This window comes from Leucopleurus acutus, assembly GCF_964270905.1.
Source record: "Leucopleurus acutus genome assembly, chromosome: 7".
NCBI lineage: Eukaryota > Metazoa > Chordata > Mammalia > Artiodactyla > Delphinidae > Leucopleurus > Leucopleurus acutus.
In genome coordinates, this window is record NC_139150.1 from 105847219 (window position 1) to 106339548 (window position 492330).

The window sequence follows — 492330 nt, forward strand, 5'->3', positions numbered from 1 at the left end:
AGAAATTTTCTATGCAAGGTTTATTTCTCAGATAAACAGTAGGACTTTGTAGTTTTCTTTCCACTAAGTGAAAAAGAACTGTGTTTTTAAACTGTAGGAGAATTTAATAAATCAGCAAGGGTATTTTAGCTAATAGAATATAAAATCAACAGAAGAATCTGATTAGTCTATTGAAGGCTCTTTTGAAATTCTATCAAAATAATCTTTATTCAGAGAAATACAGGAGCAGGATTAGCGACGGAGTAAAAGCGGAGATGGGCATTTTTCCCGGTAATTGTGCTGTTTTTATTACTTTTGTAAATATTACTTTTACTGGCTGTGTTTTTATAACTTATCCATATGCATGATGGAAAATTTTTACTTTGTAGCCATGTTTTCCCATGTAGTAGTATTGATTCCTAGAGAACTTCATGTTCAGATATGTTCTGTGGAAGCATGTAATAGAATAAGCATCACACATTATAAGGTTTTTTGTGGTAACCATAATTACAAAATGGCAAAATGTTTCCTCTGTATTCGTTGTTGTATTTTTCTACAGTGAGATGTGATCTTGCCAAAGCCACCAGATCTTGGTATCCAGGCCCCTCCTGTCAGTGGGTTGATTGTCTGCACTTGCATTGCCCAGTAGCCAATAGCCTACAGCTTTTGCCCCACACCCTTATTTTCAGATTCTGGATCATTCTTGTTTATAGCTGAAATACATATAACCTAAGTCCAAAGAGGTGATTAATTTGGGGTATTTGAAAATCACTGTAGCTAAATGGAGCATGATTAGTCCTGCTGTGAAGTATCCTTTAATCTTAAAAATATCAACTCAAAAATGTTTGACATTTTGTCTTATAAAATTTAAATAATTTATAATAAAAACTGTGAAGTTTATTAGGCATGAAATTGATCGGAAGGGAAAGAAAAATTCTGGAAAATGCTGGATGTGTTTTATAGAAAAGTATATTTAAACAAGGGATCCTCAACCCTGACTACAGATAAGAATCACTTGGGGAGCCTCTGATACCGGACACCTTCCTCTCATTCAGATGACAACTGGTAGTTTTTAAAAAGCTTTCCAGGTGATTCTAATCTGAAACCTGGCTGCAAGGTGTTTTAAACTAACTTGCCTCTGATGATGATGTGATGGCATCATGTTGTATCACGTGAAAATCTAGCTGGATTCAGTGTTATGCTTTTATATCATTACCTGGTATACAACGGGAATTCTGGATCCCACTTCTAAGGATTCTTACTCATTAAGTCAAAGGTGATGGTAGGCCTTTAAAATCTGGTTGTAAAAAGAAATACCACAGGTGATTCTTATGCAAGTATCCAAGAATCACACTTCAAAAAATATTCTAGACTCTAAAGAGGCCTGGCTTTGCCATATGCTAATTTTTTACCTTTAACAGGTCAATTTCTCTGAGCCTCAGTTCCCTTGTTTATAAATGAAGACAGAAGATAAATACCTACCTCACAAAATTGTCAAATAGGTATCAGATGAAAACTCATATGAAAGCTCTTTGAAAATTTTAAAGTGTTATGAACTGTAAGGGATTAAGATTATTGAGGATTTAAGAGATTTGTTTGAGGGCTACCATAGTACATTCCTTGACATGTGTTTAATTCATGTGTACTTTTTCCTCTCCTTCTTTAAAACAAAAAGCACCAAGAAATTAGGTGTTGACAGAAGCTTTTATCAGGCACAGAAGTCAGTTTTCTGATAATAATAATTTGTGTATCATGTTTTTTCTTTCAAAGTATGTATTTCTTAATATTTATTATTAATTCTTCTTAAGATATAGTTGAATATTTGGCTCAAATGCTTTACTTTTTCCTCCATCTTCATCGTCTTTTCCCTTGAAACTGGAGTTAATACTCAAAACAAGTAGAGTCTGAATTCCCTCACGTCTGACAGTTAGTAACCCTTTACTCTGAAAGCCAAACTTATAACAACTCATTTATAAATAAATCAGTAATTCTTGAGGCTTTTGTCTGAGGATTTCCCCTGAGAACAGCATGAGAGACCAAAACAAACATTCAGACAAAAAAAATAAGTTACTATAGAAGGTACCAGTTTCAGCTCAAAGATGTTGTCATCCATCGCCATCTGCATTATATTATCAATTGCCAAAATGTTAATTGGGGGCTCCCCTGGTGGCGCAGTGGTTGAGAGTCCGCCTGCTGATGCAGGGGATGCGGGTTCGTGCCCCAGTCCGGGAAGGTCCCACATGCCGCGGAGCGGCTAGGCCCGTGAGCCATGGCCACTGAGCCTGCGCGTCCAGAGCCTGTGTTCCGCAACAGGAGAGGCCACAGCAGTGAGAGGCCCGCGTACCGCAAAAAAAAAAAAAAAAAAAAAAAAAGTTAATTGGTTTTTTTGTGGGCCAAGTATAGACAGTTAAGTGAACATCATTATGAAAATCTTAACTTTGTGCTTCTTGATTTTTATATATTCATTTGTATCTTCTCTACTAAACTGTTGATGTATTTGTAAAGGATATATTGGCCTCTCGGTTACTTTCAGTATCTTAGTTTTGCTCCACAAAATTTACTTAATATTGTTAATGCATTGTTTTAAATAACCGTATTTAGTTTGGGTTGTGTTATTTATCAAACTAGCGCTCCAAATTAAGATTTTTTTTCTTTAAAGAAACAGTTGAAGAACTATAACAAAACAACAATTTCAAGTCTCAACTAGCTTAATCCAACATAAGCAAGTCCTGACAGCTTTCCTACCATATGTTTAATTTGTGTTGTGATTGGCATATGATAATGTTTAGTATTTTATTTGTTCAGTTGACAACTGAGAAAATAATAGTTCTCTCTAAAATGTTAATATATAACTGAAAGGTTTTCGAGGAGTACTCTGATTTCAGCAATATTGTATTGAATTTTTTCAGTGATTAAAGCAAACAATTCAAGACAATATTAAGCTCGAAACAGTAGTTTCAAAGAACAACTGATTAGTAACTCAACAACTAGCAGAGGGCATAGTACATAGTAGGTTTTCAATAAATATTTAAATGAATGAATAACTCATGTTATGCAACTCACTTTTACTCTTGCAGTGAAGTCTCACTTCAAAGAAATTTGAAGAGTCTAAATTTAAACTTAAGTGAAATGAAGTCTCTGCTTTACCAGAATAATCTGCGGCAGTTAGTAATATGTGAATTGCACCAAATAAAGTGTATTTCTCCTAGAGTAACAGTCCATATTGCTATTTTAATTAAAGAAATATGTATACAAACTTGTACCAACACTTTATATTAATTTTAAAAGGTGATGAGCTATTCTTAGAGGTATTTAGGTTCTTGTTGGTTTTATGTGAAGTTAGATCTTTGTGTAGTGGTTGGGTAAATGAATATTCAAGTAAACCTTGATTAATGATGATTTTCTAAAAGCTGTTTCTTAGAGCAGATTTATGAAAATTCTGAGAATCTCTTCAAATTAGAAAAATTTACTACATTTTAACCTACCTCATTAGTTTCTTTGTGATAATAGCGGGCAGTAACTGAAGTTGTAACTGTATTGGTTTAGGCTATATCCCCATGAAATAAAAGGAACTACTTAAAGTTTTTTGATAAAGTAGTGGATCATTGGCTTGAGCTTAGAAAGCATTAATATACCAAAATTTCACTATGATGATATTTATATTGCTTTTGACATGCCAAAGGTATATTTACATATTATCATACTTGGAATCAAAAGACCCATAATTATGATGTAAACTAGACAGCTCATTTAATTTCTCTTGGTCTCAGTTTCTTTGATGTAAAATAAGGATAAGGTAATTTGGGGCCCCGAAACCTACCTCACTGGACATTGTGAGGATCAAATGAGATAACAGGAATTACAGTGCTCTTTAACCTGTAAGTTCCTCTACTGATAGTATTTGTTTTTGTTAGAATTTTGGGGTTACAGAAAGCAAGGATAATGGTCTTCAGTGGTATTTAGCAGTAACAACAGAATAGGCAATTAGACCAGTATTCATTTGGTATAACCTTTAAGTCAGCAATCCAATTAATCCTTTAAAAATGAGGTTCTTTTTCAAGAGTGGCTATGCCCTTAGATTGTATTGGTTCTTTATTATATGTTATACCAGAATATGTTTTCAAATTGTATATGGCTGAATTTGTAGGTCACTTTCATCAGAAATTTGGGGATCTCCGTTATGTTTTCTTTGATACAGAATGATATAACTACATTAGCTTGGTTTCAATGAAATTTATAAGAAAAATATAAAGAGAAGTATAAGCCTTATTTTTCTTTCTTTGAGGACTTTCATGTGCCCAGTTCTTTCCAATTAAGAACAATTTTTAAAATGTGATTACTGTAACTGGTTGGTTTTCATCGTAGCAAAACTTTACATTTTAAGTGATAATATTATCTTGTTTGTATATTTGCATATATAATTTTTAAACCTGCATAAAGTAAGGATTTCTCCATTCTTTTCCACACATAAGCACGCAAAAGAGCATTTTTATAGAACCTAGGTTTACAAAGGAACTCATGATTCTTTTAAACTTCTTTTATGCCTTTTTTACAACTGATTAAAATAAGAAAAAATGTTTACATTTAATTCAGCTATGTTTCTTGGTAGCTGTATGATTTTATACATTATTCTTATATCATTTTAATCTATTTTATATGAAAAAAGTATGTTGACATCTCTTAATATTTTAGTTCTCTTCCCTTCTTTTTTGTTCCAATTATATGAGTTTTGAGAAAGGAGTAGGAAGACTAAGCAACCTTTACCTTCCATCTGACTATAATTAGTCTCCTGGGTTTTTTTCTAATGTAAATTCTATATTTCTTTAACAGCCAAATTGATATCGGGTTATAATTTTCTCTCAGGATCCAAAGTATTCTGAGAAAGAAAATGTTAAGGTCTATCCAGAACCAGCCATCATTGCAGACATTCCAATTTGGTTGATTTATAAAGATTTAATATAATAAGTTAATAAGCATCTTTCTTATTCTGTGATCTCTAATTAGAAAGTAAAAATTTTGTTGCCATAAAGATAAAAGAAGGTAAATTTTCACCTATATTTTAGTCAAATCCCATACCAGTACAACATTATTCCTATAAGTGAGAGTCATTCAGTCTATTTAAATGTATTGAAGGTTGGTTTCCTTCAGAGTACTTTTTTTTTAATAATCACTTTTCTCAGAAAATCTATTATGTCCTTTCTTGGACATTTTCATTGGTATGATAGCATTGTTCATAATTTTTTTCTCATTTTATTGGCCACTGTCACCACTTTTCCCTGATCAAGAGAAACAAGTTTTTTACCTTGTAGTAATTCGGGTTTTGAAAATTCAGTGTTCCCTTATTTTGGTAATTACCATTCGCTAGTAACATTAGTATTTATAAGACAGTGCTATTTTTCAAGCTTGTTATTTTATCGTATTTCCTGAAGTAGGGTGAACTGCAACATTATTATTGTTGTTGTTGTTGTTGTTGTTGTTATTGCCCTGGGGTTTTTGTGATATAAGTCAGCTTGTTTGTATTGCTAACTTGCAAGTATTTCTTTACCTGTGTTGACATGCTTACTGACATAAAAGAAAAAACTTTAGAGCTTAATAATTTCCTTTTTCTAAATTGGCAGATTTTTTTAATGCTTAGTAAAAATGCATTATGTTATTTTTAAATACCACAAAACTTTGTGTGAGAAGACCTGATCTCTAGTCTTGCCTCTGTTTTCAATGAGCTGTGTAACTTTGGAATTTTACCTCTTGGGACCTCAGTTTTCTCATCTGTAAATGAAAGGAACAAGAGGATTAGATCAGGTAGTGTCTCAAATTCCACCTGTTTCTGATTTGGTTATCCCTTGACTATTTTTTAATCATTAGGCTTACTTTTATTCTTGTTATTCTTCCCATGAACTATATTTACTAGATCAGCCTGTACTGTTAATGCAAGTTATACTCAAATTAATAGGATTCAGATACGTTGCTAATTTTGTTTCCCATTCATGATTTTAAGTTATTTTATTTTATTTTATGTTTTTCGGCCACACTGCACGGCTTGTAGGATCTTAGTTCCTCGATCAGGGATTGAACCTGGGCCATGGCAGTGAAAGCACCAAGTCTTAACCACTGGACCGCCAGGAAATTCCTGATTTTAAGTGATTTTAAAGGAGGAAAATTATATTACAGATAATAAAAGTAAAAGAAAGGTTACAAATAATTGACATGACCTTTTTTTCTCCCAAGGGAAAAGTCTCCTAAAGAGCCAGCATAAGCACCTTAAAATCGACATACAGAAAAAAATAACATGTAAAATTCTGTGATCTTTGTTCTCTTAAATATGAATGTAGCTATTTAGGCTAAACTTTTAACCAAATGTATTCAAGGTAAAATTAGTAAACAAAGCAGTGATAGCACTGGCCCATATAGCTAATTAAAAAAGCTATTAGGTTTTACTGACATTAAAATGAGTATAAAATGTAAAAGGAATTTAAGAGGAATGGATTGAAATTTTTCTGTTCAATAATTATTCTTAAGCTGTATTCTTAGATTCATTGCATAAATATAGTTGCAAGATTGCCATGGGCAAGTGAATGTCCTGCTTTAAAATATTGTTAGAGATAAATGTGGTGTGTTATTTTTTATTTTTTTCTGGCTCTGAAGAAGATGTTTCTCTAAAGCCTCCTTCTGTAATAAAATGTGGAAATTCCATTAGTTCCATCTCTCAGCAGAGTTCTCTTGTAGATTTAATTACGTTCTCTGAGAACCAGGCCAAGGAGGTTCCTGTTACTTTTAAAGATCATTGTCTTTCTTCTAATTGTCTTCATTAGCTCATATCAATCTCTTGAACCCTTGGTCTATAGATTTATAGTCTAGGTATTGGGTTTGGTGTCTGATGGGTAGAGAAGAATAATGGAAAGTTGATATAGGAAGGTGTACTGGTTTCTGGTGTGATTTCTTTGGCTGTACTTGATTCCTTGTCTTTCACTGGATCAGACAACTCTCCTGACTTCCAGAAATTAAATTAGATGCCCAGCTTCTCTCATTCAGACATGCCTGTATTACAATGTTATTTTAACTGCCTGTTAAAAACAACCACTTTATTTTCAGTTCTCTGTCTCTTCATGTTTTGATATTACATTTGTTAAGCTTGAGTCTGAGGTCTAAACATTTCATTGAGTATTTTCTGGGTTTTGATAATGGGATATTCTATAAGATAAAACAGATAATCCTAGGGTGATTTAATTTATATTTATCCATCCACTATTCTTCTATTTTTCTACCTACTTATCCCCTCCCCCAGTTTTGAAAAGGAAGTTTATGTCTTCCTTTTCTCCCTCCCTTAGTCCTGCCTCAGATAATTTTTCTTTGAACTACTCTTGTTGGCAGGAAGATTTAATATGAAATAATTCTATATTTCTGAGACAAGATCAACACAGTAGTGCTTTACACTGAGCTGAGGTGTTTGTGTACTTGAAAATATTATGTTTTTTTATATGTGAACTTGAAATTATTTTTTTAATCATGAAAAGGACTCTAATTTGAAAATATTAGTCTGGAAATTCTTGTCATCAGGTGCTATTTTTACCTTAGCTTGTGAATTATCATAGTAAATCTGAGTTCTTTATCATTCATCTTTTTTTATTCATCTTTTTAAAAAGTTAATTTCTCTAAAATTATCCCATTTCACAGATCTTTAATACCAACTTCAAACAACTTTTCTGCTTTTATTTTCAGAAATGCCAAATTCTGTTTACAAGAGTTTTATTTTTTCATTGCAGTTTAAACGTATTGTATATGTGAAGGAGTGATGCAGTTTAGAAATTTACTTTGGCATGATAAAGACAGCAACACCACAGTCCCTTACTCCCAGTCCCAAAAAGAAAAGTTCATTTGACATGCAAAAGCTATTAAATTGTCTTATTTTTATTTGAAAGAGCTATGGAAACTTTCTTCTAATTTAAACTTTTTAAATTAGGAAAATACCAACTTTGCTATATTTTAATCTGTTAATGAATTGGGGATATTATTTATGTGAGTATATACGTCTACAATTTATTATAGTTAATAGTTATTTCGCTTTCTGTAATATACGATACCTGAAGCTCACATTTATTTAATGTGAGCTTTTTTTTTTGAGACTTTTTTTTGCTTTGTCTTATTTTCTTAATGTTGTACAGTATTGTATAGGTTAGGTTATCACAGTCATCTCAGCAGAAAACTCTTCCATAGATGGACTGTTCTTTCTGAGAATCAGCCCAAGGAGATTCATATCATGTGGTCATAGTTGGATAATATTATTCTGAGCTATGTGAAGTTGCTGGTTTTGTTGACCAAATGTTAACAATTTCATAATATATATTCAACAAACAACCAAACAAAGATCCTTTAGAACAGATGTAAAGACTTCCCATTTCAACTCTTTTAATCAACCTGCCAGGCTTTATGAAAGAGACTCAAACTACAGATAACCGTAGGTCTATCAAGAAAATTCTGCTTTGTTTTGCTTTTAAATTGCCCAGTTTTCAAAGGTGTTTAATCAAAATGACTTCGGTGGGCTTCCCTGGTGGCGCGGTGGTTGAGAGTCCGCCTGACGATGCAGGGGACACAGGTTCGTGCCCCGGTCCGGGAAGATCCCACATGCCGCGGAGCGGCTGGGCCCGTGAGCCATGGCCGCTGAGCCTGCGCGTCCGGAGCCTGTGCTCCGCAACGGGAGAGGCCACAACAGTGAGAGGCCCACGTACCGCAAAATAACAAAAAAAAAAAAAACCCAAAAAACAATGACTTCGGTAATTGAAGCAAATATCTTTCGGGAATACGTAAGTTACATACGCCTTTCATTAAATCTGTGTGTAGTTTTTAAGCTTTCATTATTGAAACATTGTCATACATCTAAATATCATTTAGAGGCAAAATAACTCCCCTCCCCACCCAATATCTAATATGGACTCAAATTTTGCCAGCTACAGAATTGTGTCTTCTTGATAGGCGTTCTAAAATAATGAATACTGTTATGTTATGTAGTCAACAAATTTGCCTTAAAGTGCCATTTAAAGATTTTCTTTATGCATATGTTTCAGGTTGTAAGAATTAAAATATGAGTATAAAAAAGCATATAAAATTAAGAAGCTCCTACACAGGAAATCCCCAATTTTAAATAGAGCTATGTTCTAAAAGGTTGCAGATTGCGTTGTTCCAAAGTCATACTACATCTCCTCATATAAATAATATTTTTGTAAGTAATAAGGGTAACAGATAGCCAACAAGAGCTGACCTAGTGCACTCCAGTATTAATCTAGGGGTCTTGGTTTGGAATAAAGTGTTAGTGACTATAGCCCTTTCACCTTTCACTAACAACAAATACATTGTTGTTAGCACAGATTACTATCAGTTAGTAGAATATTAAGCTTTAAAAGTGGAAATAATTTAGTGTTGGTGGAACTATTTTGAGACAAGGGATATCATTTAAATGACCTAACTTGGGAATCTGCTCCTCTTGCCCTGAACCCATGTGATGACTAAAAGTGCTGTATATTTTCAGTGACCTTGAAGAAAGGAGCTAGTCATTTCTTTTTTATGCGTCATATGAAGTCGGGGCCTTACTGATCTCACGTTTTTCAGTTCAAAGGCTTTGTCTAGAACATCCTAGATATCCTTCACCCACGCTCTTCTAAGGCTGTGTTTCAGGCTCTGTCTGCCCTTCCTTCAGGTAGGCCTGCGTTCCAGCTCTGCTCCTTGATATTAAATTTACAGATGGACACTGTCCATTCTTGTTTTTAAAAAGTCTTGCCTCATTTTACTGTTATCAACAATGACCACCACCTTCTCTTTTTTTCAAGAGATACAAAGGTAGAAAGGATATTTTTTTCATTATTTTCAAAAACTATTATTCTTAAACAGGTGGCACTTAGCAATTTTGTTTTCAAACTCTAATCTGAATTAAGTTGATGAGGTGATTCTAAAATTGATTCTAAAATTTTAATCTTGCTTTATCATATAAACATCTAGTTAGAAACTTTATGCTCATAAAGACTTGTATTTTGTGGCATTAGTTCTTCATGTTTCTTTTTTATGTATTTAAAATCGTTCATTCATTTCCAGATGAGTGGAGAAGTTACTGTTGAGCTCTGTATAGGACAAGTGTGCTTGATTAGAGCATGAAATGTACTTTCACATTAGCTGGGTGTGCTTTGCACTCTGCTCTTGTAGATTTATTTTGTTTACAGTAGACTGATGTCAGTTTTTGTAAATGTTTTTACTTAGCACTTTAACTGTGAGTGTATAAACTGATTTTAAATGTAGTGGTTGTATATTTTGGTTATAAATTGGAAATTTGTAATAAAATTAAATGATTTGTTCTGTATTTTGTCATTAGTACCTGACTGAGTATAGTTTTCTACCTCATCTTCTAGACTCTATTTAACATATTACACTGCTATTTTTATTTTTTTTATTATATCACCAAATTTACTTAAGAAAAATAGATTTGAACACTATTTTTCCTCCAGTTGACACCTTTGAGAGATGTTGCTGTTCAGTGTGGCACACAATAAGGAAACATTTTGATGACGGGGCATTATATTGAAATACCCTCGCATACCTCCACCTCCATGTATAAAAATACTCCTTTGGAATTAATGCTGCTGTCGCCTCTTGAATTTAGATTCAATTGTCAGTAAACCTAAATTAAATGTAGCCACAGTCTTTAAAATGATCGCATAAAAAAGAGAAGTAGTTAAAGCTCTCAGAAACGTGATACGTTACAATTATAGATATGTGTAATCAGGCTCTACGAAATGTAATACTATTTTAAACATTACATTTAAACTAAATAGCAGTTGCATTTTGCCATCAAAATTAATAATGGTGCTTCACATCCAAAGTAGGTGTGGAGGTTTGATTATTTCTCATTTGAGAACAACGTAAATGCCTTCTTGCCTCTACTTTTCCATCTCATGGATTCTCAGGGGTTCAGAGGTCATGTGGTAGCCCCCTTCTCACTTATGGAACCAGCTTTGAAAAGGCTCCAAATTAAAAATAATCCTTGGCAGCTTTGTTCCAGTCCTAGTACAGAAGAGTCAGGTTATCTCACCAAATTTTTCAGTCCTCTGATAAAATCTGCAGATGCTTCTTAATTTGCCTCTTTGCTAAGAAAGATGAGAGAGGAAAATTCTCATCCATCACAACTATAGGTAACAGTGAACTATGGAAAGCACTAAAGTTTAAAGCAACGTATCATCATTTGGTCTCACTGCCGATGTTTAAATGAGGTCAGTAAATCTTTCACACTAGCAAATTATAAGTTGAAATTTTTCCTAAAAGATTGAAGGTAGCCACAATTCTCCCAGGCACAGATAGAATGGCTTTTCCTTCCTGCAAATTGGGGGAGAAGAGATAATTACTTTATTATCCTACAGTGGGAACAGCCATACTTGATTCTGTGCATTCCCTGGCCTAGTATCCACGCATTTGGGGGTACAGTTAGCTCTGAAAAGTTCTACACAGAGTAGGTAGATCAGTGAAGGTATTACATAGTAGTGACCTTCTAAGCCTGGATATGAAACAGCTTCATTATATAGGCATTTCAAAATACCTATGCAGCAAGAGGAAAATAGACTTTTCAACCAAGTATCAGTTGAAAGAGATCTGAATGCACTGACTCAATTATTGCCTAGTGTTCCAGAAAGGTGCCTGCCACCAACGTGCTGGAAGGCACCAAAATTTAGTGTGAATGTAAATAAGGAGCTCAACATACGGGGATAGGGAAAGCAATACTGAAACACAATTTGCTGGTCTCTACTCCTTTATGGCTAAATATTAATTGAGCAAGGAATTAAGACCAGAAAAGAAGTGAACCTCAAGTACTGCTCCTTTCAGTTTCCATTTTGAAAAGCTCAAGTTTTATAAGTGTTATTGATGATTTCCAGAAATGTGATTTATTTTTTAAGAATTCTGTATTTACAGGTGCTTGGTTCTTCATGAATGCAGTGTTCTATTTACAGTCCAAATCATTTACAGCCATTACATAGTTGTTGGGTATTTTAAAATAAATGGTTATCTATTTCTTAACTGCCTCTCGAATTAGAAACTGTAATTACATGAGTCTCAACGGCTGGCTCTTTATGTTTTATTAATTATTTTTGTTGGTCTCCATCACAGATGGAATTTTTCACTGGTAATTCCTCCTAAATCCATTCATATGGAATTCAGAGCAGTGAAAATAAATTTCACACCGTAGAGTAGGGAATGATAACGGTAAAAAGGAACAGGAGGAATCTGGGGACAGCCAGCAGGACCAGTTCAGTTCTCAACTGGTGTTGGGTTTTGCAAAGGTTGGCTCATTATAACCTGTACAACATAGGCCTTTACGATCTTCATGTCTTCCAGCTTCATTTTTGTCAGTGAGAGATCTGCCAGAAAAGAACTAGCGCTGACTGCCCAGTTCCACTCCTTCTGCTTGCATGTAGCCACCTCTTCATGTGGTACAGTGTGTCTGTGCCGTGGACCACAGGGTTGAGTCCTTGCTCGTGGAATGGCGCAGACGGAGCTGAGATTCATACCCAGAATTGGGTGCTGGCTCAGGAATATCCAGAGTCTCTATGTTGCTCTTTACCTCTATCATGTTGATTGGTGGTGCCACGCAATAGACCGGAAGCTGATGCCGATTCCCCAGGTCATCATAGCCCTCTGTAAGCGCACCATGTGGTAACGTTATGTTCGCACCATCAGTGATTGCCTGTGCCAGGTCATGATCGTTGCTTTCAAAAGCATGTGCTGCAGCCTTCAAGGCATCCCAAATCTCTTTACAGCCTTCAAAAGCTGATGCAGTATCTCAAAATTCATCTCTCTTGCTGAGCAGTTGTCCATCTGTCATGGGATAATCGCTTTTCCATTTGGGTTTCTCCTTTTTCAAAGGCTGCTCACCACCTAAAGCAACTCAGTCCCAGGGCCGCCCGCCCGGCAGGCCTGGCCCCCCTGCCGCCCTCGCCTCTGGCTCGGCCCCGCCAGACCAGGGCTGGCCCATCCCGGGCGGGTCGCAACTCCCGCTTCACCCCCTCGCAGCCCAGCACACCGGTGTCCAGGCGAGTCCAGCCCCGTTGCAGCCTGTCCGCCAGGCCCCATCGGTCCCCGCCCCTAAGCTGCTGTTTTTAAATTAGGTGTCATATTTTATGTTCTTCTAATTACTAATTTTTTCATTCATAATAACAGGATCCACACTAATCTAGAATATAGAAATATATAAACACACCATTCTGTATTATAGCTCTTTCACACTTGTTGATATAGATGAGTCCCATCTCTGTTCATTATTATATCTCAATATATACCGCCACTAGGCACATAATAGGGGAAAAAATGAATACATTAAAGTATCAATTTCCCAATAGAAAATCCTACCCACATAAGCAAATCAGTTGATTTTTTTTTTTTTTCACACACAGGACAGCAGATCAGGATTTAAACTGCTATTAGAGGTTTTTTTGCCTAGATTGTACAGTGTTTAGTTGGAGGGGACCTTAGAAATCATAAGGTCCAACTTCCAACCCAGTACAAAAATCCTTCAGAACCATCTTTTATAAGCCTCGGCTTGAATGAAGCTTACTACTCTGTAAGGCCTTCCATGTCATTTTGAAGTCTGCCAACAACCAAAATGATCAAGGAAATTAACGCTCCCCAAAAGTCTTCCTAAAGGAACTGCTGACATCTTCATTTTAGCCCTGTGAGATCCATGTCAGACTTACAGAAGCTAATAAGTTTGTATTGCTTAAGCCCCTAAATTTAGGGTAATTTGTTAGAGCAGCAATAGAAGACTAATATATTCAGCCTCACACTTGCACATCTGCAAAGTGTAAGCAATGAACAAGTGAGTAATGGAAAATGGCCCAAGGAGTCCATTAGGGACCAGAAACGTTTCAGGGAGTTGGCCAGTTGCCATGGAACAGACTGCTGAGGTGGCTGGGATAGGTTGGAGGTACTGAGATTATTTCATAAGAGCAATCAGTCCCTGGTGGCCTTCTTCCAATTTTATTCTTCATTTTTTTTCACCATTATTTTCCAGTTTTCTTTTTATTCCCATTTTTCCTTTTATCCTCTCTTCCAGCCTACTTTCCTCCTCCTCTTTTAAACACTGCTCTTCATTTTTCTCTGCTAATCAAGCATATGTTTTTATCAGCCCCACACCCCCACCAGCGTACCCACCCATTTGTCAGAAGGAGATAAGGAGCAGAACATGAGAGGAGCCTTGGGAGAATGTCGAGATTTTCAAGTGTGCCAAGAATTAAAAAGGTAAGGAACATAGCTTTACCACCTGGTCTCTGGGTACTCCAGAGCACCACATGCATTCACAAAAGAGGGTTATATACAAATCTATTTATTTAAAAAAAGAAATCAACACAAAACTGAGCAGGTGGGTTTCCCTGGTGGCTTAGTGGTTGAGAGTCCGCCTGCCGATGCAGGGGACACGGGTTCGTGCCCCGGTCCGGGAAGATCCCACATGCCGCGGAGCGGCTGGGCCCGTGAGCCATGGCCGCTGAGCCTGCGCGTCCGGAGCCTGTGCTCCGCAACAGGAGAGGCCACAACAGTGAGAGGCCCGCGTACCGAAAAAAAAAAAAAAAAAGCAGGCACTCTAAAGTATTTTGAAAATAACAAAAAGTTTTTGCTAAGGTACTGATTAGTCACTATCTTCTATTTTGCTGCCGAAAAATTATGTTGAGCCCTTTTCACTATCTCTGAGCGCAAAACTAAAGGCCCTAAGGGGCTAATGGAAGGTCTTCATCAACTTCAAATAATATTACGTGAGCTACTGAACAATAATAAATACAATAGAAGCATTTAAACGCTTCACATGAAGTGAGTCAATGAAGCATATACAGTTTTATTTTAAAAAATTTTTGGCACCGGATTTTATAGAAAAGTGTTTGCTGAATATGGGGACTAGATCCATGACTAATATCTATATGCAAGCTTCCGGTTTCCCACAAGTCCTGGTGGCTGCAAGGGCAGACGAAGCGACATTGTTCTCTGGCAACAGATTGGGCTTTGGTTGAGCCAGTTTAAGGGAACAGTTGGTAAGAATCCTGAGGACGGGGTAATACCTGTGCCCTTAGCCATCAATATAGTAGATTTCAAATGAACCCTTACCACAAAGCAAGGAGAGATTCCCTTAATGATAAGCATTTCTAAAAATTCCAAAGATTATGTGGGCCATGTGGCTGCCAGAAATTGGTTTGTTTCTGGAGCCATTGCTGCAGCACTAAAATTGGTCAGCAAATTCAGAGGAGAACAAACTACACCTTTAATCCAGAAGTCCTTTTCTTCCTCTCTTTTGTCCTATCCATTGGTAGGAGTTCTTTGGCAGAGACATGGCATATTTAACTATAAACTTGTTTTAGCTGTCACAGTTTTAGTTGTTTTTCCAGAGCCGAGGGTTATATTCATATTGTTTTTCTTGTCTGTTGATGAAAGTAATTTTAGAAAATGATCTTTCAAGTCTCTGTGACCATTCACTAGCATGAATTCATTCATTCATTTATTCAGTAAACACTCATTTGTCTACCTACTCCTTACCAGGTAGTGAGTAAGACCCTAGGAATACAAAGAAGGAAATGTCATGATTTATACTCGTGTAAAGTTCACGTGCTAGTAAGGAGATAAGCTTTTCAACACATGAGGACCGTAATACTGATGTGTTCAAAATGTTATTTGAGCACAGATGTGGAAGAAGTTACTTCTGCCAAGAAGACTGGGCGTTCAGAGAACTTTCATAGAGTATGAAAGATCCAATCGATAGGAATTTATTAATCACCTATTAATTGCTGAGGTTATGGCAGGGAACAAAACAGGCAGTTCTGTTTTAGTTCTCTAATCAAAATTTTGAATCTAAAGGGAGGAGGCAGACAATAATAAGTAAAGACGTTAACAGATTAATTTCAGATAGTAATAAGTGTTACAAGACTAAGACTGTCCTGGAGGGAGAGGCTTAAAGGTCTTGGTAAAGAATATGGATTTTGTCCAAAGTGCAAAAGAGTGCCATTGAAGCATTTTAATTAAGTGATTAACACGACCTAATTTTCCTTTTTAAAAAATTATTCTGGTAGCTCTATGAAGATGGATTATGAAAATCAAGAATGCACACAGGGAAACCAATAAAAAAGCAATTGCATGAGTACAGGTTAGAGATAATAATGACTAGCACTCAGATGGTAGTTGTAGAGATGGACAGAAAAAGGAAGATTCAGGATGTCTTAAACATTGGATGTGATAGTTGAGGAAAAGGGGACGATGAAAGATAACTCTTGGTTCTTTGGCTATAGCAGTGAGGTGGAGTAGGGGCCACTTCCTAAGGTGGAGAAAACTGGAGGAAGAATAGATGCTGACGGGAAAAAATCAAGAGCTCTGTTTTGGACAGGTTAGGTTTAAAGTGACTATTAGTTATCCAAGTGAAGATGCCAAGTAAACAGTTGGATATAAGTCTAGAGCTCAGGTTGAGATTTTGGCCTGAGATAGAAATGTGAGCATCATCAAGATATAGGTAGGATTTAAAGCCATCACTTTATATGAGATCACCTTGGAGAAGACTGGATAGAGAGGAGAAGTTGTGTAGAAGACAAAAGGTCAGGAAAGGAGACTGAGAAGGAGAAGCCGGTGAGATAAATATCCAGGGAACCTGTTAGAGAAGCCAGGAGAGAAGTGTTTTATAAAGGAGATGATGACTGAGGAAGATCATTTGACTTGACAACGTGGAGGTTATTGAAAAGAACAACTTAAATAGAGTGGGAGGGGGGCCAGCATGGAGTGGATTGGAGAGAAAATGGGGAACTTACATTTCCAGCAGCTGGAAGATTCGGTACTTTCAATGACCCTCCCAATGTAAGCAGTTAAAATGCTGGATTATATATAAAAATCACCTTTGTGTTTGTATTGCTGAACTGCCATGATCTTACCAACAAAAGTCAAGAACAAAGTGAAAGCAAGAAGCATTGGCGATAAAGCAGCACCAATACCAGCTTCTGCTCTAAGAGTTTTTTTGCTGAGCCCTGGAGACAGCACCATATTTGGGGGATAAGAGATTAACCCTAAGGTCAACATCAGTTGGAGAATGTAATAGATCTCTGCATAAAGCTGGGACTTCAGTGGGTTATACCTTCAATGTAAAGGAGAAGGAAGAAAAGAAAGTCACCCAGAACAGGACATCAAAGAAATTTGAATTCAAATTTAGCATTGGTTGGCAGGAGTGTGGTGGAATTTCCCCCTGAGAATGTGTAAAGGCCCTCATGCACATTTTTTGGTCCAAATGTACACTGTGTGTGATCTGAACCTTAAGCCAAGAATATAACTCAAAGGGTTCTGGATTGCTTGCTACTTCAGGCAGTTGTCAGAAGCAAATGAAGAGGAAAGCAATTTTAATTTAGGTGCCAAGGAATTTCCACAGAGAAATTTCCAAGGGAAAGGAGCAGGTCATAGTCAAAACTAGCAAAACATACAAAAAAGAACAAGACATCACAAGTGACAGCCTATTCTCCAAAGGATTAAGATGTTAGAGTCAACACACAATATAAAATAACAATTTAACATGTTTAAAGAAATTAAAGAAGGTATTGGGTATATAACACAATACTATGAAAACTAGGCAGATTTGAAAAAAGAGACCTAGTTGAATTTCCAGATATGGATGATTTAATCATCAAAATTAGAAACAACAGATTAAGCACAACTGATGAAAGACTACTGAACTGAAATATATGTGGTGATGTTTTTTAACTTTATTTTTTATTTTTAAAATTATTATTTTTAGCCGCGCCGTGTGGCATGCGGGATCTTAGTTCCCTGCCCAGGGATGGAACCCGTGCCCCCTGCATTGGAAGCACAGAGTCTTAACCACTGGACCGCTAGGGAAGCCCTGTGGTGATTTTTAAATGTCCAGAATTCTTTGATATTCTTCCTTTCAAGAGGTGGAGTTTAATTCTCCTTTCCTTAAGTATAGATCGGACTTAGTGATATGCTTCTAACAAATTGAATAAAGCAGAAGTGGAGGTGTCTGATTTGGGGACTGGGTCATAAAAGACACTGTGCCTTCCTGCTGCTGCTTTCCCTCTCTTAGATCCCTGGCTTGGGGAAGCCAGCTGGTCTGTCAGGAGAACACTCAGGCAGCCTGCTGAGAGGCCCCTGTGGGGAGGAACAGAGGCCTCCTGAATGAGCTGTCTCGGACGCAGCTTGCCAGCCCTAGTCCTGCCCTCGTTTTTTCTTTTTTTAACATCTTTATTGGAGTATAATTGCTTTACGATGGTGTGTTAGTTTCTGCTTTATAACAAAGTGAATCAGTTATATGTATACATATGTTCCCATATCTCTTCCCTCTTGCGTCTCCCTTCCACCCTCCTTATCCCACCCCTCTAGGTGGTCACAAAGCACCGAGCTGATCTCCCTGTGCTCTGCAGCTGCTTCCCACTAGCTATCTATTTTACGTTTGGTAGTGTATATATGTCCATGCCACTCTCTCACTTTGTCACAGCTTACCTTTCCCCCTCCCCATATCCTCAAGTCCATGCTCTAGTAGGTCTGTGTCTTTATTCCTGTCTTACCCCTAGGTACTTCATGACCTTTTTTTTTTTTTTTCTTAAATTCCATATATATGTGTTAGCATACGGTATTTGTTTTTCTCTTTCTGACTTACTTCACTCTGTATGACAGACTCTAGGTCTATCCACCTCATTACAAATAGCTCAGTTTCGTTTCTTTTTATGGCTGAGTAATATTCCATTGTGTATATGTGCCACATCTTCTTTATCCATTCATCTGTCCGTGGGCCCTTAGGTTGCTTCCGTGTCCTGGCTATTGTAAATAGAGCTGCAATGAACATTTTGGTGCATGACTCTTTTTGAATTATGGTTTTCTCAGGGTATATGCCCAGTAGTGTTGGTGGGAATGTAAATTGATACAGCCACTATGGAGAACAGTATGGAGGTTCCTTAAAAAACTACAAATAGAACTGCTCTCATTTGATTACAGCCCCAGGGGCAGTTTGACTGCTACCTTGTGAGAGACCCTGAGTGAAAACCACCCAACTAAGTCACTCCTGGATTCCTGACCCCCAGAAACTGTGTGAAGTAATAAATGTTTGTTGCTTTAAGCTGCTAGGTTTTGGGCTAATTTGTCATGCAGCAATAAATAATACAAGATTAATTTGAAGAAATTACCCTAAAGGCAGCACAGAGGAAGAAAGAGATAGAAAATATGAAATGAGATTAATCAACATTCCAGAAAGAATAATGGGAACAAAGAAATATTTGAAGTGTTAATTGCTAGGAAATTTCTAGAATTGTTGAAAGACAATAATCACTAGGTCCATGGAGCCCAGCGAATCCTAAAATGAATACTTTTTTTTTTCTTTTTTAACAGCACTTATACATCTCATAGGAAAACTGATGAATACCAAAGGGGAAAAAAGTCTTAAAGCAGCCGGAGAGGGGAAAGATCAATTTCAAAGGACTGGCGATTACACTGAAAGCTGATTTCTCTATAGCAATAATGGAAGTCAGAAGCCAGGAATATATCTTAATTTACTGAGAGCAAAATAACTGTAAACCAAGAATTATCAACCAGCAAAACTATCTCTCAAGAATGAGGTTAAAGTAGAAGCTTCTGGGTTGGTGAACACATAGAGATTTGGGGAGAGTTGATCTTGGGTGGTCTCAGCCTGCGGCAGCTTGAAGCAAAATTCCCCTGCCAGAGACTGAAGTCAGGCCGTGGCAGTGAGAGCTCTGAATCCTAGCAGACCACGAGGGCCAGTAGCCAGTGACAAGGCCCTGGCCTGTCGTCTTTTTAGAAATGAAATTCCACAAAGAGACGGAAAGTAGTGAAACAAGTGTTATTAGGAGGAAAAAGAGTATGTGTGAACAGACTCACGTGGGCGGGCTCAGAGAGAGAGTCGCGCCCTCGTGATAGCTTGAATCACTTATATGGGGCATTTTTTCCGGGTTTCCTCTGGCCAATCATCTTGCTTTGCCTGGCTCTGAGCCCACATTTGGTACATCTCAGGGTCCTCCCATGTGTGCACGTGCATCTCTGAGCCAAGATGGATTCTAGTGCAGAGGCCTATGGGTAGGTTGACATCACCTACTATGGGGTGGCGCCCCCGCCCTTTTTGACCCCCAAGTAACCTTTCTGCGCATGTGTAGTCAGGAGGTTCTCCTTGACCTCGAGAATGAGAAATACGTGGTCTCTTGATCTCTTATCTGGGCAGGGCTCAGCTCCTCCTCGCTCTTATTGTCTTCATCTTGGAGTATCTGTCCACAAGGGACAGGCTCCAACTGCTCAGTCTGGGGCCCATCTATCTCCTGCTTCAGAGTGGCGTGCTTGGAGGAGCATGGAAACTCTGCACTGTCTCCCCATACTTTGCCCTGTGCATCTCTTCCATCTGGCTGCTCCTGAGTTATATCTTTTATTAAAAGCCAGGAATCTAGGGCTTCCCTGGTGGCGCAGTGGTTGAGAGTCCGCCTGCCGATACAGGGGACACAGGTTCGTGCCCCGGTCTGGGAAGATCCCATATGCCGCGGAGCGGCTGGGCCCGTGAGCCATGGCGATTGAGCCTGCGCGTCCCGAGCCTGTGCTCCGCAGCGGGAGAGGCCACAACAGTGAGAGGCCTGCGTACCGCAAAAAAAAAAAAAAAAAAAAAAAAAGCCAGGAATCTAGAGGCTACATATGAAGATGGGGGGCATCAAATAATGGAAGGAGACACTTGATTTGCATTTCTCTGATGATTAGTGATGTTGAGTATCTTTTCATGTACCTGTTGGCCATTTGAATATCTTCTTTGGAAATATGTCAGTTCAGATCCCAGACCAACCAGCACTATAGGATGTGCTCTGCCGCTGCCCAGGTTCTCTGGCCAGGTTTCCCGGATGGGCAGGAACTGAGGCTGTGTATTTGCTTTCCTGCTGAAGTGAGGCGGTAGAATGAGCTGGTGGGGGCCCTTGACTGGAGACTCAAATCAGGCAGAACTGCCAAACAACGGTATTCCCTGGCCAGACAGGACCACAAGCAGAGCCACTGGCTGGGATCTCTGCACCGGCGCACGGCAAGTAGTAATGCGGTCTGTGGAGGTCTGAGCGCTGGCTGCTGCTAGCCTGGCGCTCTGTCTCCAATGGTGGAGCCCAGCCGGTTCCCCAAGTGATCTCTTTGAGGGGAGACCTGAATGCGCCTCCCTGGAAGTGCGTTCCGCGATACTGGGAAAGCTGGGTGTCCACTTTGGGTTCTCTTTTTCCCACTGGAGCAAACTGTAGGCGAGGGGCCCTCTTCAGGAAGTGCTGTGCCGCCCTGGGGGAGGGGCAACGTGGTCAGAGAATAGCCACTCCTCTTGACTTCTAATGTGGTCCTTCTCAGTCTCTGTGGTCCAGGGGGGTGCTTCAGCGTCACCTCTACTTTCTGGGATTTTTCTCAGTGGTGTCTTGTCTATGGACGGATACTAATTGATCTTCTTGTGAGGGAGACTGAAGTGGATTGAGGCATGTCTCCATCTTTTTTTTTTTTTTTTTTTTTTGCGGTACGCGGGCCTCTCGCTGTTGCGGCCTCTCCCGTTGCGGAGCACAGGCTCCGGATGCGCAGGCTCAGCGGCCATGGCTCACGGGCCCAGCTGCTCCGCGGCATGTGGGATCTTCCCGGACCGGGGCACGAACCCGTGTCCTCTGCATCGGCAGGCGGACTCTCAACCACTGCGCCACCAGGGAAGCCCCATGTCTCCATCTTGATGATGTTATTTTGGGGAGGATGCTGCCACAGGCCCAGCTGGGGCACAGGTGGCAAGCTCTTGCTGGCCCAGAAAGCTAGGTTGGAGATGGCAGGATCTGCTAGTATTGGAGGGTCTAGTGTGGAGGCGGGGGTGGCGATGGCTGTGGCTCACTGAGGGGACGAGGACACTGGGGACGGTAGTTCTGGGGAGTACTCATTGGTGCGAGCCCTCCTGGAGCCCGCCATTTTCTCACCAAGACCTGGCCCTACCCAACAGCCTGTAGCCCCTCAGAGATTTAGAGACAGTAGGTCTGAGGTAGGGCCCAGGAATCTGAATCTAGAAGCACATATGATTCCGATGCCTGTGGCCTGAGGACCACACTTTGAAAAACACTCCCCCGCATCATGGCTTTTTTTTTTTTTTTTTTTGCGATACGCGGGCCTCTCACTGCTGCGGCCTCTCCCGTTGCGGAGCACAGGCTCCGGACGCGCAGGCTCAGCAGCCATGGCTCACGGGCCCAGCCGCCCCGTGGCATGTGGGATCTTCCTGGACCGGGGCACGAACCCGTGTCCCCTGCATGAGCAGGCGGACTCTCAACCACTGCGCCACCAGGGAAGCCCCATCATGGATTCTTGAATCCCTTAGGCAACAAGTAAATCCTCTTTATCACCGAAGGACAAATAAGCAGGGGATGGTGAGTTCTGAATACTTCCTGAGATTTTCCCCTTCCCTTTGTCCCCGAATTCCTCTCTCTGTGCCGTGACGTGGGTATGTGTGAAGTAGGCAGACACCTGCCAGCCAGCCTAGTGGGCGCAGTACAGCTCCCGGGGGTGACAGGGCACTTCTGAGTCAGCTGTCCTAACGAGCTTGCTTGTTGACTGACTGGAAGGGAGGAGCTCATTATTCACGTTTGGCCCAGAGCCTCCTCTTGTAGGATTGCAAATGAATGGAGGCCATATGGCTCCCACCACGTTCACCCCCATGGAAAAAAGTGGAACGATCATCAAAGCAACACTTTAGTTCACCCTTCTCATTGAAAAGGGTCAGATTAGCTGGAAGGAAGCTCATGAGGCTGTTTGGCACAGACTTTTCACACTTGATCTATTCCTTTCTTCTTCCATCCATTACCCCTGCCCAGCCCACCTTGATCCCTTGAATAGGGACATTGTCTGCTCCAAGTCATCCAAAACAAAGCCTCTGTTCTTTTGAGCAATTCCTGCCTCCAGCCCCCCTAGATACTTCGGAAATATAACCCCTAAGAAAACAACATGAGCTTAAGAATATCATGTCAGTATCCCTCTTCCTGTAAAAGGGCTGGCCTAATCCAGAAACTTCATTTCTTATATTATCCCTGCTTCAAACCCCCTACAGTACCTTTTTCTTAGAGCTCTTTATCTCTTGGTAGAACTCTAGAATAAAAACCCTAGAGCCAAAAACATCTATTTGGAGTTAAAAATTAAGTTGGAAGACAAGGTGGAATTTGTGGCTTTCTGGGTCAGCCCCAGCCAACACTCCAAGGAAAGGGAAGAGGCCTGGGGCAAAGGTCAGCTTTAGACACTTCAGGTTGATGGTTTCAACACAGACAGCCACCTTCTTTAACCATGAGCCCACTCTATACAGAAGTGCAAAGGGAGGCTCCTCCCCCACCCCAGAAAAGGGAGGTTCCCTTCATTCCTGCCCCCATTTCTGTAGCCCACGGGTGCTGGAAGGGAGGGAAGCCTCAGCTCATCTTTCTGCAGGCTTTGCTCCTGCTGCCCATCCATGGCATCCAGGACTCCTACTGGCCCCTGGACAGCTTCTGAGCTGACCTTGTATTGAGTCAAAAATGCCTGTTACACCTATGTGAGTCCCTTCATTGGGTCTTGAGAGGTGAATAATTTGCTAAGATGACACTGCTCAGGAGGGTGGATCCCTTTTGATGTTACTCTAGAATGACTCCTATCAATAAGTTTGGGGGTTTTTTCTCTTATATTTTTTATTTTTATTATATTTTTAATTTATTTTTTACATCTTTATTGGAGTATAATTGCTTTACAATGGTGTGTTAGTTTCTGCTTTATAACAAAGTGAATCAGTTATACATATACATATGTTCCCATATCTCTTCCCTCTTGCATCTCCCTCCCTCCCACCCTCCCTATCCCACCTCTCCAGGCGGTCACAGCACCGAGCTGATCTCCCTGTGCTATGCGGCTGCTTCCCACCAGTTATCTATTTTACGTTTGGTAGTGTATATATGTCCATGCCTCTCTCTCACTTTGTCCCAGCTTACCCTTCCCCCTCCCCATATCCTCAAGTCCATTCTCTAGTAGGTCTGTGTCTTTATTCCTGTCTTACCCCTAGGTTCTTCATGACCATTTTTTTCCCCTTAAATTCCATATATATGTGCTAGCATATGGTATTTGTCTTTCTCTTTCTGACTTACTTCACTCTGTATGACACACTCTAGGTCCATCCACCTCATTACAAATAGCTCAATTTCGTTTCTTTTTATGGCTGAGTAATATTCCATTGTGTATATGTGCCACGACCACGGTGCTCCCTTTTAACGTGGGGCATAAGTTTAGATGAGAGAGAAGATAGGATGGGGAGGAGAATGCTCATCTTCCTTTCTTTCCTTGAGGCTCTTTCTACCCATGTCTCCATCTTTCTGCCTTGCTGGATCTTTCTCTTTGCTTTTGCTACTCTGTGGCCCTGTTTAAACCAGGAGTTGGTTTTTTTTTTTTTGGCTGCACCACTCGGCTTGCGAGATCTTAATTCCCCGACCAGGGATTGCACCCGGCCACGGCAGTGAAAGCCCAGAATCCTAACCACTAGTTCACCAGGGAACTTCCTTAAACCAGGAGTTCTTAACCTATGGTTCATAGATCCCTTGAATATACAAGAATAAGTCTATTGTATGGGAAAAGGCCCATAGTTTTTCATATTGTCAAAGTGGACTGTAATGAGAAGAAACTTAAGAATGATTATTCTAGACTTTTTCTCCCTTTTCCTTTCTCTGACCCTCTTGCTGCCCCCTTAGAATTCTGACTATTGTACTGTTAACACCCTTCCTCCCTGGCCAGTGTTTCTCCTGTCCCTTCTCTCATGCCTTCTCTCTTTCTCCATCTATCTTTGGTTTATTGCCCCATGCCATCTTTTTTTTTTTCTGAAAATTGGCCATAATATAAAAGTGAATACTAATAATTGTCACATATTGAACAGTGTTCAGTAAATAAAGGTTTAGTTTCCCTAGTTATTTTCCTAATTTTAAAAGCCACTGAGTTGGATCTTTCATATTTTTCTCTAAGAAACATTCAGGAGGGGTAGTTGTTGGCTACTTTTTTTTTTTAAGTTCTTAAAAAAAATGTTTTTATTTACTTTTGGCTGCGTTGGGTCTTCGCTGCTGCGCGCGGGCTCTCTCTAGTTGCGGCGAGAGGGGGCTACTCTTCACTGCAGCGCGCCGGCTTCTCATTGCGGTGGCTTCTCTTGTTGCGGAGCACGGGCTCTAGGCGCGCCGGCTTCAGTAGCTGTGGCTTGAGGGCTTTGTTGCTCCGAGGCACGTGGGATCCTCCCGGAGCAGGGATTGAACCCGTGTCCCCTGCATTGGCAGGCGGACTCCCAACCACTGTGTCACCAGGGAAGACCCTGTTGGCTACTTTTTTGCTCAACTGTGACAATTAATTTTACCCCTTATGAACCTTCAGCTGTGAATGAGAACGTAGCTTCCTGCCCTGGGTATAATCAGATGTCGGGAGCACAATCGCTCCCCCTATTGTCACATTTTTACATTGCATGCTGCGGTAGGTGAGGAAGGTGCGTCAAAAGGCAAGAAACCTAATAGAATTTGAATGAATGAACAAGATTGGTTTTCAGCAGCTTGCTGGTCTGTCTGAACAGGTGGCTACAGAGAGAAAGAGGCAGAGGAAGCAGGGAAGGGTCAGACTCTGTGTCATCTGAGCAATACGAGACTCTCCTCAACCATTGGATAGAGCAGATCTTTGATCTTCAGTAGTACAGACTGCAATCCCACCTTTAATCGTGAGCCCACACTATACAGAAGTGCAAAGGGAGGTTCCTCCCTCCCCAGAAAAGGGAGGTTCCCTTCATTCCTGCTCCCATTTCTGTAGCCCACGGGTGCTGGAAGGGAGGGAATTCTTAGCTCGTCTTTCTGCAGTCTTTGCTGCCCCTGGACAGCTTTGAGCTGACCTTGTATTGATTCCAAAATGTCCGTTTTCACCTCTACGAGTCCCTTCCTCGTACCTTCAGAGATGAATGATTTGCTGAGGAAACACTGCTCAGGAGGGTGGCTCCCTTTTGATGCTGGTCTCTAGGGAAGCATTTTCCCTACTTCACCTTTAGCAATTGGCAACATGCTACCTTGACATTCAGAGACAGAGTGACAGCCCAGGTAGGGCACCTCTCATTTGTCTGTCTGAGGCCCATCTTTATGGGTAGATAGGTTTTCCCTGCATTAACACATGTTTTCTCCTCCAATTCTCTGCCCCAAACACTCTCCCCGTTCCTCCACCCTAAGTCACATCCACCGTCCTTGGGTTTCTCTGAACCTTCCCGTCTCCCCTACATCGCTCCCAGCCTCTCTATCCCACAGACGCTCTTCACCCCTCACACGTTTCATCCAGCCTCCGTCCCAACCCTCCGCTCCTCTCCCCAGATTGGAGGTCCTAAGTCTACTGACCGCAGTCCGCCCTTCTCTTCTCCCAGCCTCTCCCTCCCACCTTCCCTCAGCCTGGCTCTAACGTCTCTCCTCTTGGGTTCTTTCTGGGGTATGAAACTGCTCCTGAAAACTTGGGATTTGGGATCTTTGGTCTAAAAATCCTGGCATAACCCTGCCCTTAAGATCCAAGTCACTGGGACTTCCCTGGTGGTGCAGTGGTTGAGAATCTGCCTGCTAATGCAGGGGACACAGGTTCGAGCCCTGGTCCCGGAAGATCCCACATGCCGCGGAGCAACTAAGCCCGTGCACCACAACTACTGAGCCTGCGCTCTAGAGCCCGCAAGCTACAGCTACTGAGCCCATGTGCCACAACTACTGAAGCCTGTGCGCCTAGAGCCTACTAGAGCCTACTAGAGCTACTGAGCCCATGTGCCACAACAACAGAAGCCACCGCACTGAGAAACCCGTGCACCGCAACGAAGACCCAACGCAGCCAAAAATAAATAAAATTTTAAAAAAAGATCCAAGTCGCATTGGTTTGAACGCCTACTGCAAAGCTAGGGGGAGTCCAGACGTTTGCCTGCATTTCTGTGATTTCCTGACTCTGAGCCCTGCCTCCACCATTCGTGTAGCTTATGGGTCTCATCCTCACCCCATAAGCGCTGTCTGTGTTCTGCACTATATCTACCCAGAAATGACATTGAGCCTCACCTCCAATCCCACCTAAAACTGACGTACAGGAGGCATCTGTGTGAGGAACAGACTTAACTGAATGTTCAGGAGTAGGGAGTGGTCACAATGCTCTAAGGCAAACAGCTTCAAAATGGCCATCGGAAATTTCTGGGTTTGAGAGAGGATGGGTGGTTGCCAGGGGTGGGGGGAAGATGGGTGAAGGTGGCCGAAGGGCGCAAACTTCCGGTTATACGATGAATAATGTCAGCATGGTGACTGTACTTAACGATAGTGTATTTGAAAGTTGCTAAGAGTAGATCTTAAAAGTTCTCACCACATACACACAAAAAGGTAACTCTGTGAGGTGAGGATGTGCTAACTAACCTTATTGTGGTGATCATTTCACAGTATACACATGTCACGTCATCATGGCAGACACCTTAAACTTCACGTTATATATCAATTATATCTCAGTAAAGCTGGAAAGAAAAAAAATCTGTTGTTAAAGTCCCTTAGACAGGTTGCCTGCCAGTGACTCTTGGTCATTTTTTCCCCTCATTGTTCTGGTCTCACGACATCTTCATAGATCTTTTCACTTCCCTTTCTTCTCTCTCTCCCTCACATGCTTTTTCCCAGTTACCGGTGGGAACTACACATTTATTCTTCTCTATTTGACAGAGTAGTTCAGCATCCTAGCCCACTGTTTTTCAATCTATGTCAAAACCCATTCATGGTAATAGAATCAATACAGAGGGTCACCACCAGGCTTTCTTAGAAATTAAATAGAATAGAAAATATGAATGTGTGCACGGTAAGAATAAGTACTGTTTTGTGAAATGTTTCAATCATAATATAAATAATAAGGGTTGTGATTTTTTAAAAAAAGAAAAGAAAAGAAAGTCTGTAAAACTTTCTGGCTCTAATAGGTAAACTTAGCCCTGGGCCCCCCTTTGCGTGACCAAAACCATCAAAGAGCTCAGCAGAATCAAAGGACCTGTCTTTGAACATAACACACTGTTCCTGAAGGCTGTTTGTAAGATGATTTTATTTTATTTATTTATTTTAATTTAATTTAATTTTTTAAATTTTACCGCAGTATAGTTGATTTACAATGTTGTGTTAATTTCTGTTGTACAGCGAAGTGACTCAGTTATATGTACATATACATATATATATTCTTTTTCATATTCTTTTCCATTATGGCTTATCACAGCATATTCCCTATGCTCTACAATAGCACCTTGTTGTTTATCCGTCCTATATATAATAGTTTGCATGTAAGATGATTTTAAAATACACCCTACACAGGACTCACATTTTCCGACGTAGTGACTGCTCAGCCGGTTTCTGAATATGATTGTCATAATGCAGAACACTTTGGTTGCTATTTTAGCAACTGATTTGATGCTGCTGTTTGACTTAGGAACTCCGTGACATAATTGTTTCATTCAGTAGTGTCCAAATGTAAAATTGTTGTTTGCTGTTTGTTTTGTTCCTATGTCATGTACAAAATTGACATCCATCCGGGGATGGGAGATGGACGGCATCCACGGGAGTCTCAGGGACCGAGGGTGGATATGTTTCTGAAGGTGAAAAACAATGATGGCATTAGAGGCCAAATCAAAACGCTCCTACATCAAAGCTGCACCAAACTCTCACAAACCTAATAACATATGCAGTTACCGAGAGGCGGGGAGGCGTGAACCAAATCGGCCCTGCCCGTAGGGGGCGGTTTATCTTGATTGCAGGCCAAGTAGGAGGAGGAAATGAACTTACTAACTCACCATTTTTTGTTTTTTGGCTGCGTTGGGTCTTCGTTGCTGTTGCTGCCCGCGGGCTTTCTCTAGTTGCGACGAGCGGGGGCTACTCTTGGTTGCGGTGCGTGGGCTTCTCATTGCGGTGGCTTCTCTTGTTGCAGAGCACAGGCTCTAGGCGCATGGGCTTCAGTAGTTGTGGTACACGGGCTCAGTAGTTGTGGCCCACAGGCTCAGTTGCTCCACAGCATGTGGGATCTTCCCGGACCAGGGCTCGAACCCGTGTCCCCTGCATTGGCAGGCGGATTTTCTTAACCACTGCGCCACCAGGGAAGTCCTCACCTTTTTTTAAGGGCTGTGGGGTGAGGTAGAGTGGGATGGGAGTGGAAAGGAACCAACATTTACTGAGCACCTACTATATGCCACCTACTGCCGCACATTTAACCCTCAAAAAAGCCCTGGGTGGTAGGTATTATCACCCCTAATTTTCAAGATTCAGGACCTGAGAATCAGGTTAAATGGCATGCGTTTTCCATGTTCCTACCGTGGATTTTCTAAAGGGTCCCTCAATAACTCCTTGCAGAGCTGAGCCAAAGGTGGGTCCAGTTATAGTTGCCCAGACGTCCATCTCTAAAGAGTGCCCATACCTTGCTGGAAATGTAGTGAGGTGGAGAATGCTTTATTTCCAGCACTTTCTCTTGGGGAGAGTAGAGTAAGAAGCTTTAAAAAATAGTCGATGGGCTTCTGGGGATGGGGTGGAGTTATAACCCCTGGCTCCTAGTTGGCCTTCTGGAGCGTGGAGGAGGCTTTGACTAACTCAGGGTTCTGGTTTGCCGAGGTGGTGTGCAAGGTGAGAGAGAGCTGAGTGCCTTGGGACCGTGGGGGGAAGGGCGGAGCGGCTGCCCCCAGAGGGCGCTCTTCCCTCCTACCCGGCACCGCAAAGTGTCCACACCCACCGTGCAGCTCTTGTCCCCCTTCCCAATACTGAGCAGGCAGCTAAAGACGACTGCGGGTTGAAAGGCGAGGCTAATGGTTGGTCCAGCCCTGGCTCCATCTGTGTCTTCCCTGCCTGGCCTCCACCCACATCCGTTTCATTTCTCCAGTCTTCTACTTTCTCCCCACTCTCCACCGTCCATGCACACCCCCTCCCACTCTTTTCTCTGAGGATCATAAGGTAGCAATGAAGCAAATCTCCCCTAACTGCTTTTCCACCGCGAGGCGCTTTGTCAATTATCGTGTCTATAAACTGAGGTCATGTAGAAATTCTATGTGACTTCCACTTTGAGTAAATATTTTCGGTCCTTAATAACAATGTTGCTGGAAATTGTTTTCCTCAGGGGAAAACAGCAAGCCCCTCGTACTACAATTCCAACAGGCTTTGTTTTTTAACTTTTAGAGTAACAGCTACTTTATTTTTATCTATTTATTTATTTATTTTTGGCTGCGTTGGGTCTTTGCTGCGTGGGCTTTCTTTAGTTGCGGCGAGCAGGGGCTACTCTTGTTGCGGAGCACGGGCTGTAGGCGTGCGGGCTTCAGTAGTTGTGGCGTGTGCGCTCAGTAGTTGTGACTTGCAGGCTCTAGGGCGCAGGCTCAGTAGTTGAGCTGCACGGGCTTAGTTGCTCCGCGGCATGTGGGATCTTCCTGGACCAAGGCTTGAACCCATGTCCCCTGCATTGGCAGGGGGATGCTCAACCACTGCGCCACCAGGGAATTCCATGAAAACTACTTTAAAAAGCAGATTTCTATGTGATCATGTACACGTGTGTCTAAGTTAACAGGAAAGATGTTTCATAAAACAAAATCTAGGCTTTTCCAAATTCCTTTTTAAAATGAAATAATCCGTAATGCTGTAGAAAATTGTTAGATCTTCTAAAAAAAAAAGAAAAGTGTTAGATCTTTCTCCCACATTATAGAGGAAAGACATTAGTGGGAAGATTGGGAAGAGAGAGGGAATCACACAGAGGGATGGGGTAGAAAAAGAAGTAGGGGGCTTCCTTGGTGGCACAGTGGTTAAGAATCCGCCTGCCAAGGCAGGGGACACGGGTTCGAACCCTGATCCGGGAAGATCCCACATGCTGCAGAACAACTAAACCCGTGTGCCACAACTACTAAGCTTGAGTGCCACAACTACTGAAGCCGGCGTGCCTAGAGCCCGTGCTGCACAACAAGAGAATCCACTGCAATGAGAAGCCCACGTACCACAACTAACACCAGCCCCTGCTCATTGCAACTAGAGAAAACCGCACGCAGCAACGAAGACCCAATACAGCCAAAAATAAATAATAAATAAAATTTTTTTAAAAAAAGAAAAAGAAGTAGGAAGATAAAGAAGACATAGTGGGAGGAGGGCACGGAGAATGATGTGATGAAAAGGATGAAATAGGTGATGAAGAGGAAAGGGAAAGAAGAGAGGTGCGATGGGTCCTGTACCACGTGTCCAGAGTGAATTAAACGGGCAGAAATTAAAGCCCGGGTGTTAGCACTTTGAGTTTTCCTTGACTATGAGGTGGAGCGTGAGGGTAAAATTCTGGGAAAAGAGTCATAGAGAAACTGCTAATTCCACCATCTTTCTCGGGGCATATGCTCATCTTCTATATCCACAGCTGAGGAGACTGCAGAAGGAAGGTCCAGATCTGTTCCCCTCACAAGGTGTGTATGCTTCCATCTGCCAGGCTGTCTGCTTGCTTTGCACATCTCTCTCACATCATATGCCAACAGCACCCGTCGTATGCCATCCTGGCACAAACACAAGAGGATGCAGCTAAATTAAAATGTGGGGGAGAGGGGTAGAGCACAGCTTGTTTTCTGTTCTGAAATTTGTGGTAATTCATGGGTTACTTTATTGTTTTTTTTATTTTAATATATTTTCTTACTTTTTAAGTGAGGTATAACTTATATAGAGTAAATTGCATTAATCAGGACAACTTTTTACATGTATTGGGTTGGCCAAAAAGTTTGTTTGGGTTTTTCCATATCTTACAGATAAACCCGAACAATCTTTTTGGCTGACCCAGTATGCTAGGATTAGGTAAGCACAAACCAGATTAAGATATAGGATGTTTCTGGACTCCAGTAGGATCCCCTATGCCCCCTCCTAGTCAGCATACCCCCAAAGGTAAGCACTTTTCCCATCTCTATCACTGTACATTAGCTTTGTTTGTTTGATGTGTACATATGGAGAGACAGATGATAGATAGATAGATAGATAATGGACAATAGATAGATATTTGTGTGTTTGGCTTCTTTCATCATCGTCTTTGAGATTTATCCATGTATGGTGTTGTATATAGCAATAATTCATTCTTTTTCTTTGCTGTGAGTCATTCCAGTGTGTGAATATATCACAGTTTATCCATTTTGCTGTTGATGGGCATTTAGCTATTTCTAACTTTTTTTTTTTTTTTGCGGTACGCGGGCCTCTCACTGTTGTGGCCTCTCCCGCTGCGGAGCAACAGGCTCCGGACGCGCAGGCTCAGCGGCCATGGCTCACGGGCCCAGCCGCTCCGCGGCATGTGGGATCTTCCCGGACCGGGGCACGAACCCGTGTCCCCTGCATCGGCAGGCGGACTCTCAACCACTGCGCCACCAGGGAAGCCCCTTTTTCTAACTTTTGAAGAAAGCTGCTGTGAACATCCTTGTATATGTCTTTGGTGGCCATAGATACTCATGTCCCTGCTGTAAACCCAGGGGTGGGATTACTGAGTCGGAAGGATAACATATCCTTTAGCAAAGCATCTAGCTTTAACAGGTACCGAACGTTGGTTACTTTAACCAAAGTGCTTGAAAAGAGAAGAATCCTCCGTGGAGATTTGTATCTGTGGTTTTCAGAAGACCCAGTAAGTCGCCAGAGAGTGAGAAGTAGCGAGGGATGTAAGGAGTAAACTGACAGGAGATTGTAAAAGAAAAGAAACAGAGAAGGGAAGAAAAGAGAGGGAGGAGACGGGGCTCCAGCTCAAGGAATGAACTTGGCCATGGGATGTCGAGGTCAAGACGAGTAAGGGTGGCAGAGAGAACACTGTAGCTGTTTTGGGGTGGCTCTTCAGCATTGAATATTCTTTTGCTGATCACAAAAGAGAAACAAATGGAGAGGACAAAGCTTTTAAAACAGATTAAAATCGTTCAGAATGATGTCATTTGCCTGTAAAGACGAGTGAATTCATTTTCCTGAAGACAAAATCAAAAATAAATACCCCTGGAGTCCCATTGTGTGGCTGTCCGCTGGGTGTGATGGGAGCCTTGGTCACGTAGATCAAATTTGACATCCGTGACAGTCACAGACCATGAATTGTCCGTGTCTTATTTACTGAAAAATGTGTTTCTGAAAACAGTTTAACTCCATTATTTTAGAGATTGCATCGTAGAACAACTTTAGAAGCACATACGCAAGTAAAATCAGACATTTTCTTCATTAACCTAAAATTTTCACCTATTAACTCTGTTAACTCACTCCTGTCTTAGCAGTTAATCTTCACCCGTCGGGATGACTCGGCATCACATGTCGCATATATTGGGGGTGACTGTTTGGGGAGGTCTCTTCCTCTTTTCTGGGTCACTCGAGCAAAGCACAGCAAAGCTTGGGTTTGTGCTGGGAGGTGAGAAGGTAGCTGTGAATATATGTAAATGCTGTCGGAAGCTTAAAATCCACCCCCGCCCCTCCCCCACCCCCCCTCACTCTTCGGAGCCATAAATTGGTTTAGCCACCTGGGTAGGAGTCACACTGCCCTCTCTTATTTCCTTTGTTCATTTCACTCATTTATCGAACACTGCCTCTGTATAAGTAACTGTGATCCTTGCTAAGAGGAGATTTAAAAAATGAATGACATAATTCTTTCAGGGAACTTATAATCTTCTAGGGTAACTCTAGGTGTAAAAAGTAATTATAAGATAAAATAAAATAAGTAATCTAATGGATTTATGTGCAAAATGGTAATGGAATCTGGGAAAGCCTTGGCTCACCTCAACTGCAGGAGGTCGCGGAGTTTCTGAGAAGTGGTAGCACTGTAGCTGTGCCGTAAAGATGAAGAAGTAGGATTTCAGGAGGTGGGGGATGGGAAGGAGCCAGAGGAAAGGCAAAAGGTATGAAAGTGCATGGCATGAGGTGAAAATAAGGAAATTTCACATTCGTTTTAAGAAACTGGTTCTTCTTAACAACACCTGAGCCCTGGCTTAAGATAACCTCTCCCTTCCAAAACGCCTCCCATGAAAGAGGCCGTAGGACTTACATAGCAGAGCATTTGTAACAAAATTCATCTGTCTGAAAACAAACATTTGGGCTGGTCTCATTACAGAAACACATAGAACTCTATTTCCAGAGGTCTCCTGGTGGAGAGGCCCTTAGATGTCCAGACAGTTGGGATCCTCTAGAAAAGGGTTCAGAGTTTTGTGCTGAACTTGCCCACGCTCTTCTCATTTCCATTAACCTGGTGGGCTTCTGAACATCACCAGATTTCTGTGAGACAGTCTTGGGATTCAGTTAAAATGAACACTCCCCCCAAGATAAGGCTCTTTAGTTCACTTTTGGTGGTTTGGAGTTCTTTCCTTTTTCTATTCGAACAATAAGTATTTGTTGCGTGCCTTCCCTGTGTCAGAACAGGAAACACCGTGGATTGAAAGATTCCTGCTATCTCACAGAGTGAGACAGACAGTAACTAAAGAAATAAACAAGAAAACCATCAGCAAGTGATATGAGCTGCGCAGAGAAATAAAATAGGCTGCCAGAATGGTGAGTGAATGGGTGGCTTCTGGCACAGATCGTCTGAGGTGGTGACATCATGCTGATTTCTAGAGGAGACCACCAGGCAAAGGTATGAGGGAAACACATTCCAGGCAGAGGCACGGCTGGTGCAAAGGCCTTAGCACAGGACCAAGCTTGGCACATTTGAGGAACAGAGACAAGGCCAACTTGTCCTGAGCCCAGTGACTGAACAGAGAGAGCAGGCATGAGATGAGTTAGAAAGGCAGTAGGGGGCGGGGGTAGGTCATTGAGGATTTTGTGACTTAGAAGAAGGAATTTGGAATTTTTTTCCAAGTGCAGTGGGAAATCGTTGGAAAGCTTTAAGCTTTGGGATAATTTGATCTGGTCTATATTTTTAGAAGGTCACTCTGGTGGGTTTATGAAGAGGGGGCAAGTCTGGAATCAGGGAGATCGGTTGGGTGGATATTGCAATGCTAAAACAAAAACTGATGGTGGCCCGGACTTGATGGCGGTGGAGTCAGAGCAGAAGAAACGGAGAGAAGAGAATGGATTCGGGTGCATTGTGAACGAAGGTTCTACGGCGCTGAGGAAGATGAAAGAAAGAGACGCAGGAACATCCCTAGATTTCTGGCTTAAGCAACTGAGTGGATTGTGTTGCCTTTTTCTGAGACAGGGATGGTTGGCAGAGGAGCTGGTTTGAATGTGGGAGGGTAGAATCAGGAGTTCTCTTCTGAGCAAGCTCATTCTAACGCCTGTGAAACCATTCAAGTGTTCGTCTAGAGTTCTGGGCAGAGGTCAGGGCTGAAAATGTAGACCTGGGGAGCCATGAGGCTATAGGAAGAATCCCCTAGTGCTCTTTGTTAAGTTGCTATTGCGTTTGTCTTCCTGTGCATTCTCAGAAGAACATTCTCTTCTCTTTCCACATCCCTAGAGCCTCACTCTCCCAAGACCATGCAGCCTCCTTTTCTTGGCCTATTGGCTTTTTCTCTTTGTATGTATGAGGACCTGGGCTGACCAAAGTCCTTACTGACCCCGATCATTTTTCCATTTAGAATAGGACCACCTTTCCATCTATTCCCATCACCCTCTACGGATGATCATACAGTCAAACAGACACACACACACACACACACACACACACACACACTTCTGGTTCTTGCAGCAAATACAGATGTAAATACAGATTAAGAAACGCTCATTGAATTGGGCAGTTGGGAAGGCTTCCAAAATATCAGATAATACCAATTTTTAATGACCTCTTTTTTTTTTGCGCTACGCAGGCCTCTCACTGTTGTGGCCTCTCCCGTTGCGGAGCACAGGCTCCGGACGCACAGGCTCAGCGGCCATGGCTCACGGGCCCAGCTGCTCCGCGGCATGTGGGATCTTCCCAGACCGGGGCACGAACCCGTGTCCCCTGCATAGGCAGGCGGACTCTCAACCACTGCACCACCAGGGAAGCCCTTTAATGACCTTTGCCCTATTTCTCAGATGGAAAAATTGAACTGCAGGTGGATCTAGGTTTTCATGTATAGCTTATCAGGGGCAGAGGCAGAAGCTAAGCCCCATTCAGTATCTCATTTGCTGGAGAGCAGAGCTACAGAGCCAGTGGAACACACCCAGGGATCCCTTTCATCCCCATCTCGACCTGATACCTGCAAATACTCTACCTGTTGCTGTCACTTGGACCAGAGGAAAGAGGAATGAACTGTGATTCCAGAGCCCAGGCATTGAGTTCTGGCTCTGACCCTGGGAACCAAAAGAAAGAAAAATAATTATTGAGGACTTTTATGTGGCAAAAACTAGGCCAGTGCTCTGCAGGTTTCTATCTTAATATTCACACCAATCCTGTGAAATGATTCCTGTTATGCCCATTTTACAGTTGAAGAAACAGGGGCTCAGATGGGTGCAATGACTTCGCATTTGGGAATCACACCCAGATCTGTTGGAGGCTATTGTCCTATATTGCTTCTCCTTGTCATGTGTCCAAGGGCCAGACTTCTAACCTTTCTTGACTGGGGTTTCTTCATTTATTAAATGGGACATTAAAATTTTAATTTATATGGTCTCATCCAGCTGTAATATTCTGGATTTTAAATGCATTTCAGTGTTTACTTTTTCAGTTTTCTCAGCAAGAGTTTTGAATCATACCATAACTGAAATGCTTTAGCCAGAGTATGATTTCCACCCTTTCATTGCAAGAGAGGGTAATTGACCTCGCCTTTGGAGGGATTTGTTACCCTGACACCCAGGAGTGAAAGGCCACTTAGACACAGAAAGGATACTGACATAGCTTCTTTGTTGCCCTTGTTTACAGCTCTTGGTTTCTTCTTTTCTTTCTTTATGTCTGGAAAATACTTCTCATTTTCTAAATCCTTGTGCTTTGAAGACTAAGATTGCCAGAGAAATGTCAAAGGAGACACGGGGTTAAATACAGAATTGATTCTGTTCGCTCCTAGCTGCAGAAGCCCCAGACACACTGTCACCCCAGACCTTGTCATCATTGTGAGAGCAGAGGCTTGGCATTCTGGGATCATCACTTCCTTTGCCAGCAGCAAAGGGCAAAGGGCTCTTCCTTAATTGCTGTTTGACTGTCTAGGTCCAGAGGAGCATTCTGATGGGAGAAAGAAAAGGCATCACCAGTCTGGCAGCATGATGTTTTGGTCAAAACCTATCTTCATTGCAAAAGTTATCTTGGCATTTTAATCTCATCCCTTTTGATGGTTGTCCACTTATGACATGTTTTAAAATTCTAGCAAGGCGAGTGTTCTTGACGATAATTTATTCATTTAAAAATTGTTATTATCTTATTAATTTTGTATAAAAGCTATTATCATGAATCGGTGTTGAATTTTGTCAAGTACTTTTGCTGCATCTATTGATATGATTATATGATTTTTCTTTTCTAGCCTGATATGCTGGGTTCCATTCATTGATTTTTTTTTTAAAGATTTAATTGTATTTATTTTTGGCTGCGTTGGGTCTTTGTTGCTGCACGCGAGCTTTTTCTAGTTGCAGCGAGTGGGGGCTACTCTTCGTTGTGGGGTGCAGGCTTCTCATTGCGGTGGCTTCTCTTGTTGTGGAGCACGGGCTCTAGGCACGTGGGCTTCAGTAGTTGTGCCTCGCGGGCTCTAGAGCACAGGTTCAGTAGTTGTGGTGCACGGGCTTAATTGCTCTGAGGCGGGTGGAATCATCCCGGAACAGGGATTGAACCCGTGTCCCCTGCATTGGCAGGCGGATTCTTATCCACTGTGCCACCAGGGAAGTCCCTCATTAATTGATTTTTAAATGTTGAACTAGTCTTGCATACCCAGGATAAATTCCACCTGGTCATGGTATAAAATTCTTTTTATATAATGTTGGATTCAATTTGCTTATAATTTGTTAAGGGTCTTTGCACCTATGTTCATGAGAGATATTAGTTTGTAGTTTTCTTTTCTTGTAATGTCTTTGTCTGGTTTTGCTATTAAGATAATGCTGTCATCATAGAATGAGTTAAGAAATGTTCCTTGTGCCTCTATTTTCTGGAAGAGATGGTAGGGAATCGATATAATTTCTTCCTTAAATGTTTGTTAAAAGTCATCGGTGAAACCATCTGGACCTGGTGCTTTCAGTTTTAGAAGTTTATTATCAATCCACTCTTTTTAATAGAGAAAAGCCTATTCAGATTATATATTTCTCTTTGTGTGAGTTTTGGTAGAAGAGAGTTTGGAAAAATCCCTGCATCTTCAAGGAATTGACCCATTTCATCTAAGTTATCAAATTTGTAGGCATAGATTTGTTCATAATTTTACTTTATTATCCTTTTAATGTCCATGGGATCTGTTATGAAAGCCTCTCTTTCATTTCTGATGTTAGTCATTTGTATTTTCTCTCTTTTCCTCTTGATTAGCTTGGCCAGAGGTTTATCCATTTTATTGATCTTTTCAAAGAATCAGCTTTTGGTTTTGCTGATTTTCTCTATTGATTTCTTGTTTTCGATTTCATTAGTTTCTATTCTAATGGCTGTTATTTCTTTTCTTCTGCTTACTTTGGATTTAATTTGATCTTCTTTATGAGTTTCCTATAGTATAAGCTTAGATTACTGGTTTTAGATGTTTCTTCTTTTGTAATAAATGTATTCAATGCTATAAATTTCCCTTTAGGCACTGCTTTCACTGTATCTGACAAATCTTGATAGTTGTACTTTCATTTAGTTTACATTTTTAAAAACTTCTCTTGAGGCTTCTTTGACCATGTGTTATTTTGAAGTGTGTTGTTTAAACTCCAAATATTTTAGAATTTTTTGATGATCTTTTTGTTATTGATTTCTAGTTTAATTCCACTGTGGTTTGAGGGCATACTTTGTATGTAGTTTTGTTTTTTTTTTTAATTTGTTGCGGTGTGACATGGAAGCAACCTAAGTGTCCATCAACAGATGAATGGATAAAGAAGATGTGGTATATATATACACAATGGAATATTACTCAGCCATAAAAAAGAATAAAATAATGCCATTTGCAACAATATGGATGGACCTAGAGATTATCATACTAAGTGAAGTAAATCAGAGAGAGAAAGACAAATATAATATGATACTGCTTATATATGGACTCTAAAAATATGATATAAATTAACTTATTTACAAAACAGAAATAGACTCACAGACATGGAAAACAAACTTATGGTACCAAAGGGGAAAAGAGGAGGAGGGATAAATTAGGAGTTTGGAATGAACATATACAAACTACTGTATATAAAATAGATAACCAACAAGACCTACTGTATAGCACAGGGAACTATACTCAATACCTTGTAATAACCTATAATGGAAAAAGAATCTAAAAAAGAATATATATATATATGTATATATATGTGTATATGTATAGAACCGAATCACTTTGTTGTGTACCTGAAACTAACACAACATTGTAAATCAACTATATTTCAATTTTAAAAAAAGGATAAAAATTTGTTAAGGTGTGTTTATGGCCCAGAATGTGGTCTGTCTTGGTGAATGTTCCATGTGCACTTGAGAAGAATGGGTATTCTGTTGTTAAGTGAATTGACAGTAGATGTCAATTATATCCAGTTGATCGGTGGTGTTGAGTTCAATTATATCCTTACTGATTTTCTGCCTTCTGGATCTGTCCATTTCTGATAGAGGGCTGTTGAAGTGTCCAACTATAATAGTGGACTTGTCTATTTCTCCTTGCAGTTCTATCAGTTTTTGCCTCATGTATTTTGATGCTCTGTTGTTAGGTGCATACATGTTAGGTATTATTATGTCTTCTTGAAGAATTGACCCCTTTATCACTAGATAATGCCCTTCTTTATCCCTGGGAATTTTCCTTGCTCTGAAGCCCACTTTGTCTGAAAGTAATAAAGGTACTCTAGTGTTCTTTTTTTTTTTTTTTTTTTTTGCGGTACGCGGGCCTCTCACTGTTGTGGCCTCTCCCGTTGCGGAGCACAGGCTCTGGACGTGCAGGCTCAGTGGCCATGGCTCATGGGCTCAGCCGCTCTGCGGCATGTGGGATCTTCCCAGAGCGGGGCACAAACCCATGTCCCCTGCATCAGCAGGCAGACTCTCAACCACTGTGCCACCAGGGAAGCCCTCTAGTGTTCTTTTGATTGGTGTTAGTGTGGTATATCTTCATTTCTTGGATTAAAAAAAAATTATATCCAATCTATCACTGATGAAATTATTACTTTGAAAAATGTGACTGCTCTTGCAAAAGGCAGTATAGTAGGCTATTTTCAGTCATGCATACCTTAATATGAATTAGTATATAAGATCCTTTCAATAAACAGGTCAAGATAATTTTATGTGGAAGGAAATGGGGAAGCTGTAAGAGATGAAGAGTCAGTAATGGAGACAGCGAGATGGAAGCCCCACAGAGAGAGACAGTCAGATGTAAAAGGCAAATCTTGTGCTCCTTAAGATTTTTGCACAAGGCTGATATTGCTTGAATGCTTAGGAGCTTTCCTTTCTAAGTGAATTCATTAGCAGTTGTGTACTGAGTGTGGACTTGGATATAGAGAAGGAGCTAGGAACACACGAAGGCTCTCAGGAGCACCCTGGTGACCGCAGTACCTAATGGCTCTGCACAGGCTGTCTTAGAACTTGCTGTGGTTTTTGTCTCCAGGCTTAGGAAATGGAAGGGAAACAAAATTGATTTACAGGGCTTATTCCGCAAGGTTCTTTTTGCTTCCTTCTTTTAGCCACGTCCTCTTTTATCATCTCAAGCCCTTTTCACTCAGACTATATCAGGGTAGCCTAGTGTTCCCGGTTATGCTCAACTCCAGGAAGCAGGATGTTCTTTCAAAGCCCACTTCCTGTCAGAGTGTCTCAGTCTTGAGAGGATCTGTCCAGGTAGGACCGGCCTTTCAGCCAAGCTGAGTATGTGATGTGTGTGATGGTGTGATTTGAGGAGTGCCTGCAGCGTTGTTACATCCGAAAAATTTCTTTCCCACTCATGCCTAAAATTCTACCCTTAGTGATTCATACCAGTTATCAACACCTGGTGCCTGGAAGGGAAAGACACAAAAAGAAGATGCTGGCTGTTTACTTCCTCATTTTTCCTGGCAGTGGCCCATGTTTAGGGTCATAAAGTGACTTTCTTTTTTTTAAATTTTTATTGGAGTATAGTTGATTTACAATGTTGTGTTAGTTTCTGCTGTACAGCAAAGTGAATCAGTTATACATACACATATATCAACTCCTTTTTTAAGATGCTTTCCCCATATAGGTCATTAGAGAGCATTGAGTAGAGTTCCCTGTGCTATACAGTAGGTCCTTATTAATTATCTATTTTATTTTATTTTTTTAACATCTTTATTGGAGTATAATTGCTTTACAATGTTGTGTTAGTTTCCACTGTATAACAAAGTGAATCAGCTATATGTATACATATATCCCCATATCCCCTCCCTCTTGCGTCTCCCTCCCACCTTCCCTATCCCACTCCTCTAGGTGATCACAAAACACTGAGCTGATCTCCCTGTGCTATGTGGCTGCTTCCCACTAGCTATCTATTTTACATTTGGTAGTGTATATATGTCCATGCCACTCTCTCACTTCGTCCCAGCTTCCCCTTCCCCCTCCCCGTGTCCTCAAGTCCATTCTCTACGTTTGCGTCTTTACTCTTGTCCTGCCCCTAGGTTCATCAGAACCTTTTTTTTTTCTTTTTTAGATTCCATATATATGTGTAAGCATACAGTATTTGTTTTTCTCTTTCTGACTTACTTCACTCTGAGTGCACTTCCTCCTGCTGTGTTTGGTCTCCTCACCCCGATCCCTATCCCCGCTGCCTTGGAGGCTGTGTGTGGTCCCCGATTCTCACTGGGCCTCCCCACTGCCCGTGGCTCCCTGCTAGCACGGCTGCCCAGCTGGAGGCTCTGCTCCACACCCATAAGAGCTGCCCTTCTCTCTACTCCTCACTGGGGTGCCCCCAGAAACGGCTCCCTGGCCGCCACCTGGCTTTGAGACTCTGAAGCCAATTACCAGGGCTTGGTGGCATGCTGGCATTCCAACTCTGTGTTCAGAGACCTTATGTTGGTAGCTTGAAATCAGCCACGGTGGAAGTATTTATGATGCTGAAAACTCAGCCTGTCTGGGCCACAGCCAAATCGAATCTCGGAGTTTTTGGTGACGTAGAAAAGAATAACTTTATTGCTTTGCCAGGCAGACAGGGACACAGCAGGCTTGTGCCCTGAAAAACTGTGTGTCCAAACCCGGGAGGATTTGGTGAGGAGTTTTATAGCTATAGTTCAGGGGCAGGGCTGCTGATAAGGATTAGGCGGGGCCTGCATGCCTTTAATCTGGCCTCAGGTGGTCTCCTGATGAGCTTTTTGTTCTCAAGCTTTTGTTTTTGTGACCTTCTCTCTGGAATGAAGAATGCTTCGAGTAGTAAACATCTTCCATTTGCTGGGGGTTTTAGTTCTGCAGAAGAGCTCAAAGATATTGTTATGTGTGTCCCTTGAGGCAGAATCAGGACCCTGCCCGAGGCTGCACTATTGTTTCTCGACTGATCCTCCCTTGTCTCTGCATCCCCTCCCTTCCCTGATTAGCAACTGTTTGAACCTGCCCTTTGGAACTCAGGGAAGGTCATGGAGGCTGAATGAAGCCTATTCCCTACAAACAAGAAATGGGGGACACAGAAAGGCTTCCATGCCCAGGAGCCCCACAGGGTTCTGCTCAGTTTTATTTACACCACAGAAATCTGCAAACACCACGAATCAGAGCTTTTCTTTCTGGAGAGCCAGTTATTTTTATCAGTATACCTCTAATTGGGCTTCTGGTTCTTTCAGAAGAATTAACAAACAAACAAACGAATCTGGAAGTATTAGGCAGGACTTCCTTCTCTCAAGAGATCTTCTGGGTCCCCATCACCTCAGAAGGCAGGGCTCAGGGATGATTTAAAGCTTCTCTTCCCACCCATGTGGTGAGGTTACTTGGGAGAGGCTGGCTCGGCTCAGGAAGACTGGATTCCACCTTCGCAGGGCACCCTCCCCAAGCTGAGGCTCTTATTGGCTTCTTGAACTAAAGCTGAGTTCTTCACAGGAGGGTGTCTGTGTGTGCTCTCCAATGACAGGATCCTGCTTCCTATAATTCTCCACCCGTGGCCTCTCTGCCTTGTTCTCCAGGCTCAAATGTAAGAGATGCAGCCCTTCTTCTGGGCACTTGGACACACCCTTCTCCAAGCCCTTCCTGCAGGAGGCCAGACACATCAGATCTATATCTGTGAAGCTAGAGGCTACCTTATTCCATTAACATCTCTGGTTCCACTGGAAAGGCCTGAAATGTGTTAGAGGACAGAAAGAAGAATGTTGTCATCAGTTTGGTTTTACTCTAAATTGTCATGGTTTTGATACATTTGAGACTGCATACATTATTACTATTATTTTTGTCACTGGGTGAGTGCCCTTTTCGTAAGATTATACTTTGAATCTCAAGCTCTTGCTCCGTTATGGGCTGAATTGTGTCCCATAACCCCAAATTCATAGATTGAAGTCCTAGTTCCCAGCACCTCAGAATGGGACCTCCTGGATCTCAGACTTTGAGCCTCCAGAACTGTGAGACAATACATTTCTGTGGCTTAAACCACCCAGTCTGTGGTAGTCTGTAGCTCAAGGAAACTAATACACTCCCCAGTAAATTTACTTTTCTTTTGTGCCCCATCAGGGTTTGCAGATAAGCAAAACTCTTTAATGTCTTATCTTTGTTAAAACCTCAGAATTTTTTCTTTATCATGTAGAATGAGGGGAAACTGAAATATTGCAAAGCCATCCAAAATTAGAACTAGTACCTACAAGTTAGAAACGTTTAAAAAGTTATTTAATAAAAATAAGACAACCTTAAGACATATAAAACTATTTACATTGTTCCTGTTAGACCTGCGCGGTCTCCTAGGAGTTTCGACTCGCCCAGGAAACAACAAGAATCGGAAGCCGATGCAAAACGCAAGAGGTTTATTGAAGGCCGGTGCACCGGGGTTCCTTGGTCCTCACGTAGGAGGTCGAAGAAGGAACCCTTTGGGGCGCGAATATGTCAGTTTTATAGGTTCCCACTTCCCCGTATGTAAATTATAGATTTGGTTGTGTTCTCCTGCTGATTGGTCCCGGCTTAGGCTCGGACCAGAGAGGGAACTTGTCCCCAGCTGCCTGATTGGTCTTTGACAGACACCTTTTTTACATTTTGTTATCTCCCTCCTTCTCGGAAGGGGGCCGGACATCCTGGAAATTCACCCATTGTCTAAGAAGCCCCTATTGTCTGGAGAATTCTTAATCATTAGCTGGAACAATGTCCCTCGAGTCCCACATTCCCCCCTTTTTCTTGTGACTATTGATTCCAATCATGGAATCTCAACCTTCTGTTCGTAAACTTTGGTACTGTTGTCTTAACATTAGAACTTGTACAGTACTGATACGTTCTCTAATAAATGCTATCAAGTGATTTAGAACACATGGTCCAAAAGTTAAAATCAACAATAAAACAATAAGAGGTCCCAACAGAGTAGAGATTAAGGTGGTAAACCAGGGGGACTTATCAAACCATGATTGAAACCATCCTTTTTCGTTTTCTCTCTCCCTTTGCCTTTTATCTAAGCGTTCCCTTAGTTTATCCATGGTTTTGGTAATGGTTCCTGAATGATCAATATAAAAGCAACATTCTTCTTTTAGAGCGGCGCATAATCCCCCTTCTTTAAGAAACAGCAAATCTAGGCCTCTTCTATTCTGCAACACCATTTCTGAAAGTGAGGTGAGTGATTCCTTTAGTTGAGTTATGGAACTTTCTAATGCTCGAAGGTCGATGTCTACAGCCTGTCTTAAACTTGCATAATACTGGGGTTGTTGTATGAGGGCTGTGGTTCCTGTTCCTATCCCGGCAGATATTCCTAGTCCTAGAAGGACAGCCAATGTGAGGGTTACAGGTTCTCTTTTGTTTTTTGTACATATTCATCTAAAAAGGATGAGTCTGAATGGTAGATAAGTCTAGGGACTAATTGCACTAACACACAAAAGTCAGCTGAAGTATTAAGAACCTCTAAAGAGACACAAGGGGTGAGCCCCGTGTTACATGCCCACCATCCATCTTGAGGAGGTACAAGATATCCCGAGCCTGAAGGGAGGCTAAAATCATGACAAAGGTGTCTATGGGACTGGGGAGGTGTTCCTATACAAGTACCATTTCCAAAAACCGAGGACAGGGTTAATTTACTGTTCCCTTCTTGCTTCCATCGACATTGGTCTGAGGAGGTAGAATTAGTATAGTTGGAGCTATATCCTATAGCATCATAATAAGGGGGAGGGGCAGCATAGCAAAGCCAACATGATTTTGTAGCCTCTGGGTTTGTAGCATTGAGAACCGTAAAGGCTGCCTGCACCAAAGAAAGCATCCTATCCTGAGGAGTCCCAGGCTTAACTGTGGGTTCTTTGGATCCAGAGGTTTCATTAGTCTCATTCTTTGTTGACGTAGCTGAAGGGGCCGGGGGAAGCAAAGGGGGGCCAAGTACGGGATTTGGGCCTATTGATATAGGAGCAGGAGTTTCAATCTTTAGCTTAAGGGTCATTAATATTCCTAAATCATATCCCCTCATGTAAAATCTAACGCCCCAAGAATGACCATTTATCCATTTTTTTATCTCTTTTTCCGGGATTACTAAAGGAAATTTTAAGGGGATGACACCATCCTGAACATTTACTCCGGTGTCCGGTATCCTCATTATGAGAATAATTAGCCGTTACAGTAATAAAATCCCAAGTTGAGGTGGGTTTCCAATTAGTATCCCCGGTAGTTTCACATCCCCAGCTTTTGCAATAAAAGTTTTCAGTTCCACCACATTTATAATTCAGAGATCGAGGGCGGTGGAACCCGGGGCATACGTAGAAAGTGAGGATACCAAGCATCATTCTTTTGCCTGCATTTTTGCAACCCGGCCCAAACCAATCAGTTTCCGAAACTTTGGAAGGGGCAGTGTTCATATCATGAGAATCTTCTGTACCCCAATAAGGTGCTCCTATTGCCAATTTACAAACATCAGGAAAAAGATCTGGCCACCAGGTCCAGGGGGGTGCAGTATGACTAATGGACCAGGTTACATCTCCAGTCTGAGAAATTACCTGCCAAGTTAAACGTTGGGGGAGGTGAGGGCTAAAATCACTTACAGTCAGTAAAGGTAGTAAAACCAAAATTATAAGTCTTAGGTTCGTAGAAGCTTGAATTTGAGCGGGTTGTCAGTCCTTTGGGCCCGCCATCCTGATGATGCCGCCGCTGGTGCAGCTTTCACATGTGAAGCATGGATCCAGGCAGCGATGCCGTCCACTTTTATGGCCGTTGGGGTGGTGAGGAGGACGGTGTATGGTCCTTTCCATCGAGGTTCCAACGTCTGGGTTCGATGCCGACGGACGTATACGGAGTCTCCGACTTGGAAAGGATGAGTTTCTCCCGGTGTTCCCGGTTGGTAGGCCTCGGCGAGTTGGGACCATATTTCTTTCTGGACCAATTGGAGTCCCAGTAGCCTAGCATATAAGTCAGTGTTATTTTGACAATCAGGTTTTATTTCTTTTCCTAAAGTGAGGAGGGGAGGCGGGGCACCATATAATATTTCAAAAGGAGTAAGATGGTATCGGGAAGGTGTATTTCTAACCCGGAACAGGGCCAAAGGAAGGAGCACCGTCCAATCGGTACCGCCAGTCTCCAAGGACAATTTAGTTAGGGTCTCTTTTAGAGTCCTATTCATTCTTTCTACCTGACCTGAACTTTGGGGTCTATAGGCACAATGTAATTTCCAATCAGTCCCCAAATATCTGGCCACATCCTGACTTACCTGGGCGACGAAGGCTGGACCATTATCAGACCCTATTACCTTTGGTGCTCCAAATCGAGGAAAAATTTCTTCTAAAATCTTCTTGGCTACTACAGCAGCTGTTTCTTTCTTTGTTGGGAAAGCCTCTATCCATCCTGAAAAAGTGTCTACAAAAACTAAAAGGTATTTATTACCGTACCTTCCAGGACGCACTTCGGTAAAGTCCACCTCCCAGTAAGTTCCTGGGCGGTCCCCCCTGAGTCTCTTTCCAGTTTCAAGTTTCCCTTTGTGAGTATTTACCTGTTGACATGGGACGCATTCCTGCACAATTTGTCCAGCTAATTTTGTCATTCCAGGGGTTTCATACCCGGCTTTTTGTAACAAGGCTACCATCTTTTTAGTCCCCAAATGTGTCCATCTGTGCATCTGTTGTAACACGGATTCTGCTTGCTGAGGGGACAAAGTTCCTTTTGTTGTGGCCGGGATGATTTCTTCATCGCGGCCTGGTTTTTCAGGAACTTTATCTGACAGTCCTAGAATGACTTCTCCCGATGCTATTTCTCGGGCCACTTGGTCAGCCATATTATTTCCCCTAATTATTGGGGTATTTCCTTTTTGATGTCCAGGGCAGTGGATGATACTGACTTTAGTAGGAAGCATGAGTGCAGTCAACAAAGCCATGATTTCGTCTTTGTTTTTAATTTCTTTGCCACCTGAAGTTAGTAGCCCTCTCTGTTGGTAAATGGCACCGTGGATATGAGCGGTAGCAAACGTATATCTACTGTCTGTGTAGATGTTTACTTTTTTATTCTCTGCCATCTCTAATGCCCTCGTCAGGGCAATTAATTCAGCTCGTTGGGCTGAGGTCCCTTGTGGTAGCGCCGCTGCCCATATGACTTGTTTTCCGTCTACCACGGCTGCCCCAGTTCGACGCTTACCTTCCTCCAGGAAACTGCTCCCATCCGTGAACCAGGTGAAATCAGCATCAGGGAGGGGCAGGTCCATCAGATCTGGCCTACTGCCATGTGCTGCGGCCAGTACTTCCTGACAATCATGTATGATGGTGGAGCCTTCCAAGTCAGGATCAGGTAGCAAGGTGGCTGGATTGAGTCCTGTGGCTGGAGCAAACTTGATGCGATCTGAGTTTAGCAACAGGGTTTGGTAATGGGTCATCCTGGCATTAGTTAGCCACCTATCCAGTGGTTGACGGACTACATTTTCCAGGGCATGAGGAGCTGTTATCGTTAGATTTTGTCCTAAAGTTAGTTTGTCAGCATCTTTGACTAGAACGGCCACTGCAGCGATTATCTTTAAACAGGTGGGCCATCCTGATGCCACAGGGTCCAATTTTTTTGACAAATAAGCAACTGGGCGATTCCAGGGACCCAATTTCTGAGTCAATACTCCTTTTGCAATGCCCTTATTTTCGGCCACATATAAATGAAAAGGTTTGGTTACATCTGGCAGTCCTAGGGCTGGAGCTGAAAGTAAAGCTCGTTTGATTTGGTCAAAAGCCCGTTGTTCCTTATCGCCCCAAACGAAAGGAGTGCTGTTTTTGGTTAGGGGGTACAATGGGGCCGCCAGCTCAGCAAACCCTGGAATCCATAGTCTACAGAATCTGGACGTCCCCAAAAATTCTCTAACCTGCCTGGCGCTTTTGGGAGCCGGAATTTGGGCCACCGTATCCTTTCTGCTCTCCGTGAGCCATCTTTGTCCCCCTTTTAATAGATACCCCAGGTAACTGACCTGTTGTTAGCATATTTGTGCTTTCTTGGCTGAGGCTCTATATTCCAGGGTTCCAAGTTCCGTTAACAGTTTTTCAGTACCCTTGATACAATCTTCTTGGGTCTCAGCAGCTAATAAAATATCATCAACGTATTGGAGTAATGTTACCTGGGGATTTGATTCTCTATATAATGCCAAATCCTGATGGAGGGCTTCATCAAAGATGGTCGGGGAGTTCTTAAATCCCTGAGGTAGCCGTGTCCATGTCAGCTGACCAGACATTCCCGATGTTGGATCTTTCCATTCGAAGGCAAAGTAGGGTTGGCTCAGGGGAGAGAGTCTTAAACAGAAAAAAGCATCTTTAAGGTCCAAAACAGTATACCACGTATATTGAGGTGGAAGAGTACTCAGGAGGTTGTAAGGGTTTGGAACTGTGGGGTGGAGGTCTGCCACCCGTTTGTTTACCTCTCGTAGATCCTGCACCGGCCGATAATCATTTGTTCCTGGTTTCTTTACTGGCAGGACAGGGGTGTTCCATGCTGATTGACATCTTATTAAGATGCCCAAGTCTAGTAGCCTCTGTATATGGGGACGGATACCGTCTTTGGCTTCTCTACTCATGGGGTATTGACGGACCGTTATTGGGGTGGTAGTTGCCTTGAGTTCCACTAGCACCGGGGGCCGATTTTTGGCCATCCCCATACCGGCAGTTTCTGCCCAGGCTTGAGGGAACCGAGTTACCCAATCTGTAACATTAACTCGTGAGGATGAAGGCTGCTCGTATAATTTATATTCATCTTCTAATTTCATAGTCAATATTTGAAGTAACCTTCCTTTATTATCAGTTATGGTGGGACCTTCTGGCTGAAAGTGGATTTGAGCCCCTACTTTGGAGAGTAAATCTCTTCCCAGCAAAGGATAGGGGCATTCCGGAATAATAAAAAATGAATGGGTTACTCATCCAATCCCAAGATCTACTGTCCTTCGTGTGGTCCATGAATATTGTTTATTCCCAGTGGCTCCTTGTACCCATGACCTTTTAGCTGAGATAGGGCCTTTTGAGTGGAGAAGGACGGAGTGCTGGGCTCCGGTATCCACCAAAAATTGAACAGGTTCCCCCTCCACTTTAAGAGTTACCCGGGGCTCGGGGAGAGGGTTCGAGCCCTGACTTTCCTAGTCTTCTTCTTCCAATGTTAAGATTTTGTTTCTGGTTGGCCTTCCTCCACTCTTTTTCTTAGGGCATTCTCTCGCCCAATGTCCTTTTTCTTTACAGTAGGCACATTGGTCCTTGTCTAATGGCCACCTTCTGTCTGCCGTTCGCCCTTCCTGCCCATTTCTATCCCCTATATTTCTTCCTCCAACCACAGTGGCCAGTATCTTACTTAAATTCCTCTCCTGTCTCTTATCCCGTCTTATTTCACGGGCTGCCTGCTCTTTCTGCTTTCTTTCTTCCTTCTCTTCCTGTTTCTCTTTTGTTATACACTTTATCTGCCTCTTTTACTAACTCCTGAAGCGAAAATCCCTGCAAGCCATCTAGCCTCTGTAATTTCTTCTTAATATCAGGGGCCGCTTGATCTATGAAAGCCATTGCTATAGTAGCCCTATGTTCCTCCGAAGTTGGATCATAAGGGGTAAAGCGTCTAAAGGCTTCCATTAAACGTTCCAGGAACACAGTTGGAGATTCCTGGGGCCCCTGAGTGACTTCCCTTACCTTAGCCAAATTAGTGGGCCGTCTGGCCGCTCCATGGAGACCCGCCACCAGAGCCTGGCGATACATTTTCAGGCGCTCCCTACCTTCCGGGGCATTGAAATCCCAGTTTGGCCTGACGAGTGGGAAACCAGCATCAATCTCGTTAGGCAGCTGGGTAGGTTGCCCATTGGCGCCTAATACATTTTTTTTCTGGCTTCTAAAAGAACCCGTTGCCTCTCCTCAGTCGTTAGGAGAGTCTGAAGCAGCTGCTGACAATCATCCCATGAGAAAACAAGAGATTCTATTAAAGCGGTAAGGGCCTGTGGATTTTCGGAAAAAAGTTGGGTTATGCATTTTCCAATTATAAAGATCTGCAGAGGAAAAGGGCCAATATTGGAGAGGTCTATTCCCTTGGCCGTCGGGGGGGCCATATTCTCTAAGAGGTAGGGCAGTGGAGTCCGGGGAGATAGCCCTCCGGCTCCTAGTGCCCGCTGAGGGACCCCTTTCTTCTTCCATCATGGATGGTTCCCTTGGTGCCGAGGGCAGTGGAGCTGGGGGTCCTCTAGGTGGTAGGGGATTTGGGGCCGGAGGATAAGGGGGTGGGGAATCCAAAAGAAGCAAATCTGACTGCGGATCAGGATAAATCGCCTTCGGTGGATCCGGGGCGTCGGGTAGCTTCTCCGTGTTGGGGTTTTTCTTTAAGGCTAATATCTCCGACGCTGCTGATGTGTGCGCGGACGTACCTGTTGAGGAAACAAAGGGCCGGACCCACGGAGGTGGGGAGAGAATTAAATCTTCCCAGACCAAGACATATGGTACTTGGTCTGGATGTCCGTGGGGATCTATATTAAATATCTTAGACTTCAGCAGCTTAATCTTGTCTAATAAAAAGGGTCCTTCGGGGGGCCATCCTATCTGAAATGTTGGCCATTCAGAGGCACACAAAGTCTGCCACTTTCCTTTCTTTACCTCTACCGAAAAATTATGGGCTCTGGCCCGAACTTCGGTCCAATGGCTTAGGGTAAGGGAAAGAAGAGTCGTCATAGTTTGTCCCATTGTCGTCCGTCAGAGAAGAAGAATAGACCACAATACAGAAACAGTTAAAAACTCCACGAAACACATATACGCATGGGCCACCGCGAGCTCGCTTCAAAACCGAAACTTCTTCAGATGGCAGTTATCACCAAGGGAACTGCCGAAACCGAGTGAAGGGGAGACAGAGTTTGCCTCTCCTTCCAGATGAGCCACCAGGGCGTCCCCTAGGGCTCATGGACACCGGCTATTAGCACGTCTGCCTAGCCAGAGGTCCGATACAGATTCCATAATAAGCCGATTCTTACGGCTTTCCTCCGATAATGGCCCACAAAGAACAAGGGACAAACAGACAATCAAGCTCGAGCTTACCTGGTACCTCCAACTCCCGATGTTCTTGTGGTCCGGGGCGAGTGGAATCCCGGACGAGCCCCCAAATGTTAGACCTGCGCGGTCTCCTAGGAGTTTCGACTCGCCCAGGAAACAACAAGAGTCGGAAGCCGATGCAAAACGCAAGAGGTTTATTGAAGGCCGGTGCACCGAGGTTCCTTGGTCCTCACGTAGGAGGTCGAAGAAGGAACCCTTTTGGGCGCGAATATGTCAGTTTTATAGGTTCCCACTTCCCCGTATGTAAATTATAGATTTGGTTGTGTTCTCCTGCTGATTGGTCCCGGCTTAGGCTCGGACCAGAGAGGGAACTTGTCCCCAGCTGCCTGATTGGTCTTTGACAGACACCTTTTTTACATTTTGTTATCTCCCTCCTTCTCGGAAGGGGGCCGGACATCCTGGAAATTCACCCATTGTCTAAGAAGCCCCTATTGTCTGGAGAGTTCTTAATCATTAGCTGGAACAATGTCCCTCGAGTCCCACATTCCAAAGTTTCTATTTACATTTGTCAACTCATATTTTCACACAGAATCATTGGCCATGTGCTTTCCTGGGTTCTGTTTTTAACATTATTTGATAGAAATATTTCTACTTAGTGATGATGTTCATATTCTTATTTAAACAGCGACATTTTATCTTTGTGCCTTTCACGTATTTTAGTTGTTTGTTACTCTAATTTTTCACTGTGAATATTTTTGTGTGATTTATTTTTACTCCACTTGAACTATTTCCTTGAGGAAGAGAAAGTCCTGAATTACACACTTTCATAGTTTCTGTTCCATATTATTTTTATTCTCTAGACAGATTGAGCCGATCTGTGGTTTCACCAGAACTAAAAACTAAGTGTTCAGGTTTTCCCATAATCTTGATGTCATTTAGTTTTATGATTTTAAAATTACTTTTCCTAGCTTAAAAAGCTTTTCCGAGACTGAAAGTTTCTTGGTTTTTTTACTTATGTCACTACCTGGGAGAGGGGGGCCCAGGCACTCTGAAAAGCAAAGTTTGAGATGTGAACAACAGGTAACCCACGCTAGCTCGCAGCTGTCCCAGAAGTGCCCGGCCCCGCCTCTCCCTCGGCGGGTCCCCGCAGACTCACCCAGCCTGCCCGGGGCTGCTTTTTGGACGCGCCCGCCAGGGGTCAGCGCAGCCTCAGCAGCGGGCTCCGGCGTCCCACAATGCACCGGGCGCTCGGGTCCGGAGGTTACCGAGCTGCGGCTAAGGCAGCCGAGCCCCGAGGGTTTGCGGGCGTCCGAGGGGCGGGGCGTCATGGGGGCGGGGCGTCCGAGGGGCGGGGCCAGGGCTGCAGCTCCGGCAGCCTTCAGTCGCAGCTGCGCCCCTCCTGCGGCCAGCCGCCCGGGATCAGGTTGTGTCTTCCCCGGCCTCGGAGACCTGTCCACCTGGCGCTGTAGCAAGGTAGGGGGTGCTCTCCCGGACCATCCCTTTTGGGGGGTGTGAAGTATTTTTTTTCCTAGTTGTGCCTACAGGAGAAGTCTTAACGTTGCTAATATTTAGAGATGGAGCTACCAGTTTCGCTCGGAGGAATCTATTTCAAAAGTCTTCTGTTTCCGTCCCATCCTCCCTGTCCCCTCCCGCCCCCCCCCCCGACTCTGCTGGGCTTTGGGAAACCTGATTTGGGGAGTCTGTGCCAGGGTAATTTCAAGCTCTTGGTTCATCCCTCCTGTCTTGTGTAGGGATGCAAAAACTCCGGGGTGGGGTTAGAATGCGTGAGAACTTGTGTGGGTGTGGGCTGCGTGTCTTCAGAATGTGTGCCTTTGGAAAACTCCTAAAAAGTTAGATGTCCATAGGGGTCTAATTCTCGGGGTGGGTGTGGGTCCTGAGTCCCCGCTGTTTCAGGTACTCAGTGAGTGGCGTCTCTCACATGCCCGCCTCCGCCACCCTAGAGCCATCAGGAGGTTGCTGTCCTGTGATCTAAGCCAGTGGGTGTCCTCAAGTTCTACACCCCAGAACTACTCTCCAGGACAGTGCTTCCCAACAGTCCCTGAGCGCCACACCCCAGAGCGCCTCAACCCAGCTGACCCTAGTTTGGGGATCCCACAGTTCGAGCTTTTCAAAAAATAAAGTTAGGCAGATAGAAGGCACTGGAATATGCGGGCACCTGGGATAGCTTAAGCTTGTTGGGGTCTGTCCTCCTCAGCCTGTTTTCTGGGTCACACTGCATGGCTCCATCCATTTGGTCTCACTTCCTGTTACCCCAGAGCTCCCCTTGGTAAAAATGCCAATCTGAAATAATCCTCATCTGAAACTTGCGATTCTAAAGTGAATCCACCTTTGCCCACTTGTAAAGGCTCAGAAAAGCACTTTAGTCCTCTGATCCCTAGCTCTGATGTAAAATAAGTTTTAGTTTTAAAGGTTTATTTTTCTTTAAAACCCTCGCCCAATAAATATCAGTTGATTGCTTTTACTTGTGAAATCCAAGCAGTTTTATTTGTTGTTTAGTACTAAAGATTATGACTAGGAAGACCATCTAAACGATATAGTCTTCAGGTGAACATGATCCTAATTAACAAATTAGCTGATAGTGCAAGAGGCAGAAGATGGGAAATCAGGGAAGCTTGGTTCTAAAACATTTCTGCCTCTGAGAAGTCTGGACGACTAAATTGCCTTTATTTTTCCTTCAAAATGTAAAATGCTGTGAGCACAGGTTCCTTTTTTGCTAGACACGCCTCTTGATTTGAGATAACAATCAGAAACAAGAAAATTCTTTCAAACAGTTATCATCTCACCTATGCCCAAGGAAAGAAGGTAAGTCTAGGAGTTGTTAGGATTCTAAATCTTTGTTAAGCAGAAATTCTTAATGATCCTTAAGCCCATCTCTGGGTACTTTCCCCCAGGAGTGTCTGTTCTTCATCAAATATGAAATTATGAATTTCTCATTATGTATAATACTTTGTATTTGGAAAATATTTGTATTTTCTACATCTAACGTTAATATTCATTTAAAAGCATTGTGTATTTGTGCATAAAATGATACAATCTTTAAAAGATTAAAAGCAAGAAAAAAAATTTTCTTAGCTAGTATTCATCAGTGATTCCCACCGTAAGGTCCTCAGTTAGTGGCAATAAACCCCAAAGATAAAACCACAATCTAGAAAGTCATTAATAATCACCAGCACGCATAAGAACTAGAGGGCACTGTTTGAAGCTTAAAAGGAGCCATTTAAGGACATGTTAAAAGATAACCTTGAACAGGGCTTCCCTGGTGGCACAGTGGTTGGGAATCCGCCTGCCAATGCAGGGGACATGGGTTCGAGCCCTGGTCCAGGAAGATCCCACATGCCACAGGGCAGCTAGGCCCACGTGCCACAACTACTGAGCCCATGTGCCACAACTACTGAAGCCTGCACGCCTAGAGCCGGTGCTCGGCTACGAGAGAGGCTACCACAATGAGAAGCCTATGCGCCGCAACGAAGAGAGTGGCCCCCGCTCGCAACTAGGGAAAGCCCATGCACAGCAGGGAAGACCCAACGCAGCCAAAAAAAAAAAAAAAGATAACCTTGCACAGTAGATTGCAAGCATCATTTAAGGCTTCAGCTTCAAGAGATTCATATGGAAAGACACTGACACCCATACAATGAAACTTAAATACCAATTCATGGGCTCACTAAAAATAAGCAGATCAGATGATTCCCACATCAACTGTAAATACTGTATATGCACTTTAGGTTAATTTAAATAATTGTCCCATTGCTTTTACGACCTTCCAATGCCTTGATTACTTCAAAACTGGAACAGCTGGCACTGTTCTTGCTTCTGAAGGAGGTAAATTAAGAAATTGACCTCCAGCCACAGACTGGAGTTCACAGGATTTAGCACAAACAAGCAACTCATGAGGAACTCAGTTCTTGGGCAGATATTTATCAAGCACCTACTAAGTGCAAGACTGGACTCATTACTTTAGCCCACTCGTGAAAAATAGCTTCAGGGATGATCTCTTATCAGGGGTCGTGTCATCAGGGCCATGCTCGTAGAGTTCAGGCTATTTCTCAGATGCCAAGGAAGCAAAAGTATCTCTCAGAAGAACCATGAAGACCCGAGGAGCTCAATTTAAAAACATCCCACTTATTTTAGAGGGAGAAGGGGATAGAGAAAATACCTTGAAATATTTCCCTTTTGGCTCCCATCCTTTGTGGTGCCAGTTTTTCAAAAAAACTCTTCATTATATAATGATACTAATTATTCTAATACTAGTTATGTAATATGAGACTTTAGAAACAGTTATCCTGATGAACTCAGGAGTTAACCTCGTGAACTTTTCCAACTTTCCAATAATGAAAGCACCACCCTGTTATTCATATATATGTATTTGTTCAGTAAACATCCTAGCACTGTGCTGAGGCCGGAAATGCAAAGATGTATCGTCTAACCCTTGACGTTAAGAAGCTGATCGCGTTGGGGAAATCAACCCACAGATGGTTGTAATGAAGCGTGTGCTTGGGACGGCGATAGATAATTGCTCCTGGTGCCGTGGGCCTCGAGTCTAGTCTGGTGGAGTCAGGAAAGGCCCGTAAATGTCGGAAATTAGTAATTCTAGGACGACTCACTTTTAGCCAACACTGGGGGAAGAGTGCTCCAGGTGGAGGGGACAAGCATTAAGAAGATCATGGGGGTAGAGTGGCAAGATCTGAGAAGTAGACTGAACACAGGAAGGCCTGGTGAGGGTGAGGGGAGCGACTGAAAGCCTTATCAGGAGGGACAGGATCCTGTCTGCTTTAGGAAGCTCACTCTGAAGCTGGAGTGGAGGATAGACTTAAGAGGCCAGGAGGCAGGAAGAACTGCTAGGAGACCATAGCAGAGATTAGGAAGGAAATGAGGAGGGCTTAGCATTTGTAGAAAGCATGACCCTTTCCAGCTGTCTCATCCGTTACGTGGTTTGGTTTTCATAACCACCCTTTGCAGTCAGTAGGGTGATATTCACAGCTTCATTTTCTAAGTGCTTACCTGGTGCTTTGTGTACATGATCCCTGACCTTTATAAAAACCCTGAAAATTAAGTATTATCGACCTACTTTACAGAAGTGGATCCTGAGGCAGGGTCAGGCTCAGACCCAGGTCCTGTGTCTAAAGCAGGACTTATTCTAAACAGCAGGTGGATCCTGCTTCTCTAGAGAATGAGGCAAGACAACCCTTCTGGGCAAATCTACACCCGGGAAACATCTCTCAGGAGTCAGCATGACAATATGACTGCAGTGGCCAGCTCTTTAAGCAGTTCTGTCTCTGCATTTAAAAGTCCCATGGAACAAAACAGTGTGGCAGTTCCTCAAACTAGCAAACAGAGAATTACTGCCTGAGCCTGCAATTCCACTTCTGGGTGTACACCCAAAAAAAGTGAACGCCGGGACTCAGATACTTGCACACTTGTGTTCATGGCATTATTCACAGTAGTCAAAAGGTGGAAACAACACAGGTGTCCACTGATAGAAGAATGGATAAACAAAATGTGGTCTGTACATACAGTGAAGTATTATTCAGCCTTAAAAGGAAGGAAATTCTGACACATGCTACAACATGGATGAACTTTGAGGACATAATGCTCAGTGCAATAGGCCAGTCACAAAAGGGCAGATGCTTTATGATTCCACTTATGGTCAGATTCACAGAGATGGAAAGTAGGATGGTGGTTGCCAGGACAGGTGGGGAGGGGGATGGGAAGTTGCTGTTTAATGGGTAGAGAGTTTCAGTTTGGAAAGACGAAAAGAGTTCTGGAGATGGACGGCGGTGATGGTTGCACAACAATGTGAATGTATTTAATGACTCTGAACTATACATTTTAAAAAGGCTAAAACGGTAAATTTTATGTGTATTTTTCCAAAAATAAAAGAGCAAGTGACTTACCCAGGGTCACTGAGCAAGTTCAGGCGGAAGGAGAATTCAAAGCAAAAACATGGCCTCTGCCAGACCGCCACACCTGGTAGTGACAAGGAAGCCCTCTGGGCGGAAGGAGGTGTGCTCTGGCTTGCTTTTTAAGCAGAAAGAGAAACCAAGTTTTCCAGTGTTATCAGCCTTGCTGCAGCAAATTCATAGGATCCCAATCACTGAAGAAACGTGGTATTTGGTTGCTGGCTTTGTCTAGGTAATCAAGGTGGGAAACTGGTGATAAGTTGGATTTTGTTCATTCATTCATTCATTTGTTCATTCATTCATTACCAAATATTTGAGGGCCTGTGTTGTACCAAATATCCTCTCCAGTTTCCAACTTTTCTGTCTAGTTACAGCCATCTGCCAGCTTTATTCTAGATGCTCTGCCAGTTTCCCTTGGACATAAAGTCCTAAGTTATATAAACCTTCCTTGATTCCTGGAAAGATCAATAGGGGGAACGGGTAGGGTTGAAGGGAGGTGATATGAGGTAAAGTGGGAGGTGCCAAATGCCTAGGAGAGTTGGGATTCCAATGAAGAAGCTGCTAAGCGCTACAGGAGTCCCATGAGGTGTGTCCAGGGGCTGCAGGTGCAGAAATATTGAGTGCAGCTCATGTACCTCACCCCTGGCATAGACCAAGTGTGGGCACTGCCTGGCGTCTTTTTTTTTAAAATTGAAGTATAGTTGATTTACAATGTTGTGCTAATTTCTGCTGTACAGCAAAGTGACTCAGTTATACACATGTGTACATTCTTTTTTCATATTCTTTTCCATTATGGTTTATCCCAGGAGATTGGACATAGTTCCCTGTGCTATACAGTAGGACCTTGTTGTTTATCCATTCTAAATGTAATAGTTTGCATCTACTAACCCCAAACTCCCAACCCATCCCTCTCCTGCCCCCCCTCCCCACTGGCAACCACAAGTCTGATCTCTATGTCTGTGAGTGTGTTTCTGTTTCATAGATAGGTTCATTTGTGCCATATTTTAGATTCCACATATAAGTGATATCATATGGTATTTGTCTTTCTCTTTCTGGCTTCACTTAGTGTGATGATCTCTGGGTCCATCCATGTTGCTGCAAATGGCATTATTTCATTCTTTTTTATGGCTGAGTAGTATTCCACGGTATATATGTACCACATCTTCTTTATCCATTCATCTGTCTATGGACATTTAGATTGTTTCCATGTCTTGGCTATTGTGAATAGTACTGCTGTGAACTTTGGGGTCCATGTATCTTTTTTTTAATTAAAAAAAATAAATTTATTTAATTTGTTTATTTTTGGCTGCATTGGGTCTTTGTTACTGCTTGCAGGCTTTCTCTAGTTGTGGCGAGCGGGGGCTACTCTTTGTTGCGGTGCGCGGGCTTCTCATTGTGGTGGCTTCTCTTGTTGTGGAGCACAGGCTCTAGGCGCACAGGCTTCAATAGTGTGGCACCTGGGCTCAGTAGTTGTGGCTTGCGGGCTCTAGAGCGCAGGTTCAGTAGTTGTGGTGCATGGGCTTAGTTGCTCCATGGCATGGGGGATCCTTCTGGACTAGGGATTGAACCCATGTCCCGTGCATTAGCAGGTGGACTCTCAACCACTGCGCCACCAGGGAAGCCCGTCTTCTAAGAATTTTATGGTGTCATGTCTTAAGTTTAAGTCTTTAAGCCATTTTAGTTTATTTTTTTGTATGGTGTGAGGGTGTGTTCTAACATCATTGATTTACATGCAGCTGTCAAACTTTCCCAGCACCACTTGCTGAAAAGACTGTCTTTTTCCCATTTTATATTCTTGCCTTCTTTGTCGAAGATTAATTGACTGTAGGTGTGTGGGTTTATTTCTGGGCTCTCTATTCTGTTCCATTGATCCATGTGTCTGTTTTTGTACTAACACCACACTTTTGATTACTGTCACTTGTCTGAAGTCTGGGAGAGCTATGCCTCCTGCTTTGTTTTTTTCCCTCAGGATAGCTTTGGCAATTCTGGGTCTTTTATGGTTCCATATAAGTTTTTGGATTATTTGTTCTAATTCTGTGAAAAACGTCATGGGTAATTTGATAGGGGTCACATTGAATCTGTAGATTGCTTTGGGTAGTATTGCCATTTTACCAATATTCTTCCAACCCAAGAACATGGTATTTCTTTCCATTTCTCAGAATCCTCTTTAATTTCCTTTATTAATGTTTTATAGTTCTCAGCATATATGTCTTTAACCTCCTTGGTCAGGTTTATTCCTAGGTATTTTTTTTTTGGTGTGATTTTAAAAGGTATTGTTTTTTTACATTCCCTTTTTGATATTTCGTTGTTAGTGTAAAGAAACGCAACCGATTTCTGAATGTTAACCTCGTATCCTGCTACTTTGCTGAATTCATTTATTAGATCTGGTAGTTTTTGTATGGAGTCTTTAGGGTCTTCTTTATATAGTATGGTACTGCCTGGAGTCTTAACGCCTGCATGGAGGATCAGGGTGATAGCCACAGCAGAAACCCCAAAAGGCAGACAAAAAGAGCAATACATGGAGACAAGCAGTGGTACAAAAAAAGAGAGTGATGTGGAAGACAGTGCAATCTGGAAAAAGCCCAACTTTTATGGAACGACTTCCCCATCTGTGCCTCTAAGGATAAAGCCTGGTTGGCTGTTCACAACTATGTGCATAAATGTGAATAGAGTCTTTTTTTTTTTTTTTTGCGCAGGCTCAGCGGCCATGGCTCACGGGCCCAGCCGCTCCGCGGCATGTGGGATCTTCCCGGACCGGGGCACGAACCCGTGTCCCCTGCATCGGCAGGCGGACTCCCAACCACTGCGCCACCAGGGAAGCCCCGTGAATAGAGTCTTTTAAAAAAATCCACAATATTTGGACCTGTCTGCTTCTAGGAGATATGAAGTATAGGATACGAGGTAAAGCATAACTTTAAAAATAAGGCACTGGGGTAGTTTAGTAAAACAAGCACTAGATTTGAAATGACGTGAGGAGGAAGGGCACATCGGGAGAAGCAGGGTGCTTGGTGTATAAGAGACGCACAGTCTATTCTAGCTATTTTCAAAATATAAAACAAAAATGGTCATAGCAGTGAAGTGGAAGTAGGTCCTACTAGGCATCTGAGATGAGACATTTTGGCGTGGGATTTGGTTTTAAGTTTCTTGGAAGCCATGGTATAAAAGGAAACAGGTTGGGTTACATCATTTTCTTACTCTGGCAAGATAAAGTATACAAATTCAGCTCTAGAGGAGACAGTTTTTTTCCTGGAACTAAACGCAGGGGAGGATTTACCACACGGGCTCTGTTGAATACAGTTTTGAAGCTGTGGACAGCATCTTCGGTAACGTTTTATAGGTCAGCTCTGAAGACATCATGCAGATGAGTGGGTTTTACTTTTGGTGGAAACCATCTGGAGGCAAAACTGAACGTGTGAAGTATTTTTTGTTAGAATGTTGTAGCGGGGCTTCCCTGGTGGCGCAGTGGTTCAGAATCCGCCTGCCAACGCAGGGGACACAGGTCTGAGCAGTGGTCCGAGAAGATCCCACATGCCACGGAGCAACTAAGCCCGTGCACCACAACTACTGAGCCTGCACACCTAGAGCCCATGCTCTGCAACAAGAGAAGCCACCGCAATAAGCCTGAGCACCGCAACGAAGAGTAGCCCCCGCTCGCCACAACTAGAGAAAGCCCGCACACAACAACTAAGAACCAAAGCAGCCAACAACAAATAAATAAAATAAATTTATTTAAAAAAAAAAAGATTGCTGTAGTGGTGGGATTCCGGACAGTCACTTTCAGGAAGTTACCTAAGGATGAGTCATTAGAAGAACCTGGAGAAGTGGGCTAAATTGGACACCTGAGTAGGAAAACCTCTAACCCTCAGTTGAGCTCGGTCATTTGCATTGTTCTCATGGGGTAGAGGATCCCTTGGCAGGAAACCAGAGCTAAGTGGTCCAACAGGCGTTTAAGCTTTGAAGCAAGAATTGAATAAGGCCTGTGCTGATCTTGACACCCCATCGGCCTCACGTTTGCACCAGGGACAAAGCAAGTGGTAAGCTGTTCAGTGCCAACATGGATGGGTAGAGGAGAGAAAGAGGGCTTGGGCTGAGCCATCTGTGTACAAGTTCTCATCTGGAGCTAGAACTTTGTGAAGCAGCTAAGAGATCTGGGACCTGTGAGCCGTTCATTTTTTATGCTTTTTACTCTTTGCTTTTTGTTTTGTATTTGTTTGCTCTTCCTTTTGTGCTTTAGCGAAAATTTGCTTTCAACAATTCTAATCTTATCTAGGCTAAGCCAAGGAAAAAAGTGATTGGTTCACACCTGAGCCAGGATAAAGGTCAAACTTCTTAACTGCTCTTGAGCGAGGCAGTGTCTGGTCTGGTCCCTTCTCACTTGCTTAGACTCATCTTCCGACCTCTCCCTACACCCTGTGCTCTACTTGTGCTATGCAACCTACAGCCCCCCCAGAAGTAAGCCTGTTCCATGTCTCAAGAGTTTTTTTTTTTTTTTTAATTTTAATTTATTTATTTTTGGCTGCATTGGGTCTTTGTCACTGCACGCGAGCTTTCTCTTGTTGCAGTGAGCGGGGGCTGCTCTTTGCTGCGGTGCGCAGGCTTCTCATTGTGGAGTCTTCTCTTGTGGCAGAGCACGGGCTCTAGGTGTGTGGGCTCAGTAGTTGTGGCATGTGGGCCCTAGAGCACATGGGCTCAGTAGTTGTGGTGCATGGGCTCTATGGTGGCAGGTTTCAGTAGTTGTGGTGCACTGGCTCAGTAGTTGTGGAGCACGGGCTCTAGAGTGCAGGCTCAGTAGTTGTGGCACATGGGCTTAGTTGCTCCGCAGCATGTGGGATCTTCCAGGACCAGGGCTTGAACCTGTGTCCCCTGCATTGGCAGGCGGATTCTTAACCACTGAGCCACCAGGGAAGCCCCTCGTGGGTTTTTATACTCTGCTGTTCCCTCTGCTTCCCACTCTTCCTCACCTTCGCTGCCCAGAGAAATCGTCATCCTTCAAGACTCTGCTGAAGTGTCGCCTCGTGCAGGAGGCCCTCCTAACCCTTTCTGCCCATTCTGGAGGAGATGATCACGTTCGCCTTTCCACCCCCTCTGCCTCCTGTCTCAGCTCCTGTCACTCTGTATTGGCATCATTTACTGAGTCTGTGAATCCTTCAAGGTTAGGGATGAAGTTGTAATCTTAGCTCGTCACCTTGCTTCTGGCACGTGGTAACCTAGATGTGTGAAGGCTGAGGAGAGAATCAGAGTACTCTGAAGGGCCAGGAGGAATGAACTTTCCAGCTTAAGAACCTGGAAATGATAAGTCAGAAGTGAGGCAGATAGGGCTTCCCTGGTGGCACAGTGGTTGAGAGTCCGCCTGCCGATGCAGGGGACACGGGTTCGTGCCCCGGTCTGGGAAGATCCCACATGCCACAGAGCGGCTGGGCCCGTGAGCCATGGCCGCTGAGCCCGCGCGTCCGGAGCCTGTGCTCCGCAACGGGAGAGGCTGCAATGGTGAGAGGCCCGCGTACCGCAGGAGAAAAAAAAAAAAAGAAGTGGGGCAGATAAATGAAAACCCAGGCAATGAAGGCCTTGGATAGGAAAGTTCCCACCTGGGTTTTTTTTTTGTTTGTTTCTGTTTGCTTTTTCTTTATGAAGAATATTGAATAATTCAGTAGTAAATGCCCTCAACTATGAAAGACAAAAAGAAAATGCTCTTCAGAGTGTTTACATCATACCTCTCTGAAGATAGGTATCACAAGACTACATCGTAATTTGGAAAAGACATTTCAGGAGGGGTTGCGACAGTATGGTCCAAAAACTTTGTTGAGGATGAAACTAAATATAAGGATAGAAGTTGAAAACATGGATGACTAATGTGATCAGTAGATGAGGTCTTCAAATACAGTTATCTCACATGAGCTCTTATCACTCTTAACTGAAACTTCAGTCTTGATACTGGAAAGGACCTTATCTAGTGGCCTCTTGGTATTTGGTATTTGTTCAACCCAAGGGTTGTATCTGCTCTTAAGAGCATTGTTCTGGGGACTTCCCAGGTGGTCCAGTGGGTAGACTCTGCACTCCCAATGCGGGGGTCCTGGGTTTGATCCCTGGTTGAGGAACTAGATCCCACATGCATGCTGCAACTAAGGAGTCCACATGCTGCAACTAAGGATCCCACATGCCGCAACTAAACATGCCTCAGTGAAGATTCTGTGTGCCGCAACTAAGACCCAACACAGCCAAAATAAATAAATAAATATTAAAAAACAAAAAATATTGTTTTAAAAAAGCATTGTTTTGGTAACTTTGATCTCTTAATTGGGTGGTCACTGAGATCCCAAGACCTTTATTTTACGAGCACAATTTGAGTTTGGTTTTGTGTTTAGACCCAGATTCGTTTTCCCGTTCCAGCCTTCTGGATCTTATCCGCCACTCTGGATTCTGTCACATCATTTTGTGGGATCTTCCTGTGGTTTATCTCCATCAGGTTGGCAGTTGACTATGCAGAAAAGCTGAGTGTCCTGTCAGCAAACGTAAAAGTTCCTCTTTTAGATCAGTCATGAAGACGATCCCAGTACACACTAACATTTTTTAATTTATGAAAGAGATAATTTATAAATCAGTTGCCTCATTGTGATCAAACATTTACTTTCAGATTCCATCCTTTCCTCAACGTACCAGATTTGGGGGAAACTATGGAATGGTTTCTGTCATCCAGTGGGCCCTCTTAGCTTCCAGTCAATTCTGTGTTTTCCTAGTCTCTCTCCTATTCACCACGGCACAGTTTCAGATGGCTTCCATTCTCTTTAAGCCTTCCACCCCCCAACCCCGCCCCTTCCACCCCAACCCCGCCCCCTCCACCTCTGTTCACCTCATCCTCAGCAAACGGCCCCGCCCGCTACTTTCTGGAGAAGATGGAGGTTGTCAGACAGTCGCATCATCGAGTTCCTGCTGCCACTGCCAGGACGCCTAGTTAATTCCGCCCGCATCCTTCTCTCTGTCGGCTTCCAGTGAAGAGGTGTCCTTCCCTTGAATTGGGGCCGACCTTTAAGTCTGTGCTTTGTCCTGTGCTCTGGACCTTCTTCCTCCTCAGGGACTCCCCCAGCTGACTGTCCCCTCTCCTGTATCCTCCTCGTTAGCCTTTACACATTCTCCCTCCTCATCCATCTGAAAGCATCTCCCTCCACAGCCCTTCCCTTCAAACTCAGTGCCTTAGAATTGTTTCTGTTCTATTTCCTCACCTCATTTCAGTCTGGCTTGTACCACCACCCCTCGACTGACACTGTCCTCACCAAGGCCACCAACTACTGCCTTGTGGCTAAACCCAACGCATACATCTTGGTCCTTGTCTGCCGTATCTCTCTAGAGCATTTGGCTTTACCGACCACATGCATCTCTGAAAACCCTTCTGCTGGCACTGCAGTTTCCTGGGCTCCTCCTTTCCTCTGTCTTTCTCATTGGGCTCATCTTCCTGTGTCGCTTCTTCAGTGGTGGTTCTACCCTGGTCTCTCCACTCCCACTCTCTTCCCAGGATTCTTTTGGTTCCAAGCGACAGACCCCAATTCACATTGAACTAAACAGGACTTCCCTGGTGGTGCAGTGGTTAAGAATCCGCCTGCCAATGCAGGGGACACGGGTTCAAGCCTTGGTCCGGGAAGATCCCACATACTGTGGAACTAAACCCATGCACCACAACTACTGAGCCTGCAAGCCACAACTACTGAAGCCCGTGCGCCTAGAGCCCGTGCTCCGCAACAAGAGAAGCCACTGCAATGAGAAGCCCGTGCAACGCGACTTGGGAAAGCCCACGCACAGCAACGAAGACCCAATGCAGCCAAAATTAAATAAATAAAAAAGAAAAAACAAATTAAACTAAAAACCAACCGAAACACCACCACCACCAAAAACCACAACAAGGGAAATTCTTTGATTCATATGCCTGCAAAGTCCAGTAGTAGATCTGGGATAGCTGGTCCAGAGATGTAACATAAGGACGTCAGAAACAGCTTCACCCTCTCTGTCTCTTAGCTTTGTTTTCCATTGTGTTGGCGCCATTCTAAGGTGGCCTCTTTCTAAATGATGGCAAGACTTCTGCCAGCAACTCCAGGCTTCTAGCCAATCCTCTTAGGAAACACAATGGAAGATTTTCTACCCAGTTTCTGAAGCTGGAAGTCTAGGAATCATTTTTGACTTCTGTTCCCACACATCTTAATCACCAAGTCCTGTCCCGTCTTCTAAGTATCTCTGCATCCCCGTTGCCAGTGTTTTAATTCAGGGTACCATCTTTTGTCTCGATTCCTGCAGCAGCCCCCAGTGATTTTCTTCCTTGGGTCTTGCTGCCCTCCAACCTGTTCTCCACATCACAACCAGGGTAATCTTTCGAAAATGTTACGTGATGGCCCCCCAATGGATAGGAAGTTCAAGACAAAACTCCTTGTTACGTTCCGGAAGGCCTTGTATGATACAGTTCCTGCCTACTTCTCTTTTCACATCATCCCTTATTCCAGGCAGTTCAGCCACAGATGCATGCCAGACTAGTCAGCTCCCTCCTAGCTCTGCCTTTTTCATGCAGTGCTTCTTCCATCTGGACCATTTTCCTCCTGGCCCCCCACCTAATGAGCCTCTTCTTATCCATTCAGGTCTCACATTAGATATAACTGTATTGAGAAAATCCTTCCAGGAATTCCCTGGTGGTCCAGTGGTTAGGACTCCGTGCTTCCACTGCAGGGGGCACAGGTTCGATCCCTGGTCAGGGAACTAAGATCCCGCAAGCCGCAAGGTGTGGCCAAAAAAAAAAAAAGAGAAGAAAAGAAAAACTCTTGGCAGAGAAAATCCTTCCATACTGCATTATGTACACACTCTTCCTACAAGAATATTCTTTTTCCACCTTAGCAATTACCGCATTTTATTGTCATTGCTCGTTAAATCGTCTGTATCCCTCAGCAGACTATAAGGTCCACGAAGGCAGATATTTCCCTTGTTTTCTGAAATATCCCCAGCATCACAGAGTAGACACTTGATAAATATTTGTTAAATTGTAAAATAAAATGAGATGTGATTGTAGTAGGTGATTTTAGAATCTAGATTGATTCGCTAAGCTACTGGAAAGTCTGTAATGTCTACTGCTTTTCTTTTTTATATGCTTATTGGTCCCCTTTTAAAAATAGTAGAGTTATAGAATTAAAGAGGATCTTAGTAATTATCGGGCACTAATTCACTTCACTTGACAGGTAAGGAAGAGGGCGCTCAGAGGGACTTAGTAATTTACACAAACCACGGAGCTATTCACGGTGGTCTAATTGGACTGGAGCTCAGAGCTCCTGACTTTTAGTGCAGCGCAGCCTCCTCTTCACCATGATAGCAGCACTTCTAACAGATTAGTGCAGTGCGATTTTTATTTTATAACATTTTGCCTTTTTAAAAAATTTATTGATTTTCGGCTGCGTTGGGTCTCCGTTACTGTGCGCGGGCTTTCTCTAGTTGCGGTGAGCGGGGGCTACCTTTCATTGTGGTGCGCGGGCTTCTCTCATTGCGGTGGCTTCCTTTGTTGCAGGGCACGGGCTCTAGGCACGCGGGCTTCAGGAGTTGCAGCATGCGGGCTCAGTAGTTGTGGCTCTCGGGTTCTAGAGCGCCAGCTCAGTAATTGTGGTGCATGGGCTTATTTGCTCCGCGGCATGTGGGATCTTCCCGGACCAGGGCTTGAACCCGTGTCCCCTGTACTGGCAGGCGGACTCTTAACCACTGCGCCACCAGGGAAGTCCCTGTAGTGCGATTTTTATTTTAATTCAAAGGAAGCTTATCGCCGATAGCCTCACATGTTTCCTTTCTTAAGATGTACTTGCCGATCTTGTACATCTCGGTGGATTCTGACAGTTTTTCAGGATGCAAATCTCCCTGGTCTATAGATGCCTAAGTCCTGTAGAGTCTGTCCTCTATGCCATTGGCCCACGAAGAACCAGAAGTTACACATTTGATTCCCTTGTTCCACCGTTTCTCCTTGGAAGGGTAATTACCGAGTAGATGCCATCTGGATTTGATCTGAGGAACACTCATGTTGTATAAAAGAAGTAACAGACTTGTGTTTAACTCTTTGTATGAACTACTCTTCTCTCTTCCCTCTGTGAGACTTACTGACTGATGCCCAGTATGAAATAGGAGCTTGAAAAGAGAACTGCTTCTATAAAAACAAGGTGAAGTTTGGAAAAGACTGGTAGGAGTAACTTTCTAAAAAGAATTATAATAGAATTGGATATGAGTGAGAAAACAAATATTGGGGAAAATTTTTAGTTAATAGAAAATAGTTTTTAGGGACTTCCCTCATGGCTCAGTGGTTAAGAATCTGCCTGCCAATGCAGGGGACAGAGGTTCAATCCCTGGTCCGGGAAGATCCCACATGCCACAGAGCAACTAAGCCCATGCGCCACAACTACTGAGCCTGCACTGTAGAGCCCGCAAGTCACAACTACTGAGCCCGCAAGTCACAACTACTGAAGTCTGCACACCTAGCGCCTGCACACCGCAACAAAGAGAAGCCCACGCTCTCTGCAACTAGAGAAAGCCTGCGCGCAGCAACGAAGACCAAACACAGCCAAAAATAAGTAAAATTTTTTTTAAAAAGTAAAAAAAAAAGGAGTTTTTATATTAAAATTTTTAATTTATTCAAAAAAATTTTTAAATTAAGGAAACCAAAAATGGAACCTGTCGACCAAAGCATTATGAAACTTCAATTAATTGACCTATTCTGTGCATAAATGTCTTCAAGTGTTCATTTTAAATAAAACGTTCAGTGTATCTTTTCATTATGGTTCCTGCTTTAAACGGATTATTTCAGTTAACTGAATTGCCTACTCTTCTGCCTTTTGTAGGTGGACATGTTATATGCAGCTGAATCTTTCATGTGGTTATAATTTTGCTTTTGAATTGCATTTAAACTTCTCAAGGGCTAGGAGTGTACCTACGTATTTCATTTCCTGTAGATTTTACCATGGGGCCTAACTCTGCATATGCCTCCGATGATGGGGTTTTATTTCCCTAGCCAACTAGTCTTTCTCACTCTGGGTCAACATTATTATTTTGTTTTCATCTTTACTCCTTCATTCTTCCTAACTCACGGACATTGTTCCTTCTGAAAAGGAGAGAGAGAAAGGGAATATAAGGAGAGCATCTGCCAACCTCCGGGGGCTTGCCATGTATTTGATACTAAAAAAGAAACTAAAAAGGAAGCGAAAGACAAGTTAAAAATATATTTAAAACAGATGTTTGTGCTTAAATTTAAAAATTCCAAATGCCACCCTTTGACCCAGCAGGTCTACTTCTAGAAGCCTATGCTATGGAAATAATTAAACACATGCAAAAAAGATTTAACTCTACCATGTTCATCTCAACCTTGTTTATAATGGGGGAGAATTAAGGAACAACTTGAATTTTCAACCTTCAATTTTCAAGGACTTAACATTTAAATACAGTGGAGTTCCATTATTTTTAAAAATGCATTTAGTGACATATAAAGATAGTTATAATTTATTAATTGATTGAAAAACAAGCTATAAAATGTACATCCCATTTTTGTAAAAGACAGATGTGCAAAAATGACTAGGAGGATATACGTAAAGATTATATGATGGTAGTGAAATAATTTTTTTCTCATTTATGCTTTAAACTTGTTTACAAAAAACTTCTGTAAAGTTATTTTTAAATTAAAAGCTACTCCCAACAAAATAGTTCCTATTAAGGTCATTGTTGGATATGACTTTTTTCTTCAGAAGTAATTGATTGTAAATAAATATGTTAATAGTTGAGGTCTTAGGAAAAGGAAAACATCTCCTCTACTTTCCTGCCTTAATACCACTTTTCTTCCTAGCTGCAGTGGATTCCAAATCAGTAGTTCTCTTAAGCTGGAGTTTTGTGAGAGGGGAGGAGGTGACTGGATTTTATTTCTAGTTTACTAATTCTCTTTATCACCTTGGGACATTTACTTTTCGTCTTTTTGTCCAGTAACCCTCTCTGTAAAATGGGGAGAACTCCTTCCTCGTTACTACCCCAGCAGAGGGATTGAAAACACCAGTGGGTTCCACCCCTGGCCTGGAACATGGCCAGTCTCTGCCACAAAGCCATGATAACACATAATAAGTACTAACTTAACAGTAATTCATTGATTATGTAATAAGTAATAATTCACCTGGCCACCCAGGGTAACCCATCACTCTCACCCTAACTACTGTGAACATTTACTAGATTGTCAAGTGATTCTGAACCATTACTTATTCATTAATTCAACAAATAACTGAAAAATGGCAACTAGGATTCAAATCCCGGCTCTCCCATTTAACTCTGTGAGCTTGGGGAAGGAAGTTAATTTCTCTGGGCCTCAGTTTCCTCCTTTATAAAATGACTAGTATAATACGTTGTTGTTGTAAGGATTAAATGAGATACAAAATGTGTAACACCCAGCACATAGTAAGCTCTCATGTGTGCCAAATGCTGGGATTCACGTTCATTCAACATTTATTGTTTAGTACAGGTCAGACAATGTTTCAGGTGCCTGGGTTGCATCAGTGAACAAAACAGATTTGCCTGTTTTCATGGAGCTTACATTTCAGCAGACTCAAAGATTAATTCAATGTAGTCCAATCCATGGTTACTGATAATAATACACTATTATTACTGTTAGTGTATTATGTGCCAGCCACTGTGCAAACGATTTTCATATATAATCTTATTTTCTCATTAACCCTGTAAGGTAGGGATTTTTATTGTTACTTGAGAGTGTGGAAACTGAGCCTTTGAAAGGTTATGTACATACAACTGGCAAGTGAGTGGAGGGGCTGGTATTTAGACCAGGTTGTCTGGCTTCACCACCACACCTTCCTACCTTTACTTGGTGAGCCATTGGTGATCGTCACTTTTGCTTACGGTTCTTTCTTTCTTTTTTTTTTAAATTTTTATTGTAGTATAGTTAGTTTCTACTGTACAGCAAAATGAATCAGCTATACGTATACATACATCCCCTCGTTTTTGGATTTCCTTCCCATTTAGGTCACTGCCGTGCATTAAGTAGAGTTCCCTGTGCTATACAGTAGGTTCTGATTAGTTGTCTATTTTATACATAGTATCATAGTGTATATGTGTATATGTGCCAATCTCCCAATTCCTCCCACCCCCTGCCCCACTTTCCCCCTTGGTATCCATTCATTTGTTCTCAATATCTGTGTCTCTATTTCTGCTTTGCAAATAAGATCATCTATGCTTACAGTTCTTTCTTGACATCCTTGCCAACACTTTTTGCTCTGCAGTAGGAGCTGTGAGAGAAAGAAACTTGAGTTTTCTTCATTTGTATTAAAATACTTCATTATCTCTGCAGGAAATGATCAGAGAAGGAATATATGACAGCTCTGCTTAGAGTGTTTTTTTCAATCAATTAGAAATTGCAGCTGACTCCCATCCGTGTTTAGGAAAGAGGTCTCAGTTAGAGGGAGGAGCCGAGGTGCAGCCTTAAGAGAGGAGCGTAGCTGGGGACGGGGAGACTCCCAGTGGCATGGCCTTGATGCTGGTCATCCTACCAGGCTAAGGTGAAGGCAACAGAATAGGTGCCTCCTGTGTCTCTTGGTGTTGCATCGTCTTCATCTTCTGGCTCAGAGTCTTTAGGAAACATACCGCTGCTCCACCTCTAAAGATCCCTCTTCCTTTGCTGTCCTGCAATTGCCCAGTGACCTGGAATGTTCATGTCCTCCAAAGTCATGCTGAATAATACTGCTAGAGTTTAAGAAAGTATTGTTATGAAGTATTTCAAGTATTCAGAAAAGCGTAAAGAATATCATGTACTCACAATTTAGTTTTGCCAAATATTAACATTTTGCCTTTCTGCTCCAGTTCCTTTTTTTAAATAAAAAATACAGATGTAGCTGAAACTCCCCTGTGTACCTCTTCCCAGTTTCACTCCCCTCCCTCCCTCCCTTCCAGAGGCCACCACTGTCCTGAATTATCATTACAATGCGTGCTTTCATCCTGTCACTTGCTGCCTGTAAGTGCTTGGATAAGCACCCTTACACACGGTGCTCTGAGGCACATTCTTGTACCCGTGTCCTTGTACACGTGTGCAGGAGTGTCTCTGGGATGTCGCTGGCCGTCGTGATTGCGCACTGACATGGCCACATTTCTCTCCAGGATGGTTGTACCAGTTGATGTTGTGTATAACAGCTTCTTCTCCACGGCCTTAGTCGTGCTGGTCTGACTTTTAAAATTTATTGCTAATCTGATGAATGTGAAGTGGTGTCTCACAGTTGTTTGTATTTTCCTGATTACTATCGAGATTGAGCATCTTTTCATGTGTTTATTGGCCATTTGTGTTTCCTCTTTGTTGAATTGTCTGTTCACATTCTTTGCTTTTGCGTCTGTTGTGTTGTCATTTTTCTCACTGGTTGGAGTAGTTCATTGTGTATTCTGTTTACTTAACCTTTACCAGTCACTTACCATGCAGAGGTCTTCTCCAAGTCCCTTGCTTGTCTTTTACTTTGTTTATGGCATATTTTGATGTACAGACAAGTTTAATTTTGATGTAGTCAACTCTTTTGCAATTTTTATTATTTGTGCTTTTGAGTCTTATTTAAAAAAAAATTTCCCGACTTCAAAATCATGTGTATATTTTCCTCTATCCTTTCTAAAATTTTCTAAAAATTTGATTTTCACATTAAGCATGGGATCCATCTAGAATTAATTCTGTCATTGCTGTAAGGTAGGGATCCATTTTTCTTTTCCTTCCACATAGATAATCAACTGGTCCAGCCCCTTTACTGTATAGTGTTTTCTTTCTCCACTGGTTGGTTATGTCTGTCTGATACCAAGTTTCCATAGAGTCAGGGATTTGCTTGGGGCTTCTTTGGTCGATCTAGTTATCTATTCCTGGGCTAATATCACACTGTCTAAATACTATAACTTTTCATGTACGTCTTGATGTCTCATAGGGAGAGGTGGCCTCCCTTGTTTTTCTTTTTTCAAAATTATTTTTTGTTATTCTTAGTTCTTCCATATGGATTTTAGAATCAGCTTATCTAGTACTTTAAAAACACTAATCAATACTTGATCTTGATCTTTCCTGGGCTTCATCTAGACCACCATGCTTCTGTTTGCTTAAACACTGTAACAGTATCCCTCCTGGTAAACTTTCACAACAGCGTCTAATTCCTATGTTCACAGGTCAGTTAGCACAGGTTACATTTTTCTTTTTAAACGTAATTGTGGAAAAATATATATAACGAAATTTGCCATCTTAACCGTTTTAAGTGTGTGACTCAGCACTAAATACATAATGTTGTGCATGCATCATCATTATGGCAAAACTCTGTAATCATTAAGCAATAATTTCCTATTCCCCCCTTCCACCAGCCCCTGGCAACTACCATTCTACTTTCTGTCTGTGTGAATTTGCCTTCTTTAGGTTTCTCATAAAAGTATAATCATACAATGTTGTCCTTTTGTGTCTGGCTTGTTTCACTTAGTATGGTGTTTTCAAGGTTCATTCATGTTGTAGCCTGTATCCGAACTCCATTCCTTTTTAAGGATGAATCATATTCCATTATATGGCTACTCCCCATTTTGTTTATCCATTCATCTCATGTTGGACATTTGGGCTCTTTCCCCCTTTTGACTATTGTGAATGATGCTACAATAAACATAGGTGTACAAGTATTTGTATAATTCTTGTTTTCATTTCTCTTGGGTATTTATATAGGAGTAGAATTGCTGGGTTATGTGGTAATTCTATGTTTAACTTCTTGAGGAATTGCCAAGCTGTTTTTCACAGCGGATGCACCACTTTCTATCCCCACCAGCAATGTCTGAGGGTTCCAGTTTCTCTACGTCCTCTCCAACACCTGTTATTTCTATATTTTTTATTATAGCCATCCTAGTGGGTGTGAAGTGGTATCTCACTGTGGTTTGCTTTGCAGTTCCCTAATAATTAATGATGTTGAGCATCTTTTCATGTGCTTATTTATCATCTTTAGAGAAATGTCTATTCAAGTCCTTTGCTCCTCTCCTCCTTGCCCCTGCTTTTAGAGCAGTTTTAAGTTTACAGCAAAATTGAGTGGAAAGTACAGAGAATTTCCATATAACGCCCCCCCCCCCCATGCGCAACCTCTCTCACAGTTAACAACCCACACCAGAGAGGTACATGTATTATAGTTGATAAACCTTTATTGACAAATCATTATCACCCAAAGTCTATAGTTTACATTAGGGTTCATTCTTGTATACACTCTGTGGGTTTTGACAAATGTATAATGACACGTATCCACAATTATAGTAGTACATAGAATAGTTCACTGCCCTAGAAATCTTCTGTGCTCCACCTACTTATTCCTCCCTCCCCTTTCATTCCCCCCTTTGCCCATTTTAAAATCACGTTGTTTGTTTTTGTGTTGTTGAGCTTTAGGAGTTCTTTATGTATTCTGTATTTCAGACTCTTATTGTATATATGATTTGCAAATATTTTCTCCCATTTTGTGTGTTGTCTTTTCACTCTCTTGATAGTGTCCTTTGGTGTACAGAAATTTTTAATTTGTATGAAGTCCCTTTTATCTATTTTTTCTTGTGTTGTCTGTGCTTTTGGTGTCATGTTTAAGAAACCATTGCCAAATCCAAGGCTATGCACATTTGTCCTTAGATTTTCTTCTAAGAATTTTATAGTATTAGCTCTAAGTTTAGGTCTTTGGTTCATTTTGAGTTAATTTTTGTATATGGTATAAGACAAGGGTCGACTTCATTCTTTTGCATGTGGATATTTCATTTTCCTAGTACCATTTATTGAAGAGATTGTTGTTTCCCTATTGATTGGTCTTGACACCCTTGTCAAAATCAATTGACCATAGATGTGGAGGTTTATTTATGAACTGTAAATTTTATTCCATTGCTCTATATGTCTGTTCTTATGCCAGTACCACAGTTTTGATTACTGTAGCTTTTTAATAAGTTTTGAAATCAGGCAGCGTGAGTCCTCCAACTTTGTCCTTCTTTTGCAAGATTATTTTGGCTATTCTGGGTCCCTTGAAACACCATATGAACTTCAGTATGGAGTTTTCATTTCTGCATAAAACACCTTGGGATTTTCATAGAGATAGCCTTGACTCTGTATGTCAGTGTGGGTAGTATTGTCATCTTAACAACATTAACTCTTTCAATCTGTGAACATGGGATGTCTTTTCATTTATTTAGACTTTCTTTAATTTCTTTCAGCAATGTAATATATATTTTTCACTTATCACATTTATGTTGGTTGTTTGCTGATAGTAGGAAGATAGCAGCATATCTGTGGAATACAGATAAGAGGCTTGAGATGTAGAGTCTTATAAATTTTACCTATAAATGGAGAAAGCAACATAATATTTATTTTTAGTATCAGAATTGGTTTCCCTAGTCATGATCTTTTAGGATCTTTGAATAAGGAAAAAAAAAGATAGAAATGTCTGGGTTACAGATTCTCCAGAGATTTTGTTGACCTCATCATGCTTAGTAGGTCACAATGAGATTAGTTTACCCTATGTTGAATTTGACTCAAAAAAAGAAAGAAAGAAAATTCAGGAAGAGTTTATTGTTGAATCCATGTTCAAAATGGCAATATCTTTTCTAATTCCATCTTCTATCATCATATTCACATTACAGTCTATATCATATAACAATTCAGGGCAAAATACTTTAAGTGTTTGACTTACTGAATTCCTGTCTTCTTTTGGACCCTAATTTAGTCATAATCCTTCAAACATTCAAATTTACTGGCACATGCCACATACCCCTCCCCCCCCATCAAGTTCAACAATATTCCGGGGAGATAAGTTACTCAAATTTTACTAAAATTTTACTAAAAAATTTGAGAATTAACATTCTCAAATTTTCTGTCTCTTTAAATACAGAGTCTGGCTGTACTCCGTCCCAAGGAAGAATGACTCCATACCTTTTCCTTTAGATAATGGTCTGCATCAAAACAGTGCTTAATAAGGAAAACAGAACAGTTATTTAATCAGTTCTTTCAGGCTTAGAGGAAAAAAATGGCATATCTTTGGGAGCCAAAGCAAGGTTGGAAGAGGGATGCAGATTTAGCTTCCTGGCCCTCTGCACTCCACTTGCATTTGTATATTGACCTTTGTAAGGTTAGCACGAGTCCTCTAATATTAGCAGCATATATTGAAGTCCCTTAGCATCTTGGCATTTAACAATCTGTCACCTGATTTAATCTTCACAATACGTCTGCAAGATAAATACTATTATGCCTGTTTTATAAGAAACTCAGCCTCAGAGGGATTGGATAACTTGCCATGGTCATGCAGAGAGTAAGTGACAGGGCTGGATTCAAACCAGAGCTGTCTGGTTCCAAAACCCGTGCTCTCGTCTTGTCATTTTCCTAGTCTTGGCTTCATTAATCTTATCTTTTGGTACTAAAAGTCCTTCTCTCTTCAATAGGTATTTGGCAGAAAAGGACCCAGGCATCATATTTCTCTTTCTACTATGTACAAAATGATTCAAAATGGGGTCATAATTGGGTTCTGAACCAGGACAGTTGTAGATGGAGGGAAAGGGACTAAGTGGAGAGTTGCTATTGCCCAGAAACAATAGGGGTTGGTTGGCCAGAGTTGGTGGGCAGGAGTATGGTGTGTCAAGATGAGTCAGGATTCAGGCTCATTGAGAACCACATTGCTTTTTTATATAGTAAATGTACTCATTTCAGAGAAGCACCTGCCATTAAAAATGGCATTTTCTCTGAGGCATTCTAGACCCTTGTCGTTTATAATCAGAAGGCCGGGACACATAACAGTTTAGATTTTGCTAAGGTGGAACAATCTTGAATTGTGTGTGCCCTAAGGCTGGTGTATAGGAGGGAAGCTCTTGGCTCTGAGAGCACCCAGCCTCTTCAACTCGCTGCAGCTTTGCTGCATAAAAACTTAAACATATGATTCCCGTAAAGGTCTGAAATGACATTTACATTTTTCAGTTTTACCTTGTTCCTTTTTATTGGAGTGTAGTAGCCCTCTCTTACTTTGCTTATTTATTTTGGTCTGTTTGGCACTCCCTGCGTTCTGAGAACCGCTGCTCCTCCACTTCAACCACGTGATTCAGCTGGAGCTGCCATGTTCTTACAGCTGATTGGCCTAGGGCGGACACCTGACCTTCACTGGCCAATCAAAGACTCTTCTCAGGAGTTTTGAACTTACAACCAGAAAAAGCTTGAGGAATTCCTTTCCAGTGGTGGTTCTTGAACTCTTAATGATCACGTTCCTTGCCATGTGGGAAGGCAATGAAAATGGCTTGCAGTGGGACGCATAAATGAGAGATGGGCAGAGTCCTGATGTATGTGTCCTGGGTCTTGTTTTTAGGGAAGCTTACTGCATCTCTGTCTTCCTAGATTTGGTTGTTCAACCATTCCTTGAATTCTGTCCTCCAGCACACTTCCGTTTCTGTCGTTTGGGTTTCTATGATTTACAGTCAAAAGAGTCCTGCCTAAAGGTGCGATGTTTTGGACAATAGAGCTGTTCCCAACTGGGACTCAGGAAGGCTTTAGGATAGATTCCTTGCAGATATCAAGGTCTACTATGTTTTTTTCCAAGCGTTGAGGGTTTGCATCTAACTTTACTGACGGTCATTTATTTTTTATTTTTTTTAACATCTTTATTGGGGTATAATTGCTTTACAATGGTGTGTTTGTTAGTTTCTGCTTTATAACAAAGTGAATCAGTTATACATATACATATGTTCCCATATGTCTTCCCTCTTGCATCTTCCTCCCTCCCACCCTCCCTATCCCACCCCTCCAGGCGGTCACAAAGCACCGAGCTGATCTCCCTGTGCTATGCGGCTGCTTCCCACTAGCTATCTACCTTACGTTTGGTAGTGTATATATGTCCATGCCTCTCTCTCTCTCTCTCTCTCTCTCTCTCTCTCTCTCTCTCTCTCTCTCTCTCTCTCTCTCTCTCTGTCTCTCTCTCTGTCTCTCTGTCTCTCTCTGTCTCTCTCTCTGTCTCTCTCTGTCTCTCTCTGTCTCTCTCTCTCTCTCTCTCTCTCTCTCTCTCTCTCTCTCTCTCTCTCTCTCTCTCTCTCTCTCTCTCTCGCTTTGACTGACGGTCATTTAAATAAAACTGTTTGTTAAATGGTGAGAAACAGCCTCAGCTACGCCCAAACCTACTCAAGTAATTTGAATGTTAGCTTACTTTCCCCAGGACTACTAAGGACCTGAGAAAAAAATTGGCCAAGTTTCAAAATGTATTTGTTAAGTTTCTGAGATGAATAGGACCGACATCAACGTTTGGGTTTAGAAAGTGGAGGGAGGAAAGTGCTTTGACTTGCAGGATATCGAGTTTCAAATCCCAGGAGAGGAAGACAGTGGGAAGGCGCTGGCTCTCAGCTGGAGAGCGTATGACTAATAGAGACAGCTCTTTTTTTTTTTTTTTTTTTTTTTGCGGTACGCGGGCCTCTCACTGTTGTGGCCTCTCCCGTTGCGGAGCACAGGCTCTGGACGCAGGCTCAGCGGCCATGCCACGGGCCCAGCCGCTCCGCGGCGTGTGGGATCTTCCCGGACTGGGGCACGAACCCGTGTCCCCTGCATCGGCAGGCGAACGGAGACATCTCTTTAATGACTGGACTTTCCTGACCTGGAACCGTGGACAGTTCCACTCTGCCCAGCCTGACTAGGTGGGTCACACTGACCTACTGTCAGGTGACACCTTCAGCACTATAGGAGATTTAAAAAAATTATAGTATTCTTACACTTATTGTTTACAGCTATAAAATTCTTATGCTGCCCATCTCAATTTCCTTTATCTCTCAGAGTTTCAGGACTACGTAAGAATAGTTTTTAATATTGGTTTTTAATATATACATCTCTCACATTGTATGTAATAGTTTTTGGCTTTTAAGAGTAATCTATACTCATTAAAAAAAAATTGGAACGCACATCAAAGTATAAATAGCAGGAAAAAAAGGTCACCCATGATTACACAACTTGAAGCTGGCTGCATTCACGTTTGGGTAGATTTCTCGGTGGTATCTTGGGGGAGTATTTTCCAAGCTTGACTTGGCAACCGGCCAGGTATCTGTCCCAACTCTTTGACCTCCTGCACTTCACTCCTCTCTTAATAGAAGTTTACTTAATTGACCTGCCCTCCCCCTTCTGCCCTCCCATAGTATTAAAGGCAGCTGCTGAAGGATTCTGGTAACTGGTGAGGATGGCGGGTCGTGAGCATCCTGACCAGCAGCGGAGGTGGGGAGGAGGGGGCTCTGGGCTGTGGTGAAGGAGACGCACCTGGCAGGGAGGCATTTCAGCTGGGCAGAGGCTCAGAAGCCCTGGGACGTGATGGCACTTGCGCAAACAGCGCACTGCGGCCAGCGCATAAGCTGTGTGCTCTGTGCTCTCTCAGTTTCCCAGCTGTTTGCAGAGCTGCCCAAACCGTAAGTCGAAACTCCACCCAGGGCCAGGAGGATTCCTGCAGAAACCAGCTTCCTCCTCATTCTGCCTCGCCTTGTTGGGGGATGTTTTTTCATTATTCTCTTCTTAATTGTTAATAGGAAGACATTCACGTGGTTCAGAATATACTTGTGCCGTTTAGACGGCAAGTCTCACTCCTGCCCTGAGATCTTCCAGGCACTTTTCACCTTCCTATAACTCACTGCAGGTAATCAGCTTTTAGTTTTTGTGTGTATTCATCCAGACTTGACTTATGAATATTAAAGCAAATACAAATATATTCTGTATTCCCATTTTCCCCTTCTTGAAAACAAAATGATGCATTGTATACACATTTTCTGTGCCTTGCTGGGATTTTTCCCCCCACTTATCTTGGAGACTTTGAAAAATATCTGTGCATTGAAAGCTTCCTCATGCATTTTTTTTTTTTTTTTTTTTTTTTTTTTTTTTTGCGGTACGCGGGCCTCTCACCGCTGTGGCCTCTCCCGTTGTGGAGCACAGGCTCCGGACGCGCAGGCTCAGCGGCCATGGCTCACGGGCCCAGCCGCTCCGCGGCACGTGGGATCTTCCCGGACCGGGGCACGAACCCGTGTCCCCTGCATCGGCAGGCGGACTCTCAACCACTGCGCCACCAGGGAAGCCCCCCTCATGCATTTTTATACTTTCAAAATTTTCCATTGGATATATGTAGCATAATTTATTTAACCAGTCCTCTGTTCAAGGGTATTTGAGTTCTTTCCAGTCTTTTGTTATTTTGAATAATGCTGCAATGAGTAACTTTGTATATATGTTACTTTTTAAGTATGGTGGAAGGATAAATTACCATTAGTCATATTACTGGGTCAAAGGAGGTATGCAGTTGTAATTTTGATCTCAGTGCCCACATTCCTTCCCCAGGGGCTTGTACCAATTTATCCTTCTGCTGGGAAAGTATGAGAGTACTTGTTTCTCTTGGGGGATTATTACATACTGTTTACATGTTACTTTGAATTGTTCTTCAGTTGTTTTAATTTGGATGTTGTCCTCCCAATTAGATGGCAACTTTATTGAGAGCAAGGGCCAAACCTTTGATTGCTTTTGAATTATCCACATTTATCAATAACATAATATGGTACCCTAGGAGCACAATAAATTTGTTTCCAGTGTAATTTGGGAGAATAAGCCAATTAAACCATAATGATAAAAAGATTTCTATACTTGGCTAGAGTTCAACTGAACTGATTTCTCCCTGCCAAAGGAAACCTATTATGAGGTCTTGTTTCAAGTAATTATGGAATGAGTCTTGAGTTGAGGTGTTACTCTAGGTTCACTTGCTTACACATGGTCTTCTCTCCCGGATCTGAGAGTCGTTTTACCAGATTCAATCTGGTGATGCCTTGGCATCAGCCAGGCTAATTGGGTGCCTGTCCTGTCACTCCTTTTCCTCTACGTGTGACAGTGCCTGCCTGCCCCACAGTAAGCGGGAGAAGAGTTGCTTTTAAACTTTTTATATCTACTGCACATGTAAACATTGCGTCATTGTAATTTAGTCTACCTGCATCCTAGTAGCAAAAATGTACTCATTTTCCTCCCAGTTTCTATTATGTTGGATCCCCCCATATGTATTATCCTGTACTGGTGTCCAGTGGTCTTCCAATTTTTTGCTTGCATATCCTCCAGAGGAATTTTGTAAAATTAAGCTTACCCTCACACATTTACAGTCTATATCTAAAATTGTATTACAAGTTTAAATAGTTTGTAAGGATATATTTACAGTACATTGTCAGTATTGACTTTAAAAAGTAATTGTTCACTATACATGTATGCATATGTATGTGTACATGTGTATGTTAAGCTCTTATACACACAGAAGATATTTATCCATCATACTAAGGAAATATCCCTCTATTCCTGTTTTTTCATTTCAGGTTTTTTTCCTTCTTTCAATTTTAATGGGGCAGGTTTCCCTCTCTTTATTTGCTTGTTTTTTTTCAACATACAAAAAAATCTGTCAATTTAAAGTGTAGGATATGATAAATTTTGGCTATTGTATATAATTGCATAATCTCACCACAAAGTACATTCATGTTGAGGCTTTATTATCACATATATATGATATATACATATAAAATATAAATTGGTTCCAGGACTCCCCTGCAGATACCAAAATCTAAAGATGCTCAAGTCCCTTATATAAAATGGTATCATAGTTGCATATAACCTATTCACATCCCCCCTTATACTTTAAATCCTCTCTAGATTACTTATAATACCTCACACAATGTAAATACTATGCAAATAGTTGCAAATACAATGTAAATAGTTGCCAGTGTGCAGCAAATTCAAGTTTTGCTTTCTGGAATTCTTTTTCTTTTTTTTGGTGTATTTTCAGTCTGCGGTTGGTTGAATCCACAGATGTAAATCTGAAGATATGGAAGGCTGACTATGTGTGTATATATCCAGATGTGTGCATACATATGTATGTGTGACATACACATTCAGAACTGTTACACGATTCTTTTAAATGTATACAGAGGAACCTAATAGTGTTTGATACCCACCATCATCCACTAAAACAATACAGGGACAAGCTTTCCTTTAAACATCATACATTTTATTCAATATATCATTCCTTTTTTCCCCTGAATTTGAATTTCCATTCCACTTCCCACAGAAACTTTTCTTTTTTTCTTTTTACAATAAATTTATTTATTTATTTTCATTTTTGGCTGTGTTGGGTCCTCATTGCTGCATGCGCGCTTTCTCTAGTTGCATCGAGCGGGGACTACTCTTCATTGTGGTGCGCAGGCTTCTCATTGTGTTGGCTTCTCTTGTTGCGGAGCACGGGCTCTAGGCACGTGGGCTCAGTAGTTGCGGCACACGGGCTCAGTAGTTGTGGCACACGAGCTTAGTTGCTCCGCGGCATGTGGGATCTTCCCGGACCAGGGCTCGAACCCGTGTCCCCTGCACTGGCAGGTGGATTCTTAACCACTGTGCCACCAGGGAAGTCGGAGACTTTTCTTACGCATATTTTTATGCTTGAAATCTTTTACTGGTCACCTTATTATTTATTAATAAATAAAATATATTAATATCAATACATATTACAATACCTTGATATTAATATATTTTTATTTCCTGTAACCTTACTTCCTATGACCATTGAGAAATTTCTTTTGATGGAGCTATCATTGTAATTACTAGTAATACACCTGGTCAAAACAGCAATCAGCAATCTGTAGGAGCTTCCCTGGTGATGCAGTGGTTAAGAATCTGCCTGTCAATGCAGGGGACATGGGTTTCAGCCCTGGTCTGGGAAGATCCCCCCATGCCGTAGAGCAACTAAGCCCATGTGCCACAACTACTGAGCCTGCATGCCACAACTACTGAAGCCCATGCACCTAGAGCCCGTGCTCCACAACAAGAGAAGCCACTGCAGTGAGAAGCCTGCACACCACAATGAAGAGTAGCCCCAGCTCGCCGCAAATAGAGAAAGCCCACGTGCAGCAATGAAGACCCCACACAGCCAAAAATAAATAAATAAAATAAATTAATTTATTTAAAAAATTATTTAAAATAAACAGCAATCTGTATTTCAAATTAGTAAATATAAAGTTAGATTTTAGTGGAGATACATCCCTTAATGAGCGTGATGGGCTTTTTACCACAGTTAGTTTATGTATCTGGGTTTGGTTGTTACTCTTTGCTAGAATGGATCAAAGGTCACTATCAATTCTATTTCTCAATGAACGTGCAGAAGAATCTTGTTCATATAAAAAGTAGGTGGGAATGGAAAGCATTTTGTTACAGCTCAGTTAATTCTTTGAACTCATTCTGAGCCCCAAATCCTCCATTGATCTGTCATCAAAAATTATTTTTCATGTTCTATCGGTTTGCAACTCTACTAGGCCTCCTTCAGTTCTGTTGAAACCTCCTGACTTGCACAAGCACGCTTTACTCTGTCCTTACAGTCATTTGTTGCCTCTGCACCAGCACTGGTTTTTCCCATCCTCTTTCTGTTTGGTGCCTGGGGAAACATTCGCTAGTAAGATTAGGATGGGTGAGAGGTGTCCTCTGCTTTTATGACATGGAAGAAGGAATACTGGGGAAAGGAAGAATTTGTTCATCACAGGTAGGATCTCAAGCAGATACATGGTTAAATTTATCTTAAATATCTGGAAATTGATTCTCTAAAACCGATGGCAGCAATGGAGACCCAATGCAGCCAAAAATAAATAAATAAAATAAATTAAAAAAAATAAAATAACAGTGAGTCCTTGACCTGGTGTTAGCTCAGTCATCTATCTTATTATTTTTTATTTAACATATTTATTGGAGTATAATTGTTTTACAGTGGTGTGTTAGTTTCTGCTTTATAACAAAGTGAATCAGCTATACACATACATATGCCCCCATATCTCCTCCCTTTTGCGTCTCCCTCCCACCCTCCCTATCCCACCCCTCTAGGTGGTCACAGAGCACCGACCTGATCTGCCTGTGCTATGTGGCTGCTTCCCACTAGCTATCTATTCTACATTTGGTAGTATATATATGTCCATGCCACTCTCTCACTTCATCCCAGCTTACTCTTCCCCCTCCTCGTGTCCTCAAGTCCGTTCTCTACGTCTGCGTCTTTATTCCTGGCCTGCCCCTAGGTTCTTCACAACCTTTTTTTTTTTTCGATTCCATATATATGTGTTAGCATACGGTATTTGTTTTTCTCTTTCTGACTTACTTCAGTCTGTATGACAGACTCTAGGTCCATCCACCTCACTACAAATAACTCAATTTTGTTTCTTTTTATGGCTAATATTCCATTGTATATATGTGCCACATCTTCTTCATCCATTTGTCTGTCGATGGACACTTCGGTTGCTTCCATGTCCTGGCTATTGTAAATAGACCTGCAATGAACATTGTGGTACATGACTCCTTTTGAATTATGGTTTTCTCAGGGTATATGCCCAGTAGTGGGATTGCTGAATCCTATGGTAGTTCTATTTTTAGTTTTTTAAGGAACCTCTATACTGTTCTCCATAGTGGCTGTATCAATTTACATTCCCACCAACAGTGCAAGAGGGTTCCCTTCTCTCCACACCCTCTCCAGCATTTATTGTTCGTAGATTTTTTGATGATGGCCATTCTGACTGGTGTGAGGTGATACCTCATTGTAGTTTTGATTTGCATTTCTCTAATGATTAGTGATGTTGAGCATCCTTTCATGTGTTTGTTGGCCATCTGTATATCTTCTTTGCAGAAATGTGTATTTAGGTCTTCTGCCCATTTTGGATTGGGTTGTTTGTTTTTTTGATATTGAGTTGCATGAGCTGCTTGTAAATTTTGGAGATTAATCCTTTGTCAGTTGCTTTATTTGCAAATATTTTCTCCCATTCTGAGGGTTGTCTTTTCATCTTGTTTATGTTTTCCTTTGCTGTGCAAACGCTTTTAAGTTTCATTAGGTCCCATTTGTTTATTTTTGTTTTTATTTCCATTTCTCTAGGAGGTGGGTCAAAAGGATCTTGCTGTGATTTATGTCATAGAGTGTTCTGCCTATGTTTTCCTCTAAGAGTTTCATAGTGTCTGGCCTTACATTTAGGTCTTTAATCCATTTTGAGTTTATTTTTGTGTATGGTGTTAAGGAGTGTTCTAGTTTCATTCTTTTACATGTAGCTGTCCAGTTTTCCCAGCACCACTTATTGAAGAGGGTATCTTTTCTGCATTGTACATTCTTGCCTCCTTTATCAAAGATAAGGTGACCATATGTGCATGAGTTTATCTCTGGGCTTTCTATCCTGTTCCATTGATCTATATTTCTGTTTTTGTGCCAGTACCATACTGTCTTGATTACTGTAGCTTTGTAGTATAGTCTGAAGTCAGGGTGTCTGATTCCTGCAGCTCTGTTTTTTTCCCTCAAGACTGCTTTGGCTATTCGGGGTCTTTTGTGTTTCCATAAAAATTGTGAAATTGTTTCTCTAGTTCTGTGGAAAATGCCATTGGTAGTTTGATAGGACTTGCATTGAATCTGTAGATTGCTTTGGGTAGTATAGTCATTTTCACAATGTTGATTCTTCCAATCCAAGAACATGGTATACATCTGTTTGTATCCTCTTTAATTTCTTTCATCAGTGTCTTATAGTTTTCTGCATACAGGTCTTTGTCTCCTTAGGTAGGTTTATTCCTAGGTATTTTATTCTTTTTGTTGCAGTGGTAAATGGGAGTGTTTCCTTAATTTCTCTTTTAGGTTTTTCATCATTAGTGTATAGGAATGCAAGAGATTTCTATGCATTAATTTTGTATCCTGCTACTTTACCATATTCATTGATTAGCTCTAGTAGTTTTCTGGTAGCCTCTTTAGGATTCTCTGTGTATAGTATGTTATCTGCAAACAGTGACTGCTTTACTTCTTCTTTTCCCATTTGGATTCCTTTTATTTCTTTGTCTTCTCTGATTGCTGTGGCTAAAACTTCCAAAACTATGTTGAATAACAATGGTGAAGAGTGGACAACCTTGCTCGTTCCTGATCTTAGTGGAGATGGTTTCAGTTTTTCACCATTGAGAACGATGTTGGCTGTGCGTGTCATATATGGCCTTTATTATGTTGAGGTAAGTTCCCTCTATGCCTACTTTCTGGAGGGTTTTTATAATAAATGGGTGTTGAGTTTTGTCGAAAGCTTTTTCTGCATCTATTGAGATGGTCATGTGTTTTTTCTCCTTCGTTTTATTAATGTGGTTTATCACATTGATTGATTTGCATATACTGAAGAATCCTTGCATTCCTGGGATAAACCCCACTTGATCATGGTGTATGATCCTTTTAATGTGTTACTGGATTCTGTTTGCTAGTATTTTGTTGAGGATTTTTGCATCTATGTTTATCAGTGATATTATCCTGTAGTTTTCTTTGTGACATATTTTTCTGGTTTTGGTATCAGGGTGATGGTGGCCTTGTAGAATGAGTTTGGGAGTGTTCCTCCCTCTGCTATATTTTGGAAGAGTTTGAGAAGGATAGGTGTTAGCGCTTCTCTAAATGTTTGATAGAATTCGCCTGTGAGGCCACCTGGTCCTAGCCTTTTGTTTGTTGGAAGATTTTAAATCAGTTTCAATTTCAGTGCTTGTGACTGGTCTGTGTATATTTTCCATTTCTTCCTGGTTCAGTCTCAGAAGGTTGTGCTTTTCTAAGAATTTGTCCATTTCTTCCAGGTGGTCCATTTTATTGGAATATAGTTGCTTGTAGTAATCTCTCATGATCCTTTGTATTTCTGCAGTGTCAGTTGTTACTTCTCCTTTTTCATTTCTAATTCTATTGAGTCTTCTCCCTTTTTTTCTTGATGAGTCTGGCTAGTGCTTTACCAATTTTGTTTATCTTCTCAAAGAACCAGCTTTTAGTTTTATTGATCTTTGCTCTCGTTTCCTTCATTTTTTTTTTCATTTATTTCTGATCTGATCTTTATGATTTCTTTCCTTCTGCTATCTTTGGGGGGTTTTTTGGGTTCTTCTTTCTCTAATTGCTTTAGGTGTAAGGTTAGGTTGTTTATTTGAGATGTTTCTTGTTTCTTGAGGTAGGATTGTATTGCTGTAAACTTCCCTCTTAGAACTGCTTTTGCTGCATCCCATAGGTTTTGGGTCATCGTGTCTCCATTGTCATTTGTTTCTAGGTACTTTTTGATTTCCTCTTTGATTTCTTCAGTGATCTCTTGGCTATTTAGTAGTGTATTGTTTAGCCTTCATGTGTTTGTATTTTTTACAGGTTTTTTTCCCTGTTATTGATATCTAGTCTCATAGCATTGTGGTCAGAAAAGATACCTGATACGATTTCAGTTTTCTTAAATTTACCAAGGCTTGATTTGTGACCCAAGTTATGATCTATCCTGGAAAATGTTCTATGAGCACTTGAGAAGAAAGTGTATTCTGTTGTTTTTGGATGGAATGTCCTATAAATATCAATTAAGTCCATCTTTTTAAATGTATCATTTAAAGCTTGTGTTTCCTTACTTACTTTCATTTTGGATGATCTGTCCATTGGTGAAAGTGGGGTGTTAAAGTCCCCTATTATGATTGTGTTACTGTTGATTTCCCTTTTTATGGCTGTTAGCATTTGCCTTATGTATTGAGGTGCTCCTACGTTGGGTGCATAAATATTTACAATTGTTATATTTTCTTCTTGGAATGATCCCTTGATCATTAAGTAGTGTCCTTCTTTGTCTCCTGTAATAGTCTTTGTTTTAAAGTCTATTTTGTCTGATATGAGAATTGCTATTCCAGCTTTCTTTTGATTTCCATTTGCATGGAATATCTTTTTCCATCCCCTCACTTTCAGTCTGTATGTGTCCCTAGGTCTGAAGTGGGTCTCTTGTAGACAGCGTATATGTGGGTCTTGTTTTTGTAACCATTTAGACAGTCTGTGTCTTTTGGTTGATGCATTTAACCCATTTATGTTTAAGGTAATTATTGATATGTATGTTCCTATTACCATTTTCTTAATTGTTTTGGGTTTGTTATTGTAGGTCTTTTCCTTCTCTTGTGTTTCCTGCCTAGAGAAGTTCCTTTAGCATTTGTTGTAAAGCTGGTTTGGTCGTGCTGAATTCTCTTAGCTTTTGCTTGTCTGTAAAGGTTTTAATTTCTCTGTCAAATCTGAATGAGGTCCTCGCTGGGTAGAGTAATCTTAGTTGTAGGTTTTTGCCTTTCATCACTTTAAATATGTCCTGCCTCTCCCTTCTGGCTTGCAGAGTTTCTGCTGAAAGATCAGCTGTTAACCTTATGGGGATTCCCTTGTATGTTATCTGTTGTTTTTCCCTTGTTGCTTTTAATATTTTTTCTTTGGATTTAATTTTTGATAGTTTGATTAATATGTGTCTTGGTGTGTTTCTCCTTGGATTTATCCCACAGGGGACTCTCTGTGCTTCCTGGACTTGATTGACTATTTCCTTTCCCATATCAGGGAAGTTTTCAACTACAATCTCTTCAAATATTTTCTCAGTCCCTTTTTTTTCCTCTTCTTCTTCTGGGACCCCTATAATTCGAAGGTTGGTGCGTTTCATGTTGTCCAGAGGTCTCTGAGACTGTCCTCAATTCTTTTCATTCTTTTTTCTTTATTCTGCATTGCAGTAGTTATTTCCACTATTTTATCTTCCAGGTCACTTATCTGTTCTTCTGCCTCAGTTATTCTGCTATTGATTCCTTCTAGAGAATATTTATTTCATTTATTGTGCTGTTCATCATTGTTTGTTTGCTCTTTAGTTCTTCTACGTCCTTGTTAAACGTTTCTTGTATTTTCTCCATTCTAGTTGCAAGATTTTGGATCATCTTTACTATCATTACTCTGAATTCTTTTTCAGGTAGACTGCCTATTTCCTCTTCATTTGTTTGGTCTGGTGGGTTTTTACCTTGCTCTTTCATCTGCTGTGTGCTTCTCTGTCTTCTCATTTTGCTTAACTTACTGTGTTTGGGGTCTCCTTTCCGCAGGCTGCAGGTCTGTAATCCCATTGTTTTTGGTGTCTGCCCCCAGTGGCTAAGGTTGGTTCAGTGAGTTGTGTAGGCTTCCTGGTGGAGGGGACTGGTGCCTGTGCTCTGGTGGATGAGGCTGGATCTTGTCTTTCTGGTGGGCAGGACCACGTCTGGCGGTGTGTTTTGGGGTGTCTGTGGCCTTATTATGATTTTAGGCAGTCTCTCTGCTAATGGGTGGGGTTGTGTTCCTGTCTTGCTACTTGTTTGGCATAGGGTGTCCAGCACTGAAGCTTGCTGGTCATTGAATGGAGCTGGGTCTTAGCATTGAGATGGAGGTCTCTGGAAGAGCTTTCGCCGTTTGATATTATGTGGAGCTGGGAGGTCTCTGGTGGACCAATTGTCCTGAACTCGGCTCTCCCACCTCAGAGGCACGGGGCTGACATCCGGCTGGAGCATCAAGACCCTGCCAGCCACATGGCTCAGAAGAAAAGGGAGAAATAAATAAATAAATAAAATAAAGTTATTAAAAAATAAAAAAATTATTAAAAATAAAAAAGGTATTAAAAAAAAGAAAGAAGACAGCAACCTAACCAAAAAACAAATCCACCAATGATAACAAGCGCTAAAAACTACTAAAAAAAAAAACAGGACAGGCAAAACCCTAGGCCAAATGGTAAAAGCAAAACTATACAGACAAAATCACACAAAGTCCACCGCCTCAATTTTGGGATGATTCATTATTTATTCAGGTATTCCAGAGATGCAGAGTGCATCAAGTTGATTTTGAGGATTTAATCCGCTGTTTCTGAGTCTGCATGGAGAGATTTCCCTTTCTCTTCTCTGTTCGCACAGCTCCTGGGGCTCAGCTTTGGATTGGCTCCGTCTCTCCATGTAGGTCACCTGAGGGCGTCTGTTCCCACTCAGACAGGACGGGGTTAGAGGTGCGGCTGATTCGGGGGCTCTGGCTCACTCAGGCCGGGGGGAGGTAGGGGTACGGAATGTGGGGCGAGCCTGTGGCGGCAGAGGCCGGTGTGACATTGAACCAGCCTGAGGCGCGCCGTGCGTTCTCCCAGGGAAGTTGTCCCTGGATCCCGGGACCCTGGCAGTGGCGGGCTGCACAGGCTCCCCGGAGGGGGGTGTGGATAGTGACCTGTGCTCGCACACAGGCTTCTTGGCGGCAGCAGCAGCAGCCTTAGCGTCTCATGTCCGTCTCTGGGGTCCGCGCTTTTAGCTGCGGCTCACGCCTGTCTCTGGAGCTCCTTTAAGCAGCGCTCTTAATCTCCTCTCCTCGCGCACCAGGAAACAAAGAGGGAAGAAAAAGTCTCTTGCCACTTCGGCAGGTCCAGACTTTTCCCCGGACTCCCTCCCGGCTAGCTGTGGCGCACCAGCCCCCTACAGGCTGTGTTCACGCCGCCAACCCCAGTCCTCTCCCTGCGCTCCGACCGAAGCCCAAGCCTCAGCTCCCAGCCCCGCCCGCCCCGGCCGGTGAGCAGACAAGCCTTTCAGGCTGCTGAGTGCCGGTCGGCACCGATCCTCTGTGCGGGTATCTCCCCACTTGGCCCTCCGCACCCCTGTTGCTGTGCTCTCCTCCGTGGCTCTGAAGCTTCCCCCTCCGCCACCTGCAGTCTTAGCCCGCGACGGGGCTTCCTAGTGTGTGGAAACCTTTCCTCCTTCACAGCTCCCTCCCACTGGTACAGGTCCCGTCCCTATTCTTTTGTCTCTGTGTTTTCTTTTGCCCTACCCAAGCACGTGGGGAGTTTCTTGCCTTTTGGGAGGTCTGAGGTCTTCTGCCAGCGTTCAGTAGGGGTTCTGTAGGAGTTGTTCCATGTGTAGTTGTATTTCTGATGTATTTGTGGGGAGGAAGGTGATCTCCGCGTCTTACTCCTCCGCCATCTTTAAAGTCTCCCCAGTCGTCTATCTTAGCACTGTCAACAAATCCATTTAAATGGATTCTCAAAGCTGATACTCAGTAAAAGTAAAATTACATTTTATAGCATCTGTCTTCTTGTTTAAGCCGTGGATATTTTCAGGAGAGTGAGTTTGACAGTATGCATTATGCATGTGATAGATATGTACCTAAAACAGATACAGTGTTATATGTGAATTATACCTCAATCAGAAAATAAAATCATGACAGATGTTCTGTTGAGTGCTAGAAAAACAGCTCACCATGAAGCTCAAAAAACAGTTTGGTGAAATTTGGTGGAAATAGAGTTTCTGGGGAAAAAAAAAGAAGAAGTAAAATAGTCAGTTCCCTAAGTCTGCTATAAATTTATGAATATGGGCTTTTCTAGGGATGCTTGCAAAACAGGCAGAAGCCAAATAAGTAAGCTGAAGGGCTTTAATGCCAAAATATGAGTGTTTATTTTGTAGAAGGAGCTAGCTGCACGCTTTCACGTCGATAGTCAACATCTCCATCTGTGATAGAACGACCATTTGTAAAGATGCAGTTGATGAACAGTTGATGAGAGAATGAGCGAAGAGAAGTGAACCAGGATTTGGCTGAGTGCCGCAGTCTGTTCAGGGGCTATAACAGAATACCATAGACTGCGGCTTATAAACATCAGACATTTATCTCTCATAGTTCTTGAGGCTGGAACGTCCAAGATCAAGGCAGATTTAGTGTCTCTGAGAGCCCACTTCCACATTGATGCTGTAATCTCATGGCAGAAGGGGACAAGGGATCTTTCTGGGGTCTCTCTTTTTTTTTTAACATCTTTATTGGGGTACAATTGCTTTACAATGGTGTGTTGCTTTCTGCCCCATAACAAAGTGAATCAGTTATACATATACATATGTTCCCATATCTCTTCCCTCTTGCGTCTCCCTCCCTCCCCCCTCCCTATCCCACCCCTCCAGGCGGTCACAAAGCACCGAGCCGATATCCCTGTGCCATGCGGCTGCTTCCCACTAGCTATCTACCTTACGTTTGTTAGTGTGTATATGTCCATGACTCTCTCTCGCCCTGTCACAGCTCACCCTTCCCCCTCCCCATATTCTCAAGTCCGTTCTCCAGTAGGTCTGTGTCTTTATTCCTGTCTTACCCCTAGGTTCTTCATGACATTTTTGGGGTCTCTTTTTATAAAGGCAGTAATCCATTCATGGGGGCCTCACCCTCATGACCTAATCACCTCCCAAAGACCCCACCTAATGCAGTCACAATGGGGATTAGGTTTCAGCCTATGCCTTTTAGGAGGGGACACAAACATTCAGTCTATAGCAGTGTGCCTAGGTAGCTTAAACAACAGAGATATATTTTCTCACAATTCTGGAGACTGGAAGTTGGCTATTAGAATGCTGGCATTGTTAAGTTCTGGTAAGAGCTTTCTTCCTGCCTTGCAGGCAACTGTCTTCTCATTGTGTGCTCACGTGGCCTTTCCTCAGTGAGTGGACCTGGAGAGAGAGAGAGGTGTCTCTCTCGTATTCTCTCTCTCTCTCTCTCTTTTTTTTTTTTTGGCCCTGCAGCATGTGGGATCTTAGTTCCCCAACCAGGGATCGAACCCATGCCCCCTGCATTGGAAGTGCGGAGCCTTAACCACTGGACTGCCACGGAAGTCCTCTTATTCTCTTTTTATAAGGCCACAAACCCTATTGGATTAGGACCCTACTTTTATGACCTCATGTAACCTAAATTACCTCCTAAAAGCCCTACCTCCAAATACAGTCACACGGGGAGTTATAGTTTCAGCATATGAATTTGGGAGGGGCACCATTCACTCCATAGCACCGGGAGTCAGAATATGGGGGTCCTAACCCAGATCCTGCCACTAAGTGGCTGTGATCCTGAGGTATATATCACTTGATTGTTCTTCTGGGTTTCAGGGCAAACATTTTTGATGCTGGGGAATGGTGACCCCTTCCATGATGATACAGGGTCCTGAGTTGAGGAACAACTTGCATTTTGTTCATTGTATCATTTACTCTGGCCGGAGAGGGGACCAATATATTGAAAACCATTTTGAAAATAATAAACCCTGAAAAAGGACCAGAGATTTTAAGGCATCAGCAAGAAAATTTCAGTTTTCCAAAGAGCCTTCTGGATAACTAGGGTTCTATAGTTCACCGGCACCAAAAGTATGACAAAAAAATCTATGTGGGGTCTCAGTGATGAAAGAAAGGAATAAGCCCAGAATCTGAGACCAGTTTTGGTGGCTGATCTTGCCGCCAGCATCAGGGCAGAAAGAAAGGGCCAGCACTCACAGAAGAACATTGAGCGCCTCGTTCGTGGAGTCACCTGCCGTGGTATCATGGAACCCATGTCATTCTGTCTCAGATTCTTTTCATTGTGTGTGAGCAAGCACCTGAAGTATTTTTTCAGCTAGGATGCGTGTTGTAAACTGCTTGAGTTTTTACAGGTCTGAATATTGTACTTTGAATACAATATCCTTGGATGGGAGAGGAGAAGGATCTTGTACTCAGCTCACCAGATTAAACTGGAAGGCTTTTTCCTTTCTCAAAACTGTAGCCTGTATAGATAAGTTCATTTGTACCCTTTTTTTAGATTCCACATATAAGTGATATCATACGATATTTGTCTTTCTCTGTCTGACTTACTTCACTCAGTATGACAGTCTCTAGGCCCATCCATGTTGCTGCAAATGGTACTATTTTGTTCTTTTTGATGGCTGAGTAGTATTCCATTGTATATATGTTACAATAGCCAGAACGTGGAAGCAACCTAAACGTCCATTGACAGAGGAATGGGTAAAGAAGATGTGAAAAACAAACAAACAAAAGAAAAACAGTAGCCTGGTCCCCTCCTTCCTGCCTCCTACTCTCTGGCTGATCTCCTTGGCTTACAGAAAGGTTCCCACAATCATGCATTCTGGTTACTTCTCCTGGCAGGCTGGGCTTGAAGACCAGGGAGCTCTCTATAATGGCAGGCTTGCTGACTCATCACCAGGTGCTCTGGGACTGCAAGGATGAGAGAGCTCTTCCAGTGTTTACCTAGGCCCTGTCAAAGAAAAATTGCTTTGGACAAGTCAAATAGGCAAAGAAGACTTTATCCAAGACTAATGCGATAAGGTCAAGACTGTGGCAACAGGCGTGAGAGATTGAACTCAACTCTCAATACAACAGAGGTAGCTGGAGGATTGTAGCCAATGGACAGGATGAGTGGCGTCAGTGGATGGAAAATACCAAGAGGAGCTTGGTTAGGTCCCAAGGGTTGTGGGATTCTTGCTAAGCTGGCTTGGCTGAATTCTTGCTGAACTGAGCTTAAGCAGGCTAAGGATGGAAGGCCCAGGACACAGTCTCATCAAGAGGAGAGCTCAGAGGAGCTGGACCAAAGTCTGGTCAAAGAAGGGTCCTTGTCAGCTTCTCCCTTATTCTACATACAAGGTACCATGAATATTTCTGGTCAATGCTGGGACTCTTGGCTTCCTGGGCGGTGGTTACCATCCTAATTAGATTGCTACCCCAGGCCTAATGGGATCTCTCTACCTATCTATTAATTTTTTTATTTGCTTGGTGGTATTTCCTTAAAGGTTGGTCATCCCTAGCACTTTGAAAGGCAAAAGTGTATTGTGGGGCTTCCCTCGTGGCGCAGTGGTTGAGAGTCCACCTGCCGATGCAGGGGACACGGGTTCGTGCCCTGGTCCCAGAGGATCCCACGTGCCGCGGAGCGGCTGGGCCCGTGAGCCATGGCCGCTGAGCCTGCGCGACCGGAGCCTGTGCTCCGCAACGGGAGAGGCCACAACAGTGAGAGGCCTGCGTACCGCAAAAAAAAAAAAAAGTGTATTGTGGTTACGAGCATGTGCTTTGGAATCAGAAGCACTTGGGGTCAGATCCCAGCTCTGCTAGTTGTTAGCTCTGTGAGTTTGGGTAGGTCACTTAAAATTATCTTCTTCCTAGAGTTGTTAACTATTACAGTAATTATCATTGCCCATTAAATGGAAGCTACCATTAATATTATTATTATTTTGACCCAGATTCAAATCATCTGGATCTCCTCAAGCCAACTCCAACAGTATTCCATATATCATGACTAACATACAAATGTCCCTGGGCCTGGCAGATTGGCAAATATCTCCTAGGTACTGGTAACCTATACTGTAGCCCTGCTCGCTCCAGAAGAAGCAGAGTCCCTGAAGCCCTCTGTGGTAGCTCTCTTACTCTGCATAGCAATTTGACTTGCACTGCACTAACTATAAGGGAAGCTAACTTTATTCCAATTGCGTTAAGCATCAAGGCATTGGGACATTCTTTTTTATGGCGTAGTTGTTAAAGTAGTTACCTACATCAGTACTTAAAGTGCAGTGGAGTGTTAATGTCGTAGAGCTTGTCTGCTCTTCCCTGCTTATCATATGCTTCTCTCCAAGTTACTCTTATTAACTGATTTGTCCTCCATCGCCTCTTGACTTTCAAAAGTACATCTACAAGCTTTCAGAAGTTTGAGAAGGAATGTGTGTGTTGTACAAAGTTAGCGGGCAACGAAGAGGAGAAAACCCTGTCATTTTTGTAGAGGACACATAGAAGATTCAAGACGAAGGACAGAAATGAAAGAAGATCCTCGCAAATCATAGAGACTGTGGATGCTGTTTCTGCTTCTGGTATCACCTCTAACGTCTTTATTCTCTGATAGTAATAGAGAAAATTCAACATTACAATGGGTAATAAGCGAGCATGTGTTTCCCTTCCAGCAAGTCTCAAACCTGACATCACTTCCAGGGCTGTCAGCACAATAAGGCTGAAATCACCGGTGAATCATTGAATCTGAATCACCTCTACCAAAATGTCAAGTTACAGACATCCTTTAAAGGAACCTTGGTAGAGGTTGCTAGGAATAGTGCTGATTTTTAATGAAGTATAAATTAAAAAAGAAAAGAAGTGAGTTAGAAAGAGATTTTTGTCCAGTGCTGTATTAGGAGTCTCCAGAGAAACAGAACCAATAGGGTGTGTGTGTGTGTCTGAGTGTGTGTTTATATATATATATATATATATATATATATATATATATATGGAAAGATATTTATTATAAGGAATTGGCTCATGCAGTTGTAGAAGCTGAGAAGTCCCAAGATCTTCAGTCATCAAGCCAGAGACCCAGGAGAGCTGATGATTTAATTCCAGTCTGAGTCCAAAAGCCTGAGAACCAGGAGAACTGATGGTGTTAAGTTCTCTCCCAAAAGCTGGCAGGTCTGAGACCCAAAAAGAGCCAGTGTTTCAGTTTAAGTCCAAAGGTGGGGAAAAGACTGATGTCCCAGATAAATAGGCAGAAGGAGTTCCCTCTGACTCAGCCTTTTTGTTCTATTCAGATCTTCACCTGATTGTATGAGGCCCACCCACATTAGGGAGGTCAATCTGCTTTACTCAGTCTGTTGATTTAAATGTGAATCTCCTTCAGAAAGGCCCAGGGGACTTCCCTGGTGGTCCAGTGGCTAAGATTCCGTGCTCCCAGTGCAGGGGGCCCAGGTTCCATCCCTGGTCAGGGCACTAGATCCCTCATGCCACAACTAAAGACCCCCACATGCCACAACGTAGATCCCGCATGCTGCAACTAAGACCCAGCACAGCCAAATAAATAAATAAATAAATATTAAAAAAAAAAAGACCCTCTCAGAGACACCCAGAATCATGTGTGACTAAGAAGGCAGGCTCGTGTGTGATCACACAGGATCTTCTTTGCGGCGCGTTTAGTTGCGGCATCTTTTAGTTGTGGCATGCGAACTCTTAGTTGCAGCACACACGTGGGATCTAGTTCCCCGACCAGGGATCGAACCCAGGCCCCCTGCATTGGGAGTGCGGAGTCTTACGCACTGGGTCACCAGGGAAGTCCCACCATATGGTCTTCTTAAGGCAGATCAGATTATTCTCTCCTGGCGGTAACGATCGTCAGGTATAGCACTTATACTCCTGACTTTACCAGTTTTCAAAGTGTGGTTCCTGGGTCAGCCGCAGCAGCATCCCCTGGGAATTTGTTAGAACTAGAAAATCTCAGTCCCACCCCAAACCTACTGAATCAGAAACTCTAGGGGTGGGACCCAGAAATCTGCATTATAACAACCCTTCTGGGTGACTCTGATGCTTTCTTAAGTTTGAGAACGGCTGACCTAGGATATCTGCAGTTAAGTTGCTTGCTAGTGATGAATATACCTTGAAATTGAGCAAAAAAGCTAGAGAGGCAACAAATCATAACCCTAGAGAACTCCCAAATGGTACAGATCACATTCTTCCTTTGAGCAGATATTTTTTGTCAGTGTATGGTGGATATAAGCCTTGCTCAGTTTAGTCACATGTCCTTTCATGTGTTTTCATCAGTTTGAAGAAGGCAGGCTCACCCACAAGTGGCATGTGTCATACCTCGGTGTCCTTTCATAGTGCATTGAAGAAGATCAGAACTGATGTTCCTCTCTGAAAAGTGTAGGACAGGCAAACCTAGTTTGCTGAATGGTTGAAACACAAGTTCTACTTCCTGTGGTCCAAAGGATGTGAAATGGATGAGGGGAAGAGACCTCTGCAGGTAACTTTCGTATTGTGGTTCTGCCTTTTAGCATTTTCTTACCTCTGTAGGCTGACAGAGCTCCTGAAGATTCAAGAAGCTCGTTTAAGGTAGACAGTGATTAAGCACCCTTATTGTTACTGTCAGCAGCCAAAGGACTTACTGCTTCCTCAGCTCTGTTTAAAAGCAAAGTCTTCCAGGGCCTCCTGCTTACCTGTGTAGCAGCTACCGGGGACAGAGTTATTTTCACATTTTTTTCTTTTCAGAATTAAGTAGAGGGAGGGAGAATTATTTAGGAGGGACAAATATGCCTGTTATTGGTAATAACAACAATTTGCTGTTGATGTTCTTTAAAAAAAAAAAAAAAAAAAACACGTAACAATTTTTCCTTGCAGAGTCCGAAGACTCTGCATATATTACCAAAAGCACCAGAAGATTACCCCCAAACTGAATTAGGTGTTCCCGCATGTAACTCCCTAAACTTTTCCCTCTCATGGAATTGAGTACAGTGTTAAGATTATCTGCCTACTTGTTAGTTTCCTCATTAGAGGATAAATTCTGGGAGGGCAGAGGTATTTTTTGTCTTGCTTATTGTACCCACAATGTTCCTCACATAATGTGTGTTCAGTACGTTTTTGTTGAGTGAGGGAATTTTATGAAACCCCCCAGGGGTCGGGGCCTATGCGTGGTGCTGGCTATACAGAGGCACATACGGCAGGCTTCTGGACATCAAGATATTGCAGTCTTATAAAAGAGACAGACAAGAGTGAGTACTCCATAGGGTAAGGAAGACTTCACAGAGGAATCGACATCTGAGTGAGCTTTGGAAGGACGAATAGAAGCTGGCCAGGAAGACGAGCTGAGGTGGGAAGTTATGCAGAAGGTGTCAGAATCAGGTGCCAGGATGTGCTGGGATACGTAGTTGTGAAGCTACACGGGCCATTCCAAGAACTAGAGGTGATTCGGTATTACTGAAATATCTGTTGTGAATTTATGGAAAGGAGATGGATGGGAAATAGAAGGTGAGGCCAGTTAAGGGGCTTAGAAGTTAGCATCTGAACAATGGGGATTCATTAAAGGGATTTAACCAAGGAGGTCACGAGGTGGCAGCTGAAGGGTGAACTGATTAGGAAAGATGAGAGCTGACAGGGCCCGCACTGGGGCGCTGGTGGACATAGAACTGTCTGTACACGAAACTGACCGGAAGGAGGTGAGAGGAGAGTCGAAATGACCATGTTGGGGGCAGAGCTGCCCTACAGCCCAGATGATTAAAATCAATATAAAGTGGGTGTAGGAGCAGATATTGGGTTCATTTTAGACATCCTGAGTTTAGAAAACTGTGCACCCTTTTGGCAGAAAGTTCCAGAAAGCTACCAGCCATTCTGGGGGCTCAGAGAAGAGGCCAAGGACGGGGGGATCCTCAGATTTGCTCACACCTGTGTTTAAACAGACAAATAACCAAGTCACCCTTTGGGTGGCTGAGATCACTTAGGGAAAGGATGAAGCTCAAGGAGAAAAGAGGCCAAGCCAGAGCCTTGGGGAGTCAAACGTGAAAGCGACAGAGGCAGGCAATCCAACATGGTGCTTCTCGGGTGTGCCTCAGAATCACCCGCGGCGCGCGTCACAGCACAGACCTTGGACCCCCTCACGCACAGAGGTTTTGATTCAGTAGGTCAGGGGTGGGTCTGAGAATTGCATTTCCGACGTGCTCCCACCCGGGGCTGACGCTGCTGGTCTGCAGGCCACGCTTTGGGTGGCAGTGGAACAGGCTGGGATGAGAAGGCAAGGGGGGTGATGGCTGCAGGGTAGGTTTTGAGGTTTCTGGGGATGTAAGGACCCTGGGCATGTTTGTAGGTTGAGGTGAAGGATGTGGCAGAGACAGGGAGAGGTTGGACATCCTGGAGAACAAGGGGATGATTAAGGAAGGAAATTCGTGGATGAGAAAAGAGGAAGGGTCCAAAGAAGATGGAAGCACCAGCCATGATGGTCCCAGTAAAAATGTCTATGGGCCATGGTGTCCCCTTTAAAAACCAAAGCCCCCTTGGGTAAGATGATTGTCTTGTAGCTTCCCCCTTTTCTATTTTTTTTTTTAATCTCCCACCTCTTCCAGCTTCTGTTTACTGTCACCTTTCTGACTCTCCCACTGTGCCTAGGAGCCTTTGTCTCTCTGCCAGTATTCTCTCAGTGCTGTCACTTCCGTGTACAGAGCCATAAAGAGATGACTTGCTACAGATGAATGATCAGTAATGAATAGACTTTCAGCAACACAAGGCGTTTCAAGGGTAAAGGAACATTTCAAAAGCTGTTGGATTATTATTGCCAAAATTGTGTTTCTACCGCCTTCTTGCTAGAACTGTCGAGCTGTTTGACAGCTCCCCTGGGATGTCAGTCTCTGGTATCGCAACCCTAGCAAAGCATAAAGACACAGCTCTCTCCCCTCTGCTAACCAAAGCCTGCTTCCTTGTAGCCTCAGAGCCTGCAGCCAATCTAGAAAAGCTTCAAAAATCACTTTGTACAATTTTAAAAAAAACAACCACCACCCCGATTATAGCTGTGAGCAGTTATGGCCCATGTGTGTCACACTGTTTGAGTTTAAGACAACAAAAATTTATTGAAGGTTCATCATAGAACAAGCACCACGAGAGGCACTGAGATCCAAAGATTAGAAGAATTTGATCTTCTGTTGGGATTCTGAGAGGGCCTTCATGTCCTTTTCTTTTCTGAGTCCTGAACCAGATGACAGAGGAAACAGACTGGGATTCAAATACCACCTTCTTTGCTGCTTAAGCTGGTCTGGAGGATGTAGCTGGGACCCAAGGACAAAACAGGAATCTCATTTCTTCCTGCGTGAACTGAACTTCCCCCCTAGACATAGGCTAAGTCACAGGAAACTGCTTTACCGCTATTGCATGAACAGAGAAGAAAGTATATGGCCTGTGGGATAGACAGCTCCGAGAGAGAAACTCAGCAGGAGCACGGGCAGTGAGTGTGTAATGACCCTGTACCTAGTCTTATCAATCACAGAAGTAATTTTTTCTTCCTGGAGGAGGAATAAATAAGGGAAGTGGGCAAAGAATAGAAGGTGTCTCCTCAATACTGTAGACAGGAAGTTTCTATGTTCTTGACCAAAGCAAACTGGGGAGATGGGAATAGCATGGTTTATCCTTCATTTTCCAACCATTTGATCTCTTAACTCATGAGTTTTATAATCAGACCTCTGACCCACTGGATGGGGCTGCCCTCCTGTGATAACGTGTGTCAGGAGCGATAAGACAGAAATGCCGGGGTTGTATTCCAGGCATCAAGGGCAGTCAGCTCCAGCTTTCATAAGACCTTTTCCTCCTGTAGTGGCTTTGTGTGCCCGTCTGGGAACCAGTGGTGGGCTTCCCAGCTGTGCCTGCAGAAGGGTCCATACAGGGACAGAACAGGTACATTGATCAGATTAACTCCAGCACTGTGCTTTGCTCTGAACCAAAGGTTCATTTTCTGTTCTAGTTCTCATCTCAAGAATGTCCAGCCATGTTTCGCTGTGAGCCCAAACTGTAGCATCAGAGTACTCCAGTAATACCGTGACAGCGACATAAAATTGCCTTGAATTAGAATACTCCTCCCATGATTAAATTCCAAAAGGCAATTTAAGTTCCTGCCTCAAGAAGCTCTCAATCTAATAGAATAAGACAAATGCTTAAACAAATAATTACAACCCAATGTGAGCATTTTAGGGTAAAAATGAAACCACAGCGGCTTAGGGGAGGCATTAATCCTATCTGAGAGAGTGGGAAGAGGTTTCACTTAACTGATAGCTTTTTAAAAAACTTTTTATTTTGAAAAAATTTCAAATGTACAGAGAAGTTGCAAGAATGGTAAACATTAACTCGGATTCACCAGTTGTTAACGTTTTGCTGTATTTGGTCTTTCTCTAGTTACACACACACACATGCGTGCACACACACACACTATTATTGTTACTGTTAATTTTGCTGAAACATTTTAAAGTTACAGACATCATCATCCTTTGCCCCTAAATACCTCAGGATGTATCTCTTAAGAACAAGGACCTTCTCTTAGGTAACCACAGTGCAGTTTTCAGATTCGGGAAGTTTAATATTGCTATAATGCTATTATATAGTAAAGAGTCCATTTTCTAATTTCACCACTTGTTCCAATAATGTATTTTATAGCAAATTTTTTTTCAATCTAACATCCAACTCAGGGTTACATGTTATGTTTACTTGTCATATTTGTTTAGTCTCCTTTAATCTAGAACATTTCCTCAGCCTTCCCCTCCTTCCTTCCTTTCTTTTTTTCATGATACTGACATTTTTTTGTGTGTGTGCCGTACGTGGGCCTCTCACTGCCGTGGCCCCTCCCGCCGCGGAGCACAGGCTCCGGACGCGCAGGCCCAGCGGCCACGGCCCACGGGCCCAGCCGCTCCGTGGCACGCGGGATCCTCCCGGACCGGGGCACGAACCCGCGTCCCCTGCATCGGCAGGCGGACTCCCAACCACTGTGCCACCAGGGAAGCCCGATACTGACATTTTTAGATTATAGGTCAGTTGTCTGGTAAAACATTCCTCAGCATGGGTTTGTTTGATTGTTACCTCATGGTTAGATTGCATCATGCTTTGTTTTTCTTTTGAAATAATTTCAAACTTACATAAAAGTCAGAATTATATAGCTTTGCACCTTTTTTTAAGTTCCAAATGATTCTTCTCCAGGTTCACCAATTTTTAACATTTTATCACATCTGCACTTGTTTTATCATTTTCCCTTTTCCCTTTATGTGTGTTTGTATGTGTATGTAGGCGTAGACAGTAGTTTTTTTTAAAAAAATCTGAACCAGTTAAGATAGGTGTCACCCTTTAAGTGACAGCTTTTAAATTTTTTAAAATTTAAATTAAAATTGTGTATATTTAAGGGGTACAACATGCTTTTCTATGCATGTACATACTGAAACGGTTATGATAGTCAAGCTAATTAACATACCGTTTCCTTGCCCCAGAATAGTTAACCTTGTATTGTGGTGAAATCTAACCTCTTAGCAAATTTCCAGTATTCAATACAGTATTACTGACTATAGTCATCATGCTGTACACTGGATCTCTAGACTTCTTCATCCTACATGATGGCAACTTTGTACCCTTTGGCCAACATCTCCTTGTTTGCCCCACCTCCACACCTCTGGAAACCACCATTTTACTCTCTGCTTGTATGTATTCGACGTCTTTAGATTTCACATCTAAGTGAGATCATGCAGTTTTTATCTTCCCACATCTAGATTATTTCATTTCACATAATGTCCTCTGGGTTCATCCATGTTGTCACAAATGGCAGGAGTTTCATCTTCTTAAAGGCTGAATAATATTCCATTGTGTGTATCCATCAATGGACAATTAGGTTGTTTCCATGTCTAGGCTATTGTGAATAATGCTGCAGTGAACATGGGAGTGCAGGTATCTCTTTGAGGTACTAATTTCACTTCCTTTGGGTGTATACCCAGAATAGGATAGTTCTGTTTTTAGTGTTTTGAAGAACCTCCATATGGCTGGATGAATTTACATTCTCACCAGCAGTGCACAGAGGTTCCCTTTGGCAACATTTTGTTATTGCTTGTCTTTTGTTATTGGCAACATCTTTGGCAACATTTTGTTATTGCTTGTCTTTTGATGGTAGCCATCCTAACACGTGTGAGGGGACATCTCGTGGTTTTGCTATGCATTTCCCTGATGATTAGTGATGTTGAGCACCTTTCTTGTACTTGTTGACTGTATGTCGTCTTTGGAAAAATGTCTGTTTAGGTTTTTTCCCATTTTTTATTTGGGTAGTTTGTTTTTTGCCACTGAGTTTTAGGAGTTCTTTATATATCTTTTATATTAACCCTTATCAGATATGTGGTTTGAAAATATTTTCTCCTAATCTGTAGGTTGGCTTTTCAACTTATTGATTCCTTTGCTACGCAGAAGCTTTTTAGCTTGTTTATTTTTGCTTTTGTTGCCCGAGTTTTCATTGTCGTGTTAAGTGACAGCTTTTGAAAAAGTTCTTGAGGGGATGAAGAAGCTTGCCAGTTGGACAGAACAATTTGGTGTGGGAAGGGAATTACAACCAGAGGGATCAGCATGTGTGGAGTTGTAAGCCAATATGTATATGATGTAGCTGGTGAAGACTCAATATTTTAGAGTAACCAGGATGGGGGAGAAGGGACAGGAAGGCAGTTGGACTTTGTTCCATATGAAAAAAGAAACGTTGAAGATATTAAAGCAAAGAGATGATAGCATCATATTATTTTCTAGAGAATTTAACTGTAGGGCATCTTGGAGGAGAAAGGGCAGAAGAGACCAACGAGGTGGACGTTGCATTAGACCAGGTGATGATGAAGACCTGAAGGAAGGGGATGCAGGAGAATCTTTGTTGAATTCCAGCTGTGTGCTGGCCATTTTGCATTTAATTATCACAAAAACCTGAGGTCAGAGAGGTTAAGGAACTTGGCCAAGAATAGTCTTGGTAAGTTTATGGCATAGTTAATATTTGAACCCAGGCCCATGTGGCTCTAAAGGCCTGGGGTCATGAGGGATGGAGCAGGACTGAGAGGTGGCCATAGGATTCTGGTTATCAAACTCTGATAGCCAGTTGGACACAGTGGACAAGGGAGACAGGAGGATAACAGTTGATATTAATGATGAAAATGGGGGAATTCCCTGGCGGTCCAGTGGTTAGGACTCCATATTTCCACTGCAGGGGGCACGGGTTCCATCCCTCATTGAGGAAGTAAGACCCCATGAGCTGTGCAGCACGGCCAAAAAAAAAAAAAAAAATGATGAAAATGGTTACTAGGAAGAAAAAGAATTGGCGAAGACAGAGAAAATGGTCATTTTGTTAATAGTCTCTATGACTTTGGTTTGGAAGGCTGGGTTTGTGCAATACCTAGGACAAGATGTCTAGTGGGCAGTTTGGCTTAAGAGCTCAGAAGAAAGGTCTAGGTTAAAAGTAGAGGGCTTCCCTGGTGGCGCAGTGGTTGAGAGTCCGCCTGCCGATGCAGGGGCATGGGTTCGTGCCCCGGTCCGGGAAGATCCCACATGCCGCGGAGCGGCTGGGCCCGTGAGCCATGGCTGCTGAGCCTGCGCGTCCGGAGCCTGCGCTCCGCAATGGGAGAGGCCACAACAGTGAGAGGCCTGCGTACCGCAAAAAAAAAAAAAAAAAAGTAGTGCCACTTTGGGGCTGCTTTGTCAAAAGCCAGAACAGATGAGAGGAGAATCCGTGAATATGTACCCAGATGTCAGCTAAAGTAGCATTCTCTTTTGAGATTTAAGTGTTGAAGTTAGCTTGTCCCCATCCCACATCCATTGGGGAGTTCAATGCCTGCTCCAAGATTTCTGTTAATTCCTGGGAGCTGATTTTATGGTTCCTTTGGCTTTTGCATTTCTGCTTCCACTAAATTCTTCATGTCACTTGTAACTCAATTCCCTTGTTCTTATTCCTTGGTTCCACGCTGACCCAGTTGTAGAACTCAGACCCGCCCCCGATCTTTTTTTTCCTGGATTTCTCTCCAAATCGCTCACCTAAGGCATTTGTGCATGTGTCAGATATTACTGAAGGCTTAGGGGATTTTATGTCCTTAGCAACACAAACAATGTAAAGTCCAATAATAGGTATTTCTATTTTAAACCTACTTTCAGCTCTGCTGTCCCTGGAGCTCTCTCCCCAAGCTTTTACCTCCCACGTTGTTGTTTGAGCCCCATTTCTCCTTATCCCCCTCCCATTTCCTCTCCTTTTTGCTCTCTTTCAGTCCTCATCTCCTTGGTCTTTTTTTTTTTCTTTCTTTTTTTTAATGTAAAGCTCTGTTTAGCTCTCTCTTTTCTTCAGTTTTATTGTAAGTCTAGCTTTCTTCTTTCATACTTCAAGCATCGGGCTTCCCTGGTGGCACAGTGGTTGAGAGTCCGCCTGCCGATGCAGGGGACACGGGTTCCTGCCCCGGTCCGGGAAGATCCCACATGCCGCGGAGCGGCTGGGCCCGTGAGCCATGGCCGCTGAGCCTGCGCGTCCGGAGCCTGTTGCTCCGCAACGGGAGAGGCCACAACAGTGAGAGGCCCGCGTACCGCAAAACAAACAAACAAAAAAAACTTCATTCATTTCAAGGTAGTTTCCTCAATAAGGCATTTTCTATCCCTAAGAGGAGCTCTGACATCAGCTGCTAAAATAATAATTTTTCACCCCAATATTTATAGATAGGTTTAAAAGTGGGAAGACGGAATTTAAAAGAGATGATGTCTGTTGTTTCTGCTTTCTCTGTGAATATGAGACATGCTCATCTGTTGCGATAACGATGGGCTTGTGAAGATCTGACAGCCAAGGTGAGGGATTCTGTCAATAGAAATTCACCAGATTTCTAAAATATTACAAAATACCATATTTACATAGGATGATTCCTTTAACTAAGCCTACAGACTTGTAGAATTGATCCCTTGCTAGAGATGGATTCTTCAGTTTACTGAGTACTTAGGTCAATATGAGAAAAGTAGAAAAAGCAACGGAGAAGGAAAAAGTCGATGTAAGCAAACTAAAGCCAGAGTAAGGGAGATCACAAGACCTCACTAATCCTCTCTCCCAATGTAGGCATGAATACATGTTAAGCAGTTTTGGCTTAACTGCTGTGTCGGGGCTAGAGAGCTCTTCATCTTGTAACTGAAAAAGGATAAAGGAGTTGCATTAGCTATTTATTGTTCCATAACACATTACCTCACACTTCGTCATTTAAAACACAACTGTTTATTATATCTCAATGTCTGTAGGTCAGGAATTCAGCAGCAGCTTAGCTGGGCCGTTCTGGCTCAGGGTCTTCCATTAGGCTGCAGTCATCCAGAGGCTTGGCTGGAGCTGGGGTGGTCTGCTCCCAGTTTTACTCACCTGGCGTTGGGCAGGAAGCCTCAGTTCCCTATCACAAGGACCTCTCTGTAGTGTTGCTCATGACATGGCATCTGGCTTCTTCCAGAGTGAGGGATGGAAGAAAGAGACAAACCATGGTGAAAGCTGAAAAGCCTTGTATAACTTAATCTCAGGAGCGACACGTCATCACTTTTCCCGTGTTCTCTTGGTCACACACACCATCCCTGGTATAGAGTGGGAGGGGACCACAAGGGTGTGAATACCAGGGGCAGGGATCATGGGGGACGTTTTGGAGGTCTGCCAACACAGGAGTCTTTCCACAAACTTTTTTTTTTTGTTTTTTTGGTACAGGGGCCTCTCACTGTTGTGGCCTCACCCGTTGTGGAGCACAGGCTCGGGACGCGCAGGCTCAGCGGCCATGGCTTACGGGCCCAGCTGCTCCGCGGCACGTGGGATCTTCCCGGACCAGGGCATGAACCCGTGTCCCCTGCATCGGCAGGCGGACTCCCAACCACTGCGCCACCAGGGAAGCCCCCACAAACATTTTTTTTGAGTGTGTCTGTGTGGGCTTATACTTTAAAATGCCATGTAGGGGGATATTTAGACAGACTGGTAGTTAGTTGACTTTTGGATTTAACGGACTAGTAAAATAAAAAATAACTGATAGTGGTAGGGAGCAAAATAGGTATGTTTCAGTATTTCATCATATAAGGAAGATAAAGAAAAAACTGCCATTTACCATTATCATCATTTCATAAAAACACATGTTAGCACAAGAAAAGGGAAAGGACATAATCGCAAAGGACAATCTTTTCAATTGAATAAATTTAGCTTTATTAAAAACTCACTAACTTGCCTTGGCTTTTCTCGTTTAACTGTAGACTGATGAAAACTTCATTTGATCTTGCTCTAAAAACTGTCATTCAGGGGCTTCCCTGGTGGCACAGTGGTTGAGAGCCCGCCTGCCGGTGCAGGGGACGCCGGTTCGTGCCCCGGTCCGGGAAGATCCCACATGCCGCGGAGCGGCTGGGCTCGTGAGCCATGGCCGCTGAGCCTGCGCGTCCGGAGCCTGTGCTCCGCACCGGGAGAAGCCACAACAGTGAGAGGCCCGCGTACCACAAAACAAACAAACAAACAAACAAAAAAAACTGTCATTCAGGAACCACCGAGACAGACATGGAAGGTCTTTAGAGATGACTATGAGAATCATGTAGAAACACATAATAGTCCATTCAAAGTAAGTGAAAAAGGGAGAAATGGAAATGGTTGATACATAAAGATAGCAATTTTACAAAATTGGGCTCATGAGCTGGAAGGAAGACATAGAGTTGGCAAATATTTAATTATCAGTTTTTGTGATTGTTTTGCTATTAATTTATGTGCCTACTAACATTTACATGCTTATTGTTTAAGCTAATTAAATATGAAATATAAGGAAATATTGAGCATCATTGAAACATAGTTAAATGTACATAAAAATAATACAAATGCAGGTAGTATTTGAACTTTTAAAGGATTTTCATACTTAGCATTTGTCACATATGGTTAAAATGTTTTTGGATTATTTACATCAGCCATCCTTTTACTAAATAATCACCTCTTCACCTTACAGTTATGCTTTTCATCGTAACCTACACAACGTAATGATGTGTGTCCCTTTGTAACAAGAGGGTGAAATAATCCGACATTAGCGTTATCCATTAGAGTTGAGCTTTGGGTTGTTCGTTTTGGACCGCAGAATTGATGTATTTGTAGAAATGTGGTCACACTTTCATTTGGTTCCAGTTTTGACCTGTGGCATAGTCTTTGCAAGGCTTCTGAAGGCTTGGGTTGAGGAAGGGGTCAATGATTATTTTGTTCTGGGATTGACTGGGACCACTAGCAACATGCTCTCACTAATTAGGTTGAGAATTCATATTTAGGAATATTTGGGAAAATAGTGTTTCTCTTTAATAAAATCTGGTTGCAAACCTTCATGAATTGGTTTAAAATCTCCACATTTTTCTTTTGAAAATCTGGTTGGCAGAAACTACTTAAAAAGAATACATAAACCCATATGTTATTAAAAAGTTATATATTTTAAAAGTTTTGAGCAAGATTACATTTGGAAATTGCTCTTTCAGTTTTGATTTTCCAGCCAAATTGGTTAACTAAGATGTTAATTGACGTTCTTTAAGTACCTCTGAGACACTTGGCTAATTTTCAGTTGGAATGCCTTGTTTACAGGAAGCTTTTTTTTTTTTTTTTTTTTTTTGCGGTACGCGGGCCTCTCACTGCTGTGGCCTCTCCCGTTGAGGAGCACAGGCTCCGGACGCGCAGGCCCAGCGTCCAGTCCATGGCCCACGGGCGCAGTCTCTCCGCGGCATGTGGGATCCTCCCAGACCGGGGCACGAACCCGTGTCCCCTCATTGGCAGGTGGACTCCCAACCACTGCGCCACCAGGGAAGCCCTACAGGAAGCATTTTTAAGTGAAAGTAGTGAGCAGTTGATTTTTTGAATCTTTGAGTAACTTTTGGTATTAGGACAATTTTGGAGTCGTGGAGCTACCTACAAATGTGACATTGGAACTCAGCCATCTAGTGCTTGGCCTGACTTGTCTTTTTTCTGGTTATAGCTCTCACTGCAGTAAGGTCTTCAGCTAGTCATTCGTGCCATGTTGTGGCATGTTGTACCTAACTGGGCACATTTTTACTACTCACTGGCCTAATTTAGGGCAAGTGTTAGGTGCCTGTATATTTGCCTTTGGGAACATTTGCGTCACTATTTGGAACTTCCAGGAGCAGGCTTAGGAAATTTTGATGGCATTTTGATATCTACTGATCGTCCAGTGTGACTGCCTCGGCAAAGCTGTGCTGACATGGTGAGCAGAGAATAAAAACACACAGGGGAGAAGGCTTTTGAGGGAAGAAGGGAACTTAGAGACAGATACATTATATTTGAGGGACAGTAACTTTTAGAATGTTAATTGGTCATTATAGATTACACGTCTTGTGTAGACAACAGGTTTGCCTCAGGCTAAGCTTCCTGATGTGAAACTAGTACAAAACTTATTTTTCTTTTTTTAAACAAATTTTTTATTGGAGTACAGCTGATTTACAATGTTGTGTTAGTTTCAGATGTACAGCAAAGTGAATCAGTTATACCTATACATATATCCACTCTTTTGTTAGATTCTTTTCCCATATAGGCCATTATAGAGTATTGAATAGAGTTCCCTGTGCTCTACAGTAGGTTCCTATTAGCAAAACTTATTTTTCACAGCCACGTGCAAGGTAGTGAGGAAACGAGTTAAATCCTCTTTTTGACGGTAATACATGCTTTGTTTTGGACCTCAGGTTAACTCGGTGTTCTTACTACAAATTATCGCAAACCACCCAAACCGTCCCACCTTTTGCCAGATGACAAAACAGCCTCTTTTTAACTTCAAAGCAAGGACTTTCAGACTGAGCCATTTAGCAGGCTAAAGAGTGCTATCCGTGGAGCCTCAGAAGATGACCTTTTGTCTTTTTTGGCATTGATGGACCAAAGAGAAGAGTAACCTTGGAACTCTAATCTAGAAATTGTCATGCATTGTTCTAAATATAAGCCACAAAATTGCTCAGTCATATATAGAAAGATCCTGAGTAGTGGTTGTCAGCACCTTCTTTTAAAATCAAAGCATTACGGAGAGAACAAGTTCTTATCTGACTTAAACTCACTGATAATTCCTGAATCATACCTTTTGAAGGTTGCTGGGGGTCACCAATGGCTTGGTTGTGATTGATCTAGAAGCTCTGCTGAGTGGACTGTGGGCCTGGCCGTTATCATGGAAAGTGACAACTGGCACCTCCCTCCCTGAGACTTGCAGTAACTTTTATCATCAATTTCTCCTTCCATAGCATGAAAACCCCCTTCTCCTGGGTATTAACATTTTGGGGAAAATAGGTAATCAGTGGGGACCTGCTAAGAGAGCGTTTTGCTGAAATTTTTTAAATAAACAATTTCCTGGTATAAGAACACAGTCTTACTTAGTATAATTTGTCACATTATATGCATTTTATGTTTCTCTGGCATCTACAACTCAAACTGTAATTCCCTTGTGAAAGAAGTACTTACCAACTTCTTCAGACAGCCAGTTTTTAAATCTTTTTTTATCATTTCTCCATTTAACAGAATCAGATGCCTTAGTTAAATCCATTAACGCAACATGCAATTCACGTTGCCATTTTCAGCATTTCCCTCGCACTGCAGTGTAGTCAAGTTGTTAAGATTTCAGGCTCTGGGATCAGACTACTTGGGTCCAAATCCTGGCACCATCACCTACCGGGTGTGTGATTTGCACAAGTTACTTGTCCTCTCTGGGCTTCCGTCTTCTCCTCCGAGAAATGGGAATCGTAATGGTACTTACTGTGTAGGGTTGTCATAGGGACTAAATGAGGTAATACGTGCCACAAACAAACCTATTCACACTAGTTTAAATAAGTAAGGTTTTCTTTTTTGTGCTAGTATGGTTACGTGAGCAATCTGATGGATACCCAGTGGCAGGTGGGGCGCCTGCGTACCAGAGCTGGAGAGTAAGCAGCCTCTGGGGCGTGTCCCTCCATCTCCCACAGGTTTGCTTGCTTCCTTCTGTGTATTGGCTTTCTTTTCTGCAGATCAACTTTCTTTGCTTATCACAGTGCATATGTCCAGAAATTCTTTACCTCAAATCTGTGCAATTTCTTAGATGAAGCACTCTCTATCACCTGACTCAGCTTCAAAGTGTCCGGCTCCCAAGTGTCCAGGTGAGAGCAAGTCCAGTCAGCTGGGGCTGGAGGGGAAGGAGGCCATGCAGTAGGAGTGGCGGCTCTTTCCAAAGGCTGATGGATTTAGGGTCTCTAAGAAGGTGGCGGACGGGGCCAGCAGTAATTGGCATCTCTAGGATAATCATAGCAACAGTGTTCAAGGGTGATTAAAGGCTCCTTGCCTTAACCATTAATTACTTAATTTTAAAAACTTTTTAAATTGAAGGATACCATATATATAGAAAAGGACACATATGAAAAGTGTACAGCCTGATGGATTGGGACAAACTGAACGCACCTGTGTAACTGCACCCAGCTTAAGAAAACAGCAGGACCAGTGCCCACGCAGCCCCTTTTGTTCCCCTCTAGTAACTACTTCCTAAGAGTAGATTAGTTTTGCCTGTTTTCATATTTTCTATGAGTGGAATCATACCCTATATACTTTTTCATGTCTGTCTTTTTTTGCTAAACATTGAGACATTCATCAATTTTGTTGTGTATATTTGCAAAGCATTCATTCTCATTGCTGTAAAGTATTCCACTGTGTGAATACACTATACTTTATCTAGTCTACCGCTGATGGACATTTGGGTAGTTTTTATTCTGTTTCTGTCTGTTTCTAGTGGTGCTGCCATGGACTGGTTTTGTTGAACATGTACGTGTTAGTACTGATTACTTTTACCACCAGAGGCTTATATACGGTGTGGTGAATTATCTTCCATTACATATAATTGTATTGATGGTCTCTTAAGGGTGAATATTGTTATGATTTTATCTAGTGATTTCTTATTTTTTTAAAAAAATTAGTTTATTTTTGGCTGTGTTGGGTCTTCGTTGCTGTGCGCGAGCTTTCTCTAGTTGCGGCGAGCGGGGTCTAGTTTACCCTTCGTTGCAGGGCGTGGGCTTCTCGATGCGGTGGCTTCTCTTTGTTGTGGAGCATGGGCTCTAGGCACGCGGGCTTCAGTAGTTGTGATACGTGGGCTCAGTAGTTGTGGCTTGTGGGCTCTAGAGTGCAGGCTCAGTAGTTGAGGTGCACGGGCTTAGTTGCTCCATGGCATGTGGGATCTTCCCAGACCAGGGCTTGAACCCATGTCCCCTGCATTGGCAGGCGGATTCTTAACCACTGCACCACCAGGGAAGTCTGATTTCTTTTTATGTTGTGACTTTCATGGCATGAAGGCAGGGTCATGTTCTAGACATTTTGCATATATGAAAGAACCTTGCATATATTTTGGTAGGTGCTCAGCTACTTATTGATGGAATGAATGAATGAATGAACAAATGGATGAATGGTGTATGCCTCCTTTTCTGGGAACAAGCCCTGTTTTTTTTTTGTTTGTTTTTTTGCGGTACGCGGGCCTCTCACTGCTGTGGCCTCTCCCGTTGCGGAGCACAGGCTCCGGACGCGCAGGCCCAGCGACCATGGCTCACGGGCCCAGCCACTCTGCGGCACGTGGGATCCTCCTGGACCGGGGCACGAACCCGTGTCCCCTGCATCGGCAGGCAGACTCTCAACCACTGTGCCACCAGGGAAGCCCAACAAGCCCTATTTATAGGAGAGGCTCCAACTGCTATATTTAGACAAGGTTCACCTGCTGCTCAACCAAGGCTGATGGATCGAGGGGTGGAAAAGGGACCCAAGCCAGGCCAGTCATATCTCTTTTCTGGGAATTTAAAATTTGGAACCAAAAATAAAGAGACTGGGCACTGCTGAGTCCCTATGACCATGCTTTAGAGAGAAGACCCATAGGCTCCTGCTATTAGAAGCCTACAGTATGTTGTGAAAGGTCATAATATTGAGAGGTCTTATATCAGCGAAGATGAGCTTCATTGTATGTCCTGTTGTCTTGGCTTTCTTTCTTGAGGAGAGCCCCTGTGAATGTGATTGTATTTCCTGAGCCAGAACTTAAAATAGTAAGGCAACAGCCCAGGAGAGGACTTGAAGCCAGGAACTAGGTGTGAGACTGCAGAGGACAGATTGTAGAGATCCTACACGTCAAGGCTTTAAGTCTTGAAAATTGATTTAACGTGCAGGTAAAGAGAGATGTCAAAGATGACACCAGGGGAATTCCCTGTTGGTCCAGTGGTTAGGACTCGGTGTTTTCACTGCCGAGGGAACGAAGATCCTGCAAGCTGCATGGCGTAGCCAAAAAAAAATGATGCCAGGGTTTGAGTTTCTATGTTAGGAAAGATAATGGTCACACTATTATAAATAAGGGCATTTGAGGAGAGCATAGGGGGAAGGGATAAAGATGAGTTCAGTGTGGGATACATTAAGCTTAAGGTCCTGGTAAGACAACCAGATTGTTCTGGTCAAGAATATTGACTTTGAAGTTGGGGAGACTTGGAGTTCCATCTGTACTTTGCACTTCACTCTGTGACCTTGGGCACCTTATTTAGCCTCTTGACATGTCAGTTCCCTATCAGTAAGCTGATATCACCCTGCAAGGATTTAACTGAGACAATGCCAACGAAGGGTTTAGCTTAGGATTCATAAAATAGGTATTCATAGGATGATGATGGTGATGTCTCCAGTGCAGCTGGAAAATAGGGACTGGGGCGATGCAGTGAGGGATCTGCTTCGAGGTTTAGATGATACTAGGAAGAGAACGCGGAGAGGAAAAGAAAGTGGCCCACATCATAGCTAGAGAGATTAACTGTGGGAGAAAAGAGGCTCACAAGATCCAAAGGAGGCAGGTGCTCAGCAGCACCCAGGGCTCTAGGGATGTCAAGGTTTGACCAAATTTTGGTTGGGTATCCTTTTTCACCCTAAATCTTGAACTATTGTTGGAATCAAATAAGTCGGCGTTAGGGGCAGCAATGTTAAGTCACTCAGATGTAGAAGAAGATATTTAGGATGAGTCCGCCAGGAAGCAGCTATCTGCAGGCCCTCTTTTGTCCGCGTGGAGATGAACCAGTGCTTGGTGATGAACCATCCCTGGCTTCTGGGCTTCTGTTGCGTCTCCTCCCACACTGCCAGACTTCTGCCTGCTGCCACAGACCTCTGGAGGAGAGCCAAGAAGATGAAGCGTGGAAAAAAAAAAAAAGAACAACTTTAGGCTATTCTTTTTTTTTTTTTTTTTTTTTTGCGGTACGCGGGCCTCACTGTTGTGGCCTTTCCCATTGCGGAGCACAGGCTCCAGACGCGCAGGCTCAGTGGCCATGGCTCACGGGCCCAGCCGCTCCGCGGCACGTGGGATCTTCCCGGACCGGGGGACCGGGGCACAAACCTGTGTCCCCTGCGTCGGCAGGCGGACTCTCAACCACTGCACCACCAGGGAAGCCCAGGCTATTCTTGATATTTGGGCAACAGAACAGTTTTCCCCATTTTCATTTCATTTCATTTCTTTTGATTTTTAAAGCATTTTGATTTTTGCTTCCCTGCCTCCAACTTTTCTCAACAAAATTGGTAAAAGTTAGAAAGGAATTTTTTTGTGTGTGATAAATTTATTTTATTTACTTTATTTTTGTCTGCGTTGGGTCTTCGTTGCTGCACGTGGGCTTTCTCTAGTTGTGAGCAGGGGCTGCTCTTCGTTGTGGTGTGCAGGCTTCTGCCGTGGAGCACAGGTTCTAGGAGCACGGGCTTCAGTAGTTGTGGCACATGGGCTCAGTAGTTGTGGCTCATGGGCTTTGGAGCGCAGGCTCAGTACTTGTGGCACACGGGCTTAGTTGCTCAGCAGCATGTGGGATCTTCCTGGACCAGGGCTCGAACCCGTGTCCCCTGCATTGGCAGGCAAATTTCTAACTACTGCACCAGCAGGGAAGCCCAGAAAGGGGTTGTTTTTGTACATATATGACAGTGGTACGACTTTGAAGGTTTAAGTTTGTCCTTAGTAATAAAGGGAAAAGGAGAGGTAAGAGTGTGGTGAGAGGGAAGAGTAAGAAGATGTCAGGAAAGAGAGAAGAAAAGGGGGATCAGAAAAAGGAGGGGTGGATGGGTTTGGGGAGATGTAGAGTGTTCTCTGGAGAACAGGTTGCTAGGTTTTTTAAAGTTTTGTTTTGCAAATGGAAACCTTAGCCCAAACTGTCCCATGTCAGCCTCTGGGCTCCACCAGGAAAGGTGTGTGGATGAGACAGGGCATCTGTGGAAGGGTCTCAGGGCGTGCAGTTTGTCTAACGTACAGACCACCCAAGTACGGGGATCCCAGCTCTCCCCTGCCTTGCCTCCCCAGCTTCTTCATATCCTGGTGTGTGTCCGGTTCCCTGGTTGGAAAACCCTGGAGTAGAAGCCCCGTCCTTTGGAAATTAAAAGCATGTTTAAAGAAAGTTGAAGCAGATTTGATCTTACATCATATTGCATTTACGGATAATGGCTTAAACGCATTCCTGAGTGAACATTAATAATCAGGTGTGTCTTCCAGGATTGGTGGAGTTCCTCAACCCACTCCCATCATTTCAGTTAAACAAGAAGTTTTGTCCTGACTTTGTAAGTTTGAAGTTGACAGCGACGCGTCTCTTAGGGCAGTAGGAATATGTGCGCTTTTCCTCTCACAGGGGTCGGCTCTTAAGTATTTCAAACTGCATCGCCTTTTCCTCCCAGTTTTGGTGGATCATGCCAACACGACTGGACTAAAGCATTGTTTTTGCAAACCCCCGGGATTTTTTTTCCTAGGCGTCACGCCGTCCGGCCTTTTCTTTGTTGTTAAATAATCAGAGTGTTTCACAACTCCAGACCATTGCCAGAGACCGGTAAGCTCACTGAGGAAGGCCTTTTCTGTGGGGATGGCTTTATTTTTAGACCTAAAGTTCACCGGGCCGCTCCAAGCGGCTGAGGTTCTGGAGTCAGAACGCGATCCAGAACCGGCGGGAGCATTCTCTTCGCAAGCCCCGGAGAGGTTTTTCGGAAAGGGTTGGGAGCATTGGTAGGACGCGGGTCTGAGGGCCCAGAGGGCGGGCACGGGCTTCTTCCACGCGGGCGTCTCCCACAATCCCCGGCGCGGCCGCTCGCGGTGCCCAAGGCCTTGGCGGCCCTTCGGGCGCGGTCGGCAAAGTTGCTGACGCCCCGCCCCGCTCCTTTGCCCCAGCCACGCCCCTTTGCCCCCGCCCACCGCCAACTCCCCGCCCCCCACGCTCCCCTCGCGCCCCCGCCCCCACCCCCACCCCCAGCTCGCGAGCGCCCGGGTTCGGCCATTTCCGGCGCGGCGCACTTCGGCAAGTTCCGCCGGCGCTGGTCGGAAATGGCTGCCAGCCTGCAGGGGGAGCTGAGGATCCGGCGCGGCCTGGAAGGCGGGCTGCAGGCGGCGAGAGCGGCTGTTGGGAGCCCGAGTCTCGCGCAGGCGGCGGTGGCGGCTCGTCCCTGAACTGGAAGCCGGTAGGACTCCTGGCGGCGGCGGGAGCCCGGAGCAGCCGGGGCGGCAGCCCGGAAGGGGCTCGTGGTAGGGATCCCGGGGCCGGCCGCTTTGGGGCCGCGGGAGCCGGCGAAAGGCTGCTGCCCGGTGCGGCGGGGGCGTGCAGCCTCGGAGTAGGCCTTCTCAGACGTCTCGGGAGAGGACTTCCAGAGCCTTAGCCACCAGCGAGGGGGGTGGGTAACGGGTAACGGGCCCCCTCGGGGGTTTGGGGGGGTCTAAACGCGACCACCCCACCCCCAGACGCCTCCTATAGTCCCAGTTACCTCGCACCCACCTCTACCCCTTTTTCTAAAGGCTCGGCCTCAGCTGTGCAGCCCTCTCCCCTTCTTTCCCCCCCTGTGTTTGTCCAGCTGTTTGTGCAGAGCATCTTCGGTCCACGAAGGGGCCTCCCGGCCTGCCCCCCTCCCCTTTTCTGCGTGCACACACTCCCAGTTCTGCTTTCCGCTGCATTCAGACACAGCCGCCAGCAGCTGCTCTTCCTCTGGCTCTTTTCACCAGGCTCACCTCCTTTTATGAGGAGCCCACAGTCAGAATAGCCACTTCCTGCCCAAGGGTCCAGGTGCTGCTGTTCTGTGCTTCTGGGGCCCTGGGGCCCAGGATCTGAAGCGGTGGGCCCAAAGCTGCTTGGGCAGGAGAGGGGCTGCGGAGTGCGCGTCTACACGACTGAAATCTTAGCCGAGTTATTCGGATTACCCGGCACGGTTCAGTGCGAATCCGGAACCCTATGGAGACCGGGCAGGGCTGCCAGACTGCAGAGAGGCTGTTTCTCTTCTCCACGTTGAGCCAGTGGTTCAGAACCTTTTTAAGTTTTTGTGGCTCTCAAAAGATTTGAATTTGATGGATTCCTCTCTCCTCTTTTCTTTTCAGAAATTCTAAGGGGCTTCATCAAGTCCTCTCGGTTCCACTCCTTTGGAGGAGGAGAGGCAGAGCGCATGTCGTTTTTTCCCCCATATGTGGTTTATCTAAGAGGTCTCTTTATATTTCTTCTTCTCGCTTTCTTTCTCCAATTTAGGTAGCTTCATTTTTGAAGGCTGGGCTCCCCATGTTTTCTTACGTTTTTTAAAAGATCTGTGCATTGTAGTCACGAAGACGGCCTTTACCCCCGTTTTGCTCAGCCAGTGTCTCGCACTCTGGTTCAGTTATTCTAACTGTACTGAGTGCCTGGGATCGTAACCTGGGTGGTCCTGATAGTCTTGAGTGGAGCTCAGCGTTCTCACCAACTTTTACCAGGGGGACTTTTAAATATTTCAGGGTGAAAGAAGACCCATGTTGTTAAACTCATACTTGGTGTGTTAAAAATACCTTTTCCTGTGGGAATTTCCTGATCTTCTGCTTGTGAGGAGTCGTTAGTACTCATAAATATTGATATGAGGGAAACTGGCCTTAGTGCTTTCCGGAGGAGGATTCAAATCGTGTATCTTCAGAATACGTGAAACATGGTTTATTTAATACTTGAAGAGATGGCCACTGCTCTCCGGGGGGCATACCTCCTGGACAAACGATTGCCGAGCTTGCGTCTTCAAGTCCCCACACCTCACTTTACTAAGGCGAAGAAAACCTGCTTAGCGTGTGTAGTTGGAATCTTTTTATGATTCGGCCTCAGAGTTTTAACCTGTGAATACAAAGAATTTAAGCAAACAGGTTTGAGAGAAATGAGTCAGGGGTACAGTTAAGCCTGAGAAGTAGACTTCCAGGGGGTGAAGGGGGGAGAGTCAAAGGATAGCTTGACACCATCAGAAGAATGTATGGGGATTAGATAAGGGCCTGCCCTTTCCCTCAGGGCTTTAGGCTAGCTGTTGATTGAAAACTCACTGAAGGGCGGTACAGGAGTGAGGCCTTGGCTGTGGTGGGCTGTGTGTGTGTGGGCGTCCCTAACTGAGCCAAGACTGGTAGATGGTCTGGTGGAGGAGGGTTGGAGATACTGCCTGAAGCAGAAGGAGATTGAGGTATTAGGAGAAAAATGAAGATCCCTCCTGATCTGCTGTTGGTAGAGGCTTGAATGTCTTTGCATATAATTACTTCAGAGTGAGGCAAGGAATATGAACCTTTCATAAAGTCGTAAAACTGTGCACTAGTTTCTGCTGGATATTAAGTTTAGCTCAGGAAACTTCTGTTAACATATTTATCTTCATTTTGTTTCTTTCCTCTTAATTTTCGGCAGCTGTTCCTTTTGAGAACTGGTAATGATAGGGTAACTAAGAGGAAAGAAAGGATTTTTCATCTATTTGTAGGTTCCTTGAAATAGTGGAGCTCAAGCAGACGGAGTTCGAGAACTCAAGAGAGATGGGGAGGCTCACCTCTAAGCATGATCTTTTCCTGCTTGAACCAGTTCCACACTCCTTGTACACCTGGAGTTTTTCAGATCTCTTTGGTGATATTACTAGGTGGAAAAGAAGCAGCATTAAAAATTTTATAATCTTGGGTATATAAGAGGAATATGAAGACCCCATTCAGTGACATATTTACCTCCTCTGCTCTTAGGTCATGATGTTTAGCGTAGGATTTTGCTTATGTGTACCAAAATGACCCATTAAAATCGCAGGGATGGAGCCATAGGGAAGATGAACTATGTCTCAGCATTCTGTGGTTTGTAACCTGGGAGTACTTTTATAGAAAAGTAGGCAAATTTTTTCTGTTAACAGCCAAATAATGAGTATTTTAGGCTTTGCAACTATTCAGCTCTGCTGCTGTAGACTGAAAACAACATATATTGATATATAGTACATATATACAGTATGTACATACAATAATACACACGTGCAATCCATAACTGAATGAGCAAGGCTGTATTCTAATGTAACTATTTACAAAACAGGCAGCTGGCTGTAGTTTGCCAATGCCTGCCTTAAAGTATCGCGCCTTCACACACATGTTGCTACTTTTCTGTATTTCTCCGTTTGACTGTGCCCAATACCTTTTAGGCTGATCAGTGTTATTAATGATTAACCCCCTGGATGTTTGCGTTTTTGGCTGTTTATCTTATCCTCTTATATTGTCATCATTTTAACTGTCTCCTCCAACTTCCTTTTAAACCTTTTTTCAACAAACATTTGGTACTCTGAGGAATTTAAAAAAATGAATTAGCTTTGGAATGTGCCCTTAGCCTGTATAGTAAGAGAGATAAGACATACATAAATACATTATGATGGTAGATTACAATAATGTCTTAAATTACTATAGTTCTTGGCGATCATATACTTTCATATATTTTTTTTCTCACATAGATTTTGATCTTTATAGTAACTCTGAGAGATAAGAGGCTAAATGTTACAGTATTCCTTTTTTTGAGGGGGAGGAAGGTAGGAAAGAAAACTGAGGCTTGGGGAGGTTTAGTTATTTGACCAGATGTAGTAAGAGGCAGCATTCTTGAATTGGCTAATAACATTTACTGACCTGTCCCTCTTTGAATACAGTGATGTGAACCTTTCTGGGCAGCCTATTCTAATTTGCAGACTAGGTTTTAGGATGCTTTTCCTTATTGAGCTGCAGTTTGCCTTTCTGTGAGTGTCACCTTGTAGGGCTGTGTAGAACAAGTCTATTCCTTTTCCCTCTGACAGTTCTGCAGATGTTGGAAGACAGCCATCATGCTTCCCAAGACACGAGTTGCAAATTAGTGTGCATGGATCAAGTGAGGCCTGTGCACATACCATTTGGCCACCCAACTTACACAAAGACTTACATTGGGAGCCAACTTTCAGAAATGCAGAGATTTCACATAAAAATCTCTTTTTCTGGCTTTTCTTAAGAAAATTACAGGCATTGGTGCTGTAGAGCTCACATTTCTGATGGTAGTAATCTCCCTTAGATGCTAAATATGCTCTCCATTTTGCTAAGGTCTCTGCTGGCCGCCTTGGTTCATCTACTTCACTCTCAGGGCCTCTGTGGTCATTGAGATTACCATCCTTTTCCTAGGTCTTCTACTCCACAGGCTGTCGATCCCCATTTCCTTCAGCTGTTTCTTATTTGACAGTTTCAAATCCCCTCACCAATTTCTTAGTCCTCTGCCCTGCATTCACTTTGTTAATGTCCCTCTTAAAGCGCGGCGCTCAGCACAGTGTACAGTATTCAGTATACAGTGTCAGAGTGCAGAGTGGGGTAACTTTTACTCTTTTGTTTTTGACACTATACTTTGTTTAAAAAAAAAACCGGGGGGGCTTCCCTGGTGGCGCAGTGGTTGAGAGTCCGCCTGCCGATGCAGGGGACACGGGTTCGTGCCCTGGTCTGGGAGGATCCCGCATGCCGCGGAGCAGCTGGGCCCGTGAGCCAGGGCCGCTGAGCCTGCGCTCCGCAACGGGAGAGGCCACAACAGTGAGAGGCTCGCATACCAAAAAACAAAACAAAACAAAACAAAAAACCAGGAAAAACAGGTGATAGTCATATATTTCTTGATTCACTGAAATTATAGTCAACTAAAATCACAACTGTGTGTGTGTGTGTGTGCTGTTATTAAGCTAAATCATTTCCTTGTAGTTTTGGGATCTAAGTGCCGAACTCTGCCTTTATCTCTTTTTTTTTTTTTTTTTTTTTTTTTTTTTGCGGTACATGGGCCTCTCACCGTTGGGGCCGCTCCCGTTGCGGAGCACAGGCTCCGGATGCGTGGGCTCAGCGGCCATGGCTCACGGGCCCAGCCGCTCCACGGCATGTGGGATCTTCCCAGACTGGGGCACAAAACCATGTCCCCTGCATCGGGGTACAGGACTCTCAACCACTGCGCCACCAGGGAAGCCCTGCCTTTATCTGTTTTAAATGTTACCTGCTTAGGTATTTCAGACTGATAAAATATTTTTGTATCCTGGGTTTTTTCCAACCTTGACTTACTCTTCCCAGCCTGACTTCCTTTATTTCTGAAGTGGAGCTGTAAAGTATAAAGGCATTGTGGCTTAAAATGGAGAAGATAGTTGGTGAGGACTCCAAATTATTATTATCGGATTCAGTGGAAAATTAAGGGGGGCCTTAAAAGAAAGCATTATGCTTGAAATTTTGGAGGTGAAACAAAAGGAGGTCTTGGGGATAGCCTTGAGTTTGTTTGTAATATTTCCCTCCCCGCCACCAGTAAACAGTATGTATGTGCTTTTTGTGTGCAAGGCAGTTGTAAGTCAGCGGGGTCCTAGAATCTCAAAGGATCTTTGAGGTCATGTAGTCTACCCCTTTAGTTTATGAGTTGAAAAAGGATAAGGAACATATGAGTCAAGAAAGACAGGAATTATGAAGTTAGGGGGCCTGATGAATCAGAAAGATGGTAGTAGTGATAAAGGGATGACAGAATCGGAGTCTCAAGTTGAATTCACCCATGCAGGTTGAAGTTGGATGCCTGAGTCATAAAGCTGATTTACGTATTGCTTAGCAAACTTCTACTTGAGTTTTCTATGTCATTTAGGGAGACTAGAGTCTACACTAATGATATCAGTTGTATACCTCCATAGCATAAGGTGAAAATCTTATTTTCTTGAGGCATGGAAACCCTTAGAGAAATTAGTTTATGCTCTAGGCACTTGTGCATCAAGTTGACTGTTCCAGAAGGATTCTTCAGCAAAATCTATCTGAAGATCTTATTTAAAAAAACCTGTTTTAAAAAAAAACAAAAAAACCTGTTTTTACACCTCCTCCTTCCATACAGTGGAATCTGTATTTTTCACATATTGTGAACATTTTCCCATTTGATTTAAAACGATTGAAAAGCTTATTGACAGATAACATATTAATGACAGAGTGATAATCATATTAATGACATGGATTTATCATACTTAATATTTAACCTTCCTCCTAATCTTGGACATTTAATTTATAATTTTTTTGCTATTATAAAGAATGCTTGGTGATTACATTTTTATATCAATAATACAAATCTTTGTTCACATAGAATGCATTCCTAGAAAGTGAAATTGCTGAGTCGAAGATATGAATATTTTAAAGACTTGTTACAGATGGCAAGTTTACGTTCCTACGAATACAGCGTAAGAGTACCTGTCACTGTAGCTGCCAGCGGAGTACAGAGATGTACTGTACTTTATTATACTAAATGGTTTACTTTGTAATGTGGACATTCTTGATATTAAATCTTTTTTCTCATTCATGATTCTTTCTTAAGAATAATTTCTGGAAGTGGAATTGTAGGGTCAAAGTGAAGGCACCATTTCAGGGCTTTTATTGCTTAAGGCCAAATTGTGCTCCAGAAAGGAGTGTCGGTTCTCCTTCGCAGCACCAGAGTATGGGAATGTACCCTCGTCAGTACCAGATACTGTAATTTTACTATTCTTTGCTGGTTTATAGGTGGAAAATGTCACTGTGTCTTGTTTTAAATGTACACTTCTTTGATTGCTGGGATGATTAAACATTTAAAAATGTTTAGCATTTGGACACCTTCTTTTTGTGTAGCTTCCTGCTTATTTCCTTTGACCACTATTGTATTGCTTTTACTTCTGTGAAAGTAATGCTGTGTTGTAAATGCTTCCACTAATCTTTTCACTGAATCTCAACTGAAAAAAAAAAATGTAGAAGCCTTTGATTCTTACATAGTCAGATTTGTTGAACTTTTATGGATTCCACTTTTGCTTAGATTCCTGTAAAAGTGGCTGTACTTATCTTGTGGTGAAATTACATTTATGTTTTCCTTTTGTTCTTTTTGTGGTTTCATTTATTATAATTACCTCTTGAATCCATCTGGGACTTATTTTGGGATTTGGTTTGTCATTCAGGAATTCAACTTTATTTTTTTCTAAAAAGCTGATTGTCACGTTATTTATGGAAAAATCTAATGTGGTGTACTTTGAAGTGACTGCAGCAAGATAATATTTTTCTTAATTATGAAAGCAATACATGCTTATTGTAAATAAACAAAGCCAAAATGAGTCTTTTAAGTAAACAAATAGTAAACACGTGGGTAGCAGGGTGCAGGTCGGACACCTGGATTTGTATCTGGGCTCCTCACCTTCTTGCTATATGGCCTTAAGTAGGTTACCTAACCTTGGGATTCACACTTATTTTTCTGCAAAGTAGAAAAAACAAGCCTAACCCCAAGATGGTTGATATGAGGATGAAACGAGAAAGTATATGTAAAGTGTGTTATCTAGAGCGCATTGTAAATATATATATAGTTATAACAAGTGAAAGGTCTACCCCCACGTCTTCCAAAAGTCTATGATGTAGTCTGTAGACTTCCTGCATGAATAAGGTATATTGCTCTTTGACTTCCTTAGTTGTCTGTAATTACATTGATTCAGATGTCATCAATCTGAATGAGGATTGTCATCAGTTCTTTGTTAGACCAGTACTTTTGAGTTTATTGAGTAGTGTGTTCTGCATTAAAATCACTTGGGAGCTTTGTCAAACTGCGGGAGCTTGGGCCCATGCTTGGGAATTCTGATTCAGTTAATGTTTGGTGGGCCTGGGTTTATCATGTGAAAACATTCTTAGCTGAGTTGTGCATCTGATTTGTAACCCTAGTTAAAAACTGACTTGTGAGACAATGTGATTTTGATTTGTGGGATGTTATCAAACTGGTGGGAAGGGAAACAGATACAGGAATTGGCATAATTTTCCAATTGAGGACTTATCCTGGGAGTTGAGACTTCTGGGTTCAGGTTTATTGCTGACTAAATGCAGCAATATTGTGACCTGGGTTAATCAAGAATGTTAGTTTGCTTGTTAATACCTATACACAGTTGAGCAGCGGAAGGAACGCTTATTACTTATTGGTGAGCTCCTTTTGTGTCTGCTAGGGGCATCTGTGGAACACCTTTGGACTTAGAAATCTGTTCTTGAGACCAAGCAATATTTGTTTTTCCTTTTTTTCAAAGCCCTGTAATAAGGGTGGCTCAACTCTGTGGTTCTTTGTGATTGTATCATAATCTTGACTCGTAACTCAGTAAGTATGTCAATACACAACCAGTTTTTCTCACCTGATTTTGGTTTTGAATTGCTGACAACCTTTTATTTCCTTTGTTTTACACCCAGGTTAAATTTATCCAGTAAATAAACTGTGGTGGTTGTATTGTGAAAAACACATGACCTCGCTCTCCTGCAACTTGTGAATTGCCTACATTCAGTTTTTACAAGTCACTTTTTAACAACAGTTAGCTTCCCTGGAAAGTGCCTTTTGTTATTTTGAACCATAAAAGAGAGAAGTCAGAGTCTTAATAGTAGTGCTAGTATTGGGAAATTTATTTTAGTTTGTTTAATTTGTTTAGCTTATTAACATCCTGATTTTTGAGCTAGGTACTAGGTAACAGACTGTCATGCCTGTGCTTAGCAGGAAATCAGGAAATCATGTTCTTTGGGGTTGTTTATAGTATTTAAAAATCTCTGAAATATTGCTTTCAACAACCTTATTGAAATGATTTTCTGTACAGAACTATCTTTATCTAGTTTGAAAGGCTTGTGGCAATGGCAGTAATAGCAGCAATGTACAAACGGTTCTGTAGAACCTGCTCCTGGGTTGTAATAGGATTCTGCCTTCTTGATGGGCTCATGTAGTACTACCTGCACAGATGCACAGGTAGGTCATTCACTCTGAGTATATAGTTTTCTTGTTTTGTTTAGCAGATAAACAAATATGAATATAAGGTTGACTTTCGGTTTGGAATAGTATTACCATGTGTTTTAATTATAACTCATTATCTGTGGTTACAGTACAGCTGTAGTAATATGGATAATTTAAAATTAATTTATGCATGATGTGCCTATGCTCTGTGTTCCCTGAGTTAACATCACAGGCAGTTTATCATAATGGTTAAGACATAGAGAGTGTGGGCCTTAGAGTAACTGAGTTGAATCCAAGTTTTACTCAATATGGATGCCCCTGGGCAAGTTACCTAAGCTCTGTGCTTTGGTTTCCTCGTGTATAAATACAGTGGGAATACTAGTAATACCTACTTCATAGGATTCTTGTGAAGATTAAGTGTGTGAAGGAATACAGTAGGTCTAACCTGGCACACTGTAAACATTCAATAGATGTTAGCTGTTATTATAGTTATTTAATATGTTAAAGTCAGTTGAAGGTTTCATTTGGGAACATCTGGAAGGTGTCTAGCTTCTCTGCTTCTTGCTCCATTCTCCCTTCATACGTTTCAGATGTAATGCATAACAGCAGCCCAAGTGGAACCAGCTATTTATTCCCTTCTTTCCTCCCTTCTGTTTTCTTTCTCTCTTCCACTGAGTGTTTTACTTTAGTTCAGTTTATTTATTTTTTAATGAGGAAGATTATACAACTTTGTTGAAAGGCATTAAAGAAGACCTAAATAAACAGTGATATGCCAAATCCATGATAGGAAGTTTCAATATCAGAGTGTTTTAGTTTTACAAGAAGAAAAGTCGAGTCAGTAGGATGGTTATTATATCAACAGACTCTTGAAAGCAAGGTCCTCATTGCTGGTAATGTTCCCACCGATGACGGAAGAGTTTGCTGTGGAGATAAGGAATGTTAGCAGAGAAGGCGTTCAAAGAGGAGGCGATGGTAGAGATGGTAGAGGGCACGGGTGTGTTGAGGCGTAGGAGGGAGGAGATGAAGGGGCAAGACAAGCATATGCAGAACTCCGAATGAGAACTCTTAAGCCCCAGATGACTTCTCAGCTTATCTTCTGGATTTTTGACTTGAATTACTTACCATTTCAGCTTTCCAGGAACATAGCTGGTTTCAAGCCCTCAAGTGAGTGGCTAACATATGAAGAATTCTACTTTCCATTTATCAGCAAGAAAATTTTGATTAGGGAAAGAATAAAAAGTAGGGCATCAGCCGTGATTTGAATGATAAATCTCTGTGCATAAGTATTTTGAACTTTTTTTCCCTCTTTGTTGGAAGAAGACACTTAACTAACATAACCTCCTTATACTCAGAGGAGGTGTACCCTTGCTGCCATTGGAACATTGAGGTGTAGATGTTTGTGTTGCTGACCATTGGAAAAGAGATATCAGAAGGGAGATCAAGGTTAGAGAGGTAAATTTGAGAATCATCCAGTCAGGGGGTGCTAATTGAAGGTATTGGCAAGCTCCAGTAAATGAAGATAAAGAGAGAAGAGGACAAGGGACAAACCCCTGAGGAACAACTGTATTTAAGGAGTGGCAAAAGGAACCAGAGAATGAGCTGTTGCGGTGGAGAACCAGGAAAACGGATGAGTAAATTATATAAAATACAAACTAACTTAATATGAGACACTGGGGCAGGGATGAGGATGACAGAACTATTTGATAGAAATAAAGGTGTGAATAAATGGAGAGAATGAATGTTCATGCTTCTGGATAAGATTAACTATATAAAATAACACTTCCCTACTTAAGTGCAATATAATTTAATTCTTTTTATATATTACTGAATTCTGTTCACTAATATTTGTTCAGTGTTTTTTGGCTATATTCGTGAGAGAGATTTATCTGCAGTTTTCTTTTTTGGTGCTCTCTTTGGTTTGGGTATCAGGGTTGGTAAAAGGACCGGGAATCTCCCCCCTGCCGCCCCTGGAAGAGACCGTGTAGAATAGGTATTTATACTTTAAACATGTAGTAGAATTCTCCAGTGAAAGCCTTTGGGGCTGGACATTTCTTTTTGGGGAGTTTTAAAATTACAAAGTCGATTTATTTAATAGTTATAGGACCAATTATCTATTTCCTGTTGGGTGAGTTGTGGTGTTTGTGTTTTTTGAGGCATTGGTTCATTTCATCTGAGTTGTCCAATTTATGTGTGTTAAGTTGTTTATACTTCCTTTGTTATCCGTTTGATGCCTGCAGGAACTGTAGTGATATCCCCTGTTTCATTCCCCATGTTGGTAATTTGTATCTCTTTGTCAGTCTTGAGCAGGTTTGTCAAAATTATTGACAAACCTCTTGGTTTTACTGATTTTTCTCTTTTGTTTTTATGTTTTTTATTTCATTGATTTCTGCTCTTTATTCTTTCCTTCCTTCTGCTTACTTTGGGTTTATTTTGTTCTTTTTCTAGGTTCTTGACGTAGGAGCTTAGGTTATTGATTTGAGATGTTCCCTCTTTTCTAATGTAAGCATTTCATGCGTAAATGTTCCTCTCAGCACAGCTTTAGCTGTGTCCCATAGATTTTTTTAATTTAATCTATCGTATTTTATTTAATCCTCACAATAACCCTGGAGGTAAGTAGGGATTTTTCAATATCACTTTAAGGAGGAAATTGTGTAACATTCTTAAATTCTCAAAGTTGAGACCTGAGCTAGAGAGTCTAATTGCAAGTCCAGATGGCCTTCTAGCCTCCTCCTAGCTGTGAAATTCTCTCTCTTTATTTTTCAGTGTTTCATTTTCCTTGAACCAAGACTATATAGGCTCTAAATCTCAAACTTGATTGAAAATGAAAATGTAAACTAAGACTTTCATCTAGTATTGTTATTTATTGAGCAGTGACCTGGAACCCAGAACTATGTGATATTTTGCAGAGGGATTTCAGAAGAGGTCAGAAAAATAGTTTCATTCTACAAAGAATTCTTAAGTCCAGCTGGAGAGAAACAAATTGCTTAAATGAAACTAATGAACAGTTGATCAAATTCTGAATCCTCTAATACTGAATACAGTGGGAATTTAGAGAGTTCAGAAATCAAGTGTAGTTAGAGAGAACTATATGGAAGAGGTGGGACTCTAAAATGGCCCCAGAGAATAAGTGGGTTAGGTGGAAAAGAGGAAGAATGCTGTTCCAAGTGTCCAGGGAGTCTGTTGGGCAAGTGAGGTGGAGAAGGTTGGAGAAGGAGCACAACTTGAGCCAGCTCGTGCTTTGTGTAGGGTTGGGCTTGAAAGATTCACTGGACGCACGTGGAATCGTTGAAGTCGGGCATGTAGGTAGAGCCATCCTTGATTATAGAGGATCGTGGAAGTTCAGCAGAAGAGTGATTATGGGCAGCAGACTAATGTAAAAAAAAAAAAAAGATAAAGCATTTAGAGATAGAAAAATTGGCAAAACACATGAAGTGATAGTGCATGAAAAGAGAAGTACAGATACTCAATGAGCAAAAATTGTTCGACCTCCAATAATAAGGGGTAAATTAAAACAATAGAATGACATTTTATCAAACTGTTTAAAAAAAAAAGGCATTTGGTTGGATTAATTAGGTTAATTAATGCTTAACTGCAGCAGCAGACTCTGAAATCTTAGTGGCCTAACGTAAAAGTTTATTTCTCACTCTTCACAATTCAGATGACGCTCTCCTGTGGCTCCTCTCCAGTGGTGACTCAGGGGTCTGGGTTGCTTTTATCTTGCCACTTCATAGTTTTAGAGTTTTTTGCTTTCAGTCTCTCAAGTGGTGGGGGGATGAAGAATCCATGGCTATTCTTAACTGCCTTGTACTGGAAAGGATACCTTACTTCTACTCACATTCCCTTTGGCGAGAACTACTCTTAACGGCTGCAGCCAAACTGTAAGGCAGAGTGGGAAATGTAGGAGAGCAAATACATTCTCGTGGAGTAATAACCATTTCTGTCACACCATTATTGGCGAACGGATGCCCTCTGTATCGTTGGTGGGAGGATAAATGGTCATCTTTCTCGTAGATGGTAATTTTTAAAATGGTAAGATATTCTTGCTCTGACCTATGTTAAAATTTTCTTTCTAAGGAAATAACTGTGGATGTATGCAAAGATAGCTACAAAAATAGTTGTTATAGTTTTGATTATAGTGAAAAATTGGAAACAAATGTCTAGCAAAAGGGGACTGGTTAAATAAATTATGGTCTTGCTGTATTCAATTATTGATGATCATGTAGTATAGCGTCTAATGATGTGGGGCATTACACTGTTCTTGTTATAAGTGGAAAAAATCAGATTACAAAAAAGAACGTATATCCCATTTTTGTAAGCATGTTTATTCATGCATAGACAAAAGACTGGAGGCGATCTCTGGTTTTAGGGTGTTTGCCAGTTTTAGTAACTTGCATTTTAGTTTCCACAGAGATAAGAGAAAGAGCCTTGCGCCTGTGAGTGTTAAACTGAGATACCAGATAAGAGTATGGATCTTCAAAGGGTTGAACATTCACTAAAGGAGTGGATAGACGAGAAAAAAATCTACCTGTGAGCACACACGGAGAGATGTCTCTCTTAGCAAGATCCAGAGCTGGTTGGGGAAGGGAATATTCACTGAGAACTCATGACCATGGATTTCCTTTCATATGAGTTTTGTGTTCAAATCTACAGTACTTGTGGGATCTGGGAGAATCTCCAGACTGAGAATTGACATAAAAAGTGGTGTAAGGCTGATAGTATGACAGAGGTATCTGGAAGACACAAACTGTTCTGGAGGGACGTATCCTCAACCCAGACCACATAGATTTCCCAGAAATAAAGCACAACTAAAAATGAACTCAATACAGAATTATAAAGCATGGGAGGAAACAATCTACTATTCCTCGATGAGCAAGAATCAGCAGACAGAACAAACTAAACACCTGAAGAGAAGGAATAGAAAAGGTGAGAAAGAATAGGTGCTATCGTAAAAATAAGAGAAATTTTTAAAAAGGGGTCAGTAGAATTTCTGGAAATGTAAAATAGTCATTGAAGTTAAAACTCAGTGGGTAGGATAAACAACCGCTTTGACACAGAATAGAGAATTAATGAGTTAGATCAGGAGTTGGCACACTGTGGCTTGTGGGGTAAATCTTGGTTGTGGCTTAGTTTTTACAGCCTGCATGGAAAGAATGGTTTTTACGTTTTTGAAGGGTTGTTTAAAAAAAGAGACAAATGAAAATATTCTACATAGACTGTATGTAGCTCCCAAAACCTAATATATTTACTCTCTGGCTCTTTACTGAAAACATTTCCTGAGCCCTCAACTGGATAGACCTGAGGAAATTTCCAGATGGTAGCACAAAGGACAAAAGAGAAAAGATAGAAGAAAGGTTTAAAGACATGGAGTATGAAATGAGGAGGTCTGACATATGTCTAGTCATCTAATAGGAGTTCAAAAAGGAGAGAATGAGCGACAGGCTCTATACGAATAGATAACCAACAAACTAAACAAACTAAGACTAAACAAACAAAGAAAGCAAACAGATAATGACTGAGACTTTTCTGGTTTGATGAGAGACACACATCTTAAGAACCAGAAAGTTTGATGAGTGCTGAGCGTCCCCCACCCCCCAGATTCCACATGTAGACACATGCGGAATTCCAAAGGCAAAAAGATCTTGAACATAGCCAGAATGAAAAGTCAGGTTATCCACAGGCACAACAATTAGACCGACATCTCACATCTCAGCAGCAGTAATAGAATCCAGAGGATTCTTCAGTGTTGGTGGAAAAGAATTATTAACCTAGAATGGTATATCCAGCTAGATCATTATTCAGGATTTAGGGTGAAATAAAGTGTTTTCACAAGAGAACAGTTTACCACCAACAAACTCTCACTGGAGGCACTACTTCAGGGAAAAGGAAACAACCAGAGGGAAGGAATGAAATGCAAAAAGGAATGGAATTCTGAATAAGGAAATTGGTAAATATGTGGGTGAATCTAAACAAGCATGAATTGCATTAATGATAATAAGGGCTAACATTAAGAGTGTAAAAACAAGGTGGAGCCGAAATATCCGTCAATATTGACGTACAAGTCAAGAGAGAGGTCATCATAGGTAAAGAGCTTTTATTAAGAAGAGCGATAAAATATTAGAGATAATGTTAAATTTTCAACTTAAGTCATAAATTGAATATATAACTGCCAGGCTGGTAGAGGGTTTAAAAAAAAAAAAAAGACAGAAAAGTATGCCATCTCTTGGGAAAATTGTTTACTCCAGTGTTTATAGTTCTTCTAAACAGTGTCCAGCACACAATAAAAAATCATAAGATTACAAAGAAACAGGTAAATATGACCTACAATCAAGAGAAAAATAGAATAAAATCCACAGGTGCCCCAGATGTTGGAATTAGATAAGAAATGTAATTCTCATAAATATGCTAAAGAAAATGGAGGAAAAGATGGAAAAAATTAATAGATGAAGAATTTCAATAGAGAAATGGAATCTCTAAAAAAGAACTTAATGGACATTCTTGAACTGAAAAATATAATACCTGAAATTAAGAATTTATTGGATGGAATTAACCTTAAACTAGAAATAGCAGAAGAATGGTTTGGTGAACTCAAAGACAGGTCAGTTGAAATTATTCAATTTAAAGCATTATTAGATGAAATAAAAAAGATTGATTTAGAGTAATGCATAGGATAAACTGATGGGGAATGTGAGATTAGGCATAATGGTTTGTTATGGTCCAGTACTAGGTTGAAGGCAGTTGTATAAAAGGAAGGGATAAATGCAAACATTATTGTAAATTATTATTATTATAAATATATTATTACCATAATTATTATTATTACAAAAAAGAATGGATGCAGTTTGGCAGATCTAAAAATAACTCCAGGACTTGTAGCTAATAAATAGATTACTATATGCGAGATACTGTACAGGGTAGTTTTTACTCACTGCTGTATCTCTGATTTTTATAACAATCCTGAACATGAGTGTTCTCTTTTACTTAAGAAAAATAATGCAGCTCAGAGTGGTTAAGTGACCATCTACTAGCTTACAAAGCTGGGGTTTGATCCAGGTCTGCCTAGCTCTGAGGTCTATTACTCCTTGCTGTATATCACATTGTTTCTAGTTTGTAAGACTGGAGGAGTGTAATATCATGGGCAGAAACTGAAAGTTATTGGAAAGTGGGAATATTTCGAATCATGTAATGGCCATAGTGTATCCTAGGGGAGATATCCTTTAGGGAGCTGGAAATACTGGTCTAGTATTTTGGGGGTACTTTGGGGGTTGCCGCCATTTCAGCGAATAGATTCAGTACCAGATTATGTCAAAAGCCTTGGGGAGCACTTTCTATATGAGGTAGGAGGACGACTGGGTGCCAGCAAAGCAGAAAGGGACAATACATAAATGAAAAGATATTATGAAGGAAATCAGTAGATCAGTGCCAGAAAGTGTCAGGGGGTAAGAAAGGCTACCTTAACCAGGAATATCAAGAGATTAAGATCTGAAGGATGAGAAGGAGTCAACCAGAGAAGAGCCTGGGGAAGAGCATTCGAGACTAAAAGATCAGCAAGTATAAAGCTTCTGAAGCAGTTAAGAGCTTGGCTGGTTGAAGAATTGAAAGGAGGCCAGTGTAGCTAAAGCTGAACGAGCAAGTATGGCAGTGATGTCATATGAGATTAGCTTGGTGGTCGGGGAGCTAGTTATGAAGGGCCTGGCAGTGTAGCAGGAAAGCACTGAAAATTTTTAAGGAAAGGAGATCCCTGGTCTAACTCATGTTTTAGGAAGATGATTCTGATTGCTGTGCATAGAATGCATTGTAGGGGGCAGGCTGACAAGTTGGGCATTCAGTGCTGTGGCCAATGACAGAATTAATGAGATCTCTCCTTATCAGGGTTTCAGGTGACATTTATTTCTAGATCCTAATACCTTCGTTGTCATTTTCCAGAGAATGACAGAAGAGGTTCTAAGCATTTTCTTTTTCTTTTGTGCTTGCAATAATTAGCTGTTTAGGAAAGAAAGTTCATGCTTTTGGGCACTGATGACACTTTTGCCTAATTTCAGTAAAAGAGATGGAACTTGATGGGGATAAATTTTTTTGAGTCATTGTTGAATTACTGGTTTCCATTAGAACGTTTGTTTCTATTGCCAGTTCCGTTCACTGTAGGTTGGTAGCATTAGCAATATTAGATTAAGTATCGTCAGTCTCCAAATAACTTTTAAAAAACATTTTGTTTAGACTCTGTATAATTTAGTTTTGAGTTTTTAATATGAGAAATGTTAAACATATATAAAAGCAGACATGCATGTATCCCCATAATTCAGTGTCAACAGCAATTTGCTCATGGCTAATCTTGTTTCACTGATATCCCAGAATACTCCTCACCACCCTCATCCTGTTTATTTTTAAGCAAATTCCAGGTAAATCCTCTATAAATATCTCAGTATATACTTCTAAAAGGTAAGGATTTTTCTACGTTTTAGCATTTTGGTTTATTTCCTCTTAGAGCTCATAAATAAGTAACCATATAGCTGGATGGTTTGCCTTTGAGAATGCCGATTTATGCTTGTTGTCCCAGTGTATTTATTAATAGGACCCCTTTTCACTTAAAACAGTGCCTCCATTTGAGCAATAAATTCTATGCTCACCTTATATACATAAGAGAAACCTTTTCATAGTAGACAGTAAATAAATTCTTTAATAGCACCTTCAGTATTGAGTATTTTTCTAATAGCATGTCACTTCTCTATTTTCTATCAGGAGAGCAAGCCCCGGAGTTCACTATTTCCAGAAATTGTATACTGAAGTGTAACGCTACATGAGTCAGAGAAAGGAAGGACCCTGAGCCATATGGTAAGAAGGGAATGAATCAGCTGAGTCGCCTGGATTATGCCTTCTTTTTTTCCTCCACTCCATTCTGTCTTTGTTACGATTTGATCGTAAGAGCAGAGAACATTATTTTGAAACCAAAAAGAGAGATTTTAACATTTGAATTAAAAGGATAATGCTTTAGAAACTTTGACCTACATACTTTGGGATATTTGGTCAGCTCTTAATTATCAAGTTTAGATCATCCAAATTTATGCTTTTCCATGATTATTTTTTGGTTTTTGTTGTCCTTATCTCGGGGTCTCCTTATTCAAACCTTTTAGTAACATTGTCATCACTTTTAATTTTTATTTAAAGGGAGAGAAGACTCTATCAAACATTTAATAGTTATATATCCTTAACAAAGGTAGAAGCTAGAGAGAGTGACTGAGCATCCAAAAGGTACTACTTACTTCACACTGCCTTGTGGTAGTATCCTTGCTATTCGTTTATATCTTTTTAGGCTAAAGGAAGTTCCATGAGGTCGAGGATTATTTTACATCCTAGATTTGCCCACAGTTATACTTAGCATGTCTTAGACATGGAAAGAGTATGGTAAGTACTTTTTGGAGGGAATGAAGGAAGGAAATTGGGGGTATTCTTTGGCACAGAACATTATGAGTTCACTTCTAGATGTATTGAATTTGAGGTGAAAGCAAGTGAAAAGCTTTTGTAACCTGTGATAGTAAAGTTTGGTAAGAGAATAGGACTGGGAATGCCGTTTCAAGATTTTTTAGCCTGAAGTACCCTCACATCCTCTGTCCTTTATTTTCATAGCAACACAATATATGTTGTTATCTCTGTACACTTATCTCCATTTTGGGAGATTAGAAGCCTGGGGCGTAAGGTCTGACAGCAAATCTCTTCCAAGGATAAGAAATAATGCCCCTCATTTCTAAGTATAGTGTTCTTTCTGAAAGACCAGGTTACTATTTATATATTAAGGAGGAGCACATGATGTGTGCTAACAGAAGATAAATGAGAAGCAAACTGGAAAATACATTTTATCTGAATTACTGGACCCACTGCTGGGTAAAGATCGAGAGAGTTCTCATCAGCTTTTTTCAACTCTGAATATAACAGATGGAGCTTCTCACAGAGGTGTTTTTTTGTTTGTTTGTTTGTTTTCCAGTAGTTCAAAAGGCAACTTTCATGTCAGGAATGAACATAGATAGGAGGGTGTTTCTCTTTGTCTAATGATGATGCCTGAGTCTAGAATAACAAATTGTTGTGAACATTTTCGCCCTCTGTTGAATGTAGCTGGTAATCGTTTTATAGGGCTCTAATGCTGCTCTATAGCCAATTAAATAGGAAGAAGGTGTGTGTGTCTAAACACTGAAACTGTTTTTGGACACTTACCTTATCCATCTCTTACTAACCACAAGTAAAATATCCATACCAAACAAAACCTACATTGGACTTAAAATGTTATGTGAGACACACACCAATGATGCAACCATTGTTCCATCTTATAAGATTTAAGCATTTTCCAGAAAGTTACACGGGGAGAGCAGGCTTGTTGAACATAATGTCTTCAAGACTGACATGCTTCTCTTTCTTTTGCAGGCCTGATTGTTGGCAATGACACTGTTAAGAGGCTGGCATTTGTTTCTGTTCTAACCAGCTACTTTATAACTGTGAATAGTAACTATGCATATGTATTGGTCAGCAAAACCAAGGAACGAGAGCTATGGCGGTTGACAAAGTCAATCTGATTCCTGGGTATCTTTCCTGGGTTCCACCATCAGGGACCTCTTCCCTTCCATCTCATCAACAATGTGGTACCTTTTACTATTTGATAAAGATTAAGGACATGTTCTTTGGTCAACAACCAGAACTTAAAATCTGCTGGAGTAGGGTCAGAGACCATTTCAATCATAGCTGAGGAAAATGAAATTTCCGTTTTATTTGGTGCCTTGTCCAGGGAGCACACTAACTCTTTCGGAAACACGGGAGTGAGAGGAGGTTGAGTCTTGTCTGATAGCAACTCATGGTTATGGCGAGTGACCCAACGTGACCATCAGGGGCAGGAGCCACAGAGGAACTCATGACGGGCTACACCATGTTGCGGAATGGGGGCGTGGGCAACGGAGGTCAGACCTGTGTGCTGCGGTGGTCCAACCGCATTCGGCTCACGTGGCTCAGCTTCACGCTCTTCATCATTCTAGTGTTCTTCCCCCTCATCGCCCACTATTATCTCACCACCCTGGACGAAGCGGATGAGGCAGGCAAGCGGATCTTTGGCCCACGGGCTGGTAATGAGCTCTGCGAGGTGAAGCACGTGCTGGATCTCTGCCGCATTCGAGAGTCTGTAAGTGAAGAGCTCTTGCAGCTGGAAGCCAAGCGGCAAGAGCTGAACAGTGAAATCGCCAAGCTGAATCTGAAGATCGAGGCCTGTAAGAAGAGCATTGAGAATGCCAAGCAGGACCTGCTTCAGCTCAAGAACGTCATCAGCCAGACCGAGCACTCTTACAAAGAACTGATGGCCCAAAATCAGCCCAAACTCTCTCTGCCCATCCGACTCCTCCCAGAGAAGGACGATATCGGCCTCCCTCCCCCAAAGGTCCTGCGGAGCTGCCGGCTGCACAACTGTTTTGATTATTCTCGTTGCCCTCTCACCTCTGGTTTCCCAGTCTATGTTTATGACAGTGACCAGTTTGCCTTTGGCAGCTACCTGGATCCCTTGGTCAAGCAGGCTTTTCAGGCCACAGCACGAGCCAACGTTTATGTTACAGAAAATGCAGATATTGCCTGCCTTTATGTGATATTAGTGGGGGAAATGCAGGAGCTGGGAGTGCTGCGGCCTGCTGACCTGGAGAAGCAGCTGTACTCCCTACCACACTGGCGGACAGACGGACACAACCACGTCATCATCAATCTGTCTCGGAAGTCGGACACCCAGAATTTACTGTACAATGTCAGTACAGGCCGGGCCATGGTGGCCCAGTCCACTTTCTATGCTGCCCAATACCGGCCTGGCTTTGACTTGGTGGTATCGCCACTAGTCCACGCCATGTCAGAGCCCAACTTCATGGAAATCCCACCACAGGTGCCAGTGAAGCGGAAATATCTCTTCACCTTCCAGGGTGAGAAGATTGAGTCGCTGAGATCCAGCCTTCAGGAGGCCCGCTCCTTTGAGGAGGAGATGGAGGGTGACCCTCCAGCCGACTACGATGATCGTATCATTGCCACCCTCAAGGCAGTACAGGACAGCAAACTAGATCAGGTCTTGGTAGAATTTACCTGCAAAAACCAGCCTAAACCCAGTCTGCCTACTGAGTGGGCGCTGTGTGGGGAGCGGGAAGACCGCTTAGAATTACTGAAGCTCTCCACCTTCGCCCTCATTATCACTCCTGGGGACCCTCGCTTGGTTATTTCCTCTGGGTGTGCCACACGGCTCTTTGAAGCCCTGGAGGTTGGTGCTGTCCCAGTTGTGCTTGGGGAGCACGTGCAGCTTCCTTACCAGGACGTGCTGCAGTGGAGCGAGGCCGCCCTGGTGGTGCCCAAGCCACGAGTGACCGAGGTCCACTTCCTACTACGGAGCCTCTCCGACAGCGACCTTCTGGCCATGAGGCGGCAAGGCCGCTTCCTCTGGGAGACTTACTTCTCCACCGCGGACAGTATTTTCAGTACTGTGCTGGCTGTGATTAGGACTCGCATCCAGATCCCAGCCGCTCCCATCCGGGAAGAGGCGGCGGCCGAGATCCCCCATCGCTCAGGCAAGGCAGCCGGCACTGACCCCAACATGGCCGACAATGGGGACTTGGACCTGGGGCCCGTGGAGACGGAGCCGCCCTACGCCTCCCCCAAGTACCTCCGCAACTTCACCTTGACCGTCACGGACTTCTATCGCAGCTGGAACTCTGCGCCAGGACCTTTCCATCTTTTCCCCCACACACCGTTTGACCCTGTGCTGCCCTCAGAGGCCAAATTCTTGGGCTCTGGGACTGGCTTTCGGCCTATTGGTGGCGGGGCCGGGGGCTCCGGCAAGGAGTTCCAGGCCTCGCTGGGCGGCAACGTCCCACGGGAGCAGTTCACAGTGGTGATGCTGACCTACGAGCGGGAGGAGGTGCTCATGAACTCGCTCGAGAGGCTGAATGGCCTCCCTTACCTGAACAAGGTCGTGGTGGTGTGGAATTCTCCCAAGCTGCCCTCAGAGGACCTTCTGTGGCCTGACATTGGCGTCCCCATCATGGTAATAGAAGCATGAGCCTTTTGTTTTACTGCATGAGAGAGGAATTCATTCTTAATCTCTTTTCCATAAACATGCTTTTTTTTTTTTTTAAAAAAAACCTATACAGATTCTTTCCCCATGAAATTTTCTCCTTGCCTCTATTTCATTCCTTTCAGGCCTTGCCAGTTCCCTCTCTGCTACTTACTTCAGAAATCTCCTAAGACGCTCCAATACCGAAACTGGCCCTGTGAAGGTTTACAAAACCCTGTCACTGACCTCATGGACTTATTCTGTGTCATCACAAAGATGTTGATAATGAGAATAGTGATGAAAAGCTAACATTTATGAAGCACTCCTAGTCTAGGCACTATAATTTAGCATTTGTGGAACTTATATAATGAACTAGTACGGTTTCTTCATTTTAAATCTCTGGAAACTGAGGCTTAGAGAGGTTAATTATTTCGCCCAAGGTCATGATTAGCAATCATGGAGGAGCTGAGTCTTAGTGTGTCTGATTCCAGAAGCTGCGGTTTTAATCACCTCCCAAAGGATTTAGGAAGGAGACCTGTTTCATTTCACAGGATCGGGTACAAGTCCTCTGGGAGACTGGTGTCGGGGGTTTGATGTTTTTGGAGTTGGAGATCCTGAACCTTTTCTGTAGTCTCTTGCAGGTACTTTCTCATTCTTTACTCCATCTGTTATGGTTAGGATGCTGTATTGTACAGGAAAAGTAATAGCCCAATATGCAGGATAGAGCTTTAGTTCTGAGTACTTTGTTTATCCACCTTCTGATGTAAACTTGTCAATCTAGAGGGAGATTACCCATTTCTCTTAAATGTGAGGCCTTAGAGCAAATCTTAAGCCACCTGGCAACTACTCACCCTGCAGCTTAGGTACTTTCCAGAAAAAGGTAGCAAAGAAGGGCAAAGGTCTGATGGGCCATCATTGCTAGAAGCTTGCTTAAGAAAATTAGTGTAGTATTTAGGAAGAATTTGCCTAGAAGAGGAATGTTCAGGCTACACCAGTTTTTTTAAAAATTTATTTCATTAAGGAACTAATTCACGTGGAATATTTTCTAAGCAGCATCATGGTATAATGGAAAAGTATGCATTTTGGAGTGATATAGACCTGGGATTAAGTAGTCATTTTGTCATCTTTGGTAAGTTAATTAACTCCTTTGACTTCAGGATTAAAGAGGAATCTAACATAGTACAAGTAAGGAATCTAGAAAGGTGCCCCCAAATTATTTGATTCCTACTTATTTCTTCCTGTCAAAGGAGATGGAGGGCAGCGTGGATGTTCTGCTTCTGTTAAGGACTCACTTCACTGATGAAGCCTTGTATCTGCTATATAATTTCCCTTGTGTCATAACTGTTACCACTTTTTCTTCTCTTGTACAAATCTTTGTTTTAAATTTTCTTTCTTAGGAATCCTGCTACTCTCTTACTACTGCTGCTAATCTTTTCTTGTATTTTATTTAATTGAATTTATAATCTGAGGCTATTCAAAGACTGTAGGGTTCTACAAACTTTTGATCCCAGAATTTATCGTGTATATTAAGAAAGTGCTGAACGGGGAGATTTTTTTTTTTGACGTCTTCCCAAATACATTTCACTTATTTTCTTAGTTACAACTTTTGAATGTCATTGAAATTAAAAAAAAAAAAAAACCGTTCTGTGAAAGGTAGATGCTGCTCAAATAGAATAATAAAGCAGCCTTTGTTTTCCGTTTTCCTGAGTTTTCTTTGAATTTGATAGGGATGTAGAGAAGCCGATGCCACAACAGTTAACAGCGACTGAAATTTGTCCGAGAACTTACCAGAACTAATCCTTCCTTTTAACTCTGGTGGGAAATAAGTAGTCCTCTTTGATTACTGGGTAGCTCATTGCAGCAATACAATGCCTAGTCAGAAAATGCCAGAGACTTTCCAAATGGGGGGCTGTTTTGAATAGCTTGTTCGTATTAGTGATACACACCTTTTTTCAAGTTCTTCTGAAAAAGAAAAAAACACTTTCAAGCTGGACAGTTTCACTCCATTCTCTAAATATTTGGACTGTTTTCTATTTAAGAGAGGCAGTATTTTTGGGCAGCAGTTGAATTGTCAACCTCTTGGGCATAGAGTCAACACTCCCCAGGTATCAGGGCTACAAGGGACTGGCAGCTCTCCCCTGTGGGAGAATGGCACTGTTATGAAGCATCTCAGAGTGGATTGTCCACCGAGGGTGAAGACGTGACCTATCCATTATGTTACAGTTAACAGGTCTTTGTAAAGTTAGCAGCAGAGTGGTTCCCAGGCAATCTGTCCGATTCCCGTCCTTCAGGGAAAATGATTTGAAATGAGCATTTTGGCTAAAAGAATCAACCCAGGAACCTACATGCCATTTCAGAAAATCCTGGGCTGTTTGTGCTTCTCTTCTGCTCAGGGTGCCAGCAGCACAATGGGCATGATTGCTAGCTGTTTGTGTAAGGAAAGAGGGGTTGTCTTGGGGGTACCTGCTGGGGTTAATATGTTAAAATCCCTCATTCTTTTCTATTACTTACATCGGGTCTGGCTTAGAGTAAATGTGATCTTCACGGCCACCCTCCTGCCCCAAATGCTTTATATAAAGAGAATTTCAGTTCAGATGGGGTAGGGCCTGGGCGTGGTGACAGCACTGCCCCCAGGGAGATGGGCTATGTGCCACCAGCTGCAGGGGTCTCTCACCTGAATGGTGTGGGACGGCTGCCCCGAGGCTGGGACAGTGGGTGACTGCTCTCTCGCCGTCTCTTGCCTGTTTTCTGAACAGTTGAATCAGGTTCCTTAGCTCCTGGAGCAGAAGACATGGATGTTTAATGGAAGTCGGATGGAGGGTAGCGTTGTGCCGGGGGTTTTGAAGGCTGTCTTCTGAAAAACTCCCTACTAGGTACGGAGGCCACCGCTTTCATGCATCTTAAAGATTTTCCATTGTTTCCAGGCCTCCATTCTTTGAAATGATATGTCAGTGATTCCTCAGATTTCTGTTGCCCTGTATGTAATGTGTTATTTTTCTCTGGCTGCTTTCTTTTTCTTTAAATTTGGTTTTCAGCAATTTGATTGTGATATGCCTCTGCATGGTTTTCTTTGACTTGTGTTTTGAATGGGGTTCACTAAGCCTCCTGAGTCTAGTAATTTCTGTTTTTTTAAATCATATTTCGGGGAATTTTTATTCAGTATTTGTTGATATTTTTCTGTCCCATTCTTGCCCTCCTTTTCTTGGGGACTCCGTTCTATGTATATTAGACCTTTTGATGTTGTCCCACAGTTTTCAGTGGCTCTGTTCATTTTTTAAAAATCTTTTTTATCTTTGATAATTTCTGTGGATCTGTCATCAGGTTTACTGACTTGTGTCTACACTGCTCTTAAGCTCATGAGTCAGTTTTAAATTTCAGATACTGTATTTTCCAGTTCCAGAATTTCCATGTTTTTAAGAATAACAGTTTGTTTCTCTGCTGAGATTTCCTGTTTTGTTTTTGTTTTTTTTCCCATTCTGAGTATGCTTTCCTTCATTGAGCACAGTTATGATAGCTACTTTAACGTCTTAATCTGCTAATTCCAACATATGGGTCATTTGAGTATTTGCTGTAATTGAGTTTTCTTTTTTCCTGAGGACTGGGTCATGTTTTTCTGGTTCTTTGTACATCACATCAAACAGTTTTGTATTAAACATTGTGAATGTTCTGAAGACTGTGGCTTTTGTTTTATTTCTCTGAGAAGTGTTGAGATTTTAGTTTTAGCAGGCAGTTAATTTGGTTGGACTCAGACTGCACGTTCTCTCTCAAGTGGCAACGCAAATGTTAGTTCAGCCCTTTTGTCTTTAGCTGGTCTGCTTGCAAACAGCGCCAAGCATGCATGGTTCAGGAGTGGCCCGGAGACTGGGCAGTTTATACACGGTACATGGAGCTCCCCCTATCTGGCTCTTCATGCTGGAATCTCCTTTCTTCCAGGGGCTGTGGCTGCCCCAGACTCTTTTCCTCATTCTTCAGGCCAGAAAGACTTGGGTGTTGTATGCGTGTTTAAGTCTTGCGTGGTACCGACTTTGGCGTACTCTCAGGGCAGAAGCAACGGTGAGTCTCCCCGTGTCCGTAATTCCTTCCTAAATTTCAGCTCCCCTTCACAATTTGTTGCCTTCTGCTCACTATCTAGTGCTTTCAGGTAATGCTTTTTCGGTATTTTTGTCCAGAGTTTACGTTACTGTCTACAGGAGGCTGGGTCTGGCTGGGGCTTTTTCAGCCATCCTGGAAGCAGGAGCCTCCAGGTGGTCTCTTTTTGGATACATGGCCCCGCCCAGAATTTTGGTTCAAGTTATTACTTTATTCTGACCAGTTAACACATCTTCTTCACTCTGCTTTATAGTCTAGAAAATTGTACTAAATAGGGTGGCCTTGTTGGAGCGTTGACTGGAAATGAGAACGTGAAAGTCTGTCCTTTTGGAGTTTTAAAATGTGGGCTGTTACGGAGGGGACGTTGTCATTCACAGTGTAGTCTTGCCCACTCAAAACATTGCCCATCTCTACGCTACATACTCACTTGTTTCTCAGTCTTGTGACAGCCAGGCCCTTGATTCTTAATTTCTAGTTCTCTTCTCTGTAAAGGGTACAGCTCATTTACACAGGGAGCCTGGGAGGCCCTTTTTGAAGAGGTGATGTTTGAGCAGAAGCCTGAAGGATGTGAGAGAATGGACCACGTAAATTCTGGAGGAATATACAGAGAACGGCAAGTGCAAGAGGCTTGTTGGGTTCAGGACATGGCAGGGGGACCCAGTGTATTGGGGGTGGAGTGATAGACTGGAGAGTTTGAGCAGGTCAGAGGAGGCAGAGGCCAGCACATGTAGACCATGGTAAGGATTCCAGGTTTTATTCTCAGTGCATTAGGGTGCCAGCAGAGGGTTTTGAGCAGGGAGAAATATGGTATGTGTGCGACCGTGGGGAAAAGAGCAGGAACAGTTCAAAGGCTATTGCAGTAGCCCGGGTGAGGGGTGCCAGCGGCTTGGACGGGGCAGTCGTGGTGGAGGTGGTGATTCAGAGATAAGCTATCACGCCGCTCTGGGAGACTCCGAGGTCTCTGGAGGTGAGGCCAGAATGTGCCATGTTTCCAAAATGAAAACTGTAGAGATACGAGGTGATTTTTTAGCCCTTTTCCCTCTTTCCCAGCCCTGGATACTAGAATTGAACAAGGAGGGTTCTGTTTTGGGAACTTAATGTCATGCCAGCGTAGTTATTTTAGTACTGTTGCCCCAGTAGTCTACTAAGGAAGACTGGAAGAGAAACTGGCTGTGTCGTCAGCTCAGTCATTAAGATTCAGGCTTGGGCCTCTGCCAGCCGGGCAGTTGAAGGCTTTATTTCTGGCTGGACCTCAGGCAAGAGTAGAGATAATTCTAAAGCCTTATTCTTTAGAAAGTTGATACGTTTTATTTTTTTTGTCTGTGCCCACTCTACTTTTAAAAATATTACTTGAGGGCTTCCCTGGTGGCGCAGTGCTTGGGAGTCCACCTGCCGATGCAGGGGACACGGGTTCGTGCCCCAGTCTGGGAGGATCCCACATGCCGCGGAGCGGGTGGGCCCGTGAGCCATGGCCGCTGAGCCTGCGCGTCCGGAGCCTGTGCTCCGCAACGGGAGAGGCCACAGCGGTGAGAGGCCCGAGTACCGCAAAAAAAAAAAAGAGTACTACTTGAATGTGTCAGATACTAATTTTCTAAATTCTAGGCAAAGCTAACAGGAGAAACCTTGTCCAGTTTCTCTAGGTCCGAGACTGTACAAAGTCTGGTGAATTCACCAGGTATTGGTACGTCTGGTTTTTTGTTTTGTTTTGTTTTTAAATTTATTAATTTATTTATTTTTGGCTACGTTGGGTCTTCGTTGCTGTGCACGGGCTTTCTCTAGTGGCAGTGAGCAGGGGCTACTCTTCGTTGGTGCTCAGGCTTCTCATTGCGGTGGCTTCTCTTGTTGTGGAGCATGGGCTCTAGGCTCATGGACTTCAGTGGTTCTGGCTCGCGGACTCTAGAGCACGGGCTCAGTAGTTGTGGCGTACGGGCTTAGTTGCTCTGCAGCATGTGGGATCTTCCCGGACCAGGGCTCGAACCCGTGTCCCCTGCATTGGCAGGCGGATTCTTAACCGCTGCGCCACCAGGGAAGCCCTGGGTTTTTTGTTTGTTTACAGTATTTTACTTAATAATCAGGTGGCTACAGTTATAGCTCTCTTTTTCTGTTTGAGAATGGGCTATGGCTGTGAAGAATTACATAAAACAAAGTTACCAGAAATCAGAAATTAATAGCAGATATTATAGATGTGTGATATAAAGGAATTGCTGAAAAGTCATGTTGCATAAATGATGTACTAACTGCAGTAAATCAGTCTTTAGATAATGTCCCCCCTCTTAGTTTATATGTACTCTTTTTTATGAATTCAAAGTAAGGAATCTGAGACAGAATTTTATTGCTTTAGGTCACTTGACTAATTAATACCTAAATTAGAACTTAGGTATTAATTTCTAGTTCAGTGCGTAGTTTTCTTTTTTCACCAAATCTAAGTTTCTTGGAAAGGCACAGCATGTGTGTGTGTGTGTGTGTGTGTGTGTGTGTGTGTGTGTGTGTATGCACACACACACACTCATACATACATAGATACATAGTATATATATTTTACCAATTCAAGTAGGAAAAGGTTTTACTAATCTCATGTAATTGCTAACATTTTTGGAGCATTTTCAATGTGCTAGGTAGGCACTGTGTCATGCTGTTTATATGCATTCTCTCATTTGGTGGTGAACCTGTAACCTATGCTGTTTTACCTACAGTTTCACAGGGATCATTGGCAACTTTTTCTCTTATAAGTTGAGACCATCTTATCTCATAACCTAAAACATATACTGTTTTTTTTATAATGCATTAGACTCAAATTTAAAGTTATAAATGGAAAACCAGTTTGCTGTGTTGCCTTCTTATTCCTTTTCCTTCCTTCTTTGCATTTCCCAGTTTTTGCCCCTACCAATCTGTTTATTAAATGAATGAGCTCCTTGAAAAATCAAGAAGTTTTGATGCTGCTTCTTTTTCAGTTGTCTTTTCTGTTAATAACTTTCCACCCAGTCACCTCAAGCTCTGTTTCACATGGGTCCTCACAAGTAGGTACACATGACCATGTGCTTCCTCTTGGACCTCATTTTCTTGCTTCCTGAGCTCTATGATGGGTTACTTTTTCAAGTTAGAGGAAAGGGGGGGATGGAGGACAAAAGTTAGTTGTTGTTTACCTTTATTGCCTGTAGGATGGCTTGACATAAAGTTCATTCTCAGAAATGGATTCATTACAGAAGTGTATTATGCAGGTGCATGTATTGTTGGAGATTGTTGGGTTTGGCTGGGCAAAATTTGATCTTAAAGAGCAAAAGGACAACATTATACGTGTATTTAAGTTGATGAATTTAGTAGGTGGCATTATGTGTTTGTATGGTGCTTTATAGTGTCCACGTACATTTTCAAATTTTACTACTTCCCAGGTAATGTTCTACTTTTTAGCGTTCTCTGCTCTTGATCTGCCGTATGACTTAGGTTGCTTCACTTAATCTCTTCATGTCCTATTTTTCTTTCCTACCAACTTCAGAGACATGCCTATGGCTCGTCATGAGCTGCTTTCAAAAAGATTCCGTATTTAGGTAGTTCTTCTGTTTGAATCCAGATTCATTATTCTGCTTCACTTGAGCAACTATCACTTACTAAATTGTTGAAATGTTCCATTGTTCCTTGTAAATAGCAATAACTACTTACATTTTCATCCCTTAGATATTGAGATATTTGCTATTAATTGGGACTCAGACTTACCATGGTAGCTAATTAAATACTTATGATGTGAATTGATACTTGGCTAATTAATGTGGATTTGCTGATTCTGCCTGGATTTAGAAACCAAATGCCTGGTTAACACACTAGGAGAAAGGACCCTATTCGAGTAGCAGTTCTTTTATTATTCATAAACTCCAGAATTCCTCAAGAACCAGGCTGAGTGTTAATTGAAGATACTGATTGATTTTTGATCGTGCATACGCTTTATACATTTGCACATGGTAGGATTCTAGGCCGTGCTTGTTGGACTGTTCCGTTGATGATGAGAAGAAGGGCGCCTTCCTGAATGATGGTGAACAGAGAACTAGGGAGACATCATCAGGGAGTGTTGTGTGTGGAACAGGAAAAATGAGTGTTAGTGAGCACCACTTCTGGCCTGTTGTAGGTTGATGGATTTTTTTGCTATAGAAAACTAGATTAGATACTGAGAGGTTTCAGTATATCCAGTGTTTATAGTTTTGATATATAAACTTCTCAAGTCTTTATTCTGTATTCTGAAAACAGGATGGACAGGGCCAAATTAGGTCCTATTTCCTGTTTATTCGTTTATTCATTCATTTATAAAACACTTGTTGAACATCTACTGCATGCCAGGCACTGTGCTCCATACATTCTAGTCAGTGTCATACCAGTATTTAAATCAGTAACTTGAAGGTCAGTCTTCATGTTCACAAGTTACTAAGCTATAATCATAAGGCATGAAAAAAATAGCCACTGTTGAGGGAGGGGGGAGTGTTGTTTTAATTTGGAAAAAAACAAAATAACATAAAAAAAAAAGAGAATATTTCCTAAATGTGACACATTACTTCTGGTTGCCTCATTTCTTTCACATTTGATCTGCCCTTTCTCAGATCTGCCCTTTCTCAGATCCTTTCTCAGATCCTTAGAGGCCAGTGCTGATCTGCATGTCTGCATTACAAATACTGGAATCTTTTCCTTGTTCTGATTTTGGTGCCAGAAAGGACAGCAGTTGGTTTGCTTGGCTTTTGTCTAGCCATTAAGCACTATAGCTCTGAAGCAAATTTGGTAGAAGAAAGCTTTTACTCCCCTCACCCTTTAATTTTAGTTTGTATTTGCAAACTTTGTAAGGTGGAAATCTCTTTTGGTTTATGGGGAAAAGGTGATCGTGCTTAAATTATGAGTTACATTTATTCAGAGTTTGCTTTACTGTCTCCTGGTGGTTGACTGTAAATCAGGGTGTCTCAGCAGTGGCACAGTAACATTTGGGCTGGATAGTTCTGTTTCAGGGGGCTGTCCTGTGCACTGTAGGATCTAGCAGCATCCCTGGCCTCTGCCCACTAGATGCAAGAAACTCCCCCCGCCCCCCCAAGTTGTGACAACCAACAACGTCCACAGATATTGTCAAATGTCTCTTGGGGGGCAAAATCACTCCTAGCTGAGAACCGCCACTCCGAATCCTTAAAGCAGACCTACTGACCACAGTTGTTTGTGAGCTAACCACAAGTAAGCTGCTGCCATACTTGACGTTGTGTTTCTCTGAATCCTTAAAAGTTTTTCTTTTATTCTGATGGATGTTGCTTCAGTTCCCTAATCCTGGGGATCTTACTGTCATCCCAGAGGAGTTGTGCCAGGATGAGCAGAGATGATGGTACATGTGATGTGTTCCTGGAATCCAGAAGACTTGTTCTTAATGGACCTGCCCCTTAATGGACTTTAATAGACTTTCTCAGAAAAACTGCATGTGGAATCTAGGCCAACACATATTTGATATGAGGCCTTCAGCTCTAAGTCTTCCAAAGGACAAGCAGGTCCTCTTGGTTGGATTTACTCTGTAATTAGACAAAAAGTTTGGCTATGTTCTAGGTATCAAATCATGATCATTTTAGTTTTTAATTGTTGTTTCTTGTTTTTATTTATTTATAAATTTATTTTAGGCTGTGTTGGGTCTTCGTTGCTGCACACGGGCTTTCTCTAGTTGTGGCGATCAGGGGCTACTCTTTGTTGTGGTGCGCAGCCTTCTCGTTGCGGTGGCTTCTCTTGTCGCGGAGCACGGGCCCTAGGCACGCGGGCTTCAGGAGTTGTGACACTTGGGCTCAGTTGTTGTGGTGTACGGGCTTAGTTTCTCTGCAGCATGTGGGATCTTCCTGGACCAGGGCTCGAACCCGTGTCCCCTGCACTGGCAGGCGGATTCTTAACCACTGCGCCACCTGGGAAGCCCTTGTATCTTGTTTTTTTTTGTTTTTCTTTTTGTGGTACGCGGGCCTCTCACCGTTGTGGCCTCTCCCGTTGCGGAGCACAGGCTCCGGATGCGCAGGCTCAGCGGCCATGGCTCACGGGCCCAGCCGCTCCACAGCATGTGGGATCTTCCCAGACCGGGGCACAAACCCGTGTCCCCTGCATCGGAAGGCGGACTCTCAACCACTGCACCACCAGGGAAGCCCTGTATCTTGTTTTTAGACTAAGAGGTTTTTTGTAGGGTTGTCAAGTTTGGCTGAATTTTTGCACACAACATGGTGCTGTGACGATTTAGCAGAGAGGTTGCTTACTTACGTTCATACACGTGACAAGTGGTAGAATTGGAATCTGAACGCAAGTTTTTCTGGTTGACTTCAAAGCCATGCTTTTTCCTCTGTACCAGCGCCTGTCAAAATGTAATGTGCATAGGACTCGGGGATCTTGTTAAAATGCAGGTCGGTCCTGACTTGGTAGGTTTAGGGAGGGCTGCATTTCTGCATTTCTGGCAGATCCCAGATGATACCCGTGTTGCTGGTCTTTGGATTGTATTTTGAGTACTGGAGCTCTGTACTATGTTCTTGGATTGTTAATTGTGCTGTAGGTAATCCTCCTGGTGGTTAACTCACAGAATTGGTAATCTACAATTGAATATTCAAGAATTGGATGTTTCACGGATTTTTTTTCTCATTTTAAGCTATGTGTATTCCCTGGTAGAGCCGAGGGACAGCAGTACTCACCTGAACTGGCAGCGTTGCAGGTCTGTGTTAAGTGAATGCCGGGCACATTAGGACAGTAACATGAATGACCTGAGGGTAGCTTGTGGGGCAAGCGTTCGAGTGAACAGCTGCCGTAGTCTGCTGATTCTGGGGTGGACGTTAGTTTACATTTCCACATCTCTGAAATTGGGTGTTTCCTAAGATAGACAGCATTTTACCATCACCAAGGTTGGCATTTGTCTTCGGCTACTTCTGGCCACCCTCCCACTCCCTGAGGTAGAGCCAGGCAGATACCGCGGTGAGCACGTGGCCTTCTCCCCCTTCTTGCTCCTCTCTTTTTCCTGACCCAGGGTTCAGTGCCTTTGTTCTGTCACTGCTGAACCCGAGCTTGGGAGGTCTGGGCTACAAGCTCAGGGATTTTTATATTGGTCAAAAGTGCTGTAGGGCAGGGCTTCCCTGGTGGCGCAGTGGTTGAGAGTCCGCCTGCCGATGCAGGGGACGCCGGTTCGTGCCCCGGCCCGCGAAGATCCCACGTGCCGCGGAGCGGCTGGGCCCGTGAGCCATGGCCGCTGAGCCTGCGAGTCCGGAGCCAGTGCTCCGCAACGGAAAAAAGTGCTGCAGGGCAAGATGGGTTTCTCTGCCTATTGCTTGGCTCTCTGTAGTAGCAAATCTGTTACAGATTTTTCCTTGTCTTGGTAGGAACTCCTCCAGGACTCAGGTAAAGTTTTAAAAAGCTCTTTATTAAACATTCTAAATGATAAACTGTTTCACCTCTTTATTGTTTGGCAGCATTTTTATTTCTTGATGGTACACGAATTAATAATACATTTTCCATGGGGCTTTCGTTGGATGAGATTTATAAACATAATCGAAGTTTAGCAGAGAAGCACTGATTTGGAGTTGGGGTTATTAGTTAGAGTCTGGCTCTGCCACTTGCCAGTCGTCCACATGTAAAGTGAAAGTTGACTGATCTCCAAGGCCCTTCTGGCTCTGAACTAATTGGATTCTAAGTGTGCTAGAATGGATTAATTGAAATATGACGACTCTGCCTTAAGAACACAGAAGAAGTGATTACTTTTGACGAGGTTGGGGAGTGACAGGAGGCCTCTGAACTGGGTCTCCAGGGGGAGAATAATGTGGTAGAGGAATAGGAGAAAGAGTATTTTAAGCCGAAGGGACCATACTCGTGAGGTCATGGGAGTACCTTTGAAACCATTCATAAACTTTTAGACTCTGGATAAAATTACATTCCTTATGCTACGTGGAGGTTAGCCTCATTACAAGTAAGGTGTTTTGTTAAAAGTAAGATGACCCTTCTTGGCTTTCCAAAAAGGTGATTGCTCAAGAAGTTCTCTTTGTTTCTGGTTTTTGAGAATAAAATGATGGTTCCTCACTAGCTGGATTAATTAGGTATAGAAACCGTAAAAATAAAATGAGCTATCAAAGTACTGAGTATGTTCATCCTTGTTTATTTGAGTTATCAGGGACAGGGTGAATAATAAAGCTACTACCCATGTTATAGTAAACTATGCTTAACCTGAGGCAGGTTTAAATAATTTTTAAAATCATAATGTAGTTCTACCATTTGGGCACTAATCTTTGTTTTGTGAAGAAATTGCTGCTTTTCGTAGTGGGTCACTTTGGATAGAGATTCTTTGAATTGGGAATTTCTTTGGACACAAAAGCTGTTAGTTTTACTGGATCAGGTACACCTTGAAAGAAAAACCTCTTGTAAGTGTAGTCAGTGTTGCAGGTAGGAATTGGAAAAGTGAAGTAATAAGTAATTAACCTCAACCGGATGGACTGTCCTTTGTTCTTTTATACCAAAGAGAAAGGCCTTAAAATTGGGGGTCAGAAATTACATAGACTCAAGGGAGTTCTGAGTTTGGTTTTAAAGGGGATTCCAGGGCTGAGAATCATAATCTCAGTTCTACTCTGCCACCTTGTGTTCTCTTGGGAAACTTATTTTTAATTTCCCTAGACTGTGTTTCTTGCATACGTAAAATAATCCTCAGCTGTAGCTTGTTTCACAGAAAAATTAGTTAGCAAATGAATACAGCTTAAAATGTGAAATCTTTATACATTTGCTGAAATATGAGGCAATTTCTGTTCCTAAAAGGCGTATGCTAGATTTTACAAGTGGTAGGTAAGCAGGCGAAATTATTCAGGATGTTTAGCCACAGTCTGCTTTGACCTAAAGGCAGTTTTGCTTTTGCATTGAACGATGCAGCATTGACCGTTAAGTGTTTTTCCTTCCTCGTTACAGGTGGTCCGTACTGAGAAGAACAGTTTGAACAATCGATTCCTGCCCTGGAATGAAATCGAGACAGAGGCCATCCTGTCTATTGATGATGACGCTCACCTCCGCCACGATGAAATCATGTTTGGGTTTCGGTGAGGAGCTGATTTTCAATTACGAAACACTTTTGTTTGCAAGTGACAGGAAGCTAACTCAAAACCTGGATTAGGCAGAAATGAATTTCAAAGCTGAGACATCTTATTGGGCTTAGATATCCCACTTTGAGGGAACAGTACAGGTGAGAGAATGGAGTAGATCAGGGCCACTCAAGGTGTGTCCTGGACTGGTACGCTGGCCCATGAACAGTTTATTACCTGTCCACAGTGAGGTAAGTACAAAAATTGAGAGTAGGCATTTAGAAACTTTAAAATATTTACCATGACATCCAAGTGTGAACTTTTTTCTTACAATTCATTTTTTGGGTAACATTTATTGAATATAATTCATACATCATACAGTTCACTCATTTAAGTGTACCATTCAGTGGTTTTTAGTATAATTACAGAGTTGTGCAACCATCACCAGAATCTAGTTTAGAAATCTTCATTACCACCAAAAGAAATCCAGTACCCATTAGCAGTCATTCCCCATCTTTCTCCAGCTCCTCTGGGACCTTGGCAACCATTAATGTACTTTGTTTCTCTATAAATTTGCCTTTTACAGACATTCCATATACATGGTACCATATAATATGTGCTCTTTGGTAACTGGTTTCTTCACTTAACATGGTGTTTTCAGGGTTCATCCATCTTGTAGCATCTGTCAGTACTTCATCCATTTTGTATGGATGTACACATTTTGTTTGTCCATTTATCCATTGATGGACATTTGGGTTGTTTCTACTCCTTGGCTATTGTGATTAGTGCTGCTATGAACATTCACGTACAAGTTTGTATATGAACATTTCCTTTCTCTTAGATATATACCTTGGAGTGGAATTGCTGGATCATATAGTATCTCTTCGTTTAACATTTTGAGGAACTACACTCCTGTTTTCCAAAGTGGCTGCCCCATTTTATATTGTACCAGCAGTGAATAAGGGTTCCATTTTCTCCACATCCTTGTCAACACTTGTTATTTTCCATTTTTTATTTATAGCCCTCCTACTGGGTGTGAAGTGGTATTTCAATGTAGTTTTGACTTGCATTTCCCTAATGACTCATGTTATTGGCTATCTTTTCATGTGCTTAATAACAACGTCTTAACAAGGTCTATTGAGATCCTTTGCCCATTGTTATTTGGGTGGTCTTTTAATTATTGAATTGTAAGAGTTCTCTAGAACTCTTACATTCTAGATCCAAGTCCCTTATCAGAGATATGATTCGCAAATTTTTTCTCCTGTTCTGTGGGTTGTCATTTCACTTTCTTGGTGGTGTCCTTCAAAGCACAAAAGCTTTTCATTTTAATGAAGTCCAGTTTGTCTATGTTTTCTGTGGTTACTTGTGTTTTTGATGTCATATGTAAGAAACCATGTGATTCATTTTTACTGTATTTTACAGAAGCATGAATAAGCCAGGGGAACATCACTTGTTTGCCACAGGTAGTTTGAGAAGCACTGGAGTAGATACCCTTGGAGATCTTGTTCAAATTAAGTACAGATCCAGGATGGAGAACTCTTTTTCTCTGTGCTTTTGTTCCATTCACTGAAAGCCTGGCCTGACCCCTAGCTTTCAGGCTTCCTTTGGTTTAAGTGGATAAGGGCAGATGCTCAGATGAAAGGAGCAGTGGCTTTATTGCTGTATTTGTCTTAGGTCCATCTATAAAGAATTATTTGACATATTTCTGACAAATCAGAACATCTGTTCTTCCTCTCCCTCACCCAGCCTCTCATTTCCTTTGACTTCTTCCTCCTACTATATTACTGAGGCAAGAGTCTGTTGTTAGCAGTGATAAAAATCCCACTGGAATGTGTTCCTCTGTACCATGACCGTAAGAAGCCAGCTCTCTTTACTTGTTTTTACGAAAGGAAAAAAAGCCATGTGATGGTTCCAGAAATGGGCTTTTGCCATCACAGTTGTCGTTATTAATGGTGGTGGGGAGGGGAGGGAAGGTGGTGTATTTCTGGTACAGCATGATGCAGTTTAGAGCCTGCTAAAGGACTGGGAGCTGTGAACAGAGTCATGGGATGTTAACAGGAGAATTGCCAATCAGCGCTAGATCCCAAGAATGATTAGATAAAGGGTCCTGCTTTGATGAGTTTGAAGCTTATTAAGATAGCTGGCACTTGCTATCTTCTATGGCTCTTGATTTAGGAAGATTTCTTTTTAAAATTAATTATTTATTTTTGGCAGCGTTGGGTCTTTGTTGCTGTGCACGGGCTTTCTCTAGTTGCGGCGAGCAGGGTCTACTCTTCGTTGCAGTGTGCGGGCTTCTCATTGCGGTGGCTTCTCTTGTTGTGGAGCACGGGCTCTAGGCGCGCAGGCTTCAGCAGTTGTGGCATGCAGGCTTCAGTAGTTGTGGTGTGTGGGCTCAGTAGTTGTGGCTCGTGGGCTCTAGAGCTCAGGCTCGGTAGTTGTGGCATGCGGGCTTAGTTGCCCCACAGTATGTGGGATCTTCCCAGACCAGGGCTCGAACCCGTGTCTCCCACATTGGCAGGTGGATTCTTAACCACTGCGCCACCAGGGAAGTCCCTAGGAAGATCTTTGATCTTTTCCATTTGTCAACAGATTTCCAAGTGGTGAGAGAATAATAGGAAGCCTTATGACTGATGATATTGAGTATCTTTTCATGTGCTCAGTGACTGTTTGTATATCTTCTTTGGAGAAATATCTATTCAGATCCTTTGCCTTTTTATTATTGAGCTGTAAGAGTCTCCTAACAGTCATTTGAAATTTGAGGTTTAGCCTCTGGTTATGACTGGTGAATTATCTCTGGCTCGACTTCTAAACCTTTTATTGTCCTGACTCTGTTCTCATTTGTTTGGGCATCCTTTGATCTAAAAACTTTGTTTTCGAATTAGAGTTTTCATCTTTTCCAGATTAGACTTTTAAGGACCCTCCATACTGTTCTCCATAGTGGCTGCACCAATTTACATTCCCACCAACAGTGTAGGAGGGTCCCCTTTTCAAAAAGATAAATGCACCCCAATGTTCATTGCAGCACTATTTACAGTAGTCAAGACATGGAAGCAGCCTAAGTGTCCATCAACAGATAAATGGATAAAGAAGCTGTGGTATATGTATATACAATGGAATACTACTCAGCCATAAGAAAAGAATGAAATAATGCCATTTGCTGCAACCTTGTTGGACCTAGAGATTATCATACTTAGTGAAGCAAGACAGAGAAAGGCAAATAACGTGATATCACTTATATGTGGAATCTAAAAAAATGATGCAAGTGAATTTACTTACAAAACAGAAATAGACTCACAGACATAGAAAACAATCTTATGGTTACCAAAGGGGAAAGTGGGGGGAGGGATAAATTAGGAATTTGGGATGAAAAGATATACACTACTATATATAAAATAGATAACGAGGACCTACTATATAGCATGGGGAAGTATATTCAGTATCTTGTAATAACCTATAATGGAAAAGAATCTGAAAAATAATATATATATGTATAACTGAATCACTTGTAAATCAACTGCACTTTGATTTTAAATAAATAAATAAATAGAAATTCTCCCTCTGGCAAAAGATAATATGGATCTTGGCAAACTTCAGCTTACACAGCAAGGAAGGAAACAGGTATGTTCTTAAGGGACAGATAAAGAGACCCAAGAGAACTGAAAACATATGTCTGCACAGGAGCAGTACATGAATGTTCGTAGCAGCATTATTTATAAGAGTCAGTGAGTATAAATATGATTCTACTTACATGAGGCATCCAGAGTAGTCAGATTCATAGAGACAGAAAGTAGGTGGTGGCTGCCTGGGGCTGGAGGAGGGCAAGAATGCCGAGTTAGTGTTCAGTGGGTCAGAGTTTCAGGCTGGGAAGGTGAAGAAATTCTGGAGATTGATGATCATACAACAGTGTGAATATACTTAATGCCATTGAACTGTACACTTGAAAATGATTAAAATGGTAAATTTTATGTTACATACATTTTGCCACACACCAAAAAAATCAGTTGTCAAAAAAAACTAAAAGAAGTATAAACAGCCCAAATGTCCATCAACTGATGAATGGATAAACAAACCGTGGTGTATGCATACAATGGAATATTATTTAGCAACAAAAAGGAATGAAGTTCAAGGGTGAACCTGCTACAGCATGGGTGAACCTTGAAAACAGGCTAAGTAAAATAAGCTAGTCACATAATATATGAGTCCATTTATATGAAATGTCCACAACAAGCAAATCTGTGGAGACAGAAAGTAGATTAGTGGTTGCCATGGGATGGGGAGGGGGAAAATGGGGAGGGACTGCTAATGGTTATGGAGTTTCTTTTTGGGGTGATGAAAATATTCTGAAATGAGATAGTGGTGATGGTTGCATAGCTCTGTGAATATACTAAAACCCAGTGAGTCGTACACTTTTAAGCTGGTGAGTTTTATGGTATGTGATTTATGTCTCAGTAAACTTTATTTTCAAAAAAGGTGATAGTGTAAGCTGTATGAGGAGGGATGGGGTTGTGGACTGGAAGGTAGGTCTCTCTTCCTGGATCCAAGTATCTCTGTCATCTTGGCCCAGAATTTTTTAATTCCACCACTGGATCTGATATTGATCTTTTTCTCTGTTTGCCATTGCTCTGCTTTGAGGTTTCTTTTCCAAAGGGAGCTAATCAAAACCTTTTTCCTTCACCATGGTTTGGTACACATTCCTTAATATTTTATTTTGGAGAGGAGGAAAAGGCTTACATAATATCATAGAAACATGGAATTTGGAAAAGACTATTGTTTTAGATGGTCAGGAAGCAAAATCTCACCTTATTTTTTAAATACATTTTTTGATTATTAGTTGATTTTACCCTTTATTTTCTTACTGCATTTCAAATCATTTGGTTCTTAATGAATCAGAGGGAGAAACATGGAAATATAACCAAGAAGGATGAGCCTGTCTCTTTGTGTGACGTAGTCCATATTACTTTAATGTACTCAATATCTTTAATATACTGATCTTTATTCAAAACCGTTTGCCTAAGTTTTGAAGATCAGAAAAATCAGTTTTAAATTAAATATTAGCAGTAACATGACCTTTTGCTTCATTCAGGTAACTTATTACATCGTTTTGAGTCTCATAGGATTGCAAGAAAAAGAAATCATCGTTATTTAAAATAATGTAAATATTTGAATTGTCAGGTTTTTTTTAACTTGACTATATTAATATGGAAATGATGGGCCACAGTTTGTGCCATGAGGAGGTTGAATTGATGCACTTATTTCAAAGGTGATAGTATGTAAATCTGAAATGTTAACAGAAGAACGTTAGTCGTGACTCACATTCTTCAGTGGAATAGTATCTTGATTTCATTATTTTAAAATTTCTCTTTAGTTGTTTGGCAAAGTTGAATTTATCCAGTGAATTTTCTTTAAGTTTGAGCTATAGAATTACCTTTGAAACTTTTTCCCTAACATATTTTGTAGGTAATTGGAACATTAACACAGTTGAAAAATAATTCATTAAAGATGAGGTGTACTGAAAAAAAAAAAAAAAAAAAGAGGATAAGGTATACATACCAAAGCATCATCTATGATACTGCACATAGGTTGAAAATACTTAGTGCAGCATAATTTGAATATAATGTTAAGGAACTGGTTATGTGTAACACTTTTATACTTAAATTGATAGCATTATTTATAATTGATATTTTAACATGCCTAACTTTCCGATTCCACTGAGACCTTACTATCTGAAAGTCCTGATGCCTCATCCCAAGGACTTGAGCCTTTACTTGCATTTGTCTGGTGCTTGTGCTTCCATGCTGATTTTTTCCTTATTATTTAACATAATACCTAGTTGGGCATCGACAGCCTTTAACAAATTGGATATGTTGCCTTTTGATATCATGTAGCAAAGGATAGTCTACCTTATTAAAAACTGTATATATTGACTTAAATCAGCCAAATCTGATAATTAAAATAGTGTTTCGCATTCTTTCTTCTGCTGATATTTCGGGACTAGTAGGATCAATAAGCATTTGAAGAGATCAGTATCTTTAGGAGTATTGATATAGCATTTGGATATGCCATTGGTATTGATTAGCAATCCTTACCTTCTGTAAATGTCAAAATGTATTATTAAAACATCTTAGAGCTTTTTAGGTTAGTAATTGGGAGTCAGTTTTAGGAGATAAATCAGGACAGAGGTAGGGATTTGGGTGGGATGTGGCAGAAAGCCCATTTAGACAGCTGCGAAGTTGTGATAGAAGTTGTAGTGTCTCATCTGTTGGACTAGATTAGTCGCTTTCAAACTTAATAGGAGAGGAACTCTTTTGACCTGAAATCTTACGTGTTTTAGGAATTGAAGTTCCACGAGTGATGAAGGAGTTTCTTAGGCAGTTTAAATCACCGTTGGGGTGAGGTGGAGTGGGGAGGTGATGATGGTCTATTGTTTATGGGACCCCCGAAGCACTTCTGCGAGGATGTAGGGTGCTGTGGAACATAAGTGCTTTCAGCTCTATGATTTTAGCCTGTGAAACTGATTTTATTTGTTGTACCTTACCTATAAATTTGAGGATGTTATAAAGGTTTATCCTGGAAACGTTGAATTCTCAATTTATTTCTTGCATTTATGAAGTCTTCCATTTGTATGGTTCTGTAGACCACTTCTTTTCATGCTGTAGGTTTCTACCTGAGCTCTGCTCAAATCAGGAATTAAGACTGTTGCCCCTAACTCCAGGCAGCAGTCTCCTATTTAGACCAGTGGTCTCTAAGCTTTTTTTTTTTTTTTTTCTTCTGGCCGTGCCGTGCGGCATGTGGGATCCTAGTTCCCCAACCAGGGATCCAACCCCAGTCCTCTGCAGTGGAAGCACACAGTCTTATCCACTGGACCACCAGGGAATTCCCCTCTAAGCTTTTTTTTATAGTGTACCCGCTCAGTAAAAGAGAAGTTAAGGATGTAATACACATAAATTATATACAAGTCCTAATATGTCATACACATTAAAAATAAACCGTTTTAGAAATTAAATAAGATTAAAAATAAATAGATATAAAAATCATCTTCTTCCTGCTTCTTAGCAGATTGCTATACTTATCCCATTCTGGAGACCTTTAATGACTTAGACCCTTAGATCCTTAGATCCTTTCTGTGTTATTCCAACTTTTTCCTTCTATAAGGGCTGGAGAGATGCTGGCTGCCAGAAGTTAGAGGATCAATAAACAGGTACTTACTAAGGAAGCTGTGGGTGACACTGTTTGTTTATTTTTTTATGGCCACGTGGCTTGTGGGATCTTAGTTCCCCAACCAGGTATTGAACCTGCGCCCTCAGCAGTGAAAGCACGGAGTCCCAACCACTGGACCGGAGGGAATTCCTGACACTGTTTGTTTTTATCCTTTTTATCTTGTGATTGATACGGTATATACAGTTGTTTGTTTTTTTTTTAAAAGAAGTAACAGCCCAAAGAGTCAGAGTCTGCAAAATAGAGGCAATAATTTTAAACGTTTCTGATAACTTTAGAGCTTTGTACTCAGGAGTGTGCATATACTTGTGTTTTTTGAGGGTGTGGAGAGAAGCGCGGGACCGCATTGTGGGTTTCCCTGGCCGTTACCATGCGTGGGACATCCCTCATCAGTCCTGGCTCTACAACTCCAACTACTCCTGTGAGCTGTCCATGGTGCTGACAGGTGCTGCCTTCTTCCACAAGGTAAGAAAAAGCTGGTAGGATTGACACGAACTTGGTAGGAGTTGAGCCTTTGTGGGGCAGTGAAATGCTGCTTTAAAGTTAGCTCTGCTAGCGCTTCTTATATATCGCTTCTCTGCTAGAATTAAGTTATTTCTGTTTTTAAAGACAGTGATCAAGATGATTAGAGCAACGCTAGAATAAAAAGTCCGGATGAGAAGGCTGCCTGTATAATTGCACATAGGTCAATAGGAAAATCAGTATATCTTCCCGGGCACTGGCTCTCCCTCTGTAAAATTGAGGGCATTGGGCCAAAATGTTGTCCAGTTTCCCCACAACCATTCCAGACATGACCTGGTCAACAGAAGGCTGAACCTGGCCCTCTTCTGACGCAACCACCTCTATCCCAAGCCCCACCACAAACCTCTGTCTGTTGGGGCTCTGCAAGTTCTAGTTGATTCCTGAGAGCTTTTAATTTTCATGTTGCCTCACATCCTGGTTTTCGTTGAAAATTCACTGTGCAAATCCTTCCAGTCATTACTCCTCTCCTGTACTGTTGTCGCTAAACTGTTCTGTTTTCTTGCTCCTGACTCATCTTCCCTCTACATGTCATCTGTTCTGTAAAGTAGCCACTGGCCACATGTGGCTACTGGGCACTTGAAATATGACTAGTCAGTGTTGAGATGTGCTCCACGTATAAAGTACGCAGCAGACTTTGAAAACTTAGCGTGAAAGAAAGAGTGTAAACTATCTCAGTAAGTTTTTATATTGATTGCATGCGAAAGTGCAATTATTTTGGATACACTGGGTTAAATAAAATATATTGCTAATTAATTTTACTGTTTCTTTTTATTTCTTAAAAACGTGGCTACTAGAAAATTTAAAATGACAATTGTTACTCTCAGTATATTTCTGTTGGTTAGTGCTGCACTATACCTTCCCTCCCAAGTCCTCCCTCTGGGTTCTGAAGAATCCCTGTTTTGAGGTCGCCAAACTGCCTCCACCCCCCACTTCACAGCGCACCTCCTCCATCTCCTTGATCTGATTGAAACCTGACTTGTCTCCGAGGACAGTGCTTTCCTTTTATTCCTTCCAGGGCCAGTGATTGAAGCTACTCATTTCCCCCCATTTGTACTTTGGAGCAAGGTGTAGAGAACCATTTGCACTGCTTAGTGGTGACACTTCTAGACAGTTACTTCTCACCTGTCATGTAAAATCTTATTTGAGGTTCATGGTGTCTGTCTTGTTGCTCCATCTGCCAGCCTCCTACTAATCATCCCTTCATGGTCATCAAAGATGTTAGCACCTGGCCCATCACCCTGATCTCCGCTCCATGCCCTCCTGGAAGACCCATCCAGCGCACTGTCTCCCTGTAATTGTTGAAGTATCACAGGGTTCTACTTCTGTCTAGCGCTCTTCTTTTTTTAATTTAATTTTTATTTTATATTGGCGTAAGTTGATTTACAATGTTTTAGTTTCAGGTGTACAGCAAAGTGATTCAGTTATACATACACATATATCTATTCTTTTTCAGATTCTTTTCCCATATAGGTTATTACAGAATACTGTAATACAGAGTTAGAGTTCCCTGTGCTATACAGCAGGTCCTTGTTCATTATTTTATATATAGCTGTCTAGTGCTCTTCTTACTTTGTGTTTTCCTTAAATGTTCTCTTGTACTCTCAGTGTCTTGTGGCTTTTCTTAGCATCTGTAAGCTGGTGATTTCCGTCCTTATATTCCAGCCAAGGCCTTTCCTTGAGAGCTTTACTCGTGTATTTAATTGTTTTCAGGACATCCCCTGTATGTCCCTCTGGTACTTCAAGCTGAACTTTTCCCCAAAAAGCTGATTATCTCTCCCCCCACCCCAGCTTCAAATCTTTTGTCCCTCGTATATTTCACATCTCAGAGGTGGCATCTTGCAAGTCTCCTCAGTTTTACCTTAGAAGTCATCTTACCGGGAGCATTTTGAACCAGCCTTAAGAGGTCATTACACTCTCGCTTTTTTTTTTTCTTTTTAAAATTTAATGTGTGAAGCTGCTGTGCTCATCCCATTCTTGAACTTGGCTCTCATGACTGTTTTCCAAACTTGTGGGCTTTGGTTGGGCTGTGAGTAGAATTAGAAAGCATCGGGCTGAGAAACCACACCTAACTAGGAGTCATTTATTTTCACACTGGTCATTTGAGAAAGAGCCCCCAGTTTTAGCAGTGCATACTCACACCGTGAGAATTTACTTGTCTTCTGGAAAGTCTACCTTATCAAATCTCTGCCTGCTCTTTAAAGATGACAATAGTCAGATCCCTTTACTTTTTTTTTTTTTGGCCACGCTGCACAGCTTGCGGGATATTAGTTCCCCAACCAGGGATCGAATCCGCAACCCCTGCAGTGGAAGCACAGAGTCTTAACCACTGGACCTCCAGGGAAGTCCCAGATCCCTTTACTTCTAAGTAATAAATAATTGACTTAATAAAACTTAGGTTTGTTTGTTTTTTTCTCTTTGAAAATCTAGGGCAAGGTTTACAAACTAGCTGCCCTGAAGCCTTCTGTGGTTACAGATGTTTATTTAGCCCCCTGGTGATGTCCCATACACTGCCAGGTTTTAAAAATCAGAGAATTTTACAAAAAGATCTCAATGAAAATGGAGATCAGGTCATACTGGAGCAGGGTTCCTGCCTGGCACCAGCTGGCTGGAGCTGCATAGCCACCGTTCCCTGGAGGAGGACACGTGTGTGCTTACTTGTCCCGTGGCTGTATTTTTCTTACAGCCGTTTCTTTAACATGTCTATTATTTATTTGCCTTCCTTGTTTGGCCCTTGAAAGCAACTAAGTTGGTCATCCCTAATCTAGAGCAATCAAGTTTTTTTTTTTTTATCCTAAGTGCCTATCAGTAAAATACTTTGGTATCTCACAGATGTATATATTTATTTATAAATTATAATATGCATACTACTGTACTTACAGAAATTTTTATAAGGTTGAGATAAAGATGAAAGAGTTTCACAATAATATTCTCACTAAATGCTTAAATTTTAATGAAAGCAATATGATTGAATATGCTTTATTATTTTTGAAAATCTTGATTCGACACTGTGTATTATGGCAACTCAGAGGTCTATTTCTAAATTAAGCATGTACTTTTTAAATTTCACATCTTTATTGGAGTATAATTGCTTTACAATGGTGTGTTAGTTTCTGCTGTATAACAAAGTGAATCAGCTATATGTATACATATATCCCCATATCTCCTCCCTCTTGCGTCTCCCTCCCATCCTCCCTATCCCACTCCTCTAGGTGGACACAAAGCACCGAGCTGATCTCCCTGTGCTATGCAGCTGCTTCTCACTAGCTATCTATTTTACATTTGGTAGTGTATATATATCCAAAATTAAGCATATTTCTGATACTTGGTTTTAATCACTGCCCCTGGAAGAAATACCTTATTGCCATGCTTCCTAAGTTGTGATACTTATCCACCAATTTGGTAGCATTTTGTTGAAATTGGACTAGAATTTCCATCTTCTACGATGCGTTCAGTTTTTTTTAGCAAACTAATGAGAAGATGTTACATTTTTATATTTTAGAGTAGGTTCTAAATTCACTGAAACTTTTCATTTAGAAGATTTTTAAACAGGTTACAAAAGTTTTTCTATATTTTAAAAATGATTTTTGGCATGAAAAAATCACATAATAGTGGCAGTACTTCTAAACATTTGTTTTCATAATGCTTTCTCCGTATATTTTTAAGTCAGTTTGTTCTTTTTTTCTTTTATAGTGTCACATTTCCCTTGATAAAGATATGGATTGTATTCAATTAATAAATATTCTCATTAGCCTACTGATGACAGTCACTGGCCATTTAAAGGGTACACAGATTTTAATCACCTGTCTTTTTGTAAAAGAAAAATGTGTAATTCATCTTTTAAGTTCACCATCTCTTAAGTACTTTGCCACAAGATAACCAGCAAACCACTCTTTGGTACAAAAATTTTATGATTATTTCGTTATATAGATTCTACTATTTAAGGTAGTAAGGTTTTATTAGGCACCTCACCTGTTCATCGTCAGCATATTGCAACACATCACCATTAACATTTGCTGTTTTATGGCATTTGCCCATTTCTGTGGTGTAAATATTCTTACCATGGCCGAGTTCAAGTTATCAGTATGAGTCAATGAACATGGTGTTTGGAAGAGATGGGCAGGTCCATGCCAGTTATATAGTATTTTCACCATACAGATATGATAGACATAAACAGCCTCAAGATGACAGTTAATGTGGGACATCCCTGGCGGTACAGTGGTTAAGACTCTGCACTTTGACTGCAGGGGGCACGGGTTTGATCCCTGGTTAGGGAACTAGGATCCCGCATGCCATGAGGCATGACCAAACAATTAAAAAACAAAAAAAAGATGACAGTAAATGTAATAAATAATTGTAAAATGTATTAATTAGTTAACTAATAAATGATGAGCTTTAGGTATTTATTGGCTTTTATTGTAACTTTTAGTATAACTTATTTAATTTTAAGTATGTGTAATTATATTTTTAATGGCTACTTTTCATAACAAGCTCACAAAATTCTTAAATAGTCTCACAAAACCCCTGAAAGTTCAGCAGTCGACATTCACTGGCAGGTTTGAACTAGCACAAACCATTCTGTGGGCCTTGCAGGGCATTTTAAGAACTTAGGCTTTTACTCTGAGTGAGATGAGAAGCCTTTCAGGGGTTTGGAGTAAAGGAGAGATGAGCTCAGTTGGACTTGTGTGTTTTTTTGTTTTGTTTTGTTTTGTTTTGCTTTTTTGCGGTACGCGGGCTTCTCACTGTTGTGGCCTCTCCCGTTGTGGAGCACGGGGTCCGGATGCGCAGGCTCAGCGGCCATGGCTCACGGGCCCAGCCGCTCCGCGGCATGTGGGATCTTTCCGGACCGGGGCACAAATCCGTGTCCCCTGCATTGGCAGGCGGAATCTCAACCACTGCACCACCAGGGAAGCCCTGGACTTGTGTTTTAACACGATTGCTCTGCTGTGCTGAGAATGGACTGTAGGGAGGAAAATATGGCAGCAGGGAGGCTGTTTAGGGGACTGTATGAATAATGCGGGCCAGAGGTGATGGTGGCTTGGAGCAGGGGGTAGCCGGTGCCAATAGTGAGAAGTGAGGCACGGAGGGATCGGATGTCTCATGGCTCAGTGACTTATTGAGGTCTGAGAAGATAACCAGGCTTTCCCCCTTGCGTATCCCTTATTGCCTTTGTCAGAGAGAGAGAAGGCTGTTCAGCTGAACTAGTGTCCCACCTAATTTAATAAATCTTTATATTGTTGCAGAATCACTATGGTACCAAGGAGATTACACGACGTTTTGATTCTCAAAGGGGGTGATAAGGGCAATTTGGACGGGCTGATTCTTCACTGCAGAAGATCTGCCTTGCAGGGTGTTTAGCATCCCTGGACCCGACTCCCTAAATGCCAGTGGCGCTTCTCAGTGATTGCCATACCCCACCTCCCACCACAGCACCCTTCCTTCCGAGCATATTTTTGCTGAAAGCTAAAGAACTGTGGCCTCTGACAAAGTATGTGATTCTGTTTCTGCCCGACAGTATTATGCCTACCTGTATTCTTACGTGATGCCCCAGGCCATCCGAGATATGGTGGACGAATACATCAACTGTGAGGACATCGCCATGAACTTCCTCGTCTCCCACATCACTCGGAAACCCCCCATCAAGGTGAGGTCCTCTCACTTACGGGACTGGGGGCACATGTGTACTTAATTCACTTATTTTGTAGTTGTGCGGTGGGTAACAACCGTACCTCAGAGTCCTCATCCATAAAATGGGGACGATGACGCCACCAACTAAATAAGATCGTCTTAGGGTTAATTGAGCTCTTCATACAGGGGCTCTTCGCTTCCTAGGTGTAAATGGATAGAAATCAGAGGGTTTGGAACTTGAATGGGAAAAATATTACATCTTTAATTTTCACTAATCTCAAACTGGAATTTATCCTTTTTATCAGTTATGAAACAGGCTATAATTCATAAGAGTATTTGCAGTAACTGTGATCTGTCACCAGCAGAACTCATAGCTATTTTCGTATCATGTTACATTTGTTGCCACATCTCGAAGTATTGTTTATGTTCATTACTGCTTTGAAATTATGGTAGTTACTAACTTTACCGTAGATCTTGTTAACTTAATAAGGTAAAATAATAAGAGTGCACACGTTTGTATATTTCAGTATAACTTGTTTCCTTTGTAATCTCACGTATTTTATGCATTTAAAAGCATTTGAGGAGTGCACAGGCTTCACCAGACTGCCAACCCAGAGTGGCAGCGGTGTCCATGGCACACAGTTTAAGAACTTCTCAGTTAAGGTGTGTAAAGCTCTAAGAATAGTGCCTGGCACGTAAGTACTTTATAAGGTATTTACACAAAAGCAAAAGTACCCTCAAAATTCTAGAAATTTGAGTTCTTTTTTTTGTCTTTGAGTTGGTGAATAGATTTGACCATAATATAACCAATTTCATACTCAGTGCACAGAAGGACCAGTTCCATCACCCACTCTGTCATTACTGCAGATTCAGACAAGTGAAAGGTCCCCTGGTGAGGGTTAGGGTAGGCCTGGTAAAGGCCTTGTAACAATTAATACTGGAGAATCTGTCCATTCAAATTAATAGTATTTATGACTAGGCTCTGTCAGTGTTTATGCTGTGGATTCACAGCTGATATCCTTAGGTTAATGTCAAAGAGTGTATTATTTAATTTTATAAAATAGTAAGTTTACCTTCATGGATATCATTAGTCCAATGAGTAAATAATAATTGGGTGCATATTTCATTGTTCTTACATTTTGAAAGTAAGTTCTAGACCAAGTAACCACTAGTGTGGCTCAGGGTTATAACTTAACTCCTGAATTACCCCATAGTTTCTTCGACTCCTTAGCCTTCTGCTAAAGCCTCACAAAAGAAGAAGAATTAGCAAAATGATGCACCAGATTGTGTTTTTTTTTTTTTTTTTTTTTTTTGCGGTACGCGGGCCTCTCACTGTTGTGGCCTCTCCCGTTGCGGAGCACAGGCTCCGGACGCGCAGGCTCAGCGGCCATGGCTCACGGGCCCAGCCGCTCTGCGGCATGTGGGATCTTCCCAGACCGGGGCACGAACCTGTGTCCCCTGCATCGGCAGGCGGACTCCCAACCACTGCACCACCAGGGAAGCCCAGATTATGTGTTTTTAAAAACTGTAAATGATGATAGTATTTTTTATATAAAAATAGCATGTTTTCCAGCTGTAGTGGTAGATCTGATATTAAACAATGAAAAGCACACTTTGTAAACTTTAAGGTAGGGAGGCAAGGGTCTTAGAGGTTAATGACTAGTGCAGTTTTCTATTCCTTATTTATCCTTTCTTGTGTAGCTAGGGACTGGACTCCAGCCAAGACGTATGCTTTCTATTTATACCTCCCTAGTAGATCAGAAAACATTATCCATGAAAATTTAAAGTATCTGAGGGATTAGGTACCTAATAATATCATCAGTCACTTGACGCACTCACAGACATGGTGCATTTTTCATCTTCATGGAAGCGTGTTTGTTATATTATTAGGCCAGTGTTTCATCAAACATCTCTTCAGTGTAGAGAGTGAGATGGAAATAATTTGCACATGGTATACATAATTCTTCCCAAGTGAAAACTTGAAAAGTAAGTAGCCTCTGAATTTTCTTAATCTGATGGAAATATAAGAACAGTTCAAGATTAGGATGACTTTTTAAAATGAAAGGCTCAATAAGTTGAGCCTGTCTTCAAATTCTGAGTTAATTCCCTCAAATTTTGAGTCCAGTTATTTATTTCATATTATAGAACCAGTTTAAGCTGAATATTTTCATTAACTTACCTAATTTTATCAGGTATATGTACTATTTTATGTTATAAAATAGTAATTTTTTTTGCTTTAAATACTTCAAATTGTCACTGTCCCCTCCCTTGTTATAATTAGGAAGGCATGACTTTTATATGATAGCAGTATTCTTTCAATAATGTTAATATCTTAACAATATTGACTGAATAAACAGGGAGTTAATTTCATATTATTGCTTTGAATAATGTACTGTTATCTTTTTGAGGAGGAAAAGATCTAGAATGTAAATAGGCTTCATTCAGAATAAAGGATTAAAAATTCATAAAGCATTGAGACGATAGATGGCTGGCTTAGGGGATAAGGAAGTAGAGAGAGGACGCATAGGTAAGCATCTTAATATTAATGTTGAGTAAGTTCTCAACATCTATTAATGATTTTCCTTACTGTTACTAAGCATAACTTCTCTTAGACTAAAATTACCTGGAATGTTCCCGTGTAAAATACAGTCCATGGTATTGCTGAAGTAAATAGCCAAGCTTCAACTTACAGTTGTTACTTTATTCCTCTTAATTTTTTGTATGTTTTATTATGTAATATATAAATATTTATATATATATATTTTAAATAAATACACTGGGGTTGCAATCTCAAAATTTTTTACTGATGGGTTACATGATTAAAAATGTTTATTTGGAAACCACTGCTTCAGTGAAAACAACAGTATAAAATAACTTTTTTGTGCCAAAGTGGAGTCATTTGCAGGTTAAGGGACTATTCCCCGAGGTTGTATGCTGGCGTCTGAGATGAGGAGGAAGATTTTTAGGTACAGGGAGAACAAAGTAGAATACTGGACGTAGATGCTGTTTGCCTTGACATCCGTCTCCTGCTTCAGGGAAAGCTGGTGGGAATAGTAGTAAGTGACTCATTGTAAACTGGAAGAGCTCTAGAGAGCTGCCGATGGGTGGGAGGGCGAAGGAAGGGGACCGGTGGGGTCCTGTGAAGGGACCTCTGGGGGTTGTGACTCCCTCAGAGTTTTGTCTCTGAGGTGTGTCCCTTGGAGCCTGGCCTGTGATCATGATCACTCCTCAGTTTCAACTCTAGAGACCTGGCTTCTGATGGCTGATATTGGCTGTGTGTGAGGATTATTCTTCAGTTATAATGAACAGGATGGGCCATTCAATTTTAATGTTTTTCTCAATTTATAGTAGTAATAATAATTTTAAAATTATTCAGGAAAAGGCAGACATTCAGAAAGAAAACAGAACAAACAGGTTTGAAAGACCTAAATAGAACCACTGGAAATGAAAATTATAGTTATTAAAATGAAAATCTCTGTGAATGGGATAAAAAGATAAGACTTAGCTGAAGACAAAATTAATGACCTAGAAGATAAATGTGAAGAAATTTCCAAGGAAGTATTACAGAGATATAAAGAGATGGAAAATAAGAAAGGTTAAGAGACATGGAGGGGCTTCCCTGGTGGCACAGTGGTTAAGAGTCCACCTGCCAATGCAGGGGACACGGGTTTGAGCCCTGGTCCGGGAAGATCCCACATGCCATGGAGCAACTAAGCCCGTGCGCCACAACTACTGAGCCTGCGCTCTAGAGCCCGCGAGCCACAACTACTAAGCCCACATGCCACAACTACTGAAGCCCGTGTGCCTAGAGCCTGTGCTCTGCAATGAGAGAAGCCACTGCAATGAGAAGCCCGTGCACTGCAACCAAGAGTAGCCCCTGCTCACTGCAACTAGAGCAGCAATGAACACCTAACACAGCCAAAAATAAATAAATAAATAAATAAATAAATAAATAAATTAGAAAAAGAGAGACATGGAGGCTGTAAGGAGAAGGTGTAACATAAAACCAGGAAGGGAAGAGTAGAGAGAAAGTGGGAGGGGCAGTTGAAAAATATGAGAATTTCCAGAATTTATTGAAAACCTGAATACTACAGCAAACATTACGCTGAATCGTGAAAGTTTAGAAGATCCCCATTGAAGTCAGTAGTAAGATAAGGTTACCCACTAAATAAATGGAGATAGAGACCACATCCACATTCATATCATCAGGATAGCAGTTCTCCCCAAGTCTAAAATGTCAGTGTAACTCTAATCAGAATCCTGTTGGGATACTTTATTTGGTTTAATTTGGCTTGGAGTGAAACTTGACACACAGATCCTCAAACTTGTATCGAAAGGCAAAGGACCAGAATAGCGAAGACACCAGTGAAGAAGATGTGGATTTGCCTTGTCAGAAACCATGACATGGTAATAAAATACATAATTAGGACAAGGTGATATTGGCACAGGGGTTGACAGATAAATCAGTGGCACAAAGCAGAGTCTAGACACAGACCCACGCCTGTGTGGAAACTTGCTACGTGATAAAGGTGGCATCTGCGAATGAATGCTGGGATAATTGGTTTTCTCTGTGAAACAGAAATACATGTCATCATACCATACGCAAAGTAAATTCCAGATAGGTTAATCAACCAAATGTGAATGCAAGCTTTAACACTTCTAACAAAAAGTACAGAAGTATTTTTGTGATCATGGACAAAGAGAGACGAAAAGTGCAAAATATAGAGGAAAAGACTGATTGGTTTGAATATATTAAAATTCAAAACTTTGTTCAGCAAACCTCTATGTCCACAGACTGGGACATTTACAATGCTGATAAATGACAAAGAATTAATACTCAGAGAAAGAATTTCCAAACGAGAAAAAAAGACTACTCAATTGATTCATTTAGTTTGTAAAAAAGTAGTTCAATGAAGTAGAAACCTAGATGACTAATAAACATGTGGAAAGATGCTCAACTTCTGTAATAATTAGGGAAGTGTAAGGTAAAACAATGGGGTATAGTTTATACACATCAGATGGGCAGAAATGAAAGTGATAGTAACAGATGTTAGTAAGGATGTGTTAAAATTGCAGATACTGTACAGAGCTGGTGGGTATGTACATTGAGATATCTGTTCTGAAGAAAGTTTGATTTTATCAAGTATAATTAAAGGTCATGTTCCCCATGACCTAGCAGGAGAGGAAAGGAAGGAGGGAGGATGGCACAAGGAATAACTCTATTTGTAATGTTTTGTTTCTTAAAAAAAAAAAAAGGAAAAATATATATGTAATCTGAAACAAATAGGGCAAAGTGTCATTATTTGACACAACTGGTGGGTTTGCTTGTTTGTTACATTCTTCCCCTTTTTTAAGCATAACATTTCATTTCTGTATTTTAAACTAGTAACATGTGTTTCATACATATATAGTCATATGATTCTTTAAATATATACCGTCTTTAAACAAAGACCCGTGGAATAAAAATGATACTGAAAATAAGGTGTAATATTTTAAATACCCATCCATTGTACATGTACCTCCATAATCCCAGCCTGCTTCTTCCTTCCATAGATAATTGCCAGCCTGAGTTTTGTTTTAAAAATCCCCTTCCCCTCCTCCCTTAAAAAAATGCTTTTACCATATGCGTATTCATCTCTAAATGATCGGCATTTTTAAGCTTTATGTAAATGAAATCAAACTATGAGCATTCCTCTGCATTTAGCTTTTAAAAAACTCAGTCTGTTTGTGAGCTTAGTCAGTGTTGATGCTTGTAACTATAGTTTATTCATGTTCATTGTCCCAAAGTCTCCCCCATACTCTTCTAAAAGTTTTAGGTTTTGCCCTGTTGTATTTAAATCATTAATCCATGTGGAAGTGATTTTTGTGTATAATGTGAGATAGGGTCCCAATTTCATTTTTGTCTCCTAAGCAGTTTTTATTGCACACTTAGTTCATCCATACCCAGTGATCTGCGGTGCTGGTCTGTCATTGTTCAAATGTCTGTGTGTACATGGATCTGTTTAAGGATTCTTTTATTCTGGTCTGTTGGTCCAGTTTGTTCATGTGCCAAAATCACATTAATTGTCGTATCTTTAGAATTATTTTTTTTTATCTGCTAAGACAAATCCTCTTTAACTTAACCCTGTATTTCAAGAGTGTCTTGCCTATTGTTGGCCCTTTCTCCTCCCACATAAATTTTGGAATCATTAGCTTGGCAAGACAGACACAGACACACACAGAGTTGGGATTTTGATAGGAATTGAATCTGTAGGTGAAATGGGGAAAATTGATATCTTTTAAAAATTATCGAATATTATATAATCCCCAGGCTATAAAGTTCCACAATAATTTTGCAATAGAGGTCTCTGAACATCTTTTGTTAGACTTATTTCTAGGTATTCTGTATATTTTGTTGATATTTTAAATGGTATTTTCCAAACGTTACATTTTCTTTCATCGTTATAGAACTATTTGTTTCTTATATCTAGGAAACTTGCTAAAACTCCATTTAAAAATTTTTGTTGATTGATATGGGTTTTCTGTGTTGACCGTCATATATCCTTCATGCAAAGAACTGTTTTGTTTTTTCCTTTCCAATCCTCATAAGCCATTTTATTTTATTTTTTATAGTAGCCAGGACCTCTAGTACAGTATTGAATAGAAATAGTGATGACGGGCATCTTGGTTTTATTCGTGATTTTAAAGGGATGCTTCAGATAGTGTGCTGTTAGGTGTGATGCTTGCTTTTCATTTTGGCTTACTGAAGTTTCTTCCTGTTCCTTATTAGCTAAGGATCTTTATTATGAATGATTCTTTAATTTTATTGAGTACATTTCCTATTATCCATTGATACAGTCATGTGTTTTATCTTTAATCTCTTGTGTTGACATTCATGCTTTCTTTGGATAAACGCATTTGGTCACAATTCTTTTTATAAATTTCTGGATTTGGTTTTCTGGTATTTTGTTTGGATTACTTGAATTCGTGTTCATGAGTAAGTGAGCCTGTGATTTTTCCTTTCTAGTATTATTATTATTTTTTAAAATTTATTTATTTATTTTTGGTTGCATTGGGTCTTCGTTGCTGTGTGTGGGCTTTCCCTAGTTGCGGCAAGTGGGGGGCTACTCTTTGTTGCGGTGCGCGGGCTTCTCATTGTGGTTGCTTCTCGTTGTGGAGCACGGGTTCTAGGTGCACGGGCTTCAGTAATTGTGGCACATGGGCTCAGTAGTTGTGGCTCGCGGGCTCTAGAGTGCAGGCTCAGTAGTTGTGGTGCACGGGCTTCGTTGCTCTGCAGCATGTGGGATCTTCCTGGACCAGGGATCAAACCTGTGTCCCCTGCATTGGCAGGCGGATTCTTAACCACTGCTCTACCAGGGAAGTTCCTTTCTAGTATTATTTATTTCTGGTTTTGGTATGAAAATTGTAATTAGTCTCATTATATGAGTTTGGGGCAAGTTCCCCTTTTTTTCTATTTTATGGAAGAGTTTGTGCACAATTGGGATTGTGTTTTCTAGGAGGCTTGGTAGAACTCAACCTTTGACATCTTTTGGGGCTTTGCATGTCTTTTGTAGGAGGGTACTAAACTATAGATTCAATTTCTTTAATGATTATAAAAATTTTCAGGTTGCTTGTTTCTTCATTTTCTTTATTTTTTTCAAACTTTTAAGTTGTAAAATATAATGCTCATATAGAAAAAGGCATAAAATTTAAGTGCACAGCTTAATTATTATAAAACAACCCATTTAACATGGGGTGTCAGGACCCCAGAAGCTCCCGCATGCCCCTTCCCAATCTCAACCTTCCTCAGCCCCAGTTTTAATCACTGTTGTGGGTTGAATTGTGTCTCCCCCCGCCAAAAAAAAAAGAAAGATATGTTTGAGTCCTAATCCCAGTACTTGTGTATGTAATCTTAACTGTAAATAGGGTCTTTGCAAACGCAGTCAAGTTGAAACGAAGTCAGACTGGAGTAGGGTGAGCCCTTAATCGTATGGCTGGTGTCCTGTTATGAGAGGTGAAGAGACCCAGAGGCACACACACAGGGAGAACCCCATGTGACGTGAGGCAGAGATGCGAGTGATGTGTGAGCCAAGGAACCCCAGAGAGAAAGGCGTAGAACCGATTCCTCCTGGGCCCCTCACAGAGCAGCACGTGGCCCTGACAACACCTCGATTTCTGACTTCCAGCTTCCAGAAATCAGGACCACTGCGAGCTTGAGCCGAAGGGGACAGAGACAGGGCGAACTGAAAGAAGGAACTCCTGGGATTCTACCAGCAGGAAGTGGGCCGATAGAGCTAGTTGGCTGAGAATGTGTTACTCGCTTCAGGTGATGGGAAGAATGGCTCAGAGGCTGGTGGGGCTGCTGCGGTCACCAGTGGCCCAGAGGCAGGACCACACCCGCTGGGCTCCGGAGGCCGGGGCCACCTCCTGAGGGCTGCTGCACCCCCAGTCCAGGAGGACAGAGAGGGTTGCTCTCGTGCCTTGAAACCTAAGGGGACTTGCCCTGCTGAGGTTTTGACTTGTTCGGGATGCATGGCCTCTTTTTCTTCCCTGTTTCTCTCTTTTGAAATAGAATGTCTATCTTATGCCTGTCCCACCGTTGCATTTTTGAGATAGATAATTGTCCTCTAGGTTTCACGTGTCCACAGATAGAGAGGAATTTTATCCCAGGATGGACCATATCCACAGTCTTAACCATATCCAATTTAGACGATTTAAAAGAGATTTGGGACTGAGTTGATTGTATTTGGATGAGATTTTGGACTTAGTGTTGATCCTGGAATGGGTTAAGAGTTTTAAGAGATGCTGGATGAATGTATTTTGCATAGAGGAAGGACATAACATTTTTGAGGCCAGAGGGCAGGCTGTTTATTGTGACCCGCCAAAAGATATGTTTAAGTCCTAACCCCTGTTAACGTGTGAATGTGACTTTATTTGGCAATAGGGTCTTTGCAGATATAATCAAGTTGAGATGAAGTCATAGTAGAGTACAGTGGGCCCTCAGTCCATGATGACTGATGTCCTTGTAAGAAGAGACACAGAGGCACAGACGCTTGAGGGGAGAGTGCTGTGTGATGATGGGGCATCATCTACAAGCCAGGGAAGGCCAAGGGCTGCGGCAGTGCAGGCACTAAGAGAAGGGCATGGAGCAGGCTGTTTCCTACAGCCTTCAGAGAGAGGATGCCCAGCTGACACCTTGATTATAGACTCCAGCCTCCAGAGCTGTGAGAGAGTAAATTTCTGGTTTCTTAAGTCACTGAATTTGTGGTAGTTTGTTACAACAGCCCTAGGAGATGAATACAGTTACTGTCATATCTTTAATGGTATCCACTTCATTGTTGTTTTTCTTTACACTTTTATCACCTAAGTATGTATCCCTAAACACTATGGCTTACCTTTAAAATAAACTCTTGATATTAAAATAGAAGTTACGAAGACAGTGCAGAATTCCCATATACCCCCATATAGTTTCCCCTATTATTAACATCTTACATTAGTATGGTACATTTGTCCCAATTAATGAATCAATATTGATACATTTTATATTACCAGGGTTTATCCTTTATTCAGATTTCCATAATTTTTGCTGAGTCTTTTTTTTTTTTTTTTAAACTAGAATGATCGGGTAGCAAAATAACATAGAATACAACACAGAGCCGCATGAGAGCGAGCTGCGCCCTCAGGCCTGGGGTTGGGAACTCTTAGTCCCCATATTCTCGGAACACGTTCCATGATTCTCTGGGGCAGCAAGGCTGGCTGGAGCCCGAGCATCTCCCTGCTGACGGCGTAACTGGTCCAGGCCCAGGGCACAGGCTACACACGTGGAGTGAGGCCGGACAAGTTACACCTGCTCCCCGATGAGCCCTTAGAAGAGGAACGCTCTCTACAAAGGTCCTACACCTGGCAGGGATCGCTGGACCAGGGAGAGCTCAGAGGTTTAGTTCCTCTGTGGCTGAGACACATAAAAAGCCTAGACCAATCTACGCGCAGATTCTCACTAACTGGAGAGGCAGGGGAGGGAGACTGCCTCCAAGCCAGTGTTTGGTCTTTGGTAAACAAGGATAAATACAAAACATGTTCCTCAAGTGGGCTTGAGCAGAACTGGGCACAACAGGTAAAAGATTCCAAAGCACCATTTAGTGCCCGACACAGAAGGAGACGGGAGGGTGTCGGGGTGGGGCGTGCTCTGCCGTAGTCTCTGCTGCCCTGGCCCCGACTCTGCACTCCTCCCTGCTTTCCGCATCTGCCCGCACTTCCCCGGCCTAACCCTCCCAGCCTGGAGCGACGGAGTGGAAACCCCGGAGGCGGAGGCTGTCTGCCGGGGCTCAGAACCTGAGGCTGAGCGCCTGCAGCAGGGGGCGGGCAGGGCAGAGCATGTGCTGGGCCCCGGAGGCTGGGGCGAGGCGCTCAGAGCAGGAAGGAGTGCTCAGCTGCCAGAATGATGGCTGTCTTCTGCTCCAGGATCAGTTTTGAACTTTATATAAATGGAATCATACAGTATCTCTTTCCATGTCTCTTAATCTTGCTTTCATATTTCTTTAAAGCTTTTTTTCAATATTTTCCATTCTGGGTAATAATTTTAGTATAGTTTTCGTCACTAATTTTCTCTTCACCCATCCATTGAGTATCTGAGTTAATTCAGTATACTTACTTCCCCCCAGTTTTATTGAGATGTAATTGACGCACAGCACTTTATAAGGCGTACAACATAACGATTTGTTACAAACCATCATGAGGTGATGACCACAGTAAGTTTAATATGCTTTTCAATTCTGTTGTCCTATTTGGTTCTTTCTTCTCTTTCTAATTTTTTTCTTTTAGCAGTGCCATGCGGCATATGGGATCTTATTTCCCCGACCAGGGATTGAACCTGCGCCTCTTGCATGGGAAGTGCAGAGTCTTAACCACTGGACCGCCAGGGAAGTCCCTATTTGGTTCTTTTTCATATCCACAAGGATTTTTTTGATAGTCCCTGTTTCTTCCATCAAACCTTGAGTAATCTTTCAGAATTTTATTGTACATATGGTACACATTTATTGTTGCCGTCCCTATCTGATATTTCTGCTGTTTTGCAGTGTTTTGGGGTCTGGTTCTATTGTTTCTTTCCGCAGTCTCCTTCATGCGACCCATCCCCTTTTTTGTGACTTTTGATTGTGACGTCATATTCTTTGGGGTTTTGCTGATAGCACTTCTTTGAGGCCTGAGTCTGAGAGGATCTGTACTTGCTTCTTCCATGTGCCTTGGCTTACTACCTCCTTGAGACCTATTTAAGCTAAATTAGCATGTTGGGGCTTTTCAGGACACACAGGGGGTTATAATTCTCGCCTCAGCTGTGTGAGGGCCGGCTTCTGGTTGTCAGCTTCTCAGAGGGGATGTTTCCTCCTCCACTTAGAGCTCAGACTGAGAAGGAAATGCTGCTTCACCGCCTCTCTCTGCAGGGCTTGCCTCCTGCCCTTGTGGCCTTCCACTGGGTCCCAGGGTTTCAAAAAGTCTCCAATCTGATTTCCTGACTGTGGGCGCTCCAGCCTCATGAAAACCCGAGCTCCTGGCTGTCTTGCTGGATTCAGGCCTTTTCATTACTTTGGCTTCTGAGGACTTGACTTACTTCATTATAAGCTCAGCCAATATATTTAAAGAGACGGTTTCTGTATTTCATCCTGCCTTTTCAGGGATTCTGTGCTCAGGGGGGTTTATGTTGTTTAATCTGCCATGTTGTTGATAGTGAAGCTGTTGTATTATTCTTCATACTCTTCTAATTGCTTGGAATTTCATCATCATAATAACCACTAAACTATAATATGACCACTTTTCCATGTCTTTAAATATAACTTTCTTAAACATCTTTTTTAATGGACATGTAGTATTTTATAATGATTTATCTATCCCCTTTTGATGGGTAGTTTTCCAGTAGTTTGCTATTAAAAACACTGATGAAATGAACAACTTCATACCTACATCTTGCTGTGCAACCAAGATAAATAGTAGAAGTAGTGTTACTGAGATAAGCACCACTGAACACCTCAAGGCTTTTGATATTGGTTACGTATAGGCCGTTTGGAAGCGTGTCCTTAATAATAATGTAGATCTGTCCGTGGCAGGAAGAGAGCCCTGGGCTCTGGCTCCCGACTTGCTCTGAGTGAGTGTAGCCATCGACTTCGGTGTCGTCACCGTGGAAGAGGAGGCATCGGTTGGTTAAGCTCTGGGGTCTCTGTCTCAGCACCTGTGGTTCTCACTTTGTGCTCTTTCTTCCCCGCTCCCAGGTGACGTCACGGTGGACTTTCCGATGCCCAGGATGCCCTCAGGCTCTGTCACACGACGATTCCCACTTTCACGAGCGGCACAAGTGTATCAACTTCTTTGTCAAGGTGTACGGCTATATGCCCCTGCTGTACACACAGTTCCGCGTGGACTCTGTGCTCTTCAAGACCCGCCTGCCCCACGACAAGACCAAGTGCTTCAAGTTCATCTAGGGGCGTTGCGCATATGGGAGAGGATGAGCAGAGTGAGGGAGGCAGCTCCTGAGGTCCCTAGACGTGGAAGGACCTCAGGGATGCCCACTGGGTGGGTGGCTCAGACCCTCTGCTGGGAGAGCCGGCAGGGAGAGTGGGAGGGACAGAGCTGCCTTGCTCTTGAAATCAGCCACACTGGCCGGAGCCCTGGTCCCAGGACACCAGGGCTCCCTACACAGGGCACTGGTGATAGCTTACACTGAGGGCCACAGGGACTCTGGAGAGTCACTCACACAGTTCATAAGCCCAGGGCAGCTGGTTTGTGGTTTTTAATTCACTAACAACTACTATTATTATTTAAAAAGAAAGTTTCAGATTTGCCATTCGAGGCTTATTTATATACATGTGTATATATATACACATATATGTGTATATACATGTGCGTGTATATGTATATATGCACACACACTCACATATACATATATATATATATATATTTGAGGGGGAGTTTGGCATTTCTGCCCATCTCACAAAGTGAGGGACGTACCACGGTGGTCTGTATTTTGGTGGAGATGGATCCTGGCCTTCTGGTATCTGGCTCATCTTTACAGATCATCTCCGTCCTCCCCAGGGGCATCTATCTGTGTGCAGAAACAAGAAAGGGCTGGGCGTGGCCCTGTTACAGGGCCCTGCCCAAGATAGTACCTGTTGCCAACCAGGGCTCTGTAGCTCGAGGTATGGGGATCTGCACCTTTGGGGGCAGTGGAGCCTCCCTGTGCAGGACTTGGTGGGTTTGAGGACTCCCCGCTGGGTCGTGCTGTCTGGGTTCTCAGCCCAGCTCTCTCCCTACCCCCTGTTTGGGAGAGAAGACTGAGGAAGGACCGAGACCTGCAGACAAACCCCCAAATGGCTCTTCTTGTTCGACCCTCCTTTGAAAGACATGTTGTGCTTTGGCTGCAGACTTTCCTGCAGGTTCTCTCATGTACGAGAACAGAAGCCCGGTGGGCTGCACTTCAGGTGTGGTCTGAGTGGTTGCAGGTCGGCCTACTCTCTGCCGCAGAGCAAACGAGCATCCTCTGATCCCCACCCGGCTGGCCGGGGAGTCACAGCAAGGCACCTGCCTTGGGATAATACCTTGGTGAAATTCACCTTCCCCGACCCCTGTCTGGACCCACATCCTGTAGTTATTGGATCCCTCACGCCGGGTTGGTTCCGGGACCCCCTGAGGTTTGGTATGTGTCAGAATGGTGGGAGGATAGGATTTGTTAGGTTAAGCTCAAATCCAGCCTGAGACAGGCATTCACACCCCACATTACCACGTTCCGCTCTGGGTTTAAATTTCTATTTCCTGGGCTGAAATAAAAGTAAGCTAATTTTTTTTTTTTTTTTTTTGGGGGTGGTGGCAGCAGTAGGGGAACCAAAGAGGGCGTTAGTGGCTTTTGGCAGGGATTTAGCCCGTGGCCTCTACCGTATTTCTGGTCCCGACTTTCCTCCACTGAAGTCGAATCTAGGAGGTTCCCCACAACTGACTGAACAAAGGCTCAGCCTTGTCCTGGGCACGTACATGCCTTAAGCCAGCTCCGTCTTCCCCTGACCTTGACATCCTGTGCTCCTGTGTCCAGGGGGCACATCCTCCTCTGACCTGCCTGCCCCAGATGGGTTCTCTTCAAGTATCATTTTGAAGCCAGGCTCTGTCCTGTGGGTGACACCCACCTGTAGGGCCGCTTGACCCAAGGGACTCTCCCCGTCGGTGGACAGGACCAGGGCTCCGTCCTCCGGACATTCCCACTGGCATCTTCCTGTGGTTCCCCTGCTGAGGCAGCTACCTAGGAAATTGAGCTCTGCTGCTCAGCAGCCCAGCGAAGGGGTCCAGACCCCCTGCTTCCTAACTTTCTAACTCCCCCTTCTTTGACCTTGGACTTTATTCTTTTTAGCAGTAGCCTTCTTCCCTTTGGGAAGCCAAAGAGTGTGGTGTTTTGAGCTATAAATGTGGCTGCTATTTTTATCTTGTCTCTCTTAATGTGAGGAGCTCCTAGACTGCCTCTGAGCGGGCCTGATGAGAAAGGAGCTGTGTCAGGATCCCCTGCACTGGAGCCAGAGCGCGGGGTCCCTGAGCACTGGCGGCAGATCCAGAGCAACTGGTGCTCTGAGGCTGTGGAGGACGTCACAGGGCACTGTAGGGGGGGGGGGGTGGTGATGTCTGAGCACAGACGAGGGTGGCACTACTTGGACCTGAACAGGACACTGACTTGAAGGACTCCAGACAGCAGTCTCTGATGGACACTGGCCACGTTCGTGAAGGACGCTCCTCATGGTGAGAGGGAGGGTGGCGAGAGCTTTCGGAGGCCTGGTTGGTTCTTCTGGAGAATGGCCGCTGCTTTTTGCAAGGCGGGTTAGGTAGAGCCCCCGGTCCAGGCTTCGAATGCCTTTGATGCCGATCGGTCACCTTGGGAAGCCCAGATGTCACCTGCACCACCTGATTGACTCACCTGGAGCACGGGACAGCCTTGCAGCGCACGTGGGCTTCCTCGGCTGTCCCGTGAACCCCCGTTGCTGTCTTTGCTCCCAGGGCCCGGCACGTCTTTGCTCTCCAGCTGGCCAGTTTGCTCTTCACTGAGAGGCACCCAAATGAGGGGGAGCCCCCAAGGTGCTCATCAGGCCTTTCTGGGCTTTTGCACCCGTGCTGTGTCCTCTGCCTATGTGGCCTGCACCTCAAGCCAGGGCCCGTGTGCTGGGCGTGCAGGAGTGGTCTCCTCAGGAGCGGCCTGCCTGTGTGTGTGCTCGGGGAGCTCCTGTTTGCAGTGCTGGCGTTTGAAGGGGGAAGCTCTCTGATACTCATGCCATGTCCATCCGCCCCACCCCTTTTCCAGTCATGAGCACAATGGTCTTACGTTGGATTTTTTGTAAAAAAGAAATAAAATGGAGACTTTAACTCATGAAGCTTGGAAGTCTTTTGTGGTTTTCCTCTGCAGGACGCTAGAGTGGCCTGAGGGAAGGTGCCTGCCCGGTTCCAGGAGCCACCCGTGCACGGCCAGCGGGCCCCTCCCAGCATGACTGTACGCTGTGATTTGGTCCCGGAGCAGCCTGCGTGCCTGAGCCCGGCTGATGCTGTCAGTGTGCGTGGACGCCGGCAGCCTTGTCTGCGTCCGTCTCTGGGATTAGTCATTTGATTACACAGAGAGGAACGTAGGTGTCACCGAACTGGTTTGAGCGGGATGTGGGGTGGCATGTGGCACGTGTTGGCCTCCTTTACTTTTTCGCGGTAGCTTTTCAGTGTGTGTGGTGTGGTGCCGGGGAGCTCAAGTGTACGTGTTCCCAGCCCAGAGGAGAGGGCTGGCTTCGAATGGCCCCGTCGGTCTGGGGGTTGTTTGCTGACTTCCAAGGAGCCACAGAAAGCTCCCGCATCTAGTTGGTGCATAACTGTCCTTTTGATGTCTGGCTTCTGCTCAGCTGTGGGGTCAGAGCCATCCTCAGGGAGCGAGCACCGAGTCACGGGCTTGGAGAAGACGGATGGAGACAGGAAGGAGGATGGAAGGCAGAGAAAAGCTGAGTTGGGGGTGCTCCTCTCCTGGGTTCTGCAGTTGGGAGTTTGGTTTGTACTAACAAGCCTAAGAATGCCTGGGACCCACAGTTCAGCGTTACTCCGAGACTAGGGTTGACAACTGATGCGGTAGGTTTGCGGCAGGTGAGGGGGGAAGATGATGTCATATCGGGTGGGGATGCCTACTTGGTCTGGAGTTGGAGCTGCCAGGCTCCTATTCTTGCAGCCATCCATCTCCTTGTTACCACGTGTGCTGGGGCCAGAGAGACGAAGTGACATGAGGCTGTCGAGATGGGCGTGGTACTAGACAGAGATAACATGTCTAACTTAGGTTCTGTTCCTGCTAGTTCTGGCTTGGACTTAGCAAGGTAAGCCAAAGTGGTGAATGTTAGCGGTTGATGTTATTGTCACTGAAATCGAAGATTCCACCATATTTTCAAAAATGTGGTTAAGAAGGATAATGCTGTGGTTAAGGATATGGACCCTGGAGTAGACTCTGTGGGTTCAGATCCTGGGTCACCCATTAAACTGGCGGGGAGCACGTTATATTCTAAACTTCTTATCCATAAAATGGCAAGGAGTGTGCCCACGTCTTGAAGATGTGTTGAAAGTAAACCTAATAAACGTGAAGAGTCCACTGTTCGGCACACAACAGAAAGGCACTGTCATTGGGGTAACATACTGGAAACTTCTTAGTGGCACTTTCTGCATTCCAGCTCATTCCAGGCTCAGCTGAAGCATTGCCTTCAAGAAACCCTCCCTTCTCAGAAGTTGCTTGTCCCCCTCTAACGGCCGCCACCGCCCCTGGCCCACCTCCTGTTACAGCAGCTGACCTGTCTTACTTCACCGCACACTGTAATGGTTATGGGTCTGCTTCCCACACCAGCTTGTAAGCCTCTTGAGAATAGAGCACTTAAGTGCTAAACAGTTTTTTTTCCTCCCTCTCTTCCTCCTTGCGAAATAGATTTTTGATGAATGAAATGATTTGACGACAAAATTAAGGGGGGGGGGTCACATAGAAATCATAGCTGGCAACAAGCTGAAGAGTAATCAGTACCATGGTGCTTTGGGAATATAGCTAACGTGGTATTACCAGAGTGTGGCAGGAAGTTGGCACGCAACAGCTAAGAAGTATTATATTCACTATTTTTATTATTTAAATCTTCATTGACAAAGGGGGTTAAGAGAGCATGGCAAGAAGAATTAAACACCCAGAATGGATTCCAGAAGAGATCATGAAGTACGGTGGGAAGCCTTTGCACTAGGACCAGCCTTGGGTTGCTGTTTAATTTCACCTGTTTCTTGACCTGTTTTAATGAGGCAAATTGTTTTATCCTTCTTCACTTGTCTTCATATTGCGAAAGAGTACGAATCTTGGTCATATTGTAGGGTTGTTATGTGAGAATTTAATCTATTTAGATTTTATTTAACCTATTGGTCCTAATATTTAATTATGGAAAATTTCAAATGTACAGGGAAGTTTAAATAATTTTTATACTGTAAACCTGTATAGCTAACAGTCATTTTACTACACTTGCTTTATAAAGCTATCTATAGATTCATTCCTCTATCCATTTTTTTATTCTTCTATTCTTTTTTTTATCCCTTTTATCCATCCTATTTTTGGTGCATTTCTAAGTATATAATTACTGGCATTAATACACTTCCCTCTAAATACATAAGCACACACATCATTAACTGGAGGTCAATATTAGTTTCTATGTGTTTAATGTAAAATTTCCATATTAAATTTATACATTGAAATGCACAAATCTTAAGTGTACTTTCTCTTGACTTTTGACAAATGCATACACTTGTGTAACCAACCCCATCAAGATACAGAGCATTTCTGTCAAACCCAGGATGTTTCCTCATGTTCATTCCTAGTCAATCTCCACCTCCACCCCACAGTGATTTATTCTTTCACCTTGGATTAGTTTTCCTGTTCCTAGAATTTCATATAAATAGTGTCATACAATTTTTACTCTTTTGTGCAAGGCTTCTAGAAACTCAAGTGTGTTTCTGAGATTCATCCAGTGTTGCACGTATTAGTAATTTGTTCCTTTTATTGAGAGAGGTATTCCCTTGATTAACAACATTTGTCCATTCTCTTGATAGGCACTGGAGATGTTTCCAGTTTTTGGCTGTTATGAATAAAACTGCTAAGAACGTTCACGTGCAAGTCTTCTTGTGGATTTATGTTTTTCTCTCGGGTAAATACCTAGGCGTATAATTGTTGTGTGATAAGGTAGGGATACACGTTTAGTTTTATAAGAAACTGCCAGACCTTTTTCCATAGTGATCGTACTCATTCGTATTCCCACCAATAATTTTGTGTTTCAGTTGCTCTACATCCTCGCCAGCCTCGCCAATGGTGGTGTCAGGCCTTGTCGTTTTAGCCATTCTGGTTGGTGAGTAATGGTATCTCGTAGTTTGAATTCGCATTTTCCTGATGACTAATGATAAGTACCTTTTCATGTGCTTACTCCATTTATATGTATTTCCTTTGTGAAATTTTTGCCCATTAAACTTTGTTTTGGTTTGTCTTCTTTTTTTATCATTGCTTTATTTAAAAAATATATTTTTGGGAATTCCCTGGTGGTCTAGTGGTTAGGACTGAGTGCTTTCACTGCCATGTCCCGGGTTCAACCCCTGGCCGGGGAACTAACATCCCACACACCGTGTGACAAACATTTTTAATTTTTTTGAGCAGTTTTAGGTTTAGAGGAAAATTGAGTGAAAAGTACAGTTTGTCCTCCCCCATTTTCCCCTTGCATTAGTGTGGTACATTTATTACAATTGATAAGCCAGTATTGACATATTAAAGTCATAGCTTATGTTAGGCTTCATTATTTGTGCAGCATATTCTTATGGGAGTTGACAAAAGTATAATGACCTGTATCCACTTACAGTATCTATAGAACAGTTTCACTTTCCTAAAAGTCCTTTGTGTCCCACCCATTCCTCTCTCCAACCATTGGCAACCACTGTTCTTTTTTACTGTCTTTTTTAGTTTTGCCTTTTCCAGAATGTCATGTCATATGCCAGTTAAAAATCATACAATATATAGGCTTTTCAGGTTGGCTTCCTTCATTTAGCAATATGCATTTAAGGTTCCTCCATCTTTCTGTGGTTTGATAGTTCATTTTTTTTTTTTTTTTCCTTGGCGGTACGCGGGCCTCTCACTGTTGTGGCCCCTCCTGTCGCGGAGCACAGGCTCCGGACGCGCAGGCCCAGCGGCCACGGCCCACGGGCCCAGCCGCTCCACAGCACGCGGGATCCTCCCGGACCGGGGCACGAACCCGCGTCCCCCGCATCGGCAGGCCGACTCTCAACCACTGCGCCACCAGGGAAGCCAGTTCATTTCTTTTTTATTGCTGAATAATATTCCACTGTATGGATGTATTGTTTTTCTTTTTATTGTTGAGTTGTGGGAATTGTTTACCCTGGATACTAGTCCATTGTCAGATGTATGTGCTGTAAATATTTTCCCCAATTTGGGGGTTGCCTATCCATTTTCTTTATGGTATCGTGTGCTGAGCAGAAGCTTTTCATTTTGATGAGATCTAATTTAGAACTTTTTTCTTTTTTGTCATTGCTTTCTGTGACTCAAGAACCCTGTGCTTACCCAAAGTCATGAAGATATTCTTTTAATTTTTCCACTAAAAGCTGTATGGTCTAGGCTGCATCTCAAGTTAATATTTGTGTGTGGTGTGTGGTAGTGGTCAGAGTTCTATTCTTTTTTTTAAAAATTATTTATTTATTTATTTTTGGCTGCCTTGGGTCTTCATTGTTGTGTGCGGGCTTTCTCTAATTGCGGCGAGGGGGGGCTACTCTTCGTTTGCGGTGCACGGGCTTCTCATTGCGGTGGCTTCTCTTGTTGTGGAGCACGGGCTCTAGGCGCATGGGCTTCAGTAGTTGTGGCACGTGGGCTCAGTAGTTGCGGCTTGAGGGTTCTAGAGCGCAGGCTCAGTAGTTGCGGTGCACGGGCTTAGTTGCTCCGCTGCATGTGGGATCTCCCCAGACCAGGGCACGAACCCGTGTCCCCTGCATTGGCAGGTGGATTCTTAACCACTGCACCACCAAGGAAGTCCTCTTTCTTTCTTTTCTTTCTCTCTTTTTTTTTTTTTTTGCACATGAATATCTAGTTGTTTCAGCACCATTTGTTAAAAAGAATTTCCTTTCTCCACTGAATTGGTTGGGCCTTTGTTGACAACGTAATGACTGTATAAGTGTGGGTATTCTGAGCTCTCTTTCCTGTCATGCTGATTTGTTACTAGTACCAGATTGTCTGAATTAATGTAGCTTTCTTGTTTGTCTTGAAATAAAGTAGTATAAGTTCTACAACTTGATCATCTTTCTCAAAATTGCTTTGGATATTATAGTTACTTTGTATTTCTCTATATAAATTTTAGAATTAGTTTGTCAATTTTTTTTCTAAAAAAAAAATGATTTTCTATCCTGCTGGAATTGACAATTAAAAAAAAAATTCTTGTAAATTACACAGAACTTAAAATGACCATTTTAGCCACTTTTTAAAAATTAAAAAAAATTGAAGTGTAGCTGATTTACAATGTTGTGTTAATTTCTGCTATACAGCAAAGTGATTCATACATACATATGTATATGTACATACATACACATTCTTTTAAAAAATATTTTCCATTATGGTTTATCATAGGATACTGAATATAGTTCTCTGTGCTATACAGTAGGACTTTGTTTATCCATTCTCTATATAAAAGCTTACATCTGCTAACCCCACCTCCCACTCCATCCCTCCCCCAAGTCCCTCCCCCTTGGCAACCACCAGCCTGTTCTGAGTTTGCTTCTGTTTCGCAGATAGGTTCATTTGTGTCATATTTTAGATTCCATGTATGTGATATCATGTGGTATTTGTGTTTCTGACTTACTTCACTTAGTATGGTAATCTCTAATTGCATCCATGTTGCTGCAAATGGCATTATTTTGTTCTTTTTTATGGCTGAGTAATATTCCAACGTACATATGTACCACGTCTTCTTTATCCACTCATCTGTTGATGGACATTTAGGTTGTTTCCATGTCTTGCCTATTGTGAATAGTGCTGCTGTGAACATAGGGGTGCATGTATCTTTTTGGATTAGAGTTTTGTCTTGATATATGCCTAGGAGTGGGATTGATGGGTCATATGGTAACTCTATTTTTAGTTTTCTGAGGAACCACCATACTTTTTTCCACAGTGGCTGCACCAACTTACATTCCCACCAACAGTGTAGGAGGGTTCCCTTTTCTCCACACTTTCTCCAGCATTTGTTATTTGTAGATTTTTTAATGATGGCCATTCTGACTGGTGTGAGGTGATACCTCACTGTAGTTTTGATTTGCGTTTCTCTAGTGATGTTGAGCATCTTGTGCCTATTGGCCATTTGTATTTCTTCTTTGGAGAAATGTCTATTTAGGTCTTCTGCTCATTTTTCAATTGGGTTGTTTGTTTTTTTGTTGTTGAGTTTTATGAGCTGTTTGTGTATTTTGGAAATTAAGCCCTTGTTGGTTGCATCATTTGCAAATATTTTCTCCCATTCTGTAGGTTGTCTTTTTGGTTTTTTAATGGTTTCTTTTGCTGTGCAAAAAGCTCGTAAGTTTGATTAGGTCCCATTTGTTTATTTTTGCTTTTATTTGTATTGCTTTGGTAGAGTGACCCAGGAAAACATTGGTACAATTTATGTCAGAAAATGTTTTGCCTGTGTTCTCTTCTAGGAGCTTTATGGTGTCATGTCTTATGTTTAAGTCTTTAAGCCATTTTGAGTTTATTTTTGTGTATGGTGAGAGGATGTGTTCTAACTTCAATTTAAATGTGGCATTTTAGCCACTGTTAAGTGTACAATTCAGTGGCATTATTAAGTATATTCACAATGTGTAACCATCACCACTAGCTATTTCCAGAACTTTTTTGTCTTCCCAAACAGAAAGTCTGTGCCCATTAGACAGTAACTCTCATTCCCCCTTCCTTTCAGCTCCTGATAACCTCTATTTTGTGTCTATGGATTTCCCTATTCTGGATATTCATTTAAACGGAATCATAGAGTATTAAGTCTTTTTTGTCTGGCTTATTTTATATAGCATGTTTTCAAGGTTCATCCATGTTGTAGCATGTATCAGAATTTCATTCTTTTTTACGGCTGGACAATATTTCATTGTGCGTGTATAGTTATGGCATAAAATATTTTGTCCATTCACCTGTTGAAGGATACTTGGGTTACTTCCACATTTTGGCCATCATAAGTACCGTTATGGACATGGATGTACAAACATGTTTGAGTCCCTGCTTTCAATTCTTTTGTGTATATACTGATCAGTGGAATTGTTGGATATGGTAACTCAACGTTTAATTTTTGGGGGAACTGCCAACAGTTTCCACAGCAGCTGTACCATTTAACATTTCCACCAGCAGTGCACAAGGGTTCAGTGTCTCCACATCCTTTCCATTACTTGTTTTGTTTTGTAATTAATAATTTAAAAATTATTGCCATCCTAGTAGGTGTGCAGTGATACCTCATTGACAGTTTGATTTACATTTCCCTAATGACTAATCATGTTCAATACCTTCTCATGTGCTTATTGGCCATTTGTATATTTTATTCAGAGAAATGTCTATTCAAGTCCTTTGCCCATTTAAAAAAAAAACCATTTTTTTTGTTAGCCACTGGGATTTTGATGAGATTGTATTGAATCTGTATATCAATGTGTAGAATTGAAATACTAATAATACTGAGTCTCTAATCCATGAACATGATATATCTTTTCATGTATTCTGATCTTATTTAATTTCTGTCATCACATCACAATTTTGAGACTTTTAGTGTAGAGATCTTACACATTTTTTTCAAAAGTTTATTCCTGTGTCTTTTCACACTACTAAGAGTAGAACTGCTGTTTTTTAACAAGTTCTTTTTCTAATTATTTATTACTAATATATAAAATAGTTGATTTTGTATATTAACCTTGTATTCTGCAATCTTGCTAACTTATTAATTCTATGTATGATTTTCTATTTAAACAATATTTTGCTCATGTTCCTGGAAATCTGCTTCTCTATACTTGTGAGAAGTTTGGGAGAAACTTGTATTTTGTCTGTTATTCTGGTGAGTTAAAAGTCATCGGAGACAACACAATGCACAGGATATAATAGGTGCTTAATAAATACTCACTGATGGCTGGAAGGGTCTATAGATGATTGGAAAAGACTTTGTAACAAAAATAAAGAACAAAGTTCTTTATTTTCAAAATCTTGTCAGCAGTAATTAGTTACTAGATTAAAAATTTATATTAGATATTCTAAAAAATGTTATCAAACTTTTAGTTGGTGTGTTTAGTAACCCCAAATTACTGTAATGATGTGCATTAAAGTGAGTTTTCATTTGTGACTGATTGCATAGTTGTATGTCATGAAGACTTATAAATGCCTTAGAAATTACTATTGTGGTTTATCGTAGAGAAGGGTAAAGGATAAATTCTGCTAACATAAGAATTATCATGCAGACGATACACCCCTATTTTTTTCAGTGGCCTCAGATAACAATATAAGGGAGAGAAGAAATACTCCACATGTTTTATGACAAGATGTGGGCAAAACACCTTTCAAAGATCTGTGGTCCTATGACTCAAAAAATGCTTAAGTTTAATACATGTAATTTTTTCCCAGTTTTATTGAGATATTATTGACGTACAGCATATGTAAGTTTAAGGTGTACACATGATTTGATACACATATACACTGAGAAATGATTACTACAATAAGGTTAACTCTATCCTGTCACATAATTACCTTTTTGTGTGGTAATAACTTTTAAGATCTACTCTCTTAACAGCTTTCAAGTATATAATACAGCATTGTTAATTACAGTCACAATGCTGTACATTAGATCCCTAGAACTTATTCATTTTATAGCTGGACATTTGTATCTCCCCATTTCCCCACCTCCTATCCTAGCCCCTGGCAACCACCATTCTACTCTATCCTTTGAGTTCAGCTCTTTTAGATTCTACATGAGTGAGAACATATAGTGCTTGTCTGACTTATTTCATTTAGCATAATGCCCATGTTGTTGTAAAAGATGGGAATTCCTTCCTTTTTATGGCTGAATAATATTGCATTGTGTATGTGTATGGTAATGGTTTGTGATGTTGAACACCTTATCATGTACCTTTTGGCCCATTCGTATGTCTTTGGAAAAATGTATATTCAAGTCCTGTGCCCACTTCTTTTGCTATTGATTTGTATGAGTTCCTGATATATTTTGGCTCTTAACCCCTCATCAGATAGTTTGCAAACATTCTCTCCCATTGGGTGGCCTCTTCATTTTGCTGGTTTCCTTTGCTATGCAGAAGCTTTTTAGTTTGATGTAGTCCCAGTTGTTTATTTTCCTCTTGTTGCTTGTGCTTTTGGTGTCAGAGCCAAAAAACTGTTGCCAAGACCAATGTCAAGGAGGTTTCACCCTACGTTTTCTTCCAGTAGTTCTAGTTTTGGGTCTTAAACATTTAAGTCTTTATTCCTTTTCAAGTTAATTTTTATGAGTGGTGTAAGATATTTTATTCTTCTGTGCGTGGTTATCCAGTTTTCCCAACACCACTTACCGACAAGACTGTCCTTCCCTCATTGAGTCTTCTTGGCTCCCTTGTTGATATTAGTTGACTGTATATGTGTGGGTTTATTTCTGGGCCCTTGATTTTGTTCCATTGGCCTGTGTGTCTATTTTTGTCAGTACCATACTGCTTTGGTTACTATAGCTTTGTACTAAAGCTTAAAATGAGGAATTGTGCCTCCAGCTTTTGTTCTTCTTTCTCATGATTTTTTTTTTTGGGGGGGGCGCTATTCAGGGTCTTCTCTGGTTCCATACAAATTTGACTTTTTTCTTCTGTGAAAAATGCAATTGGAATTTTGATAGGGATGGCATTGAATCTATAGATGGTAAAATGCCTCTATGATGTGATTAAACCTAAAATGGGATCCAAGAACAGTGTTGGCTGCAGCCTCCTGCAAGATTAGACATGTTTGGCTCAGTTCTACATTGCCTATCTCCATAATTTAGTTGCGACTTCTGTCAGAACTGTAGTTGGTTATTTTTACCTCATTCTAGGTTTGAAAAAGAGTAATTTACCCATAGTTCCACTGCAGTGAATTTGGGGACATCAGAGGTTTTCTACCTTCCCACAGTATGGCATGAAAACAATGAGACAGCATTCAACTTTCCTCATGGCTGTAGGGGAAAAACTGGACTTGGGCCAAAGGAAAGTAGCTCCCTTTCCTCACCAGTTTGCTTGGCTCACATGAATATATGATCATACAGCTTTGGAGGTTTCTGCACTCTCATTTCTGTTGATACTTCACTGTACAGGCAAACCTCATTTTATTGTGCTTTGCAGATACTGCTTTTTTTTTTTTTTTAACAGATTGAAGGTTTGTGGCAACCCTGCATCAAGTAAGTCTATCAGTGCCATTTCCCCAGCAGCATTATTTTAAAATTAAGGTCTGTACACTTTTTAAAAAAAAATAATGCTATTGCACATTTAATAGACTACAGTATAAACATAATTTTTATATGCACTGGGAAATGAAAAAATCCATGTGACTTGCTTTATTGTGATCATGTGCTTTATTGTTGTGGTCTGGAACCAAAGCAGCAATATCCCCAAGGTATGTCTATAGTTTGGAAAAGCCAACTTCCGCCTCTATAGGACAACGGTGAGGCCCAAAGGCTTCAAGCTCTCCAGGGGTCAAGACGACAAAGAGTTGTTACCATTACTTAAAAAGAAATGGACGATACGCCTCAAGTCCCTTCCCCAGCTCCTGACCCCTGGTGCTCACACACGATGTTAAGGTAAGGCAGAAGCCACTTACTGGCGATGGGTTTTGGGGAAGGTTAATTGCTGTACCTCAGTTTCCTCATCCAGCGCCTTGACTGTGGCCCTGTGGAGAGATGCCCCTGAACCAGGAGCGCCCAGCTAAGCCACACCAGATTTCTGACCCACAGAAGCAGTGAGATAAGAAGTGTTTGCTATTTTAAGCCACTAAATTTTGGGCTAATTTGCTACACAGCAATAGATATACTACTTTGCAGAAAGATCAAAAGAAATAAGAAAATCAGGTCCCTCCTCACTATTTCTAATGTTTTTTCAGTTACTATTTAATCATTAGGCGTTTGTTGGGCTTATGAGTAGAAATTTTTCTAAATGTCAGTCTCTTCCCCAGATCGGTGTGAATAGTCAGCGGGCTGCATTTCCAAATAACAAAGCCACTATGGGTGGTATAATTCTAGCGCTAACAGCAGGTCCCACCATTTCTTCTGGGTCTTCTATTCACCAACCTGGTTTGGTATCCAAATACCTGAACTCTAGGTAGAGTTATTCATAACTGCTCTCTCCTAATACTTGGGAGGGCCAGCTCTAGGTTTCTCCGCTCTAACAAATGATTCTTTGCTTCTTCCTCTCTCTGGCTTCTGCCATGAAGTAGGTGGTAATGACAATTAGAACCGTCATCATTTCTTATTTCCTGCACATCAGTTTATGGACTGTTTGCCTCTTTAGTAACCACCTCTCAAGCACCTCTCACTGATCCCCTGGGATTAATCAAGCCCTTAACAGAAATCCAACTTGGACAAATCCAGGTCATTCCTGGACCTATCATTGTTGGAACATTTAAGTAAAATAACCATTTTGATTTTTCTATTTCATACTGCATTTGCATTTTTCAAGATGTTAAGAAAACTTTAAAAAACTTGATTTCTCTCAAGTTTTATTAGGAAGTATGCCTACATGTGCTGCATATTTACAATTCTCCTACTAAAAACAAAACTAAATTTTCATAACCATGGCATGTCCGTCTCTTGTAATGTTAATCCTCTCCCGAAGTTTATTCTGTAGACACACCCTGGGCCCCTCGATTGGACTGACCTGCACATTGGGAAACAGAACGGTTGAACCATTCCTGGGCCCAAGGCTGGCAAAGTTGGAGATGGCAAAAATGAAGTTGCCTTTTTCCTCCTCTAATGAAGAACTGCTTCCCACTGACATGTCCATTCCAGAGACAGAACTGACAGCCAACTCTCCATGAAACCTGAGGAAGTAGTTCTATAGTGTTACAGTTCTTGGGTCACTAAAGCCCTTTGTGATGCTTTGCTGCTGGCCAGGTTGGACTGACCTCCGACTGAATTTCAACTGGTTCAACTGGTCCGAAAAGACGGTAAGCGTCTACTTCTACTGCTGGCCAGTTCTAAGACTTGTATGCTACTCTCCACATTTTAATACTTGCTATCTCAGAGTTGATGTAATCTGGTAAATACCTGTTTTAAGCAATTCCATTATTTCAGGCACAGGCATCTGAGTTTACTGCTCAGCGCAATGCGGAGAATCCTGATCATCTGTGGGAGAAGCAGTGGTGAGCGGAGGTTGTGGGTGGAGCCTGAGATGCTGGTTCAGGCCCTCCCCCAGAAGGTCAAGGTCAGTGTCAGCGCTCTGTGCTGGTGTTTCTCATACTGACACAGCTCAGATGAAGTTAAGCACCCGTTCGTACAATTTAAGAAATATACTAATGCACATACCAAACTAAAATTTGCTGTGGTGTTTTCTCAGTTCAGTTCTGTATATTTTCATATTCTTTCAGATACTAAATGGCTATATAAATTGTAGGTTTACCAGAACACAGCTACTTCTATAAAAAATAAGTTTTATTAACAAAATGAGCTCACATTGTAAAATACAGATAGATGGGTTCATTTTGCTAATTTTGGGGGATCATTTTTCTTATCAGGTACAGCACTGTAGACAATAAAACAAACTCAAAGACTAGTTCCCCTGCCCAAGGCCTGTGAAACCTGAAAACAGGTCACAAGTCCTCATCTTTTTACCTCTCCGTCCGCTATTAACCTCCTGGAAAGCTGCTGTAGCTCTCAGCCTTCTCCTCGGCTTGTTGCCTCACCTGCCTGGCTACCTGAGAGAGGCAGGACTGGGAAGAAGACGAGGCTGAAGGTTAAAGGAAAAGCTCTTGCCTGAAACAGTACCAAGAAGCCAGACTGGGAGATTCTGGCCGTAACTCCTGAGAATGTTGCTCAAGCCAGAGACCACCACCACAGAGACCTGCCAGGCTGCATGGCCTTCCTCCGCTGGGTGCTGGGCAGCCACAGTGAAGGACTGCAGCAGGGTCTCAGGGAAGCGGAGATGGCTTTCGTGTTCCACTCAGAACTTCTGTAGGAATTTGAGGACAAGGTCCCGCAGCCGTACCCTGAGCATCTCGTCATTGTCGCAGATGATATGGGTCGAATCTTCCTCGATCTGGATGAGTGTCTCAGCTTCCTGTAGCAGGACGATATGGCCCTTGGCTGTGTCTTCCACCTTAATATCACTGAAGCCATGCTGCTCCAAAAGAAAAGGGACAGGAGGATGTTGGGTGCTCTGAGAAGCCAGAGGATATTTCAGCAACTGAGAGTTCTAAAATCACGCTTCCTAGAATTGGCTAAACTGAACATCCTAGAAACTGGCATTTTGGACACTCAGTACAATTCTACAGACTAATCACAGGACCAGCTACAGCAACAGAATTCAAACTGAAGCCCCCAAACATGCAAATATCTCATGCAAAACACAGCAGAATTCCCACAACCTGCTTAAGCTTTTATCTGAGGAGCACATCTAAGCACCTGAGCTCAGGAGCCTGGGATGCCAGGCTGTTCCACACCAGCCTCCATACCACGCCTGTGGTCCCTGGTAAAACTCCATCCTGTCCCAGGAAAATGCCATTCTTCACAGCAAGATACCACTGACCTTTTGATGTGGCAAATTCCTCCCAAGGGAGAAGACAGATAAGGCAGCATATCAAATACTTCTCCAGGGTCACCTCCAATGCTAATTCAGAATTTTCTTACACACCACATGTCAAGTTGAGAAAGAAGAAAAGAAATGGAAAGAGGACTAATTTGCCTGGAAAGGACCCAGGCTAGTGACCTAGGGAGATTCTCCACACGTGGCTCTGGAAATCTCCCGTGTAGTTTGGGGCAGCCACAGATATTCCTCCTGCAAAGGAGGTGGGGCAGAAATGGTGGGGGGAGTAGCTAGGGTCGGGGCCTAGGGGTCAACTCCCGAGCACCCAGGCAGAAGAGCTAAACAAAATCCTTCTGGGATAGCAAAAGCTGTCTGAAGATTTTAAGAAACAAGTCAAGCGTGGGTCCCGCCAGCAGGGCCGGGGGGCGCAGCACGGTCGGGAGGAAGCTGCTACTGGTGTGATCACGGCGCATGGAGCTCCCTGGGGTAATTCCCACGGGTGTCCCCATGCCACTAGGGGCCAGGAGAGCCACACAACTCGGGGAAAGCCCTCCCTTCAGGGAAAATTAAACGACTACTGAAGAAAACAATTCTCAATAAAGAGAAAGCTTTTAAGATTTGAAAGAACTCAGCGGCTGAGTTATTTAGTTTGGACAAAAGGCAGTAAACAGTTTAACAGAAGAAAGTCTCTTTTCCTGTAATGATCTACTATAGTTGCAGTTCTTCTTGCAAGAAGCAACACGAATAATATTATCTTTAGCCAATTCCTCCTCTTTTCTATAAAGGATTCTATAATTCTGATGCCAAAACAGGGATCTCTGAAGTCCTGTGACTAAAGCCAGAATTACAAAATCTTTTCAGGTTCAACTTTTTTCTTTTTACTTGTAGTCATGGAATCTGTGCCTTGCGGGGAGCAGCCAGCAGGGACAAGGGGCGGGATGGCCGCTGAGCCAGTGCAGGCACCACCATCCTCCACAATGACTGCCTGCTTCTCTCTCCTCCCACCCGGTCTGGGAATTGCTGGCTCTGCTTCCTGAGTGCCTGCGGATCTGGCATCAGTGACCCCTGTGCCCCCGAGTCTCGCCCGAGACTCGTATCTCCTCTGACCTGGCCATGCTAGCTCTGACAGCAAGGGGTCTTCTCATAGGAAAGTGGGGCTCTAGAGGGGGCAGACCCTTCTTTCTCCTGGCCGTCCCCCTGCCCCATCTGTCACAGCTACGTCCTCGAAGAAAGAAAGGCCCCTCCTTGGTCTGGTTCCCACGAGAAGTGGGGGTGGGGGGCAGCCTGGTGCTGGGGGGAAGGGGGGCCCGCTCTCCTCTAAGTCTCCGTGGCCCTCGCCTGGTTCTGTCCCCGCCATGACCGAGGAGCAAGCAGATGCTGCAGGGCCAGCAGCGCAGACGGTGGAGACGGCGAACAGCGGCAGCACGCGCTCCCGGGAGCGGGGCCGCGGGGCCTCAGACGGCGCACCCCACCCGCTCACCTTCTCCAGCGTCTGCACGAACTGCTCCACGGGGATAGAGCCGCTCAGCAGAGGCTTCAAAACCTTGCAGTCTGGAATGTCGTCACTGGCCCGCTTTCTCTTCTTGCCGCCTGTGGGCTGGGCAGGCCTGGGCGGGGGCTGGGTGGGAGGAAAACAGGGATCTCATCAAGGAGTCACCCGGGAGCCCGAGTGAAGCTACCCGGCCCACGGGACCCGCTTCCTGGAAGGGCCCTGGGCCTGCGTTCAGGGTCACCATCAGCTGGGGCTCCAGCTGGATTTCCACATGATGCACACAAGCTAAAGCCCACTATCCACATAGAATTAACACCTTATTCGGCAAAGATATCTTCCTTTTATCAAAATCTATTCTTAATTTTCAGTTGACAACTCAGTGCTGTCTGCGTAAGGTCTTCATAACCCGTGTCGGTTATGAAGGGGCAGCAGCTCCGAGAACACTGGCTGTGGGGTCAGACTGACTGGCTACAGTCCTTCTGTCAAGAAAATGAAGGGCAGAGAGACTGCCTCTAAGACGGTGATAGTAAAGAGAACTTTGTGAGGATTAAATAAGACAACACCCGGTAGGGCCCTGGCCCGGGGTCCAGCGCACTTTAAGTGGCCGCTATGGGCGCACGTGATGCAGAGGAACAAGAGCAACACAGCCCAACCCTGAAGGGGGTTTTTCTCGGGGCGGGGGTGAAGACAAGGGCCCAAAGAGCTGCCCCCAAGGCGCACACGTGCCATGAAGTGAGGCGCAAGGCGCTGGGGGGAGGGCCCCCACCTGCACGGGGTTCTTCCCGCAGGTCCGCTGTATCTCAGGGCCCTCGCCCTCCCCGACAATACCTGGAGAATGTGCTTGTTATCTTTAGTGTGCAGCACGGCCGAGACGGTTGCCAAGGAAACGCCAGGCTTGATCTCCATGGGTACCAGTGAGTCTGCAAGCTGGGAGCAAACAGAGGGGTTTCAGTCAGGCTCCCTGTAAACTGGGGGGACGAGGGTGCTGCCATCGTGCTGTGCAGAGGCGGGGGCTAGGAGGCCACACTGGGCAGCAGTGCCACCCCTGTGCACGGCCCAGGATTGGATGGTGACACCCAGGGTCAGGGTCACCCTGGCCAGCAGGCCCGCAGCACCATGTGCCCCTGCCAGTCTGGTGGAACGGTACCAGACGTCAAATGTCAAAACAGCCTTTAGTGATCACCATTATTCGTTTTCTTTTGAATTTTTATTTACATCACTGCAGTCTAAAATGACCAAATAACTTTAAGAAGTAAAAAAACTTAGAACAATCATTTTTAATCAAAAATACATCTCTCTCTCTCTCACACACACACACACACACACACACACACACACACACGGTTTCTCCTCACTCAAAATATACACCAAGTGCCGACTTTCACCTCTCCAGGGGACTAATGACAGGCAGGAAGGGCAGGGACAGCAGCATTTGGACTGACTGAGCTAATTCCTGGGAATCTGACTTCTCCCAAAGGTGAAGTACACAGCTTTTACCTGTGGGCCATCTCTTTCTCTAACACCCGAGTCTGATGTGTACCCGTTCCTCTGCAACTTCAGAGTCCCCTAACCCAGCCACCAGTAGTGACATGTGATCTTACGAGAGGCCCTAACACTCGAGTTTAGTTGACTACTGTTCTTAAACGCATGCAGACCTCAACCTATCCAAGCCTCCTTTATTAAAAAAAGTACGCAAGATGCCATTTATGTAAACATGAAGATCAGTATCAAATGGGCAGAGGAAGCAGGTGAGGATATTTGAAATGACTGGCAAACGGATGTGAGGACTATTTCATGAACCAAAAAACGGGGGGTGGGGGGGTGGCCAAGATGGCAGAGTAGGAAGACCCTGAGCTCACCTCCTCCATGGGCACTCCACAATTACAACTGTAGATATAGCAACCATAGATGAGAATGATTGGAAGACTAGCAGAAAATAATCTTCTACAACTAAAGATATGAAGGAGTCACAATGAGAAGGAGTGGGGCAGAGACATGGTAGAGTCAAGACCCACACACTTGGGTAGGTGACCTGGCAGCCCCACCTACCAGTGTTCCTGTGGTAGTCAGCTCTGCCCTCAAAGGGGGTGACCCTAGAGCATATATCTGGTGACCAGAGGGGTGTGTGCTGCTGGGCCCCATAGGACGTCTCCTACAAAAGTCCAGTTCTCCAAGATTGGGAAATGTAACCAATTTACCTAACACACAGAAATAAAAACAGAATTAGGCAAAATGAGGAGACTGAGGAATATGTTACAAACAAAGGAATAAGATAAAACCCCAGAAGAACTGAGCAAAGGGGAGACAGGCAATTGACCTGCTAAGTTCAAGGTAATGATCATAAAGATGCTCAATGAACTTGGGAGAGGAATGGATGGAACACAGTGAGACGTTAGAAGTTTTTAATAAAGTGTTAGAAAATATAAAGAAGAACCAGAGCTGAAGAACACAGTAACTGAAACAAAAAATACACTGGAAGGAATCAAGAGTAGATTAGTTGACACAAAGGAGCAGATCAGCACACTAGAAGACAGAGTAGTAGAAATCACCCTATCTAAACAGAAAAAAGAGAAAAGAAAATCGTTTAAGAGACTTCTGGGACAATATCAAGTGCACTAACGTTCACATAATAGGGAACTTGAGAATAGAGAAAGGGGCAGAGAACTGTTTGAAGAGATAGTAACTGAAAACTTCCCTAACCTGGGAAACGAACAGACATGCAGGCCCAGAGAGTCCCAAATAAGATGAACCCAAAGAGGTCCACACCAAGACATATTGTAATTGAAATGGCAAAAATTAAAGAATCTTAAAAGCGGCAAGGGAAAAGCAACTAGTTACATACAACGGAACTCCCATAAGACTATTAGCTAACTTTTCCAAAAGTATTACAAAAACAACCAGAAAATAATTAAGAAAATGGCAATAAGTACATACCTATAAAATAATGATTTTAAATGTGAATGGGCTGAATTTGCCACTCAAAAGACATAGAGTACTGAATGGATTAAAAAATAAGGCCCATCTACATGTGGCCTACAAAAGACTCATTTCAGAAATAAGGAGAGACACAGACTGAAGGTGAAGGGATGGAAAGAGATATTCTATGAAATGAAAAGCTATACTCAGACAAAATAGACTTTGAAACAAAGACTGAAGAGGCATTACATAATGATAAACAGGTCAATCCAGCAAGAAGATGTAACATAAATGTATATACACCTAACACAGAAGCACCATGATCTATAAAGCAAACATTAATGGACTTAAAGGGAGAAACTGAAAGCAATACAGTAATACTAAGAGACTTTTAACACCCCACTCACATCGTTGAATAGATCATCTAGACATAAAATCAATAAGGAAACACCTTAAATGACACATTAGACCAAATGGTGTGCACATATATATATAAATATATAAAACATTCCAGCCCAAAGCAGCAGAATATACATTCTTTTCAAGTGCACATGGAACATTCTCCATGATAGATCACATGATGCTAGGCCACTAAACAAGTCTCAGTAGATTTAAGAAGACTGAAATCATATCAAGCATCTTTTCCAACCACACTATGAAACTAGAAATCAACTACATGAAAAAAACTTCAAAAAACACAAAACACGGAGGCTAAGCAATATGCTCCTCAACAACCAGTGCACCAATGAAGAAACCAAAGAAGAATTTCAGAAATACCTGGAGACAAATAAAAATGTAAACACAATGATTCAAAATCTGTGGGAAGCAGCAAAGGCAGTTCTAAGGGAAGCTTACAGTGAAACAAGCCTACCTCAGGAAACAAGAAAAATCTCAAACAAGCTAATCTTATCCCTACAGGAACTAGAAAAGGAAAAAACAAAACCCAAAGTTAGCAGAAGAAATTCGAAAGCAATGAAACTAAGAGCTACTTCTTTGAAAAGAAAAACAAAATTGATATACCTTTAGAATCATCAAGAGAAGAGAGAGAGGGACCAAACAAAACCAGAAATGAAAGAGGGGAAGTTAAAACTGACACCACAGAAACACAAAGGATCATAAGAGATTACTATGAACAATTACAAGCCAATAAAATGAATAAATTGCTAGAAATGTACAATCTCCTAAGACTAAATCAGGAAGAAACAGAAAATATGAACAGACCGATTACCAGTAATGAAACTGAATCAGTAATAACAAACAAAAGTCCAGAACCAGCTGGCTTCGCTGGTGAATTCTACCAAAAATTTAAATCAGAGTTAACACTTATTCTTCTCAAACCTTTCCAAAACTGAAGAGGAAGGAATGCCTCCAAACTCATTCTACAAGACCAGCATCACCCTGATACCCAAACCAGACAAAGACAGCACACAAAAAAGAAAATCTCAGGCCAATATCACTGAGGAACGTAGATGAAAAAAGTCTCAACAAAATATTAGCAAACCGAATTCAACAATACATTAAAAGGATCATATACCATGATCAAGTGGGATTTAGCCCAGGGATGCAAGAATGGTTCAATATTCACGGAACAGTCAACAGGATACACCACATTAACAAGCAGAAGAATAAAACTCACATGATCATCTTAATAGACTCAGAAAAAGCTTTGGACCAAATTTAACATCCAATCATGATAAAAACTCTTAAGAAAGTGGGTATAGAGGGAACATACTAAATATAGGGCACATATATGTGCCATAGATGACAAGCACACAGCTAACATCATACTCAATGGTGAAAAGTTGAAAGCATTTCCTCCAGGATAAGGAACAATACAAGGATGCCCACTCTTGACACTGTTATTCAACATAGTACTGGAAGTCCTAGCCACAGCAATCAGAAAAGAAATAAAAGGAATCCAAATCGGAAAGGAAGAAGTAAAACTGTCACTGTTGGCAGATGACATGATACTATATATAGAAAATCTAAAGATACAACCAAACTGTTAGAACTAATAAATGAATTCAGTAAGGTTGCAGGATACAAAATCACTATACAGAAATCTGCTGCATTTCCATACAGTATCAACAAACTATCTGAAAGAGGAATTAGGAAAACAATCCCATTTACAACTGCATCAAAAAGAATAAAACACCATGGAATAAATCTAACCAAGGAGGTAAAATACCTATACTTGGAAAATTCTAAGACACTGATGAAAGAAATTGATGACAACAGAAACAAATGGAAAGATATACTGTGCTCATGGATTGGAAGAATATTGTTAAAATAACCATACTTCCCAAGGCAATCTATAGATTCAATGCAAACTCTATAAAAATACCAATGGCATTTTTTACAGAACTAGAATAATTCTAAAATTTATATGGAAACACAAAAAACACCAAATAACCAAAACAATCTTGAGAAAGAAGAACAAAGCCCAAGGTATCACACTCTCTGAGTTTCAACTATACTACAAAGCTACAGTAATTAAAACAAAATGGCAGGGGCTTCCCTGGTGGTGCAGTGGCTGGGAGTCTGCCTGCCGATGCAGGGGACGCGGGTTCATGCCCTGGTCCGGGAGGATCCCGCATGCCGTGGAGTGGCTGGGTCCGTGAGTTATGGCCGCTGGGCCTGCGCGTCCAGAGCCTGTGCTCCGCAATGGGAGGGGCCCACGACAGTGGGAGGCCCGTGTACCACATAAAAACAAAAAACCCCAAAAAAACCCAAAATGGCATTGGCACAAAAACAGACATATAGGTTAATGGAACAGAATAGAGAGCCCAGAAATAAACACATGCTTATATGGTCATTTAATCTATGATAAAGGAGGCAAGAATATGCAATGGGGAAAAGACAGCCTCTTCAATAAATGTTATTGGGAAAACTGAACAACCACATGCAAAAGTCTCATGTCTTATACCATATAAAAAATAAACTCAAAATAGATTAAAGACTTAAATCTAAGACCTTAAACCACAAAACTCCTAGGAGAAAACATAGGCAATATGCTCTTTGACGGCAGTCTTTTATCAATTTTTTTTTTTTTTTCTTTTTGCGGTACGCAGGACTTTCACTGCTGTGGCCTCTCCCGTTGCGGAGCACAGGCTCCAGACACGCAGGCTCAGCGGCCATGGCTCACGGGCCCAGCCGCTCCGCGGCATGTGGGATCCTCCCGGACCAGGGCACGAACGTGCGTCCCCTGCATTGGCAGGCGGACTCTCAACCACTGTGCCACCATGGAAGCCCCAATTTTTTTTTTTTTGGATGTCTCCTCAGACAAGGGATTCAAAAGCAAAAATAAACAAATGGAACAACATCAAACAAAAAGCTTTTGCACAGTGAAGGATACTACCAACAATACAAAAAGGCTGCCTACTGCATGGGAGAAGATATTTGTAAAGAATATATCAGATGGGGTTAATATCCAAAATATACAAAGAACTCATATAATTCAACATAAAAAAACCCCAAAAACCTGACTGAAAAATTGGCAGAAGACCTGAATAGGCATTTTCCCAAAGAAGACATACAGATGGCCAACAGACACATGAAAAGATGCTCAACATCACTATCATCAGGCAAGCGGAAATTGAAACCATAATGAGGTATCACCTCATACCTGTCAGAACAGCTATTATCAAAAACACAACAAATAACAAGTGTTGGCAAGGATGCAGAGAAAAGGGAACACTTGTGCACTATTGGTGGGATTGTAAATTAGTGTAGCTGCTATGGAAAAGTTCCTCAAAAAATTAAAAATAGAACTACCATATGATCCAGCAATTCCACTTCTGGGTATTTACCCAAAGAAAACAAAACACTAATCTGAAAAGATATATGCACCCCTATGTTCACTGTAGCATTATTTACAATAGCCAAGATATGGAAGCAACCTAAGTGTCCACTGACAGATGAATGGATAAAGAAGATGTGGTCTGTGTATGTACGTGTGTGTGTGCGTGTGTGTGTGTGTGTGTATGCAGTGGGATATTATTCATCCATAAAAAAAAAGGAATCTTGCCACTTGTGACAACATGGATAGACCTAGAGGGTATTATGCTAAGTGAAATAATATAACAAATACCATGATTTCACTTATATGTGGAATCTAAAAAACAAATGAACAAACATTAAAAAAAAAAAGAAATACACTCATAGATACAGAGAACAAACAGGTGGATGCCAGAGGGGAAGGGATAAGGGGATGAGTGAAATAGGTAAGAGAGATTGATTTACAGGGATGAAACGTACATTACAGGAAACACAGTCAGTAATGTAATAAAGTCATATGGTAACAGACAGTAACTAGACTTAGTGTGATGATCATTTTGTAATGTATAGAAATATTAAATTGCTATGTTGTGCACCAGGAACTAACACAGCAGTAGGTCAATTATACTTCAGTTAAAAAAAAAAAGGGATAAAAAGAGAAAACATATGAAACCAGTGTGAAATGTTCCCACTGAGATGCATGTGTGCTCTGAGCTCCTGACAATGCCCATCCATAAATAATCTTTTCCTTCCTACACTGTATTGTTCCCATCAAAGGATCAAAGGTCAGGTTGTCTGGCAGAACTTTAAAGTCAAAGAATTGGCTTGGGAGGTTTGCAGATAGCACTGTGGGAACCAAGCAGGGGAGAGGCTCTCCCTGGGCAGCCCCAGGAATAAATTCTGTCTCCAAGAAGACTCTCTGAAGTGGCAGCCCTGCCACAAGGGAAGTCTACCTAGAGCTCACAAGACGACTCAGCCAGACACCTCTGCGAAGGAGGATGCATCCACCTACCACCCCAGAAATAGAATTTTTCTATTAGCGCATGCCCATCAGCTCTCCCACTTTGCAGCTACAGGGACCAAGAGGGAGGATTTACAAGGAAGCTGCACAGGACACACTTTCATTTGGGGGAGAAACAAGCATCCATTAGTAGTAGCAAAACCTAAAGAACAGCAGCAGATTTTAACCCCTTCACGTCCCACATGCATTTCCCAGGCAAAACCAAATGATACTTTTAGTTCTATATCTACATTCCACATACAAAGATTTATGTAAAAGAATGTTTCTGAAAGTATTATTTATAGTTTGAAACAGCAGAAATAATAAATGTCCACCAGTAAAGGAACAGTTAAATAACGATGCATTTATGATAGACCATTATATACCTAAGATACTTTTGAAATATATTTAATGACAATATACTGTTACTTCACAAAGATATCATACGAGGTATGACTCAAACACACACACAGAGTGAACGCACAAAGCAAATACAAAAAAACTGGACAGTAATTATGTCTGGTATTGGGATTAGAACTGATTTTTTTTGTCTTTATCCTTTTTTCCAAGTTTTCTAGAATGAACAAGCTTATTTTTATTGAAAAATGAATCTTACGACAGAGTCATAAACATAAAAGCTTGAGAAGCCTGAGGGGCCTTAAAAACAGAAGACCATCCAGAGTGCTGGTTCTCAGGTGTGGTGGCAGAGACCCCTGCGGCTCCTGAGGCTCTTGTGTAGCATCGAGGTCAATATGATTGTCATTAATAATGTTTTGCCTTTTCACTCTCATTCTCTCACAAGGGTTCACTAGAATTTTCTAGAGGCTACATGACTTGTATATCACAACAGACTGAAAGCAAAAGGGGACAGGAGAATCCAGCCCAACAGGCAGACGTTAAAGAGATTTGCAAACATAAAACAGTGCCCTTCTTCTCTTTATCTTTTTTTTTTGAAACATTTTCCAAAAAAGACCTTTTAGGGGCTTCCCTGGCAGCTCAGTAGTTAAGAATTCGCCTGCCAATGCAGGGGACACGGGTTTGGTCCCTGATCTGGGAAGATCCCACATGCCGTAGAGCAACTAAGCCCACAAGCCACAACTACTGAGCCCGCGTGCTGCAACTACTGAAGCCCATGCATCTAGAGCCCGTGCTTCACAACAAAGAGAAGCCCACGTAATGAGAAGCCCGTGCACCGCAACGAAGAGTAGTCCCCCCCCTCCGCCATTATAGAGAAAGCCTGCGTGCAGCAACGAAGACCCAACGCAGCCAAAAATAAATGAAAATTAAAAAAAAAATCTTTTAGTAATGTTAACGTCTAATGGGTTTATATTATTTTTTATTTAATAATTCATTAATTATTCACTTAAGAATTAAATATTTTTAAAATGTCTTAGTTTTAACTTCTATTATAGCAAATATCAATAGATATAACCCGCATACACAAAAGCTCTCTGGGGTTCTAATTTTTAAGAAGTCTTGAGACCAAAAAGTTTGAGGACTGCTGGCTTAGAGTACTGTAATCTAACCCTAAGCCTTCAAGCCCAGCCACTGTAAGACAGACCTTGGCCAGAAGGTAAATACCAGACAAAAATAACGCAAAGACTCTGGGTCACAGCCTTTCACTTTGAGATGAGCAAAATGCAGAGGAAATGAAAAGCACCATCATAAAACATATTAAACAACCAAAATAACTAGAAGTGGGGATGGTTAGTGCCATCAACCACAAAACAAAAACTTGGCCCCTTTTTGGAGGGGAACTTGCTTTCATCTCTCCCTCCCAATCAAAAATAAATAAATAAATAAAAATCCATCATCAACGCCAAACTACTAAAACGAAACAAAAAATTCCAACACAGGCAATATTAACCTGATGGGTTAGGCAACTGGAAGTCTAAAGCAAAGAGCAATTATTTCAGTGTTCTAGCAGGAGGCTTCAGGAGGACAGCTGGTCAAAAAGAGCCCTGGCCGACCTGCAGGAAGACGGAGGTGACCCCCCAGAGACCAGCAGTGACAAACAGGTGGGCGTGGGGCAGGTCTCAGGGTCAAGGCTGCTGGTCTACTCCCACTGGACTTGAGGGAGGAGCTTCACGAAAGATAGAAGAGCGTGCTGTGCACTCCCCAAAGCCAATCCCTTCCTTCTCTGGCTCAGTGTCAGAAGGCATAAAAGAGGTAGATTTATCTTTTATTTTGGTAATTTAAAATGGGAACAGACAAGCTTAATGTGGACTGTTTAATCACAGTGAGGATAAACTTGGGCATGGGAAATGCCAGAAGCTTATTAGTAAGACTGTTTCTTTGTAGATGGATAGTAATTTTGTTTTCGTCTTTAAAAACTCAACATTCTCCCTTCTTTTTGCCTTTTGTATTGAATACTGGCATATATGAAATAGGTCTCTTACACCAGCGGTCCTCAAATTTTAGCAAGCATTGGCTCCCGGGGAGGGCTGGCTGAAACCCAGACTGCTGGGCCTCACCCTGGAGTGCCGATTCAGCAGGTCTGAGGTGGGGCTGGAGAACCTGCACTGTTAACGAGTCCCCAGTGCTGCTGCTGCGGCTGGTGATGGATTACACGGAGCCCCGCACTGCGATCCCCACAGGAAGGCCGTGGGCTGGGTGCCCCATTGCCGCAGTGGCACAGATCAACTGGGGGCTCTACTCTGACTTACAGGACAAAATCTGTGACATATGTTAGGAATGACCTTTGGGGCACAAAGGGCACATACTGGTGATCACCTAGGTTTCCTCACGGATGGAAAAGACCAGGTCTAATTGAGTAAGTGTACCTATCTCATAAGATGGGTGAGACAGTCCATGGGAAGTGCTGAGTACAGATCCTGGCCCATAGTGACACCTCAATAAACATATTATTTGCATTACAATTAAATGGGGGAGCCAAAGGGCTGGGCCAATGAAATATGGAGAAAGGATAACCTGGAATTCAGAGCTGAAAGAACTTTCTTCATTCTCTTGGGTCTCAGTAGGACGTGGCCTCAAAGGGAAGAGCAGAGGAGAGGCCAGTTCCCTGCTCACTGTCAGGTGTACTAAGGTCGTGAGGAAACTCCTGACACAGGTAGCCCTGGCCACCTCTCTTGTGAAGGAGCTGTTATCAGAGAGAAATGCAAGTCAGCTGCTGAGCCGAGATACCAGGGCGTGAGCAGCTGCTCTCACAAGCTCCAACGAAAAATGGCTATTTTCCTTTTAAAGAACTAGCAGACCACAAACATCCCAATGACACTCAAAGCAGTCAACCTGAGGAACCATACATATCTCTCCACCGGTTTACTGCTTACCATAAGCAATAAACTGCCCCTTTAAAAAAATCACCCTTATAACTTTCCCCACGTCATCTCTCCAGCCTGGGCTCCCCTCAATCCGGCCACATGCCGTTTGCTGAGGGGACACGTGCTGTGACGGCTCCCTCCCCAGGAACCAAGAGTGAAATGAAAATGGATGTGAAATGTGAACGATCATCTACTTCTATGTGTCTTAGTGAAAAACACGACCACTTGCTAGTTTTATCTAGCAAACAAGTCTTGCTAGTTTTATCTTGCTGAATCAATTTTCTCTAAATTAGTTATGGAAATCTGTTTGGATCTCCTTTGTCTATTGCTCTATTTTTTAAAAAATAAATTTATTTATTTATTGTTGGCTGCACTGGGTCTTCGTTGCTGTGCGTGGGCTTTCTCTATTTGCAGCGAGTGGGGGCTACTCTTTGTTGCGGTGCGCGGGCTTCTCATTGTGGTGGCTTCTCTTGTTGTAGAGCATGGGCTCTAGGCGTGTGGGCTTCAGTAGTTGTGGTACACAGGCTCAGTAGTTGTGGCCCATGGGCTTAGCTGCTCCGTGGCATGTGGGATCTTCCTGGACCAGGGCTCAAACCCATGTCCCCTGCATTGGCAGGCGGATTCTTAACCACTGTGCCACCAGGGAAGCCCCTGTCTATTGCTCTTAATTTAAAAAAGAACAACTCAGGTTAACTGTGGAAAGGACTGAATGTACTGGACACTGGGTCCCCACTGATGGCACCTGGCCTTGTTCCACCACCAGCCTTTGTTAGGGTCTTGGAAATGGGCAACATTCAGGGCCTTAGCCTTCAAAGTCCAAGATCTGGCTACTCTTCTGAGCTCCAGAGAGAACCGGGGGACACTGCTTTAAAGTTTTCCTACTTCTTTTTCCTGTTTGCTAAAAACATGTTCAAGCGTCTCCGGCGGCAACAGCAAGCCAAAAGCAGCGTCCTCAGAGCTCGGCACACCGTCACTGTGGCAGCTGGGCTACATGCTTCCCACTGCCCCTCCCCACACCTGTCACTCAGGCGCAACCCACCTCAGCTGTCCCACATGCACGACATGCTTTTTACCTTTTTTCCCTATTAAAACAAGCTCAGATATCATAGAACTAAAAAATATTAGACTTCAGTAGAATAAAATCTTTAAGTTATACTAAAATGCATGCAAATAGTAATCAAAGTTTACATTCCTTACTTTTTGGTTACTCTCATCTCCTCCATCTATCTCTGAACTTGGTGAAACTTGGCCCTCACTCATAAATGGGGTCCAGGAGGGACGAGGAAACCCACACCCTCAGGTGGTTAGAGACAGAGCTGACGCTGGCTTACCTGTTCTCCACGCTATGGCCTGCGCCCTGGCCTCGCACACACATTAAGCTTTAATATAAGCAGTGCTCCAGCAGGCCTGATGTTGACAGCTGTTACTTCATTACTGGAAAAATGAGGAGGTTCTGAAAATCCCACCTCTCTTCCCAGTTACTTGCTTAAGGGTCGATGTGCTTTGGTTCATCCATGTGTGATACAAAACCCAAAGAAAGCCACTGCTGGGACGGTCTTCCGCAGACTCAAGTGGAAAACCCGGTTGTGACCCTGGGAAGCAGCACAGCTCACCTCTGGCATGATTTCTATCTTCTCATACCGACGCTTGAAGGGCAGGGCGAGGACCTCGGCGCGCCGATAGGACATGGCGGGTGGCTGGCAGTCAATCATCAGGTCTATCCGGTGGGACTGCGCTGGGGGCGGCTGGGTGTACTGCTCAGGACAGACCACGTGGAGGGGCTGAGGAACCAGCGTGACAGAGGCAGGTGGGGGCAGAAGAAGGAGGAAACAAGAGGAGGCTGTGAGGCAGGAGGGGGCCGCGTCCTGAGCTAAGCCTCTCTTTGCAGTGCTCAGGCTCACCATTTGGCCGTTTCGAATTCTCGTCCTGTCAAACCCAAGTAACCAGCGAAGTGGGGGGAAAGAAGAACAAAAATTTCAGGGAAAAGCCCTGATCTGCCGGCCATGTTGATGAGCAAGGGATTTACTGTCTTGGTTTGCATTTATTTTTTCATTATATTTAAGTCACTTTGATGGTGACAGCCATGGGTCTACCCTCAAATGACCTCTGAGCCCCTTGAGGGCAGTCTTGTCGTCACTTCCCATCATCGACTTGGTACCACTACTGGCTGATGAGCAAGAACTGTGACTTTTTGTGCTAGTTTGGATTTCTGGTCTGGATCTGCAGGTCTACTGGTACTACGCAGTGCGCAATGGTGAGGCCTTATCCTCAGCTGTGTAGGACACACTGAATCGGATAGAATTTTTTAATTTTTTAACAGATGTCTCTTTTTATTATCTTGAGAGAAAACCAATTAGTAAGTCAATGTTTACTTTGGCCAAATACCACCCAACTGCCAACCGAACGTGGCACCCAGAGGGTCAAGGCATTGTCACTGCGTTTACTGAAGAGTCTGGACTGAGCCTCAACTTCCCGGAAGAACAAGGCTTCCAACAGACCTGACGGGTTGCGTTTCAAACCGCACTTGTCCTTTAGGACTGACACCTCTCCCCCTCTTCAGACTGCCTTTCACCCTCCTTCCTGCCTGGTTAGCATCTTATAACTGTCTCAAAGCCAGTCGACTCCACAGTCACTGCCTGAGGACTCTCCCCAGGTTCTCCTCCCCTGCAGTGGAGACCAGGCGGCCTCCTGTTTCCCTTATTCACACACCACCGAGGGGCTGCGGAGTCTGCCGTGGTTCAGGGACAGAGGGTGACATTACTCAGGAGTGAAAACAACAGGCTCTTAACTGTTTCTTCCAGCAAGTTGACAGGCACACAGTGGTGTATCAGATCGCTCATGGAAATCGGAAGTGGCTTAACTGCTCCAACCATGTCTAGAGAAATGCCCAGCAAGCTTGGGGTCACCGTCAGCTGTTACCCCTGCGCTCCGGAGGCCTCCAGCTTTCTCTGTTTCCTGCTACCCTTCCTTAGAGTTTCCTGTTAGTGCCTCTCCTCCTGAGGTCAGGGGTTCTGTGAAGAGGAGGAAAGTGATCTCCCAGCTCAGGCCGAGAAATGTAGGGAGCCAACCACACCTCGCTCAGCGACTAGGGCCCAGGGCACCCCAGTGCTCACGTAAGGTCCCGGGCACACCGAGGTGATGGGACATAGAACCCTTCCTCTCGCCTGTTCCGAGCTGTTTTCCTCACCAACTGCCACCACCCCTCCAACCCCGAAACACGGGCCACCCGAATGATAAGTGACCCAGGTGAGTTTTTCCTCCCCATTCTCCTGGGCCAACAGTGCTCCTTTCGCCTATGCTTTACCCCAACTACTCCCTCCCTTTCTCTAAGGCAGAAAATGCAAAATGAAACAAACAAAAAAGCAACAACCACCAAACCAAAACAATCCGCTAACAAGAGCGTAACACTGTGGTACTAACCCACGCGTGCAACAAGGGCCCAATATATGTTTCAGTTCAGCTGTCTTTCAGCTTGACGAGTATGTTTCTAGAATGATTTTTTTTGGTGGTGGGAGGGGGTAATTTGCTTTTAACTGGACACAAATGGTCCTCATCAAAAATGAGACACTGTTTACACTTTCTTTTCCTCCCACTTTTGATTTCTTTAGAGGAGAAACTTCTTTCAGGGTGTAAAGCCCACCGGTTTGGAGTCTGGAGGGTACCGGGCTGAGCACTCCGCAGACCGAGAACGGGTGAGGAAGACAAGCAGTGCAGCTTGCCATCCTGGCCCTCACACCGCAGACACAATCCGCACAGAGATGCCAGGACCGCGGGAGCCGCCAGCACAATTTCCCCATTACCTGCACTTCCTTGAGCAGCTTTGACACTTGGATGAAATTCAGTCTTGTATCAATGGGGCAGTATATGCATTTCATGGCCAAGGGCTGGTAGGGAGCCAGTGCTTCCAGGTATGAGAAGTCGGGTTCTAAGGGGAGCACAAGAAAGAAAATTTTAAATGCAGGCAACCGAGGAACGGCCCAGCGAGGAAGCAGCTGGCATGGTCGAGGCCCAGCAGACGGGCAGCATGACAGGAAAGGCACTGAAGGTTACAGGAGCCAGATTCCCCATCACGGGAGAGAGGAGTGATTTACAAATAAGGAGAGGGGGAGGCTGGACTGAACACTGCAGGATGGATATGGAATTGGAGGGACGGCGTGAGCGCCAGGTTTTCAACACAGATGGAGAGAGAGATGAGACAAATGAGGGGATAAATAAGTAAATGGGTGAGAAAGGAAAGCTCTTCTTTACAACAAAATGCCAACTAATAAATGTAAAAGAAGCGATGAAATTGAAAAAAAAATTCATCATTTGGCAACCATCACAGTAATAATTTATTTGGACCAGAATCAATAGATGCTAAAAAAAATTAGATAAACACCTGGGGAAGACCAGGATAAGTACATAGGCTCAAAGTGTCCCCCACAAGATACTGATCGACACAGAGCGGTGACTTCACAGTGGAGAAATCCGGCACAAGCCACTCAAACGGAGCGCTCAAAGGTCACCCCCAGGTAGGAGACAGACCATGTGCCTCCTACTTGACAGGATGCACCCAGAAGAAAAAAAAGAAGGATCCTGACCCCGTGTCAACAAAGTGCTTGTGCTGAGGCTGCGATGCCCCATCAGCAGAGCCAGTGCAGCGCCTGGGAACCGTCCTTGCCACGCTGGCTGGTTTGTTCTCTGCAGAGCCGCTCACCACGGCCAGCCTGGCGGGGATTGTTTGCTCCGCAGGAGGAAGCTGCCCACCTCGGGCCAAAAGCAGTGGCTCATTCCTGGTGTGAAAAACGACACGCAGGTTCCTGACACAGTCTGTGCCCTGCGAGGACGCCACTTCCTACGGCCCCAGCTTTCCACACACCGCTCCCAGGAACTTACTCGGTGACCTCAGGGCAACTCACAGAACTTCCAGATTTTTTAAATGACCTCCCCTGCAGTGGATCCTGTCTACCCAGGAAGAACCCAGAGACCACCCAAATGAGGCCAGCACGGCTGCCTGGGGGATAAGCGGCTCTCTCTGTACGGATACTGTGTGAGCTACAACTCCCACAGTCATAATACAACCAGATAAGGTGGCCCCAAACCTCGCAGACATTGTCAACGACACAACTTGTGCTCTGGAAGTGAACACACCAGTTTAAATGTATACTCCTTACCCAGATGAATGTCTGGTAACGAATGCCACGGACAATCACGTAGCCCTTGCTTTCTTCTTAGCTGGCTGGAGGGACGTTTGGAGTATAGCCACGCCTCTTCTGTGTCTCTGTAATACTGTACCCACTGTCACATCAGAGCCAACATCTCCTCAGAAAGAACAGGAGAGACCCCCTCAGTCCTACTACAGACAGCGTTCTCTGGATGACTTCCTGCTTAGCAGAACTTGGCAATGGTGAGGCTCTGGGTAGCGTGAATCAACGTCTTAGGGCCTGACTTCCTCTGCCTGTGGCTGAAAGGAGGTCTGCGAGGGAGAACAGCAGCGCCCGATGGCTGCTCTTCTGAGCGCCCCCGGCACTCACGGCCAGGCCACGGTGGCACCCGCTTACTGGACATAAACCACCTCACATGACACTGACATGAGAAAAGGCCACGCAGTGACCACGATGGATCAAGACAAAAGTAAGACCCTTCCTAATCATGCCTGAACGTAAGACCACAGCATGTCTGAACCACAAAACAAGCAAACACTGCCCTCTCCTGGCTCCATTCTTCTCACCTTCTAGACAAGAATCACTAAGATACCCAGCCAGAGAACTACTGCTTCCTGATGGTACCCAAGCCAGGACAAGGAACCCACCTCCAAAATCACGTAAGCCAAGGCCTGTAAGTTCTTCTGAACGTGCCCGGCGATGCCTCCTGCCTCCCCATGGCGGTTCCCCCTCACTGCAAGGAGTCAGTACCCCAACTTTGTTCCATTACTGGTGCGTTCCTGGTGGCCTCTGGTTGGTCCTCACAACAGGCTGAGCACAGGGAAGGGCCCAAGCATCCCTGACCCCAAAGCTTTGGGCATAACTCGACTCTCCTCCATGGCTCACGTCTTAAAGGTAATTAGAGAACTCTAAGAAGGCTACTGGTACTTTCTCAACAGGCTTTTGTGCCAGGCACTATAAGGAGTGCTTTCTTATAACATTTCACTAAATGCACAGAGCTGCCTGAGGATGAGCGACCAACAACCCCATTTTACAGAGGAAAGTGAGGCTCAGAGCGGTGAGTAACCCGGCTGAGGTTACAGTAACTCGGACCAGATTTCAGATCAAGGTGTTTTTACTTCATTGCCCTGAGATTTTCAAATCCTAAGGCTGTCTGAAGACCGTGAATTGATAAAATAAGATAGTGATTAAGTAAAACCCCTAACTTGCCCTCATTTAAGGATCAGTTTTATTCTGAGGGGTTGGTCTCCACAAGAAAAACGGCAAGCCAGAGTAAACTACAACCAAAGGAGAGAGATCCACCTCCGTAAGTAAGTCCTAAAGCAAGTAAAGCAAGACTGATTATTAGAATGATTATTAGAATTCCTGCCGTTCTTGAACAGCTTACAAAATCCTATCCAAAGTAGTTCTAGACCAGAAATCTGTCTCGGTGAAAATCTACAAAAACAGATATGAAAGCTCTGTCCAGTGCACAGTGATCTAACAGGACATTTTGCTTTGTTCTTACCCTTTCCCTTCCAGTTGCTTTATCCTTTGGTATTTACAACAGAATAGGGATCATATTTATACCTTATAACTTACTGTCAAATTCTTCCCAGTGTCTCTACCTGGTAGGTACCTCCTACCAGGTTATGCAGGGATGGTCCCAGTGGGAAGGGCAGGTTTTTGTTTTGCTGGTTTATTTACCTGTGAATATGACAGTGTTGAGACTAGATTTTCCCCAGAGCTCCATGAAATGGACCACGTCCCCGAATCGGAGGGAAGGGTGTCCAGTGAAAACCACACACGGCTGTCTGAAGTCGTTGCTGAAGTCTCCGTGGATGCTGGGGTAGTGCTTCAGCTTGTTGGTCTGAATGAGCTAGAATGCGTATCAAAAGCACATGAAGAGATGTTAGCCTACCCAGGAAGGAAGAACCACAGCATGGGAGAGTGAACAAATTAAAAATACAAGATAACGCTATTAATATTAGCCAAAGATCCAAATTCTTTACCTACAATGTGACTTTCTCAAAAGATGGGACCTTTCGGTAAAATCACCAAACTTAATGGAAACTTCTTTTCAGGTTGTTATGTCCTGATTCTGCCTAACCCTTCCTTTATAGCTTCCTGACACTCCACGCTCCAGGCCCCAAAGTCCCCAGATTAGTTACTGTTTGAAGTACAAGTTTCCCAAACTCCGTGCACCACCGAGCTCTGTCAACAGTAAACACTTCACACAGGAAAAACTGTTTACCAGCACAGGACTGCCTCTTGAGACGGTACAGCTGTGTTAAGTTACTGTGGCGAGGGGCAGGGGACTTAATAAACACAAGAACAAACTGGCTTTCGGCAATGCGGGAGATGTGATGTCCTCGCGACAGAGAGCTATAGTAAGAAGCAGGCCACGCACAGTCTCAAACCTGTCTCAAAAGTGAATGTTTTGAACCAAAAAGGTCTTCCTTCTAGCACAACACTTGGAACTACTCTCCTAACGCCAGGCCCGACCCAAGGCAACGCCATATACAGTTACAACCACAGATGGCATCTTGTGGCACTGCTCAGAAGTTCTTCCTGCTGCCTCAGCCCTGCCCCCACGGCCCCACTCTAGCAACAAAAAGATGGCAAACACCCATACTTCAGAGACCCTAAATATCAACTAGTAGTGCCCTGAGATGCTGTCTGATGGGTAAAGAATTGGTCTGTTACCCAGCTCAATCCTGTAGCCACGCATAACGCCTACGAAGGGAGCCCAGCCAACAACTCCAAGCCCACTGTAGTCACCCCAACGGTGAGGATGTGGCCAGAATGGGGCCGCCCACAAATGGAAGCTGACTCTCTTCATCTTGAAGATTTAATCTTTAATTCAGAGAGACTGCTTTCATTAGCAAGACTACCCTGGAGATCTTAATTAGGTGTCACATGCTTGGATGGGATATGAATAGTAAAGATGCAACAATCACTGCATTCCCACTTCCCTTCCAAGTTATATACAAATAAAACTGACATTCTTTGTATAACCCATCTGGCCAAAATCATTACTTGCCCCAGTTAAACAGGTGAATGGCTGACTAAAGGACTAGTTCTACTGTATCCATAGATGTCAAGGAGATGAATGGGATTCTAAGAGCAGCAGGTCTTTGCACATAAATTAAGTCACTTTTTAAGGCAAACAGATTTTTTTTTTTTGCCAATCAGATCTACTTTTCCAGCGGACTTACTACCTTTTTGACCATCCAGAATTACCTTTGTGCTGATTTAAGGTCCAAACTGTATAGGCAATGAAGCTGTAGGGTAGGAATTCTGTAAAGCAATTTTTTAAATCAGTACTAAGGGCAGAACTGTATGTTCTCATGGGCACTGGTCACATAATACCGATTATCAACTCCAGCACGCCCTAATATTGACAAGTGCATTTCAGGAACCCTGATCATGCACCTATGGTCTTTTCACATTCTTAACTGTAAACGGGACAAAGGTCATCCATGACATACTTGTGGGTAAGAACACGGTAACACCCTTAGAGAACACGTTCTGAAGAAAGGCTAATTCTTATTAGGGAAGAGGCAAATAGACTTTCAGTGTTTTGCTACACTTAATGTTTTGCTACACTTAATTTTCTGACATGAGATATCTAGCCTGAATTTCACTGTAGTAATGACAGAGCTTGCAAAAATCTTGGCTGCTGTAAGAGAGTATAAGGACTGCAAATAACTTCCTCAAAACCTTCCACTTGACATTCTGGTTCATGAGAGACCTGTCCTTTGGAGTAGGAAAACAGTAGTCAGATTTAAAATAATCAGCAGGACAACTGCTGCAATGTTCTTGAGCCGAATAGTTAACTGCATAGCAAATAAGTCAACAAAATCCCTATGCATAAGTACCTGCACAGACATCCCTAACTTGATGGAATTTTTACAAACTGAAAACTTCCACGTTCCCATATGCACATCAATAAACAGCATTACCAGCTCCTCAGAAATCCCCCTTTGTCCCCTTCCTGGCCCCACTGCTACCTCCAGGATAACCATTCTCCTGGCTTTTAATATCACAGATGAGTTTTCTGTGTGTTTGAACTTTTATATAAATAAAATCACACCATATCTACTTTTATATCTGGCTTCATTCACTAACATTATGTTTGTGAAATTTATCTACATTGTTGCAGATAATCGGAGTCCCTTCATCCTCTTTGATGTAAGGTGTGAATATACCACAAAATTCATTCACCCGTTGATGGACATTTGGGTACATTTCAGCACTATTACCAAGAGGGCTATGAAGATTTCTGTGCGGATCTCTGGGTGACACACCTGCATTTCTGTTCAGTACAGACTTTGGGAACGAAACAGCTGAAGCACAGAGGACGTCACAGTCCTAGGTTCAACTTTACTGTCAGTTTCCTAAAGTGGTTATACCAATTTACACATCCTTTTCAAAAAACAGAACAAAAAACTGGGAGTAACGCTATTGTCCAATAGGAAGGGAATGGTTAAGTACACTATAGTATGTTCACATGATATGCTATGGAATATTAGGTAGCAATAATAACAGTGAGGTGCACAGATAAATGTCCAGGATACACCCAGCACTGGGTGAAAAAAAAAGCAGTAGAAACAAAATTGGGCACACACAGCCACATAAAATCACTCACTGGTTCTGTGAGGAAGGGGGAATTTTTCTGTTTTCTAAACTGCAATGTTCTTATTTTCATCATTAAAAATTTATACCAATGACAGACATGACCAAACAAAAAGAAGACTTTGGCAATAAGTAAATCATTTATGCAAAAAAGTAGAATAAAATTCCTCACTCGGTCAATGAAACAGAGGTAGGCTATTAACTGAATAACATACTGGTAATATAATGTGTTAAGAAGAAGAGAAAGTAACGAATCTTGAGTCACAGTACTTCACTGCCATCTTACAAGGGAAACAAAGGGCCATATCAAACTACCTTCGGATTTTTAAAAGCTAATGACCTGCTATATCCACCCATATCTATTTATCTACATTTTGTTCTTGCTCTGACCCAGTGATTCCATTTTCTTACCTCTGCATGAGGAAAAGGCGGTTCTGGGAGATACACCTTAGTCTGTTTGTTGTGACAAAGCCTTTTGAGGAGGAAAAACAGATCAGCAGGTTAGGCAAGGGCGTACAGTGGCATCTGTTGCCACCTAGTGGTAGCAGCGCAAATACTTAATACCGAAGTTTTTTTGAAAATTTCCTGTCAGTGTATCTCACGGTGAATAAAACACCAGCATTTATAGCGTAATCAGGACATAAGTCACTTGTGAGCACAGTTTTAACCTTTGAAATTGCTCAATACATTTTTTTCTTTAAAAATAAGCTTCTTATTTTGAAGTACTTTTAGATTTACAGAAAAGTTGCAAAGACAGTACAGAGTTCCCATGTACCTTTTAGCTGGTATCCCACTATGTTTGTTAAACTAAGAAATAAACATTAGTACTTTACAGTTAACTAAACTCTAGACTTTACTCAGCTTTCACCAATTTTTCCACTAATGTTCTTTTTCTGTTCCAGGATCTAATCTAAGATACCGTATTGCATTTAGTTGTGATCAAAAAAAAAAAAAAAAAATTTTTTTTGGCTGTACCTCGCAGCTTGCAGGATCTGAGTTCCCCAACCAGGGATCGAACCTGTGCCCGCTGCAGTGGAAGCACAGAGCCCTAATCACTGGACCGCCAAGGAATTCCCTAGTTGTGATCAATTTTGAGGAGAAAGTGATACACTTTTTTGTTTTTGAGACATAGCTTTTCTATTTTATACATGCACCATTTCATTAATAGCAGAATTGGTAACTCAAACTGGAGAATAATAAATCTCTCCAGTAACTCTATCTTAATCTAGACACCATGAATGTTTTAGGTAGTCTATGTTTTTCCCTAGCCAGGTATGACATTTAAAATATGGAGATTTCTGGAAAAGCAAACGTGGCAAAAGGTTAACAATTGTTAAATCAAAGTACGTGGGTGTTCTGTAGCTCTGACATTTTTAAAAGTTGGAAAAAATATATGTAGTGATTATGTTTGTTAAAGCCTGCTTCTAAGAATTCTATCAAAATAGAACTAAAGCATTTCAACAATTCTAATAGATGTTACTTTTGGCAGAATAATTCAGAACTCTGGGGCTTGGATTTTGTCTGAACTTCATTAATACAATTATCTAATGTTTCCTTCTTTAGTTTAACTCGATTTCAAAAACATTACTTTATATCCTTTTTGGAAGAAGTTGTACATATGGGAACAAGATACTTTTGAAGGGTTACTTATTAATAATATCTAAACAGACAACAGTACTGTCTTTATTTCAAACTCAGGAGGAGAGACAAAAGTTCTTAGCTTAAAAGTTTAATTTCGATTGTTGCAAAGGATAATATGCTATATCACTTAGCATCAATACATAAAGCTGTAAAACTAAAATACTTCTGTCAAAATAATCAAAGAGCTAAATGCAATGTGGTACCTTGGATTGGATCCTGGAATAGGAAACAAGCATTAGTGAAAAAACTGGTGCAATTTGAATAAAGACTGGAGTTCAGTTAATAATAGAGTGCTCATGTTAATTTCTTAGTTTTGGTACAGAATGCATGGCCATGTAAGATGTTAACGTTGGGGGGAAACTGAGCGGAAGGTATATGGGAGTTTCTGTATTATCTCTGCAACTTTTCTGTGCCTAAAATTATTCACTAAAGTAACAAGTTATTATTCAAAAAACAAAATCAAAGACGAAATTGAAAAAAAGTATCACAATGGGAAACAATGTCTGCAGATATAACAAAGTGTTAGGACCTTTAATACATATATGGAGTTCAAATAAATAGATAAAAGTACAACACCTCTGATAAGTAAATGGGCAAAAAAGGAACAATTTACAGATGACATAAAAATTTTTCTGGAAAGCAGTTTAGATTTGTATAATGAACATTAAAAGCTATTTATACCCTTTGTTCCAGTAATCTTATTTTTAGTAACTAACCCAAAGCAAAAGACGTAGTCATATATACACAGAATGATATTAATTGAAAATTTATCACTAAAAGGAAAAAAATTGGGAAAAGCCTGTCCACCCCTTCAGACAATAGTTAAGTAAATTATACTACATATAAATGATGATTAATGATGTAATAATGCAGTCAAGCAATAATTATGGTCTCAAAGATTTTATAATGCTCTAATCTAGTATTAAAAAATTTAAAGGCAGGATTCACAATTAAATATGCAGCACGATCCCTATATAGAAAGAAGAAATACATCCGATTCTAACAGTGATATTATTTCTGGACAGTGGGATCACGGGTTCAGTTTTTTTTACTGTTCTCTGTTAACTTGTTATCTTTTTCTATAGTAAACATGTATTACACACATATTAAAAACAAATATCAAAAAATAAAAACTCAAAAACAACCTACTCTTATTTTAGCAGTCCTGAATTCTACCCAATCAGACATTTTGACAATAAGAAAAGCATGTAATGGGTCAAGAGTGGACTTGAAGGGCACACACCCGGCTAGGACACCATCCACAGGGGCCCACAAGGGCTTGCCCAGGAGCTTGTAGTTTTCAATATTTTTAACTGAGGATCTGGATGAAGAAATTCAGAACATGCTGATTAAATGTGCAAGTCATCCTTAGGGTGGACTACCACTTATTCAAGATTATCTTCCTGTGTTGGGGGAGAAAAAACTCTAAGCAAAGGATAAAATTCAGTGGCTACCAATAAAAGTGAATTTTTATTATTAGTCACTAACAATAAGTCAAATATAAATAACAACGAAAAGTCCTATGGACAAACATGAATAATATGCACATGGGATGGAGAAGCCTGCCTGGATCTAAAAACAGAAAAAAAGGACCTTCACCACAACTAAAATGGAGAGAAAAAAACTGTATTTAAAAAGGTGGGGAGGGGAGGGTGCACACCATAATGCTGGGATATGTTGTACAAATGACGTATGTTGTACAGAACGATGTACAAATTACTTTTTTTTTTTTGTGGTATGCGGGCCTCTCACTGTTGTGGCCTCTCCCATTGCGGAGCACAGGCTCCGGACGCGCAGACTCAGCGGCCATGGCTCACGGGCCCAGCCACTACGCGGCATGTGGGATCTTCCCGGACTGGGGCACGAACCCGTGTCCCCTGCATCGGCAGGCGGACTCTCAACCACTGCGCCACTAGGGAAGCCCAAAAATTCCTTTTAAAGTAGAAGCTTCGTAGAAGAATACTGTGTCTATTAGGCTATCACACCACTAAACGGGATTAAGCACACCCTATATATATGTATGTCACAGTCCCATCCTAAGGCACTACTGGATCCACTGTAAAAGCTAAGTTGCTCTATTTCTTCCTACCCTGACTTTTTTTGGCCAGGCGAGTTAGATTCAAATATCCATCTAAATAATCCTAAAAAGGCTCACCCACTTCATATTGTTCAATAATTTACCCATCCTAGGATTTGATCAAACAATTTCCTGTTGTAGTAAAACTTGATTTTGCCAAATATACTATTGAAATGAAAAAATAAGCTAGTTTTTCCTATCAGATTTGGTATTATAAATTTTAGACAACATGAGCTTGGACTTTGAACTTTTTTTGGCTTTTACCTTTTGTAATAGATAGAGGGTAGCATGTGAGAAGGTAAGTGTATAATAGTTTTGTTACTGATTTTCAAAGTGCTGGCTAAGCTATGTCTTCGCTCTCCCACCTTCCCTCCTTCCCTTCTTAATAACAATTCCTCTAAACTCTGGCAATATCACAGATCTGGCTTTCATTAATATAATCTTCACATCAGACAGGGAAAAACAACAAAATGAAGGTTTCATAGTAATATGAGAAAAATATAGGATTACTTCTATTTCTTTTTAAATTAAAATTAAGAACATTTTTCTTTTCTTACTGCTTGAATGTACTGAATCACAGGAAGAACAGAGACATACCACTCGGCAAAAATCTGGGAAAACTCGAGTGAACTGTTAGCCACTGGGGAGATGAAGTAGAAAGGAATGCTGGAGAGGCCGGCAGAGTCAATGTACTGATACAGGCATTCCAGAAGGTCATAGATCACTCCAGAAGGGTAGCAGGGGACCAACACGTTTCCTCCATTCCGGACTGTCAGTGCTAGAAAGGTTGAAGCCACACAACATTGTAAATCAACTATACTTCAATTAAAAAAAAAAAAAACAAAGAAAAGAAAGGTTGAAGCCAGAGGGGGAAAAAAAGTAGTATCAAAAGAACAGTTTAACACAGGGAGAACAGAACTTTAAAAATAATATTTGCATTTCTCTCATTTCCTACATCTGTTCCTCTAATTCACTTCGTATGTATAACAATTTACTTCTTTTGAAGACTAGCACCGGAGTGGGAGGATCCAGAGGCTGACTGATGATCAGCTGAGTTTTTAACCAATGTCTCAGTGCCTGGGAACAGGGTGTGCAGTTAGGGGTCTGGGTTGTCAAGGTTCCCAATGGCAGATGAGCTTCAGGACAGACCCTCCAAGCTCCTTCTCTTTTTAGCTCCTGCTCAAAACTCTGTTGGATTTGTCTCTCTTCAGCCTCTGACCACTGCTGAATGACCTATAAGGAAACAGGCCAAGTTTCTTCTGTTTGACTCATTTTAGTAGCATTTTCTTTCATTAATGTTTTGGCTATAAGAAAATCCTCTATACTTTAAATACTTAAAATAAGTTATCAAATGAGGAATTGCAACTTACGGTAAAATCATATTAGAAGCTATAATTGGCTACAAAAAAGGCCAAAGATCTCTTAAGTTTGTTTTTTGTTCAGTTTCCAACATAGACTGAAACAAGCAGCGTTTGGGTACAGAACTTGAAGTCTCTGATGACTTTTATCCTTCTCCTACATGTTCCCAACTCTGACATCCAGGTTCTCCTGGATGCTGTGCCTGGAATACTGGCCGACTTGCTATTACTAGAGTACGGAACCACGGAAAAGACCAGATAGCCATCAGCGCTCAAGAGGCCTGGCTCTAGACCCGCCTCTGTCACAAGCTATGGGACCTTAGTTAGGCCACTGTAACCTCCTGGGCCTCAGCTTCCTCATCGCTGATGAGAGGAGTGAACTAGATCAGTGGCTTTCAAGCTTTATTTTGCATGAAAACTGCCAGAACATGTTAAAAATGCAACTTTTCTATGGGTCTCTCTTACTAGGTCTGTGGTGGGGCCTCAAAATTTGCATTTTTGAGAAGTGGCCTCACTGATGTTGAGGCAGGTGGTTAGTGGACCCCACTTTGAGAAACAGTGGATTAGATGTAAAGTTCCTTTAAGACCTGAAGTTCTCTGAGTCCATGATTCTGGATTATACACAAACATACAAATCAAAGATTCTATTTGAGACCAGTCTGATACTTTTTCCAAGCTAAGAATAAATTACCTTTGTCTTAAAATCAGCCAAGAACAAAAAAAGACTAGGATTATTGGCAAGGGCAAGTGAAATTTCAAAGGATAGTGCCTTCCATGTAAATATTAGATGACAACCACTTCTTTCCCCCAGAGTTGCCAGGGATGGGGGGCCTGAGCGTATTAACTCCTCTTTGGCAACAGTTTTGGAGTGAAAGTTTGTGTCTCCTAAAGTTCATGTATTGAAGCCCTCACCCCCAATTAGGTATTAGGAGGGGGAACCTTTGGGAGGTACCCACATCTAGATGAGGCCATTAGGCCATTAGGGTGGAGCCCCCATGATGGGATTAGCACACTTATAAGAAGAGGAAGAGGAAGAGGCACCAGAACAGCTTTTCTTCACCAGTGAGGACACAGCAAGAAGGCTGCCGTCTGCAAGCCAGAAAGAGGGTCCCTCACCAGAACCCAGCCATGCTGGCAACCTTCTGACTTCCTAGCCTCCAGAACTATGAGAAATTAGTGTTGTTTAAAGCTTATACTAAGGTATTTTGTTACAGTAGCCTAAGCTAAGACAATACGCAACCTACACATTTCTAAAAGAAATGCAGCATTTCTAGATTTTACGGACAATTATATCCAAAGAAACATACATTTCCTCCAAATACCCAACAAGTGTCTCAATTCAGTCTTCCCCCAAAAGAAGAAAAAAATCATACCAACCAAATAGTGGGGAAAAAAATACAACTGTTTCACCTGTATCACTGTTGTGAATTCAAAGTATCAACAGTCTTTTCTGTGTTATTATTTGCAAAGCAAAGATATGATTCTTTCCTTCTTTAACTTTGCTTACTCTATAAGCACCCCTGACCCACTCTCAAATCCCACCAGAAAACAAGAAGAGTTTCTACATAAATCAAGTGGGCGAAATGTTGAGCATTTGTTGTATAAAGTGCTAAAAATTCTAATTTACCGTTATAACCACCATTCCTATCGTGCTTTCAGATTTAAGTTGCTTAAGAATTGCTTTTGTTGACAACAGTAGGCTTTGAAGGATGAGCAGAAAGGGTGGGAATAAATGGGTGGGAATAAATGGGGGGAAAGGCCGTAGTAGGGGGCATCAGAGGGTGTGAATGTGAAGGAAAGGGACAAAAAATACCACAGAATCAAGGTACCAAAAAATAAATGTAAAACATTTTATCTTGTTTAAGATTTGCATTGGATACATACCCAGGTTGCTGCAGAACTCTCCCACCATGCTGTCTGGGTTTGCGGTGGGAATCTGGGTAAGGCCTGTCAGAATGAGAACATCGCTGTTTTTGAGAGAAGCTTGGTCCATGGGCTGAAAAACCACAGAGAACTATGATTAGTGATTTAAAAAAAGAAAAGGTTAGATATAAGTAGTAAAGGAGGATACAGTTATTGCTCTTTCCATGTCCAACTCATCATCAAATCATCTCACCTCCTCTAACGAAAAGTCTATCACTGAACAGCGGTTGCCCAAGGGGGATGGGGACCCATGGGAGGGAACTTTATGGGGTGATAGTTCTATGTCTTGTTTGGTATGGTGATGACATGATATGAAAATTCATGAATTGTGCATTTAAGATCTTTGGGTTTCACTATACATAAATTTTACCTCAATGAAAAATAAGCACATTATCTTATATTTCTATAATGCTTTGCTCTTTTCAAAAGGCTATCTCACACACATCGTTGGTGGCCCTCAAACTTGAGCGTGCATCAGAATCACCTGGAGGTGGATCGCTGGGCCCCACCCCCAGAGCTTCCGATTCAGGTTTGAGGAGGGCCTGAAAATCTGCATTTCTAACAAGCTCCCAGGAGATGGTCCTGTTGCCGGTCTGGGGATCATGCCTTGAGAACCACTGCACTATAAAATTTGGTTCTCAAAACAGCTCTGCCAAGTACATGAAATAGGGTACATTTTGAAAATACAGAAGTTGGGACTCAAAGAGCTGGGGTGCATTTCCCTAAGAGTCAGTGGCAGAGGAGCAAAGAAGGACACTGGATTAGGAACCAGAAATGTAAAGCCTCCTTCAATTCCATTACCAGCACTGGACCTCAGCCAAGCCTCCGAGCTGGGTTTCTTATAGAATGGGCCTATTTCTTGACCCATCTCCCTTCAGTGGCTTCTGAGAGTCTCATGTGCTAAGACACATGATCTTCCCATAGCCTATGAAGTCCTATGGTGTACTATTGTGTGGTCCTTAGGAGGATTTATTTTTGAATTTAACTTTGTTTTCAGAGCATTTCAAAAAAATACTAATTACTTTTTCCAAATAAATCAGGATTAAAATTGGAAACAAAAATGAAGGCCCATGTAAGGATGTATTGTACAACATGGGGAATATAGCCAATATTTTGCAATAACTGTAAATAGAAAGTAACCTTTAAAAATTGTAAAAAAATTAAAAAAAAATTAAAAAGTACGTAATAAGAGGAATAGAAAGGGGAAAAAAACGAAGGCCCATGGATTGAGATGCTGGAGAGCTCATCAATGTTTTCACTTTGTAATGCATCTTTTCCTCAGTTTCATTTAACATACTCACCAGAACATCAGAAGAAAAAAGCCAGAAACACCGTTTACTGAGAAGGCTTATCCCTCTTCTTTCTGTTCCACCCAGACTCCCCCCCGCCCCAAATTTCAAATAGCAGTGCAGCAAACACCTACCATCTGCATTGCTATCTCTGAGTATACATGCCTTTTGATGTATCATCCTTTAGCATTTTATATACACAAGGATATATGGGCTTCATTATTTTTTAAAATAACATGAGTGTGGTTATATAAGTTGCTTTATAACCTGAAAAATACTTCTTTCACACGAATAAAGGAGAAGTACAGCTGTGACAATTACAATGAGTAGCTTCTAATTCCTATTTGCACAGATACATAACACTGCGTGTAAGAGCTTTTCTTCTCAGGCAGAGCTAACCTACCTATTTGCACTTCTCCAACACACACACACACACACACACACACACACACACACACACACACACACACACACACATATACGTTCATTGTTTCCAGAGAAGGAGGAAACGAGAAGTAAAGTACAGAGGTTTATAGCAGCTGATGTGTAATGAGCCTGGGAACGTTCATTGTGTGCACACACCAAGCAGAAGGAAACTGGAACGGTGACCAAAAGGACCGAGCTTCACTGGATAGCATATTCAGCTTAAAAGCACAACAATTTTATAAGAATCTTATTAGAACAAGCCACTAATGATTCACAGGGCTGATGGGGGATTCAGAGGGCCTAGGAACCTCCTGAAATGGTACACACAATTCCGTGTGCCTGTATACATTTTTCCACAGATTTAATTAGGTTGTCATTTGGGGCCATGACCCCCAAAAGGTTAATTAAGGACTATTGATCTAAACAAAGACTCAGTGGGGAGAAAACTCTGGCACTGAAAACATTATCATCTCTGAACCTCAGCCATTACCAATGCCTTCCTTTGAAAATTAAATGCCCATAATAAAAAACAAAGGCAGTACTACAACACGACTACCACTGAGCTGGACACTGAGATACTTCATGATCAAGTCAGACTAGATGTTCATAGTTTTAGCCCTAAAACTTGGGAGACATTTCTTGTGGATTCCCAGGGCTACTATAAAAAAAGTAGTCTTAAAAGGCTTTTAGTGACACTCTCCAAACCAAGCTGACACCACCACCATCTCCATTTCACCACCAAAGAGCAAACGCATATATTACTGGTGTCAGTGGTCACTCGCTGAGCGCCTGAAGTGCGAACATTTTGTTTAAACACACAAAAACAGAAAATTCCACTGTGTCCAAGAATCAAATAAAAATACCTTACAAAGTTGACAGTCACAATCAAACTTGTGGAATAAAATTTTGAAAAAGCCTAGGTCCAAGGATGCTGTGGTCTTTGTGCTGGTCCTCTGCTGATTAATTTTTTTTATACATATATATATATTTTTTAATTAAAAAAATTTTTTTAGCTGTGTTGGGTCTTTGTTGCTGTGCATGGCTTTCTCTAAGTTACAGCATGCGGGCTTCTCACTGAGGCTCCTCTTGCTGTGGAGCAGGACTCTAGGCACGCAGGCTTCAGTAGTTGCAGCATGTGGGCTCAGTAGTTGCGGCACTCGGGCCCTAGAGGGCACGGGCTTCAGTAGTTGTGGTGCGTGGGCTCTAGGGCGTGCAGGCTTCAGTAGTTGCAGCATGTGGGCTCAGCAGTTGCGGCACTTGGGCCCTACAGCGCATGGGCTTCAGTAGTTGTGGCGCGTGGGCTCTAGGGCGTGCAGGCTTCAGTAGTTGCAGCATGTGGGCTCAGCAGTTGCGGCACTCGGGCCCTAGAGTGCATGGGCTTCAGTAGTTGTGGCTCGTGGGCTCTAGAGTGCAGGCTCAGTAGTTATGGCACACGGGCTTAGCTGCTCCATGGCATGTGGGATCTTCCCAGACAAGGGATTGAACCCGTGTCCCCTGCATTGGCAGGTGGATTCTTAACCACTGTGCCACAGGGAAGTCCCCTCTGCTGATTAAGTTTTACTGGACACTTTGCACAGGGCATGAGAAAAAGGAGATCCAGTTTCTAGGCCCTAGAAGCTTATGACCGAGTTGAAGAGAAAACAAGTATGTATAATCAAAAAGGAGGATTTTCCCAAAAGCCATAAAAAATGTAATTCAAATTTCTTGAGTCTGCACTGAGTATCTAAGTGCCAGGACGAATGCAGACTACAGGGCTGCACTAGGCCAGGGGAGGTTACTTGTATATGGTTTTTTGGCAGATGAAGTTTTGGTTCTAGTTTTCTTTCTCTCTTTGGCTAAGGAACTTAAGACTCAATTTCAGGCGGACTTTGGAATGGCTGAGTGACACCCCTCTCCCCCAAACCCCCCACACCAAGACGTCCCTCCTACATGTGCCCTCATGGCCTCCAAGACTCACTATCCCAGCACCAACCATACTGAATTGTAATCGCCTGTTTACCTGTCTGTGTCCCCCATGGGACTATGAAGCTCCCTGAGAGCAAGGACTTTGTATCCTTACTTCCTGGCAAGATGCCTGGCACACAGCAAACAGTAAATAAACATTCACTGAATAAATGAACACATGAAAAGAACATGCATTCTGGTAAGCAAAGTGAGAACATTCCATGCTAGGAAACAGGCACTACAAGTCAGGAACATGAGATAAGCATGTCAACAGAGGGAGGAGGGCCAGGGAGGGCAGAGGGCAGGGGAAGGCAGCCTGTAGATGCCAAACGGATTTATTTGAGAAAAGAAATTAGGAAAAAGAGAGAAAGTATTATTGGTTAAGGGCCTAAAAGGTCAGAATTGTGAAGACTGATAGGCTAGGCAATAAGGAGTCAATGGTCTCAAGCCGGAGGATGACATTTTTTTAAGCATTTTTTATTTATTTATTTATTTTTGCGGTACGCGGGCCTCTCACTGTTGTGGCCTCTCCCGTTGCGGAGCACAGGCTCCAGACGCGCAGGCTCAGCGGCCATGGCTCACGGGCCCGGCCACTCCACAGCATGTGGGATCCTCCCAGACCAGGGCACGAACCCGTGTCCCCTGCATCGGCAGGCGGACTCTCAACCACTGCGCCACCAGGGAAGCCCGAGGCTGACATTTTTAAACAATAAACACAGACAATAGCTGAAGGAAGAGGAGTGAGACCAAACAGATGGAGAACACTTTGAAGGCAGCCCAGACAGACATAAAGGGAAAAAAATTACAACTTCATGGCATTTGAGGAGCTGGAAGAAGCAGATCTACACATCATACAAAACAATTAACAGACTTTGGGGAATGGATTGAATACACAGAACAAGGGAGAAAGCAGACTTTAACATGCTCCAAAATCTGAAGTCAGAAATGTAGTCAAAGGGAAATTCAGATGCAGTGATTTAAAAGAATAAGGAGGCAATAATAAGTCCAGCATCAGCAAGCTGCAGGTGTTCTGAGGGTAGGGAAATGATTTAATCTGAGCTTAAAGATAAAACAGTGGCATGTGATGTATATGGAGACCTGTTAGGTACCTTCATCAAAGTACGTAACAGAAATGTCAGTTCATTTGGAGTGAGGAAAAGAGAAGTGGGTCTAGGTCCAAGGCTGGAGGGACGCTGTAAGGAACGTGGGAGAGGGGCAAAGACAAGAGAAGTACAAGATGCAGTGAAGAGCTTCCTACCTGTAAAACTCAGGGGTTTGGGAAAGGTTAAGTTTATGGTGCATTCACCCTGTAATATGGCAAAAGATCAGGTAGAGCAAGAAGAGGAATACAACAGCAACAAAAAGATTGCTACAGAAGCCTAGACTAAAAAGAATGTCAACAAGAGACTGATGAATGGTGCAGCTGTGAGATGCTGTGGAAAACGGAAAAAGTTAAGTCTGACCAGAAACTGATCACTGTTGAGCTAGAGATGTGAAATAAATCCAGGAGGTAAAAGATGAGAAAGTAATGTTCACAGACCAAGTTGAACAAGGTGAACAGGAGAAATCTCATCATGGTTAAGAGAGAGGCTACGGCAGCAGGTGATGAGACAGTCTTCTGAAAGCCTTTTTCCATATTAAAACCCCTCTGATTTGCTTAAAGGCAGAAAAGGAGGAATCCGTGAAAAAGTTAAGGCCCCAATGACCTATGCTTCTTTGATGATAGGAAGTAGGAAGTATATTTGGAATCATGAAGCACATCATACCCAGCCTTCTAAGGCCAATTAAAAGCCCCCTCTTCCAAGAGGTCTCCTAATCCCCAACAGGAAGGGGTGCACCCTACTTCTGAATCCCATGGTACTTCACTGGATTTCTGATCTGAAAGGATCAATCACTTGTACCCTGGAGAAAAGCCCTGTGGCACTCATCTTCTTTCTCTATGGTAACTTGTGTAAATCCGGCACCTGCCCATCTATGTTCCCCTTACAGCCTAGCACATTTCAGTGCCCAAAGCAGGGGTTTAGGAAATAAAACAGACTAGATGACGGAAGGAAGGAATGAATAAACAAGTGAATGCACGTAAGTAGCATATATTACTTTTGAGAGAAGGAAATACTCTGCAGAGAGAAGCTGTCTGCCAGAGAAGAAACAAAACAGCAAGTGTGGAAAGAAACAGACAGGAGTCCAGCAAGTTGTTCAGTCTCTCCCCCCTCGCCTCATGGGATCTGCTTACTAAGCCCCATTCTCCAAACCAACCACAAACCGTGTGTAGCTCAGCTTCCTCACCGCTCCTGCCCCCAAATATATCAAGTTTAACTTTTACTGGTTGGTGCTACGTTGCCAGTGAGGACAGAGCTTTGCTTCCTCAGGACCAACCTGAGGAGGCCGAGGCTTTGGGACAACTTGGGGCTGCACCCATGGACAGGAACAAGCTTCCTGCCCACAGCCCTGGCAGCTGAGGAAGGACCTGTATGCTGTGGTTTGTCCCAGACATTTTTCCTAAATAACATTTCGGGGACATGGCTGTGTCCTTTACCCAGGAAGAGTGGGCCCTTCGTGGACATATCCCAGGGACAGCTAGCTGTACAGAGATGTGATGCTGAAGAATGTCAGTCATCTGGTCTCCGTAGAGTAACTGAGGCCCAGAGAAGTGATAGTTTTCAGGTTGCCCCCTCTTGACGGGTCAACACTCAGCCCAGGCCTGGCTCTCACGCAGTGGGCTCTGATGCTACAGAAGGGACTGCAGAATTGAAGCCCAGGTGTTCCATGGGGACCAGGTTACCAGGGGGGCAAAGGAAGCCTCAACCACCTATATTAACATGAGTTTTGTGGATGCGGGACAATGTCTTTGTGTTGACCTTCATCCCCAGCTCTGCTCTGTGCATGAGGGTAACCATGTGATTTTAACCCCCCAGTTCTGTACCAGGGTAACTCTGACACTCCTAGAAAATTCCCAAGGACTGAACCTGATTGACTGTAAGATCCCCATGAAGCCAGGTCTGGAGCAAGAAGTAGCAGCCTACAGATATTTCCATCAGAAGACTAAGGACTAGCTGAAAAATGCTAACATGTACATCCACATGGAGATTTGGAGCAAGTCACTGATTTATTACAATAAAATAAAATACAGTAGAAAACCCAAAAAGACAAAAAAACCTTTTACTGCAGAGCATCTAGATTAAAGAATTGCATAAACAATAACAAAACATTTGGGGAATTCAGAGGGAAGAAGAAAAATATATATATATAAAAAAAAAAAAGAGCAAAACAACCCAAGCAACTGCCTGAGCTCTAAAAACCTGATTCAAGGACTCCAAATTTAAGATATTTTCTTTAGATTTAAGGGAAGAATCTACATTTATTACTGCCAAAGTCTTTAAGACCTCAGGAAAACAAACCAGGAGGAGCATCTCCCTGAACTCCAAAGGGAGAAGGATAGGAAGGGAGACAGAGTAAATATGGGCAGTGTGGGGTAGAAGGAAACGTTCTCTCATGCCAGCTACCAGCCTCCTCCAACCCCAAGGGCAAGAAGGAATTCCCACTGTGAACATCAGAAGCTTCAGGGAATTGATTGGGTAGAAATTCTCAATTAATTAAAAAAAAATTATTTCTTACAAAAAAGAAGATTCTTTCCACAGTTCTAAGTCAGGGATTCTTAACCTGATGAATAACAATGGGCTTCTGAGCTCTATAAACTCACAGTCTCCAGAAAATAAATGTAAAACCTTGTGTAGGTGTGCAGATTAAGAAAAAAAAAGTTCTCATCAAATTCTTACCACCAGGCTTGTGGGTCCATGACCCACAAAATCTTAAGAACCACTGTTCTAAGGCAGAAGTTCCCAAATGGAGAGAAGTTTCCTGCTCTCAAAACATCTCTAGCCTCATTCTTCCTGATAGCCACCACCCATCTACTAAGATGTTCTTAGTGGTTCATGGCCTCATAAGGTTTACCTCTTGGTGAACATTCCTCAAGTATTCTTGAAAAAAGAAGAGTAAATCTCGAAGGCTTATGAGATTTATGGGAAATAAGGTTGGGAAGAAAGAAAAAATGAACAAAGTTCACTGTTGTCTAAATATGCAATATATTCACCACCCTACGTATATTTTAAATAACATGAGACTAAATTTCTAGACACTACTGACAATGGGGGGCAGCGGGGGAAGGTGGGAGGAAGGAAGAGGAAAAAGATGGGAGGGACAAGAGGAAGGTGTGGCTCTGGAGGGAGAGATACAGACAGTGATAAGATACTCACAGGAAGGACAAATGAAGGAATAACACGGAAGAATAAAAATAAAATATATATGGATAGCTAACAAGAATCTACTGTATAGCACAAGGAACTCTACTCAATATTATGTAACAACCTAAATGGGAAAAGAATTTGAAGAAGAACAGATACATGTATACATATAACTGAATCACTTTGCTGTCCACCTGAAACTGATACAACATTGTTAAATCAACTCTACTGCAATATAAAATAAAAAGTTAAAAGATATATATGTCTTCAAACTTGCAGAAGGACATTTAGACTTCTAAAAGAAGGCAAGAAAACATGGGGAAAAGAATGAAGTAAACAAAAAAACATGAAGATGGCAAAAATAAGCCCCCAATACAATAGTGATTATAAGAAACATAAACGGTTTCACTAATCAAAGAGACTCTCTAGATTGAAAAAGGAAAAAAAAAATTCCCTTACTATGTTGTCTACAAGGGATTCAGTAGAAAAGGACACAGAAAGAGTGGGGAAAAAAAAAAAAAGGGGATGAAAAACACTAGCAGGCAAGTATGGAAGGGGAAAAAGTCTCCTGGTTTTTAATGTAGTTTTGATAGAGAAAAAAAAGAAAACATCCTGATAGAAGGAATAATTGATCAATAAGACACAATGATCACATGAACATATATACTCCTGAGTATACAGCTTAAAAATATAAACAGCAATAATCAGTAAAACTATAAGGAGAAATAGATAAATCAACAAATAACACACCCTTTTCAGAAACTGGTAGCTAAGGAAAGATAGGAGACTTAAAAACACAACAGACTCAAATGAATAAATACATACAGAAGAAATTTTCACTCAGCACTGAATACACAGTCTTTTCCAATATATGTTGAACATTTACCAAAAAGGATTGTGTTTCAAAGTAAGCCAAACAAATTTCAAAGAATCAGTATACTCTTATTATAATGTAAAAGAAAATTAGAAAAGAATCCTGAAATGTAAGTATAACATGACAAAAGTCTTGTCTAACGCTAAGTCTAACCATACTGGGATAGACTAGAAACAAACAAAAGTATACTATAAAATAACCTTTGGTTATTTAAATCAGGAACATTAAGAAGGAAATTATGATATGCTTAGATATGAATGACAAAGCACTTCATATCAACATTTAACAGTTAAATGATACTGAGAGAAACTGAGAGCTTTAAATATACTTATTGGAGAGCAAAGAAAGACTGAAACAAATGAGCTAAGTATTAAAAGAAATGCAGCAAGGTACACCCAAGGAAGGAAATAATAAAGGGCAGAACAGAGAATAGAAATACAACAAAAACCACTGAAAGCAAAAATTTTTCTTTGAAGAAAATCAGTAATGTAGGCAAACCTCTGGCAAGTCTGAACAAGGGGAAAAAAAAAAAAGACATAATGAAAAAAATTTAGAATGAAAATTACACAAAAGTTTAAAATAGAAATTGTACACATATAATTCCATGTGTATGATTTTTGAAAACCTAGGAAAAATGGACAAATTTCTGCAAAACTGGCATTTGACCCAGAAAATATAATTCAATAGCTATGAAAAAATTAAAATGGTAATCCCACACTTAGACAATTTTATGGGGAATCTGACTTTCAAGAGAAGATAATCCCTATCTTGTAAATTTCTGGCCATCAGATAAAGAGGGAAAGGTGCCCAAATCATCTGATGAGACTAATGTACCTTGATTCCAAAAACAAATGAAGATAGTACAAGAAAATAATGTATGGGTCCATTTTTCACTTATGGATACAGATTATAAACTTCAATAAAATACTGACCAAATGATTCCAGGAAGGTATTTTGAAAAGAATAAATTATATGATCAAGTAAGATTTATCCCAGGAATGCAAGGATGGTTACATGCGAGAAAAGTTAACATTACAATTCACTACATTAATGGTCTCAATGAAAGAAATCACATGATTAACTCACAGACTCAGAAAAGGTATTTGATAAAAACAACACCTATATCTGGTTTTAAAAAACCAGAAAATTAGGAACAGAGGAGAAACTCCTTAACCTGACCAATAAAGACATGTAAGCATCATATTTAATGAAGAGACTAGGAAAGCGTTCCCTTTAAAATCAGATATAAAACAATGATGCTGCTATCATTACTTCTGTTTAACATGGAACTAGAGAGCTTAGTTACAAGATGGGAAAAAGAAAAGATACAAGGATTGGAAGCTTAGTGACAAAACTCTTACTTCTTTGCAGATACTACCATCAACAGATAAATATCAGAATTACTATGAGAATTCACCATGGTTGCTGAATATTAGATCGATTTAAGAAATTAATACTGAGACGGTGTGCTCAGTAAAGGCTAGTTCTCTTCCTTTTCCATTTGGGATGCTGTACTTTTTTTGGCCTCAATTCTCCAAACATTCTTATTCAAGACCATTTTTCTTCCTTCCACTGTTTCCCACAGCTCAGTCTTTAATCCTCAGCATGTTATATATTTAAAAAAATCTGATGGCTCTCCAATTTGTCTCCAGGCTTGCCTTCAAATCCAGCTTCCAGCTCTGCATTTCCATCTGTCCAATGTTCTCTCTAATTCCTATTCATCACACACACCACCCCCTTCTGAAACTAATGACCGCAGCTGCCTCCCCACCCCCGCCAACTCCTCCTTGTCAACTGGATTAGTGTCATTATCATCATTCTCAGTGTCGTCCAGGCATAAGATCTTTGACTTGTATTTTTCCTTCCCCGAAGACAGCAGTTATTCAAGAAATGTTTGTTGAATTAAAGATCTGCCAATGTTTCTTTAACTTACATTTCCATTCTTACTGTTACAGGCTTAATCCAAAGCCTCATTTCCATATGCTTATTAGATCAGTATAGCTGCCTGCCACATTATTCCTAGGTCATGGGGTTCCATTACTAAAGCCGATCGGTGATTGGCCCTTTTCTATAAAGTCGAAAAGTATAACTGCCATGATAGGGTGTAATCAGCCACAAACAACCCATGAAGCAAATGGGTGTGACGGTATTCCAACAAAACATTATTTACCAGAACAGGTGGTGTGCTGATCTCTGAAGTAAAATATCAAGTTTTTTCAAACCAAACCTTTCCTTATCCCTGCTAATTCAATATAGAATCCAATTATCTGGGTAAAAGAAAATCTAATTTACTTTCTTTTTAACATACAATAGTGGTTGCCAGCTAGAAATTAAAATTAATTACTTAGGTATGCTGCTCATTACTTTCAAGACCTTATTTTCCCTTTAAATTTACAGACCTTGTAAGTATAATTTACTGGAAATTACATCAATAGTATTGCAAAGGCAGGACAAATTGGAAGAGTTGGCAGCCAAGTAATCTTTCTGTCTTTTATGGGAGAATATATCAGGAATGATAGAAGCTGCCAATAAAAAATTTGTTTCAGTGAAGCAGATTAGGATGACATTGATGGGCTTTTGATTTCAATAAGCGGGAAAGGCCAAGAATTCTGCTAGCTATAGGAAAAAATAGCCACTTGTTCCCTCTAGACCTTGAAATGAAACTTGATTATAAAAAAGGTACAAAAACAATGCAGAGTGGCAGCTCAGAAGAATCCTACTGTTCTGGACTTACAGCAGTCATTCTTTTTCCTATATTAAAATGGGACATGGGCTCCCCCAAGTTATCTATCTATCCATCCATCCACCCATCCACCGGCTAACTAACAATATCTAACTAACAATATCTAATCTCCCTTGCCATCCTTTACAAACATGGAAAGAACCAGGATCTATGAAATGAACAATAAATTCTTTACAAATACCTAAAATGGAATAACTAACATTTATAACAGTATTTATGCACTTAGGTGCTTGCCAATGTGACTGATAATGAATGACTACCTAAAACTTTCCAATAGCTTCAGTCTATACATTCAAATAAAATCCAAATTTCTCATCATGGCCTACAAAGTCCTACATGGCCTGGTGTCTGCTCACCTCTTGGACATGTCCTGATCATACTTAGTATGCTGCAAACACAATGGTCTCCTCTGCTCTGCAGACATGCCCAGCTTGTTCTGGTGTTAGGAGCCCTTCATCTGCCATGTCCCTGTGATGCTTTGTCCACAGCTTTACATGCCTCATTTCTCCAGGTCTCAGTTCCAATGAGACTGTCCCTAGAAGCTTCCTCTGACCATCCAATTTAAACTAGTCTCCATCACTCTATATATAACTCTGCTTTGTTGTTTTCAGTACTTGTGTCAGAATCTGGAATTACGTTGCTCATTTATTTTCAGCACACCATTCTCTCTCTATACATCAACGAAGGCAGATTCATGAAAAGGGACTTTGGCTGTGGGTCACCACTGAATCTCTAATACCTAGGTGAGCGCTTGACACATAGTAGGCCCTTAGTAAATATTAAGTAATTAATATTTATTGAGTAAACAAGTGATCAACTCTGTTACGCTCATCAGGCTCTGGTTATTGGAAGTGTTGGGAAATCTCTAAATCCTAGAGGTGACCTAAAGGCAGCAGGATCTTACAGAGGAACTATGGACATGAATACTCTAACTCTGATAAAGAGGAGGACATAAAGTCTCAGGTAAGCAAGATGAGTAAGCTCTACAGATCTGCTATACAACGTCGCACTTACATTCAACAATCATGTATTGTACAGTTACACATTTATTATGAGGGTATATCTTATGTTAAGTGTTCTTACCACAATAAAAAAAAGAGTGTTTGGGCTTCCCTGGTGGCGCAGTGGTTGAGAGTCCGCCTGCCGATGCAGGGGACACGGGTTCGTGCCCCGGTCCAGGAGGATCCCACATGTTGTGGAACGGCTGGGCCCGTGAGCCATGGCCTCTGAGCCTGCGCGTCCGGAGCCTGTGCTCCGCAACGGGAGAGGCCACAACAGTGAGAGGCCCGCGTACCGCAAAAAACAAACAAACAAACAAAAAACAGAGTGTTTGTAGAAACTGAAATTAGGAAGATGGTACTTTGGACACATTCTGAATTTAGGGTAAATAACCAAAAAGCTGAGCTGTTAAAAGAGAATTTAGAATTACCTGGGGGTGTGTGGTAAGCAAGGAGGATCCAGAGACGTAAGCCACTTTCTCATAATGGGATTGGATAATCCAGTTGGAGCTTCCAAGGGCATAGCCAGAGCTTAAAGGAGTCACCTGGACTGCACCAAAAAGTTCCTAGAAAAGAACCACAATAAGAATGTGTGATGAGCATTCAGCAGTACAGTCATGCCAGATAAGTTCGCAGGGAAAAATAACAGAAACATTCTGCTCCGCTTAGAAACTATTTTCAAGTGAACCAGAAAGTTTAAAGTAAAACAGAAAGATGATGGAGACCATTTGGGAGACACATCCGACAGTCTTTACTTGTCACATCTCTGAGAGATTCAGTCTATCCACATGGCACCAGGCACCTAGGCCTCACTCATTAAAAGGCAGAGATGCTATATTATGAAACAGACCGAAGAGACAAATACTTCGGTTTTCTTCTTCTTTTTTTCCTTCCCTTTTCAGGTTAGGAATTAATATCTTGGTTGTTCTGTACTTAGTGGCTCTGGGCACAAGTTAACAGGAATGGGAACCCTTATCATGATCAGGTCAGAGCTCAAAAGTTATATTTGCCAAATTATTTCTTGATCTCTTTTATTCTGTTTCCTGTTTCACTAGTCCAAAATCCGTAAAGTGGTGTCAACTGTTCTAACGTAAACAGGATGAGATGCCTTTCTCCTGATTCATTACATGCTAGCTAGCGATGGGGAATGTAAGGGTTAGGAAAGAGTGCCAATAAGAACCTGGGAAAGATGGAGGAAAACAACAGATGTTCTATCTTTTCACTATGTACTAGTACAAGATTTGTAGTGACTGAGTGGCTTAAAAAAGGAAACTAGGGACTTCCCTGGTGGCGCAGTGGTTAAGAATCCGCCTGCCAAGGCAGGGGACACAGATTCGAGCCCTGGTCTGGGAAGATCCCACATGCCATGGGACAACTAAGCCCGTGCGTCACAACTACTGAGCCTGCACTCTAGAGCCCCCGAGCCACAACTACTGAAGCCCGCGCTCCTAGAGCCTGTGCTCTGCAACAAGAGAAGCCACCGCAAGAAGAGTAGCCCCCGCTCACCGCAACTAGAGAAAGCCCGTGCAGCAACGAAGACCCAACATAGCCAAAATAAATTAAAAAAAAAAAAAGATACTTAGAAAAAAGGCAGTATAGGATCCTTCCAAAGAACAACAGTATGAATCGGAAGCATTCATCAGTCACTTAAAATCATATTAACACTCACAATTTTCTGAGAATATCCCACCAGCTGGATTTTACTAAGGGCAGAGTTCACCTCTTGCATTGTATAGCATCTTCTCCAGGTTGATACTTCTACTGCATCCTTGAGAGGAGAAGGCAGCAGCCTGCAAAGGTATCATAAAGTCAGTTCTTACCTATAGAGGATTCTGTTCAAGTAATTTGTCCATTTAATCTAAGTTGTCCAACTTACTGGCATATCTGAATGTTCACAGGAATCTGTTATAATTGTTTTTTTTTCTGTAAGGTTGGTAGTACGCTCCCCTCTTTCATTTCTGACTCTAGTAATTGCAGTATTCTCTCCTTTTTTTCTTGGTCAATCTAGCTAAAGGTTTGTCAGTTCTGTTCACCTTTTCAAAGAAGCAACTTTTGGTTTCATTGATTTTTCTCTACTGTTTTTCTATCCTCTATTTTGTTTATCCAGCATATAGCTGGGTCTTCTTTTTGTCTTTATTTTTTTAAACCCATGTGATAATCTCTGTCATTTGACTGAATTGCTTAAGCCATTCACATTTAATGTTATTACTGATGTAGTTGGCTTATGTCTGCCAATTTAATTTTAGTTTTCTATATATTACATATCTTTTTTGTTCCTCTATTCTTCCCCTACTACTTTTTAAAAACAGTAAGTGAATATTTTCTGATATAGCCTCTTAATTCCTTTCTTGATTTGTTACTTTTTTTTTTTTAGTTATTTCTTTAGTGGTTGTTCTGGGGCTTATCATATACATCTTAATATAGAGCATTTCTGTATGACACCTCACATTGTCTTCCCTGTTCACAAAAGATAAATGAAATAAATATTACTTGTGGGCCTGCAAAGCTATAGAAAAGAACTGGCTTAAACACAACTGAGGCTTGGCAGAAAGCGGAAAATAAAACATATTTTGCAGGTAGGCGGGGCGGGGAGAGCGTGGGGCCGGTGGGAGGACACGCGGCGCGCCGCAGGTCCCATGCCGCGCTGCGACCCCCGTGCCCCTGCCGCCTGAGCCCGCCCCTCGCGTCCTTAGCTGGTCCACCAAGCGATGTCCGCTGGGCGCCTGCGAAAGTCTGTTGGCTCCCGCTGAAGGGCAATAGCGCCCCTGAGCCCCCGCGCCCTGCTCCGGCCAGGAGCCTTCACGTAAATGGGTCCAGTCATGCCTCCCAGTGAGAAACCAGAAAGCTCAGGAATTAGTGTCTCCGGTGGGCTGAGTCAGTGTTACCGGGGCAGCGGTTTCTCCAAGGCCCTTCAGGAAGACGATGACCTCGACTTTTCTCTGCCTGACATCCGATAAGAAGAGGGGGCCATGGAAGATGAAGAGCTGACCAACCTGAACTGGCTGCACGAGAGCAAGAACCTGCTGAAGAGCTTTGGGGACTCGGTCCTGCAGAGCGTCAGCCCCGTCCAGGACCTGGACGATGACACGCCCCCATCCCCTGCCCACTCCGACATGCCCTATGATGCCAGGCAGAACCCCAACTGCAAGCCCGCCTACTCCTTCAGCTGCCTCATATTTATGGCTATTGAGGACTCTCCAACCAAGCGCCTGCCGGGAAAGGATATCTACAACTGGATCTTGGAACATTTTCCGTATTTTGCAAACGCACCTACTGGGTGGAAAAACTCAGTGAGACATAATTTGTCCTTGAATAAGTGTTTTAAGAAAGTGGACAAAGAGAGGAGTCAGAGTATCGGGAAAGGGTCATTGTACAGAGTACAACGTCTAATCCAGAGTACAGACAAAGAAAGTCTAATTCAGGCTTTGAAAAAGACACCTTATCACCCACACTCGAACGTGTTCAATACACCTCCCGCCTCTACTCAGGCATAACAAAGCACATCAGGTCCACCCCTCTGGCAAGACAGCACCTTCTTTAAGAGAAATGGAGCCTTTCTACAAGATCCTGACGTTGATGCTGCCAGTGCCATGATGCTTTTGAATACTCCCCGAGATACAAGCAGTTCCTCCAAGAGCGATACAAAACGGAACGCAGGTTCGGAGCCGGGGCCTGTTTCCTGGAGTCCGGCCGTTGCCAATCACTCCCACTGGAATGACAGCAGCCGGGAAGAATGGCCTCATCAGCTGCCAGATGCGGACTGAGAGCGAGCCGTCCTGTGGCTCCCTAGTGGGCAGTGGAGACCCAAGGAGGATGACAACTACAGCAGTGCCAAGTGCTTCAGTGCCAGGAGCACCTCGCCCGCCAGCGACTCCATCTCCTCCTCCTTGGCCAACGACCACTACGAGTTTGCCACCAAGGGGAGCGAGAATGGCAGCGAGGGCAGCTTCCAGAGCCACGAGAGCCACAGCGAGACGGAGGAGGATGACAGGAAATGCAGCCCGAAGGAGGCCAAGGATGCTCTGGGGGACAGCATCTATGTGTCCCAGCACAAGAAGCACCAGCACTTCGCCAAGGCAAGGAAGATCCCCAGCGACATGCTGCCTCTCAAAAAGAGATGCACAGAAAAGCCCCCCGAGAGCGATGACGAGATGAAAGAGGCGGCGGGGTCGATCCTGCACTTGGCGGGGATTCGGTCCTGTTTGAATAACATCACCAATCTGACGGCAAAGGGGCAGAAAGAACAAAAGGAAACCACGAAAAATTAAAAACAAGTCACTGATTTGTTTTGAACTTACGGCCATTTGGTTTCAGCATGTCAGGAGATTTCTAATGATTTGTGGCAATACCAGCAATTTATTATTATTATTTATTTCATTTTTCTTTTTTTTTTTTTGGTTTGGTTTTCTTTGTTTCTTTTTTTTTTTTTTAACTTTCCCCCCTCCTTTGTTTTGGACCCTTAAGAATATTATGTTTAAAGGAGATTGAAGCCACAGAAATCATATTGACCTTCAGCTGTTTTACAAAAGCTTTTCATTATCTGAAGACAAAACCGAAAAAGCCAAAATTACCATTGTTTCCTCCAGCTTGTCAGAAACCCGTGGCTGAATCCACAGGGACGGCAACGATAATGCCACGGGGATACACATCCGGCACTTAGAAGGCACGTGTGCAAAGTAACCATTGATCAGGCCCAACCTTTAGGTTTAAAAGGTCAGGATGTGCACCCAGTTGGGTTCGCTGAGTGCATGCCCATAAAGCAACTGAGGAGAAGGAAGGACCCCTGGTCCCCCCAAGAGCAGACCCAAGCTCGTGGCACTGGGCATCAAATTGTGCCAGGAAAACCCCTGGCACTGTCCCAAGCGTGTGATGCGGGGGTGGGAGGGCGGTCACCAGTCCTCTGTGCTTCTTAACTGTGAAGCCTAGTAGCATCTTCCGGGGTGGACACTGGACCATTCGTATTCAACAGGTGTCAGTGACTCATGAGAAGAGACTGGGTCAGTTTTAGTGATGTTGCTAATCATTGAATTCTGTTTTACATTAAATTAAGAGAAGGTTCCACAAGCCATAAGCCTGAAGCCTGCACATGAGCGTGTGCAAACACAGACACACACACACACACACAAGAGAGAGAAAGAGAGAAAAAAACTGATGCAAAAAACAAGCGTTGTCTTCTTAACTGCCCAAGTGAAAATCAAGTTCCAAGAAATTACAATAGCTGTTAACGAAGGAAAGGGTGGTACAAATCTTTTTCTGTCTGTCAAAACCATTTGATCCAAGTGAAAACAAAACAAAACAAAAAGCTACAGAACATGCCATTAGCACTGTGGTGTATTTTCAAAAGATGAAAGGCACATTGATGGACAAACTAAAGTAAAACATGGCAAAAAAGAAAGGAAAAAAAATTCCTATACTGCCCTCAAAATGGAGTTTGCAATTAATGTTAGTCAGGATTCATCTTTGTGAAAATCAGTGATTTCCACATTCAGCCAGTGTAGCCAGCAGAAATTTCTTTGGTTTTTTTTGGCGGTACGCGGGCCTCTCACTGTTGTGGCCTCTCCCGTTGCAGAGCACAGGCTCCGGACGCGCAGGCTCAGCGGCCATGGCTCATGGGCCCAGACACTCCGCGGCACGTGGGATCTTCCCGGACCGGGGCACGAACCCCTGCATCGGCAGGTGGACTCTCAACCACTGCGCCACCAGGGAAGCCTGCCAGCAGAAATTTCTGATCCACAATGCATGGAATTGCTTTGAAAAAAATAAAAAAAAGCACAAAAACACAAACTTTTTAAATTCAAAAATAAAGTTCCTGTAAGGTAAACAATGTATTTAGCATGAAGATGAATTATTTTCATGTAAATATAGAAAAGAGGAAAAAAAAAACATTTTTCAACCTTCCAGACCAGCATCAGGAGCATCCATTAAAACAAACAAACAAAAATGTGTCATTAGAAAAACATGTTATCATTTGCTCGAACACAATCAAGAATAGGCCTGAAGAGTGACTTCTCTGAGATTCTCTGTACAGTACAGGTGAAGGGCCTTCTGGAGAACTGAACCTGTACGTTAGCTCTGTGCTGTCTCCTAAACTATCACTGAACAACAGTAAAGGGCTTCTCTCTCTCTCTCTCTCACACACACACACACACACACACACACCACTTCAGACAAAGAGATGAGAGAAGAGAGAATAGCAACAGCATTTTAGAAAGTGGAAAGGAAAAAGACAAATGATAACTGACTTAGCCGACCCAGGAAACTTCAATTCAAGTGACTTAATTTATACTGCAAACCCACAAAAAGCTCAGCAATTGGAAACAATAGGTATGTCTTGAAGTGAGATTGAAGGTGAGCCTAAACACAAGAAAATTCCTGGGCTTCCCTGGTGGCGCAGTGGTTAGGAATCTGCCTGCCAGTGCAGGGGACATGGGTTCCAGCCCTGGTCTGGGAGGATCCCACATGCCGCGGAGCAACTAAGCCCGTGAGCCACAACTACTGAGCCTGCACGTCTGGAGCCTGTGTTCCGCAATGGGAGAGGCCGTGACAGTGAGAGGCCCACGCACCGTGATGAAGCGTGGCCCCCGCTCGCCGCAACTGGAGAAAGCCCTTGCACAGAAACGAAGACCCAACACAGCCAAAAATAAATAAATAAATTTATTTAAAAAAAAAAAGAAAATTCCTAGAAAAAACTGATTAAGAAATAGAACCTTCCAATTCTCTTCACCTATTCCATATAGCTCAGCAATTGACCCTTCCCCTCCCAGGCATGTCACGAGATTGTTCTCTGGAGAGAATAAAAATGAGAGTCCATACTAGGAGAAACCATTGACAATTAGAGGCAGCCACCTTAAGCAAAAGTTTACATACTGAGAGTAACAATTTTCTTTTCCTCAGATCAGAACACCATCAGTTAGGCTTATACCCTGCAGGGTAGGAGACTGGAAGAAGCTTCTCTGAAAAATATGATCAGCACCAAAGAAAAAACTCAACGAAAAGATACTCACACCAGGGGTTTCACAACGAAATTTCCGAACCAGATTATGCTATAGTGTATTCTATTAAGTCTAGAATATAGAAGATACAACATACAGATAACAGGAGCTCCTTACAGAAATCCAAGCAAGGGAACAGAATAATAAAAACCATAACTGCTAAATAAAAAGAAACTATACACTGAAAGAACACATTGCATACCTGAAAATACTGGCCCAGAAGAATTAACACCAGATATATTCTGGGAAAATAGTTACATTATAAAGAAAACAGACAAATCTTTGGCTGTGTGCCAATAAAACTTTATTTATAGAAACATTGGCAGGCCAGATGTGGCCATAAAACAGAGACTTGGCCATAGTTGCCACCACTGTTCTAGATTGAAAGGGCCCACTAAGCTCAACACATGAATGTAAACTGTCTTTAGGTCTGAGACATCATCATAAACTTTAAGAACAAGAGAAGATTCTAAAAGTCCACAGAGAGATAAACAGGATACATATTGAAGATGTAGACTCAATAGCATTGGACTTTTCAACAGCATTTCTGGAAGACAGAAGAAAATAGAGCAATGCTTTCAAAATTCTATGAGAAAACTACATCTAACTCACATTTCTATCAGAGCGTGAGAGTAGAATGAAGACGTTTTAGACGTGCAGGGTCTCAGACAATTTACCTCCCATGCGCTCTTTCTCAGGGAGTTGTTGGAGGATGTGCCCTGCAAAATGAAGGCGTAAACAAAAAAAAGAAAGGCCCAGAAAACAGAGCTTCTAAGAGAAGAACGAGAAATCTTCAGGATCACAGTGGAGAAAGTCTTAAACTGAATGCCATGCCATAGGCCCAAGAGCAGCTGACACCAGGCAGGGCAAGAGTGAAGGCTCTGGGAGATGACTTTTCAAGAAGGTAAAATTGTTAGACCACCCATCGAATTTGAACATACTGAGGAGAGACTTAGACAAATGCGGGAGGGGTTAGAGATAAATTAGTAATATGTACACAGAAAACTAAGCAAATAAGCAAACAAGATAGTTACTAACTCAAGGGAAAACAAAGAGTTGTGCAAGAAGAAGAAAAAAATCGTAACAATGTTGTATGGCCAGTGAAGTGCATGTTCCTGGTCATATAAACATGGAATAGAGATTTAGCCAAAATAGCACACAGATCATGATGTTCCAATTCTCTTCACCTTTGTTTCTCCAGCAACAAAGTATCAACAACTCTTCTCTTTACCTTCTGCATAAACAGGTGAAGATTCTCTTATTTCACTTATCTGAGGATTTTCTTATGTCACTTATCTGTCCTATGTGTAGTGAATTGCTTTAGGTTTTACAATATTTAGTCAATAAATATTTACTTAGCCCTGACTATGGCCATAGAATTTAAGTCCTGTAAGGGATTTAACAGGTACAACATAAAGGCCTGTGCTCACAAGGAACTTAAGTCTAGGAAAAATTTTACAACAGTACAAAGCAATAAAAGAGATGTGGAAAGCCATGAGTCATCCTTGCCTGCACACTTGCCTTCACTCCCAGAAGGCCCTAAAGGATATATTGAAAATGCAAATCTACACATATACACACATACACACACTCCCCTCCTCCACTTTAACAGTGCACCATTCCATTCAGGATAAAATCCAAGACTCTTAGCATGACTTTATAAGGCCTTCTTTATCGAGGTCCTGCCTTGGCCTACATTCTATATACTGAGCTATAAACAGCTCTCGCGGCGCCAGGCTCCCTCAAGCCTGTAACATTCCACCACAGTCCTCTTCGTCATATTTTGTGTGCACAACACCCCTGCTTTAAAATCTAGACCACCTGTCACCTTTCCTCAGGTCTTGAGATACTCGTCTAGGTCAGGTACACATCGTTTGTGCTCTTTGGGAAGATGGCCCGAGTCTCAGAGCCAGGGAAGTGGCACAGAAGCTCTCTTTGAGGAGGTTACTGGCAGGGCCCGCTGCTACCGCTTCTCTCCCCTTCCGCACCCCTGCAACTCTCTGCCACCCACTCTGAGGAAGGAGAGGTTTCTCTCAGAGGCACATCATGGGGAAAGTGGAGGATTTACAGACTTGTCTAGATTTAAATCTCAGCACTGCCTCTTCACCTCTGAGCCGGTCTTCTCGTTTGTAAAACAGGGAGAGTATCACTTCCTTTTTAGAGCTGTTCTGTGAGGGATAAATGATACAATGCACGTAAGCGTCTGGCACAGAACAGATGCTGAGTAAGGACTGTCTCCAACCATCTCCAATATACACAGCCATCGTGGCCCCAGAACATGCATTTTCCAACAATACTGTAGTGGACTTCAGTACAGGTGACTGTGCTGAAATCACCCAAGGTGATTTACTCTGATGAGCAGCAATGACTCTGAACTTGAGTGGCCCAGGCACTGCTCTAGAGGGGCTGAAGGAAGAACTCATATTACTCCCCTGCTTTAGCTCCTCCTTTAAATTCCTCCAGATCAGGGAGCCCCATGGCTTGGGCTTCCTAGGACTGCCCCTCACAAAAAATAAAGACTTCTTACTCTGGGCTGGATAGGAGCAGAAGCGTTTACACCAGAGCTGGAAGGCTATCATGCGAGTGGCTAGAGTGGGGAGGGTGGTGAATAGCAATGCAGCCCAACCACATCTTTCATCTCAGTTGGATTTGTTTTAATTGCCCTTAGCTCTGCCAAGGCCCTGCAACTGAGACACCTCTGGCTCGAGGCTGAGCTAATAAGTCGCACACCAGCTAGATTAGACCCACGTTCTTTAACTGGCCATAGGTGTGTGGGTTCATTTCTGGGCTCTCTATTCTGTTCCGCTGATCCATATGTCTGTTTTATCTGAAGGGCACCAGTAAGTGTGTGCCGAGGTGCTAAAAACGCCAGGGAGGAACAGACCGGTGAGCCGGAAGAGGAAGGCCAAGCAGGTCCCAATGACTCTGGTGTCAAGTCTGACCTGCTCAGCTTAGGGTTCGGTGGCAGGCAGCTTCTGACAGGGTTCCCCAGGCTCCCCGCCTCCCATATTCACCCCCTTGCCTGGGCTCCTCCCGCTGAGTGTGGGCTGCACCAACCGGCTTGCTTCTAGTGAAGAGACTGTGACAAAAGTGACAAGATGTCACTTCCAAGATTAGGTTACAGAAGACCAAGACTTCCTGCTCGTCCACAGTCTCTCTCTTGCCCTCTTGTTCACTCTGATGAAACCAGCTGCCACGTGGTGAGACGCTCTGAGGAGATGCCCATGTGACAGGGACCCGAGAGAGGCTTCGGCTACCCACCAACCCCGAGGAACTGAATCCTGCCAACCACCGCGTGAGTGAGCCAAGAATGGGATCCTCCCGGTGGAGCCTGAGATAAGGGCAGCCTGGTGGGAGACCCAGAACTACTAATAAGTTAGGAAGTGTTCTGGGCCATGTTCTAGTACAGAGGCAGCGTTTTAATACCTCAACTCAGCCTGGGCTTTTCTCAGGTCTCATCAATGACATTTTTACAAACTCTAATTGTACAGAACATTTGTAGAAGGTTGGTCTTCATACCTAATTTAGTTGCTTTAGTTGCAATATTCAATAATTTACCTACCCTCTTTTTTCCCTTCATGTATCTAAACTGAGGGTAAAATGTTTCCTTCAAAAACTGTTGAAGACCACAGCAAATGAGAAATTACACACACACACACACACACGCATACGTATGTGTCTATATAATATATATTATTAACATTATATATCTATGATATTCAGTGCCTATGAATTCCTCCCCTTCACTCTATGCTTAAATTCTTCGGGTATCTTATTCTGGCACCTTATATACTGACTACACTACTTTCAGATCTAAAACTAATTATTTGTCATTTCTCTCTTTGGAAATGTTAGAGGTTTCCTTTATCACACAGGTTTGGTGACTATGTTTTCACAAACAATTGTGATAAGTTTTCTATCAGCTAGACAAAAGATTTAAACGAGGAATTAGTCAAATGTATTGTTGGCTTTTCCAAAAGAAGAAACTTTCAATATTCTTTTGTACAAGGTTAGCTTTCAATGTTTTTCTCTCCTTCCTGGTGCGCACTGGCTGATTTTAACCAAGCCAGTCCCCTCTCAATCATGCCGTGTTGCTATGTTTTTGCCCACAATGTTCTCTTATCTTGGAGCGATCTCTTCCCTCATTCAAACCCTGCTTAACCTGCCAAACCCAGCTTGAGTCTCGCCACTTAGTACGTAATCTCTGCTCAACAAGCTCCTTGGGTACAGGGACTATGCCTTAAACTTTGGGGGGCATTTCCCTGAAAACTTATAATGCCAGGCACTTGGTAGTTAATGAACAAATGAGACTGAAGTCCTCTAAATTTCCTATTTATACCCCCAAATTTCTTTCGCTAACACCTTTTTTACTCTTTTGAGATATTTAGTCACTTCCTCATTACTTCCTTCTATCTCCTAACATCTTGTCTAACTCAGCTTTCCCTAAAACTCTCCTTATACTTGAGGCCATAATTACAGAGGCATTTACAGAGCCATTCAAAGCCATTAGGATTATTGGCTGATTAAGGATAAGTCGGATAAGGAAACCCAATGGGAACTAGTTCTGTTTTTTCTGGCTTTCCAATTTATCAAAGTCAAGTTCTCAGAGTCTAAATGCTTAATAAGTACTTTCTAAAAGATTTCATTTTTTTGTTTTGTTCTTATCACACTTGAGTGCTTAATAAACTTTTTTCCCAGGGCTTGACATCATGCCAGAGCTCTGCTGTCTCTTCTTCCATCCTACCAGCACAACATCGTGTGTTTTCTTAAAAGAGCAGGACTTTTAGGTCCACAGGGACCACTTAAAAGCTTATAAATAAAACACTGGTTGGGCTTTTTCTAAGTGTTTGATGAGTGAATGACTGAACAAAATAAATATAAGAGCAGAATACAAAGAATACAAGAAGCAGTAAAGTTTCTTTCCTCTCATTACAGTGAAGTGTGCTTACTATACATGTGAGTGGGGTGGGGTGGACATGGGTTAGCAGAGTGATCTTTATGGAATTTACCAAAAGTAAAGCCTGAAGATCAAGCACTTCTCAATACTAAACTGAAACCAGATTATAATGCCTGTTTTTTTGTTTTAGATCAATTTCTCTCTCAAAAGTACAAAGGCAATTTGCTCAGGCTACCGAAGCATGATAGAAACAATTCTTGAGAGGGGCTAAACCATCTCTGCTTTAATTTTATGCTCATCAAAAACCTCTTACCTATAATTTGATCTCTTTAAGTGGACTTGCTGCCCAGAACAGAGAGTCCTAGACAGATGAACCACCCTAGTTCTGGAGCTACGCAGATATCTCAGGATAAAGTAATTAAATGGGATTTTTGTTTCTCAGTCAGTATCCTGGGAGTTTAGTTAGCCCAAACCAGTCTTCAGAGGCTAATCAACTCTGAGTGAAATGAAATGATTAAGTTTCTGGAAGTGCAAAGCTGAAGAACTGCAAAGTTGTGACGACTCCATCAAAGTACTGCCACTCTCTGAGCACCTGCTTAAGGGCATCTTTAAAAACTATAACATAAGCGAACTTAGAGATAGTTTAATTCAATTCTCCTATTTTACAGAAAAGAAGACTGAGTCCCAGGATCTGAATGACACTGCTAACTAGAGGCAACAGTGGGATTAGGAAAACAGTCTTCCTTCTACTATACTACTTTGCTCTCATCAGGAAAGGTAGCACTGAAAGATAAATAAGGCTGTGGAAGGCAGTCGTGTGCTGGTTACTGAAAGGGGGTTATGTGAACCAAGTGTATCATTAAAGGGAGAAAGGTTGTTGGTGTTTACTGAGCACCTACTGTGTGCCTGGCACTGTTTTAAGGACTTTACTTGTATTACTCATTTAGTCCTCACAACAACCTTGTGAAGTTGCTAATGTTATTTCTATTTTATAAACGAGGAAACAGAACCTAGAAGAAATAAACTTCTGCATTTAAGAAGCAGATCTGGAAGGAACTCAAACACCAGTCTATTTGACCTCCAAGCCCATAGCTTTCATTTTCTTCCTACTACATAGTTAGACCTGATAAATTCCTCTATAAATACCCAAGGAGTGTCAGAGCAGAGGAACTTCAAGTACAATATGATTTTTAAAAAAATTTTATGTCTTCTAAAAGATATAAACCCACATTTTAAGCTCTGAGTACTGAAAACTGCCGTAACACTTCAGCCAGGAATATATTAATGCATAACTCCTTAATGCTTGTCAGAGGATTATGACAATACCCTGTAGTGATTTATTCTTAATTATAATTGTAAATTTCTAGTTTTATACAAAAAATGCTGCCCTTATATTAAAAATACTAGAGACTGGGTAAGTTTCTTCAGTGGAATATTGTGCTTTAAATTTTCCCATTAAAAACCTAAATTTTGAAGTGCGTATGGGAACGTCAGAGGCTCGAAAATTTGTAAGGCATTCTCCTTTTCCTACCCTTCAAAAATCTCTTTTTCAAGAAGTATAAGCTACAATGTCAAAATGAGGAAGAAGGATGGCTAACTTCTAAATAAATCTCAGGGAGCAGTGTCGACTGAGGCAGGGAGCGAGGCAGCTGCCAAAAAGCAAGAGTAATGGTTTTTTTTTTTTTGGTAAACATACTAATACTAAATCAAATGCTAATTCAAACTAACTTCCTGTGATTTAAAGGAATTTGTCAGAAACCAATGAATCTGAAAGATTTTAATTCATTTTTTTTTTTAGTTGGTCCTATTCTTAAGCTACTAAGATGCCTTAATTCTTGACATTTAACCTAGAGACTGCCTGTAAAGGTTTAAGCATAAGTCAAAACCTGGGGGCTCAAATCCAACTCATGGAGGCGTTTTGCTTGGATCATACAGAATTTTACTTTAATGTGAGAGCCAACATTTTTTAAAGATGAAAAAAAAATCACATTTAAAACATCCAGATCTAGAGCTTCTTTAAAAAAAAAAAGTAAAAGGGAAGATTTGGCAGTGATGCACTCACTTTCCCATACGGCCAAAAGTCTGCTGAAGCCCTGTGTCAGCTGCCCTTTTAGAGAGGTGTGGCCACTGGTCCACAATTCCTGGCAGCCCACCTCACTCCTGTACTTACCTATAAACCCCTTCCTCACCCCTGGAGGCACCTGAGTTTGTGACCCCTATTTTATAGGAACTGGACAAGGAGAATGCAGGAATTTAAAAAAAAAAAAAAATAAATAGAAGACAAAGCCCACATCACTTAGTCACTGTACTAGACAGCAAAAACAAACAAACAAACAAAAACAGAAAACCCCAGTGCTTCTCAATACAGTATGTCACAGTATCTTGGGACACTTGATATCAACTAGCTCATGACGGAGGGAACTTTTAAAGTGGTGTAAATCCTTCAGCATAAATGTTCAAATGCAGCACTTTTAGTATTCTGGCCCAAGATTAAATTCTAGGTGAATATTTCAAAAGAATTCTCTTATCTGATGTCAATTAAAAAACAGCTCCTCAAATTTTTCTACCACTTCTAATATTTATGCTGAGTTTCTCCAAGAGAAAAACAGGACACAGCTTTCTTGGTTTGTCTAACACCTCAGCACAATCTTTCCAATAATTAGACCCTTCTCTTTGTCTGTCAGTAACTATGGCTCATCTCACACTCAAAAGCCAAAACAAAATGCTGGACCAGGATCGGAACTATGGTCAGGATGCATGAAGTAATGAAATACAGTCTCCGACTGGCCCAACTTCTTCTCTACCAAGTTAGCTCTCAACAGCTTCTGATTTTTGCCCACCTGGTGGCGAGACAGCAAATTCAAGGATTTTTTGGGGTTTTTTTGCGGTACGTGGGCCTCTCACTGTTGTGGCCTCTCCCGTTGCGGAGCACAGGCTCCGGACGCGCAGGCTCAGCGGCCATGGCTCATGGGCCCAGCTGCTCTGCGGCATGTGGGATCTTCCCGGACCGGGGCACGAACCCGCGTCCCCTGCATCGGCAGGCGGACTCCCAACCACCGCGCCACCAGGGAAGCCCCAAATTCAAGGTTTTATTTCAACTAGCACCTTTGTTAAAAAGGGCGGTTTCCTAAGCACCTTAGGAAATAACTTTCTGGCCCCCTCCCTAGTCCTCTGCTCCTTCAAGTTCAATTCACCTTTTTCCCTAATATATGACGGCCCTTTTTCTGGTGAGCCAGTTATCTTGTATTTTACAAAGAATGGGAAGCAAAGAAAACTGCCAAGGACTCTGCCCAAGGTCACAGAAAAAAAAGGCAAAATAAGGACTTGGACTTCCTTAAGACTTAGCCCAGGGTTTGGGATTCAGGAAACAGTGACCTTTGAACATCATTTCTGGTGTGCCAAAATTATTTGTAGCAGAATATTTAAGGGTATAAATTTAAAAGGAGGAAGTGAGGGAAGCCAAGATGTACGTGTTCCACAGGGAAAGAAAACAAAGTCCTCAGGTTTCTAAGGAGGGAGATGGAGAGAAGTGAGTTGAATGTGGGCCAGTGGGCACGGGGGAGAGGGAGAAAAGGGGAAGGAGGCATGCAGTGGGCAGGAGGAAGGGAGCTGAGAATAAGCACGCACAACGAGGACAGGAGGGGACCTGTACCGAGTGGGTGGGCGGACAGATCAAGGAAGCCATCCATGTGTACAGAGAAGACTCAGACAAGTGCGTGTCCAGAAGGCGTTTCCTAATGAGAAGCCAGACAGACACCCTATCCCCAGTCAAGGAAACAGAGAAACAAGAAGATCCATAAAACACAGGAGAAAATGTGCACAGTTATGTTACTTCTTCCCTCACATGAGAGGGGGCTCACATGCCCGTGAGAAGCCTGTATGTGGCTGAGAAGCAGCCCAGCACAGGCGTTAAGGGCACGGACTCTGGAACCAGACTAGCCCAGCTGCCTGGGTTTGAATCCAAATCCTACTGCCCACTAGTTGGCTGACCTTGAATAACTTACTTAACCTCTCTGTGACTGTTTTCTCTTCTGTAAAATGATAACGTTAAAGAACTAAGTGAATTAAATAAAGCACTGAGAAGAGTGTCTGGCACATAACAAGTGCTACATAAGTTAAATAAAATAAATAACACGTACAAAAAGGAATGCATAAAGGAGGAGACTCACGTCCTCAAACTCTGAGACAGTTACAGTATAAAAACCACAGCATATTCTCCTAGCTACATATTCATATCCTTGTAGAAAGAATGTCACAAAAGCCAAGACATTCTAAAGTTTAGTTAAGTAGATGGCAAACAAATCACAGACCTAGAGGGAAAGAGAACCCAGTGGCGAGGTAGCTGGAGAAGAGCGGACTTGGGTAGGAGTGTAAGGAACACACGTGACCTAAGAAGTCACAGACGGGCTTTTACTCCAGACTCTGGACACCAGGCCTGGATGGCTGGGGCTGCGGTGCCGGGAGGTGAGGGCAGCAGTTGGCAGGGCTGGACCAACTGCAGTATGTTAGGGCTGACTCGTGTCCTCTGCTGCCGATCAAATATGAGAGTGGAAGTAGAATCAAGCTGCCTCCCGCCTCCTCTACTGCATTTCTACTTACTTCACCTCATCATCTACAGCCTTAGCCCAGGCCTTTGTTCTCTCGCCTGCATTTCTGAATCAGCTCTGCCGCTGGGCTTCCCGCCCCCATCTCTGCACCCCCATCCATCCTCTCTTATGCTTCCAGGGTTACTTCCCCTAAAAAAATATGCAATCACGTCATTCACCGCCTTGTCAACCTCCCCTGATGGGCTTCCCGCTCTCAATAATAAAAAGTTCCATCTTGACACAGCAGATGCTTCATTATCTTGCTCCAATGTCCCTGTCTGGTTTCGCCTTTCACCTCTTTACTCAGCTAATTCTAACCCACCCTGAACTTCTCACTGTTCCCTAATATACTATATGCTACGGTGCTGTGCCTGGACCCCACTTTACGACCCTTTCTATCAGGAAAAGTCCTTTCCTTCCTCTGAGACCCACCTTAATTGTCATCTCCTAAGGAATGTCCCCCTCAGTTCCCTAAGCAGAGAAAGTTCTTCATTTTCTGAGTGCCTACAGCATTGTGACCAGGCATCTCTTATAACACATGCCACCCAAGACTGTAATTTAGCTGTTTAATTGTCCGATTTCCCATTAACCCCTCAGCACCTCATAGAGACAGCCAACTGTTTTACTTATTTTTAAAAACTCCCAGGGCTTCCCTGGTGGCGCAGTGGTTGAGCGTCCGCCTGCCGATGCAGGGGACACGGGTTCGTGCCCCGGTCCGGGAAGATCCCACCTGCTGCGGAGCGGCTAGGCCCGTGAGCCATGGCCGCTGAGCCTGCACGTCCGGAGCCTGTGCTCCACAACGGGAGAGGCCACAACAGTGAGAGGCCCGAGTACTGCAAAAAAAAAAAACCAAAAACCTCCCAGACCTAGCATACTACCTCGCATATGGTATGGTTGCCTGTCAAATACGACGGTTGAATCAAACACAACCCTTCCATAACACAGGGAAAGGGGAATCTTAATTCTAACAGTATAAACGTTTGAGCAGAAAATACGGTAACATTTGAGACTGTTCTGCAAAGCCCCCAGCTCTACTGCCATGGTGGGTAGACGGCCTGCTGCTTACCGCTGAATATCCTTGTTCTTCCACAAGGAGGCAGACTGAGCCTTGGGCACGCGTTCAATGAAGTTCACCAACTCTTCCATGAGAAGCCTGAGTTTAAACAAAGAAAGTGATGAACACTCAAAAAGGAATCAGAAAAACATGGCACTCTTAACACTGTAGCCAAGAGAAGCGGGCTTGCCTGCCTGCCCTCCCCAGTCGTCTTTCCTCTCTCTGCTGCACATAAACGTGGGCACCATTTTACATAAAGTTGAACAAAAACCTAGCCTTTGCGTTGAATTTTCACGTTAAAAATTCTGAATGTAAATGATTTAATTCATAAGCCTGGTGTGCTTCTTGTCTCTAAACAATGAAATATATAAGCCTATGGTTTAACTCACACTCTTAAGACCTCTGTCTTTATTTATTTAGGTAATTAAAAACACAAAAGGACAAATAGTTAAATGAGCATGAAGTACCTGATTTTGGTGGCATTAGAGGTGGGGGTAGGATTTTTTTTAATGACAATATTAAATGGACATTTTAAACTGGTAAAATAAGTTTTCTTCATTAGGAATTAACAAAATTCCACATGGAAGAATACTCGAAGGCCTAATCCTAAAACTGTAACTCAAGGACCTGCCAGAGGACAGGCTCTGCAGATCACAAGCTGGATCACCACAGAATCACAACTGAGGGAATCTAAGAGATGCCTCACTCAACTGGATCGATGATCCCATGCTCTGAGGAATACATGGGAACAGAGCACTGATGGGGCCCTGGATGGCTAGGGGACGACCAAAAAGCTAGAAATAGACTTTCAACATCTTGAATCCCCTACATAATCCAGTACAGATGTTCCACATTGACTTAAATCCTCTCCCAATAAACACACAGACATGGCAAGCCATAAGTTTATTAGCATTTGAATGCCGAACAACTTCATTTCCACTTATTTACTTATTCCTAACACTATCATCGTCTTTCTTTTTTTTTTTTTAAATTGTCTTTCATCTTGAAGGAGCAGTACCAGTTCCAGCATTCTAAGATCCGGGATCCAGGCTCATTATTGTTCTGGCTGTAGCTTTCTGGAGAAGTGTCTGGTATGTCCATCCTCAGGCTTTAACTTTTTCAGACTAGAATCTAATGTTTTCAGCTTGTCCTCTCACCAAAACTGTTAAATCACCTTGAGTGCTTTACTTTCCTACAATGTCTCTTCCTCAGATCCTTTATGTTTTTCTGTACACACCGCAGGTAATATGGTTTGACACAAAAACAAGGACATATTTTGTTTCATTTCTGGTAATTCCATCGTATTGGACTTCAGTCAGATTCTAGAACCCAAAGCACTTAGATCCCATATTTCGGGTCTTGATAGTATTACCTTATACCATACTTCTTTGTTTGCTTCAACACAATTCTTTTCTTCTGGGGTAATTTTCTTCTCACTAAATGATGCTATGGTTACTTGAAACAACCATCTGTCCCATGGAGGCTTGGGAGGGGCAGGGGAAGGACAGCACAGCGTTCTCAGAGTCAAAGAAGGGCTCTGAGGTTTTTATTCCATACAGTCCCGAGTTTCACTATGTCAACAGTACAGACAACGTAACCATCTAATTACCCTGTTTTCTACAAGCCGTCCCCATTTATAGTCTGCACTAAACCATAAGAGGGGGGAAATTTTGAAAACAAAGTAGTAAAATTTCTTCCTCTTTTCTTAAATATGCTGTGTTCCTTTCTCTCCCGAAGCTCTCTGCACTGCATCCTGGTGGCATCCTACTGAATGATACTTCCCCTAATTAGTATCATCTGCACAGAGGAGCTGTCTCTGCAAACTCCCTGTTCCCGTTTTTCTAAAAAAGACTAACGACCATTACTCGCAGCATCAGTCTCTAGGCAACTCCAAAGAACATTTGTTTTATCTGGAGAGTTGTCTATTCGTGCCTGTTCTCTGGGTCAGCTGCTCAGAGGGAAATAACAATCCCACCTCGCACAACACTCTATTAACAGTCACCACTGAAGGGAGGAGCTCGCCAGCCACTCTCTAATGGCACAAGAAGAAATGCTCTCACCTGCCGATCTGAACGGAGGGCTCTGTGGCATAGACCGTGCCTGTGAACCCCGTGTGCTCAGTGATGTAGGGCAGAGCCATCATGCAGTGATAGTTAGAGATGAGGATCACATCTACCGTAGACAGATCTATTAGCTCGGTCTGAAAAGAAAGGGGAGGGAATGATAGATATCTGTGCGGGGCACATAGATCAATGTGATGGGACTGAAAAATGATGTTGCCAGAATGCAGAGGAGTGGCTTTGGTACTACAGAATAATGATGCCTTTCCTGCAACACTTCTATTCTCTCCTTTTAGGATATTTCCTAATGTTGACATTACGCGGCAGGACAGGATGGCTACTGATGAGAGCGCAGCCCGTCCGCCAGAGATGCTCTGATTTTACCAAAACAGAGTTCTGCGAGTCAGACGTGTGAGGATGAATGACAACAGGACACTTCAGCAGCTGCTGCCTGGCAGGGGGAACCATGTAACACGAAGCAGACAGCACAGTATCAGCCGTGAGGGAGAGGCACACAGAAACCAGCTCTTCAGAAGTCAAATGTGGGAGGCAACTGTTTTTGGAGTAACTTCTGACCACTAGTGTTGGGTATAGAGCCCCCCGCAAACGTAGTGGCAGAGTCATAAGAGGAGGTTATACTCTTGTGTTCTACCCTAATCACAACCCCTGCTCTACCCTTCACTCCATTATTAAGGTCATGTGAAAAGGGAAAAGACAGGTTGGCAGGTGAGAAAAAAATGCTACCCATGTTTGGTAAATTTTTATGAAAACTCTTTTAGTAGAAGGGAACTTTTTTTCCATAAATTTAAGTCCTACCTGCCTTTTAAGGCTCAATTCTCTTCTCCCACTAAGCCTTCCTTATTTGCCCAGACGAAAGAAACCACTTCTTCCTCTGAACTGTCAAGGCACTTAATGAATATCCCTCTCGTGGCAGTTATTATTCTGTATAAAGGCAGGCAGCTCAAAGTTATCATTTTGTCCCCCTAAAACTGAATGTCTCTGAGCTCAAGAATCCCGTGTGACTCAGCTCTGTCCCCTCCCCGCTGTGGTAGCCAGGACATAACAGGCCTTGGCGCACTGTTGTTGGAGGACTGCATCGTTATAAGCAGCACCCTCTGTGGAGAAAAGTGAGATGCAGCGGTTCAGAGACATCATCTTAGTCTCTGAGCTCTCCCTCACGGAACTTACCCCGTGGAAACTGTATGGTACAGTACGGACAGCATGGGGTAACTCAAGAAAGAGTTTTAGTTAGCAGAATGGGTCACAGAGCTACTATGTCCCCCACGGAGTAGAAGTAACAAAGATGTCTGTGCCCTCTTTGCAAATAACAGAGACAGTGTGCCATTTTGGCTGTGGGTATCTTCTGGTTGGTGACTTTATGTGTAAAGTAAGTTGATTTAATAAAGCCGCCAAGGCATAATCAGCTCCTGAGGACAGCGTGGAGATTAGAGGTCAGAAGCTGCTCACCGCCGGGGCAATGGCAATCTGTGTGAATAAAATGTCTAAGGACATAACTTAACTCCATGCTGTGTACTGCACTTCCAAGACAATATCCTCACATAACAAAGGGTCATGGGACATCCTGCTGGTCCTATTCCCCACCAACTCTCTAGAAGCATTTTTAAACAAATGAGAAGATTAAGACATAGCAGCAGAGTGATACGTCCAGAAGAAAACAAGGGAAGAAGAGTTGAAGCAACAGTAAAACCCCAAAGCATCCCTACCTTCCTTCTACCTATACAGAAACTGGGTAGGAATATTTGAAATTTCTCTTTACTATTTAAGAAACAACCCATAGAGTCTAGAATGATAAGAAATTTGGTGAGGACAGCTGGGGAGAAAAAATATATATATATATATTTTCTGCTTGTATATATATCAAGAGTGCCTACATAAAAAATTTTCCCCTGAGAAATAAATTTAACACCCAAACTATGTTTATATATTCACATCTATATGTTTACTTGCATACTTTCACTCAGTGAAATCCCATAAAGACTATTTTAATTTTAAACTTTTACATACAGACACTTGGGTTCTACAGACCATGAATTGGGTCAAAACAATCATAATTTATTGGTTGCTTACTATACTGTCCTAGACTTTATGCACAGTCTACAGTGTAGACTTTGGGGGAATACAAAGATATTTAAGGTAGCTGCACTAGATTATAAATTCCACGAGGACTAGGACTTCAGTTCTGCCTGGCTCAGCCACAAGTCAGCCAAGATTGGATAGCGTAGTAAGTCCCTCTCTCCTAATTCAACAACTCTCATATTTTCTCCTGATCATACAATGCCCTGGTTTCCCTTAAAATAGTGACTACTAATAACTTGTCATAAACCACAAATTATGACACTAGTTGAAAAAACCTATATGGCTTTAGAACCCTAAATATAACAGTGCTGCTTTAGCTTGGCAAGGGTGAACTGTGAAACGGTGACTGTTTAATTTCAAAGCTTAGTAGTTGATGGAGCAAGTCAGAAAGTCACCAGAACTCCAAGCCAGGTATCCTCCACTGAGGGCCACAAGCTGAAGGCTGCAGCAGTCAGTGCCACAGGCAATAAACTGACAATAAATGTAGCACCTACGATTAGGAATCTTTGAACAGATGGGGAACTGCCCCACCAACTCCTAAATGACAAATGAAGATCACGAAAAAGATTTTATTAGCAGTTAGGGAGAGCTCAGGATTCTCAATAACTGTCTACCTTCACACTTGTTCCTACTAGTTTACCTCAAACTCTCCCTTATTTGCCAGTTTCAATTACCACGTCCTTCTTTGTTTTTCTTCCTCTCTTTCACTCTGGTGTCCTAAAAGGGCACATCACCTACTTCAAAGAGAGAAAAAAAAAAGTTTATCTAAAGGATATCAAAGGAAGTTGTAGAAATGGAAGGAGAGAGAGGAAGAAAGGACAAAAATAAGGGACACAGCACTCCCAATTTCTTTTTTCTCTGGCACTGAAATGTGAAAGTATTTTCGACAGGCACTGACATCCCCTGGGCACACGGAAAGAATAGAATGGTAGCTTCTTATTGATTTCCTCAGGAACCCTGGACTGGCTACTGGCTTCCCTATACTTCATCTGTGAGCTGAGAACTCCATCTAGGCCACTCTGGGGATTAGGCCTGTCAGCTGAGATTAGTTTCCTTTAAGACTAATGCAAACTGATCTTTGTTTCCTTTAAAACAATGAAACTGGACTCAAACACTTATAACAAGTCTCACTGTGATGATAATATGTAAGCGACAGATATCCATGACTCAGTTCAGAATCCATGAATTTCAAGCAATATTCTATATGTCATTTCAAGTCAGCAAGAATTTTTACAGTTTACTATACTGGCTAGATAACAGCAACTCCCAATTACCCAAGACTAGAAAAAGTATGGCTAACCTAAGACACAGGCATTATCCAGTCGGCCTTCTGTATCTGTGGCTGTGAAACCTCTATTCATTGCACTCCATCATTTTATATAAAGTGCTTGAGTATCCGTGGATTTTGGTATCCACAGGGGCTCCTGGAACCAATCCCCCGCAGATACCGACGGATGACTGTAATTACAAAATTAAAAGGCTTGAGATATTTCTTTACCTTGCTCAAAACTATGCTCCAGTGTGACTGTCAATGTGGATTATAGAAAAAGCTAGGGACGGGAAGAAGAGAGTGACTTCAGTGATTTACAGACAATATAAAAAGCTCCTAAATGATATTTTAGCTGTAAAACAAAGTACCTAGAATAACAGATCCATTTCAATTTGAAAACAGGAAGCTAAGCCCCTGAAAATTATTTCCTGATTTCAGTTTGAGAGATGATAAGATATGCTTTGTTTCTACAACAAGATTCACTTTAATCTTACCTCTGGTAGGCAGAATTCGGGCACAGAATCCACAAATACATGACCTGAGCACTCCTTTAGCTCCTAAAAGACACGAAAAGAAAAAATTCTAGGAAGTAATATCCAATAGATACAGCGCCAAAGAAATTTCATCCCCAAACCAAACTTTCCATGAAATATCACAGATTGCTGGAGTTGGAGGGAAGCTGGAAGCTTATTTAGGCCAACTGTTCATTGTTTAAGCTCAGGGAGGCTAAATGTTTTATTTAGGATTAAAAAAATGCTGGCTGGTGGCTGACTCAGGACTTGAATGCACATTTCTTGATGCCTCTTCAAGGAAGCCATGTGTGGACACATGCTGCTTCCATAACTCATGACCCAAAGCTTTCCAAATAATTGTTAGATGGACCATACCAGCAATATCAGAATGATCTGGAACACTGATGGAAGTAGATTCCTGGGCCCTACCTAAGATCTAAGGGATGAGAAACTAAGGATGAGGCCATGGAACCTGTGTTTATAACAAGCACCTCCAGCTATTTTGTTCTGCAATTAGGTTAGGAGTCCAGGGCATAGACAAATGATTTAGAGCCCCTTTCTCCTCCTACCAAGGTTTGAGGGGCAAATAAGGAGGGAGATGAAGAGTACAGGGTAGGGATTAAACCACCACCACCACCACTCAAAAGAAAAAAGTGTACTTATAAAGAGAGAGAATTTAGTGCAGCTCCCACTCTGCCCGTGACCTATAGTATTTAATGTGCCTGTCTTACTTTGGATTCTTTCACAAACAGATCCTGAGAAAGGGTGTGTGAAAGCTTATAAGGGAGGTGCTAAAAACAAACAAACAACAAAAAACCCAGCAGGAGGAAGGGCAAGTGATAAAGGGAAAAGCAGGTGACCGATGACGAATATGTTACAGAGCTACATACCACTGTGGGCAACAGGGAGTCACTCCCATGGGGAAACTCGAAGAAACAGTATCAAACATATACCTGGGAGTTATTCCACTCAGGGGCAAGGGACCTGGGATGTTTATATAGCAACTCATGCATTTGGGGCAGCTTTAGGAAAAAACTGTCAGGCAAAGCCATACAGGTATTGGCATCTGGATTTATGACATAGGACACTGAAGAGACAGGAGTGGGCCACCAACAGAGTCTGCTACAATGCCCCCAGGAGGCCACCAGAGTTGCTGCCTTCCCTTGATGACACTTTATACTGAACTCTATGCAGGAGTTTTTGCTCCAAAGTTAAAGCTATCTATGACTCTATAATGAAACCACTAAAAGATAGATTTTGGTTGACAGTTTCCTCTTTCTGGAAAGAGAAAAATACTGTTAGAACTTTGTTCCATTGTGTTTTCATTAGTCACCAAACATAAATTTCTATATATTCATATATATGTACCTATATTTATATACTGGAGTCTGAATGATTTTACTCTCAATCTTTACCTGAAAATAAGGTATTAACTGTATGTTATTTTCCTTTTGAATTTTACAAGTCTCCTATCAGAACCTTGATAGAATATTTCCTCCCCTTGCCTTCCACTGTAAACTCTGGTTCCTCTCCTTATATGAGTACCATTTAACCAGTAGAGTGCTGAGCCAAAAAAAGACTGAAAGCCATTCTTTTTTTTCTTTCCTTTTCCTTTTCTCTGCAGTACGTGGGCCTCTCACTGTTGTGGTCTCTCCCGTTGCGGAGCACAGGCTCCAGACGCGCAGGCTCAGCGGCCATAGCTCAGGGGCCCAGCCGCTCCGCGGCATGTGGGATCCTCCCGGACCGGGGCACGAACCCGTGTCCCCTGCATTGGCAGGCGGACTCTCAACCACTATGCCACCAGGGAAGCCCTGAAAACCATCCTTAATTACAATGTACCTGCCAGCTTAAAACAAATGAGCAATTATGTTTAATGGAAGAAGACTCCCAGCTCCCCTAGGATGAGGTTAAAAATGATTAAAGACAAATCATGGGAAATTTATAAGCGCTGCCCGGCCTTAAATTGACTATGTAATCTTCTTCGCCATATTGCCATGTACCAGGGTATGTGTACCTCACATGACAGAGCCTCCTCTGAGGCTCTCATCCTTCCTGGCCTGGAGCAGCATATTTGCCATTCCACGCACTTACAATGTTACTCTATTTTATTCACCACTCCCTCCTAATGAAATGCTCCCACACAGACATGCAAGTCATTTTGCTCACAATGCACAGGTAATGGGATGCTTCTGAGCCTTTCCCAGGGAACAATGATTTACAGCCAGCAGAGAGTTAGGCTGAAATTTCATCAAGTGCACAGATTCTTGATTGTCACATAATTTTTACAGTTAGCTATGAGGGAAATCTGGTTTCAAATCATGCATTTGGCTTGCACTCGAGGTTGGGGTGTAGGTACAGGAGTTAATTCTGTAAAAAGAGCACCTCTTTATTTAACAATACCAATTACAAGAAGGAAATGCCTTATTCGATTCAGATGAATCATTTTAAGGATCCTTACACTTATTCAGTCTTTCAATTTTGAAACTGGGGAGAGGAAGAATGATTTGGAGGCCTAAGAATGGCATGGATAAGCTTGACAGTTTTTAATCTTCCTTTACCCTCTGATTTTTTTCAGGAGAAAATTTGACTAGATTATAGTTTTAACATTTTTTTTGTATCTCTGGTCTCTCACGTATACGTTAAATGCCCAGAAACTGATCTGAGGAAGGAATTATTGTGAAGATAATCTAATGTTAAAAATTTAATAGCCTTGAAAAAAAAAAGTAATTTGAGTCATTTACTTTAGGCCTAGTTAGTGATTAAAGTCATAATAGGACCCCAAATCCTAGATTCCTAGAACTATGTTGTTTTCTCACAACCTATAGGAGTGTCCACTCCAGGCTACCAGGATCACAGATCATAGTCTGGAAGGCCCTTTGTTCATATTTACCTGAAAACATGCTTCCCTCTCACTCCCCCAAGAGCACACTGCCCGGCAGTTAAACACTCAGCTCCTCAGTCTGTTCTCCACATGGCAGCCAAAGCGGTCTGAGCAGAGGAAGACACTGCCCGCTGCAACCCTTGGTGGCCTCTTATCACCCAAAGAATAAGACTCAGACTTTTTACAAAGCCCTAGCTGATTTGACCCCTGACAGAGCAGTTTAAAACTCACAATGTCTGGGGGGATTTTAAAGTTATTAAAAAAAAAAAGTTCACTCCTTACAGGTGGAGAGTCAGTACAGCCTCAAAATGAAATGAGCTAGGGACTTCCCTGGTGGTCCAGTGGTTGGGACTTCACCTTCTGATGGGGTGCGGTTCGGTCCCTGGTCAGGGAGCTGGGATCCCGCATGCCTCGGGGCCAAAAAACCAAGAAAAGGCAGTATTGTAAAAAATTCAATAGAGACTTTGGGGATGGTCCACATCAAAGAAAATCTTTTTGAAAAAAAAAAGAAGAAACGAGCTAGATGGAATTCTCTAATAAGCATCACCACTGAAACTCTCATTGCAATTCTAAAAATAATAGTTTTCTTTTTGTGGTGGTAAAATGTATTTGCAGCAGAAGTTCTTAGATTTTACACATGAGAAAACTGGATCTGTACCTGAACACTGAGACTCCTTAAAAGGCTCTTAAAAACAATAATTACCAAGTACTGAAGACTTTACATGGGATTTTTCAGGGAGAAGACACAGGGGAAATAATGAGCCCATCAGTCACATTATTATCGGGTGGCTCCGGTATGACAAGATGGCTTTCCAGTGGGTGTAGATACACTTCAGCTAATCATTACCTTGTCCAAGAAAGCATTTCCATCCTTTAGGGACCAGCCAGGAAGATTAGACAGCCTGGGACTGCAAAACAAAAGATTAAATTATCCTAAATAGATTATAATCCTCAGTGATTTCACGGTGACTGTACTGGCTCCATAAAGTGAAAAACAGTTTGAAATTACTGGCAGCAATGCCTACCCAAAATACTAATCAAAAAGATGAAAAATAACCATGTGGTATCAAGCTTAAGAATTAGTGGCAGTGGAACATTAAAAAGCCAAATAGTTTTGCGCTAAATTGGGAAAATTAAAAGAATGCTATGCAGAATAATAAAGAGAAAAAAGAATGATGAGACACTAGAGTATTGTACAGTTTTCCCATCACTGGCCCCGACTTCACCTTGCTTGTGTTTGACAACAAGCCTGAGGGGAAGGCCGAATGGGACCATTATATTGTGGATGACAAAACAGACTCAGAGGGGTCAGGTGTCTGATAAGAGCACTTAAGCTGCCTACCAGCCAGAATTCACCACAAATAACCTGAATTCTGCTTGAGTCCACCTTCTGGATTCATTGCTTATAAATGAATTAGTCAACTTGTTACCTGCGGCTTGAGTTTCCAATTCTGGAAAATGAAGCTAGTTTTCCTAAGCGTTACGAAATACATACCTAAGCGAGTAATTTCTAGAAGGTGAGGTTAATTTCACATATACATTACATTAAAGAAGTCTGAATCAGAAATCATTCACTCTGGTAAGCTCAGGATTTAACTGTGTGCTATTGGTTGACCAATACTGGAGGTTGAAAATGCAAATAACTCTGGAGAAAAAAGAATGCTGGTAAAAAGAAAAACTTAACGATCAAGGTGATATATGAAGAAAAGCACACAGAAGTACAAGTTGGATGGCAGAAGGATTTAGCACTTCAACACAAAATTAGTCTGTGAAGTAAAAATTAAAGGCAAAGTATGGGCGTGGGACTAAAAGACTCTATAATCAGAAACCAAGTTAACGTATAGTACTGGATACTCTCTCTAAAATAAGTTTATCAAATTCTGACTTTGTAATTAGGTGGTAGGTACGAAAGTCAAATTGAAACATAGATATGTGAATATTTGTCAATCTTCTAGGAAAGATTAAAAACCTGAATAAAATATAAATGCATCTAATTTTAGAAAAAAAGTGAGAATTTAAGGGGTAACTTTTAATTTTGACATAATTACTAGCTCATAGAAAAGCTGTAAGAATGTAAGTACAATGATGTCCCGCATACCCCTTGCCTAGATTCTCTGTTTACATTTTCCCTTTATTAATCAAAAAGTGAGAATTTTTGGATTTCATTCTTGAGAATGAAAATTACTACTAGGAGAATCAAGTTTGGTTGGCATAAATTATACCTGAAAAACTTTTTTTAAAACTCTGGGAGCTTTCCCAGAAAAAAACTCTATTACCATTAGCTGTTTAATTCCCATCTCATTTCAGTCACATATATACCTTCACTTATAGACTTCTTACTTCTTAAAAAATATTATTTACTACCAGATCAGATTAAAAAACCAAGCATTCTAATAAAAGTGTAATGACAAGACAATCCGAATACTGTTCTCATTTCATGCACACTAACTCTCTAAAAGAAGTTGTAAATACCCACTTCCCTTTACAAAGAGAACTGGATCAAAGGACATGCATCCTGTCTGTTCTCCATCAGACACACACAAGTCAACCTCCAAATTACAGATGACTGATTCAATTAGTTTTGTCCTCATCAAGTGATTAGAAATGGTACACTGTTTATGGGACTTCCCTGGTGGTCCAGTGGTTAAGACTCTGCACTCCCAATGTAGGGGGCCCAGGTTTGATCCCTGGTCAGGGAACTAGATCCCGCATGCTGCAACTAACAGCCTGCATGCTAAAACTGAAAAAAAAAAGATCCCGCGTGCCACAACTAAGACCTGGTGCAGCAAAATTAAAAAACAAAAGAAGAAATGGTACACTGCTTATAAAAAGACATTTTTTTTAAGTAAAAATTTCAGGTATTGTGGTTTTAACTCTTGCTAAACATTTTTTTATAACGTCAAAGCCTTCTATGAAGTATCTGTAGTTATTCTGGATTTAAGAAATTGCTAGTAGATGGTACTGAATGCTCAAAGGAGAGCAAGACCATGTTATAACAACAGTGCCAATGATAAAGGGGCACACAAATGCGTCATCAGATGGCAAATGGATGCTGACTACAGAGATGAAAATATTTTGTTACTGGGGACCAACAAGTTAATGACCAAACCATGAAGAGTTAGCAAACTTTAAGCTACCAAAGAGGAAGAGATTTATTACTTTGTTCCTAATGATTACAAAATCTGAGAGGGAACAGGAGTTACGAGGTGAAGACAGAGGGCGATTTTCCAGAAAGAGGGACAGGAAACAACCTCATCATTTGGTGAAGTACTGAAGGAGGATAAGGTATTCATCTTCACTCATTCATTAATGAATCTTGATTTATGTGTCGAGCACTCAGCTGCTGGTGATACGACCATGAGCAAAACGCGCCTGTCCTCCTGAGGGGTTAGGGAAGACAGACAGATCAAGTAATCACACAGAGAACAAGCTGTTATGAATGATGAGGCAGCACACAGCGCACAAGGCACCACAAAGTCTCCTAACAAGGGACTCGTCTAGGCAGCATCAAGGCAGCAGTTCTTCTTGAGTCTCTGAAGAACGAGCTGACATCTGGATGGTAGCAGAGTCAAGGGGAAACTGTGTCAAGGGGCAAGGTCTGGAGGGAATAAAGAAAGAAGACAGCTACAAGGCCCAGGACTTTCCTCCAACCATTCTCACCAGGCTTTGGCATGGATATCTTAAAAAAAAAAAAAGGTTATCCAAATGAAATTTCAAGGAGGGTCCTATATATACCCTCCCCCTCAACCAACTAAAATGCCTTCTCTCTGTCCTTCCCATATAGAAACTGGAGTCATAAATGATCTGAGAGAGGAGCTCCTGCTAAATAGACTAAGGGAAGGTGGGTTCAGGGAGGGGTGAAGAGCCTTCCTGGCTGAAGGAACAATCTGTGTGACTGTTCCCAGGCAGGAGATGAGACTTCTTTGAAACTGAAAGAAAAGAAAAGAGCAAGATACTAGAAGAGAGGCATAAAGCCTAATGTACCAAGACTGACTTGGTATTTATCCTAACAGCAATGGAAGGGACTTCCCTGGTGGCACAGTGGTTAAGAATCTGCCTGCCAATGCAGGGAACACGGGTTTGAGCCCTGGTCTGGGAAGATCCCATATGCCGCGGAGCAACTAAGCCTGTGTGCCACAACTACTGAAGCCCACCCGCCTAGAGCCCGTGCTCTGCAACAAGAGAAGCCACCGCAATGAGAAGCCCGCGCACCGCAAAGAAGAGTAGCCCCTGCTTGCCGCAACTAGAGAAAGCCCGCACACAGCAACGAAGACCCAACGCAGCCAAAAATAATAAATAAATAAATTTAAAAGCAAAGGAAAAACCACTGAAAGGTCTTAAACAGGTGAAAGACGAGATTAGATCTGTATTTCTAAAAGGTGATTTTGGAGAAAATTGACATCAAGTGCCTTCTGATAACACGTACCATCATTTGTGTGGTATTCCTACCGAAAATAGTAACCCCAACCTAATTATGAGGAAACGTGAGACAAACCCATATTGAAAGATGTTATATAAAATAATTGGCCTGCACTCCTAAAAATGGCAAGGTCGTGAAAGACATAGAGACTGAAACTCTTCCAGATTAAAGGAGATTAAAGACGTGACCAAATGCAATGTGTGATCTGGATTGGATCCTAGACCAGTAAGTTATTTTTCTTTTTTGCTATAAAAGGCACTACAGTGAAATATGAACTGGTATAACTTGGGAAATGTACATAAGGTACACAGCTCAGATACTTGTATAGTATCGACGTTAAGTTAACTGATTTTCTTTATTGTACTGTGGTTATGTAAGAGAATGTCCTTCTTCTTATAAGACAGGCACGTAAGTATTTAGGTGGCAAAGGAGCACGGTGTCTATCTTTCGAATGGGTCAGAAAAAACTACATGCGTATGTAACATAAAGAGGCAGTGATAAAGCAAATGTGATAAAATGTTAGTAACTGGTAAGAGTAACTGGGAATTGTCTGTAACTATTCTTGCAACTTTTCTGTAAATCTGAAGCAATTTCAAAATAAAAAGTTACACAAAAAGAAGACTCTGGATTCAGACAGGGGCAAGAACAGAATTGAAGAAACTGGTTAGGAAGCTTTACCAGTAATGCCTGTAAAAGAGGATGATGACTACCACAGTAGCACTTAAGAGAAGTAACTGGATTCTAGAGCTATCTAGAAGGTAAAAATGACAATGCTTAATGAAAGGTTGGATGTGGGAAGCGAGGAAGGGGGCATCTAAGTGAACTCCCAGCTCTCTGGCTTTTATAACAGGGTGCCATTCCCTAAGATAGGGCAGCATGGGGGGAAACCAGGTCTGGGAGGGTATACTCTCCTCTTCTGGACCAAGTCTAATCATAAACTCAGTTTGGGGTACGGTGAGGTCTGAAGTGCTTTCAAAGGCACATCTGAGGAGAGAAACCAAGTAGGCATTTTGGATTTATGGTTATGAATGTGGAACTCACATGTGGAACTTAACGAAAAATACACATTTGTAAGTTATTGTCTGGATGGTTATCGAGGCCCTGAGCATTTATCTTTTATTTTATTTTTTAAAATTTATTTATTTTTGGCTGTGTTGGGTCTTTGCTGCTGCACGTGGGCTTTCCCTACTTGCGGCGAGCGGGGGCTACTCTTCGTTGTGGTGTGCATACTTCTCATTGCGGTGGCTTCTCTTGTTGCGGAGCACGGGCTCTAGGCACGAGGGCTTCAGTAGTTGTGGCACACGGGCTTAGTTGCCCCACAGCACGTGGGATCTTCCCGGACCAGGGCTTGAACCCGTGTCCCTGCCTTGGCAGGCGGATTCTTAACCAATGCGCCACCAGGGAAGTCCCTCTGAACATTTATTAAATTCCCTTGGTAGAGCCTCTGTGGCCAAGCACTGAATACTAAAGAATTCTCATGCGTGATGACCAGTTAGAGGAAAATGAATCTCCAACGTAGATAGAAGAGAAAGATTCAGAGAAGTAACGAAAACCAGGACTGTATTATCATGGAGGAGAGTGATGCTGAGTGGCTAAGGAGGGTGAGGATGACAAATGCGTATTATAGCTACATGACGTGGAAGTCATTCGTGATTTACTGAAAGATGTTCTGGTGGTTGGTGTGGGCAAAGCAGACTGGGAAGGAGTTAGGAATGCTGAAGGGGAAAGTGGGGTTGAGAGAAGGTTAAAAAGATTTATTTATTTTTTTTTTACATTTTAAGTTAGAAGTGACAGCATAATTAAATGGGAAGGACTGAGTCAAGATGGAAAGATTCAAGATAAAGGAAAGATTACAATAGCAAAATGATGCAGAAGGAGAGAAGGGTTGAAATCCAGAGAAGACAAAGGGATTCATTCCTATGACAAATATTTACGGAGCAGCTACTGCATGCCAAGAACTCTTTTAGGCACTGGGAATACAGTGGAGAGCAAACAAAATCTCTGCCCTTATAAAACTTACCTTTTAGTGGAGAAGAAAGACAGTATATAAACCAAGTATGTATATATGATGTAATGCGAAGTGCTCTGAAGACAAATAAAGCAGGATGAGGGGACAGAGAGGGACTGGGGATACTATTTTAGCCAAGTGGACCTCCAAGGTTTCTGGCCTGAGCAAATGAAGACACTTTTTGTAAGGAACTGCCATGGGCTGTTAATCATCCCATTAGTATAACCTCCCTCTGAGAGAAAAACAATGACAAGGGGAAGAGAGAGTAGAAGTGGATTCTGTATTCACTTGAGAATACAGAATTAGGTAAAGACAGGAATGAACAGGAAAGGGAAAACATGTAGCTAGGACTGTGTGCCCAACTCAGGTTTTGAACACCTAGATGATTCATGACCCTGCAGAGCATGTAGGCCCCCATTTGGGAACCCTCAGCATACCCTGTATTTTATTTTCTTTAGTAATTATCACAAGTATATAGCTATTTTTTGTACCACAAGTATAATTAAATCTTCAACTGTGTAATTCTTTCTCCTCTGACAGACTATAAATTCCATGAGGAAAGAAAAGTTGTCTTGTTCATGTCTGTATCCCCTGGTCTAGGACACTGCAGATTCTTAACACCGAGTGAATGAGGATTTTAAGCTTTGGAAGGAAACAGACAATGATATCAGGCTATTTTAATAAAAAACATGCAGTCATTTTTGTTGAGAAATATATATGACACCTACAGTTCCTAAATCAACTATAAACACATTTTTTTCCCCTTCTGGATAATATCTCTGGATGGTAAAAGTATTTCTAAGTGCTGGATATGATTATAACTGAATTTTATCAGCTATGCATAAAATGTAACCTGGAATTAACTCTGACCTTGTCCCCATCACCTTACTGTATCCCTTATCTTAGAAAAAAGTCAATCGTTGATTTTTTTTTTTTTTTCTTTGCGGTAGCGGGCGGCCCCTCCCGTTGCGGAGCACAGGCTCCAGACGCACAGGCTCAGCGGCCATGGATCACGGGCCTAGCCGCTCCGCGGCATGTGGGATCCTCCCGGACCGGGACACGAACCTGTGTCGCCTGCATCGGCAGGCGGACTCTCAACCACTGCGCCACCAGGGAAGTCCCAATCGTTGATTTTTAATTCTACTTTTCCTAGATGGTTCACAGGGTTATCATTATGAATAATCATTGCACACAGTGAAGTCTTCAGCAGTGAATGAGATACGTTAGATGGTTTAACTAGCTCGTTATGCTTTTAAGCTCTTAAATCTGCTTTAGATAGCTTTTCTGTCTCCCCTCCTTCATGCGGTATCACTTTTTGCTGCTGGGAGTATATCTGCTTCTAAAAGTTACCCACTCCTTTTATAAAGTGCTGCTTCTAAATAACAGCAAGCTGGAAAACCAATCTCCTAGACAAGGTCTTAGTAAGAGTAAACAGTGCTGCCTGTAGGCCTGGGGTAATCTGTCTACTTTAAGACATGGACTTCGGCTTCATGTAAGATTCTATGATATCTACAGCTGACTAGTATGAAAATAATGCATAGATACCTATCAAAAAGAAATGTCAGGCTCTATGATGTCAAGTCCCTGCAAAGGCAGTTAAATGATTCTAAAATTCAATTCGTGGGGCTCATCAGTTGACCATTTATCAGCTCCTACATGAATTAGCAAGAAAGATGAAATATATATGACCTCACTTGCACTGAGTAGTTGCAGGAACATTTAACAGAAGCTCAGAAGAAGTTATAATAAAGAAGTCAATCAATAAATCAATACAACACTTTCCATCAACCCAGCCAAAGGAAATTATTTTGATGAAGAACATTTTTAAGGGAACAAAGTAAACTTAGGACAACACACAAGGTAGTGGTCATCTTGATGCTATTGTGTACCATTTTTCAGCAAACCAAAGCTCATTTTGTCTCGGATGCATCAGCACATACCTTTGAACAAGTGGCAAAGGAAGGAAATTGAGGGTGGAAGTCATGTCCAGTCCACAGTCCAGCATAATGGTGGTTGATTTGAATTTGAGCACATTGCATGGTAAGGTTGGGTGCCCTGACAGGCAATACTGAAAAACAAACAAACAAACAAATCACTTTTGTCAATAATCAGTTACAGAAAAAGCCTAAAAAATAAAGTGAATTAAATAAAGCTGATCATCTTCTCTCATTAGAGCACTGTGTAAATTCAGCTAACTTTCTATATGGCTTCCTCCCTTTACAGTGCTGGATACCCTTCCCCTAGCACTCAGCATCCTCAAAAATCTCAGATCATACCCAGTTCTTCGCAGGGTACCAACTTACATCTCAGGCAAGTAGAGTTTTGGAGGGGCCAAGGTTATTCTAAACAGAAGGTTTCCTGGCTGTAGTTTTCTGCTCCACTCTCAAATGACACTTGCAAATTCTCACTATCCTGTCAGACCTAAGTACTGTGTAAAGTCAATAAAATTCTAAGCTGGAACCTCAAACTGTGCTACAGGTTAGGTTTGCTCCTCTGTAAATAAGTCGGGTGACTTTCCTCCAAGAGGAAATGCTTGGGAAGGGTTAACAAACAAGCATCAGTAAGGCGGTGATGGCTCAGCCTTGTCAGAAGAAATGACTCCAAAGGACAAGTGACTTCCCTGACATGCAGACACTAGGCAGGAGTGAGGGACACCCATTCCCAACCAATCAAGAGCCTCTTGCCTGTGGCCGCAGTCCTCAGAAGTCAAAGGGGCACAAGCCACAAAGGCGTATTCAAAGGGGAGTGATGAAGCAAACCAGCACACTGACCTCAAACATCCCTCAGGTCCTCCTCAATGGAGTGGGGATGACAGATACGCCACACTGAAAATTATTTACATGGGATGGACCCTGTGTCACCTTTCATAATTCGACTGCTGTTCTGAAGACAATGAATGAAAGAAGAGAGAAAAGACCTTTTCTCCCACTTCTCTCTTCTTCATTCCGTAGAAGCCTCCCTTGAACAGCAAAGCCCAGAAGATGGAGGGGTCAATGGTTCCCATCTCCTGACAGACACATTCTTTCGGATTTAAGCACAAGTCAGGGTAGCGCGACATCAGTGCTTGCCCCCACACGGCCACCGCAGCGCACGCCAAGTCTTCGTTGCTCATTGGTTCTGTCACTCGATAAATTTCCTAGTTTTCTCCAGAAGACATTACAGGAACTGATGAGTTTTTAAAACTGCAGGTTCTAAAAGGTCAGGAGCCAAGAAATTGTGAGTATTTTGCAACCTTCTTTTTTGGCTGCACTGCATGGCTTGTGGGATCTTAGTTCCCCGAGCAGGGATCGAACTCATAGCCCCTCACTGGAAGCACAGAGCCCTACCCACTGGACTGCCAGGGAAGTCCCTTGCGAGCTTCTTTATTCCAAGTTTGTGAAAGATAATTATATTTCCCAATCCATAATTCACAACTCATGGCCTGAAAGGGTACATGGTTACTTACAATGAAAACAGTAACAAAAAAAATACTAAAAAGTCCAGGAAGCATGATTTGGGTAATTATTCTTTACCTAAGTTCATTCTTTGATAGGTATCAGAACTACGGGAAAAATTTTCCTACTAATCAAAGCAGAGCTATTCCTACCCCACCCTTCTCCATCTGGTTCCCTATTGCTAGCTTGGTCTTTATCCTTATCTAAGAATTACGTATTTGTTAAAGAAAAACTATCTCAAAATGAACACAAAGCACCCTGTTAAACCTGCCCCAAACATGACAGAGGACTTTCCTACATTTCCCCTTTATAAAGAAGAAAATCAGATACTCAGAAAAACCTAAAAAGAAAATAAATGAAATGTATATAATGGTTATTTCTGGGTTTAAAGATTATGGTGTAATTTTCTCCTTTCAGTTTTCTGCATTTTCCAAACATTTGACAATGAGCATTTACCATGCTTTTATAATCAGAAAAAAAAATATGATTAAAACAAAACTGAAAATTTATCCAGTCACACTGAATGACAAAATCTTTTTTATCTTCATCTTTAAATCATGGATAACAAATTGCAGCAGAAGACAGAAGATGGACATGTAAAAGCTTCTGCTCAAAAGATTTCAGGCAAAGGAAGTTAGCCAACAGACTTCACATTTGCTCTTATCGTCCAAGGATAAAGAAAGGTGAGGAACACTTTATAAGGGCCATGACTGAATGGGAGAAACATTTTCAGAGCGTCTACTGAAAGAGCGCCAGACCTTGATCTCACTAGCTCCAATTTTATGGATCAGGAAATTGAGTTTTACACAGTTTGAAGGGCTTGTCTGAGAAGAGAGAGCCAAAGACACACAGCAAGGTCTCCTGACTCCATAGATCCCACTTGTGCTTCCCAAAGTGCACTGCTCACTTTGTGGGTCAACTCAGTCTGCTGAGACACAGAGTAACTGTCATCAGTAAATGAGGCACCTGGCAAGGTTCCCGAAGTTTCCCTGGCTCCAGTGGTACTCTTTGCACGTTTCTAATATGCTGCCTACAGTCACCAAGCAGATTATAATCTAGCGAGAGGTAGGGACTAATACACAAAAACATTAAGTAATCGTGTGATTTTAATTTTGCAATTAGAAATAAATATGACAGAAAATTTGAAAAATACCAGAAAGAAAAATATTACCCACAGCATTTCTACAGTCCCTGTCTTTTTTCATATTTGTAAAAGCTATAATTTTGGTGCACCTATTGCTCTGTATGCTGCTTTTAAGATTCATGGCTGTGTTTTGTCTATGTTGCATATCACTTCATTTTATTGGCTGCCTAAGTAAATATACCATCACTTGTTTAATTATTCTCTTACTGTTGAACATTTAGGGCTGCTTTCAGTTGCTTTATTACAAACATGGCTGTGGTGATAACTTTAGTGCTCAAGGCTTTTTCCATATTGGACTGTTTCTTCAGAGGATTCCCAGAAGTGGCATTAACTAGGTCAAAAAATATGAGCATTTTATGGCTTTTGAAATATGCTGCCAAAATGCTTTCCAAAAAAGGCTGTGCCTATTTACAATGTCATCAGGAATATAGCAGAAGATCTGTTTCACTGCTTATTCCCATCAGCATTATGGTCAAAACCATCTAGAATCTACACCAAAATGCCTCTATAATGTTAGTACATGTTAGTAGCAGCTATCTAGGAGCAATTAAATGGCCCTAAACAGGAAATCAACTACTTGATAAATGAATTAATTTTGAGAGGCAGTTTGAAGCAATGATTTAAAGCAGGGAGTTTGAAGTAAGACTGCCTAGGCTCAAATCTCGGTTGTGCTCACTACCGTGTGATTTGGGGAAAGTTACTTAACTTCGCCAAGATTGAGCTTCCTTATCTGCAGGATGCAGTAATAGAAGCTACCCTCCTAAAGTTGTGAGGACTAAATGAAAAGATACAGAACCTGACACACAGTATGTGCTCATGGTTGCTATAGTTATAAAATCATTAAGAGGCTGAAGAGGTCACCTAAATATTTTTTTGGGGGGGGCACCTAAGTTTACAGGATTTTAGAGAAGAAATTCTATTCTGTGTGGCATTCACTAATGTTTTAGACATCTGTGTATCCCATAAGACTAGGTAAAGGGAATGAATAATTTTACAAATATTTTTCTATTGCTAGTTTTCCCTCCAGGAAGATACAGTTACTACTGAGTACAGAAGCGAATATTGTAGCCAACATAAGGTTTTACAATTTTTATTTTTTCTAGCTTAATAAGCACACAGCAGTGCTTTCATGTTAATTTTATTTCTACTTAATAACAAAGCAGCAGATTTTTCTGTGTAATAATTTATTATCTGTATTTCCTCATGTGCCTGCTGATTTCTTTTTACCACTGAATAAATCTGGTTTCAGAACTTATATATGATTAACATATATAAGCACTGTTTATATTTTTTGGGTAAAAATTTTTATCAGTTATACTTAGTACATATATTTCTCATTCTCTTACTTTCATTTAAAAAAGTTTTATTATGGAAAATTTCAAACATACAGGTAAGCAAAATTAGTACAGTAAACTCCCATTACTCAGATTTAACAACTATCCATATTCTGCCTTTCTCTTTGTTGCTTTCCTTTTTTTAAAAAAATGTATTTATTTATTTATTTATGGCTGTGTTGGGTCTTCGTTTCTGTGCATGGGCTTTCTCTAGTTGTGGCAAGCGGGGGCCACTCTTCATCGTGGTACGCAGGCCTCTCACTATCGTGGCCTCTGTTGTTGCGGAGCACAGGCTCCAGACGCGCAGGCTCAGTAATTGTGGCTCACGGGCCCAGTTGCTCCACGGCATGTGGGATCTTCCCAGACCAGGGCTCGAACCTGTGTCCCCTGCATTGGCAGGCAGATTCTGAACCACTGCGCCACTAGGGAAGCCCTGTTGCTTTCCTTTTGATACTGACACACTTCTGAGGAATAGCTATTATGTTGACAAACCAATCTGATCTCTGAAAATACTGTTTTCATAAATAGTCCTAAAATGATCTCTTATGCACAACTGGGACAAAAACATGAGTCCATTTTCCTAAATGTTCTTGCAGAATTCATTAAAGGCAACTCCTTTCGCCTTTAACTTATCCTTGGTTTTCAACACCTGAGTCCTTTAGTAGTTTGAATATATTTCTGAAATCTCTATTCTGTCCACTGGTTTTTTGTTTTTCGTTTTCACCTCAATGCTGTAAAGTTTTTACTTTGTAATATTTGAAAATAAGCTAGAATGACTAGATTTCAATTCTAAAAAAAAGTTTTTCTAAGGATGTAAATGGAAGCTACATTTAATCTATATATTTAGTGAATGCTGCCATTTTTACTATACAATAACATTTCTCTGAGTCAGGTGCAATGCACTGCTTTCTCTTTTATTTTTTCTTCCTTTACAGTTTAAAATGTTGTATTCCTTTAGCTCATAACCAACAAGTCAATTATCATTAACATAAATATGTTTGCTTTTCAATTTCTATTTAATTTCTGCTCTGAGTCTTATTGTTCTATTTCAAGTTTTATCTGTTATGCTTTTTAAATTTCTGCAGTTAGATGTGTAGCTGATTAAAATATGCATTCAGGTTACAGATAGCCCTGTAAGTGATGCTCTGGATATATTTTACAAGTTTACATTGTGTTTTCAATTTACCCATTTCTAAATACAATGAAATTTTTATTGTGATTTCTACTTTGAGCTACAAAAGAACTGTGTGTTGTGTGTGTGTGTGTGTTTGGTTTAACTTCCAAATATAAAGGTGGAAATGGTTATCTTTTGGTTACTGATTTCTAATTTTCTTGTGGGCAGGGAACAGATTTTATAATACTTTTTTGATATTTATTGAAACTTGCTTTGTAAGTCTGTACACTGCGAATAGCTGATTTTTACAAATGATCCAGTGTGCATGAAAATTGGAAATATATAATCTAATTGTTGTATACAGAGCAGATTAAGTTTATTATCTTATCTAAATCTCCTATATCCTTACCTACTTTGAGTCTTAGGAGAGAAGAAACTGGCAATTTCTTCTTGTAATTCTGTCATATTTTGCTTTATACACCTTGAGGCTATATTGCTAGGTACATAATGGTTAGGATTAATACTAGTGCATGGTTTAACATTATGTAATGCTCTTTGTCTTAAAATCTATTTCTAGATTTATTTCTAAATAATATAGCTATACCAATTTTTCCTTCAGTCAACAGTCTTCTTTTTTTTTTTTTTTGCGGTACGTGGGCCTCTCACTGTTGTGGCCTCTCCCGTTGCGGAGCACAGGCTCCGGACGCGCAGGCTCAGCGGCCGTGGCTCACGGGCCTAGCCGCACCGTGGCATGTGGGATCTTCCCGGACCGGGGCACGAACCCGTGTCCCCTGCATCGGCAGGCGGACTCTCAACCACTGCGCCACCAGGGAAGTCCAGTCTTCTGTTTTTTTAAATGAAATTTTACACATATACACACACAGTTAAAAATGAATCACCAATTTGAGAGGCAACTACTTTTGACTCTTACAGCTACTTCTTCTAGTTACCTCTGTATTTCTCAACAATATTGTTATCCTGTTATTTCTTGAGTTCTTGAATTTTAGTTGTTGTTGATTTTTTTCTACTATGGAAGCTATTTACAAATAGATGAAACTTTGCTATGGTCCGTAACCAAGATATGTACAAAAGGATTCCCTATCACATTTGAAGCAATGCACATGAAGGCAACTGCCAAATTCCTTGGAGTGGATAAAAGAAATTTAAAAGGAAAGAGAAGTTTTTTTTTTTTTTTTTTGCGGTACGCGGGCCTCTCACTGTTGTGGCCTCTCCTGTTGCGGAGCACAGGATCCGGACGCACAGGCTCAGCGGCCATGACTCACGGGCCCAGCTGCTCCACGGCATGTGGGATCTTCCCGGACAGGGGCACGAACCTGTGTCCCCTGAACCTGTGTCCCTTGCATTGGCAGGCAGACTCTCAACCACTGTGCCACCAGGGAAGCCCAGAAAGAGAAGTTTGTGTAACAGATTTATGTACTGATCAACACCATCATTAAAGCAACTTGTCATGGTTCAATTCTCAGTGTTGCTTTTTCCCTCAGTGCTATGTAAATAAAAGAAAGATATGTCCTAACAATAGTACTGTAGAGTCAATGAATTATTTTACATTATTTTTCACAGTTAATGATTATTTACTATCATTTTAACCAATTTATTTGTTCACCAATCCTTCTTGTATCCCATTTCTTGGGTTCAATTCCCTTTTTCCTGAAATACATCCTTTAGTCTACTTCCTTTAAATGGTGTTCAAAATGTAAACTCTTAGTCATTATTAGTCTGGAAATTTCTTAATTTTGAATTTACTTCTCAACAGTGATGGTGGTGGAATTATAGGGTAGCAAGTTACCTTAGAACGGTAAAAATACTAATCCAACTGTCTTCTGGCATCTATCATAGCTGATGAGAAATCTGCTGCCAGTCTAACTGGTAATCCCTTATAGGTTGCTATTAAAATCTATTTGCCATTGATGTTTTGATCTTTCATTAAGATATACATTGGCATGACTTTCTTTTTTTGGGGGGGGATTATACTTTTAACATATAAAGACTCATCTTTGACAACTGTGAAAAACACTGTCAGTCATTATCATCTTGAATACGATTTCTCCTCCATTCTTTCTAGTTTCTACTAGTGGAATGCCTATTAAATACTCATTGTAATGTTTCATTTTACTCTCTGTCTCTGTAACTAAATTATCCTTTCATATTTTGCTTTTATAGCCCTGTACAGTGCATTCTGGATACTTTCCTCAGCTCTATCTGAATTTGCTAATTCTTTCTTATTGGTGTCAAGTCTGCTATTTAACTCAACTTTTCAATGACTGCTTTTCATTTCTAGAAGTTCTCTTTAAAAATTAGCATCTTGGGCTTCCCTGGTGGCGCAGTGGTTGAGAGTCCGCCTGCCGATGCAGGGGACACGGGTTCGTGCCCCGGTATGGGAAGATCCCACATGCCACGGAGCGGCTGGGCCCGTGAGCCATGGCCGCTGGGCCTGCGCGTCCGGAGCCTGTGCTCCGCAACGGGAGAGGCCACAACAGTGAGAGGCCCGTGTACCGCAAAAAACAAAACAAAACAAAAAAAAACAACGAGCATCTTGCTCTTTTCATAGGTTTGATATCTTCGTATATGTCTTTGATCATTTTAACGTTTTAATTTTAGACTCTCCATCAGATTGTACAATTGTCTGAAGTTCTTGGGAGTCTGGTTATGTTTGCTGATTCTAACTCATGGTGGCTTTCATTACTGTTGTTTTAAAATTCTGGATGGTGAGCCCATCTTTGGTGGGGCTACATCTGTGGGAATTCTATGTAGAACAGGTCGAGGCAGGTCCCCAAGAAGTATCTTGAGATCAATCTTTAAGTTGATTTCTCAGCTTGAATATTCGTACTTATAGGGGAGCATACAAATCAGACTTTCACACTCTCAAAGCACCGGCACAAGCTCCTTGCACAGACAATCTTCCTTATTGACCTCTTAAGCAAGCAAATGGTATTTTTCTAATACTCCTTTCATACGTAGCTCTTGGGGGTTTCTGGTTACTGATTTTGAAATGTGTTTCTGAATATTACAACGATTACTAAGAAGACTCATATTATGACCTCAGATTTCAGCAAATCTAACACTTAAAAAGCTGCTATGAACACAAAATGACAACCAGCCAATCCAGCCTCACAGAAATCTTCAAAAGCAGTATGAATTACTGTAAACTTCAGGAAAAAAAACCACCACAACCACAAACCACAAAACAACAACACAAGAATTTGGCAAATCAACTATATCTCATAAAAAAAATAAAAAATAAAGAATTTGGCAAGTTAGTACATTTGGTAAATTTGGCAATTTCATCATATGGCAAATTTAATTTTAGTGAGTTGCCTTTGAGAAATATTTAAGTCTGTCTTTTGCAGAAAGAACCATGGACTAAAACATCATATATGTTCTTCTCTTTCCTAGTCTTATTTAAAATAATTATAATATACATAGTTATTATGATATGGTATTTATTAAATGTCAGGCACTCTGCAAGAACTTTACATTTAATTCCTTTAATCCTCCCAGGAATGCTATGAGGTAGGAACTATATTCCCATTTTACAGAGGAAAAAAATGAAGCACAGAAATTATGAGGTCCCAAAGCTGTAAAGGCTGTGCCAGGACTTGAACCCAGGCGAATGAGATCCAGAGAGAGTACACTTCACCACCACAGCATGCTATGCTACAGAGAGAAAGGAATTGTCAGAGACTAAGAAAAATTTGCAGAGATGATGTGCTCTAAAAGGCCATACTTTGAGTTGATAAGAATATAGACTGAATTTATAAGCTAGTGAACAAAGAAAATTAGTTAGCTGGCTAATATAAGGTAAAGCAAAGATTAAATTATTAAATATGTCTGCAATCCATCATAAGCAGTAATTTTCTTTTGTTGTGTTTTCCCTTCCATTCAAAAAAAGAAAGAAACAAACAAAAAGGTGATAAGATTCTCTCACTCTAAAGCAGTTTTACTGCTGAAACTACCTTTAAATATCTGTAATGTAACCTATAACCTTTAGGTTGAGTTAATGCCGAAAGCTGTTGAATCTTGTTCAGGAGAATTGTACACACCATAAAGGAACTTTTTTACAGGTAAGAGTGTTAATGAAGTAAGTTGTAAATGACATCACATTTTTTTCCTATTTTTCTCCTTTTTCTATTTAATCAACACATATATTCACTGTGGAGACCTATGAGCAGAGAAAAGAGGTTCAGTTTTCTTTTCTCTCTGGCAGTGGAATAGACTTTGGTTCTTTCTGATTCAAATATAACATTAAAAAGATATGTCTAGCAAATTGATTTTTATGTAATGCTTTTGCTTCCTGGCACAACATTAGAAAACCTATCAGCATAATTCACACATAAATGAATACAGGGAAAAACAAATCTTAAAAGATTCCAAAAATGTATTTAAAAAACTCAACATCAATTCAAAGGCAAAAACTCTTACCAAACTATAAATAGAAAAATATTTCTTTAATCTGATAAAGGGTTCTAACCAAATCCTACATCATAGTTGATGATGTAGCATAAGAAACAGTTCCCTCAACGTCAAGAACAAAAGGATACCCACTATGACTGCTTAAATTTAATACTATACTGGAAATGATATATAATGCAATAAGACAAGAAAAATAAAGGATAAAATGATTAGAAGTGGAGAAATAAAATGTCACTGTCCACAGATGATATTATTAGAAGACATTCTGAAGGAAACCTATTACAACTAATAGGAGAGTTCATCAAGACTGCTAGATAGAAAAAAATCAATGTACAAAAATTGAGTTCTTACATGCCAGCCATGAACGATCAGTAAAAGTAATAAGAATTAAAATGAGAATACCATTCATATGGCAAAAAATTAAATGTATCATAAAATAAAAGAGAAGTATAAAATCACATAAAAACTTTTAAAAACCTATAAAACTCTCCTTAAAAATAATGTTAATTGGAAAGGAAAATAAACTCTTGTTAAAAATAGAAATAAATAGGTAAGAGAGATTAAGAGGTTCAAACTTCCAGATGCAAAATTAATGAGTCATGGGTTTGAAATATACAGTGTGGAGAATATAATCAATAATTATATAATATCTTTGTATGGTGACAGATGGTACTAGACTTATCATGGTGATCATTTTGAAATATATAGAAATACTGAATCACTATGTTGTGTAATGGGAACTACTAGTTATATGTCAATTATACTTCAAAACAAACAAACAAACAAACTCATAGAAAAAGAGATCAAATCTGTGGTTACCAGAGGTTGGGGTGGGGGGAGGAGGAATTGGATGAAGGTGGTCAAAAGGTACAAATTTCCAGTTATAAGATAGGTAAGTACTAGGAATATAATGTATAACATGATAAATATAATTAACACTGCTCTATGTTATATATGAAAGCTGATAAGAGAGTAAATCCTAAGAGTTCTCATCACAAGGAAAAAAAATTTTCTATTTCTTTAATTTTATACCTATATGAAATAATCAGTGTTCACTAAATTTACTGTGGTCATCATCTTGTGATATATGTAAGTTAAATCATGATGCTGTACACCTTAAACTGATACAGTGCTGTATGTTAATTATATCTCATTAAAACTGGAAGAAAAAAGGTAAAAAACAAAGGGAAACTTAGCTGAAAAAAAGAGACTCTGAGACAAATAAAAGGTGAGAGAATTCATTGCCAACAGACTCTGTTACAAAAATGTTAAGGAAGTTCTTTAGAAAGAAGGAATATTATAATAGAATCTATAAAAAAAGTGAAGAACTCTGAAAGTGGTGAAAATAAAAGAAAATATAAAAAGCTACTTTTCTTTTAAAAATTGTTTAAAAACATAATTAACTGTCTAAAGGAAAAATGGTAACAACATATTGTGGAATTTATAACATGTATAAAAATAAAATGTGTGAGCACCACAGCACAAAGAATGGGAGAGAGGACTTGGAAGTACACCGTTGTAAGGTTCTTACGTTATACGTGAAGTGAGCCTATTCCTTAAAATAAATCTCTCTACTAAAAAAAAAAAAAAAATCAGTTCTCACTAATTTACTTTTTATGGAAATTAAGAATCATATGAGGGCTTCCCTGGTGGCGCAGTGGTTGAGAATCTGCCTGCCAATGCAGGGAACACGGGTTCGAGCCCTGGTCTGGGAAGATCCCACATGCCACAGAGCAACTAGGCCCCTGAGCCACAACTACTGAGCTTGCGCATCTGGAGCTTGTGCTCCGCAACAAGAGAGGCCGCGATAGTGAGAGGCCCGTGCACCACGATGAAGAGTGGCCACCGCTCGCCGCAACTAGAGAAAGCCCACGCACAGAAATGAAGACCCAACACAGCCAAAAATAAATAAATAAATAAAATTAAAAAAAAATCATATGAAAGAGTCAAGGGCTATGATTAGCTAAAAAATATTAAAGAACAATGATTAGAGAGGATTTAAGTTTTCTGGTATTACAACTTACTATAATGTAATTAACAGTAGAATGTTGCACTAAGATAGGTAATGGACCAATGGAAAAGAAATAAACAGTCCAGAAAAGAGGCACATACATGTCTAGGACATATGATAAAAGTACCATTGTCAACATACGGTGCTGGGAAAGTTTGTAACCCATTTGGAAAAAATTATTTCACACCACACAAAAAAATTAATTCCAGATGCCTTAAATACTTAAGATATGAAGACAAAAACTTTACAACTTGTAGTGAAAAATAAAACAAAAAGAGGAAAATACCTTATCACTCTGGGATAGTGGAGAATTTCTTAAGAGACAAGAAGCACAAACTGTAAGACAAAGATTCATATATTTGACTATGGTACTTTGAAAATCTTCAAAAGACACCATTAACAGAGTGAAAACACAAGCCAGAGATTGAGAGAAGATATTTCCATTATGTGTTATTAAAAAAAGCATTGGGAACCTATTCAGTATAAAAAGCTCGTATAAATCAACAACAATAAAAAGATTTTAAAACTCAACAGAAATGGACTTCCCTGGCGGTCCAGTGGTTAAGACTCTGCGCTTCCACTGCAGAGGGCATGGGTTGGATCCCTGGTTGGGGAAGTTCGGCATGCTGCACAGTGCAGCCAAAAAGAAATAAACCAAAAACCAAAAAAACCCAACAGAATGGGAAAAAAAAGAGTGGTCATAAAATAAAGATATAAAGAACTCGGTATCATTAGAATCAAGGACATGCAAAATAAAACAATAATTGATAGGCTAAATAAGACAATTTAGATAGGCTAAAATCAGACTAATACTACAATGTATTGGAAATATGTAGTCAAAATGTAGTATAAATTGGTACAATCATTCTGGAGGATAATTTGGCAATACCTAATAATACTGAATATACACACACCTTAACATATACTAATCTAATAAAAGCACATATGGGTATGATACACATCAACTTGAAGAAAGTAGTAACCTCTGGAGAGGGAGGAAAAGTAAAGGTTGGGGATCTTAGCTTTAGATACAACTTACGTCAAAAGCGGGGAGGGGAGGAAGGAGATCTGATCTAAAAAAAAAAAAAGGTAAACTATTAACATCTATTTAATGTTAGTAATGAGGCCAAGAGTGTCTTTCCTGTCTGGTTATCAGACACCTCTCCGCAGACATCAGAATTATGTAACTATACCTTTCCTACTATTGTCAAAATTTGTAGTGCTCTTTTCCTTATGACAAAAGTCTCATGGTACAAAAATAAAATCTAAGAGATCTTAATGGATATTTTAGTATTAGTATAGCATTTGCTAGGTATACTTGTTAATTTTCAAGGAACTACTAATGATAATAGTTCATGATTTTCATTTTGATACTATATTTGTCCTGATGCAAAGTGAACAACACTTACAACTACTGACATGGCAATGGAAATGAAATAAAGTGAGACTGCTACCTCATGATTCAACAAGATATTGCCTTGGAGGAAGGAAACAAAACTAACTCCCAGATTTTGTCTAAATTTTTGAGATTACGTTAGTAACTTTAATAAACTCCTTGATGCTTTATAGTCTTATGCAGTTTGGCAAAACACTTCTCTAACAAGATTCAGCAAAGCTTTTTAATTTTATGAGAAGATTTTCAAATGATATTGATAATTATCTAATTACCAGAAATGTTATATTAATATGATAGTTATATTTATAAAACATACATATTCATAAAAATACACATCAAAGCTGACACTTGAAAGGGAATTCTAAAAATAAAAGTAGACCCTTGCTTAGAAAGGAGTAGGAATTGAAAATATCATTGTATGAATTACCTTCACTAACAATAAGAATTATGGACAAATATTTTCTATACAATATTTAATTAGCTCTTACCCCAAAACTGAGTGAAGTAAATACTATCGATACCAATCCAGTTGTCAAGGCCCAAGGTCACCCAGTTAATAACAAACTGATTCTGCACTCAAGCGAGTACAAGTTCCAAATACTTTCTCTTAAATCATTCCACTAATATGTTAGAAAGAAGAAAAACTGTAAGTGTATTATACTAAGAGCAACAGATTTGATATGGATAGGATAGTTGGAGAGAAAAAAAAAAATCCAAGAATCTTAGCAATAAAAGTGACTATAGTTTTTTCTAGTCATTTTTCTAACTTCTCCCTCAATATCGTTTCCCTGTTGAACCACTACCTAACCCCTGTTAGGTTACTTCTAAGACAGACAGCTTGGAACAGACCAAGAAGGGAGAGCATTCAATTAGTTAATTAAGACTGCCGACAGTCATTTCCATATCCCTGAGAAGTTGTACGCTAGTATATTTTAACATTTAAAAAATGTGGCATTTCCTAATGATAGTCATTTAAAAAACAACAACAACAATTTGACTTGTTAAGGTGGGGGAAGTGAATTGACTTTTTTTTAAATTAATTAATTTATTTTTGGCTGCGTTGGGTCTTCAATGCTGTGCACGGGCTTTCTCTAGTTGAGCGGGAGCTACTCTTCCTTGCGGTGCTCGGGCTTCTCATTGCCGTGGCTTCTCTTGTTGAGGAGCACGGGCTCTAGACCACAGGCTTCAGTAGTTGTGGCACACGGCCTTGGCTGCTCCGTGGCATGTGGGATCTTCCTGGATCAGGGCTCGAACCCGTGTCCCCTGCATTGACAGGCGGATTTGTAACCAGTGCGCTGCCTGGGAAGTCCCTAACTTTTCTTAAAAATATATTAATTAATTAATTAATTCATTTATTTATTTGGCTGCGTTGGGTCTTAGTTGCGGCATGCGGGATCTTCATTGCGGTGTGCGGGATCTTTAGTTGTGGCATATGGGAATCTTTCAGTTGCGGCATGCAGGCTCTTAGTTGTGGCATGTGGGATCCCTGGCCAGGGATTGAACCTGGGCCCCCTTCATTGGGAGCACAGAATCTTAACCACTGGACCACCAGGGAAGTCGCATGATAAAGTCATGATAAAGTTTTCTTTTTTTAATAGTTTTAGTTAGATTTTAGTTAGATCTTCTGAACATACTTAAAATTTCCTCAATAACTGAATCAAGTATCAGCTTTTAATTTAAAGTTTAATTAATTAAAATAAAATAGAATTTTAAATTCTATTGTTTAATAGTCACATGCAACTGATGGATACTGTATAGGATAGGGCAATTCTAGAAAAAGAGAGGGAAAGTTAGGCAAAGATTTCTTAGATTAAAGAACAAGAACATGAAAAGAAAACCTATAAATTGAACTTAATAAAAATTTAAAACTTCTTCAAAAGACACCCTTAAAACGAAAGGTAACTCAGAGATTGGGAGAAAATATTTACAACACACGTATCTGATAAAGAACTTGAAAACAGAAAATTAAAAAGAATTCTTACAACTCCAGCCAAAGTAATAAACAAATAAATTGGTCTTCCCTTGTGGCGCAGCAGTTAAGAATCCACCCGCCAATACAGGGGACACGGTTCGAGCCCTGGTCTGGGAAGATCCCACATACCGCGGAGCAACTAAGCCCATGCGCCACAACTACTGGGCCTGCGTTCTAGAGCCCGTGAGCCACAACTACTGAGCCCGCATGCCACAACTACTGAAGCCCGAGTGCCTAGAGCCTGTGCTCCGCAACGAGAAGCCACTGCAATGAGAAGCAACCGTATCGCAACAAAGAGTAGCCCCCGCTCGCCACAACTAGAAAAAGCCTGCGTGCAGCAACAAAGACCCAACACAGCCAAAAATAAATAAATAAATTCATTTAAAAAAAAACACAAATAAATTCAATGTTAATTCAGGAAGGTAGTTCCCTGACCCTTGATTTCAGATTTTTGTGTTTATCAGAAGAGCCTCATTCTTCCTCATTGACTGATTTTATGGTACATAAATGTAACGATTTTTAACTTAGAAAATAAATTCACATTAATAAAGTATCATTTTTATGTTTTATAAAAAAAGAATTCTTACAACTCAACAACAGCATAAACAATGCAATAAAAATGGGTAAAATATGTGAGGAGGCATTCGCTGAAGAAGACATAAGGATGGCAAATGAAGAGATGCTAAACATGAGTCCTTAGAGAAATACCAATTAAAACCACAGTGAGGTACCACTACACTCTTACAAGAAGGGTCAAAACTAAAGACTGATGAGTGCTGGCAAGGATGTAGAGCAACTGGAAATCTCGAACACTACCAGTATAATGCTTTTGAGAGTCATCCTTGTTGTTGCATATATCAATAGCCCACTCTTTTTTTTATTGCTAAGAAGTATTCCATTGTATAGATGTACCATAGGTGTTTATTGATAACATCCACAAGCTGATGGATATGTGGGTTGTTGTTTTCAGTTTTTGTCAACTATGAATAAAGCTGCCATAAATATTCACATACAGATTTTTGTAGAGCCATACAATTTCATTTCCCTTGGGTAAAAATTTAAAGAGTGGAATTGCTAGGCTATATATGTTTAACCTTTTAAGAAACTACCAAACTGTTTTCCAAAGTGAAAATTTATTTTTAGCTTAAATAAACCAGAGTCAGATCTTACTGCTGAGCTGTACACCATAGTATCCAACATCTCCTTTAACCTAGTCATAAAGCATTAGTTCTAACTCTGCCTCTAAATTAGTGTTAATCCAAACGAATCCCTAAATTCTTTGGGCCTCAAATGTCTTCATCTGGAGACTTGACTAGATTCTTTCTCTTTCTCTCTTTCTTTCTCTCTCTCTCCCACTCCCTCCCTCCCTCTCTCTCCTTCCTTCCTTTCCTTTCCCTTCCTTCCTCTTTCTTTCCCTCTCTCTTTCTCTTTCTTTCCTTCCTCCCACCCTCCTCCCTCCCTCCCTCCCTCCCTTTCACTGCACCATGGGGTATGCGGGATCTTAGTTCTCCAACCAGGGATAGAACCTGTTACCCCTGCAGTGGAAGCATGGATTCTTAACCACTGGACCTCCAGGGAAGTCCCGACTAGATTATTTCTAAGCTCTCTTTTAACACAAAAATATTGTCTCTCATTATTCTATCATTTCACTGGGTCAACCAAAACTCTTTGGTCTTTTATATAACCAGTCAAGAAATATCTATGCCACTGTGTTCTTTTATAACTAGCTCTATGCAAATAAGAAATTACATGATTTATAAGATGGAAGGGATTCTAAGATAATCTAGTCCAAATACCTCTTTTAAAAATGAGGAACCAAGCTCTTCCAAGGCTTGTGAACTTTCCTCTGCACCTACACACCCGAGTATACACATTTACAGCCATCGATAACTATAGCTTGCTAGAAGACACGCCATGCCCTAACAGGGTGTATAAGAAGATTCTTAGTGTGGCAGGAAAGGGGAAAGCACACTCTGTGGAGAATCCCTGCCTGATACCACAGCATCCTGAGTTAAACCGGCTTCCACTGAGCCAAACCTGCCTAATTTGGAACTATTACCCCTGCTAAGAATTTTGGGCCAGGTCCTCCAACACTCAGAAATTTCTATAAATACATTTCAATTTTACTCGGTAATCTTTCACTTTCTTCCACTTTGTCTCTTGATTCTATCTTGCAGGAGAGCTGTTAAAGGTGCCAATCGCACTCACTGTCACACTGACTACACAGCTGGATAAAATAGAGGGCTAATTTTCCACTTGAGCAGCAAATCTCTAGCATGCATGGTAAACACAGAGAAGCCACTTTCTGGTTGGAGCGTGGCTAAACATCACCCACAGCTGGGTAACTGACACTTATGGCTGCTCCCTCTTGCTTATCCTGTCCTCTGACTTGGCTTTCCATGAAAATGAGTAAAGAAGGAGAGAGTTGTCATAAAAAGCAACACCCCCCCTGCCCCCAATAGAAGCTCACGAAGGGTGGAAGTGTTGACAGTAAATATTAAGGGTGAGGGAAGGAAAACAGGGGTTGGCTTGGGAACAAACATTGTTGGCTGTCTCTCTCTACGCTGAGAGAAAATGCTCTCTCCGCACACTAGCACAGGATAAAGAAACTGATCATGAGGATGTGGGGAAATGGAAACTCTCATTTACCTCTGTTGAGTGAAAAGGAAAGAGTATCTGAAGAGCAATACTGAATCAAAATTTAAAATGTGCATATATAGCAATTTTACTTAAGGAATTGACACTAAGCAAACACCCAGATGGGTGCAAAAAAATGTAAATAAAAATACGTTGTCTTTAGTATTGTGTGGGATAGTAGGGAATGGAAACCAAAATGTTCAATAGCAGAATAAATCCATACAACGTAATACTATAAAAAGATTCAATGTTCAGTGTTCAATGTTCAGATGTTCAATGTTCAATGTTCAGATTCATGAACATTCAAAATGGAAAGGCTTGTAACAGAAAGTTGTCTCATTATCTGTATTCCCCTTCGCCCTTTCACAGGAGAACCCCAAATCTCAGCTGGAATTATGGCCACCTGGAATAGAGATTTCCCAGTCTCTCTTGCAACTAACTGTAGTCATGTAACTTCATGTAAATTCTGGCCAAAAAGAATATATTGAAGTCTATGTGTGCAACTCTGAGAAATAATCAAAGGGAAGGGGCATGCCTTTCCCTGTCCCTTCCTCCTTCCTGCTGTCTAGAAAAAGGATCTGATGGCCTGAGCTGGTCAACTCACATTGGATCACAAACAGTAAGGCATATATTGAAGATTGTGGGGCAGCAAGCTAGCAGGAGACCCTGGGTCTCTAATGGTCACAGACCTGGACTCTTTACCCCTGGACTTCCTTTGTAAGAGAGAAACAAACATCTAAACTGTTAAGCCATGGTTACTTCAGGCTTCTTATCACTCAGAGCTGAATCTGATCCTAACAGATTTATAGCCTAAGAGCAACTAAAGGATATCAGTGCACACATCCATCATAGGAGATTATATACCAAAATGTTACACAGTGATTACTCTAGGTGGTGAGATTACAGGTGATTTGTGTTTTCTTCTTTATATCTTTCCATTATATTCAGAAAAAAATTTATGAGTATGTATTGGTTCTATAATAGAGCTATTTTTATTTTGAGAAAAGCATTCTAAAACTTCAAGTGAATTAAAGAAACAAGTTTTCTTTTATTTAGTCCCTTTGAAGAACTCTGACAGTTTAGTTGGATGGATTTCTTTATAAAAGAAACCATGTTGTCTCAGCTAACATCTCCCATTGAATGGCAGCAGCTTGCCTAGCCCAGAAATAGGTTTTGCCAGGCTGAATATCTCAGGGCCCCCTCAAGAACACTCCAAGGAGATGGTAATCCCACAGTCACTTTGCCAGTCCTCCACCAGGTTGCTATGTACAGCTGGGTCACACAGTTTAACCAACAAGGCAACAATTTCATCCTTCAAAACTTTCAGGTCAACGAAGTGTTGAGTTATAGAAGCCAGACACGAAAGAGAACACACTCAGATGCGTAACTAGATAAAAATTCATCAAACTGCACTCACACTTGAAATTTATGTTAGTTTTACTATCTGAAAATGTTATTTAAAAAAATACCCTGAGGACAGCATCACACTTTCTGGTGATTTCTCTCTACTCAACCTGTTGATGTGACCAAGAATATTCTACGCATTTAGCAGGTCTGCAGGAATGGGGCTCCCCAACTCTTTCTCAGTAAAGGTGAACATCAAGGAATCAATGAGGGTGTCTGTTCTCTCCTTTTTCCTATCTGGGCACTCTTCTTACATGGCGCCCAACAACTGGTCCCACTGATTCTCTGGATCCCTTTCACTTTTTGATGTATTTATTAATTCTGTTACTGTTTATGAGGTCCTTGTAAGGTGCTCAGAAAAATCTTGTCCTAAGTAGGTAATTCTGACTTTGATTTACTTTGATGCATTTGCTAAGCTCCCTAATGCTTCTTGTTTTGATTATATTTCACTTTTAAAAATATTTTCTGTAACTGCAATGAATCATACTTTTTGATTTCACATTCCAAAGTTTTTAAGTGTGTAAAATACAGTTCTTCTAACTCCTTTGTCCTAGGTTTCAGAAGGGATGAATTTAAAGGCTCTAGGTGTTAAAAAATTCTTAAACTTCCCTGAAACTTTTTCTTAAAAAAAAATCCTTATTTTGTTACTTCTCAAACCGCTAAGTCTTATATTCCAAGTCCACCACTGTGGCTTCAATCTACCTTTCTAACTTTCGTTCCTAGTACACTCAGCAAGGTCCCAACTGCAGTGAGCTAGAGCTCCAATCACACGTACTAACCTTTCAGATGTTAACAACACACATATAATAAAAATGTTGATATTCTAAAGTAATGAATTAGGAGAATGTGAGAAGACAGAAATGTGTCTATTTTTGTACACACTGCTACAGAGCAAAAAACATATAAAGTGCATATGCACATTATGGGAAAACTGAACACCTCACTTCCAAATCTTTTTAAAAACCACTCTATTGAGATGTGACTGACATGTGAAAAGATGTATGTATTTAATATAAATAAGTTGCTGAGTTTGGGGATAAGTATACATCCATGAAACCATCACCACCATCAAGTTTATAAACGTATCTATCACCTCTCAAAGTTTCCTCTCACTCCTACTATTATTATTACTATTTTGTGGGGTGGGAGTGGTAGGGAAGAGGGTAGGAACTACCTGGGATAAGACCATCATGTTCCTCCTCCGATATATTTGTCAGCCAAGGTACTTTCCAAGGCCAGCTCAAATTTTACTTCTCTAGGAAACTTTGATTCTCTGGGTGGAATTCATCTTTCATAATCCTCATCTTACTATTGCCTTTATCACAGTCTGTCACTAAAACCACATACACTCACTCACATACATCAATAGTATACACAGTACACTTATCTATGGTTTGTTGAATAGTGAGTTACTGAGAGGTAAGGTCTGTGTCTTACTCATCTTTAGTTTGCTCCACAGCACCGAGGTTTTGTAGGCATTTAATAACATTCATTGGCTATACAATTAGAGCCAAACGATGTACGGCTTCTCTTATCTGTTAGTTTTAACTATCACACAGTTGTTCATCAACAGTTTCTTCCTATTGGATCTATGCAGCTTGACTCAAATACAGTTTAAAATAAATAAGCCACTGCCTAGGGCTCTGAATCCCTTTTTGTTTCTACAGATTTTTTTTGTGTGGTAATTATGTTTATTTTAACAGACAATTTGTTTACATTTCTTGCCTTTATCAGGCCTGTCTCTTAAGTACAAAAAGAGAGAAACTATTTCTGGCTGTTCTGTTTTCCAAGGAAACCTTGCAATTTTCTTTTAAGGTCATAGAAGTCTTTTACTTCTACAAGTCTGCTACGTACCACCTAAGACTTTAAGTTATAAAAACCATTGTTTTCTCAAAAGTCTGGAAATGGCTTGCAAGATATAATTAACTGCCTAGAACAAACAATACAACACAAATAGATCTTCCTCTTAGAAAATAACTTACTGTTGGGCTATGTGAAAGAATCTCACTTTTTTTAGTGACTAGAAAATTTTGGAGCAAGAAAGCAGTTGTAGTATGTAAATTAAAATACACAAAAATTTCAAGCCAGAAGTCAATGTAACAGTGCCATGTTGAGTTCAAGCATCATGTCCACTCACATCAGAAATAGAACACAGATGTCTACGACCACCACTGCTGTTCCAAAATATTCTGGAAGTATAAGCCAATGTAATTACACCACAGGAAAAAGAAATGAGGTTAAAAAAATTATCTGCAAAGTTATACACCTAAAAACCTAAGAGAATTAAATGGAAAGATTACTAAATATTAAAATAAGACAGTTCAGCATAGGGCTGTGTAGAGAATGCAAAAAAGAAATACCCTTCTTGTAAGTAAACAATGTAGGAAAAGATTCCAATTACAGTAACAACAAAAAAGATATGCTTAAAAAAAGGTTTAAATAAAGGAAAAGACATTTCTTGTTCTTAGATAGACTCAATGATATGTTGGAAGAAATAAGTAAATTCTCTCCTTAAATTCTGTAAATTTAACCTGATTCCAAGCAAAATATGAAACGGATTTTATTGGAAACTAATAATTCTAAATTTTATATGAAAAATAAAGGAGAGTAGTCTGGAAAATTCTGAAGTGAGGAACAATGAGTGGGAACAAGTACTACAAGATATTAAAATACACTCTAGAGCTACAGAAGGTAAAATAGTTTAGCAGTGTAGTATTAATAGATCAAGTAGGGGAGAAGAGAGATGAAAAGGAAATGGAAATACAGGTGCTTTTCTACACATATGAAAAGATGTTCCACGTCTTATACATAATGAGAGAAAAATAACATAAAAAAGTATAATGACATACCATTTTTTTCACTTTCCCAGGAGAAAAAAATAAGACAGCTTGATGATAACACTGTAGTGGTGAGTTGGGATATGCTGCTGGCAAGAGTGTATCTGCTAAGTCGCGATGGGGGCATTTTGGCAATAAAATGAAATAAAAAATGCATATGCCCTTTGACATATATCCTACAGATATACTTCCAAAAATGCTCACAAAAGAGATTATCTATGCGACAAGATTTCTAATCACTAAAGACTGGAAACAACCTCATGCTCACAGAGGAAGGTTTGGTTAGCTAAATTACGGTATACCTAAACAACAAAACACTGTGCAACTGACTTTTTTTTCTAGCAATAGTTTGAACATATTTTTGAGCCATGCTGACACTAATTTCACACGTTATGTATTATATTAGCAACAAAAACCATGCCCTAAACTTTAAGTAACAATGAATGATACTCAAATAGTTGGGAGGGATATATGTGGAGGAAGGAGAACTCTACCTTCCAGCCTAACATCCATGATTCTAAACTCCTCCTTTAGACAATGAAAAGACAAAGTGTCTGTTACAAATATTAAAAAAAAAATTTTTTTTGAAAGGAGTACTGAAACTATTTCATTGTTTAGAATGAAAGTAACATGAAAACAAATGACCCAGGATCTTGTTAAATGCAGACTCAATTAGGTGTGGATATGCTGTTTTATAAAATGAAGCTGTTCTAAATTTCGACATGAAATGATCTCTAAGATGCATTTCTAACTTTAAAAAGAAAAAGGAATATGCAAAACTAGTGTGGGCAGTATCTCACCATTTATGCAAAAAACAAAAGAGGGATGGAAATTACACACATGTGTATATTTCCACGGAATATCTCTGAAGGATCCACAAGAAACTGACAACTGAGATTGCTCTTGGGGAGGAAGATAAAGGTGGCACAGGATCTTCTCTCTCTTTTTTTTAAACTTGTGTACAGATTTTTAAAAAATTAAACAATGTGCATGTATTACCTATTTTAAGAAACACAAAAAGATGCTCAACATCACCAATCATTAGGTAAATGTAAATCAAAACCTTACTGAGATACTACTTCACATCCATTAGGATAGCTATTATCTAAACGAACAAAGATAAGATGACAAGTGTTGACGAGCGGTGAAGATGTGGAGAAATCAGAACCCCTGTGCATCGCTGGTGGGAATGTAAAAAACGGAAAGCAGTATGTTGGTTCCTCAGAAAATTAAATTAGAATTACTGTATGATCCAGCAATTCAACTTCTGGGCGTATACCAAAAAAATTTGAAAGCAGAGACTTGAACAGATTTTTGTACATCCATGTTCACAGCAGCTTTAGTCACAACAAGCAAAAGGTGGAAACAACCCAAGTGTCTACTGACAGATGAATGTATAAAACATATGTGGTATACAAAAGAATATTATTCAGCCTTAAAAAGGAAGGAAATTTTGACACAGGCTACAACATGGATGAACCTTGATGATATGCTAAGTGATGTCTGGAAATGGATGGTGGTGATGGCTGCACAACAATGTGAATGTAATGTCACTGGGCTGTACACTTAAAAATGGTTAAAACAGTAAATTTTATGTTGTGTATATTTTATCACAATTTTTAAAAAATGTAATGCACAGGGCTTCCCTGGTGGCGCAGTGGTTGAGAGTCCGCCTGCCTTTGCAGGGGACACGGGTTCGTGCCCCGGTCCGGGAAGATCCCACATGCCACCGAGCGGCTGGGCCCGTGAGCCATGGCAGCTGAGCCTGTGCTCTGCAACGGGAGAGGCCACAACAGTGAGAGGCCCATGCACCGCAAAAAAAAAAAAAAAAAAAAAAAAAAAAATGTAATGCACAAAGAGAAAATCTGAAGAGACCTATAGCAGGTAAAGAAATTGACTTAGTCATTTAAAAATCTTCCCAGAAAAGCCCAGGCCCAGATGACTTCATTGATGAATTCTATCAAACATTTAAAGAGAAATACCAATTCTTCACACATACTCTCCTGGAATCTAGAGGAGAGAACATTTCCCAGCTCATTCTATGAGAACAATATTACTGATACGAAAGCCAGACAAAGACATCATAAGAACACTACAGACCAATTTCTCTCATGAATATATATATATAAATATATGCAAAAATCGTCAACAAAATATCAGCAAACTAAATCCAGCAATATCTACAAAGGATTCTACATCATGACTAACTGGGAATTATGCCTGGAATGCAAGATTGATTTAACATTAAAAATTCAACTAAGTTAATATACTATATTAATATAATAAAGGACAAAAACCATATGATCATCTTGATACACAAAGGAAAAGCATTTGATGAAATCCAAGACCCATTCATGATAAAAATGGTCAACAAACCAGGAACAGAAGGGAACATCATCAACTTGATAAAGGGCAACTATGAAAAACCTACAGCTCATATTGTATTCAGTGGTGAAAGACTGAATGCTTTCTCCCTAAGACTGGGAAGGGGAAAAAAGACTGGCACCATTGCTTGCACCACTTCTATTCAATATTGTATTGGAGGTTCTAGCCAGTGTAATCATGAAAGACAAAGAAATGAAAACATGGAGACATCAGAAATAAAAACTTATGTCCGCACAATATTAATAGCCCCAAAGTGGAAACAATCCAGATGTCTATCAACTGGTACCTGGATAAACAAAATGTGACCTATTCATATAGAATATTACTGAGCAATACATGCTACAACATGGATGAACCTCAAAAACACTATGCTAAATGAAAAGTCAGACACAGAAGACTGCATATTGCATGAATCAATTCATATGAAATGACCAGAAAGGGCAAATCTACAAGACAGAAGATAGATTAGTGGTTGCCTGGGCCTGGAGGTAGTTATGGGGATTGCTAATGGGCACAAGGGATCTTTTTGGAGTAACGAAAATATTCTAAAACTGGATTGTGGTGATTGTTGGATAACTCTGTAAATTTACTAAAAGTCACTGCAATGTACCTTTTAAATGTATGAGTTTTGTGGTATGTTAATTATACCTCAATAAAGCTATTTAAAAAATGTTAATAAAAAGCAACAATTATAATAATATCCTTTACATTATTAATACTACTTGTTTACCTGTATTTTCATACACTGAGAAAACATACGAGAAGAAAGACTTATTAAATTAGAACATCTAATTATGCCTTTCTCTATTTTACTGGAATAGAAAAATGCAGAAATACTGTATTTAAGAAAAGCCAATCTCTGCTTAGGCCATAAATCTGAAGAATAGATTATGCAAGACCTTTTATTATTCACGTTCCCCCACCCCATTCATAAGCATGAGTGATGAAAAATAAACTGCACCTTAAGGGCAAAAAGGGTGTTAGTTTTACAATTCCTATTAAAGAATGCCTTTCTTGAACATCATCTATCTGATTATCTATCCTTGAGAGAGCTAAAGTTCATTCAGCTGTGCTTTCAATAAATTAAAATGTTTTAGACCCTTAGGGCATTTCCTTCAGATATATGGTCAATCAGGGGCAATTTAAACTTCCTGTTTCCTCACAGTAAAATTCCCACTACAGGCTGGGAATTTAGTCTTGATCACCGAGCCCCTTGGGGCTTTCAAGCTAACTCCTTTCTCCTACGGTCTTTCCTATTCCCCTTCATCTTCTGTTAGCATTCTTGCCTTTTCTCAGGATCTCTGCAAATTCTGACATCTGTCCTGACTTAGCCCTTCCTGATATGCCAACTCCTAGTTTCATCTCACCGGTCATCCCTTTCCTTTCTGGGGGGCACGGAGGTCTCCTCTGCCATTTACACACACTTGACCCAGCTGCCTCTCCAATCTGCCGGACCCCATAATACTTATAATAACAACTACTGCTCCCACGCATCAGCATTTTCAAAGCAACACCAGAGGTTCTTTGAAAAATTCCTTTTAAAGATTCTCACGGCACCACTTTTTTATCTGAAGAAATCTGCTCCTCTTTTTGGTACATTTTCCCACATCCATACATCACTACTGTAAGGACCTTTTACTAAATATAGCCGAAGTCTAAGAGACAAGAGGGTGTGAGGATTGACGAAAGAAGATGGTTACATTAGTAAGACACATAGTAAGAGTAAAGAAACAGATGGCATCCCTGGCAAGAGTGGGGAAATGTATTCTCATACATGATTGGTACAATGGTAAACCAGTGGGCAAATTGGCCATGTCTGTTACAATTTTAAGAAGGCATCTTCTAGGATACAATTAAATGCATTTTGAAGCATTATATTCAAAAACTACTTGAGCCAGGGCCCAACAATATCACTACATCAGAAAATTCACTGTAATATTGTTTGAACTGCACAGTAAGCCCGCTGGACTTTACATTCCATAAAGGCAGACAGTAAATCCGTTTTCTTCACTGGAATATGCCTAGTACCTTGGGTAATGCATAGCACAGAAGAGGCAGGTGTTCAGGAAGATCTGTTGAATGAATAAATTAATGATGATGACTGAAGAGCAGTTTACCCCTGGACCTCTGCTGGTATTCAGCAAGCCAGGAGAGAACTTTCCATTTGGAATGCTAGGTTTTACTGAGTTCCGTGGCCATGATGCATTCTTGGCCCTTGTCCTTCAAGTACACTTTGCGGATCATCAGAGCAAATGGCAGAGGGATTTGAGTACCCAGAGTAAGCCAGTCACAAAACAAATGTGCTACTGCAGTTATAGGTAACAGCAATGCTGTCATGCTTGTTCTGTATGTCAGACTATATGTATTACATGCAAATATAAAATTTTCTTTTCAAGTCAACTGTTACTGAAAAAAACCTTGCTATATATATTTTTTTGCCTTAAGTATAAAAGATTTAATCTTCAGGGTAACCATTAAGACTTTGAAATGCCCAAGACTAAAATAGTCGGTTTTACCTGAGAGCTCTATTGAACAATGTCTGTGATTTGGCCTTATGTCACTTTTCAGAGTTTGAGGAAAGCATTCTAAAGGGAAAAAACCTATCACACTGAGGTGGTGATGATAAAACGTGACCTTTCTAAAACTTGAAATGATATTAAATCATAAAGACACACGAGGGCACTCTAATCAACCAGCAAAGAGAAACACAGAAAAGATAGTGAAATCAGGTTGACATTTTAACAATTGTACTGAAATAGGTGAATTAAGTCCTGGTAAAATTGCGAGTGTTTGTACTTTACAGCGAGAAATTCTCTGTTCCTGATCCAAAGCCTAAGAAGCCAAAAGGATTCTGCAAGTCTGAAAACTGCAGGAAGAATTCATCGCACTCAGGTCCAAGGTGAGGATTAACCACACCCCTTTCTAATGATTTGTTAAATTGACCTTGGAGCAGGATTTGCCCCTTTCAAGCCAATATTTTCTGTATAATCTACAATTCCACTTGGTGCTTTACTTGTCCTCCACTGGAAGCGGCCCATGGATCCACTGCTTTGCTCCATCTGTTCTCCTAAGAGACATGGTGAGTTAAGTTTGAGCCTCCCCGCCACTCCCCAAAGCCAGTAGTAATGAAACAGCATTTTCATAAAGGAGCATAGACCACCAAAGAATATACCTCAAGGCCTTCTTGAGGCTTTAAATTTGTAAATAAAACTACAGCATATAATTTCCTCCATCAAATTCAAAAAGTATAACGTAACAAGCGTTTAAGTGACCTTTCTTTCAGACCTTTAACAAGTGGGCCACAAGAACTGCAGAGAGCCCTGGATTCTGAGGCAATCAGGCTCATTCACTAAGGATTGTCATTCAACTTCTTTTTTTTTTGTGGTACACGGGCCTCTCACTGCTGTGGCCTCTCCCGCTGCGGCTCCGTACACGCAGGCTCAGCGGCCATGGCTCATGGGCCCAGCCGCTCAGCGGCATGGGGGATCTTCCCCGACTGGGGCACGAACCCGTGTCTCCTGCATGTCCCCTGCATCGGCAGGCGGACTCTCAACCACTGCGCCACCAGGGAAGCCCCTGTCATTCATCTTAAAGGCACATTCAAATTTGTGCCTCAGCAAAATTACAAATAATTCCCTGTCATCGATCTTTGGGGTCAAATGTAATAGTTAGAATGGAAAGTATTAAAACTTTGAATGCCAAAGGTATACTGTGGTTGTATAATAAAATCTTTGTTGACTGAATAAACTAGAAGATTCTCTCCATCACTGGAACTATCTATAGGAAGTATGACACACGATGCATTCTTGAACTGCTTATCATTTTATTCACTTTAACCTTCATCTATTTTAATGACTAAATTCCTGGCCATAATGTTTCCAATTCAATTTCTGTCAATGTATTCGGTATTTTTTTTTTTTGGTCTCATGGTCTTTTGTTAAAGACCCAGGTGAATTCTAGTTTCTACCCTTTGATGAATTTGGCCATCAGGGTGCACCCAATCAGGCTCAATCTATACTAAAAGCAGAACATGCTCTAAAATGTGCTAATTTAGAGGACACGTTTCTAATTTTCCTGTTCCTTTCAAAATTATTCTGATTAATTGAAGGTGCCAATTAATTTTCCTTAGTTAAATAAAGCTGCCTGATATTATAGACAGTCATTAAAATCCTTTGAGCTGGTATCTCTCTAAGAAGGAGCTATCCAAGGATTACATTATATTGGCATCCAGCGTCTTCCTTTGGGTGTGTGAAAAGCCACCAAGACAGTGATGGGTAAGGTTAGAGAACTATAAATGGCATCACAGAGGCTAAATTGGGTAGTATAGACACCAACCTGGGCACTCAACTAGTATGCTCTGATATGGAGCCCTTTAGATGATCAAGGAAGTCCCCAGAGTTTAGTTTTTTACCAATAATCTTTCTTAAGATCTTAATTCAGCCAAACTCAGATTTAAAGCTAATTTAGAAAATATCCTTGAATGAACTTTCTCTCAGTCTGCACTTTGGCTTCGTTTCTGTGAGAGATAACCCAGCATGTGCTGGTCCCTGTGCAAAGCACCAGAGTCCCTGCCCTCATTAAGCAACAGACTCTGGAGGAAGGAATCTTGGGTTCAGATCCTGGGTCTACCACTCTTTTCATGTGTGTAACTTCGAGCCACTTCATCTCCTGAAGGCTCAGTTTTTCTTCCATAAAATGGGAACACTATCATCTAGATCAAAGGATAAAATGTGACACTAAATAGCAAGTACCTCCCTAGCACAACGCCTGGCACACAGTTAGTGCTCCATAAAAGGCAGCAATCATTCTTTTTCACTCCAATGGTTATTGCTTATTGTAATGTTTTGACTTCACCCCTTAATCTTTTCTCAAGAATATTAACAGACCTTAACAATCTTTCAAGAATTATTTATTCAACTACTATTTAGTGGCATCACACAATGCGTCGGGCCCTGGGAATTCAAGAATCCACAAGATGGAGGACAGACATAAAACCAATAATTACAAGTGCCATAAAAAAGGAAGTGTGCCATGGAAGCACATAACAGGGGTACTTAATTCAAGGAAACCTTGAAGAAGTGCTATTTAAACAGAGATCTGAAATATATAAAGAAATATATAAGTCAGGCAAAAAAGAAGTGGAGGCAATGGAACAGATTTCAAGTCCCAGAGGCAAAAGAGTGGGGTGGGGGGCACTTCCCTGGTGGCACAGTGGCTAAGACCCCGCACTCCCAAAGCAGGGGGCCCGGGTTCGATCCCTGGCCAGGGAACTAGATCCCACATGCCACAACTAAAGATCCCACATGCTGCAACTAAGACCTGGTGCAGCTGAAATTAATTAATTAATTAATTTTAAAAAAAGAGAGCAGGGGGAGTTCAAGGAACTGGAAGACGTGCAATATAATTGGAATGAGGAGATCAAGGGAGAGGAGGGCTGGAGAAGTTGGGAGGACCAGGTAAGTCAAGAATTGTTAACACTTTATCCTAAGGGCAAAGGAAGCTACTGAGGGGTTTTAGGGAACGCTGCAATTTCAAGCAACTTCTGGGACACCGGGTAGAGAATGGATTGGAGGGTGTTGAGACTGAGTGCAGGGAGACCAGTTAGAAGGCCTTGTTGAAATCCAAGTGTCAAGTGAAAAGAGCCCGTACAAAGGGAGTATTAGTGGGACTGAAGAGACACAGACCAGTTCAAGAACTGCAGAATCAACAAGATGTGGTCATAGATTGTGCGTGGGATGGATATTTGGAGAAGCCATCATCTCCAAAACAAGAATGTGCTTGATAAAATGTATTTCTGTGTTTCATGATATAAATACAAAATATGGCTTACTACATATTTCTGATGCAGTACACAAAGTTAAAATTTTTAGGCCATGGAGGATTTATTCCAACTCTATGGGAGGCATGACACAAAAAAGAAGTCTAACTTACTGAGTGCTAATGTGCAAATGTTTTTGAAACCACTTTGCTGTGTTGAAAGATATTCTGCATTATAAATCATCAACTACCAAATGATTTTTAGTTATGTACTACGTGGATGACAAGTAAAGAGGGAGGGAGTATAGACAATACTTCCTCTTCCTCTGAGGCATTTTATGGTTCTTAAAGGGAAAAAAGTGAGTTTCTACTTTTTTCCACGTTTTTACATCTTTAAATAACATCAGGAGGAGTTTATAAGCAAACCAAAGTATATGTAAACTAAACCCTAACTCTCTGATACCCTCAGCAAATGAGTTGTTATGGAAAAAAACTGTTTCCCACTTGCCTGCCTTTGCACCAAGCACACCAATTGTGATTTATTTTTTATTGAGGAAACATGGTATGTGTTTCAACCATTCTGGTGCCAAGTTCTGTTGCTTCTATAAACTGAGCCCTCTTCAAGAAGGTCCTAGCCTACTCACCCTTCTTATCAGTTAAAGAGTCACCTTTCCAAGGAAATGTCTCACACTCCCCATGCACCCTCATTATCCTCTCGATCCCCAAACCCTGAACATGAACACAGTGAATTATAACTTTTTCATTACCTTTGTATCTTCTTCATTAGATTGCATGCTTCTTTAGATCAAGGGTGGTGACTTTCAATTCTGCATTTTTAAATGTTTCCTAAACTGACCCAGGAGCAAATTGTTACTCTCAAGGTTTATTGATCTGTGCCCTTCTCCTTACCTAAAACAGCTGTAGATAGAGACAGTTTTGGAGTTGAATTCACTTTTAATACTTACTCTGACTTCTCAGAAAACAGCTGACACTGTGCAGAGTATATATGCCTGTAGCGTGTGTGTGTACATACACGTGCACTTTGCAAAAGCATGCTCAAATAATTAAGAAAAGAAACCTTTTGTTTTTCTACAAAAACTACAGAAAGTAAAGCCTGACAACACTTGGCTGCAGGAACATGAATTTTAAAAGGTTGAGAAACAGCATCTCACACCTGTTTCTCTACTCTAATTATGCTATTACTAATCCCATACAGTTGGAGTAAACTAGTTAAATCTGTGTGCACAGAGTAAAATGGCTCAAAACAAAGGCCTGAGCAGCTTTCCTATAAGCCAAATGTTTGAGTTTTGTGATGCAAAGACTTTCCCAGGTATCCTGGCATGCTCCATCTAACCTTGGCTCACGCAGTCCCTTACAGCTCTAGACTGGAACGCCTTAACACTTCCTCGCAGCCCATCTTACACAGGGTTTAAGATTCAAATCCTCCAAGATCACACCCTGACCTCGTCCTTCTCTTAAAAGCAAGGGCAGTTAGGAGTCTATAACGGAAAATTTAATAAGAGATTACGCTCTGCCCAGTATTTTCTAAACTCTGTTCATATGTTAACCAAAGCCTTCTCAACAACCGTAGGAAGAAACGCTAATCAAGTGCCGATCTCGTGGAAAGAAATTAACCCATTATAACACTCACGTGGCAGCTGAGAAACAAATCAGACCTGGTTCATTAAGCCCAATGTTAGTTTGTATGTGAAGAAAGGTGACAGAGTCAATCTCTTATCTAACCAAAGGGACCCGCCAAGGAATGAATAAGACCAGGCAGTTACGGGGGGTCGGGGGTGGGATTCAAACTCCTCAGCAACAAACAGTAGCTTTCCTTAGTCCACCCCACTTTCTAGTCCCTGACACCCCTCCTCCGCGACGGTTCCCTTCCCAAGGTGGAAACGAGGAAGTCCAAAAGGATATGCCCTCTGACCTAGGAGCGGAGACTCACCAGTTTCATATTGGACTTTTGGCTGTTCAATACCAGTCACTCCACTCCTCAGACCCAGAAAGCGTCTTCCGGTTCAATCTCCGCCACCGGCCAGCCGAGAGCATCGCGGGACATGCAGTCTTTCTTCCCTACGACCCCCCCCCCCGCTGCATCATGGGAAATGTAGTAATCTCTCCGTGCATCATGGGAACTGTGGTCGTCTTTCCTTTTCCTCCCTTTCCTCTCAGAATACCTCCTTCCGTCAGCTCAAATTCATCCCGGCCGCCAATTCATCCTCCCTCTCCACCCCAGCATGATATCACGTCCCCCTTCTGGGCCCGGGATCCATGGTATTCTGGGATGTGTAGTCCCTACGGCTTCGGCGCCCCTTTCCCCGCCTCCCTGTGGGAAGGCGGATGGGCGCGGTACTTGCCGGGAGCTGTAGTTCCCTGGGGCCTCCGGACGCCCGGTCCGGCGCCTTTACTCAAGGGAGGCAGGAACTACAACTCCCAGGGCCGCTAGGCGGCAGCAGGTGGGAGCGGGGCTGTTGATATCAATATGGCGGTTGTCAGCCAGACAAAGACAGTCAGTCTGATGTGATTGAGACAAGGGAGGTTTTCAGGGGGAGACTGGGAGATAGGGGCCTCCCCTCCCCCTTCTCCTCTTCCTGCGCCGGCCTCAACCCCTCCCCAGTCCCCTCCCGACGGGCGCCCCACGCGGAAGACACCCCTCCCCCTCCCGCTTTCCCCTCCTCCCTACTTCAGCCCTTCGTACCGGGACGTTGGGGAGGGGGCTGTGCCGGGCGGAGAGAACTCAGCAAGGATTCTGAGGTGAGTCGAGCGGTGTGGAAGCCGGACTACCTCAAGTCTCTTTCCTCACTTCTTTCTCTTCACTTTTTTTTTTTTTGGAGGGGTTTGGGGGAGAAAGTGAGTGGGCTGGGGATGGGTCTCTTAAGCGGCCCGACTGAGTGGAGGGAGGAAGCGGGGGGCTTCCGACGGGGGCGACCCGGACGCAGGGTCTGGGGTGGGGCAGTTTGTGGGGGCGGTAATGGAAAGGCGTCGGTTGCTCCCCAACTCTTTCCTCCTGGTTGTCTCCCCGATGGGCGGAAGGTTTGAATCCTGGAGGTGGGGTCTCTTGTTTGGAGTTTGGGAAACTGTGAGGGGAATTTGAGGTGTGTGGGTTTGTTTGGGGTGCAGAACTGTGTTTGAAACTGGGTGACGTGTACTTGGGTGATGTGTTCGCCTTGAATAAATGACTCCGGAGAGGAAGTTCGAGAGCCGGAGTCGGAGCTTTTAGCTGGGCCTGGGCGGAGAGGCGTGCGCGAGGTGCGGGTCCTGAACCTCTGGGCTGGCGACGCGGCGCAGGGTGGCCGCGGTGAGCGACTCGTTTGTGTCCCATCGCCCGCTCACACTCCTCCCCGCCTCCCGGGACGCATCTCCACCCCGAACTCCGGGCAGGAGCCCTGGAGAGATGCGGGTGTGTGGAGATGGGTTTTTGCATACTGAAGTCGGCAGATAGGTGGGAAAGGAAAAGTGTTCTTAATATTTTATTCCGGAACCGTGTTTTGGTTACACTGTTGGGGCTACTTTGAAAGGAGTCCTCCACCCATCCTCACCCCAAAACAGTAGGTGGAGGGATCTCTGTGTGGTCTTCGCGTTCAATAGATTAAACAGTACTTAAGATTCGGGGGCCTGGGGGTGGGGCTTCGGGAGTGCTGCCATGTGTACGCGCCTCTGTGTGTCTACTGAAGACACAGAATGACTGTTGTGTATCCTGAGATAGGGCGACTTATTTTCGTAGTAGGAAGAACTGTTGGAAATTGTTGGAGGTGCGGGGGGAGTAGCGGAAAGGCGCTGCTTGTATTTTTCTTCTACCCCACCCTGTTCTGTCTCGCATTTGTCTGAAAGCTGGTATGGAAGAGAGAGGAAACACTGGGTGAGTGAAGAGGAGAATGCAGTTGGCATTAAAGATACTGTACTATGGAAAGTTGAATGGTGGTATAGAGTGGTTGCTGTTTTAATTTACCCTGGAGCTTTAAAAACCCTACGTATCATATAGGAGAGAGTGATGTGACTAGTTCATTTCTCTGGGATCCTGCAGGTATAGAAACCTCTGTCTTCTCTCCCTGCCTGCCCGCCCGCCCGCCCGCCTGCCCGCCTGCCTGTCTGCCTGTCTGCCTTCCTTCCCTCCTTCTTTCCTTTCTTTCTTGGCGTGGTACATTTCTCTTCCTGGATGGACATGCTGCCTCCTGTGCCTGTTTATTTAGTTTGTGCTACGTGGTTGTGCTGTTACTGGTTTTGTTGTAAAATGCATCATTCGATGAAAAGGACCTGCATTTGTTTTTATTTTGCATTTCTTCCACAGGTAATTATCACATCAAGATCGCAGTGCTTTGCATTAAACTTATTTTAAAATTGCACAACTAAGATAGATCTAGTTGAATTATGTGTATAAGTCAAGTTTGGCAAATTTGAATTCTGATTTTTTTTTTCTTCCGAGTTTCAATTGGAGTTATAAAGGAAAGAGGATTGCAACATCTCTTGTTTCTCACAGTCTTTAATATTTAAAAACATTACACCAGGAGATTTAAGATAATATAATTTGTACTTCTTTCGGTCTGAAATATAAGTTTTTCAATAACCATTCTTTTGTCACAGATTTTTAGTGTAATGGACTTTTAAATAACTAAAGGATTTGGCATAATTTCTCTTTTGACTGCTGAGAATTTAATGTATTTACATATTTAATGTATTTACACATTTACATATCCAAACTTATCGATTCTTGAACCTATCAGTAAAGGACCTTAGATACCATAAAAACTGAAAGTCACATAGTGTGTAATTTTATGGTATGTTTTAGAACCTTTGATTTGAAATTTCTGCAGTTGGTCATTGACACAGATAAGCTGTCTACAAACATGAGGTAGCATATATATTTAGATTGACCTGAATAGAAAAAAAAAATTGATGTGTATTCTAAATCTCAAATTTAGAACATACAATATGTTGATATAAAGTTGAGGTTTCAGTTTGCTATAGACTAGGATTTCCAGAATTATTTGTTTTAACCTTCTATTTTAGCCTGAAATGTTACTTTGCAAAAACTGGAGAAAAATCCTGTGTAACTACATAATAGAGTGTTTTTCTGCTGAAAGATATTCTATTAGACATAGTGTTTTAAAATGTTCAATAATTACTTTAGAAATAAAAAAACTAAAATGTTTGTTAAGAGTTGGAAAAATATTAAAATATAAGAAGATTTTCTCTTCCACTCACCCTCACCTCAGATTTTCTTTTTGTTTGTTTTCCTCTACAGAAATGCAAAGTTACTTACTGGGAAAGGCGTTCATTAAACTTTTTCTGACTAGTGGTTTTGTTGAAACCAGATATATTCCTTGTATTCGATGGGGTGGGGTGCTTCTGTTGCATTTTAGGCACCGAGCATTAAAATGTTGTAAAGCCTTTACTGCAGGTTAAAGCATAATACGTTCTCAGCATGTGGAAGTCATATGGTTTACGAAAAAAGTAGAAAATCAGGGCATTGGTGCCTGTCAAGCTTAAAATTTCATCCCGTAACTGTGAAAGACATATTTATTTAATGTGACTGCTTCTAAAAATGTTGCCTGTATGATGGGAGGCTGAAAATCCAAACTGTTTTTAACCAATCTGTTGCTAGTGTACTGCATGCTGTGAATACTGTGGTTGCAAACGTGCATCAAGGAGCCTTTAGGGGTCAGCTTTATATTGAATGTCTTTAGTGAGGCTTCATTTTTCACTGCTGTATGAATAGATTTCAGTCTTTTTAGCACAAATCCTTAGTGGAAGCGTCACTAATAGAAACTTAATAGCTCAGTATTGGTAAGTTATAAATATATTTCAACAAACCTTTCATTGTTTCATCATTTAGAAAGATAGAAGTGACCAATTTATGGTAATATTTGTGGCAAGTGTTGATTGGTATGGCATTGCTTGTTTCAGAAGAAGTTAAACACATGGGGAGTATTTATGCTTAATTTGTTCATTTTGGATCTTTTGTTTGTTATATTGATAATAAGTCCATTCCACTTATAATGTTTCAGATAGCTTCCATGTTTCCTGTAAAACCATGTTTGCTTTTTCGATTCATTTCTTTGCAGCTCTTCTATTATTTTTGTATGCAGATCTTTAAACTTGACTTATTTCTCTTGGGAATTAGAAATTTATCCTAGGGTGTCATTTTTCATAAATGAAAGTTGGTATACTCCTCAACTTTTAAAAAATGTTAACATTTATAGGTAAACTTAAAAATGCTCAGTGAAAATAGGTTGGGTTTGTTTTGTGTACCTGCTTTATTTAGGTTTTTTGGCTTCCAGAATTAATTTTACAGCTCCCTTTGCTGTATGGTTAGATTATTTTCTTAACTGTTGGCTTTTACTTCTCAGTTTAGAACTTTATAAAAAAAAGTTGTTTATGAGTGGTAATCACAGCTTGTCTAAAGTGTCATGTATGTACATTCACATATGCACTCACATATATAAAGCACCTTTATGTTTGTTTTTGTATGATAGTGGTGTATATCTATCAGGCATGCAACCCATAAAAAAGGAATCTGAACCACAAATAATAGGAGGCTCTAAAAAACGGCTCAAGCTAGAAACCAGAGTAAGCACCACCACGTTGTCCACGTTATAGAAGCTATGGAGATTTTCAGTATCACTGCAAACCATGATTTTAGCAGATTCTGCCAAAATCTGTTTCTCTCATAAAGAAAGCTAGTGGTATTGAAATTTTTCTGAAAATAATATTAAGTAATATGTGATTAAATTCCTAGGTGCAACTTCCCCTCCCCACCCCCTACCCCCCAGGTGACTTACTGGTCTTAGGTCCCATCCTAAGTAAAGAGTATAGATTTTCTGAGAGATAATGTGATGTAAAACTCATAGAGCCTATTTAAATATAACCCAGTGCTTTAGATAACTTGTTTTTCTTGATCTTAGATGAGACAAATTGGAAATTTACTATACATTGTTTTGGACACTTTCCAAGAGCATTTAGTTACTGGAAGACCCTGGCTTTAGCATAGTTTTACCCTTACAGTGGTAACAAGGTTGAAGTTGCAGTAGATTTTTCCAGTGGTTATTATAATCCTAATGTAGTAATTTACAGATCCTTGACTTGGGCTATAAGGATAGTGGGGTTTTTTTGTTTGTTTACATTTACAGACAGAAGGGGAAAAAAGAACCTAGTCGATTTAACTTTGAAGTAATGAGTTTTACTTTTTTTGAATCTTAAAAGAGGTGTCTACACACCTCTTCCTATAAGTGGTAAAATGATTCTAATCCATTTAAAGGGCATTTAGGTTTTTCTTAAACTTAAAGTGCTGATTATAAGAACGTTTACTAAATTTCACAGATTCTCTGTAGCTTCTCTGTCCATGTTATGTTCAGTGATGGTCTGTGTGTCATTTATTGAAAATATTTAATAGCTGTCTTTACTGTATGCATATTAAACAATTAGTGTGGAGTTGCCAAGTGGCAGTAATTGTAAGTTATTTAGTCACATTTTTCAGAGAGGAGAAAGTCAAATACTGTGGCTGTTGCTGATATAAGGATGATTTAATACTAAACCTTTCTGCTTTTGATAAAGTAATAGTATGATTAAAATGAGAAGCTGTTGGCTTGGGCCTAGTCAGTGAAGCCTTGGAATCATCCTCACTCTCCCTTTTCTAATCATAAGTTGATTTTATATCCTCTGTATATATCTATTCAATTATTTTCATTCTATTGCTATTCCCTTAATTGAGGCCTTCATCATTTCTGTCTTTCCTCGTCAGTCTATTAACTAATTTTGAGGTTTCAGTTTTTTTCCTTAGTAGTTATTCACTCCTACCTGATCTTGCTAAAATAAAATGTGAATTTGAATATTGGTCTTCCTTTGCTTATAATCCTTCATTGGCTCCTTAGCCTTTCAGATAAATCCAAACTATCATTCTACCTGTGTCCAAATCTTGGCTCTGCCACTTACTAGCTATGTGACCTTAGACAAATGATTTAATCTTTCTGTGCCTTCGTTTTCTCATCTGTTGAAAGGGAATAAATACTCCTTATTTCATAGGATTATTGTGAGCCCTTAGAATGATGTTGAGTCCTTAGACTGCTCTTGGCATATCGTAAATGTTAACTATATAATTACCATGTTATACCAGATAGTTTATGTTCTGGTTCCTGCCTTATAATTTATCATTACCAATCCCAGACCCTATGCCTTAGCCATGCCAAAGTGCTGGTAGGCCAAACAAGCCTCTTTAGTATAGATAAGGAGGGTTGGGTGTTAATCTGTGAGAGTTGCAGTTGTTAGTAATGTCTTCAAAAGTAAAGAATTGTGAACTTTAAAGTATATTGCTATGTGAAGAATGCTTCCATATTCTCTGGCTTCTATTTTTTTCTCCCAAAGTAAAAAGTAATATTAGTTAAATTACTGCCTAATTCAGGCTACAATTTTAAAATTCACTTTTCTAGCCCCGTTAATACGTTCTTATGTTTCTAACCTAGATTTCCCCTTGTTAATCTGACTTTTCTTATCTTCTCACTAACTTCATTGAAGACCTATTAACTTTGTGTAGCTTCTTTCACTTCCCCCCCCCACAAATCTGAATCCTTGTTCCATTTCAGGTAATGTGTTTTCTTTACATTGCTATTGGAACAATTGCATAGTTGCATTATATGATCTGGAAGCCACTTTAGACAGACATCAGTTTTATTTACACGCTGTTGTTTATACTTGAGGTTGGGTGGCCTGACCGCTTCAGTTGATTTTCCAAAGTGGTAGATGATATACATATGCTGATTTACATCTGTGGCACATTCCTCTCAAGGAGGAGAAAGAGTGCCCCGTTTTTACCAAACTGAGTCTCATAAGGATAAATGTTACCCAAAATGATTGTGTAGAGGAAGCAGGATGATAGCTAAGGTATCAGTTTAGACGTTAGAATGTAATTTTTGTAGGAGGCTATATTATGACTGTAGTTTGCAACCACTAATTTAGCCAGCATTTGCCTTCATGAAACATAATTGTTCACTGTGGGGAACTTGAAAGTAGCTATTCTGAATATTATCTTTATTTGGTTGAAAATCCATTTTCTGGAGTCAAAGATAGCCTGTGTTTAGTTTTACATTGTAGCTGTTTAGAACCATTAGGGACAAGAATAGTTGCTGTTCACTTTGTTGTGTGAGGAAGACCTCTTTGAAAAGATGGCATGATCTTATTTGGAATACTGTGTCATGCTCTTCAAAAAACTCATATTCCTTCAAACGTGGAAGTTCTAAGGTTAAATATAAATTTCTTTTGAGATTTTTTTCCCCTCAGAAAAAGTTTTTTCCTTTAAATAAAGTATAATAGTTAAAAAATATATATACTGATTGCATTTTAATGCAACCCAGGCATCAACCGACCTGATTATCTTCCGTAAAACAAGATATTGTTAATGGCCACAAGTGATTGGTTACTTCTAATCTTATGTTCCTTAGTGGTTACTTCTAATCTTATGTTCCTTAGTCAACAGCATATCAATTAGGTGCCTTTACTCTGTTATTGACTGTGAAAGTTTGTGTGTATTACCTGGTTAGGTCTCAGTTTTCCAGTCTACTAAACAGGGTATTTAGGTTAATTTTTTTATATTTGTGGTATTTTTGTTATTAATTAAACTAAAAATTGTTTATTTACTTTTTAAAAATATTTTTTTATTGTGGTAAAAGTCACATAATATAAAACATACTATTTTAACCATATTTAACTTTACAGTTCAGTGGCACCAAGTACATTCACATTGTTGTATAACTCTTACCGTCATCCATCTCCCAAATTTTTCACCTTCCTAAACTGAAACTCTGTCTGCTTTAAACACTAACTCCCCATTCCTCCTCCCCACACCCCGGCCCTGGCATCTACCAATGTACATTCTGACTCTATGAATTTGACTATTCTAGGTACCTCGTATAAGTGGAATCTTTAAATAATTATGGATTCACAGGCAGTTGCAAAAATAGTAGAGAGGGCCCTGTACCTTTCACTCAGTTTCCCCTAATGGTTACATCTTACATAACTTTAGTGCAATATTAAACCCAAGAAATTGGCATTGGTACTATGTGTATGTATAGTTCTTTGCCATTTTATCACATGTGGATTCTGTAACCACCACCACAATCAAGATACAGAACTCTTATCACCCCAGAGATTAAATAATTCCTCTTATTCATAAATTCTGTTGTTTTGTCAGCATAAGGAGAAAGATACCAATTATTGGGTCAGTAACACCACTCTTTTGCCTTTTGTAGTTTGGAAATTCTTTTGGCACATCTTGAAAGTTTTTTAATTAATTAATTAATTAATTTTTGGCTGCACTGGGTCTTTGTTGCTTCACGTGGGCTTTCTCTAGTTGTGATGAGCGGGGGCTACTCTTCGTTGCGGTGCGTGGGCTTCTCATTGCGGTGGTTTCTCTTGTTGCGGAGCACGGGCTCTAGGCGCATGGGCTTCAGTAGTTGTGGCACGTGGGCTCAGTAGTTGTGGATCGCAGGCTCTAGAGTGCAGGCTCAGTAGTTGTGGTGCACGGGCTTAGTTGCTCTGCGACATGTGGGATCTTTGCGGACCAGGGATCGAACCCATGTCCCCTGCATTGGCAGGCGGATTCTTAACCACTGTGCCACCAGGGAGGCTGATCTTGAAAGTTTTTATGGAAAATTCCAATTAAGCTTTCTTATGAGAATTTAAAAATTGGCAAGCTTTACTTAATTCAAAATTTACAATATTAGTATCTATTAAACATTTTAGTAAAAAGTTAACAATAATATTAAAAATGTCTGTAAATCGAATGTGTATGATTTAAATGAATTCAAGGCTTAAATGATATATTTCTTGCCAGAGAGGATGTATACTAGAATCTGTATTAGATAAACAAAATTATTGTTATTGTGGCGCTAGTTTGGTCTTTGACAGTGTTGAAGCAAACTTGTTGGATTAATTTATTGTGAACTCATGTTACGGTTTTTGGGATTTGTTATATGGGAATACTCTTCAAAGAAAGTCAGTTCAAAGACTGTTTTCAGAGAAAATATCTTTAGAAGAAAAAAAATGGTAAAGATACTATTGTTAGTCCAGGTACAAGAAAGGACCATCAGTCAGGTTAAAGGCTAGTTACAGGGCTGGCCTTTGCCTCCTCTTTATCAGCTGTTATGAGTTATAAAGCCTGTCTTCAAAGATGAGGCTATTAATCCAACGTACTACTGATTATTACAGACCTCAAACAACAAAGGTCTGCTTTAAGTAGGCTTACAAAATATTTTCAAATATATTAACAGAAAAGATATGTCATGTGGTTTTTGTCTCTTCTGGGTATGAGACAGTTTTTTTGTCAACACTGATAATTTGCTTTGAAAACATCAATTAAAGTTTAATTTGTTTCATTGATAAGAATATGGTAAATATTGGTGGTTCTTCCTGATAAGTAAAATTCATATTTAGAGAACTTGCTGGCTATCTGAAATTTCACTTTCTTCCTGGTACAATTTTTTTTCTCTTTGGATTTATCTGTTGCCAGCTTTTTGTATATCTCGGTGTACATTTTAAAAAAAATAGTGCTTTAATCAGGAGTTGTTTGGCTTCAAGGAGAGGTTGTTGTAGGGATCTAGCTCTTTTCGGTTGATAAAGAACAACTAGACCTTGTGCAAATGGGAGAATTGTCAGGATCTGAGAAGCTAGTCTCTCTCTGCCTCTCATTCTGGGGATATATGGTTTCTTGTCTTGCCTTCTCTTTACAGGTCTGCTTCATCTACCTTTCCCACTTCTCCCTTCCACTTCTATTTGCCTTGCTATAGTTTTTCTTGGTTTCTGCTTCTCCATAACTTTGACTTGCACGTGGATTTGGTTTGCCATATTGCTGACTTGAACTGATCTTTCCTTCAGCTAAAGCTTACCTCCTGATGGTGACAGTGTGTTTCTTTTAGTTCAGTTGGCGAGAGAGAAATCTGAATGCATTGCATGACCATGAGTTAGATGTGTGTTCCTATTCCATGACCTTGGTGAGTAGGATGCAGGAGGAAGTCACCTTTCATATAAGGCTAATGCCTTTGGGTGCTCTACATGAGGAGGATTCTTTTCTAGGGATTGAACAGGGCATTCAGTTAAATATGTCAAGTCTAGCAGTGCATGTGTAGGTACTCTGGGATACAAAGGTGAATTAAATGTCATCCTTCAAGGATCAAATAATTTTCAGGAAATGGCAGAAGTCTCCCAGTATAATTTAGTGTTAGCTTTTTATGTTAGCCACCTCAGGCCAACCAGAACGATGACACAGTAGGACTACAGAACTAGCCAGGATTAAGGAAAGAGAACCAGAGGGAACACTAGAGACATGGCTTCAGATTCTACAATCTGAATCACAGATCTGCTAAAGCATGAAAGTACCTAGAAGCCCTTCTTTCAAGATCCTAGTTGCTGCTATCATGAAGCATCCCTGTTGAATAAAGAGGCTCTGTTTTCAGTTCCATGTCATATCAATAGACAGCTTTTTGGCCACCATTTGTCCCACCGTTGGGGTCAAAAGACATCTTAGAATAACTCACTCCTTCACAATTCCAGAAACTGGAGCATTCTCACAGACCCTGTCTGCATAGTGATTAGAAAATATCTTCCATCCTTGATAGGCTTTTGCGGTAAATCAGGACAAAGACAGGACATTTGCGCCTCTTTACTTTAGGGGCAATAAACAGGAATTCAGATGCTGAGTCTGTAACAGTGAGCATCTTCTTTAACACAGATCTGGTAACATAACAATTGACATATTGAATACTGGAGAGAGTGTGGTGAAAAGGAACCCTTCTTCACTGTTGGTGGGAATTGAAAACACTATGGAAAACAGTATGGAGGTTCCTCCAAAAACTAAAACTAGAGTTGCCATATGATCCAGCAATCCCACTCCTGGGCGTATATGCAGAGAAAACTCTACTTTGAAAAGATGCATGCACCGCAGTGTTCATAGCAGCACTATTTACAGTAGCCAAGACGTGGAAACAACCTAAATGTCCATTGACAGATGAATGGATAAAGATGTGGCATGTGTGTGTGTGTATATATATATATATATATATATATATCACAATGGAATATTACTCAGCCATAAAAAAGAATGAAATAATGCCATTTGCAGCAACTGATGGACCTAGAGATTATCATACTACGTGAAGTAAGTCATACAGAGAAAGACAAATGTCATATAATATCACTTCTATGTGGAATCTAAAATATGATACAAACGAACTTACTTACAAAACAGAAACATACTCACAGACATAGAAAGCAAACTTATAGTTACCAAAGGGGGAAGGGGAGGGGGAGGGATAAATTAGGAGTTCGGCATTAGCAGATACAAACTACTGTATATAAAATAGATAAACAAGGTCCCACTGTATAGCATAGGGAACGATATTCAATATCCTGTAATGAAAAAGAATATACTGAATCACTTTGCTGTACACCAGAAACTAACACAACATTGTAAATCAACTACACTTCAATAAAAAGGTAAAAGACATATTGGGTCAGTCCAGTGTCCAGTCAACACCATATTTTATTTTTAACAGAAAATCTAGGGACTTCCCTGGTGGTCCAGTGGGTAAGACTCCATGCTCCCAATGCAGGGGGTCTGGGTTCAATCCCTGGTCGGGGAGCTAGATCCTGCATGCATGCCACAACTAAGAGTCCACATGTCGCAACTAGAGATCCTGTGTGCTGCAACTAAGACCCAACACAGCCAAAAATAAATAAATAAGATTAAAAAAAGAAAAGAAAAGAAAATCTATGATGTCAGGGAAAAGAACTAGAGCTCCCCCACCCAATGTCAGTATTGAAGTTGATATGGATTTCAGGGCTAATAACTCCAGAACCAAGTCTTGATTATGTTACCAAACCAGGACTGAAATTTTAGAAATAAACACAAGTCAAGCATAGGCAGTGAAAGAACCTAGAAGATCTGAGTCAGTACAAAGCCACAGGAGAGAAACAGTTGGGGAGTGTTTACTTCTAACACTTAGGCTGCAGCAGAGGAAGGAAGGCAGTGCAACTTTTGTTCAAAAGAATTGCCTGGAAAGAGTATTAAAATTTTAGTTTGCTGAGCCCCACTACCAGGTTCCTAAAATCTTAGATGGGCCTAGGAGTATGCGTCCTTTATAAACATACTAGATAACTCTAATAATGTGGTTCTCAGAACATTTGAAAAATGCATGGACAAGCATAGTACCTACTGAGAACCTTCTACGTGTTTGGTTCTGTGGTAGAGTGCTTGGTAATCTTAAATACCTGTTTGAAACTCGAAATGTTTTCTCCCCAACATTTGCCTGCATTATGTTAAACATTGCATATCCATCCTCTGTAACTGTTTATATCACTAAATTGTGCCATGGGATATGCTCTGCTTAAGCAAGACTGTTTTTCTAGATGTTATACTTAATGGTTAGTAAGATCGTATGGAAAAACCCAAACGGGCTTTTTGGCCAACCCAATATTATGCCCAAACATCAAGTCTTTTATGGTTATATCATCAGTTCATTTTCTTAAACTTTTATATTTTCACATTCCAGCTCTTAAGGCAGTCTTCCCTTCTTTTTTTTTCCCCAATAAATTCTCTCCTATTCTAGTTTTCTGGATCCATTAAGCAAGATTTTTTCATAGTATGCCATTTTGAAACTTTGCCCTCACAAATTTAATTACATACTTTTTGGGGGTCTGTCATCAGTCTTCTCAGAGTCTTAATTAATCCTAGAATATTGAGCTGGTTGAGAACATGGACTTAGGAGCCAGACTGTTCAGGTGCACATCTGACCTCCACAACTTACTCTGTAACTTTATTAAACCTTGCTGTGTCTCAGTTTCTCCATCTGTAAATTGGAGATAAATGTAAGTACCCATATCATAGGATTGTTGTGAGCATATCAGGCAATATTGTAAAGTGCTTAGGATAGTGGTTGGCACAGATTAAGGCACACCTTATTATTAGTTGGCTCTGCCTTTGTGTCTAAGGTATTTACTCCTCTCCTGTGAATAGAATTTTCATATGTTGGAAGTAATCCCTTCCTAGCTAACTTATTTTTTGTTTGTTGATTTGTTTTTCTCAATTAATCCTTTTGTAGGCCTTAGTTGCATTTGACACAAATGCCTATTTCCTTTTAGTTAAAATTCCTTCTATCCAGGTCTTCTTCCTTCTGTCATCTTTTTCCTTTCTTGTTAAAATTTACCTCTGGTCTTAGAGTTCCTACATTTAAAACCTTTAAATCACCCGTTTAGTACTTTCCTTTTCGTACCTCTCTCCCTCCTCCCCCATCTAATTTATCAGCAATGTTCTGCTGATTCTTGCGCCATCATGTCTCTTAGATCATTCTCTTCCTTTTTACATTTGTAGTTGCCATCCTCATCACTTCTTGCTGAGATGATTGCAGCAGTAAAACTGGCCTTCCTGCCTTTTCCCTGCTCTATTCCATGGTGCACAGTACTGTTAGAATAATTTTCATCAAACACTTTTCATCAAGTCATTCAAGAAGTACCTTAGTTCGAATTGTGTTATATTTCAGTTTTTTATCTTTGTGCTTTTTTTTTTTTAAGGTTTTCTAACATTTTTTTCCCTCCCTTACCAGCATTCTATCTTCTTAGATGTTTTCTGTATGACATTCAGGTAAATTACCTTTCTTCCTGCTGTATGTTTTCAGCCTTTATTTCTTGGTATTTGCTACTTTCTCCATTTAATATGTTGGTATAGCCTTATCTTTCCAGTAAAAATGTTCTTCATAAAACCCATTTAAAGCCTTCTCTCTCTGAGGAGACATTTTCCAGTGAACCTTGTCACACTTGGACCAGTCATTTTCTCCGTATATTAGCTGCACTTATATACTCAGTTACTAGTTTATATAATTTTTTGTATTTACTTGTATGTCACATTTTAAATATTTTAGTTTTCATTTCATGTGTATGAATTGGATTCCTAGTTGAAGTGTAAAGCCCTTGTGTCTCCTATGGGCTTATCCTTCTCTGAATTCTTTTCTCTCCCCCTTTAATTTTCATAGTTCGTTTACTATGTCTCATTCATCCAACCAGTATTGATTACATATCATGTAAGACCTAGGCCTAGACTTTAGGAAGCTCACAGTTTGGTTTTGATAGGATCAGAAGGAGGACTCAATCCTGAGTTACAGATCTCAGTACTATATCTGAGTTATTCTTGCTTCAGTAATTTCTCTGACCCACCCTTAAAAATAGTAATTAGCACTCAATAGATTGCTGAGTCTAAGTTCCTGACAAATATTTTTGCTATAGAATGCTGGTAGTTATGACAGTAGTTCAGAATGGTCAGAGTAGATGATAGGTAGGAATTTTAGGTTCACTGTCTTCTGAGGATAAGCTCAGGTTTTTCCTCTTTTATTTTACCAGAACAGTGGGAGATCTAGGGACTTAATAATTGCAATTATGAAGTTATTATATAGAAAAGAATCTAAGCAATGGAAAAGTATATATAAAATAACAAGTGTAGCTTCCCCCTCTTCTTCCCAACACATTCTACCTTGGTTCCTGTCTATTGGTCATAACAAACCTTCCTAAACCATAGTAGTTTAAAACAGCAATAATCATTTTATTATCCTCTTTCAGGGTTCTGGGAGTTGCCTCAGTTAACTGGTTCTCACGTGGGCTCTCTCGTCTGGAGTGTTAAGTGGTTCTCATGTGGGCTCTCTCGTCTGGAGTTATGTGAAGGCTAGATCACCCATGTGTCTGATGCCCAAGTTGGGAGAACTCACACAACTGAAGGCTGAGATATAGCTTCTTAGGCACCTCTCTCAGTCTCTGTGATCTCTCCAGTATGGTGGCTTCAGGATAGTTGGATTTCTTACATGGTACCCCAGGGCTGGCTCCAAAGGCAGGTGTCCCAAAAAAGAAAGAAAGCTAAGCATATCACTTTTTATGACCTAGCTTTGGAAACCACACATTGTTACTTATCCAGGCAGTCATGCTGGTCTGCCCAAGTTCAAGAGCTGGGAACACAGACAGACTCTACCTCTTGATAGGGGGAGTGACAACATTCTAGAATAATATGTATGAAGGAAATATTGTTGTGGCAATTATGGAAAATATAAAACATCAGGGATAAATGCTGTTAATAATTTGTTTTACTGTTAAATCATTTTCTTTGTATGTACAAATCATATTTCCAACTGTCTACTTACATGATTTTATCATACTTCAACTTTTTTTTTAATGTCATTAGGTAACTTTGCTATATTTGACACGGACATATGTTATCCCATTACGTGACAAAATAAATATTTAATATTCTAAGAGGTAAAATGACTTATTTGATAGATGTTAGAGTTACTGTTTTTTAAAAATTTTTATTTTATATTGGAGTATAGTTAACCAACTTATTTTTTATTTAACAACATATAATGTTGTCATTACCTTATTTTTTTTGAACATCATAAATTAGTGAATCATAATTTGCCATAACGACTCATCTAATAGTAGACATTTAAGCTTTTTGGAGTTTATGCGTAGGAACCTCTCTTGACTGGTAGTGGATAGGCCTGCAGTAAATGTTGCAATAATAGGACTACATAGTCAAGAGATAATAAGCTTTTTCCTCATGCTGCTCTTCCAACCATTTGGAAATTGTTTCTTAAATTTCTTTTTTTCCCTTTGCTGCTGCTGCCTCCTTTTCCTCTCCCTGGTCTGACTAATTCAGTAATTCTGTGCTTCTGTCTTGATCTCAGAAAAGATGTGGAAGAAATGGGACTATCATCATATATAAAGTAAAGCTATCTTATTTGGTACTTTACCAATTCAAGGATTGTTTTTCTTTCTTTCTGCTAAGTATAGAGAAGCCATTAATTTCACCTAGTAGTTGATCAATTAATCAAAAAAATTGGCTATAGTAAAAATCATTAAAAGCTGATTACTTAAACATTTCACTTTAATGAAAAAATATAAATATACATGTATTTATCAGTCATTTGATATAGGGTGGTGGGTCTCCATTGGGATGATTTTACCCCCTGGGGATATTTAGCAGTGTTTGGAGACACTTTTGATTGTCAGATCTGGGCGGGGGTGCTGCTGTTGCCATCAAGTGGGTGGTAGAGAAACCAGTGGTAGGATGGCTGCTAAGCATCTTTCAGTTCTCAGGACAGTGTTGCTTTCCACCCCCACCTGCAGACAATGAATTCTCTAGTCCAAAATGTCCATAGTGCTGGGGTCAAGGAACCTTTATCTACGGCCAAGATCTTTTCTGTATGCGTGAATTCACAGACTGGCACTCTGCATCAGATTTTCATGCATAAACCATACCCATAATGTATTATTTATGATTTCAAGTTTTGATTTCTTTTAAATGGAGGTAGACCTTAAAGACACTTACTATATAATCTGTGAGTCAAATCTTAATATTTTATTATTTTCCCCACGTCTACAGTAGTCTCACGCCCACCCAATTCAATAGCATTTCTTTTTTAAAGTAAATCATTTATTATACCAAAATATCCCATCTTTTTTTTAACCTAATATTTACAGAAACAGTTCTTCATACTCATATTTTGTTAGTTTAGATAAGATATAATTAAATTCCACAGTTGCAATAACAACTGATGTAAACGGTGAGGGAGCAAACCAACCTACTCTTGGTTGGCACACAGAGGAGTATATGAGATATTAGCCTTTAGTATCCCATGTCAGTTTGTTTTAGAAGGGGAATCTAGAAGGTGTTGGTTGATTGTGATGGTTAAGTGTAGGTTGGCTAAGAGCTTCTATATGAGCAATAAGAAACTGAAGAATCTTTTTGTTTATCAAAAAGAATTGTTTTCAAAGTAAGTTCACTGAAAACTAATTCTTAAACAGGCCAAAAAAAACCCCCCAAACCAAAACAAAACCACACATATACACAGCAAAAGTAGACAAACAAAAAAACCTATGAGCATAATATAATGTTATATTACAATTGTGTTTGTTATGCCCCAGATTGGTTGGATTTATAAGGACGTGATGAGGAGAGCTGGAAAAGGCGATACCAGTAGTAGCCTTTGAAAGAGAATAATGGTCTTCACTCTTGATTTATATGCTTTAGTGGTAGGATTTCAGTGATCTTTGGTATTTGGGATAATCAGGAAGCCTCTTCTATTTAGAAGTTATTAAATTATTTTGCTGGGTTGCAGTCCCTCTCGTGAAATATATCAAATCATATTTTTTTGTGCTTCAAAGACCAGCTGGCATTATTCTATTTAACAGATCTCTGTTTTAAGCAGGCTAACTTCCATGATTGTCTTCTGTCTTCCTAGATTACCTTCATCTGGACCTTTGCATATTAAACCCCATCAGCCAGTCTCTTGCCTTTTAGTAAAACACTTCTTATACTTCTTTAAAATACTTGAGCTCAGTATCTCAATTTTACTAGTTAATTACAGACTTGATTCTAATATATTTCTGATCTTTGCATTACTAGCACTTTTTTCAGTTTTGATTATATGGATTTTCAGAATATATGCATAATTTTGGTTACATGAACTTGTGCAAGCTGACTCATTGCCTAATAAAAATGGTGTTATTTAGGGCTTCCCTGGTGGCGCAGTGGTTGAGAGTCCACCTGCCGATGCAGGGGACACGGCTTCGTGCCCCGGTCCGGGAAGATCTCATATGCCGCAGAGCGGCTGGGCCCGTGAGCCATGGCCGCTGGGCCTGCTCATCCGGAGCCTGTGCTCCACGGCAGGAGAGGCCACAACAGTGAGAGGCCCGCGTACCGCAAAAAAAAAAAAAAAAAAAATGGTGTTATTTAGAATTTAATCAGAGAAATCCAGAAACTGGCATTTTAGATACCCTAATGAATTATCTAGTCATCAGTACCCAGTGGGAAATATAGCCTGAATAGATGGTTAATCTCAGAGCTAGAGGATTAAACTGAATTAGCATAGGATTGTTAAAGTTGTTAATTACTATTTCTGTAGTTGTTGGGGGGAAATGTTAGGTATTCTTTCCTGCACTTTCTGCTAATGGTGGTGATTTCTTTATGGAGAAAAACTTGTAAGAGAAGGATAAGAGATTACTTAAAGCAGCGTAACTGAGCTTAACTCTTAGTTAATGAGATTTTTAAAAATTATCAGTTTCTTCCCCTCAAGTTTATATAAAAACAAAATTCATCGTATAAATATGTTTTGTATATTTATGTATTGTCTTACAAGACACTTATAAAATACATTACATTTATAAAGTACTCAATATCTAAGCATTTTTTAACTTTGCATATCCATCTCCTCTCCCTTTTCAAGCATAATGAGATTCTTAGGAAAAACTTCTTGAAAATGATAGTTTTGAATGGATTACCAAACTAATAATTCCAAACTGATGAAGATAGTAAATTTTTTTTTTTTTTTTTTGCGGTACGCGGGCCTCTCACTGTTGTGGCCTCTCCCGTTGCGGAGCATAGGCTCCGGACGCGCAGGCTCAGCGGCCATGGCTCACGGGCCCAGCTGCTCCGCGGCATGTGGGATCTTCCCGGACCAGGGTACGATGTGTCCCCTGCATCAGCAGGCGGACTCTCAACCACTGCGCCACCAGGGAAGCCCAATATAGTAAATTTTAAGTCAAATATGTTATAAGTTATCAGAATTATTTGGAAAGTAATTAAATGGGATTTGGGGGGGGGGAAATTAATTTCTTTTAAATGAAAGATTATTTTCCAAATGAACCATACACATAGGGTTCAATTTAGAAGAGGCATAGTAAACATTTTAGGACAATTTATTCCATGTGTGTGGTGATGATGTCTTGCATTGTTGGTACTTGTATCAATAAGCTGTAATGTAGAATTCTTGAAAGGAAGGGACCAGAAATAATCTGGTTTATCATTTGTGTCCAATAAGGAAATGAATAAAAATGTTCTCCTCTAAAGTCTTATTGCCAAGGTAGAACTCAGGTCACTTATTTCCTTGTTTCACACTCTCTCCGTAGTTCTACCTGTTATCAAAGACAATAAACTTTCTAATTCACTTTGCTCAAATTATGCAAATTTGTGATGGGCACTTACGGGATTTGAATAACTTCCTTTTTATATATAGATGGGTCTAGATTTTTAACAGTAATTCAGTTTATCTCTCTTTTGTTTTCATTATTACCTCATTGTATAGTATCCATTATCTAAACAGTCTCGTCCAGGTAGTATAAAAATGATTTGTTCAGTCATTGATTTGTTTTATGCCTCTGCATTTGACTGTGTTGTCTTAGGAAGCCTTCAGGCTGCTCAACTTCACTCTGGGATCTTAGGTATAGCTACTGTTCTACTTTTGTCTTGAGTCTTCCAACCATTTGCTGACCCTTACATTATGAAGCTCTTCTCCTAGAGATCTCTTAAGTAGTGTATGTAGTCATTATATTGCCTGATTTAATAATTTGATACACATTTGGGGCATCATGTTATATTGACCTAATTTGTAGATATTAGTTTATATTGATTTAAGTAGCATTTTTTGCGTTAATTTACAAATGAGCATAGAAACATGTTTCTGGTTTAGTTTGTACTTTAATTTTAAAATGATTTATAGAACCTTTCCTAGAACCATAATTTATCGAAGTTCAAAGACTAGGTTTGTTATTTTTTTTAATTCAAGCCTTTTTTATTTGAGGGAAAGGGAAGAAAGTGTACATTTATTAAGTATATATAGTTTGAAGATTTTTGGTTTTTAATTATAAACTCGAAAATATATTGATAAAAACACAAAAATACATGAACATCTATTAAAATCTGGGTTACACAGAAGGCCTTAAAATTTGGCATTGATAAATATACCACCAGAGTTGTTGGAGCATTTCAAAGCATGTTTACAAAAGAAATTTGAAATCATGTTGAGTTTGACCTACACTGATAGGTATGATGGCCAATTGTAAGATAGTGGAAAAGTGGTACACACTGAAAAAGTCTAAACATTAAGTTTCCAATCATTGGCTGACTGATTGTTATGGAAAATGCAGTAAAAATGAATGGCTGGAAATGGAAAAAAATAACCTAAGCAATATAGGATACAAGTCCAAATATTTTATTATCAGATTCAGCAGATATATTGTTTTGTGAAATTGCTGTTAAAGTTTCTAAACACATATTCTTAACTTCTGTAATTACCTGGTTATGGACGGTCTCAGACAGTTAACAGTACACATAGATTGGTATTGGTCTGCAGACCACATTTTGAGAAGGACTGGTCTAGAATATACAAGTATTACAAATACTGTGTACTAGAAGTCATTCCTAGACTAGGAAGCTGTCTTTTACAGGAAGTACTGCTCCTGCAAACAATACACAGAGGCCTTACCCTACACTGCCAAGTGGCCTGCTGTGAAGACCAAAAAATGGGAAATGGGAATTTAAAAATTTTTTATTGAGGTATGGTTTACGTAGCATAAAATTCCCTTGTATTAAGTGTATATAATGACTTTCAGTAAATTTGCCCACTTATACAAAACATCACTTGAAAACAGGTGATTAAACAAAACCTTGTAAACAGATGTTCATAGCAGCATTATTCATAGTAGACAAAAGTAGAAACAGCCCAAATGTCTATCAGTTGATAAATGGATACACAAATTTTTAGAACATTTTCATCACCTCAGATCTTTCATGCTCTTTTGTACTTAATTCCCATTAGTATCCCCATCCCCAGTCAAGCACTAATCTATTTTTTGTGACTATAGATTTGCCTTTTCTGGACATTTCATGGAGATGTAATCATACAGTATATAGTCTTTTGTGTCTGGTCTCTTTGATTTACCATAATATTTTTTATGTTGATCCATATTGTAGCATGTATCAGTATTTTGTTCCTTTTTATTACTGAATAATATTTCATTGTATAGAAATAATAGTTTGTTTATTCACCAACTGGTGAATATTTGGGTTTTTTCCAGATTGGAGGATATTATGAATAATGCTTATGTGAATATTTGCATGCAACTTGTGTGAACGTGTTTTCATTTCTCTTGTTTGGCTTTTTAAGAAACTGCCAAGCTGTTTTACAGCCCCACAAACAATGTACTAGGGTTGCAGTTTCTTCACATCCTTGTCAGCACTTGTTATTTTCTTTTTGATTATAGCCATTCTTCTGGAAGTGAAGTATTATCTCATTGTGGTGCTAATTTGCTAATGACACTGAACATCTTTTCATGTGCTTTTGGCTCTTTCATATATCTTCTTTTGTGAAATATTTATTCAGGTATTTTGCCTATTTTATAATTAGGATGTTTGTCTTCCTATTGAGTTGAAAGAGTTCTTTTTGTGTTTTAGATACACATCTTTTATGAGATATATGATTTTCAGATGTTTTCTTCTAATCTTTGGCTTTTTCTTTTCTTTCTCTTATTGATGTGTTTTGAAATGAGAGTCTTTCAATTCTTGGTAAAATTGTCCCTTATTTTAAAGAATCACAGGACTCATGAAATAGGAGATCAACTCATGAAATAGGAGATCAATGGCAGGGTCTGTTCTTCAGCCCAGTTTCAGAAAGTACTTACATAATGCTGGAATTTGCTTGCTGAATGATGCTAAATAACTCAGTCACTATTTCAAACCAGATCTTCTGGTAATGTGTGTTCGGGGAGCTGTTTTGCCAACATAACATTGACATAAACATCACCTTTTGTTGTAATTCCTCAAGTAGTCAGGTTTCTTAGTTGGAGCAACAAACACTGACTCTGGCTATTTAAACTAAAAGTAAATTTATAAAATGGATGTTAGGAAGCTCTCAGCATTTCTAGGAAGACTAGAGAACCAGGCTTGTACAAGGGGAAGAGCTGTTGCGGGCTGTTCCCTGGCAGGAACCACAGCCAGGACCACACCACAGGTCTGGTCTGGTTGTGACAGCATTATTGTTGCTTCCTTACTACTGCTGGCACTAGACCAGTGATGCTGCTGCTTGACTTTTGTTGCTGCCCTGAAACTTAATCTTGCTACATTGGTCTTCTCTACTTAAGAATGTTCTTTCTGGGGACTTCCCTGGTGGTCCAGTGGTTAAGACTTCGCTTTCCAGTGCAGGGGGTGCGGGTTCAATCCCTGGTCGGGGAGCTAAGATCCCACATGCCTCGTGGCCAAAAAATCAAAACATAAAACAGAAACAATATTGTAATAAATCCAATAAAGACTTTAAAAATGGTCTACATCAAAAACAAAACAAAACAACAAAAACAAAGAATGTTTTCTGGTTGTTTGTGACACAAATTCCCAATTCAAAGTTTGAGGCAGGTACCTCTGCTAATGCTCTATTTCTAAAGGAAGCTGGCAAATGAATATTTGGCATTTTCAAGCTTCTTAATAAGAGATAAATCCTACATCTCATTAGTGTTTAAAGTCTGAAGTGTTTAAATACTGAAGTATTTTGCATCTAAAAAGAAAAAGAAAAAAGCTCCCTCCAACCTCACTTTCTCATCTAGATTCTGCTGTATATCTCTTCTGTCCTCTACAGGCAATATGGACTATAGGCAGTTTTCACCTCCATTTCCTGACCTTTTATGGACTCCTTAATCCACTAAAATCTGGTGTACACTGTTACTAATCCTCAAAACTCTTTTTTGCAGTGTAACTAATATTCATGGACAAATTTCAGTCTTCCAGTTTGATATCTCAACAGTTTTTGTTAGGGATCATGCCTCTTTTTTGAAACCCTTCCTTGGCTTCTTTGATACCTCCATCTTTTGGTTTTTCTTCTTAGTCTCTTGGAGGCTTCTTCTTGCCCTCTAATAAAAGTTTTCAAGTTCCTCAAAGGTCTGCTCCAGGCCCTATTTTCTTATTACACACTCCATAGGCAAGATCATCTATTCCCATAGCCTCAGTTACCACTTACAGACTAGCCCAGACCTCTCTGTTGAGCTGCAGAGAGAACTTTATATACAGTTAGCCATTTCTTCTTGGGTATCTCAAAGGCATCTTAAAATCAACACTTCCAAAAGCCACATTCAGGTTTTCTCTTCTAGTATTGCTTGTTGCTTGAAATGACACCACCAATTAAACATCTAGTCAAGCTAGAAACCTGGAGACTATCCATGACTCTTCTATATCCTTCATACCACATCTTCTAGTATTCTATTTATTAAATATCTCTCGAAATTCGTCAGTTCTCTCCTTCCTGCAGTTACTCTGGTTCAGACTGTGATCAATGGTGGCCTAAAATGGTTTACCGTTAAAACCTTCTAATAACACTCCCTGATGCTGGTCTTGCCCTCTTTCCCACAGGATAGCCAGGTGGATAATGTTAACTCCTTAAATCTTTCAGTGATAAACCCTTGCCATTAGGATAAAGTCTAGACTGTTTAATGTGCCTTATAATTGGGCTCTCCAATATATTTGCACCCATTTATCCCTAGATTTTCTTTTTTTTTTGGCTGCTTTGAGTCTTCATTGCTGCACTTTCTTTAGTTGCAGCGAGCCAGGGCTGCTCTTCGTTGTGGTGCGCAGGCTTCTCATTGCAGTGGCTTTTCTTGTTGTGGAGCACAGGCTGTAGGCGTGTGGGCTTCAGTAGTTGCAGCATGTGGGATCAGTAGTTCCGGTGCGTAGGCCCAGTAGTTGTGGCTCACGGGCTGTAGAGCGCAGGCTCAGTAGTTGTGGCACATGGGCTTAGTTGCTCCGCAGCATGTGGGATCTTCCTGGACTAGGGATCGAACCCGTGTCCCCTGCATTGGCAGGGGATTCTTAACCACTGCACCACCAGGGCAGTCCCTCTAGATTTCTTTATTTCTGTTTTTCTTCTTGCATTTGATACTTCAGTTATACTGAACTTCTTTCAGTTTCCCAGTTGGGCAGACTTTTTCTTGCCTCACTTATCCCACACGCTGTTTAAGTAGGACACTTTTCTCTCCCACTTCTACTTTACCATCCCATTTCCCCGCTCTTCAACCCGGCAGTGCCCACTAATTCTTCATGTTTCAATTTAAATATAATTCCCTAGACTAGGTGAGGTCATTCTTTTGCATGCTTCTGGAATACTCTGTACTTTCCCTAAAAGGATACTCATTACCATTTATTGTTATTATTTGTCTTTCTTCCCGTTAGACTGCAAACTACAAAGGGACAAGAATCATGCTTAGAGGTATACACACTCACACACACACACACACACACACACACACACACACACCCCTACACACCTAACTCTATAGCACCCAGCATAGTGCTTGACACACAGTAAATGTTCAATAACTATATGTCAAATGAGTAAGAGACTTTGCTCTGTTCAAAGAAAGAAAGCCTTATATATCAGTAGAACCACTTGAGAGAGGTGAGTTCTATGTACTGGCCTTAGGTTAATCTATTTAAAAATACCTAGAATTTCATAAATCTAAATGATCAAAGTGGATATTAGAAAATTATTGGAACTTATATAGTAAAATCTATCTTTAGGAACTTAAGACTAAAACTGTAATCATGGAATCAAATATATAACCTATCTATTAAAGAATGGTCAATGGGAAATTCAACTTAATAATTAAAAGTTTAAGTAACTCCCATCAAAATAATCTCTTCCCTCTTTTAACTGTGGAGAGGCACTGTTTTACAGAGGACACAAATATCTGAACACATGCTTCTCCTCTTCTCCTTTATCATGACAAACATCTGTATCAAGTTCAGCCTAGCATCCTTTGAACCACAGCTCTAAAGGCAGCCATGACAGATGATGTGGCCCTGAAACCTATTTGATATCCCTAGCCTAAGTAAGCGCTCAGTAGGGTTTGAATTAATAAGTGAATATGTGGTTTTCATTTCTGTGAGAACCTACCTGTTTGCTTAGAAATTATTCTACTTTATATGAAAAGAGTTTTGCTTTTAATACCTGTAATGGAAATGAAGTGCTTTATAAAAGTCAGTGAGTGCATTATAAACATATACAAATAGAGTGGAAGAACTACAAAGAAAATTTCTACAGAAAATATTTTTATTTCTTCAAAGGTGGCAATAGAGGAAATATTGCTGGATTAGAGTACGAGTTGGGATAGTTTCAGTTGCAAAATTACAAAATCTATGAAGATAACTTAAACTACTGAAGGAATTTGTTCATTTATGTATCAGAAAAATCCAAAGGTAGGGCAGCTTCAGGCAAAAGTTGATCCAGAGGCTCCAAGATATCATCAGTAATCTTTTTTCGTGTTGTGTTGTGTTTTGGACTTTGCATTCTCAGTTTCCTAAAGCAGCTCTGTCCAATAGACATATAATGTGAGTGATGTTTGTAATATTAAATATTCTAGTAACTATGTTTAAAAAAGTAAAAGTAAACAGATGACAATTTTAATAATGTCCTTCATGTAACTTGGTATGTCCAAAATATTGCCATTTTAATGTGTAATCAGTATAAAAATTATTAATGAGATGTTTATTCTTTTTCATGCTAAGTCTTCAAAATCGTGTATATTCTGCACTTAAAACACATCTCAATTGGGACTAACCACATTTCAAGGAATCAGTAGGTACACATGACTGGTGGCTGCTGTAGCAGACACCACAGTTTTAAAACTTCTGCTTTATCTTAATGCTGGTTCTCCCCATTTCTTCAAGTTGGCCACCTGCAGTCATGGAAACGTCCAGGCCTGGAGTTTTCTTTGTTGGGTTTTTTTTTTTTTTTTTGCGGTACGCGGGCCTCGCACTGTTGTGGCCTCTCCCATTGCGGAGCACAGGCTCCAGACACGCAGGCTCAGCGGCCATGGCTCACTGGCCCAGCCGCTCCGCGGCACGTGGGATCTTCCCGGACTGGGGCACGAACCCGTGTCCCCTGCATCGGCAGGCGGACTCTCAACCACTGCACCACCAGGGAATCCCTGTTGGGGTATTTTTAAGCTATGAACTCAGATTCTTTAGTAACTGTTGGACTGTTAAGGTTGTTTCTTTTCGTATTTTATATATTTCAAGGACTTGGTCTATTTCATCTAAGTTGCTGAATTTATGGACATAGAGGTTTTTTTACTTTATTCTTTTCATCTCTGTAGGATCTCTGGTGATGTCCTCTCTTTCATTATCAAAAAACTGTAACTGATGGAATGTTCGTGCTTCTTTTGAGTGTATAAATACCATTTTACCACCGGCACACCACGTTTAAATGCTTCCAACCTTTCACTTAGCGTAAGTGTCTAAAAGTAGTAGAATTGAGATCACTCAGAAACAGTCATTTTCTGGGACATAAGTGAACAAATAACTAACAAAAAGGTCCACTGATGGTGTTTATGGCTATGTTATCAAAGTCATTTAAGCACCTGAATTCAGTGAAGACTACTAAAGTCATAATCCAGTTTTAAACAGCAGGAGCTTTTTATGAAGACATTATTTAAACATTGTAGCAGCTTTTAAAGCATTGCTGTATTCTGTCACTCTAAATTGAAAAAGTAGGGAATTAAAAAAGCAAGGAAGTTATTTTTCTTGACCAAAGTACCAACAAAGAGGAAAGTGGCAGACAGAATACTGATTGCTCAATGTCCCTGTCATAGCCAACTTTCCTTTTATGATGAAAGATTAATCCTGTAGCAAATGTAAAAGAAAGATGTAGGATATCCACAAACTGAATGATCTGTTCATAATTCTGAAAGTGAAAGTAATATATGTATTTACCTTTCTTTCGGCAAAAAACATATCCTTGAAAGGTAATAAATAATTTGAATTTTTATATGCCAAATTTTGTTGCAGATGTCCTAAGGAAGAACAGGTAAAGCGAAAAAAAAAATCCTGTATTAAATACTTTCATAAAATGAATACTCAAAGACTGTTAGAAAAATTTAGTCTTTGTTGATCTTTTAAAGGTCCAAGGTAACTGTAAATACAAATTTTGTTTAGGTGAAAGTTAACATTACCTTAATTTAAAAATGAAGGACTTCGTCAAAAAGACCTTTCAAATGTTAAATATTATAAAGAACAAGCAAAGTGTTTTTTTTCAATAGCTAGGCTTAGAGATGTATTGCATACAAAATTGGCTTATGAATAAGCAGTTATGTTTATTGTGACAAATATAGCATTTTAAAAATATTTCTTCCAGGATTTACCATTAGCTGAGTTAACTTAACAGCAGCTCTAGCTTCAAATCTGTGTGTTAACGTTTTATTTACATTCTCTCTTCATTCATTCATCAGGTCTCTATTAAGTTCCTACTCTGAACAAAGCACTGTGGTGGGGCCTACAGTTGTGAATAAGACAGGCTTGGTCACATCAAACTAATAAGTCTTTCATATTTACTTGTAAATTAAAATCCTATGCAATATCTGCTTAAAGTTTGAATATATTATCAGTTTAATTATTATAAGAGAATTTTTTGTGTTCAAATATATTATCAGTTTAATTATTATAAGAGAATTTTTTGTGTTCAAATTCAACATTAGCTGATGTGATAAACACACATTTATTTATACTCATACATATTTATTTACACTTACACACATATACATACATGTATTGGCATGTTGGAACTTTATTAACAGAGTATAACTCTGGAGTTAAGTTACCTGAGTTTGAATTCTCCATCTGCTGCATACAAGCTGTGTGATCTTTAACAAGTTAATACTGTTATCTGCCTGATAGGGTTGGATTAAAGGAGTTAACGTGGTGTAAAGCACATAGATTTAGTGCCTGTTAAATACTTAGGGTTCTGTTAGTGGTATCAGGATGTTGACTAATACCTACATTTTGTTAGAAAATAAGTGATTTTGTTTGTTAATTTGAAAAAATTAGGATAAAGCCTGTGGAATCTCTGTTAGTTGCAAATGATCTATTTCCTACGTTAATTATCATTGTTATGTTGGTTTGGACTTTTTTTCTCCAATTTGAGTTGACAAGCTCTATCTCCATCTCACAGGCCAAAACTATATTACATATATGGCCACCTTTATTTTCAAGGGTGCTTGGTGACTCCTGTTGCCATTATGAACAAAATCAGAGGTTTGTTAGGAATAAAGGAAAAAAAGATTTTCAACAAGCAGTTAGCAGTAATGTCTGTCATAATTATTTCTGTAGAATCATTTTTCTTTCTCTTTTTCTAGTTCATATCAGGAATTTCCTTTCTAAGCAAAACAATAAAGGAATTATAAAAAATAAGAGTGTTGGAAATAATTCATTATAATATATTGTGTACCATGTACCATCTTTACATACTCTTTAAATGACATAGTGATGTTATAAATACAGATTGATAGCTACTTTGTTCTAGATATTAGGTGACCTTGACTCCAGTTAAATTTTAACTTAGCCTCCCTTTTCTGGAGAGGGAAGATGGTTTAAGTACATCCTATCCTTTGGACTTGTGAGGGACCAAGTTATTTTGGCACTTCTTGCAATTTATCCCATCACTGTTTTGTGCTAACTTAATAGAAAAGACATAATAACTGTTAAGCTATTGTATGATTGGATTAGGTTATGAGCTTTATCTTTTTTAATGATTCTGTATAAACATGTATTCATTTATCAATACTGCCCTCCTATCCAAATATTTCCACGAACAAATTAATGAACGGGCATTTGTTGAGCACCTAGTATGCTGGAGACTGTGCTTAGGTTTTAGAGAAAAAGAATATGAATGAAGCAGAGTCCCCTCCTTAACCTTTTAAGATTTACTGTCTGATGAAAGAGAGAGGAATATAAATGAAGTGAGCCCATAATGGAAATATGCCCAAGGTGGTATAGAAGCAAAGAGAAGGAAAGTGCTCAATTCTGCTTTGATTTTTGAGAGGGGAGTCTCAGAAAAGTTTTCATCTGTCTTTTGGAAGAGTAGAAGTTCTATAAAATAATGAGTGGATGAAATAATAATAGTGAAGAACATAGGGTAAATGAAATTGCTAACTTAAGTGGATATTTATTTGATTTCACTTTCTATCTTGAATTAAAGAATAACTTAGTCTTAGATAAACTAGACTAAACATGGAAGAAAACTCTTTATGGATTCTAGTGTAATTCATAATAAATGGTTCTGAATACCTATAAGTTTGTGATGACTAAAAAAATATTTAAAATGAACATTTCATAAACACTTAGATCATATTTAAAACAAACATTTCCACAGTTTTTTGGTCATCATTTGATGTCAAAATGATGGATTTTGACCTTTTCTTCTTACTTTGTCACACAGTGAATAGTGTTGTATAAAGGAAACCTGTAAAGGTTCTGGAAAGATTTTAATATATTTCTCTACCTGTAGGTAAAATAGACATTAATGGATAATACTAACGTAATAGTGCAGTGAAGCATTAGTAACTATGGTTGACCAAATGAAACAACATGGTTAGGAGTTACTTTAATAATAACTTTGAAAACTGGATACGTTTCATTCATTATTCAGTGTTATAACTGCAAAATTAAGATGTATACCTCATTTGAAATATAGAACATGTACCATAATAAATAAAACATGCTTAGAGTTAATTTTAAAAGACATATATGGAGCTTATAGAAATAAAATTATTATATGTTATGTTTTATATTCCAGGACTACTAAATAAGTACAAAAAAACCCCAAACCTCTGTCCTTGGGTAGTTTATCATTTATGGAGGTAGAGACCTCCTCAAAAACTGTTAGTAATCCAGGCTATACATGAGAAAGTGTTAAATTATACTAAATCAACAAATGAGAGGTACATATAAAGCTAACTATTGCAAAAGTAATATTTAGAAGAGGAACAATAGAAAAGAGAAGTGATTATGAACTAAAGTCTTCCTGAAAAGCTTCAGGGAGGAGGCTGGACCCAAGCTTAGTCTTGAAATAATAGAGCATCATCTTGGTGGATGTTTATTTTTGAGTTCTGCTTTTTTCAAGGACTTTATCTTTGCAAAGACAAATTTATGCTTTGAGAAATCAAACAAATCATTTTGTATAAAGGAATCTTTGTGGCTCACCAGTAGTTGTTAACCTGGGTACCACTGAAATTAAAAATTGTGAATTATAAAATAGAAATAGACACAAACACACACATACAAAATTTTCATGTAATTTCAAGCAGTTCTCAGACTTCTGCTTAAGAACTCACCAGGCATTAATCCTATAATTGTTTTCCTAAATTGTTCTTAATCTTTGGAACCCATAAAGTTGTGTTTGTAGAGAAGTGACAGTATATTACTACTAAATTCTATCAACTACTACTGTGAAATTTCTTTTATCTAGAGTGTGTTCTGATAGCAGCTGCACTTTTCTGGAATCATAATCATTTATAGTTTATAAAGTGATGCCACGTACCCTGTCTCATTTTACACATGGAGTAATAATGTATAAAGGCTTGTAGGTAAGCAAGAATTATCCCCTTTTTGCTCCTGTTCTTTTTAAAAGCTATTTTTATTGTGGCAAACACATACAACACAAAGTTGGTCATTTTAACCATTTTAATGCATATAATTCAGTGACATTAAGTACATTCACAGTATTGTGCAGCCATCAGCACGGTCCAATTCCAGAACTTTTTCATCACTTCTGAAGGAAACCCTGTACCCATTAAGTAATCACTCCCAATCCCTCCTTCCCCTTAGACCCTGGAAAGGACTGATCTACTTTAAGTCTCTATGGATTTGCCTATTCTGGACATTTCACATAAATGGAATCATATACTGTATGGCCTTTGTGTTTGGCTTATTTCACTTAGCATAATGTTTTCAAGGTTCGTCCTTGTTATAGCATGAATCAGTACTTCATTCCTTTTCATAGCTAAATAATATTATATGGGTATACCATATTTTGTTTATCCATTCATCATTTAATAGATAATTGGGTTATTTTTACTTTTGTCTATGATGAATATTGGTGCTATGGACATTTGTGTACAAATTTTTGTGTGAACACCTGTTTTCCGTGGAATTATTGGATCATGTGGTAATTCTATGTTTAACTCCTTGAGGAACCATCAAACTGTTTTCACAGTGACTGTACCATTTTACATTATCATCATCAGTGTGTGAGGGTTCCAATTTATCCACAACTTCATTAACACTTGTTATTTTCTTTTTATCAAAAAAAAAAAATCTAGCTATGCTAGTAGGTGTAAAGTGGTATCTCATGGTTTTGATTTGCATTTCCCTAATGACTGATATCATTGAGCATCTTTTCATGTGCTTGTTTGTATACCTTCTTTGAAGAAATGTCTTTTTAAGTCCTTTGTCCATTTTTGTATTTGCTTTTTTGTCATTGGATTTTAGGAGTTCTTTATATATTCTGAATATTTACGCCTTATCAGATATATGATTTGCAAGTATATTTTCCTACCCTGTGAATTTCTTGTGATAGTGTCCTTGTGATAATGATTCACAGAAGTTTTTAATTTTGATGAAGTCCAATTTACCTAATTTTTCTTTTGTTGCCTGTGCTTTTGGTGTCATACCCAAGAAATTCTTGCCAAATCTAATGTCATAAAGATTTTCCCCTATGTCTCCAAGAGTTTTATAATTTTAGCACTTTTATGTTTAGATATTTGATCCATTTTGAGATAATTTTTGTATATGGTGTTTCTTTTTTTTTTTCTGTAGTTGAAGAAAGTTTAGTGTGAGGTCATGGATAACATACAAATCATCTGTCTTATCAGTGATTTTTCTTCTAGACCATGGGTTGATTAACTGGCTCACAGGTCAAATCTGGTTCGCCATCTGTTTTAATACAGCCCATGAGTTAAAGAATGATATAATTTAAAAATTTTAAGTTAAAAACTTTTAATAGTTGAAAACAATAATGTAACGTGAAAATTTCATTGTCCACGAATAAAGTTTTAGTGGAACACGGCCACATTCATTTGTTTATGTATCATTGATGGCTGCAAAGTATATCAGGTGTTTTGCATAAGTGACTAAGAACTGAGCCCCTGAGTCAAGATTTATATCAGATCAACCTGGTTTTCAGAGACGCCTCTGTGCCGCTGCTGCCCAGACCCCCAAGGTTGTTCTTCTTAATCCTAGTTTTGTTCTTTTTAAACTAGAGGTGTATAGTTACTATTTAATCCTTTTTTTTGTTTCACTATTGGCAAACAATAGATTATTGCCTGCTTTCAGCTATGTGGTGGTGATAGGAAAAATGTTTTGAAAGCAAGTGGAGTTCTGTAGGTGAAAATTAAATGTGTTAAAGTACTGCAGGTTAAGCACCTTGACTTGGTCAGAAATTTTTTTTAATACATTTATTTATTTATTATTTATTTATTTATTTTTGGCTGCGTTGGGTCCTCGTTGCTGCACGCGGGCTTTCTCTAGTTGTGGCGAGCGGGGGCTACTCTTTGTTGCGGTGCGCAGGCTTCTCATTGTGGTGGCTTCTCTTGTTGTGGAGCATGGGCTCTAGGCACCTGGGCTTCAGTAGTTGTGGTACGTGGGCTCTAGAGCACAGGCTCAGTAGTTGTGGTGCATGGGCTTAGTTGCTCTGCAGCATGTGGGATCTTCCAGGACCAGGGCTTGAACCCGTGTCCCCTGCATTGGCAGGCGGATTCTTAACCACTGTGCCACCCTGGTCAGAGATATTGGCTCAGCCTTGAAAGTTTGACTCAAAGCACCTATAACCCTAACAATTTTTTGTGAAAAATCTCTCTTATTGTACACACATCTGTCTATACTGTTTCTTCCTTATCGTGTTGCTTTTTTTTTCTTGCATTTTTAATAAGAGGCATACTTTTTTCAAAGAAATCTTTTTATTTGATCTTTATAAAGTCAGTTTTTCTGTATTTTTAAAATAAATAATTTAACAATAAACTACATGTAGCTAAATATTTTATCTCAACTGTTACTTTTGGTGACCTTGAATCTACTCCTTATAGATACTTATGAAAATGAAAGGTTGGAAGCAGTTGAAGTCTATTGTGCAATGGTAAAAATGATGTTTATCTACTGAAATGAACCATAAACATTTAATTAGTTTTAGTTTTCGATGCTGATTTATTTGATTATAATAAAGTGAATCTCTGTTTCTTGCCTTTTAAAAGTTTTGGTAAAACACTTAAATATAAACACATATAGCAGGAGAGGGTTCAACATGGTTACATAGGAGGAAACCAAACTAACCTCCTCCCACTGACAAAACAAATCTACAACTATGTATGGAATAATCCCCTCTGAAAGGGACCTGAAAACTAGATGAACAGAGTCTCCAAAACAAAAAGTCAAATGACAGCGTCAAGATGGGTAGGAGAAACAGATATCATGATGCCAAGGGAAAAAAAAAACCACATCCCCAGACATGGCAATTCACAATTAGGAAGGATTGCAAAGGTACAGTTATGTTCCCCAAGGAGTGAGAGATTTGAGCTCCACATCAGGCTCCTCAACCCTTAGATACTAAACAGGAGACACAAGCCCTCAAAACACCTGGCTTTGAACACCAGTAGGGAATCCATCCAGGAAAACTGTAGAACTACAGGGAACAGAAAACCCACTCTTTAAGGGCTTGCATGCAGATTCACCTGACCAGCACAGAAACACTGGGTTGAAACATGCATGGACCATAGGAGAAAGGAACACACTTACTAATCGTGAAGCATCTGACAGAGAGGCAAGAACCAGCTGGGATGCTCCCCAAGGATTGAGACACTGGTGGGAGCCATTTTTGTGATCTCAGGCTATCTTGCCAATACTGGCACTGGCAGGTGACATTTTGGGAATCTCCATCTAACTTGTTAGCACCAGTGGGTGTGCTCCATTGAGAGCCCCACCCACTCTGCACCTCTGCTGTGCATCACAGCCTGCTGGGCAATAACCCCAGCCACTAGCACCCACGGCCACTGCTGCTAGATCCCACAACCATTCCAGAGGCTAGCTCTACCCACCAGTGTGCCACAGCAACAACTGTGGGCCTGTGACAACAAGAGGGTGCATGCAGTTCACATAGGAGACACCCCTTGAACACTTGGCTCTGTGGCCAGGCAGGATTGCCCTTCTGAGCCCCATGGGACATCTCCTACATAAAGGCACTCCTTCAACAGTGGGAGAGGTAGCTGATTTACCAAATATGTAGAAACAAACACAAAAAAATGAAGAGACAGAAGAATATGTTCTAATAAAAAGAACAAGACAAAACCTCAGAAGAAGAAGTAAACAAAACAGATAAGCAATCTACTTGATAAAGAGTTAAAAGTAATGGTCAGGGCTTCCCTGGTGGCGCACTGGTTGAGAGTCCTCCTGCCGATGCAGGGGACACGGGTTTATGCCCCGGTCCTGGAAGATTCCACATGCCATGGAGTGGCTGGGCCCGTGAGCCATGGCCGCTGAGCCTGCGTGTCCGGAGCCTGTGCTCCGCAACAGGAGAGGCCCGTGTACTGCAAAAAAAAAAGTAATGGTCATAAAAATGCTCACTGAACTTGGGAGAAGAATGGACCAACACAATGAGAACTTTAACAAAGAGATACAAAATGTAAGAAAATACCAAACTGAAGTTATAAATGAAGTGAAAAATACACTAGAGGGGTTCAATAGCAGATTGGGTGAAGTAGAAGAACAAATCAGTGAGCTGGAATACGAAGCAAAGGAACTCATCCAGACAGAGCAGCAAAATGAAGAAAGAATTTTAAAAAGTGGACATACCTTAAGGGACTTCTGGGACAACATCAAGTGGAATAACATTTGCATTACAGGGGTCCCCGAAGGAGAAGAGAGAGAGAAAGGCCCAGAAATAATTGAAGAAATAATGGATGAAAACTTCCCTAATTTGAGGAAGGAAACAGATATCCAGTTCCAGGAAGCCTAGAAGAGTTTTGAATAGGGTGAACCCAAAGAGGCACCAAGGCACATTATAACTAAAATGGTAAACATTAAGGATGTACAGAAAATCCTAAAAACAGCAAGAGAAAAACAACTTGTTATGTACAAGGATACATAACATAAGGATATAAGCTGCTTTTTCAGCAGAAACCTTAGGGGCCAAAAGAAAGTGGTACGACATATTCAAAGTGCTGAAAGGGAAAAAACTTTCATACAAAAATTCTCTACCCAGCAAGATAATCATTCAGAATTGTATGAGAGATTAAGAGATTTCCAGATAAGCAAAAGCTAAAGAAGTTCATCACCACTAAGCCAGCCTTATAAGATATATTAAAGAGACGTCTTGAAGCTGAAAAGAAATTGTACTAATTAATAATAAGAAAACATGTGAAAGTAAAAATCTCCCTGAAAAACTAAGCATATAACAAAGGTAGTGGATCAGTCACTTATAAAGCAAGCATGGAAGTTAAAAGACAAAAGGAGTAAAATTAACTAAAACTACAGTATTTAGTTAAGGAAGAAGAAGTAAGATAAAACGAAGTAAAGTGTGTCATCAGAAGTGTAAAATGTGGGTGGGGAGTTTAAAAGTATAAAGCTTTAATGTGTTCAAATTTAAGTTGCTACCAACTTAAAACAGACTGCTATTTACATAGTATGTTATATGTGAACCTCATAGTAATCAAAAGGAAGAAACTTACAGTGAATACACAAAAGAGAGAAAGGAATCGAAACATAACACTGAAGAAAACCACCAAAACTTAAGGGAAGAAAGAGAAGAAAGGAACAGATGGGAACTATAAACACAGCCAGAAAACAATTAACAATATACCAATAGGTGTGTGCCTATCGATAATTACTTTAAATGTAAATGGACTAAATTTGCCAATCAAAAGATATAGAGTGTTGAATGGTAAAAACAAAAACGGAAAAAAACCAAGACCCATCTGTATGCTGCCTACAAGAAACTCACATCAGAAATAAGGACACACACAGACTGAAGGTTAAGGGATGGAAAAAAATATTCCATGCAAATGGAAATGAAAAGAAAGCTGGAGTAGCTATACTCATATCAGACGAAATAAACTTTAAAACAAAGACTATAATAAAAAAGAAGGGTGTTACCTAATGATAAAGGGGTCAATCCAGCAAGAAGATATAACATTTATAAATGTGTATTCACCCCAAATAGGAACACCAAGATATATAAAGCAAGTATTAATGGACGTAAAGGGAGAAATTAAAAGCAATACAATACTACTAGGGGACTTTAACACACCCCACTTACATCAATGGATAGATCATTCAGGCAAAAAAATCAATAAGGAAGCAACAAATTTAAACGATACATTTGATCAGATGGACTTAACAGATATATATGGAACATTCCATCCAAAAGCAGGATGGAAAAAAGCAATAGATGAATGAAACTGAGCTGGTTCTTTCAAAAGATAAACAAAATTGACAAGTCGTTAGCTAGACTAAAGAAAAAGAGAGGGCTCAAATAAATAAAATCAGAAATGGAAGAGAAGTTACAACTGATACCACAGAAATACAAAGGATTGTAAGAAAACTATTATGAATAATTATATGCTAACAAATTAGGCAACTTAGAAGAAATAGATAAGTTTCTAGAAACATACAATCTTCTAAGACTGAATCATAGAGAAATAGAATATCTGCAAAGACCAAACGCTAATAAGGAGGTAGAAACAGTAATCAAAAAGTTCCCAACAAACAAAAGCCCAGGACAAGACAGTTTCTCTGGTGAATTCTACAGAACATTCTAGGAAAATTTAATACCTATTCTTCTCAAACCCTTCCAAAAAATGTGGGAAATTTTCCAAACACATTTTATGAAGCCAGCATTACCCTGATACCAGAACTAGTCAAGGACAGCCCCCCCCCCCCAAAAAAAAAAAGACAGGATAATACTCTTGATGAACATGGATTCAAAAATCCTCAACAAAATGTTAGCAAAGTATATCCAACAATACATTAAGAGGATCATACACCACCATCAAGTGGTATTTATTCCAGGGTTGCAAGGATGGTTCAACATCCACAAGTCAATTAATGTTATTTATCATGTTAACAAAATGAAGGAAAAAAATAAATGATCACCTGAATAGATGCAGAAAAAGCATTTGACAAAATTCAACAGCCATTTATGATAAAATCTCTCAACAAAGTAGGTATAAAGGGAACATAACCTCAACATAATAAACGCTACATATGACAAACCCACAGCTAACATCATACTCAGTGGTGAAAAGCTATTAGCTTTCCCCCTAGGATTGGGAATAAGACAAAAATGCCCACTTTTGCAACTTTTATTCAACATAGTATTGGAAGTTCTAGCCACAGCAATCAGGCAAGAAAAAGAAATAAAGGGCATCCCTGCTCATGAATTGTAAAAATATTGTTAAAATTAAAAAAAAAGTAATTTACAGATTCAATGCAATCCTTATCAAAATGCCATTGGCTTATTTCACAGGACTAGAACAAATAATCCTGAATTTTGTGTGGAACCACAAAAGACCCCAACTAGCCAAAACAATCTTGAGAAAGAAGAAGAAAGCTGGAGGCATTGTATGTTCTGTTTTCAAGCTATGTCTACAAAGTTATAGCAATCAATATAATATGGTACTGGCACAAAAACAGACACATAGATCAACAGAATAGAATTGAGAGCCCAGAAGTAAACCCACAAATATATGAAACTATGACAAAGGAGCAAAGAATATAAAATGGAAAAAGAACAGTCTGTTCAATAAATGGTGTTGGGAAAACTGGACAGCCACATGCAAAAGGGTAAAACTAGACCACTATCATGCCATACCTAAAAATTGACTCAAAATGGATTAAAAACTTGAATGTAAAGTCTGAAATCATAAAATTCCTAGAATAATACATAGGCAGTAACCTCACTGACATCAGTCTTAGCAATGTTTTTGTGGATCTGACTTCAAAAGCAAGGGAAACAGAAGCAAAAATAAACAGATGGGACTACCTCAAACTAAGGAGCTTCTGTATAGCAAAGGAAACCATGATAAAAATGAAAAGGCAACCTACCAAATGTGAGAAGATATTTGTAAATCATATATCTGATAAGGAGTTAATACCCAAAAGAACTCATACAGCACACAACCAAAAACCAACCTGATTAAAAAGTGGGCAGATAGGGCTTCCCTGGTGGCGCAGTGGTTGAGAGAGTCCGCCTGCCGATGCAGGGGACGCGGGTTTGTGCCCTGGTCTGGGAAGATCCCACATGCCGCGGAGCAGCTGGGCCGGTGAGCCATGGCCGCTGAGCCTGCGCGTTCAGAGCCTGTGCTCCGCAACGGGAGAGGCCACAACAGTGAGAGGCCTGCATACCGCAAAAAAAAAAAAAAAAAAAAAAAGGGCAGATAATCTGAATAGACATTTTTCCAAGGAAGGCATACAGCGCACAGGTAGCCAACATGCATGAGAAAAGATGTTCAACATCACTATCAGGGAAATGCAAATCAAAACCTTAATGAGATTGAATGGCTATTATCAAAAAGACAAGGAATAGGGACTTCCCTGGTGGTCAAGACTCCGTGCTTCCAATGCAGGGGGCCTGGGTTCGATCCCTGGTCAGGAAACTAGATCCCATGTGCATGCCGCAACTGAGAGTTCGAATGCTACAACTAAGGAGCCCACATGCCGCAACTAAGGAGCTGGCAAGCTGCAACTAAGGAGCCCGTGAGCTGCAACTAAGATCCAGTACAACCAAATAAATATTAAAAAACAAAACAAAAAAAAGACAAGGAATAGCAAATGTTAGAGAAGATGTGGAGAAAAGGGAACCCTTGTATACTGTGTTGGGACTGTAAGCACAGTCCCAACAGTATGGAGCCACTATAGAAAAACAGTATGGAGAGTCCTCAAAAAAAAAAAAAAATTAAGAATAGAACTACCATATGACCCAGCTATTCCATTTCTGGGTATTTATCTGGAGGACCCGAAAACACTAATTCAAAAAGATATATACACTTTTATAGTCATTGCAGCATTATGTACAATAGCCAAAACCAAGATATGGTAACAACCTTTATCAGTGGATGAATAGATAAAGAAGACGTGGTGTGTGTGTGTATACAGACACACACACATAAACACATATTACACACAAAGGAATACTACTTGGCCATAAATAAGAATGAAATCCTGCCATTTGCAATAACTTGGATGGACCTTGAGGGTTTTATGCGAAGTGAAATAAGTCAGACGGAGAGAGACAAATACCATATGATTTCAGTCATATGTGGAATCTGAAAAAGAAATTAACAAACAAACAAAAATTCAAAGATCCTGAGAACGGATAAGTGGTTACTAGAGGGGAAGGGACTTGGGGGGTGAGTGAAATGGGTGAAGGGGGTCAACTGTATGGTGATGGATAGTAACTCAGCTTGTGGTGGTGATCACTGTAGTGTGTACAGATGTTGAACTATAATGCTGTACACCTTAAAAGTATATGATAAAAATAAATATGAAAGAATTTGGGGACTTTATTGGTGATTATACATACATACCTACTCCCACCCCCAAACGTACAAACACATTCATTTAAATGATTGATGGATTAAATATATTAAATTTCTAATGTTTGATTGTACCTTTGATTTTGAGAAAATACCTCTGTCATAAAATTATAATGCTTCTGGAACTTCATGACTTATTCCAAGTTTAGTTTAAGAGGCATTCAGTTTAATTCATAATTTACTGGAGTAGACATTGTAAGATAAGGCTTTATTAATATGAGTTCGACAATCTGTTTTATTGATAATTTTTTCAATAGCAGTTGTTTTTTTGCGAGGCAGAGACAATCTTTAATCAGATAATCCATTCAAAAAATATAAAATTGCCATTGGAACAACTACCCTGATGAACTACTACCATAAACAGCTACAATTAAGAAGAGTTGCATGGTGCTATGCATGCCAGTTTGACCTATCTAGGACATCAATGAAGACTTCCCTTGAGCCAAGATATGGAAGATGAGTAGAAGTTAACTAATCTTTGGGAGGAGAGAAAATCATTCGAAGCAGAAGCCCTGTGGTTACTTGGAGTTTTACAAGAATAAGGATCAGCCAGTATGATAAGAAAAAATCTAATGGGTGTGATACAAAATGAGGCTAGAAGGGTAGAATTGGGTCAGATTACCCATGGTCTTTTATAACATGTCTTAAAGAAATTGTCTTTCCTAAGAGCAAGTGTTCTAAGCAAGCTGAAGGATATGTTTTGAAAATTTTTACTCTGTTTTTTCCGTAAATTATGATTGTGGGAAGGAAGTGAGGCAGGATGAATATGGACTGATGTAAGAGAGGTCATAGTAGCCTGCAGTTGGATGGTAGTGATGGTGATGATGATGGCAAGTGATGGAGATAAGTGATAGATTCCAGAAATATTTAGGAGATTAAATTTACAGGACTTTGAAGGGGGGAGTGAGAGAGTGTAGGGTATAAGGATAACTTCAAGATCTGGCTTTTTACAGTCTTCCTGGAGGGTATTACCATTTATTGAAATAGGACAGTTGTTTTTATTGGCTTATTTATTTAAAATAGGGAAATTGGGGAGGGGAAAACATTTATGCATTCCCTTTGGACCTGTTTGAAATTCATGAGCTGTTGGATATTTATGTCTTGATCTCAGAGGAGAAATCTGAGATGGAGAAATAAATTTGTGAGGTTCACTCTGACTACCCATTTAACAGTGAAACATTACTGTCCTCTGCCCCCCCATGCTCTTTTGATTCTTCCTCCCGTGCTGTCCCCCTGCCACAGCACTTATTTTCTAACATACTGTGTCATTTGTCATATGTCATATGATACATATATATGTGTCCCATATTGTCTATGTTTATGTATTTTTTTTATAGCCTCCCCCAAATCCCAAGTGAGCTCCAGGAGGGCAAGAATTTTTGTCTGTTCATTTTGTCTCTCAGGTGAAAATCAGTGCCTGGCACTTAGTAGGCCTTCAGTAAATATTTGTTGAATGTTGAATGAATGAGTGAATGAATGAATGAATGGAGTGAGATAGGAAGAGGGATATTTCACTGTTTTTAAGAGATAGGAAGAAATAACAGGGTGGATGTAGTTGTTGTATGTTTTTGCTTTACATTTTGGAAAGATGTCAGAGTTCTTGCCTGATGGTTATTTTCTCTAAAGTTGTATAAAATGTCATCATCTCACAGTGAAAGAAAGGAACATCTGTCATAGGATCAAGGAAAATGGAGATTTGCAATAGCCATGGTGAAGTGTGGGAGAATGCTTTAACCAGAGAAATGTAGGATTGTTTCCTTGTGTGGAGGGCTCCTTTGAATTCAGCAATGATGAGTTAGTAATGGAATCAGCTTGCCCTTTGAAGATCTTTCTCTAGTAGTTGCTTGGCTGCTCAGGTGCAGTCATGGAGAAAGTGGATAAAATGGGATGTCTGAGTTATTAATTTTGGTGGAAGAGCATTTTGAATGATGATCAGAGTCCAAGCTTTTACCTTGGCAGTGGATGGATAAAGTGGTGTGAAGGAGAATATCATTGGAGATGACCTGAGGGCATATCCTTGGGAAGGTAGTTTTCTTGGATCTGAATGTTATCTAAGGTAATGACAAGACTTAGGGGAAGGAGGCTGTAACCTGGGTGTCAAAGATATAGGCAAATATGAGGAGAGACCGGTAGATTAGGAAATGATAGCAGTGAAGAGGGGAGAGATGGCAAAGTAGGTGAGGGGGCCTTGAGCATCAAAGAAATGGGTTGTTTTGTTTACTTTTTAAAAAATATGATGGTAGAAGAATAAGTTCTGGCGGTTACGCTGGGACCAGGGCCCTGAGGGTAACTATGACGAGGAAAAGAAACAAAAAGAAAACACACGGAGAAGCGGCCACCATGTGAATGGGCTGCAAGGAAGTATTGTACTCAGGGGAGGGCCAACTTTGTTTTAAAGTAAAGAGATACAATCAGAGAAAAGCTGGAAGATGAAATTTCCTGGTTATTGTTGAAGACAATGTCAGAGGGCACTTGGAATGATTTGGAAGGTAGAGTGAATTGGCTGGAAAGTACATGGCATCCTGGCAATAGACCTTTAACAACATGGTGAAAGGCACTGTGGTCTTAGTTTCAGCTACTTTTTTTTTTTAATTGAAGTGAAATTCACATAACATATATTAACCATTTTAAAGTATACAACTTAGTGGCATTTACTGTGTTCACAATGTTGTACACCCCATTATCCCCCAAAGAGATCCCTTACCCATTAAGCAGTCACTTTCTATTCCTCCCTTTTGGATCAGCAGTCTTTGTGAGGATGATGGGCACCGAGCCTCATGGCAGAGAAACATGAGTCACTTGGCTGGTCGATGGTGGACTTAGAGCACACTCGTTGGAATGTGTGGTAGAGGCTCTAGAAACTGGGTGTGCTGTTGTTGCTTCATCTTGTAACTCATAAAACACATATTTTGGAAACCAGACTCTTTATTACTAAAAATAGCTCCTCTCCATCTGAACTTAGGTATTTCTCTCAGTTTATACCATAATTCTCCCAGCAACTGAGGACTAAGCCCTGGTAGCCTTTTTACCTCTTCCACAGTTATCACCATACTCTTATAAATTTCTTCCGTCCTTTCCATTCCCACTGCTATCACTATAACCTGGGTCCTTATTAACTTACGCCTGAACTTTCATAACAAGTCTCCTTGCCTCCAGTTTCTTTATCCTCTAATGGATGGTATGGTCCATCTTAGATACTGCTGCTAGATATTTATAACCTGGTACTCAGGGCCTTCTACAATCTACGCTTTCTCTTATGGTTGTTTTGGTGATCAAATGAGATAAGTGAAATATTGCACAGATATCAAGTATTACTATAGGTATTAGACTTCATCTTTGCCCTCACTGTTACCTTTACCAGCTTCCTGTTTCAGTCAAACTGGTCTAGTCAGTATCCATGAGCATACTTAGTGCTTTTTTCCTCCCTTGGCATCTTTGTTACAGCAATTCCACTTCCCTGGAATGCTCTTCTCCCTTTCTTTTCACTTATATAATTCCTGCATCCTTTATGAAGTCTTTACTTGTTTGCATTTCATTAATCATTCATTTATTTGAAATTAGCTGGAACATAGAATATTATACCACTCATTTGGCATTAGACTATTCTGCCTTAAATTATTGTTTGTTTTTAACTGTATTTTAACTATCCAGATAGTTGTAAAAGTTTTGAGGGTAGGAACATGTTACGCAGCACCTAGCTGAATATTCTGAATCTAAATTATTGACAATTGATTTGTGATTATGATACTATACGGTATTGAGAGAGTCACCAGAAATCCTTTTAGGAAATATTTGCCCTTTCTCCCCAGCTCCCTTTGTTTGCTTTTGTTTTTGTTAACACATTGCTTTTCAGCATGATATTTTAACTAAAAGTGATTTTTTTCCATTGAACCTGATATTAGTTTATAATCTTAATTCAGGTGGGGAGAGTTAAAGTTAGATCATTTTTCAATACGTAATAATTTCATATGATTAAATAATTAGCAAATGTAGGAAGTTATATAGTGACTGTTGGAAAGTCTGTTTGTCCCTCACCCACCAAGTTCCTTTGCAGACCCCTTCTTATGTAATGCTATTTTTAGATTGTTGTATATCCTTACAACTTTTTTCTATGCAAGTACATAATCTTATTTTCAGTTCCTTTTTCAACAGAGGTAGCACATTATATATGCTTTTCTTCATCTTATTTGACAATTATATAATGGAAATTTTTTCATATCAGTACATAGAGAACTTCCGCATTCTTTCTTAGATTTGTGAAGTATTGCATTGTGTGGTTGTATTACACTTTATTTACGTTGTTCCCTATTGCTCATTCCATTTAGATTTGGCTAGGATGAAGATAGCACCACATTCTTCTATTGTTGAGCTTTTAATTACTACTTAAAAGAACCATAACCAGGATGATACCTATAGAGGAAATAACAATGACCATCAGATTTGTGGTTTTTTATGCACTTGACATAGCAGATTTAAATGAAATTCAAGAAAAATCATGTGTGTTGAGTGCCTGCCAGATACTGTAGAAATGTTTTTATTCTCAGAAGTTATAACAACTTTTTAGAAAGGAAAATCTTTGAATCTGACGTACGTGCCTAAAATATGAATTTCTCCTTTCCCTAGTGAAAAATAACATACAAGTTTTGTCGATCACGTTAAATGGAGACTGTTTCATGAATTGCTCAGGAAATTGCTTTGAGTTCAGTCATGAGAAACTGCAATACAAAAAGTGTAGTGAATCAGTCCCCAGCTGGGTCCCAAGAAATTAAAAGCTCCCAAGAAGCAGGATTGTTCTGAATGGCAGGGTCATTCAAAGTGAAGAAGACGGGGAGAAACCAGAAGGTTTTAGTTGTATGTTAGGCACTCCAACTGGAAGAACTAGAATTTAAGGTAGCTCTCTGACTGGTGTGCAAACCAAGGCTCTGCAAACTTCCAGAAAGAGGGAAACCAGAGATAGGAAAGGAAATATGTAACAGAGAGGGAGACCTAAAATGGTAAGCACTGAGGTGACAAAAATACATTTTGTGGATAAGCATAAAGCAGCAAACTGAGAGGAAAATTTCAGATAAACTAGAAATCTTTGGGAAAGGAAACTGAGACAAGGAACTTTCAAGAGGTATCCAGGAATTGATACAGATTTTGCCTATTTCTGGAAATAATGCACAATAACAAGTACCTAAATATTCAGAAGATCTAGATTAGAGTATTATTCCTGAATGAAAGTATATTGACATACTTTAGAAAGATCTTCAGTGATCAGTATTGCTCCTGTGAAACGGTTTTGCTTTAAAGTTAATTCCCAAGTAACCAGAGTATTTAGCAAGGACTCATCCCTGATCATTCCGGTTAAGTACAATTTACTGTAAATAATTGTTGGTGAGGTCACATGAAAGACTTGAAATGATAACTTTAATACTGAATTTTCTTACTGAGAGTTGAATTCTGGGTAATTGTGTTTGACTTAGTACTCATAGTGTCTCTTTTTACTTTTTTTACTCAAGTAATTTCATATATTTGCATATAAGTGAGTATCACATTTTTGTGTCCAAAGTGAATGCCTGTGAACATGGATTCCATTCTTCATCCATCTGTTAACCTGTTTACCAAAAGCTATATAATTATGTGAAGTTTTATGCATGCATTTATTTTGTCATTAAATAACATTCATTTCCACTTTGTGATTAGTACTGAAATTAAGATACAGAAAAAGTTGCTCTGCTGCCCTGTGAACTTAAATAAGAGCTCCTAAGTCCAGGATGTCACATTTCAGACAACTTTAAATATTCTCAAAAATTACTTCGGGTTGCAGCATGAAATTTCCCCATGCCTGGAAATGTTATCATATACAATATAGAGTGTTATAAAAGTTACACAGTAAAACTTTTCAAGTGTGCCATCTTTATAGCATATTGTTTATTGATTTTCTGCCTCTACATTGTTGTCACATTGATTATATCCCCACAAAGATGGAACATCTCTCATTACAGAGTCCATCTGCCTCTCTTTCCATAATACTGTAAAGATGTTCCTGGTGTTCATGTGGGCACAGGTGGAAGTCCTTACTGAAAGACCAAAATCACTTAGGCTCCCTGACTCAGTAGTATTGGAGAGCTCCCATAGAATTAATCCTAATTCCTTATGTTGGCTTTCTTTGGAGAAAGTGCCCTCTGATTATGCCAGACCTACTTCTTATCTTAATAAACAAACAAAAATGTGCCTTGCTTTGAGACCCAGTGACTGGTAATTTGGACTGTTTTTTAAATAAGGAATGTACCAGGAAATATTTTGTTTCTTAAAGTAATAGCTAAGGTAGTTGACATTATCTGACGAAGGCATGTCCTTCAAAAAGGTATGTTGGTATATAATTGCGATCTCTCTGTTGTGATCTGTGTCTTTTCACTATTTTCAGTTGAAAGGTTGGATATTATTGAAAGAGACATTCAGAAATTAATGATTTTTTAAAATGAATTTATTATCAGCAGTGTCATTTTTGTGTGGAGTGCACACGTCATTGGAAAGACCATTCAAAATTACAAAATATATGTCCATGCATAGACCAGTTTAAGAGTAATGTATAGATTAGTTTCCTAACAGTCATATATCTAACATTATAGCAGTGGTCTATAAATGTAAGCAAAGTTAATAACTCTTTTACTCTGATTGAAAATTTAACACTTTGACCTATAGCTAATCTGCTTTTTTTTCTTTAATAGATCTTTATTGGAGTATAACTGCTTCACAATACTGTGTTAGTTTCTGTTGCACAGCAAAGCGAATCAGCCATATGCATACACGTGTCCCCATATCCCCTCCCTCTTGAGTTTTCCTCCCATCCTCCCTATCCCAGCCCTCTAGGACATCGCAAAGCACCAAGCCCAGCTGATCTCCCTGTGCTATGCTGCTGCTTCCCACCAGCCAACTATTTTACATTCGGTAGTGTATGTATGTTGATGCTACTCTCACTTCGCCCGAGCTTCCCCCTCCCACTCTGTGTCCTCAAGTTAATCTGGTTTTTATCTTTTATTTATTACTCATTTGTACTTGTTCGATAATCCCGAAGCACTTGGGATTCACAGTGCCAATCAGAGTTGAAAGAGAGCCCTGAAACGTAGCAACTGTCGGTCAGGAACCAAACCAGAGACCCACAATAGCCCTCTGACTCCTCTATATCCTGATATTTATTAATCAACCAGCAGTAACAGTGCACCCACTTTTATCTGACCTCGCTTTGCAGATGCCTCCTCTATGTCAAGACAAGTTAGTACTTTAAAATGCCAGAATGCTTGAGTGACTGTTTCACCTGATGTGGCATAATTATTCTGTTGTTTAGTTCAAATGGTCTGGGAAAAAAGACACTGCATGCAGTGTTGTAGTCTCCTTTTCATTTACTATTATATCCTGAACATTTTCCATGCCATTAGGTGTTGATTTCCAAAATTTTTCCTTAGGAATATATATTAATGAATTTTGTGTGTCATAATATTGGATTGGCCAAAAAGTTCATTCGGGTTTTTCTGTAAACGGAAAACCCGAATGAACTTTTTGGCCATCCCAGTATATTTAACAATCATCTATTGCTGGACATGTGAGTTGTTTCCACTATTTCATTATTATAAGCAGTCTTGTAACTTAATATTTGCACATACCTGTACAGATACAGATATACTCCAAATTTATAAGTCTTTTATATAAATATATATAATCTCATTTTAATATTTTCTTTACTTGTGCCTTCACACATATGTAAGTAAACCTGCTTTGGTATGTTCTTCTGGTATAGATTTCAGTAAAAATAATTGATAATCTTATATCAGAAGGATAATTTCAATTTCCAGTCAATTATGTAAGTCATACACGTGATATCATTGAAGACCTGAGTACTCGGGAAACGCTTTTTGAAATATTAGTATTTACAACTGGACCTTTGTGTAAGTACTCTTGGTTGCATAATCAGTGGGTTTCTCCCTTCCTTGCAGAGCTCTGATTTTGTTCTTGTGTAGGTTGGTGTACCTATACATGACACTATATGGCTTAAAAACAGTAAGACATTGTTTCTCAATGGAGATGGCAGAGTGGGGAAAAAGGAAAAGGGCTCTTTGCTAAAGATTATTGGTCTTCAATTAACTTATTCCAGAGCTGCCTTATCTTCCAGACTTCTTGTTATATGAAGTAGTAAATGTTCTTGTAGTTTAAGCCATTTTGAGTGGTGCTATTACTTGCTCCTGAAAGCATATTAGTGAAACTTTGAGAGCTAGAAGTGGTTTTGAAAAAGATGAAAAATCCTGCACATAACATTTTCAGTGGGAGAAATCATATAAGCAAAGGTGAGAACATGTTCAAGGAGTCATCAGACTGATGGACATGTATAAGCTTCTCATGCCTTCCACCAGAAAAGGGAGAGTTACCACATCAGACTCTGTTTTCAACAAAAGTGAGAATCTCAGTTCTAAAGAGTCCTTTAGGATTCTCAGGGAAATCTGAAGACTTCTTACCTCATTTTCTCTAGCAAGCTTGAAACTTGGCTTTTAGGTTTAAATTGTATGTCTAATTCTTCTATGAAGAAAGTTATAGTCAAAATTCTGTCTCAGGAACTCGTTAGGGAAACACTAGTTTAGTGTCGTGTGCTCACACATAGCCCTGGTCTGTAGCATAAAGTGTGAGGGTTGTGCTAGCACAGAACCTATAGGCAGTTAATGGTGACAGTTTATTACGTAGTACTTTTCTTGCGCCTTTCAAAATACTTAGTTCCCCATTAATGGGGAGATTGATCTTTCTCATCCTTTCCCCCCATGGGAGTAGGGTGAGAGTCCCAAATTAATACCTTATCTTTACACAATTAATTAAGAAAACAAATATTTAACCACCTCCTGTGTGCCAGACACTGTTTAAGGACCTGGAAATATAATGGTAAACTAGCCTGAAGTTATCCTTAACTTAGATAGGGCTGGGAGTTCAGATATATAAACAAGTAAATAATTTTAGATAGTAGTAAGTTCTAGAAGAGTATACGCACGTCAAGTTTATGATGTAGTGTTTTAAATTACGTGGGCAAGAAAGGTCTGTCTGAGGTGACGTTTGAATTGGCATCTGAATAGGAAACCAGGCGTGAAAAGAATATTTTAGTCAAAATGCAGTTAAAGACTAAAACAGGAGTGAGCTTGGGGTATTCAAGAATAAAAAGAAGGCAACTGTGCCTAGGGTTTAGGGAGTGAAGGGCAAAGGCTGAATCCTGTATGGCAGTGTAGATCATAATAAGGAATTTAAATTTTATTCTGTATACACTGGGGAGCCACCGTAGCATTTTAAGTAGGGACATGACATGATTTGAATTATAGTTTTAAAAGTTCATTTTGTCTAATGTTGAGAACGGTTTGTAAGCTCTGCTTTATAAAGAGAACAGATATTAGCAGACACTAATAGACATTGTAAAGTCAATATATAAATTATGGGAAGACCTTATTTAAATTCTTCTACCTTATTCCCGTCCTTTTTTTAATTTTTATTTTTTTACTTTTGGTTCTCTTTAAAAGAGTAGGTTTAGCAGTATTTTAATTGACATTAATCTTCCTTATGTTTTTCCCTTATCATCAGCTCCTTAGAGGAAAATCTATCTATTTTTCTATCAGGACTGAGTAGTTTCAGTTAATTACAGACTAGCCACTTCAAAACTTAGTGAATTGAAACAACAAGGGTTTATCATTTCTCATGATTTTTTTTTTTTTTTTTTTTGCGGTACGCGGGCCTCTCACTGTTGTGGCCTCTACCGCTGCGGAGCACAGGCTCCGGACGCACAAGCTCAGCGGCCATGGCTCACGGGCCCAGCCGCTCCACGGCATGTGGGATCCTCCCGTACTGGGGCACGAACCCGTGTCCCCTGCATGGGCAGGCGGACTCCCAACCACTCTGCCACCAGGGAAGCCCCATTTCTCATGATTTTGAGGGTTGACTGGGCTGCTCCTCTGTTGGTTTTACCTAGGCTTACTCACGTGGCTCCATTTAGGTGGACGTTTGGCTAAACCGAAGGTCCAAGATATCCTTACCTACATGTCTGACTGTCATTTGGTGTGCCTTGGTTCTCCTCTGTATGGCCTCTCAACTTCCAATAAACTAGACCATCTTCTTTACATGGTAATTTCATGGTGGCTCTGCCAGAAAGAGAAAAGCAGAAGTTATCAGAGGCTCGAGGTTTAGTTTCGGACATTGTATGACCTCACTTCCATCACTTTCTGTTGGTAAAATAAGTCCCATCAGATTCCAGTCCTCTCTTTTGATGGGAAGAGGGGCAGAGTCACATTGCAAAGGAGCAATTATTATGACCATCTACAAAAATAATCTGCCACAGTTCACTCTCTGGCCACTAAAATTTATATTCCCGTCACAAAGAGATACACTCATCCTCTCCCCTAATTCCCAAAATCTGATTGCAACCTTACTCTCCAAGTCCAGGATCTCTTGATCTGCACCAGGTCCAGATGTGAATAAGGTTCCTCAAATTCAGGTCCTCTGAACTCTTTATTCAGAGACCTGTGAATTAAAACAAGTACCAAATCAGTGATCTACGTTTCTACTTCTAGCTTAAGTACTAGATAAAGATGAATAAATTAAACCCAAAGTAAGCAGAGGGAAAGAAATAATCAAGAACAATAATCAATGAAATAGAAAATAAGCAGGAAAATGAATGAAACAAATAGCTGGTTGGTTCTTTGAAAAACTTTATAAATTGACACACTGCTATCTACATTAATCAAGAAAAAAGGAAAAGATGCAAATTACCAATATGTGGAATAAAAAAGAGGATATCACTATAGATCCTACAAACATTAAAAGAATAATAAGAGAATATTATGAACAAATTTATGCCAATAAATTTAACAACTTAGATAAATGATCAGATTCCTTGATGGACACAAACTATCAAGGCTCACTCAAGAAGAAAATAGATAACCTGAAAATCCCTTTGCCTGTTAAAGAAATCACATTTGTAGATAGAAACCTTACCACACAAAAAAATCAAAACCAAAACTCCAAGTCAGATGGATTCTCAGTGAATTCTCCCAAACATTTCAGGAAGAAATGATGCCAATTCCACATAAGCTCTTCCCAAAAATAGAAGAGAAGAGGAACACTTCTCAACTCATTTTATGAAGCCAGTATTACTCTGATACCAAGACAAAGACGTGATAGGAAAAGAAATCTGTAAACCACTATCCCTCGGGAACACATGCAGAAATTCTTATTAAAATATTAGGAAATGATAAACAAAATAAATTGAATCCAGCGATATACTAAAAAGTTAATATATCGTGACTAATGTAATGTCAAAAGATGTAAGTTTAGTTTAATGTTCCAAAGTCAATCAATGTGATTCACCATATTAACAGGCTAAACTGAAAGAACTATAATCATTTCAATAGATGCAGAAAAACACCATTCATGAAACAAAAAAAACCAAACTCAGCAAACTAACAGTAAAACAAGATTCCTTAAACTGATAAGGGGTATCTACCAAAAATCTAAAACTAGCCTTATACTTAATAGTGAAAGACTGAATGCTTTCCTCCTATGACTGGGAACAGAGCAAGAATTTCTGCCCTTAGCACTTCATTCAACAGTGTACTGGAGCTCCTAGCCCATACAGTAAGAAAGGAAAATAAATAAAAGGCTTATAGATTGGAAAAAAAGAAAACTGTCATTACTCACAGATAACCTGATTGTATTTGTAGAAAATTCTATGGAATTAATTTTTTAAAAAAGCCTCTAGAACTATTAAATGAGTTTAGCAAAATCACAGGACGTATGGTCAGTATACAGAAATCATTTTTAGTTCTGTATACCCTTATCTGGTATTAGCAATGAACATCTGGAAAGTAGAAGTTCAATAACAATGCCATTTACAATAATATAAAAATGAAATACTTTAGAATAAATAATAAATGTGTATGAGACCTGATGCTAAAAGCCACAACACACTGCTGATGTAAATTAAAGAAGATCTAAATGAGATGTATGATATGTTCACGGAGCAGAAGACTCAATTTTAAAATTTCAGTTCTCCCCAGATTGATCCATAGGTTCAACATGATCTCAGTCAAAACCCTAGGAGGATTTTTTGTAGAACTTGATTAGCTGGGTCTATAATTTATATAGAAATTCGGAAGACCTATCTGACCCATTTAAAAAAAAAGAACGACAAAACTGGAGGAATTGCACTATTTGATTTTAAGACTTACTGAAAAGTTGTAATCAGAACAGTGTGGTATTAGCATAAGGATAGATCAGTTGAACAGAATACAGTCTAGAAAGACCCACACATTTATGGTCAATTGATTTTTGACAAAGATGCCAAGGCAATTCATTGAGCAAATGGTGCTGGAGAACTGTTTATGATAGCCAAGACGTAGAAGCAATCTAAATGTCCATAGACAGATGAATGGATAAAGGAGATTTGGTACATATATACAATGGAATATTACTCAGCCATTAAAAAGGGTGAAAGAATGCCATTTGCAGCGACGTGGGTGGACCTAGAGATTGTTATACTGAGTGAAGTAAGTCAGACGGAGAAAGACAAATATTGTATGATATCGCTTATATGCAGAATCTTAAAAAAAATGACACAAATGAACTTATTTACAAAACAGAAACAGACTCACAGACTTAGGGAAGAACTTACGGTTACCAGGGGGAAAGGTAGGAGGGAGGGATAGTTAGGGAGTTTGGGATTGACATGTACACACTGCTATACTTAAAATGGATAACCAGTAAGGACCTACTGTATAGTACAGGAAACTGTTTAATATTATGTAACAGCCTAAATGGGAAAAGAATTTGGAAAGGAATGGATACATATATATGTATAACTGAATTACTTTGCTGTACACCTGAAAATAACACAACATTGTTAATCACATATACTCCAGTGTAAAATAAAAAGTTAAAAAAATGGTGCTGGAGAAATTGTATATACTTATGGGGTGGGACTGAGGGAAGGAGAGTAGGGGAGGGACCTTGACCCTTGTCTCATATCATATCCAACAATTAACTTTAATGGGTTATAGTCCTTAACCTAAATGCTGAGACTTATTATAAAACTTCTAGAAGAAACATAGGAAATGTGACTTTGCTAAGGCAACATTTCTTAGAGAAGACCCATCAAGCATGAATAAGAGAATGAATATTGATAAATTTCACTTCATCAAAATTTAAAACTTTCTTTGAAAGGGGTGATTAAAGAGCAACAAGGTCATGTATTACAAACACACATACATCCTGAGATGGGTGTAATTTGTAGCCTTATTGTGCCATCCATCACTACAGTGTAGTGTAGAAGATAGTGCTGAGTTTAAAGTCAGGAACTCCTCGTGTAATCCTAACTCTGACACTTGTCAGAGATATATTTTACTAAATTATTATTATTATTATTATTATTTTTTTTTTTTTTTTGCGGTACGCGGGACTCTCACTGCTGTGGCCTCTCCCATTGCAGAACACAGGTTCCGGACGCCCAGGCTCAGCGGCCATGGCTCACGGGCCCAGCCGCTCCGTGGCATGTGGGATCTTCCCGGACTAGGGCACGAATCTGCGTCCCCTGCATCGGCAGGTGGACTCTCAACCACTGCGCCACCAGGGAAGCCCTTACTAAATTATTTAGTGCTGTTATGTTCTCAGAGCCTTGGTTTTCCTTTCTTTTCTTTTCTTTTGTGTGTGTGTGTGTGTGTGTGTGTGTGTGTGTGTGTGTGTGTGAAATGGTCATATGAATGCCTACCTTATAGGATTACAGTGATGGTCAAAAATTAGATATAAAAAAATAGAGTGTTATTGCTGTACTTATTTAATGTGTCATCATCATCATCGTTGTTATTTTTATACATATAGTTGATCCTTAATTCCTCCACTTGTAAAATGGTGTGAAAGAATCTCTCTTTCTCACATAACCAACTATAATTAGATGTATAAACAGATCTATAAATAGTATAGATGTATAAATAGATCTATAAACTCCAGTTTATCCTTATGATTCTTGTTGCCTACGGAAATCGAAAGTAGGTATAGTCATGTTATTTTCATTTTCTTTTAAGAAAACTGCTCACACTACTCTTGTGTATGCCCTGTAGTGTTATGCCAAGCCAATCCTTTTTACTAGTAATATTTTAATGAGCAATTGAAAAACATTTTCTAGACATGTAGAGATGCTAAGTAATAATCATATCACTTATTATATGAATAGCTATCATAACATTTAAATATATACTGTTTATTATATATTTAAACTGTAAAATAATAGAACCAATTGGTCATTAGTGTACTTTTTGCCTGGAAACTTTCTCCATGTACTTTTTTAGTGTAGTTAGGTTCAGCTGTCCTCTAAAACATGCAGTTATACACCGTGAGGAATGAAAGATAGTTAAGTGGTTCCCAAGAACATATTAGGTACTTTGACCTGAAAAGAGAATGATTTCATGTCAAATAAGACAAACTCCATTGCTTCACAAATCCACTTGGCTTTGGCACAGAGAAAATGAGTTTTTTAATATCTGAAAGTTAGATTGTAGAGACTCATCCATGACTCATCCATTATAAATTTAAACTTTCTGTATTACAGAGGTTAAGACCCTTTTTCTATAAAGGACCACTGAACCAGAGGGTTAAAAAATAGCGGCAACCAAGGCCACTTTCAGAAAAGCCAAATTAAGGGATTTTGGGGCAAGAAAACTAGAAAACATTACTGTCATTCTGCTTTTAAAGTACAATATCGTTTTTCATTTTATATCAAGGAAGAGATCAAAAGAAAAAAAACAACACTGTCATTTTTCTGTATTTTGTATTTCCTTTCTGTATTCCTTTTCAGTTGTTGGTCCACCATGTTTGCAGTCACCCAAACTATCTCACTGGGACAAGGTGAGAGAGATAGACAAGAGGAAGGATGTAAGATTGATAGTGAAGATAGAATAGCAGAGGTGGAAAAAGATTTATAAACTGGTTCTGGAGAGTTTGAAGGGGATGTCAGTATTTCTATACAGATCTTCAAAGTCCTTTGGATTGTGGTAATAAGTTATTACTGTTTGTTATCCATACTCATTGAAATTCTGTTTTTCTCCTTAGCAGTTAATCATTATTCCTAACCCCTGTTCTTTCTGACTTTATGTTCCTTTAACTCTAAGGAAAATTATTCTTATATGTACGACATTATCCCTTTCTAGAGTACTTACTATAGGCCAGATGGATTCATAAGCCAAAGGCACCCAAGTCCTTGGATCAGTCTCCTTGTGATATGAAATCTTATTCATGGCTCCTACTCAGTTCCTTGGATCAACCTCTGTGTGGCATGGAATCTTATTAATGGCTTTGAAACTTTCTGTTCTTCTGTAGAGAAAGTCCTTTCTGTTTATGAAAATAGGGTAAAGCCCAACAGATTTTCTTGAATACAGTCTAGTGATTATATCTACTGGTGTTGCCAAAACATAAATCTTTGAGACTGGAGACCTTCGTATCTTCCATAATATTTTGCACAAAGTAGAGGCTTAATATATGTTAATAAAAGTATTATTTGCATCATTTAGAGTCCTCCATGTGTTAGAAAAGGAAAAGAGGAATAAATGTGTTTGACTATGCAGAACAGCGTAGACTTTCAAAGTGTGATCATCAAGAGTTTTCTTGACGACACCTTCTGGGAGAAAACTGAAAAATGACTTTAAAACATTAGATAGTGCTATTTGAAGGTAAAGCGTGTCTCCCCTTATCTGTTCATTTTTTTTTCCCTTAATGTATTGTGCTGCTTTATTTTGTTTTTTTTCTCCCTCTTTCCCCCAGCCCCTCCTCCACAGCTGCTTTTTTTTTTTTTAATACCTGAGTTATGAGGTCTCATCAGGGGTGCCTCATTTGAGTCTCTGTCTCTGTGTGTCATATTCTCTTTCTCTCTCACTGAGAAGACCACTTGCCTGTTAATATTACTTTCATTTAATTAAAGTCAGGATAACTGGCTTTTGCTTCAAATTATCATAGTAGAGTTCTTATGTGTCTGTCCAACATCCCAGGCCTAGTTAGTTCCCCATATTTCTTATAACAGACTTTGATATCTGTTCCACTTCCTAATGATCAGGAATCTATAATGTTAAAAAGAAAGAGTGGTGTTGAAATGTGGCCTTGCACAAGTCAACCTCATTCAGCTGGCTTTATCTGCAGAATCGAGAGAATTAATGTGACCTTGAACCTAATAGAATTTGTTGTATAAAATTAAAAAAAGCTTTAAAAGCTACAAGATCTCTGCAACTTTAAGATGTTATGGGGATGATATTTCTAAAGTACCACTTAGGAAAGACTGCATTAAAATAAAATATTCACACTTCTATGAAGCAGCAAGGGGTATCTTTTCAGTTTCTTCATTTCTTTATCTGTAGTAGTCTCCTTATCTTCTATCTGTGGAAATTCAATCCACCTCTAAAAGCCTAGGGCAAATGTCACCACCTTCATAAATTTTCTCTTTATGCTATAAATTCAAAGTGATGTCATCCCCTAGAATTCAGATAATTTGGCAACTTTTTAATGGATGTAGCAGTTCCCTTATTTTTGCATTCTTGGCCACCCACCCCCTATACCTGAGTGAACCATCTAGATATTATTAAACAATTATTAGACTAGGGCAGTAGTCACTCAAACCTTAATGTGTCTGAGATCATATGGGGAATCCTGATCTCACCTTTGGAAGTTGGGGCTCAGGACTTCTGCTTCAACCACACTTCTCTTCCTTGAGTCTCTTGCATTTTACATGCCCCCTCCCACAGTTGGTCTTTTGCACATGATGTAGCCTTCACCGAGAATTAGGGTTTCCTTTCTTTGTTTGTCTTTATGATGCGTATCCTTCAGATGTGAGCTTTATCATTAATTCATAGTGAATACTTTTGTAGGTCAGCTTTCCCACATTGTATTTCCCACATTGTTCTCATAGCACTGGGTATTCCATCACAGCACTTGTCACAAGTGAAGCTTTGCCATTTATCTGTATAATTATTTAAATGATGACTCACTAAATTGGCAGCTCCACGAGGGTAGACACTATTTATGTTCCTGTTCTCTATTATATTCCTATCGCCTGTATAAATGCCTACATTTCCTGGAACACAGTCGGCACCTAAACAAATTGAGTAGTTAGTTGAATAATAGTCCACAAACACCACTTTGACAATCACTGGACCAGAAGTTCTGGACCCTTACATTCTATCCCTGACTTACAACTGACTTGTAAATTCGCTCTTAACCTTTCTTTGTTTTGGTGTCTAAAACTGAAAGAAACCTGTGCTGCCTTCCTCACAGGGTATTGTGAACATCAAATGAGAAATGTGAAGATACTTTGAAAAGTATAAAATGCTATTCGAATATTAAGTTACATTAAATAGCTAGTTATGTAAGTGAGAGACACTGTCATGGATGCAGAATATATTAAATACATGGACCATGTTAATGTTATTTATCCTGTAACCATAAGAGTTGCGTTTTGAGATGGAGTTTAATCTCTAGTTTTTGTATATTGGGCTTGCTTATCTTAGAAATTCTCTCTCTCACTCTCCATTGTTTAGAGTAGTGAATATCATTTATTTCCTCACGTGAAAATCATGTGAACCAAATTGCTTAAGATTAGCCTTCAAATTCCTTTTTTTTTTTTTAATGGTCCAGCAAACCCTATTATATTAGTACAAACCGCACCTTTCACAAGTGGCTTATCTGTGTATTTATAATTACTTAATGCTATGTGCTATGAGGCATAACAGGATTGTATATGTTACTTTGACTGTGGATGAAATGGAATAGGAAAACATCAGTTAAATAAATTGAATTGATACTTTGTTGTATTTTTGGAACAGGGCAAGATAGTCTCAATTTTTTAAAACAAACTCTCTCTGTTCAGTCATTACATAATTTTCTGTCACTTGACTCTTAAAATATATTTGTTCCCCCTCTCTGTTTTCTGTTCCCAATTCTTCCTACCTTCACCCTTTTTCATTCCTCTAATTTTTCTTCTTTTTAACTTCAACAGTCTGGGTTGCAGGGGAAAAAAACCTGGCTCTTAATCAAGAACATGATCTCATTGCTTTCAATGGCTTAGAAAAGAAACATTTTAAAGCAGTTGAAAGATTTCACTTTGGAAAGTAGGTACTGCATAACTAAGTGTGTTGGTTCCCAGCAGAGCCTTGAGTAACCTCTTTCCAGCCATCCTCATATTTTTTCTCTTCTACTTCCTGTTCAGTGAGCAACTGCCTAAGTTAAAAAAAAAAAAAAAAATCCGGTAAGACTTTCCTTTTGGCTCTCTTGCCAGAGTACTGTCTTCTGTTCTTTCACTGTTCCACATGTGCTTTTTATACTTTTGTATCATAATTGTTTCTAGGCTTCACCACTTGCATAGAGATGGAGTATAAGTTTTAGTTCCCTCCTACTCACACAAACCTCCAGCCCTCTTCAGAGTTCCCTTAAGTATTTCTGGGAGCCCTTGAGTGGAATGTAACGTGTATTCAAGAACAGAAGTGAATATTATTGTCTTACAGCCTCCTTGGGAAGTCCATCCACTTCAACCCACCCTAATGTGGTACCTCATCACTGCCCCTGCTGCTGGGTCCTGTGTGAGGGATAGTAGCCACGCGAGGAATGTTGTCTTTAGTTCTTTCAGAGCAGCACTCTTCAAGTACTCAGAAGGTGTGAGGCTGAATTATAGCCGCATTCCCCCCATGCCCCCGTCCCCCATCGCTGTACCATACTTTGTCCCCAAGTCCCAGTGCAGCAGAGTTTGTGCTCACAGTTTCACAGTCTCTGTTGAAAAGGTGTCTTATCTTTTGAATCTACCCTTTTACTCTTTCTGGGCTCAAAACCAGTTCAGAGAGCCAGATGGAAAAAGACACCATGCCGTTTCTTCCATTGTCCTTATTTCATCTCACTTTCCTTGTCTCTTGCTCACCCCTCACCCTCCTCTAGGTTCCCACTGAAATTTCTATCAAGGAACTAAAAGTCCAAATCCATATATGTGGAGAGGGGGTCCCTGGCTCACTAGTTCTGATAGTTGCTGAGTTCATAATCATACTTGGAATCAGCTCAGCCAACCTGTTACATTTTTAAAAACTGATTTGTGAATAGGTACCTACTTACCTGCTACAAAATTCAAAAGATGGAAAAATATATCTAGTGAAAACTCTCCCAGCACCTCCATGTTTCAGTTATCACGTTCCATCCCCTAGAGAATCAGTATTATCAGGTTTTTCCATATCCTTCCAGAAACACTTCATGCATGTATAAACAAATCTATATATAGTTACTTATATATTCTTTCCCACTTTTCTCCTCTTCTCGCTCCTCCTTCTCCTTCCCAAGTGACGTATATGCTGTGTTTTTCCTTGTTCTTTTCACTTGGAGACTGTTTCATATTTGCATATAAGGAATTTCCTTATTTCTTCTTCTTTTTTTTTCTTTTTCTTTGTGGTACGCGGGCCTCTCACTGTTGCGGCCTCTCCCGTTGTGGAGCACAGGCTCCGGATGCGCAGGCTCAGTGGCCATGGCTCATGGGCCCAGCCGCTCTGCGGCATGTGGGATCTTCCCGGACCGGGGCACGAACCCGTGTCCCCTGCATCGGCAGGCAGACTCTCAACCACTGCGCCACCAGGGAAGCCCTCTTCTTTTAAAAAAAAAAATTTATTTATTGGCTGCGTTGGGTCTTTGGTGCTGTGCGTGGGCTTTCTCTAGTTGTGCCGAGCGGGGGCTACTCTTTGTTGCAGTGTGTGGCCTTCTCATTGCGGTGACTTCTCTTTGTTGCGGAGCATGGGCTCTAGCTGCGTGGGCTGCAGTAGTTGTGGCTTGCGGTCTGTAGGGTGCAGGCTCAGTAGTTGTGGCACATGGGCTTAGTTGCTCTGTGGCATGTGGGATCTTCCCAGACCAGGGCTCGAACCCATGTCCCCTGCGTTGGCAGGCGGATTATTAACCACTGCACCACCAGGGAAGTCCAGGAATTTCCTTATTTCTTATGGCTGCGTTGTGTGATTATACCGTAACTTATTTATCTAGTCCCCTAATGGTGGACATTTAGGTTGTTTCTAATCTTTTCCTATTACAAATAATGCTGCAAAAAATAACATTGAACATAATTTATTTTGCTCATGTATGCGTATATCTGTAGGGTAGATCCCCAGAACTGGAACTGCATGGTTTATGGTTATATTTGGAACCTGCTGCATTTTCAGTTACTAAATTCTGAGGAGGTTTTTGTTTGTTCTGTTTTTGATTTCTAACTTATATGCTAGAATCCTCTTTCTAGCTTTATCACCACCAGATTTTATTTGTTGATTGCTCAGGCAGTACGCAGGCAACATAAATAAGTGGTCCAGGTGTAAGGAAAAAGATAGATTTAGTTTTTGTTTTCAGACTTTTCATAGAGATGTAAGTATAAAGAATTATTTTTCCATCATAAAACAAATCACAGTATGAGCTGGGTAATAAACAGCAGCTGATATTTAGTGTTGAGAGGTGGCAGAGCCTGTGGTGACCTGGAGGGTGCATCCCTCATACAAGAAGGGGAACTCAATTCCAGCCAACTGTTGGCACATGAGGGATTACAAACTCAGTGGTGACTCAGGAGGGGTAATAGATGCAGCAGGTTTTTTTTCAATAAAAGCGAAAACCTCTATATTTATATTCAGTCTCCTGACTTTTAAATACCATGTAGACCAAATAAAAGTCTATCCATGGGATTGATCCATCTCCCTAAGCCTCTGGCTTATGCCCTCTGCTATTGTGCATATAGAGGCAGCTCCTTGGTCTGTTTCTCTAGCTCTCACCTCCACATATTCTAGTCCCTCATTGTCTGCTATCAGCCAGGTACTGTCTCTAGACGTTCATTGATTCTTAAATATTCAGTTCTGCGTATCATCATTGTCCATCTTCTTAAATCTTTGTTTAGAATTTCCTTCACCCTTGATGTTTTCCAGCCATAACATACAGAATCATGAGATTTAAATATCACATTTCTATTCATTTAGTCATAATATCGTATGATTCCAATAAGCATTTTCTATTTTAGAGGTGTAGACTTTCAGAATTTTAGCAGTCAGGAGCAGAAAATACTGATATTCATTATGTTCTCTTTATGATTTCTACCAGGATTCTTTTTAGATTTTGGTCATTATTTGAAGTGGTAAGGGAAACATGATCATAGATATGAGTAAGTATTAAAATAAAGCTTAGCAAGAAAGTGTTTTTCTCTCTGAAGTCATTCATGACATTCTTTGACTGTGGTTTATCTATGAGGTATTGGAAGAGGCGTGAGCCAAGAAAGTCTCCAAACGTTGCATTATGATTCCCATTGGATCAAAAACTCTTACTTGGTGGATCTCTTCTATTGCCTGTTTGTTTATTCCATTTTTCATAATTTCCTACTGGAGAAGGGCATATGGTGGTCAGTATCACCTCTTCCCTCTCTCATGTCAGAGACTTTCTCCCACCACCCCAACATACACCCGCTGTTCCTTCAAGATGTTTAGAAATTCCTGACTTTGATGCTTTTTCTCAAGTAACTAAAGTCACTTATTCATAATTAGAGTAATTAAAAGATTAGTTAGAGGCACTATAAAAAACTGAATTGTGGGATAACACTTGGGTCAGTGAGTCCTTGCAGTTACCTGGGGGAAGCAAGCCTTGTCCAAGCAGTGCTTGGCAGAGAGCATCTGCCTAGCTCTGGATTTCTGTGTACTCCTGAAACCACTTTCTCATCACAGTATTAGGAAGCACGTATTCTCAATATCAGCCATTGCATTTCTTTTCTGATACTCTCCTTAAATCATTTTCCCGCTAGGATGTGATAACCTTTTTGAAATATTGATGGTTCAAACTTACAAAGGGGCCAAGGGAGCTAACATTTCTGGGTGTCTACATGAGGAGCCTTTTTTACTTTATCCTGTTTAGTCCTCGTAGTGACCCTTGAAGTAAATAACATTGTCCACAGTTTGCAGAGCAGGAAACCAGGGTTTAGCAAGATAAGACATTTGTACAAGGTCAACCGCTAACAAATGGTAGAACCTGGGATTTCAAACTCAAAATAGTCGTGCTCCAAGTCTCTTACACTCTGTGCCATTCTGTCTTACTTCCAGTAGTTTTGCACTTTAGAAAGATTAACTTAACTATGTGTAACAAGAATAAGAATGGGGGCAGGGAAGGCAGTTAGAAACCATGGCATTAATACAGCAGAAAGAGAAGGTCTCAAGTAAGATAGGGAAGGTCACAGATAAAAGAACCTGCTAAGGAGGTTAATTAGCATTAATTGGTTTAGCATATACTTGTGTTTTGTTTTAGTTCACCATATAAAGATTTTTCTAGCTATAAATTTCAGTTTAAAATGACAACCTATCAATTATATGTTGATTCTCTAACACAGTATTTGGGAATATGGCAAAAAGTATAACCTCAGAATTTTAAGACTGAATCATTCTCTGCCTTTCATAGGGATTATCTTTAATATGAATGAGTTTGACAAGTATTTTTAAATCTTTATTAACTCATATAAAAAGAAATGAGGAGCATGGGATATAGATTTAGCACATTTTTAATGCTGGTTATACATAATATAAAATAATTTAAAACAGATTTGAGTCTGGAAATTATTCCAAAGATTGAAGAAGTCTTAACGCCTATAATTAGATATAAATCTGTAGTATAGAGGGTGCTTTTTGAGAGCTGGTTGTATTTGGTAGGATACAATGAATAATTTAAAATATTAATACTGTATATTTCCAGTATACTTTATGATTCTCCTTATAGTTTGAGAACTCCTGAGCTTTTCAGTAGATATCTGAGGAAAATAATTCGGAATTAGGGATCTGAAATATATGGAGACTTTAGCAGATAAAACTGAGATAAGCCATTATGATTCTGGAGTAGAATACATGATCATGCTGGAATGACCAGGTCAAGGAGAGCATGGAGGACAAAAGAAATTGAAAAAATAGGGTGGTTAACCATAGCCCCAGGGTTTTTTTTTTGTTTTGCTTTATTATTTTTTTTAATTTTTATTTTATATTAGAGCATAGTTGATTAACATTGTTATGTTAGTTTCAGGTGTATGGCAGAGTGATTCAGTTATACATATACATGTATCTATTCTTTTTCAAATTCTTTTCCCATTTTGGTTATTACAGAATATTGAGCCACGTTCCCTGTGCTATACAGTAAGTCCTTGTTGGTTATCTGTTTTAAATAGAGTAGTGTGTACATGTCAGTCCGAAACTCCCAATCCATCCCTCTCCTCCACCCTTCCCCCCGCCCCGTAACCATAAGTTCATTCTCTATGTCTGTGAGTCTGTTTCTGTTTTGTAAATAAGTTCATTTGTATCATTTGTTTTTTAGATTCCGCATATAAGCTATATCATATATTTGTCTTTCTCTGTCTTACTTACTTCACATAGTATGATAATCTCCAGGTCCATCCATGTTGCTACAAATGGCATTATTTCATTTTTTTAATGGCTGAGTAATATTCCATTGTATATATGTACCACATCTTCTTTATCCATTCATCTGTCAATGGACATTTAAGTTGCTTCCATGTCTTGGCTATTGTAAACAACGCTGTGATGAACATTGGGGGTGCATGTATCCTTTCGAACCATGTTTTTCTCCAGATATATGCCCAGGAGTGGGATTGCTGGATCATATGGTAGCTCTGTTTTTAGTTTCTTAAGGAACCTCCATAATGTTCTCCATAGTGGCTATACCAATTTACATTCCTACCAACAGCGTAGGAGGGTTCCCTTTTCTCTACACCCTCTCCAGCATTTATTGTTTGTAGATTTTTTTGATGATGGCCATTCTGACTGGTGTGAGCTGATACCTCATTGTAGTTTTGATTTGCATTTCTTTAATAATTAGAGATGTTAAGCATCTTTTCATGTGCCTCTTGGCCATCGGTATGTCCTCTTTGGAGAAATGTCTATTTAGGTCTTCCGCCCATTTTTTGATTGGGTTGTTTTTTTGATATTGAGCTGCAAGAGCTGTTTGTAAATTTTGGAGGCTAATCCCTTGTCAGTCTCATTGTTTGCCAATATTTTCTCCTATTCTGTGGGTTGTCTTTTCATTTTGTTTACGGTTTCCTTTGCTGTGCAAGCCCCAGGTTTTTAAAGGCAGAAGTGTGAGAAAGTTGTGTTCTCCCTAGCTCAGGTGCAGAGCCTTTACTCATGACTTGAGATACATTTTTGTCTGTTTAGTCAGGCAATACATAATATGAGGCTCTAAAATAACTATAGTACACTATGGAAAATGTGAAAAATAAAAGAAACTTGTCCTTGGGGTGCTTAAGTATTATGAGTATTGGGGTAAAGCATAAGAGCTCCCTGAAATTTGTTTCACTTTAACTTTTACTTGTAAAACAATCTGCTTGTCCACCTTCTTATTTTGAATTATATATTAACATACCTCCTGAGATATGGGAGATAAAACACTTCTCTGCAATGGAAAACTATGAATTTCCTTATCCTCCTCCTTCTTCATCCTCCTTTCAGCACTCACCTTCTAGTAAGTTGACAAGGGGATGCTTCAAAGCTAGTCATTTATAAAAGTAGTTGATGATGCTCTCTGATGTACAATTTAATCGATGCTGGGAATGTCCAAAAATAACATCTCTCTGCTAACCTGTTGATATTAGAAATTCTACCATTAACAATTCGTGCTAAGTTTCCTCTTAAATTGGGTCATCCCTAGGCTGTTGATTTAATCCCAGTCTAAACTAACATAATATTTAGTAGTTTTAACAGCAATTTTCAACTATAGGTTCCTCTTTGATCTTGCCCCCCCAGTAGCCCCCTGTTCTCTATTTTCATGTTCTACTGTGTTATCCTTTGCTCATGCAACTCCAGCCACATCATCCTTGGTGCTGTTCTTGGAACGTGGTAGACAGCTTCTGCCTCAAGGTCTTGACCTTAAATGCCCTTTCTCCTGTATCTACATGGCTTGCTTCCTAACTTCATTCAAGTCTTTACTCTGATTTAACTTTCTCACTGAGTCTTTCTGTGAGCACCCTATTTAAAATCATAATCCTGAATTCTTTCCCAGGTTTATTTGTCTCTTGTATTTATCATGATCTGAATACTATATGTTTAACTCTTTTTTTTTAATTTGCCTTTCACCACAAGAATGTAAGCTTTATTTGAAGACGGATTTTGTTCATTGCTGTATTTTCCATTTCCTAGCATATACTAGGTGCTCAGTAAATATTTGTTAAAAGCATAAATGAATGAATACAAAATCCTGCAGGATTGAGGCATAAAAAGGAGTGCCTATAGGGAAAGTGAATACCAAACAATTCTTAAGATGGTATTTCCCAAAATATGTTAAATTTTATTTCTCCCTCTACAGGAAATACTTGCCTAGGTCCAACTATGGAAAACTTCTGTTTGCACATTTTGTCATAATTCTGAACTCTTAAAAAAGCTTTCAAATGATATGCATTTAAATAGACCCTAAGTTTCTGAATGACTGACTGGAATTTTTGCTTTTATTTATTGGTAAATTAGTATAAGCAGTAACCTGGGCGTCAGGGTTCTTGGCTCCAATTTTCAGAATTTTTTTTTTTCTCTGTAAGCTGAGGTATTTGGAAAACATTGTTAACATCAATTCTAGTTAAGATTGTATGAGTCACCTTGTTCTAGCTTAATGAAGTATCTTATTCCAATTCTATTATTTCACTTTTAAACATTGGAAAACTGCTGAGATAGGGGAAATGCAAAATGGGAAGGAAGATATTGGATCATCCAGAAACTTGCAAAATCACAAGTCATTGTTCTGGAGATTATCAGTGTATTCATACAATCTTCCTGCAAAAAAGATTAGAGGCTTCAAAGCCACATGAGTGTTTAAGCAATAGATCAAGGCATCTGGATTGGTTCTGTGAGTAAATTGTTATATTTTAACATCAAGATTTTCTAGATGTATGCCAATAGGAATATTTTTTCTGTGTCTTTGTTTTAGTGCAGGGGATATTTGAATGGTAGTCACACAGGCTTTAAAATTTATTTATGATGATGATGGGTGACTCTGCCATTCAAATTGTTAAGTTTTCCTGTTGTAGTGAACTCTGGAGAACTATCATGGCTTAAGCAACATGGAGTTGTTAGACTCCTGAATTCTCAGTCCAGTATTTTTAACGCCCTCAGGGGCATCAACAGTCCTAACAGAGTTTGGTTTCAAGGAAACTGTGGATGTAAATTGTAAACTAATGACAGGATATCTCCTTGGGAACATTAGTATTACTTAGCCTGCTATCAAGAGCAAAGCTCATTTTTTTGTATCCTTAGCACTTGCATAGCATTTGGCTTATATGAGATACTTAATAAATGCTTATCAGTTGTCTTGGAAAATGTTCCAATTGCATTAATTTTTAATTTAGTAACAATCTTTTGGTGTTAATTTTAAGGATCAGGACTCTTAAGATTATTTTATTTGAATGAGACCTGAAAGTAGGCATTTTCTTTTATTTCTTCAGTAAGCAAAGATTTATTTACTGCTTACACCTGAGTAGGAGCTGGAACTATAGCAGTTTATAAGAAACAATCCCTACCCTTAAGAAGCTCACATTCTAGGAGACAGATTTGTATATGAATTATAATGTAATATAACAGAAACATATTTATGGTACCCTACTAGCAGAGGGTTTTGGAAAGGGTGTTTGCTGTCTTATCAAATAAGAGTCACAGACTGAGACTAGTAGAAAGGAAATGGGGAGGGAGGCATTTCATTTTGGTAGGGCTAGGAGAACTGCTTGGCTGGGGCAAGTGCTTACTAGGTGGGTGAGGAGTAGTACAGCACTTGTAGAGAGAAGACTACTTTGAGAATATTTATGAGTTGTTTTGACCAACGTCTATTTGAGTTCCCTTGAAGTGGACATATCTTAAGGTGTTATCAGATTCCCCTTCAGTTTTGAAGAACAGATTAAATTAATTTCGTTAAGTTTTCAGCTTGGAATGTTGATATGGGAAATAATAGGAGATATTTTGGGTGTCGGTATGCTCAAAATTGTCTTTATGCCTAGATATTATATCTTATACAAGAGATATGGCATTGCATTATTAGAGTTCTTTCTTGTCCTCTAAACCAGTAGTTTTCAAGTAGAATTACCTCAGAAGCTGTTTAAAAATATTCTTGGACTTCCCTACTTGCAGTTATTTGGATTCAGTAGGTCCAGAGGTGGCTAGGGATTCTGTGTTTCTAAAAGACATCCATGTGATTTAGATACACAGCCCAGTTTGCGAATAACTGTTCTAAACTGACATGAGGAGAAAGTGATGCCTGCTGTCATATATTTGTACTGTAATTCAGTAAGAATGAAGTAGAGTCACGTAACAGTAACAATCCCATGAGAATAGAGAACCCTGACTTCCATAGCAGGGAATGCTAAATCATACAATATAAACAAGTAGCGGCTCCATAATTGTGTTTTGAACTTAAATGAATCCAAAAATCTGAAATCACACCACAGAGTGTGCAACTACAACTGTAAGTAATAATGAAGCCACAAAGGAAGTGGCATCTAAACCAAGTACTTTATGGTATAAGGATGCTCATGGCTGGAGTCAGTACAGTTGAGGCCATATATAGAGGCAGAGATGGTGGCTCAGCCTCTGACTATTCCCTAACATTTCACAGCATAGTTCAGTAGAGTTTACCAGTGACCTACTGTTAATAATAGGGAGATGTATATTTTTATTTTCAGGTTATATAATTATTTTAGAATGGAAAAACATAGGAAACATATTGAGGGTAACATCAAAACCACCACGTATCTTAAAAGTTATCAAAACCTATAATTCCTGTATTAGACTATCATAGTAAATTCTAGAGCATATGTGGTAGTCATGGCTCTTCTGATTAAGTGTGTTTATTGATAAGGCTTCAAGATCATTTAGCAGTGAAGTATAGTAGCCTAGAGATTCCTTTCCAGAAGCCAGAAAGAGTATGAATGTTCCACCCTCTTCCATCTGCTCATGAGTTAGTTCAATAATAAACAGTGCCTGTTATGTTCCAGATACTACTAAGGAGTAGATACAGATACTAGACAATAGTGACACAGATAATAGACAAATAAAATATATATCAAATAGTAATATTTGTTTACAAGAAAACAAAAAGCAAAAATGGAACTATTTTGCTTAAAAAAAAACCTTGAGTTTAGGGAGGGGAAGCCTGGGTAGAAGCCTGGATCAGTTCTGTCATTGATGTTTAATCACTGCTTCTTGAATGAATATGCAAAAGACTTTTTTGTCTACAAATTTAATTCACACCCAAAAATGACTTGGTGGTGGGAGAAAGTAATATAATTTTAGGTTCAGAACAAGAGAACTAATAGTTCCCTGTATCCTGCACCAGTTAGGCTCTCTGCAGGAGTCTTGTTGAATTTGGGGAGCCCCACTTTTTAAGAGAAGACAGGATAATGACAAATGAGTGAGGAAACCATGTCAAACTAGAATCATGACTGGGACTATTTAGCATGGAGACTCTTTGCAAAGATTTTACAGACATTTAAAATGCTGCCTTGTGGAAGAGAAAAGAAGAAATGTAGTCTTTATCGATTCAGTCAGCTGAGTGGCTTGAAGTTACAAGAAACAGTTTTAGAATCTCTTAAAGGAATATCTTTATCTGCAAAACTCTCCATTAAACTTCCCTGTCACTGGAAATGTAGGAAAAGCTACATGAGTATCTCTGTCTTTAAAAATTTGATAAGTAATATATGTAATAATGCTTTTGGAATAAAAATCTCCATGGTATATGACATACCTTTAGTTGTGAATCATACGAGTAAAACGTAATAGAAAACATCATTAATATCTTAATGGTATGTCTGTTGCCCAACTTGTTGCATGGTACTTATCACAATTAAACATTTGCTCCAGAGAAATGATAAAAAATTGTATCCCTAATCTTATATTTTGAAGAAAGACGAAGCCTAACGTAAGTACTTCAGCTCCAGTTCTAATAAGAAAAAGGAAGTCCATTACCTGATTGACCTTGGGCAAGTAGTGTCTTGTCTTAATTACCTACCTCAGGGGATTGTGAGATAAAATGAGTTTGTATGTGTAAAGCACTTAACTAGTGAGTGTCCGGCCCAGGGTAGTATTGATGAAATAGTGGTAGTTGTTATTTAGTTAGTAGTTGTAATTTATAGTTAGTTTTAAGCTGGCTATCTAGAGGCATTATTTGAGAGATTGGTATTCTAATTTAGATGAGTTTTTAGTTCCTAATATCTGTAGTTCTGTTTTCCTCACATGTCACCAACCATTCGTTCTTCACTGAGAAACTCTCCATGTGCCCTTCAAATCACAGCTAAATGTGGTAAGGCCTCACTTACCTGGCATTGTTCAAGGGAAAAGATGTTTGACACAAGTGAGACACCTGATTAACTTCCTAAAATGTAAACCTTTCTTTTAACCATTTCAGTTTTTAAAAACAGATGTATCACATACTTACATGCCTTTTTAAAATGAACATCCTAAACATGACTTTTAACTTTTTGTTGAGTCAGTATAATGTGTATGCATCTATTATTAAATAGTCATTTTCATTTGCTTTATTCTTTTCAGGTAGCTGTCATTGTTTTCTGTGGTAAAGCCTTTGTATACACTTTCAGTCACCTTCTAAGTTTCTATGTCTTATTTACTCTGGATTTTGAAACCAGATATTGAAACTTGCTAAGAATTGCATGTTAAAGTGGTAAGATATCTGGAATTTGCTTGAAATATCCCTTGGAGCCAGGAAAGTAGGGAGGAGTTAATTATTCAAGCAGGGTGATTGGTATATTACTCTGCCCTTGTACATGTTTACAAATTTTCATAATTAGAAGTTTTTAAAAACTACCATTTAAAAAAGAATTCTATGTTAGATATGTGTGTACTTAGTTCTTAATTTTTATTTTTGTAAGGATTTATAGGAAACTTAATAGTATTTATCTTTGGACAGAAGGACTGAGAGCTAAGGGGGGAGGGATGTTCACTTTTTATTTGTTCTGGTGGAGTTTTATGACCTTTTTTTACCTCCATATGTTTTTGTGTGTGTGTGTGTGTGTGTGTGTGTGTGTGTGTGTGTGTGTGTGTTTAATGTGTATCTAGCCAGGAAGAAGTTTCACTTCCTTATCTGTAAATTCAAAGTACTAACAGTATCAGACTTATGGGATTGTAAGGCTTGTATATCTCTGTGTTTTTTTTTGTTTTTTTTTTTTTGCGGTACGTGGGCCTCTCATTGTTGTGGCCTCTCCCGTTGCGGAGCACAGGCTCCGGACGCACAGGCTCAGCGGCCATGGCTCACGGGCCCAGCCGCTCCGCGGCATGTAGGATCTTCCCGGACCGGGGCAGGAACCCGTGTTCCCTGCATCGGCAGGCGGACTCTCAACCACTGCGCCACCAGGGAAGCCCTATATCTCTGTATTTTAACACATTTTTTGTTTTACTTTAAATAGGTATTTTAGATGGATAACAATGCGTTCTGTGTGAGGTGCTAAAAGAGCAGTAGAAGGAGCTCTGTAATGGCTGTTTCAAACTTCTGAGAAGTCTTTTTTGATATCCATATCTGGGCTTAAGGGTCTCACTAATTGTCATTGGCACTGTCCCGTTACCTCTCCCTTTGATGGCGTAACTTGCTGCCTGTGCTGTTATAGCTAAGCTAACTCTTCACTGTCTTTTATGCTTTGCTTTCTTTAAATATTCTGCCCTTTCTGTGTTTACCATTACTGAATAAAACAGATACACGCACAATGTAAATTCAATTGTAAATCACCGCTGACATACGGGATTCACAATTAAGCATTTCCTGAAGGTAGAAGTATAAATTGGTCCTCTTTAGGGAGGCAATTTGACAAAGTCTATCATAATTTAAAATACGTATGCCCTTTGTCATAACAAGGAATTCATCCTAAAGTTATACTTACATGTTCAAAGATGTATGAAGAAACTGAATGGTGTCTGAGTGGAAGAGAAAAAGGAGTTTGGGGTAGGAGGCAGACTTAACTTTTATTTTATGGCTTTTGAAATTCTTTTCCTTTACATTATGCAGTTTACTACTTTTTATATTAAAGAGAAAAACTAGGATAAAAAGAGCCTTCTTACCACCTGTGGGTAAGACAGAATTTACAGGTTCTTATTCCTAATGGATTTTCCAGATTATATTTTTTCTTCAAGGGACAGCAATGCTGACAGTAGGCTTTTTCATTGCTCAGCCTGACGTTGTGTTGGATTTTGACAACCCTAACCTAATCATTTGATAATTGAGTCCATTTCTGATAGTAGGAATTTTTATAATTTCATTGCATAAATGTGTATCTATATCTATTGCATTTATCCTTCCTGACCAGTATTCCCTACATATTCCCCCATCCTTAACCCCCACCTCCATTACCTGTTGACCACCTATTTTTTCTCCATGCTCATGTACTTTATGTGTGTGTGTATGTATGTATATCAATAAACACACTGACATGAGACACACACAGAAGAAGATATTTTTTTTGGTTGTAGTTTTTCTTTGCAAACCTCATCATACTCATTTGATTGCATTTTCCTTTTTTTTAAATTTAATGCTACAATGTGCAAATCCCACTAAGTCACCTGATACAACTCTAATTTACTGTTTTTAGGGATTGCATTGTGTTAATTGATCAAAGTATATTGTGGTTTATTCAGCCATTCCTGTATTGATTGAAACAACTCTGTTTATAGTGACAAGAAATTGGAAAATAAGTGACAATAAATATCTTTGTGTATACTATGTGTGATTACTTTTGTTTCTATGTGATAGATTCCCAGGAGTAGGACGACTAGGTTAAAGGTGTAAGTACTTTAAATTTTAATATATGTTGCAAGATTTCTTTCCAAAAGGACTTTTCACTTAGACCAGTGAAATATGACAGTACCCTTTGAGGAGATATTATCAATCTTTTAAATTTGTGCCGAAGTGATATCTCTTTGTTAAACTAATTGTTATTTCCCTGACTTTTCTAGTAAGTTTGAGTGTTTTTATAAACTTAACAACTTGGATCTGCTTTTTCTCTACATGTCAAATATTTTTTCTGATTTAATTCCTTAGTTTGTTTATGATTTTTTCATAATAGGAAATTTTAAACTCTTTATGTCTGTCTTAAGTTTCTGTTCTTTGTTAAGAATGCTTAGAAGACATGTCATCTTCTAAATTTTGTTGTAGAATGTATTTCTGTGATTTATTTTTTACATTTGGCTTTACTGCACCTGGAATTTAATTTTTTATGTATATAATGTAAGATAAAGATCTGATGTTTTTTGCTAGATGATAAGTTTTGTGAGGATTATTTTAAAAAATAATTTATCCTATCTTGTTGAAATGAAATTTAACCTTTGGCTTGTACATTTTCTTATATGTGCTGGAATTATTATTTAAGTTCTTTATTCTGTTCCACTCATCTGTGTGTCTGTTCCTATGCCAGTACTGTACTGATTTGATTAGTGTCTTTTGAATATATTCTGAAACCTGACCAGTGAAGTCCACTTCTGGTTTTCTCCTTTTGTTTAATTTTCTTGGTGGTTCTTGGACTTCCTGCGTTATAATTTTAAGGTCCTATTTCTAAATTTCAAAAAAATATTCTGGGCTTTTTTCTCAAGACAGTTATTTATAAATATTGGGAAAATGTTACTACCGTGAATGAAATATTTTCCCATTTTTCTAGGTGTCTCCTTCTAAACTAGAGAAAAAATTTTTAATTAATTTTAAGTGTTGTATCATATTTCTCCCTAATAATCTATTTTTTTACTAACTTCAGCTTTCTTTTACTAGAATAACTTACATATTTTAAGTATTCCATCCAATCATTATCAAAAAGATATATATATTTCTCTTTCATTCCGATATTTATGCCAGTTAATTCATTTTTATGTCTTACTGGTTTCCTATATCTTCAAATCAGTGTTGAATTATAAAGGGTTCAGTGGGCTTCCTGCTCTAATTTCTAATTTTATTAATTTGATTTATTGACTGAGCAATAACATTCATATGGTTAAAATAATAAAGTTTTCTGGGAACAATCTCCTTCCCATCCCTTCCCTAATCTGTCCAGTTCCCACCCTGTACTCAGAGTAACCACCATTATTGGATCTCTTCCACAGATCATCAAATTTACATATAGAAGCAAGTTCTTTATATATATATAAAAACACACACATGTATAATATATTCAATATATATATTTATTGTGTGTGCATACAGTCTCAATTTTATTTGAAATGGTTTTAGTGTTTTGCTACTTAGGACACTTGCAATTGTTCTTCTTTCCAAAAATGCTTAATTTTTTAGTATTCTTTTCCATAGAGCTTTTATTACAAGTGGCTGCTGAATTTTACCAAATGCCTTGTTAGCATCCATTGATAAAATCTTGATTTTTTTCTCCTTAATTTGTTGATATATTGAATTGTGTTGATTCCTAAAAATGAACCATTCTTGCATTCCTGCAGTAAATTATGATAGTATATTATTTTTGATATGTGGCTAGACTCTATTGTCTGATTTGATTCTTTTCTCTTTAGAATTTTTACGTTTAACTTCTAAGTGAAATTGGTTTATGGTGTTTTGTGTGCTACATACTATTAGATTTGGTACTGTTATTCTGACTTTATAAAATGAAACATTTTCGATATTTTTCTGTGGTTTAATATTATTAGAACTATGTTTATTTTAAGATTAAGAATCTGCTGGGAACCCAACAGGTCTCAATGTCTTTGTCTATAGTAGATTTCTTTTTTTTTTAATTTAATTTTATTTATTTTTTTACACAGCAGGTTCTTATTAGTCATCAGTTTTATACACATCAGTGTATACATGTCAATCCCAATCACCCAATTCAGCACACCACCATCCCCACCCCCCTGCGGCTTTCCCCCTTTGGTGTCCATACGTTTGTTCTCTACATCTGTGTCTCAACTTCTGCCCTGCAAACCGGTTCACCTGTACCATTTTTCTAGGTTCCACATACATGCGTTAATATACGATATTTGTTTTTCTCTTTCTGACTTACTTCATTCTGTATGACAGTCTCTAGATCCATCCATGTCTCAACAGATGACTCAATTTCATTCCTTTTTATGGCTGAGTAATATTCCATTGTATATATGTACCACAACTTCTTTATCCATTCGTCTGGAGATGGGCATTTAGGTTGCTTCCATGACCTGACTATTGTAAATAGTGCTGCAATGAACATTGGGGTGCATGTGTCTTTTTGAATTATGGTTTTCTCTGGGTATATTCCCAGTAGTGGGATTGCTGGATCATATGGTAATTCTATTTTTAGTTTTTTAAGGAAGCTCCATACAGTTCTGCATAGTGGCTGTATCAATTTACATTCCCACCAACCGTGCAAGAGGGTTCCCTTTTCTCCACACCCTCTCCAGCATTTGTTGTTTGTAGATTTTCTGATGATGCCCATTCTAACTGGTGTGAGGTGATACCTTACTGTAGTTTTGATTTGCATTTCTCTAATAATTAATGATGTTGAGCAGCTTTTCATGTGCTTCTTGGCCATCTGTATGTCCTCTTTGGAGAAATGTCTATTTAGGTCTTCTGCTCATTTTTGGATTGGGTTGTTTGTTTCTTTAATATTGAGCTGCATGAGCTGCTTGTAAATTTTGGAGATTAATCCTTTGTCCATTGATTCATTTGCAAATATTTTCTCCCATTCTGAGGGTTGTTTTTTCGTCTTGTGTATGGTTTCCTTTGCTGTGCAAAAGCTTTTAAGTTTCATTAGGTTCCATTTGTTTATTTTTGTTTTTATTTCCATTATTCTAGGAGGTGGATCAAAAAAGATCTTGCTGTGATTTATGTCAAAGAGTGTTCTTCCTATGTTTTCCTCTAAGAGTTTTATAGTGTCCGGTCTTACATTTAGCTCTTGAATCCATTTTGAGTTTATTTTTGTGTATGCTGTTAGGGAGTGTTCTAATTTCATTCTTTTACATGTAGCTGTCCAGTTTTCCCAGCACCACTTATTGAAGAGACTGTCTTTTCTCCATTGTATATCCTTGCCTCCTTTGTCATAGATTAGTTGACCATAGGTGTGTGCGTTTATCTCTGGGCTTTCTATTTTGTTCCATTGATCTATGTTTCTATTTTTGTGCCAGTACCATATTGTCTTGATTACTGTAGCTTTGTAGTATAGTCTGAAGTCAGGGAGCCTGATTCCTCCAGCTCCATTTTTTTCCCTCAAGACTGCTTTGGGTACTCGGGGTCTTTTGTGTCTCTATACAAATTTTAAGATTTTTTGTTCTAGTTCTGTAAAAAATGCCATTGGTCATTTGATAGGGATTGCATTGAATCTGTAGATTGCTTTGGGGAGTATAGTCATTTTCACAATATTAATTCTTCCAATCCAAGAACATGGTATATCTCTCCATCTGTTGGTATCATCTTTAATTTCTTTCATCAGTGTCTTATAGTTTTCTACATACAGGTCTTTTGTCTTCCTAGGTAGGTTTATTCCTAGGTATTTTATTCTTTATGTTGCAGTGGTAAATGGGAGTTTCCTTAATTTCTTTTTCAGATTTTTCATTATTAGTGTATAGGAATGCAAGAGATTTCTGTGCATTAATTTTGTATCCTGCAACTTTACCAAATTCATTGATTAGCTCTAGTAGTTGTCTGGTGGCATCTTTAGGATTCTGTATGTATAGTATCATGTCATCTGCAAACAGTGACAGTTTTACTTCTTTTCCAATTTGTTTTCCTTTTATTTCTTTTTCTTCTCTGATTGCCGTGGCTAGGACTTCCAAAACTATGTTGAATAATAGTGGTGAGAGTGGACATCCTTGTCTTGTTCCTGATCTTAGAGGAAATGCTTTCAGTTTTTCACCATTGACAATGATGTTTGCTGTGGGTTTGTCGTATATGGCCTTTATTATGTTGAGGTCGGTTCCCTCTATGCCCACTTTCTGGAGAGTTTTTATCATAAATGGGTGTTGAATTTTGTCAGAAGCTTTTTCTGCATCTGTTGAGATGATCGTATGGTTTTTCTCATTTAATTTGTTAATATGGTGTATCACATTGATTTGCACATATTGAAGAATCCTTGCATCCCTGGGATAAATCCCACTTGATCATGGTGTATGATCCTTTTAATGTGTTGTTGGAGTCTGTTTGCTAGTATTTTGTTGAGGATTTTTGCATCTATATTCATCAGTGATATTGGTCTGTAATTTTCTTTTTTTGTAGTATGTTTGTCTGGTTTTGGTATCAGGGTGATGGTGGCCTCATAGAATGAGTTTGGGAGTGTTCCTTCCTCTGCAAGTTTTGGAAGAGTTTGAGAAGGATGGGTGTTAGCTCTTCTCTAAATGTTTGACAGAATTCACCTGTGAAGCCATCTGGTTCTGGACTTTGCTAGAAGATTTTTAATCACAGTTTCAATTTCATTACTTGTGATTGGTCTGTTATATTTTCTATTTCTTCCTGGTTCAGTCTTGGGAGGTTATACGTGTCTAAGAATTTGTCCGTTTCTTCCAGGTTGTCCATTTTATTGGCATAGAGTTGCTTGTAGTAGTCTCCTAGGATGCTTTGTATTTCTGCTGTGTCTGTTGTAACTTCTCCTTTTTTATTTCTAATTTTGTTGATTTGAGTCCTCTCCCTCTTTTTCTTGGTGAGTCTGGCTAATGGTTTATCAATTTTGTTTATCTTCTCAAAGAACCAGCTTTTAGTTTTATTGATCTTTGCTATTGTTTTCTTTGTTTCTATTTCATTTATTTCTGCTCTGGTCTTTATGATTTCTGTCCTTCTGCTAACTTTGGGTTTTGTTTGTTCTTATTTCTCTAGTTCCTTTAGGTGTAAGGTTAGATTGTTTATTTGAGATTTTTCTTGTTTCTTGAGGTAGGCTTGTATAGCTATAAACTTCCCTCGTAGAACTGCTTTTGCTGCATCCCATAAATGTTGGATCGTTGTGTTTTCATTGTCATTTGTCTCTAGGTATTTTGTGATTTCCTCTTTGATTTCTTCAGTGATCTCTTGGTTATTTAGTAACGTATTGTTTAGCCTCCATGTGTTTCTGTTTTTTACGTTTTTTTCCCTGTAATTCATTTCTAATCTCATAGCGTTGTGGTCAGAAAAGATGCTTGATATGATTTCAGTTTTCTTAAATTTACTGAGGCTTGATTTGTGACCCAAGATGTGATCTGTCCTGGAGAATGTTCTGTGCGCACTTGAGAAGAAAGTGTAATCTGCTGTTTTTGGATGGAATGTCCTATAAATATCAATTAAATCTATCTGGTCTATTGTGTCATTTAAAGCTTCTGTTTCCTTATTTATTTTCATTTTGGATGATCTGTCCATTGGTGTAAGTGAGGTGTTAAAGTCCCCCACTATTATTGTGTTACTGTCGATTTCCTCTTTTATAGCTGTTAGTGGTTGCCTTATGTACTGAGGTGTTCCTATGTTGGGTGCATATATATTTATAATGGTTATATCTTCTTTTTGGATTGATCTCTTGATCATTATGTAGTGTCCGTTCTTGTCTCTTGTAACATTCTTTATTTTAAAGTCTATTTTATCTCATACGAGTATTGCTACTCCAGCTTTCTTTTGATTTCCATTTGCATGGTATATCTTTTTCCATCCCCTCACTTTCAGTCTGTATATGTCGCTAGGTGTGTAGTGGGTCTCTTGTAGACAGCATATATATGGGTCTTGTTTTTGTATCCATTCAGCAAGTCTGTGTCTTTCGGTTGGAGCATTTAATTCATTCACGTTTAAGGTAATTATTGATATGTATGTTCCTATGACCATTTTCTTAATTGTTTTGGGTTTGTTTTTGTAGGTCCTTCTCTTGTGTTTCCCACTGAAAGAAGTTCCTTCAGCATTTCTTGTAGAGCTGGTTTGGTGGTGCTGAATTCTGTTAGCTTTTGCTTGTCTGTAAAGCTTTTGATTTCTCCATCGAATCTGAATGAGTTCCTTGCTGGGTAGAGTAATCTTGGTTGTAGGTTCTTCCCTTTCATCACTTTAAGTATATCATGCCCCTCCCTTCTGGCTTGTAGAGTTTCTGCTGAGAAATCAGCTGTTAACCTTATGGGAGTTCCCTTGTATGTTATTAGTCGTTTTTCCCTTGCTGCCTTCGATAATTTTTCTTTGTCTTTAATTTTTGCCAGTTTGATTACTGTGTGTCTCAGTGTGTTTCTCCTTGCATTTATCCTGTATGGGACTCGCTGTGCTTCCTGGACTTTGTTAGGGAAGTTTTCGACTATAATCTCTTCAAATATTTTCTCTAGTCCTTTCTGTCTCTCTTCTCCTTCTGGGACACCTATAATGTGAATGTTTTTGCATTTAATGTTGTCCCAGAGGTCTCTTAGGCTGTCTTCATTTCTTTTCATTCTTTTTTCTTTATTCTGTTCCACAGCAGTGAACTCCACCATTCTGTGTTCCAGGTCATTTACCTGTTCTTCTGCCTCAGTTATTCTGCTATTGATTCCTTCTAGTGTAGTTTTCATTTCAGTTATTGTATTGTTCATCCCTGTTGTGTGTTCTTTAATTCTTCTAGGTCTTTGTCGAACATTTCTTGCATCTTCTCGATCTTTGCCTCCATTCTTTTTCCGAGGTCCTGGATCATCTTCACTCTCATTATTCTGAATTCTTTTTCTGGATGGTTGCCTATCTCTACTTCATTTAGTTGTTTTTCTGGGGCTTTATCTTGTTGCTTCATGTGGTACATAGCCCTCTGCCTTTTCATCTTGTCTATCTTTCTGTGAATGTGGTTTTTGTTCCACAGGCTGCAGGATTGTAGTTCTTGCTTCTGCTGTCTGCCCTCTGGTGGATTAGGCTATGTAAGAGGCTTGAGCAAGTTTCCTGATGGGAGGGACTGATGGTGGGTAGATCTGGGTGTTGCTCTGGTGCGCAGAGCTCAGTAAAACTTTAATCTGCTTGACTGTTGATGGGTGGGGCTCGGTTCCCTCCCTGTTGGTTGTTTGGCCTGAGGCAACCCAACACTGGAGCCTACCTGGGCTCTTTGGTGGGGCTAATGACAGACTCTGGGAGGGCTCATGCCAAGGAGTACTTTCCAGAATTTCTGCTGTCAGTGTCCTTGTCCCCACAGCGAGCCACAGCCACCCCCCACCTCTGCAGGAGACCCTCTAACACTAGCAGTTAGGTCTGGTTCAGCTTCCCCTGGGGACACTGCTCCTTTCCCTGGGTCCCGATGCGCACACTACTTTGTGTGTGCCCTCCAAGAGTGGAGTCTCTGTTTCCCCCAGCCCTGTCGAAGTCCTGTAGTGAAATACTACTAGGCTTCAAAGTCTGGTTCTCTAGCAATTCCTCCTCCCGTTGCCGGACCCCCAGGTTGGGAAGCCTGACGTGGGGCTCAGAATCTTCACTCCTCCAGTTGGTGGACTTCTGTGGTATGTGTTCTCCAGTCTGTGAGTCACCCACCTAGCAGTTATGGGATTTGATTTTACTGTGATTGCACCCCTCCTACCGTCTCGTTGTGGCTTCTCCTTTGTCTTTGGATGTGGGGTATCTTTTTTGGTGAGTTCCAGTGTCTTCCTGTTGATGATTGTCCAGGAGCTAGTTGTGATTCTTGTGTTCTCACAAGAGGGAGTGAGAGCACATCCTTCTACTCCGCCATCTTAGTTCCTCCTCCTTCAGTAGATTTTTAATTACCTTTAATTCGTGCTATTTGGTTCTACTCAGTTCATTTCTCTTGGGTCAATTTTGATATTTTCTGTCTTACTGGGAAAACATTTTTCTCTTTGGTTTTCAAATGAATTGCCAAGAAATTGCATTTGTATTTTCTTAGCTTTGTCTTATTTTCTTTTCTTTTTTTTTTTTTTTTTTTTGCGGTACACGGGCCTCTCACTGTTGTGGTCTCTCCCGTCGTGGAGCACAGGCTCCGGACGTGCAGGCTCAGCGGCCGTGGCTCACAGGCCCAGCTGCTCCATGGCATGTGGGATCTTCCCAGACCGGGGCACGAATCTGTGTCCCCTGCATCGGCAGGTGGACTCTCAACCACTGTGCCACCAGGGAAGCCCTGTCTTATTTTCTTAATTCTCTCCTATACTTATGATTTCTCTTTTCATTTTGACTATCGTGAGTTTTCCCTCTCACTCTTTTTTTTTTCACCCCCTTATTAGACTCTCTGATTCTTTAATCATGTTTCAGAGAGCTAGCTTTTGGACTTATTTATGCTTTCTATAACTTCTTTACTTTATATTAATGTCAAATAGTATCACTTAGTCCTTTCTTCCTAGTTCATTTTGATACAGTTTGTATTTTTTCTAATTTCTTATTTACTGGGTTTCCCCCCCGCCTCTGCCTTTTAAAAATATTAAAAGCTATTAAGGCCATAAATTTACTTCTGAATACAAATTTTGTTAGGTCACCTGGGTTTTTATTATGATTATTAAATCATAGCTATTTTATGTTGTAGCTTACTATGTAGATCATAATTTCTCTTTTGATTTCTTCTTTGATCCAAAGATTATCTAGGTCATCTCGTCATTTAAAACAAAATATTTTTGGTACCTTTTCCTAAATTTTCTATATTATGTATCTCTGAAATTAGTTTATTGTTAATATAATTTCTGTTTTTTGTTTTTTGGAACTATATTTATCTCTTCTACAAGGTATACGGAAATAACTCAGTATATTTGTATCTTTTTTTCTTTGCTTTTTAAAAATTTTTGAATTTTATTTATTTTTTATACAGCAGGTCCTTATTAGTCATCAATTTTATACACATCAGTGAGTGTATTTGTATCTTTAAAAATAAAATTATTAAAGCTCTATTAAGTTTTGCTTTATTACCTGCTGTGTTATTTGGTATATACAACTTTATAACTCATATTGGTCATAAACTGTATATTTTACAATTGTATAATCTTTATCCTACTCGATACTTTTTTTACCTCAAATTTATTTAATTAATTTATGTATTTGGCTGCGTTGGGTCCTCATTGCTGCTCATGGGCTTTCTGTAGTTGCAGCAAGCAGTTGTTTCCGTGTACAGGCTTCTCACTGCAGTGGCTTCTGTTGTTGCGGAGCACAGGCTCTAGGCGCGCAGGCTCAGTAGGTGTGGCTCGCGGGCTCTAGAGTGCAGGCTTAGTAGTTGTGGCACACGGGCTTAGTTGCTCCGTGGCATGTGGGATCTTCCCAGACCAGGGCTCGAACCCGTGTCCCCTGCATTGGCAGGTGGATTCCTACCCACTGCGCCACCAGGGAAGTCCCCACTCAATACTTTTGACCTTGAAATTATACCTCGATTGATAACATGTTTCTCTGCATTTTTTTGCAGAAAACAAAATAAATTAAAACAAAATACTATTTTCCCCAAAAAGATGCGCATTTTTCTCCCAGGTGTCTTCTTGACCATGAAAAGATGAGACCTTTAGAGTACTTTTATTTTCTGCCTCTCTTCTGTTTTCCCCTCGTTCTCTTCTTTCAGATCTTGGGAGTACTTTTACTTCTGCCTCCCTCCATCTCCCCAGCCTAAAACTCTTTTATTTTGAATAGATTGTTTAGTACATCTTGAATAGATATCTATTAAAATTTCTTTGGGGATAAAGTCCTTTGTTTCAAGAGTCCTTATTTATCATGTAAGTTATACATTCTTAGATATTCGGTTATTATCTAAATGTATATTACATGATATAAACTGAAAGATTCGTTGCTTATATTACCCTTTCTCATCATCTTCCCTGTTACCATGTCTCTATTCTGGTTTATTTTTTCTTATTTAGAACCCTTTCTCAATTATTTTTCTCAGTTGGGGTAACTGAGAAAATATACTCTCTCAATTCTTGCATATTTGCAATTTTTTTCATATATCAAAGTGTAAGTTTTGTTGGTATGGAATTCTTTTCTCCTTGTCCCCTGTGAATGTTATTCAACTCTTTCTTTCTCTTTTTTTAAAGTATAACAGATTAGAAGTCCAATGAGGAGCTGATTTTTTATCTTTTATAACTTACTTGCTTTTTATAGCTGGGTGCTTAAATATGATTCAGCATCCTTGAACTTTCATCCCTGATACCTTTTAATGTACATTTTCTTTTATTATAATACTCTACTTTTTGCAGTAATAAAATATACATAATATAAAATTTACCATTTTAACCATTTTTAAGCATACAGTTCAGTGACATTAAGCACAGTAAACATTGTTGTACAACCATCACTGTCATCCATCTCTAGAACTTTTTCATCTTCCCAAACTGAAACTTTGTACCATTAAACAATAACTCCCCCTTCCACAGCCCCATTCAAGCACCATTCTACTTTCTATTTGAATTTGATGACTCTAAATACCTCTTAAAAGTGGAATTGTACAGTATTTGACCTTTTGTGACTGTCTTGTTTCACTTAGTGTAATGCCTTCAGGGTTCATCCATGTTACTATGTCAGAATTTCCTTGTTTTTTAAGGCTGAATAATATTCCCTTATATGTTATGTGTGTACCACATTTTGTTTAGCCATTCAACCATCGATGGACGTTTGAGTTTGTTTCCACCTTTTGGCTTTTGTGAATATGCTGCTATAAACTTGGGTGTACAAATATATTTTCGAGTCCCTGCTTTCACTTCTTCTGGGTATACACCCAGAAGTAGAATTGCGGATCTTATGGTAATCTGTGTTTAATTGTTTTGAGGAACTGCCATACTATTGTATTTTTCATAGTGGCACCACCATTACACATTTTCATCGGCAGCACACAAAGCTTTTATTTTATCCACATCTGTGCCAATCCTTGTTATTTTCTGTTTCTTGATTATAGCCATTCTAATGGGTGTGATTTTAATATACATTTTTAATCTGTCAGTTTAAAAAAAATCTGTCTCTTATGCTAGGAGGGCTCTGTGACGTTGAACCTGAGAGTAGAGAACTCATAGCACCATGCTTGCTTGGTCTTCTGTTCTTAGAATATTTTATTTTTATAGAATATTTTTAGCCCATTTATATCTGAAATATAAATGACATGAATTCAGTGATTTGCAGTTATACAGGTCTGTATCAGTGTCTTAATCTCAGTTTCCTCATCTGTGAAATGAGGGTCTTTGGTGATTTACTTCCTAGATTGTCTGATTCAGCTGTAGCATCATTCGCATTCTTACAGAATAAAGGTCAGAATTACTGCAAGGCATTTACCAGCCCTCCATAGATAATGGAAGTCCTCCCTTTCTACCTGTCTTCTCATACATACATGTTAAAGGCCAACAACACAGGTCTACTTATTCCCTAATCATCCTTCATAATCTCTTTTAATTGTTCCTTCTCCCTGATTCTTTCCTCCACTGATTCTAACCTCCCTTCACACTTTGGTTTGGTGGAAGTCTTATTCTAAACTTCAGATAACAGCTGAGATCTCACTTGAAGAAGTCTTCCCAGTTCTCTGTGACCTAAATTAATTTCTAGATTGTTATTCTCATAGACCTTGAATTTTTAGACTTATCACATTATGCCTTTTATTAGAAGGATGTGTGTGTGTGTGATTTTTATTTGACCCTTCCCCATAGTTTAATAAGGTTCTACACTGCTGGGACCATATCTTACTCATATTATGACCTTGTGCCTATGTCAGGGCAAGTAAATACTTAGTATATTTTAACTGCATTTGAGCAAGAGTGGAAAAAACGTGTATTGACCAGTAATCAGTTTTGTGGCTTGGTGTTGCTATTTTGTCTAGGAAATGTAATCAACAATATTTTCAGTAGATTTTCTTTGTATTTTATATCTACCTTTTAGGACCAGTGTTTCTTAAGTCAGCAATAAAATTAACTACAGCAGGAACTTCATTAAAGCTACAATTTAGGATATGAAATATGAAAGATTTCTAACTTTACCCTGTACATTTCACATATATCATTAGTCACTGTTAGACACTTTGGTCTTGCTTTATATAATTCAGTGCTGAATGTGTATTTTAATGAGAGAGTTTTTGACATCAACATTTTTAACTTTTGTCTAATTTATAATATTAACTTTGAGTTCATGGAAATAGCTGCCTCTATAGATTATGGTTTGAAACTGCTAATAAGTTCAGTCAGTAATACATGATCTTTAGCTCCTAAACTGTGAATGGTAGATTTCACTTTTTGTTCAGATCTATGTCTGAATGGAAAGGGGTCACAGTGTCTGAATGCTGAATAAAGTAGTAGAATGCTAATCAGAAGACAGAAGTACTAGACTCACTCCATTATTAACTTACACTCTGTTCAGGAATCGACATGGGTATTGGTGTCTTTTTTAAACTGGTATTAATAGTCTCTGCTACTTGATAGTTGGTGAAGTGCTTCATCACCACCATTTAAAAAATGTTTTAAATTCTTGTAGCGTTTTGAAGTAGTTATCTATTATCCCTGTTTTATAGATGCGGAGATTGAGACTTAGAGAAATTCAGTCACTGAAGATTTGGCTAGCAGTAAAATAAGTAATAGACTTGGAACTAGACCCCAGGATTTACCCCACAGTTAAGACTGTTAGCTGCAATCATGCTGTGGTGTGGTTTTTGTTTATAGGATTCTACATAAATGCATTGATGTTATTATCAACAAGTTATCTTGAATGTCACTACAGTGTGTGTATATATATACATTCCATTGCATGTTTAAATCTGTTTCCCTCAGTGGTGTCTGGTAACAGATTAAGCTTCAGGGGTATGATTTTTATTACTTTTTCCAAGTGAATGATTTTGAAAGCTATCAAAAGCATTTTTCTATTTTTAAAATTTTCCTTCAAACCAATGTTTCCTTTCAGAATTACAAAATAATTTTAAAATCACGAGTATCCGATGTTAACTGTTAATCCTTAAGTATATAATTAAAATTTTTGTTCAATACTTGATTAAAAACTATTTCTGAATTTTCTGTCTTTATTCCACAGAATGATAAATAACGCTGATCATCTCTAGAAAAGATATTGATTCACCTCATGTAAAGTATGCTCAGTTCCTTTCCAGTGGTGTAAGTATCTAATTCTTCTCTTAATTTTCATCCTCTCAATTGTTTTAATAAAATTTAAAAATCATTATGATTATGATCCACAAATGACAGCAGGCGTTTGTAGAGTTGAAAGAATTTTTTCATAGTTATGTGGTAAGGAATGAATTTTCAAATCTATCAACTTTCTCTTTTACCATTTCTGTTTCAAGTTTGAAGTCTAACATTAATTTTCAATTGAACATAAAATTACATATAATTTTAAACTGCTTAATAGCCTAGAAATTTGTGAAACAGATGGCTGGTATTAAATACCTTGTGACAAGCAGAATATTGGAAGAATGCTACCTTAATGCTGCCTTTTGTATGCAAACTACTAAACACCTTAGCCATTTTCTTTACCTACTGGGGATGATAATGTAGTTAAGTTTATTAGCTAATGTAGCTGGTAGACTTTCTTTGGAGTCTGGCAAAAAATACAAATTGGATGGTGGTATTATGTAGAGAGTTTTTTTTGTGCTAGGACATGAGCTGTAACCACTAGTTCATATTAATAGGCCTCTGAATAAAAGTATTCTAGAGTAGATAAAGTATCTATTAGCTCATTAAGTACATCTTTAGAGTCTAGTGCAGAGTGCCTTTAGCGTAAGCATTTTCTAAAATTTGGGTCAACCAATATTTCAATTAAATTCCTTCTGTTTTGGTTGACAGTTCTATAATCCAGTAAGTAGACATTAAGATAGATTTTCCTTGTTATTTAGGTTTTTTGTTAAACTTTTTTCTTCTCTCATTGGCTTTATCATGTATCTAAAAGTCTCTGGAATAGGCCAGGTGGTGTGAACTGTAGCCTGAGTTGCTGCTAAGTAGCTGTGTCCTTGGGAAAGGGAAGGCACTGTGTTTGCTTTGGGCCTGAGTTTCCCTTTTTTAAAAAATACAATTTATTTGTTAATGGCTATTTTCTATAGCCATTAGAATGTAATTAAGCATCATGAGGCCAGGAATTTTTGCCTAATTTGTTCCTTGTTGCATCCTCTCTGCCTTGTACATGGTCTGACACATAGGGGTCACTCAATAAGTGTTAGTTGAATGATTTTTGTCTAACTGGTCTCCTGTTCTCTGATTGCACACCTAATTTATATCTCCCTCTGTAAACTTGCATGTTTTTATCAACACTAGGATTTTATTTTCCCAAATGTGTATAAGGTGGCTGTAATTTAAAAATCTCAACCTTAATTAGTGGTAATTTAAAAATAGCTATTAAAGTATGATCGTAAATTGAATATAATCTTATTTTTCTCAAAATCTTTTTATTATGAAAAGAACATTTTTATACTATTATCTGTAGTCATAGTCTCTCTTCTCTGCGTTAGTCAGTTCTGCCATTGGTTTGAATTATAGAATCATTTTACCATACTGTGAAGCTCAATCCCCAGCAAATCTTCATTTCTTACTTATTCTCACTCTTGTCATTTTCTTACTTTAAAATTGCCTCTTCTTTGATGGTAATAATAATTGTGTGTGTAATGTGCCATAAATAGTAAGAAGGGCCTTAGTACATCTTTAGTTGGTTAATATTATGACTGATGCAATAATGTGTTAAATCATCATGGAATAAATACCATGTATGACAAACAAAACTAATACATGACTAGACCATATTTTGCCTAGTCATTCTAGATAAAAAGATAAAGACAGCAGTCAAGCTGAAGAAAATGCTGTGTTATCCAATAAGGTCTTATTATCTGTTGATGATTTACAGGTAAGGTAGTTGTGTCATTTTTGCACATATGATTTCAAGATTAATCATTTGTGAATGCTTTAACCTTCATGATTATAGGATTTAGTTTAAGAAAGTATGTTCTGGACCTCGGGCCTTATCCAAGAAGGGTTTACATATCCAAGTGGGGTAAAATTTATTGTAAAATACGTTTACTATTATGGTCGAATAGTATGGTCTTTTAGAATGTCAGTTTATGAACTGAGGCATAATTCCTGAATTTAATTGTTCTTTTATGCTTCAGACATTGTCTGTGTTATTACAGTGTCAAAATTCTTCTCACATCATTTTCAATTACTGTTGGCCTGAGTCTGCATTCAGATTAGTAATTTGAAGTGAAAGATGTTCCTTATCCTGTGAACAGTTCTTCTGCTACATAGGAAAATTAATTCAGTTCTTACATGTTATCTTTTTCTGTTATAAAAGAATTGCTGGTATCATGGACTTAGATGACCTTTGTAGGTCATTTTAGCCATAATTTCATGATTATGTGCTTAAACTAGGTGACTTATAAGAAATAAAATTCGAAAATGACAGAATGTGTACCTTGTTTATGTTAATGCCACTGGAATATTGTTCTCAATATCCAAGAAAGCTTCTAATCTTGGCATTTTCTCAGTAAAATATTGTACCTTCAGTGTCATATGCATGATTTGATCCTGCTCATTATGCCACTATCATTCTGCTCTATAGGAGTCATACATTTTATTCTAGCAATTGTTGATCTTTTTACTTAAGGTATATCTTTGTATTAGGGACCTCTCTTGGTACAAGGCACAGACATCTAATTTAAACAAGGTGAAGCATAAAGGGAAGTTTATGCTCTTACATAACAATATAGCAAGAAGAGCAGGAGTGGACTTCCGTGGTGGTCCAGTGGTTAAGACTCTGCGCTTCCACTTCAGGGGGCACGGGTTCAACCCCTGGTGGGGAAGAAGAGCAGGGATGAGGTAGGGGCTTAGGAATGACTAGAACAAGGGATATGAACACTGTAGAACTTTCCCCTTTGCTCTGCATTTCTTAGTATGCCTGCTTTAGTTTCCTACAAACTAGCTTCTTCTGCATGGTGAGGAATATACCAGACTAACATCTTCCCACAGCTGAGCACAGTTACAGTGACTGTCCATCTTCCTTCTACTCTAACCTGAATATTTTGAGGAGAACAAGGCTTGGTTTCCTTGTGTGCCCACGCTGTTGGCCAGAAGGTAGGGTATTTTGAGTGACATCCCCAAGAACATGTGATTGGAAACAATGAGGCATTCTGTGCAGACAAAATAATAGGTGCCTTCTGTTATATCCTTTTATGACTTTGGATTAAAAATGTTTCCCATAGTCAAGGAATCTGAAATAACATAATATTACATTGCTTCAGATACTGTGGAATCTTTAGTTCTGGTAGTTCTAATATAAGCTTTAGGATGGCTACTTTTCAGTTAACAGGTTAAATTCTTGTAATTTATTTTAGTTTTATGCTAATATATACAGAGTGCTGTTCCATACAGAGAGACGTTTGAAGAATTATATACAGAATCCTATCTGCTCTGATATAAATGGGATAGGAGAATATCATAATTGATTTTTTTTGTCTGTATAATAAAACAGTCCTTGAAATCTCGTATCTAAACAAGGTCAGTTTATGGTGAATTTGGAAAGTATGAAGACCTTCAAAGCATGAAGTTAGCAATGGACAACTCCATTTTCAAGAGCAAAGAATAACGTACAGAAACCTGAATTTACCAAATCATTAAGTTAAGAGGTAAATTATTTGGATTACTAAAGGGATTTGGCAGCTACTTTAAAAAATTTTTTTATTTTTTATATTTTTGCGGTACGCGGGCCTCTCACCGCTGTGGCCCCTCCTGCCGCGGAGCACAGGCTCCGGACGCGCAGGCCCAGCGGCCATGGCTCACGGGCCCAGTCGCTCCGCGGCACGCGGGATCCTCCCGGACCAGGGCATGAACCCGTGTCCCCCGCATCGGCAGACGGACCCCGAACCACTGCGCCACCAGGGAAGCCCTTGGCAGCTACTTTTAAAAAGAACTTCCTAGGATTAAGAATTAATGTGTTACTAAGCACTTGATAGAAAGGACCAAGGGCTGAGGGTTAAGATAGAAACTAAAGTGTCAAGTGTCTCTTATAAGCCATTAGGAAAATGTTTACACAGCTTTTTCAACAAATTTTGAATGTAATATACCTACTGAAAAATGTACAAATCAGTAGTGTACAACTTGGTGAATGTTCACAGCTAATGTACCTATGTAATGTAACTAGCATAGAACAGAACATTACCAACACTTATAGCATTTTAATAATAGAGCATTTGTGTTAATAAGCAGGGTTCTTTTGACATCAGTTAGGAGAAAAAGTAAATGAGTTACTCTGGTTGAAAGTTTTTTTTTTTCTCTCTCTCCCAACTAGCTGATGATATGTTATGGGGGGTGTGGGGGAGGGGGTGGTATATGAAGCTAACAAGAAAATTAGCAGAGTACAGTTGTAATTGCCAAAGATTTAGAATAGCTAATAATTGGCAGCCGTCCAGGTGTCCGAAATAGAATGGCTAAACAAAACTGTGGTATATTCCTACAATGAAGTACTATTCAGTAATAAAAAGGAACAAACTGCTGATACATACAACATTGTAGATGAATCTCAAAAACTTTATACTGAAAGAAGCCTTACACAAAAGAGTACATAGAAGTTCCATTTAGATGAGGTTCTGGAACAGACAAAACTAATCTGTCATGGGAAAAAAATCTGAGCAGTGATTGCCTCTGAGGGAAGAGGACAGGGACTGACCAGGAAGGGGCATGAGGGAACTTCCTGGGGTGATGGTAATATTCTGTAACTTCATAGGGGTTTGAATTTCACAGGTGGATGTACTTCTCAGAACTCATAGATGGTAAACATAAGATTTTCATATTTTATTTTATCTAAATTTTACTTCAAGAGAAAAAATACCTGAACAAATACTGAGCTCTAATTAATGATATACATGTGGAAGTATTTAGGGGGAAGTGTACAGATGTCTGTAACTGATTTTGAAATGCATCAAAAGATGAGATGAATAGAGGGATGGATGCATAAAGGAATGGATGGATATGTAGTAAAGCAAGTAAAATGTTAATGGTAAAATCTAGGTCGTTAGTGTATGGGCATTCACTGTAAATTTATTTCAACTTTTCTCTGTGTTTAAAATTTTACATTATAAAACCTTGAAGGAAAAAAACTAGGCAATCAGGAAAGAATGTAATAGTCATGAAAACAGGACTTTTATGATGAATAGCTTGTCACAAATGAATATTGGAAGAGGGCAAAAGAAAATGTTTATAGGTATAAGGCAGATACTGTGGCCCATGGGCACAAATGACCTGCAGCATGTTATTTTAGGTCCACAAAATGTTTGTTTTTATTTTTAATGAGCCTGTCTCTAAAACTAGAACTGTTTCACATAAAAATTATAGATTTCTGCCTGCTTATTTTAATTTTATTTATTTTAAAATTTTATTTATTTATTTTTGCCTGCGTTGGGTTCTCTCTAGTTGCTGCCAGTGGGGCTACTCTTTGTTGTGGTGCGCGGGCTCTAGGCACGCGGGCTTCAGTAATTGTGGCATGTGGGCTCTACAGCACAGGTTCAGTAGTTGTGGCGCACGGGCTCATTTGCTCCGCGGCATGTGAGATCTTCCCGGACCAGGGATTGAACCTGTATCCCCTGCATTGGGAGGCGGATTCTCAACTGCTGCGCCACCAGGGAAGTCCCGCCTGCTATTTTTAAAAGGACTTAGAAGACAAAGCAGTCATTGCAATAGAATAGAGACTCCAAAGGTAGATACAGATTTTTGTGGAAATTTTGTATATGATAAAGGTGGCATTTCAGACCAGAGGAGAAGAGATGTATTACTCAGTAAAGCATATTGGACAAATGAGCTATCCATTTGGGAAAAGATAAAGCTCAAATCCTTTCACACTCATTAGGTAAATATAAATTCTAGATGGAGCAAAGATCTTAAATATAAAAAACTGTTACTAGAACCACTAGTCCATCAGTAGTTTTTATCTAAGTGGTTTAGGAGATTTAAAAAAGGACAAAAGCCTGTGTCCCATATCATTTGATTCCAGTAAGTCCTGCCATATATTGGAAAGCAGAATGATGCATGCTTTTGGAGTCAGTAAGGTTTAAATCTTTTCTATGTCTTTTTTTTTTTCCTATGTCTTAATCAGACTTGTTTGCAAGCTACAAAAGCATTGTGAGCCTTAGTTTCCTCAACAATCAATCAATCAATATAAAACTTAAAAGAAAAACTACAGAGGGTTGTCGTCAGGAACTGAGATTATATTACCTGAAACTCTTGCCCAATGCCTGCCTAGAGTGCATGTTCAATAAATTTTTAGTATAGAGGGATAGAGAAATAGATCTCCAACAGCTTAGGGGAACTGGCCCAGAGCAGCAGAAATTTACCTGGAAAGGATGAGAAAATTCTTTGACATTTATTTCCATCAGCAGGCACTTACTGAGAGCCTGCTGCATGCCATGCAACCTATTCGGCACTAGAACTATAAAAATAAAAATAGAAGAAATTCCCACTTAAAAAATCTTAAGAAAGTCAGGTTTTATAAGAAAGGAATTCAAGTAGTGAGAATTTTTATGATATTTGACAGCTCCCTTGAACTTAATATTGTTATTGACTCTGAGACATTTTCTGGTGTGCTACAGTATCTTGTGTTAGTTAAAGGAAGCATAATGGAGAAGCAATTTCCTAAGAAAAATGAATAGTTCAGTTTGGCCACAACCACGAAAGATCCATTTCTTGGGATAACTATTAAGAGAGAATACATTACAGAGATGAAATACTCATGAAATTGCAAAGTGGTGGGTGAAATGGTGCTTGATAAATTTTTTTGTGTGCCTCTCTTACTTTTCCATTTAAATATTCTTGCTGGTTATTAGTATTTCCTTGGGCTAAGCTTACCAAACTGTTTGTCTACAGTAAATGAAGTCACAGAGTTCCTAGGTCAGTTTTGCTGATAAAACAAAATATTCCTGTTATTATAATATGATAATAATAATGTCTTAATCATTTTCAGTAAAGAAGTTGATATAGAAATATTTTATCTTCTGTGCATTCTCAATACATAATGATACATTCTTTGGTAGATATTGTAAATAAAGGAACTTTAAAAAAATTTTTTTTGTTTTAGTTTGCTGGAAACCATGTCTCACTATACAGATGAACCCAGATTTACCATAGAGCAGATAGATCTGCTTCAGCGCCTTCGACGTACTGGAATGACTAAACATGAAATTCTCCATGCCTTGGAAACTTTGGACCGTCTTGATCAAGAGCATAGCGACAAGTTTGGAAGAAGGTCCACCTACGGAGGAAGTTCATATGGGAATACTACCAACAATGTTCCAGCATCTTCCTCTACAGCTACAGCTTCCACACAGACCCAGCATTCTGGAATGTCCCCATCACCTAGCAACAGTTATGATACCTCCCCACAGCCTTGTACTACCAATCAGAATGGGAGGGAGAATAACGAGCGATTATCCACATCCAATGGAAAGATGTCACCAACTCGCTACCATGCAAACAGCATGGGTCAGAGGTCATACAGTTTTGAAGCCTCAGAAGAGGACCTAGATGTAGATGATAAAGTAGAGGAATTAATGAGGTTAGTTCCTTTCTTATTCAGAGTCCTCCAAATGTTTATATTCTTAAGACTGATTTTGAGTAATGAAGCTGTATTTCAGCTCTTTACCTATAAGAACTGTGATGTCCCCTCCCCCTTTAGTGATAAAGAAAAAAATTAAAATTTTTATGTTTTTAATTCAAAAACATTTAATTTTCTTCTCTACTTAAGTTCTTTCTCTTTGCTGCTTGATAAGTCTTTTCCATTCTCTCTGTTATCAAAGCAAAGGTTAGCCTTCTCTTTATGGCTCTAATCACTAACATCTGAATTTTCTGCATTTCTAACAAACACATTATAATCCTTAAATCCATTGTAAGTACTTGTTCTGATAGGATGACTTTATCATGATACGTATACTCTTAATTTTTCCCTCCAACATGCCAATCAACAAAATAATTTTGAGCATCTATTTAAAAAGCAATGTTCTTAAGCAGAAAAATAGACATGGTTTCTACCCCTAAGAAGCTAAAGTTCTAATTTTAGCAATAGATGCCACACACACACACACACACACACACACGCACGCACACACGCACGCACACACAAATTTAATGTTATCTATTACAAAATAAGTGTAAACACTTAGAGTTTGAAACACTGAGAAAAGAAGTCGAGTTTCAACAGAGGTGATTAGGAGAGGCTTCACCCTGGACCTGGGACATTTTGAGGGCAGCACTGATGTGCTTTCCATTGTTGTGTCTCCAGGATCTAGAACTGTCCTTAGCACATGTTAAGGGCTTAATATGTCAATTGAATGGAGGAATTTGAGCTAAGCTTTAAAGGATAGCTTCTGTTTTGAAATATAGGAGCTTTATTTAAAGTTAAGGGAATGGTAACAGGTAGAAAAGGCAAGACATGATTAGTCTTATAAAAACTGCAGATTGGCTAGATATGGTAATAAGAATAGTATATTAAGAGGCAGTACAGATTTGGGGAAGATTTGAATTCCATATACATAATTTATGTTTAACTTGGTGGAAATTAAAGGAGTTCTTACAGGTCTGTAGGAAAGAGTTGATAAAAGCATTGTTTTCAGTAGATTATCGCTACTGTAGTGGGGAGGAGAGCCTGCAGGTAGATTAGTTACAGTATATATGAAAGAAACCGTAGCAGTAATTTGTGAAATAAAATTATAACCTATAATTATGAGTTGTAGTTCTTCTGTAAGACTTTAGGACTTGAAAATAGTATAATGGTGACTTAATACTGCCATATGGAACATCTATCCTATAGTACCACAAAGGTAAACTATCTTTTGAACAAACTGTCCTGAATTTATTTTTAGGGTGGAACTGCCATATAGGGAATTCTGGGCTAAACGGACTATTGTATCTATTGTGTCAGCCAAAAAGTTCGTTTGGTTAATGAATATGTTGTTCAATAAAGTTTTTGGTGGAAATGAAAAATGTCTTTTATTTTTACTTAAAACCGAATGAACTTTTTGGCCAATCCAATAGATTTCAACGTAATTCCTGTAATGAATAGTTTCATAGAGCAGCTACAGGACCCTATTATTTAAGCTTTGTGAAACTTAAAAATATAAAAGATCAGCTTGGCTTTTAATTCATTTTCACTTGCTTAAACAGCTGGCCAAAGTTTAGATGTTCCTTTTGAATTTAACATCTATATCACTGTCAAGATTAAGAGAGAGGACCATTTGGGCAAATAGAAGTTACTTTAGTAGTTAAAATGTAAGAAGGTTAGCTTTTAATTATGCTAGTAGAGTGAGTATCAACAATAAAATTTGTTAGAATGCTAGCCTGATTTTTGTTGTTGTTGCCGTCGTTAATCAGTTTTAATGAGCTTTAAAAACAATAGTTAGTTCCCAAATGTGTGTTAGCCTAACAAGAAATTTGGGACAAAAGTCCCTGGAAGATTGTCCAGAGTCTAAAACTTGACTATAATGATCTAAAAAATTGACTATTAACTCTAAGGTTATCATAGTGTTGTAGTTCAACTGTGTCCTCAAAATAAACAGAAAACCTATTTAGCCAGGACTAGGGTTTGTAGTTAAATCCAGCAATTACACACATTCAAGTGTCATCATTAGATATATATGTGTTTATAATTGTTATCAGTATTTAATTTACATACATCCTACCTTCTTGCATAGGTAGGATACTTTATGGCTTCTTTCTTAGAACTGCTCCTGTGGTGTCCTCTACTCATGTAGTGGTCTCGTTGAACCTTCTGGCTCTGTGGTCCTCTGCCATTGTGCCCTCACCCACATCTGCACTCTAACTTTGTGCCCACCTCTTGTTTTTCTCAAGTTTGCAAATAGTACCAATCCTTAGGTTTGAGGGAGAAGTTGATTACATGACTGGTTTCACTTTTAATCATTACAACCATGCTGTGTGTGAGGTAGAGCAGAGAAATTGAGATTCACAAAAATTAAGTAATTGACCCAAGAAAACTTAAATATTAAGTGGCAGAGCTGAATTCTAACCCATGTCTTTATTACCAGTGTGTCTGTCGCTGGTTATCTGTTGCCTCTGTAAATAAATTTTTCATGTGTGTAGATTTCAGTAAAATTTTAGGAATGGTGGTTAATGTAACTTAAGACAAAGTGTGAAAGCCATAATGGACTTATCCCCCACTCTTCCCCCACGTGATATTTGCCACGTCAAATCAATCACTTACTAGCCTAATGAGTTTTTATTTGGTAGAATGTTAGAGAAAGTTTTGGTAGTGAATCTTTCTGAGTACCCTGTGCCCACATAGGGCTACACTGCCCTTTGCCCACTCAACACTGTGGAGATATAGTGGGTTAGATTTGGTGGTCTCTAGGTGGGGAGAATGGATCCTTGAATGCCTTCCTGCCTCCTTTTCTACATGTGTCATATGTAATTCACCTCTTGTATGCTTACATTCCCCAACCTCCAGAGCACTCAGCCGTATGATAGAGCTTTCAAATTTCATAATCCACTGGGTCCACGAACTTAACTCCTAATAATTTCAAGGTATACAAAGGAGGCTTTTTTTTTTTTTTTTGTAAAACTTGATTAATTTGTAACTGTATCCCTGATTAGCTTGTTAAGAATCAGAAAGAGAGTAAATGCTACTTTTTCCATTTTTGGATTGATCAGGGTTAAAAAAAAATGAAAGGGAAACTAGAATATGAATTCTCAGCAAATTGTTGAATATAACATTTTAGGAAGGATTTTAAAGCCAGGAGCTAGAATAAAGCCCGATTTTCCATGTTAATATTTTTAAAAAGCATCTGTTAATATATATGTTTATATATAGGTGTATATGTACATCTGCTAATATAATAGTGTGTACCTATTAAAGTGTATCTGTCCTATTGTGTATATAGAAAATAACAATTGAAATGAGGCTTAATCAGAATTAATAAACAATGTCATATAAAAGATATTATTCCTAACTACCCACGTACTAAATTTTCATGAGTGTTTAGTATGTTATCTAGGATCCTGAGACTTTCTTCTGAGTTGGTTATCCATATGCCTAGTAATAGCTTATTTACTTGTGTAGGTAGGGATTTATGTTCTATAAGACATAATAATCAGTTACCATGTTGTTCACACAGATAGAATAGCTTTTGTTTTAACATTATCTTTTAAAATTCTAAATTATGCTTTATCTCCATGAGTAGAAATTAAAGTGAAAAGGTTTTTATTCATATGTGAAAGAATTTGTGTGTAATTATATTTTCCCACCTGTGAAATAGTCTGTCTTGGTAGGTATTGCTCCATCTCTGGAAGTCTTTGACATAGATGTCTACTTTAAAGGGTCCTACAGAATGTGTAGTGTATATCAACTAAGAGAATATGGAAGATCTTAAAGCGTACCACTTTTAAACATTCAGTCTTTAATAGCCTTTGTTCCAGAAAAGGAAATATTACCGTTTTGAGCTAGTATACATAACTCTCTTCCATTCTGTTTTGGGAAGCTTAAACATATTTGATATTAAGAATTTAGAGCTGTTTTATAAATTATCTAGATCAGGTTTTCCATTTTACAACCTTTTATCTTCAACTACAGATTTGTTCATTCATGGAACAAATTAAGCTCTATTATATGCAAACCCCATGATGAATAAGACACAATCTTTGTGCTAAAGGACTTTGTAGGCTAGTAGGAGAGATAAGACCAGATCAGGAGCAACTATAGTACAGAATAACATGTAATATATTCGCATGTGAGTAGTATAAACAAAATGGTAAAGTTAGTTATTGGAAGAAAAGATCTTTTTTAGCTCTGAGGATCAGGGAGAACTTCTCTGAATAGGTGGCAATTATTATTATTTTAAGATGTCTTTAAAAAGGGTAATTTCACGAAGAGGCATTACTGAGTGTATGTAAGTGGTTAGATACAAATAGAGTGGTAGCTTATCTTGGAAATAAACTGTAGAGTCAAAGAAAGATCAGCCTACACTTCACTTTTATTCCATAAGGCTGGAGGAGTAGAAATCATGAGAAGTGTGAGATTTTATAAGATAAGGGAGGAAAAGTGGATTCATTCTCCTTAAAGATGTCAAATTTTAGATGAAGAGAGGAAGTAAGGAATAGATGAAAGAGTTAAATTTGGAGTCAATGAAGGAGTTTTCACACCAGGAAATTGGTGACTTCACAGGGTACAGTGTGGACAACATTAGGAGAGGCAGGTCGTTAAAGAAGGTGGAATGAGTGAGGGGGAATATGTGAAAGTTTAAAGAACAAATTTAACCCAGTAGAATGGAAGTTTTTGAAATACATAAGAGAACTGGACACAGTGAAAGTTAAATGCTGTTACTATTTGAAAATACCTAGTGTAACCAACCAAATGACACAACACTTGTATCTAAATTGACTGTATAGAAGTCTTTTCATGGTGCTTTAAAATACCCAATGCAGATGTTTACTTCAGTCTTACATACTTAGAGCAGATCGTTTGTTTATTCTTTTCCTGGGATTCTTTCCAGGGTATTATAAAATAATAGTCATTGTTTATGTAGTGCTTTTACAGTTTCAAAAAGTTTTACATTGAAGAATTTAAAAATTTTTTATACTATATACACGCACACATTTGATATTAAACTTTGTTTAAATTTAATTTCACTGCTTGGAGAAAAATCTTAAAAGGCTTGTGGTGGGGGGTATTAATGTTCTCATTTTACCAGATGATGCAACCAGCTTTATTAAATGACTTGCCCAAGCACACTCTTATCTTTTAAGTTTTATGTTTTTCTTCAACTTGAAAAAGCTTCTCTCTGGTAAAGCAGTTGAGTAAAGCGGTTTTTTTGGTTCTTTTAAAACTCATTGTGGGTGCTTAGAAACTTGCCAAGGATCTAAAAATATAGTCTCTGAGAGAGGGTAAGTGAACTGCTGCTCTCTTGCAGACTTTTTGGGGTTCCTTCTGTCTTGCTGCAGTCCTTGGTAATATCATACTGCAGGGCTGTGAATAATTCACAAACCGGATATGCCCTACTGGAATATTGCGTGTTATCTCCTCTTTGTGACTTAGTCTCTAGGTGAAATTGATTTTAAATAAATTGATTTAAATTCCAATTTAAATCAGTAATCAAGAAAATACCATTTAATCATTTTCCCCACAGAAGCACATTTTTATTTAACCTTAATAGATAGTCTCTTAAACTCAGTTTTCATTTTCCTAGAGGGACATTCTATACATTGAAATGCAATGCTTTATTTAAATTTTTTCAGGTTAATTTTGCATCTGTATCAGAAACCAAATGATTTGGTTGTTTTATTTACATAAGCCAATTGAAATAGATACTGCTGAAGTTTATCTTGCTCTACTGATTGTTGATGGATATTTGACAGCCATATGATAATGTAGACAGTTATTTTGTTTGACATTAAAATGTATTTCTTTGTGCCTTTTTCTTTCAGATACATAATTTTTAAATGAGAATGATACTTTTCAAAGAATCAAATATAAATAAGCATTGTGGAAGGAATCTAGGGAGTATCTAGATCAGTATGAGAAATTTCAAATATTGGATTAGGCAGTGGCCTCTTTCATTTCTTTCTTTGGGAATCTTTTTGATTAGGATTTCCAGCCAGTAGATGAGGAGTAGACTGGAGCTCCAGGTTGGAAGCTGTCCCTACTATCACTTCTCTGCTCTTTTCCAGAATTCCTCAAAGGGAGCATGGAATTCACCAACAGAGTGTACAGCTCCTCCTCAGCAAAGGACTGCAAATCTGCTCTGAGTGAATCACAGCTGATTCTTAGGGGATAGGATACTTTCTTTCCTTGTTCCAAATAATCTGTAGAGAGACTTGAGCTCCTATAAGGAGTCTGTGGATCATTCACAAAATGATTTGTAAAGATGTCATGATCCCTTTGTCTCAGATCAGGGGTTCACAAACTTTTTCTGTAAAGGGTTAGATGGAAAACATTTTAGACTTCGTGGCCAAGAGGCAAAGTCGATATAATATAGATACTTACATACAAGAGAGAAAACAAATGATCACAAATTTTTATTTGTAAAATTCAATATAGAATAATTAATAATTGAATACGATTTTTAAAATACAGGCCTACTAATGAGAAGAATGGAATTTTTTGGTGGGGAGAGGATAATATTTTGCTTACTTCATGTTCAAAGTTAGTATTCCCTGTCCTCAAATTGATTGTGAATGTTCATCTGTGAAAACTATTCCTAGCTCATAGGTTGTATAAAAACAGGTGGGAGGCCAGATTAGTCCATGGGCCATAGTTGCTGACCCCCTGTGTTAGACCATAAATTGCCACTCTTCTGTTACTTTTGAGCTTGAATGAAGTTCCATTTATGTAATCCTTTTGAACATTCAAAGAGAAATTGGTCTTTAAGGCTTTAAGTATAATTTTTACTGAAGTATTCTGTTTGTTCTGGTGGAGAAACAGAAGTCTTGCCATTCATTGTCATTCTAGTGAATGTCTAGTCTTTTGAGAATTTGTTGAATTTTTAAATAAGTAAAAATTTATAAGGCATCTAGTGAAGGAAAAATTAGGTCTATAATATGTAATCCCAAGGACACAAAATATAGTGTAGTTTTAAGTATTAAGCATTCTGTATATTACATGTACTAGGAAATTAATGTCTTTTATATTAAAATTTTATATTCAACCCATCCTGCTTAAAATTTTTTTGGTTTATTCAGGACAAAGAAGGCGAATTAAAAGGCAGAGCCTTCTTAAAATGGCTAATAATTTAGCAGTTGTGAGAATGATGATTTCTATTCCTTTAACAAAGGTTTTCAAATGAACTGAACATTATTTATGCAGTTGCATAGTTAACATGCGAAACCACAATCTACTCACAACTGATTTTTGTTGTTGTTGTTGCTTTTTATTTTTCTAGGATTTCTGTCTGTGTAAGATATATTCATTACCCAGTAATGAAACTTTGTATATACCATATGGCAGCCTTGTTCCTAATGTGAATTATAAACAGCATGCGATTAACCGTCCTCTGGTATGAGACTTATATCTACTGTGGCATTCACTAAAGCGTCTGTCTGATGGTGTGATGTTTTAGGACTTGAATATTTGGTGTTTCTTGGTTTGTTTTAATTTCATATTTTCACACAAGCTTGGTCTGTTTACCTTTATTTTTGTGTCCTTTCTTTCTGTGTTCTCCCCACCTCTCTGCTTCACCTTTCTTAGCAAAGATGAGGATTTCTACCTTCAACATACATTGTTGGTCTTGTCTTCTGTTTTTGTTAGGAGGGACAGCAGTGTGATAAAAGAGGAAATCAAAGCCTTTCTTGCCAATCGGAGGATTTCCCAAGCAGTTGTTGCACAGGTAACAGGTAAGAGCTGAAGAGCCCTTTATTCTGGAATCTTGTCTAGTCTCTGCCTTCTGGTGCAGATGTTGGAATATTGCTTGCATTTCTGCATTGCAGTGCAGATCTGTCAGCTTAGGCATAATAATGTATGCCTGTGATTTAAAACCCATTGTCTCCGACATCTTGGAACTTCTCCAGTGACTTTTTTTTTTACTTGTGCTTGTAAATTTTACAGCATTTGTAATAAGCACAAAATTCCCTATTTTATGGCTAAAAAAGGATTCTCTGGTTTTCTTGTAATTGTGACAGAGCTTATGACACATGCACATCCAACTGCTATCTACATTTCATATTTTTAAAAGCTTCACAGTCCTCCAAATCCAATCCCTGATTTTACCAATTAAAAAATGATTCATGAGAGTAAAGGAAGTTGTGTTTTTTCAACCACTTTTCTATATGTGAAAGCTTTCCTCAAAGCATTACTGAGAAGATAAGAATTACCAGTGTCTTCTCTTTGTTTTTTATATCCCATCCCATTACCCACCCCACCGCAGCCCCATCCTGAGTATGTGGTGTATATGTGTCATTCTCTATTCAGATTGCATTTTTTATGGAGTTCTTGAATTTTGGGGTAGCATGTGTTTTCTTTGTTGGTCTGTAGTCTTCCTTTCTTGGATATCAATGATTTATAAGACCTTAATAAAATCAGCTATGTCTTAGTCATGAGAGGAACCAGAAACTCTTTCAACTACATGTTGTAGTTGATACATTGTTGTGTGTTGTACATTGATGGATATGAAAATTAATTTGTTCCTCCCCTTCCTTTTTTTAACATGCCACTAGCAGCTCTGTGACTTCGGGCTTTTTAGCCTCTGCACCTCAGTTTCTTACTTCTACAATGATATAGTTGGATCTGATCTTTAACAGTACCTTCCAATTTTAAGATACTATTTCTATTCTCTAGACATTGATACATATTGAAGCTCATTTACCTAAACGGTTGTTATTGACCATTTATTTGGTTAAAAATGAAACTTGAGATTTCAGAAGTCTTAAATTTCACCCCAAGAATCTAAGGTCAGCCAATTTTAATATGTGTGTAACATATTACACTAGTAATGTATTTTTATAAATGACACTTCCGTTCGTGGTAAAAAAAAAAAAATTAATTAAAGGCATGTCCCTTCGCCTAGAAATCTTAAACAAAAGGACAGTGTGTGAATTTAATTTTTATAATCTTCAGTTGTTTTTCAGTAGGATATTTAAAATAAATTGTTACCTTTATCTTCAAGGATTAAGGCATGGTGCTAAGGGCATTGTAAGGGCAAGTTAAGTGGGTTTTACCAAAACCCACTGATGTGCACTATGGAAAGATGGAGCGTTGTCTTTCAGGACTTTTATTTCAGCCCCCAAGATTAGTAGCAATAGTATCTTCTAGCTTGTCAACCTCAAAAAAAAAAAAGACAAAATCGTACTGTTATAGACAGCATTATAAAGTTGATTTTGCCCAAGTGGAAATATTTCTGAATGTCTTGAATACCCCGAATCTTGAATCATCTTGGACTTTTTAAATAATATCTTTTGAAACCCATCAGACGTTGATGCAAATTATAATAAAATACCTTTAAAAGGAATTTCTTAGCCATATCTAAAGCATTAGTTATACCATTCATCAAATCCTGCCTTTTTGGGGTTTTTGTTTGTCTGTTTGTTTTGTTTTTTCTATTCAATATTTTTCCTTAAGTTTTTTTAAAACTTATTTTATACTGGAGTATAGCCAATTAACAATGTTGTGATAGTTTCAGGTGTACAGCAAAGGGACTCAGCCATACATATACATGTATCCATTCTCCCCAGTACTGCCTTTTGGAAAGGGAAATTAAAAGATGTTTTAGCATCTTGCTACTCAAAATGTAATCCATGGGACAGCAATATTGGAAGCTTATTAGAAATGTAAAGATACAGAGTATCATGCTATACCTACTGAATCAGAATTTACATTTTAACCAGATCTCCACATGATCTGGGTGTGAGAAGTGCAGTTCTAGGAGACTGGTAAGCTTTCCTGATGCTAATTTCAATGGATTGGCACTGGTTAACATTGCCCCAGTCAGTGACAGTCATCATGATGCCATCTCCTGTTTTTGAAAGCAAGAGTTGAAATTTTTACACAGGTATTATCTGTTATAACACATGGACTTTTCTTTTGCCACTGTAATCATAAGATTTGGTACTGTTAAAACTTCTTGCCCCCATTTCTGCCTCACCCCAACTTATTCTTCCTCCTCTTCATTCCTAGTCCAAAAGCTGGTTCACTTCCCCTTGATCAGATATCTTTAATGGTTCTCCATTGTCTAGAAAATGAAACGCTTTATAATCTACTCCAGCCTTCTCTTTATATCCTTCTCCTTTTCAGTATAATCCCTAGCTGGATTCAGCTATGTGCCATTTTAGTATTCTGGTTACCTGGATGCTAATAAATCGTTGATTGTGCCTAGGATACCTTCACCTCCTCACCTTGGTCTTATCAATTCCTGTTTATCAACATTACCTCAGTTATTATCCTCATTCTGACTTCTTTGATCACTTTAGCCCATGTAGACCTCTCTTTTTTCTGAAATTAATACACTTAGTTTACCACCCTGAGATATTAAACCTCATTTCAGTTCTGCATTTTATAGTAGTATTCTTTAAAAGCAGAGATCTTTCTTAGACATGCTCAAAGAGTCTAGCATTGCACATACTCTCTGAAGATCTCATGTTTACCTAGAAAGGGAGTATTGGTGAAGCTAACACAAGCTACACATGTGAAAATTTATCCAGTATGACTTTGTCCAGTGGTGTTCCTCCTCTAGAAATATTAATTTGCTCAACAAATGCAGCATTAATTCCTACCCTTAAGAAATTTTTATTTTTCTTTTATCTACTTTAATTCAATTATTTACATAAGGCAGGGGAATGAGGATGATTTATAACCAGATTGGTTCATTGTCCCTTTGGTCAACTAACTGAATTCATGTATTTCTCATGTATTACTGTGTTACATTTTCACCCAGCCTGTCTAGCCATCAAACTAAACTCAGGGGCAGTGCTTTTCATTCCAGAAAAGACATCCGGCTAGAGAATGGTGAGTTAGTGAGAATCAGTATGAAGCTTGGCCCTCATAACTGGCCCACCTGAGATAGAGTGGCCCGAGTGAGGAAGCCTTCCAGGTGCCCAGGGCTCACTCCTTGGGGTACCTGATTAATATATAGGCACATTTTTCTGTCTAAACAAATTAATCAAGTGTATCTTAAAAGAATGTGTACCTGGTGAAATCTACCACAAAATAAAGTTTAGGATATGGTGCTCTGGAATCTGTCCTGTATTGGAGTCTCTTAAAGTCAGTTAAGTTTAACTATATTATGTGAAATAATGAAATAAATCAACCTTGGGATAAAAATGAGAACGAGTGGTGCATAACAAAAGGAAATGCTAAATAAAAATGTGTAGTGAGGTGCAAAATTATAACACATGGGCTTGTTCCAGAAACAAAATACAGAGGCTTCTTTTTATAGATTTGGAGGATTTCTATAATAAGATAAACAAGAAGTTCATGGGTGGGGTCTGTATAAATAATATCCTACTGATAGGAAAAATGACAGTATAAACAGGATATAACAACAGTGCCTGCTGAATTTCCCAGCATGTTATTTGTAGCTTTTTTCACAGAGTCACAGCTGCTCCCACCAAGGGTGGATTTTTACCTCTGTAAGAGGTCGAGCAACTTTCTAAATTCTCACTAACAGTGGTGGGGTGGGGAACATACATAGCCTTTGCTTTAGTAATAAATATGTATGTTTTATATTCACTTTCAGGGTGAAACATTTTCTTGGGCTATTAGAATTCTTAAAACATGATTTTCTTTTTAAATGACCTCTGGGAAAAATCACGCTGGCAGAATAAATGAGTAAATGGGCAATGCTTGAGTGAGTGCTTATCAGCTAAATAAATATACTAATTAGATTCATGTCCTCTTAAAAAATAAATAAGTGAAAGAAGAAAAATTAATCATCTCTGAATTTTAAGAAATTTATCATGATTCTGTTTTCTTGAATGATAGCAGTATAATGGAAAAGTGACCATTAAACTTTTTTTTTTTTTTTTGACCATTAAACTTTTGAATCCCAAAATTCTAGTCCTTCTGTCAAATAGCCTTGTGATCCAGGACAAATCACGTAACTTCTCGGAGCCTCAGTTTCTTTATTTATAAGACGAGGGGTTTGACCAAATGTTTTCCAAGTATCTTTTCTAGTTGTCAAATTTCCGTTCTGTTTTTAAACTGTTAAGTACATTTAACAAGTATGCATGTTACCCCTATCTAGTGACTCTCATTCCCAAAATGTAAGAATTTGTATAAAGAGAAGCTCTGAAACAGTTTCAGAAGTGTTCCAGCTGTATTCAGATCACTTCCCTTTTCTTAGTTATCTTTAAAATGAAGAGTAAAAGCACTATGTATTCAATTTAATTATGATAATTTCTTTACAAAGTAGAACTTCAGACCAGACACTAAAAACCAACTAAAATGTCAGTATACCTTTTTTTAAAAATAGACTTTATGTTTTAGAGTAGTTTTAGGTTCACAGCAAAAGTGAACAGAAAGTATAGAGAGTTCCCATATACCTCCTGCCCCTCCACACACACACAGCCTTCCCTACTCTCAGCATCTTGCGCTAGAGTGGTACTTTATTATAATATGAACCTACGTTGTCACCCAAAGTCCATAGTTTACTTTAGGTATAGATAGTTTTGTACATTCTATGGGTCTTGAAAAAAGTGTAATGACTAGTATCTACCATTATAGTATCAGAAGATGATACTGTAGTTTAATTGCCTGAAAATCCTCTGTACTCCACCTATTCATCCTTCCCTCTCTCTCCCCTAACCCTTGGCAACTGCTAATCTTTTTGCTGTCTCCATAGTTTTGCCTTTTCCAGAATGTTATCATATTCTTTTCAGGTTGGCTTCTTTCACTTAATAATATGTATTTAAGGGTCTTTAATGTCTTTTCGTGGCTTGATAGTTCATTTCTTTTTAGTGCTAAGTAATATTCCATTGTCCAGATGTACCACAGTTTATCCATTCACCTACTGAAGGACATCTTGGTTGCTTTCAAGTTTCGGCAATTATGAATAAAGCAGCTCTAAACAAGTAGAATTTATATCTATATTAGAAAAGCAGTGTTGGTAGGGCATAAATCACAGACTATGGTATTGTCCTATTATAATACAACCAAGCATAATTATAATGCTTATTTAACAAGATTTTATCAATTCCTACCTAATGAATTTTACTAGTTTTATGTAGAGCTCCACTATGAAGGCTATTATCTGTATAAAATGCACAGATTTCTGTATATGAGATGGGACTTGTGTCTCCAAATTGAAAAGGTTTAGAGCTTTAATTTCTATTAGGAGAAAACTTCTTTTCAAATATAAATGTTTTTGCAGAGTGCATTTTAGGATTTTCCCTTGTCTTGCAGCCTCTGAAGAATAAGAACAGATGTTGTCCTATGGTTCAAAAAATTCTTACTTTTATTCTCATTTTCTTCTATGTTCTGCAGTTTGTTGCCAAACTGTTTTCTTGTAAACATAACACATAAGGTTACCTATCTTTTCCGTAGGAAAAAATCCAGGCTATATATCTGAATACCCATATTTTCTCACTTTGATGATGGCTCTGAAAAATTGGAGTGAAAATAATTTCAGAGGACACTCTTTGTTGTTAGAAAATCAGTTTTCTACAATTCTTGAAATTTATTGTCCTACCAGGGCTTTTATCATCTCAAATGCAATGTACAGGGACATACATTTTTGGTGTTAAAAAAACTAAGGAAGGTTGGTTTTCAAGTATAAAATAAGATTTCTCTTCCACCTGTATTTAAAGTAGAAATTATATTTTAAAAACTTTTATTCTACCACAAGCTTTGACAGAAGTGATTTTAAAAGGTTAGACACAGATGTGTTTTTCCCCCTTCAGTAATTTTCACTTTTGTTTCTCCCCAATTCTTGCTTCCTAAGATCATGGAGAAAAGTCTGTACTTTATATTCCTTCAACAAGGTATAATATTCCTTCAACAGCTTTATGAAATCCATCTTACCTAACGTAAGTTAATTTTCTTTATATTAAAAAAAGCCTACAGCGAAAAATGACAGAAAGAAGAAATACCCTAGTAAGAGTCAGAAAGTATCTGTGTCTGATAAAATAGCATAACCTAAAGTTCAGCTGTAGTCAGTATTATAAATAACAATCTACAGAAGAAGGCTCTGAAGGGAATGGAATAAATACCACTTTTTGTAAACTACAAATATGGTCTTTTATACATTAAGGAATTATTTTGTTAACTCTTGAAGTTTACACAGGGATAGATCTTAAATCAAAGAATTTGACATCAGTTGCTACATTTATTTAGGTGAGGAACTGAAGCTTGAACTAACCAAGCTGGAGGGCCTTGATATCTGAGAGACCTATAAAATTTTGAAACAATCATTCAAATTCTTACGGCCTTAAGAAAGCTTTTAACATCAGCGTGTGTCAGCTTCAGCTAAATTTAACTACAGTTGATCCTTAGACAACAGGGATTTTAACTGTGTGGGTCTACTTCTATGTGGATTTTGTTTTTCAATAAATACATACCAGTGTTTCACAGTCCACGGTTGTTTGAATCCACAGATGCAGAAACTGCCTATTTGGAGGGCCAGCTGTAAAGTTATACTTGGATTTTGGACTGGGCAGGGAGGTCAACACCTCTAACCCCCAGGTCAACTAACTATATCATTTGATCCTCACAAAATAAACTTTTTTTTTTCACATGGATGTCTAATTGTTAGAGTATCATTTTTGGAAATAGTCAACAGTCGTCAAGACACTAGTCTTTCCCTATTAAATTACATTGGCACCTTTATCAAAAATCAGTTGAATGCATATGTGTGAGTCTGTTTGTGGGTTCTCTCTTGTCGTCCGTTGGACTTTATATCTATCCCTATACCAATACAAAACTGTAAATTACTGTAAACTTATAGTAAATCTTGAAATCAGAACGTGTAATTTCTTCCAACTTTGTTTTTCTTTTTCAAGATCACTGTTGATATTCTAGGTCTTTTGCACTTCCATATCATTTTAAAATCAGCCTCTCATATACCCTGAGCAAACCATAATTCCAAAAGAGTCATGTACCAGAATGTTCATTGCAGCTCTATTTACAGTAGCCAGGACATGGAAGTAGCCTAAGTGTCCATCAACAGATGAATGGATAAAGAAGATGTGGCACATATATACAATGGAATATTACTCAGCCATAAAAAGGAACGGAACTGAGTTATTTGTAGTGAGGTGGATGGACCTAGAGACTGTCATACAGAGTGAAATAAGTCAGAAAGAGAAAAACAAATACCGTATGCTAACACATATATATGGAATCTTAAAAAAAGAAAAAGAAAAAGAAAATGGTCTGAAGAACCTAGGGGCAAGACGGGAATAAAGACGCAGACCCACTAGAGAATGGACTTGAGGATATGGGGAGGGGAAAGGGTAAGCTGGGACAAAGTGAGAGAGTGGCATGGACATATATACACTACCAAACATAAAATAGATAGCTAGGGGGAAGCAGCCGCATAGCACAGGGAGATCAGCTTGGTGCTTTGTGACCACCTAGAGGGGTGTGATAGGGAGGGTGGGAGGGAGGGAGATGCAAGAGGGAAGAGATATGGGGACATATGTATATGTATAACTGATTCACTTTGTTATAAAGTAGAAACTAACACACCATTGTAAAGCAATTATACTCCAATAAAGATGTTAAAAATAAATAAATAAAATAAAGTCAGCCTCAATTTCTATGACAAAAGCATATTTGTAGTGAGATTGTGATTGGGATTGTGTTGAATATATAGGTAAAGCTAGCATCAAGAATCTCTTAATCATATTGAGTGTTCCCATCTACGAACATGGTATATTTCTCCATTTGTTTAGGTCTTCTTTATTTTCCCTCAGCCATGTTAGTAGTTTTCAGAGTACGGGTCTCACACATATTTTCTTAAGTTCATCTAAATATTTTATACTTTTGGTATTACTATATTGGTACTATTTTTAACTTCAATTTCCAGTTGTTTGTTTCTTGTGTCATAGAATAGTTGGTTTGGGTATATTGACATTCTGTTTTGTAACCTTGCTAAAAATTCATTTATTTGGTACATTTTTTGTAGCTTTTTTTGGTAAATTCTTAGGATTTTCTACATGGACAGTCATGTTATCTGTGAATAGAAATAATTCTGCTTCTTCCTTTTCAATGTGTATGTCTTCTATTTCTTTTTCTTGCCTTATTGCATGGACTAGGACTGCTAGTTAAATATTAAATATATCTTTGCCTTTTTCTGAATCCTAGAGAGCAAGAATGCAATATTTCACCATTAAGTGTCATCTTAGCTGTAGATTTTTCATTGATGTCCCATATCAAGATGACCTTTAAGGGAAGTTCCTGTCTATTTCTAGTTTCTGAGAATTTTTATCATGAAAGGATGTTCTGTACTGTGTCAAATGCTTTTTCTGCATCTGTTAGTTGACCACGTGGGTTTAGTTTTTTAGTCTTATTAATTTGGGGAATTACACTGATTGATTTTCAAATGTTAAACCTTGCATTCTGGGAAAAACGTCACTGAATTATGATGTATTATTCTTTTATATGGTTTGATTCAATTTGCTGATATTTTGTTAAGAGTTCTTGCATCTGTGTTCATAAAGGGGTATTGTTCTGGGTTTGTGTTGTTATTTCTATTTCTTGTAACGTCCTTGTCTAGTTTTGTTACTATGATAATATGACCTCATAAGATGAATTGGGAAGTGTTCTCTTGTATTTCTAGAAGAATTGGCATAGACTTGTGTTATTTCTTCCCTAAATATCTTTTTTTGAGACTATGCTTTTTTTTTTATTTTTTTATGCGGTACATGGGCCTCTTACTGTTGTGGCCTCTCCCATTGCCGAGCACAGGCTCTGGACGCACAGGCTCAGCGGCCATGGCTCACGGGCCTAGCCGCTCCGCGGCATGTGGGATCTTCCCGGATTGGTGCACGAACCCGTGTCCCCTGCATTGGCAGGTGGACTCTCAACCACTGCGCCACCAGGGAAACCCCTGAGACTATGCTTTTTTTATTATAGTGAATATCTTAAACTTGGTAATGACTTACTGTCTAAATCTAATCCTGTAGGACTTGTACCCTGTACTGAAATCAGCAAAATAGAATGTAGAATAGTAGAGATTTGGGGGTCACTAATACTTCAAAGATTGCCAGCACTTTTCTACATGATTTTACCCTCGGCAGAAATATTTTTCTCTTGACAGTTGGCTAGGATAGAAGGATTACAAACCACAAACTAAATAGAATTTGCTTTAGATACAACAATAGCCCTTCCCCTGTGCCCTAGTATGCCTGAGTAAAGAACATCATTTTCACTGACTTAAGCTACGGGATTTTGCTTTTTGTGTTAGTTTTACAAATATTGACTGACCTATCTCTAAATCTGTTCCCAAACAGATCCATGGACAACATCTTGGTTTTTGGACACATTGATTTTAATGTACATGTCCAATATAACCTTGGCCCAAGGTTGCTGTCATTATTCATGATGAGAATCATAGCAGAGTTTTTTAGAAACATACTTAATGTGATCTCTTTTGAATATTTCTAGACGTTTTAAGAACTAGAATATCCTATTTTCTGAAAATTGTTTCTTTTTTCTCCTTTGTTTTAAACATACAGATTTTCTGTTGTGCAAGCCCTTCCATCGCTAGATATTTTTGGAAGGACCTTCATTACCAATTTGTCTTGATTTTTGTAGGATATAAAGAGTGACTTTGAAATGTTTGAGTGCTATGTGTTAAAATAATTATCACACATAGTAAGAACTATATCTCTTAAACCACTGTTGCCCATGCTATTTTGAGTCTTTAGCTCAGCTTTTTCATTGTGTTAAATACCTATCAGCACAGCATATAGTGCTCTGAGTTGTAGAAGACCAATTGCTCTGCTTTTTACTACTGTGCACCTTGTTAGCTACACCTGTCTTTTTGGGGAGCTTTTTATTTTTAGCTATAATGTATTTTAACACTAAGTGCTGGATGCTGTGCTGTTTTTTATATTTGAGAGGCAGGTGTTAACTTCTTCAGTTATAGATGAGAAAACTGAGGCTAAAGGAGATTGAATCATTTGCCCATAGTCACACAGCTAATTACTGTTTGTCTTGCTGCAAAGCCAGTGTTCTTGACATGGCATTTCAGTATGTAAAGGCAATATAGTACAGTGATCAAGTACATGACTTTGAGAATTTAAAATATTATTTCTGTCACTTACTGGTTATATAACTTTGGGCAACTTATTGAATGTCTTAAACCTCAGTTTCTTCTTTTGGAAAATGAGAAGAATAATGATACCTACCTAAGGGTTCTTGAGTAGATTAAATGAGTTTGTTTATGTAAAGTTTCTGGCACATAGTAAATGCCATAGAAATTGTTTATTATTATGATTATTAACCATTATACTGCTTAATGTTCAGCCAGCAATCATTTCCCCTTCATCTCTCTCCAGACTGACTTTTCTGAAGTTAAGCTTCCTGAGACTAAATATGTTAACCATAATGTTTCAAGCCTTGGAATGAACTTTAAAAAATATATACCACCCCCATGTTCATTGCAGCACATTTACAATAGCCAAGACATGGAAACAACCTAAGTGTAAATCAGTGTATGAATGGATAAAGAAAAATTTGTGACAACATGGATGGACCTTGAGGGCATTATGCTGAGTGAAATAAGTTAGAGAAAGACAAATACTGTAAGATATCATTTATATGTGGAATCTTAAAAAACAAAAAACTCATAGATACAAAAAAGAGATTGGTGGTTGCCACAGGCAGGGTATGGAGGGTGTGCAAAATGGGTGAAAGGTGGTCAAAAAGGACAAATTTGCAATTATAAGGTAAATAAGTCCTGGGAATATAATGTACAGCATGGTGACTATAGTTAACAAAACTGTATTGTATATTTGCAAGATGCTAAGAGTGGATCTTAAAAGTTCTCGTCACACATACACACAATGTTTGTAATTATAAATGGTGATGATGTTAACCAAACTTGTGGTAATCATTTCACAACAAGCACATTTATCAGTCATTATGTTGTACACCTAAAACTAACACAATAAAAAAATTTTTCAACATAAGCGGATTTTAATGTAACAAAATTTACATTAATGAAAAAGTTTAGTGAGTTGATTTCACATTCAGCATTGCAGCTAACCTTTAAGAATATATCCACTTGTCAAGTTTTAGTGTCGTATCAGAGAATACCACAGTTTTGGAAAAAGCTATTAATATAGCCCTTCCATTTCTATCTTAAAAAAAAAGAAAACACTGTCTAAATTTCATCTTGACATTAGCATAGGGAACTTGCTTCACCATGACTAGCCTTCCACAGTTTGACAAGCACAAAATTGCCTTAAAAATGTTATTTATATAATTACATCTAATACCCTGAGCAGAATTAAGAAGTAGAGAGGACAAACTCCAGCTCCCCTTGTGGCATGATCTTCCTTCTCTCTTCCCCATAATCCTGTTTGCTGACCGTACCAGCATTCTGTCTAGTATCCCCATTTTCTTATTCTGAAGAACGGGAAATCGGTTGTGGTGGCTGCACAACTCTTCGAGTGTACTAAAGACCATTGAATTGTACACTTTAAATGGGTGAATTGTGTGGTATGTGAATTATATCCCAATTAAGCTGTTTTAAAAAGATAAAAGGGAAGGAATAAATATAAAAATCATCTAAAATATTTTCTGAACAGAATAGTTCCCTAAAGTGGAATTTAACAATTTTATATGTATTCTTATTACTGAAATAAAAGGCTAATCATTAAGGTAAAATTTTTAAAAAATTTGCATTTTGTATTGGAAAATATGTTCATGTGGTCAAACTTCAGAAGTCCATGAGGGTATACACAGTACTAAATCTCTCCTGTTTCCGTCTCTCAGCCATAGTTCCCTTCCTAGAATAGACTAATGTTAATCACTTTCTGCAGAGATATTTTATGCATTTATAAACAAGTATATCTATAGTCCTTTTCTCCTTTTTTGCCAGATAGGTGGTATGCTATATACAGTATTCTGCACCAAGCTTTTCTAACTTGGAAAGTATCCCACATCAGTATATAAAGAGTATTGTCACTGGTTTGGGGTTTTTTCCCCCCCGACAGGTTTTTTGTTGTTGCTGTTGTTCTTATTGGTACATAAAACAATGACACATCTTGCAATCAGTGCTGTTGTAGATTTGATGAAATACAGTATAAACATTGATGAACATCCTGCTTGGATCGTTCTCCAAACCAGTTGTAGGCATCTGTACTCTAACCATTGCTCTCCATCTTTGCCAATAATTGATATATTGTTAGACTTTTTCATGTTTTGCCAACCTAATAGAAGTAAAATGGTATTTCACTGCAGTTTTATTTTATTTTTTTATTGAGGTATAATTGATATATACTAATTTCAGGCATACTACATAATGATTTGAATTTTGTATATATTACAAAATGATCACCACAAGTCTAGTTAACATCTGTCACTATACATAGTTACAGAAATCGTTTTTCTTGTGATGAAGACTTTTAAGATCTGCTCTCTTAAAAATTTTCATCATTGCAGTTTTAAATGCATTTCCCTGATTACTGTTCAGGTTAAACATCAGTTCGTATTTATTGGCCATTTACATGTCCTTTGTGTGAATTGCCTGTTTAAATCTGTTCTGTTTCTTCTTTTATTTTATTTTAAAACATTTTTTGAAATAAAAATTGTATATATTTAAGGCTGTACAATGCAATGTTTTGATATATGCCTACATTGTCACTGTTTTTAATTATCACCATTTTTTAAAAGTGCATTCCATCTTCTGAAGACTATAATTTTCAACCCACAATTAACATTTAGCAATTCAGTAACTATTTTAAACCATTTTTTGCCATTATTTCACACACAGACACTAACTAAATTCTTGTTTAATAAATTAAATAATAAAATTTGTTTAGATAAAGATTTAGATAACACTTCAACTTGATGATATATTATTTTTTAATGCAGTTACTCTTTTTTATGTGTAACATTTTTTTTTAATGTTTATGTACACCCCCTTTGACCATGTAATTTATCTTCGAGGAATTTATCCTATAGAAATATTTGCTTATGTCTAGAATAATGAATGTGCAGGAATATTTATTGCAGCATATTATATGATAGCAAAAGGCTATTTATAACCTAAGTGTCCATCAGTAGGGGACTAGTTGGATAAATTATGGTGCATTCATATTATAGAGCACTGTTTATCGTTAAAAGAATAATGCAGCTCTATATGTGTTAGGTGGAATGAGGAAGGGAATGGGTCTTAAGGTGTGGGAGGGAGGTAACTGATTTTATTTTTAGGCACCAATCTTAAAACATATACCATGTCACAGGCTCAACAGTAATGTGTACTGGGCAGATTCAACTCAAGTATCACCTGTTTGCTCTTTGACAGCAGTCAGAACCACAACAGGATTTTGTTGCTTTTTACATAATTCTAAAGTTCATCTGTAGAAAAAATTCATAAGAATAACTAAGACCTTCTTTAAAAAGAAAAGAGGAAGGAGTTTGAACAAATTTGCCCTGCCACATATTAAAATATACTATATGGTTAGAGTAATTAAATAAAGATCATATTGTCAGATTGATAGATGTATTACTTGTACAGAACAGAGTTCATTAATATATCCTTGTATGTTGGGAAATTTAGTTTAAGTAAAGGAATTATTTCAGATCTGTAAGGAAGTGATGTTTTTCCATTGGTTGTCTATTTGAAAATGAAAAAATAAAAATAGGTCTCAACATCACACTAGAAACAGACATCAGTTTCCATATGGAATAAAGAGCAAAATATATATATTTAAATATATATATATATATATATATATACTTAAGCTGGATAAAAGGCCTTACGTTACTGTTTTGAATATTTTTATTATTTTGAAGTAGGAAAGCTTTTCCTAAGTAATACGTAAAAGCCAAAAGATAAAGTTAGATGAATTTAGCTGTATAAAAATTTTAAGCATATATCCAATATAAGACACTGTAAACAAGATTTACACTGCAAGATATTTGCAATATGAAGAGCAAAGGATTGGTATCTGTAAATATCAAAAGAGCAATTGCAAGTTATTATGGAAACAACAAATAACCCAACAGAAAAATTTGCAAAGCTTTCAGTATATAATTTATAGAAGATGAAATATAAATGGCCAATAAACATACAAAAAGAAAATTAAATAAGATCAACTACAAGTTAACAGGTTTTTTTTTTTACCCATTAGATCAGCAGACTTTAAAAAGATTGAGGGATACTGCTAGTTAAAAATAGTAGAATAATTCTTTTGTCCATTTCTGTCTCATCATGACCCACCATAAACAATAAAAATAAACAAAAATTTAAAAACTTCCGTCTTCAGTGAAGCGGTAACTGGAACCTTAAAACACAAACTAAATCAAATAAGAATTCTGAATCAAAACAAAAGAAAATGATAGGCATTGACACATGCCTCCTCCGTCCTGGATAAGGTAACAAGTTGCCCTGAAAGTATCTTAGTTTTGAATGGTTGATCCTGGATCTTTGGTTAAAGGTAACAGTTCTAGAAAGGTGAGGCAACAAGAATAATGGGAATATTCCTATATAGAACAGTTCAACATAGAAACCCCATATCTATACGCAAACATTCCCCAGTCCCTCATTCCCCCAGCTCCTGGCAATCACTAACTTATTTTCTGTCTCTGTAGATTTACCTGTAGACAGAATTCTGGACATTTCATAAAACAGACTCATGCACCATGTAAACCTTTGTGTCTCCCTTCCTTTCACTTAGCATGTTTTCAAGGTTCATCCATGTTGTAGCATATGTCAACACTTCATTCCTTTTAATAGCTGAATGATTTTCCTTTGTATGGATATACCACATTTTATTTATTCATCAGTTGATGGGCATTTGGATTTTTTCCACTTTTTGGCTATGGTGCATAATGTTGCTATGAACATTTGTGTGCTGGTTTTTGTGTAGACAAATTCTCTTAGAATATACTTAGGAATGGAATTGTGGGTCATTTGGTAATTCTATGTTTAACGTTTTAGAGAACTGCCAGAAGTTTTCCATTTTACAAGCCCACCATAAATGTATGAGGGATCCGATTGATTTACGTCTTCATGGGGACACTTGTCATTATTATTTGTCTTTTTAATTTTAGCCATTCTAGTGGTTATGAAGTGGTATCTTGTAATTTTGATTTGTATTTACTTAGCAACTAATGATATTGAGCTTTTTTTTCATGTGCTTTTTGGCTATTTGTACATATCCTTTGAGAAATGTCTAGTGAAATCCTTTGCCTGTTTTTTAATTGAGTTTTTGTCTTCTTATATTGAATTGTAAGAGTTATTTATGTATTCTAGATACAAGTCCCTCGTCAGATACAGGGTTTGCAAATATTTTTACATTCTCGTTACTGACTTTTGAAGTACACAAGACTTTAATTTTGATGAAGTCCAGTTTTTTGTTGTTGCTTTTGATGTCATAGCTAAAAAACCATTGCCTAATTCAGAGTGACACAGATTTATGTGTTTTCTTCTAAGAGTTTTATAATTTTAGCTCTTATATTTAGGTCTGATCCATTTTGAGTTGGTTTTTATATACAATATAAGATAGGAGTCCAGCATCATTTTTTTTTGGCATGTGTGTATCTAGTTGTTCCAGCACCATTTGTTGAAAAGACTATTCTTTTCCCATTCAGTTTTCTTGTCACCATTGTCAAAAATCAATTGACCATAAAGGTATGGGTTTATTACCTGACTCTCATTGACCTATATGTCTGTCCTTATGCCAGTATCACACAGGCTTGACTACTGTAGTTTGACAGTACGTTTGAAATTGGGATGTGTGAGTTCTTCAACTTTGTTCTTCTTTTTAAAGGTTGTTTTGGCAATTGTGGAATTTCCATAGGAATTTTAGGATTTCTGTAGAAAAGCCAGCTGGAATTTTAGTAGGAGTTAGATTGAATCTGTAAATCAATTTGGGGAGTATTGTCATTTTAACAATATTAAGTCTTCAGATCTGTGAAAATGAGATGTTCTTCTCTTTAGGTGTTCTTCAGTTTCTTTCAACAGTGTTTTGTAATTTTCACTTTGCAAGTCTTGTGCTACTTTTGTTAGATTTCTTCCTAAATATTTTATTGTTTTTGAGGCTATTGTTAGTAGACTTGCTTTCTGAATTTCATTTTTGGATTATTCATTGCTAGTGGATAGAAATAATATTTAATTCAGTATGTTGATCTCATATCCTACAGCCTTGGTATACATCTTCATTAATTCTAATAGTTTTTTGTGTGCATGCACTCGTGTATTTCTTCAGAGTTCTATATACAAGATCATATCATCTGTAAACAGAGGTAATTTTACTTTTCCCTTCTCTATCTGGATGCCTTTTAATTTCTTTATCCTGGCTAATTTCCCTGGCTAGCACCTCCCCTATTATGTTGAATAGAAGTAGTAAGGGTCAACATCCTTGTGTTGTTCCTGATCTTATAGTGGTGAAGCTATCTGTCTTTTACCACTAAGTATGATATAAGCTGTGGGTGTTTCATGGATGTACTCTATCAAGGTAAGAAGTTTACATCTATTCCTAGCTTATTGAGTGTTCTATATCATGAAAGGATGTTGGATTTTGTTAAATGCTTTTTCTGTGTCTATTAAAATAATTTCATGGGTTTTGTCATTTGTTAATATGGTATACTGCATTGATGATTTTCATATGTTGAATGAACTTTGCTTTCCTGAGATAAATCCCACCTGGTCATGGTGTATAATCCTTTTTATATGTTGTTAGATTCAGTTTCCTAGTATTTTGTTGAAAATTTCTATATCCATATTCACTGGGGACATTGATCTGTAGTTTTCTTGCAGTGTCTTCATCTGGTTTTGGTATCAGGGTAATATTGACCTCATAGAATGAGTTGGGAAGTGTTTCCTCCTTTTCTATTTTTTTGGAAGTTTGTGAAGGATTGGTGTTAGTGTGTGTGTGTGAATTATTTTTGAAACACTTGGTAGAATTTACCAGTGAAACCATCTGACCTTTCTTCGTGGGAAGATTTTTGACTACTGATTCAGTATCTTCACTTGCTATACATCTATTCAGATTTTCTGTTTTTTGAATCAGGTTGTTCTAGGAAGTTATCTGTTTCATCTATGTTATATAATTTGTTGGCATACAGTTGTTCTTAGAATTCCTTTATTATCCTTTTTATTTCTGTAATGGTCAGTAATAATGCCCTTTCTCTCATTCCTGATTTTAGTCATTTGAGTCTTCTCTCATTTTGCTTTGTAAATCTACCTAAAAGTTTCTCAATTTCATTGACCTCTTCATAGAACCAGTTTTTTATTTCATTGGTTTTCTCTACTACCCTGTTTCTATTTTCTGTGTCATTTCTTTCTCCTCTACATTATTTTCTTCCTTCTGCTTGTCTTGGATTTAGTTTGCTCTTCTTTTTCAAATTTTTTGAGGTGAAAGCTTAGATTATTGATTTCAGATCTTTTTCTTTTGTAAACCGGCATTTATAACAATAAATTTCCCTCTAAGCACTTCTTTAGCTTCATCTCATACAGTCTGGTTTGTGGTGTGTGTGTGTGTGTGTGTGTGTGTGTGTGTGTGTTTAATCATCTCAAAGTAGTTTCTAATTCCCTTGTGATTTTTTTATTTGACTCATTGGTTAGGACTGTGTGGTTTAATTTCCACATATTTGTGAATTTCTCAATTTTTTTCTATTATTGATTTCTAATTTCATTCCATTGTGTTTGGAGAACATACTTTGTTTGATTTAAAAATTGTGGAGACTTATTTCCTAACATGGTCTGTTCTGGAGAATGTTTCACATGCACTTGAGAAGAATGTGTATTCTGCTGTTGTTGAGTGGAATGTTCTATAGACGTGTGATAGGTCTAGTGGGTTTATATTGTTGTTCAAGTCTTCTATTTCTTGTTGATCTTCTGTATAGTTGTTCTATTATTGAAAATGGGATATTGAAATCTCCCACTATTATTGTTGAATTGTCCTTTTTTCCCTTCAGTTCTGTCAGTTTTTGCCTCATATATTTGGGGCTCTGTTGATTGGTGCATGTATATTTTTAATTATGTCTTCCTATGAATTAACCCTTTTATCATTACAAAATGTCCTTATTATGTCTCTTGTAACAAATTTTGTCTTTAAGTCTATTTTGTCTAACATTAGTATAGCTACTTCAGTTTTCATTTGGTTACCCTTTACATGGTGCATCTTTGTGCATTCTTTTACTTTCAGTCTATTCATTTCTTTGAATCTAAAATGTATCTCTTGTAAACAATGTACAGTGTGATCGTGTTTTTTTAATCCATTCTGCCAATCTCTGTCTTCTTATTGGAGTGTATAATCCGTTTAAATTTAATGTAGATATGATCAGGTTAGATTTACATCTGCCATTGTGTCACTTGTTTTGTATGTCTTGTGTCTGTTTTGTTTTCCTGTTGCTCAGTTACTTCTTTTGTGTTAAATACGTATTTTCTAGTGTATGGTTTAAATCTCTTGTCATTTCTTTTGTTTTTTTAAAAATTTATTATCTTAGTGGTTGCCCTGGAGATTACCATAAATATCTTAGTTTATAATAACCTAGTTCAGATTAATACCAACTTCATTTCAATAGTATAGGAAAACTTTACTCCTTTAGAGCTTCATTCCCTACCCCCTCCTTTGTGCCAGTGTTGCCATTCAATTTACATGCTTATACATTGTGTGCCCATCAACTTAGATTTTTAATTATTGCATTATCCAGTTTTCTTTTAATTCAAATAGGGAAAAAATAAGTTATAAAGAAAAAATACATTTATACTGTCTTTTATATTTACATATGTAGTTACTTTTACTGTTACTATTTCTTCAAGTGTATTTGAATTACTGTTTAGAGTCCTTTCATTTCTGCCCAAAGAACACTCTTTATTATTTCTTGTACAACAGGTCTTCTGGCATCAAATTCTCTCTGGTTTTGTTCATTTGGCAATGTCTTAACGTTTCCTTTGCTTTGGAAGGATAGTTTTTTTTGATATAGGGTTCTTGTTTGTTGGTCTTTTTTTTTTCCTCCAGCACTTTGAATATATCATCCTACTGCCTTATGACTTCATGGTTTCTGATGAGAAATCAGCTATTAATCTTTTTTTTTTGAAGTATAGTTGACATACAATATATTAATTTCTGATTTACAACATAATGATTCAACATTTGTATACATTGCAAAATGATTACCAAAATAAGTCTAGTTACCATCTGCAGCTATTAATCTTATTGAGCATCCCTTGTGCAATAATAAGTCACTTCTTTCTTGCTGCTTTCAAATTTTCTTTGACTTTGGTTTTCAACAATTTATGATAGGGAATTCCCTGGTGGTCCAGTGGTTAAGATTCCGCGCTTCCACTGCAGGGGGCATGGGTTCAGTCCCTGGTCGGGGAACTAAGATCCCACAGACCACGCAACATGGCCAAAAAAACCAAAAACAAAACCCCAAAAACCAAGTTATGATGTTTCTAGCTGTGGATCTCTCTGAGTTTACCCTACTTGAAGATTATTGAGCTTCTTGGATGTGTAGGTTAGTGTTTTTCATCAAGTTTGGCAATTGTATGGCCATTATTCTTCCAAGTATTCTTTCTTTTCTTTTTCTCTCTTTTCTTCCTGGGAATCCCATTATGTGTATGTTGGTATACATGGCAGTGTCCCACAAGTTTTTGAGATTCTGCTATTTTCTTCATTATTTTTTCTTTCTCTTTCTCATAAAAGATCATCTCAGTCAACCCGTCTTCATGTTTACTATTTCTTTTGCCAGTTAACATCTGATATTGAACTTCTTTAGTAGATTTTTCATTTTACTTATTGTACTTTTTAGCTGCAGAATTTCTATTTGATTCTTCTTGTAATTCCTGCCTCTTTATTGATATTCTGTTTAATGATGCATTTTTCTCATATTTTCTTTTAGTTCTGTAGACATTTTTTCTTTAGTTTTTAAAAATAGCTGATTTAAATCTTTGTCTAGTAAGTCTAACATCTGGGTTTCTTCAAAGACATTTCTTATTGACTGCTTCTTTTACTATGCATGTCATGCTTTACTGTTTCCTCTCATGGTTCATAAGTTTTGTTTTGTTTTAAACTAGACAGTTTAAATAATATAATGTGGAAGCTCTTGAAATCAGATTCCTCTCCACCCCTTGATTTGTTGTTGTTGCTGTTTGTTTTTGTTGCTTTTTGTTTAGTGACTTTCCTGGACTAATCCTGTAAAGTCAGTATTCTTTGTGGTGTGTGGCTACTGAAGTCTCTTCCTTGTTAGCTTAGTAGTCAGCTAATTATTGGACAGAGATGTCCTTAAATGCCTGGAACCAGTAAATTTCCCAGCTTTGATGAGGAGCTTTGTACATATATTGAGGCATGCCTTTAATGCTCAGGCAGGCAGTTTATAATTCTACCTTACTCTTCACTTTCTCTTTGCACCATGTCTCAAAGTCAGCCAGAGGCAAGAGCTTAGGGCCTTCATAGTTCTTTCCTGTGATGCACATTGCCCTGGTCATGCACGTAGACCTAGGCATGTGCACAGCCCTGTGCATGCACCTGGCCTTCTAAATTCCCAGAATTATATCAGAGCTTTTCAAAGACCCTCACAGACATCTTAAGAATTCCTCAGCTTTTTAAATATTTTGTTCAGTTCCTTGTTTGCCCCAACTGTTATCATCATCACCTCAGGCACCTGCAATATTAAATGATTGCCACTGATTGTTTTCTGCAAACCACTTCCCTTCTCCCCTCCGAGGGAAAAGGCTATTCACACTGAATGAGGTCTGGATAAGGTCAAATAAGAATGAGCTTTGCAAATGGGAGTTTCCGGGGGGCGGGGGGGGGGGTGCCAAACAGGTCAAATAATAACAGTTCTCTTAGAATGGTGTTTTGGGAGAACTCCAAACCTGTCTTTCCCTCTCCAGTGGCTAATAGACCATTCTTGGTTTTCACTGTGATTACAAGAATATAGTCTACTGCAATGCTGGGATGATGGGAATGAGTATAGTTCAAGTTAAAATGTCATATAGCTGTCTTACTAAAATTTAGCTTTTTTTTTTTTTGAATAAATACTCTTTGGATTGTTGCACACCTTTGGTTAATTTCCAGAGTTCTGAAAAAGTTGATTTTGACTTTTGCCAGTGCTTTTATGGTAGAGCAGCTTTTGCTATCATTGCGTTTTTGGGGGACTAACTTTTCAGAAGGCCTTACTCTGCCACCCACTGACATCACGCCAATTTAACAGATTTTAAAGGAAAGTCTAAGCCCCCCCAAAATTCCCCCGTAGTATTGTCCTTAAAGTATAAACAGGGAAGACAGACATACAGGCATACAAGCACTGGGGAATGCAGCACCAATAAACTTTTACTGGTAAAAATTGCTTGATGAAGAAATCTTACTAACCAAAAATTAAGTTTAAAATATAAAATTTAAGCATTAAGTGAAAAGAGGACAAGGGGAATCTTTTAGGGAGCATGGAAATAATTATACACTTAAGAGCAGTGCACTCACTGTATGTAAAATATGCCTCAGTTAAAAACAAAAGCAAAAATACAGAGCTTAGGAATGGAAAAACTGAGAAACTGTATGCTAAATCCTGAATTCATTTAAATCTACAACTATGGGAATTATGAGTCCAGGACAGAATGTAAATGTTGACTACACAAAAATATCTTCCAAATATCAGGAGTTGGGTGTACAGGCTGGGAAGGGAAATGGGGAAAGTATAGTATATATATGTATATTAGTTATCTATTGCTGCATAAGAGATTACATTGACCTTAGCACCTTGAAACAACCTAAATTTTTATTCTCTCACTTAGCTTTTATAGGTCAAGCAGCTTAGACAGGTCATTCTGATTCAGGGTGTCTCAGGAGGCTACAGTCGTCAGCAGACTTAACTAAGGCTTAACTAAGGCTAGGGGACTCACTTCCAAGATGCCTCATTTGCATAGCTGTTAGTAGAATGCTTCAGTTCTTTGCCACATGGATTTCTCCATAGGTCTAATTGAGTGGTCTCACAACATGGCAGCTAGCTTTCCTCAGAACCAACTATTAAGAGAGAGCAAAGCAGAACCTTTTCATGACCTATCCTTAGAAGTCACCATATTCTGCCGTATTCTGTTGTTTGCACAGACCAACCCTGAAGCAGTGTTGGAGGGGATTACACAAAGGTAGGAAGACCAAGAGGATCATTAGGAATCATCGTGGAGACTAACTATCACAGTCTGCTAATTTCCTTAGCGTTTTTAGCCAGGAGCCATTAGATACTGCCCACAAATTAGAAAACAGTGCTTCCAACCTCCCAGTGTTTTCGTATGATCCTTTTTTCTTGCTTTATTGCACTCTTAGGAACCTCATTTCCCCTATAGAAGCATTTACTAAATTTGAGTAGATCCTTCTCTCTAGTTTATTTAGATTTATCTTCTTGTGTTAAAATCAAATCAAACTAAATTTGGTGTTTTTACATTTAAAAATTCAGCATGTAGTATTATCTCATTTTAGTAATTATTTCTGCCTATTCTATGTCCACGTATGCTTGGAGTGATCTTGTAATAAGTGCAGTTATTTATAAGTGGTAAGAATTTGGATGCTTTTTTTTTTTTTTTTTACGGTACGCGGACCTCTCACTGTTGTGGCCTCTCCCCGTTGCGGAGCATCAGCGGCCATGGCTCACGGGCCCAGCCGCTCCGCGGCATGTGGGATCTTCCCAGACCGGGGCACAAACCTGCATCCCCTGCATCGGCAGGCGGACTCTCAACCACTGCGCCACCAGGGAAGCCCTGGATGCATTTTTTTTATTAGCTTTCCTCTTAATTGTTCTACTTTCCTCTGAATTGTGTAGAATTCTTTTTATAATGAGCATGTGTTAATGTTTACAAAAAGAAAGTCAGACTCTAAAAATAAATTTTATAAGCAGCAATGGTGAGGATGTAGGGAAAAATTCTCATCACTGTTGGTTAGAATATAAAATTTGGTACAATCTTCTTTAGGGGACAATTTGGTAGTATCCATCACAAACTTAAGTGCCACTCGTATGCTACGAATCAAAGTCCATTCCTGTGAATTGGCCCTAAGATATTTCTTTGTATACACAAAGATAAGCATAGAGTGTTCATTGCATCACTTATAATAGTAAAATGTTAGCAACAGTTGAAATGTCTAATAACAGGTAAATGTGTAAGTGGATTATGGTATATTTCTGATATAAAATACCATGTAGCCATTAGAATGATGAAGGTTCACAATGTGATACGTGAGAAAATTCCAAGACATTATGTGAGAAACATTGCTACTTATTATGTATAGGATAACTCCAAATGTGGGTTTAAAAAAAAAAAACCCCAGGGCTTCCCTGGTGGCGCAGTGGTTGAGAGTCCGCCTGACAATGCAGGGGACACGGGTTCATGCCCCGGTCCGGGAAGATCCCACATGCCATGGAGTGGCTGGGCCCGTGAGCCATGGCCGCTGAGCCTGCGTGTCTGGAGCCTGTGCTCCACAACGGAAGAGGCCACAACAGTGAGAGGCCCGCATACCGCAAAAAAAAAACAACAAAAAAAACCCAACCCTAAATATATATATATGTACATGTTTGTGTATTAAATGCATCGTAAAGAGTTTGGAAGAATTCACACCAAATAAACAGGGATACCTCTAGGGAATGAGAGAAGGGTTAGAGATGGAGGAAGGGCTTTTTTCTCTGCATTTGTGAGTTATTTTTATGGAGAATGGTTGCATGTGTTATAACTTAAATTTTTTGAGACATATCTCTCACACTGTGGAAGGTGAATTGCAGAGATGACTGCAGCTCTCAAGTAGGAAATTGAAGAAGCACATTTCACATTTTCATCTGTGAAGTGATCTTCTAATTAAAAGGGATCTGATCATGAGGATTTTGTACTTTGTGGATCTTAGATGACTTGTTCTTTTCATCAGAGTTATTTCAGTTATCTTGGCAAAAGAGGCTGAGATTCCAAACTGCTGGAATGAGGATTGGAGAGACGAAGAGAAATTTTGGAAGAGAAAGGGACTGGATTTAGTAAGCATATGAGAGTTGGGGGAAGGAGTAGAATGGAACATAAAATTGAGATGGGGGACACAGGAGGAAGAACAGATTTAAAGGAAGAGGATAATGAATCAAGTTTATTACGTTGAAGACCTGTGGGAAATTCTCATGAAACTGTCTAGCAGATGGTTTGAAAGACCAGTCTGGTGTTCTGGAAGTCATTGGTATTTAGATATTTTAAACCCTGATTGTTGATGGTTGAGATGATCGAAGGAAGAGTGTGTAGAATGAAAGAAGATGCTTCAACATGGAATCTTGGGGCACTAACATGTAAGGAGATAACAAAGCAATCCCTGAAGTTGACTGAAAAGTTGCGTTGGAGAGTTGTATCCAGCATTCCAAAGATGAAGATGATGTGAGTGGGTCAGTAGTGTCACGTGCCAAAGGAAGTTGGAGGAAGAAGAAACATTTAAATTCGTAGTACTAGGGACTTTGACAAGAATGGGTTGTGGTGGAGAGCCCTCTGGTGGAAGGGAGCATAGCATTTGAGGAACTGGAAGGATGGAGCTGAAGCTCAGAAAAGAATGTGAATGAGACTGGCAAAAAGGGTTTTTCATCCTTTGAACACAATGTGATCACTTTCTTATTGGAAAGAAATTAATCAGGGGTTAGTTTTAGTCTCTCAGTGTATGAAGGTTATATGTAAATTTTTCTTTTCTTCTGCCCTGTGAAAGATAGAAAAGAGCTTTTGAGGAGCTAAAACTTGTGGAGAATGACATTGTGTTCAGCAGTGGGAAGTAAAGGGAATTAGGAAAATTTTCTCTGAAGGAGAGGTACCAGAGCTGACAGTAAAGAGAAGCTGCAGGGCCTTTTGACACCTAGCTCAATTGAAGTTCCAAAGACATGGACCGGCCCCAGAAGGAAAAGTTAAAGGAACCCTACCGATCAGCAAGTTGCTAACGAAGAAATATCATTGTAAAATGTATTATTGTACATATTTATTTATTTATTTATTTATTTTTTTTGCCGTACGCAGGCCTCTCACTGTTGTGGCCTCTCCCGTTGCGGAGCACAGGCTCCAGACGCGCAGGCTCAGTGGCCACGGCTCACTGGCCCAGCCGCTCCGCGGCATGTGGGATCTTCCCAGACCAGGGCACGAACCCGTGTCCCCTGCATCGGCAGGCAGACTCTGAACCACTGCGCCAACAGGGAAGCCCCATATTTAATTTTTATAGTGCCTTTTCTGGAAAAACTGCTTGCTTTATTACTTTGTTTTCTTATGAAAACTGAGATTAAGTTTACAGGGAAGAAGTTCCTTGTTTGTTTCCTCCTCTCACAAAAGACTAGACAGGAGGATATTCTTTATTACCTTCTCTCCCTTTGTTTTATTAAATTAATAATTACACATAGAGAAAATTGTAGAACAACATATATTAACAGTTAACACTGATTACCCCAGAGTGGACTTGGCCAGGGAAGGCTGAAATTAACTTCTTTTCACACTTCTGTTTTGTTTAACTTAATTACAGTGTTTATAAAGCAGCCAATAAAGTGTGTAGTGTTTATAGGGAAAGGCTAAAATAAAATAAGTTAATAAATATTTGTAGACAGATTAAGAAAACGATATAGAGGTGTACAATGGAGGGAGAGTCTGCCACTCTGAATTCATATTGTGTATCTTTGGCTATATATGAGCTTTTGTTACTGTACAAAACAACGTAGATTATGTAAAAATATATGTATTCATTAAACTATATACTTTTCCATTTATATCATGGGGATCTTTCCATATTGATACGTATCCATTTGTTTTTTTTTTAACACCTCATAGAATTTTTAAAACTTTCTTGGGAAAACTTCATTGAAATACAACATAGAGAAAAGTGTCCAGTTTAATGGCTTTTACAAAGTGAAGACACACATGTAACCACCATCCAGATCAAGATCAAGAACAGTGCTGGTCACTTCATGGGCCTTACTCATCCTACCTCCATTAATTAACCTCCTCCCTCCTAATGACAGATAACCACTATTCTGATTGTCATCCATATACATATATATAATTGTGTCTGTTTTTAAACTTTATGTAAATTGAATCATACAGTATTGTGCGTGGCTTTTTTTACCTGTATGTGTGACTATTTTTGGCCAACATTATTTTTGTGAGATTTATCCATGTGACTTCATGTAGCAGTAGTTTTCCCTTTTTCTATTTGTTGTAGTAGTCTGTAGTAGAATACATAAATACCACAATTTATGCATTTTCCTGTTGATGGGTATTTGAGTTGTTTCAAACTGGGGACTATGATTAGACAATGCTCATATAAGCCTTCCAGTACGAGTTTTTTGAACATATTCTTTTGAGTATGTACACATTTCTGTGGGCTGTATACCAAGAAAAGAAATTGCTAGATCATATGGTATGCGTATGTTCAGCTTTAGTAGATATTGCCCAGTTGTTTCCTAAAGGGGCCCTGACACTTTACCCTTCCGTCAGCAATATGAGAGTTTCATATATGCCCTGCCAACACTTGGAGTTGATGGCTTTTTGTTTGGTTTTCTATTGTTTGGTTTTGATGGCTATTTTAGAACATTAGTCTGCACAGTATCTTATTATATGAATATACCATAATTTACTCTCCTTTTGCTGGGCTTTTGCCCTCTTGCCCCACTATAGCACAGCCAGAACCTGGACACCTCTAATGTCTAGTTGACTCTGTGGTTTGTTCTATGTGTGATCTGACTGTTTGAGGAAGATTTAATACTGTAGGTAAAAGAACCGATATATTTGGGGTTTTTTATTAGCAGATTTTCCTCAAATTCCCTCTCTTTTTGAGTAGTATGATACCAATGTAAGAATCCATGTAAAATGGTTTCATTTTGTTGACATGAAAATCAGTTTTGATTTCATGGTGGTACATGGTTGATTTCTTCACTCTTGTTAAAAACTCATGTGAGGGCTTCCCTGGTGGCACAGTGGTTAATAATCCACCTGCCAATGCAGGGGACACGGGTTCGAGCCCTGGTCCAGGAAGATCCTACATGCCACAGAGCAACTAAGCCCGTGCACCACAACTACTTAGCCTGCGCTCTAGAGTCCGGAGCCACAACTACTGAGGCCTGCGCGCCTAGAGCCCGTGCTCTGCAACAAGAGAAGCCACCGCAATGAGAAACCCGTGTACCGCAACGCCACCAAAAAAACCCAAAAAGTCATGTGAAAAATAGTATAATGTTTGAAACTAGACTTTTGGTGAAAGTATTGCTAAACATGGCCAATTTAATTATACTGAATAATTTGCATTCTCTTAGAACAAGCATACAGAGATAGCTGCCAGCACCTGTATCACATAGATCTTCAATCCATTGAAAAACTGCTGTGTGAATGATTTGAGAATATAATCTCTTCGGTTTTGGAAAGACTCTTTGAATTTCACCCTTTGAAAGTGAAAGGTGTTTCCAATCAGAGAACCATGCTTCTCAGCCCAAGTTTTAACAAAACTGCCCTCCCCCATTTCTGCAAATTTTCTTTTAACGTAGGTTTTTAAAAGTACAGAAGCTAGGGGCTTGCTTTTAATGAGTTAAATGTGATAACCAGACCTCCTGGTTCTTCTTATGTTAGGGGGCGTGATTACTTCATGATAACCACTCTTTCTGTTGTGAGTTACAGCTTTAAACAGGTGCTGGCACAGGTGGTATTCATTACTATCCAGTTACCATAAGTAATTCCTTGGGAGAGTTTATATACTGTTAACCCTCTATGGTAGCTGAATGGTCTTTTGGAAAGTGCCTTATGGGGGTGTATAAGACAGTTTTATATTTCCTATTATTCTTTGCTTTTGCCAGTTGTATGTTGAATTATTCATTTTGGAATAACTATAATGACCAGAAGAAGCATGTTATTCTCATACTCTAGTAAGTTTTAGACATGCTTTTTTACCTTCCACATGGAGGTCTTTCAGTTTCTTATTTATTGCTTTCAAGAACTTGTTAGTAATAGCTGAAAACTACTGCTTTGTATTGTATTCAGTGTTTCGTTAAGTCTGTTAGAAAAACATCTTTACCTCTTGAGATTTCTTAAGAGGTCCTATTGTAGCATAACTCTAAAAGTCTTCCAACTGTTAGCTATCTATACTAATGAGCCTGAAAATTAATTAACAAATGAGTTAGCCTGAATGAATTAACAAATAATCCAGAAATCTTATTGAAGAGAGTATTTTCAATGACCTCTCCTTTCCCAGCCCCTCAGTCTTTTTATCAGTATCAATAATGAGTAGCAAAATGTGCTGGCTTGATTTTTTTTCTTCCAAATATCTGGTAAAAGTTCTAATGTTCTAAACCAGGATCGGGGTGGAGGTGGTGATGGTGGTTGAAGGAGCACAAACTTAATCAACTTCTGACAACTGTTATTTAGATAGCTCTTCACTTACCTCACATTCATGAACCTGGTTTAGAGATTAATTTAGAGACCATTTTTAAGTCTTGGTAAATAAAATGCTTTGACCTCTTATAGATCATTTCTGAATACATCCTTGCAGTCAGCTTTTACAAGGAAGCCCAATATTAAAAGCCTTGCTCAAGTTGCAGCTTCCTTATAGAATTAACAGAGAATAAAGTACCCAATAACCTAGAACCAACAGATCCCTCATTAACTTCCCTGTAATTGCAGTATCCACAGCAGCTGTTTCTCTTTCTCCACAGGTATTAGTCAGAGCCGGATCTCTCACTGGCTGTTGCAGCAGGGATCAGACCTGAGTGAACAGAAGAAAAGAGCGTTTTACCGATGGTATCAGCTTGAAAAGACAAACCCTGGTAAATATTTTTTCCTTTTTTTATTGCATCTGAAATGGGACAAATATAAATTAATTACTTTATTGACTCCATAATTGGATTCCATTCCACTCCATAGTGTTCCTTGGTTTGTCTTCCCCAAGGTAGTTTCATACTTTACTGTTGTTTCTTTATGCCAAAGAACACTCTTAACTGTAAAACCTAAGCCCTGATTGTACCAATTTTTAGCTTAGTGTCTAATATTATCTAGTCATTTTCACTACTTCCTCCAAGGTGCCTCTTTGTTTTCCAGGTTATATGACATTTCTAACCATAATTTGAAAGAAAGGTCATGATAGTCAGTAGCCAGTTTTTTTTCCCTCACCTATAGGTATTGGTACATGTAAGATTCCATACCTAGTTTTATATGTGTTTTTGTAAATCTTATTTTAGTTAGTAATATAAATTTAATACTTTTATTTTGTTCATGCTATACCATATCCAATGATTTCTGCTAATGATTTTCTCTTTCTAATTCTAATTTTGGGTAATGAATGTGTCTTTGGAATTTAGGGTGAAGCTGCCCTGTTGACTTTGGGGGCAGCAGTAGGTTGGAAAATAGACTGAAATGTTTAAAAAGATCACAAAAACCTTTGTGTCAGAAGTTGCCAGGAAGAGGCAAGATCTATTGCAGGATGCTTTTAATGGTGGTATATAAGTAAAATCTGAAGTTTGTGATGGACTCCCTCAATCTACACATTACACAGACTGGTGGCAGTGAGATCTGTCTCAAGTTTAACCTTGTGATTGAACTATCTTCTGTAGTACTACAGCATTAAAGCCTTTGCTTACAGACTAAATTATCAATTCGAATATCGAGTATTGAAGACTCTTAGCTAATAATAGCATTGGCTCTGAGGTGGAAATAATGTTATAGAGACATATTTGTGTGTGTGTATCTGTGGTTAGATTTTTTTTTTCCAAAGATCACTTTGAAAGGCTCAGGCAGACAAAACAGAACAGACCGTATCAATCTCTTCGCAATGAATTTTTTAATGTACCCAGCCCCCCATTTTTTATATTTCAGATATACAGAAAAATTAAAAGACCAGCACAGCTAACACCTGTTTATCCTCTTCGTAGATACAATAATTGTTAACATTTTGCTATATTTGTTTTTCCCTATAAAATAAATAAATGAATAAATTTTAAAATGTATGTATGTGTGTATACAAACACATACTCTTTCTCTCTTTAGCATTCATCTCCTGAAAAAAGGGTAATCGCCTACATAACCACAGCCCCTACAATCACATCTAAGAAAATTAATTTTAATTCCATAATAACACCTAATATTCAGTCCATATTCACATTTCTTTAGTTGTTTCAAGAATGTCTTTTGTAACTTTTTTTAGAATTTTTTAATTGAAGTATAGTTGATTTATAATATTATGTTAGTTTCAGCTGTACAGCAAAGTGATTCAATTATATATATTTTTTCAGATTATTTTCCATTATAGGTTATTACAAGATATTGAATATAGTTCCCTGTACTATACAGTAAATCCTTGTTGCTTATATATTTTATGTATAGTACTTTGTATCTGTTAATCCTGTACTCCTGATTTATCAGCTTTTTTTTCATTAAATAGTATGTGATTTAGGTTGACAGATTGGAATTTGTTATGTCTCTTTAGAGTCTTAAAACTAGTCAGTTAAAATTTTTCTTTCATGACATAAACTTTTTAAACCATGTCTCACGTTCTGGGCTTTTCTATATCCTCGTAGTGTCGACTAACTTGTTCTTCTATAGCCTGTGTATTTCACATACACTGGAAGTTAGGATTAGAGGCTTGATTAGATTCAGGTTAAATAGTTTTTGACAAGAGTACTTCATAGATTGTTTAGGGAGGACATTTACTAATGGCTGCAGTTAACTTCGAAACACATCAAGATAAAATGAATAGGGAGATGGATATGTGATAAACTAGGTATAGTAAAATATTAGATGGTATGGGTACAGATTTTCACTATAAAATTCTTTCATTGTTGCTGTATGTTTGAAATTTTTCACAATAAAACATTGGGGCAAAATGCTTTGTAGGTAATGTATACCTTACGTTACCACATGTCAAGAGGCATGTAGTGTCAGGTGGTAGCACTACTCATTTGCTAAGTTTGATTGTTTGTTAAAGTGGTGGCCACCGGATCCTATTTTTGCAGCTTTTAAATAATCTGTAGGGCATTACTTTGCCGCTGGATGAATAGCCTTTTCTGCAACAAGCTTTGCCAGTGGTCTTAGCGTCCATTGATGATGCTCACCTGAATCAGTTATTCTGATGGGGGATTGCAAAATGGTGATGATGTAATCTAGCATTCCTTCAATATTTACTAGCTGGCAGTTTCTCTACAAAGAGGAACTTCCATTTTTAGATATTTTTCTAATGATATCTAGATATACAGGCAAACCTTTCAAAATAATGACTCTGTTGTTGCTGCCATTAGTTAAATGTTCTAAAACAGCACAGTTTAGTAGAAATATAATGCAAATGACATATGTAATTTAAATTATCTAGTAGCCACATTTTAAAAAGAAGAAATAGCTAAAATTAATTTTGATAATGTATCAATATTTATGCTTGTATTATCACTTCAACATTTAATCAACACTTCAAAAAATTACTGAGAGCTTTCCTTCTCTCTCTTCCTTCAGTCCTTCCTTTCTTCCTTTTTTTCTCTCTTTCTCTCTCTCTTTTTTTCCTTTTCTTTCTTTTTCTTTGAAATATAATGTGTATTTTACACTTAAAGCACATGCCATCTGCAATCAGCCAAATTTCAAGTGCTCAATAACCACGTGTGGCTAGCGGCTACCATATAGGACAGCACAGTCTAAAGACCCATGTTGAGGCAACACTTCCATCTGAGCTCTAAGCAGTCTTCCCAAAGAGCTGACTTCTCCCGTGACTCACAGCAGAGCAAATCAGATGGAAAGGAACAAAAACTTGGCACTTGGTCTGTTTAATAGAGCAGCTTAGGCTATGATATTGATAACAAGAGTTGGGCTAGGTGAATAAGGAACTGTGCCCAAGGGCTTCATAAACCTGGTCACATGCCAGCAGTTGGCTACCAGGGGGAGTATCAGAGGGATTGTTAAGATGTTCCAAAATATATACAGCAGAGCAATGAAGAATTTGAAAGACAAACACAAGTCTAACTGTGCCAGGTAATCAGCCTCCATAAGAGAAGGGATTTTTGTCTCTTGGATTTGGCACTTAGATCAGTGCCTGACATGTAATCTAATCATAGCTGGTAAAGCTAAATTACCACACTGGATTTCAGGGCTGGACTTCAATCTCAGACAGGGACTGGGATACCAGGAAAATGAATTCATTACAAGCAGGAAGGCGGGCTATCATGTCGGCATTGTTGTAGCTGATCTGACAGCACTGCCGACTGTGGAATACTACTATTGGAATCCAGTTTTAACAGGAAAATGGGAAAGGGCTAACAGCATTCATCCAGCTGTTAATTAGCAGGTGTTTTTTTCTTTAAGGATATAGTGCCTCCTCCTTTTAACAGTAAGTACCCCTAATTATATGCATTTGCTTTTCTATGAAGTTGCATTACCAACTGTCCCCCTGTAAAAGGACTTCCTATTTTTTATTTAAGAATCAAATCCATTCTAGTTCTGAGTTCTTTCTAGCTTCCTAGTCCAGTTCTTTGTAGTCTAGTTTCTAGTTTTCTGTAGGATGTAATTCAGAGTTAGCTGAAAAGAAGGGGATAAGTTTATAATTGTCAAATTGGTCCTTTTTGTTGCATCAACAGTAATTGGATATTACCAGTTGAAATTTAATTTTTTTAAGTTTTTCTTTGCACTTTCACCTTTATTAAAAGAGCTAATATGGTATAGAATTTTTTCTAGATAAATGCAGTTTTATTTTATTGAGTTTAAAATAACCCTTGGTTTTAGCTAAAGAATTTATTCTTATTTCATGGACACTTTGGAACTATTATATGATGATAGTTCCAAATTAATATTGTGTGATAAGATGAACTAACATTACATTAGCATCTAAGAATACCTTATCCAGTGTCTAGTCAGTATTCACTTTTATATAATACATCAGAATTTTCTTTGCAAGTCATTGCAGAGGTGATTGGAATCCAACTAAATGTCCCTTAGTCGAGAAGTGGTTAAATAAATTATGGTATATCTGTATAATGGAATACTGTGGAGGCTATATAGCTTTTTTTTTTTTTTGCAGTACATGGGCCGCTCACCGTTGCGGCCCCTCCCGCCGCGGAGCACAGGCTCTGGATGCTCAGGCCCAGCGGTCATGGCCCATGGGCCCAGCCGCTCTGCGGTATGCGGGATCCTCCCAGACCGGGGCATGAACCCGTGCCCCCCGCATCGGCAGGCAGACTCCCAACCACTGCGCCACCAGGGAAGCCCTATATAGCAATTTTTTTTAAGGTGGCTTTATATGAATTGAATTTATATGTAGGAATATCAAATTCATCAGTGAATAAAGTAAGGTAGAAAACAATGGATATAGTATATTGCCATTTATGTAGGGAATACACACACACACACACACACACACACACACACACACATGTGATTATATAAACTTGGAACATCTCTGGAAGGGTATATTAGGAACTGATAAGAATAGCTCTGTGGCGGGGAACTGAGAGAAGGGGAGGATGGGAGTGGCAGGGACACTGTTAACTATGTAACCTTTTTGTGTCTTTCTAAATTTTATTCCATGCACTTGTGTTGTATATTCCAAAAATACATATAAAGTGTAATGAAAATAAGAGAGGGAGGGAGGCAAAGAGGGAGAGAGGCAAAAAAAGAAATTAATCTACCTTGTTAATAGCTTTTAAGATATAAAACAACTGAAGAACCTAGGTTTACATAGTTCAGACCTGCTTTTGAGAGGCAGTTAGGTAGAGAAATAAGATGTCAGTGATTTTTATCGATAGTTCTTTTATTTCATGTTTTTTCTCTGTCCAGGACAGATAGCTCATTGGAAGAAATGTAAATGGTACCATCACTTTGCATATATTCTGAGAAAAAATGCAAAATTAAGGACACTCACACAGTGAAAAAGTACTTTTTTTCCCTCTAAATTTAAGCATTTAGAAAAAAAACAAAAAGTATTTGTACATTCTGTGCCTTTATCCCTGGGCTCAGAGCATTTCTCTCTGTATACGTTGATTGATGTTCTTCTCTTTTTCAACCTCTTCACTCTGGATCCATTTGAATAGGTTTTTTTAGTCTCTCTTTTAGTGGACTCAGCAAGAAAAATAATAGAGTGCATATTTAGGTTATTTTTACTGATAATCCTATAGATACAGTGTAGTTCTCTGCTAAACAGACCAATCACCAGAATTTCCCAGCATAACCTAAAGCCTGCCAAGGCTTATGAATAAAATAGGCTGATGGAAACTGATCAAATACATTTTATCTTGTTTCTTATGAAAACATTTACAAGAAAATGCCTATTTTTAAAAAGCAGTAAGTACTAAATTCAGTATGGTTGATGTCAAGAGCCCCTTTATTTAATCAAATTAAGCTCAACAGTCCTCTCTCTTGTCTAATTTAAACATTACTATAGCAGACAGGGTTTGATGAGTTCTTCTTGGCTCATGGCGGTGATTCTGCATATTTCTAAATTAAACAATTAAATAAAGTTTGCACATGAAGTAAATTTGGAGAGCAGAGTATGCCTCCTCCCTTCACTGTTGCAGGGAGTAGAGCCTCAGGGAAATCATGTTTATGATGTGGGGGAAGATGAAAAATTACTTTTGGAGAAGCTAGTGTCTATGAATGGAGCAGTAATAACATGCTTGTAGTCATTCTTTTATTAGCTGATTGGCAAAGGCTCACCCAAAAGTAACCCTGATAAGCAAGAAAATGATTATAGATGCAAAGAGAACAGTTACCAAAATGTTAAAATCTATCAGCAAATTAGGAAGAGTTTTGTTTTCTCTGGGTTTAGATCTGCTAGATAAATCTGCAATATTTTGTCTTAATGGGGACCCAGATATAATGTGGAGAAAAAAACGTTTCTGTAGAGAACACAGGTAACACGCTTCCTATAGGGAAGAAAATAGTGGGTTCTTTAGCCAATCTAGAATGCCTGTATTTTACTTCAGAGGGATTTAAATTCTTACATACATTGTTCCTGCATAATTGTGAACCCATTCTTGGGTTATTCATTGCTCTCCATCTGTTTCAACCAAAGCAAGAGGAACAGGTTTCTAGAACAAATCTGTTGTAGTGTTTCCAGAGTTTTTCTTGTGCTTTTTTTTTTTTTTTTTTTTTTTTGCCACGCGGCTTGCGGGATCTTAGTTCTCCAAACAAGGATCGAACCCATGCCATCGGCAGTGAAAACGCAGAGTCCTAACCACTGGACCACCGGGGAATTAATTTCTTCTTCTGCTATTTTTTTTTTTTTTTTTTTTTTGCGGTACGCGGGCCTCTCACTGTTGTGGCCTCTCCCGTTGCGGAGCACAGGCTCCGGACGCACAGGCTCAGAGGCCATGGCTCACGGGCCCAGCCGCTCCGCGGCATGTGGGATCTTCCCAGACCGCGGCACGAACCCGTGTCCCCTGCATCGGCAGGCGGACTCTCAACCACTGCGCCACCAGGGAAGCCCCCTCTTCTGCTATTTTTAAATACTACTACATTGAAAAAGAAAAAGGAACAAGACAAAAACCTCAAAAGAAATATGATAATATTATGTTTCAAATTAAGTATGTTTACAAGTTTGAAATTATTCGGAGTTTCCACCTTCTATGCATAAATTGCCTTGATTTCTTTTAAAGTAACCAGGCCATTACTTACTTCTCTCTCTTTTTTTTCCTCCTTCCCTCTCCCCCCTTTCTTTGACTTCCTGACCAATTTTATTTCATCTAAGTTTCCTTTTTATAGAAAACCTGGACAATACAGGATATTGTAAAGAAGCGTAGTTATATTACCAATAAACCCTAATACCAGGGAAGAACCATTATTATCAGTTGGCTCATTTCCTTCAACCTCATGACTCAGTTAAGATTCTTTGCATTCTTTGTTTTATTTGTGCCCATTTATCACTCTAAGAAAGCATGCCATAGTTACAGATATGGCCTACTAGTAGCAACTTACTGACCTATTTCTCACCCTCCACCCAATGAAGCCCTGAAACCCTCTATCCTTTTACCAGAGCCAGACCTTGGATGAGAGGACCTGGCTGCCTTAACCAGGTCATTTCTACCTCTGTCTTTATTAGCCATGGTAGCAAGTTTGGCTCCGTTTTGGACCTTTTATCATGGCTGTAGAATAAAGCTTATATAATCTAGCTTAGGTAGATTCCAGAGCCCTCATTATACTGTCAATCCTGCTTGCATCCCGAAAAGTACCAAAACAAGGAGTTTGAAACCCTCTAGACCCATAGTTACTTCTTACGCCTAAACTTTGTTAACTTTGAATTGAGCCCAGACCTAATTGCCAAGTTATTTTGGCAGAATGGAACCCTCTTTCTTGAACTACCTAAAGAAAGGTTTCAGTTTAGAGTTTCATAGTGTGTAGGACAGGAATTTTTTAAATCAGGGGTTAGCAAACTCTTCCTGTAAAGGGCCAGATAGTAAATATTTTAAGCTTTGCAAGCTGTGTGGTCTCTGTCACAGCTACGCAACTCTGCATTATAGTACCAAAAAGAGACAATATGTAAATGAACGAGTGTGGCAGTGTGGCAGTGTGGCAGAAGACCAGAATGTGCCACACATTTTAAGCCAGTAGGTCTCTAATGTGTTGGTGACACACTTGCCCATTTGAGGAAGAGGTCAAATATTTACTTTACATCACACATGACAGGAAATCATATATCTATTAAGAGTTCAAACAAAAGTAAAAACTATAAAAGTATTCTGAGTTATATAAAATGCATTGACCATAAAAGAACAGATTAACAGATTTGACTGTACAAAAATTAAGATCTCGAAACATCATAAATAAAAAGATGAATGAAAAGCTGGAGAAAAATAGTTGCAATCTATATGACTAGCAATTGGTATGGTATCTACACACCAATAAGAGGAATAACTCAAAAGAAAAAAGGACAAAAGATATAAATTCACAAGAGAAGTAATTGTCAGAAACAGGAAAAGATGCTCATTCTTACTAATAGTGAAATCTTCATATACTAAAGAGAATTTTTTGTCTGCCAAATTTATAAATGTGAATAATTAATAACACTTATACTAATAATACTCAGTGTGTCAGGGAATTGGGGAAATAAACAACTGGAGGTGGTTGTGATGTCTTATATTAGTTCTATATTATTGTGTAACAAATTACCCTACAGGTTTGGAGCTGAAAACAGCCAACATTTATTATCTCACAATTTCTGTGGGTCAGGAATTCAGGAGCAGCTTAGCTAAGGAGGTTCTGGCTCAGAGTTCTCATGACATTGTAGTCGAGCTGTCAGCCAGGTCTGCAGTCACCAGGGCAGGACAGTCTGCTTCTAAGGTCACTCCCATGAGTCTTGGAAAGCCCCAGGTCGTTATTGCCTATTGGCCAGAGATAGCAGGTCCTCCACATGGGCCTGGCCATTGGCTTGCTGAGTGTTCTTGCTACATGGCAGCTAGTTTTCCCCTGAGCAAGTGATCTAAGAGCCAGAGCAGCAACACAGACACCACAGTGTATTCTACAGTCTAATCCCTAAAAGTGGCATATCGTTACTTCTACCATATGTTATTGGTCACATAAACTAATCCTGGTACAATGAGGTGAATACCAGGAGTTGGCAATCCTTAGGAGCCACCTTGGAAGCTGGCTACCACACAACTATATTAGGGCTGTATGTCTAGGGTCTTATTTCTGTCAGCTGGGTTCTATACTTCTCCACATGGTGTCTGCTGCAGCTAGACTGTCCAAACTGGCTTTTTTCTTCAAATGTCTGGCACCTGGGTGGGTTTCACAGGAGCACCTGGAGGCAGACTGGGCATCTTTCACTCCACGTGGCTAGCTTTGGCTTCCTTACAACATCGTGGTCTCAGGGTAGTCATACTTCTTATATGGCAGCTGGCTTCCCCCAGAACCAGCATTCCAGGAGATCTAGTCAGAAGTTGCAAAGCTTCTTATGACCTAGCCTCAAACTATGTCCATGTTGTCAAAAGGCGTCACAGGACCAGCTCAGATTCAGGGGCATGATTACCAGGAGGTGTGACTTATTGTGAAGGGCCATCCTTGGAACCTATCCCAGGGAATTATGCTTAGGAGAGATGATGCTGGCTTACTCTAAAGTGGTAGCAGTGAAGGTAATATAAATTCGTCTGATTCTGGATATATTTTGAAGATAAAATTGACAGGATTTGCCTGTGCACTAGATATATAGTAGGTGGGAAAAAATAGCAGAGGCAAAGGTGATTCTGAGATTTTTGAGCTGAGCAATTTAAAGAATAGGGATGCCATTTACTTGGATGGGAGAGAATGCAGGACAACAGGTTTGGAAAGGAAAATCGGGATTGGTTGAAATATTGGACATCTGTATGAGACAGTGCATATAAAGATGTAGCCATTAAGGGGACATCAAGAAACAAATCTGTGTGTAGTAAAGTAGAAATGCTACCCTTGGTATTAATTGCAAGGTACAATAAATAGAGTATAATTCCTGTTATGAAGAAAGAAATATATGCATACATGCATTATCACCAGTTCAGGCTGAGAAAAGTCTAGTCTGATTTAGTAAAATATCTCAATTGTACATTTTTTTCCATTGGTTTTATTACATTCAAGAGGTAAAAAAATAGTATAGCATTAACAGGTAGTAGACTTATGGAGATCTGAATTAGTTAATAGACTAAAAACATATCAAATATCATCTCTTCTTTTGATGCTATATTTGACTTTTTTTTTTAAAGAGTTTGCAGCAATTAGTGTTATTTTAAATTCATCTCCTACCTGCATACATTGATTAAAGGGCTCCATTTTCTCAACAACAAGAAGTCTTTTGAATGGTAATGAAAGGTTCTGAACGTGTAGGATATATTGTTCAGAAAGATTAAAACTGTCAAGTAGGAATTTCAAGAGAAATTTTTCAGAGGAAGATACTCTGATTAAGGGTTGTCACTGGGCCAAAGTCCGTATGTCCTTATTCCCCTGAAGAGATAGATTTTGAGCTTTGTTTCAAAAATTGACATAAACAAAGATAAAAGACAAATGACTAACTGAAAAAAATGACATTTAAGATAATTAATAATGGGGGAGTTCCCTGGCGGTGCAGTGGTTAGGACACTGCACTTTCACTGCTGAGAGCTTAGATTCAATCCCTGGTCGGGGAACTAGGATCCTGCAAGCCACGCAGCGTGGCAAAATAAAATAAAATAAGCAAAGTAAAGTAAAATAGATGGACTTTTTAAGGAAGAGTTTTTGTCTCCTTGGATTTTTATTTTGGTCAAATAATGTTTTTAAAATATAAATACCAAATGTATTGGGCCTGCAATTTCCAGTGAAGGGGCAAAAGTTTATTGTTGATTTCATGATATATTTGTCATATTGATTTTAGTAAATTGCAAGATATTTGCCCAAAAAAGTCTCATTTATTTCAGGAGCTACACTAAGTATGAGACCCGCGCCCATTCCAATAGAGGACCCGGAATGGAGACAAACGCCTCCTCCAGTCTCAGCTACATCTGGCACCTTCCGACTGCGACGAGGGAGTCGATTTACCTGGAGAAAGGAGTGCCTGGCTGTCATGGAAAGGTACATGTCTCCTTTTCCTAGGAGCAATCTCCCAAACTTAGGAAAGAGAAACTTAGGATAGATTTGGACACTTTTCATTTCAAACAAGTAATTTGAGATCTAGGTTTTATCTCTAAAAGTATTTTGGAGTACTTTAAGTGCTGTATTATTGAAATAAAACGATCTTACCATTGAGAATTCATAAAACCAGAGTTAGTATCTATCAATATAATTTTTGTCCTCAGTAATTTAAGAAACTTCAGAATAATTTTTTTGAGTTTAGATCTTTGTATTATGTTTTAGAAAGACTCTTTGAAGTCTTATTTTCATAAAAAATATTAAATAATTGTGTAGGAGGCCACTGAGACTTAACTTTCTTTGATAAGGAGTATAGCCTAGATGAGCTTAGTCCCAGAGGTTAGAAGTACATGTTTTTGACTTTGATTTCATATCCTCTGACTCTAGCACCAGTACCTGATCCATAGTGGTGCTTTTTTTTATTTTAATTTTTTTTACAGTTTAAAAAAAAATTAATTGAATTATTTTTTGTCTGCATTGGGTCTTGGTTGCCGCACGCAGGCTTTCTCTGGTTGCGACGAGCAAGGGCTATTCTTCATTGTGGTGCGCGGGCTTCTCATTGCAATGGGTTTCTTATTGGGAAGCATGGGCTCTAGGCGCGAGGGCTTCAGTAGTTGCAGCACGCAAGCTCAGTAGTTGTGGCTCGACGGTTCTAGAGCACAGGCTCAGTATTTGTGGCACACGGGCTTAGTTGCTCCGCAGCATGTGAGATCTTCCTGGACCAGGGATCAAACCTGTATCCCCTGCATTGGCAGGCGGATTTTTAACCACTACGCCACCAGGGAAGTCCTGGTACTCAGTACTTTTTAAACTTGAATTTGACCTTAGCTTCAGTTTTTCCTATTGGAAATCATATAAGTTAATTAAATGTGGTTATGAAATGTTCAATATATTTAGGGTGGATCCTATAGTATAATTATCCTTTTAGTCTCCTACCTGTAAGTAATGTTTACAGAATCTTGGTTTGATGGAGTTTATATGCAATAAGGTAGTAATTTTCTATTAGAAAAGTATTTACTTCCGAAGATTAAAATGTAGAGAAAAAGAATATATTAGGCAGAGGTGAAAACAATTGAACTTTTTCATATTGTGATTTCTCAATAATTTAAATAATAGAAAAGAGTGGAATTGAATGTTTAAAACTAGATTTAAATTCTAAGCATGTACATATTTACACTGAGCCAGCTTCACATTTTTTTTCCTATTATCTAATCTGACCAATCGAATGGTATACTGAAAAGAGCATTTGGCTCAGAGTCAGAAGACCTGAAGCCTGATTTTGGCTTTGCCATTAACCAGCTGTGTAACTTTGTTCAGGTCAGAAATTCTGAGCTTTAGCTTCCTTATCTCTAAAATATAACTTGTTCTGCACATATAAACTTCGATTAACCAGGTAGTTTTTCCCTGAGGAAGAATTCCAACTGATAAATGGAAAAAAGATGATTAGAGTATCATTATTATCAGACAATAATCATTGATAGCTGCTAACTTCCCATAAAGATATACAAGGAGGTATTATGTACTTAGAGGATGTTAAGACACCACCTACAGAGTATTCTTTCTAACAAAATTGAAGCTGAATCAAATCGAATTTCTAGATCCAACTCCAGGTTTTTAGGAAATATGGAACAAAATTCTGTTAACACCACAAGGGTTTAAGTCAACCAGATTCATGGTGTGAGAGACCCAAAGAATAATAACTCAGTTTCTTCAAGTGTTTATTTTTTTTTAAATCTTCAGACAGTTGAAGAAATTTGAACACTGGATAAATAGTGGTTCTTGTTTCAGTTACGATAATGGTCACTTATATGTAAACGGTGCTACATTTATAAAAATTAGAGTTCTTGTCTTTTAGAAACATGTATTAAAATGTATAATAATATGATGAAGTGATATCTGGGATTTACCTCAGAATAACACAAGGCGTAAAGGCAGGGGCAAGGGTGTGTATAAAACGAGTGGTATCAGTAAATTACTGATTTCTATAGTTAGGTGATGTTTACCTGGGGGTTCATAGTATGGTTCTCTCCACTTTGTATGTATATTATGTGCGTGTTAAAGGATGCTCTAAATTTTGGATCAAATCACATGGAACTAGGAGAAATGTAAAGCCTTCATGTATCACAAAAACTCAACTACATGATGTTATCTAATAGTAACATTTACTTAATAAATATTTGATTGTCACTGTAGTGACAGCAGTACAATAGTGAACATTGCAAACTCCCTCCTAAAGAGTCAGGTTGGAGAAACAGAAGTTAATGAAACAGTCATACAAATCAAGGTAAAATTGCAATTGTAATACATGTAGGAAAGGAAAGGTACATTGTGCTTCAAGATCTTGCATTGATTAAGAGAGGATGTGGTGATTTAATTAGGTCAAAAGGAAGGGGGAAAATATTGCAGATAGAAAGGAGAGCTATAGTCATCTAGAACTGTGCTGTCTGATCATGGCCACCTGTGGCTATTTAGATTTAAATTATATAAATTTTTAAAAATTTAAAATTCAGTTCCTCAGTCACACTAGCCACATTTCAAGCGCCCAGTAGTCATATATGGTTACTGACTATAGTTTTAGACAACACAGATATGTAACATTTCTATCATCACAGAAAATTTTGTCAGACAGCTCTAATACAGAACAACTGTATCTCATCCCCAGTAGAAAAACAGTGGTTATATTTGACCCATAATGATTTGTTTCTATTTTTCTCTTTACTCAAAATTTTAAGGAAATACAAATATAAATTAAAAAGTAAACATTAAGTACATTGAAATATTTTAGAAAATGTCCTATGTGACCATGACAGAAACAGATAAATATTTCACTGATTCACATAACAAAAGTATTGTGCTTCTGCATCCTTTTCCACATCTGGCCCTGCTTTTCAGAGTACAAGATTTAATAATTCATTGTTTATAATGATGGGTCTTTTCTCTCTAATTAGCATTCATTCATTCATTCACCTGTTCATTAAACATGTATTTTTACACATGACATTTGGTCTCTTGAGTCGCTTAATTTTAACAGTTTCTTATACATACGTAAACACACATACACAGACACACGTTTTCCATGCTGTTTATTTGTTAAAGAGACCATGATATTTTGTCCTGTTGATTTTCCCACATTTTAGATTTGGCCAGTTACATCCTCTTACTGTCTCATTATATGACCCCATATTTTCTGTAGACTGATAGTTAGATCTAGAGCCCTGATTAGATTCTGGTTCAGTTTTTTGGCACATAACTGGTACTTTGTTCTTCCTATTACATTGTATAAGGAGACGCATAATGTCTGGTTGTCTCCCATTTTTAGTAACTATAAGGTTAATCAGTAGATTCAGCGCTATCATCCTGATCCACTTATCAGAAAGGTCCCCATGCACAGCATAGTTTAGGGCAGTGATTCTTAACCTTGGCTGCATATTAGGATCATCTGGGAGCTTTAAAAAACACCAGTGAGACTGTACCCCTGACCAACTGAATTGTAATCTCTGGGTGGGGGACCTAGGCAGAGGTATATTTGGAAAGCTCCCAAGTGATTCTAAAGGGCACTCAGGATTGAGAACCACTGTTTTGTATCCATTGATGATTTTTTCCTAGTCACTTTCTTCATAAGAGGTTTGCAAAATGGTTATATTCCAATTTTTTTTACTTCTTTTGCACTGATAAGCTCGAGTTCTTCTTCTATAAAGAAGAACTTTCCTCTCATTAACTCTTTAGTTGCCCAGAAATATATTTCCTCACAAACTTGGGGAGGTACTATGATATAAGCAATTATAGAACTGGGGAATGAATGCTATTATGAAAATGGGTAATTAAATTTATGGGATCATATGAGATGCCGGCAAGCAGAGGAGAGAGTCAGGAAGACTTTACCAAAGTGGTGACATTTTGGCTGCATTTTGATGGATGATGGATAGGAGTTCACCAGTTAGACAGTCATAGAAAGGATAGTATGATGTTAGGAGATTCTCTGTGGCGGAAGGTAGGGTTTTTCATCAGGAGCATCTCTACTTTGATTATACAGGACTTAGTCATACTATGCACTCTATAATTAATAAGACCATGCTTAATTATACCATAGCTTTGGTGTTCAGGCTTTATCATAAAGGAGATTGCACCTGATCAGATTAGTCTGTTAGATAACGTTAGTAGGGGTATGGAAGATCGGCAAGAAATCAGCCAGCTAAGTATGCATTTGAACTTATACCAGACGCCTAAAGCCGAGGTAAAATAAATGTAAGTTGTAGTGTCTGCCCTCATATATCTTAAGATAATAATAGTTTACATTTCAGTAGGATTTTACAGTGTATAATTATTAATCTTATTGATAATTATTCTATATGATAAGTGAGCTTATTTAATCTTCACGATTCTGTACTGTGGATATCTTATTATTTATAGTTTATATATAGAGCCTCAGAGAAAAGAAGTGACTAGCTTATATGTAAATGGGTTGAGGAGGGATAGATGAAGGCTGTTAGGGTAATCTGTGCATCAGTGATGAGGGCCCAAGCTATAATATTAAAGCAAAGGGCAAGAAAGTGGATAGAAGATAATAGATATCAGAAAAAATTTGAAGAAAAGAACAACCTAAGCTAGTCACAGATTGAACATAGAGATGACAGAGCAGGAAGTGTAAAAGAGAGTTTAGCAATGGTGATGGTCAAAGAGCATTCATCTGGGAGACAACATCTGTACCATTAGAAAATGGTTTGACTTTGGGCAAATCATTTAATACCTCTTAACCCCAATTACTGTATTTATAAAAAGAAGAGTTAAGTACTATGATAGAGTGAAAAGTCAGAGTCATAGAGACTTACGGTTTAGTCCCAGTTTCACCTTATATTAATCTTTAGGAATTTCAGTTTTCTGTAAAATGAAGTTGGTTATTATGAGAAGAGTTACGAGAGTTACGTGAGATAATATATGTAAAGCACATAGTAGAATGCCTTTCTCATAAACAGTATTGAACAAATGTTCCCTTTCTACCTAAATTCCTTTCACTTAGAGCTTTGACTGTGAAATCACCTCAAGATTTCTGTGCTAGGAGGTTTCAGTGGCTCTAGAAATGAAGATTTAGGAGTCATCAATATAGTAGGTGTAGTTAAAGCCATGAGTAAGAATATACCCTGTTTAAATTCATCTCTTCTGTTTCTACATTTTTGCTTATGCTGTGTTCATGTTTTTGCAGCTAAATATGGCTCCAGAAAAACTTAAAACCCTTCTGACTGATCTCATTTTAAATTCATGACCATGAACCTCAAGTGAGTCTTTAATTCTGCCAGACAATCATACTATACCTTCGTGGTTCATTCTTTCCCACTCTCCTAAATAATTATTTCACACTTTGTTCTCTCTGCAAACTCCCCATCCTCAGTCTCATGATGATCTTTCTTTCTATTTAAATGAGGAAAGTGAAGGACTCAGGAAAATTTCACTAACTACCCACCTGTTTGCATGTAACACACACATACTATTTTCCTACCCCTTACCATCCCCAAAGCACTTCAGTAATATTTCCTAGCACATAACTTAGTGGTGCCTGCCTGGCTTACAGTAGATAGATAGATATATATCGATCCCCCTTTTTTTGGCCTTTTCCACTTCTCTGACCTCATTGCATTGTCTGTACCACATATTTGACTTTTAAAATATCTAGTTCCAGAAACATTTATTGTCACAAAGGACAATACTGTATGATTCCCTTTATATGAAATATCCAGTTTAAGTAAACCTATAGAGAGACAGAACGTAGATATGTGGTGTCTAGGGCTGGGGAGGTTAGGGATATTGTAGGGGAGGATGAAGGCTAAGGAGTGTTGGGTTTCTTTTTGGGGGTGATAGAAATTTCTAAAATTGTGATAATTTTCACACAACTCTGAATATGCTAAAAGCTATTGAATTATAAATGGGTGAATTTGGGGGTATGTGAATTTTATCTCAGTACAGCTGTTTTTTTAAAGAAACAGTTATTTAGTACAGTATTGGGAGTTCCACATATATTTATCCTCCACATTTAAGCCTCATAACAGTCCTGGTTTCTTCTTTTTCTAATGAGGCAGCCAAGGCTCTAAGAGGTTGAATACCTTCCCAGGACCACAAAGCTAATAAGTGGCCCAGCCACATGTCGACCTTTAGACAGAGCTAACCATGGATTTGAGTTTTCCTTATTAACTAAGAGGGGTATATTTTTATTTGGGTGTACACTGTTTTCAATGTATGGCCTTGACCCTTATTAACTCTGACGTCTGATGCCACTAGATTAACATGTGATGTAACCTTCTATTTGCTTAAGAACATATGGAGATTGTAAAGAGGGAAAGATAAAACAAAAGTGGAAAAATGATTGATAATTGTTGAAGCTGGATAATAGGTACATGGGGGTTCATGGGTATAGTATATCTGTGTAGTTTTGAAATTTTCCATAAAGATTTTTGTTGTTATTATTTAAAGGGGACTTGACTAGATTTTAATGGGCAAAATAGAATTAGATAATTGACTAATTTATTCATTCAATCATTTATTTATAGAGCATCTGTTATGTGCTAGCACTGAGCTAGGCTAAACTCAAGTAGTTTACATATTCACAAGGGGAAGGGGCGACATCTATATTGTATGTCTGAAATACCTGCATGTACAAATAATATAATGTAAGACTCAAATGTGATTTTTATTCAGCAAACCTAACTGTTCATTTATTCAATAAAGTACTTACTAGGTATGAGGCAAAGTGCTAGGGATGGAGTGAAGGGATACATTTAAGGGTGAAGAAGTAAAGGATGATGATGAACCTAGCAGAACTGAATAGTCTTTAGAGTTTATGGTCAGAAGTTGTGGAGACCTTATGGCCTAAAATCAAAGCTTCTGATGTACTCTTTCCTTTTTAACCTTTCTGCCGTTTGGACTGGGTATTCTTTCAGCTTTGGAAACAGGTATGTCTTTGGAGTGTTTGGATATTTGACCAGGACACAAAAGCGTGAGACCTGGCTATTGTACCTATTCTGGTTTCAAGGGAGAAAGATGAAAGAAACCTTCGAATCGCCTTATATAGGTTTTTCAGCCCAATTAAGCAAGATTGAAAGAGAAGCAACAACTTGAAGAAGGCTTTGACTAGATACAGGAATAAATAAGAGCACCCTGTGACATATAGAAGCAATAGAGTATAATGCTTAAGAGTACCCACTTTGGAACCAGATCTCTGTATATAGGTTACTTATTGCCGTTATTTTTCATCAAAGTAGCTGAATGATGAGTCTGTATCTGGGAGTGTCCAGGAAAATGAAGGCAAAATGAGTATCGCTGTGTGTGTTTGTAATTAAAACTATTTCATGGTTTTGTTTTGTTTTTTATGGAAACAGCACACCTATAATTTGTATTTTGTTCCTCTTAGATTCTTTTCATGTTCATCTTCAGTGAGCTATTATAAAACAAAATCATTTCTAAAGCCCAGAACCTTCTGAAATTATAAGGAAAACATTTTTGTTGTTGTTGTTTTAACCTTTGTCAATCTCCAAAACAACTCGAAAAAATTAACCCTAATTATTCTCCCCAACAAGCAAAGAATCAGTATTAAAAATTTCAGCTTAAGGGTTTCTCTTCCCCCAAAATTTAAGCATCTAAAAATAGTTTCTTAGGATAAAACTTACTCTTTATCAACAAAAATAACTTCACAACCACAATACTATAATGAACCAAAATTAAATCATAGCTCTAAATTTGGTGTCACTGCTATTAACCTGACATGTTATATACAGTCTGAATGTGTAATCTGAATTAGAGACCTGGGTCTAGTACACAAATGCATTTTATATAAGTCTGTTGTACATCCTGGGAGAATCAGCATAGAAGAGACAAATCTGTTTGTAAAGTGTGTTTCCAGAATTTTGCTTGAGGTTTCTGTAATTTAATTCTCTTGGTATTTACCACATTTTGGAATTCTTCCCAGGACAGTTTATTAGTACTTGGATTTTGGTTTCAGTCTCTTTCCTTTCTCTGTTTAACTTTCAATTTTTCAGTGAGTACTTGGACTGTGAAGGTTAAGAAGACCAATAGTTCCAGAAACTAAATTCTATATTTAACTGCAGACTGGGTGTGGTTCAGAAACTGCAATGCAAGCTTGCTAGTATTTTGCCAGTCATCAAAACCCTGACCTGCAGGGAACATTCCTTTTCCTAGTCTTCTGACTCTGAAATATGATGAATTTTGATGATGTATGGTGTACACATTTGTATGTGTAACTAAAATAAAGACAGAGTCGCATAGGTTCAACCTTGAAGTGGCTCTGGAAGATCTGTTTCTTCTATGTTCTTTTATAGTAGTCTCAAATGGTATTAACCTTCCCTAGTTTCATGGCGCCACTTCCCATTATTGTTTTATTACCTTTAATCACTACTGGGCGATTTAAAAATGTTTTTACACAGGAAGTATTCTCCACTTCATCTTTCTTAAGTCATGAAGCCACATTTTCTTTTAATGTTTTTATCTTGTTTTGCTTTATATAGTTTTAGACAGTTTCCTAATTACCATAAAAATGGAGAAATAACTGCTTGTTCTCCTAGTAAAAATTTCCCTCATTTTAAAAAAAGCACTCTTATCTCTTGAAGAGAATCCTATTACTTTGTAAAAGGGAAAAATAATCACCTTTTCCTCCTTAGCGGTATCCTTCTGTATTATTTTGTGTAGTGTAGTGTCCTAGTATCATTTGGTATCATTCATACTATACAGAAATCCATGGAGTAAGAGACTCTTCTCATTTCAGTAAGATTACACCTAACCACAAAAATATTGGAGCAGAAATGCTTATAAATGCTTTTGTAATATTGCTCTTCTGAGAAATTGAGACCCATCCAGATGTTTCTTTGAATGACAGCTTGAGCCATGTGAACAATAAAGGGACCATTTTACCTCTGTTGTACAAAAATATATAAATTGCATCTGCTGACCACTGATTCGGTTTAAGCAACATTTAAGAACCTTCCCTTGTTTTCATTTACTTGTATTTGGTCACATTTCTGCAGAGAATAAGGAAAAGACCCTAAAGATCATCTAGTTCAAACAGTTTGTCTTTTAAAACAAGAACTAAGAAGTTAATTAACTTGGCTAAACTCCAGAAGAAATGAGTTTAAGTTGCTTATTTTGAACCCATAGCCATATGAACCATAGAATTTTTTTAAGCATAATATTGATCTTTTCTGTTCTTTCTCTTCTTTATTTTTTGTTAGATACACATTTATTGAGTGCTATGTGCTAGGCCGTATGCTAAGAATTGGGATGCAAAGATGAATAAAAGGAAAGTCCTTATTGCATTTAACTGTCTTCTTGTCTGTGTTTCTTTATTCATCTCTTATTTCTTTCAGGCCCTCTTAATCTTCCTTTTTCCCTCCTAAACTCCTTTCTGTATCTTCCTCAAGGTTCCTCACTTTCTGTTCTTTAGTTTGCCAGAAAAATTTCTATTCAGTTTTTCTTTCTTCTTCTCACACTTTCTTTTAAGTATGCTTCCTACCCTCCCACCTCTGTTCTTTTTAGTTGCTTCCTAGTTGATCATAATGTAAACTTCAGTATATGCTTTAGTTTTTCTTAAACTTACTGAATAAAGTATTTTTCTATTTCACTTAAAAAGCAAATTAATCAATATTTATTTTTCAAAGAATTAGTAAATGTTATATAATTTCTAAGGGCCCTTATAATTCTCAAAATTGCATTGCTGTATGATTTTAAGTAATTTCTTGTTATGTGTGGAGCCTTTGTTCCCTTTAAGACTGTGGCTTTTGTTAGGAAAATCTTCTCACCCTAGAAGTAAATCTTTGAAAAATAATTGGTGCTTTGTATAACTACATGAATGAATAGACTAACTTCAAAGAACAAAATCACCTCCATGATAACTGAGTTCTATGAGAAGACCAGTTATCTAGGACATCATTTATATATATATATATATATATATATATATATATATATATATCTCCCCATAATTTATCTTGGTACCTTGTTTGGCAATCAGCTTGTACTTTGGTCCCTCAATTTCTCTGTTTATAGTAATGAAATACCTTAAGGGTACTGCAACCTGAAAATGCAAAGAAATCATTGTTCACCTACCTTTTATCAGTCTAGGTAATGAGAATTACTTCCTTTTTCCTTATAAAATGAAAAAACTAAAAGCATTTCTCACTGCTGAGAAAAAAATTTGCTTCTCCTATTTTTCATTTTATCTCTAAGAGTAAAACTTCCTTTAGTATTTTACAGCTGCAAAGAAACTTAAATCTTATTTTCTTCTTTGTTATGTTGCTGCTGAATTGAGTGGACTAGCTAAAGAAAATATCTTTTTCATATCTGGGATCAGAGACCACGTGTATGACCAAGATAGTGACTTTGCATAGGAAATTCAGTGAATTTTTTTTAACTTCTTTACATTTAACCATGATAGCTTTTTAGCAAGCTGCTAAGTTATTACATGGAATGTAGTGGTAAAGTAACAGATGTGGCCTGTGTAAATTCGAAGAAAACCGTGAATGAAATAATGTTAAGCGATAGAAGAAAAATTGCATTATTACAATAATGAAAAAGGAATACACATACAAAGATAAAGATTGGGAGCAGCAATAAAACTTTTAAATAAATGGTTTGCCCTAAATGTCGAATAGTTTGCACATTTTATGTTAGTTTTTGTCTTTCTCTTTGTTTGTTTTTGATAATATAGTGGTTAAGAACACAGATTGTTTTTAAAAATTATTTTATTGAGGTATACTTGATCTACAACATAGTGTTAATTTCTATTGTCCAGCAAAGTGATTCAGTTATACCTATACATATATTCCTTTTCATATTCTTTTCCATTATGGTCTATCACAGGATGCCAAATATAGTTCCCTGTGCTATACAGCAGGACCCTGTTGTTTATCCATTCTGTATATACTAGTTTGCATCTGCTAGTCCAAATTCCTAATCCATCCCTTCTCCACCACCTCCCCCTTGGCAACCACAAGTCTGTTCTCTGTCTGTGAGTCTGTTTCTGTTTTGTAGATAAGTTCATTTGTGTCATATTTTAGATTCTACATATAAGTGATATCATATGGTATTTGCCTTTCTCTGTCTGACTTACTTCACTTAATATGGTAATCTCCAGGACCATCCAGGTTGCTGCAGATGGCATTATTTCATTCTTTTTTTATGGCTGAGTAGTATTCCATTGTATATATGTACCACATCTTCTTTATCCATTCATCTGTCGATAGACATTTAAGTTGTTTCCATGCTTGGCTACTGTAAATGGTGCTGCAGTGAACATTGGGGTGTTGGGGTGCATGTATCTTTTTTAAAAAAACTTTATTTCTTTTAAGTCTTTATTGAATTTGTTACAGTATTGCTTCTGTTTTATATTTTGGTTTTTTGGCCACAAGGTATGTGAGATCTTAGCTCCCCAACCAGGGATCGAACCTGCACCCCCTGCATTGGAAGGTGAAGTCTAAACCACTGGCCTGCCAGGGAAGTCCCGCATGTATCTTTTTGAATCAGTTTTCTCTGGATGTATACCCAGGAGTGGGATTACAGGGTCATATGGCAACCCTATTTTTAGTTTTCTAAGGAACCTCCATACTGTTTTCCATAGTAGCTGCACCAGTTTACATTCCCACCAACAGTGTAGGAGGGTTCCCTTTTCTCTGCACCGTCTCCAGCATTTGTTGTTTGTAGACTTTTTGATGATGGCCATTCTGACTTTTGTGAGATGGTATGGTACCTCTTCGTAGTTTTGATTTGCATTTCTCTAATAATTAGTGATGTTGAGCATCTTTTCATGTGCCTGTTGGCCATCTGTATGTCTTCTTTGGAGGAATGTATGTTTAGGTCTTCTGCCCATTTTTCAATTGGGTTGTTTGTTTTTTTGTTACTGAGTTGTGTGAGCTGTTTGTGTATTTTGGAAATTAAGCCCTTGTTGGTCACATCATTTGCAAATATTTTCTCCAGTCCGTAGGTTGTCTTTCCATTTTGTTTATGGTTTCCTTTGCTGTAAAAAAGCTTTTAAGTTTGATTAGGTCCCATTTGTTTATTTTTGCTTTTATTTCTACTGCCTTGGGAGACTGATCTAAGAAAACATTGGTACAATTTATGTCCAAAAATGTTTTGCTAATGTTCTCTTCTAAGAATTTTATGGTGTCATGTCTCTTTTTAAAATATATCTTTTTTTAATTAATTGATTTATTTATTTGGCTGCACCGGGTCTTAGTTGCAGCATGCTGGATCTTCATTGCTGCGTGTGAGATCTTCATTGTGGCATGTGGAATCTTTTTAGTTGCGACATGCAGGATCTTTAGTTGTGGGATCTTTTTTAGTTGCAGCATGTGGGATCTAGTTCCCTGACCAGGGATCAAACCTGGGCCCCCTGCATTGGACCACCAGGGAAGTTCCTGTGTTGTCATGTCTTATATTTAGTCTTTAAGCCACTTTGAGTTTATTTTTGTGTATGGTGTGAGGGTGTGTTCTAACTTCATTGATTTACATACAGCTCTCCAGCTCTCCCAGCACCACTTGCTGAAGAGAGTGTCTTTTCTCCATTGTATATTCTTGCCTCCTCTGTGGAAGATCAATTGACTGTAGGTGTGTGGGTTTATTTCTGGGCTCTCTATTCTGTTTTATTGATCGATATGTCTGTTTTTGTGCCAATACTATGCTGTTTTGATTACTGTAGCTTTGTAGTACTGTCTGAAGTCTGGGAGGGTTATGCCTCCTGCTTTGTCCTTTTTCCTCAGGATTGCTTTGGCAATTCTGGGTCATTTATGGAAGAACAGAATTTTTAGTTACAAAGACTGGGGTGCTAGTCTCAACTGTCTTACTCACTAGCTGTGTATCCGTAGGCAAATTCCTTGCTATAAAATTACAGTAATAATCAAACTTATCTTATAGGAGTGCTGTGATTTAATACTGAACAATGGGGCTTCCCTGGTGGTGCAGTGGTTAAGAATCCACCTGCCAGTGCAGGGGACACGGGTTCGAGCCCTGGTCTGGGAAGATCGCACATGCCATGGAGCAACTAAGCCCATGCGCCACAACTACTGAGCCTGTGCTCTAGAGCCCATGAGCCACAACTACTGAAGCCCACACGCCTAGAGCCTGTGCTCCACAACAAGAGAAGCCCGCACACTGCAACAAAGAGTAGCCCCTGCTCCCCGCAACTAGAGAAAGCCCGTGTGCAGCAACAAAGGCCATACATGCATACATAAGAAAAATACTGAACAATGGTGCACGTGAAGTACTACCTGTGGTACGTGACACACATAGTAGGTGTTTAACAAATATATTCCTACTAAACAAATAAGAACTTTCAAAAAGAATTCTGGGTTTCTTCAAGTGGAATTTTCTGAAGAATTACCATTTTCTGTATTCCTAAGCGTCAGCCAATAAATGTCTATTTAGCCTTTCTTTACTCAAAAGAAAGTCATTCATCACCTGTGTGCCAATCACTACACGAGTACTGAAGCATATTTAAAGATAAGGTTTTGCTCTAGTAGGTCTCATTCTAGTGGAAGAGTCAGGTTTAAAGAAACTCAGAAGAGATAGGCACCAGGTACAGTAGGAGATAGAGGAGAGTGGTGTGAGGGAAGACAACACCGAGGTGACACTGAAGCTGGGTCCTGGAGAGCAGTATGATTTTGATGGGGTGGGGAAAGGAAGAAAGACATGCTTGGCAGTGGAAGCAGTATATGCAAAGGCACAGAGGCATGAAAAATCAGGTAACTGGAGCATATGGTTAGTCAGGCAAGAAGTGAGGCTGGGGAAGTAGGATGTATCCAGATTGTAGAAAACCCTTGTCTTGCCACAGTTGTAGCATTTGTCTTTCTCAAGCATTCATATTTGCATCCATGCCGAAATATGGTGGTTCTAAAAATCTCTTAAGACATTTTTTAGGTTGTTTGTGCCACTTTCCTCTCACATATAAAGCACTGATAATAGTTCTTTTATGACAGGGACTCAAAATTATTTTGGAGGGTAGAGGTAGATTTTTGTGTCTAATATTTGTAAAACATCCTGGGATTAAAAAATTGAAACTGTTTTGGGAATTCCCTGGTGGTCCAGGGGTTAGGACTCTGCGCTTTCACTGCTGAGAGGGCCTGGGTTCAATCCCTGGTCGGCAAACTAAGATCCAGCAAGTCGCGTGACCAAAAAAAAAAAAAAGAAAGAAAACAATTGTTTTGAAAATCTTCTCAGTCTTCCTTTTTAAAGATAGGAGCCTAAATGATATTCCCTTCTCTGTGGCAAGGAAATATGTTGAAATTCCAGCCATTTTCAATTTAAACATTTTTGACCCATTTTTTTTCCCCTGCTGACGTGGATTATTATAAAATTACAGAATACAATTTTCCTACTGACTTCTGTTATAGCAGTGCATTGTTAGGAAGAAAATTTGAGCTATATCTTTACCAGAATGAATTATTTCGCCATCTGTTGAGTAAATTTTACCTGGTACTTCAGTGACGTAGTTTATGTTCCCCTGCAGACAAGGGTTTGGTTACACCCAACGGGTTCCTAGGCTAGCACAGTGCTCTGCATAAAGTCTGACATCAGTAAGTGTTGCTTGAACTTGACTGAATTGACTATTTAATAAGACCCTACAACTTTAAGAAAATTAGGAAGTGGTGTCGCCCATCTCCCCTGCCAGACATATTAGACTTGGGATGGGGGTAGAGTAATACAGTATTTTCTAATTTTGTTAAAATTGTAAGGGCTTCAATTCAATTCAGCAAGAAACAATAATTCGATAATTTAAAGTGATCCACTCAAAATGACTCAGAAACAGCAGAAAAATTACGTTTCAAGGCCTCAATGTCGTTTTTCCTTAGCCTGATCACTGTACTATTTTCCCCCCACAAAACCCACTTTGTGGGAGTGGAATTGGGTCCTGTAAAATCTAAGGGTCGCCTTGCCGTCACTGCAACCCCTGGCAAGCTGGTCTTCCTTTCCCTCTCTTCTGATGTCATTGCTGTCCTAGGATAGAAAATGCTGCAAGAATACATTATAAATTTTGGAATTAATGGATGCTGGAAGATGAATTTTAAAAAGAGTTTAACGTCTTTAATACTCCTTATGGAATGACTCAGGTGGAACATAATGAACTACACCTCCTGTATCTCTGCAAATAGAAGGAAGTTCTTAACATTTATTTAAGACAGCAGGAGCCTGAACATGACCTCATTTCAATCCATTAGACTATTTGAGGAAAAAAACAACAAAACTTTCCCACTTATTGACAGGTAAAGTTATCCCAATCCATTTCTCATAGCCAGTAAGAAGATGAACTGTCCTTAAATGCATTTTAAAATTGGCAGATTATACTTCCTGGTTCCCTTTTGGTCAAACAGAAATAGCCAAAAGAGAAATTATCACCATTTTTTTGAGGCTGATTAAAAATTCTCCCCATCCTTGTATAGAAGATATGCCAGCAGTTTCATTTTGTGCAAACAACAGACCCCTCATTTCTCTAGTTCCTGAGCTAATTAAACAGGACCAAAGACCCCATGTTCCTCATGTTGTTCTGTGGCCACAGTTTACAAAGACATGAAGTGTAGTTTGGTAAGTATTGGTGTTGCATGTGAGGAGTCACCAATAAAGATATGATTCATCCCAGAAGCAGAGTTATACACGTCATAGTATAAATATTAATACTGATGGAGACCAGGTTATAGACCAACTAGAAAATCTTCACAGAAAATGAGTGAGCTTTTTCTTTTATGAACTCAACAAATGTTTATTGAACTTCTACTTCATACCACTCCTTATGCTAGACACTGGTTGGGATACAGTGATTAACAAGACAGATATGGCCCTTATAATAGTGCATTCGGAAATCATTGTTGATAGACTAAACATTCATAGCGTGTACCAAGGTTTGCATAAGTGTTTGATGTTTGAAGATCTCAAATTAGTAGAAAATGAACTTGTGGGTAAATATTCTACTTCTGTTTTAGTTGCCTTTTGGTTGAAGAAGCGTGCATGCACCGTGTAATTTCAGTGATAGAAAGCATCTAACAGTGATCTTTTTGAAAACCTGTGTACCATAGAAATCTCAATCATAATAGTGCCTCATCCAAATATTCTGTTTTATTGGTTCCTACTTTGTCACCTCATCCACTTAAAGGCCAGACAGACCTATAGTTCTGTTTTGAGACTATCCTATAATTATCATCTTTCTGGGGGCAGAAACCTTAGTTTGTCATCAAAATACCTTCCTTGGAATATGACTATATCCCAAATTTGCTCTTGTATCACTGTGAAGAAATTTATTTATCTTGCACACAATTGGTAAGATAACTTTTCAGTTCTGGCAATATTAATGTAAGTAGCATGTTTTTTGTCAAGTGTTATAAGAATTAATTCGACTTTTTAAAAGGCAGTTAGCAGTCATTTATGTATATCCTGGGTAGTTTGACTAAAAACAGCAGCAAACCCATAACACAGGAGATTAAAAAGTAGGTTTAAGAGAGAGTAGCAAGTACCTTTAAGTACAAGGTATTGTGTTTCTCCCTCTTCAGGGAGGTATCAGAATAATCTCCAACCAATGTACCTCTGATTCTCTAAAGAATCTATGCTGTTGGCCATGTTTGGTTTGCTATTTGTTGAGACCTCCCCCAGGAGGACAAGTTCTCATTTTAGATACAGACCATATCCTTTTATGGTAGAGGTAGTCATTTTGCAGAAGCATAGTATTAATCATAAAAAAAAAAAACCATGCAGGAGACAGTGGATTGATTTTTATCAGTCTTGTTCTATTGATCTTCATATTATAGTAAACTGTTGGTCAGTAGTGTCAGATTGGTAAGTGGCCAGTTTATAATTCAGTGCTTTATATTTAAAAACAGGCTCCCTGCCTCAGGACAACTTGTACAGTGTAAGAAACTTAATTCCAGGTCACCTTACAAAACTTTTTTGTAAACCTAATTCCGACTAGCAAAGGCTGTCAAAACAGAGGGGGGAGGATACAGCTGCTTCCAGCCAGAAGCAGAGGCAGCAAGGGGCATACCAGCTTTCATGCTTTGACAGTGTAAGTTCTGGTAGATGCAGTTCACTCTCCAAGGTACCACAGTTTCCACTGGTATGAACTTCACGTAATTATCACTAACATTCGGTAGTTTCATTAGGAAACTAGGAAATCCATGGACCAGCAAAACCAAACACTGCCCTCTTGTGCATGTTCTTTTTCTTATTAAAATAAAATGGAGGGTTGAGCAAACATTTAATGAATGCTTCAAGAGAAATACCATACCATTTCTTGGTTGTTTTTCTTTAAGGTGGTTAGAATTTGTCAGTTTTACTGTTTTGCCTGATGACTTCAAAACATTGTCTCCATTCTTCTTTTCACAGTCTTCATAGAAAGACTGATGACTAAAAAGGTAATACATATTAGAAGGAAAACTTGCTCTATATTGTCAAATAGTAATAAAACTCACACCAAATCTCTACTGTGGTAGGACTTCATTTAGGGCTGCATGTCACTGGACAAACGATAAGCCTGTGTTGTTTCTAAGGCTTAGTGATAGGCTAAAATGTGTTAAAAACTCAGTTCCTAAATTCACTGTTAGTCTTGAAATCTATTTATTAAATAGCAAGTAAGGTCCTAGTGGCAGTTAGCATGCTGCAAGTAAATATAACATTTAAACATAGAATCTTTGCAGTGAAGGACCTCGGGAGATGAAAATTTTGTATTAGGGCACGTTTCATACATGGTATCCATAATTGTATCGTGTGTCGAATTTTCTTTTTTACATTAGTGAAGAAAGGCCATCCTGAGGAGGACTTGGAAGCTTTTTTTGGTGCTAGTGTCTGAAGAGGTCCTACTAACTCTTCTACAGTAGATTAACTGTGCTATATACATAGTCTTTAAATGTGTATGGATGTTGTGTTTCAAAGGAGAAGTCCTAGAGTTTATTAAATTCTCCTCTGCCCAGGGAAAAAAGGTACCTCAGTGTTATTATGGTTGTCTCCAGAGCAATTAGATTTCCTTTCCCAGGAGGAAAAAGCCCCTAGGTATAGTAGCTGCGGTCCTGGGGCTGTCATGGGTATCTTACTACTGCTGTCACATCTTTGCTTCTGGGAGCACTTGTGAAATTTATAGGAGTTGATTTAGGTGATTGATTGCCACAGAGATTTGTGTCTTAAAGGAAGTCTGAAACAATACTATGTCATAGCTAAATAATGACCACCATTCCTGTGAGCCCTTTGAGCCAGTGAACTCAGTCAGGAAACTTGAGTTCTGGGTTGTGTGACCTTGAGCAAGTCAAGTCTCCCTTCATTCTTTGTCAGGACCTACTGTATGGTGTATCTAAAACCATGTGTAATGAACGGTGTTATGGGATTCCATTGCATTTATGAATTGGGATTCTAAAATTCAACTTCTCATATCTGAATCCTTTAATCTCTTCATAGGCCAATACTAATTTTTCCACTTAAAGTCTTCCCTTTTCACAGGCTTTTCTATTCTATAAGATGCGGCAAAGTCTCGAAAACTTACAGCTTCTTCTATAATAGAACTCATTCATATTTTAGCTTTTACTTGGAAGGTCATGTGAACCTTACAAAAGTCTGATTTGGAGGGAGCCATTATTTATTTTAATTCTGTAGAATTAAAAGTGAACTTTTATTTATAAAAAATACATTAGTGTAGAACATCTTTTGTTTGTCATACTTTAGTGTGTTTGCAAAACAGATGTTTAAAGCGTGAATTTGTTGCCAAAACGCATTAATAAAAACTAAGAAATTTATTATTTAAAAATAATTTTGTGCAGTTCTATTTTGTTCATGCTTTGGGACAGCAAACTTTATTTTCAAATAATGCCTTTTTAATTACAAAATAAGCACATACTTATATAAAAAATGGAGAAATGCAAGAAAATATAAAGAGGAAAATTAAAATGAGCTTAATGAGATAATCATTAACATTTTGGTATGTTTCTTTTTCGCCATTTTTCTGTTACATATATATATCTGTATATCTTTCTAAGCAAAAGAATTTTGTATAAGAATATACCATAATTTGTTACCCAGTCCCCTGCAGTTGGACATTTGTGTTGACAGCTGTATCCAGCTAGCTCAGGTCCTAATTTCATAACTGCTTATGTTGCCAGTTTGTAAACAGATACAGGGATGGTAAAAGAAAGAAAAGTATTTTGAAAAGCAGTTATAAAATTAATCAGAGTTAGGTTTATGTAATATTACATAACCAAGTTTATTTTTATTTGGGGTAACATTTTTTATTAGAAAATTAATAGTAACACATTGTAAACTATTTGGAAAACAATGTATAAAGAAGAAAATAATATTTCCATTCATAAATAACCACTAAAAATATTTTGGTACATTTACATTTGGTGTTTCTATCTTATCTGTATTTTAAACACAATTAGAATAACTCATATTTGGTTTTGTAAACTGCTTTTTTTCACTGACATTTTCCGATGTCATTTAGTACTCTTTGAAAACACGATGTTTTTAAATGGCTCCTTCTTTTTTTTCAAATGCCTATACCATAATCATATTTAACCATTATTATTTTATTAGACATTTAAAGTCTTCCCAGTTTTGCCCTGTTAAATAGTCCTGACTCAGACACCCTTGTTCTTACCTTTTGTCTTAAGAATAATGATATGTTTGGCTATATTACCAGCTCCCTACAAAAAGCTGAATTTATTCACATCACCAACAGTGGCCTTGAGCATGCACTGCTCCTGTCACCACAGCCTGCCTTCCCTGCATACCGTAATCTTTTTAGTGAGTGAAAATCAGCTTCATTTTACTTATTTGGTAGGTGAAAAGCACTGTTAGTTTTGTCTACATTTAAACTTCCTTTTTTTTTTTTTTTTTTTTTTGTGGTACGCGGGTCTCTCACTGTTGTGGCCTCTCCCGTTGCGGAGCACAGGCTCCGGACGCACAGGCTCAGCGGCCATGGCTCACGGGCCCAGCAGCTGCGCGGCATGTGGGATCTTCCCGGACCAGGGCACGAACCCGCGTCCCCTGCATTGGCAGGCGGACTCTCAACCACTGCGCCACCAGGGAAGCCCTGGAATTTATTTTTTATTTAAATGTAGATAAATCCAGTGCTTTTATTCTTGTGTGACTGCCTCCATCACATATGCTTCCTCATTCAGATGTTTTCTTTTACATTTAGCCATAAAATATTGGGTTTATAAGGTGAAGGTCTAGTTTGGTCTTATTTTCCAGATAGCCAATTCTTCCTTTCTTCTTAGATTTAAAATTGTTTCTTTCTTGCATATAAAGTCATTATATTTGTTAGTTCTATTGATCTTATCAACAATTCTTGAACCACAGCTCTGATTATCTCATAATTTCACAATATTTGACAAGAGAGAGAGCCTATTTATTACCATTTTCAAAATGTTCTTAACCATTTTCATCTGTTTTTTCAGGCAAACATTCAAATAGTATTGTTGACTCATAACACTCCCACTGAGAAAAAAAGAGGGAAGAAAAATATGTGATTGAAGTTAAATTTCATTGAAGTTAAGCCTAAAAATTAATTTGGGAAGAAATGACATTGTCATATTATTCATTCTTATCTAGGAATGTGTTACATGCCTCTCATTTCTTGTGTCTTTTTTATACCTATCAGCAAAATGAATAACATTTTTTACTTTTTTGTATGGTTTCTATATTTTTCTTGTTAGACATTTTTATTTTCTCATTTTTCTTGCTCTCATGAATAGATGCCTTTTTTTCTGTTAGGTTGTCCAATTGCTTATTATTGATGCATAGGAAAGTTTTGATATTTTTGTTGGCCTGTTTAGTACCCAACCATCTGATTGATTACTTCTGAGGCAATTTGAATTTATCCCTTGGCTTTCTTGGTATAATATAATATGCAATTGATATTTTTGTGGCTCTCCTTCCCAATTTGTTTCTTAATTCTGTTTCATGCCTTACTGTACTAGGACTTTCAGAAAAAACATTAAATTATAACAAAAGTAAAGGTTGTATTGGGGATGGTGAGCTCTGTTGCCTTGTTTCTGATTTAATGGAGATGCTCCTAGCATCTTATCATCTTATTAATGTTACCAATTACTGTTTTCCCAAGATTTTACTGTGAAAAATTTTAAATGTACAGCAGAGCTGAAAGAATTTTATAGTTATCACCTAGATTCTACCATAGTTTTAGTATACTTGTTTTATCATACATCTCTTAGCACATTTTTTAATATTGATAATCTCTGTTGTATTACAGAAATATTCATCTGTACTTACTGTTCCAAGATTTTAAAAAGTCAACGCTGCACTAATTGTAAAGATACAGATGAATACAGCAGTCTCTTAGCTCCATTATCATGAAGTAGCCAATCTAAAAAAGTTAATAAAGCTTTGAATTGGGGGTTTAGTGTGAAAACTGTTCAAATGGAGGACAGTGTTAAGCATCAAAAGAAGGATAGCAGTCCAGTTTGGGTTACAGGAGGAAAAAGAATTGAAGTTAGAATTTTTCTGTATTTGACCAGACTTTCAAAGAATGTCTTATTCAGCTGCTGACAGACTACTTACTTACAGAAATAGCTACTTATTCCAGTCTACTTGCCAGGTGTATTCTATAGTGAAATAATGTCCATCAAGTTATGATAATTGAATCACAGTATCTCTTAAGACTATCCATTCTTTTTGTACTGATTCTGTTTACCCAGAGTATTAGTTTTCTAGGGCCAACATAACAAATTTCCACAAACTGGGTGGCTTAGAACAAAAGGTGTCAGCAGAGTTGGTTCCTTTGGGAGGTTCTGATGGTAGAAACCCTCCCACACCTCTCTTCTAGCTTCTGTCAGTTGTCAGCGGTCCCTGGCATTCCTTGTCTTGTAGATGTATCACTCCAGTGTCTGCTTTCATTTCCTCATTGTCTTCTCTGATTGTGTTCTTTTTTTTCTCTTGTAAGGACACTCTCGTTGGGTTTAGGGCCCAGCTTGACCTCATTTTGATCCTTCCCAAAATTACATCTGCAGAGACCCTATTTCAAATAAGATCACTTTCTGAGGTTCCAGATGGACATGAATTTTCAGGTGACACTCTTCAACCCACTACATCCGGCGACTTCTTTAGTAAGCAGGAGTGGAAAGAGCATGGGCCTGGAAGTTAAGGAGCTTATCTGTAATGCTAGCCAGCTCTGTAACTTTGGGGAGCTTATTAAGTGTAAGCTTGTCATTGTCTCTATTTCTCAAATGTGGAAGTTGATCGGTGAATAATCTTTCAAAGTCCCTTATTGTCCTGAAGTCCACAGTGAATGATGAAGAGTCATATGCATAGCTGATTTATAGCTCTGCCCCTCTTATTTCTCTCTGACCCCTGATGATTTTTCAGGGATATTTTTAGGTATGATTAGTATCAGAGGGGCTTTGAGATCTTTGGATAAAATGTAGGATATCACTGTCCAGGTGTGTAAGTGAACTGAGGATGTTCCTTCCTTAGACCTTTATGGATTAACAAAAGAGAGTTGCTGTACTTAAAGAAACTTTTCCCATTTTTTTCATCTCTGCCTTCACTCTGTTGTTTAAAAACAACCCCCCAAAAAAAGAAAATTTTAAATTGTTTTGTTGCTGAAGATCATTTAACACATAGATGCTCTCAGAGAGGAGATGGGACAATTAGGTTCCAAAGTATTTTAGTTTAATGTTACTCTCTTTCCTGCCCTCTACCCAGTAATTTTACTTAGTGATGAAGAAATGCACACTGGATTGTAGATAGTGAGCACTGTATGACAATCCTGAAACCTTATTTTGAATTACTAAAATGGTGAGGTTTAAATATCTCTTCAGGAGGGATAGTTCACTTAAAGGCACAGAAGAAAAAAAAAAAAAAGTTCATTTACATGGCATTATCCCTTGCTTAGAGAGCCATTCCCTGCCTTCTATATGCTCACCAAGACACAATAGGAGGAACTTTCTGGCTGCAGTTTTTATAGACTTAGTGTTACTGAAATGAAGGTGCCTCAAGGACATTTCAATTTGTTACTAGCTTATGGTTTCTCATCTCATGTAAATTATTTTTCCACCTTTCATTTTAAGTCTTTGCTGTCAGGGTCTTGCAAAGCGATCATTTGGTTTCCCTCTGTGAAGATACTCACTGATCACTCAGCTGACAATGTCCTTTGTCTATAAAAGTGTAGTACCCTTAGGATTTATTTTATCACTTATATTACTACCTGTAGATTTCTGTTTGCATCTCTTTCCCTTTTTTGTCTTATAAAATGTCTAGGGCTATAAACATTCTTATATGGGACAGAAGAAGTATATTTCAGAAACAGGTCCCTTTTAGAGTCTTAGAACCAAGTTCTCCTACAATTTATCCACCTGGTAACAGCAGAAATATCTATTCCTTTGACATAACTTAAGCTTAAAATGCTTGAAAGTGAATAATGAATAGTGCGTACTGTTCCTAAAGCTGTCTCTTTTGGTGGTGGGGCAGGGAGGGGGTGCCTAAACCCAGGAAGCAAGGCTGTCTTGAATTTTTATTACCATCCTGAAATGTCTCTCTCGCTCTTTTTTTTTTAAATTTATTTTTGGCTGCATTAGGTCTTTGCTGCTGCGTGTGGACTTTCTCTAGTTGTGGCGAGTGGGGGCTTCTCTTGTTGTGGAGCTCGGGCTCTAGGCACGCAGGCTTCAGTAGTTGTGGCACGCGGGCTCAGTAGTTGTGGCTCACGGGCTCTAGAGCGCAGGCTTAGTAGTTGTGGCACACAGGCTTAGTTGCTCCGCGGCATGTGGGATCTTCCCAGACTTAGGGCTCGAACCTGTGTCCCCTGCATTGGCAGGTGGATACTTCACCACTGCACCACCGGGGAAGCCCCTGAAATGTCTCTAATCTCATCTTTCCTCTCTATTTCCATGCCTTAGCCTACTTCAGATCCTCTCCTCAGTTGTTACCACAGCTTCCTAACTGGCTTTTGCCTCTAGTATCACCAGAGCTACTGCCCTACAAAGTAAGTTTGATCATATAATACCCCTGCTTAAAAACCTTTGCTTCCAGTTGCCAAAAAAGTTAAGTGCGAACTCTATCATACTCTTTAAAATCTGGACCCAATATTTTTCTTTAGTTTGATCCCCAGTCTCCCCATCTCATGTATATTTCGTCCACACTGAACTCCTCATTCTCGGAACATTTTAAGGTCTTTCATGACTCCCTTTCTTTTACATATTGCTTCCTCTGCCTTGGGTTATTTCACTTTATCCACCCTCTATGATCTGTCTTCAAGAAGCATGCACAAATGTTGATTCCTCTCTACTCCCATATACTACATTCATACCACTAATACAGTCCATTTTACAGTGGACTTTATAATGTGTTTTGTTACATACATACATCCCCAGTGATTACACTGGGAGGCTTTGCATGGTTCATCTTTTGCCACCATTTTGCCAATTGCTTGGTATAAACTAGGACTCAGTCAACATTTGGGGGTGACTAAATGAATGATTAATTATGTCTAAATATCGAAGTCATTAGACCTATTTCCCAACTTCATTGATAGTCTATTGGTTATGTATAGTTGAAAAATAAACACTATACTAATGGAATTGTATTCGGCTATATCTGAATATACCTAGAGAAGACGGTGTACAGTATGGTGAGACCCCAACTAGCTTTCTCCTGAAAGAGGTATTCTTGGTTTCAGTAAAAGCCTTAACTGAAACCACTGTTTTCTGTTTTCACCTCTGTTTCCTACTTCCATTCATTCATTCTTTCATGTATCATTTATTCACCCATCTTTTGATCAGACACTTACTTACTGAATGTCTGTTACATGCCAAGCAGATTCCTTGGGCTTAGATAGCTCCTCTTGTAAGTAACTAGATGGAAACCGTAGTTATTATTTTCTTCGATTCAGCTTCCTTTGTTTTGACAATATCCAGAACACAGAGCACATGTGAAAAAGACATAGGGATTTTAGTTAACATTAAATTCAGATAAGTCAATAATGTGATGTGGTCCTGGGGTGACCATGTAATTTATTGTCTAAGTGGGATACTTTAGGGGAATGAGGGGGGGTTTGTTAATAATCCAGGATAACAGCACTATTTCAGGCACACCCTACATATAATCCTTATAGTCTAATCAGATTGCATTACTGGTTGCCTTCTGTCTTCCAGGCACATCTTAGGTTTTTCTACCTTTATATTTTTGTCTTTACTGATAACTTTGCCCTTTCCTGTCCAATGCCTGGGGCCTCTGCATCCCGCAGAAGCCTGTCCAAATCAGTGAGCTTTGCCAGGTCAGCACAGTCCATAGAGATCTCTCTCTAACCTGAATTTATTTAACGTATCATTTATATAGTTAATTAGCAGCTAGATGTATTCTGGTTTGTCACAGTTTTACTGTTTTGACCGTTTCTTTAACTCCTATTGTTTAACTTTTTTAAACCTGACGTCTGCAACTGAACTGTATATTGTTAAGGTCAGGGCCATGTTTTGAACTTACGTCTACTCAAGTACATACTCATACTTACGTAATACTTATTTGTTGCATATTTTATTTCCTGGCCTACCTTTGTCTTTCGTAAAAACTCTTCCACTTTACATCAGTGCAGTGTGTCTGTCTGCCACCCCTCCCACCATGACCAAGAAGAAAGCTTTAAGAGCTTTGTAATTTTTTTGCAAAAAAATTTTAACTATTACATTTTAAACTTAAATATTTACCATGAAGTATCTTAAAATATATCATTTTATCAGTTTAGATTATACTATCGATATTTAATTAATATTTTTTAAACATTGAAACATTGCAAAAAGATGAAAAGTGGTGCTCACAGCCCAGTGTACACACCTCCAGCTGTGGTAGCACATTTTAATGAAAATTGAAATATTCAATAGCCCTACATTTCTTAATTATAAAAATAATAGGTCTTTAACAGAAAAGAAAGTATTAATTGCCAGGCTTAGAGATTTAGAACTATAGTTAGTGAATTATATTCTTGAGTCTTTAATTTGGAAGATGTTACCAATTTATTTTTATTCTGACTTTATTTTATATAGTTAAATCCTAAAAATACAAATTAAATAAGATTTTAAAAAACTTTTAAACTCATTAATCATATATGCCACGAATCACTGCCAATTCTTATTTAACTTCCAGAAATACTACGGTTTTATTCTGTTAGTCACTAGAATGGCAATCACAAACCTAATATTTTCTAGCCGATCCAGATATACTTTCCAAACATAAATTGTTTATGGAGTTATATTAATCAGTAAACTAGTCCTTAATTGTCTGAATGTTTTCCCAAAGTTCTTTTATTAAAAAGAAATTTATGAAAATAGCATATGTTCATTTCAGAAATTCAACAGAGAAGTATACAAAGCAGAAAGTGAAAACCGATCTTAATTACCACCAATATTTCCCTCTCTTCTACCCACCGCCCCCAGCATTCTTGCTCCCAGGAGATAATCATCACTTGTAACAGTTTAGTATGTACCCTTCAAGACCCTGTTGCAGTAACTCTATACCCTTGATGGTCAACAGTTCATTTACAGTGACATCCATTTCTTTTGGAGGCCCCTACACTGGGCTGGTGGGGACTTTTCCATTGTTACTGAGGAGCGCATATCATCAATGAGGAGTGCATGTGGGGATGAGTCAGACTTGGCACCCTGGCCTCAGGTGGCTTTCAGTGTAGTCAGAGAGGTGTACAGTGATAACTGTAATACAAGATGAAAAAGGTGTAAGAGAGGAACAGATGAAATGCTGTGGGATTCATGGGGTAAGGAAATTATTTACCTTTGAGGTGATATTTGAGCAATGCTGTGAAAGACAGACAAGATGGTTTGGGGGCAGGGAGGCAAAAAACAGATATACTGGTAGGAGAAAGGCACAGAGATGCAGGGGGTTGACAAGGCTATTCCATTTTCCTAGACTGTAGCATGCCTGTATGAGAGTAGCAGCAGATAAAGATGCAAAGGTAGTTTGGGGGAGAACTCTAAACACCTCTATAATAAATCTTGAAAAACTTTTGAACAGAATAGTGGCATGACTAGAGATGTACATTAGGAATATTAATCAGACATTAGAGAGAGTAGAGTGTCGGTCACAGGCTTTGCAGTAATTTGGAAGAGGAGTTACCACAATGAGGTGTAGTAGTAGCCATTGAGCTGTAGCTGAAACAGGAGCTCTAGGTCTTAGCAGCTACCATATTCCATCAAACCTAAGAAGGCTTTGACTGTATGATACACCTTTAGTTTATGTACTGGGGTGGGCGTGGGTGGAGGGAGGACACTGCCAGTTAATTTTCAGACACCACCAATTATAAGATGTACCTGATTTTAGAGATTATAATAATGAGGAAATGTGCATCATAAAATCAGTGAAATAGAGTAAATTGCATGTGCACAGGGAAAAGAAGGGGTATGCAAGAAAGAAAGGAGAGAGTTGAGAAAATGAAAGAGGGTGGGGGTGATGAGATCAAAGGCACAAGTGGAGAAGTAGACCTTGAAGAGGAGGATGCATCTTCCTCTGCCATGAGATGAAGAGAAGAATGTGCAGTGACTCAGAGACATGTAGAACTTGAGAAGCTAAAAACATTAAGCAAACCCATATTTAATAACCTCCATCTTGGTAAAAGAGGAGGCAAGGGCATCTGCGAAAAGAATGACGGTAGTGGGTTTGAGGGCTTGGGACTTCAGAGTGGAAAGGTTTCGGGTAAGTGGGGCACTAAAGATGGAGTATTAAAGACAGTTGGCTAGAAGGACAAAAAGCATTCCCAACAGAAATGAGGGGCCCAGTTAAGGTTGAAAAGCACAGATTTATAAAGAAACCAATTGGCCCTATTTTATGACTTTGTCCAGGAACACTTGGTACCCTGCGAGAAGGATGGAAGAAAACAAGAGGAAGGTGCTTTCTGCAGGGTGGGAGATTGGCTGGATAGGTATGGTGGAAGGACAGAAAAGCTGAATAATCAGAATTTCTCCTAAGAGATACAGTTGATTCGGCTTGCCATGGAGTTCAGGCTGAGAAATGAGAGGTAAGGCCAGAAGAAGAGTAATAGATGAACAGATTTTTAAAGTTGCAGTAGGGTTTTAAAGGATTCGAGATTATAAAGAAGGTGAAGAAAAAATTATTTTGGAGAGGTGGAGTAGGTGAGTAGAAGGTTGATTGGGGAATTTCAGAATTTCAGATCATAGGGTTGAGTATTGAAGATACGTTATCATTCTCAAACACAGATGGGAGTATATCTCTGTGTGGTCTGAAAACCTCTATTTCAGGGTGAAGTCTCTACTACTCATAGAACAGGCAGGGCTCATCACAGGCTGGCCCCATCCTACTCTTTCAGACTAGTGTCTCCTCATTGCTTCCCCATATTCTAACCACACTGAACTCTTCTCTATGCCCAGAATCCTCAAGGCTTTTATCTACCTTTTGCCTTTGCTCATGTTCTTTCCCTCGCATGAAATGTTCTTCCTTCTCTCCTCTGCCTTGCAAACTCCTGTTCATCTTCAAGACCTAACTCAGACGGCACTTCCTCTGCCAGGTCATTCAGCAACACTGAGCACACCTTCGTCTGTGTGAACTCTGCTCTGTTCAGACATCCTATGGAATTTTATCACAAGTGTATTGATTTATATGTGTCTTCAGTAGATTATAAACTCCTTGAAGTCAGAAACTAATTCTCTTCTTTACCCACAGTGGATGCACATAACATTAGGTACTTAATATCTGCTTTTGTTGTCTTTGTTGTTGAATTTTAAATGAATGAGCTAATCCAGTGCTTCTTAAACATTAATGTGCATTCGAATCACCTGGAGATCTTGTTAACATTCGGATTCTGATTTAGTCTGAAGTGGGGTCTGGGATTCTGCCTTTCTAACAAGCTGCCAGGTGATGCCCGTGATGCTGGTTAATGGAAACTAATCCATAGTGTCTTTGCCCAAGTAAATAGCAGAAGTGGAGTAAAGATAAAGGTCAGTAGGAATGTGGAAGTGGAGCAGAGATTGGAAGAACTCTCAGTATGAACACGGAAGCCCTAAAAATGATAGCAGAATGTCACGTGGGAAGAGATGCTTAAAGCTTGGACTTAAGCAGGAGACCATTTGTGGAGGGTGGTAGTTGACAAGACTGGATGATATCGTTCTATCACTTGTATTTTAGAAAAGGAAAGGCTGTTTGGTGATGGCAGCTGCTGTGTCAGGACTACGGTGAAGGAGGGTCTCATGGAGAGGGCTTCAGGGGAAGGGAGTGGCATTGCAGAAGGCGGATTTGGGGATTCACAGGAAGGGTTAGGGGCCTCCAGTGTTTATTCCCAGTAGAATGGCATTTTCACCAGTGCAGACAGAGGGTGAAGGAATGGGAAAGTTGCTTTCTGGGGGAAGGGAAGCCCCTGAGGAGATGAGAGGTACTAGAATTTAACAAGGAATCATTTCCTGATCTTAAGTTTCCAGGTTCAAAGCACAGAAATTCCCTTTTTCTTTTTTGTCTTTTATATATTTATTTATTTATATTTTATTTTTGGCTGCATTGGGTCTTCGTTGCTGCACGTGGGCTTTCTCTAGTTGCGGCGAGCGGGGGCTACTCTTTGTTGCGGTGTGTGGGCTTCTTATTATGGTGGCTTCTCGTTGCGGAGCACGGGCTCTAGGCGCGTAGGCTTCAGTAATTGTGCATCGCAGGCTTAGTTGCTCTGCGGCACGTGGGAACTTCCCGGACCAGGGCTCGAACCCGTGTTCCCTGCACTGGCAGGCAGATTCTTAACCACTGCACCACCAAGGAAGTCCACTTTTTTTTTTTTAAACTCATAGATGACAGAAGAGGTAGTACTAATAAGCATTCTGTTCCCACATATAGTCTCACAGATCTGATAATGCTAGGGATGGGTTCAGTAAGCCTAATTTCTTTAAGTACTATTGTATAGAAGCAATATATGCTTTTCTAACATAGGGGAAAAGGCAAAAATAAATTTAGAAATGTTTAAATTTCCTCCTATGAATCCCCTTCTCCCACAAGGAGGTAATCCAGCTTGATGTGTACCCTTCCAGCTTTTATCCATGCAAATTTAAGTACACATAGACAGGAACTTTTCAGATTTCTTAACAGTACTTTTACATGCACATTATTCTACAGATTGTTTTTCGCACTTAGGACTGTGTCATAAACATCTCTCCAGGCCAATGGATAGTTTTTCTAGTAATTTTTAAATAGCTATGTATAAATATAGATGTCCCATAATTTGTTCTGTCATTCTCCTACTGATGGGACAGTTGGGTAATTTCCAACTTTTGCTAGTACAAACGTGACACGCAAAGAGAGTTCTGTTGTTACCAGTGCCTTAATAACAGAACTCTGTGATTTCAACCAGCCACCCGTATCACAAGTAACTTTTTTTTTCAAGGACCTCTTTTAATGAAGCCTAGCAGTGGCCAGACCTGTACTATCCAATATAGAAGCCACTAGTCACATGTAGCTACTTACATTTAAATTTACTAAAATTAAATCAAATTAAAAATTCCCTTCCTCAACCACATCAGCTTCATTTCACGTGCTCAGCAGCCACATGTGAGTAGCGGCCACCCTGTTGGACAGTACAGAACAGACCGTTTCCATCCTCACAGAAAATTCCATTGGACAGGCTGGACCAAACACTCTAATGTTACATCCTAAAGAAGAACATCTTTTTCAGTGGGCTGGTGTTTTAAGGAGAGCACAGTTTTTAAAAGTACGAACTTTGTGTCTTAATTGGTTGCCTCTGCAGTTACTTCAATGAGAATCAATACCCAGATGAAGCAAAAAGAGAAGAAATTGCAAATGCTTGCAACGCAGTTATACAGAAGCCAGGTAAGGTAGCAAGTGCTGCTTGGCTCTGCTGGAGCTCTCGGCTCAGGTCATCATTTGGGACCTAAGTCTCTTCCTCTCCCAACGGGGTGCTCTTGGCTCCATTCCTGCCATCCTCCTGTGGATGGCCACTCCCCTGTCCTGTGCTTCTTAGGGGGTGATCACGCTACTCCAAATCAAACTTCATGTGGGAATTCCCAGCGAGTGTCCTTGCTTGAGATACGCAACCTCGAAATTATTTTTTGTGAAGACTGTGTAGATTTCTTTTTCCAAAAATACAGCATAAATATGCCAATTTCAAAATAGTTTTAAAGTTTGGTATACTTAAGCAAGGTTAGTTAATGAAATTATTAAGATAGGGTGTGTGGGTTTTTTTGGTGTTTTTACAACTGTTGAAAATTCTATAAGTCTGTCTTTCTGCTTGAAGAAAGAATTTTTTGGAGTTGGCTTCTTCCTCCTTCCTACATCGGGATGACTTCTTAGGTGGGAAAAAATGTAGGGTAATTCCATTCTGAAGTCCTGTTGTTCCTGTGCAAGTCCACAGAACCCCTGAAGCACTCATACATCTTTCCTTCCAAGTGCTAAAGTGCTCTTTCATGTTTTACAGGGTTTTTTTTTTAACCAGAAACCATTCTCAGTTAAGATGATCCAGTTGATCTCCATTTGGCCAGTTACTTAGATTGGCTTAAAGGCTATATATATCAACAACACAAAAGTATCACTGTTTTATAATAATTAAATACTAATTTATCCCCCCCCCCTTAGTTAGAAGCCAGACTTTTAATAATCTAGAACACACAAGCTCAGCTACAGTGATACCTGTACCCTTATTTTACACAAGCCAAAAAGTCCCAGCCCTAAAGCTGTGCTGGAACTCAAACTCTTCGTGGAAAATACTTCACCCCCTTACCATCAAGGGCCTAACCTGTTTTCTGGTTTCTCCACCCAGTGTGGATTAAAAGCTGAATAAGGGAGGAGGGAAAGGTACAAGGTGGTTGCCATGTTGGTAAACATGGTGCTATCCATAAAACGTCACATTTGACAGCAAAGAAGAGAATACATTTAAAATGCAGTTTGAATTGTGCTATGTGTTCCAGCATAGTTACAATTACGGCTGGTCATAGTGATCTTAATCTTCAAGAAAACATGGATAGCATTCTCTGTCTTAAGACAGCAGGAAACTAGGTAATATAAGGCCTTAAAGATGTAAATAAACTTCAGCTATCTGGAAACTTGATAAAGAATAACATATTCATCTAGAGTGATGCTGATCAAATGAAGCCTTCATATACAATCATGTGAACTTTGAACCCCTAGTGGACCGAATTCTTTAATGTAGTAATATTGGAATTCCCTAATATTGTGTGGTTTTCTGAATTCAAGCATTTTGTGTTATTAGTTGCTATTTGTATGTTTATTTATATGTTTATTCATTCAGTAATTGAGTCTGTACATAGTACTAGCTCATGCTAAAAAATATTACTTCTATATCTGTTATTCTGGCAAGAAATGCAATCAAAAGAACATTTTTAAAAAGAAAAGTAGTAACCCTTAAAACTAGTCTCAGATATAGATTATCTGAATTTTATTGCATGCATTCACAGGCAAAAAACTGTCAGATCTGGAACGAGTTACCTCCCTGAAAGTGTATAATTGGTTTGCTAACAGACGGAAGGAGATCAAGAGGAGAGCCAATATCGGTAATGTATCAGAGAGGCTGCTGTCTCTTTTGAGGCAGTTATGGACGTTGCGTTTATTTTAAGAGTGATTTCCGTTTAGAACTGCAGGTCTAAATGATCCTACCTCTTAAGCCTAATGAGACTTGCCCTTACGTTTTTCTTCATTGTAGTTTTAATAATGCGAAGTTAATATTAATTACACTATTTGTATTGTAATAAGAATGGCATTATTTCTGAAACTCATTGTTCTCAATATGCTAGAATCTAGAATGTCTCTGATCAGTTACTCCTGGGGTGCATATTAAAGATACTTGTAAGGGCTTGAGAGAGGGAGTGTGATACCCTTAGCGTCTTCGTTATTACTGAGCTATATGACCTAGATGTTAAGAAACATGTGATTAATAAAATTGGAATAAGAGTCTTAATATACAAGGAACCTAGTAAAAGGCGAGATTTTTTTTTTTTTTTAAAGAGAGCATTTAAGAAACATGAATTGATGAGATTGGGGTGGAGGGGTGGTTTTGAGCTTCTAAAATTGTGTTTCATTTATAAACGTACTTCCTTCCCCTTCATCGTTACAATTCTCAAGTGCTTTATAGAACCCCAAGACAGGAGAGCTGTTTAATTAGTTGGTAAGTATTTATGAAGCACCTAACAGTCAGCCACTCAAATGTACACGCATAGCAGCAGGGGCTCCAGAATGGGAAACGTGTTCCTTCCCTGACCTCTGTGCCGCCGAGTTCCATCTGTCTGCAATTTAAAAGAAACAAAACATAGAGAGGAGTCTAGGTTTTTGTTTAATTGCATTCTAATTCCCTCAATACAAACTCAGTGTTTAGACCATGATGGCGATGTAACAGATAATTTAGGGATCTATTTGCTTTTTTCGAAGAAGCAGCAATCCTGGAGAGTCATGGGATAGATGTACAGAGTCCTGGAGGCCATTCCAACAGTGATGACGTCGACGGAAATGACTACTCAGAGCAGGTGAGCAGCGGAGGGGAGGCTGCCGGATACAGGGTGGGTGGGACGGTGTGACAATTCCGTGGGTGCGTTTTGTGCGGGGTGGGGGAGGGGAGGCAAGCGAATGTCCCTCCACTCGGCTCCTGTGTCTAGTTAGATTTTCGTGTAATTTGAAAGTGAATTTGTGAGAAATCGTTATTCACCTACATGGATTTATTGTCATATAACAGGATACTTGGCAAGTACGCAATGGGGAGGAGGAGGAGGGAAGAAGTTCAGAGGGAGGCAGAGAAGCAGAGAAGGTAGAAGAAGAGAGGAGGATCTGATCCAAACAAGCAAGTTCCACCGTCCACCACACACACACTCACTGTCCGAGAGACACTAGGGGCTGCGGGCAGCTGTGACCCTGCCTGGACACGTTCGGACCAGCACACAGTAGAAGGGCCCACCCACTTCGGCCCCGTTGCCGTGGGAACCCTCGTGCCGAGATAGTGGGTTCCTCCAGAGTCTCTGGCACATGGACACACACACCCTCTCATAAATGCATGTCTGTCCACCTCACCCTGACTTACTCTCCACTGCTTAGGGGGAAAATATATTTAATTGTAGCCACTGGATGGAATAATTCAGTAACTAAGAATGTGGGAATTTTCCCCCCACATATCTGTTGACAGAGTTCATTACATTTTTTATAGGATTTTAAACTCGTTCCATTTGGAATATGAAGAGAATGTACGGTCTCTTCTCCTAGGCCCCAGCAGGAAAACATCTGCTCTTTCCTATTTGATGTACACCTTTACCTTGCCCCTCGGCCAGCTCTTTTAATAGAGTCCACTGTGGCCTTCTGCCGACCGCTTTGCAGCCCCTGTTTACCGGCTTGAGCGTAGACACTGCCACTGCCAGGGTACCAGCAGTTCCATGCTGATCCCTACTTAAACTAAAGGCCAGCCTGTGCGAATGAGCACAGAATTTCCCTCTGAGGACTCCAAATCAGCGCTCCATGTTTCACTCAAGAGAATGTTGTGTGAGTCTGAGTGGAAACATTCCTGTTAGTTTTTAGTCTACCAATGTAGGTGGATCACTTCCACTTTTTCTCCCAGATGCCCTAAGGGCAACACATGCCATGCTATTTTTCGCCCAAAGGGACTCACCCTTTTCCAAAGCTTTTCGATGCAGAGTTCCCCTGAAGATGTGACAGGTGAGAAACTTACCCCTTGTGTGAAACACCATCTTCAGCGCCTGACGAACATCCTGCAGTGCCAGTTTCCTCCACAGCTGTATTGTTTAACACATCGGCGTTGCGGAGGGCGAGCTTCACACTCCCTCCAAGTAAGACACCTGCACTTCCCTTGCCCGGCTCCCTTACAGTGGGAGAGTGCCAGGTGACATTTTCTCGGGAAGCCATTTCCAGCAGTTACACTTTTGTCCTATTGTAATTGAGAGTTTGGGGTTTGGGTGGGGGGGTTGGTTTGTTTTTTACAAAAATGCATTTTTATCCGAAAGGTGCTGGTGTCTGTAGTTTTGTCTAGTCTTCTCAGTTGAGTAGAGAGATACTATGAATTCTGATAATCTGTTTGTAAGAGCACCAATCCAGAATTTAAGCTCACCTAGTTTGGCCTTCAGTAACTAGTGCTGTATTTGTTGCAAACTTGGAATGGTCCAGGTTTGATCATCATCCCCAGCAATCTTTCTGATAGAAGGAAAAAATTCTCAACAAGAAAAAAACATTTTAGTGCTTTTTATTTGTTGAATCATAAAAATGCCAACCCGAAGTCTCTGGACCTATATCCATTCAGTGTCTACTTAAATACATTTCACCTCTATTCTATCATGACGCCCCCAACTCTGTTTTCTCCCACGAATGTTCTGCCTCCCCTTGCCCGCAGCATGCCTTTCTGTGAGCTAGAGAATTTTACCAGTGCACTAATAACATTTGTTTCTTATCTCTGCACATCTAGGACGACAGCACTAGCCATAGTGACCACCAAGACCCCATCTCATTAGCTGTGGAAATGGCAGCAGTCAACCACACTATCTTGGCATTGGCCCGACAAGGAGCCAACGAAATCAAGACAGAGGCCCTGGATGACGACTGATGAGGGAGGATTGGACACGAGAAGTTAACTTAGTTTAGACGTAGCACCTTAGCAGACTTTCCTCGGTCCTTAACATGTGTTCTTACAGTATAACTTGCAGTTTCTTGTATGTCAGTTAGCCGTTAGGGTCTTGTTCTGTGAAGATGGCATGGTGCCCTCAGCCTTTGCATATACTCTCAGTATTAATTCCCAGTAAATAATAACCAACCAACCAACCAACCAATCAACCTTCCCTCTCCCAGACCCCGAGGCTAGAAAATCTTGCTGCTCTGTCTTAGCATTCCAAGAAAGTGCTTCCAGGTATTTAGATAGCCCTCAGTTCTCAAATATTAGGCTGTGTGTATTGGGTACCTTTAGATTCCTGTAACACTAGTCTGTACCCCTTTTCCTTCCCCAAGACTGGTAGGATGCAAGCTGAGGTAGTGTGGCCCAGGATGGACAGACGCCATTTGGGGAGTACCCACAGAGTAAAAGGGACACTAGAACCCCCACCTCAGTGTGGGAAGAATTGATTTCCAGCTGCAATAAGCCGTGCCTCATAATAGTCACACTGTGGCTAGATTATACTTCTTTGGGTGCTGTGCTAAGAATGTCAGTGGAAACACTCGATCTCAGATTTTGGTTGATGTTAACATGCCTGACACAGACATCCTTTCCTCTCACAAGCTGTGTGACTTAAGTAGATAAAATACTGCCTCTGCCTTTGGGACCATGATTAAAACAAACAAACAGAAAAATGACAAAAAACAAAAGTCATTTAAAAAAAACAAACCCACAAAGCCCAGCTTGAGAGCACTGGGAAAAAACATGAGCTGAAGGTCTAATGGATGTTAGGTCCAGTTCTCAGAACCACTATACAGTACGTGGCACAGGTACATGCCGGCCTGGAAAGGTGCTGGAGGTCGTCACGGAAGCTGCTTTGCCTCCTGTCTGTGTCCCCTTTCCCTGCTACCAAAAAAAGGCATTTCGAGGATGGAGCTAAGGTCAAAAGTAAGTGAATGAACTTCCAGTCTTTGTATCCATTAACTGAAGCCCCCTCAACATGAGAGGTTGATAGAGGACTTTATAGCGGGATTATGCTGACTGACTCTCACAAACGCAAATACTTTCCTAACTAGGAGCAGAAAAAAAGCAGGGGACGTTTGCCACTTATGCGGTGGGTCTGCGAGATACAACAGGATGTGACTGCTTTGGTGTTCTCTTTACTCTGTCCTTGTAGAGGTGTGAAAAGCTATATTGCTACAGGCAATTTATTTAATAATTGGAAGCCATATTGATAATGGATGTGGTAATATTTGTAAAGTTTAATCTACTTTAAGCGGCAGTAACTAATGGAATTTTTTTCCTTGATCACATATGTAGCACTTTTGTTACTTTTTAAAGATATTTATATTTGATAAATCTTTTTTTCATTTTGAGAACTCAAAATACCAAACAGTGAACTTGAGTTATAAAGTCACCCTGTGATCACCTTGTCGTCCAGTAGCAAAATGATGAACTATTCATGCGTCCAAGAAAATTACATCTGCTGGCCTTGTATGAAAATGATCTCTTGGCATCCCAATTAAAGGACACACTGTCACTGTGGGTAAGAGGAAACAGCCTTCAGTGTAGCAGCGTAGGGTGCGTCTGAAAGAGGCACAGCTGCTCTCTATTTCCTGCCTCGTTCCCTCTCTCCTTCCTACAGACAACGAAGCCTCGTTTAAAGGGGAATATGGGCCTGGCTGTTAAGCAGGGCGTCATGTGTTTATCCATTGCCTGAAAGTGATTCTAAAATTGAAGGAGGGTGCCATTTCCTTACCTCTTCACCCTTCCTCCCCCACCAAATGTTTTCAACTTAAAACCATTGAGAGAGAGAATGACTGGCCGCCTTCATTTCTCCTTTCCTCAGCAGTGAGTTTGAACATCCGCCAGCTCCTAGCTGGTCTCACTCCACCTAAGGCACACGCTGATGAGATCACCTCCACTGTCTGTTCATCCTGCTTATGTCAGTGTGAGGAAGCCTTTGAAAGGCATGAAGGTGCCACCTTCTGTGGGTCTGTGACTTTATAGAGCTACAGGCAGGGCCTGGGCCTGCTCTTGTCCTTGGATTTCAGGGGGAAAATGTATATATTTTTTTCCAGCTTCCAAAAATTGAAGTAAAATGGAGTAGCCTTTTCTGTTTAACTATATTACTTGAACCAACAAATTCAAGAGTAGCATTTGTTATTCTCAGGAATGATCGATCCCCCCACTCATTTTCTTTCTCGGTGTGTTTGACTTTTTATTTCTATTAGAAGACTGTGTTATCTTTCTTTCCTTTCCTTTGATATTATTTAGAAAAAATACAACATATCTTTCCATTTCGGTGGAATTTTGTCTGCTTATTTTCAGTTGAATCAGAAAGAAAAGGAGAGAGAAAAATATACTGACAAGCCACATCCATGATTTATTGTAAGGAGATTATTATAATTGATAGCTTCTTTAAGATGGGATTGCTAGTATCATTTGTTCTTGCTGGTCCTTTTAAAGAAACAGACTCAAACTGTAAAGGCAGCTGCAGTTTCTAAAGAAACAGGGTGATTGCCAGAGAAGAGCTAAAAGGTTTCATTGATTTAAGACCTTTAAGGAAGGAAAGAAAGCTTCAAAGAGTAAAGGAGAGTATCCATGAAGGCAGTACCAGGTGCTTACCTGGAAATCTGGGAAAAGTGAAAGAATGTGTCTGCCAGTGCGGGGCAGCATTGCCTTGGGTTCAGTAGGAACTGGAGGAAGGAGCCCTGCACGCGGAGTTCTTTGATTAAAGAAGACTGCCGGTCTGCTCTAACATCTACTGCCTTACATACAACTTTTGCTTTTTCTCCAGAAGTGAAAATTTAGTTCTTTGGGGCCTCGATTTAAGTCTACCATTGGTTTTTTGTTTGTCATCAGGTTTAACTCTGCTGTCTTCTCCAGGCTACCTTAGCTCTTACAGTGGCATATGGAGTTGCCACTGTCTAATTTGTAATATCTTTGGGGAGTAAATTTTTTTCTTAAGCTTTTTCAGGCTTAAGAGGTGGTATTAAAATAGAAACCCTAAACTGCTCTCTTACTGAAGGGAAAATAGCCAGGCTCTTAAAGCATCCCATCGTGTGCTTTTCGGTTTTTCTGTCCTCTTCTCTCACTTCCTGCTGTACTTTTTTCAGGCCCCCGAGGACTCTTTCAGGGGCTGCTCCTTCCCAGGTGAGGAAGACTAAACGTGTCAGGTGGGGAAACCTTGCAAGCAGTTCAGGTAACTTGTCTGTTATTCTTTTAAGACACTTTCATTGAATTATACGGTGGTCACATGGGTAAATTTCCTAGCCTTCTTAAAACACAGGCTTACAAAGGGACCCTTTAAAGATGGACCATCCTAATGCCATTTCTGCCCATCTCTTGAGAATCGTAACAGCAGATGAAGGCCAGGGAGGGCTACACGGTACACTCTGATCTGCGACCTTCCAGGACCCGTCAGCACCAAATAGACCTTGTGGTTTGTTTCAGCAAAGCCTGTAAGCCCGGAGCACCCCTTAAGGCAGTTTTCTTCAAGTCTCAGTACTTTGGGTGGCCTCCTCCCGCCTGTAGAGTCTGTAGAGTTCCCACATGTTGTCGTTCGGTGGGTGGGCTCTCCCCCACGTCTCGTAGTCCTTCACAGAAAGAGAGATCCTCGAACAGGAAGACCCCTTTCAGCTCAGGCACGGTGATCACCTAAAAGGACGTGAGGGAGGGAGCAGCCCTCAGTATGGGAGGATGCAAACCCAGCCCCCGCGTCCTGTAGGTTTATCATGGCAGTAGTTGCTGATGAACAGCACCTTTACCTCAAAAGGGACAACTCGTGAAGAGCTAGTGATACAGTTGCTTTCGTTCTCCCTGTTTGGCCTCTGTCTTTACACACTTCCCTCTTGGATTTCAACCATCAGGCACCAAGTGTAAGTAAATAGACTTTCATTTCACCAGGAATCTACAGTCATATCCTCTCTGTCTGTGAACAACTCCTCTTCTCTTTTCCTTCACTCCTCTTCTCTTTTCCTCTGGGCTCCAAACCAAGGTCTCATCTTGAGCTGACTCCTTGCTGGAATTTTTTTATCCTCTGCAGCAGGCAGAGTAGGTGGGTGTGGTCCATCTCTTCACACAAACACCCCTTCCTGTCTTGCAGCCCAGCTGTTTGACCAGCTACATATTCCGCTGACCAGCTACTCTCTCTGCCCACAACAGTGGAAATAATCCCTTTTTCATAAATGATACCCCACCCCCGTCCTTAAAATGTGAACGTCAAGTCCTTCTCTCTCTTTGGTCTTAAGAAGGGTTTGGGTAGAAGCAGTCTTCCCATTTAACTCGTGGCTCTGCCTTTTAAAATTGCTGTTTGTCTCTTTTTGTTGTTGTTCAGAGAACCACCAGAGTATTTTTTTCCCCAATGAGTCTCAACAGATTCTTAGGCAATAATTTTTCTTCTTATTGGTGACCTTGTGTGCAGTAGCACTCTACATTCAGTAGTCCTGACCCTCTACTCGTGCGTTGGTTTTCTGTGTTAATCACTGTGTGTGATTTAAATCTTATGTCAGAGTGGTGATAGAGTTTGTCATTTTGTTGTTGTGATTATTAGTAATGTTTTACTACTGTATTCATTGGGGCTGCGTTGAGACCAGCCAAATCCATTTATAGCTTTACTGAGCCGCATTTGTTTGTCAAGATTTCCCAAGTGAACGTTGGGCACATTGACCAGCTCCCGCTGGTGGTATCTCTGCGGGGCACAGGGGTGGGGTGGGGTGGGGGTGCAGCGGGGCAGGGCTAGGAGCTGCGTAAGACATTCCTTTTTGTGTGCTCTCTAAATAACAAGGATGTTTACTCAGGATTGGGGGATCAGTTGTTAGCCATATTGAATTTGGCAAACTGAGCTGCATGCCCTGGAAACCCTCTTCTGTTTCTTAATCTCCATATTGTCTGGTTGCCATTACCTGGTAATACCTAAATTACCCAGTTTAAAGGTATCGCACCATAATGAGAATGGGAGGTTTTCCCCGGGAGGCAACCGTGAATGCCCAGGTTATCCTGGAAGGATTGCCCTACCGGTGGTGTGCTGTCAAAGCAGGGGCCCTTTCTTTTTCTGTACTGCGGTTGCCTTCATGATAGGGTCTTCTTTTCAAAAGATGATAATCACTTAACAGGAAAGATTTCCTTACTGCTCTCAAGAGAACTGCCGCACTAACGTGGTGGGAAAGGCTTTTTAAACACCTCAAGCCCGTAAGTCCATTTCCAGTCACAGAAACCCCTCTCACAAACAGGTTATACAAAAGGCTGTTCTTAATTCTCACAGGCTAAAAGTGATAAGCTACTACTCTTGCCGTCTTAGAGGGTCGATGGTTGACTCACTAATCGCTGGAAGCTCATAAATTGACCAAGTTTCCTACCAGCTTCATTATTCTTCCTTAGTGGGGATGAGAAACAGCAGCAAAAGGAAAGCTAACGATCTTGAGAAATCTAGTTTCCGGTAACAATGGTTTTCTTTTCTAATCAAGAGGGGAATAAACATGGGAGGGAGGAGAGAGAAAATCTGGCTGCACGCGGGGATCTTGCATCCCCTTCTTATTGTCACCCAAAGACCTCGAGGACGTGGTAGGCGCCTTGGGATTCCAGGTACGCCTATCCTGGGCTTCATTTTTATCATTCCTCCTGACACCTGGGGCCAGGCAGTGAGCAGAACTAAATCTGGTTCATTCCATTCAAGCAAAATCTTAACTAGCATTTTTACACCCTGCAGTTTCCCACACACGTCTCACACCCGTTCTCTCATTAGCCGCAGCTCCCGCACAACAAGCGGAAGGACGCCTCTGCGGGGGGCCTTTGCGCTTCCCTCCTGACATCCCTTTTCCTGGGCAGTTACGGGAGCCATCTTGCCCCCGTCCGGACGGCAGCGCTGCGCCCTCCGGTGGGTGCGGGGTCAGCAGTGGCGTGTGAGCCGGCCTGGGCGCGGGCGAGTGTGCACGGCTCCACGGGCACTTCACACCACCTCGGGACGCCGGCCCCCGTGACTCCATTTTCATTCTCTCTCTTAAATAAAAATGGCTCTATACAGTCATAATTAACTCTCAGATTCACGTTGGTGTGCTGTGAGCAAATGAAGGTTTGCCTGAATCCTTTCAAATTGTAACCATGGCGATTGAGGGGGGTGGCACAGAATGAATATATAAAAATATAACGACAATTGTTCTGAATGACTGAGTGTCCTCCTGACGTGTAATTAGCTGTTTTAACAGCAAGATGTAGATTGGCATGGTCATAATTAAAAGGATTTCCGTCCTTTATGTGATTGAAAATGGCAGATCTCCCATTCCCTGTTCCCTTTTAGCACTAATGCTCCGAAGAACATTTGGAACAGCAACTCAGTAAACTAAAATAATGACATAGTGTTCGCGTCCTCTCCTAAGTGAAAGAGAAGGATTGGAGTTATTTCAGCTTCAGAATGGAAGCCTTTGATTACTGCTCCCCATTAGACTAAGTCACATGAAACCTGTCGCTCACATCCAGTTTCAACCTGCTCCATCTATGGCAGAAACTACAGTCAGAATCCCAAACTGAGTCAACCACTGATGAGGCCTCCAGAGTACTCTGTCCCACATGCCAACCAGCCAGGGTCACGTGTTGGCCTTACCTGATGCTTCCTGCTTCACGAGCTCCCTAGAATTCACATTTTCCCTTGGTCACTTGGTATTTCCATTGCCGTCACCATCAGGAAGTGCTTTTCAAACAGGAACTTACACTTGAGTTAGATAGGCTTTTCCTGAGCTAGAGCAGAAGACATGACACGAACACAGATGAATAAACTAAAACATATGGTCTGTAGAGAACTATGCGGCATAAGTGGAATACTGTTGTTTGCAATGTCCTAACGTTACTGGTGGAGAAGGACACGTGTGAATTTCACCCAGGTTTGCTCACATCTCTGGTAATTGCCAGCTTCCTCATGTCAGCAGCCTTTGGTTACCCTGAGTTTTCCCCATTGTTCTGCTGTGTCAGTGGGATTGCCCCCCCTTGGCCCTTCCACATCCATGTTCTCTCTCTCCCACTTTTTTTTTCTTTGCCATCCACCTTGTCCCATGGAGCACCATGTTGTCTTGACACCATACACGGCCTGCCCACAAAGCCCGTGTTCTCACCGTGAGGCCTCAGGCTGGACGGGAGCTGCTGCGTCACTATCTAGCCTTTCTCTAGAATATGCCTTGTTTGGTTTTTCCCATCACTTCAGTTATATGATCAAGAGTGAGTCTACACAAATACCAGCACCCAACATAGTGCCAAGTGGCCCTTCACAAGCCGTTTCAGTCCCTGAGGTTCCTGGCTGTGCTGGTGAGCCTGGCCCCTGAGCCCTTTGTTCAGGCCTGGACACTCCAGGGTCAGGTGGCAGCCGCTAAAGAAAAATACAGCTCTTGCTTTTGTTCATACTTTCCTGCTTACCCTTTTACCCATCTTCTCCCCTCTCCACATATCAGAGGGAATCCTAACCCAAACATTAAACTTCAGTTTCATAAAAATGCTGAGGTAGGCTGCTGCCTTCTAACTGTTCTCTCCCTTTAGCCCCCAGTACACACACACACACACACACACACACACGGAATTTGGATATAAAGGTTCTGCCTTGGGATTCTTTTTTTTCCCCCTCAAAATACTTGCAATCAAATGTATAGTAGTTGTGCTAGAACAGGAAAAATAATGCCATAAAGGGTTTTTACTCAGTGCTGCTTTTCCTACAAGATCTAAAAGTGACTTAACCCCGACTCCTGCATGCCACCTGCTTTCAAGATAGACGTGCAGTCATTGGGACTTCTTTATGGGATCCTATTGGTCATCTGACAGCTGGAATGGTTGTGGATTTATGACCCCGAAGACTACAGTATCCCATCCCTTTTCTTATTTTCCCAACTGCTGAAAGATAACTATCTCCATTAGAATTGAGAATCTGTCTTAAGATTAGCGATTCTGAAAACTGACTAGATGAGTATAATTCTGTGATTTGTGAGACATGCATTCAGCCAGCCAGCAGAACATTCTGATTATCTGCTTACATTCAAAGAAAATAGAATTATCACCGCAGTTAAAACCTTCAAAAACCTTCAAACACAATCTACTCCTTTAGGGATCAAAGTATTAGATGTGCTGCTTAAAGGATGGTGCTACGTAAAAAGAACTGGAGTTGGCCAGACATTTCCCTCCCCAGATGTTTCCACAGGCCACTTTGGTGACTCAGAAAACCCTTCACCACATATTCCTTTACCACCCGCAGCCCCGCTAAAAAGAAAATAAAGCCAGCTTACCAAAATCAGTGAAAATACAGGTAGTGCTTACCCCTGAAATACGTATTTTTTTGGAAGAAAACACCAGAAGTAACCAGAGTAAAGATGCCGTCATTCTAAATCATCATACCTCCCAAGCATTCGAAGCTCGAAGTAGCCGCTGACACTTGCTAGCTTGTCCTGTGTGCCCAGCACTGTGCTGAATGTTTTCAGTGTCTCATTGATTCTTGAAGATTCACAGACCATACTGAGCAGTACCCCCTAAATGAAGTCAAGTAAAATCTCCAGTCGCTTCTCTCATCCTGGTAGAACATTAACAGGATGTCTGCCTGGCCCTGCTGAGTGAAATCTCTGTACTTAACCTGTTCCTTTTTCTCTTGGGCATTGCCGGATGATTCCCCCCTGGTGCACTGTTGCGCCGCCATCATTTCTGTGCCGACACTGGACCAGTGTCACTGTGATGATCTAGACACCAGGGCATCCTTCCTCCTTGGCCTTTCTCCTGTTACTCATGGTTACAGAAACGCAGTAAACGCAGTGAGGCTTGGCTGCTGTGATGCAAAACCTCTTGTTTCAAGTCCCCTGTCCCCATCTCCGCCTCTAGGAGGTGAATGGGAAGGTCTTGCCTTTTGCTGGGATGGAAGATCTTGGCTGTCACAGTCTGAGTTCTGAGGAGAACTCGACTATCCTAGCATTGCTTGGGGGTAGGTGCTCTAAGTGGAAGCAGAGAATACTAAAAGCTCACTCTTCCTGTTCTCTCTCTATTCAGCTCTTGGAGCATTTTTTCAGTGCCTGTGTTTGGAAGTTTCGCTAAGCCATTCCAACTCAGTCCACTGTCCCTTCCGTCACAATCACGAGAGGCGGTGGGGCTGGGCCAGTGCTTTGGAGATTGGAGGCTCTGGAATGCCAGTGTTGGATCAGTGTCTGCCCTGCCGTGGGCTCTCTGGCTCGGCGTAAGAACTTTCTGGTAACCACAGTCCAGCTCAGGGGCGAGCTGCCTTGGGGTTGGTGTGGCGGCTCAGTGACTGTTGTCAGGGACACGGGCTCTAAGCTGACCTGAGGACTCAGCTAACTAAAATCCATGCGCCTCCCTCCCATTCTCCAGCTCTTTACCTCTCAATAGGTGGTTCTGCAGGGGCTGGCTCTGTCGCTTCTCTCCCTTCCGACCGCTTAGTCGTGCCCTAAGCATCCTTGAAGCCCAAGAACGGGAACCGCCCCAGGAGCAAGGCCTCGCTGGGAGTGGCCCTGGGAGAGGGTCCCCATGTTGACCACTGGGGATTGGTGGCCCTTGTAATAGGCACCTTGTTTCATTAGCCGGCTCGTGGGGGGTTTTGGTTATCCACTCCGCTCACCCCACCAAATAAACCCACCCTTAAAGGGAAGGGAAGAAGGCACGTGTGCTTTCCACTGAGGTGCTGATCCCGATTTGGAATCTCTGGTGGCAGCTGGGGGAGACTTCAGAAGGGAGGTGTGCGCTCTTCCCGAGGAAGGCGCACGTGACTCACCAGCCAGTGTGCACGCAGAGCTGGTCCCAGGACACCTGTTCTCTTCGTAACTTCCCACTCCCTCCAGGTCAGGTCTAATCTCAGTCTGATTTCTGGCTTCCTTTGAGCACGGAAACCTCTCCTTTCGCTTTACTGGAACTAAGAGCCCAGCATGAAGTTGTGACGCTTATCCTTCCACTTCATCATTCACTGAAGCTATTAAACTGGAAAGAGAACGGCATTAGTGCTGTATTAATGTACACAGCAGCCACTCTAGTGATACTACCCTGAACTCTTGTTTTTATGCCACGGGGGGCAGGGCAGTACGTACGTTAGGAGTGGACCGAATGAAGGTGAGGGAGCTGGGCTGCGGGCTCCTGTCAGGAGCATTATCGTTAGTTATCATTTGCCTTGGAAACCACATTCAGTATTGTTAGTCAGTGAACCCCTTAATCATTCATCTCTGAAAATGGGCACCACGAACGGAAACCAAAGGTACTGGGGGCGGGGCAAGAGCTCTCTGCCTGCACTGGCAGCTCTGGCAGGGCTGCTCGTGATTGCGCTCGGTTCCCAGAACCCTCCTCTCACAGGGGCCTCTTCTCTTCCTAGTAGTTTCTCTCGCACTGACGGTAGGATGCGAGTCCGTGCAGCCCGAGCCTCACCCCCAGCCCAGCGGCTGCGAGCCTAGAGCCGGCCACCCGGGCACCCCGCGCGTGTTCTCCGCCCCATCTGTCCCTCCTGCTCTGCCCAAGCTAGAAGGACAGAGGCCTCTGCCGGTTCACCCAGGCCGCAAGGGGGGCCACTGTCCCCGCCAGAAGATGCCGAAAGCATCACAGCCGCCTCCCCTGGAGGAGCCCACAGCCTTCTCTGATCCCCCGTGGGCTCCCCTCCCTCCCAAGGCCGTGGTCACGCTGGGTATGCAGCACCTTCCGAGGATGAATTTCTTTCTGTTTTTTAAGTGCCTACACAAGTTACAGACCTCTGGGACCCGCCAGAGTCGGCCTGTGCCCTGCCCTCCCTCCCCAACCCTGCCCCTGGCCCTTGGGGTGGGTGGCCACGGTGGCTGCCCCTCACCAGGGTCCCCGGGTTCCGCAGGCAGAACAACTGCAGGGGTGAGCACGCGGGCTGTCCCTCTCCCCTGTGCTGCTGCTTCACGGGCGTTTCTGTGGACGGGGTGCCGGTCCTGGTCCCAGAGACTGTGTAGGAGCCTGCTTAGCGAAGTCCACAGCTGCCGAGCGAGCGAGCGGGAGAGCGAGACAGCCTCGGCGCAGAAGCCCGGGCGTCTCTGACAGCCGCCAGAAGGTGCGTCCAGACCCAAGAGGCAAAGAGTCAATCAGAGCTATAAACAGGATTATTCATTTGCCGTCATCGGTCACTGAACCCTGGCTGCCTGTCCTCGTCCTCTCTTCCTGGATTTGAGGGATCAGGGTGTCTGCCCACAAGGGCCCAGAAAGGCCGTCACCGGTAGGGGGTGAAACGAGATCAGAAGTGCATCTTTGAAAACGAGTGTGAGATTATTTGTTTGCTTCTTTTTTAAAGTACTTTAAGTCTGACCTAAACTCGGGGCCTTGATCACGTGGTGGGCAGATGAGGAGGGGTTCTTCTGTGGCCGCACTGTTGACATCGTGGCACCCAGCAGCGCTCGGATGACTGGCTGGTGAGTTAGAAGGGTTTTGCAGAATGCAACAATCCATACCCAGGCACTTTATTTCCATTATGAATCCAGCATTTTTGTTCGGACAGTGGAGTCACCCATACACTGGGCATTCCCATTTAACACGTACGGCGTTTGCCACAGGGACTGAGCTGGGTGGCCAAGGGGGGCGGTAGATGGAAGCGATGGGGTGGGCGAGCACCGCCATGGAGGTGGCCTGTGAGGCTGCCGTGGAGCCGCTGTCCCCGTGAGCCGAGCCCCGAGCAGACCCTCAGCGCTCCAGGCGCCGGGCCACAGGTTCCACGGCGCTTGTCGGCTCCCCGTGTTGAAGAGTGTGAGCGAGGTTGGCGCAAGGCTGAACTGGAGGAGGGGAGGGGAGAGGAGAGGAGAGGCGGGTTTCTCTCCGATCACCTGGACCGGGGGCTCACCTGGACCGGGGGCTCACCTGGACCGGGGGCGCGGGGCGCTGGGGGATGGTTCCCGCCGCGGAACCCCATGCGGCTCCGTCTCCCTGGGCGTCCGTCGTAGGGTGGGAACTCGCTGGCGCAGCGAGTTTAAAGTGTAAGGCGAGTTGACGGGGGTCATTTGATCAGATGCCAGGGGTGCCTCGGGTCTGCTGGAAAGTCTTTAGCATCCTCCAAATACTGGAGTACCTGCGACGGGCTGAGTGGGGCCCCTGCGGGCAGGCGGGGGAGGGGGGAGGGGGTCGGGGGGGTCGGGGCAGAGCGTTCCGAACCCCTGCCTTCGCCGTCGTGTCTTAGTCTTTGTGTTTCCCTTTGGTGTCTCCGGGTCTCTGTCCCCATCTTGTGCACCATGTGTCCCTGAGGGGAGTCACACCTGTGTCTGAGTCTGCTGTAAGGTGTTCAGTCTACCTCAAGGGGTCATCATGGTCAACTCTGTCCCATAGCAATCCTTCCGACGTCGCCACACACACTGGAATGTATATCTGCCCCGGCCCCAGCCCACCTTCCTGTCAGTAACCTCCTGACCCCATCTTTTCCTCTATCACCACAAACTCCTAGTGCAAATTGGATGCTGCTTTAAATGTGAAAACACTTGTTCAAAAGCTATAAACCCTGAATGAAAGCTAAAGCTGAATTTATAAGCCTTGTTGCATATGAGCCAAAAGTGCAAAAAGCTCTATATAATGAACTAACCTGCCACTCGTATAAATATAAATATATATAAATATATTAAAATCAGACTGTTCTACAAAATTGTGTATTTGTATTTTTGTGTACGTACAATTTTCTGCTAAGCAGAAGGAGGATGTAGTATAGGATGCTGTGAGAAGAGATTTGGTTTAATCCTATTTCTTTGTTACTTATTTTTGTTAACATCAGATGCCTGTCTTCGTCTTACGTGTAATGACACTGTTTGGAAAGCTGCAGTATCTCTCTTCCTTAGGGGCAGAGTCCATGAGAGAATGAAATGTGGGGTGGAGAGAGCTGTCCTGGCCACCGAACACGGGACAGTGGCCCAGGCTGCCTGGGAGCCACTCGAGGCCCTAAGGTGGGACTGAGGGAGGGCGCAGGGAAGCAAAAATCCCGTTTCTAGACATCAGCTTCCAAACAAACAGACTGTCAGAGCTAACGCAGACGCCCCACCAGCCACTGGGAGGGGACGTGGGACCTCTTGGAAGTGAGGGACAGGGCCTCTCATCTCTGGGCCAGAAGCCTGCCCGGAAAGCAGCAGGGGGCTGTGCCTGGCAGTGCTGCCCTGCTCACCGGCCCTGAGCTCCCCGCCCCTCTTCCAAGTAGTCGCTGCCTTTTTTCAGATCAGGTTACAAAACGCCTCCCCTCTGCCGAGCTGCTGGCGCTTCATCCCCCAGGCCTCCAGCCCCAGTTAACCTGGAGGGTCTCAGAACCCACCTTCCGCCGGTGCTAACACCCAAGAGGGGGTAGCGTGGCTGCCAGCAATAGCCAGAAACCGCCCATCGGACAGGCCGGGCCGGAGGACAAGCTCCGCGTGCCCAGGACAGCCGGCCCTCCCACCACAAAGGCGTCCAGAGGCCCTGGCCTGGGACTGCCTCTGCTGCCCACCCACCTCTCAGCCCCAAGACAGTCCCTCGTGACGTGAACCTTCTCTAGGGAGAGCGATACTGCACCTTCACCTGTGGGACTCATATTTATAACATTGTGTAATGACTGTAGCAAACAGCCCTTGTTTCTAGATGTAAATGGTCAAAGAAACAAGTGCTCTATTGTATTGATTAAAATAGTTCCAATGAGTCCTGTATCATTGTATCTCCTATTCTGGATTAGTGCCTTTTGGACAGTAGACTGTTCTGTAATTAAAATGTAGTATACTGCTTTTTTGTACAGTTTTGTTTTAATAAAACTTTTTTTTAATTTGTGTTTATTTTAGTATTGTACCTATTAGAGAATAAAATGTATAACTGAACGAAGACTGGTCGGGATTTCTTTGAGTAAGGACAGTCATTTGGGAAGTGCCCTGCCACTTCTGTTCTGAGCATCTGTCCCTTCATGCTTTGAAAACGGACTGGTGCCCCAGAGACCCGAGGACACTTGAAAAGGGGTTAAGGGGACAATCAAGCACTTCCTGGTTGAGGGAACGTCAGCCGTGAATCCGGCCCCTTCTCCTCCAGCCTGTGCTCCCTTCATATCTGCCCCGAATCCCCCGGGAGAAGCCATCTCTTCGCGTAGCTTCCCCGCCCGTGATCCCCTCACTACAGGCACCATCCTCCCACATCCTAAAACCACTGGGATGCTGGAAGCTTCTCTTCCACGAGGACCACACCCTTGGACTTTGCTGAGCCGTGAACTCCCACCTCAGGCCATGCCCCGAGCACCTCATTTTCCTAGAAGAGCCATCCTTCCTGGGGCTTCACCTTTAGCAGTAAAAACACAATATGCAAGAAAGCTAAAGCTTTGTAATTTGTGTAAGGCGTCCAATGGTTGGGAGCAAATTCTTGAGCAGGACTGAAGGATCGGGTGCCAAAGCTCCCCTTTCACCCGACAGCTAGGATAGGTTCAACGACCCCTTCTCAGAGACGCAGTCTGTTTTCTCATTATGCATAACTAGAAAAGACTCTGCAAAACTTTAAGCTGCCCTCAAACCCTGTCTAAGTTGCCAACGTAGATGGGCGGGTTTTCGGGGGATGGGGATGCTGAGGACCATCCCCCCCCGCCCCGTGCCCCTCTACTGGGGCCAGAACTGCTCCTTCTGGTTCTGTCCTTCAGGGCCCGCCTGCCCCCAGAGCACCACCACCCCTGCGCCTCGTCTGCGAGTCCTCCAAACACACTTGCCTACCTCCTCAACCCCTAAAGCTCTGGAGCCCCTCTTGTGGGCGCCACGCTCGAGGTTCTGCGACCGTGGGACTTGTCCAGCGACACCAGGCCCGGTGCAGGACGGCACACACATGTTCCGAGGGACCCAGTAGCGAGAGAGTGAACAAACTAAACGTGACATACCCACTAGCGCCCATTCTGGGGTCTGAGCAACCGTGAAAACCCCACAGCCTCGTGCAAAGGAGATCTCATTGAGTTGCAAGACAGTAAGGAACGGCTCGAAAAATACGATTTACCCTAGGAGCTAAATCAATCTGAGACTCTTGCCTCAGAGCAGGACAGCTCCTGGCTGCCAAATTTCTGTCATTATTCGGCAGTGCTTATCTCTGAGAACAAGTCTCGGGCACTTAGGAATACAAACAAGTCCCGCCAAGACGTGCTCTGACTGGCGGCCACCTCTACTCAGCCCTCCCCATGGCTGCAGCCCTACGTTTGCAAGTACCTTTTATAGCAGGCGCAGGCGGAGTGATTCACCGATGCAGGGCCACCAGCGCACTGGGCCGACTGTGTCCTCGCGGCTGTGGGCTGGGCTCCTGGACCATGAGCAGGACGGTGCAGGCCATCTCGGGAGGGCTGCTTCTCTCCCCGGCGCTGGTTCAAGCCCACGCTGGGCTACAGCTGGGTGCCACGTCCTCAGGATGTCGGCCTCAGGGGCAAGCAGGGCCCAACAAATCCCATCGGGCTTCACAGCCTGCGGGGACTGGCCCGCCGGTGTGCACAGCCATAGTCCTCCTCCCCCAAACACCTCGTTGCAGAACCTTCGAGGGTCCACTCACCCGCGCAGCAGTGGAAAGAAGTCCTCTGTTCCCCAGCTGCGGCGTCTGACAGGGGGCCCAGCGTGCAGGTCGAGGTGGACCGTGGAGCTGAGGCGTGAGAGCTGGGACACCCCTGTTCCAGAGAAGCGGTCTCCCGGCTAGGTAGCCCAGAAGCTCTGATTACCTTGAATGTAAGGCCATCAAAAAGTTTCTGTTGGTCCTTGGCTCCTGAAAAAGGTCTCAACCCACTGGCCACGGAACCAAATCACAAGGAGCGCTGGGCTGTGGAGGTGTGCTCAGGGGACCTGCTGCTGCCCTGAACCTCTCTCTTCTAGTCTCAGTCCTGAAAAGCCCCACCCTGATCACTCAGAACCATGTCACAGCTGCCTGTGGAACAGTCTGGAGTGAGCCCAAACACCCCTGCCTCAGGGTGGGGGAGAGGAAGGCAACCAGACGACCCAGACGTAGGCAGGAGATCAAATGGTTTTATTTAGAGGCTGTTGGTCATGTGACGGAAAGGCATATATGGTACAGAATTAAAGAGGTTTAGTTCATTATACAGTACAAATCATTAAGTCTTTACAATTCATTACAGAGTCTTTGGATTTTTAACTCCCATTTCATGTGTAGCAAATCAATACAGTCTCCCAAACAAAATCACTCCTTTATGTGAACCCGTCGTATTTACAGAACTCCACGCACAGAGATGCTCCAAGACTCTCCCAACACGATTAGTCAGCAGCACGCAGGAGGCATGACGGATTCCTCCGAGAGAAGGGTGCACATGGGGACAACGGGGACAGTGCAGTCAAGGGTCTCAGGCGCACAACCCATCCCGTAGAGATGTCTGTCCATCTGAGGAGCGACAGGCAGACAGACGGGGCGGTGATCCTGGGAGCTGGCGGCGTGTGAGAGCAGGCAGGCCTCGGGCAAGCGGCTCATTGTAGCGGAGAAAATATGTACCCGTGGCCTCCTGGTCAGTTTCACAGACGGGGAACTTAAATCCAAGAGGAGGAAGTAACGGGGGCGGGGGGAGGGGGGATAAGGGTCTGAACACCTCCTAGGCCTTTCCGGCTCTGCAAGGGGCCTGCTCACAGCTCACCGAGCACAGGGGCCTGACCCGCTGGCCGGCCACCCGCACCGCCCCCCACAGTCCTCTGGGGTCCGGGCTGGGTGACCGTGTGTGTACAGAGCAGGAGGCAGAGGCCAGGAGGGCTCCCGCCCAGCCTTGACCTGTCCTCGTGCGGCTGGGAGCCACAGACGGACGGTCCCTCCCCAGTGCCACGCAGCTGCCGCTCCTGCTGTCTTACTAAATCCCGGAGCCTGACCTGCTAAGAACCGCATCAGGGATCCTAATGCTG

The 492330-nt window shown here is 40.2% G+C and overlaps 3 protein-coding genes and 2 pseudogenes across 18 annotated transcripts; 3 read left to right on the forward strand and 2 right to left on the reverse strand.

The window, feature by feature from the left end:
• Positions 1 to 12258: 12258 nt before the first annotated feature.
• Positions 12259 to 52849, reverse strand: LOC309963844 (ubiquitin domain-containing protein 2-like; annotated as a pseudogene). The gene is made up of 2 exons: positions 52678 to 52849; positions 12259 to 12894 (listed from the first exon to the last, which is right to left on the reverse strand). The product of its transcript is annotated as a ubiquitin domain-containing protein 2-like (transcript).
• A 92-nt stretch (positions 52850 to 52941) lies between these two features.
• On the forward strand, positions 52942 to 178983 carry EXTL3 (exostosin like glycosyltransferase 3). 4 transcript variants are annotated; one of them, XM_082842624.1, is made up of 7 exons: positions 52942 to 52994; positions 132930 to 133022; positions 134604 to 137232; positions 150241 to 150368; positions 157886 to 158030; positions 163600 to 163728; positions 175952 to 178983. In XM_082842624.1, the coding sequence occupies exons 3-7, from the start codon at positions 135085 to 135087 to the stop codon at positions 176159 to 176161; spliced, it is 2760 nt and encodes a 919-aa protein (XP_082698750.1). In that variant the 5' UTR covers positions 52942 to 52994; positions 132930 to 133022; positions 134604 to 135084; the 3' UTR covers positions 176162 to 178983. The 4 variants fall into 4 exon arrangements, with proteins under 4 accessions (XP_082698750.1, XP_082698749.1, XP_082698752.1 ...); XM_082842623.1 differs by lacking the exon at positions 52942 to 52994 and adding an exon at positions 115615 to 115677; XM_082842625.1 differs by lacking the exon at positions 52942 to 52994 and adding an exon at positions 128760 to 129116.
• An 11991-nt stretch (positions 178984 to 190974) lies between these two features.
• On the reverse strand, positions 190975 to 300897 carry INTS9 (integrator complex subunit 9). Of its 2 annotated transcripts, XM_082842628.1 has the most exons (18): positions 300802 to 300897; positions 268935 to 269062; positions 261414 to 261474; positions 257668 to 257730; positions 253807 to 253946; positions 251759 to 251845; positions 235887 to 236007; positions 234649 to 234783; positions 221664 to 221775; positions 219019 to 219199; positions 215115 to 215175; positions 211773 to 211944; positions 208743 to 208867; positions 206556 to 206723; positions 194797 to 194895; positions 193957 to 194094; positions 191940 to 192071; positions 190975 to 191080 (listed from the first exon to the last, which is right to left on the reverse strand). In XM_082842628.1, the coding sequence occupies exons 1-18, from the start codon at positions 300808 to 300810 to the stop codon at positions 191021 to 191023; spliced, it is 1992 nt and encodes a 663-aa protein (XP_082698754.1). In that variant the 5' UTR covers positions 300811 to 300897; the 3' UTR covers positions 190975 to 191020. The 2 variants fall into 2 exon arrangements, with proteins under 2 accessions (XP_082698754.1, XP_082698753.1); XM_082842627.1 differs by having other exon boundaries at positions 191079 to 192071.
• LOC309964417 (forkhead box protein N3-like) lies at positions 237025 to 238706 on the forward strand (annotated as a pseudogene). The gene has a single exon. The product of its transcript is annotated as a forkhead box protein N3-like (transcript).
• Positions 300898 to 301326: 429 nt separating the features above from the next.
• Positions 301327 to 479467, forward strand: HMBOX1 (homeobox containing 1). Of its 10 annotated transcripts, none has more exons than XM_082842632.1 (11): positions 301327 to 301610; positions 384906 to 384985; positions 391935 to 392411; positions 400104 to 400189; positions 429081 to 429191; positions 439749 to 439902; positions 470666 to 470748; positions 472350 to 472445; positions 473317 to 473411; positions 473618 to 473689; positions 475346 to 479467. In XM_082842632.1, the coding sequence occupies exons 2-11, from the start codon at positions 384963 to 384965 to the stop codon at positions 475481 to 475483; spliced, it is 1335 nt and encodes a 444-aa protein (XP_082698758.1). In that variant the 5' UTR covers positions 301327 to 301610; positions 384906 to 384962; the 3' UTR covers positions 475484 to 479467. The 10 variants fall into 10 exon arrangements, with proteins under 10 accessions (XP_082698758.1, XP_082698760.1, XP_082698761.1 ...); XM_082842634.1 differs by having other exon boundaries at positions 473320 to 473411; XM_082842635.1 differs by having other exon boundaries at positions 473323 to 473411.
• The last annotated feature ends 12863 nt before the right edge of the window (positions 479468 to 492330 follow it).

What these genes read in the sequence shown, in the direction of transcription:
- EXTL3 (XM_082842624.1), top strand. Translation starts at nt 135,085, where the DNA reads ATGACGGGCTACACCATGTTGCGGAATGGGGGCGTGGGCAACGGAGGT. An exon ending in ACATTGGCGTCCCCATCATG is followed by an intron (nt 137,233 to 150,240) that starts GTAATAGAAGCA and finishes TCCTCGTTACAG; the next exon opens with GTGGTCCGTACTGAGAAGAA. An exon ending in CTCGGAAACCCCCCATCAAG is followed by an intron (nt 163,729 to 175,951) that starts GTGAGGTCCTCT and finishes CCCCGCTCCCAG; the next exon opens with GTGACGTCACGGTGGACTTT.
- INTS9 (XM_082842628.1), bottom strand. An exon ending in AGATAGAAATCATGCCAGAG is followed by an intron (nt 194,896 to 206,555) that starts GTGAGCTGTGCT and finishes GTTTGCTCCCAG; the next exon opens with CTTGCAGACTCACTGGTACC. An exon ending in ATAACAAGCACATTCTCCAG is followed by an intron (nt 194,095 to 194,796) that starts GTATTGTCGGGG and finishes CCTCCCACCCAG; the next exon opens with CCCCCGCCCAGGCCTGCCCA.
- HMBOX1 (XM_082842632.1), top strand. Translation starts at nt 384,963, where the DNA reads ATGCTCAGTTCCTTTCCAGTGGT. An exon ending in CGCAGTTATACAGAAGCCAG is followed by an intron (nt 470,749 to 472,349) that starts GTAAGGTAGCAA and finishes ATGCATTCACAG; the next exon opens with GCAAAAAACTGTCAGATCTG. An exon ending in CAAGAGGAGAGCCAATATCG is followed by an intron (nt 472,446 to 473,316) that starts GTAATGTATCAG and finishes CTTTTTTCGAAG; the next exon opens with AAGCAGCAATCCTGGAGAGT.